Source organism: Schistocerca serialis, chromosome 3, assembly GCF_023864345.2.
Source record: "Schistocerca serialis cubense isolate TAMUIC-IGC-003099 chromosome 3, iqSchSeri2.2, whole genome shotgun sequence".
NCBI classification, from domain to species: domain Eukaryota; kingdom Metazoa; phylum Arthropoda; class Insecta; order Orthoptera; family Acrididae; genus Schistocerca; species Schistocerca serialis.
The window spans coordinates 438,664,769-439,241,484 of record NC_064640.1 but is presented as its reverse complement, the minus strand read 5'-3'; the positions used below and the strand labels follow the sequence as shown (position 1 = coordinate 439,241,484).

The following is a 576,716-nucleotide window of genomic DNA, read 5'->3' as shown; positions in this document are numbered from 1 at the left end:
CTCTCTCACTACACTTGATCTCATAGTGTGGTTCGTAGTAGGTTGGGTGAAGTTGGGCGATATGTGTGAACAGTCCACAGTCAGACTGGTGGCTGCAGTCCATTGTGATGTGACTTGGGCAGTCAAAGTACACCATCGAGATGCCGACAAATGTGGTGGCGATGGTCTTGGCAGTGATTACCGCTATGGGTCTCACCTCTGGTCAGCGAGTGAAGCAGTTCAGCATTGTCAGCAAGTGCCACAGGATGCAGGGACAGCATGTTGCATTAGGAAAGATGCCAGTAGGTGCATGGGTGTGACTCCTGATTTTGACATGCTGGCATGCAGTGCAGGTGTGTACCCATTGATGGCAGTCTTTCCAGAGTTCTGGGCAGATGAAATGCATTTCCATGAGCGGCACAGTGGAGTTTATGCATGGATGTGACAGCCCATGGATGTGGTCAAAAACACTGCATCAAAATTTCTCTGGGAGAAATGAGCAGTGTTTGTCTGTCAAAATGTTGCACAAAATCTTGCAGGCATAGCCTGGAATGGGAACTAGCGTGAGTTGTAGGCTGCTGGAGGTGGAGTGGCTGAGGCTGTCCAGCTGTGTGTCATCCTCCTGTTCTTTGACGACATCCCCAAAGTTCACAGGAGAAGAGATAAAGGCACAAGTGCAGGGCAAGCAGTCAGTGACAATATTGTCAGTTCCAGAAATATGCCGGATGTACAGGAAAATCTGGACATATACTCCAGCTGCTGGAATTAGTGCAGCATACACTTGCATTATTTTTCTGAAATGCTTGAGTTAGGGGCTTGTGCATTGTGGAAACAATGAAGGAAAGGGCTTCTACAGGTGGGCAGAAGTATTTTACTGCCTCAGACACCACAAGCAATTCACGGTTGTAAGCACTCCAGGCATGTTGCGACTCTGATAGCTTTTGTGAGAAGAAACCAAGTGGCTGCCAGCTACTACTGATATGTTGAAGCACTGCACCTATGGCAGTCCACAACAATGGCCAGTTAAGCATTGTGCAGTAGGTGAATGACCAGCATTGCTTCTGCGAGTATCTACTGGAACACAATAAAGCTTTTCTCTGTTGCGTCTGTCCACATAATAGAAGTCCTTATCTTCGACGTGGGGCCACATGGCACCACAATCAGAGGTTCCAGCACTGCAGCAGCATTAGGCAGTTGGTGCCGATAAAAAAAATTTCTGATACCAAGGTAGCAGCGTAAGTCTCTGTGTGTTTGTGGGTGCAGCATGTTCAATATTGCCTGTACCTTGTGTGGTAGTGCCATGGATCTGCTAGGGGTGATTAATGCTCTAGAAACTCGATTTCTGTGATCCCAAATATACTCTACTCTTAAAGGGGTCAATGATGATGCTGGCATAGCTCAGGTGCCGAAATGTGGGTGGTGGTGGTGGTGGTGGTGGTGGTGGTGGTGGTGGTGGTGGAGGTGGTGGAGGTGGAGTTGTAGTATGGGGGAGTTTGAAAAGACCGGGATGTCACTGAGATGTGCAAATCAACATGGTAAACCTCATAAGATACCATTCAGGAAACACTACCAGCTCTGGGCAGCATTACGAAGGCCAAAAATCATGTACAAGCTCTAAAAAAGGGCATGATAATTGCCATTTTTGGAATGTCTTAAGGTGCCCCAGGAGCCTTCTTGAAAGCCTTCGCATAATTAATTTTGCTAAACATAACTGAGCCTGCAAACATGTGACTAAAATCCTGCAGGTGCGATTCCAGATATCAGTTCAACACTATTTGTGAATTTAAGCCACGATAGTCCCTGGATGGTCGCCATGAATTGTTTTTCAGGATGCCTTTTTGCAGCATAGCATTGAACTCGGCCTTTTCTACTGTGAGTCTATTTGCCATGAGTTTATGCAGACAGCATGAGGTGGGTGGGCTGGGCATTTAACAGTTTGGTGGACCGTCAAATGTTTGATGTGCATCAGGAGAGAGAGAGAGAGAGAGAGAGAGAGAGAGAGAGAGAGAAGCTTGCAGTCACATCCACACACTATGTTCAGGATATAGGCTATGGCGGTGGTGTGGTACTGCGAATTGAGGAGGTACGTGTTTGCCATAAATATTTATTTTACACGAAAGCGTGTATGAACAATTGACAGTGAAATGTTTGCAATATCTATTAGCTGGTGATTGTGGTAAACAGTGTTTGTCCAATAGTTCCACTTGAACACTGTCTTGGAAGATACACATTCTTCAGTGACGAGCACATCAACTGATCGGATGACTTCAGGAGAACAACAGAAATGTGCTCAGAACAAAGTGAACTTTCCATGTGATCACGGAGCACTGGTATTTTATGGATATGATGAAATGGAAGTGAAAATGAATGGAGAGTGCAAAACAAACTTCTGTACGCATCAGTGGGGAACTCGCTCTCAGCTGATCCTATGTGGTGCATGGGTTGGAGAAATGGAATCTAGAAAACACTTCTGTACTGTATGGTGGCTCAGCTCACACTGCTGTTGCTTTTTGCTGACCCACACTTGTGTGCACCACACACGTTTCCTGAATTTTGCTGATTGGTAAGTGTGTGTGCAGGTGGAACCTGACTCAGTTAGCTTGTGCGAGCCATGAGAAGCTATGGTCCATTCAGACATTTCTGCAGCGCAGCTGCGACACACGCTGTCTCAGCTTGAATGAACTCGAAAATTGTATTGATTAGGAAACCTACATTACTCATAAATGTGTGTGTAAATAGATCATTTTGAGATCATAACCTACTTAAAGTGTCATACGTAATGAGACTTGAAAAAGAGCCTGTTTGTGATCTTAAAAAGTATTGGTAATATTCTGTAGCATTTTTTTTTCTCCGTGATACACTTTTTATAAGGACTTAGCTCTTAAATTGACATTGATGTGCTGTTAGTTATTGGACTGGTTTTACAATGGCTATTATGCTATCATTGTTAAATGAATGTGGCAATTAATGTTTTATTGGCACTTATATATTCAGACATCACATTTGTATAGGTGGAAGTAACTGAATAGAGTGTCCAAGTAATCATCAGCTTGACTACTTAAGAAGCCCTGTTCATTTAAAATGCATTGCACTATAATTCTGGAGTGCACTTTATCATAGTGCAGTTACATAATGACAAATAAATGGAAAAAGAACATTATTTTTATGGATCATATTGCAGGATCCAATGTCAAAGATATTCTTGTAAGCAAAAAAAAAAAAAATTAAATAAATAAATAAAATAAATAAATAAATCATGGAATAGTTTTATTTCTGTTTCAGTTCCTTAAATTCCAGAGACAATTCAAATAATAGAAAGACATTCACTGAAAAACAGGCTAACCCTCAGATGTAAAAGCCATCTGTTGCTGGATATGGGAACTATTAAAATTGACATTGGTCTTACCCCTGTGTGATATTTAGGGGTGAGAACAATATCAATTTTGATAGTTCCCATACCCAGCAACGGATGACAAGCTTATCTCTAAGTTTCACGTTTGAGGGTTAGCCCATTTTTTTCTGTGCATGTCTTCATATATTCTGTAGCATTTAGGTGCCCTAATTCATATATCACAATGTGAAAGGAATATCGTTTTGGTATATTTTATGTATTATAGGAATTTAGGAAAACAGTACCACTGATTCAGCAGCCTAGCTTTTTAAGAGACCGAGTATCACTCAGTGATATGTTCTACATGACACTATGTATCTTTATATAGCTTCTTGGAATAAATGAAACTACACAAAATTTTTATTTGTGATTCCCATATTTTTTGGAATGTGTGTTTGATTCCCATATTTTTTGGAATGTGTGTTTGATTCCCATATTTTTTGGAATGTGTGTTTTAGCAGTATCATTTTCCCTTTCCAGTAAAAGCACAGACATCATTTACTTGGGGTCTTTATTTAGTTCTTGCTTGATGAAGAAATGAGAGTAGCAAGGAGAAAAACTTTATTTGGAGGGAGATCTCCTCCTAGTGTTGCTAAAACATTATAAGTCTTAAGTGACACTGACTTCAGTGATATTATCAATGAAAAAGACAAGCCAATTTTATTGGAGGACCAAAATTAATTACTTTTGAAAAAGTGGCTACAAAAATATCTATTAACACCACTATTCTTTCATTAACCCTTTCATTGCTACATGTGTGTTCTCTGCATTTCATGTTGAACGTGACTTTGTGATAATTGTTCTGCTTGCCTAATGCTGCTACCTGTGCTAGGAGATGGCGTTCCAGCCACTATAAAATACTTACCATTTGATTAAAGACATGTTTGGTGAAAGGATTTGATATCTGGACATATTCCCTTGATAAAGGACTGAATTTCTTTTCATTATTTGCCATAGTTCCTGTACTGCATCAAATTAAGTAAAACATTGCATGGAATTTTAAAGAGTTTGCAGAAGTAAAAATACATTGCGTAAACTTTGTATATGCTTAATTTTCACTCATACAACACTATGTATGAAATGTACTTAAGATGTTGAAACATTATTTAAAATTGACAGCAAAAAAATATCTAATTCATTCTTGAGTTATTGGTTTTTATATCCAGCGGAAGGTCATGCAAGGTGTGCCCTATTCAATCCTAGCACATTAGGATTCATGTGGTCATAACAATCATCATATTTCCTATACAGTTCAAGATACTGAAATAGTATTTTCTGCAAATGATAGTGCCAAAGAGGCATGTGTGTTGTGTGATAAATACTCAAAACTTTTTAATTTAACAAGGTAAGGAAGTAACATATACCCGGCAATGAGAGGGTCTGTGGAATGGGATGTGTAAATTCATCAATAATGCTTAAGAAAAACCCAGAGACCCCATTTAAACACTTCCTCAGCACCAGGGGAATGGCAGAGCATCACAGTTTAACTCATTCACAGCAGGCAAAGAGTTGAAGGAAATTGTAAGATCTTTCTATTAGAGAAGAGATGGCTTTTGTGGTTTTAAAGTACATGAGATTTTTTTGCCTTTGTTTAACATCAAACTAATTTCTTAGCATAAATGTCTTCTAGGTATTTTGTAATGTCATGTTGTAAAATAACTAATTTAAATTAAATAAATTAAAAATTTGAAATATGATGTGGCAGTATACCCTGGAAACCTTTGTTAAATGATTCTGGCTGTAGAGGCTAACACATTTGTGATTTCATAGCAGTTTTTTGTCTTGAAACATTGCCCCAACTCTGCAGTATTCAGTTTCAGATGAAATGAATATGAATGCCACTTCTCAAAATCAGACCTATATGTATGCATTTATTATTAAATTTAAAAATGTATAAAAATTCCATAATTTATATTTGGTATTTTTCTTTTGCAGTTCTGATGTTATTTAGACATCTTTGACACTGTTATTATCAATCTTAAGAATATTGATAAACAAATTACAGGTTCTTCAAGATGAGATGAAAGCACGTAGACCAAAGTCAGAGCAGTTGTGTGAAGCAGGTCGACGCCTGATTGAAACAAAGCACCCTTCATCAAGCGAAATTCAAGTCCGAATTGATAGCCTTCAAGAACACTGGAAGATGTTACAGGAACTGGCAGCTTTACGAAAGAAGCAGCTAGAAGATGCTGCAGAAGCCTATCAGGTACATCTATTGATATATGTCAGGTTACAAAGTGTGAAACATTTCAATAATTATCAACAGTAATTTTGTCTGGTGTGTCATCTTTTAGCTAATATTAATTACTGAAGCATTTCTGTGATGATAATTTTTAAACAGGTTATGAGATTATGAGCATTTGAATAATTGCAGACATATTACTAAACACAACAATCATTCCAGTTGATTATATGTGTGCAACAGAAATTTGGAAAACTTACTAAAAGAGGACTCATTGGTTTATAGATAAAATTACTATCGAGACCCATGCTATAGCCAACCTCCCTCTTCCCACCTATCCAGCCTTCCAGCAGAACCACACCTGCATCCTCTTCCACATTTCACTCCTGTAAGTCTGCTAAAAATATCAACTATTTTGATGGATTTGAGAGGTATTTTGGTCTATTTGAACTACTTTATTTTTGATTACCATTAGCACTATTTGTAAGTCTCCTCAGTAGATTAGTGGGATTTTCTAGCAGTTCACCCTACATTACATGATTTAATGTGGATGCCCTGGGTAGAAATACCTACATGATAGCCTCCAAAGACACACCTAATCACACCTAATATACAATGAGGTGACAAAAGTCATGGGAATTCTTCTAATATCGTGTTGGATCTCCTTTTGCCTGCACAGTGCAGCAACTCGACATGGCATGGACTCAAGAAGTCATTGGAAGTCCCCTACAGAAATACTAAGCTGTGCTGCCTCTACAGCTGCCCATAATTGCGAAAGTGTTGCCAGTGCAGGATTTTGTGCATGAACTGACCCCTCAATTGTGTCCCACAAATGTTCGATGGGATTCACGTTGGGAGATTTGGGTGGTCAAATCGTTCACTCGAATTGTCCATAATGTTCTTCAAACCAGATGTGAACAGTTGTGGCCTGGTGGCATGGCGCATTGTCATCCGTAAATTGTTTTGGAACATGAAGTCCATGAATGGCTGCACATGATCTCCAAGTAGCCAAACATAAGCACCTCCAGCCAATGATTGGTTCAGTTGGACCAGGGGATTGAAGTCTTTTCCATGTAAACACAGCCCACACCATTATGAAGCCACCACCAGCTTACACAGTGCCTTGTTGACAAGTTGGGTCTACGGCTTTGTGGGGTCTGCGCTGCACTAGAACCCTACCTTCAGCTCTTAGCAACTGAAATTGGGACTCATCTGACCAAGGTACAGTTTTCAAATTGTCTAGGGTCCAACAGATATGGTCATGAGCACAGGAGAGGTGCTGGAGGCGATGTCATGTTGTTAGCAAATGCACTCACATCAGCCGTCTGCTGCCATACCTCATTAACGCGAAACTTTGCCGACTGTCCTAATGGATACATTTGTCACATGTCGCACATTGATTTTTGCAGTTATTTCATGCAGTGTTGTTTGTCTCTTACCACAGACAACTTTATGCATATGCCACTACTCTCAATTGTTACGTGAAGGACATTGGCTACTGTGTTGTCCATCGTGAGAGGTAAAGCCTGAAATATGGTATTCTCATCACTCTCTTGACATTGTGTTTCTTGGAATATTGAATCCCCAAACAATTTCTGAAGTGGAATGCCCCATATGTCTAGCTCCAACTACCATTCCATGCTCAAAGTCTGTTAGTTCCCTTTGTATGGCCATAATAAAGTCAGAAACCTTTCCACATGAACCATGTGAGTACAAATGACAGCTCTCCCGATGCACTGCCCTTTTATACCTAGTGTACATGATACTACTGTCATCTGTATATGTGCATATAGCTATCCCTTGACATTTGTCACTTCGGTGTACACTCTTAAATGCACAAAAAATTGCCATCGGCAGTTACAGCCAGATTCAGTCAAGGTGCCATACATGTTCACGGATAAATGCTATGTCTTGGTCATATGATACACTTATGGATGTGCGATACATAGATTCCCACGCAATATGCTTGACAAAGAATTCATGCGGGTTGAAACTGATTACAATAGGAGAAAAGCAATAAATACAGCTGCTCTCGCATAAAACAATAAAACAGGGTATAAACATTATTTATTCCATAGTGATAATTTTGGCAACTGATGTCACCACCTCTTCCATTGCTGTGGAGGCAACAAAATCGAGGGAGAAAGAATTACTGATGGCTTGCGAACTGTTTAGATAGTTCCGTGCAGTTGTTTAATAATAATAATAATAATAATAATGACAAGAAAGATAATTTATTGTTAAAGAAATACCTTAGAAAATTATGGACATTAAAATAACCATCTGTTACCAGAATGCGAACATTGTACATTGCAATCATGTATGTTCAGTTTCCTCTTGTCGGTCTACATGAATACACTAGGAGAGACTAAGCTTCCTTGTAGGATTACTTGAAATAAAGTAAAACATCATTCAGGAGTAATCTTCTTGTAAAATAATGTCTCTCACATTAGACATTATCCAACATGTGGTGGCAGTATTCTGCTGCATAACCTAATGCAATTAGTTATATTTACGTGTTCATCATTCACTGTGTAATAGCCAATGAGAGTACACAATTTGAAGTAAGACAGCTGCATCACCACACTTTGAATTCAGCCACTGTATTCATGAGCCCTGTATCACTGTCAGCAGGTTATTCTTGACCCGTGTGGAGGAAACGAGTTTGGTGTTGTAGGCGGGGACATGATGTAGTGATTCTGAGCACATTGTGCAATGATGGATAAGGTGATATCAAGGTATTGAAGAATCCATTGGTACTATGAGTGCTGGATGTTTGGCATGTAAGACCACCACATCATGACAATGAACTTGTGAATACATTACAATAAAATCCATTTTTGAAGGAGGTGCAGCTGAAACATACCACTGTGTTTCCTGATCAGTGGGTATGGCTCAGCAATAACTTTAGGACTATGGACTGCAAAATACATGTGATGCCATTGAAGGAGAATCTCCATGATGAAAATTGACCCTGCTGATTAGCATTTGCCAAGGACAGTATCAACCATGACTGCCAGAATGTAACATTTTTTTGACAAATCAGTATTTGTGATTGTTGATTTTCCCAAAATATACTATTGATCCAATTTGATCCATTATAAATGGTCTGTGATAGCCTGCAACTGTGAAAACAATGGGTTTGTTTATAAATAACTTTTCTGCTACCAGTCATGATTTTCTTTTATTTATATTTTACACAATGACTTTCAGGAAATGATTTCTGTTTTCAAGTACGTTTTTCTCTGTGAAATGTGTCATTTTTATATAATGTTTTTATGTGTTAGATTCTGCTTAATTCTGTTGCCTTTACTGCATTATGTAAAAGTCACATAATTTTTACTTGGTTATTGGTCTTTATATGTAGTTAGTGGTGAAATTTGGAAACTGTATGGTTCATTTGTGCAGAGTCTAACATGTGTGAGACTTAAGTTATATTCAACATTATGATCCTGAAGGATTAATTAGTTTCCCACGGGATGAGTCAGTAATTATGCAGAAGTGTTTTGCAGAACTGAATGAGAGGTTTGTTCTTAACTAAAACATACAAGCAGAGCCAAAATTCCTTGCACAAGAAAACTGGTTCATTCTGTTAAATTCATATTTTCTGTGGGTTAAATTTAATTAAGAATGACCGAAGCAGTACAAAAAATTACTTTAATTGGGATCCAAACTGAATCATCCTGCCATGTGGTTGCTTTCCAGCATGTTTACCATGCCACCATGTTATCAAGACTTCATAGTGATTACTGTGAAATTGCAGTAATTCTTACAGGTGTTCTGCCCTTGACTCCATCTCATGATATCAACTGCATTTCCTATGTCTGTAGTCCTCTGAATGACATGGTGCAGTTTTCTTCATTTTAAAGATTATGTCTTTATGATGAGTATCAAGAAGCTGTTAAACCTTCAGTTACTTCAATAACACCCACAAGTAAAAGTTCCAATACTTTAATGAACAGTACTGTACGCCCTCTAACATGATTCTCCTGCATAATGTCACGTGTAGTTAAGATGTTAGCTATACGGAAAGACTGAACTTTTTCCCAAAACACACACACACACACACACACACACACACACACACACACACACACACACACACACACACACACACGAGAAAGTAATCTGTAAGAAACTAAATGTACCTTTTAAATAATGGTCAGAGACACTCTCTTTTTGAAAGATTTCTAGTCCTATTTAACAGATCTTTACCATTTAAATTATGGTCAGAGACACTGTCAAAAAGATTTATAGTTCTTTTTAACAGGTCTGTTTGAATGTCCTCATCTGAAGCTTAGAGTTTCTTTTGAATCAGAGCAAGCTGAAATAAGCACATTCAACTTTTTTGAAATCCACACCTTTATTGTAAGTCAACTAATAATGACCAAGAACAGTTTGACATGAAACTTTAAGGTACATGACACACAGTTTTTCCCCCTATATATAGCATCATAGGTTTACATTTTGAAATACTGAAAAGCCTTCTTAATATTGTATTTGCTAGTTCTACACTGACGCAAATGAAGCTGAATCTTGGTTAAATGAGAAGATGGCTCTTGTTGCATCCACTGACTTTGGTGAAGATGAACCCAGTGCTCAGGCTCTGCTGCAGAGGCATCGTGATTTGCAAGGAGAGCTATATGCATACAAAGGTGACATCCAGAGTCTCAACACACAGGCAGAGAAGCTTGTGAAAGCAGGAATATCTACACTCGAGGTAAGAAGAAAGCAGTGTTCTTAATACCTAAATTAAATGTTGATTAAATTTGATACTTTGACTACCTAAAATTCTGTTAAGTGATTCTATTTTCTTTTTCTTCAACATAGTTTTTACCATTTTGATTTAATTTCTCTGTTAGTTGCCATCTCTTCTTAAGATCTAAAATAGCCTCCCATTTCATTTCTACTCCTAACACTACTTTGCTTCTGGATATTGATTCTGTTTTAGCTTGCAATAAATGAATGATGTACGTTGAGTACGCTCATTTTTTTCTCTGTGTTATACGAGGTCTGTTCAAAAGATTCCAGAACATTTGTAATTTTGCACCAGTGGTGTGTTGGAGCAAAATGCGGTTGGCATCCCTGCACACACCTGTGTTTATTGTGCAATTGCTGGAAGTATCATTGTTGTTTATCTGTTGGTTATTGTTCAGTGCTATATTGAGTAGAATGTTGTGTCTCACAGTTTGTGAATTTCAAGATGGCAGAGTTAGAGGAGCAATGCGTCTGCATTAAAGTTTGTGTGAAACTCAAGGAAATGTTTACAGAGACATATGACATGATGCAGGAAGCCTACAGTGATGTGTGCTTAACCCATACTTGGTGTTAGGAATGGTTCACATGGTTTAAAAATGATCAGACAGAAGTTAAAAATGACTGTCATTCTGGACACCTTTCGACATCTACCGACGATGCTCATGTCAGGAATGTCAATGAAACTGTGCATTCCAGTTGAAGACTGACTGGCTGACTGAGAGAGTGCAGAAGAATGTAACATTTCAGTTGGATCATGTCATGAAATCCTGACGCAGTATCTTGGAATGCATTGCGTTGCTGCCAAATTCGTCTAACAGCTCATAAGTTGAGACCAGAAAGACCTATTCCTTGCAATCTGTGAAGAACTTTTGGACTGCACAAATGAGAAAGAAATATTCCTTAAGAGAATCCTAACTGGTGATGAGATGTGGGTCTAAATGAATGATATACGTGGAGTATGCTCATTTTTTTCTCTGTGTTATACGAGGTCTGTATGATGTTGAGACCAAAGTTCAGTCTTCACAGTGGATTGAGAAAGGTTCTCAAAGACCAAAAAAAGCTCGTCACATCAGGTCAAATGTCAAAGCCATGCTGATAGTTTTCTCTGACTTTGAAGGATTAGTCCATGCCACATGCCACAGGCACAAGCTGTTAATTGATGGCACTGTCAGGACACATTGTGGTGCCTACAAGAAAACGTCAGAAGGAAATAGCCTGAAGTGTGGTGAGACAATTCATGTCTCTTGCATCACCATAACGCACCCACACATTTATCGCAGTTACTGTGTGACTACTGCACAAAAATCGAAGTCACTGTGCTGCCTCATCCTCCGTACTCTCCATACCTGGTCCCTCCAGACATTTTTTTTTATTTCCAAAGTTGAAAACCCCATTGAAAGGATGAAGGTTTGCAATGATAGATGATATAAAAGAAAGTTTGCAGACAACACTTCTTGTGATCCATGTACCAAGATTGCTTGTGGAAGTGAAAACGGTGTTGGGAGCAGTGTATCAATTGTGGACGAGAGTATTTCGAAGGAGACCATAGACAATAAGTAAAAGCTAAGAGTAGAAAAATTTTGTGGTCAAAACTCTGGAATTTTTTGAACACATCTACCCAAAATAAGTTAATTTTGTGATTTTTCATGCTGCGTAAATTGCCTAAATGTTGATGCCATGATAGGGCTAGCAAGTAGTAATTAATAATATTCTATTGTGTTCTCAAAAGATCCCTCTATTACACTATCTGATTCTTGTTCATGTTATCAGTGTCTTTTGTCACGGGGGAAAAGGGAAGGTGTAAATCTTGAATGTAGCATCTGAGTGATCTCTATTAAGTCCAGTTGGGCAACAGTATAGCAAAACAGTCAATTTATTTCTATTGCACAGATTTCAGGTGTATAGGGAATTTTTGTTTACCTAGCAGTATAGTTGCTTATTTAAAATTTTCTGAGAATTGCAGTTTCATTTTTTAAAGAAAAATTGATATTCGAAGGTGTTTTTTTAAATTATTTGTGAAGCACACAAAATGGGACATAGTGATCACAACTGCTCAACACCTTAGTGCAGTGCAGATTATGAAAGAATTTGTTTGTCAACAAATATTACACACAAAACAACAGTCATTGCTTTCTTTCTCTTATTTGCACAACTAAAAAATATTAGCTACATAATTCATGAATGTTAATCACCAGTTTAACAATGAAATTTTTATTTAAAATTTCAGTAAACAATAAATGAAACAACTGATACATTTTAATTTTTAGTTTGTAGTATTCAGAGTAGTTCTCTTTTCAAAAGTGTTGTAAATTGTAGGACATAGGTCACAGTTTGTAGCCACATGACACCACAGTAAACTGAATATTTTTTCTTGCTTTACAGCTGTCAAGTGAACCAGAAATTGCACCTGAACTGGAACAAGAGGAGTGGGTGGATGAAATGCGCCTCATACCACAGGAGTACTGGGATGAAGAACCTGTTGAGCGTGTTGAGGAGAGAGTAGTAGTAGAGGAAAGAGCAATTCCACAAGTCATGGGTATATATGACTTCAGTGGCCAAGGCATGCATATGAAGAAGAAAGAGGTAAAAGTCCTTTTACCTAGTAATGTATAGCTCCTGTAAAATAATTTAGACTTATAACTGACAGTCATACTGTTGTAGAGATCCATGAAGGCATTAGAAGAATCTTCCACTCATCATGCCTTTGGAAATGTTTGATATTTCAGCCTTATTTGATCTTTATTTTTCTCTCTTTCCTCATTTTTGGATGCTATATGTTCTGCCTCACACCATGTTGCTGAAGGACGGTGAAGAAATCACAACAAAATATGAGTATGGCACAGATATTTGAGATGTGAGAGGATTGGAGAAAACTTAGAAGTGGAGTGGTAACACAGAACTTAACAAACACACAAGACAAGGCTGAAAGGATAACAGATGCCTTTTTGGGCTGTTGAATGTTGATGGAAGCCATTGAAAATTTCTGCTGCACATTTTAGCAGATTACATTATGGAAGTCAAAAATGAAATGCTTTATAAAGTGGTGTCTAGCAGGATTCTTTAGCACGGTGAATGTAATTTCCTAAACAATTTCCCGTGTGGTATGTTAAAATGAGGAGCAATGATGAGTAGGTAAAAATATAGCAGAATTTATGGAGCAAATATTTTACTGGCAAAGGCAAATAATAATACAAAGAAATTATCAGTATGGGATCAATAAATTCACATTGCACTATAAACGACTTAAGTTGCGTAGCAACACAGCCATGTAATAATAATAATAATAATAATAATAATAATAATAATAATAATAAATAGGAACAAAATTATAAATGAAGAACAAAAAGGCTGTTGCAAAGGAGCACGAGGATGTAAAGAGCAACTGATAATAGATGCAGAGGTGACATATCGAGCTAAAACTAAACAAAGGTCACTACACTATGCATACATTGATTACCAAAAAGCTTTTGATAGTGTACCCCACTCATGGTTACTACAAATATTGGAAATATACAAAGTAGATCCTAAATTGATACAGTTCCTAAACATAGTAATGAAAAATTGGAAAACCACACTTAATATCCAAACAAATTCAAATAATATCACATCACAGCCAATACAGATTAAGCGTGGAATATACCAAGAAGACTCATTAAGTCCTTTCTGGTTCTGCCTTGCTCTGAACCCACTATCCAACATGCTAAACAATACAAATTATGGATACAATATTACTGGAACATACCCACACAAAATCACACATTTGCTATACATGGATGATCTAAAACTACTGGCAGCAACAAATCAACAACTCAACCAATTACTAAAGATAACAGAAGTATTCAGCAATGATATAAATATGGCTTTTGGAACAGACAAATGTAAGAAAAATAGCATAGTCAAGGGAAAACACACTAAACAAGAAGATTACATATTGGATAACCACAGTGACTGCATAGAAGCGATGGAAAAAACAGATGCCTATAAATATCTAGGATACAGACAAAAAATAGGAATAGATAATACAAATATTAAAGAAGAACTAAAAGAAAAATATAGACAAAGACTAACAAAAATACTGAAAACAGAATTGACAGCAAGAAACAAGACAAAAGCTATAAATACTTATGCTATACCAATATTGACCTACTCATTTGGAGTAGTGAAATGGAGTAACACAGACCTAGAAGCACTCAATACACTTACATGATCACAATGCCACAAATATAGAATACATCACATACATTCAGCAACTGAAAGATTCACATTAAGCAGAAAGGGAGGAGGAAGGGGATTTATCGACATAAAAAACCTACATTATGGACAGGTAGACAATTTAAGAAAATTCTTTATAGAACGAGCAGAAACTAGCAAAATACACAAAGCAATCACTCATATAAATACATCGGCTACACCACTGCAATTTCATAACCACTTCTACAACCCTTTAGATCACATAACATCAACAGATACGAAGAAAGTAAATTGGAAAAAGAAAACACTACATGGCAAGCACCCGTATCATCTAACACAGCCACACATCGATCAAGACGCATCCAACACATGGCTAAGAAAAGGCAATATATACAGTGAGATGGAAGGATTCATGATTGCAATACAGGATCAAACAATAAACACCAGATATTACAGCAAGCATATTATTAAAGATCCCAATACCACAACAGATAAATGCAGACTTTGCAAACAACAAATAAAAACAGTAGATCACATCACAAGCGGATGTACAATACTAGCAAATACAGAATACCCCAGAAGACAGGACACTGTAGCAAAAATAATACATCAACAGCTTGCCTTACAACATAAACTTATAAAACAACATGTTCCCACATACAAGTATGCACCACAAAATGTACTGGAGAACGATGAATACAAATTATACTGGAACACAACCATTATAACAGATAAAACACCACCACATAACAAACCTGACATCATACTCACCAATAAAAAGAAGAAATTAACACAACTAATTGAAATATCCATACCCAATACAACAAATATACAGAAGAAAAGAGGAGAAAAAATTGAAAAATACATCCAACTGGCTGAGGAAGTCAAGGACATGTGGCATCAGGATAAAGTTGACATTATACCAATTATACTATCAACTACAGGAGTCATACCACACGATATCCACCAGTACATCAATGCAATACAGCTACATCCAAACTTATATATACAACTATAGAAATCTGTAATTATTGACACTTGTTCAATTACCCGAAAGTTCCTAAATGCAATGTAACATATACCGTACAGTTAAAAGGAAGTCACGCTTGATCAAGGTCCGCGTCACCTGCCATTTTTAACCAGACATAACGTCTGAGACAAGAAATAAATAAATAGGAAATAATAATAAAAGGAAATGCAATGTAACATATACCGTACAGTTCGAAGGAAGTCAGGCTTGATCAGGGTCCACGTCACTTTCCATTTTTAACCAGACATAACGTCTGAGAAAGGAAAGAAATAATAATAATATACATCTAAAAGAAACAATATTTTATGCGTTTCAAGTGAGAGATGTTGTAAACCACTTTTATCCAAATCCACTGGGAGAGAATCGTGGATCAACAGACTAGTAACCACACTTTGTACCTGGCTAGTCATCAACATTATAGATGAAAGGGCAAGGCAAAAAAACATACATCTTTTCTAAAAAAAAGATTGGTGGTAACAAGGAAAGGAAATAATCATGGGACCTCTGTAGATTCCCTGAGGTAATTACTGTTAATGGGTATAAATTAAAGCTCACAAAGATGAGACCCAGTGTTATTCCATACTGTGGTGCCCTCTCATTTTCCATTACGATGCACCAACATACTTGATAGGTTGTAGGGGCCAGGTTGGAATGGCCACATAAACAAAAAGAGTTGCTTACAGATTACCATGTTTCCTTGGATGTTCCATTTTAAACAGAACCTTGGGTAAAAATGTCAAGGAACCTGCAAACGATTATCTCCAGTAGCTGAAGTATGACCCTTTCAAGTATAAGTGTTATCACCATTGTGTAAAATTGCTCATCATGGATCAGTGTAAAATTAAATTAATAATGCTTCACTTTCAGCTGCTGCAGATTTAGGAAAAATAAAAGGTACTGCCATTACACAACTTGCATTACGATACATATTGTATTTTGATGGGAGTTTTTGTGATTTGAGTAGATAAATACTGTGCACTGTGCTAGAAGTAGTTGAAGCTAGTGCTGAATTTAAGGATCTGTTTAGTAAATACATAATTATACAAAAACATATGAAGTGAGTAGTAACACCAAAACAGTATTTAGAAACAAAGTTAAAGAGGAAAAATGTAAGATTCTTTTGTTTTAGAGAATGTGTACCATACTTTGTTTTTGATAAAATCTTCTCGGGTTGACAGCCGAGTCAATGTCTTGTTCTCAAGCAACATTTCAGCAAGTATCTTACTTGCCATCTTCAGGCAAAGTGTCGGGTTCACGTCTCATCTGGATCTTTATAGCTGGTGTACCACGGGATTCTCTGCATCCTCAGCGCTGGTCAGGCCAATCAGGCACAAGCGGAATTGGTGCGGCAGCGTGTGGGGGAAGGGGGGGTGGAGGGGGGGGGGGGGGGAGCTGTGGGTGCCGGGCCCTGGCGTCTCATCTCAGTGCGGCCTGTTTATTCCATCTGCCACCACAAACCTGTCTCCATCAGTTCACTCTCGTCTCATTCTTTATAATGTTGTGTTCCACGAAGAATGAGACGAGAGCACTCTGATGGAGGCAGGTCAGTGGTGGCAGATGGAATAAATAGGCCACACCGAGACAAGACGCCAAGACCTGGCACGTGCAGCTCCCCCCCCCCCCCCCCCCCCCCCCCCCCCCCGCCTCCCCCTCCCTCGTGCCGCCGCGCAAATTCTGCTCACGCCTGATTGGCCCGACCGGCACTGAGTATGCAGAGAAGCCCGTATTCCAGTGGCTATAAAGATCTGGATGAGACATGAACCCGACACTTCCCCTGAAGATGGAAAGTAAGAAACTTGCTGAAGCGTTGCTGGATAACAACATATTGACTCGGCTGTCAACCCGAGAAGATTTTATCATCGAGATTTGCCGAGAAGACCTGCATTCTCATATACTTTGTTTTAGTGTCATTCTGTAGAACTTGTAATTATTACAGTGGCATTGCCTTCTGTAAGAGCATTTACTTACCTAGCAAACATTTAGTTTGTTGTATTACTCAAGGGGAAATCTGGTTGATTATTGTGATTCTGTAGTTGTTTCTTCTAAATTTCTCACCATGCCACATTACTTTGGAAAGGAAATTAATTTTCTTTTCATGACACGTGTTTTCCATTTTAGGTTCTTCTTTTGTTAAATAAGACCAATTCAGATTGGTGGAATGTCCGAAGGGAAGATGGCACAGATGGTTTTGTACCTGCCAATTATGTTCGTGAAATTGAGCCAAAAGTGGTCAAAGTGCAAGTACGCAGGCCTGAAAAAGTACGTGAAATGCGCCGTGTCAAGAAAACTCGAATGGTCAAACAAGTTGTGCCTGTGCGGAAAACACAACAGAAGTCTCCATGTAAGCAATTTTTTTGTCTATAGGGACAGCTTAGAGTACACAAAACATATGAACTGCCATTTCCATGGAAGTTCCATTACTCTCACGTTACAATAAATACTCATATTCCTTTAATGGTAAAATTATATAGAAATGTGCATTCTTTATTTGAAAGTTTTATTATTCTAGCAGCTGTGCATGTAAAGAGAGAAACTGTCTGAAGATCCTTCACAACTTGTTGGCGAGAGAATGTTGTGATGAGAACTGCATACAATTTACATTTGAAGTTGGTCACCTTACAAGACGCCATTGCTCACACAGGCAAATTGTTAATGGGTCATTAAAGGATTATTTTCCTTTTGCTAGACAGAAAAGTCGATGTTCTCTTCAGTTAAAGTCCATTGGGCTGACTGCTTTTCTGATTGTGGTATCCATCAACTACAAGCCTTCCCAATATGTATACTGTCATGTCGAAAACTTCAAGATTTCCACTGGCGCAATTCCAAGAGTACTCATGGTGTACTGATAAGAAAATCACTGAATTGGTGCAGTGGTTAAGATATTGGGTTCACATTCAAGAGGATGGTAGTTAAAATCCCCATTTGACCATCCATATTTAGGTTTTCCACGGCTTCCATAAATTGCTTAAGGTAAATGGTGGGGTGATTCATCTGGAAAGGACAAGGCTGGTTTCTTTCTCAGTCCTTCCCCAATATCAAGTTTGGTTCAGGTTCTAATGACATCATTGTTAATGGGTCATTAAAGGATTATTTTCCTTTTGCTAGACAGAAAAGTCGATGTTCTCTTCAGTTATTCTTTAGACAAGAGACTATTTTCTCCCAGTAGCAGTTGTTTCTGTGCGTGCAGACTGACGTTATCCTTAAAGGTAATTCATTTGTGTCAGAATTCACTGACAAAATATGACCATAAAGATGAAAGAAGAGCCCATACCACGTTCAGTCACTCTAGGCACTAACTGACATTCAAATCCACTTTGAAGTCATGGAATTGTGCATAAAATTTCAAGTTTCATTTCCGTGGCTGACAGTAATTGAATACCATATGGAATACAACAGTGGAGATCTTTTTTTATTGCTTCTAACAGTTGTGTGTTGTTGAATATTGCAGCTGAGGCTTAGTTAGCATGTTGCTTATTGTATGAATTTATTAGTAGTAGAAGAACGGCCAAGAACCCAGAAATTGACATTCTCAACATTGCCTCTATGAACCTTGCACATATCCTGTGATTCTTTTACACACTCATAATGCGAGTAGGATGCATCTCATGATATATATGTAATCAGTTTCTTATATTACCTGTGCCTTTGCCTGTTTTTGACTGACTTAAGAGGAAGGATGGTTCTCTATTTCTTATTGTGGTTGAAGGAAGCAAACTGACAAACAGAACAAATGTGCTAGTAGCAGTGACTGGTAATATTAACTTTTGTTTACCTTATTAAATTCAGATGTTTCATTTCCAGCAAAACCCCTGAAGCGTAAGTTGACAGATGGAAATGATAATGTGGAGAAGAGACAAAAAAAGATCAATGCTACTTACAACCAGCTGTTAGATTTAGCTCAGGTAAAGAGGAAGTTAATTAATGTTTGTGTGTTGTTACTTGACTTTAGTTGCATATAAAGTAGATATCTGTTGCAAAAATACTGTTTTCTTTGTTTTCTTAAAACACTTGTTGTTACTCTTATTATTTTTAATGTTACAGAAAAGGCATGCCCTCCTTGAGGATGCCATCAGACTGTTTGGATTCTATCGTGAGTGTGATGACTTTGAAAAATGGATCAAAGACAAGGAACGCATGTTGAGAGCTGATGACTCAAATGAAAATGTTGAGTCAGCTAAACGTAAATATGAGGTAAATTTTGTGTTTTTGCTGTAGCTTTTCTCCATATTTGAAAAAAAATTATTAAAATAAATAGATTATGTGCATACTCTTTTAAAATATACAGAGCAGACATTATCATTGTCGGCCAACATAAAGGTTTAATTAATTTGATTTTCATAATTTTTTAACAATTTAACCTAACTGTGCATTGATTTAATCCAGTATTAATGCATTCAGCAGGTAAAAAACCTGAACTTAGTGTAAGTAATGGGAGTTTTAATCGTTAAGTAACAACATCCTTTTTTCTTTTCCCCACCTTTTTTCCACTTCATACTGGGTATGTAGAAAATCCTTTGAGTCCTGTATCCAATATGCCCACTCTAACAACCGGGAAAATATGTGTCAAGTCATTCCCCTACACAAGTACCATAATGGGGTAGCGCCCCAGGCTGTTGAATATACGAAAGAAATGACACATCTTTGTTGAGAACCATTCATTCATTCTAACATGTTCATGCGTCTTTACATGGTGTATTGTGAGGTACTTTGTTAATTATTGTAGCATCAGAACTAAATAACACATGCAAATTTTTTTTTCCTTATATAATTCACAAAATCACCTTTCTTAGTTTACTTGAATGTATGCTCCTGTTGTGGCATGCACAACTCTAGCCTGATTCCAGCTACATGCACAAGCAGTAAAACATGCTTGTATCAACTGTGAAGGTTGTATGATTGATCTAGCAATTCAAGTAATCATGGCTTATGGAAAACTTGATGTAGTCAAACCACCATAGAGAAAATGGAAGTACATAATATCTGGTGAGTTACGTTTTCATGTTAATGCTGAAAAATATACCCAGCAAAGTGATTTTGTTGTGGCTTGTCAGTCCAATTTTCTGAAAATGCCTGGGAGACCATCTTGCACAATCCTGGCCCAATCTTGTGGTGCACCATCTTGGTGGGAGCTAACTGTTGGTTGATTGTTGTAAAGCACATTGTGTAATTACTGTGAATCACAGAGCTACACAATTTGAAGATAACGGATAGAATAAAGTTGTTCAAAGAAAAAAGCGTGGTCTAATAAACCAGTCATTCATCTGATGACACCAAACATTGTCTTTCGGCATATCACATACCACATCCCTTACAGTTCAGTGATTGCATGTGTCGCAAAAGCATGAATTATGTTACATTATTGTAACATGTATGGCATGTTAAAAGTGGATTAGTGAGAAAATGCAACATTGCTAAGGAAATCCCTGTTTTCATTTAAATGTTAAAGAATGTCTACAGTAAAGTGATTTTATTGTTTCTTGGCAGTAGTTTTCTACAGTTGTGATAGTTACGGAGGCAAATGAAAAAATTCCGTACATGCTTCCTGGGATAGAGGATAAGTGAAACAGTCAGCTGGTGAACAATGCACAATAAAGTTTTTGAACTTATAAATATTTTCTGTGGGAGATGATCAGAAAAAGGGAGAGAGCGAAAGAACTCCTACATTAACAAAGAAAAATCTGTGAATTATTGTGGTTTCATATCCCTGAAATCACTGCTTGGATAAGTGTTTGTGGAAATACTATAATATCTACTTTGTATGTCATGTTTCAGAAATTCCTAACTGATCTCTCTGCCAGTAGCAAGCGAGTGGAGGCTCTTGATGCTGCAGTAGATGAATTTGTACGTCAAGGTCACAGTCAACTGGACAAAGTTAGAGCACGTCAGAGGCACATTCATCAATTGTGGGATAATCTAAATCGGCTGAAGGCCCAAAAAGAGCGCAGTTTGGAAGGTGCCTCCAGGTAGTTTGTGCAAGATTTTCCTTTTTGTAATCACTGTAAAAAATAATAATTATTTAAATGGATGAGTCTGCTTATAGATGATGTGATTGTGATCTTGAAAGTATTATTTCAGCGTGGAACTTTTCAATCGAACATGTGAAGAAGCTCGTGACTGGATGTTGGAGAAAATGATGCAGTTGGATACTGCAGAGCTGGGGCCTGATCTAAAAACTGTGCAGGCATTACAGAGGCGACACCAACAGCTTGAACGAGAACTTGCCCCTGTTGAGGAGAAAGTGAAACGTGTAAATCTGCTGGCGGCTTCGTAAGTACTAGATCCACTTCTTTTAAAGCCTGTTGACCATACTACCTTATCTCTTTCTCTTACCTTCAAGTGATTATTACTTGTTAACATAGTTGAATTTAGCTATAAAATGAGAAGTAAATGTGCATCAAAATGTATGTTGAAGGAAGAAGGCTGTTAACTAATTGTATTCCAACTATAAAGAATAATGTTTGTATGAAGGAAGGGTAACTGTTTACCTTCTGATAACTGCTTGTGATTAATGTCTAATGAAACTCTGCTGCCCTTGTGTTTACTCTTGAGAAGATAGTTTGTTATATCTGTCACAAGATTGTTTTATAAGTTTTTAAAGTTGAGGTTTATTAATAGCAGAGTCATATAGCTATCTGTTTTCCTCATTGTTAAGAGCCCCATAAAGTCAGTTAAACTATATTAATACAACCCTCAGCCCCCTTCCCAATCACTTTCCTCCAGTGCCAAACTGACAGTCCTATATACCTCAGGATGTGTTCTATCAACAAATCCCTTCTTTTTGTCAAGTTTTCATAATTTTATTTTCTCTGCAGTTCACTCCAGTACCTCTTCATTAATTATCTGATCTACCTAGCTGGACTTCTGTGGCACAGATGTATCCAATTCATTTCACTCCTTCCATTTCCATTCATAGGTGGCACATTGGAAGAAAGGTTATTGATGCTACTCTTTATATGCCTAAATATCAGTCATTTTACTTTTGTGGTCATTATGTGGGGATATAAGTTGATGAAAGTAATGTTCCTTGACACACATCAGTTCACAGGATCTTGGAATTTTGGCACTAAGGCTTGGTGCAATGTACAGCATCTTTCTGAAGCATCTCCAATTGGAAATTGTTGAGCATTTCCGTGGTGATGCAAAAAGCTCTCCTGTGAACCTTCTCTTACTTGCTAGTTGGTCTGCAACCCTTACAGATACTCGTATGTTGGTTGAATGAGAGTTTTGTAAATTTATGGGTGAGTACACTCTCTTAGCACTTCTCCAGTAAATCTGTCTGACATCTGTTTTTCCCTGACTATCATGGCACAGACCCCCCGCCCCTGAACTATCTGTGCTCTTTCTGCAAGATACTCATGTTATTAATTTCCAGTTTTCCATACCTCAATTTGGAGCTTATAACCATTGCCCTCCAACTACTGGGGCAACTTCCTATTCCCATCTTTGAATACTGCTATCCATTTAGACCAATGCAGGCCTAGAAAACCCTGCCAGTCTCTTACAGCACTGTGGCCTTGCTTTTCTGACTGACTGCACCACCACACTAGAGAATCTTTTGCAACCTTTCATAGAAATCAGAACTAAATCGAACATGTAACTTCATTTCAACCTATTCTCAAAGAACCGTAATCTGGCAGATGTTGTCCAATCTAAATGCTTCAGTTTTGGTCCCACACAAAAATATTACCATCCAACTTGGTGACCAGAAGAACCTGGCATCTCCCATTTCATGTGTTTGTTCAGCTGTTACTTTCTGGTTCCCAATTGTGTTACAATGTAATGATTGTGACATTTGAATTTCAGGGTTCAGGCATCATATCCTAATGAAAGGTCAAATGTGAATGAACGTCAAAGAGAGATTCAGGATTTATGGCAGAAAGTGAAGGTACATAAACAAATTTGTGTCATTCCTGTATGTATGGGAATTATGATTTGCATTAAATTTTGATGTTATGTGCAGTAATATTGCTTTATTTCCTTAGGCAAAAGCAGCAGAACGCCGCTCCAGGCTTGAGGATGCTGTAGGTTTACAAATCTTTATGAACAGTTCAAAAAATTTGGTATGTATACTTACAATTAAAGCAACTTTTAGTTACTTTTTTTCTGAGTTTGTGGATATAATATTTAGTATTGATTTTACAGCTGGGGTGGGTTGCTTCAGTCAAACAAGCTCTAAATGCATTTGAGAGTGCACGTGATGTTGCAACTGCTCAAAACTTAATAAAGAACCATCAGGAACTGGGAGATGACATTAGAGCACATGAAGATGAGTAAGTTGATACATTTGGAAGCCACTGTTTTTAACTGTACCTGAGTGAGTGATTGAAGGTTGCATTTTTTTTTTTTTTAATTTTGTAGCTGATGTTTTTAGTTCTATATATATTTTGAAAAAATCAGTAAATTTCACTAAATCATTTTAAGTCTGTATTTGTGTCCTATTCCACTACACTATATTGTTTCTGAATGTGTATTCTCTTTAATTAAAAGGTTATCTTTGCATAATATGTTAGCTCTCACCTGAACCATTAATTTTTGGGAAGTTATCTATCTATTTACCTTTTTTTCTTTGTAGACATTAATATTTCTGATTCACTGCACTTCAGAAATTTGTAGAGGTTGTAATTGAGTTGTATAATATATTAAAGTCTAAGTAATAAGGCATAATATTGTTTTAAAGAAAATAGTAATTACTTTGTAGTATTGATGACAGAGATAGGGATAGCAATGATATTAGGAGCAAATTTGTGACATGATTTATCCTTGGCACAGGTTTCATGAATTGGCTTTGCTGGGTCAGCAGCTGTTGCAACGGAACCCTAATCAGCCAGATGTGGAAGAGCTGTTGGCTCGTCTGGAACAGGAACATGAAGCAGTTATTCGTGGATGGGATGAAAAGGGAGACTGGCTCAGGCAGTGTCTTGATCTGCAGTTACTGAATCGGGAAGCAGACCAAATTGATGCTACTACTTCCAGTCATGAAGTATTCCTGGCAAACACTGAACTTGGAGTGAGTTTTGTATATAGATGTAGATAAGAATTTTTGTCCATAATAATTTTGATACATTTCTGCTTTACACTGTAAATACATGCCTCTTTCTTGACTGGTCCATTGTCCATGTTTTGCCTATCAGCATTGATTGTGTAAGCCACTTCAGGGAACTTTTGGGCTAATTTTCTTGCAATAATTATGGGTTATTCCTTTATGGATAAATCTCAAAAAGTTTCTGCTCTAATGACCTGTCATCTAATTTAATGTTAGATTATCTGCCAGCCATCTATACCATTGATAAACTAGTTAGCATATGGATGCCTGTTATTCATACGTAAGTATACAGTTTTAGATGCACCTGCTAGAGAGGGAGCAGTCATTTTAACTGATATAAATTTTGAGGAATAGTGTGTTTCAAAATTTTGTCTTTCTGTAAAGAAAACATTCCCTTTCTGTAATGTGCTGGTTAGATTTTTTGAAGTGAGTATTATATTTTTAAGTAACATTTTATTGCATTAAATATCATTTTATTATTGATATCACTTTTCATGCAGGGTTCACTGGATGATGTTGAAGCCCTAATCAAAAGACATGATGACTTTGAAAATACTTTGTTTGCACAAGATGAACGTCTCAAAGCATTTAGTGAAATGGCAGATAAGCTAATTCATGCTGGCCACTATGACAGCAAGCAGTAAGGATCATGATAATTCATTTTAGTTGTTAAGCACACTGAAGTCAATAGAATTTTGAGTTTTAGAATTAGTGATATTATGATCTCATATAATTATGAGTTTGTGTTTCTTATAAAGAATGGTGCATGTCCTCTCTCAGTATAGATGAGCGTCGGAACCAAGTAATTGCTCGACGACAGGCTGTAAAAGAGGCAGCTCAAGTACGAAGAGCAGCCCTCGTAGCATCTCGTGATTTTCAAGATTTTTCTGCTGATGTTCATGACCTACAAGGATGGCTCAGTGACAAGATGCGAACAGCTTCAGATGAATCATATCGTGATCTTTCAAATCTTGAAAGAAAACTGCAGAAACATGAAGCATTTGAAAGAGAATTAAGGGCAAATGAAGGCCAATTACGTGCAGTCAACAAGGTAGGCAACCTTTTGATATGTTTAATATTTTTTAGCAATATTTAGCCATAAGGGCAAGTATTTATGACAGTATAAATAAAATAAATTTTTATCTTTTAAATGATTTTTTTATGTATATGATTTGTAAGATTTTAATTTTTTATCCCAGCGTTCCTTGTTCTGACATTCAATTTGTCATGGGTAACTACTGACACTCATATGTATTATGCTATTTTGCTGTTTCATTAAAAAAATTTATGCTGAGGAAGGTGATGAGTAATGTGGAAGTGCTACTGTGCTGCAAAAAGAGTAGTGTTGAGAAAACATTTTTTAGAATAGTGGCTCTTACAAGCAGGTTTCTGTCAAGTTATGTCTGCTGTGGTGTAGTAAAGTACAGTTAGTTGTGAGTTGCAGTTGCCTGGTTCACATAGTCAATCTTCCTTACATACATGTATTGTAGTGTTGTGGTTGATACCATTGTCAATTGACTAAATGTAATTTTTATTTTGTGGAACAAGTTAAATGATTGTGACACTTGAGTGCATCTGAAATTAAAATGGTAAAGCAATCTTACCAAGTACACATTGGGCATTTCAAGAAGAAATTGGGGGCACTGATGAAATTAAGTGATCAGTAAAATGAATTGAAAGCAGTCGTACTGCAAAGATAAGTATGATACAGTTTTAAAGAATAGTTTGTGTGATTTAGCCAATGGCCTTGTCGCAGTGGCATCACCAGTTCTGTCAGATCACTGAAGTTAAACATTGTCAGGCTTGGCTAGCACTTCGATGTGTGACTGTTCAGGTCTGCCAAGTGCTGTTAGCAAGCGGGGTGCACTCAGCCCCTGTGAGACCAATTGAGAAGCTACTTGACCAAGAAGTGGGGGCTCCGGTCATGAAAGCTGACAGTGGCCAGGAGAGAGCTGTGCTGACCCCGTGTCCCTCCATATCCACATACAGTAATGCCTATCGGCTGAGAATGACACAACGGTCAGTTGGAACCTGTGGGCCTTCTGAGGCCTGTTCGGATGGAGTCATGTGATGTACTTGCTGGAAACACTTTCACTTTAGTGTTGATGTATACCACAAACAAGTAAAAGAAAGGGGAAAACATTATACTTCAGCCAAGTTTTATAACACTATGCCAACTTGTTTGAATTCTAACAGCACTTTGTTAGGGAAGCAGTGTTGTTTGTTTCAAATACAGATTCCATTGACATTTTGCAACCTGGTTATTGAAATTTAGAATCTGACCAACATTATTCGGTACATACTTCTGTTGTTCAATAATCCCAAGATAGACATCTCATTTTGAGTTTTGTCATTAATAGTGTTGCAACTTCAGTGAACTAGTGTATGTGATGTCCAGGGCACCAATACCTCTACCACTTATCTAGAAGAAACTGTTTATGGAATAATACTGTCAATAATATTTTGAACAGGTAAGTTAGGGAAACTAGGTAACATATAATCATCATCATATTGCAACAGACTAGATAAATAACACCAGGAAGAGGAAATAATTATGTAGAAGACTTGATGCTTATGGCACACAATCACACAACAAAAATCAAATACAGTAAAATTAAATTGAAAAATTACACTTAAGTTATCCTAACATGTCAGAGAAAACCTTTTTGCTAAACATTGTAGGTTTTTCTGTCTGTAAATATTAATTATAATTATCTGAAACATACGAATGACAGTTTAATTTTTCATTTTTAAGTTAAGCTTCATAATTTATCCAAAAATCAGAATATTTGCTTGCTTAGTGATAATTTATATTCTGGTGTCAGATTCATATTCAATTTCCTTGAAAATATATTAACTGGATTTCATTTTTGAGTCAGTATAAAAAATTTCAGTACTCATCACGCACATTGTCCGGTTCATCCTTGACACTGTCATGATCCGTATCTACTGCAACAATATGCAATATGTCTCATATTGAGTATTTCTGTAGTACACACTGACAAACATGTACTTTGTATTGAGTTTGTGATTATAAACAGGTTTACCACCTGTCATTCATGTAATAAACATTCTAATGGCATTTGAATGGTTTGTTATATATTTCTGATGAAACTGACATAGCCTTGAGACACTTAGCACCCACAAGTGCTCCCCCCCCCCCCCCCCCCCCCCCCACCCACACTCCACATTCTTCATGCAATCCTATATTATCTTTGCCAACACTTGCTTAGCAGGTAGTTGCAATAAATAATCAAACGTCCAATTTACCTTTAGAAGTAAAGCAATCACTCAACTTAGCAATAGTTGGTACACTTCAGAATTAATTGAGACGCAGTATATCCAGGGAGTCTTTAATATTTATTCTTTTGTATTCCTTTTCTGGAATTTAGTTTAAACAGGACAGTAAAAATATATGCTCATTGTTTATTTTTAATTTGGCTAGAGTTAACTAATAACTACATCTCTGTTCCCCTCTGAGGCACTACAGGACAAATTTCTGTGCTCATTTCCAGTCACACCCCTCATTCAAGTCATGCTATAAACCTACTTTATCACTGTCAAAGTTCTGTTATGATAGAATCTGTTTTTGGTTGTGAGGAATATCAAGTAAAACACATTCTGGATAAAGTTGTTACTTGCCCACTCTTTGCCACCTGGTGCAGGACTGAATCTCGTTTGTGAAGTTTTAAAAGTTACACACTATTGTTGGAGATTCCTTGTAAATTTATTTTCTATTTTTTTTCCAGAGAGGTATGGGCCTGATCTCAGAAAGAAATTACAGAGCTCCGGAAGTACAGGCAATGCTTGAAGACCTTAATACAACTTGGGAGCGTCTTGTAGATCTTTCTTTGGATAAAGGTCGGCGGTTGCGTCAGGCTGCAGCCCAACACACATATAATCGCACTGTTGATGATGCAAGACTGAAGCTTGACGAGATTGATGCTAGTTTGCAGAGCAAAGAGCTAGGATCAGATCTGCGGCATTGTAAAGAGATGCTTAACAAGCATCAGGTATGTTAAAGTTTTTGAGTTGTTTGCTGAGTTGTGTGATAAAGTATATGATATTTGTGTCTCTAAAGGCATTTTCTTTGTAATAGGCTTTGGAGGCTGACATGAAGCAGTGGAATCAAAGAATTAATGATCTGGTAATGATGGGAGAAGAAATGGCTCATGAAGGACACTTTGATGCTGATAATATTTTGAAGGCCAGCAGGAATTGCCAAGAAAAGTATGTTGTTTGTGACATTTTCTGTTGTGATGTAGGCATTATATGCCATTCATGGTATTGTGTGTGATGTAGCTCCTGTGTAGCTGTATTATAAATGTGTATGATTTGTTTTTTAATTTTATGTGAAGCTAATTTATTGTAAGAAATAATGAGGCTGGTTATGTCTTTGTATTCTCAGTCATACCTGCACTTTTCAGATTTATTAGGCTACATGCAAATTTTGGTGAATGATGTTTACTGAGTGCCAGAAAGGCATAGAAAGAAATGAGACCATCACAAATGCTTTCATAGATTGTCCACTTGTGGGTACCCATAAACATAGGCAAGAATTTGAACATTCAGTTACCTGTCTTAGCAGGGTCAGTCGACAGGAACAAACTTTTATGTGTTAAACACAAGAAGGTGAGCATTTCAGGGGTAACAAGTTAAGGCTTTCTGAGTTGGGTTGTAATAAAGATGAACTGTAAAGGGGAGAAACACATTGTATAGTATTATCATAAGTTGAACTTTGTGGGAAAAGGAGGTGGGGATGGGAGGAAGGACTTGCTTCAGTAGTGAGCAGTATTTTACCGACATACATTTTAGAACACTATATATAATCGCATGCATCTTCATGTTTTCACAGTGTAAAGACAGTTCCATAAAACTTCGGGCATGCAGCTGCGTAAATTCAGTTTTTTCTGCTAATATTTCGGCTGAATAGCGCCCAGCAATCTTCAGAGTCAGCTCCAACACTTGCTCCGTTTGGTTAAACCAAACACAAGTATATTTTTGAGTGCAGAATGGGGTTGTTTTACATATTTTATGTCAAGGTCTCCATTTTATGGATAAATCTAACACACAGATACTCTTGTTGGCGCTCTACATCCATTCAATATAGGTGTACCTGTTGTTTTTCTAAGCTGATAAAAGCAAGAAATAATGAAAGGAGAAGAAGTTACAAATCACCATGTAGTTGGGGTGTTTAAAAGTTGATAGTCACATAAACCCAGCTGAAAAATGTTAAGCTTTCACACGACATACTTCTTCAGAGCTCAAAAATACAGAACCGCTCCCCCTCCCACACACACATTCGTACAATTTCTCTTATTTTTCTCTATTGGTAAATACAGAAAGACATTGCTTGGAAGCTTAACAACTTTTTCAGATTTGTGTGTGTGTGTGTGTGTGTGTGTGTGTGTGTGTGTGTGTGTGTGTGTGTGTGTTGACCACTTAATTCCTAACCTGTATGGTGAATTGTTACTGTTACTCATTCCATGATATGTATTCTACATAGGACTTTCCATCATCACTAGAGCAACAGATAAATAACCTGATTGATGAGTACCAGACAGACTTGTGGGGGAGTCAATCATATGAAGAACAGATACTGAATCAGGAGGCAGTATTAAAGACCTGCTGCTGCAAAATATGACTTTCACGTTTTAGGTTTTTGAGAGTGACTTGGGATAAAGAGATTGTGTCTGATTCATTAGAAGATCTGGGAAATAATTTGCTAACTGTTGCAAATTTAACAAAAAAAAAAAAAAATTCTTTATGAAATCTCTATTGCTTTTGAGACTCATGCAGGTGTTCTACGGGAAAATAGGCTTTCATGTCTTCTGTTTAACTTAAAACTAAACGAAGTTATCAGAAAATCAGAAGAAGGCATCAAAGATATAATCAGTCTTGGATTAAAAATTACTGTTAAATGCTTTAATTTTTTCAGGCTGGTGAAGTAGTATGTCTGCATTTATGTAAATTTGAATACCTGTATTATCTCATCTCTAACAACTACAACAGTAAAGGGAACTGATTAGGAAAATAGTTTTTCCAATACAGACTATATTAAACACTTAGTGCTCTGTTCATTATTAAGACTTAAGAATGAAGTAATTACACTAGAGAAAATGTATAGAAGATAATGTCAAAGGTTTGTCTTTAAATATTGATGAAGAAGGTGTGTTAGATGGACAATCTACATCAGTAGAACTGGATAGTTTCATTGGAACTAGAGTATAAAATGATTTTACAGGTATCCTCCTTCAAATACCTTGGAGAGTTTATACTGCCATCAGGATTATACTGTGGTGTCAGCTTAGAAAGACTAATGTAACTCCAAAAGACTTTCAAACTAAGGGAAATAACATCAATGAAAAAGCAGTGTGGTGAAATGAAGAATTAGATAATTTCAAGACAATTTTGTTAAAATCTCCATTAGAAATGATGCATGCTGGGAGTCACCAAGTTCCAGAAAATGAAGAACCGAGGCAGAAGGATGATGATGATGATGATGATAACAGTTGGAAGTTGATAGGATATTTACAGAGTTTGCAACAGAAGACTATCCAAATAATTATTTAAGATCATCATTTACAAATAATCAAACATTAACCGGCTATAAGATATAAAAAGAAGATTTTTCAAGATTTTCTTCTAATGGCATTGTAAGAAATGGTTTAGCCTTTGGAACAGAAGTAACAAAGTACAGATTCACTCAAAAACTTAACCTGAAAAGTTGCAGTAAATGGTCAGAAGAGTAGAAAAGACACGGCATAGTGATTTCATGAAGAGAGTTTGGGAGAATAAGCAGTGTGAAAAATGTCATATTTGTTTCATCGTTGATATTCTTTTAAAGTGTGTCCCCCCTCCCCCCCCCCCCCCCCCCCCCTTTTCCTGCAGTGCTGTTCTCCTTGGCTGGGGATGGCTGAGGTAGGTGACCATTTACAGGAGTTGGGGGAAACAGCAGGATATACTTAGTAAAATATTGTGATGTTGAAGTGTCATTCAACACTGATGACACTTGTGTTGTTGGTAGTATTGCAGACTTACGTGAGTGGAGTACATAGGATAATATAATACCATCAATTTCAGTATTTTTATAAGGGTAGCAGATTTGACAATTGTGCTTGTATGAGGAACTGAATAATTTCTGTACTGAAAACAAGAAAAACGTTACAAAAGCTCTAAGACAAAAAGGAATGAAATGGGCACACCCAGGAGATATGATGATGAATTTTAGCAGATTAAAAATTAAGACAAAACACTTTAATTCTGACTTCTAGAACAAAAGTTTTTCTTCTACAGAAAAACAAAACAAGAAAATTATATGTTTGAGGGGAGGGGGTGGGAAGATTGGCAAAATGATGTAACTCAAATCTTTAGAGAAACTTGTTAAAAGAAGGAAGAGAAATTAATGTATTGCTCTGTGTTTAATCTTTTTAGTACTTTTGGTGAATTTAACCATCTTGTCTGTCAGTACTCATTTTGATGACTTGAAGAACTGAATAAATAGGTCTATAATAAACATTCTACTCCAGCTTGATGAAAGATGGTGGTGGTTGTCATTGCTCTATGCACAGCTTTATTTCTGATTTATTTTTTCATTTCATTTTGTCATTTGACACTTATATACAACTCACATTATGTGAAGACTCTAAAATTTAAGCCTCTGATTACCAGTCTAAGAAATAATTTTGGCTGCATAGGTTTTCTGCACTCCGTGAGCCTGCTAGACTCCGCCGAGAAGCCCTAGAGGAATCTCTACGTTTCCATAAATTTGGTTTTGAGTTGGATGCAGAGATGCAGTGGATTAGGGAGCATCTGCCACTGGCAGCTTCTGAAGCTTTAGGACAGAATTTGCACCAAGCTCAGTCCCTGCACAAGAAACACAGAAAACTGGAAGAGGAGATAGCTGGGCACCAGCCAATGATTGATCGTACCATGGCCTCCGGCCAAGCTCTTATTGAACAAAAGCATCCTGAAACTAAACAGGTAATTATTTTTAAATTGTACAAATTAAGCATCAAAGTGAAATTTCAGTCTGTACTTATGAAATGAGCATTGAGGAGATCATTGTGGGAAATACCACATTGTCATTGTGGCGAGGTCCTAGTGAAAGTGGTTTGCCATTGCATTCTTCTGACATTATATGTGAAGCCAAATTACTGAGCATAATGTCTCCATCTAGTGAATGGATCACCATGAAGAGAACATATAATTACACTCAATGAAAAACTGTGGGGATCCATAGGATATTACCCGGGGCATTGGTGCAAGGTTTGGTGATCAAGAACTGTACTCCCTTGCTGACACATACTGGTGATGAAAATTTCTTCCCATACATGAACGCATGTCACAAGCAATGGAAAAAAAACTCTCTCTCTCTCTCTCTCTCCTCTCTCTCCTCTCTCTCTCTCTCTCTCTCTCTCTCTCCTCTCTCTCTCTCTCTCTCTCTCTCTCTCTCTCTCTCTCTCTCTCTCTCTCTCTCTCTAAGAAAGTGAAGGTGTGCAGAGAATGTTGTGTTTTACAAAAGGGCTGCAGTCGTCTGTAGTATATCTTCAGCAGTATAACCTAATTATGAAGATGCTCAGAGTAACTAATGAATCTGAATCCAGTAGGCCAAAACTAAGACACACTGTCATTACTTATGAGTCTTGACGACTATGACTCGTATTGTGATGCTTGAGGTATTCAGTAATCAAGCTTCACTAATAAAATGAAATTATACTTCCCCTCCTCCTCTTCTCTAGTACAATTAAATATGTGTGTAAAGCAAAGGAAAAGTTATGCCAGGAATGATGGCTTAAATGCATTGAAGGTAAGAGGGAAGCTGATGATAATATTCTTTTCAGATACATTTGGTGCCCTGATTGCTGCATGCAGTGCATTTAGTTAATCATTGCATGAAGTAGTCTTATTTTTAACACAAAATCAAGCACTGGCCTGTGATAATGTGAAATGCAAAATATTAGAGAGAGAGAGAGAGAGAGAGAGAGAGAGAGAGAGAGAGAGAGAGGAAAATAATTAACCTTTGCAACTTAACACTGTAGAAAGGTGATGTGTTATTTTGTGAATTACTGACAGCATAGCTACCAATAAAAGAAAGATTACTGGTAAAAACCAAAGGGCACCTTAAAGTGAGGAATATGTGAAAATATTGCTTGAAGACATCATTCTATATTTTTTCATTTTCTTTAAATAGATTTGAAATGTTACTCTACTTCACTCACTATGAAAATTTGAATTTCCTGATCAAGAATGCATGGAGGAATTAACTAAAGTTCTTTAATGTAGTTGAAGTAATTGTGATTGGGCTGCTAATATTTGTTTGTGATAGACATTTTGTATCAGGAAATTTATTATCTTTGTGTTCAATATGTCTGTTAAAGCATACCTCGTGTTGATATCGTTGACCTACAATGATTTTTAGAAAAAAAATGTTTATTGCAGGTGTATTTTATCTATTTTAGTTCTTGCTATCTAATTATTGCTTTTTCCCTAGATGGCTCTCATATTACACCTGGGAATAATCATGGCATAAGGTAAAAATGGTGAATTTGCACGTTCACAGAAGCATGATTTTATTTTTGTTAGCAGCATGAATTTTGTGTTTATTTTAAATGTTAATTTTTTAATTCAAAACAAAGCGAGCAGTTATTAGAGGAATAGCTCTTAATAGTAGCTAAATTTTTTGTCCTTAAGCACTACATCTGACGGCTGTCATTGTGGCATTAAGTATCTTTTCTGTATTGTTCCCAAACAGGTGTTTAACATTTGTTGATTTTACCATTTCCTTTTTCCTATTGTCACAGAATAGTGTGTATTTCATGGCTTTGGGTTAAATGTGCTTAGTTTCAGGACTTCTATATGAAACACTGATCTGGTTTGCAGCTTTTGTCCAGTTACCTGTCTTTCTTTGTATACTAATGAAAATGCTTACTCACGACATGTTTCTCTCTCTCTCTCTCTCTCTCTCTCTCTGTGTGTGTGTGTGTGTGTGTGTGTGTGTGTGTGTGTGTGTGTGTTTTTCATCCTTCTTCTCCTCCTCCTCCTCCTTTTTCTTCTTTGACCCTCTTGATCCCTTGATATGTGTACTTCATGTGCTACTTCGAGCATCTAATCTGTAATCTCTTTTTTACCCACTCATGATCCAACACACCTTCATTGTGGTCTACAGTTCACAGACATCTTTGAATTTGGTAAATGCATTATGAAACACACCCAAAGAGTAGTAGTCTTTGGGTCTCAGGGAAGCCAGGAAATAGGTCAACCTATACTGATCTAATATGTTGGAAAAGTGTTGTTCAAGATATGAGTGTTGATGATTAGCTAATATAGGGGCACATAAGGGTATACTATCCCAACAACTGTCTTCTGAAAAAAGTAAGGTCAGATAACATGATTTATCATGAGACAATGCCGCACAATAAAGTTTATGGTAACATCCATAACATGCCATGTAGAATGGAGGATTCTTGAGGACAAAAGGCATGTGGGTGCGCGCGCGCGCGCGCCCACACACACACACACACACACACACACACACACACACACACACACACACACACACACACACACACATGGAGTTGATTTGTCAGGAAATACCACCTTCATTGACAAATGTTCATTTCACTCCAAAAGTTGAACAATCTGCTTGATATATGGTGTACATTTCATTCTATCTTCTGGTATAAATGCCTGCAGCAGCTGTTGTAATCATGGGTACAGCTTCAAGTTGTTTTGGAGTGCTATATATGGTCATGTAAGGGACACAGTTCATATGCTTCAGTGATGAATGCTAGAATTCTGGTCAAGTACATTTGATATCTTCATCCTTTTCAAGGTACAACTCTAAGAAGCTTCATATCCAAACAACTTGGTATCAATAAAGCTATTGTACTGCTTTTTTATTGATGATTTTGGGAATAGTTCTTTGCCATGTTGTGTAATGAAATTCCTCTGTACTTTGTGTTTAATCTGGTTTCAATAAGCTGCTTAAAACAATGAGCTTTTTAAAAAGTCTCTTGAAGAGATATGAATTTTCACCTCCTGCTCTTTTCATCTGTTGTACTTTGGACAAAGTAATATGTCACACACACACACACACACACACACACACACACACACACACACACACACACACATGGAGTTGATTTGTCAGGAAATACCACCTTCATTGACAAATGTTCATTTCACTCCAAAAGTTGAACAATCTGCTTGATATATGGTGTACATTTCATTCTATCTTCTGGTATAAATGCCTGCAGCAGCTGTTGTAATCATGGGTACAGCTTCAAGTTGTTTTGGAGTGCTATATATGGTCATGTAAGGGACACAGTTCATATGCTTCAGTGATGAATGCTAGAATTCTGGTCAAGTACATTTGATATCTTCATCCTTTTCAAGGTACAACTCTAAGAAGCTTCATATCCAAACAACTTGGTATCAATAAAGCTATTGTACTGCTTTTTTATTGATGATTTTGGGAATAGTTCTTTGCCATGTTGTGTAATGAAATTCCTCTGTACTTTGTGTTTAATCTGGTTTCAATAAGCTGCTTAAAACAATGAGCTTTTTAAAAAGTCTCTTGAAGAGATATGAATTTTCACCTCCTGCTCTTTTCATCTGTTGTACTTTGGACAAAGTAATATGTTGTCTGACTCCTCTTGAAATCTACTCTATCAGAATTTTAACAGTTAATTTCTCCATGATGCACAACACCTTTCTTACAATATCTGACACAGGAGTTCAGTGAAGATCTCCATGATGAAACCCACTTTGAAAATGTGACCCTCTTCTGTAGATACATACCAATCTCTTTCAGTGCTACCTGGTAAGGGTCCCTGACTGATAACCACTGCTCAAGTAAGTGTTTACATAAGCTGTATCTTCTGGGCGAATTATGTTTCCTTAGGATTCTTCCAATGAATCTGTCTGGTATCTGCTTTTCCTACAACTAGTTTTATGTGGTTAGTCCAAGATATTTTGTGATGTTACTGTTTCCAGAAATTTATCACCAATTGTATAATAGAATAATAATAAATGTTTCCACTTGTTTACACACAATATGTTTTCATTTATGTAAAGGCTCAACAACCAGTCCTTGTTCAGTGTTGATCCTCTGCAGATCTTCTTACATTTCAGTCCAATATTGTGGCATTGCAACTTCCTATATACAATAGCGTCTTCCACAAACAGCCTTGAGGAGCTTCTAGCCAGATCATTTATGTGTACAGTCATGTAACACTTCCTTAGGGTATTTCTGAAATTACTTTACCAGACAGTTTTGGCCTGTTAATAACTACTTGTTGAGTTTTGTCTGGTTGGAAGCCCTGAATCCAGTCACAAAGTTGGTCCAGTAATCAGCAGACTTATATTTTGTTAACTAAGTGGCAAAGCAAAACTGTATAGAATGGTTTTTGGAATGCGAGGAACATGACATCAACCTGGACTTGCTGTCCAACTTCTGGATCTCATGAATGAACATAGTCAGTTGAATTTAATGACAACACTGCAGAATACATGGTTTTCATTATCCACAACAGATCAAGTGAATGTGGACAAGATTCCATAATTGTACAACAGGAAGACTTTAGTGATTTGAGCCTATAATTATGTCTATAAGTCTGATAAGCCTTCTATAAAATGGGAATGCCCTGCAACTTTTGTCAGTTACTTACAACACTTCATTGCTCCAGTAACTTACAATAAACTGCTGCTAGAAAGAAAGGAATGTATTCTGCTTAATCTCCATGGAATATTGCAGGTACCTGTACTTTGAAAATGGATAGGGACTGCAACTGCTGTGTTCGGATGCAGGCTGAGTTGGCATCCCTTCGCACCCAGCTTCAGGCAGTGTTGGCTTCAGTCACACAGATTGAGGCAGTTGCCAATGGGCATCACTGTGGGGGTCCGGATGGGGGTTTGTCGGGGACGGCCAGCTCGTCCCACGCATCCCCCGATCGGACTACGACTGTGGTTGCCCGGGATACTGCCCGCATTGAGGCTGATCCCTCACCTGTGGTAGAGTGGGAGGTCGTCTCAAGGTATGGCAGGGGGCGAAAGACATTCCGGAGGGCTGAATGGAAGGCCTCTCCAGTTTGTCTGACGAACCGGTTTCAGGCTCTGTCTCCCCTCAGTCTGCAAGATCCGGGCGGTCGCAGAGGGTGGGCTTACTGGTAGTTGGGAGGTCCAACATCTGGCGCGTAATGGGGCCCCTTAGGGATATGGCAGCAAGAGAGGGGAAGAAAACCAATGTGCACTCCGTATGCGTACCGGGGGGAGCCATTCCAGATGTGGAAAGGGTCCTTCCAGATGCCATGAAGGGTACAGGGTGCACCCATCTGCAGGTGGTCGCTCATATCGGCACCAATGATGTGTGTCGCTATGGATCGGAGGAAATCCTCTCTGGCTTCCAGCTGCTATCTGATTTGGTGAAGACTGCCAGTCTCACTAGCGGGATGAAAGCAGAGCTCACCATCTGCAGCATCGTCGACAGGACTGACTGTGGGCCTTTGGTACACAGCCGAGTGGAGGGTCTGAATCAGAGACTGAGACGGTTCTGTGACCGTGTGGGCTGCAGATTCCTCGACTTGCGCCATAGGGTGGTGGAATTTCGGGTTCCGCTGGATAGGTCAGGAGTCCACTACATGCAACAAGCGGCTACACGGGTAGCAGGGGTTGTGTGGCATGGGATGGGCAGTTTTTTAGGTTAGATGGCCTTGAGCAAGTACAGAAAGGGCAACAGCCTCAACGGGTGCGGGGCAAAGTCAGGACATGCGGGGACCAAGCAGCAATCGGTATTGTAATTGTAAACTGTCGAAGCTGCGTTGGTAAAGTACTGGAACTTCAAGCGCTGATAGAAAGCACCGAAGCCGAAATCGTTATAGGTACAGAAAGCTGGCTGAAGCCAGAGATAAATTCTGCCGAAATTTTTACAACTGTACAGACGGTGTTTAGAAAGGATAGATTGCATGCAACCAGTGGTGGAGTGTTTGTCGCTGTTAGTAGTAGTTTATCCTGTAGTGAAATAGAAGTGGATAGTTCCTGTGAATTATTATGGGTGGAGGTTACACTCAACAACCGAGCTAGGTTAATAATTGGCTCCTTTTACCGACCTCCCGACTCAGCAACATTAGTGGCAGAACAACTGAGAGAAAATTTGGAATACATTTCACATAAATTTTCTCAGCATGTTATAGTCTTAGGTGGAGATTTCAATTTACCAGATATAGACTGGGACACTCAGATGTTTAAGACGGGTGGTAGGGACAGAGCATCGAGTGACATTATACTGAGTGCACTATCCGGAAATTACCTCGAGCAATTAAACAGAGAACCGACTCGTGGAGATAACATCTAGGACCTACTGATAACAAACAGACCTGAACTTTTCGACTCTGTATGTGCAGAACAGGGAATCAGTGATCATAAGGCTGTTGCAGCATCCCTGAATATGGAAGTTAATAGGAATATAAAAAAAGGAGGAATGTTTATCTGTTTAGCAAGAGTAATAGAAGGCAGATTTCAGACTACCTAACAGATCAAAATGAAAATTTCTGTTCCGACACTGACAATGTTGAGTGTTTATGGAAAAAGTTCAAGGCAATCATAAAATGCGTTTTAGACAGGTACGTGCCGAGTAAAACTGTGAGGGACGGGAAAAACCCACCGTGGTACAACAACAAAGTTAGGAAACTACTGCGAAAGCAAAGAGAGCTTCACTCTAAGTTTAAACGCAGCTAAAACCTCTCAGACAAACAGAAGCTAAACGATGTCAGAGTTAGCGTATGGAGGGCTATGCGTGAAGCGTTCAGTGAATTCGAAAGTAAAATTCTATGTACCGACTTGACAGAAAATCCTCGGAAGTTCTGGTCTTACGTTAAATCAGTAAGTGACTCGAAACAGCATATCCAGACACTCCGGGATGATGATGACATTGAAACAGAGGATGACATTCGTAAAGCTGAAATACTAAACACCTTTTTCCAAAGCTGTTTCACAGAGGAAGACCGCACTGCAGTTCCTTCTCTAAATCCTCGCACAAACTAAAAAATGGCTGTCATCGAAATAAGTGTCCAAGGAATAGAAAAGCAACTGGAATCACTCAACAGAGGAAAGTCTACTGGACCTGACGGGATACCAATTCGATTCTACACAGAGTACGCGAAAGAACTTGCCCCCCTTCTAACAGAGGAATGGAAGGTTCCAAATGATTGGGAAAGAGCACAGGTAGTCCCAGTCTTCAAGAAGGGTCGTCGAGCAGATGCGCAAAACTATAGACCTATATCTCTGACGTCGATCTGTTGTAGAATATTAGAATATTTTTTTTGCTCGAGTATCATGTCGTTTTTGAAAACCCAGAATCTACTATGTAGGAATCAACACGGATTCCGGAAACAGCGATCGTGTGAGACCCAACTCGCTTTATTTGTTCATGAGACCCAGAAAATATTAGATACAGGCTCCCAGGTAGTTGCTATTTTTCTTGACTTCCGGAAGGCGTTCGATACAGTTCCGCACTGTCGCCTGATAAACAAAGTAAGAGCCTACAGAATATCAGACCAGCTGTGTGGCTGGATTGAAGAGTTTTTAGCAAACAGAACACAGCATGTTGTTATCAATGGAGAGACGTCTACAGATGTTAAAGTAACCTCTGGCATGCCACAGGGGAGTGTTATGGGACCATTGCTTTTCACAATATATATAAATGACCTAGTAGATAGTGTCGGAAGTTCCATGCGGCTTTTCGCGGATGATGATGTAGTATACAGAGAAGTTGCAGCATTAGAAAATTGTAGCGAAATGCAGGAAGATCTGCAGCGGATAGGCACTTGGTGCAGGGAGTGGCAGCTGACCCTTAACATAGACAAATGTAATGTATTGCGAATACATAGAAAGAAGGATCCTTTATTGTATGATCATATGATAGCGGAACAAACACTGGTAGCAGTTACTTCTGTAAAATATCTGGGAGTATGCGTGCGGAACGATTTGAAGTGGAATGATCATATAAAATTAATTGTTGGTAAGGCGGGTACCAGGTTGAGATTCATTGGGAGAGTGCTTAGAAAATGTAGTCCATCAACAAAGGAGGTGGCTTACAAAACACTCGTTTGACCTATACTTGAGTATTACTCATCAGTGTGGGATCCGTACCAGATTGGGTTGACGGAGGAGATAGAGAAGATCCAAAGAAGAGCGGCGCATTTTGTCACAGGGTTATTTGGTAACCGTGATAGCGTTACGGAGATGTTTAACAAACTCAAGTGGCAGACTCTGCAAGAGAGCCACTCTTCTATCGCGGTGTAGCTTGCTCGCCAGGTTTCGAGAGGGTGCGTTTCTGGATGAGGTATTGAATATATTGCTTCCCCCTACTTCTACCTCCCGAGGAGATCACGAATGTAAAATTAGAGAGATTAGAGCGCGCACGGAGGCTTTCAGACAGTCGTTCTTCCCGCGAACCATACGCAACTGGAACAGGAAAGGGAGGTAATGACAGTGGCACGTAAAGTGCCCTCCGCCACACACCGTTGGGTGGCTTGCGGAGTATAGATGTAGATGTAGATGTAGATGTACCTGTACCTAATCAGTTCCAGTTGCCTTCTGCTGTCAAATGATTTTGTTGACTTCCTATTTCACAATCACTTCTATCAATATCTGCCATTTTGGCATTCATGAGATGACTGAAAGGAAGGAAGCATATGTATATTATTCCACAGTGAAGCGTTTTTGGATGACTGTGTTCAATTTTTGGGCCTTCCCTCTTATTTATTGTTTTGGTTCAGAATGATCTGTGAGTGACTGTGTAAGTGATTTTGAACCAGTTATGGTCTTTGTGCAAAACTAAAACTTCTTAGAATTTTATGTAATAACATAATATCTTTTAAAAATCATTCTGCCACTACAGCTTATGAAGCATGTGAGCCTTAGAAATGACAGATGTATATGTTTCACCCACCTCTGATGCTTACCTTTCACATTCAGGATCTGCAGTAACATCACTAGATACTTTGACGTTCTTTCTGGCAGTAAATATACCACTGCCATTGGTGCCCATCCTGACCTTGTAAGATAGTTTCCCATCAAAATATAAGATTTTTCTGCTATTCACTTCTGGTTTCATCAAGCTTTGTTTCTTGTCCTATGTGGCCACATTAAATGTTCAGAAGTGTAAGTCATTCTGGGAATTTGTCATGGAAGCTCTTGCAGTAAACTGTTACAATATTATCGAATTTGTCTTTCTGATCTGCAAGGACTATGTTGTTCTAGCAGTTTTCACTGTGCTGAGGCCCCAGTTTGACTGGGCTGAGGGGTTGTGTCATTGGGAGTGGGCAAAGGAAGTTAGAAGGTGTGGAGATGAAGGGAGAGTTGTGGAGTGGCTGATGGCTGGGAAAATTAGAGACAGCAGGTGCATGGGATAGGTATGTGGCTCCAGTGTGCTTACTGTGGCCACAATGAATTGGGATGGGGAGATAGAATAGAGGAACAGGGAGATTATGGGGAAGAGGATGTTAGAGCAGGATAAGTGAAGTTGGGATCATGGGGCAGGGGTGGTTGTGGTGTGGAATAGGGGATAGCAGAGATTTAATCCAGAAGGATTATAGGATTTAATAATATGTTGCAAGAACAACTTCTTTGTATAAAATTCAGAGAAGCTGGTGAAGAATCCAGATGCCCCAGGTTGTGAAGCAGCTACTGAAATAGTGCCTGTTGTGCTCAGAAGTGTATTACAAAATCGTCAACAGTGCCCTTGACCACAATTTGGCAGTTGTTGTTCATTCAGGTGAACAGCTGACTGGTGGTGATGCCCTCATAAAATGCTGTGCAGGAGAGCTGGTATATGATGGGACTACTTTCACTGGTGGCTTGTCCTCTGATAGGATATATCTGAATTAGAATACACAGTGGGGATACCATGAACAGGTCTCGCAGTTGTGTTTTCCACAGGGACATGATCATGCACCAAAGGGTCAGTGGTAGGTGTGACATAATGATGGACTTGGATATTTTGTAGAGTATGTGGGTGGGATAGTAAATCAGAAAACTTGAATGTTGCTTCTAGAGTGCTCTTCTAGATGCTGGAGGGGAAATCTCTCAATTTGGGAGATAGTATTTGGTTCAAGTATGGCTGCACAGTAACAGAATCTTACGAAGGTAGCAAATGTGGTTCAGGGGATACCTGTGCCATGGGAAGACATTTCCCTAATATGATGCTGAGGGATAGGTATTGGTGTACTCTGAAGATCTGAAGGTAATTCTGAAAGTATGGGTGGCATCAAGAAAGGAGGATTTTTAAGGTTGGGTCTTTGGAGAGGGATGGAGGAGGGGAGGGGGGAGGGTGCTGATTCTATGGGGCAGGCAGCATTTAATGAGCAGGGTGTGGGACTGGCCTTTACCTAGAAATGGGATATATTACTGAACTTATGTATATAGATGAAGTAGGGGTCCATGATAATGGGGACAATGTGAGGGTGAATAGATTTGGAGGTAAAATAAGGTAATTTTCTATTTAAATAATAAATGAAAAATGCTAGTTTGCTTTTGTTCTGCAGTATTAGTTTTTATTCTGTCAACCAGTTTTTGGCTTAAAAGGCTATCATCAGACATTTATTGACTCAATAAATGTCTAATGATGGCCTTGTAAGCCAAAAACTGGTTAGCACAATAAATTACTACTATAGAACAAAAGCAGTCTAGCACTTTTCATTTATTATAATGTTATTCTACCAAGAACTGACAGAAGATTCATTTAATATTTTTGAATAATGTTTAACTGTAATATAGTAACCTGAAGGTAGAGTACACAGGTGAATTATGTCTGCTACATTTAAAGCAGCCGCGACTTGTGCTGTAGGTTGCTGCAAAAGTCCAGTATGGCTATCCTGGTTGAGGGTGGTAATGTGCAGAGAAGCTAGAAGGTAGACATATAGAAATAGATGAATTGAGTATAAGAATGAGAGAAAGCAGATATATATTGCAAGATAGTAACAAAGGCTGGATAGTATGAAGCATAGGACAGAAGAGAGCCATGTGTTGATAAAAATATAGTCATGAGAATTCATTGATGGAATATAAATTATGGGAGTATAGGTAAAAAGTCACTGTATAGTTCAGACATTTAGTTGTCAATAGGCACAAAAAAAAAGACTGAGAACTATGCTAAGCTTTCAGATGGATCCTTCACAGCCAATAAAATACAAATGGATATAAACATATGCACTTGGATGACTATGTTGTTCTGGCTGACTACATTGTGCTAGCTCAACTGAAATGAGTGATTTTGTCCAGTTGAGCAGGCAAGCGAAGGAAGGAGGTGGGGAATGGGAGGAAGGGTGTTCTATAGTGGGGACGGAGAGGCATCAGGTGCAGGAGTTACAGGACAGCTGGTATGTGATACAACTGCTTTCACAGGTGGCCATGACTAGGTTAGGATAGGACAGGATATGTTTGCTATAAGACTGGAGTGGGACATGTAAAAGCAAAACATGCAACATTTTCAACGAATGTGAATAGTTAGAGAAAATTGAGCACTGCTAATTATTTTGGAGCTAGGAAGAAACTGCCTTTGAGAACATAAATTTGTGTTTATGTCATTCCAGTATGTGGCATATTTGTTAGTATGTATGATATTGTTGACATTGTTATAATAGAGAGACTGACAGTATGATTCACATTTGTAGGATTTCCATTGCTTCTCTTACATATTATCTTTCATGTTTAATGCCCCACATCTCACTTTTTTTTTAGTCTAAACATTTTTTCTGTAGTACATTTTAAAATTTTTGTGTGTGCATGTTTTTAATTTTCTTCAGTAACAGATGTGTGAACACAAAATACATATCTTTTATTTGCCTAATTTTGAAGTGTCTGACAAGGTACTATTGTGATTATTGGAGATATGAAATGTTTGTAGAACTTCATGATCATTCTGTTCAGTACTTAATAATTATGGCCAAGTCTTGATCACATTTTCATGTACTTGACAAATGTTGTACTGTAATTATTAAAGAGCTGAACAGAATGATTGGTGTCTTATGTTTTTAGAATTTATTTACAGAAACACTTTTTCTCTTTCTTCAAAGGACTTCCTCCACTTGAAATCAATTTAAGTGGTTGAATATGCAGTGATATCCCTTTATTTTTCAGGCTTTTCACATTGTAATACTTTGGCTCTTACAAGATTGTGTTCATCTTTATAAATTTTAAGATAAAATCTACATAAATAGCATTAGAACTCTTCAGATGATCATCTTGTCTTCATTACTATAAGTTACTGACGTAAGCACTTCTGTTGCAAAATATCTTTCAGATGTAACTTGAATCTTATGTATAACAACTGAATACTCTCTACCTATTTCTCGTGTCATCATTATTGCTTGTAGAATCCAAAATAAAATGAAAATTCAATATAAGCATTGGTGTTAAACTGCTGTATTTATTAATTGATTTCTTTACCTATTTTTTGTGTAGTGATAAACAGCTTCAGCATTACAAATTGCACCAACAGCTGAGTAACTTTCTCAGTTCTCATTTTGTTGAAGCAATTACTGTGCAAACAAAATAATTACAATGCAAAACTTAATTTCTCAAATGTCATTACAGATCAGGAAACTGTGCGATACATTAAGTGAGGCATGGCAAGACTTGCAAGATAAAGCACAAGAACGCAGTAGGAAACTAGATTTGTCACTCAAAGCACAAGAATTCTTCTTTGAGGCAGGTGAAGTTGAAAGCTGGATGGGTGAAAAGAATGATGTTCTCAGCTCAACAGATTATGGACGTGATAGAGATGCTGCAACCAAGTTATTGACCAAACATAAGGTTAGTCCTTCATATGTATGTTTCTTGCTAACACACACAAAAAAAATTTAAATCATGACACACAGTATTAGACTGAAATATTACAGTCAAATGAAGTCTTTTTTATGGTTTTTATTTGTTACTAAACTTCCATTGCGTGGCTGTTAAAACCTTATTCTTCTTGGTTTGTTTTAGAGCCAGTCTATACAGCAAACATTAAAATAATGAAACAGAGATATAACAGTAAAAAGAAAAGTCTGTTTTTTTTTTGTTCACACTTAATGGCTTTCGTATTAAACATTTTCTAGTCTTTGAATAAAGTAAAATCAGTATTCTATATGGGTAATTTTATAATCAACAGAAAAAGAGAGATGGAATAATCTCATTAGAGAAACTGTAACAACAGAAAGACTGAAAACTGTTTTTCACTCTGCGCTGTTGTGCGAGATGTCAAAAAAATTTCCTGAGAGATTAAAACTGTGTGCCAGACCAGGACCTGAACATTGTCCTTGGCCTTTCATGGCTGGTGCTCGTACTGACTGGGTTACCCAAACCCAAGTCACAACCTGTCCTCGCAGGTTTAATTCTGCTGGTACCTCTTCTTACTTCCCAAGCTTAATTGCATTGTCTGAAAAAAAGCAAGAGCTCAGGCTGAATCCTGATCTGGTGCAGTTTTAATCCATAGCAAAGTTTCAAAAGCAAAGGCAGTAATATTATGGTCAGTGTCCGTAAGACAACAGAAAGAACTATTGAAATTTTTCACTGCAGTTGTAATGATAACATAATTATAACAACTCTGTAAATTATGTGGGAATATATTGGGAGTCCTATATCTTCTTGTATTTTTTTTTATTTATAAGCTATTCACACTTCCTTGTCTGCCTCTTATCACTCTAATTATTATGACAATAATACATGTCCACTGCATGAATGAATCATGGTTGTAATGAAAGGGACGGGAGGCATCAATGATTTATTGGCAGGCAGTTTGAGTATAATGAGAGTATCATACTGAAGAGAAGAACTGGAAAATGGTAGAATGATATGTGGAAACATTTATGAAATTGAGGGAGCACAGTCTGATGATTTAAAGTAACAGGCCAAAATTTCTACAGTTTTAATTATGTCACTTGAAATTAAAGACTCTGGGCAGAGTAGAGTTCATCAATTCAATAGTAATGAGTCTAATTTCTAGTGAGTATTACTTGAGTGTTTTGGCAACTGATGGAGCTATATCCAGGAGTTCCCTTGGTATCTATCTCAATTTTTTTTTTCAGAATTAACTTTATAAAAGAAAACAATGTAAGAAATGGAAATGTGTAGGATATAGCATGATATTGTATGTAACCATGTAGTTTTCACAGCAGGAATCAATATTTCATACCTTACAAATACAATTAGCATGGGAAAAGTAAACATGGCTTTTTGTATCTAAGATATCTTAAATTCAAATACAGGAATAATTTTTCATTAAAGAAGGTGTTAAATGGATGCTAAAACACTCCATGATGAATGTCGTAAACCTAAAAAACTGAAAGTAGTTAAAGGGAATCCAATCTCAGTAATATTAATTATAATATTGGTGGAACATACATATAGTGAGAATGTGGGAATTGTTGTCCACATTTTTTTAGTTTCCTTTAATTATGGGAGGCTTTGGGATGGTTCACAATTCTCCATACATCCCTGTCAGAATTGAGCTAATGTGTTGATATTGCCACAACATTAAATCTAAACTGAAAAAGAAAGATGAGATAATATTTATGGACTATTCCATTGGTTCTTGGAAGAACATAGAAACATTAAAAACTTGAATACACAGTATTAATGTTCCACAATAATAGTTATGTGACAGTTCATTATGAACCAGCTTTCAGCTTCTTAGGCCATTGTCAGATAACTTAATACTAACAAGGTAGTCAAAAAAACTTCAGCCAGAGTTCACAGCTGTACAAAGATTGTTTTTCAAAGATATGTGACATTTTATGACTATATCAATACAACTCAAGCATAATGTAATTCCTAAATAGGCTCCAAACAAATAAATCTTGTATTCCAGCATATTGAAAGATCAAAAGTATATGAATGTGTAAGACAGATATGTTGTACAAGTGAGTAGTGACACAGACTACCATTTTATGTGGGCAAATGGGTGAATGTGATGAATAGGACAAAAGAAAGAGAGGGGGAAGAGAGGAAAAAGAAGTCCATGAAGTGTGGGTGTAGGACAGTTATAACAAGCGTATTATCTAAGGGTGAGAGTAATATTAACTAGCTGCAGCTACTTTAGTAATGGTGAGTAATGGAACTATGTTTGGTCATTAAGGACCACTTCAAGATTCTTTGATTGGTGTTTATTAATGGCCAGAATTTCTAGTAATGTTAGTTTCCTGCCGTTGGTTTCTCTATGGAGAACATCACATTTACTGTCAAATAAATGACATACATTCAGAATATGTTTAGCAAAGATGGAATCTTTCTTCTGCAGTCTCCAATTCCTTCCACAGTCAGTCAGTCTAGTAGTTATATTAACCTACTGAACATCCTCTGAATAAGTATCATTTATATAATATTAAATGTGAAGTTCTCCATAGAGAAAACAAATGCAAAAAACTAACGTTACAACAATTCTGGCCATTAAGAAACATCAGTCAGTCAAAGAATCCTAATCTGGTCCTTAATGACCAAATAAAGTTCCATTAAAAACTGAAACTAAACTCCTCCCACACAGGCCCAAAGGTACCAACTGGTTGCCGTGTCATCCTCAGCCCACAGGCGTCACTGAATGCGGATATGGAGGGGCATGTGGTCAGCACACCGCTCTCCTGGCCGTATGTCAGTTTCCAATACCGAAGCTGCTAGCTGCTACTTCTCAATCAAGTAGCTCCTCAGTTTGCCTCACAAGGGCTGCGGGCACCCCACTTGCCAACAGCGCTTGGCAGACCAGATGGTCACCCATCCAAGTGCTAGCCCAGTCCGACAGCACTTAACTTCGGTGATCTGATGGGAACCGGTGTTACCACTGCGGCAAGGCCGTTGGCATACAGCTCCATTACTCACCCTTAATAAAGTAGCAGCTGCCAGTTAATATTTATCTCACCATTATGTAATATGAAACAATGGAAAATGTAACAATATTATGAGAAGGAAAGTTGCTACTCACTATATAACGGAGATGTGCTACTCACTATATAACGGAGATGCTGAGTCGCAGATAGGCACAACAAAAAGATTCTTACAATTATAGCTTTTGGCCGTTAAAGCCTTCGTCAACAACAGACAGACATAACGCACGCCCCCCCCCCCCCCCCCCCACACACACACACACACACACACACACACACACACACACACGGTCTCAGGCAACTGAAACCGCACCAGTGCATGATGGGAATGGTGTGACAGGGTGGGGGTAAGGAGGAGGCTGGAGCAGTGAGGGGGAGGGATAGTGCGGTGGGGGTGGTGGACATCAAAGTACTCCAGGTTAGACTGAGGGCAGGGGAGAGTTGGGGGGGGGGGAGGGGGAAGTAGCAGAAAAGGAGAGAAATAAAAAGACTGGGTGTGGTGGTGGAGTGAAGGCTGTGTAGTGCTGGAATGGGAACAGGGAAGGGGCTGGATGGATGAGGACAGTGACTAACGAAGGTTGAGGCCAGCAGGGTTACGGGAACGTAGGATGTACTGCAGGGAAAGTTCCCATCTGCACAATTCAGAGAAGCTGGTGTTGGCGGGAAAGATCCATATGACACAGGCTGTGAAGCAGTCATGGAAATGAAGGTTATCATGTTTGGCAGTGTGTTCAGCATCAGGGTGCTCCACTTGTTTCTTGGCCACAGTTTGTCATTGGCCATTCATGCAGACAGACAGCTTGTTGGTTGTCATGCCTACATAGAATGCAGCACAGTGGTTGCAGCTTACCCTGTAGACCACATGATTGGTTTCACAGATAGCCCTGCCTTTGATGGGTTAGGTGGTGTCAGTGACCTGGCTGGAGTAGGTGGTGGTGGGAGGATTTTTGGGACAGGTCTTGCTTCTAGGTCTATTACAGTGGTGTGAGGCATGAGGTAAGGGATTGGGAGCAGGGGTTGCATAAGGGTGGACGAGTATATTGTGTAGGTTCGGTGTATGGCAGAATACCACTGTTGGAGGGGTGGGAAGGATAGTGGGAAGGACATTTCTCATTTCAGGGCATGACAAGAGGTAATGAAAACCCTGGCAGAGAATGTAATTCAGTTGCTCCAGTCCTGAGTGGTACTGAGTTATGAGGGGAATGCTCTTATGTGGCTGGACAGTGGGACTTTGGGAGGTGGTGGGAGACTGGAAAGATAAGGCACGGGAGATTTATTTTTGTACAGGGTTGGGAGGATAATTACAGTCAGTGACAGCTTCAGTAAGACCCTTGATATATGTCGAGAGGGACTGTTCGTCACTGTAGATGCAGTGACCATGGGTGGCTACACTGTATGGAAGGAACTTCTTGGCATGGAACAGGTGGCAGCTTCAAAGTGGAGGTTTGCCAGTGGTTAGTAGGTTTGATATGGATGGAGGTACTGATGTAGCCATCTTTGAGGTGGAGGTCAACACCTAGGAAGGTGGCTTTTTGGATTGAGTAGGACCAGGTGAAGCAAATGGGGGAGAAGTTGTTGTTGATTCTGGAGGAATGTGTGCAGGGTGTCCCCACCTTTGATCCAGATAGCAAAGATGTCATCAATGAATCTGAGCCAGGTGAGGGGTTTAGGATTATGGGTTTTTAGGAATGATTTGTGTAGATGTCTCATGAATAGCTTGGCATAGGATGGTGCCATGCAGGTGCCCATAGCTGTACCCCGGGTTTGTTTGTAGGTAATGACTTCAAAGGAGAAGTAATTGTGGGTAAGGATATAGATAGTCATGGTGACTAGGAAGGAGGTTGTTGGTTTGGAATCTGTCAGGCGTTGGGAAAGGTAGTGCTCAATAGTGGTAATGCCATAGGCATTAGGGATGTTAGTCTACAGGGAGGTGGCATCAATAGTGATGAGTAGGCACTGTGTGGTAAAGGCAGAGGAACTGTGGAGAGTCTGTGGAGGAAATGGTTGGTATCTCTTACAACGGTGGTTTGAAAAGTTTTCAGAATCACCACAAGAGGTCAACACTAGCACGACGAGTTGTTCATGTGATATTCATTGGACTGTTGCCTGTAAACTCATGCCACGTCAGTGCTCTTGGAAGAGAGTTACGGCAGTGACGTGGCTCTGTTGTTTTTTTGTCGTGTTCATCATATTCACCAGTTTGTCCAGATAACGTGGTAGTATGTGCCACTAGTTGTAAAACACATTTGGCATATACATTCATAGACTTTTAATCTTTGAGTATGCTGGAATGTAAGATTTATTTGTATTTTTTTTTTATATTGATATAATAAAAAAAAACATACATCTTTGAAAAACAATCTTTGTATAGCTGTGAACTCTTGCTGAAGTTGTGTAGAGTATCTGCTTAATATTAAGCTATTTCTCAATGGCCTAGGAATCCAAAAGCTGGTTCGTAACGAACTAGTAAATAAATATTAGTATACAACGTGAATGTTGTATTAAAGTTTTTAGTTAAGAGAGAGTTATTCTTTATTGAAAGTGCCAATTATCATTGATAGAGTGTCCAACTCTACAGGTAAACCACTTTTAATTTCTGACATGCTTCATTATTCAATGTGTTGATAATAATAGAGCTTAGGCTTGACACAATTTGAAAATAGTATTTATTAACACAGTATTTGGATGAGGCATATCTAAATAACAGATATGACCAGAGAACCTGCATACAGTCATAGTGATGTTTGCTAATGTATTTGGTACACCACATGGAAATGTATCTAGTACTGTATAACAGTATTGTATTTGAAATTGGTTTCTGTTTCAGGCTCTGGAGCTAGAAATTGATACGTATGGAGGCATAGTGAATGAAATGGGTCGAACAGCAACAGCTATGGTTAATTCACAGCATCCTGACTCCAAGGCAATTGCTAGTAAGCAACAAGCCTTACAGCAACAAATGAGAACACTGCAGCGCCTGGCTGCTATGCGACAGCAGCGCTTGATGGAGTCAATGTATCGCCACGAGTACTTCTTGGAGAGTGCTGCACTTGAGCAATGGATTCATGAGCAGGAGCAGACAGCATCTTCAGAAGATTATGGCCAGGATTATGAGCATTTGCTGGTTTGTGCATATTGTGTACTGTTCCCAATAATTTATAATGATATTGCTGGACATTATTAGAAGTGACTTTGAAAGATTTTGGTGTGTGTCTTGAGGGACAAACTGAGGATGTCTGTAAATCTGTCCAACAACACTACAGAGCATTGAAGTTATGGGGGGCCTAAGGCTAGGACTCACTTCAGCAGCAAACAAGTGCTTTTACACTGACATGTCTGCTACCACTGTGTAAAACAATCTCTGCATTGATGTTGCAACAAGTGTGGATGCATTCAGTGGCCTGTAATGGCCTCGTACACTGTCAGTTCTGTTGTGTAAAGTTCCACTTGTGGTACTTCAGTACACACACTGCTGAAAGGGATGCCTAGCCGTAGATCTTGTTGGCCTGTATAACTTCAACAATTCATAGTGTTTCACTCTATGACATTTCCAGACATTGGTTCCTATCTTCAACTAGTTATGCAAAACACATTCTTCATCTGTATCTCCATGCAGTTGATAAGAAGAACGATTGTTTATAAGCCTCCGTGTGAGCTTCAGTATCTCCAGTTAACTTCATGGTTTTTTCACAAGATATCCATCAGAAGAACCAATATATTGGTTGACTCTTCTAGGAACGTACATTTTTGGACTTTTAATAGTAAACCACACTGTGGTGTAGAATGTCTGTCTTGCAGCATCTGACACTGAATTTGGCTGAACATCTCCATGATGCTTTTGCTTATTCTAAATGAACCTGTACCAAAGTACACTGATTTTCTTTACATCATCTTTATTTCCTCCATCAATCCTCTGTGATATCTGTCCCAGATTGATGAACAAGACTCAAGTATTGGTTGAATGAAGATTTTGTATGCTACCTGCTTTCTGGGTAGACTAAACTTTCTGAGGATTCTTCCAATGAATCTGTCTGGCACATGCAATTAGTTTCATGTGGTCACTCTACTTTGAATTGCTCTGTGTGCATACTCCTAGATATATTATGGATGTGACTGCTTCCAGTGATTGTTCTACAATCATGTAATCATAAAGTAATGGGTCTTTCTGCCTATTTACGTGCAGTGTGCTAAATTTCTAAATTTATTTATGTTGAGGGTCAACTGCCAATACCTGCCCCTAATGTTAGTGTTGTGCAGGTCTTCCTGAATTTCACTACAGTTTTTTAACATTGCAAATTGTCTGTATGGAACAGCCTCATCCACACAAAGCCTTGTGGAACTTCGATAATATGTACTAGGTCATTTAAATATATTTTGAAAGGTTATGGTCCTGTAACACTCCTTTTGTTCATGATTTTATATTATGGATGAATAGAGTGAACTGGATTTCACACAGGAGTTATTCTTGCAACCCATGTTGATTCCTACAGAGGAGATTTTTGGTCTCCAGAAATGTCATACTATGTGAGCATAAAACGTGTTCCAGAATTGTACAACAGACTGAAATCAAAGATATATGTCTATAGTTTTATGCTTCTGTTTGATGATCCACCTTGAAAATGGGGATGACGTGTGCTTTTTTTTTCCCAATCACTAGGAATGTTTGTTCCTCCAGCAACTTAAGGTACACTGCTGCTAGAAGAGGAGCTAGTTCTTTCACATACTCTTAATTAGAATTGCATTGGTATTGGGACAGGTTCAGTGACCTCCTTCTGTTGAACGATTTCAGTTGCTTCTCTATCCCATGGTCAGTTACTTTGATATCTGTCATTGTGACATTTATGTGATGCTTTAAACTAAGAAGTATGTTGTGATCCTCCTCAGTGAAACAGTTTTGGAAAAAGATATTTAGCATTTAGATCTTCTCTCGGTCATCCTCAGTTTCAGTGCCATTATGCTCAATGTTTCTGGACAGATGTCATTAATCCATTTTCTGATTTAACATAAGACCAGAACATTCTTAGAATGTTCTGTCAAGTTGGTTGATAGTATTTCTTTCAAATGCATTGAATGTATTGTGTATGGCTCTTGTAATGTTAATTTTGGCTTTGTTCAATTCTTGTTTGTCTGTGATGCTTTATCTTCGTTTACATTGCCGTGGGACACTCTTTGCTTTTGTAGTAGCATTCCAGCATGATTTTCAAACTATGGTGGATCTTTCCCATCCCTTTGCTTGGCACATACATATATAACACATGTTGTGCAATACTGTTAATGTTGTTCATTGATGCTCATCATTGTCAGTGCTGGAGGTGAAATTTTTATGTTGACTGCTCAGTTAATCTGAAATTTGTTTCTTGACACTCTTGCTAAGCACAAATATCTTCCTATATTTCTTTGTATTCTTGTGTACATCCTTATACAGTGATGCTATAATGGTTTAATGATCAGCGATTCCCTGTTCTATGCTGGGTCAAAAAATTCACACATGTTGGTGACCAGGAGAACTAATATGTTATTTTCATGAGTGGGTCCTCTTTTTAGCTGCTCAAGCTAATTTTCAGATCAGACATTCAGAACTATTTCATATGATTCTGTCCTTACTACGTACATTACTCACTTGAGTGTCTCAGTCTATAGCTGGTAAATTGAAATCTCCACATACCACATGGCCAAGAAATTTACATGAAATATTCTCCAAGTTTCCTCTCAAATGTTCCAGCATTACTGCTCCTGAAAATGTTCTTGAAAATATTTTAAAAAAATAATGTGTCGGGTTAAAAGCTGTTCAGTTTTTGTCTGTGTAATCCAAAGATAAAATATCTTGGAAATGGGCATGTTACCCAAAGACTGTCAAATCATCCTCAGTTCAAGAAATAATTTTGAGTTTCATACACTATTAACACTGAAGACTTCAAAATTTCCAGTTACAGTACTTAACATAGATATTTTCATAAACCGTTTAAAAGTTTATACCTGAAAAATGTTGGTGAAGGAATTAAAATGTAAAAGATAAATTAAAAGAAAGGAAAATACTGAATTCACAGAGTTAATCGCTGTACAAAATTTTTATTGAAGTAGTACTGACAACCTGTAGAATAAATAATAGGAGACAGCTTTACAGTTTGGATAATGTAACTGTTGTGTAATGATATGCGAAATAAACTATAAGTGGCTCTGCATTAATTTCATCAATGTATGTAAACTAATGCAAATATTATGTAAAATAGTTTTCAGTATACATTGACATACGTACTGTGCATCAAATCAAGAGATACAAAAACTGTATGAAATGAGATAGATCACATTTCACAAAATTCGCATTTACAGATACTTGAATTCTTCTGCTACTTTCTGTACTGGTAATTAATTTTCCTTCACTACTAATTGAAGAACATTATTTTGTAGCTACTACAAAACAAGTTTGATGACTTCAAACACCGGATTGAGGCTGGGTCAGAAAGATTTAACCAGTGTGAAGAACTAGCAAGAAAACTTATTGTGAATGAAAGTCCATATATTGGTGATATTGAGAAACAGCTGGAGCATCTAGGGTATGTTTTCAAGTTTAATTTATTTCCCCCACTCTTCCCTTCTTGCTACCCACTATTCTTTCTCAGTACTTGTATGAGCAACAGCTGTATTACTTTAACTCTTTACTTGTGATTTAGGTAGAAAGGTGACTATTTTTTAATATTTTGTAGTTTGTTGCACATAAAACTCTTAACTATCTTGTAACTGCTCAAGAACCTGTACAAAAAATGCAGTTCTTACTGATTCATTTTGTAATTGTATATGTGACTGTGCAGTATTCACCATTCAATTCATTAAAAGAAACATCTTTCTCCTTTTGCTATGTAGAAATGTTGTGGATGGGGATGGTGCAGCCAGATTCTTGAATATACTAGTTATTTCTGATTTTATCATACTGTATATTCACTGTACATAGCATGCCATGGTGTAGTAGGTATAGAATTGATGTCATACTTGTAAATAAGCACAAAAAGTGTTTCATTTTAACTTAGTGAATTAACTTTACAAGGTTTAGAATGTGTGCTCATCACTTGTATTGTATTCAGGAATGTCCCATTTTTAATTTTAAAAAGACTGACATAAACCAAAATATGCTGCACTGTTTCATATACCTAAATTGATTTCATGTGTATTTGTCACAATAGTGAAAATATCAATACTTCTAGAATTAGTCCTTCACTCTGTAGTGGACTGTGTGCTGATGGGGAAACTTTCTGGTAGACTGACATTGTGAATGATGAATGAATGTGCGAGATGTACTGAAAGAAGTAAAGTTGAGAGAGCAGGTTGTGCGTAGTGTCTGTATAACTCAGTTGGTAAGAGCATTGTCTGTGAAAGGCAAGGGTCTGGGTGTAAGTCCCAGTCAGGGACACAGTTTTACTTTGGCAGGAAGTTTCATATTTATGCTTTTAATAACATGTGGAGTACACATTTGGAGATTTTTCTGTTATGATCACAGTTGCTCATAAATGTAATTAGCTAATTACACAACTACCTTTGCATGTGCTTTAGGGAAAGATAGACAACAGTGTATGAACTGCAACATAGAGCTGTTTTATACTTGTATCTTCCTGCTTATACTGTAGCGAATTGAATTGAATTGAATTGAATTCAGTTAGTGAATTGATTTCAATTGGAAATGGCAAAAAGAACAGTTATCTGTTAGTTCTTCTATATAAAAGTAATAAAGTTTTTTCTCTCAAATAAATCAAACACAACTATTGAAAAGTATTAGCCATGAAAGTGCCCAGTCTGCTCCATCAGAGAATTAGAATCACGTTAAATGTGGCACCTGAATGACTTAATATACACTCATGTGTAGTTTACTGAATGATAATTGCTTTGTGGGGACAGTGTGCTCCTGCTGCTGTGATGACTGAAATAGTTTGTTATGAACAGGATGGTGTCGGATCTGCTATTGGCAGTCAGCATGACAGTCAAACACACAATGGGGCTAGAGGTGCAATATTAGTGTATCTAATCATGAGTTCCCATTGCATGAGGCATTCTATCTCAGTGGTTGTGCTACTCAGGTGTAAAATTCCACAAAGATAACAGAACTTGCAAAAGGAAAAATAAGCAGTATTAGTGTATGTATGATTGACTTCATTGTAACTGATAGTTTTTGATACTATAGTTACTTATAAAATTATCGAAGTGAAGAAATATTACTTTAATTTGGACAGTTACAGTCATTTATAGCATTTCTGTACTTAAGGACAAAAGAAGAAGAATTTTTTTGTTATTGGTGTTAGGTACAGTATCTCTCAGATGTGTTGGGAAGACAGGAACTCTTTTTCCAATTTTTGAGTAAATCTGTATTGTGATAACCTTTATTGTAAACATAATTGAAGGAAAGGATATTACATGAAAAGTTCCTCACTCATTTCTGAAAATGAAGTACAGCAGTTTAGTAGACTACACATATACAGAGTAATTTAATCAGTATGTCAATGAGTTGCATTAATTGTGATTCTTACCATGGTGATAAATATGTTGGTAAGAAATTAATTAAGTCTAGGCTTGTTACTGCCTTTGCCTTTCACCAATCAAGTAAATAATTATAAATATATATTTTTTTAATTTCTCTCCTTTCCACCCCCTTGGTAATTGTCTTACAATGATCTTCAGAAATGTGTGAGATTTGAAGGACATATTGTGTATTTACTAATTTTAGAGACTGAATGTGCTTGTGTATGTGCCTCTATCTCCTCATCTCATTACACCAGCGCATTCATTTGTTATGTGGTGTTATAAAGTATACTATTTCTTATTTTTCTATATATTTGTAGAAATGCACTCTAAATAGCATTATAATTGTGGAAAAAGCTTGTGTAGGTGGCTAAAGGCATTTATGTCATCCTGCATTTATCTTGCCTTTCAATAAGGCAAGTTCATGCAATATGCAAATGAAATGACTTTCTTGCATGATGTTTCAGATTTTGAATATTATAATCTCATAAGTTTTCATACTTACTAACATATGTGTGTTGGTATGTGGTTGTTAGGTGGTTGTGGGTTTGCACTAACTTTGCATTAATATTTGTATAACAGTCAGACTGATGGTGGTAAGGGCCAGGATGACCCGGTGATGGAAGTGACAAGAAGGCATGCACATATTTGGTAAGGGGTGAAAATGTATAATTTTTTTTTTATAAATGTTTAGTTGTAGTATTGTAATCAGTGTATGAGAAGAATTGAAGGAATGTGGCTCTCAGAAGGTCCATCAAAAACCAGTTGTCAGTCATTTACATGATAACACTGAAACTTAAGATGGTGAGTGAAATCAGTTGTGTCTTTTGTTGTAATTATTATGCCGCTTTTTGATTTCCTCAACAGCAGTTTGTTGTTTGGCGTACATTGTCTTTCAGTTGGAATGTCATTCAGTTTCTGTTGTTTTCTCTGGTACTAATTATTTTTATTTATCTGTTGCCTGTCCCTCATATCTTACTTTGAATTTGAAATTTCTTTTCCGTTGTGGTTTTTACTGCACTGCAAGTAAGTTATTGTTGCTGCATATATCAGTCTGATTACTTAATCTGATTTCTGTGTGTCTGTTAGACCATAATATAATCACTGTGATAGTGTCCTGTATCCCCTGGCAATGTATAAAGTCCTCTTGGGTAATTCTGAAATAATGTGTTTTTGAATACCAGATCTTTTTCTTTGCAGAAGTCAGTGTGTCTTCATCTTTAATTTCTAGTTCCTTATTCGTACCTTTCTGTCACTCCATCTTCTTGTATATCTGCTATCACATCATTCCAGTCATCCATAATATTAAGATCCTGTCAGTATTTCACATATTGCAGAATGACCTCAAGTTGGTAATAGACTACTTCCGTTTCATCATCACTAAGTCCAGATGTTGGCCCACATCCTTGGATGACAACTAAATTTACTAGTTATGCTTTCAGTTTAATTAGCATTATCCCATCACTGTACAGAAAGTAGGTTTTGACTCCCTCCCGCTCCCCAATTCCTTGGACAATACGACACCTACTCTAGTTATTTTGATTTCATTGTCTGACTACATTACATGGAAACTGCCACTCTAGAAATCATCTTCCTGCTTAAATTTGCTCATTCCTAATATAACAACTTGTAGCCTACCTATTTAATGTCTTCTAGTTTGCCACAAACTCCCAGTGATTTAACATTTCACATTGCCACTTTCTTCTGGAGTTTATTCACTTTAATTTTATTCTTTTATCGGTTACTATTATTAATCCCTTCCGAGACTGTCCCTGCACAGAGATCAGAGTGAGAACTGTTTTACTCCAGAAAATTTAGTTCCAGAAGGATACATCACAGATGCAAATGATTTGCTGCAGTGAGATGGTTTATGTGGTTGCTTCCCCTTGCTTTCCACATTGCAGTGGGACAACCAAGTTGATGGTTTCCATCTGTGATTGGCTGTTTTTGCTCTGTAGCTGTTCAGACTTTGTCTTCACTTATAGTTAATACTACAAGTGTTACTCCCTATTTGTAGGCTTGTTTATTTAAGGTTCTCCCTGAGTATTTCATTTCCTTATTACCACCTGTATTAGGGAGGTATTCTCATATCCACCACCAGGGAAGGTGCCTGATAGATGAGAAAACTAGGAAAACCCTACACAGGTAATTTTCTTTTTTTAAATTTTCTAACGTATTGTAACATCTCACAGTTAGATCCATTAACATGAAGAGAGCTCTTCATCTTTGCACTTGTCTTCATTATTGTATTTATGGCTGCTGCACATCCCCCAGTAATTCATTGTATGTTTTGATTAACTCCATTACTATGAAATTCCAAAAGCAACCATAAAATTCTTTGGAGAAGCCATCCAAACAAGCTGATTTTTCTCTTAGCTGGTTTTTTAATTGTAGTATACACTGAGGTGACAAACGTCATGCAGTAGTGATATGCACATATGCAGATGGCAGTGCATTGGTGGAGCTATCATTTGCACTCATTTGATTAATGTGAAAATATTTCTGATGTAATAATGGTCGCCCAACTGGAATTAACAGACTGTGAACTTGGGGTGATAGTTTCAGCTAGATGCATAGGACATTCCATTTTGGAAATTGTTAAGGAATTGCATGCTCAAAGATCCACGGTGTCAAGAGCATGCCAAGAATACCAAATTTCAGTCATTCTCTCTCACCACAGACAATGCAGTGGCTGCAGCCTTCACTTAGTAGCTGAGAGGAGTGGCATTTGTATAGAGTTGTCAGTGCTAAAAAGCAACACTGTATGAAATAACTGCAGAAATCAATCTGGGACATAGCACGAATGTATCCATTAGGACAGTATGACAATATTTGGCCTTAATGGGCTATGGCAACAGATGATCAAGGCGAATGTGTTGCTAACAGCATGATATTGCCTGCAGAGCCTGTTCTGGGCTCGTGACCATATCAGTTGGACCTTAGATGACTGAAAAACTGTGACCTGGTCAGATGAGTCCCGATTTCAGTTGGTGAGAGCTGATGGTAGGGTTAGAGTGAGGTCCATACCACACAAAGCCATGGACCCAAGTTGTCAACAAGGCACTGTGCAAACTGGTGGTGGCTTTTTAGTGATGTGGACTGTGTTTACATGGTCCATCTGAACTGAATATTGGCTGGAAATAGTTATGTTCACCTACTTGGAAACCCTTATCACTGACTCATGGACTTCATGTTCCTAAACAATGATGCAATTTTTTGAATGACAATGCACCATGTCACTAGGCCACAATTGTTTGCAATTGCTTTGAAGAACATTCTGGACAATTCGGGTGAATTATTTGATCACTCGTCAAACATTTGTGGGACATAATCGAGAAGTCGGTTCATGCACAAAATCCTGCACCAGCAACACTTTCACGGATATGGACAGCTGTAGAGGCAACATGACTCAATATTTGTGCATGGAACTTACAGCACCTTATTGAGTCCAGGCCAAATCAAGCTGCTGCACTATGCTGGGCAAAAGGAGGAAGGTCCAACATGATATAGGAGGTGTTCCATGACTTTTGTCACCTCAGTGTACATTTCTTCATCAGTAATGTTGGCTACGAGGTCAGTGTTGTCATTCAGACTGACCATGAGTTGAATAGAAGGTAAAAGGACTCCACTTGTTGTCAAAACAGTTGCTGGCTCAGCATAAAAAGCTGTATAATACTGCACCATATACTTTTTGTGGCAGCTTGTTCATTGTATTCTTGGTCCCATTTGTCTTTGAGAGTAAGTAGTAACTTTCGTTTGCCTCTCTTGTCTTCTGATTATGTGGTATACAGATGTATTTTCTGCACAAGTTCAGTCAGAGAATGCACTTGAACTTTTGTTCCTTCTAGAGATTCTCACTGGGGCTGTGATTTTTCCTTCAGTATGTTTTATTCTAGAGCTGTATGCTATTGATCCCATGGAGTCATTTTGTAGTTTGCAGAGGCATAAAAAGTGATAGTGTAAGGTATGTTTTCTCCAAGATGCATTCATACAGTCGTGTTGCATGATGCATATTTTTATCTGTGGTTTTGCAAACTGGTAGACATTACAATTCTTTATCCTTCAAAAGTGATGTTTAGTTGCCAAAGACCCCTTCCCATGAAGGTTTTAGCTTAGTAAGCTGGTATGGTTATATGGAATTCAAAGTTATCCAAGAAGTAAGAAAGCCAAATTTCAAAATCAGTTACATTGTGTATAGCCTTTTGTTAAATATACCTTGTCTAATCTGCTTGTTGAAATACTGAATACATATGTGTATCCTTGAGCATGTGGATGGAGGTGGCACCAGGTATCTGTTAAAGTTAAAAATTAGAACTCTGATATTCTTGAGGTAATATGCAGTTAAGATCACCACCTAAAATTATGTTCAAATGAGCATCCAGTATTAACTTGACAGTTTCATCATGGAACAGGTTGCTTTTCTCATATTTCTTGATTGTTCTGGTGGAAGCATATACATTCACAAGAAGCAGATCATATATTTTTGCAGTTATTTCTCTTCTGGATTCAAAGATAATTTGTGCTGTACATGGCATGCCTTATTTGAACAATATTCCCATTCCATTCTTCACTAGATTGCATCATATCTGACTATATCCACTATTTTTGCCATACCTTTTTCTTGTATCATTGCTATGTCAATGTTGGCAGCAGGTAAATAGTCCTTTAAACATTGTAACTTTTTGTGGGGAAACAATCCTGTTTACATTTAGCATCACAGTTTTATGCACTTGTATTCTTCTACTCACACTTACCATCTTCAGACCATGCAGTCACCTTATCAAAAACATGGGATCCCCTGTTTCCATTGGTTCTTGGACTGGGGAGGTTAGTTTCTTATCTATGTTCATGTGTACACCCTTATGCAGCTTTTGAATGTCCCTCTTTCTAACTTCAGTCCCTGCAAACTTTCTGCTTCAGTCTTTTTTGTTCTTGATGTGTTAAAGTTTTTGCTGTAGCTCCTGAATCTCTTCAGGGTTCTGTTTAAGTGTTTGCCATTTAGATTTCTCTGGCAGCTGCCTGAGTCTGTCTTTCTTGGTCACTCTGCAGTTGTCATAATAGTGTGGTTTTCTGACTCAGTTTTTCAGTCTTCATCTATATCCACATGGCTACTGTGCAAATCACGCTTAAGTGCCCTGGCAGATGGTTCATCGAACCATTCTGTTGTTCCACTCACAAGCAACATACCGAAAAAACAAACACCTATATCTTACTGTGAAAGCTCTGATTACCGTTATTTTATTATTATGATTGTTTCTACCTATTTTAAGTCAGTGTCAACAAAATATTTTCACATTCAGAGGATAAAGTTGGTGATTGAAAATTTGTGAGAAAATCTCACTGCAACGAGAAATGCCTGTGTTTTAATGATTCCTACCCCAAATGATGTATCATATCCTTGACGTTCTCTCCCCTATTTCTTGATAATACAATATGTGCTGCCCTTTGAACTTTCTCAATGTACTCCATTAATCCTATGTGGTGAGGATTCCACACCACACAGCAGTATTCCAAAAGAGGACAGACAAGCATAGTGTAGGCAGTATCTTTACTAGGTCTATTGCATTTTCCAAGTGTTTTGCCAGTAAAGTGCAGTCTATGGTTTACCTTCCCTACAACATTTTCGATATATCCTTTCCAATTTAAATTGTTTGTAGTTGTAATTCCTAGGTACTTAGCTGAATTTACAGCTTCAAATCTTAATGATTTATCATGTAACTGAAGTTTAACGGAATACTTTTAGCACTCACATGGATGACCTTGCACTTTTCATTATTTATGGTCAATTACCAATTTTTCCACCATACAGATATATTATCTAAATAATTTTGCAGTTGGTTTTGATCTTCTGATGACTGTACTAGAAGATAAACGACAGCACCATCTGCAAACAACCACAGATGGCTGCTCATATTGTTTCCTAAATCATTTTCATAGATAAGGGACAGCAGAGGGCCTGTAACACTACCTTGGGGAATGCAAAAAATCACTTCTGTTTTACTCTGTGACTTTCCGTAAATTAATACCAACTGTGATCTCTCTTGACAGGAAATCATCCGTCCAGTCGCATAACTGAGACGATATTCCATAAGCACGCAATCTGTTTACGAGCTGCTAGTTGGGTACAGTGTCAAAAGCCTTCTGGAAATCTGCAAATGTGGAATCAATTTGAATTTCCTTGTCGATACATTCGGCACTTCATGTGAGTTAAGAAGTAGTTATGTTTGACAAGAACAGTGTCTTCTAAATTTGTCTCGACAATGTGTCAATAGACCGTTCTCTTTGAGGTAATTTATGAGGTTATTCATAATGGTCGAACACAATGTGTGTTCCAAAATCTCTTGCTGTTATTAGAGGTTGTTTTCATGTGAGGAATTAGTTTGCTTTCAGTTTTATTGTTCTGGACTGGTTCTTGTGTAGTATCAGACTCACCTGCAGAAGAATTGGTTAGATTCTCATTATCTTTTGGAATCTGATGAGCTGAAACCATTGTGGTTGTCACAATTTCATTAGGTTCAGATGGCCTTAATTCTTTTGCATCGGTGATGACTGTATGGACTTCTTCATGGTTTGTAGGATTGTCCATATTTGTGTTGGCGCTGTGGGATCAGAACTTGTTAACTGCAGGCAGCCGCAGTGTAACTCACTGGTAGTGCATTCAGAGATCTTACTAGTCAGCAGCTGCGCCATGTGCCTCTGTAAACGTTCTATGTTGATATGGTTGGGAGATTCACATGCTACTAGGTCTGTGGCTGTCTGTTGTAATGATGTGTTGATAACTTCAGGTACTGATGTACAATGGCATATGCTTGTGCAAATTCACCTTTAATCATCTCATTGCATTTAGCACATGGGTTTACGTGCATTAAATCACCATTCAGTAATGTTACAGATAATTTTTCTGAGCAGGCTATCACTGCATGTCTCTCTTCCACTGTTACTTCGAATGGCAGTTTGAATGTCTTGATACTCTGTATTCCAAACCGTGCATGGGCAGTGGTAACTTTACCCAAGTTTCTACCACAGTGTTTAAACCTCATAACTTCCCCATAAGACTCAAATATTTTTTCATGTAAGTCAGAATTCTTCAATTTGACAAAACAACGCTATTCAGTACTGAAAAGTGTCTTCCAGTAACGTTCTTGAACTCATGTTCTGCTACTTCCTCTAATCAACCTTCAATTACAGGTGCCTTGGGTTGGGCATAATTTTCATCAAATGAGAACTTAAGAATATCTATCCTGCTCAAGTGAGCTGCGGACCATCACTATATCATATTTCAAAATTCAGTTAACATAGAAGTTGCTGCAACACTGCAATAAGCTCTGCAAATTACCATGCTGAAACACAGTGGACTGCTGTGCACAGAAACCACCACACCTCTCCACAGCACTAGTGATGGTAGACTGCCCACTGAACCACCAAGCTGCCTAGTCATTACAGCCAAATAAAGAAAAGTGACATCATTGAATAATTTTGTTCAGGCTTTGGATCCCAGTTCGAAGAAATTATCACATATTATTTTCTAACTTTTATTGCATTTGCATGGAATTTGTAAGGGCCTTCGTATGTACTTTCACCAATTTTTTTTTCTTTTCTTTTTGTACTGTGTCTGAGCTTGCACTTTCAGAAATGTATAGAGTTACCGTCTTTCCCAAAATTTCCTGTGCTGTCCTTATTTCTTGACAAATTGTCCTGATATCCCCAAACATTCGCTGAGGATGGCGAAATGTCCCTCATTTCCATCTTATGTTATATGCTATTCATTTTCTTTTATTTTATTTTTTTAGTTTATTTTTAACCTATCATGTGGCAGTATTATTAAAAGGATAGATTACTTTTTACCATATAGAGGAGACATTGAGTCACAGACAGGCACAATGAAAAGGCTGCTATACATTCAAGCTTACAGCCAAAAGCCACACACACACACACACACACACACACACACACACACACACACACACACACACACACACACGAGATAATGACCATGACTACTGTCTCTGGCTGCTGACACTGGACTGTGGACTGCAAGTGCGTCTGATGAGAGAATCAGTCAGTTGCAGTCCACAGTCCAGCATAAGTGGCCAGAGACAGTAGTTGTGGTCATGGTCTTGTGTGTATGTTTTGGCTGAAAGCTTAAATGCATAGCAGTCTTTTCATTGTGCCTTTCTTTAACTTAACATCTCCACTATACATTGAGTAGCAGCATATCCTTTTCATAATATTGTTGTTTCCCCATTTTTGACTTTCCATTGTTTGATTTTAACTAATCATGTGACAGTACAGAAATGGATGCATGCAGTTTATGTATTAAACTGTAGCAATACGCACCACTATGTATTGTTACAGTTTAGTGCATTTTTAGTTCCAGTATTTGCAGCTTCAGTTTTGATGAATTGCATTTTAGTTTCTCCCATTAGGCTATGGGAAAATGAAAGGGCAAAGTAGGCAATCATTGTGGTCCAAAATTTGCCATTTGACACTGAAGACACAGCTTTCTTAACTCATACAATGTTAAACAAATGTGAACTTGTTCAAAATAAATCATTGAAGACTTAAAATTGGTAACTACTTGTTGGTTAAAACAATTGCAGACATGCAAAAACAATTTTCAGGGCAGGTTTGCGTATTGCATTGTAATGCACAACTGGTGTTTCATGTTGGTGGATTGCACCACTTATACAATTAAAACACTATTAAGCCACAAATATCCATGCACTCAAACTAAATAAAATCAGTTATCATGTATGTAATTGTGCCACTGCCTATAAAAGAATTATTAATCCATGGACTAAAAGAAGCAAACTTTATTTCCCATTTATCTGGCCACACAGACTTCAGGCCAGTTCTTTATGGTATTGTAGTTCCTGCCATAAACATTTATCATCCACTTCTCTTCAAAACTTCTAATAATTGTGTTGATGTATAGGTTGCTGCCCCAGTAATGTTGTTAGTCTCCTCTTTTGTCCAAATAATTTAGCAGTGTCAGTTTATTTAAAAATTCATTCATATCCTAATTTCTCCCCATTTGTCTTTGATTTCTATGCAGTATCTGATAAGTCTTGATGTGCAGAAAGGGTGTGGGAGGGGTTGAAGTGTAACACTAATTTTGTTATGCACTTTTTTAAATGTTGAACCAAAGAGAGAAACTGGACATTAAGTATTTGTACAAAACCACATGGTGCTTTTTTTTTACATGGTAACATAGATTCTATTATATTTGTAACATGCACTGACTGTGTCTATAATTAATTGTTGGTAAACAAACCTTGAACACGTGAAACAAATGTAATTAGTAAAACAGTAATACCTGTGTAAATTATTCTGCGGCTATTGATTCAAAACACATTGCACCAAGTGATTGTATTCAAGCAGTGCATGAGTTGCACTTTGTTGCTATCTACAGCTCCACATAAATGTGTTGGCAGGGAATGCTGGCAGCACTTAATGGCACTTATTGAAAACCGTGAGCAGAGATTGCAGGCCGCAGGTGAGATCCATCGCTTCCATCGGGATGTGGCAGAGGCATTGTCAAGAATACAGGAGAAGAATGCTGCCTTGCCTGATGATCTTGGTAGAGATCTCAATTCTGTATTAGCACTTATTCGCAGGCATGAGAGTTTTGAGAATGATCTAGTAGCACTGGAAGCACAGTTGCAGGTTTGTTGCCTTAATATTTTTATAATGCTATGGTTGTAATGAGGTACTTTAGTTCTTTTGCTGATCTTTTTATGGATTATATATATATTCTTACTTCTAAATATCACTAATTGTTATGCCTAGGTGTCAGTAATTAATAAGAGAGATAAATGAAAACTGAAATCCATGGAACTAACATGTATAATAATTACATTTTTTTAAAAATAATCATGTGATGGTGGTTATGTATTGTACCTCATATTATTGAACAGACTAAGAATGTTTGTGTATGAAAAAGTGCAAAATACAGTATAAGGGAAAAAATGCGCCATGAAGGAATTACCTGAGTGGGATGAAAGTCAGTAGATGTGATGTAGATGTAGATGTACAGAAAAACAAATGTTTACAACGTCAGAAGCATTGATTGATGGATTTGTTGGTCATCTTCCTGAGGGATATTGTGCCAGATTCTCTCCAATTAGCAAGTTAGATTGTCAAAATCCTGATGTGGTCGAAGGGCCCTGTCCATAAAGCTGTAAAATTTCTCAAATGAGGAGACATCTGGTGACGTTGCTGGTCAAGGTAGGGTCTTGCAATCACAAAGAAAAGCAGTGCAAACTCTTGCATGTGTGGGTGAGCATTATCTTGGTGTAATGTAAGTCAATGATGGCATGCCATGAAGGGCAACAGAATGAGGTGTTGAATGTCATGAACTCTGTAATGGAGCCATGAATGACAACCAAAGGGGTCCTCCTACGATATGAAATGGCACCCAGATTATCACTTCTGGTTGTTGGGCCACATGGCTGGTGACAGTTGGGGTTGGTATCCCACCGCTGTCCTGGATGTCTCCATATATGTCTTTGCTGCTCACTGGGCTTCACTTTGAAGCAAGGCTCATCACTGAGGACAATTCTACTCCAGTCAATGAAATACCAAGACCCGATCACCAGCTAAGACATGTCTAGAGATATACCCTAGACTATGCTGGGACACCAACTTGTTACCTGAAATACAGCCCTACAACCAGGAGTGATGGATGGTATGAAGTGCCATTTCATTTCATATCAGAACCCCTTTGGTTGTTATCCATGACACCCTTATAGCACAGCAGTATTTCAATGAAGTTCTACATGCCATTTTGTTGTCCTTTATGGCAAGTTGTCATGGGCTTACATTTCAACAAGACAATGACCTTCCACACATGGTAAGAGTTTCTACTGCTTGTCTTCATGCTTTCCAAACCCTATCTTGGCCAGCAAGGTTCCTGGCTTTCTCCCTAATAGGGAATGTTTGGAGCATAATGGGCAGGGTCCTCCAACCAGCTCGGGATTTTGACAATCTAACACACTGATTGGACAGAATTTGGCTCTGTATCCCTCAGGAGGACATCCAACAACTCTATCAATCAATGCCAAGCCAAATAACTGGTTGCACAAGGGCCAGAGGTGGACCAATACATTACTGACTTTCTCAATTTACAAAGCTCTTTCTGTTGACTAAATCATCCAATTTTTTTTGAAATTGTAAACATTTGTTTGTCTGCATGCAGACATCACATCTTCAGATTTCTGTCCCATTAGGATATTCCTTTGTGGTGCATTTTTTTCCCTTAGGGGATATGTGTTAACACCTGGTATGTGAGTAATGCATTATAAAGTATTTGAAAGAAACAGCAGACATAATGGGAAGGCCTAGCATAGAAGCCGGCCGGTGTGGCCATGCGGTTATAGGCACTTCAGTCTAGAACTGCGTGACCGATACAGTCGCAGGTTCGAATCCTGCCTTGGGCATGGATGTGTGTACTGTCCTTAGGTTAGTTAGGTTTAAGTAGTTTTAAGTTCTAGGGGACTCATGACCACAGATGTTAAGTCCCATAGTACTCAGCCATTTGAACCATTTTGAACCTAGCATAGAATCAAGAATTTCTGATTCATGTAAACAAATAGGAAATTCTACACTGTTGGTGTAAACCTTATGTACACTTACTAGGTTCATATCGTGGAAATATGAGCTTTAATAATTTAAAGAAAAATGGATACCAAAGTAAAATTAAATTGATAAATACTGGTGAAAGCGTAACGAGAATAATTACCATGTCTCAATCCTACCATCAGGGAAGATGGATGGTTGGATAGGCTGGAATTGAACTGTACCTTATAGAGAGTGCTTGCTTACACTATTTATTATAATAATGGTGACGATTGCTTGGAAAATCTGCCAATTGTTAGATCACCTATAACGAGAAAAATACAACCATGACAGTTGGTGTGTACTGCTAACTGGACACAGATATGTTGTCACCCTATGAAACTGAGATGATACATCAGATTGTGTTGGAATTTTTATGGCTATTACCAGGTGCATATGTTTATCACAGTAATGAAAAGCTATGAGTGAATGGGATTAACACAGTGCCCAACTGATTTTAGGTTATTGTGTAGCTGTTGTCATTGAATGGACAACATAAGAAATGTGACTTCTGAAATTTTCCCGGCGTATTTCTTCTTCTAATAATTTCCGGGTATGCAGCCGGATCCCGTCGACATTCTGCCACGATATTTCGGCCCAGAGACGTCCGGCCATCATCAGGTGAGTACACAACTACTGAAGAGCCCAGCAAAGAACCGGGCCCTGGTTGGATCCGTTAAAGACGATTTACAACTGAAGAAGGCAGGCGTCTACAAAATTCCCTGTGAATGTGGCGCTGCATATATTGGCCAGACGACAAGAACTGTCCATGAACGATGTATAGAACATGAAAGATACACCCGTCTGCGGCAACCGTCAAAATCGGCAGTAGCAGAGCACTGTATTTCTTTGGGACATTCAATGGAATACAATGTAACAAAAATTTTATCCCCGGTTTCCGGTTTTTGGGATTCCGTAATCAAGGAATCAGTGGAAATACGTCTTGCCAATAATCTTATAAATCGAGACAACGGCTTTCAGCTGGATAAAAATTGGAATCCTGTTATTAAAATTATACAATCACAGCGGAATCGACAGTGTCATTCGATACTCAATGACTAGATGAACCTTTATTTCCACCACCGAGGGCAGCACGTACAACTCGGCTATGCTGCGCATGTCAACACCTGACGCATGCGCTGTAGGATGCCAGTACATTTCACATGCGCGAGATTCGGCATAAATACCGCGACTGCACCTGGGCTCTTCAGTAGTTGTGTACTCACCTGATGATGGCCGGACGTCTCTGGGCCGAAATATCGTGGCAGAATGTCGACGGGATCCGGCTGCATACCCGGAAATTATTAGAAGAACATAAGAAATGTTTCAAACAAGCTACCGTCCAAGTACTAGCAGTGAAAATGTTTTCACCACCAGAATTAAAACTGCCCACTTCAGAGTTGAGTACTGCCACATAAGCATGTGTTACTTACCTCTGCTGTGGTGCCAGGTCTCTTAAAATTCACTCTTGGTCATTTGTTTGTCTCTTAGACACTTCTGATTCATTACATTTAATGTTTATTTCGCCCTGTTTACAATTTTCCTTGGCCATTTCTTTTTCTTCTGCTTGCTGTCCCATAATCTGCTGCAGGAGAAGTGTATCATGGATGGTACACTCATTAATAATATAGTCCATGTATTACCAATAACTTGAAATGAAACTTCAAATGAAGCTCTCTTCTAGCTGCCTGTAACAACCCTCTGTTTTGCTGTTACCATCATCACCAGTAATCTGAACTATCTAGGTCCATTAGATAAGTTTGTTTTGACAAATACCCCTCTCTTTTCTTAATTTATAGTATAGGGAGCTTTATTGGAAGGGACAGTTCATTCTGAACAGAGACAAGAATGTAATGTTTCATATGAAATAGGCTTGTCTTTTATGCTGCAACTCTGATGAAAACAAATTGTCATATGATTTTAGGTGCTGGTTGAGGATGCAGTTAGATTACAAGCAGCTTATCCAGGACAAAATGCTGCACATATAGCACAGCAACAGGCTGTGGTAATAAGCTGTTGGACAGCATTGCAAGAGCGTGCAACCAGCCGCACCCAGGAGCTACATGCCAGCTGTGACCTACACAAGTTCCTTGCACAGGTATTTATGTAGAAGAAACCTCTAAGTGATTTTCCTACAATTTTTTACAAAATTTGTATATTCTGCTCTTATTAGAATGCTAGAATGCCACACTGCTCTGAGTTCATGTTGATGAAATAAACTAAGTTTGTTATTCCAGTGCTAAGTGAAAGAGTTAAATTTTGGCTTACGAGCTTGTGGGAAACATTCAACAGTTCAGTTCTGGATGAAATTAGTAAAATTTGCATTATCTGCAAGAAAATACACAAATTATAATATTAACTGAAGAAGAAGAAGAAGAAGAAGAAGAAGAAGACAAAACACTTGTGCTGCGATATCACAACCTGGAGGCACACTGTTTCTGTAGATCTTTTCAGGTATCAGCAAGAGCTGAGAAATATGCTCAGTGTGCAGTTTACTGTTGCTAAAGACATCCAATTTATTGATGATTTAACATACAATTAAAAATTCATCATAATATAATTTCTACTGACTTTTTCCATCAGGCTGTTTGTTAAATCAATACTTCATTAAGCACTAATAGTGAGTTTTGAGTGTGTGTGGATTCTAAAGTGCACATGCTTGGAAATAGCTAGTACTGCTTAATAAAAAGTATTCATTCAATTAACAGCCTAGTGGAAATAACAATGACCCCCAAATAATGCATTTGGAGTTTTGCATTTGTGTGTAAATTGTCCGGTATCATGATACAGTCAATTGGTGTGTTTTCAACAGCCGTGTGCATTCAGAGAACAGGTGTTGGCTGTAAATCTGTGTTACTTTGGACGTTAGATGTAATAGTCTTGAAATGAGTTGTGGAGGAATAAAAGGAAACAACTGATTGACTCTTGCAGTCCCCAACCTCTTTCCATAAGTTACAGAGTTCTCATAGATCAATCACATTTGGAATATTGCTCAGTATTGCCCTCTCTCCATAACTATTTCGTCTCTGGCATATAGTCTCTTATATTTATCTTTCCTAACCTTGTTGGAGTAGAGTCTAAGGATATCACAATTTAACTATCACGAAGGTTCTACAAATGTTTTAAACAAACAGTGTTCCACATGGTTCATAATATGTCAGTATTTTGTTTCTGGCTTTTACACCAGCTAAGAACTAGGAAACACACTACCGAGGAATGGTTAGAACATGGGTTTGCATTCTATGTGGTTATGGTCAACAACGAAGTATCCACCTCCCTGAATGTACACTGTCAAACTGTGACCAGAAGTCGACTGTACAGCACAATTGTAGAAAATGTAGTGCAACACAATATCTTTAATTTCTACCGCTACTTTACAGCTCATGCTGTTTTCATTGTACAAACTAACTCTCCACTCCTCACCCTGTTTCCAACACATTCATCCATTGTGGCTCGCACACCAGCCTCTTACTTGCTCCACATAATGCTTTTCTGTCTCAACATAGCTCTCTTGCTGGAAAATTTCCTCATATATTTCTCCTCTTTTCTCACAGTTTCTCTAAATATTTCTCCTAGTTATTCTCAACCTAACACAGCACAGACTTATCTGTGTCAGTACAATGTTTTTGCTACCCAATCCCCACCCACCCAGACCTATCTCTCTCTCTCTCTCTCTCTCTCTCTCTCTCTCTCTCTCTCTCTCTCTCTCTCTCTCTCTCTCATTAAACATAACATTGGACAATTAGTGTAAACAGACCATGTGAATTTTTTTCCAGCTAGTGTTTTAGACTAATTCTAGTTTCATATCAGCTTTGTTCTACCTGCATTTCCTTGACATATCTTAGTTATCTATTTGCATTGTCATTTATTTCTAATCTAGATGTTCTACATAGTGTAGCTAAATGAGATAAATGCTAAATAAATCAACCATATTTTGATGTTAATTTGTAGTTTACTAATAACCATTAACAACTTCTTTCTGTGATACTAGGTGCGTGACCTAATAAACTGGGCATCAGGTCTTAGAGCCACAATGATGACAGAAGAGAAAGTACGTGATGCTGCAAGTGCTCAGACTTTGAAGGCCGAACATGAAGCACTTAAAGCAGAAATAGAGGCCCGTGAGGAAAATTTCCAGGCTGTGGTGGAGCTAGGAGAAAGCATGGTGCAGGATGGACACTATGCTGCACAGGTGTGTTACTTCATTACATAACCTGTTCAAGTGTGGTATAGGGACCACACATTTTTGGTGTAAGTCAAGGTACAAGAATTTTCCAGTATTTCTTATGTTCTTCAATCAATTTAATGTGTATTGTTCCCTGTGGTTCATTTCATATCTGGTTTCAAATAAGAGGAGCGATTACAAATTAGCCAATCACTGGCTGCAATTTTAAATAAATATACCTAGGAGCACTGTTTTTTTTTCTTTTTTAAAAAAAGATCTCCTTTAAATATCTCTTCCGATACTTCTTTCAAAGTTTTTTTCTTTTCTCAGAGTGTTTGTGAAAAATGTATTTTTGAAGTTGTCTCAAGCTGTTGCTTCACATTTCCTTTAATTTACAAAAGTTCTTGAACCATTTCCGATTGAGCATATGATCTGTGTTGTCTACTTGGCAAATGTAGTTTCTTCAAGCTGAGTGTCAAGTATGAGGGACATGTACTATGTAAAGATGGACTGACACCCCTGCAGGATCAAGTGGACTCAATCACTAACTTAATGGCTCCTAAGAATCTCAAAGAATTACAGCCATTCCTCAGAAAAGTACACTATTATGCGAAGTTTATTCCAAATTCAAGCCAGATTTCCCACCCTCTTAATAATTTGCAAAAAAGTTGTTAAATTTGTGTGGTTGGAGGCATGCTAGAAAGCTTCCTTGGAACTTAAGAAGCACCTTAGGTTGGCTTCTTGTTTATCAAAGTTCCATCAAAATAAAAGCTTGATGCTTACCACTGATTCATTGGATTGTTGCATCAGTGCACTCCTGTTATATAAACAGTGCCATCTGTACCAACCAGCACAATGTGTTTGTATCTAAAACATTAATTACACAGTCCAGTCACATTAATGTGACCACCTGCCAAAAGCTTTGAATAATTACCTATTGCAGTGTGGGCTTTTAAGAAGAGAGTCTGTGAGATTCTGGAAGGTACTGAGAGAGGTGTGGAGCCATGCCGACTCCAGCGCCATGGCCAGGTGTGCTAGATTTCTAGGTTGAGGATCCATGGCACGAACAGTCTGAGCGAGGTGGTCCCATAAATTTTTGATTGGGTTCAAATCTGGGGAGTTTGGTAAACTCACCCTGGTACTCTACAAACCATGCATGTACAATGGAAGCTATGTGGCATGTTGCATTGTCTTGCTGGTAGATGATGCCATCATGCCAAGGAAAAGCAGACTGCATATAGGGGTGAACATGGTTCTCAGGGATAGATGCATGCTTGTATTGGTCCATTGTACCTTCCAGAATGACAAGACCACTCAGGGAATGCCACAAGAACATTCCCCAGACCGTAATACTCCCTCTTTCAGCCGGGACCCTTCTGACGATTGTTGCAGGGCAATACACAACAATGGCCATCTGTTCAGTGGGGCATAAAATTTGATTCATTTGAAAAGTCCATCTGTCACCACACAGTGGATCGCTAGTTGTCGTACTGGTGTGCAAATTTCGGCCTTTGTTGCTGAGGAACAACGTCAGCATGGGTGCATGAACCAGGCGCCTGCTGTGGAGGCCCAATACAAAGCAACATTCACTGAATGGTCATTGAGAAGACACTGGTGGTAGCCTGTTGGTTCATCTGGGCAATCAGTTACTCAACAATTGCAAGTCTCTTCTCCTGTACACATTTCCGCAACCATCATTCACCTCTGTCATCTATGGCCTGTGGTGTGCCACTGTTGTCTCAGTGCCAGTTTTGGATTGTATCATTTTGCCATGCCTGGTATACTTTAATCACGGGGGGCACGCAAACTGTTTAGAAACTTAGCCATTTCAGAAATACTTCCACCCTTGGCCCGGAAGCCAGTGCTCATGCCTTGTTGGACATAAGATAAATTACTCCATTTCTTCATTACAGGAACAACTTCACTGTTTCCCACATCCCGTTTGACGTGATTTATTTACCCTCCACTGCTAGTCTTGCCACCTGTCACCTGTGAGTGGTAATTGCACACTGAGTTCAAATATAGGTGGTGGTCACAGTAATACAACAGGACCACATGTTTGCAGATTTAGAAAGAAGCATATTCAGTCTCAAGAAATTCCACATCAATCTCAATAGTACCAATTTTCACCTGATCACTGGTCACAGACCTCTCATTTTATTTTAAAGACCCCCCCTTTCAAAACTTACTCATAAGACAGCACAGGGGTTGTAACAGCCGATGTTATTTGTTAGTAACTGTACCTACAAGTTCCATTATCAATCTACCATGCAGCAATCCAATGCAGGTGCACTTTTCCACTTGCTTTGCAGCCCAGATGCTGATTTCAACAGGCATGAAGCACTGTGTCATGTTTTTATCCATTTCTCCACTAAAGCACCAGAGAAACTGGTGTAGGCGTGTGTATTAAAATACAGAGATACGTACACAGGCAGAATACGGCACTGCAGTTGGCAACAAATGTCTGGCACAGTTCTTAGATTAGTTACTACTGCTACAATGGGAGGTTATCATGAATGAGTGAGTTTGAATGTGGTGTTATGGTCAGCATGCGAGTGATGGGGCACAGCATTTCCGAAGTAATGAAGAAGTGGGGATTTTCCCATATGACATTGTCAAGAGTCTACTATGTATATCAGGAATCTGGTAAAGCATCAAATCTCTTACAGGGCTGCAGCTGGTAAAAGACCCTGCAAGAATGAGACCAATGACAACTGAAGAGAATCGTTTAACATGACAGAAGTGCAACCCCTCTGCAGATTTCAATGCTGGGCCATCAACAAGTGTCAACGTGTGAACTATTAAATGAAACATCATCGATATGGGCTTTCACACCCACTTGTGTACCCTTGATGACTGCATGACACAAAGCGTTACGCCTCACCTCGGCCCGTCAACACCGACACTGGATTGTGTTGATGGACTGGGAACATGTTGCCTGGTCAGACGAATCTCATTTCAAATTGTATCGAGCTGATGGATGCATCCGAGTATGCAGACAACCTCATGAATCCATGGACCCTGCATGTCAGCAGAGGACTGTTCAAGTTGGTGGAGGCTCTGTAATGGTGTGGGGCGTATGCAGTTGGAGTGATATGGGACTTCTGATACGTGTAGATATAGCTCTGTGTGGTGATACATACTTAAGCATCCTGTGTGACTGACTGATCACCTGCATCCATTCGTATCCATTGTGCATTCTGACTGACATGGGCAATTCCAGCATGACAATGTGACACCCCACACATCCAGAATTGCAACAGAGGCGTTCCAGGAACACTCTTCTGAGTTTAAACACTTCCTCTGGCCACCAAACACCACAATATGAACATTATTGATTATATCTGGGATCCTTGCAATGCGCTGTTCATAAGAGATCTCCACCCCCTCATACTCTTGCAGCCCTGCAGTATTCATGGCATCAGTTCCCTCCAACACTACTTCAGACATTAGTCGAGTCCATGCCATGTCGTGTTGCGGCACTTCTGTGTATTGTGGGGGCCCTACATGATATTAGGCAGGTGTACCAGTTTCTTTGCCTCTTGTGTGTGTGTGTGTGTGTGTGTGTGTGTGTGTGTGTGTGTGTGTGTGTGTGTGTGGTCTATTTTTGACAAAGAGGTTGTTAGCCGAGAGCTTATTTTGTAATAGTTTTTTTGTTGTGCCTATCTGCAACTCAGTATCTCTGCTACGTGGTGAGTAGCAGGTACCCTTTTCATAATACTGTTACATTCCTCCTGGAGTTTCCATTGTTAGTGTTTAAATGAATTCTTCATAAAGGGAGCAGAGGTGGATATCAAGTAGCCAGAGTATCATAGTGAAGTAAATATCTTTGGATTTCGCCAGGGAGCTAGATATCTCAAAGCTTTAAAAAAGTTTTGATAAAAGATGTAGAAAATGTTGTACTATTATTAAAAAACGAAAACTCGACTGGGTGGGATAGGATCCCCACTAAAGTGATTAATGTTGTGTATCACATAATAGAACTCCACTAATTAAAATAGTCAACTAATGTATTGAATATGGATGCATTCCTGATGTTTTGAAGTGTGTAGCAGTCAGATGTCTGTTCAAGAGAGGGTCAATGGAACACATGGGAAAGATCTCCCTATTTATATTTTGTCATTCCTGTCAGAAATGTCTGAGAAAGTAGCGGCAATCCAGATTCAAAATTTTATTGTAAAACATATTGTCCTAAGTAGTCAATAGAGATTCCAACAGGGAAAAGAAAGTCAACTTTGTTGAAAAGGTATGCAAAGCATGAGATCAGAGTAGTAAAGTTTTAAGTGTCTTCTGCAGTCTTCAAAAAGCCTTTAACTCAGTGAACCATGTCTTGTTTATCTAGTAATTATTAGGGTCAGTTAAAAAGTTCCTGTTGGAAAGCCATACAGTCCTGAATCGGTATGGCAACAAGGCAAAATCACTGTGAGTGTTGTGGCAATCATCTTACCAATGCACCAGGTTGAAGATACCTGTTTGGTAAAACATCATGTCCTTCTGCATGAAGAAGTCGTTAACTGCCTGCTGTACATTCTTATCCAACAGGAATTTTCGACCTTTCATGGCATTTTTTGAGGGACTGAATGTGTGGTAATTACATGGCAGGACTATTGGGTGGGTGCTAGAGTGTCTCCCACTTGAGTTGATGTAACTTCTGTGCTACAACTTTTGTGATATGGGGACATAAGTTATCATGAAGCAGTAGCACTCAGCATGGAATGTAGTGCACCACTCCACAATGGTGGTTTACGACAGACATGCTACCTCAAACACAGTCTTCATTCTCTGCTGGATATCTATCAGTGTTTATCCTTCAGCATCCAGGAAAAGAATAACAGCACATTGATCCTATTTGGATGCATATGGTAATAACATCACCACAATTCACGTTTCTGCATTTACTACATACTTGTCAGAAAGATGTGAATGATGCACTAATCCCATGCCTACATGTTGGTGCTTATATACCCACATCATAGTTGTGCTGCATTCCATGTGCACTGGAGCATTGGCCTCAAATTTAAATTTTTAATTGCCCCTTATAGATAAATAAGGGATAAAGGTCAGTGCTCTGCAGTAGCTTACGTGATACTTGCAGAACAAAAAACAGAGACTCTGGTGTATTCTAAAGGGTAAGTTGTTATTCTATGTGGAGTACACTGTCACAGTATGTACCACAAGACTCCATTTTAGGGCCAATCCTGGTCTCGATAAATGACTTGCCCATAAATGTAAATTCCAGATCAGTTCTATTTGCATATGATGCTTGTGTTTCAATTAAAGCTGATGATGCAGGAAAAATTTGGAGTTTTATTGTGAGTACCCTGGATACCCTCAAAAACTGGTTCCATTTAAATAGGTTGAAACTGAACATTGCAAAAACCCATATGGTACATTTCAAAACCAGACATTAAAAGTGTGTGGAGCCTAAAACACAGCATAACAATAATGTTATTGAAGAAGTCGACACAATGAAATTCCTTTTACTAAATGTGGACAAAAACTTAAAGTCTAATACTCTATCAAATAAACTGAGCAGTTTTGCATTTGCAGTGCAAATACTGGTAAATGCTTCTCACATGGTTAGACAAAAAATATCATATCATAGTTAGGTATGGTGTAGTTTTCTGGTGAAGGTCACATAGTGTATCACAAATACTGATGTTGCAAATGGGAATTTTGAGGTACATGCGTACTGCACACAAAAAAAGAATCTCGCCACACCTTATTACAGAAACTACGAAACCTAACTGTTTCTTTCACTGTAAATTTGCAAAATTATAATCTTCTTACAGAACAGGCAAACATTACTCAAGGAGAATGTTTTTAGCCTCACTTTTAACATTTGACAAGCAAAGAGAATATTATTATGCTTCCTATACACCAATTGAAATTACATGCACAGACTCCACACTATGTAGGGATGAAAATGCAGTATATAATAAGTTAATAGTCAAAACCATACATACCCCTTTGGCTGCTGCAGGTGTGTATGCCACATGCCAAGCTGAGTGCTGTGTCATTATCATCTAATGCTTCTATTTGTGATAGAAGCATTGCTACTACCTGGCTGCGATTTGTGAAGCAGCCAGTCTTGTCTTGTGCTGAATATTTTTAGAGTGCTTCCTATGATGTCTCCTTTTGTCTCTCTGATTTAGATTCTCACTTTGAAGCTTCTCTCCAAATTTATGATTGTTACAAACCTGCAGAGATGTAAAAATGGCTTTTCATTCAATAGATTTGGATCCAATTTTTGTAACCCATTCTGAAAGTCACTGTCACTTTCAGAGTCTTCGAATTTGTAAGCACTATGAATTACATATGTTTTTGCAACAGCTGACTCTAGTCTTATGCCTTCTGTTGTAAGTGGCTGTTGCTTTCAAAATCTGTGCAGGGATTATCACTTACATATACATCAAATAATTCATCATCAAGGTTGCTTTTCCTATCTCCATGGTATCTTCCTCAGTGCATACATTAAACCTTGTCCTTTCCTTTGTAGAATAGATTGTGAGAAGTCACTGTCATTCCAATCCTGATGAACAGTATGATGTAAAGTGAAGCTGAAAACGATACCACAAAAGTTATAGTACCTGAATACAACTTAGCAGAAAGAATTGTGAATAGCTACTGAGGTATGGTACATAAATTCTGCTATACACTTCAGCTCATAAACAGAACTCAGGTACTTGAGTGTTGGCACATTTTTACACATTATTACTGCTCAGGGGTCAGCAAAGTGGCCTGAGATAATTTGTCTGTAGTGCTGAAGGAAGATCCAGAGACTGCACTAGTCAACAGCACCTAGGAGATGGTGGAGCAGGATGAGTTAATTGATCAACAGCAGTGAAAGGTTTTATATGATGCTAAATATCTTAAATCAAACAATGGAAAATCCATGATGGAACGCAACAATATTATGAGAAGGACAGTTGCCACTCACCATATAGCAGAGATTTCTTAGTTGCAGATAGGCACAACAAAAAGACTCTCACAATTGTGAGAGTCTTTTTGTTGGGCCCATCTGTGACTCAGCATCTCTGGTAGATATCTTAAATGTATGTCTGCGGCAGATTCTGTGGGAGAAATGTTATTGTTCAGTAGAAGAATTGATGAAGGATGAAATGATAACTTGAGCAATTAATATGTTGATACATGTCTTCTGTACCTTAAACAAATGATTTAGATTACGTATATTATGAGACTAATAAAGCATAATTCACTAGGTGCATTGAATTGGGTTGTGTTAAATAGTGCATCACAAAGCTACGATAGCTGACAATAATAAATTTGAGATGTCTATTTGTGTTCTACTACATTGTTATTTGTACAAGCTACACAAACATTTTTAAGTTACTCATTGTCACTTAAAGGAAAACACCAGTTATTTATACATTTAAATACAAAAGAAATTAATTCAGTATAATAGTATAAAATGAATTTGTAACTGATGTACAGTTGAAATGTTTCAACTGCTAGAATAATTCTTTGTTGTTTTATTAAGTTCTAAAAATTACTATCAGTAGGTTACAGACTTTTTTCTCTGGTATAATCAAAAGTGAGCAAGTTCTTGTTGCTGATTGTAAATTTATAGCTGTTGTATAAAGACTTACATTAAAGTAGATGCTTGTTTTACTTCAGGAAATACAAGAACGGTATGAACAGTTGTTAGAAGAGAGACAGAGGCTTCACACGGCTTGGCAGCATAAGAAGGTTCATCTTGACCAGCTGATTGACCTGCACTTCTTTCTCAGAGATGCAAAGCAAATTGATACAATTAGTAGTACACAAGAGGTAAGCTATTTTACTGGGGGTCAAAGCTTATTTATATTCTAAGAGTAATAAAAGCCTTAAATCACTCTGCTGCTGTTACATCCAAATGCAACAGAAGTAGTTCTTGATATTTAAAAAGTGTACAATAGAAGCTGTTGGTACTATCTGCTGAGAATTTTTGAATTGACTCACACACTCACTCAGTATTCTACTAATGTACTGTGGCTTTTTCCAGTCTATTTCCTGTGACAAATAGTGTATGCATATGCATGTTCGTGTCTGTTTGTGCTCACATGCGCGTGCATTTGCTAAGATTTTCAATTATAATTTTATTGGGTCTTATAGTTTTGTATAACACTACTTTTCAAATAAAGTGTTGTTTTACAAAGGATAATGCTGGTAGAGTTTCTCTTCTGTTTTTAATTTTCAATCATATTCTTCGTGTATATATAAAATATGGAGCTGTTACCAGTGCTTGTAACTGCTGAGATAGGTATATCTAGATGAGATTTGTACAAGTGAATTCCAGATTCCTGTGTTGCGTTACTCTATCCAAGTTTGTCGATGGTTTTAGGTCAGTTTGAAACAATTCTAAATTTTATGCTCCACTCCCAGATATACTTCTTTCTAGCACTTGTGATTCTGAAATATAGACTATTCTTTATGGTTTTAACTTTAATCAATGTAATAGCAATCTTATTCTAGAGATACTGAATCTCTGGTTGGTTGGCCTATTTTCAGTCATTCTGTATATGTGTCAGAAATTTGTCAGTCTCCTCCTCCTCCTTCTTCTCCTTCTTCTTCTTCTTCTTCTTCTTCTTCTCCTCCTCCTCACCTTTGAAATTCTCTTCAGTACTTGCTGAATGTTCTGTTGCTTACAAATTTACAACCACCTTCATTCTACATAAACATGTGGTTTTGTTCCATTAAGTTTTTCGTTTCCAAGATTGGAATGCCCTATCTGTGTGTTAAGATATTTTGGCATGAGTTTGTTATTCGTCATAAATTTTAATCTTTCTTGCTGAGATTCTGAGCACTGTTTGTCTCTTTCAAGCAGTTCAGTTCAAGGATTATTTCTTATGCCATTGTGAGTCCCAAGGCTGAGGCATCATTTAGCAAGATATCGGTCAAGTTGAGGGGGAGTGGTAACACACTAGCTTTTCCTGGCTCAATTAGCCCATAGATGGTAGCACCATGTGGGAAGTCCTGCTTAGGATTACGTGTGAAACTTGCTCAAAGGTCTTGACAGCAGAAAAGGTATCCTAATTCCCAATAGCAGGGAAAGCAGAATAATCTTGTTAGGTAAAACAACAACAACAATAATAATAATAGTAACATGACAATTTTAGGCAGTGGTGTTATTTTATTTGTAGAAATTAAAATACCAATGGAATCATCTTATCAAGGGTGAGCTGTGCCTTAAAATGGAATAAAATCCTATTGTGTCATAGAGTATATTTTTTTCCGACCGTGGTGGCACTAGATCTTAGCGTAACACTTATTGTTAGTTATGCTCAATAATTTCTCATCACAGATGCAAAGTTCCATTGCTTTGACTATTAATTTGTAAATTTCAGGCAGCTTTGGCTAGTACAGACTTTGGAAGCACAGTAGAAGAGGTGGATGCCCAGTTGAAAAAACATGATGCTTTTGAGAAGCTTCTTATTGCTCAGGAAGAGAAGGTTTTGGCATTGCAAGAACATGGTGACAAGCTGCTGGCACAAAATCACTTTGAAAGTGGTACCATTGCCAAACGACTTCGTGATGTGGTAGCGAGGCGAGCTCGTGTAAGAGATCTTTGTGCTGCTCGACGACATAGGCTAGAAGAAGCCCTGCTCCATGCTCAGTTTATTCGTGATGTCGCTGAGGTTAGTACATATACTACTTTCACTATAGCTTTTGTTCAGTGTTAGAGAGGTTATGATGATGTAAAAACATGAAAAACAATTAAGTTTTAAGGCTTGAGCATTTCAAATCAAAGATTTCTTTCTAAAAAAAAACTCGAAGAAGAGAAGGAACACCAAAAATGGGAGTGAAAGTAAAGGGAAGTGACTCAGATGAAGCCAAGTTACAAAGTGAAACAAGAAGTGTCTAAATTCTTTTATTTTATGTCTTGCACAGTGAGATTTTATTTTGACCACCACAATATGCCCTTCACATTCTTCCCATTTCCCACCCAACTCCACATAGACTCCTTTCAAACATTTGTTCAGCAATATTTTCTAAATCAATCATTTTGAAATGTTAGAGGTTTTGCATTTTTTGTCCAGTTATATTGGCACTGTACAAGTTGTTGCAGCAAAATAGGTAATATTTTTAGATGTGCTAATATGATATAAATTTCTCGTGAATGTGTGTTCACTTTCGGTGGTTATGGAAGTTTAGCTGTTAGGAGATGAATGCTGTAGTATGATTTGCATGTAAGTATAAAACAAATGACATATTTTTTCAAGTATGTTGTTTTAATGCAGTTTTAATCTGCAGTTGGTTCTGGTATGATAAAAGTGCAGCATATCATTAAAGATGCAAAATATACCAATCATGTATTCATTTATGGGTTTATTGTTCACATTCTCACATAGTAACCCTTTCAGTCTTACTGTGGGTAGTGCTTCATTTTTTATGTGAACAGATGTAGTTATTTGCCAGTTAATAGAAAGGTCTGTGCATTCCAAATCTTTGTGATAAAGATGAAATTCACATTCATTTTCCAGTTTGTTTTGGGAGTATGAATTTTCAATTTTTCTTATATTATTTTTGTTAAAAGGCTGAATCATGGATTGGTGAGAAACAGAAGAAACTTGAAGCTGAAGTAAGCAAGGGTGAAGTTAACAGCATTGAAGACAAAATTAAGAAATTGCAAAAACATCAAGCTTTCCAAGCTGAATTGGTTGCACATGAGACAATGATCCAGCAAATAAGAGAGAAGGGTAAGATGACAGTCATTTCCACTCCTTTGGTATGGTTGTTGCACATCATTAATTTTTATTAATTTGATTCAGTTTTTATCTTGATGATATTATGAAGTATTTGGTATTCTGTGGTATAAGAATATCTGTTCTGTAGTTGGACATTCATTGTAAATTATTTCAGTTCTATTTTAGTTGATTTTCTGCCTTACATTCCATTTGGCCTGTTAAGTCCCTTAATTCGTTATTAAAGTGTGTCTGACTAGAGGAAAACAGTAAAATAAAGGGGCTTCAGATGTAGCCTATTAACAGATATTCTTTTTGGTTGCCCCAGTTTAAGGACCTGAACACTTCTTTTAGAAGTGCTTAAAATAGTTTTGGTGTTATGGTATCCCCTTTCCTGGCACTCCTTTCAGTTCACTGTAAAGATGACACATTGAGTTGGAGACAGGCACAACAGACAAACTCTTACACATTAGCTTTTGGCCGGTAGTCATGTGTGCATGAGATGTGCTTGCTCGTGTGAACAAATGTGTTTGCTTCCATTTCTGAAGAAGGCTTTGGATGAAAGCTAATGTGTAAGAGTCTTTTTATTGTGCCTGTCTACAACCCAATGTGTCCTCTTAATGATGTGTTGCAGTCTATCCTGTCCGTGTATTTGTGATATTCCAACCTGGAGTTCCCTCTTTCAGTTCTTAATTTCTCATTATTGTTACAGAATTTGATGGAAGCTGTAGCATTAAATTACATGTTCTTCAGTATCCTAACACAGGCCGAGTCACTGCATTGTTTGTCAAAGGCTATTAGTATGGAAATTGATTCAAGAGCTTTCTCAGAATTCATGCATTCCAGACAAAGTTGTACTTAATAATTATTGCTCCATTCTATGCTCTAATTTGATTAGCCAATGGTTGGTAGTGATATGTCTGCTTCTAAAGCCAGTTTATTTCTTTTTGTGATTAAAATTTAATGTTTTTGAGTGCAGTTGGCAATAATTTTGGTGAATTTCCTGTCATGAATATGAGGCTGTATTTTTATAGTTCCTTGTATCTTGTTTGTCTCCTTTCTTGTGAAGAAGAAAAATATCAGAATTATTCCACGTTTGGGAAACTGTCCTACTCCACAGACATGCTGATTATTTTGCTTCCAACTTTAACTATTTCTATTAAAACTGTTGTCTCAAGGTTCCTTTCCTTTCATCATATGGCAAATCACTTTGCACTCCTTATCTAGTATTATCTCTGAAATGTTGCTGTTTTCATTATTAACTATTTTTTCATGCTTGAACAATACAAACATCTAAAGGAACACTTCGAATTCATGTGCTATTTGTTTTTGTTGATTGTAACTATTATCTGCCATCTTAACTTATGAAATGTGATGTCCATCCAATGAAAGTTTCTATTTTGTTTTGTTCATAAGCCCATTGTTGACACTTGTTCCTATAATCAACTTTTCATTCTATCTTGTTTCATTTATGGTTTGCTCATAACTATTGCCTTGCCTTTGAGAGTTGTCTTGTTCAGATTCTGATTTTCTTTGCTTTTGTTTCTTTTATATTTGCTCTTTGTGGAAGAACATTTGTTGAACAATTGTTCCTTTTATCTCTCTCTGTATAATTTTTGTTTTTTATGGTGCTGACTTTGTTGCATGATCTGATCTGTTATACCACCTTAATTTTTAATAAATTCTTAGAATATACATTTATTACTTCTACCTGATGAATCTTTCTTTCCAACTTTGTACTTACTTACTTTTAATTTGCTCATTGTTAGCCTAAAATTACTTTAGAATGTAAAGTGGGATTTTCCCAGCAGATTCTACTTGTGCATAAGCTATGTCCATAATATTCCAATAAAGAGAACTATTCTTGTAAGATTTTCTGTCATTTATGAACTTACATGAATCTTTGTGGAAATCATACACATCATCTCAGAATGGGAGCAGATTGATGCATTTCCATGGAAAATTTTGTTTATCTTTAATTTAAATGTTACTATTCTGTCAGAGATTCCTTAAATAAGTGTAATAGTGTTAATTAATTTTGTGTTCCTAAATTCCCTCCTTCTCTCTTCTTTAATAGGAAATGTGTACAGATTTTCATTCTGTATGGTCTTCATTTATTCTCTGCAGTTAATTGTTCTCATATGAGTGCGGTAGAACCAGTTGTGTTTCTAAGATCTGTGTAGCCAAACTTAGTGATAAAGGTGAACAGACATAAGTAGCTTGGTGACCCACGTAGCCTGTCTGCCGCTTTAAGTTTTCGTGCATTTGGGTGATAATACTGTCTGTCATAACAGGAACCTGCACATGGTATTACAATCAGCACTAGCCCTTCTAATAGTACAATTGCCTTCCAGGACCCAAAGAGTTTGGCTGCACAGAGGGCTCACAACTCTTTTGTGAGTATGTGTGTGGTGAACATGGGCCCCAAGCCATTTCAGTACTTCTGCTTTTCTTGTGCTACAGTTTTGCTCTATGACTATATCTTTTCTCTAATCTATTCTTTAAGACAGATTCCCCAATGATAAACAGCATCATTAATGGGCTGTCAATTCTGGCCTCTCCTACTTCATTCCCTTTATTTTGCACCACATATTTTGCTCAACTTACATTTGACCCCTTCATCTGGGTTTGTCCTTCACCTTTCACAATTTTTTTACAGATTATGCATGCCATGTGGGGAAGGTCTTCCACTACCCAGCATGACAGTCAGTGGAGGGTCATCAGGTACCCATATGATGCTAGCACCCAGACCATGCAGGGTCACACTGTGGAGTATCAGAATGTCACCTCTCCATGCATGCTGAGGGGGCACCAGGGCTCCAGGCACTGGTGCCCTTTTTCTCTGACTGAGTGTAGCCCATTGGGAGAGCCCTCCTTTGGTAGGCAGCATCATGGCAGTTATTTGGCATCATTAAGTGACTGAAATTATCTATCTATGGTTGCAAGGCCTGGCATTCTCTTCAGACTGACCGTAATTTAGTGCTGATCATTAAGACCATGGAAGCTTTCCCTCCTAGCCACACCATGGGAGCAAAATAAAGTGGAGCAATTTGTGGATAGTTATTTCCACAGGTCTTTGTTTACCATCTAGACAGATGGAGTTCTTTGCCTCTACTAAACTATTGTTTCTTGTGGAGAATATTGCGAACACATTTGGTGAACACTCTTCCCTTAACAAATTGCAATGTGATTCCATCTTAAGACAAGGAATGCTACTCAGTCCTGAGCATTATTCATTTGCAAACAACTTGGTGATGTGTCTGTTACTATTACATCCCTGTAAAAATCTCAACATGGTTCAGGGATTAATTTTTCACTGGGACCTAATGCTGCAGACGAAGAACCATGCAAACACCTAGGATGACAAAGGTTCCACGTCATACATCATGTACACCAAGGCCCACCAGGCAACAAGGTAGACACCAGTGCATTCACCCTTGCTTTTGAGGTGCATTCACTTGCAGGAAACGTCAAAATCATGTGCGACTGTTTTGATGGGTAACTCCATGTTTCTCATCCCTGATGTGGTGTTTCAAATGCCAGCATTTTGGGATATGGCTTCCCAGTGTACATACATTTGTGGAGACAGTGGCGACCACTTCACAAAATCTTACCATGTACACTACCAATTGCCTATGTCATTTGTGGCAATGACCACCCTCCTCAAATTCTGAAGTGTGCTAACCTACTCAAGGAATGCAAAACTCAGGAACTGAAGGTCACAGATTGTGTGTCATTTTTGGAAACTCAGAAAAAATGTCTGTCTGTATCCAGTGTAAATAAAAGTGACCTTTGCCTCTACTGTGGCCAAATCATCAGCAGTACTAGGTGTATTTAGTCCCAGGACATTGACACCCAGCAGTTGCACAAGTAAGCTTGACGATGGGAGTGATAGGCTCTCCATTCTCATGTTTCTTGCACCACGATCTTCAGGAACCACTCCTCACATCCAGCTGGAGCAGCAGCTTTCTCATCCAGTCTATATTGGTAACAGGGTTCTCTCTCAGGAACCCTCTCAAGGGAAATCCACAGATTGAGCCCCAACACCAGCCAGTGGCTGAAGAAGCCACAGACTGTGTGTCCCAGGGCTGCCCATTCTTTTTCTGTTCCTACACTCACAGCAGATAAGACCTTGCAATAAGAATAAGAAGAAGTAGGAGAAGCAGAAGAAGGCTACTGCAGTGATCCAGGAGGCACTAGATGCCCTCCTACACGGTTGGACTCTGAACTGATGTATGTTGGAATTGTCCCACTTCCACATGTGACACAGTGATACTGTGTTGTGATCTGTCCTCCTGGCTCCCTCATTCTAACCAGGACATCCTCAACACGATGATCCAATGGATCCCCAATGGATACTGCTGTCCACATGCCAGAACAACAAAAACAACAACGACAACAACAACAACGGCAGCAGCAAAATTCTGTAAGTCTGTCTTTGTACAAGATGGCTGAGAAACCACAGCAGACCACCATCTGGTTGGGTTGGGAACAACAATCTGACAGGCTCTCTCTAAACTCCAATACCAAATTGTGGTCTTTTTTGATCTCTATTGGTATACGACACTGCTTGATGCCATCACATTTTACTTACCCTCCATGACTGGGGCATTCGAGGTTCCTACACATTTCAGTTCATTGGTTTGTATTCCTCAGATAGTTTTGAATTAGAGTTGGTACATCGCTGAGCTCCAAAAGAACATCCCACAAGACTCCATGCAATGTGTTCCACTCTTCCTCATTGTCATCAATGGGCTGGTGACATATGTTGGACCACTACCCCTACATTGTATGTTGACAACATTTGCATTTAGTGTAGCTCCCAGTATAAAGCCTTGGCTGAACACCAGCTCCAAGGTACCACTTGAATTGCTTCCGCTTCCAATTGTCTGCTGCATAAACTCAAATCGTGTATTTCTATCATCACACCATGGCCCATTATGATGCAAAACTCTATTTGGGTCCCCGTTACTTGGATTTTGTTTCCTTCAAGACTAGTGCCACAGACCAGACTATTCCTTGCTGAGGTCGGGGTCTTCCCTTGTGTGGGATTACCATTGGAATGTACCAAGAGTCCCTCTACCAGGATCTGACCTAACATCCTTTGAATGTATTCCCTGTGATTTCCTGCACATGCTTCCTTGTTTAGTACCCAGACCATGAATTAGGATGATCTATTAGAAGGACTTAAAGTTTCATTCATTCCCATGGACTTCCAGTGTCTGTTCCTCTCAGATCTTCAGGTTTATCAGGGAACTACCATCATTTACAGTGATGGCTTTAAAACCAAGGATGGGAAAAGATATGCTTTTAACTGTCCCACCAATCAGGAATAACAGTTGTTACTAGGAATGTGTAACGTTTTTTGTGGCAGAGTTGATAGCCATTAATAGAGCCCTATATATTTACTAAACAGTTCTTCCTCAGTCATGTTTTAATGTGTAGTGACACGACAAGCAGTCTCCAGGTTATTGACTGATGTTATCTTGTCACCTCATGATATCTGTCATTCATGACTTTATCTTTGACCTGAGTCACACTGCCTGCTTAGTTGTCTTTACATGGATCTCTTAAGTCATGTGGATATCCCAGGGAATGAATTGCCAGACAGTTTGGCTAGAGAAGCAATTACATGCCCAATATTCATTCTGATGATCCCAGGTATGCCTTTGCAGGTGAAAATAAGACCTCTCCTCACTCAAAGGTGGAACATCATCTGGAGGGCTACTGCTTCCTTTGATAACCTCTGCACTATGAGGGAGACCACTGCTAAATGGAAATCCTCCGGGAATGAATCCACTGTCCTATATGCCCTCCTCATTGATCATAACAGATTAACCCATAGTTGCGTTTTATGTAATAAACCACCACCCTGTTCTGGTTGCAAAGGCTTACAGTCATTAGATCCTGATTTAATGCCCCTCATCCTGGCTTTCGATGCAAAGCACGGTGTTCACTTTCTTTGCCTCTGATACTGACAAACAGCTTGTGGACAGTGAAACTGGTTCTCTCTTTTCTCTGTGAAAGTGGTATTTATTCTCAGATATAACATTTTAAACTACATAAGGGGTGGGGGCAGGGTGGTTGGGGTTGGGGTATCTCCCATTATGTGCTGGATCTGGGGGACCCACTATCCTACCTCATTTACCAGCCAGCTGATCACAGTGATGAATAAGGGATGCTGTTTCCCTCCCTGCCGTCGTTGGATAAGCAGCTGCAGCAGCAAGTCATATACTCCTAGCTCACTCATTTGTTACATAGTTTAATTCTTAATTTCTTTGCGTGTTTTTGGTACTTGCATTGTCTAATTCATAAATTTCTGGCATATTATAGTATTTGAGAGTTGTAGCATCGCGTTTTAGTACCTGAATAGTGTTAAATCACGTAGTCTCCTTCCGCCGCCGAGCAGTGTGTCAGCAGTGCGCAAGTAGCAGCATTACTGCATTTACTAGGCAGTCTTGTATTTTAATAACTTTTTAAATTTTGTGTCGATTTGTTTGCGCTCTCTGTAGATTAGTTCAGACGTTCTTTGCACAACAGTTTTTAGCATGGATAGGGACTGCAACTGCTGTGTTCGGATGCAGGCTGAGTTGGCATCCCTTCGCTCTCAGCTTCAGGCAGTGTTGGCTTCGGTCACACAGCTTGAGGCTGTTGCCAATGGGCATCACTGTGGGGTTCCGGATGGGGGTTTGTCGGGGACCGCCAGCTCGTTCCACGCATCCCCCGATCGGACTACGACTGTGGTTGCCCGGGATACTGCCCGCATTGAGGCTGATCCCTCACCTGTGGTAGAGTGGGAGGTCGTCTCAAGGTGTGGCAGGGGGCGAAAGACATTCCGGAGGGCTGAACGGAAGGCCTCTCCAGTTTGTCTGACGAACCAGTTTCAGGCTCTGTCTCAGGCTGATACTGATCTTCGGCCTGACATGGCTGCTTGTCATGTTCCAGAGGTTGCCCCTCAGTCGGCAAGATCCGGGCGGTCGCAGAGGGTGGGCTTACTGGTAGTTGGGAGGTCCAACGTCAGGCGCGTAATGGGGCCCCTTAGGGATATGACAGCAAGAGAGGGGAAGAAAACCAATGTGCACTCCGTGTGCATACCGGGGGGAGTCATTCCAGATGTGGAAAGGGTCCTTCCGGAAGCCATGAAGGGTACAGGGTGCACCCATCTGCAGGTGGTCGCTCATATCGGCACAAATGATGTGTGTCGCTATGGATCGGAGGAAATCCTCTCTGGCTTCCGGCGGCTATCTGATTTGGTGAAGACTGCCAGTCTCACTAGCGGGATGAAAGCAGAGCTCACCATCTGCAGCATCGTCGACAGGACTGACTGCAGACCTTTGGTACAGAGCCGAGTAGAGGGTCTGAATCAGAGGCTGAGACGGTTCTGCAACCGTGTGGGCTGCAGATTCCTCGACTTGCGCCATAGGGTGGTGGAGTTTCGGGTTCCGCTGGATAGGTCAGGAGTCCACTACACGCAACAAACGGCTACACGGGTAGCAGGGGTTGTGTGGCGTGGGCTGGGCGGTTTTTTAGGTTAGATGGCCTTGGGCGAGTACAGAAAGGGCAACAGCCTCAATGGGTGCAGGGCAAAGTCAGGACATGCGGGGACCAAGCAGCAATCGGTATTGTAATTGTAAACTGTCGAAGCTGCGTTGGTAAAGTACCGGAACTTCAAGCGCTGATAGAAAGCACCAAAGCCGAAATCGTTATAGGTACAGAAAGCTGGTTGAAGCCAGAGATAAATTCTGTCGAAATTTTTACAAAGGTACAGACGGTGTTTAGAAAGGATAGATTGCATGCAACCGGTGGTGGAGTGTTCATCGCTGTTAGTAGTAGTTTATCCTGTAGTGAAATAGAAGTGGATAGTTCCTGTGAATTATTATGGGTGGAGGTTACACTCAACAACTGAGCTAGGTTAATAATTGGCTCCTTTTACCGACCTCCCGACTCAGCAGCATTAGTGGCAGAACAACTGAGAGAAAATTTGGAATACATTTCACATAAATTTTCTCAGCATGTTATAGTCTTAGGTGGAGATTTCAATTTACCAAATATAGACTGGGACACTCAGATGTTTAGGACGGGTGGTAGGGACAGAGCATCGAGTGACATTATACTGAGTGCACTATCCGAAAATTACCTCGAGCAATTAAACAGAGAACCAACTCGTGGAGATAACATCTTGGACCTACTGATAACAAACAGACCCGAACTTTTCGACTCTGTATGTACGGAACAGGGAATCAGTGATCATAAGACCATTGCAGCATCCCTGAATATGGAAGTTAGTAGGAATATAAAAAAAGGGAGGAATGTTTATCTGTTTAGCAAGAGTAATAGAAGGCAGATTTCAGACTACCTAACAGATCAAAACGAAAATTTCTGTTCCGACACTGACAATGTTGAGTGTTTATGAAAAAAGTTCAAGGAAATCGTAAAATGCATTTTAGACAGGTACGTGCCGAGTAAAACTGTGAGGGACGGGAAAAACCCACCTTGGTACAACAACAAAGTTAGGAAACTACTGCGAAAGCAAAGAGAGCTTCACTCCAAGTTTAAACGCAGCCAGAACCTCTCAGACAAACAGAAGCTAAATGATGTCAAAGTTAGCGTAAGGAGGGCTATGCGTGAAGCGTTCAGTGAATTCGAAAGTAAAATTCTATGTACCGACTTGACAGAAAATCCTAGGAAGTTCTGGTCTTACGTTAAATCAGTAAGTGGCTCGAAACAGCATATCCAGACACTCCGGGATGATGATGGCATTGAAACAGAGGATGACACGCGTAAAGCTGAAATACTAAACACCTTTTTCCAAAGCTGTTTCACAGAGGAAGACCACACTGCAGTTCCTTCTCTTAAATCCTCGCACAAACGAAAAAATGGCTGACATCGAAATAAGTGTCCAAGGAATAGAAAAGCAACTGGAATCACTCAACAGAGGAAAGTCCACTGGACCTGATGGGATACCAAGTCGATTCTACACAGAGTACGCGAAAGAACTTGCCCCCCTTCTAACAGCCGTGTACCGCAAGTCTCTAGAGGAACGGAAGGTTCCAAATAAGTGGAAAAGAGCACAGGTAGTCCCAGTCTTCAAGAAGGGTCGTCGAGCAGATGCGCAAAACTATAGACCTATATCTCTGATGTCGATCTATTGTAGAATTTTAGAACATGTTTTTTGCTCGAGTATCGTGTCGTTTTTGGAACCCAGAATCTACTATGTAGGAATCAACATGGATTCCGGAAACAGCGATCGTGTGAGACCCAACTCGCTTTATTTGTTCATGAGACCCAGAAAATATTAGATACAGGCTCCCAGGTAGATGCTATTTTTCTTGACTTCCGGAAGGCATTCGATACAGTTCCGCACTGTCGCCTGATAAACAAAGTAAGAGTCTACGGAATATCAGACCAGCTGTGTGGCTGGATTGAAGAGTTTTTAGCAAACAGAACACAGCATGTTGTTATCAATGGAGAGATGTCTACAGACATTAAAGTAACCTCTGGCGTGCCACAGGGGTGTGTTATGGGACCATTGCTTTTCACAATATATATAAATGACCTAGTAGATAGTGTCGGAATTCCCATGTGGCTTTTCGCGGATGATGCTGTAGTATACAGAGAAGTTGCAGCATTAGAAAATTGTAGCGAAATGCAGGAAGATCTGCAGCGGATAGGCACTTGGTGCAGGGAGTGGCACCTGACCCTTAACATAGACAAATGTAATGTATTGCGAATACATAGAAAGAAGGATCCTTTATTGTATGATTATATAATAGCGGAACAAACACTGGTAGCAGTTACTTCTGTAAAATATCTGGGAGTATGCGTGCGGAACGATTTGAAGTGGAATGATCATATAAAATTAATTGTTGGTAAGGTGGGTACCAGGTTGAGATTCATTGGGAGAGTCCTTAGAAAATGTAGTCCACCAACAAAGGAGGTGGCTTACAAAACACTCGTTCGACCTATACTTGAGTATTGCTCATCAGTGTGGGATCCGTACCAGATCGGGTTGACGGAGGAGATAGAGAAGATCCAAAGAAGAGCAGCGCGTTTTGTCACAGGATTATTTGGTAACCGTGATAGCGTTACGGAGATGTTTAACAAACTCAAGTGGCAGACGCTGCAAGAGAGCCGCTCTGCTATCGCGGTGTAGCTTGCTCGCCAGGTTTCGAGAGGGTGCGTTTCTGGATGAGGTATCGAATATATTGCTTCCCCCTACTTATACCTCCCGAGGAGATGACGAATCTAAAATTAGAGAGATTAGAGCGCGCACGGAGGCTTTCAGACAGTCGTTCTTCCCGCGAACCATACGCGACTGGAACAGGAAAGGGAGGTAATGACAGTGGCACATAAAGTTCCCTCCGCCACACACCGTTGGGTGGCTTGCAGAGTATAAATGTAGATGTAGATGTAGACTGTAATGGACTGGGGTAGGGATAGCTGTGGGAGAGATTGCCTCTGTCACATGCACAGTCCCAGGTGACACACACATGGCCCCACACATATATACTGACCTGATTATTTCCCTCACCTTGTTTTATTATTGTTGGTCTGGCTGATGCCCATTACTTTTTTATCCTTCTCGATTTTTTAATATGCATCTCTTGGCTAGAAGGCATTCTTTACACTCTAATTGTCTTTGCCTTTAATTGGGTTGGTGGGGAGGTGCTACTCAAAACTCTCTCCTGACATAGACGAGCCTCATCTGCTCTGACCTATGTACTGGTCTGACCAAACTACTTTCACTTATCTTTAAATTATATCTCAGCTATGGCATCAATATTGCTTTCAAGGCCTCATTTTTATGACTCCTGCATACTCTAATTTGATCAAATTTGTGGCGGATGTCGCTAACTCCAGATAAATTACCTCTTGATCTAGGGTCTTGTGACCTCACTGTCTAGTCCTTTAACTCCAACAAAAAAAAAAAAAAAAAAAAAAAAAAAAACCAAACAACCACCAAACAGTTTAGTTACAAGTGTGGAAAGTGATAAATCTCTTGCGAGAGATGCTTGCTGCAGTATTGGCTAAAGCCTAGGTGCTTCTGAATCTCATAGACAGGAATAAATGTGCTGTTTCCCATGATGCTAACATGCTACCAAGAAACTCAAGTCAATATTGATGTTTAGCACTTTTCGTATGTTCCTCTGAACCACAACCCATTTAATCAAAACAGTAACAAGCTTTGACTTTGCATGCTGTCTGCAGTATGGGTTGGTGAGCAACCCTTTTTTATTTATGATCACACACATAGTGACCTCAGAAAGTAAATTACACATTTGATCTCATAACAAAACCATTGTGCAACAAGAGTGGCACATCAGAGTACATGTTCTGGATATCCTGCAGACATAAATTCTGGAAACAGTATGGATAGCAGGTGCATCACAGTGTGAGACTGAAGTGGTGAAGCAGCTGGAAGTGTACTCAAAAATTGAAGTATCTGGTACAGAACAAGTCTTATGGGAAAACTGTCTAAATTTCACGAAGATTCACTACGAAATTCTGGTGGTGTAGGGACCAAATGCAATGTTGCATCCAGTCATAGTTAAATGATGCAACATTGTCATGAAGGCTGCACATATGTGGGTGATGATGATCCTGAAGGAAGATCTTGCATCAAGTGGTTTCCATCTTTTTACCAAGGTGTTCTTGCGCAGGGGGGGATAGATTATTGAGTGATGAGGACATTCACATAGTGGTCATTGCATGGCTCCATAACCAAGGAGCGGATGTATTTTGTTGAGGAACTGAATGATTGAAAGAATGTTCAGACAGTTGTTTATAGAGACTTGGGGTCTGTATTGAAAAATATTGTAATGTATCTGAGAAGTGTACTGCAGCATTAAATAAAAATTACTTGGTGTGCCATAATAATGTGTAACTTTTATTTTGAAATCCCCTCATAGTGCTAACAGCTGAATGACATGGATGTCTGTCTAAATGGCTGTTTCCCTTAACTCTCACCAAGATGTAATTAATGACTCTTTCTTGCTCTTAAATTACCTATTGCAGACAAAAGAGAGTTTTTACATGAAATATGTGTTGTCTTTCAGGAAATAATATGTAAGACGTTGTGGAATCACAGTTGTTATCTACCCTTAGCAGTTTCAAAGATGTTTTTATATTTAAAGAATATCTCTTCAGGAAGTGAAAGTTCAAAGTTGTTACTAGTGACACAGTGCTACTGTCTGGTAGGGAAACTTGTTCATAATCTATGTTTATTGCATAATTGCTGTAGGTAATAGATGTAAGCTGTCTCTATTTACCCAATTGGAAAGAACTCAAATTAACATAACACAGCTAGATATTGTGCTTGAGCTACTACCAGAAGTAAATTGTTTGCTTTGGCAGCAAAAAATAAATAAATAAAATAAATATTTGCCCATCAGCATAATTGTGTTTTGCGGTTATGATGCAACAGAGTGGGTTTGAAAGCCTCTTTGTAATAGATGACTCAGAATTTTGCCATTTGCTGTTCAAGAAAAAAGTTCCATATGTTCGTAGTTAATTACAATGAATAACAACTATGATGTGAGTTAGAAATACATAACAGGTTTTCTTACAATCAGGTGAAATGCTGCTTGCGAAGAAACACAAAGCATCACGTGAAATTCGTTCCCAGCTTGAACATCTGCTCGCAGCATGGCGTCAGCTTTTGAAAGACTCAAATAATCATGGTCAAGGGTTGGAAGAAGCCCAAGATATTTTGGAGTTCAACAACCAAGTGGAAAAGATTGAGTCGTGGATAAGAGACAAGGTAATATATTTAATGAAGTATCTGAAGTACAGGAATAAATTTTGTTTCTGGGTTCGAATTTGGTGTATAACAGTTGAACAGTATAACAGCATTTATTCATTTATTGAATTACTGCATTGATGTACAGTATATTTTCAGTGATAAGGAGTGTTATATGTTAGAACATACAACTTGTAATAGATAATTAGACTACTTTACAGAAATGTTTTGCCTTCTGAAAGAGAGAAATTATTGTAAAAACTCAATCTTTCTTTTAGACAGATGTTTATCATTCTCAGCTTCTGCTGGAAATCAGTTTAAATGGAAGTTGGCCTGAAATGCGCATGCATGCAGAGTATAGGGACTATGAGAACTATTTTCATTCACTTGGGTTAAATAGTGTGAGCAGTCAGAAGTAATTGAGAAATGGATGAGAATGATTTTCTCACCTATGTTGATGGTATCTCTCTCAAATTGGTTGGCTTTTGAAGAAGCACCAAATCAAATATATCCTCTATCTTGACCAAGAGCAGGATTCATCAGATCAGCAGAGGTCACGCTGGTTGGAAGTTATTCTGAATGAGGAATGGTGGAACAGTCTGTACATTAGCCTGGCATAACTCCCGATGTTGACTAACTTCTCAGAGGCTGTGCGCCAGCCTAGGTACTGCCAATGCAGAGCGTGGGCTATTTCCAGGAACATGACTTGTAGAGGGAAATAGCACCTCCTCTTGATGTTTGGAACACTGTTAGGTGACAAGAATAGTGCCTACAATGTTAGCGTCCAGAGTTCCTGGCGATAGCAAGTTGTGTTGTAATTGTTGCTGTTGTGCTGGCTTGTTACCCGTAACTGTTATTACTGAACTAGTGTGCAGGTCTTGGTAGAATATGGATGTTGCCTGAGGCTAGACCACCCATGAGATGTGACTGTGCAATGGTTGCTGTCTGGTCGTATTATAGGTGTGGACACTGCATCTCATATTCCTTGTGAGAAAGGTGGTAGAGCCACCTTGCAAGCAGCTGGAAGATCCAAATGGTGAGATTATTGGTTCCAGAGGATTGGGGAAGGATGGGGAAGGAAATTGGTTATGCCCTGTGAATGGAACCATCGCAGCATTTGCCTGAAGCGATTAAGGAAAATCGTGGAAATCCTAAATCAGGATGGCCGGACACGGGTTTGAACTGTCATCCTCCTGAATGCAGGTCCAGTGTGCTACCCACAGCACCACCTCACTCAGTCCATTCCCATTTGGAGAAAGATATGTCAAAGCCATCGAGTTTTTGCCGCAGAGCCTGTACTCAATCACTCCCACACGGAGAGAGACAGTGGAGCCCACCAGATTCTGAAAGGAGCGGCATTGATAGGTGACCCCAAAGGGAGCAGTGCCTTCCCTGGGTCATGTAGGTGACTACTTGTGGCTGGAGAGGAATTAACCACTGCAGTCCAGACCCCAGAACTGTCATCCAAGGATGAGAGATGTTTCCATGCAGATGTCGCACTAGCAATGGCGAACAGTGTGGGTGGTGCAAGAATAGCGTGACTGAAACAATAAACAGATTAAAGATAGGTCATTGCATCAGGACTGTTGGTGTAGAGTGGCAAGGAAAGAACATGGAAATGGAAAAGGACAGAGCAGTGGAAGAATCCATTGAGAACAAAACTGCCAGAGAATCCAGTGTATAGAGCAGCACTGCAGGAAGAGGCAGAGCACTTGAAAGATTGGTATGTTGAGTGCTTGCCACTGGATTATGCATAAGATCATGGAAAGGAAATGTAGGCCTTAGGTAAAGAATGGTGAATGGAGGGTTGCATTGAGCCAAGGAGGCTGGCAGGAGGAGGAGAAGGAGTGGCGCACCGAAGGTGGTTGCTCCTTGGAGCCCAGAAGACCCTGGAGACACAGATAGGTTGGTTGCATGGGGCCAGTGGTGGTGCTGCCAGACAGTTATCAGTGCCCTCAAGAAGGACATCACCCATCACTGCCTCACCCCATCAAATGGACAGAGTGACTGGTGCAGCATCGTCAGGTGTGGATGGAGGAGGGCGGAGACCAGGCAACAGATGAGGTTCACTGCAGTGGAATGGAACTCGAGTCCCATGGGGAACAGACATCTCAAGCAAGGCCATCCTCAGAAGAAGGCCTGCTGTGGCTGCAACATGCAGATGCAGCAGGAAGCAGCATCAGATGGTGGAGGAGTGTGGTGGTTGGGCGGCAGATGGGGCTCAATGCTGCTGGTACATACTATAGTCCTCTCACCCAGAAATTGGAAAAAGGCCCGAGTATCAGGCAAGAAGACCATACAGAAAAGGCATGATATAATAGAGGTCACATTAAGTCCAGGGCAGAAAATGAGAGATGGAACCAAAGGCAAAATGAAAAGCCTCATGCTAATGACAGGATAAGAACCAAAAAGGTTGGGCACTAGAGCTATATTGGCAAAGTTGGCAGACCTAATCAGCAAGTAGAAACAACTTTGAGCTTGACGGAGGGCAAAAATGTAGCATGTTGTCACTAAACCTGGTATGTCATGAGATTGAGATAATTGTTGCTTATCTGTTAAAGAGATGAGTAACAATGCAAAGAAATTGGTAACTTTAGGTGGTAACAATGGCAATGGACATAACAATATCGAGAACTGTGTCACCAATGACAGAAAGGGATGTTGCAAAATGTGAAATAGTGTTGCTAATGACAGAAATGGACATTGACAGGAAGAGTTGTACCCTCATCACCAGTCCGTTGCCCAAAGCATTGTTGTCCTTGGGAAATGCCTGTCATGCTGCACTGTGGGGAAGCAACAGGAATTAGCATTGGCAGAACTGGAGGGGGCAGCAAATGAGAAGAAATTGCTGTATGGTCGAAACTATCCTTGTCTCCAATCTGTTATGTTGGAATTTGGTACATACAGATAAAACAACAGTCAAGTAGACTAGAAGTAACAACACATTTGCTGAGTGTACTGTTACAGGAAGAAATAACACTATCAGGCAACTGTGCAGATTGTGAGGGTTACAGGAAGACATACCACTTAGAATGTAACTACCTAGGGAGTTACTAGAGGAGATATCACCAAGCTGATAACTCCATTGAACTTGTGCGATGGAGCCAACTCCATTGAACTTGTGCGATGGAGCCCTAACAGTGAGGTGGAGTTAAAGGCCTATATCAGTGAATCAGTCTCCACTGAGAGGAGGATTTGTCAGATCAGCAGAGATCAGTGTTGGCCGAGAGTTACTCTAATTGAGTAACTGTGGAGCATTTGATGCAACTGCGTGATGCAGTTCCTGTTGATGAATGGCTTCTTGGAGGCCACATGCTGGGCTAAATACTACCAAGACGGAGGTATACATCACGAATTATTTCCGAGTATGTTACGTGTGAAGAGAGAGAGTCCTACAATGGCTGTGCCTTCTATCATGACTTGGAATGCTGGCACGTGGCAAGAATAGTGCCTGCAGTAGTAGCATCCTGATTTCCTGGTAATAACAAGCTGCTTTATACCACTACCCAGAACTGTTACTGTTGTGCTGGCTTGTAGACATCTGTGCAGGAAACGGATCATGCCTGAGGCTGGGCCACTTGTGAGACATGGGTATGTTGCAGTTGCCATTCAGTAGGAGTGCAGGTGCAGACACCACACTATTAATTAAACTGGACACAATTTGGAGGAGAGAGATTGGTCAAAAGTTGTTAGTTTTGTGCTTGTCTTCTTTCTTGTGAAAAGCAATTGTTATCGAGGTTTTCAGTGATTGTGGGGAAACTCCATTAGTGGTCATATTCACAACACTCTTACAATTTTATTAACAAATTTTGCTCTGACTGGTACTAAATTGGAAGGAATTTCTTGCACTTATAATAATTATGAAAATTTTCTTCAAAGTTACTGACACTAAAAAGAGCGGGTGGGGCGCACACACACACACACACACACACACACACACACACACACACACACACACACACACGCGCACAATATGTGTATATTGGTGTATGCATATGTGGATGCGATATTTTCTTATTACCTGTGTGAAGTTGCCAGATGTAAGTATTCAGTAGAACATGTGACCAAGAAAAGAGAGATGGAAAAGAGAACATTGAGAACTAAGTGTCTCAAAACAGGATGATGATTGTGCAATGGAGATGAAACCCAAAGAAATGAAAACCAAAATACTTGGTGTCTAATGCTAAACCTTTGTATATTTTCTGTCTGTATTTTCTCTTTGTTGTTTACAATGCATTTTGTCTTTTGGTTCATTTATGTTTTTTCCCCTTCTTTTGTTACATCTGTAGGAAATGATGGTTCAAGCTGGTGACACTGGCCGTGACTATGAGCACTGCTTGGAGCTTCAACGTAAACTTGATGATGTTGATTCAGATATGCGAGTTGATGACTCTCGTATGAAGTCGATCAATGTTCTGGCAGAAAAGTTGATTAGGCAAGGTCGTAGTGATACCCGTAGCGTACACCAGCGCCGAGATGACTTGAACAGCAAGTAAGATTTTCAGCTAAAATTTGGGATTTTTAGGTCATCACACTATTTACAAACATTTTATAACATATCATTTATCTATTTTATAACATAGCAATTATCTAGCTTGATACAGATGTTGTATAAAATATTACTGCCATTTTGGCTTATAGGAATAAAAGAAATATAATATTCTCACTGGAATTAATTTATTGGATTTGAAGTAGAAAGTAAAAGTATGATCATAATGGGGAACTTCTTCCTTGTCTCAGATGGCGTGCTCTACAGGGTTCTTTGAGTAAATATAGGGAAAAATTAGCTGGAGCTCTGGAAGTACATGCATTCAATCGTGATGTGGATGATACAAGTCAGAGAGTTGCAGAAAAGGCAGTTGCAATGAGCTCAGAGGATGTAGGACGTGATCTATCAGCTGTAGAGCAGTTGCAGAGGAAGCACGAAGAACTTGAAAGGGATATGATTGCTATTGAAGACAAGCTGAAGGTACGTGCTAAATTTTGTACCCGATGTGTTACTCAAAGGCCGTTAACATTGTGTAAAATAATATACTTCCATAAGTGATGGTGAACTATTATTTATACACTATGTGATCAAAAGTATCCAGACACCCCCAAACACATATGTTTTTCCTATTTGGTGCAATGTGCTGGCACCTAATGCCAGGTACTCCATATCAGCAACCTTAGTAGTCATTAGACATCATGAAAGAGAGACATCATGAAAGAGCAGAATGGGGCACTCCATGGAACTTATGGACACTGAACATGGTCAGGTGATTGGGTGTCACTTGTGTCATATGTCTGTATGCAAGATTTCCACACTCCTAAACATCCCTTCCTCCACTGTTTCCAATGTGATAGTAAAGTGGAAATGTGATGGGACATGTACAGCACAAAAGCGTATGAGCGCACCTTGTCTGTTGGTTGACAGAGACCGCCGACAGTTGAAGAGGGTCATAATGTGTAATAGGCTGACATTTATCCAGACCATCACCCAGGAATTCCAAACTGCATCTGTACCCACTGCAAGTACTATGACAGTTAGGCAGTAGATGAGAAAACTTGGATTTCATGGTTGAGCAGCTGCTGATAAGCCACACATCACACCGGTTAATGCCAAATGACACGTCGCTTGGTGTAAGGAGCGTAAACATTGGATGATTGAACAGTGGAAAAACGTTGTGTGGAGTGACAAATCACAGTACACAATTTGGCTATCCAATGGCAGGGTGTGCGTATGGTGAATGCCCGGTGAATGTTATCTGCCAGCGTATGTAGTGCCAGTGCCAACAATAAAATTCGGAGGCGGGAGTGTTATGGTGTGGCCATGTTTTTTCATGGCGGGGGCTTGCACCGCTTGTTGTTTTGTGTGGCACTACCACAGCACAGGCCTACATTGATGTTTTAAGCACCTTCTTGCTTCCCACTGTTTAAGAGCAATTCGGGGATGGCGATTGCATCTTTCAACATGATTGAGCACCTGTTCATAATGCAAGGCCTGTGGCGGAGTGGTTACACAACAGTAACATCCCTGTAATGGACTGGCCTGCACACAGTCCTGACCTGAATCCTACAGACAACCTTGGGGATGTTTAGGAACGCCGACTTCGTGCCAGGCCTCACCGACCGACAACGATACCTCTCCTCAGTGCAGCACTCCATGAAGAATGGTCTGTCATTTCCCAAGAAACCTTCCAGCACCTGATTGAACTTATGTCTGCGAGAGTCATCAAGGCAAAGTGTGGACCAACACCATATTTAATTCCAGCATTAGCGATAGAGGGCGCCAAGAACTTGTAAGTCATTTTCAGCCAGGTGTGGGGATACTTTTGATCACATAGTGTATGTAAGATACAGTTTCCGGCAATTGTTGCAGAAATTCAAGTAACAGTTGTGAATAATTTTTGCTTCAGTTGCTTTTAAGCATTCAGTTCTCAATTTTAGTGGAGTATTTTTTTCTGGATGCTCCATTAGAATAATATGTAGCTCCTTGTGATTAGTAGCTTTTATGCACAATTTCACAATGATTCCCATTGGTAGCAAAATTTTATGAGCAAAAGGATTATTTTAGCACAAAATTAAACACTATGTTGCAACACTGATATCTCTACCACTAGATGCTGATCATGCTTGGTACAATCATGTATTCATTATATACTATTAATTAATATCCACATTGTTTTGTGTAACTGTTCTGCATAGTGTTTGCTATTGGACTGGAGAGTTGGTATCAGTGTCCTGGCTAGGAATGGAGAAGATGATTGATATGATGCCTTAGATACATTATCTTAGCACACTGTATTCTGAATATTGATGATTCATTTGGGTATAAATTAAGTGTTCCTGCAATGTCTTAATTAACACTTTTGTTCTGTTCATGACTGGTAGCTGTGCCTATAATATTTTCCTCACTTTTTAATATGCTATGTTGATTTTTAAGAGAACAAGGACAGCACAATTTCCTTTCCCCTATTAGTTCTTCATAACCATTCTGAAGAGATAATACCAGTTTAACATCCTGTTCTTCATGAAGGGAATCCCTCCAACTGTGATTACCAATAATTTTCAATCACTGTGACAATCTCTGTAACTGCACTTTTCATGACCAGCTGACTGAATGAGTGTTAGTTAACATATCTAACGAAAATAGGTAGTAAGAGAGAGCAAGCAGCAGAAACATAATTTCTTTTGCTTTGTTGCCACACACTTTTATATCATCTGTGCACACAGGTACTGTTTGTCCTTCCCTGTCCCACCTGAATAATGGAGGCAGTGATGGTTACTACTTACCATATAAATGAAGCACTTAACTGGCAACAGGTACATAAACAAAACTGAATAATTAGGGGGAGAGAGAGAGAGAGAGAGAGAGAGAGAGGGGGGGGGGGAGGGGGGGGGAGGGGGGGGAGAGAGAGAGTGTGTGTTCGATTGAGGTAGTCCCCCAGATTCTTGATTGGGTTTAAATTTAGGGAGTATGATAAACCCATCCTGGTGCTCTTTGAACTATGCATTTACACTGCAAGCTGTGTCACATGTTGCATTTTCCTTCTGGTAGATGCCATTGTGCTGAGGAAAAACAAATTTACATAAGGGTGGACATTGTCTCCTAGTATAAATGCAGACTTTTGTTGATCCATTGTGCCTTCCAGAATGATGAGATCTTCCAGAGAATGCTACAAAAACACTCCTTCAGCCTGGATCCTTCTGACAATTGTTGCAGGGTGTTTGCTTTCAGACGCTTCACACCATGCACCCCACTGTTCATCTGTCTGATGGAGCATTAGACATGAGTCATATGTAAAGATGAAGTGTCATTGGAAGTCCATTTGCAGTTCTGGTGTGCAAATTCTAGCCGTCATTGCTGATGAACAGCAGTCAGCTTGGATGCATGGACCAGGTGCCTGCTGTGAAGGCCCATATGCAGCAGTGTTCACTGAATGGTCATTTATGAGACACTGTTGGTAACCCCTTGGTTCATCTGGGTGGTCAGTTGCTCGTCTATACACCCACACACATCTCTTCAGCCATCATTCACCTCTGTCATCTATGGTGTGTGGTGCACAACAGTTGCGTCAGCACTGGTTTTGGGTAGCGCCATTTTGCCATGCGCAGTAGACTTTAAACTCAGTAGCAAAAGAACAGTTTACAAACTTAGCTTTTCAGAAATGCTTCCACTCTGGGCCTGAAAGCCAATGATCATGTCCTTTTGGACATCAGATAAGTTGCTCCATTTCTGCATTACAAAAGTGACTGCACAGTTTTCCACATCCCCTACCCCCCAACATGCTTTGTTTACCCTCCAGTGCTAGTGCTGCCACCCACCACCTGCTGTCTGTGTGGTGTTATTGCATTTTGAACATAGGTGATGTTCACATTAATGTGACAGTACCATGCGTCTCTGACAGTTGTAGCTTCAGATTTTAAAAATTACCAGTTTTTAGTATGTCATATTTGGCTTGCTAGTTATGTGCTACAATGTTGCTTTTGGCACATTCTCCTGGGTGACTTTCTTACCTAATCCTTGAATAATCATTATTCTTAAAGCCCGGTCTTCTTTTATGCTTATTGAAGGAACCTCTAGATCTGAAACTTTTTGTTTGACTTTGTCACTCATGTATATCTGCTACCATGTAGTATGCAGAAGTTTTTTTTTATCCTTATTTGATTGTTGTAACAGCCACAGGCCAGTGGGTTTGTGACTATATCATTCCAAATGCAGAAGACCATACAACTCTCTTTTCAAGATAATAGTTTTGAAATTCTCCAAAATTTGGAGGGTTGTTAAGTCACTTGTCTTTTATTGCTATTTAGCCACCACAAGCCACAACCTGTGCGTATGTTGCAGTAAAACTGGAAAAATCTGTGATTCACATGGAGCTGAATCTTAGCTGAAAAATAAAATATAAATTAAGTGTGAATGTCAAGTAAATTATGCAGTGTTGTAAATTCTTGTTTGTGTTATAGGATCATGAGCATGAAGCACGCCGCTTGATGCAAAAACATCCAGACATTCGTGGCAAATTGGCCGAGTTGGCAGAAAGCTGGCGTGCTCTTCAGCAGCTTGCTCATCAGAGACGGAAAGCATTATCTGCTGCTCACACATTACACAAATTTCATGCAGATTTGCATGAACTTGAACTGTGGGTTGCTGATACGATTAAACGTATAGATTCGTCAGAGCTGCCAGCCACAATTGCTGAAGCAGAGGCTATGCTTGAATTACACCATGAAAGAAAGGTAAGCAAAATAAATTTTATTAATATGTGGCATTAGGTAAAATTTTGGTAATGTTGATGATATTTTGTGGCTAATAAAGAAAAAAATGAATTTTCTGTTGACCCATTTGCAACTAGATTTACTTTGCTTGACTGCTTATAAGGAGCCCAACATACCATTCTTTTTATAAAAAAAATTTTCTGTTTGGTAACATAAGTAGTGTGATGTTGCAAGACCATAGGAATGTGTAGAGAGTAAATGAATATATTTAAATTAATGACTGCAAAGTAGCTCCACCCACCAATAAGAACTTTATGAAGTCAGTAAATGGTTTTGGCATTTAAATCTGTCCATTTTGTGGGATTTTGTACTGTAGAGAAACACAAATGCTTTTGTACAGCAGTTAAAATGGCCTGATATAAAGGCTGAAACTGATCATTGACTTAATAAAGTTCTTAGTAGCAACTGGAGCAGATTTTCATTAATAGAACATACAGCTGCAAAATCAGCACTCTCTGAACATGGGGAAACTAATTGATTTAAATTGTGCAGCAGGAATTTTAAAACACTTGAAAGTGTTAAAAATATTTTCCAGTTTGTCCTGCTATGCAATGTGCAAGTGTCATGGTGTATTATGTGAAAGCTATCATCTGAGAGCATCTCACAAGGACCCTGAGATCCAGCCCTAGAAAATGTTCTTGCCTCCCAAGGTATCAGCAACATGGGTTATACTGTGGGAACAGGTATTGTTTATTCTTCTGAAATGAAGTTGGGCCTCTTGTGCCATGGGAAAGTTGAACATACCCCTTCAGTAGTTCAGAAAAATTCTGTTATCCTGTGACTTCTTGTCCTGTAAAATTGTACAGTGGTGACTTTGATTGTGATATCTTTCCACGCTATTACAAGACATTGCCTTAGCTGCTTACTAAAAATTGTAGTAACATGTTCCACAGTTTATGAAGATGCCGATGGAACAACTTTTCTCTGAAATTCTTAACAGGATTTACAGTGATGTTAACAGAAACCGGGAAGTCAGTTATGTTACACACTAGAATGTTTCCAAAAAAGTGTGATATGTCGAACGCTAATCAGATTGCTAGATGCCAAAACTATGAATATGATTAGGCTGACAGAACTACCGGTATGAAAAAAATTGATGTGTAGTATTAGTCTCTGAGAGATAAAGCTACCTACTTGGTTAGCTACGGAGAGAAGGGCAAGTGGGAGAAACAACGATCCATTAAGCATAAGAAATTTTGTATGTTATAAAATGGGACAGAATGTGGATGGTCGGTCAGGATCAGTTTGCTAGGAAGTTTCTAAAGTATTGTTGGAGAAAGGCAGTTGATCTGTTCACAGTGATATTTCTAAGAAATGACGTACTGAATAATAGAAAATGAAACAGAAAGACTGACAAATTCCCAGTGAAAATATCCCACCCAGAGTGAGAATGAGGACAGGAGAAAATTGTCTGTCATCTCTAATACCTTTCTAATACTGATGGAAGTCTGATGGAGCTGTATCAGGTGAATAATGCAGGCGTGGCAACAATTCATACCTTAGTTCCTGTAATTTTGCCATGATGATGGAATGTGTGCGGATGCGCATTGTCTTGATGGCGGCACCCATCTTGCAGATAATTTTTTTCATTTGTAGTTCTTCAGTTAAAATGTGATATACCCTTTCAGATGACATCTGGCAACCATGAGCAATTTCACACATTTTCAATCAGTGATCCTCCATGACCATTTTGTGCACTTTTGCAATGATTTCTGGAATAGTAACACATCTTGGCCGACCACTGCACGGGTCATCATCTAAGCACTCCTGACCAAATTTAAATTCATTTGTCTACTTGGCAACAGTTGAATATGAAGAAGCAGAGTCCCCCAGTGTATTCTGGAAATCGGCATGAATGTCCTTTGCTTTCATACCTTTCTTTAAGAAGTACATAATCACTGCTCAAATCTCAGTTTTTTCCATCATCGCAAATCACTACCCGGGAACAACAACATCACCACTACAGCTCTCTTCCAAGAACACTGACGTGGCACGTGTTTACAGGCAACAGTCCAATGAATATCAAATCAGTTTGTTATCTTCTACTGTGACCCCATGAGGATTGAAACCACATCAGGCTCTATAATGTGCTACTTTAAGTAGATTATCTCAAAATCCAAAGCTAGGAAATCTAAACAAAGAATAGTATCGTAATTGCTGCCTACTCGAGGAGGTACTTTCATCCAGAACTGGGAGTTGTGATGGCCTGACCCCACTGAGCTTACAACATATCCTCCTACTGTGCTTATGGCAACATTTCCTCCTACTCTGCTTAAAGTACAGAAAGGCAGACCCATACTACCAGACCTAAAGAACCAGTGACTAACAACTGACACTTGTGCACCCTGTTTCGAATAAACATTTCCCTTTCTACTCCACTATTATATTGGTTACACAAAAGTTTGTAAGTGACATTGCACACTGCTGACCAGTGGCTGTGTTTACCAGAAGCACTGCCCAGTGGTTCCAGCACTTAAGCATTTGTTTCATACATGCATGTTGCTGTGTGGTCTAGCACATGTCAGCCTTTGCTGTTCTCTACATTCTCTCTCTTGGTAGCGATTTGGCCATAATTCTCACACAGTGGCACATTGCAATCCTGACCTGTAAGACCTGGCCAGCAACAGTGGTAGCATGTCTTGGATTTGAACACATTTCTTGACTCTCGTGACTGCATGTCCTACCTCACCCACTTCTGTGCTCTGTGCTCTCTGATAAGCTGTGTCCACACTGGCTGTGCCACACACAAACATGTGGTGCAGAGGAGTGTGGACCAGCACAGAGCAGCACAGAATGAAGCAGGGTCTTTTTAGATGTGCCGCAATGTTCCAGTGTGTATGCATGCACGTCTGCGCATCAATAACAATGGAAAATGAGAAACACTATCCAGCTGCAGCTGCACATCAATGAACCATTCCCTTTGATGCACCAAAACTGCATAGAACTTGTTTGTTTTTGTGCAGAGAGGCACAGTTTGATGTCCACGTCAGACATGCCACACTGCACGAAACCTCTTTTTGATTGTTTTGTGCAGCACAGTGTGGTGCGGCTGGTGTGGCTGCAGCTATATGGTGTACATTTTCTTATTGTCTTTGTGAACATAGTCCATAAATTCCTTGTGCCCTTTCCCGTGCCCTATAGAGATGTTAGTTAAGTAGTTCCCTCTGGAGCTTATTAGTACTTTTGATTGACAGCATTCATGCAGTCTAGCTTCTGTATCACCAGAAGTTTACATGTGACAGATTCTCATAACGCATTGTAATCTTGCACATTGTCTGTCAGTTTTAACCCTATTGGACTCAGGAATTGGTTCACTGACCACTTACCCAAGGTCACTCTAGTGCTCAAATTCTCAAGAAAAACTCAATTTTCACCCTTGGGCCCCCTTCCACCCCCCCCCCCCCCCCTCTCACAAGTCAGTCTGATCAAAGCAGACACAGCAAAGGACAATAGTAGGGCAGATAGATGAAGTGGTGATGGGGATTCCACTCTTCTGGATGTCCTCAACTTGTTCTGTTCGTGAGTCAAAATAGTCATCTTCGCACAACTGTGCAACCTGATTCAGAATATGATGAAGCATCTCTTATGTGGTAAATTTCTCACCCAACTACATCTAGTAACTACCGGTTATTAAGGATACAGAGAGGGAAAGCACTGGTTGCAAGTACTGGCAACACTCACCCACCAATAGACTATGATCCACACTGCTGGCATTGATTGGACAGCAATATTGCACGAGCTGGAGTCACGTTTCTTCACACCAGTCAAACCAGTGAGGTAGCGGTAAAGTGGAGAAAACTGCCCAGAGCAGTCCACTCAAAGCCAATCATCACCAGCTGTACTGCTGTGTTGTCAGGATGTCATAATATCAGGTGGGTGGTACAGGGTCTTACATCAGGGGTTCCTTGGCAGAGGCAACCACTGCAAATTGTAAATTCATGGCGGCAGCATTGGCAGTGATGATGTTTGTAGCTGTGGTTTAGCTAATTAGTGTTAGGTTTGATGACTGACTCCCGTGAATAGTCAGTGTGGGAGAAACGTGTCAGGACTGTTGGTCGGTGTTTCTTTGGGGCAATTGCAGCGGGGATGTGAGTAAAGTAACAGTTGAGGCTCTCCCATGGAGTTGTAGATTATGAAGTCTTCAGTGAATATCTGTGGGGGAATGGCAGCCTGTTCTTCCTCAAGGGATGAAAACAGAGAAGGTATTGATGTAGGAGTCTTAAATGAAGTTGATGTTCAAACGTATTCCAAACGTGTTCCATTAGATTCAGATAGGGACTCTGGGCAAGCCAGTCCATTGCAGGAATGTTATTTTCCACTAGTACTGCCTCACAGATAGTGCATTATGGCAGTGCCTGATCATTCTGATATGAACAATTGTCATCTCTGAACTGTTTCCAGTCATCCACTGTCCAGTAGTCTCTCTCTTTACACCATTTCTAATGTCACTTACCATTGACTACAGAAATGTGTGGCTTATGAGGAGGTGCTTACTATTTTACCTCAGTCTCTTAACTCCCTATACACATTCATTGTGGTATATGATCTGCTAGTAGCTCTGTGGAGGTCATGAGTGATAACATCTGCTGATTTAACGCAATTTTTTTTACAACCACCCTCCACAGTGCTCAACGGTCCCTGTCCACCAATACATGAGGTCTTCCTGGTCTTGGTTTAGTTGTGGTCGTTGTTCTGCATTTACACTTCAGTCACATCACCAACAGTCAACATGGACAGTTTTAGATGGGCTGAAATAACCATGATAGATTTGTGATTCAGGTAACATCCAACGAGTAGTCCACATTTTAAGTAGCTGAGCTCTTGTGGCCAATTCATTCTGCTGTAACTGCTTCTCTGCTAGCAACACAATGTTCCCTACTTCATTTTATACTGGTGGGTCCACATCTTGTGCAGCTAGTGGTCAATTCCACATTACACAGAGGTGTCCAGATACTTTTCATTGGGTAGTGTATGTGGAAAGAGATGCTACTGTAAAATTAAATGTATTCAATAAGACCAAAACAAGTCAATTTCTGAAATTATTTGCATTCTACAAAAATTACTGTTATATTTTAAGAAATGGCAGTTAAGTCCAGAAATGAGTGTATCATGCAGAAATTAATAAAGCAGATAATAAGATTAAGAGCATGGGTTACAGTGAAACAAGTGACAGGACAACTAGTGAGTGTGGAAGATACAGTAACAGGTAAACTAAATGACAATGTTGTGACTGATATTTTGCAAGTTGTGAATATTTTTTTGCAGTGACTTTCTAAATGTAGCATCAAAAATAGGATTAAATGGTTCATTTTTACACAAAACTTTTAGCAGTTAGGAGTAGCACCAGTGTCCTTCACTGAAATTAATCAAATTAGAAAAGTTCTAAGAATCAGTAGCTCCTGTGGTGGTGATGAAATTTGAAACAGAATCCTGAAGAGTTTTTCTAACTTGTAAGTACTCGTAATATCCGTAAGTGACGTGTGTAATGCAACACTCAGAAATGGAATTTTTATGAGTAGCCATACCATTGTTAAATCTCTTAATAAGAAAGATGACAAGAAAACTTTAATTATTATTGTTGTCCAGTTCCCTTATTGATGTCCGTTTTTTCAAGATATTCAAAAAATTAATGTACTTAATAGTAGTCTCACATTTGAGTAGAAACAATTTAGTAAGCATGTCACAGTTTAAATTCCAGAAGGGTTGCTCAACTGAGATTGTTATTTATTTATTCATTCACTCACCAAGTGCTACAAGCCTTAAATAATAAAATATCACCAGTCGTTATTTTTGTGAACTTTACAAGTTGTCTGGTTGTGTAGATCATGTTACTCTCATAGAAAAACTTGGCTTTACAAACAACTGATTTGAATCATAATGAATGAACACAACACAAAAAGCTTTGCTGTATAATCCAAACAATGTTGGAAGGAGGAAAAGTTTAGTTACTGCAGGAAAATCAAAAACCTTCCTATTGCTGATATATGTGAATGACCTTCCATTTAGCATTAATCATACAGAATTTGTTCTTTCTTCAGACAATACTAGTGTTGTAATAAATCTCATTAAAAAGACCTACACACAAGAAATTTTTAATGATATTTTCAAAGGGTGATTAAATGGTTTTCTGAAAATGGACTCACCCTAAAATTTGAGAAAATACACACCATATTTAGTTCTATATGACAAATAGTCACATTGACAATTAATACTGCACATGAACATTAGTTAGGAAATGTGGTAGCATAGTCCATATTTTTGGTGTGCTTATTGATGAAAACTGAAATAAGCCTATTACTGAACTGTTCAAACATTTCAGTTCACATACTTTTGTTTTTTGTATAACTGTTGATGTTGGAATCAGACAAATGAGCCTGCTAGTGTATTTTGCATATTTCCATTCAATAATGTTTTATGGAATAATTTTCTGGGGTATTTCCTCATTTAGAAAGAAAATATTGATTGCACAAAAGCTGGCTGTAAGAATATTATTTGGTATTCATCCAGTCACCTTTTAGTTACCTCATCAAGGTATTTGCTGATGGAATTTGTCATAAGTAATCCATCACAGTTTGAGAAGAATGGTGGTTTCCATACCTACAACACTAGAAACTAAGAGTGACTTTTATTACACCTTCATTAAAGTTATAACTGAGTCAAAAAGGATTCCATTATGTAGCAACAAAATGTTTGGATCATTTGCTGAAGAACATAAAATTTCTGACACCTAGCAAAGCAAAATTTAAATCTAAACTAAAATCTTTTCTTCTTTACAACTTCTTCAGGTCTGAAGACAGATTTTATCTAAAAGGTGGTAGTGTGTTAAAAAGCTTTATAATGTAGTTGCATGAGTAGGACTGTAAAAAAAAAAAAAAAAAAAAAAAATAATAAATAAATAAATATTTGTTAATGTTAAAGATAATCGTGTTTACATATATTATAAACTAACACACTTCAATTAAGTAGCTAACTACTTACTAACAATGAGAACTTTAATGCATTTATTATGGGATTACTTCCAATACAGTTCACATCAAAGACAAGTTTAACAGTGGTCAAAGCCTAGAAACCAAGGTGTCCATAGTGTGCAGTACTTCAAACCAACCAAATGCTCACTCCAAAGTGAACATATTAAACCATCCACTGAGTAATTCTATGTCTTGGCAGTAGCTCTTACTCATCTAAACTTTGGCTAAGCCCAGCTCTGCTGCACAGACCACAATCAATTTTTGTAAACCCACGATGCTAGCATCAAATCAAATTGCCAAATCCACAAAATGTATTTTTAAGTTCAACTGCATGTGAAATTACAACAGCTGCTGGATGCACTAAAATGGACACAACTCACACTTGATAGCTGAGCAGCTGAAATGCCATGGAGAATGATGTAGACATTGCATTGAATGGACCACAGCATTAGATACTGGTCCACACATCCAACTCCTATAATCTTTTTGTGACCTGTTATTCATTTATATTGACAGAATTGCTTTGGAGTGTTGATTAAGAAGGTCTTAATACAAATTTGTTTAGCTAATATTAAGGAAAAACTAATAAAGCAGTGGAAAATTCAGGATGGAATGTAATAATACTAGTTGTTACTCACCATATAGTGCAGATGCTGAGTTGCAGATTTGTACCTATCTGTGACTCAGCATCTCTGCTATATAGTGAGTAGCAATTGTCCTTTTATATTGGAAAAACTAATAAGCTACATTGCTATTTTTATAACTAAGTAGATTTTACCTAAAATATGGAATTCATCTTCAAGGGGAACAGTTTCCTATTTTCACTGGTGTAGTTTTTTTATTTAATACTAATCAAATTCAAATGACAGCCAATTAACTGATACATTGATTAATTACTGGTAAAAATATAAATAAATAAATTAAAATCACTATCCTAAATACACTGAGGTATAGCGTGTTTCTAAATGTTCACAAGCACTAGCTTCGTAACTGTTAAGTGTGACTGTATTGTATTCAACAATAATTCATTTTTAATTAATGTATATAAAATGCATCATGTAAATGCCTAGATGTGCCTTGCCGAACTCTTTAATTTGGTGTGTCCATCATTTTTGTAGCTTAAACTTATGAGCTCTGATGAATTTTATTCTAAACAACCATTACATAAAGCATTTCTGAACTATGGTGTTAAACTTAGACATACAGATTTGTTGAGAGTCTCATCACATTCAATGCACAGGACTCTTTCTGCTAGTGCATCTCATTTCCCTGAACTTCACTTGGAAGCCATGGTACAAAAACACATGGAGCCAGCTGTGTGCTGTGAGTTAAATCCACAACATGAAATTACTTCTGTTAGTAGCTATTTTCAACAAGCCATACAGTGCCTATCTGCCATGTGTGAACCTCTGCTCAGCTTGGCACTGACAGTAAGTAGCAGCCATGCATCTAATACTTCATCTTGCAATCCCTCCAGTCAGTTCTCCATACAAGTGGTAACCATGGAAAAGTAATTAGCACCATAAATTTATACATCATACCAGAATTGCAACTGGTAGAAAACTGTTTTCCACAGTAAACAAATGTAACATTTTGGGAATGGACTAGGTCAGTATGTGCAACATTATTATTGAGAAACAAATATTACTTATTTAATATGACACTAAGAAAACATCTTTGTTTATGTCAGCGTGACTATTCAATTTACAGTTTTTTCCACATCTTGTGGGGGGATGTTTGTCCTTCTATATTTCATCTTAATCATTTAAAAAAAAAAATTCAATCAGTGATTAAACAAACAATTAGTTAAATCTGAAAGCAATATGACTTAGTCTCACTAAGGTTGAAACTTTTAGACCTCACATTTCAATACATTGACATTCATGGTTGTAGTGCAACAGAGATATCACTATTTGTTGCTTTGATATTTATGGATAATAAACACTCAAAGAATTTTACACTTACTGTTGCCACAGCAGCTCACATCCTCCTTCCTGGATCTTCACCATACAACCAGCAATGCTGTATGGTGCCATCGCCCTTGCCAGCCTAACAAAGGCCTCTAACAAAGAAACAGTGGTTCAACCATTAATGACAGTAATAGGATATCTGGTGAATCTGCTAGCCGCTCTGCATGTAGTTGAGTTGACACTAAGGAATTTGTCCACGAGATAAAACACACACATGTAACTGTTACTCTACTCAAATGTATACTGTGAGAGTCGTTGCTTTTGTTTTCTTGAGTTGATAGTCATCCATTTAAATGACACTGATCACATTTTATTAACTTTGCAGGCAGAAATAGATGGCCGCCAAGAAACATTCCGTGCTTTGAAAGAGAGTGGCATAGCATTGGGAGCAGATGTTGAGAATAGTTTAGCACACCTGGAAGAATTACGTCGGACTCTTGGAGCTGCTTGGGATGACAGACGTCAGAAACTGAACCAGGCACTTGAACTGCAGCAGTTCCGTGCTCAGGCTGATCAAGTGGACAGCTGGTTGGCCACAAAAGAGGCATTCCTAAACAATGACGACTTGGGGGTAAGAAAGTAGTATGTAATGAATTGAACATTTGAGAATTGTTATAAATTATGTAAAGATGTGGACTATGATAGGAATAAAGATGTGTCATTCATGAGTTCAAGGCATGAATAAACATGACACTAGATGGAGGTTGCAGGCTACAAAATAATTTGTTATAATTTTTGTGAAGATAATAGGTGGCAATACTACATGGACCGGCTGTGGTTTGTTTTGAAGCTCTGAGTATGTTCTTCCTCCGTGTCTCTCTTTGTAGGGCCATGTTACTTGACAGTCTTCTGTAAATTTTCTGCTTGACCCCATTCATTCCCTTTTGTTTGTATATATAATAAATTTTGAGTCATTACTTATACTGTTGCCTTGCTGATACAAAAATACAGGTATGCGGTTTGTCACATTACAGTTACGCTCTACAAACATAAATTACTTTTAAATTAATCATAAGGTATTTGTGATATAAACTGATTAAATATAAAATGAGTATTAGTAGTAGACATCAGTCTTGTGTAATATTTGAAAATCGTAGCAACAAAGAATTGAAAGTATCTTAGAAAATGTAAAGCAAACTGGAAGTTGGCTTTTAGACAGGAAAAAAAATTATAGATGTCATCACAGCAATATAGCTAAGACAAACATCTGGTAGTATTTCCAATAAAGAAAATAAAGTGTGATGTTTAATGAGTTGTGAATAATATATGTCAGTGGGAAGTGGGCAACCATCTAAACATTCTGTCCTTATCTTTACCAGCAAGTTGAAACTAATTCAAAGTACTCTGGAGTCCAATGAATTATGCAGCTGAGCACTCATACACTTTGTATTATATCTAGCCATAACATTAGGTTACACTCATGTTCGTAAGTCACACTTGATACAGCCTATTGGTTGTTACATTTGTTAGTGTTACATGTAACTTACATTATAGATTGAACTATGAACATATAAGGGAAAAAGTGAAATGCATTTTTACAGTAGACTGTATTAGTTCTAACAAGACAGAATTATTATTCGATTATTGGTCCATCCAGTGGCTCAGGAAATGTGAAAAATTCTTTAACGCCTAGAAACTTTTTATTTTCTGTATTTATTTATTTTTATTCTATATAACAAGGGGAATCCCAGTTTCCTTTTTGTGTGTATATAAACAATGTTTTCTTCCAGGATTCTCTGACCAGTGTAGAAGCTCTGTTGCGAAAACACGAAGCATTTGAAAAGACGCTAGCAGCACAAGCAGGCCGTGTTGAAGAACTAGAGCGGTTTGCACATGAACTAGTTGCTGAACACCACTATGATAGTGCAGGTGTTTCGCAACGTCTTGGCGCTGTGTGTACACGCTGGAATCGACTCAGGGAAAGCGCTGCAAACAGGCGATGCAGACTCCAGGAATCTCGACAACTGCAACAGTTTCTTCGCAATATGTATGAGGTAATATTAATAAATTCAGCATCTGAGTTGTTTCTGTTTAAATTTTCTTTCTATTCCTTTCGTATTTACTTCTTGATATTCATACAACATTGGAAAATTCTATGTGGAATAAAAACAATGGGTAACAGAAGGTAATCACTCAGGAGCAGAGGATGGATACATAAATAGTGACTGATACATATGAAGGAAATGGTGGAAATCAGAGGGACAAAATCAGGGGAATGAGGTGATGGATCCAAAAATCCATAATTTCAATCACTATGGCTATCCTGTTATTGAAGCACCTCTCATTGTTTTGATAAAATGTGTATCCTTTTGTAGTCTTAGGCCCACTCCTCTGTATTTTATATTTCAATTAGTACAGAAGACTTTTGAAGTTTTCACCAGTTGTTTTGGTCTTCAAAATGTTGTCAGTAAGGTACTATTTGCGATCCAAAAATCGTTGACCATAATCATTCCATCTGGTGAAGTGGACTTCATCTTTGTTGGTTCAGGGCCACTGCCATGATAGCAGTATCATTTATATTGTGAAGTGATGAACACATCTCTATAACAGTAACAAACTGGCAAAAAGTGTCATTTACATTCTTTGTAAAATGCTTCAAATATTGCTCAGAACTCCCATTTTAATTTTTTCTATTGGGTAACATCAACAGTTGTGATGAACATGTTGCCCCAACATTTCTCGCAATTAATTGTCAATGCAAGATGTACCGTACTATTTCTTACAATACTCCTTTTAGTGTTATCTGTTTTATTCACCATTACTCACTTATCACCCAACCGGGCAGTTTCTCAATGTTTTCATACGTGATTATTGTTTTGTGATATCCTTCAGCTGGATTACATTCAAGAGAAGTTTGGATTCATTTGTCCATATTTAAAACATTGAAAATGAAGGAAATTTTAAATGAATTTGTGATAGCAAGTAAACCACTCAAAACATAAAATTTTATGATGGCGTGAAATTGAAGCCAATTCATTTGAACTTAATGCTGGCAATATGACCACTTAAAAGAGCAATATATATAAAACTTGAAATGCACTAATTGTTGTAGTCAGAGCAATTGCAGTATTCATGTTTTAAATCTTCCGTTTGACAAAGGGTCACTATATCTCTGTAAAATAATGACTTTAACATTTTGTTATGTCTGGTGCATAGTCTATGCATTCTTTGAATAGTTTGTTAGGACACTAACTACCAAATGATCAGGACTACATGGTAATTATTGCTTTAACCTTTTATTGCATTATAACACAGACAACAATCGAGCAAATTTTCTTAACACTTTATTTATCTGATCTTATACCATAACTGAGACAGATACTGACAGTGCTTTTAATGTGTTGGATCCAGACAAATTTTCCATAATATTTTTTTCACCTTCTTTCTCAGGTGGAAGGGTGGATCCATCAGAAAATGCAAACAGCTAGTGATGAAAACTACCGTGATCAGTCAAATCTTCAGAGCAAGATACAGAAACATGCAGCCTTTGAGTCTGAGCTCTCTGCAAATCGTGGTCGTGTAGCTGCTGTGTCTGACGAAGGAGAGACACTAATTGGTGCAGGGCACTTTGCAAGCATGGAGATTAGAACCAGACTTGATGAGTTAGATACTGCATGGAGGCAGCTGCAAGAAAAGTCACACCTCAAGAGGGAGAGACTGAATGATGCCTACCAGGTAATCTTAAAAAATTTCAAGTCTGATTACAAACTGCGTGACAGTTGGATCTTAGTCATGTATTGTTATTGTAATAAGTTGAAAAAATATCAAAAGGTAATTCCTTTTACCTTCATTTGCACTTTCCTCATATTTATACTAGTGCATTTTTAGAATACTTCTTTCTCTTTTACAGGCTTTATTGTTTGGCCGCACTTTAGATGAATTAGACACTTGGATGGATGAAGTTGAATTGCAGCTACAATCAGAGGACCATGGAAGAGACTTGGCAAGTGTCACTCATCTATTAAAGAGACATTCACTGTTGGAGAATGATGTGCATAGCCATGCTGAGACAGTGGAACAAGTGAAGGATCAGGCTGCTGCTTTTAAACGCTCCAACCATTTCATGTGTGATGAAATCCAAGAACATGCAACTGCTGTTATTAAGAGGTAAATTTTGCAAATTATTTGTTATAATATATTGGGGGCTATTATTCAGGTTTTGCTTTTGTTCTTATTTATGACAATGAAAATTAACAAGGAAATATCATGATGTCTAGGTATCATTCCCTTCAAGAGCCAATGCAAATAAGGAGAGAGAATTTGGAAGATGCGTTACTCCTGCAGCAATTCCTAAGAGATACAGAAGATGAACTGCAATGGATAGCAGAAAAAGAGCCATTGGCTGCATCTACGGATTTGGGAAACAGTCTGATAGCAGTTCAAAGCCTTCAGAAAAAGCATCAGGTGAGACATTTGCAGTACTTAGGACTGATATGAAAGTTTTTTATTTTCTGCAAGTGCACTTACATAAAAGTGACCTTTATATTCATTTTAATCTATGTTTCTGATGGCCTTTGCAATCTATTGAGACTCATATCAAACACCAGTTACGGATATTTGGCACAATTAAAGATAGCAACAGGGAAGATGTGGCTCTACCTGAACAAGTTTTTGATTAGGCTAGTCCTCTGTTGGTTCTTCATTATCTTTAAAATGGTTATGGTTATATGAATTTGGTATAAAACGCCTGTTGTGCTTTTTTACTGTTGTAATGCAAAGTAATTTTGAAATGCAGTCCTAGAATTTGAAAATAAAGTAAAATCCTTCTTTTCTTTAATTACAATGGCTTGGAACATTCTCTCAGTGTGTTCTTAGATTCTGGAGCACTACCAAATGCAGAATACAAAGTATTTGCACCCAGATGACAAAATTCATGGGATACCTCCTATATTGTGTTGGACCACCTTTTTCCCAGTGTAGTGCAGCAGCTCGATGTGGCATGGACTCAAAAACTCATTGCAAGTCGCCTGTAGAAATATTGAGCCATGCTACCTCTACAGCTGTCCATTACTGCGAAAGTGTTGCTTGTGCAGGATGTTTTGCACAAGCTGATCTCTTGATTATGTCCATAAATGTTCAGTGGGGTTCATTTTGGGCAATTTGGGTAGCCAAATCATTCACTTGAATTGTTAAACACAGCCCACACCTTTATGGAGCCACCTTCAGCTTGCTCAGTGCCTTGTTGAGAACATGCATCCATGGCATCATGGGCTTTGCACCACATGTGAGCCCTACCATCAGCTCTTACCAACTGAAATCAGGCCTCATGTGACCAGGCCACAGTTTTCCAGTCATATAGGATTCATCTGATATATTTACGAGCCTAGGAGAGGCACTGCAGGCAGTGTCATGTTGTTAGCAAAGCCACACGTCGGTTGTCTGCTGCTTATTTCACACTGTGTCACCTGTTTGTTGACACTGATGGCTTTACGCAAACACCACTGCTCTCCGTCGTTAAGTGAAGGTCTCAACCACTGTGTTGTCCATGGCTAGAGGTAATGCCTGAAATTTGATGTTCTTTGCACACTCTTGACAGTGTGAAGCAGCCGGCTACGGTGGCAGAGCGTTTCTAGGTGCTTCAGCCTGGAACCACGCGACTGCTATGCTCGCAGGTTTGAATCCTGCCTCAGGCATGGATGTGTGTGCTGTCCTTAGATTAGTTAGGTTTAAGTAGTTCTAAGTTCTAGGGGACTGATGACCTCAGATATTAAGTCCCATAGTGCTCAGAGCCATTTGAACCAACAGTGTGGAGCTCAGAATATTGAATTTCCTAACAATGTCCAAAACTAAGTGACCCATGCATCTAGCTTCAACTACCATTCCGCATTCAGAACGTGTTACTTCCCATTGTGCTGCCATAATCACATCAGAAACATTTTCACATGATTCACCCAAGTACAAATGACAACTTCAACAATGGACTGCCCTTTTATACAACACTGACAGAGAAAGTTGTACGAATCCCTTATTTTCCGAAAACTAATGTAATTTATTCTGAAAAACTGTATGCAAAGTTGTATACATCAAGTAATCTCTAAAACCACATAGCATAAACTCTGTGACATGCCTCCTTGAGGAGGTTATTGAGGAGCCATTCATAGGCAGACATGACTACTTTCAGGATCACAATAAAATGACCACAGATGAATTTTAACTGTTTAGAAGAGAGGAAACTCATACAGGACCATATCTGAGATATTAAGACAATTTTGTAGTTTCTAGATTTTGAACCCTCCAGGAAATGTTTGTTATTTGCCTGGCCTGTGACCAGACATATCATATGACTTGAACATGAGTCGATACAGGTAATAGACTGAGTTCTACCTTAAAGAGAGTTACCATTAAGTCTTAACTAATTAGGCCAACACAATATCCTTGGTATGGAGGAGAAGTATTGGCACGTGTTAATTACATTGGCTTGAAATACTTATTCACTCACAAACACAGATAAACATATTTAAAATCACATGTGAATATTCATATTTAAACTCCATGGATGGCAGCATCATAGTTACACTTTTAATTATATTGGCAGCATTATGTAGTGTTAACCCAATTGGAGTATGGAGAATCAGGTGTGGACTTGTCAGGGTGGCTATTTCAACCTTCTCATCCTGAATGTGCCCTTTCACTAGTTGGGACTCTTGTACAGAGTACAGCCATACTCCAGACCCATGTCCAGCAGGCAGGGGGTGGGGGCTGAAGTTTGCTCCAGTGAACTCTCGTTCCTTGGCTGTATGCTATCTGCTGTCAGGATCCTGATCCGATCTTTAGGCAGCATAGTGTGGCAAAGAGCGGAGCATTCTTTCTTGGCAGGCAGTGTAATCCAATACATGAACTGGAATCCAGCTGGCGGTGTCTGGTGACAGAAGTCGCTAAATGGTCGATGGCCAATAGCATTCTTTTTTAACACTCAGCTCTATTTGTGTTAGGTGCAGAAATGTATGGCAAGTTATTCAATTGGACGATGCTGACTGATGTTGATGGCTGCACCAGCTTATGGGTATTAAGGGACAATGCTGCTCTAAACCACATGACAGTGGCCTGCTTCACAATGGTCACAGATTCATTGCCCTTCACTGGCAGGGTGCACATGTGTATGCACCCTGACGTAGTGTTCATGTATCCACACTGCCTGCCACAGGTGTTACAGACACACTCTCATAATGCTGAAATGGCATACCGGATTTTGATAACACACTTGGTTGCTGAATTGTGGCTGTAACAATGCATGGGGGCCAGAGAGGGTGGTTTAATGGTGAAACAGATGCTTGCAACAATCTATGGCTGTTGTGTTATCATCAGATGATGACCTGCAAGAGGTGGCTTATGATGATACATAGCATAAACTTCCAACTCTAACTGATATGTTATGAATGCAAGAGGTGGCTTATGATGATACATAGCATAAACTTCCAACTCTAACTGATATGTTATGAATGGACCCAAAAATTCATGTAAATGTTGAACCCACATAAATTGCCAATCACAAATGCAAGAGGTATACATTTGATTACTGCTGCCAAATGAAGGAAAGTATTTTTACTGTTGTGTGACTGTTAGATGATAGTTTCAATTAAATCTGATCTTGGATAAATAGTTTAGAGTATTTTCATTTGTTTTTGTTTTTATAGGCACTGGAGGCTGAACTTGCAACAAGAGAGCCTGTTGTTGCTAGTCTTTCCAGTAGAGCACAACAAATGATTCGCAGTGGCCACTTTGCCTCAGCAAGAATAGAGAACTGCAGCTCAGAACTTGTTGAACGGTTTGCTCATTTGAGAGATTTGGCAAGTGTGAGAAGACTGAGACTATTGGATGCAGTTGAATCGCAAATGGTATATACTATTGCAGCAATCTGAATAACACTGTAAACCTAGAGAAGGAAAAGTACATTACCTGACATATTGTAACTTTGTTTTCAGTTTTATGCAGAGGCTAATGAGGCAGAAACATGGCTTAGAGAAAAGAAACCCTTTGCAACATCTACAGATTCTGGAAAAGACGAGGATTCAGTGCAGTCGCTGATGAAGAAGCTGGAAGGTCTTGAACGTGATCTTAAGTCATTTGAAAACAATATTATACGTCTTTCTAAATTAGCAAAAGGATTAGTAGAAAGGGGACACTTTGATAGTCAGAATATCAAGGAAAAACAAGTAAGTACTAGTGCCTTAAACCCCTCTTCTCTGGGGAGGGGTAGTTACATGTACGTGTGTGAATATTGCTGAACCTAGACATTTTATTTCAGTAGCCCTAATTGTGTATATTGCATTTAATGCTGATTTTTTTCCCCATCTTCAGCAAGTACTTCTTTGCATCCTGTTGTACATTTACGTAACTGCATATGAACTGAAGTATTACTGTTGCCATTACATTAAATTTCTGGTTTGTAGGACAATTTCTTATATAGTAATGGGTTTTGTTAAATCCCCATCTGAGTTTCACTATTGATTCTTAAACATGTATAACAGTATTTTTTAGGGTTGTGTCGATCAGTAAAAATGGAACCCATGTAGGATCACTTTGTTCTCTCTCTCTCTCTCTCTTTCTCTCTCTCTCTCCCCCTCCCCCCACTTTCAATTGTCTGGTTTTTGAAAATAATGTCCAGAAAGGTACTACATGATACTGGAATACACATAGCTTGATGTCATAGATTATGTACATGATGATACACGAATTATGAGAATTACAAAACCGTAAATGATTTTTTACTTCACTGAATCTGAGAGGTTTTCACACCACACTGAATTCTGGGCCTCTAAATGTCATGTTTTGAAATCGAAGGTTCTGGATATGTTCCTGGGGAATCCTGTCACCCTCCTCACCACCCCAACTCTCCACAAAATATGTGTGCAAATCTAAGAAGCACTTAAGTTGGTGGTAACCATAGTGACAAAGTTATCAATCAACCAAATCCTCCAGATATGTTCATAGGAAAATATGGCAGGTGAATTTTCAGGCAGGAAAACAATAGCAATAGTCATACTTTAACAAAAGCTCATGCATTCCTTGTCATGTGTGGCCAGGTATTGTCCCACAGAAATATGACATGTTGAGTTACCTGAAGATAGGCAGTGCCTTGGGCACTGCCCTGAGTATTTAAGACTCGTGATCGTATGTTCTACTTAATGGCAACCCAAATCTTCACATTTGGCTTTGTCAACTTTGCTGCTCAACAATGCAAAATGGCTGAATGAGATCACCACAATAGCTTCCAGTACACCTGCAGACACCACTGTAAGATAACTGAAGCAAGATTCATTTGAAAGCTTTATATTTTGTCACTCAGTGTGTCAGTTTTCTTTTTCTGTCCATTGCAGTCGGAGATGTGTGTAGGTTTCTGGACAATGGAAACTGATGCAATGGCATGCATTCAGTCCATCTCAGAGCAGTGTCAAACCATTGTCATAGACAATCCACAGTCATGCAGTGCTTCACTGTGAAGTTAATACTGTAGGTGGAATATTACAGTTCTTACAGGTACATAGGCAAGGTGCCTGACATCCTGTGCAGTAGTCACACTCCATGGCCTGTGTGTAACTCTCTAGCACTGACTCAAAAGTGCATAATTGTACTAGCAGTATGTGTGAACTGAAAAGTAACAGTATGCCCTGGACATCAGTAATTCTCTACAACTGGAATTCCCTCACATTAAGATATTGCATCCTTCGATACTTGCAAAGCATTCTGGCACTTACCTCTGTGTATACGTTTGGACAACTCTTCAGTAACCCAACTTGATGTAATGCTAACCTTTCTGGTCAGACAAAACAGGATGCTGCTGGTTTGGATTCATTTGGGCCATTTTGTTGTGGATTTCACATTTTCCACAATGTTTACTGTGTGAATACCCACTACAGAGACTAAAAGCACCCATCAGGAAGGTAAAGATCCAATAAATGTAGATACAGAACAATAGAAATTGTATTATGATGCCCTATGTGCACATTTACTTACATATGTTATAAAAATAAAAATTAGACACAAATGAAACTCCTGCTTGTGTAATGTTTTGGAGTATAACTGAATATATGTGTGTGATCTGCAAAGCCGAACCAAAGTGCCCTAATAATTTTCTTCTTCTTCTTCTTCCTCTTGTTTATACAGGCCGAGATTGAAGCACAGTTCAAAGAGCTCCAACAATTATGTGAGCAGCGTATGATGCGATTACAAGAGTCGCAGAAGTTTTTCAGATTTCTTCGTGAAGCTGATGAGGTTTCAGAATGGATTGGTGACCAGACAGTTCTGGCTGCATCTGAGGATTATGGTCGTGATGTGGAACACGTTGAACTACTTATTCAGACTTTTGAATCCTTCCTTTCTGGATTAGCTGCCAGTGAAAATCGTGTTATTTCCTGCTTAGATACTGGCAGAGCTCTTATCGCTGAGGAAAATGCAGAGGCAGAACGTATCCGTGTTAAACTTGATGACACCCAGCAGCAGTGGGAAGACTTAAAGGAGCTGGCCCATGCACGTCAGGAGGTAATTGCTATTATTTAATTATCTTTAAATTAATAAGACAACTACAGTAAATGTGGTCACTTTAAAAATTGCATGACAAGTTAACAACAGTATCTCATGTTCATTATTAGTACTGATGTTTATGTTAAAATAATGGAAAATTAATTTTATTTTCTTAGGCCTTAGCTGGAGCAAAGCAAGTACATGTTTTTGATCGTACTGCTGATGAAACTATTGCATGGATCCAAGAAAAGGAAGCAAATTTATCAACAGAAAGCTATGGGCAAGATCTTGAAACCATCCAGGTTCTGGTTCGCAAGCATCAGGGATTTGAGACGGATTTGGCAGCTGTGAAAGAGCAGGTCTCTCTCTCTCTCTCTCTCTCTCTCTCTCTCTCTCTCTCTCTCTCTCTCTCTCTCTCTCTCTCTCTCTTTTCTTTACTCCCCTTCCTTACTCCTCTCTCAGCCTTTCTCTGTTCTCTCTCTCACATCTTCAATCTAGCCATTAATTCTTTAATCTTTTTGCCCCCCCCCCTTCTTCCTCTTTTGTCCCTTCCTCATTACTCTCTCCTTCTTTCTGTCCATCAATATGCCTATCATTAGTACCTGCTGCTGCTGATTATTATTATTTCTATCTGAGGTATGCCATATTTGTGCTAATATTTCTAGGTTGAAATGGTGGGCGAGGAAGCTAGCAGACTTGCAGATTTGTTCCCTGATGCCAGGGATCACATTGAAGTGAAACATGAAGATACCTTAGAGGCATGGAATGACTTGCTGGAAAAGGCTGCTCAGAGGAAGGACAAATTGCACCAGGCAGCAGAACTTCAGGCTTACTTTGATGAATATCGAGATCTAATGTAAATATATTTGAGATTTTCTATAATATTTAGATTTACATAGTACTGAGTATAGGGGAAGCTTTACTATATTCAGGGCAGTTTTAGGCAACATTCAGTTGGATATACAGAAGCGTTCATTCAATTTTTGATTGTATAATATTATAAATTTTAAGATTAGTTTAGTGTAATACTTCATGATATCCTAGGTAACAAACTTAATAATTTTATTAAAAATTATAAAAGAGTATAACACACTGTTAATGCATTTAATTTTGTTTTTAGGGCATGGATTAATGAGATGATTGCTAAGCTTACAGCTCCAGAACTGGCTCAAGATGTGGCAGGTGCTGAAGCCCTCATTAACAGGCATGAGGAGTACAATCAAGAAATACTTGCACGAACTGATTCTTTCACAAATTTCTACAATAAAGGGGATGATCTGATAAGGAAGGTAAAGCAGCTGTCTCTCTCCCCCCACTCTCCATCCCCCTACCCTCCTCCGTCTTTCCCCTCTCCCCCCTGTCGTGTGTGTGTGTGTGTGTGTGTGTGTGTGTGTGTGTGTGTGTGTGTGTGTGTGTGTGTGTATGTGTGTGTGTGTGTGTGTGTGTGTGTCATGCGGTCAGCACACGGAGTACCCAGATGGAGTGCTTAGAATGTAGAGGAAGTTTATGGACATTATATTTCAAAACAGTGTATTCCCTTCAAAGGGAAAGACCTAAGAACCTCAAGACTCTCAAGGGCACAACTACTGTGTGTTTGTATCTGTTGGATTTGTCTAGTGATATTCAACATACTGATCTTGTTATTGGAATTATCAATTTTGCTAATATAGTGCAGACATCAATTATAATAAGACCGAATAATTCGAAAAACATGATTTGTATAGCCAGCCTGGGAAACATAATTGTTCGTTCCCAATGATTTTAGAAGCAGCAAAAATTTAATACATTGTCAATGGTTTTTTTTCAATGTTTACTGCTTTTAGGTGGTGAGATAAATCAATGGCAACAAGTCAAAATTTGTGCCAGACCAGGACTCGAACCACCTGCTACCATTGATTTATTTCAGTGCCCAAATGTGGCTAACATCATTAAAATTGTTGGCAATGTATTTGCATGGCCACTGGATCAAGTAAGGTGTCTGTTGAAACTTCCTGGCAGATTAAAACTGTGTGCCAGATTGAGACTCGAACTCGGGACCTTCGCCTTTCACGGGCAAGTGCTCTACCAATTGAGCTACCCAAGCACGACTCACGCCCCATCCTCACAGCTTTACTTTCACCAGTACCTTGTCCCCTACATTCCAAACTTTACAGAAGCTCTCCTGCAAACCTTGTAGAACTAGCACTCCTGAAAGAAAGGATATTGTGAAGACGTCACTGTTGTAAAACTTTTAATTGGCCCTCCAATATGGTTGGCTAGTCAGACATCGATAGTCTGTGATAAATAGAAGCACCTATCCCCATGCTAAACCAGTCGTGCCCTGAGGAAGGCCATTGCAATTCGGCCAAAACATCTCGGTTGTAGTTTATTATTATTGTTGTTAGTTTTTAGCAATGACGTGGCATAATACCCAGAAGAATTTTAATCACTATGACACCAGCCGCGGAAGCCTACGTTCTTATATCAGTGACCTGTACGGGTAGGAAATCTACCAACACATATGAAAACTGGAGCTGCTGTGGAAGAAGAAGGTGAAACTACTGAATGATTTGGCGTTCCTTAAAAGGGCCAAGATCTTCATGTCATTCCGAAATTCATCAGGGTACGACCACAAATCGATACGAGAAGAGCAAGAACCATTTACTATCGGGCCAGCCATGCATTATTAAGGGAGAGGATACAACACCTCTGGAGCTTCATAGACTACAACAACAGGTAACTGTACAGCATGTATTTATGGCTGTCAACTACGTTATCAACGAAGGACTGGCATAACATCAACCGAATAACCCACACAGGCCTGCATGGAGGAGGACCTGGTTAGCTGTCGACAGAAAAAGAAATTTGAGGAGCTAACGGGAAACAAGTCTGGATACAGCTCGTACTGTGGTTAACATATCGACACAGACCATCAGTGAGGCAGCGACGTCAGTTCTGTCCAAAGGATTAAACTTCGCAGTTACGCCCACAAAGATTCCCACAGAAGAGATCATTCAATCTGTGGAGGCGTCACTCCACCAAGTACCACATGTCGAAGCAGAAAAGATAAGGCAGGAAACTGTAAGATTTTACAAACAGCAAAACCACCCAGAGCCAATATCACATGTGAAGAAAGACTGGCCATGAAGGAGCTCAGGAATAACAAGGATATTGTAGTCCTACATGCGGACAAAGGAAACACTACGGTCCTGATGGACACTTCTGAATATGAGAAGAAGATGGACGAACTGCTAAGCGATCCCATTTACAGAGTACGGCGAGGATAGGCAGAAATACGAAGGCCCTCGTAAAGACTCGAGAATTGATCCTGACACAGCCAAGAGACTAATCACCAAGGTGCCTGTTCCTCCTGGAATCTACGGAGTACCTAAGCTCCATGAGGAGGGTTATCCGCTGAGGCCCATAGTGAACAGAATAGATTCACCTACGTATTACATTGCGAAACATCTGGCACCTAAGTTACACTGTCTTGTGGGACAAACAGACTCCTACGTGAAAGACTCTTCACACTTCATACACTGAGCGAGGTGGCGCAGTGGTTAGACACTGGACTCGCATTCGGGAGGACGACGGTTCAATCCCGCGTCCGGCCATCCTGATTTAGGTTTTCCGTGATTTCCCTAAATCATTCCAGGCAAATGCCGGGATGGTTCCTCTGAAAGGGCACGGCCGACTTCCTTCCCTAATCCGATGAGACCGATGACCACGCTGTCTGGTCTCCTTCCCCAACCAACCCCCAACACTTCATACAACTGATTAGGGAATAGCGAATAATGCCCTCAGACGTTACAGTCAGTTTTGACATAAAGTCTCTCTTCACTAATGTACCTATTGAAGAGACTATGCGCATTTTACAGGATCGTATCCCACCAGATATCTGCAATCTGGTGCGCTTATGCCTGTCATCTATGTATTTCACCTGATGGGGAAAATATTATGAACAGTTAGATGGAGTGTCAATGGGTACCCCGCTCTCCCCTGTAGCTGTGGACATCTTCATGGAAGCCTTTGAGCAAACGGCCCTAGCTTCTGCTCCATTACGTTCCAGTTGTTGGCTACAATATGTGGACGACACATTCGTTATCTGGCCCCACGGTGAAGCGGAATTTGGAAACTTCTTCCAGCACTTAAATAGCCTGCACAAAAATATAATGTTCACACATGAGACTGAAAACAATGATACCTTGCCATTTCTGGATGTGGAAGTAAACAGAGCTGCTGTAGGTAAACTGGGACACAAAGTGTACTGAAAACCAATGCACACAAATTGGTACCTGCACGCGGAGAGCCACCACCACCCAGCTCAAAAGTATTCTGTCCTGCATACGTTGACTGCCTGAGCCTACCGGATAAGTGATGAAAATAACATCAAAGAAGAATTAAAGGAGTTACAACACATGTGTCGTCCACTTATTGTGGGCAACGGCTATGATGACAACATCATAAGAAAGGTCGCTAAAACCAAAGGGAGCAGAACACGTGAAGAAGGCAAAGAAGAGAAGCTTCCACTGGTACACTTACCATATGAAAAAGGCGTCAGTGAACGGTTAGGCAACTTCCTCTGCCAATGAGGTTTCAAACTGATTTTTCGAAGCAGTCACAGGATTCATGAAATGATAGGTTCCACCTAGGATGTAGTCAACAATCTTAACACTGCAGCTGTTTATGAACTACGGTGTGAGTACGGAGCTGCCTACATAGGAGAAACAGGGAGACCTGTCAGCTTATAAGTAGCAGAACACGAACGCTATGTACGATTACAACAGCATAACAAATCGGCGACAGCGGAACACCACCATGACTGTGGACAACCTATCAGGTTCCAGGAAGCCTGAGTACTGGTGAAAGAATCGTGGATGCGAGAATGCAAAATACGGGATGCGATCAAAATTATTAAGCAGCCTGACAACATCAACAGAGAAGATGGCCACAAACTCCCGGCATCCTGGCTGCCGGTCATCCCAGCCCAACGGGCTGCGATCGGTCGCGGGGCAGAAGCTACACGGGACATGGATGTATCTGCACAAACAGCTGTAGAGCAATTGTCAGTCCACTTCCGCGCACACCAGGAGGAAAACTTGCCGACCAGAAGCCGAATGCTGATTGGCGGACATCCACAAATAGCCTCTTTCCTTCCATCTTCCCTTACGTCATGTCTAGCCAATCATATTAGAGGGTGTGACATATAATTTTATATATATAAATTTTCAGTGCCTACAGTGTCACGTCTTTCAGTGTCACACACATTTTTATTTTTAAAGAGGATCACTTAAGACTATTTCCATGGGTTCGCCCCTCAAATTTCTCCCTCATATCACAAAATTGTCATCTGATGTAGTAAAAACTGACAAAATAAATTCCTTTTAAAGCACAGTTTCGTATATAATTTAAATTCAAAACCTTACACCTGTGTCACAGAACAAATCCTACATCAAGAATACATTACACAAGTTTAAGGGAAGAAATGCTTCCGATAATTATTACAGTATTTAAAGAACATCAAAATATGAACAGGCTGAAATGAACAAACAGTACACGAGACTATGTTAATCAATTCAACTGGAAAAAGCTAAGGCGCATATTATTAGCAAAACGAGAAATATGCAAAAGTGAAATGCCAAAATGAGAACTTCTCAATTGGGAGTAAATGAAAACAATCAGAATGGCTGAAAGAGAGCACAATAACATGAGCCATAAACGAATAAGAGCTAAGCAAATAAGAGAGTAGGCAAAAATGAGATGCCAACAAAATGAGAGCTGGCTGAACTCCGTCAGCACTTATATACTGTTGCGCTCGTGGTGGCACCTCGCAGCTCGTACACAACACGCGCGCCTGCGATCGCAATGCACTCTTAGCGCTCGCGGCGGCGTCTAGCAGCCCATATGGAAGTTGTGCAATTGCTGTCGCAGGTCGACCCTTAATCTATGATTTTACAAGGGCCAATTAAAAGTTTTACAACAGTGACGCAGACATCAATAGTCTGTAATAAAAAGAAGCACCTATCCCCATGCAAAACCAGTTGTGCCCTGAAGAAGGCCGTTGCAATTCGGCTGAAACGTCGGTTTTAGTTTATTATTGTTGTTAGCTTCTAGCAATGACACGGCATAATACACAGAAGAATTTTATCACTATGAACACAGTATGTCCCAGCCAATCCTCTAATCTCTTTAACATCAATTGCATCATCTGCTGCAATTGTCCACATACAAATAGTAATCTGTTGGCCTCCTTATCATGGATGTTATGCTGTTGATGATGACACTTCAGCATGAGGCCTCGCACATTTATGCAAAATGGTCTAATAATACTAACCCAATTTGGTGCTCAAAAAATGCTGAAACGAGGGTACTATAAAGATACAAAACATCAACAGAAGCTCCATTGTTGGAGTTGTCCAAGGTTATTGTGCCTGCTGTTGGTATAGTAACCTTTCTTAAGTTTGGCTAAGACTCCTGATGTGTGTTGCATGCGTAGAAAAGGGAGATGAGATGAATGTACCTGTTTGATATAATTTTAAGAATAAGGTAATTGCTTAGCCATGTAGGCACCACCTATCTACATCATTCTCCTACTTTTTGTATCTGGCATCACAGATGTTCAAGTTTATTATGCCATTTCTGTAGCCTCTGAATTTTTACCAAGTTTCCTTCATTTGTGTGCCACTCCAATCATCTCTGCAGCATCTGCTGTTGTCCTGATCCATTCTTCTTACTACGCTTGATAGCCTTGCACTTTTCCTATGTTTAGACACAAACTGACTACACTGTTATATGTGGAGGTGCGAAGAAACTACCTCTTTTGGCTTTAAGTAATCACTGATTCTTTTGTACTTCGTTAAACTGTTGGAAACTTTTTCAGGGACATTTCTTGGCCAATGAAATTGAAGAAAAAATAAATGTCCTGAAACAGCGAGAAAGGTTATTGCATGAAACCTGGAGGGAACGACACAATCTTTACAAACTTAATCTTGATACGCAGGTAAGTACTTCAGACTATAAGTTTACACTTTCAAAATCTGTCATGTCATAAATATTTGTGAAAGTATCCCAGTTGCTTCATAAAAACTATTAATTCTAATAATGCAAGTATTTAATCAGTTACTTTTTCACCATTCAATTAGCAATTCAAAAGAGAAGCTGATCAACTGGAATCATGGATAGTATCCCGTGAACCAATTTTGCTTGATGGGAAGCTTGGTGATACTATTGCTCAAGTAGAAGATCTAATTCGAAAACACGATGATTTTGAGAAGACAATTGAAGCTCAAGAAGACAAATTCAATGCACTGCATCGCAGAACACTGGTGAGTGATCTGGTCAAGCTCCAAGTTGAGAAAACTGCATTTATGTCACATCAGACATTAGTTTCAATTTTGACGTGGCTGATGCATGAAAGTTTGCCTTTTTTAGTCTTAGCTGAGGGCAGGAACTGGTAACTGGTAACTGCTGTAATTATCACCAGTGGATTGTTGTGAGACATGTGGCAAAAAAGTAAGTTTTGTCACTTTCAAAACTTGCTATCTTCTCATCTCACTTTTGTTAAGGAAACAGCAATATCTAGAGCTATATTTCAGGTATCCCAAGGGTTATATCCACCACCATCATTTTCAAGTTTGTTTTTGCCACAACATTGACATCCTGTAAATTTTATGTGCTTGATCTTGTCACTTGTTAGTACAAAGTTAGTACAAGTCTGTAAGTCTTGCCACTTGACCAACTCAAGCCCCTACACTCAAAATCAAAAAAATCTGCTGAGTCATAAAGTACCATCAGTTTCCATCTGTGTTACTTACAACATGATTGGTAGACCTGAAACACATCTCTGTGTGTCTCCATAATTATGTGCCAAACGTGCCTCAGTTACTCACCCTGGATATTTCATAATGAAGTACTGTCACAGTTCTTTGTTACCAAGTGGGTACAATGTTGATACACATTTGCACAGTGTATCAGTTGATTTGTTGATGACTTGAGTGCAGAAGACAAATTGTAGAAAAAGTTTGTTATCTAATAAGCATTTTTGCAAGAAATCATGTTAAAGTTTCCTATTACATATGGTAAATTGATTGATTCTTTAATTGTCCCATAGACCAGTTAAGTACGTAATTGTACAGTCATAGGATAGTGGGCTGTTTCACTGAGTGAGCAATGGCTGTAAGTTTGTCAGATCAGTTGTTTCAAATTATCAACAGTGTATCTTGAAAACTAAATCACAACTCACAAAAAAAGACTAAACTACATATCTTTCAGCCATTCTCCCATCGAAAGTGACACTATAAAAAGTGGTGTGTGGCTTACTGGCACTCGGACATGTATTTTGTGCTTGTCTTGAGCTATTTTCTTAACTATTAGGCTGTCTCAGCATGCATGGTAGGGTGTCCTATTAAACATTACTAAATGCCTTCTCTGAAAACTATCTAGAACAGATAGTTAAGAACCCCACTCATAATGGAAATGTATTGGATCTAATGGCAACAAATAGACTGGAATCAGCACAGGGCAGGTGCATGTAGAGGAACTGTGGCTTAAGTTGAAAACAAAGTTAACAATGCACTGGTTTGGTATGTACCCTGTAGGGCTGTTCATAATGGGAGGGAACCTCCATTGTATACAGTCACTGTGAAAAAACTTCTAAGGAAACAGAGATTACTGCACAACAGGTGTAAAACAAAGTGTAGGGCTATAGATAGAGAGATGCTGAATGAAACGTATTTGGCTGTCAAGAGAGGAGTGCATGATGCCTTCAGTGACTACCATAACAGAATATTGTCAAATGATATTTCACAAAAGCCAAAGAAATTTTGGTCATGTGTAAAGGCAGTTAGTAGCACCAACTTTAGTGTCAGGTCCCTAGCAAATGAGACAGGAACTGAAGTTGATGGTAGCAAAGCAAAATCTGAAATGCTTAACTCCATCTTCAAATGTTCCTTTGCAAAGGAAACCCCAGGAGAAATGACCCAGTTTAACCCTCATACCACTGAAAAGGTGAATGAGGTAAGTATTTGTGTCAATGGTACTAAGTAACAGCTGAAGTAATTGAAATTGAACAAAGCTCCAGGGGCCGATGGAATCCCTGTCAATTCTATACTGAATTTGCCGCTGAGTTAGTGCCACTTCTAACCATAGTCGATCATAGATCACTTGAACAAAAAAGTTCTTGGAAAAAAGCGTAGGTCACATCAGTCTACAAGAAGGGTAGTAGAAGTGATCCACAAAATTACTGTCCACTATCCTTTATATCGATTTGTTATAGAATCTAAGAACATATACTGAGCTCAAATACAGTGAAGTATCTTGAACAGAATGACCTTTTCAATGCCAACTAGCATGGATTCTGAAAGCATTGATCATGTGAAACTGAACTCGCACTTTTCTCATATGACGTACTGAAGGCTTTGGGTCAAGTAAGTCAGGTAGATGCACTATTTCTTGATTTCCAAAAAGCATTTGACTCAGTACCACACCTACACCTATTGTCAAAAGTTTAGTTATGTGGGCTATCAAGCGTAACTTGTGACTGGGTTGAGGACCTTCTGGTAGGGAGGACACAGTATGTTGTCTTGGAAGGGGAGTCATTGTCAGATGTAAAACTAACTTCAGGTATGCCCTAGTGAAGTGTGTTGTATATTAATGACCTTGCGGACAATATTAATAGTAATAATAGTAACATCAGGCCTTTGCAAATAATGCAGTTACCTATAATGAAGTACTATCTGAAACCAGCTGCATAAATATTCAGTGAGATCTTGATAAGATTTCAAAGTGGTGCAAAGATTGGGAATCTGCAGAAATGTAAAATTGTGCATTCCAGAAAACCAAGAAATGTAGTTTCCTATGACTATAATGTCAATGAGTGGCTGTTGGAATTGGCCAACTCATACAAATACCTGGGTGTAACACTTTGTAGGGATATGAAATGGAATTATCACATGGACTCACTTGTGATTAAAGCAGGTGGTAGACTGGTTTATTGGTAGACTACTGGGGAGGTGCAATCAGTCTGCAAAAGGGATTGCTTACTAACCACTTGTGCAACTGGTTCTAGAATATTGTCAAGTGTATCGGACCCATACCAAATAGAACTAACAAGATGTTGAACGTATACAGAGAAGGGCATCACAAATGGTTACAGGTTTGTTTGCTCCATGGGAGTGTGTCAGAGAGATACTGAAGAAACTGAACTGGTAGACTCTTGAAGATAGATGTAAACTATCATGAGAAAGTATATTAACAAAGATTGAAGAACTGGCTTTAAATGATCATTCTAGGGATATACTACAATTTCCTACATATTGCTCACATAGGTATCATGAGGATGAGATTAGGATAATTACTGCACACACAGAGGCATTCAGTCAATCATTCTTCACATGCTACATATGTGAATGAAATGGGAAGAAACCCTAATAACTGGTACAGTGGGACATACCATCTGCCATGGACCTCATTGTGGTTTGCAGAGTGTAGATGTAGATCTCTCTAATTCTAACTCAGACCTTCCTTATCACAGATATCTCCCCATTACATACTCATTTCTTCTCTTCCATTCCAGGGGTACTATTTCCACATTCCCTATGGGAGAATCTCTTCCAGTGGCGAGCACACAAATTTCACAGTCAGTCTATTGAAAGAAAACTGCCTGAAAAAACATGAATCCAGGTTCAAATCATTGTTCATTAACCATTATTTACCTGTTATGGATGATCATGTAGTGCATACTCCCAAAGGAGAGATAAATTTCGGTCCAACACAAGATCTGTGTTTTATATCTTCTGGTAGTGAAACTGTATATTCTGATGCATATGCAAATAAAGATATCTATGTTATCAGCTCCTAACAGTATTACTGTGTTCCATATCACCTCATATTTCCCCATAGAGCAAATAACTTTTTATATTTACCCCTCCTGCCAGCACGTCTGAGATCAGTTAACCCCACGGAGGAGGTAAATTTTCTTAGCTGCTTTCATGTAGCTATCACAGCCAGAACATACATGTGCACTCTGTCCACCCAACAGGTGTTGTCTCATATACTAAGAAGCTCAGCTATATACATGCAGCTTGCAGAGTCTGTTTGATGTTAAATATTGTTTCACAAAATTCTAGAGACTCATATTTTTGGTTGTTAACAAAAAAAAAGAGTTATCCAAAAGAGTGTTATATTGTGTTCCAATTGTTGAAATGTAAATGTCTCTAACGTGTGTGATATGCCCTATGGTTCATAGTACACTGAAACATTCAGCATTAGTGACAATGTAACAAGTAAAAAATTTATTTATTTATTTGCCAGTATATTTCTTTATCATTTCATGCTGCTGATAATTCTGTCCATGTGATTCAACTAATAATTTCCTTTACAGCTGGAAGAAGAATTCCAAAAGCAACAAGAGAAAGAACAAGCTGCTCGCATGGCTGAGAGGGAACGCATTGAAAGAGAACGGCTGGAGGCTCGTAAGAGGAGAGAGGTTCAACGTATCACTGATGTAAGTTTCACAAGCTAGAAAAGAATGTGCTGCCTTACTTTGGCACTTGTGAATCTTTGCCCGTGAGACATCTGACAGTTTCAGGTGACATACATTGTAAGGGATCAACATACTCCTTTGATGGAAGACACTATGCTTCTGATTACCTGTTAACAAATGCGCTGTCATGTAATGAAAGATACCAACACATGTTATTGCAAAATCATTAAGTAAACAGCCACAGCCGGTTATTAATCTGTGTCCGATCGTGTAGTCTGACTTCTCAATTAGATTTTGTTGTTTTCTAAAGTCATAGGGTAATGATAAATCTTTCTTACAGTAAAACATCTCTAAAAGACACACACAGACATTAACTATTAAGTGGACTATTTTGCAAGGTCTAACATTTTAATATGTTTCTATGGCAATTAGGTTCTTTTAAAATGAAATGCGAATCTGAAACAGTTTTTCTTGCCCTGGAACAGTGATCAGTACCTGTCTCAACACTTTCTGCAAGTTAATATGCTGTAATAGCCCCCTTTCCACATTGTATCACCTGTCTGTGAGAATGGTTTGCAAAAAGGCAAAAGTAATGTTCTAGATATTCACACTGACTGATAAAGTTAAGGCAGCAATATATGGTGTAATCTAGTTTCTATAGAAGCCACAACTGTATCAACTTTGGCTTTGTTCCAAGTTTCTTTAGTGGACTTCCTCCTTCCATCACATATTGCTATCCTTCTGGATCCCATTTCTTTTGTTCAACTGACTGGAAAAGTTAGTGGGTCTCATTGTGAGTTATTTGTTTAGTGTGAAGTTCTGTCAGGTATTTGGCTTTCTACCTGAGACTTAATCTTTCGACAAAAATGTTTAATACAGTTTATATTAAATGTTTTATTTTGACTCTGATTGTAGTATTAGATAGTACAGGTTTCTTGTAAAGCCATTTTTTTGCTGCAATCCTGTATGCTTTATAAAGTGCAATTTCCAGGAAAGTCATGTTCGTATATTTTAATATTTTTAGGAAAGGCGAAAGGAAGATGAGAGGAGACGTACTCAGGAGTTAAGACCTTTGAGGGATGAAATGAGTGGAATATCCAACCAGATGGATCACACATCAAGGTAAATTCTTTTAAAGACCTATAGAAATAATACAGTTTTCAGTTTATAGATAGCTCTCTTTCTGTATAATATGGGGGCTTGCTGGAAAGTAATCTCTCTGAACTTTTTATGTGAAGACTCTTACAGCTTTTTAAATGTAACAAATGTTATTAACATTGTAAATCTTCATTCTTCGTGTCTACATATTAGCAGCCTTCTGCCCCTAAAGGACTCCAAATTGTAGCATGTAACATGGTGGTGTGTAACATAACTATGTCAATGTGTGAAAGGCAGCATGCTGTAACAGTGTTTCAAATTTCAATAGTGTGTCCACACATGGGGGCACCCTCTCTGCCAGCATGACAATGCCAGACCACACAAGAGCACCGTGACATCTGCAACAATCGGACGCCTTGGGTTCACTGTTGTCGATCATCCTCCAAACAGTCCCGACTAGGTCCTATCTGATTTTCATCTGTTTCCAAAACTTGATAGTGATGAAGCAATGCAAACTGAGGCGAGGTTGTCTCTTTATCAACACAGTCGAACATTCTACAGTGATGGCATCAAGAAACTGGTCTCTGGTTGGGAGAAATGTGTGTGTTTGTCACCAGGATGACTACGTTGAGAAATAAATATGTACACATGAAGAATGAAGATGTAGAATGTTAGTAACATTTGTTCTATTTAAAACGCTTCAAGAGTTTTCACACAAAAAATAGAGGCATTACTTTTCAGCATGTCCTCGTAAATGATATCTGGATGTAATTGAACTACCTTTTCAATTCTCTTACTTCACCCTGGTTGCAGTCGTTTCTCAAACTTCCTGATAATGCCATCAAAATTGTAAAATACACTATTATAGCACCTAACAATTAATATTTACTTGACACACAGTGAGTGTATTTGTTATGCGCTGGAATGGTTTTATTGTGTTTGCTATTTTACATTCCATTTTTGCTTTGGCTTCCATTCCTCCATAATAGGTCGCTTCTCCATAACAGTTATAATATGCTAACAACGGATCCAGAATCCAGAACTTCCTACACTCACTGATAATTTTCCACCTGTGTGGTATTTGCTTATGCACACCCTAATATTTTAAAATTGCAATATGAAGGGTATATGTATGATGAAGTGAAATTAGTTCCACAAATTAGCTGCATGACCGTAGACTATAGACTACACATGATATGTGACTTTGAGAATTTGGTATGGTGTGAAACCCAGACATGTTGCAGTCAAAACCTTTAAATGTCCTCACATCCTGCCAAGGGAAGAAAGAGGGACTGGATACATTCTCAAAGAATCTATTTCCAAGCAGTTTGTAGGCAGCTCTGCAAAGCATCAACAGTTGTTGCTGGAGGCCCATGGCAAACAAGTTGCTGCCCAACTATATCCATGCACACCTGATGGGAGGCGTATCAGGTGAAAATGAATTCCAGGAAAGAGACGGTACTTTGAAGTCAATTTGCTCAAATTCTTCCTACTTGTGACTAGTCACTGTCCTGCTGAAATATGGCATGGCTAGTTGCCTGGAAAGCTATTGTTGTTTAGTGTGTCCTCTATCAGTACAAATCATGACTGCTTGTTGTATCCAGTGGCACCCTGTACTGTCACACCTGTCCTTTTTCTATTATATTATTTAGGTACACAGACTGCCAGAATACTGTAACCTGAGCAAAATGCAACACTCATCTGATATTCATGTGGAAGAGATTGTAGTGGGACTCATCCGAAAACAATAAATTTTGCCATTGTCTGGCAGTGTCAGTGTTTATATACCCACTGTAGACTGAGATGTTGGTTGTTTCTCAGCAGTGGAAACCTGCAAGAGAATATGGGTGCTGCCAGACCAGTCCACAGCTGGCAGTGTCAAACTGTTAACACAGACAAGTCCACACCTCTGAAAAAATAGAGATTTTTGTTAACATCAGATATGAAGTTTTTTTCTGAGGGTTTTTGTCTGGAGTGTAGCCTTGTATGGAAGTGAAACGTGGACTATAAGCATTCCAGCCATGAAGAGAATAGAAACTTTTGAAATGTGGTGCTGTGGAAGAATGTAATTATGCAAAGATGAGGAGACATTGACAGGGTAGACTAGCATGGGGAGCTGCATAAATCGGTCTTCAGACCGAAGATAATGACAATGACAACAACAGTATTTACTTTCTATATCTGCTTTACAAAACTCATTAGTAAAGTCATTGTCAATGAAATTGGTGAATATTTATTGATAACTACAGTGTGCAGGCTGCCACTTTTCCTTACTGTGTAGTTTTCTGCTGCACATATTATCAATAGTATTACTCCAAAAGAAATTTAAGCCACAGTTTTCTATGTTCCACAAAACACTTTTATTATACACTATTTTCATTGAATAATAATAATGCTGTTACCTAAAACTGCTTGTTCTCTTAAATATTTAGCTGCACTATAAAAACTAAGCTTCTAAAGTTCCATTTCTCATAATTTTGCTTGTATTGGGTTTTTGATTTGTTACTTCTTGCTTTAATTGTACATATAAATCACAAGCACCACACCATCAAAATTAAAGGAACAAATCGAAATTAATGTGTTCATAAGAAAAAAAAAATAGTTTCGTAATTAAATTTCTGCCACAGTTCAGCGTAGTTTATATTGGTGATGAGTTTCCAACATAGCCTTTCATTTTCAAACCAGACCTGTCTTAAAAATGCTTATCAAAACAAAATTCCCCTGAGAAACTGGGGTAACATCCATGCAACACATAATCATACAACAGATATGGAGTGATCTTATCATGTGCATGATATATGCAACAGATGAAACTGTTGCTGGACCTTCCCCAACAAAATGTTGAAACTACATAAAAAAAATAATGTTCCAGATCATTTGCTGTAGTTGTGTGAATATAAGGATACAGTGAAGCCTCCAGAGATGGTTGTGTCAACATTCTCAGTTAGTATCTACAACATTTGTGGAAGAGGATATATGGCAAGGGGACAAAGAAGATGGGGAGTGGGAAACAGGTTTTGGGGCAGAGTGGTGGGGTCTCAGGACTGAGTGGTAGCCAGGAGGTGCACAGGATAGGAATGTGTGTGGGAGACGCAGCAGGTGTATGGGATAGGAATATGGGAGGGGGAAGTAGCAGATCCACAGGATACAAATACGACATGAGAACCTCCACCCTGCCACAGGACCCTGATTTCACTCATCCAGCAACCATACCGTCTTCCCCGCAGTCTCCCTCCCCCTCCTCTGTCCTGTCATCCCCTCCCAGTCAACTCCTCCACGTTATTATGCACTTCATGAGCTCACTGGTGTCTGTGTCACATTCCTCTTCTGTGTAGGGGCTGCTTCTTCCTCTTGCATTCCTAACAGGTGAATCTGCTGCCTTCCTCCTACTTATCAGCCATTCTTCCCCAGCCCTCCCACTCTGTTCCTCATTTCTCCTGTCATTCGCTCCAGCTGACAAAATACCTCACACTAAAGAGGATACTTCTGAAAGCTAGAAAAGTCTTGTCTTTTTTATGTGCCTGTTGATGACTCAGTGCCACTAATATTTGATAAGATTTTACCTTCACTCCTAAATTATTTACATTCTACAAGGACTTTCTTTTATGTTGTTTAAGTTATGTAAGATCAGTGTTTATTTGGTTTCGGTTTGACTTGAAATGCCTTAACAATCACAGAAACTATATCAGTCATCAGTGACCAAAGTTTAAAGACCATGTCATAATGTCTGATTACCATTATTTGGTCTCTAGTCTCCAAAGTACATACCAGTGCAATTGATCAGACCAATAATCACAAAAAGCCATCTTTACACATCTGCCATTGATCCATCAATCCATTCATTCATTCACATTGTTTTCCATAGTCCCATCATGGAGAAGAGCTTCCAGGTATATGGAACTAGTCTGTGCTAAATATACAGTGAGACAACATAGTTGCAATTGCCTAACGCCATTCATTCATTATTTTATATTGGAATGTGCATAAATGACATTTTGTCAAATCTCCTTCATTTGAACTACCTTTTTGTTCCTTAATTTATGATATACAGTGTGTTATCTGTACCTCATTACTCTGCTTTGTGCATGCTTCCTATCTCTGAAGACATTTTATATATTTCTGTTAAATTAGCTTATTCTGCATAACTATGCTGCATTTTTTGTTGAATTTTTTTCACCCTGCTCTGTAACAAAATCTACCTCTAAAACATTAGTTTTAACTTGCTGGGTAAAGTGTGATTAACAATGCATGTTGTTGCTTGAATCCTGTAGTGGCTTCCCATTATATGGTTCCTCATCCAGGTATAGGATGGGTGTGGGATCTTACCAGCCTGGAAAGTCTGCTGATCGAAACAGGTAAATAACAAGAATATACGGAAAACTATTTGATGTGATGTAAAGAAATAATTACTTATCGTGTTAACAATTTATGCAAACTATGTTAACATGTAACTAATAATGATATTTGTTTGGAATGCAACTGAAAGGTATAATAAGTGAACCGTTGTTTGTAATGTTAACACTCCATAGTTGTAAATAAAATGTCTAATTTGTGGTGGGGAGGTGGGAGATGGTAACAGATAAAAGCTGTTTCAGATGATAATTATTATTGAAGGATCCTGATAGTTTATCATTACATATACTGTATTTTTGCTTTAGTTTGTTATCACGGTAGTATTTTAAGTTTTGAGTAAAATCTCTTTTTTTCACAGCCCACACATGATCACTCTACAGCCACCAGAAACAACTGGTTTACCAAAGACGGGCACTCCTCAAATCCTTGTAGATCAGCAGAGACGAGGTATATAGTACATGTAAACAATATTTTTGCTGCAACATGTTCTATAGTCATGATAAACTTCTTGAAAGAAATTCATTTCCCACAGTGGCTGTTCTTTATATCCATTTTATTTTTATTTTGTGTACTATAGCATTTCAGCAGTGTAGCTGTTTTCAAGAAAATGCAGTGTCAAACCCATTAAACACACACATTTAGGATTACAGTCACATAATTTGCCACAAAGTGTCTCTACACATAGTTCTTTGTCCCCACACACTAATAAATGGCTTGGCTGTGTGCTGCTATTTGTACAGAACTAGATATCGTGGCTGTAGCTCTCAAGCCCAGCCAACCATGCACTGACCATGAAATTATATGTCTGACAAAACCTGTGTGTTTTTACTAGCACTGTAGTTGCTAGAAAATGGCTACACAGCCAAAATGTCAGAGAATACAAAATAAAAATAAAATAGATATAAATAAACAGCAAAAAACTTTCATATATATTGTTTTAATTCTTAGTGCATGGTTTGCAAACCTAAAACCATCTGTCTGGAGCTGAGGGGGCACTTTCATGTGGGAGCAAAATCACATATTGCTGCTGTTCAAATAGTTGCTATAGGAAGATGGGGGTGCACTTCGCATGGCCTACACCTGAATAGGAGGGGTAAAGACAAGTTAGCATATATACTAGCAAAAGATATAAGGGTAAAGGGGGGGGGGGGGGGGGAGGGCAGCACACACAGAGAAATTGTTGTGGTCACTGGGCTCAGGAGTGGCACTGACTTTAGGTCAACTTCAGAATTCAGATAGACAGTATTAATTGAAGCAAATTAAACTGACAGAGATTTGCTGCTCATCTTATTATAATAGAGAGAAAAGTGAAATCAACTTGTTTTATCAGAATAGTGACAGATGGGGGTGGTAGGGGTAAAAAAATAAAGCACAAGAGTTGTCAGTGAGAACACCATATAACCACTGGGATAGAAAATCTTACTTTAAGTATTTATAAGTTAGCTGCATATTAATACTGATCCAGTATGGATAAAGGAAGAGTTTTCACATAAAAAATATATAAATACAAAAATGTAGAAATAAGTAAATTATGTACAGGTAACGATGTGAAAGTACAGGCCTGCGAGTTAATATTGGGAAAAGCTAATTCTTCTGATTTTTACAGTATACTGGTCTCCAGTGGGTAAATAGGAAATTCTCATGAAAAATTTTGATGGTTTATTGTGCTCTTAGTTACACAAAGGAATGACTATTAATTTGTCATGATTTTAATGTAAATTTCTTGAAGGAATCTCACAGGAAAAGTGATCTAGAAGCACTTTTAGCCACTTATAATCTGGTGTCAGTAATACGTTTCCCTACACAGGTTTATCAAGGTAGTAGTACCATTACATATAATGTGTTCATTCAACAGTCATAAGTTACAGAGACACATGCATATCCAGTGGTAAATAGATTGTCAGATCATGATGCACAGTTAGTCGCATTATATAATTTAGTTCCACGTGCAATTCAAAAACACTCTTAGAGAACAGAGAAGTTTACAAAAATTTGGCTGGTGTGAAGTTTACAAGGAACATATTTCTTAATGAGTTTGTATCCATTTTTAAAAGCAGTTTTCCTAAGCATATAATTAAATTTAATAACTGGAATTTATTAAAGAAACCTTGGATCAATACAGGTATTAGTCTCTTCACAACAGTACTGCAACATAAGTTGCAAAAAATCCAGGAGTTTGCAAATCTTGTCTGAAACTGACAGATCAGACAAAGTCAAATCAGTATGGAACAGGGAAAGAAGCCATAAAAGATGACATTATTTCAGTTATAGAGAATACGAGAACTGTAAAAAACTGTTAATGTGTAGAAGATATTTTTAATAATTATATGTGAAATACTGGTGTAAAAATTGCAAATAGTTCAAATGAGAAAGCAAAACAGTACACCAAAGAAACAATACAGAGGGTATTTAGTGAAGTAAAAATTAGCCTCACATTCCAAACAGAAATAAGTAAGATCATTTCCCCCCTCCCCCCCCCCCCCCCCCCCCTAAAAAATAAAAGTTCATGTAGGGTGGATAATTTGTCCAATGAAACATTAAAAAGTTGTGGTCTTGTGATACGTAATGTTTGTAGTTGCTTACACAATGGATCATTAATTCAAGCTGTTTTTCCTAACAGACAAAAATTACCCTTGTTAGACTGCTCTGTAAGAAGGATGACTCCAGAGGCATCAATTACTACTTCCCAATGTAACTCCTTACGCTATTTTCTAAAGTTTTTGAGAAGGTAATTTACTCCAGGATAATCATCCACCTATGCAGTAATGGGGTACTCAGCCAATTGCAGTTTGTATTTCAAAAGGTCCACTCTAGTGAGTCAGTTATTTAGCACATAATGAAATTCTTAAATGAAAACTTAATATCTTATTGACCTACTGAAGACATTTGATTCTGTCAGTCATAATATTCTGTTGGAGAAGTTAAGTATTTAAAGAATTTGAAATTCAGCACATGCCTGGTTTCATTCTTATTTGAGAAGCAGAATGCAGAATGTTACCCTAGGATGTTCAAATAATACAAAGAGAGATGCCACACTATCTGAATGGAGGAAATGACAGTGGAAGTCACATGAAGTTTGATTATTGTCCCACAACTGTTCTTGCTGTATGTTAATGATCTACTGTTTTATTTTAGGAGGAGGAGAAGGAGATTAGTGTTTAACGCCGTGTCAACTATGAGGTCATTAGAGACAGATCATAAGCTTGGATAAGTAAGGGTGGAGAAGGAAAGCGACCATGCCGTTTCAAAGCAACCATCCCAGCACTTGGCTTAAGCAGTTTAGGAAAATTGCGGAAAACCTGTATCAGGATGGCTGGATGATGGTTTGAACCAGTGTCCTCCTAAATGCGAGTCCAGTGTGCTAACCACTGTGGTACCACACTTGCACATTTTATTTGAAACAAGAGACAGAATTACTACTATTTGCAGATGATATAAGCATTGTTGTGAAGCTGAGCAAAGAAATCTCAACACAGGAAATAGTAAATGATGTTTGTATGGAAATTATTCACTGGTTTTGGACAAGTGGGTTAGCTTTACACTTTGAAAAACACAGCTGATCCAGTTTTGTCCAATCAAAAATGCACCACCTCCCAATAATCTAGTATACCAACAAGAAATAATAAACAGTGTAAAAAAATTCTAAATGCTTATGTGTGCATATTGAAGAAAACTTAAAGTGGAACAACCATATAGTATACTTGCTAAAACATTTAGGATCAGCTATTTATGGCATAAGAATAATTGCTAATTTTGGGGACAAAAAAGTTACTTAGTTAACATATTTTGTTTATTTTCTTTCGTTGACGTCTTGTGGGATAATATTCTGGAGTAACTCCTGACTTGGACAAAAAGTATTCATGAAAGAAAGTAATTACAATTATGTATGGGATTCACTCGCTTACCTCTTGCATGTGTATCTTTGAGCAATGGGGAATGTTAACCACAGTAACACCGTACATTTATTCAGTTATGAAATTTGTTATCAACAATCCATCTGAGATTGTGAGTAACAGAGCTATTCACGAGTACAACACTAGAAGTAAATATGATCTGCATTACACTTTAATGACTATCTTTTGCACAGCAAGGGGTGAAATATGCAGCTATAAAACTTTTGGACGATCTGCCCTTTGAATGAAATGCGTGACAGATAGCAAAACGATTTTCAAATGTATATTAAAGATGTTTCCCCTTAACAACTCCTTTACCACAGAGAAAGTCTTGAATAGAAATAATACATCATTCTGACATAAGAAAACCTGCAAGTGTGTTATAAATCTAACCACACAAATAATTTTTCATTTTTTGAATATACATTGTGGTCGGAAATCTGAAAAGATTGTCAGTGTCTTGCAGGGTAGGTTGTGCTGAGAAATAATTGTTAAAAAACCATTTGATATACTGTGGCTTTTCTGAGTTAATTAGCATTTAAATTAGTGAATCAGGTGTTGCACATGCAAATTTAAGTGGCCTGCCAGCTACAGTTAGTGTCAGTTGTTCTCATAATGCAGATGATAGTGCATGAGATGTTTGACTACACCATCTGTGGCAGGCTGCTTGAATTTGCATGTGCAATGGCCTGACTGCTAACTTCAATGCTAATTAACTCTTTTTTTTCCTTAAAAATTCTCTCTCAGCACAACCTACCCTGCAACAGCCTTACAAGCTTTCTCAGACTGTTTATAACCACCTTATATATCTGCGTTCTATGTAAGTTCCATTGAAACATTCCACATCATAACATTTATCATGAATATAACCTGTCTAACAAGTAACTAAAAAATCTCAGTGAAACATTTTTTTTATCCCTTTTACAAATTTTTTTTGCATTTTAAATATGTGATTGGATTTGTTTAGATATAAAACGGGCTGAGAGTATGAAAATAGAAACAAAGAAACCAAAGCGCACTCCGAGCTTTACAACACGAAGACGTACTCAAAGCTTCCGCAAACTACAAAGAATGGAACAGCCTGAACATCTTCCACCAGTAGAAATTAAAGGAATGCTTGATCGTAAACATGAGCTGCAGAGTGGAGGGAAAAAGGCTCCAGTTAGGTCATGGAAAGCATTTTATACAGGTACTTAAAATTTTTTTGTATTGTTACTTATTCTTATTTTACTGTTCAAGTCTGATGGGTATTAAAGAAGGAGTTTTATGTTGCAGTTCTTTGTGGTCAACTTCTCTGTTTCTTCAAAGATAGTGAAGATTTTCTTGCAAGCAAGGCAGCTACCTCACCCGTTAATATATTAAATGCACGCTGTGAAAAAGCTGGAGATTATACAAAAAGAAAACACGTTTTCAGGTAAATTTTGTTTTTCAAATTTACATTTATGTGTTGGATTAATGATTCTGAAGCTGAAATTTTAAAATTTTAAGACATAAATCACATATAGATGATGATTCAGACATTTCCTCAATTCTAATGTCAGTGATACATGTGAAAAGAATCCGCCTTTACAAACTTCCAGAATGCCGGAGTAATGTGGATCAGCAACTTCTGTTAATCAATAGAACAAAAAACCAGTCCAAGTTGAAAATACTTTATTTTTCATTCAGTTACTAGTTTTGGACTGAGACCCATTTTCCAAAAATGTTCAAATGTGTGTGAAATCTTATAGGACTTAACTGCTAAGGTCATCAGTCCCTAAGCTTACACACTACAGAACTTAAATTATCCTAAGGACAAACACACACACCCATGCCCAAGGGAGGACTCGAACCTCCGATGGGACCAGCCGCACAGCCCATGACTGCAGTGCCTTAGACCGCTTGGCTAATCCCACGCGGCAGACCCATTTTCAAATCAGCATAACAAAGCCAAAAATGGCATTTCCAAAGATTTCAACAAAATGTGTAATGTAAATTCACAGTGTTTTACAGATAATTAAACAGTTTTGTTGAGATCTTCAGAAATGTTATTTGTGACTTTGTATGTTGATATAAAAATGGGTCTTAGTCCGAAACTAGTCATTGAATGGAAAACAAAATATTTGCAACTTGGAATGGTTTTTTGTTTTAGACCTTTGTTATAGATATGGCTACTGTTCTTGCTAATTTAATTGGATGAACATCTTCTATTGCTAATTGAATTGGATGAACATCTTCTGATATATTTACAGGCTGAATGGAATATTTTCAGAATGTAAAGGTATGCTGTCTCCCTGTTCACAGGGTGATAATAGGTGTTATTATTAAGGAGAGATGTTTTTATGTAATTTGCCAAGTTCTGCACATGATTTATTGAGATGGAAGTAGGAGCACAATAATGGAGGGATTTTATAGTAGAGAAATGCAAGTATCCCTGTCATAGAAAATACTTGATAATAATTTCCTGTCAATATGCCAATTACACCGAAACATTCTTAGCACTTGTAAAAATGTGAGAAATTTTATGGAGTAGATTTTCTCAGGTATTTGTGTGAATTGTCATTACAACAATGAAACAGCAGGGTGACTGGGTTAGTTACTGAATTATTGACCCTGCAGTAGTCACAGTATGTTTAGTACCATTAGTAGTCACTGCGGACAGTCAGTCCGCATGGCAATAAATACAGATTGATAAGTAAAAATCAAGAAAGTGATTGAGAATATACAGTTTACTATGTTTGATTTTAATGTGATAAGTACTACCTATTATAAAGTTACAAATTCTGTCCAGTTCCACTGAAACTGTAAGTTTCCAGATATGTTACAATATTTATTTATGGATATGAAAAATATGTATAATAATATCATAAACTTATGAAAGGCACACATTGGTTACAATAGTTCCTCACTTCACGTAGTTCAGTCACAGTCTTCCATTTTTAAACTTTCTCAACAAATAACTCTTGCATGTTCCAAACGCAGACATTTACTACATTTGCAGCAGCTGTACTGGGTAGGTCCATTCTTTCTCCTCTCACAGTATGCACAATGTGGTTACAATAGTTCCTCACTTCACGTAGTTCAGTCACAGTCTTCCATTTTTAAACTTTCTCAACAAATAACTCTTGCATGTTCCAAACGCAGACATTTACTACATTTGCAGCAGCTGTACTGGGTAGGTCCATTCTTTCTCCTCTCACAGTATGCACAATGTCCTCTCTGTTTGTTAGGATAGTCAGTGGGCCTTGCTTTTGTTTCAGTTTGGAAAATCTCACAAATCCTTGAAGGAATAGTAGACAGTATGTTACTCGTGGCAGTTTGAACTTGCACATGTTCTGTAACAAGCTCATAAGACAACTGGTGCAGAAAATCTCTTCATGGAGTCCAGTTGGGTGGGTTTTTAGCAGCATGAATCACTAAAGAATTTGAGATGTTTATATTTTTCCACCTCCGCGTTGCAAATGTTTTGAGTGAAATGCCCAGTTGACGCGCTGTTGTTTTCACGTCAATTCTACCAACATTGAGAGTTGTTTAGTTCTCGGGGTTTTATAAAATTCCTGGATTCATGTCTCGTCGCTGTGCAGCCTATGAAAAGGATGGCGGAAGACTCCCAAATAAATTCCAAAGTACAGTCCAGTTTTAATACCAATATATTTCCAGGACTGTGGTGTCCGAGCCTGGTGAACTGTACCGGTTACATCACATGTACCCAAAGTTGACATCAAACGACACAGTGTTCACAACAATCAACAAACGAGTGAGCCTACAATACATTTGCTCGCAACCCTAGCCAAAAAACGAGTGCCCCAAGGCACCTGCGTGACCTCTATTTATACTTTTGTTAACAATTACCTACAATGAAAATTACAATTTTATATAAAATCACAATTAAAAGTTAAACCGAATATGAGATACACATTGCTAAAAATTTACAATCTCAGTGCTGAACAAGGTGCACCTATTTTCAACTTAGTTAAGAGTTAATATAGCATTTTCTGACCAATTATGTTACAGGTAACAATTACATTTCTAAATTTGTTTATAACTAATCAACTAGTGCCTGTATTTTAGTGCTAACATATATATTGGAGATTCAATTAATGTGCTTTATTTATATGTTCTATTTAACTTGCTGTAGTAATTTTATAATGATAAGTTTACTGGTACATCCTGACCATGTGCTACATTTCTTTCGATTAGTTACAGTATTAATTTCACATTTATATTATGTTTCTCACATAAGAACAATGTTCTACATCTACATCTACATTTATACTCCGCAAGCCACCCAACGGAGTGTCGCGGAGGGCACTTTACATGCCACTGTCATAACCTCCCTTTCCTGTTCCAGTCGCATATGGTTCGCGGGAAGAACGACTGTCTGAAAGCCTCCGTGCGTGCTCTAATCTCTCTAATTTTACATTCGTGATCTCCTCGGGAGGTATAAGAAGGGGGAAGCAATATATGCGATACCTCATCCAGAAATGCACCCTCTCGAAACCTGGCGAGCAAGCTACACCGCGATGCAGAGCGCCTCTCTTGCAGAGTCTGCCACTTGAGTTTATTAAACATCTCCGTAACGCTATCACGGTTACCAAATAACCCTGTGACGAAACACGCCGCTCTTCTTTGGATCTTCTATATCTCCTCTGTCAGACTGATCTGGTACGGATCCCACACTGATGAGCAATACTCAAGTATAGGTCGAACGAGTGTTTTGTAAGCCACCTCCTTTGTTGATGGACTACATTTTCTAAGGACTCTCCCAATGAATCTCAACCTGGTACCCGCCTTACCAACAATTAATTTTATATGATCATTCCACTTCAAATCGTTCCGCACGCATACTCCCAGATATTTTACAGAAGTAACTGCTGCCAGTGTTTGTTCCGCTATCATATAATCATACAATAAAGGATCCTTCTTTCTATGTATTCGCAATACATGTTAATCAGCAAAGCATCATTTTTGAATTATATGTATACTGAAATAGTGGTTATTTTTGTATGTAATTTGGAAACAGGTCACTTTACAATAGGACAATTAGGACTGGCGTTTATCTTTAATGCTCTCCGAGGGGTTCTGATAGGTAGCAATGAGATAGAGTAATATTTCAAATTGATCCCTCCAACATTGAGTAACAAACAAAATATGACGAGGCTATTGGCAAATGTGTTTTGCGCAACTGCAGGGAGCATGCAACTTGTTACACATGTGTATGCCTCCTTTCATCTATCGTGTTATACATGACTATCATTTGCTTTACCTGTCATCAGCACTGTCATCATGGTCAAGACTGGATACCAATACAACATTTTTGTCTTTCTTAGGAATATATTATACAAGAGTGCAAGATTTTCTGAAGGCAAGCATTTTTGAACCCACTTGATGCTTACTTGACTTCTTGAATTTAAGTGGCAATTCCTTTTGGTTTTTTCACATAGTTCATAATAAAGTTAGCTGAAAATCATTTTTAAGTGTTTCAACCAACTGAAGACTGGTAAACCAGTTATCCACTCAGATATTCCTGCCAGTTCCTTTGATGGGGATACAGCGTCTCTGAACTACAGCAGCTGGAATATTACTTACATAATATGGCCCCTCTGGTTACGTTCCAGCACACACTTCCATATCAGTAGTATAATACATCCTGACATCACAAAGAGCAAATATTTTTACTCAATATTTGTTCAGCTTGCTAGGTATATACTGTCTAAACTGACAATTCCTCAAAGTGCGTCTGACTCTTCATCGATTGTGAGGTATTTGAAGGGAGTGTACGCTGTTTTGCAATTCTGGACAAAAATGTCAAAAATGTTTCTTATTGGAGCTAAATTGTCATTTTTCACTCTTTCTTCTCTTGTGAACTTGTTGCCAAATTGGAAATGTCTTAGAGGAAGCAAAATCTAGACAGTGACGTGGAGAGCCTGAAAATTTCTACCCCTGTGCCACCAGTCTTCCATAGATTGTCTGCATTTAGATGGTTGGCCTTCATGATTCCAGCCAAATACAGTACACCTATTAGAGCTTAAATTTCACTTGCATTTATAGTGTTGCAGTCCATTTCGCTGGAAAATTTACCTCTCTGAGAATTGATAAACAGATTTGTTTTTTCCGCTATTGTGCTGATATCATCAGTAAAAATGTACATCCAAATTTCAGTTGGCACTTTCAGATGTTTTAGACTAGGCTTTACACAAGGAAGATGGGTTATTAAATTTTCAGGCCTGGTTCTAACATTTTTTAGAGGTATGTGTTTATTCCATTTCATAACCTGATCTTTTCCGACATTCACTGGGTCGTTTGCAATATTGTCAATAGTGTTTTCACCATCTGTGCTGTATCAGAATTTTCAAGTGAACTTAACGAAGCACTGTAACTAATAGAAGGTAACACTGCAGTAATAAGAAATCACTTGAGAATTAACAGTAGTATGGCAATAAAGGTTTATCTTTTACTATTACTCCTAAAACCAACACAAAATTACATGGAACGCCATTGCTCATGCGAGTCTGAGAGTCTGCAATTGTTGACCATTCCACCACCAATGCTCCAGTCCAAACAAAATAATTGAGTAATTTAGTATTGCTGATTGTAAGAAGGTAAACGGTCATGTGATTCCTAGGTTCAGCAAGATTAAAAGGAAGGAAAAAAATTCATCCATGTGGACTGTCAGTCAATGTGTGACTATTGCGGGGTTAACAAGAGAAAATTCATATGGATCTCGTAGGAGCTATACAATCTGCAATGCACAGTGATAAGAGAATGACATTAAAAGGGAATAGTATCTGTATTAAAAGATTTCTCTAAAGTGTCTAGAAATATATAACACATTAACATAACATCTCACTTTCATATTATTTGCTATTGTTTAGTTTCTCCAACAATTTGTTAATGAATCATGCAATTAACTCTTTCCAGTAAGAAACAATGAAAGGTGGTGTTACAAGAACTCAACACTGGCATTTGTCTGTCAATATTATCTCGTGTAGCTTGGGACAAGGAAAAATCTTTCAGTTTTTGCCAAACAAAATCAGTGTTATTTTTTGATAATATTGGGGGTCTTTTTTGATGGCTTGTTTTTCAATTATGTTCTGCATTTTTGCCTTATTTCATTGTTTTTCAGTGTTAACAATGAAAATATACCTATCATTTTTATTGATACCACCCATAAATTACTTCCATCATTTGAAAAAAAGAACCTTTGCATTAAACATTAAAAAACTAATCAATTTAAGAACAAATAACTGTACATCCAAACAATGTTGACTGCTTTTCAAAAGAGAGCATTGTATAACTTCCTGGTTCTCTTCCAAGACATTGTGCCATGCAACACTTTGAATGTCTACACTACTGAGACCTGTCATTCCAGGTATAAATAACAGGCTCCCTCCCATTTCGTTAATATAGTTCATAATCATTGCCCCAGGGTTCAAAACGAGAACATAGGGATGTGAACACGGACAGTCATAAGAGTTGGCGGCTTAGTTTGAAGGTGCAACCAGTGCATTTCATTGTTTCCTGCACCTTTACTTTAAGTATCAGTATTAATGTTTTTCAACATTTTGCTAGTTTCATAATTAAAAATTCCTTCTCCCATGACAGATTCTTTATGTTAAAACCATTTTAACTTGGAATAGAGGTAACAATTTTTATCTGCTGATGTCACATTTCTGTGCATTTTGGCTCATAAAATCATCAAAAAACCAATGCATTTTAGAGAGATTCTTAATGTGGCACATCAATTAGACTGCATCTTTTCGTATTATACAACTATACATAGGAAAACCATGCAATGCAGCACTTTAGCTTCAGAAATACATAAATAAAAATGGCTTCTTGGTTTGAGTCTATCAACAAACCACAACACAGGACATATGACATCATGCAAACATGTTTTTGGTAGTATAACAGTACACCGAGGATGTGCTTTTTCCCCTTCAGTATTTACTGAATACTATTTTAAAAAATAGTCTGTGGGGTCCAACTGATCAGTAGCATAACCCGTATTTTGATTGCCTGATAGTTGCAAATCAAAATGGCATCATGTTAATTAACGTGTTTGCAAAGCTAAAGTGCTGTGTTTGGTTTTTTTCATATTTATACCTGCATACCATAAAAATTTACAGTTTAATTGATGCACCAAATTAAAGATCATTCCAAAACATGTTGTTTTTGGTATGATTTGCTTTACAAAAGGGTTGGGGAATTTGTCTTCACATCTAGTTTATAAGATCTAATTTCAACATTAAATAACTATCAATTACCAATATTAATAAAGTGCTGCCTCCAGATTTACAACTTTTTTTTTTACTGAGGAATAGGGAAAATGCCAAATTTTGAAATGTCATGTAAAAATGTTTTATTGGCTCTTGCCAAGGCTTTCACAAACCATAAATATCTTTCCAAATCTTCTCAAAGAAACAGAATGTAGTGTCCAAGAGATCTTTCACTCCGTAAGCACCAGATAGTGAGAAACAAGAGTGCATCCTCTATCGGTCAGTGTCACCCAGAACTGGTGTAACTAAATCATTTTCTCCATTAGGGCTTCAGCTATCTCTTGCCATGACCTGAAATATGGAATATTAGCCCAAAGTCCTTCCCACCTATCCTAAAGTGGGAGTCCACTGCCCACCTAAACTATGCAATATCGTGGTCCATCTCTGTTTCATTGTTCCAAATTCCTTGATACCATGGATAATCTCTCTCCGGAAAAGCGAAGTGCAAAACTATCCACTTGCATTAATGGTGACAACTAAACTGCGGTCAAAGGACATCTAGACAACCCTGTTGCTGAGCACGATACACAGCACACTGTGGTTGACTTCAACAGTTGCTTTGTGATCTATGCTATTTGGTTCCTCCCCACTACAGTCTCATTGCAGCAAATTGTTTCCTAACATCACACCTCACCCATTCCTCCTCCTCCTCCTCCTCACTCCATGTGTTCCCACCACTCTGAAAGAAAGCACAACAGCAGATATGCATAATATGGCAGTTGGAGAGAATCTCTTGTTCATTTTTTACTGCAAATATAGTAACTTACATCACAATTGTAACCAATTAATATTACCAAAATGGAAATTACTGTTATACAATATTTTTATGAAGTGTAGGACACATTTTGCAATAGAGATTGGTGGTTTCCTTGCACAAATTTGAAAGATTGTTTGAACTGACTGCATAATATTATCAAAAACTCTGTGTGCTTTCTGTACTGATGTTACTGATAAACTTCTTAATGACCTAGACTCATCGAATGTCCTGACAAGTAAAATTATTAAATGTCTTAAAGCTTTTAATTTAAACTGCAAATGTCTCTTTCTTAATCCAGGCTCTGTCTTACTGATGGCTCTGAGTACCTGTTCTTGGCCAGTACAGAGGAAGAAATGGAAGACTGGGTGAACAAAATATCTTTCCATGCAAACCTGCAGCCTCAGTTTCAGCTTCTGAGCTATGATTCTCAAAAGGTAGAGGACATTTTCTATTCTCTCAATAAATATGCAAAAGTTTGTCTGCTGGAGCTTGGAACGAAGGCTTACATCTTGTTCTGTGCACATAATTATGGCCATAGTAAAAAATGTTAAAATACATATTTTTCAGACAGTTTCTTTTGAAAGCATGCACATGTGTTAAATTGTTAAATAATTTAAACACATCTTTAATAAAACATACACAACATTTTTTATAATGCAGAAAGGTAAACTAGCTTTCATATGATTATACAGAAGGCTTCAATAAGAGTAGTTTCCTGTCAGCATAATATTTCACTAAAATAAGCTTATACTACAATAGTATGCCACCTCAAGAACATGCATGAATATTGTCCAATCCAAAAACAAAGAAGTTGTTTTAATAGTGACCTATTTTCAGAGCCCAGCAAGCCAAGAGAGGCTGTCAGCATTTGGTGCAGATGATGCAGATGGGGATGGAAGCTCTGTCTCTAGTCATGCATCTACTCCAGAATTTCCACGGCGGTCAGAACCAGTGCCCACACAAACACAGATCCTGCAGCAAATGCAGCAGTCGAGGCCACCTGTCCCACCTCGTGGTGCCCCACCCCCTGTGCCTGCCCGTTCACCTAGCACTGAGGCCGTTACCCTGAGGCCAAAACCTATGCCTGGTCAGTAACATTTCTTTTTTTTCAATTTTTCTTTCATATAGTATTGATGTTTACTCTTTCTTTTTGACTTTTTGTTCCATTTTGCAAACCTAGGAATTCTTAAGTGTTTGTTTTTGCTTTATTAGTTACATATATTACTTCCTAACCACAGTTCACTCTGCCTTTTTCCTTGTTCCTTCCTCATTCCATCCTCCTTCCCTTTCTCTCACCCCTCACATTGTCTCTCCCCATTCTACCCACTCTTATTTGTGCTTTACTCTACACTTCTGCTTCTATTTTCTCCACCTCCAGTAAAGTAAAACTTTTGCTCCTGTTAAACTGGCTTACATACATATTTGGTTGGCCAGGTGTAATGGACACAGGCCGACCACATTCGTATCAACCAACATCACGTGAAGAGCAGCTTCATCAGAATGGTGTTCCTCCAGCAGATTCGTGGCGTCGCAGTCATCCTGACAGCCAGTTAGGTATGTATTGCATATCAGCTGTGTGATTTTTCTTTTGTGAGATATTATGATTTGAGATACAGCTGGCTTGTTGAAGTTGTTTAAAATTGCTTGATAATTTGGTAGGTAAGTAAAACTGTCAGATTACTTGTGACAGAGATACCTTTTTAGATATTGATTCATTAGCCTGGTTGATTTTTTTCATTGAGCTGAAGGAATCTGTCATAAACAAATAACTACTGTCCACCATTCTGTGGAAGGACATTTAAAAGGCTGTAACCTTTAACAAAAAGCAATTCAGCCAACATGTGACTACAGGATGAGAAAATTCATCCAGAAATTTCCTCATACGCTGTGGTCTAGCCATTATTTGCTACATATATTTTCTCAGGACTGCAAGTGTTGCTTGATTAAGAGGAAAGTGTTTGAAAAGTTCAGAAGAAGAGGGTTGTGCTTGTGTGCCTGGTGTGGGGTTGGGTGTTGGTGGATTTAACTTGGGAAGCAAATCTCTACGAGGCCTTCTTATGCACCCAAAATGGTTCCTCGTAGAGGAGAAGGGTTGAAAGAAAAGCCATGTCAAAGCAGGAAACCATAAAATATTAAGAGGCTGAACAGAATAAATTTCAGTTCAGGTAAAGCTGCTAAACCTTACTGTCTGCCGCTTGAGTGAAATAATAGCAGTTATGTTACAATGGTATTTGTATGAGGATGTGTTGAAAAGTAATGCCCCTGAATGTAACATTCAACATATTCATTCCTCATGTCTACTTGTTTGCAGAGCTCTGCTGCTGTAGGGCTCCAAATAGTAATTGGTAACATAACTATGTCAGTGTGTGAGAAACAGTGTGCTGTAGTTGATTTTCAAATTCAAAGAGTTCGTCAACCATGGAACACACACTCCTTCAACATGAAAATGCCAGACACACCTGATCACAGTGACATCTGCAACATTCCGACGCCTTGGGTTCACTGTCATCGATCATCCTCCATCCAGTTCCGCCTTGACCCCATCCAATTTTCATGTTTTCAAAACTTAAAGAACACCTTTAAAGACTTCACTTTGATAGTGATGAAGCAGTGCAAGCATAGATGAGGTTATGGCTCTGTCAACGAAGTCAAACATGCAAAGGGACGGTATCAACAAACTGCTCTCTGGTTGGGAGAAATGTGTTTGTCATCCAGGTGACTATGTTGAGAAATAAATATGTAGACATGAAGAATAAATATGGAGAATATTAATAATATTTGTTTCATTTAAAAAGTGTTCACATGAAAAATTTGGAGGCATTACCTTTCAATATGCCATGGTACCTAATATCATTATATTTTGAAGTTAGGTATAGAGAGCTTGCATGCTACTGAAATTGATTTGATATGTGTCAAAGCACTCCTGCAAGGTCCCAGGGACTTATTATCTGATAGCGTTCAGTGAGCTCAACTGATAGTGAAAATTAAAGCATTTTCTTAACAGCAACAGAGGTGGTGGGTTCACTTATATATCTTACAGTGAAGAGTGTTCCATGCCATGCATTTATTAGCAGTTTCTCTATTTTCAACCCTTCAACCTTGCAGTTAAAACTTGACTCATAAGATATTGGAGTTATGGATGGATGGAAAATACTAATTTTAAGTCATTTCCTGAGAATATGTCAGTATGTCAAGTATGGTGTATTGAACTTTGATTGAGACGCAACAATCGGTAAGGCACTCTGTAGAGTAGCCATACATGTTGCTTGCTGTTATAGAGATTTCTTTGTTAGAATGAGAGCTCTATTATGATGTTATTGGTTACAGACACTCAGTGTGGAGTTTTGAAGTAAAAAAAAATTGTAAAAGTTCAAGTGCCAAATACAAATGTCTTGACTAACAATAATTGTTTTCTGAGTGGTTACATTCTTCACAACAAACCTAAGCTTTATACATATAGTGGCAGAACAGAAACGAATTATGACTGCAAGAAGGAACTTTCTCTGTCTAGTACAGATGTAACATTGATACCAATGAAATTTGGCTTTTGTTACATTGGTGCATGATGCAGAATAACATAAACCAAGTTTCATTTGAGCCATTAATTAGTTTTGATATTGTGGCTGTTCAAAGTAGTAACACTGTGTGTGTTTGGTTCATGTGTCACCAAGAAATTATTGTTTTGGATGATTTATCACCCACAAAAATTCATGTAAAGATTTGTTAGGAATCTGCTGCTAAATTTTCAGCTGTTAAGAAAGAGGCAGCTAAATTCAGATGCAGCTATAGCTCTTTCGAATGTATCCTATGTGCAGAACTTCCCAGAACTGCAACATAGATGAAAACACCAAGAAAAGAAACTGCAAAATATGATACTGGATGACTGGCAGTTAAATCTGTGAGAGTTACCTGATACTGTAGGTATAACAGAAAAATTAAATGGTACATTTCACATGAAAGATTACTTAGAGATAGGTTTGTGCAACATGCATGCCACATTTGTTACATGCTGGCCAATAGTAATTGTAAAAATGAATAGCAATATTTTTGTATGTTGTAATGGATTTGCGGAATATTTCACGGGGGTGTGAAAGGGATTCCTCTTGTTGATTACCTTGTTAAGCATCCAATTTTAATTGATGACAATTGTGCAAATTTTCTCTACCAACTTGATGAAAAAAAAAAAAAAAAAAAAAGATCTGGAGTCTTCTGGAATGCAAACAGAAAAAAAATCCTCTGTAAGGATAATGAACCTTCCCTCGAAGGTGCTTTAACAGTGAGAACAATGAGGAATCTGAAGTGTGTGTTGTTGGAGCATCCCCATTTTTTGCCAGAAAATATTTATGATTTTAGTAAAGGGATTATGGCACCTGTAGATGGGTATTTTGAGCAGCCCTTTTAAAATTTTGCTTGGGGTGGGGAGTGGGGGACGACGACATTACATACAGTGCATTGACCTAAAAATTTAAAAGAAATTATGTATTCTGGCCATAGCTTCACAATTTTTGGCTACCATGAAGGAATATTTTCTTCTTGCTTTCATGTTACTACAAGTGATTGCTGTGTGTAGTTGCTTGCTTAAACACACAACTTCTGTTTGGAGATGGACTGTGGCAACAAGCTGTTGACAGAAATCAGTGTGTCCTGAAAGTCCTAAATATTTACAGAAACGCAAATCTAAATTTAAAACATTTTTGGTAGCTTTCAACATATACTCCTTAACAACACCCTTCATGAAAAATAATTTTTGTGTGATAGCTTTTCTAGAATTTCACTTTAACAAAAGTAGAACCTCTAAATTAGATGGATATCCAATATTCAAGAGCAAAGTACTGAAGAGGATCGTGAGGAAACACTACAGATTTGGCCATAAGATTTGTAGCAACAGGAGTGTTATCTTTCGCTCAAACTTTGAACTTGTAAGCTTCGTTTGCTGTTGCTACAATGTCCGTATGAAATTGATGTGTTAATAAATGCTAATTTCCCAGACTATTCATCTAACCATAAATTTTATCGAATTGTTATGGTTACCTACAGTCTTGAAATGTTGAGTCTTCCCATTATGGAGTGATGATGGGGTGTAAATCCTAACAATATAATGATCACTTTTGTTCCAGGAAACATCAAAGTAGATTAGGACATTAATATTAAACTAAAATATATCTTTGATAATCTGCATACAAAACCTAAAATAATTTGCTTTAATCTATTAATAAATGATTGGTTCCATAATAGCACTGACATGTCAGCTTTTTGCTTTTTCTTTTGTGTGTCTTGTTGTTATCTGTTTATCCGTAGGTGCAAATAATTTCATGCTTTTGTGTTGTTGCATGTTGTGTGATGTGTTGTATTTGTCTTGTAGAGCTACCTCCCCCTCTGCCCTCCTCTGCACCCCCACATAGGACATTTTTGTCAACTTCAGCTGGACGTGGAGAGATTCCCCAGGATCATTGGCAACAGGAGCACACAGGTTTCCACCACCAGGGTTAGTACACTTATTGGACCATATCCTGACCCCTGTATAAATTGTCCATGTGGTTCTTAGTGTTTACTGTCAATGTATAGTGTATTTTGAAAGCTTAAAGGTGTAATGAATGTACTAATTTTAAATCAGTATGTACTAATGTAATCAGTACTGAAGCAGTAACAAGATTAAGTATTACATGACATCTCCCAGTTGTCTTAATAAACCTGGTGGCATTGTCTTGATTGTATCTGGTAATGAGGCAGAGCTGGTCATTCATGTCGATGGTATTTGTTTATGTATTTGTTATGTGTTAAGCATTGGTGAATACACAGCATGTTTCAGGACCTCACTGGTAAAATTTGAGAAAAAATTAGGTCACATATGGGAGATTATTTTATGTTAAGAAACGTAATCTTTTTTCAACCCATCGCTCAGGAGCTGTGCATGTGATGCATGAGTGGGAGTCTGAGAAAGAGTTATAACAATTGTACACAAACTACTTTATATTCAGGACAAGTTTGAATGAATTTGTAACTAGTAGTCTAAAGGTCTGTCCTGGACAGAATGAGGTGGTATGATGGTTAAGACACAGGACGTACATTTTGAAGGAGTGGGATTCAAACCCATATCTGGCCTTCAGATTTAGATTGTCATAAAATCTCTAAATTGTTTGATACATATGCCAGGATGATTCCTTTTAAAAAGAGATTGCCCACTTTCTTTCCCCATCCGTGTCCAATGTTTATCCAAAGTGTAATCATCTTGTTGCTGATGAAATGCGAAGTCGTAACTGTCCTGCATTAGTATACTCTGTGCCTCATTTCATGCTCGATACGTTTGCAGTAATTATTACCAAAAAGTGTTGAGCTGGACAGGATTCTGTTTTACATCATGAAATACATCACTAACTTCAGAAATCGGCTCAGCTGTAATGGCAGTAGCTGCTACATAAACCACCCATTTGACACGCCTCATATATAAAATCGAAAGGGTGTTAAAATTGGTGAGAACTGACTGCACAACACTCCCTGCTTGGCATATACAAAGTTTCCCAAAGTTAAAAGTTATCTGTGCATGTATAACAACTCTGAAATGCTCTCTATCATGTCGGAATCAGAGGTTGTTGGACACAGTATCCAGAAAATCCATAAATGTTGTGCGTAGAATCTTGTGGAAAGCTCCTAGCAGAAATACAGGTATCCGGCATACAGCCTCCATTTAAACAATGTTTAACAGAAAGTAATCAGAAACTGCCAGTTCATCTTCACCAAAGCAGTTATAATCCCATTAGTATGCAGTATCAGTTATCTTTATTACACCAGAACATTCCGGGACTCAGGAATAAAGTTGATGAACTACTCATTTGTATTGATGAAATGAATTCATGTAACCAAATTGACATAATCTGCCCCTCTGAACATCAAGTGATGACTGGTATAGATATGTTAGACATTTCAGGATTTAATGCAATCTTCCAGTAAACATTTACTGCAGTTAGTAATGTTGTCTTTCAATCTAACTCACACTGTGAACTTTCCAACTAGATCACTAAATCCTCAAGGACAGCCATTGATAACATTTTTTATAGACAAATGAAATGAACAAAATAATATCATAAAACCTGTAATAAATGGACTTGTTTTAGTTGTAAATTCGAAGCAGATTATCAAGACTGCTAGATCGGAGTGCAGGAGAGTAGTCACTCAACCAAAAATTGAGTGTTTTAGAAAACTGCTCAAAGATATGAACTGGAAAGATGTTTATAGTGCTCATGACATGAATGAACAATGTCAGTACCATGTTTGAAAACTGTTTTCCTCTAAAAGTTACTCAAATTAAACAGAAGTCTATAATAAAACCATGGAATACACAAGGAATAAAGATTTCCTGTAAGACAAAAAGGAAAATGTATCTGTCGACCAAGACTAGCTCCAATGCTGATGATTTAGCTAAATACAAGGAATACTGTAAAATATTAACAAAAGTAATTCAGACATCTAAACAAATGCACTACGAGAAGAAGATAGCAATGTCAGGGAATAAAATAAAAACAATATGGGATATAGTGAAAGAGGAGACTGGTAGAATCAGAAAGGAACAGGAGCAAATAGCATTAAGGGTAGATGACATATTAGTAACTGATGGGCATAGTGTGGCAAATCTATTTAACAAGTACTTTATATCTGTTACTGATAGAATGGGATTGTCAGGATCAGTAAATAATGCCTTTGAATATCTGAAACTAGCCTTTACAAATAGCTTCAGGTACATGAGTATGTCACTCACTTCACCAAAAGAAATAACTTCCATAATAAAATCTTTAAAAACAAAGCATTGTAGTGGTTATGATGAAATATCAACAAAGTTAATTAAGGCATGTTCTTGTGAATTTAGTACAATTCTAAGTTACTTGTGTAACCAGTCAATTATAACTGGGACAGTTCCTGACTGGCTAAAATATGCAGATGTTAAGCCTCTATTCAAGAAAGGGGATAAAGAGATACCACTGAACTACAGACCAATTTCACTTTTGCCAGCATTCTAAAAAATTTTAGAAAAAGTAATGTACAGGCAGCTTCTCAACCATCTGACCACAAATAACATATTATCAAGAACACAGTTTGGATTTCTGAAGGGTTCTGATATCAAGAAGGCTATTTACACCTGCAGTGAAAATGTACTTAATTAATTAAATAACAAATTACAATCAGCAGGTATTTTCTGTGATTTGTCAAAGGCATTTGATTGTGTGAACCACAACATCCTTTGAAATAAATTAGAATTCTATAGTATCACAGGCAGTGCTGCAAAATGGTTCAAGTCATACCTCACGAACAGGAAACAAAGGGTGTCAGTGCAAGGGACTAGTGAATTAAGTCATCAGTCATCATCAGAATGGGAAGAAATTACATATGGAGTCCCACAAGGATCCATCTTAGGGCCATTGCTTTTTCTCGTGTACATTAATGATCTCTCATCAGTTACACTGCCAGAAGCAGAGTTCGTTTTGTTTGCAGATGACACAAGTATTGCAATAAATAGCATGTTGAGTGTAGTTCTAGAAAGATCTGCTAATGATATTTTCATGAATATTAATAAATAGTTTAAAGCCAACTCACTGACACTAAACTTCGAAAAGACTCACTATATACAATTCAGAACCTGTAAGAGGTTTCCATCCAGCATATGCATAAAGTATGAAGTAGAGCAGATAGAAAAGGTTGATAGTTTTAAATTCCTGGGATTGCAACTTGATAATAAATTCAGTTGGGAGGAGCACACCACAGAACTTCAGAAACGCCTTAACAAATCTGTATTTGCAATTCAAGTGTTAGCAGATATAGATGACTTAAAAATGAAAAAGCTTGCATACTTTGCCTACTTTCATTCCATAATGTCATATGGTATGATATTTTGAGGTAACTCTTCAAGTCAAACAAAAGTTTTCAGAGTCCAAAAGCATGTAATACGTATTATTTGTGGAGTAAATTCACGGATGTCCTGCGGAAATCTCTTCAAAGAACTGGGTATACTAACTACTGCCTCTCAGTATATTTATTCCTTAATGACATTTGTCCTAAATAATATATCTCTTTTTCCAACACACAGCTCAGTTCATACATACAACACCAGGAACAAAAATTATGTGCACAAGGACTTAAAAGCACTTACTTTAGTTCAAAAAGGGGTCCACTACTCAGGAACACTTATCTTCAGTAATTTGCCAGCAAACATATAAAAATGTAGTTGCAAATAAAGATCAGTTTAAAAGGAGCCTGAAAGACTTACTAGTGGCCAACTCCTTCTACTCTATTGATGAATTTTTTAATAGAAACTAATGATGTATTGTATATATTCGTACTATTAGTATTGTTATTTCAGCTTAAAAAATGACATGTTCCACATCCACGAGGATCTCCTCAGCACGGATCTATGGAACGAAAAACTAATCTAATCCAGAAATTCCATAAATATTGTCATAGATTCTATGGAAAGTTGCTAGGAGAAGTACAAGACCTGGAAGACTTTTAACCACTATTCCTGCATACACATTCATGGGAAAACTTTTTCGTGAAATCTAACAGCGATGTGTGTTAATTCTCATAGTTCCATAAGTGACTTCAATTGTTACTATAATTTGCTTGTGTGAGGTAGGCCTTATATGTGTGTAAGGCAGTGTCAGTAGTGTTTCCATGAAGAAAGCACTGCACAAATTCAATATGAGGTGCCAAGTTAAGGGATGTCGTATTGAATGCAGCTTTTGAAGGTAGCACAGTTATTGTAGGTTATAGTATTGCAAAACCCTTCAAACAGCTAATGATGTGTGATGGTACCATGGTCAACAACACACACATTGCTAAACCTCCCTGTAATATAATCCTAAAAACCTTGTGTTTGTACTTCACACATTGCATCACTCGGCCACTATAATGATCAGTCCCAAGAACCCTGGTATGTCAGTGGCATCTAAAATCTTTCAGTATTACTGTGATTTGAAAGTCTCTGCATAGGTAATTGATGCTGTTGTCAATTTTTTTACTATAACACAGATATATGCCACAGAGCATAAAGAATTCCTAGCCTACAATAGATCCACAAACTCATGTGTAAACAACTATTATTAGTAACGTAACCTGAAGGCTTACAAGGAGGCCAACTAACTAACTAAATAACTTATTTACATACTTACTGATTAACTATGTAATCACAAGGTGGTTACAGTCCACTGCATACTATGGCCAATATGCTTCATTCATGTGCATAACTGACAATCATTGGCTTTGAAAGGATGTGTTCCCTAATAAAAAGTGCCCCCATGTGTGACCTATTGTCCCTTACAGTTTGCCATTGAGATCCTGAAACCCTGTACAAATTCTATAAACATATTTTAATAAATGTGGAGGATTCGCATATTAGAGATTGATCATTTTTGCATGAGGTATTCAGTATTACTACTCAGCAACAAATTCCCCTGATATAAGAATGAATGAAAATATGACTACAGATATTTCTATTATAATACCAGTAAATTATTTTGCCCTGTAAGCTGATGAGTCTATTATTTATTTTCCTTGTCCTTGGTCATAACGTCTGCCGTGGTCATCCACATGTGCGCAAATATATCACTAAAGATGTTTAATGATAACTTGAAATGAAGTAATAATTCATCTGAAGTTTTGAGTATTTGTGAACTTTGTTATAGAAAATTACATAATAAACAAAGACCGTGGCAGCTCGTCAGTATACATTCTGAGTGTTCACAGATTTTTAGATACAGACAAATTTGAGAGTGTGAAATTAATAGCATCAGCTGTAGAACAGTTATGCTTATCAACAAGTTTATCCAGCTACACCCACTATCAATAATTATAATAATAACAACAACAACAACAACAACAGTAGTAGTAGCAGTAGTAGTAGTTGTTGTAGTAATAATAATAATAATAATAATAATAATAATAATAATAATATGCATAACTTATCTGACAAAAGAAAGAATTGTTTTCATGAATTTTGTTGTTTTGTACATAATTAAGTACAGTTTAGGCCAATAAAGAAATAATTTGTAAGCTTTCACAACTCTCCATTTTGCATTTTTGTGTAAGAGGGAGTTTTCATGATTTTCCATTCTTTTCAGACAAATGTACAAGATCCCTAACAGATGTATTAGTTCATGAATTTACTTCTTGGCTGAAAATCAGATATTCTCATGCTGCACCCACACAATTTGTGCTAACTGTACACTTCCGTGTTAAATGTTCGCCAATAGTCTCACTTATTTGATTTCATAACTCTCTCAATCAAAGGATTTGTTCTTGGAGGCCCTAGTTCTTCTGCAGCTAACTTTTCCTGGTAATCTACTTTTCTGTTCCCAGAGTGAGATTTTCGCTCTGCAGCAGTGTGTGCACTGATATGAAATTTCCTGGCAGATTAAAGCTGTGTGCTGGACCGAGATTTGAACTTGGGACCTTTGCCTTTCATGGGAAAGTGCTCTACCGACTGAGCTACCCAAGCACAACTCACGACCATTCTAAAAGCTATATTTTTGCGTTAGCATTTAAAATAGATTCAATGTAGTTCAGGTTTACGCTGCACATGAAAGCCGATTTTTGCACAATAAACAACCAACTCCAAACACAAAGTGCCATTTGTGGAAATGATTAAATTCGAGTAGTAATGTCTACCAACATGATCACTTGACTAGAATACAAATCAGGTGCTGAGATCCATAAGGGCCTAAAGCACACTGCTGTTGATCCCACATTTAAGTGAATATCAGAGAAACCAGTAAGACAGCTTGTCATGACTTTTCGTATATACAATGTGGGCCTACTGCACATATAAATCTGACTCACCATAATTTCAACTGATTTCAGAAGCATGAATAAATGCTACAGTCTAACAGTCGACAGTGATATACTTTAGGCCCTTATGATTCTCAGCGCCTCAAATGGATTACCATGTGATAAAATTCATAACTTAGTATACTGTAACTCATTCAGAAACCCACAAAATAGGTTTACTGTCAGTACAACTTTAACATATGCTGATGTCCAATCTACTACAGTATATAGTGAGTGAATTAGCATATCTTGCGAGTGTGCTGTCATCTAGCCGAATGTATGCCAAGCAAACAGGGATAGAACTGTGCCGGTGTGCTACCACCTGCTGGCACTGACGTAAACTTCTAGTTGAGTAGTGACAAGGGCTAGTTGTGCATGCCATGAACTGTGCACATTATGTTATCAAATCCATATGTATTTGGCCCGTAAGGCAATTACATCATGTGAGATTGCACATATCCGAAAGCTCCTTAAAACATGCACAAATGAAGGTGTGCTTGCGACCCTGATGCCAAGTTTCACGGAGTCTAGAGGAGCAGTAGTGCGGAAGATTTACGTGCTGTATCTTTCAGGTGCAGCATCTGTGTTATGTTTAACAGCATTCAAAGAAAAATAAACAATAAATCCACAAGGTATTGAAAGTAAGGGTGTTCACATGCTCTTGTGCTCTTACACAGCAGCCACCATTGAATAAAGGTTAAACTGAATGATGTAGCGAAGCTTTCTGTTTTTACTTCTGTTGAAACATACTGGCAGATTAAAACTGTGTGCCAGACTGGGCCTCAAACCTGGGATTTTTGCCTGTATACCTCAATTGTTGGATGTTTGTGTTAACAATGTGTATCATTTGTTGTTGTTGTTGTTGTTGTTGTTGCATTTTCACATAGCTGTCAAAGTACGTGTTGTAATTTACTTTTAGTATGGTTGTATGTTGGCTCCTATTTTGTGTTTTTTCTCCCCATTATGATGTACTAAATTTATGCTCATTGATACTGCCAGAGAGAGAGAGAGAGAGAGAGAGAGAGAGAGAGAGAGAGAGAGAGAGAGAGAGAGATTGAGTTGTTGCCTTTACTCCTTAAATCATTTGTATTCCACGAAGAATACTTTATCATATATATACTGTCTAAATATTTTGCTCACTAAATCCTTCATGCAAATATACCACAATAGCTCTTCTGATGGGCCTTCAGCATCATTAGCTATTTCATATATATCTTCAATTCTCAATCAATCAACAACTGTTTGTGTCCTTTTATCTTTGATTACAGTTTTCGGATACATTGTATGTGCACTAGCTTCAAGAGATATGTGAGTGCAGACTTTCTCAGCATATTCCAATGATAAAATCTTCTTGAGTGATCAGCTCAGTGGTGGCGATGTCTTGTTGCAATGTTTCAATGAGTTTTATACTTGTCACCTACAGGTGAAGAAGAGTCAGGGTGCTGTGTGCCACTTATGTATATAGTCGCTGGACTGCTGACTTCTTCTGTGGCTGGGCCAAACATATGCTTCTGGAAGAGGGCAGTGCACAGGTGGTTTGGGCACCAAGGCCCAGTGTCTGTCCGTTCTGTCTGCGAACACTGCTGCCTTCATAATAGACCATTCTTGTTTTAGTGTTGCAATTGCAGAATCCCACACTGTGCTGAATTGAAACTCAATATCCCAGATTATTAGGTTGTTGTTGGGACATATTTCTGTCACCTCTTTGACAATCGAGTGTCAGAATGTGTTTGGCACTGCAGTTATTCAAAATCGAAGTTGTGTTCCTGACATGGAGAGAGCTGGATGTGCCAACAATTCCCATGCTGTCGAAAGGCCTAAATGTTGCTCCAGTTTGAATAACAATACTGAAACATGACATCATCAGCAGTGTCAAGCAAGTCGTTTGTGGACACCCATTGGAGGCCACTGGAGAAGTGAGAAGGGAGACGTGCACTGCCCCTGACAAAGTAAGAATACTGAAGAACATCATTTCAGCAGTGGAACACAGGGCACTATGGGCGCTACTGTCCCTACATGATGACAAGTATATAGTGGTTTTCGCAGTATACAAAGGCAATGTAACTATATTACTGAAGTCAGAAGATTACTGGCAGAAGATTGACACTTTATTGCAAGATCTGGCATTCAACAACTGGGGAAGGATGCAACAACATATATGGCATGGAAGACAATCGATCTGCTCAGGAATTCAGGACTGAACAGGATCACCATCAGATGACTTTAAGCCAGGGTTCCAGCGCCACCACAACTGTATGCCCTCCCAAAAATACTCAAGAAGGGAGTTCCACTGCGGCCTGTAATAAACGCCATAAACTTGCTGACATATGGGACAGCCAAACATGTAGCACAGCTGCTAACATCTCTCATGGGTCACTGTCCACACCATGTTGAGAACTCAACAGAATTTGTGAAAGTGCTCCAAGGATTACTTGTGGATGAGGAGGAGTCACTAGTCAGCATTGATATTGCATCACGTTTCACCAGTGTACCACTGGAAGATTCCTTAGTTTTACTTGAGGACCAGTTTGATGAGGACAGTCAAAATCTTTTGATATGTACTAGCCATCGCCTTTTTCAGATGTGGTGGAAAATCCTATGAGCAAATAGATAGGGTTGCTATGGGTACCCCATTAGCTCCAGGTATGGCTAATCTATACATGAGACACTTAAAGGATGTAGTACTCAATACTGCCTGCCTAGAACCAAAGGAATTCTACAGATATGTAAATGACATCTTTGTGGTGTGGCCAAAGGCAGAGTGAACTTGTAAGAGTTCCTGTGTCATCACAGTGATATACACGACAGCATCAAATTCACTATGGAGACAGAGGAGAATCTAAGCCTACTCTTCTTAGATATTTTGTCAAGAGAAGACTGGACGCCACATTGAGACACTTGGTCTGCAGGAAAAAGACTCACACAGACCTTTTCCTTAATGCTCTGAGTTGCTACAATCCAACACAATGCAACTCAAAAGTAACCATGTCAGTACATAGAGCCAGGCCCATCTGCAACAGGAAGAGGTTGCCTGCAGGAAACTTGACACCAATAAGATGTGCCTTACAGACTGAGAAGAGGGGGGAGGACAAACTACCAGATGAAGAACCAAAACATGTGGCATTCTGGCCATATGCAGGCACAGACAGCCAAGATCATGAGAATAATGGGGAAGCATCAAATGAAGACCATTGTTCATGCAACGTGGAAAATTAAGAACACGCTTTGCTTGACCAAAGACTGGTTAGGGCTGGGTATTTACAGTATTGAGTCAAATGTAGGATGCAGTACATCAGATGGACATGATGATGTACCTCATAGCACTGTACGGAGCACATTAGAAGCGTTCAATGAGGGCAGACAGACAGGTCCACAGTGGCAGAGTATAGAATCAGTGGGGAACACACCTTTGATTTTGAATGACTGAAGAAGCTATGAAACACTAACAGATTCTGGGATGCAGTTGTCAAAGAGGTGACAGAAATAGGTCTGCCCAACAACCTAATAAACCAGGATAATGGGTTTCAACTCAGCACAATGTGAAATTCTGCAGTTGTGAAAATATGACAGAAAAACTCTGTTCTGAAGGTGTCATTATCTGTGGACAGAATGTACAGACATAGGGACTCGACGCCCACACCACAACTGCACATTGTTCCCCCACCACGAGCTGCACTGCATTCCCCAACCACAGGTGAGGCACACTCTTCAGGAAGCACGTGATTGGCCTGGCTGCAGAAGAGGTCAGCAGTCCAATGGCTATATAAGGAACTCGGAACACACCATTCCATCACTTCATCTCAAGATAATGGGTATGAAACTCCCTGGAACAATGCGACAAGACGAGGCCACCACTTGGCTGATCATGTGAGAGAAGATATTATTAGCTTCAAGAGAATTATAGTAAGTTTCAAATTGACCACATATTCCTTAACAGTTCAGAATTCCCCCTTGAACAATTTTCTGATGGCAGTAATTCATGTGGAACAAAGAATTTTATGATTGAATGGTATTCCAGTTTGTCCATTTGAACGACATGTACTGCATGACAGCTATAAAATGCAGATCAAATTGGCACTTCAAACAGCACAACATGCTAAAAAAAAAAAGTTTTGTATATCAGTGTCATTTCTCTGCAAGGCTGTTTTATTTTTGCCTTCTACTCATACAGTTAATATTTCAATCTCTGCTTGTCACCTCATACTATACTAGTTTGTAGCTGACCTCTGACTCTCTCTGTCAGTGAAAACTATATTTTGTTACTAGTGGCATTTCTGAATATAAGACTCAATGCCTTCCCTCTCCTAAGACCACCCAACTTCATTACTGAAAGATGCTAATGTTAAACGCAATTGTTTCAGATATACATGATCATATCAGACTTTTATTTCATATGTCTTTGCTGTTTCTTGTAATTCAGTAAAACATTACATTGTTGATACATACTCATTTTGACAATTCAGGTACATTAAAAACTTGATTTTTAGAGATAGATGATTGAGTAGTCTTATGAGAGTAAATAGTATATAATATCAAGTTGACATCCCTTTATCAAACTCTGTCTAAGATGACAAGATTAATGGCTTAACTATGTTTCAATATAATAATTTATTACCTGACAGTCACTTAAATTGGCAATATGTCCATTTTTAATGAAATGCGTTCAGTTGTGGCTCTGCTCAGGAGGATGTCATCAGGAGAAATGAAATTGGCATTCTACGGATTGGAGTGTGGAATTTCAGATCCCTTAATTGGGGCGTTAGGTTAGAAAATTGTAAAAGTGAAATGGATAGGTTGAAGTTAGATAGAGTGTAAATCAGTGAAGTTTGGTGGCAGGAGGAACGGGAGTTCTGGTCAGGTGGTACAGGATTATAAATACAAAGTCAAACAGGGTAATGCAGACATGGGTTTAGTAATGAATAGAAAATAGTAATGTGGGTAAGAAACTATGAACAGCATAGTGAATGCATTATCATAGCAAAGGTATACACAAAGCCCACACCTACCACAGTAGTAAAAGTTTACATGCCAACTTGCTCCACAGATGAAGAGGAGGCTGAAGATATGTATGATGAGGTAGAAGAAATTATTCGGGTAGTTGAAGGAGATGAAAATTCAATTGTTATGGGGGACTGAAATTCAATAATAGGAAAAGAAAGAGAAGGAAAAATAGTAGGTGAATGTGTACTTGGGGAAAGGAATGAAAGAGGAAGCTGCCTGGTAGAGTTTTGCACAGGGCATAATTTTATCATTGCTAACAGTTGGTTTAAGAACCATAAAGGAGGTTGTATACATGAAAGAGATCTGGAGACACTGGAAGGTTTCAGATTAATTATATAATGTGTAAATAGAGATTTAGGAACCAGATTCAGATGTGGACTCTGGCCACAATTTATTGATTATGAACTGTAGATTAAAATTGAAGACATTGGAAAAAGGTAGGAAATTAAGGAGATGAGACCTGGAAAAGTTGAAAGAACCAGAGGTTGTTGAGAGCTTCAGGATGGAGCATCAGGCAACGGTTGGCTAGAACAACAGAAAGGAATACAATAGAAGGTGAATTGGTAGCTTTAACAGATGAAATAGTGAAGGAAGCAGAAGATCAAATAGGTAAAAAGACAAGGCCTAGTATGAATCCGTGGATAACATAAGAGATACTGACTTTAATTGATGAAAGGAGAAAATTTAAATATGCAGCAAATAAAGCAGGTGAAAGGGAATACAAGCATCTAAAAAATGAGATCGACAGGAAGTGCAAAATTGCTAAGCAGGAATGACTAGAGGACAAGTGTAAGGATTTAGAAGCATATTTCCCTAGAGGAAAGATATATACCACCTACAAGATGCCTTTGGGCAAAAGAGAAGCACCTGTATGAATATCAAGAGCTCAGATGGTAAACCAGTCCCAAGCAAATAAGGGCGAGCTGAAAGGTGGAAGGAGTATACAGAGGATCTATACAAGGGAGAAGAACTTGAAAGCAATATTATAGAAATGGAAGAGGGCGCAGAAGAGAATGAGATGGGAGATAGGAGACTGCGAGAAGAATTCGACAAGGCTCTGAAAGATCTAAATTGAAACACGGCCCTGGTAGTAGACAACATACTGTCAGAGCTACTGATAGCCTTAAGAAAGCCAGCTATGACAAAACTCCCCCATCTGGTGTGCAAGATGTTTGAGACAGTCAAAATACCCTCAGGCTTCAAGAAGAATGTAGTAATTCCAATTCCAAAGAAAGCAGTTGCTGACAGGTGTGAAAACTACTGATCTATCAGTTTAATAAGTCATGGTTGCAAGATACTAACAAGAGTTCTGTACAGATGAATGGAAAAACTGGTAGAAGCAGACCTCAGGGAAGATCAATGTAGATTTCGGAGAAATATAGGAATACGTGAGTCAGTACTGACTCTACAACTTACCTTAGAAGACAGGTTAAGGAAAGGCAAACCTACATTTATAGCATTTGTAGACTTGTAGAAAGCTTTTGACAGTGTTGAATGGAATACTCTCTTTGAAATCCTGAAGGTAGCAGCGGTAAAATACAGGGAATGAAAGGATGTTTACAACTTGTACAGTAACCAAAGGGCAGTAATAAGAGTCAAAGGGCATGAAAGGGAAGCAGTGGGTAAGAAGGGAGTGAGACAGGGCTGTAGCCTATCCCCAATGCTATTCAATGTGTACATTGAACAAGGAGTAAAGGAAACCAAAGAAAAATTTGGAGTAGGGCTTAAAGTTCAGGGAGAAGAAATACAAGTGTTGAGGTTTGCCAATGACATTGCAATTCTGTCAGAGACAGCAAAGGACTTGGAAGAGCAATTGAACAGAATGGACACTGTTTTGAAAGGAGGGTATAAGATGATCATCAACAAAAGCAAAATCAGGTGATGCCAAGGGAATCATATTAGGAAACAAGTCGCCTAAAGTAGTAGAGGAGTTTTGTTATTGCACAAAAAAATAAATGATGATGACTAAAGTACAGAGGATATAAAATGTAGACTGGCAATGGCAAGAAAAGCATTTCTGAAGAAGAGAAAGCTGTTAACATCAAATATAGATTTAAGTGTTAGGAAATCTTTTTTGAAGGTATTTGTCTGTAGTGTAGCCATGTAAGGAGGTGAAACGTGGATGATCAACAGTTTAGATAAAAAGAGAATAGAAGCTGTCGAAATGTGGTGCTACAGAAGAATGCTGAAGATTAGATGGGTCAATCGTGTAACTAATGAGGACGTACTGAGTAGAACTGGGGAAATTTGTGGCACAATTTGACCAAAGGAAGGGATCTGTTGGTAGGGCACATTCTTAGGCATCAAGGGATCACCAATTTAGTATTGGAGGGGAGTGTGAGGGGTAAAAATTGTAGAGGGAGACCAAGAGATGAATACAGTAAGCAGCAGAAAGATGTAGGTTGCAGCAGTTATTCGGAGATGAAGAGGCTCTCACAGGATAGAGTAGCATGGAATGGAGAGCTGCATCAAAAAAGTCTTCAGACTGAAGACCACAAAAAAAAGTCGCTCTCCTGAAGAAATATATGCCCAGTAATATCAGTAGCATCTAACTTGAATATGATGATGTGCTACATTTACATCAGTACTCCACAAACCATCTGACAGTGTGTGCTAGAGGATACTGCTGGTACCACTAACTGATCTCCCCCCCCCCCCCCCTTCCCTGTTCCAGTCATGAATGATGTATGGGAAGAATGATTGTTGGTAAGTCTCTGTATTAACAGTAATTTCTCAACTTTTCTCATCATGATCTTTTCCCGAGATGTATTTGGGCGGGAGTAATATGGTATCTGACTCTCTCTCAAAATTTCAATGATAAACCACTCCATGATTCCCAACATCTCTTTTGTAGCATATGCCACTGGTGTTTGCTGAGCATCTCTGTAACACTCTCACACTGAGTAAACAATCTTGAACAAAATGAACTGCTTGTTGTTATATCCTCTCTCTCTCTCTCTCTCTCTCTCTCTCTCTCTCCCTCTCCTTTGATGCTTAACTTCACCTAGATTAATCTGCATTCATAATCCATTGTAACCTCACTACATAGTATTGAATTCTTTACTGCAATAAATATTCTGCCATCATTGGTGACTAACCTATCCTTGCCATAAATATTACAATCTGGCCTTACAATTACATTGCCATTCACTTCCGGTTTCAACCAACTTTCTGTTCCTAATACTATGTGGGCATTATAACCTTCAATAAACAATATTAATTCTGGGACCTTTCCTTGGATGCTCCTGCGTTTTACTAATACCGTATCAACCTTTTCTATATCTAGTACGTGAGGACAAGCATTTCCTGAGAGCATTCTGGCCGATGTCTCTTTGAGTTTGGCTGGCTATTCGTCACACATACTCCACTACCCAAATATCCATTTCCTGCATGTAGTGCATGCCTGACCTGTTAAGGAAATTCCTGCTGTTCTCCACTCGATAGAGGAGATTGAGAAATTAGCACCTGATACTGCTGCAGAGTCATCTGAGCCTCTGGTTTAGACCTTTCGTCCTACTCCAAACCAGAGGACCACGATCAGACTTGGGTGCGATACTACAAATAGTGAGCCTAGCCTGCACCCCGCATGATGCTAGTTACCTTCACCAAATCAGCCTTCTGCTAACATGTGCCATTATTTGCAGCTGGTTGCACCCAGTGTGCTCGATAGCCACTGTCAGAGCTTCTTCCACATCTCAGACAAGGCCCCCACGGCAAACATTGTGAGTTTGCAATGTCATTCTTTCCCACCCTGCCTGCTATTTCCCCAAGAGGCTTAGTTAGCCACCTAATGTTGGAGCTCTCAGTGTTTAACATGTTTGCCCTTTGCCCTTCTCCAGATTAGGCAGGAAAATTAGAGAGAGAGAGAGAGGGGGGGGGGGGGGGAGCATATTAAAGACAAAATGTTGTAAGAAACAGAATTTGTGGCTAATCTTTTAAGCTTTTTGTTCACTTTTTAAGGGAAATTAGTGAATCTCTTTGCCCTATCATTGAATAGTCCACCTCCTTCATGTAGAGTAAGTTGGTGTATACAGTCTTCTGTTATTTTTTGGGACAGTTTAAGGCAATAACTAAACAAAATATTACATTAATGCATAATGTGTGTAGCCTTTTACCAGTTTTCAAAACTACAGCTAATGTAAGTATTATTTAATAGGCTGATTTTTTTTTTTTTTTTTTTTTTTTTTTTTACTGCCTCAGATTTGATATGTAGCTGGGGACTCATTAATTGTGCAGGAATTAAGTAATTTAAAATTTGACACATTATTTATTTGTTGTATTGTCATTGCCTACTTCATCAGGTTACCTGTCTCAAATTTAGATATTTGGTGCATAGCTTTAAAAAAAATGAAAAATTTTCCAGCATAAAATATTGAATGGAAAAAGATCTTTTTCCGCAAAGTAGAAATAGCCTTGTAACAGATGTTGAGCATAAGGTTAATGGGGCAGTTTAGTACATGAAACAGAGAAACAAACTGAATTAGCAATCTTAATGGTGCCACCCACACAACTGTATTACTGTGAAATGGAAATCCGAAATACAAAGAAAACAAAACTTAAAAATACAGTTGATAAACTGGAACTCCTAAAAAGGGCATGCAGGCTAAGTGTAATATATGAAGTAAGAATAATTCAGATTAATTTCAAAATAGTTAATTATTTTGTTTTTATAGAATGTTATTTTTCATAATATAATGGAGGACCACTTGACTGATGTTTCTATGTTACGTCATTTGTGTTCTTATTCTTACAATATTTTTCTGTTTGTTTCAGTTTATGGGAACATCACACCACAAGCTAGACAGGTAATATGACTGCTCAAGATAATATACACTGCCTGACAAAGAAAGTGAAGCTCCCTGAAGGGGAGGGATAAATGAAATGTTGAAGGTTGATAGAGCAGGCATTGTTATTTCAGGGATTACAAAATTGAGTCAAATTTATAAAGAACTTGGCAGTATGAGCTCATTTGTTAGTACGACATGGCGCCACCTCTGGGCTGGATGCATGCACTAATTTTGCTGGGAAGGGTGTCGTAAAGCCATTGTACCCACTCCTGAGACAAGCTGCTCCACCACTCTAGTAACAGGTCCTTGATATCCCGGATGCTAGCACTGGGACGGAGTTGATGTCTGTGCTTGTCCCACATAGGTTCTATTGGGGACAGAATGGGGATCTTGCTGACCATGGGAGTATCTCAACATCACGCAGACAGTTCATAGCCATGTGTGAATGAGCATTGTCCTGTTGAAGAATGACCATGATACTGTCACATGAGAGGTAACACATGAGGGCACAGGATGTCCATGATGTACTGTGTTGCCAGGATTCCCTCACTCACTACCCACCCTGATCTCTGATAGATCCCCACATCATGACATGAGGAGTAACACTGTTGTGCCTCTTGAAAACAGTGAGAGAATGGGACCCTTCATCAAGCTGTCTCAGTACTCACTGATGATGTTCATCCAGTGTAGAGCAGAACCGCAATTGATGGCTGAACACGCCGCAATATCACCAGCAGTCCATGCTTTCTGATCACAGCACCAGTCCAAATACAGCCATTTGTATTGTGTTGTTAACGACCACCTACCCACGGTTCCATAATGCTCTAGTCTGACTGCTGGTAGTATCTGGAAAATGGTGCAGGATGACACAGACTGTTGCAATGTTGTCCTCAGATGTCAGGTGCAGATGCCAAGGTGCTATGATGTGTTTGGTGCACAGTGCAGTGCTTCTCTCTTGTGATGGTCAGGTGTGGCCGATCAGTATCTGTAAGATGAGTGTGCCTGCTCTCACATCCCCATGCAGTGTAACATCGCACCACTGTCACATCCAGATACTCCACAAAGCTGAATATTGTGCAATTTGATCAGCTGGCCAGATTGAGACCCAGAGTGAGACCCTCTTCAACTCTCTCAGGTGTTGATAATTCTGTCTTGTATGAGTAAGTGGGATCTCCATCTTTTACAGTAATCACTCAGTATCTGATGTTGTTCACAACCCTTCTATATCCTACCAGGCACAGTAGCAACAATAATGTACTCTGGTGGCCATTCTACCTGTCACAGAGGATTGCAACTGTAATTATTTACATACCCACTGACTGACTGTACGTGTACAATATGTGACCATGTCTTCTGGGTGCGTCACTTTTTTTGCAGGCAGTGCAGGTGTACCATTAAAAATGAATAAATCACTTAAAATACTTTGCTCTATTTCGTGTGTGTTACTTCTGCAGTGACTTTTTGCAGTGAACGTCATAAATTTAGTGGTACATGTTAAGAAACAAATATAAGAATTGCAGACAAACCTTGATACAAAATATTTTATTTGTTTTGCTCTAATACACTGACAGAAAAAAAATTATCGCATTGCCAAGGAGGAGTTGTGCGACACGGTTGAAAGTTTGTAGGTATGTTCCTACATCCAAAAGATGATGTCATTTCAAATTTTGCACCAGTCACACAAGAGTGATGCTAGTAGTGCTACTATGAGGATGTAAATCAAGTTTGCTGTAAACACATGCTGTAATGGTCATCAGTGTTAGTTACCATTGAGATTGGCCATGAGATGATGATAGTCAACAATGCCTTTAAGGCAGCAAAGACACAATCATCAACACCTCAACGGGTTTGAACGAGATCAAATAATAGGGTGACAAGAAGCTGGATCCCTCTGCAATATTGCAGAAAGACATGACAGGAATGTAGCCACTGTACATGACTGCTGGCAGTCATGATCAAAATAATGTACGGTCACAAGAAGAGTCTGCTCTGAATGGCCACATTGTTGTACCGAGAGGGAAGACCATCGTGTTCAGCGTATGGCTGTGACATATAATTCTGCATCTGCAGTAGCAATTTCGGTAGCAGCAGTCACCACAGTGACACAACAAACTGTTACAAATCGGTTTCTTAAAGGACAGGTCTGAGCTCAGATGCTCTGTAGTGTGCATTCTACGGACCCCAAACCACCACCATTTGCGATGTAAGTGATGTCAAGGGAGAGCTTGTTAGAGGGCAGGGTGGAGGTCAGTTGGGTTTTCTGATAAAAGCAGGTTTTGCCTCGGTGCCAGTGATGGCTGTGTGTTGGCTAGGAGGAGGCCAGTTGAGACCTGCAACCGACCTGTCATTGTGCTAGACACACTGGACCTGCACCTGTAGGTATGGTCTGGGGTGTGATTTCGCATGATAGCAGGAGCACTCTAGTGGTTATCCCATGCACCCTGACTGAAAATTTGTACATCAGTCTAGTGATTCAACCTGTTGTACTGCCATTCATGAACAGCATTCCGGGGGATATTTTCAAACAGGATAACGCTTGCTCACATACCACTGTTCTAATCCAACATGCTCTACAGTGTGTCAACATGTTGCCTTGGCCTGCTCAATCACCAGATCTGTCTCCAAGGGAGCACATATGGGACATCATTGGACAACGACTCCAGCATCATCAGCAAACAGCATTAACCATCCCTGTATTGCCCCACCAAGAGCAAGAGGCATGGAAGTCCATCCCACAAACTGACATCCACACCTGTACAACATCTGTGCAATACAATGCACACATGTTTGCATTCTTGCATTCAACATCCTGGTGGTTATACTGGTTATTAATGTACCAACATTACACATTTGTGATGGCTTATCTCGAACTTGCATTACCTGTGATCTTGCTGTGTTAATCACTTAAATATGTTACCCAGACAAACGTATTCCCAAAATTTCATTATTCTACATTAATTATTTTTTGGTATCATGATCTTTTTTTCTGTCAGTGTATATTCAGTATGTGTCTGACCACAAACCCAAGCGTTAGCATTTTTTAGTCATTTATCACATCTTTCACTTCTGGCAGTGATTTGTTAATGTGAAAAATTATAAGTTGCACCATCATTTGGAATTCACAATCCACTTTAAAATATATGTCCTCTATAATTGTTTGAGCCAAGTAGATCAAAGTCAGAAGTCAAAGTCACACTATCTCCCATGGGACAGTAAAGCACTGTTGCTTTCAACATGTGTCTGTGGCACATCGTACTGCAACTTCAGCAGTAATCTGAGCAGCAGTTGGCATCACAGTGTTGAGGACAGATTCACTCATTTACATTTAACAGAATATTAACATCATTGCTATATTTTTAATTATGGTAGTACTTTGAAAAAATTAGTTTTGGTAAAAAAAATGCTTTTTTGTTTATTTTTGTTAAAGAAATTTCGACAATTGACTCTAGATTTGTATTTATTATGATATACATTCAAATAGCATAAATTTCTTTCAAAAAGTTTTGCGTGACTGTGGTCCCTCATGAGGGAAAAATATGAAAATCAAATGGTGTTTTCACATCAAGGCAAATCCTCAAATCCTACATTTTTTCTTGCAGGCTTGAATTGAGCAAAAAGTGTGTAATAATTCTTAGGTTGGAAGCTTTATAATTCAGACTGCCAGTGATAAAGGGAAAAAAATTATCATATCTGCGTAGATTTTATCAGAAAGTAATTGATTTTTGGCAAAAAAAAAGTACTGGAATAGTTTTGTGTAATAACTGGAAAAATTCACTTTTCATCTTGAGGGTTAGAGAAAAAAGAAAGCTTATCCTGTTAAGAGACATTTGAAAAATGCAGGAATGTTGTTCTGAAATTGGTCTTAATAGCTTAAGAAACAAGCATGCATTCAAAAGGAGAACTGGCTTACTCATTGTAGCTTTTGATATGGTTCCAGTATCACTGCAAAATGTGCTAGACTGTTGGTTGAGGCAGACTGGCTGTTTAGGCATTTAGGAAGGTTACCATACCAAAGCACACTCAACACCATTACTTGAAGTGGCACTATATCAGAATAGCATTTTGTGGGGAATAGGATGTTGTAGAGTTAAGTGAAAAATCTAATTGTTGGTTCATTGGCACAAGAAAAAGGCTGTTGGAAGATCTTAATTAATATGATCTGATGCAGACTATGTTTTTTTGCAACCAGGGTGCAGGAGAACAGTAGCGCAACTATAGACAATATTTTTATTCATTCTTCATTACTAGATGGGCATTCTGTTAGTAAAAGGGTGACTGGCCTTTCAGACAGTGATGCACAAATTTTAACACTAAAAGGTGTTTGAACTTGAACAAATGTTATATATAATTATGGACTATGTAGAAAAGCTAATCCAACAGCAGTAGAGGGTTTTTTAAAACCTCGTTAATGAACGATAGTGGCAGGATGTTTATAGTGCCAATAATATAGATGACAAATATGCCTTCCTTAACACATTTCTCATGCTCTTTAAAAGTTGCTTTCCATTAGAACATTCTAAACAGGGTACTAGCAGTAAGCGGCAGCCTGGGTGTCTGACTAGTGGGACAAGGATATTGTGTAGAACAAAGTGGAAATTATATCAAAATGTTAGAAGTAGTCACACTTGAGCTAGAGTAACCCATTACAAACAGTATTGTAAAGTGCTTAAAATGTTGTTATGAAGGCAAAGAGCATGTGGTACGCAAATAGAATAGCTAATTCACAGGATAAAATTAAAACCATATGGTCAGTCTTGAAGGAAGTGTCTGGTCAGCAGCACAAGGTCAACGATGTAAAGTCGGTTCTTAGTAAGTTGTACAAACTAAGTTTTTATTTAATTCACCAGCAATGCTCAGCAAGTGATCGTTAAATACTGTACATATATATGACTGATCAGTAACTTTAATAACAGACAGCAGAAGGTCATTCTGCACAGTGTTGACAATGGCTATGATGTGGGGTCTGAGTTGGACCAGTTAAATGGGGGCGGGGGGGGGGGGGGGGGGGGGTTGCCCCAGGGTCAGTGCTGGAGCTGCTCCTGTTCCTTACTTATATAAATTTGAGGGATAAAGGGACCAAACTACAGGGTCATCAGTCCCACAAAATAGCAAAAATAATATTGAGGAAATACTGAAATAAACATTCTCAGTGTTCTGTTGTACCACTAGAAATACATTTGCATGGTCATATTCAGGTGTCCTGTGCAGTGATTTGCTGATAAAAGTAAACACAGCAGGCCCCATGTTGATTTACTTGTATGTGAAGATAAAGTGCCACATTTGGTGGATTTCATATTTGTGTTTGTGTAATATTAGAGAGACTTACAGAGAAAAGAGAAGGTGTTGTATGAGTATCAAGAGTTCAGTGGCAAGCCACTACTAAGCAAAGAAGGGAAAGCTGAAAAGTGGAAAGAATATGTAAAACATCTATATACATGAAACAAATTTGAGAACAATATAATAGAAAGAGAAGAGGAGATGTGTGAAAACGAAGTGGGATGTGTGGTACTCTGAGAGAGACATAAGTATGAGTAGATAACATTCCTCCAGAATTATTGAGATCCTTGTGAGAACCAGCCATGACAATGTTATTCAATCTGGTGTGTGAGATCTTAGACAGACTTCAGGAAGAATGTAATAATTCCAATTCCAAAGGAGGCAGGTGCTGACAGGTGTGATAATATCAAGTCATCAGTGTAATAAGCCATGGATGCAAAATATTGACATGAATTACTTACAGGAGAATGGAAAAACTGGTAGAAGCCTACCTCACGAAAGACTCCTAAGATTTGTCCTCGAAGATACATTGAAGAAAGGCAAACATACATATAGAGAAAGGTTTGGGCAATGTTTACTGGACTACACTCTTTGAAATTTTGAAGGTAACAGAGATAACAAACAGGAAGTGAAGGACTGTTTTTAACTTGTACAGAAACGAGACTTTAGTTTAAAGAATTGAAGTACCTGAAAGGAACGCCATAGTTCAGGAGGGAGTGTGGCATGGTTGTACTCTATCCTTGATGTTATTCAGTCTGTACAGTGAGCAAGCTGTGATGAAAACTGAGGAGAAATTTGAAAAGGGAATTACAATTAAGGGAGAATGAAATAAAAATTTCGAGGTTTGCCAGTGATATTGTAATTCTGGCAGAGATGGCAAAGGACTAGGAAGAGCAGTTGAATGGAGTGACTAGAATCTTGAGAACAGATTATATTATGAGCATCAGTAACGCTAAAAGAAGGGTAATGGAATGTAATTAGATTAAATAAGGCAATGTTGAGGGCATTAGATGAAGAAATGAGACACTAAAAGTATAGTACATGAGTTTTTCTGTTTGGGTGGCAAACTAACTGATGGTGCCTCAAGTGCAAAGGATATAAAAAGAAGACGGGCAACAGTGAGAAAAGCATTTTTAAACGAGAGGAAATTGTAATCTAATATTTTTAGTGTCACAAAGTATTCTCTTGAGTTATTTGTCTGAAGAATAGCCTTTAACGGAAGTGAAACATTGCTGATAAGCAGTACAAAGAAGGAGAGAATAGACACTTTTGAAATATGATGCAGAATCCTGACAGTTAGATGGGTAGATTGAATAACAAATCAGGTGGTGCAGATCAAATTAGGGAAAAAAGAAATTTATGCCACAATTTAACTAAAAGAAGGATCAGTTGATAGGACACATCCTGAGCCATAAATTAATTTTTAAATTTGATAATAGAAGGAAATATATGCATTGAGGATGATGGGTGAGGAGGGGTGGAGGGGGGGGGGGGTGGTATATCTCATATAATTTTAACCTTATATGTGAAAGATTAGTTTCAGAGCTTATTTCATGTGTTCTATTATATACCCTTTGTTTTATTCCTGCTTTTACTACGTATTCCTCATGTGCTTCATTGGTATGTTTTTTTTTTTTTAATTCTGTGAAAATACTAAGTTCATTTTGTTACATGGTTAATTGTAGGCTCACTGACACTACCTGGAGGATGTAGTTAGTAAGTAAGAGGAAGTAAAGAACTTGACACCTGCATTTGGACAATTAGTCCTCTGCTGAATTGTTGAAACCAAAATGTTTGTTTATTACTTTTCTGTACTATCATTATATGCTACAGGTGGACATGACTAATGTGTATCTTTTCTGCAGGCATCACTGCCACCAGACTACAGTTCTCGACTATCATCTTTATCAGCATACAGCGCCAGTTCTGGGCCTGGAGGAGCTGGTGGATTGGAGGGTCAACGTCCTAGTGAGAGCTCGTCTGAGAGTGAACAGCATGCACCCAGTACACGCAAGGATAAAGACAAACGAACCAGTAATGTCCTCAGCAAACTGTTCCGTCAGAAACGTGCTACACATCTTTGAGTGTTATTTGTGGTGAAGTGCACTGCCAGTTTCCATGTGGACGGCTTAAGCCGAGGCAAACTTAATAGTAGTGTTATGGAGAAAAGTGCAGCTATGGTCTCATTAGTACGGCTAATGTGACTTAATATTTTAACAGTGACCTTTATTTTGATATTTATCATGTTACCTTCACAGGTGTTAGGTCAACAAATGTCTCTCCTAAATTGTAAATAGAAGTGAGTGCAGCTACTGGTAAAAAATGGAAAGAGGCAATCATACACCCCCCTCAACATATTGCAAACAGTGGGCAAACATGGTGCTTTATTATTTTAATATGTTGAGGAAAGATTTATATACATAAGAAAATTTCAGTTGGCTAGAAGTAGTGTCATACTTTCTTCTGTCATTCTATTTCTGTAATAAAAATAAATTATGAATGTGTTCATAACTTAAATCCCTCTTTCACTACGTGATGTGAAAGTATTTTTGTAAGCACCTCTTTTGTTTCTGGAAAAGTCAACATCACAGAGCCCTACAAGATAATCTTCATTGGGACCTGTATAATTACAGTTGTAAACTGGACTTACTAAAATATTTATTATCAAATGATCTGTAATTTCTTTTTATCTAAATTTTATGGCATGTGATTTTCTGATACCACTTTTCAAGCAGAACTGAGTACTTCTGTGATAATGTTACATATTTTTCTTTCCCTCTTTCTTTCCTTAAACTCTCTGAGGTAACAGACAGTTTACGAAAAGTTATAGGTGATGTAATTAAATATTTGTAAGAAAAATGTAATCACTGCAAATACATTTTTTATTTCTTAGGATTGTCTTGACAGTATTGACACATTATTGACATTTGTAATGCCGTAGTAAGGACTTGAAAAGAACCCCCATGAAATAACAAAATATGTTTACCAAAAACTCTATGTAAATAAGAAATGGTAACCTTAATATATGCCATTTGCTACATTATCTCTGTTACGCGTAACCATGCCCCACCCATCTTTCCCCCCAATCCCCTTAGAGTACTTATAGATACAGCATTTTGGCAGCTCGCACAATGATTGAATGCTAATTTTGTAAAATATGTTCTTAAGTGCTCCTCATTGATACCAAGTGACATTTTTTCCAATAACTCTGTTATATGCTGCCTCCTGAAACGATGAGACTGGAAAAAATGAAACTGAGTTTGCAATAATTATCTTGTCCTTTCTCACCAACTGCATACCTGGCTAAAAAAAGGAGGCTAACCTGGCATTTGAATAATTCTCGTCAGACACCGCTGTCATAGATGCATTTTAATTAATATGCTGAGACTCGGATACTGTACTAATAAAAATATTTTTCAATAAGACCAAGTTTCAACTAAAATAGAGTGAAAAACAGAAATCGTAACAATTTTGTCATTAGTTTATTTACAAAACATATAATGGGACTGTATGTGTAGTGCAATATCATTTGAAAGATCAGTATTGGTATGGAAAACTGAATATGAGAAATCCAGTTTATGCTGATTGTCTAAATCAACTACTGTGAGCAGTGGTCACAGCCAAATTTCACAGATTATAACAGTGTATAAACAGCAAACAACACAGCAGATCCTACACCAGTTCAGTGCTGCACAACAACAACTTGTTTGCAGCCATGTAACTCAGAGGTCCTACACCTCACTACAAGGTACAGGTGCTTCTGCCGCACATGTATTCCCTTGCTCACTGCATGCGACAGGTCACGGAACTATAGACTGTTTGCATAGTACTGAAAAAGGGCACCTGGACTGACAAGTCTTGGCACACGTTGGTAAATGATGATGGCAGGGAATAAGTATGCCGAAAAGGCAGTAGTAGTTGATCAGAGGAGGCAAATGAGATCGAGCTGCCTCACTTTTCTGTGGTAGAAGCGACAGTAGTAGTAGCAATAATTGTTTTTACAATAAACCTTTATGCACTTTTGTCAGTGAGAGCAAAAGAAGTTAATTTGTGTTGTTTTTTCTGAACTCCATAATTAGAGAGCAAATCAAAGTGTGAAAGCTTAACTCTAACCTGAGACAGCCAGAGGTGAGAAGCATATGGCAAGGAGGCCAGTCATGTGCTAGGCCACCTGTAAATGCTTGGTTGCCGTGGTAACCTAACATTATTACTACTAGGGACAGAAGAAGGGGGGAAAGGGAGAGGGGGGGGGGGGGGGGCGTTACAGACTGCCTTAGCCATGTTGCTGTGCACGTCAGTGGTACAGGAGGCCAGCAGCTGTAGAGCTCTCTCTCTAGGTTTCTCTTACATTAGTTGTCTTGTGTGCAGTGAATTTGGATGATGCCCTACCTTGTCCAAGGACTGATGTAATGCTTTCAAGTGAGGACATCATTTTTTCCTTGTAGGGGCTTTCATTTTCAAGGAGATGTGAAACTGAACGACATCAAATTTTGAAGAAAGAATGTCTAACATCAGCACTACACTTTCTTCTGAAAAATAAGTTCAAAACATGTATATTCAAAAATTAACAGTCTGGGCAGTACAAGTTATGTGCTGACCCTATGAAAGGAAAACTATTCTGCTGGCCAGGTTTGCTCTTAAGTATAAGAAAAAGCTACATAGTTTGCTGAGGGTTTCGATGATGTGAAGAATCTGTCCAGAGGTTTAGCATTGCATGCTTATTCCAGAGATAGACTAAGTAGTTTTATTTCATTTTAAGAACTATGCAAACAAGCATTTATTATTTCAGAGCTACTTAATGAATACTACAAACAACAAAGTGAATGCTAACAGAGAGATTGTGAAAATTCTAATTGATGTTGCAAGTCTTGTGTAAACAGGAGCTAGTTTTCAGAAGTCATGGAGAGACAGAAGACTTACTGAATCCTGGAAATTTCAGAGCCATCTTTAAACTTTTTCTAAACAGAAATGAAGATTTGAAAGCAAACTGGAAGAAAATGGGCTATTTATGGGGATTTTCAAAAACTTTGCAGAATGAACTGAGTGAATGTATAAATGAGATGATTTGTGAATGTATGCATTAGAGTTTGGATAGAACCTCATTTTGTGCCTCCAGTTTGAACAAAGGAATAGATGTTTCAAAGTCACAGTGCTCTAGGGTTTTGAGACTAGTGGAATCATATGGTGACATTCAAGAACATTTCTTTGTTTTTCATGATGTTAGCCTAGCTAGAACTTCTGCTGCTTCATTCGCTGTACTCAATGGTATGTTTTGGAATTATGATATGAAGAACAAAGTGGTGGGCCAAACCTATGATGGTGCTTCTGTTCTGGCAGGAGAATTAAATGGCCAGCAAACTAAGGTCTGTGAAATAGCCCCTGAAGCTCTCTTTACTTACTGTTTTGCTCAATGTTCAGGATTTTTTTCATCCATGCTTCATGATGTTCGTGCTTTCTGTCACCAGTCTTCCAAATGTGCAGCAGTTCTCAACAGTCTTGTTGGTAAATGCATTCCTTTAAACAGCAAAACAAGTGGGAACTGTAACGCCAAAATAAAATCTGCCATGCACAAAATCATCTGGTGCTAACTGAGGTTTTAAATGAAGTAACTGAAGTCCAGATGCTAGTACAACGACTATGAAAGAAGCCTGTGGATTTCAAAAATAGCCTCATAGACATTAACTTTCTTTCTTTTCTATCTGTTTCTCAAAGTATTTTTAAAAACTGAACTGCTTTATTATTCAGAAAAAAAAAAACCAGTGATGCACAATTTTGTAACAATGCTGTCTCAGAATGCATAGCTTACTTGAAAAACTTAAGAAATGAAGATAAATTGATCGACTTTTTAAATTCCACAAAATGCTCTATTAATTCGCAACCTGAAGCTTCCATGAATACAGCTGAAATGTTGGATCAATGCATCGGTAATCGATTGATGTCAGAATATAAACATGCGTACTTCAAGGTAATGGATAATATTATAACATATCTGAAAACAAGATTTGCACATCATGATAAACAGCTGTTTTATAAGTGAGGCGATGGTACTCAGCTTGGCAGTTATGCTCAGTGTTTCCCTGTACACAGTTTGGATTCGTTATCGTGCATCCTTCAGTTGCTTTTTTTTACATTTGGAACTGGAGACTGTCTTTTCTTCCCAGCATTAGGAAACATTTCACTCTCCCTGTTTGGGATACATTATCAAAAGAATGATTGAGAATGGAATGGACCAAATTCTTCCAGAAGCCTTCAGACTATTTTGTCTAGCTACCACAATTCCTGCAACAAATGTTTCAGTTGAAGAGAGTTTTCAGAATGAAATTTTCACTCTGCAACAGAGTGTGCGCTGATATGAAACTTCCTGGCAGATTAAAACTGTGTGGCAGACTGAGACTTGAACTCAGGACCTTTACCTTTCGTGGGCAAGTGCTCTACCATCTGAGCTACCCAAGTACGACTCACGACCCATCCTCACAGCTTTAATTCCGCCAGTACCTCATCTCCTACCTTCCAAACTTCACCAAAGCTCTCCTGCATTTCTTAACAATGTAGAAAAAGATGGATTGCTATCTGCCTTAAAGACGATATGTTAAATTGCAGACAGGCACAATTAAAAGACACTTACACATAAGCTTTTGGCCACAGCCTTCATCAGAAAGAGAGAGAGAAATGCACACCATTAATTTACGCAAGCAAGCACACCTCATGCACACACGACAGCCAGTTCTGGCAGCTCAGACCAGAATGCCAGCGAATAGTATTCTGGTTCTGGTCCAAGCTGCAGGAGTTGGCAGTCATGAGTGTATGAGGTGTGCTTGCTTGCATGAATGAACGGTGTGTGTGTGTGTGTGTGTGTGTGTGTGTGTGTGTGTGGCATAAAAACATATCCGAAGATGACTTATCAGCTCTTGCTTATACCTTAGTTGAAATACCAGTACTACGAATACTCGAAAGCTGATACACACGGTATGCCAGAGTCATTGAAAAAGTCAGGAAAGAGGAGTATCATCAAGTTACAAGTAACAACACTCAAATACCCCAACTACCAGTTCATTTGTAAATAAAAGCAATTGTCGTAGTAGTAGTAGTAGTAGTAGTAGTAGTAGCTGTTGTTGTTGTTGTTAACAGTAGTAGTGGTATTTGTCGTAGTAGTAGTAGTAGTAGTAGTAGTAGTAGTACTACTACTACTACTGCTACTGCTACTGCTACTCAGCAACACTAGGTATGTGTACATTACGAGTGAAGGATAAGGGATTTTCGAATACATTTCTTGGCCTCAGAATGTAGCCCCTTGATCCATCACTGCAACAAGACATCATTTAAGCAAGTGATGTATATATTCATCTGTGGAGGACATTTATATAGGATGAAATGTGGTACCTGGTAAGTCAGCCATTGTCTCTCACCAGTAAACTTTACAAGCATGTACTGTCCAGTCATGTGCATCCATTTATATTGCTTCAGCACCTCATAGGTGATTTGTATCTTAGGTAAAACAATTTCCCACACCATCACACTCACATTCTGCCTTAATAAGTTGAGGAACACTAAAGGGACATAAAGATGCTTTTTTCTAGATCACCAGCTTTTCCATGCACCAGAGTACTGCAATCCTGCATATATCATGAAATACATTCCTACACCCACACTGCACCTGCCAACTTTGTTCATTTTACATCACATTCCTTTACACTGATGTACCATATATGATCACATTTTCTCATCCCAGAATGTAAAGAAGTACTTTGCATATACCTGTCTTTACATGACAAAGTAACATTTGTTGTACTAATATAAAGCTCTCGTGTTACCCCAAGTGAGTTTGTAGAAATGGTATGACTTCACCAGAACGATGATGGGTGTGACACTCTTTGAAATGTGTGCCATTTTGATGAAACTATTTGACTGGAGACACAAGAGTTTTATATTAGTCAAACTCACCTAGAAAGGCCACAAGATCATATTATTTATTGCTCACCATTCTTATTCCTTTTTATTACCCACGATTCCTATTTTGTCTAACATTGTAATTTTTGTTGTCTATGTTATTGAAATTTTCTATTGATTTAATAGTCTTGCACTACTTAGCCAGATCATTGTCTTTGTTTTCAAATGTCATCTTGCCACAATTACCCATAAAGTAATTCTCTTCTGATGCATCCTGCTTCCTCCCTTCCCGGCTGGCCATGTACTGAACAAAATAATGAGAAAAGGAAATGAAACATTCAGTCTCTCTCTCTCTCTCTCTCTCTCTCTCTCTCTCTCTCTCTCTCTCTATCTCTCTATCTGTGTGTTGTGTGTGTGTTTTCTTTCATTTTTCCCCTCCCTCCATAAACTAAAAAGGATAAATCAACAGATTGTAAACAGATGAGTATCAGTATTTTGTAACTAGGGTCATCTAAAATCATGTTTGTATGTCTATCTCCTGCTAAACACTTGGAAAATAGTGATTTTTTTTAACAGCGCTTTGTTAGGACATTTAGGAAATATGTTGAATTTATGTACACAATTCCACATAAACTCTTCTTCATAGATTAACATAGGATGATAAAAAGAGAGACAGTCAAGGCAGTATTGTGCAGTGATGCAGTGAGAAGAGTAGTAATTACAACAGGCAACAATTCATGATCTACATGTTTTTGACACAGTTGTCTGTGAGGCTGGTTGGCAAGTATGCTGGTATGTTTGATTATTGCCTCCTGAAGAATGGACATCTCTCTTTGAAATATTGGTGCGTGCTCTATGGCATTCAGATCTAGTAAATATCCAAGCTTCTCCAGTTGTCTATTGTCATCACTTTTCAGTGTTTTGCTAGGGTAGAATGTTTCGTGTGAAATTTTCTGCTCACTACACCACAGAACACTGTAACCTTTCTCACCAGTATCTAAGTAAAATACTGTCTCCCAGTGATTGACATAACTGCAAATATACGGAGGAGTATTTGTGGGTCTGAGGTACTCAAAATTGTGGTTGTTTGCTCTCATATTTCTTACTGGACATGAGAGTCTACACCACATAAAAGGCTTAAACTTGATGCACCTTTTAATTCTAGCAAGATTACATGTCTGCAGAGTTACTACATTCTTCTTCATTACTAGAAAAAAATTGAACACACAGATTTTTTCCTAAAGACTTTAAGATAAAAATGTTATAAAAACCATAGTAGTTAATACACACTTACATAGTGCAGTACATTGTGAAACCTTAATTTGATTATTATTTTAACACAAGATTTCTCAGCTTGTGTACAAATAAGGCAACATTTTGCTTGTCATCACTGATTGGAGTAAGGTAACAAGTTCTTTTTTACTCCAGTATTTTTGCCACTTCTTGCAGGGACTTTTTGCCCATCCAAGGTTTTACAGTTCACTTTTATGTTAGTTGTATGCTCGTATGCTTCCTGTGAACACAATCATCAGTTACCATAAGATAAAAAAGTTATGTGGACCCTGTCTGTGAATTGTGTGCACTTTGTTCTGTTTGTATGTTTTCAAAATTCTTTTTCGGTTACATATCTGAAGAGGAGATTGGGAATCAGTCGGGCATTTTCTTCCCCAGATTTGGAAAACTGTGTACAGACTATGCTCAAGCTGGCCATCATACTACATCAACAGCCATTATTCTCATCTGCATGTCATGTCTCTCTTTGTCTGATAAGTCAGTGTGCTGCATGGTTTCACTGATGAAGAATTACTGAGGGTGATGGAAGAATCAGATTTTGAGGCCTGTGATCCTCCAGTGTTGAAGTTTTCGTATGAAGAAGGTGCAGGTGTGGATGCAACTGGCAGTGACAGCAGTGGCAATGACAATGACAATGATAATGATAGTGTTGATAATGGTGATGGCAATGGATTACAAGAAATCTACAACTAGTAGAACTGTAAGAAGCCACAACTACGGGCAAAGCTAAACTGAAGCTTGCCAACCCAAGATTGCATTTACAGGGCACATTCGTCCAAAGCAGTTTCATCAACAATCTGCTTGTAACTGTATTTGTGTTACAAACACACCACCCAAAGATATAATGTACTTAACAGAGTGGAGCTTGTGGCTGCCAGAGGGCATGTGGTGTCAGATGAGAGGCTCTGCTGAAACCACTTGAGAATATTCAGTTCATGTTCTCAGAAGAAAAAGTCTCCAAAAACCAAATGGAAGATAATATGCTATACACCCACCTGGAAGTGTATTCAGGATTGGAAAGTGGTATAGGCTTGTAATTAATATACATACTCTGGTTCAGAAAAGGAAAAAAAAGTATCACTTTATTTCGTCATTAGAATTACATAGTGAAAAATGCAAATGGCATGAGAGAAGATAACTCCAATAGCCCCAGACCCATCATGGAGGAGAAGGGAAATGCAAAGGTAAAGAAGACTAAGCCATTTAATGTCTGCTCTGGAACAGAAGAGAGATTTTTCAGCCATGGCTCTGAGAGCCCTCAGTCCCACAAGTTCTGTGAGCCTGCAGTGTGTTTTGATTGGCAAGACAGCTTTGCTGATAATAATCCAACCTATTCCAGTATGAACCAGTCAATTGTTGACACATCAATGGAAATTTGATGAACAAAAAGGGTGATCTCTTTGCAAAATTGAAATAACAAAAATATCTCACATTTGGTCCCTTGGACACCTTTTACATTTCCTCCCCTCTCCATGAAGGAAGTCATCACAGTAGAAGTCATCTACCTCAATGGGACCTTAAATCTAGTGATAACTAAATATATTTTCATTTAACAATTTATAAATGTGAGTCCAATCGTTAAGTCTCTGTGGAGTGCCTACAGTTGGCATTACATTTTGTGATCCATTTTTACTATTGACCATCTTTAGAAAGCAGCTGTTGCTTTATGATGCATAATAGCCATCTGTGTTTTGATCACTATCAAGTTGCTTGCAAGTCTTTCGAATGTCTCGCTCATCTTAAGTGTGATAGAGGTAAAAAATCTTGATACTTCCATCATGTTATTCCTGTCTACAGCTGCATGATAAGACATCACATTCTTTCCTATGAGGTTAGCTAAAATCTTTCTTTATATCTTCCTTGAGGCTAACTGAAGATCATATTACATTGAATGTCTTCTTGTGTTCAACACTAGTGTCACTAGGTGAACACACAGTTTTAACTGCTTGCATAAGGACCAGAGGTGGACCAATCTGTTATTGACTTCCTCAATTTGTGAAGCTCTTTCTCTTGAATATATCATCCAATCTTTCTGAAATTGTGATCATTTGTTTGTCTGTACAGTACATCATATCTACCAATTCCCATGCCATTTGGATAATTTATTTGTGGTGTTTTTTTATTTTTTAAATATAGTGTATTTATTCAAATTATACTGTGGTCAGTTTTGGAATCATAAAGTTTCCATCTCCTGAAATCCATAAAGGCTGCTCTTATTTATTGAAACTGTACAAATTAGTTGCTAGAAGAATATTTTATAGTTAAAGATCTACACACCACTCTGAATTGTAGTAAAGGGGTAGTCAACAGCAGGAACAACAACAGGAACTGGACAATGAAAGTGTGACTGAGATTAGAAATGTAATGAAAATAATAAATGGAAGACAGCATTCTTTATTCTGAATTAAATTTACTGAAATTGCCCGAGTATGTTGTAGCAGGTTTCATTCTTATGAAGATCAGGCCTGATATACCTAACTGTTTGTGATACTTCAAATGACATTTTGAGTGAACTACAGTTGGATACTGCAAAGAGCAGGCAATATGAGGTATTGTTTGGGCATTCATGATGGAAATACTCCACCCATATACAGGGTGATTCAAAAAGAATACCACAACTTTAAAAATGTGTATTTAATGAAAGAGACATAATACAACCTTCTGTTATACATCATTACAAAGAGTATTTAAAAAGGTTTTTTTTTCACTCAAAAACAAGTTCAGAGATGTTCAATATGGCCCCCTCCAGACACACGAGCAATATCAACCCGATACTCCAACTCGTTCCACACTCTCTGTAGCATATCAGGCGTAACAGTTTGGATAGCTGCTGTTATTTCTCGTTTCAAATCATCAATGGTGGCTGGGAGAGGTGGCTGAAACACCATATCCTTAACATACCCCCATAATAAAAAATCGCAGGGGGTAAGATCAGGGCTTCTTGGAGGCCAGTGATGAAGTGCTCTGTCATGGGCTGCCTGGCGGCCGATCCATCGCCTCGGGTAGTTGACGTTCAGGTAGTTACGGACAGATAAGTGCCAATGTGGTGGCGCTCCATCCTGCTGAAATATGAATTGTTGTGCTTCTTGTTCGAGCTGAGGGAACAGCCAATTCTCTAACATCTCCAGATACTGTAGTCCAGTTACAGTAGCACCTTCGAAGAAAAAGGGACCAAAAACTTTATTGGCTGAAATGGCGAACAAATGTACAACTAAATGAAACTTTATAGCTCCCTTAATTCGCCAACAGATAGTGCTTAGCTCTGCCTTTTGTCGTTGCAGAGTTTTAAATTCCTAAAGTTGTGGTATTCTTTTTGAATCACCCTGTATATGAACTGCTCCCAAAAACATCAGGTCTGGAACATATCCAGTCTTTATAGAGGAGAAAACAAGAAATTTGTCACCCAACATATCGCATACTCGAAGGCAAAAAATACATTTAAAGCTATTCAGCTGCCTGCCTTTATGAAGCCATTTGCTTAGGCAATGAAGCGGCCTCTACTTGTGACCAGTGTTGGTTCCCAGACAGTGGCAGCCAATGAAAGCCCAACAACCTGCACCTGTCAATGTAGCTGCAAACCTATGTTGATGACTAAGGCAACAAGTATGTGCAGATGAACATATTTTTGAGAAAACCAATGCACTGTCATGCCAGGGAGAAAAGTAGTACCGAATAATAGTTCCAGTGAAACAGTTGCACCAATATCTCCAAAATTCAAGCAAGGGGCTGAGAACAACAGGTCCGATATGAAATCATTAGACCACGCAACCTGTGCCTTGTCTGATGTATTAGTTGCGGACTATTTGTAAAACAATATTAAATGGATGTCGTTGTGTGCCTGAAGAGACCAGCAAGCTCCTAAACAAGGTGAAACTTACCCATTTTGGAGGAGGGACAGAGGGAAAGAAAGATGGTTCCCATGCCACATTGGTACAAGAATAGGATCAGGACTTGGAGAGGAACCACAGCTTCTACCATATGCAGGATGTGTCACAATTCCTATTACAGGCAGCTATCGGCTGTAAAGTGGACTTAGTAGATCAAGTTTTGACAAGGAACCCATGCGCAGAAATGTATTGCTTGACTATTCAACCACTTTCAAATATCCTTCTCTACAGTGTGGTACATATTGGTAAATGTGCACAATCCATTTACTGAGAATGTTTTCTGGGTCACCTCAGTCCATGAGACACCGTTTTTGTCTGAATGCAACAATGGCTTTGCAATTACAAGGGTTAACTGTGGTGCTCCACAGATGTGCACCAGGGTTTGTGGACCGTGTGTCTGACATCATGCACTGCAGATACATAATGTGCAACAAATAGCAAGGTTGTCATGTGTAACAGCTCCTGTAGAGCACACAAGTCATTGTTTTTGTTCCTGGTGTACCATGAAGCAGTAGATTTGAAACTGAGCCAATCTTAAAACTTATTTTACATCGAAAGAGTACCTTTACAGGCATGGGCCCTTTATCAAAACTTTATCTACTAAGTCACCTTTACACACACTGAAAGACTGTAATAAGAATTGTGAAGCACCCTGAATGTATGTGATGTTTCAGATAAGGTGTTTTTCTCTGTAACTTACAACAGAATAAGTAAAAGGAATGCGTATTTAGACAGGTAAATGTAAGAAACATTCCTCTTACCACAGAGTTATGAACATAGTTTATTTAGCTATTTTTCAGATAATTACAGCAACACACTTCTGTATAATATTTCAAATAGACCATTATTGTTTTCTATAATGTAGCTGCTGCATTTAAACAATCTGAGTACAAATTAATTGAAATCAAATTTCTATCAATGTTAGATAGGAAGCTAAAAATGTTGAAAGTTGTAGGGATAGCCACAACATGTACATAATTGGTTGTGTGCAGATGAATGTTCCTGAAAGTGAGGTGTTGAAATGGGTGCCAGTTTTCCTGGATGCACAACTCATTGCACCATAGGACGATATGTAAAGTTACTGGTGTCACACAGCAACAAGCTACCTTGATGAAGTAATTTGGAGTTGTGGGTTTGGTGACACAAAAACAGGTCTTTAGATATCACCACCTCATCTCTATCATAGAATTCAGACAGCTCCCTAGTCGCTGTGTGATTTCCACCTTAGACAGCATGGCCCTTCTGGAAGAAGCTATGGAATAGGTTTTCCTGTGCAGGAAATTTTTTCTGACTTTTAAATCTGAAAGAGGTTATCAGATACTACTTGGAGGGATAATATTCTCAGACAGCTCCATGAAAAGGGCTTGTAAGTTTGTCTTCCTCTCCCCATGTTATTTTAAATATTGAGTTGGTGACATCGTTTTTGACTGTTTTGAACAAGAGAAAAGTGTTCTTCAAGGTATTATTATTTGTGTGTGTGTGTGTGTGTGTGTGTGTGTGTGTGTGTGTGTGTGTGTGTGTGTGTGTGTGTGTGTGTGTGTGTGTGTGTCAGCTATTAACAGTACATATGTGACAATAAGAAGTCCTGTCCAGAATTCGTTGAGGTTAAGTCCTCCAGCTTTACAACAATAATCTGTCAATTGTGGCTGAAAATGAGAAGGTTAGAGGAATGGCTGGAAGAAGAAAGGTTTTAGTGTTACACATATCCTTTTTAACTACCAGGGCCCACATTCTGTTTTTAAGTTTTCTGATTTTTAGGATGTGAGACACTATTCTTCATTTTAAAGAAATGGTGTGGCCTATGTTTGCCACATACTGGGAACCTGTAGAAGACATAATCCCTAAAAGCTTTAAATATTCGAAACTGTGTACTCATAGTTCATGGGGAGCAGACTGAAACTTTATGTTTCAGTTTTACAGAGCCAGTGTGCAATCTTGGGCTTAATCATGGATTCTTGGTGCATCAGTCTACAGCGTTCTTCTATATAAAAATGTTGGATGTGGCGCAGTTTGAGGGAACCAGGCTGGCTACTTGGGGGGAGGGCAGCTTAGAACCAGTCCTGTCAAGCTTCTATACTGAGACTGATGAGCAGTCACTTGACATCAACTGGTAATGCTTCATGGCACAGCAAGCTTATAAAACAATGTCATTGTTACAGATGCTTGCATGACATACTGGTTCTCTTCCATAAATGCAACAACTTTTCAATAATGAACAGCAAGAAGTGAAGCCTTTTGGAATCCACTGAAGTAACTGCCTTTCAGCAACGAGTGTAACTCATTGCAGTGTTTTGTGTCTAGGATGGAGCAGATTCCCACATTTTCTTCTTGAAACTCCAAGAGGTATTTTAAATTTAACAACTTTTAAGAAGGAAGCACTCCCAATTCAACTAGTCACTCTTTTATAGCATTTTAGATAGGCATAACAATTGTAATGTAGTATTCAGTGCTGTGACACCACCTAAAGGTTTTCTACTCTTATAAACAACATCCCATATGAGCAAACCAGTTGTGACTTTACCTGATGTTGCTTGAACCATAGATAGTTGGATAATGCATGGCTCTGTTTAAAAGAAATAAAAGAAAAAGCTCAGTGTAATCACAGGGTAAAGCCGTGCATGTCTGCTTTCGTACCCAGCAGCTAACTTGCTGCAAATAATAATCTGTAGCTGTGGTCCTGCAATCAAATAGTCTATGCATTGTCTAGAATTGCAAATTAACAAAATATCCAGAAATATAAAATAAAAGATAAACAAATAATTTAATAAATAAAGGTTCTGTTCTAAAATCTGTAATTGACATAGAAGACAGAGAATTATGTTGAATAATGTTTATTTAAGACAGGATATCTCAAATAAATGGGAAGTGGTCCTATGATATCAATTAAAATACAGACAGAAAATATCCTTACCAAATGCAATAACATTACACACAGAGCATTACAGGAGTGGTAGCAAAATCCCCAAACTAAATAGTCATCAAAGATACATAAAAACTAAGTCAATTTCTTGATCACAATGCACACAATATTCACCAGGTCGAAATAGTTCAGAGTTCAACATGATATTTTACAAATTAACACAAACAAGATCACAAATAGGAAGTCATACTCTGTCTATGCTCAGTTCCATAATGCAAGTGGAAAAAATTGGGAGTCCTACACTGGAGCACATTCAGACATCTCAAAATATAAGGTCCCTTCAGAAGTAGAAGTACAGTAGTGGCCATTCACCTCCCAGGATCAATCACCTACACAATCAAAAAACATCTGTTACCACAGGCAGGCCTGTCTTCTTCCAAAACTCATATAAAAAGGTCCAAAATTGCTCCCTTGAGTGCTTCACTTGTAAAGTGTCTGTCTCCACTTGACTCCCACAGTGTTCCATTGGCTGAAGGCCATCCCTCCCCCCCCCCCCCTCGCCGCCCCCCCCCCCCCCCCTGCACCCCAAAAAAAAAAAAAAAAAAAAAAAAAAAAAAATCGTTCTTACATTCTACAGACATCATTTGGCTCTCTTGACCACTTTCCAGAATAAACTAATATATTACACCAATATTTAAATAAAGAATTGTTACAAACCACGTACAATAAATGTAAGTAAAGGTTTGTTGATAAATAAATGAGCCAGCATTCTTGTGTGAGTGAGCTTATGTTAACTGACAACAGGTAGTTGCTAAATATTGTTTAAACAATTATTTATGCCTCTGTGGCAAAAGCGTTTTTGGCACTCTTTTTTAATAGTGGTGTCAGCTAACACAAGGGATTGACTTCTTCTCAAATTACCATAATTTTATATTATCAGTTTTAATTCCAAGTGGCTGATTAGCTCGCCTATGTATGCATAATGTTACAGCACTGACCTGCATCTCCTGAAAGCCCTGGTAAAGGTTTCTCATCTGTCATGATCCCCTTTGTGTCCTTCGTATGTTATAGTAAATGAACCCAGCAGAAAATGTATCATTCCCTCGAATGCTGTCATCTCAATGTTGAGTCGGAGAGCTGTGCAGTTGTAGAAGGCAGGAGTATCTGCAAGTGAGGGAGAACAAGCTGTGGTTGGTCAACCCAAACTTTTGGCTGTGGTGTACCTCATGCTGGTCATTCCAATGGGGAGAAGCTCTTTTGACACACCTCTGAATAGAACACAGTCCATTAACTTGCCTTTATGCTGCAATTCCACAGGGGGGCCCCTCAGTCTGTGACCACATTTGACCTGGTCGCATTCTATGTTTTGATGAAAGGGCAGAAGCAAATCTAAGTAGGGGACTTCCCCCTCTTTCAGGTGCTGACGAGATGAATGTTGTAATACTATTAAATTTTATTTTCATGTCTAGACTTCAGCCTAAGCTCTTAGACTGGAGAGTTTGGATATTGCATAATACATGGCCCAGCCTTTTCTTTTTCAGTGATCAGCCACTCACACTGATTTGTCATAGTATTATACATCATTCATTCAAAATTCTCTTTTTTTATCATAAGTATAAGAAGTGACTATATATATATAGTTTTAGTATTTCTGTGTGTGCATGTGGTTGTGCATATACCAGATATGTAGTTTTAGTGTATTGCTGTATTTTTGTTTTTGTTGATTTTTACTCTTTTAACACATTTAACCTCACTAGCCTATAAAATATAATAGCACAGGTGATGAAGACTTGGCTTTATTCACATCATCATATCCAATGAGTTTCTGCCACTGTTCTGGGACCTTGTGATATCATTCATCTCCACATGTGACATTACAGGCTCTAAGCCATGCCTTAAGTGAATGCTGAAATGCAGTTAGTGGTTGGGACAGGTGGTTTTTCTGAGGGGGTATGAAAAAATGGTTCAAATGGCTCTGAGCACTATGGGACTTAACATCTATGGTCATCAGTCCCCTAGAACTTAGAACTACTTAAACCTAACTAACCTAAGGACATCACACAACACCCAGCCATCACGAGGCAGAGAAAATCCCTGACCCCGCCGGGAATCGAACCCGGGAACCCGGGCGTGGGAAGCGAGAACGCTACCGCACGACTACGAGATGCGGGCTGAGGGGGTATGAAAGGAATTGCTCAGGTTCATGAAGGTAGGGCATGGGTACTGTGTGACTGGCAGTGGCTGAGGTAGTTGCATGTCTTGCATGACTGGCAAGTAGGCCATACTTAATCAAAATGTATTTAACGTGATTCATTGTTAGTAGAAGGTGTAGTTTAAGCTGTTATATGCAGACTTCTGCATTGTCATTGTGTAGTGGCTGCATGAGTCTGAGCCAATAGATTAAAACTGACTTTGGAGGGTGTAATAAAGGCTTGTTTTTAACCTAAAAACTTATGTTTGCCTTTGTCATTTTGTAACTGTGCCTGTCTGTAACTGTTTCACTTATATTGTCTGTCAACCAGTGAAAGGAAGCTGATGAAATGATTGGATTTTGTGCTGTTCTGTTTTCACCAATTCAGAAGCTGCTCACAGAGAATTTAGAAAGAATCAATATTTCCTGCCACCTGAGCAAGCAAATCAAATGAATCATTCATTACAATGAAGAGGACTATACTCAGTCTGAATCATGTTAAAAAAACAGCTAGGAATTTAAATGTGTGTTGTGGTGCACAGTATAACACTCCTAGTTAGCTCTTGCAGGTCATCACCAGGTGACTGTATAACCACTGCAGACAGCTGCAAGCATCTACTTCAGCGTTATGCCACTCATCAAGCCCCAGCACTTCAGTGCAACCACTGTTGGGCAGCCAGTGGTATTACCAAAATTTCAGATGCAACCTCAGCATTAAGATAGAGTGACTGTGTAATGTCTGGGGCATCTACATGGTGACACACATGGTCAGGGCATGTATAAATAGCGCTCTCCTAGCCAGCAAAGGATGTTGAGTCAGTGACCATTGATGAGTTGGTTACTGCTATGGGGTCTGAAGAGGGAACATCGTTCAATCACTACCTGCTGGTGCAGCCATCAGTGCTAGTCAGCATCATTCAACAGGACCCCTTATCATACAGTCATGCATGTAGCAGCAATGGATCCTGAGGGTCACATGGGGTCCCTACAAACCACCATCAGTTTAACAACCTGCCAGCAAAGTGTCAGGGGCCAGAGTTGACTTCCTGAATGACACTGTCTTCACAGTAAACCACAGCTAGCGACACCACCCACCTATGAGCGGTCTTCAGGTACAGCTGCTTTGCCAGCACAGGCTTAGTGGTCAGGAGCTGTTGGGCTACTTTTTCAGCAAGAATACCATGCTCCAAGTCATGCTATGCTGTTTACAGGGCTGTGGATTTGATACTCACCCTGCCTGCTGGACATGGACCTGGAGCATTGCTGAACTATATTCAAGACAAACAAATGAGCTTGGTTGCAACATAAGCATTGCTGAATTTGCTCCTGCTTGTCACTAAAGAATCCACAAGCTCATGGAAGGAGCTCAGAACAGTCACCCAGAGAAGCCTACATCTGCTCCCCATTACCCAACACAGTTGACACTACCTAATGCTGCTGACTCCATTGTAGTTTGGTGTTGGAAGAGTTAGTGGGGTCCATGCTGACATTAGGGGCACCAGTGGAACTTCAATTCTGGCACATTATATTACACTGTGGGACATCACATCCTGGTGAGCAGCAAACAACTTACATTAGTCCCACTTGAAACTGATCTGTGTATTTTTCATGGTAATTGTCAGAAAACTAATGGGGGACTGCGAGTGGTGAGGTGTTTGCAATGTAATTTAATTACGCACAATCCTCTCTGTGTGCTCAGTCATTACATGTAATAGGCCACAAGTTTAATTTATCAGGCCACAACACTAGGGACTGCAGAATGTGTGCACAGCTAGAAATAAGAGAAAGGCGTAAATGAATGTCATGTGATGTGAATAGAGACACAATTGCTCTTTGGGTATTCCTTTTTATTCTGATTTCTTGTTGTCTTAGTACATAGATTTGCAATGTGTGGTACAGATGGTGAGAGTGCATAGATAAAATGGCTCAAATGTGTATGGGTAATATTAAGTGGAGCAAGCAATTATGTTTGTTAAGGGAGGGGAGATCAGAGCAGTCCTCACCTAGTGTTTCGATACTAGATGCCAGTACTGCCATGCTCCTTTTTACAGTTAAGTCATGATACGATTTTCTGGCACTTGTAGACACCCTTTACTGTAGGGTAGAGGGTGGGGGGTTCGTTGGATGAGAAATTGCTCCAGACAGATGATCTGTTTAAGTTACACAGGTGTTGCTAAAGTGTATGTCATGGGTCACAAGAAGCTGAGGGTTGCCAAAAATGCCTGAGGATGTGGGGTGGTTCATTTGAATGTTACAGGAGAAAGAATACAATGCTACAGTTGGAATACAATACATGAGAAGTAAGGGGAAACAATAGGCAGTTCCCAAGAGAGAATTAGGAAGTTCAGTGCTAATACCTACAAGATAATGGATAATGGCAGTGCTAATAAGGTCCTCTTACATGAGGCAGAGCAGAGTGCATTAGATGCCTTCCTAAGGAGACTGCCGCCTGAAGTGTCGAGGAAAGTGAGAACCAAGTTTGCAAAGACTCTTGTGAAGCTGTAACAACCACAAGGGCATCAGCTGAAATTGATGCAGTAACCTGACAAAAGAACATGGGGGAAGTTTTGATTGCAAAACCACATGTTAATGGTGTGGTTGACCAACCTCATATGGCAGGAATCCAGGGCACGACAGGTCAAGAAGTGTGGGCACATAGGCAATGGCAATGGGGGTTTCTCCAAGGATCTATGAGAGCATGAAGCTGGTAGAGACACTCCTCTCTTAAACTTAAATGGGGACTCTGTGGGCACCGCACAACACTTCATGTAATTGTGAGGAGAAGTAAACCGTGTGCAACAGTGGCAGTAGTTTGCTTTACCAGCTTAGTGGGGAAAAGGAAGCAAGCATTTTTATTGGATATAAGAACACATGTGTCCATGGAGAGTGCGGACATTAATGAGGTTACATAATAGATACTGTCACATCACAGATCAAGTGGGGTAGGCAGGATGGTGCATTCACCGGGATCAGCAGTTCTGAGATATATAACAGTTTCTAGTTGGTCTGAGTGTTTATTGACCTTGCAGCAGTTCTTGTTGACATTGCAAGTTGGTTGACAGGCCAGGAGGTACATTAAACCAGGTGACTGGCCACAATAGATTTACAGAATCAGTGAGAGAATGATAACCAGTTTATTTATTTATAATCAGTACAGCAGTTAATGATGTCATCTTGCTACTGTCAGTGCCCAGTGGCATGGCTGACCATGGACAGTGGTGCTTGCTAGATCAGCATCGCAGCAAGTGGGAGTCAGTGCACAGAGTTGCCAGGCTAAACAGTCATACCGCAGAAGAAATGAAGTCAGCACCCCAGCGAGTCCAGAGCTGCATCAGGACTTGGCATGAAACAGGCACATTGTTGTAGTTAACTTTGATGTAAGTTGGTCACACCATTTGATGCAAATGTGTGATCAGCTAACAGCCTGTGGTGGGCCCACTGCAGGAGGCACCAGAGTGCAGCGGCAAACCAAGGCCCCTGACATAGCATTCAGCATCAGTGGCCCAGAGACACAAGCTTACAGCAGACAGCAGCAGAGTGTGTACATCTAGAGTGGTAAGCCAGGTGTGGGTGGCACCTGAGTATGGGTTGCGAACCATGGACCCCTGAGTAGGTGCACTGAAGTGGGTGTAAGTCAGTCAGGAGTTGACTCTCAGTTGGGAGGCACCAGTTCAGCTCCCAGCAGCATCGGGATGAGGCGTAGCCCTTAGATCCATAGCTAGATGTGGCAGCATCTAGCAGTACTTGAGGGTGGATGATGCTCATGAGGTCAGCTGGTGTGGAGCACTTCTCAGAGCTGGCTTTGGATGATGACAGACACTGCATTGCTGGAGGGGAAGGTATGTACGGCCACTTGAGCTGCCCTGTTGTGATGGGACATAATTTTTGATCACAGAGACCATGGAAGTGGTACTTCGCCAGGGTCAGACATCGTGTAATTCAGGTTACCACTGTGATGGTCTGACCACCATAGTATGATGCATCAACAATGTTACAGCCTTGGCAGCAGGTAGTAGGACTAGTCATGTGACAACCAGACTCACTTTAGTGCTGGGGAGAGACTTCTGTCATAGAGTTAGATAGGAATTAGGTCCGTTGTGACAGATAATTTTGGAGCCATAGACATGGCTATTTTAGAAGTTTTATGGGAAGAAGATTTGGAAAGGGGAGTTTGAGTCCTAAACTGAAGCAATCTACCAGTTTCACCATATTACAAGGAAAAGTAGCTCATTTAGAGGGAGTTGATAGAAAAGAGACAAAGGATTTCCTGATAGAATACAAAGAATTGTTTCATGTGCCTGAGGCCTTGCCAGCACAACTCAAATAACGTAGCACAGAATCTGAAGTGGGCATGAATTGCCTGAATATTATAAATTTTATCAGGTACTCAGTCACTTTCAACATGTGATGGAGCAGTTCTTCAACCAATAATTACAAGATGGGATCATTGAAGAAAAGACTGGTAGTAGTTGTATCAAAATAGAGCACTACCTGAATGATTGGCCTATAGTGACAAGAAGGTGTGGCCCAAAGTAACACCACATTGCAACTAATACTGCATTGGTCAATGTTTAATATTAACTTGGTCTTATTACCCAAAGGGTAAGACAAAGAAAAATTTTACACTCAGCACATGCGCCTCTTTGGGTCACTCAGATGAGCCAACTCATTAATGTTAAATTGCAACTCCTCACTTCCACCACAGTGGAGCACGTAGGGCATGTGCGAGACTTTAGAGGCACTACCACTGTTATTGATGGCTGTCCTCAAGGGGGGAGGAGGGGATAAACAAAAAGGTGGCAGAACAGTAGTGCCCCCCTACAAGCATCAATACTTAGTAATAGGCCAGAATAGTAGGGAGAAGAGGGTAATTTCACTTTCCTCCTTCTCCAGGTCATAAAGGGATGACAGAGAATGGCACCACCTGGTATGGAATATGTAGAACTACAAGGTGCTAGACTGCTACTAAAAGGCACTTTTTTCAACCTTTTGGCCTGTCATTCCAGCTACCTGCACCGATAACAGGGACTACAATCATTTGCTGTACGTACTGAATCTAACATTTGTGTTCTATGTGCCAAAAACCTGACCTCTCTAACTACCACCCTAAGGCCACCCTGCTCATCTTGCTCAAAATGGCCACATCAGTATCAGGTGATTTATTCAGCACATACACCAGCATCGGGACGACTAATGACTCTGTGTCGTGATTATGGGTACCTCTACCTTGGTCAACTTATTGGTTCTTATTGGTATGTTTGTACAATCCTCCTATGTGAATGATTTCTTAAACTTGAAATTTAAAACTTTATATTTCCTTTTGCTGTCTTTTGTTGCCATATGAGACTGATCAGCGAGTGAATGGATAGAAGCCTTGGACTGGCTTAGTGATTTTATGTATGACCAAAATTTTCTCAAGTTCTCAGCAAGATCTTTTGCTAAGGTATATGTATGACAGTGGAAGTTATTGTATCCTTCAAACATTGATCCTCTTCCAGGCAGAAGAATTTCTACAACTTTTGTCTGTCAACATTTGTGTGCTCGTTTTTGAACCAAATGTGCAACGACCTCTTTTTTCCTCAGCATTTTCCGAGTTTGAATATTAAACCACGGAGGGACCTTCTCTAACTGTCATTGTTACAATGACATCATGATCACTGTACTTGTCTTTAAACTGACACTGTTGATAAGGTCAGGCCTCTTTGCAGCTATGAGGTCTAAAATGCCTTCATTGCATGTGTCTGTGTAACTAGTTGTTGAAGGCAGTTTTCGGAAAACATGCTAAAAAGTACTTCACAAGACTGTGTGTCCATACCACCTGCAGTGAATCCATAGATGTCCCTATCTATATTCGGTAGATTAAAGTCACCTCAAATGAATACTGCATGATCCTAGTATTTTCCTGCTACTGAGTGTAGACCTTCCTTGACTAATATTACAACTATATAATGTACTATAGAAACGTTCAGCAATGACTCATTTTGGGAATGGACCCGATTAGTCACCTGCACTATCAAATTCAACCACCGATGGCTGAAGGAATATATTGAGATTAACATAAAAAAGATGGCTTTCATGATGTGTGCTTTGAAAAGAGTTTTTAGACTTGTGAACAATGCACCTTATGGCAAAATAATTGAGAGTGTTAGAAAGGACCACAAAATTCATTTAACAACGAAATGGGACATGTTCTGGCGTAACCACAAGTGCTGGAATGAAGATGAAGAATGCAAGAGAAGAGAAGGCTGTGAGATGACGTCAGCCAATAGTACGCTGACCAGGACATCACCACGATAGGGTGAAACATCTAGCTGAAGTGATTATAAGCGCCACTCCTGCCAGCCTTGGCCCAGGCGATCATCATAGGCCGCACCACCCGCTCCTTCCACCTCCATGATTTTTACCTTATCATTTATGGCCGTCCTATCCACCTCACTCCTACCCTCAAATACCTTGGCCTCACACTCGACCACCACCTCACCTGGACTTCCCATCTCCTTACCATCCAAAACAAAGCTCACAATCACCTTCGCCACCTGAAACTCCTGTCTGGCCGGACGTGGGGTCTGCATCCTTCCACCATCCTTCACACCTACAAATCCTTGATCTGCCCCATCCTCTGTTATGCCAGCATAGCTTGGATTTCCGCCCCTCCCCGGTGCTATAAAGCCCTCCAAAATCTCGAACGCCATGTGCTCCACCTTGCCTTCCGCATCCACCTTCCGTCCCCCATGTGCATCCTCTACGACCTTCCCCCACCTTCTCCTTCTCCTTTTCCTTGAACACATCCGCACACTACATATTGTCCGCCGCCTTGATCCCCCTCAGCCCCTGGTGTCTCCATTCCTCTCCACCCCCAACCAGTTGCCGCGCCTTTACTGTTGTGTCCCACCCTCTCTCCATCTCCACACCCTCCATCTCCTTTCCCAACGCAACTTCCACCATCTACCCCTCCCGTACATCTACCCTTCCTGCATCCTCCTCAGGGCTCCCTCTCCTCCCCCTCCCTCCTTCTGAGCGGCTTTCCCCTCCTACTCCCCCTCCATCTCTTGTGCCTCCTTTCAGTGTCTCTGCACTCCCTCCTGCCCTGTCTTCCCTCTTCATCTCCCGCCCCCACGTGCCTCCTGCCTCTTCGTGTATCCACTGATGCCCCTCCTCTCTTCATCCCGCCGCTTCCCCTGCTGCCCCTTGCTCTCCCCTCCTTTTCCATCCTCTCTGCCCTTTCCCTCGGCAGGTCCCGCCTGGCAGTTTTATTGTTCGTCGTGTATGCTCCAAGTGGGTTTTAAGTGTGCTGTTCTGGAGTGCTTTTACTACTGTGGCCGACTTTTAACCTGTGCATGTCCATTCAGTGTCTTCTATGAGCTTTGAAGAATCGCCAACTGTGTTTTTTTTAACTTTCTGGTGACTTTTTTTTTTAACTTTCTGGTGACTTTTTTTTTTAACTGTTCTCCATGAACGTCTCTGTGTTAGTCTATTTTTTACCTCCATTTTCTCCCATTATTCTGTTTTAAGTTCCCCTTTATCGCCTTATGTATGTAAAATTTTATTCTTATTTTGAGTTGCCATGTCACTCAGCTGAAGAGCGGCAGATTGTGCCGCTGACTGCCCTCCCCTGCCCTTATGGGATAGGGGAATGAAATCACAACAAAGAAAAAAAAAAAAAACAACAGCCTTGGCCGGACGTTAGTGGACAGCATTTGCAGAGGACTAGGCTTGACCTAGCAGAGAATGCTACAATGACATTTATTAGCGATCCACAAACTGTGTGTCGAACTTGCATGAACATTGTATATAGCAAAGGACTCGGATTTATGATGCATGTCGCCCATCACTTGCGACACTTTTGTATATTCCAAGTTAAGTATTGTCAGTCTTCTTATTTGTAATAAAAACTATTAATGTTATTTGGTTGAACTGTTGTACAGCATTCCGAGAACGCAGTATCCTTTAAGCACACTATATGCGACGAGTGCGCAAGACCCCACTTTTGGTGATGGGTATCCACCTAACCCAGTGCCTGGCGGCCCCGGTGTGTTCATTTATATTGTGCTGGTGCCTTAATACTCTCTTTGTCCTTAATTTGTTGGGGCGCTTATTGCTTTAACAGTTTCTTGTCGATTTTGCTAATCAATGTTTTCAGGTTGGCGTTGCAGAAATTTTCTTTGCTTGTGTCCTAATTTTATTAGCTTGCCTTGTCTGTTTGCTGCATTTGTGTCTTCCAAAAGACCCCCCCCCCCCCCCCCTTCCCCGCTCCCTGCTCAGGCACTGCAGCCGCAAGCGTGAAACGCCACACAGCTAATGCAGATGTTTCAGTTCCAGATACAGCAGATTTCTGCACTATTCAACACGGTGCAGCAGTTACTGGCCAACGATGTGCGCAACGCAACAAGTACCACCTACTACACCTACTGCTATACCACCTTTTCGACAATTTCATGAACAAGAAGAGGAATGGCTCGAGTGGTTGTCCCAGTCTGAAGCCCACGTCATCGCACACAATGTACCAAGTACTGTGAAACTTCCCTATCTATGATCAAAGATATGAAGTGCAGTGTTCCGCCTCATTCAAAAACATTTTCCTACCGCCACTCCGAGTGAACTTGCTTATGACGCAGTGGTAGACTCACTAACAAACTATTACGACCAACAAGTGAATGTGGTAGCAGCTCGATATCAATTCTTTAATTGCAAAAAAACGCTCAGAACAATCTTCTTGCGACTGGGTAACAGATTTGCAGGGTATGACAAGGAAATGCTAATTCAAATGTGCCTGTGGTGCTTTATATTCAGATGTTATGTTGCGTGATGCGATCGTGTACAATATGCCTGCTATCAAACTCAGAGAACAGATTTTGAAACAGTCAGATCCATCATTTCTGCAGGTAGTGCAAATACAAGATCAATACGATTCTGGTGCCTTTTCAGCTCATACATTTGAGCAGCCGGGTTGAGTCCCTTGCTTGCGATTGCACCATTCCGCATCAGCGGCGTACGCTAGCCACGGCGAGTAAACACCCTTTCACGCCACGTAAACAGTTCGCTAATCAGGTGGCTACACAGGCAAACAGAATTAAGTCTTGCCCTAGGTATTATTTACAGCTCAAACGCCAAGACTACCCTTCGCAACAAGCTCAGTATTATGCTTGTGCTAGGAAAGGACATGTACAATCTGCATGTTTGCAGCGGAACAAACATAAGAATTCAGCCTAATCGCAAAACTCTTGTCCCAGGCCCATGTCATTAATGCAGTATATTCAAAGTCTGCAACAGGCATTAGCAAATCTAGCAAGTGTGCAGTTTCTTCAGTAATACGCCAGTCAAATAAACTTTTTGTTCAATTACTTCTTTGTGGGAAACTTTTGAGATTCCAGTTGGACACGCGTGCCTGTATTACATTACTCAATCGTCACATATATGAAATGTTAGGCTCTCCACGCCTGCCTAAAACTAGCACGCAACTGACAGCTTATAATGGACAAGACATTCCTGTTTTCGGAACATGTACTTTGCCTGGTATCTATTGCTCGCATACGCGAAGTGACATTTACAGTGCTACAATCTCGCGAGTGTGAGAACATATTTGGCCTTGATTGTTTTGATTTGTTTGGCTTTAACGTTCAGGACAATGTGTTGTCAGTATCTACATTCAATGCAAAAGATAGTGTAGCTAGCTTTCTAAAAGTATTCCTGGAACTTTTTTCTGAAGGTTTAGGCAAAGCTAACAATTTTGTTGCACATATTACGCTGAAAGACAATGCTCAGCCGAAGTTTTGCCAGGCCAGAACTGTTCCCATTGCATTGTGGGATAAAGCCGCTGCTGAACTAAAAGAACTGCAAGATGTGGAGCTATTACGCCAATGTCAGCTAGTCAGTGGGGAAGTCCATTGGTTTTGCTCCCCAAACCTTCAAGTCGCATTCGTCTCTGTGTTGACTTTAAGCCTACAGTCAATTCACAAACTGTGATTGATACATATCCATTGCCACACCCAGAGGATCTCGTGGAAAAATTAGGCGCTGGACGCTATTTTTCAAAAATTGATTTTCGCGATGAGTATCTTCAAATACGACTCGACGAGGAATCTCAGAAGGTATGTGCAGTAAATACTCATTTGGGCGTGTTTAAATATTTGCTTTTGCCTTTTGGCAGTGCTTCTGCAACCGCCATTTTCCAACGGTATTTGGAACAGCTGATTGCACAAGTGCCAAACTGTTCAGATTATTTGGATGACATTGTCGTAGCAGGTCGTACACCTGAAGAACATATTACAAATTTACGTGCTTTGTTTCGTGTGTTATCTGATGCGGGACTAAAGTGTAGACTGGGCAAGCGTGATTTTTTTAAAACCTGAGTTGCAGTATCTTGGTCATGTCATAAAGTCAAGGTGTACATCGCCTTCAGTCGCATTTGTTAGCCATACTAGACCTGCCAGTTCCTCGCAATATCACAGAATTGCAGTCAGTCTTAGGGAACATGAACTATTATATTCGGTTCATACCGAATGCTGCACAAATTACGGCTACATTGCATCGCTTGTGTCGCAAGGATGTCCCCTTTGTTTGGACATAGGAGTGCCAAGTAGCTTTTCAAAAACTAAAAGATGCATTGCTCAGTGGTCGATGCTTAGTTCACTTTGGTCCCGACACACCAGTTGTATTGCAAGTTGACGCTGCCTCTTACGGAACCGGTGCAGTGCATTCGCACAGAATTGGTGATAAAGACAGACCTATTGCTTTCGCATCAAATGTGTTGTCCAAAGCTGTGTAACCATTCACAAATTGAGAAGGAGGCATTGGCTATTGTGTATGGGGTCACCAAATTTCACCACTATTTGTATGGCAGAAAATTCTACTTAGTAAAGGATTAAAAGCCTTTGCAGTCCTTGTTTCATCCGACGAAATCGGTTCCTGTACGAACTGCTCAAAAATTGCAAAGATGGGCTTTGTTGTTGTCTCAATACCAGTACGAGGTTGTGTATCGTCAAACGGGTCAACATGGTAATGCGGATTCACTTTCATGTCTTCCGATTGGCCCTGGTACAGACTTCGACGCTTCTGCTGAATCTTCTTGTCACATCGATACTCAGGTTTCTCAATTGCTTCAGTCTTTTCCGCTAAATTATCGGGAAATTGCACAGGCCACGGAAGCTGATCCAGATTTGAACATTTTGCTGACATACATCCGCAGATATTGGCCTCGCTCATTGAATAGTACAAAGCAGTCTGTAGTGCGCCGATACTTTGGCCTTCGGCATAGCCTCGCTGTACAGAAGGGTGTAATTCTTGTTCAAAATGATAATGGGCAGTCACGTGTGTTGATCCCTAAAACTTTGCAAAAAGAAGTGTACACTTCGTACGAAACAGTTAGCGCGTCGACACTATACTTGACAGGGTATGGGCACCCAAATAGAACAGATGATGTCACAGTGTCACGCATGTGTGGAAAATGAGTCCGCCCTGTCACAAAAATTCTCTGCTTGGCGTTAAGTCGCAGACGCCATGGCAATGTGTGCACATAGACTTTGCGGGACCTTCTAGGAACATTCGTTTGTTGATTGTGGGTGATTCGTATAGCAAGTTTCCTTTTGCTGTGCCGTTGAACTCGACAATGCCACATAGCACAAATCAGGTGTTGTCATCGATTTTTTACCTGGAAGGTTTACTTGAAGTAATAGTGTCAGAAAACGGCCCTCAGTTCACATCAACTGAATTTGAAACATTCTGTGAATGCATTGGCATGCGGCATCTAACTAGTGCACCGTTCCATCCACAGTCAAACTGCGAAGTGGAATTTTTTTGTCAGAACTTTCAAGCAGCAGATGACCAAATTTCGCTCCGCGTACACCAGGGATCAAGCATTGCAACTGTTTCTCGCCTCCTATCGTTCGCATCCACGAGATGGACACTTGCCGGTGGAATTGCTTCACGGCCGCCGCCATCGCACACCGCTCCACCTGCTCTACCCTCCTCAGCATCCGACGCCGAAGGAAAACCGCAAGTATCGCTTCGCGCAGCATGATATTTTTTCACAGGGTTTTTAGCGTCAGCAGACGGTGGGCGCGAGCGAGATCGTCCGTAGACTTGGCGCTTGCGTGTATCTTCTTTCAGGTTCATCTAAATCAACTTCGCCTCTGTCATGTACACGATGATCTTTCAGTCTCTCTTCCCTCAAATTCGCAGACCCAGAAGACACGGCGGCCACAGCAGCTGCCAGAGGGTGACATCACGACACCGCGGGACGACCCCGTGGAGACGGAGCCTTCGTCTGCTCCACCTCCTTCGCCTCCTTTCGTCCTACCGATGCAGCTGGACCCGCCCACGCCTTCTTCATCTGGTTCATGGCAGCAGGAGGTGGACACGTACCCTTTTGGTCGTTTTCCGGGGGATGTTTCCGCCCGAGAGCAGGCCGGATGGCGGGGTGTGGCCGGAAGCGTGTCATTCCCAGCAACTACAGCTTCTGGCCCAGCGATGAGCCCACACTCCTGCCTCTCCCGCCGTGTTCACACTCACTACACAACGACGGTCCGTCACTTTGCGGGAGAAGAATGTTGTGGCGTAACCACAAGCGCCGGAACAAAGATGAAGAATGCAAGAGAAGACAAGGCTGTGAGACGACATCGGCCAATAGCGTGCTGACGTGGATGTCACCATGACAGGAGCTGCATCTAGCTGAAGTGAATATAAGCGCCGCTCCTGCCAGCCCACGCCGGACATTAGTCGACAGTATTCGCACAGGACTAGACGCACTCTAGCAGAGAACGCTACAATAGCAGTTATTAGTGATCCACAACTGTGTGTCAAACTTGCATGAACATTGTTTATAGCAAAGGACACGGATTTATGATGCATGTCGCCCATCGTTTGCGACACCATTGTATATTCTAAGTTAAGTATTGTCAATCTTCTTATTTGTAATAAAAACTATTAATGTTATTTGCTTGAATTGTTGTATAGCATTCCGAGAATGCAGCATCCTTTAGGCACCCTATACGCGACAAGTGGGCAGGACCCCACAGGACAATTGTTATGGCACAAGAAGTTATACCCACAGGAAAAATTTTAAATGGGCCACAATCTTGAGTCAAGAAATCGTCGCTCTGAAGATGACAAAGCTTTCGGTAGAGGTCACAAAATCTGTTTATTTTGGAATATGTATATTGGACATATTCAAACTTCAGCCTGATGCATTCTACATATCTGGAAATGCAGCCAATAATCCTTGTGGTGTAACTCCTGGAAACAACACTATTATTGGCCTAATGACAGATTAGGTGAATGACTCACAGTTTGAGGAGGCTGTAGGTCTTAGATTAAAATTGTACCCATTCTATACAGAGACAGGTGCCACCCAAATGCAGACTAAGTGTGCATCTTGCAGGCTCAATGGCTCATGGTTGAAGACTAGCTGAGGTTGTGGCTCTGACAATGCTCCACCTCCCCCTACATATATGGCATAGCAAGCTACTTTTCAATCATGAGACCACATGGTGCATAAGATATTGAAAATGGAAATTGGCCTGTTGCCTCATGGCGATAAGCGAATCAAGTACTGACGAGATTGAAACCCTACTGTATGCAAACTGTTCATTTGGATGATAGGAGAGTGTGGATGTATTTAAATTGCAAACAACACGTGTGTGCATGTAAATATACAGAATATAGTATGATCTGTTTATTTTGTGTGTATTTTAGATGCAAAAATCCATGGCATTCATTTTTGGGTCATAAATCATAGATGGGTTGTGGTGGGAAGTGACATAAAGCAATTGGATAGTAAATTATAGAGGAGGCATGACGAAAGTGATGTACACTATTTTGGGACAAATCTGGTAACCATGCAACTGTGCTAACTTTCCAGACCAATAGAAACAATCAGTTTTGAATTTTCCACCATTTATGCATCACGCAGTTGGCTTAAAACGGAGGGGAATGGAGCGGAGTGGAGGGGGAGGGAAGAGATCTGGCAACAATGTAGAGTGTGCTGAAATTGGCTATGTTCCATTACTGATGATGCAATCTGGCACTATTTGTTCTCTTCTGAGCCTCCCCACATAGATACGTGCATCATGATGCTGTGCACAGAACTAATACTCGTTTAAAATGACGATGTGATGATGCTTCTGTGTACAGTGTTGTTGTTGGATGCATCACTGTCGTTGCGCCTCCCTCTTCTGCCACGCCAACGTAGGCCACGACAATGGTCACCGTGCTGACAGTCTGTGGTACTGTCGCGTTTTCGCACTGTTTGTGTGGATACTTGTCTTGCTGCAAAGAAGCCTATTTCTTCACTCAAGGTATGTGACTTGGCTGTGTGGGACTAAAGGACCAGTGAAAAATATGTCTGTTCTCTCGAGCGCTTGTCACTTGGGGCCTTGGGATCATAAACGGTGTTGAGTATGGCCTTCCTGAACCCATCAATTCCATGTTCCCACGACAGTTGTGGGATCCAGTGCAGACAGCTGTACCACTGAAAGATGAACTGTTGCCTCAAAAGGCCATGATCATTGTGCTGTCAGAGTCCAACACACGCTTGTAGATGTTTCTCTTCTCACGAACAACGAAATTTCAAATATGAGTACTGAATGAGAAATCTAGTGCATAAGCTTTTCTTACATGCGGAATGTAGATGACGTTACTCCTATCCGTTTTGCGCGGTTGCTCTCAAATTTACGTCATTTGCAACACTAGCGTGTAATACACAGTTTACGCCAATTTGATGTTTGTCGCTGCCATCTTAATGGTGTTGCAGTTTTGATTGTTAGAAGTGTATAAAAAGAATTCAAACTCATTTCAAACAGCACCATTGCTGATCTCAAATAAATATATCCACATAAAATAGCATTGAAAAATAAAACTCGTTGAGGTGTTGCTGCTTAACTAAAACAATTGGCGGGGGAGAGCATGGTTAAAGTTTAAAATTACAATAGGGCCTAAGTATGGAGAAAAATATTTTATTTTTTGCGAAGTATAATACACGAAAACTGACAATTTTTGTTCTTTTAAATGAAAAAAGAGCACCAGGTTGCTTTTCCTTCTATTGAAACAATGAAATCGCTGAATTCATCCGTGTCATCTTTGAAGTTTTCACTATATGTGATGAAAAGTTATCGGGTTGACACAGAGATGGCGTTAATAGGAATGAAATTCTGCTTTTGTTATACTGGTACACGTCATGCAAAAATGTAATTCACGTGATAATTTAATCTGCTCAGTATTCTCATGTACGGTAGCCTTTTGTGTAAGTTTCGTACAGATGTATAAATAAGAATACTGCCTCTTCGTAAAAATTCTTTGTTTTGAGCGGTTAATGAGCATCAGAAATTCGTCCAAAAACTGATAAAAGTTTATGAGGAAATGGCTCTTTCATTTTAATCTGTGAAGATGTAGTAGGTAGCTAATTTCAGATATGGCTGTACAGTTTTTGAAGCGTGTGTGAAGGACATCCCGAAGTTATTACAGCAGCTAAAAACGAGAAAATGCTTACTGTGGTACTGAATGATCGGCATTTAAGAGTATGGAATGATGACACCAGGGGTACATCAAAAGAAAGAGTGTGGCGCCTTTTACATGAAGAGTAAGCTTTGTGCAAGCCGGTGGCCATGCACGAAAAAGGCGAAGACGATTTAATCTGTAGGAAAGTTCAGGCCAGTGCTTTCAGGAAAACATGCGGGATTCTTCTTATTGATTACCTTGCAATAGGGACAGCAATAGCTGGCGAACACCACGGAAAGCGTCGGGGCCCCTTGGATGACGGAAAGCGAGAACAGACAACGAATGCAAGCAAGCTAAAAGGGCATTCAGAGCTGCTTTGGCACTGGGAAAATTTAGGGATGGAATCTATTCACTGGCAAATTTTGGCTAAAGTGCACCAATGTAGAAGAGACTAATTAGAAAATTTAACTGCATTTTTGATAAATTTGATTCATTTCATCTCTAGTTGTTAGCCAAGTTATAGCATCGTCTTGACACAACATTACGATGAGTTTCTTGTTCGTTATCTTCAGATTAAGAACAGTTTTACCAGTGAGATTGAGGCGTGCCAGTATGCAATGATATCGTTCTTTTTCAGTTGTGCCAAAACTACCGGTAGGTAAATAAAATTGATCTATTCGTGCTCGTGCAACCACAAAGTTGAGCGTCACACACACACACACACACACACACACACACACACACACACACACACACAATTTCTTTAGGCTTCCGTAAGATGCAAAACTGAATAGGAATTTGTTCTAAATAGATTCCTCGCTATTCTTCATGCTCTTGAAAGTGTATAGTTAAACATGCACTTTTGTGCATACTGACTTGTAAATAAGCATGGTTCTAGTAAATATAGCCTTAAGGAGAAAACAGTCTCTTTTGCTACATGCGGTACAGACATCTCGCCTCCTGGTATAGGTACTGCATGCAGGAAGTTTAATATGTAATCTACCACACTAAGTAACTTTTAATGATAACTCCCTCAATGTTACAGCCTATGTGAATACATTAAAAGTTATAGGCGATGTTGAAACAATCAACGCCATGAACGCAGTATTACTGAATTATCTGTAGCAGTGTCAAGAGTTTCCGCTATTTACAGCGTGGAATGTTTGAGTCAACCCTTTTGTTTTTTGGGAGTGTGATACGTCATACAGTCCTTGATTAGATAGTACAGGGGGTTTTGCGCGACGTTCCTTTCCTTTCCTCTTTCCCTTCCCTGTTGCATGTGTATCCTCCGATTGGAGAAACGAGATGGGTAACGAAAGCAAATATTTATTTAAAAAAAATCATCTCTTGTCAAAGTTGTTAGTTCAACAAGTGTCATAAGTTTATTCGTCATGCCGACCGTCCTTAACTAAAGCTATTGGTGCTCGTCATCTACAGGTCTATCACTAACTACTATCAAACAGGTAAACCAGGAAATGTTGGCACAGAAAGCACTTGCAGTCGTTACACCGAAGACGTGGTTAGCTGACTGTAGCCTCTAGGCTCGTAAACCATTCTCTCTTCTATGAGAATCCTGTTTGTTCTCTTAGAACATTATGAGGTTCTCAGTGGAGCTATGATGGCACTGATCGAAAGAGGCTGTTACAGAGGACGCCACGAGATGGAATCTTCAGTTTGTGTTGGTAAGGTGGGGAACGAGGAACTGCATTTAGGGGCAAGAGATTAATGAGGCTTCGGGCAACTAACGCCGAAGTTTCTTTCGACGACTCATCATGGATGAAGTCACATTTCTACAGCGTATGGCTCAACGACAAACAACTGGGCCTGCTGACATGCAATCCTTTGTTAGTCAGAGTGCGTCTGTTTCGTACAAGGTGGCAGATGCTCGATACAAAAGCTTTTCATCGATGTCTGTGTCTCCGCCCTGCGGGATTTGCTCCCCCATTGACACAAGAAGTGATACAAGCAGCTATATATTCAGTCTTCTTCTGTCGGCGCTCACGTCTTGTACCCCTGGCTACAGCCTGTTCTGAATTTGTGAGTATATATTTTTTTCTCACTTTGTTTTGATTCAAAATTTTATCTGTTGGTAACGTGGTCTCATGTGTGATTCTCAGAAGACTGGAAGTGTATCTGGAGTGCGATGTTTCCTGTTGGTTACCATAACATCGTAGCTAAACGGGACCGTGAGACTTAAGTTTTGCAAAGGACAGGTGGAAATAATGGGAAAGTGTTATTGATCAGAACACACCCCAGGGTTAATCTACAATTGATTGATCGAAACGACGAAACACGTAATTCAGGACGACCTGATGAGCATGTACATTTTCGTTGAATTCATTTATCCTTGACCACCCTTTGTTATAAGGAATAGAAGAAAATTAGTGAAAAGTGACATCGAGTTTCAGAGGGGGACTGATGAAAACTTCGGTTTGCTTCACATTTTACTCTTGTATAATGTGTGATTTCGTAAGCGTCGAGTACATCAAACGTCAATGAGAACACAGAGTTGGAACTTTCTTCTTGCGACAGTATTTTTTTTCCGTACTATATAAGTTGTCCTAGGAGAAATGGTCAGTATTCAGAGATACGACAGGAACGATCATTCGAAGTAAAAAAGTCTAGTAAATGTCGGCTGTAAAGTGCAAACTTTAAGAGCTGTGAGAACTTTCGCATCATCACTACCGTGAAAAAAGAAATCTACTTTTAAGCTATGCATTTTAGAGCCTGTGTATACTACACAATCTTTTCTTGTTTTGGTCCACACTGAATCTCCCAAAATATGGAAAGCAAAGGGCTTGCAGTAGAAGTGATTTGTTTCATAGCTCGTACGGTACGCATTTTAGAGCCCATATTTACTAGATTCTTTCGCTTCGAAAGATCGTTTTTGTCATATCACTGAATACTGACCATACCGTCAGGGACATCCTGTACATTGATTGCATCGTTATGAACCAGTATGGACTGGACAATAAAACGCACGGATATATCTGTTTGTATTATATTTCTAACACGCACCAACATTTGAAAAAAATGGGAGTCCGGTTCAGTGCTATCTCCAGATGGTTGTAAATTCGTATCTTTCAAGTTATTTACTGTATTTCGTGGGATCTGCTTTGTGCAGACACGCCAGAATCTCATGTGTTTTCTTTCCAGCACCCATCGTGACCAAACTGCGAGTTTCATTTCTTTATTATTTCAGTGAGTTAGCATCTGCAAAGGGGTCATGTATTGCAGGCCGTAAATCCAGCACAATGTGTAAGGTAAAAGTAAAACAGTCCTCAACCTGGAGGCTGGTTGATCACCACAGTGCTTTATTAGGCATGGTTCTGTTGAAGGTGGTATGTCGTAAGCGACAGGGTCGACTGAGGGTTGAATTCCAGACTTCTGGATTTTTAGTCTGAGACTCTGTGAGCCATCGAAGCTGTTGGAACACTGGGATATGTATATGAACTTGGTATTCATCTAACAAGCCTTTTAAAAAGTACTGTAGCTTTATACCACTGATAAAAATGGCTGGGTTAGTGGTATCAATAAAGTGTTATTATGAATAAAGTCAGTAGGTTTTTCAAGAGTTAGTCTGTAACAGAAAAGTGGAACTCGCTGACTGTAGAAAAAAAAAGTAATTCCGGCTTGATATAGTGTAGGTTGCCAACTAGTAGCGTTAACGTTTTGCAACCGTGACTATGATGCAACCTCGAATCTTCTATAGATAGTGACTTCTACTAGCATGCGTAGAATCCTTTCTCGATCACAGAGGATAGTTTCAACCCGTCACCCAGATATATGCCCCATGATAACTGGATCACTAGTTCCTTGCATTCTTCAGGACAAAATTCCGAACTCAGCGAGGCGACTAAGCGGCAAGATTTTCGACCTTCGGTCTTAGAGCACATGGTACCAAACCTTATTCGATCAGTCTGATTTCTCTAAGAGATTCGAGATCAAGACTTAAGTATTTCTTCATTCAAGGCCTAGAGCGATGACTAAAATTCTTATCCTCTGCAGACATGTCCCATCCAATGCCTATACTGTCAATAAGACATCAACGAAAAAAAAAACTACTCCTTTAAGAACCTAATCTGGCCAGGGTAAATGAGCGATACATGAATGAAAATTAAGTAAATATTATCCTTGGAACTCATCAGTAGCCTTTTAAAGAAATGGAGCGAGCCTCGAGAAATAATTTAACAGCAGCACCAGAATGAACATTTCTTGAACTCTGAATACAAATGCTCATCAGCTGCGTTCCTGGTATACTAAAGTCGTTCTATAGCGTAGACATACATATTTTTACATAACAAAGTTAACGTATAAGAATATACACTGGTATGCAAAACTTAAGGACGAAAGTAACTTTCGCATGACGCATCACTGCAAAGTACCATAACTCGATGAAACTTGAACTGTACGTAGAAAGAACTGCTACAGTATAGTGGAGACAGTAACTGAGGTAACTGAAAGGTATAAGCAATGAGACGAACGGAAGTGACACTTTTATTCAAAGACAATAATTACTCTGAAGTCACCACGATTTATGACGGTCCATGGACATTATAAAAGGCGGGACATGGTTCTTAATAAGGTGTGAGGTCGCCACGGGCGGCAGTGAATCCTCTCCAACGTACTTCCATACTGGCCACGAGTTTGGTAAGGAGTGCTTATGATAAGGTGTTTCAGTCCTCCACCGGCACGGCTGAATCGTCCTTGGTGCACGGGAACGTCCTGCAGTACGTTTCCCCAACGCTTCCCACTCGAGGTCGATGGGGTTTAAGGGACGCCAGAAGAGCACGTGACTCCATTTCTCGTTGGTCCAGTCCCAACCCTCTTGGCAACATCTAAACGGTGCCGCCGATGTGCGGTGGTCAACGGAACGCAACGTACTGGTTTTCGGGTGAAGACAACACCCCCAAACCGTCGCCGTGTCACTTTGGAGCGTGAGACTGCCCGCCTTGTAGTCCTGTTAAATATTGTTGCGATTGCACCCACTGTTTGACGTGGTTAACTTCTTACCTGTTGCACAATGCGACGGTCTTCTGCTGCTGTAGTTGATCTTGGTCGGCTACCTCCTCTCCTTTGGGCAGAAATGTCTGTAGTTCGGAACGCTCCCCATGCACGTGAAACAATGCTGTGAGCAATACTTAACTCCTGGGGTACAGCCGGCCGCTGTGGCCGAGCGGTTCTAGGCGCTTCAGCCCGGAAACGCGCTGCTTCTACGGTCGCAGGTTCGAATCCTGCCTCGGGCATGGATGTGTGTGATGTCCTTAGGTTTAAGTAGTTCTAAGTCTAGGGGACTGATGACCTCAGATGTTATGTCCCATAGTGCTCAGAGCCATTTTTGAACCTGGGGTACACTCGTCATACATCGCCCTTCTTGCAGTTTCACGATGATTCTTCCCAGTGTGAAGTAATCTAAACGTTGTCTCCGGTCCATGTTGTAATGACGAACACCACAAAAGTGTACTGGAACTGCTAGCTGATTGACACAGACACTCCTTTCCCGCTTCTCCAACTGCCTCGTGTTGTGGGACCAGTCACGTTTGATGCTATAGACCTGTTGACATCACGCCATGTAATGTCTAGCCTTCTGTGCGCGACTGGAAGAACTTTGGGAACATGCTCTCGCACTTTCATTAATTTCTTAATATGTTACTTTATCTACCTCGCCCATTTTTCTGAGCAGTATATAAATGTTTAGATTTAATAACTATCTTATTTAAAATAATTGTACTGTAATTAAAGCTTAGAAAGACTAAGCTAAACAAGTTAAGCTGAAAAAAAAGAAATAGAAAATGGAGACAAGGAGTTAAAACGTGTCTAAGATGTTGGGTAACAACACTGAGACTTCATATGTTGTATTTGTATGAACAAAGCGAGATGTAAAGGGGAGCTACTATTATTTTAAAACCGGAAAAATTTGTAGCTTCTATATTGTTACGAACAGGGTTTTTCATAGTCGAATTCTTGCAAAACTGGTAGTGTTTATCAGGCTATCTCACACGACTTAGGCTTCATAATGTGAGTCGCATGATAACTTGTTCAAGTCCTGATGGGAGCTTGGAGTTTTACTGACCGTTAACGTGAAATCCAACATCCTCCAGCTCTTGTTTTGGATTCCATTGATAATTTTCAACCCCGCGTTTTTCCATTATATCGTTAAAGAGCTTCTAAAGTGGAGGAAGACAATAGCTCACCACCTACTTTATGACTGGCTAGCCGGCCGAAGGGGCCGTGCGGTTAAAGGCGCTGCAGTCTGGAACCGCAAGACCGCTACGGTCGCAGGTTCGAATCCTGCCTTGGGCATGGATGTTTGTGATGTCCTTAGGTTAGATAGGTTTAACTAGTTCTAAGTTCTAGGGGACTAATGACCTCAGCAGTTGCGTCCCATAGTGCTCAGAGCCATTTGAACCATTTGACTGGCTAATAAAGCACTTTGATGGTCAAATTACCATTCAGACTGAACACCATTTTTCTTTAGCTGTGATTGCTGTGTCGTCCGAAGAAGACACGGCCAGGGCAAAAGCGCCACAGGCCCAAAGATGCAAGCTGGTGCCAGTGCCATAGAGACTCGCCACTTGCGCGAGTTCTACCAGATGATGATGATGATGATGTTAGGTTTGTGGGGCGCTCAACTGCGTGGTTATCAGCGCCCGTACAATTATCCAATCTTTGCTCAGTCCAATTTCGCCACTGTCCTGGATGATGATGAAATGATGAGGACAACACAAACACCCAGTCATCTCGAGGCAGGTGAAAATCCCTGACCCCGCCGGGAGCGAGTTCTACCAGCGCCACGAGCGAAGCTGAGGATGAAGATATCGACTTCACCTCGGCCAATTGCCGCCCGAATACAATCCTCCAATGACCGGACGACAACGGACAGAAGCCTACTCGGAAGACAAAAGAGCAGCTCTCGCCCACTTGGTTATAGATCATCGTCCAGGGCTGCCTTAGCCAGGGAACGTCATTTAGTGATCTCTTAGAAATGAACAGACAGTTGTTGTAAATTGAATTTGCTATGTACTGTGAAGTTGACCAACGATTATTTGCACTTGGCCATTGAGGGCCTTTTTTGTGTCATATTACATGCAGTGTAGCAAACTTCATTATCCGACATGTCACAAAGATAAGTAAACATTTTTAACTCTTTTGGGTGACTTTGTTACTAATTTGTTGGTGCGTTGTACAACCTTCGTGCCGGCCGGGGTGGTCAAGCGGTTAAAGGCGCTACAGTCTGGAACCGCGCGACCGCTACGGTCGCAGGTTCGAATCCTGCCTCGGGCACGGATGTGTGTGATGTCCTTAGGTTAGTTAGGTTTAAGTAGTTCTAAGTCCTAGGGGACTGATGACCGTAGAAGTTAAGTCCCATAGTGCTCAGAGCCATTTGAGCCAGAACCTTCGTTTTCCTATCCTGTTACCTGACCCTAGGGCACAGCTGTATAATAGTGGCAGGGAGAAATTGTCTTAGCGATGTACTGCACCAGAGGCCGTTTCACGAACTCACAAACTTAGCGTGCCGTAACAACAATGGCAACTCGGGTTCCACAGCAGGAACGACGAGGCTTACGCAATACTGGCGACGAGGGCTTACAAAAATGATGATTCCAGTTTGGTGTTTCTACTTTCACTTTGTTCCTAGCTACTGGTGTTGATATCTGACACACTGCAATTTCCCATATGGTGATCACTGAGTGGTGCCCTGGCATGGATGCAACCCACTTAGCTATCGACTGTATAACATTGCAGACATTTCATACTCTTGGCTTGTGTACTAGAAGAAACAAGGAGGAATCCCAGTAATATCTTTTTAAGGTCTTTGCTGGAATGACTTGAATATTTTTGTCCCTTCCCTCTCCTCACTCATCATCATTCAATGAATTACTAGTGTTTCGAATGCTACAGGAGCTTTGTAATCGATTCGTTGGAAATCTATAACTAAGTGTAGAAATTCTAGTGATATCATCTTATGGTTGATTATTAGTAACGGAATTATGAACAGTCAGTCACTCTACAAGAGATATGCACTTCAAAAAACATCGTAAAAAGGGATTAACAGCTCCGTACTGCATATTTCCTTAATGAATATTTTTCTTAGATAACATTTCTCCGCACATATGTGAAAGTAAGCAGTTACAATAAACGTTCAGACATGCTCTGTCTGTCATTACAAGTCAAGTATTTATCTACGATTCGAATGAATGACAGTGGTGGACCTCAAAATGTGACCAGTTTGATTCTGATTCTAAGGTTTTCTATTTGATCTCTTCATTTTGTTTTTCAGTATCCGCTGTCTGTCGCCAAAGTCTATCTGCAGTCCATTACAATTATTATTATTATTATTATTGTTGTTGTTGTTGGTCTGTTATTCTGGGTTTACCCGTTTAAGTCTTTCTAACGTTTTTGTATGGTGAAGATGATGATGAAGAAGTTGTCGCACTAACAATGACATACTGGTATTTGTATGGAGGTCATAAATGGAAGGAAAATGAGCAAGTGTCCTGTCGCTCACTCAGCACAATAACTGGCCATGTGGCAGCCATTTGTTGAAGTCAGGTGTGTAGATATTTTTGTTTGCATCTAGACGAAAAGAATATTTTTTCGGCACACTTCAGTAAAATCACAGAGATAGCTTGCACAATCATGCACAAGTTAACTTGAGATGGTACTGTGACTTATAAATCAGCATTGACAGTAGTGAGGTTACGCTATAGTGACACATTTATTGTCATTGGAGAATTCGCAGCAACCACGTGGGCCCCTCAGATGTGCTACGACCACGCGGAGGCACACCTCAGACGCAATGGAACCAAATGACGAATAAATTTCAAGTAAAGTCCTTCAGAAGCCGTAAATGGCGAAAGGACTGGGACAATAAGGGTACAGACCGTATTATTTACAAATTGCCCCCGAATATTCGTGGGAGAAAGAAACTGCAACGTATTGAGCCAAGTAGTCATGGACCACTTCTGAAGAGGATGTGGACCGTTACGTCTGTGAAAAAATCTGCAAAAGACAGTCAGATAGATGCAGATGACTGGAGATCGGTACACCATAACACGTTTAAATACAATGTCTAAATAATAGTATTAGAGGCAACAACGTTCCAGATGCGGTCTTTCGCTTTGCATTAGCAAAGTGTGGTATCTGGACTGCAATAAATGACCAAATGTACCACAGGGAGCTGCTAAAGTTCAGGGTCATGAAGTGTTAAGCACTTACCAGGTTACCGAGCGAGGTGGCGCAGTGGTAAGACACTGGACTCGCATTCGGGTGGACGACGGTTCAATCCCGCGTCCGGCCATCCTGATTTAGGTTTTCCGTGATTTCCCTAAATCGCTCCAGACAAATGCCGGGATGGTTCCTTTCAAAGGGCACGGCCGACTTCCTTCCCCGTCCTTCCCTAATCCGATGAGACCGATGACCTCGCTGTCTGGTCTCCTTCCCCAAAAACAACCCAACCCAACTTCCCAGGTTAGCTCGGTCGTATACATTTCCTGACAAAAAAAGTGAAGCATCCAGAAGACATGTTCGGATGTCAACGTAATCACATAGACACATCACTGGCGGGTATGTTAATGATTAGAAAAGCACTTCTCTGTGACAAGCAGAACGGCCACCTAGTTCATTAGCGTTGTTCGAGTTTAGTGTTGATACCAAGCCTGCTGGGGCATATAGGGCGGATATTAATAAAACCGACAAACTGCAATGACGGATTACTGACTGTAAGCGGAGGAAAAAAGGTCCTATGAACATGTGTCCGGAAATCGACGGTGTGCGCGCAGTGTCGATAAAGCGTCCCAGAACACAGTACAGAGCTGCATCGCATCTATGTCATAACAGGTGTTCAACGTGGCCTCCATGGAATGGCAGCTGATAGAAATAGTAGGAGTTGTCTTGCAGGATACACATAATCGTACTTTGGCTCACACCATGTTGGTGGACCACTTGCCTGGAACTTATACTAGCTTTCGTCTCAGTAAGCTGTAGAACCCGGCCCTCCAAATCTGGTGTACACGCAGTCCGCCGCCTCCATTCACGTTCGTCTGTCTGAGAGAATCCAAAAAGGGCTTGAAATGTTGTGTGATGTGGTTGGTGTCTGTGTGGGTACTTCTTTTGGTATAGCCAAGTTGCCTCTCGACCGTTTCCACCTTCTTGGCCGTACACCAACAACACCTCAGCTTGTTCCCGATATGAATACCGGACCATTTCTGCTGCTTACCGTACGCTGGGTCAATCACACAGCCTGCAACACAAGGAGCACACGGCACGTGGTCAGAGGACCTGTCATTCGTCTGCGCCATCTACCGTGACAACGATGCATTTCTGGATACATGTTCATAGAACCTTTATTCCTCCATTTCCCGTCAAGAATCCGTCCCTGCAGTTTGTCGGTTTTATTAAGGCTCAACCTGTATAATTTGCGTGAACAGCGTCAGATTTCGAGTAATTACTGAGAAGGTCACGGGGACACCACGTACTCGTGTGAGTCAGCATTACCAGCTTCTGACAGAATTCGGAAGGGGTCTCATTGTGGGTCGCCATTTGGACTCCTACTCGAATAGTGCGATAATCGGATTTGTGGGAAATGCTATTGTGACAATGGCCCTATGTTGAACTGTATAGGAACGTGAGGGGCAAGCATACTCGTCGTCAAGTCTCTGGTCGAATATATCTGACCTCCACAAGGGAGGATCACGATATTGTGAACCAAACACATCGTCACCTCCTCACATCTGCCCCAGCTATCCAAGAACAAGTAATGGGCTTCCAACAACATGCACTATCATCCCACACCATTGGTTGGAGACAAGCAGTAGCCAGATTAAGAAATTACCGTGCTTTACTTAGGCTGCCATTAACACCACAACACAAACGGGGTGGCGTGACCAGGAAGCATCGACTGCATGGCGTCGCATTGTGTTCAGCGATGAATCATGGGTCTGCACTATTCCGGATGTCCATCGTCGGCGCGTATGGAGGCAGCTTGGACGCAGGTTCCATTCTTCCAATGTTTTGGAGAGGAACAGCAATGTTACTCCTGGCATTAAAGCGTGAGGAGCCATTCGTTAAGACATCAGATCATGGCTGGTAGTGATTGAGGAAACTCTGACGGCACAACGGTACATCAAGGTTATCTGTTTATGCATCTGCATCATACTCCACAAGCCACGTAATGGTGTGTGACGGAGGGTACTTAGAGTACCATTAACTGATTCCACCTACGCTGCTCCACTCGTGAACGGCGCGTGGGAAGAATAACTATCGGTAAACCTTTGTATTAGTTCTTATTTCTCTAACTTTCTCGTTGTCGTCATTACGGGAGATGTATGTGGGAGGAGGCAATATGTTGTCCTGGCCTTCTAGGAAAATGTCCTCTCAAAGTGTGGGCAGTAAACCTCTCTGTGTTGCACAACGCCTCTCTTGTAACGTCTGCCCATGGAGTTCGTTGTACATCTCGGTAACGCTCTCGCACCGAATAAACGAAACGCGCTGTTCTTTGTTGGATCTTGTCTATCTCTTCCATCAGTCCTACTTGTTAAGGATGACACACTGATGAAAATTACTCAAGAATCGGTCGAACAAGGGCCTTATAAGCCACTTCCTTCTTGGATGAGTTAAATTTTCTTTATATTCTGCTTATAAATATCAGCCTGGCATATCCTTTCCCTGCTGTTTGTTTTATGTAGTCATTCCACTCAAGGTCGCTCTGGATAGTTACTCCCAGATATTTTAATGTAGATAATGTTCCTAGTAGTTTCTCATCAATAGTGTAGTTGTCCAGTAGTGGCTTTCTTTCCCTTTGTATGCGCAGTATGTTACATTTATTTACGTTCAGGGTCAATTGTCAGAGCCTGCACCATTCAGCAATCCCCTGCAGATCATTCTGTATTCTGGCGTTGCTACTTTGTTATAGACAACCACATCATCTGCGAGCAGTCTTAAAGAGCCTCCAACGCTTTCTGTTGGATCATTTATATGCATTGTAAACAATAACGGTCCTTTCACATTTCCTTGGAGTACTCCATAAATTACCTCTACATCTGTCGATTTTGTTCCGATGTGTTGAGTTCTGTCTGCAAAGAAGTCCTGAATGCAGTCGCAAATCTGGTCCGACACTCGATAAGCTCGTCTTCTGTTACGAAACGGCAGTGCGGAATGGTGTCAAATTTCTTCCTGAAGTCAAGGAAGACGGCATCAAACTGAGCGCCGTTGTACACAGTTCCGAGATCTCTCTAATAAACTTCGCTTTGGATGTTGTATTCATTAATGTTTCCTGGATTAACTTCCTGGTTTTGTTGTCCATTTTCATTTCTTCCAGTGTGTTAAAGAGTGTTTCCCTTGTCTATGGAGCCGTAGGCCTTCTTGAAATCGACGAATGTTGTTGTGGTGTTCGTGGACTTTCTTGTTGTCAGTATTGTTCTGGGGCGCCAGGTCTGTTCACTGCATGATATTCCCTTCCTGAACCCTCCTTGGTATTCTCCTACCTGCGGGTCTATTTGAGGCTCTAGCCGATTTAACAGGGCTTTTGATAAAAAAAATTATGTCACAAGCGGTAGTGAAATTCCTCTGTAATTACTAGGGTCTGTTGTGTTTCCTTTCTTATAGAGGGGGTGTATTATTGCTGACTTTCTTCCGGTACCTTTTCTGTTTCCCAGATATTTTTGATGATTCTGTGTATTTTGGGTGTTATGTATTCGTGGTCTAATTTCCAGGTTCCCGCAATCAGCCCGTCTTCCCCAGGTGTCCTGTCATTTTTCAGTGATTTCATTATTTTCACGATCTCCTCGTGTGTCGGAGGTTTGGAAACGAGGTTGGGTTCTGGTTTATCACAATTTAGTAGTGTGTAAAAGTATTGCACTAGTACTTCACAGTTTTTTTTTGGGGTTGTCTCCAGTTTTCCGTCTTGTCTTTTGAAGAATATGCTAGGTGGTTGGTATCCTGTCATATTTTCTCTGAATGTTCTATAAAACTTTCGTGTGTTGCTTTTGTTGAAGACCTCTTCTATTTCTTTCAATCAGTTGTTTCCATAACTTCTTTTTTTCTCTGCGGATTATTTTCGAAGTGGTCTTCTGTATCCTGTTGAATTCTTCCCATTTCTCTGAAGTTCTATGACACTTAAATTTTCTCCATACTTTTATTCTGTCTTCTATGGCTCTGTCGCATGTCATGTTCCACCATCTGTGTTTCCTTTTTCTCGGTGGTTGTCCCAGTTTTATCAGCTCTTTAACCTTTTCTGACAATTCTGTCCAGTCGTTACTGTCGATTTTCTTAATTTTTTTTCTATTATTTCTTTCTTGTTCAATTGTAGGTACGCTGGGTCTGTGCGGAAATTTCTGTTGGTTCTCTTGATTTGTCTAATGGGTATAAATTTCACTTTAATTTGGATTAGGTGCTGATGGGATTTGAAAAACCTTTCCTTGTTCTTACAGTTGCAATTTATCTGGTGTTTTTCGTGGATATCGCAATGTGGTCTATCTGTAATCTCCTAGGACGTTGCTGGGGATTTCCAAGTTTGCGGTTTCTTGTGTGGTTTCTGGAATTGCGTAGATACGATTTTGAGGTCGAAATTCCTGCAAAAGTTTATCAGGCTCTCTCCATTCTTGTTTGCCCGCTTGTGTACCGTGTATTTTCCTGTTGTGTCTTCGAATTTTCTTCCCCTGCCTAATTGGGCATTAAAATCCCATAGACAAACTTTCATGTGCTTCGTGGGGATTTTGTTGGCGGTTTCTTCTAGATGTTCCCAGAAATCTTCTATCATTTGTGGGTTTTTCTTGTTGTAATTGTTTGTGCATTGATTAGTGTATAGGCCTTGTTTCCAGATCGTATCGTGAGTGTTGATGTTTATTCCGATTTTGAAGTGAAATCTATTACAGGGTCCAGTATCGATTTGTGTAATACAAATCGCATTCCGAAGAGTTTGAGATTTCTTCCTGGAATAGTTATGGCTGATTTCCCCTTGTATAATCCGTAGTTCTAGCGCTTCAGTCTGGAACCACCCGACCGCTCCGGTCGCAGGTTCGAATTCTGCCCCGGGCATGGATGTGTGTGATGTCGTTAGGTTAGTTAGATTTAAGTAGTTCCAAGTTCTAGGGGACTGATGACCTCAGATGTTAAGTCCCATAGTGCTCAGAGCCATTTGAACCATTTTTTCGAGAATCTTGTTTCCCGTATTGCCAGAATTTTGATATTGAATTTATCCATGGTGTTTGTGATTTGTTTCAGTTTACCTGGTTTCATTAGTGTGTTCGTGTTGGGTGTTCCCATGTAAAATATTTTCCTAGTTTTGAGGGTTTTTGAGAATCTCCGATTCTTCTATTCATGACATACCCTAGTATCTGATGATCAGGTCCATTACCCAGCCTTATTGACTGGGGCCCAGGGTAGTGAATTCTTTCCCATTGTTCTGTCATGACTATTGGTTTGTGTTGAGATATTGGTGGTGAAATCCCAAAGGATCTCACGTAATTTCGACTGGAGTTTTGAGGTCCAGATGATTCAATCACAGCCGAGATCAGAGAGCGAACAGACGCTGACGAGAGTACCAGTGGCTACCACACAGACGTGTTTGGATTTTGGGGTTTCACCTGTACCCCTAGGCAGGGGCCCTCACAGGGTGCTACCATCCGGAGCCTGATGGACCCAGTTGTTTTTTTTTTTTTTTTAACGTGGTTGTTACTTCTCCTCCTACTCCTTCCTCATCACCTGCAAGATGAGGCCCTGGGTTTGGGACCGGCAATGGCGGTTTTTTATACTATTTTTATCACTATTGTTGTTGTTGTATTAAGCTTAAAGAGATCATAAAATTTGTCGATGTATTTAAGGTGTAATACTATGGAAACAGAAAGATGTATATCAACGACCTGTTGTGGGCAACAAGCAAACAATTCACGTAATTTGACAGAATAAATGTAAAAAAAAGCTACGTTATGATTACATTTAAAGTTGTTTGCCTTTGGTTCTGAAACGGCGCTCTTTTACTCGACGTAGCTATCTCTACGTTTACACACTGTCAGTCTCAGGGCAGAGCAAAGGTTATTTCTTGTTCCATTCAATGATGAGGCATGGAAAGAATGATGGCCTTTATGCCTCTATGTGTGCCTTTTTCAGTTTGCTTTTACCTTCACGATCAATGGAGCAGTTCACAGGCTGCTAATGAATATTCGCAGTTTCCGCTTTGAAATACTTTTTAGAGTTAGTGAAAAGAATTACTCGGAAATTACATTTATCAGACAGCGGGGGCCATAATATAACGTTGGTTTTTTGTGCCTAGGTGGGGTCGCTTCAGAGATATGAAGGCCAACTTTGTTTTTTTAAATGGGTTCAAAATGGTTCAAATGGCTCTGAGCACTATGCGACTCAACTTCTGAGATCATCAGTCCCCTAGAACTTAGAACTACTTAAACCTACCTAACCTAAGGACATCACACACATCCATGCCCGAGGCAGGATTCGAACCTGCGACCGTAGCAGTCTTGCGGTTCCAGACTGTAACGCCTAGAACCGCACGGCCACTCATGCCGGCTTTTAAATGGGATGCTATAGTTTGGTACTTATTTTCTGATAGCGGCTATCGAGACCAATCCAATGATGTGTAACAGTAAGGTCTTTGAAGGTCAACGAAGGTCACAAAGGTGGCATGAATGTCTATTTACAGTAGGTGTTCGAAGTGATGGCCATTGGTATCAATGCAGTGCTGCAATCTTCTTATCACGGACTGAGTGGTTCAAATGGTTCAAATGGCTCTGAGCACTATGGGACTTAACATCTATGGTCATCAGTCCCCTAGAACGTAGAACTGCTTAAACCTAACTAACCTAAGGACAGCACACAACACCCAGCCATCACGAGGCAGAGAAAATCCCTAACCCCGCCGGGAATCGAACCCGGGAACCCGGGCGTGGGAAGCGAGAACACTACCGCACGACCACGAGATGCGGGCAGGACTGAGTGGTATTCCTTATTACATCAGCACTCACCGAAGCACATGCTCTGACAATTCTCTCTCGTATATCTTCAGGTGTCGTTGGCACGTCAATTTAAACAATGTCTTTTACGAAACACCACAAATAAAAATCCAGAGGCGTCAAGTATGGCAAACGATCCGGCCACGACACATCTCCTCCGCGTCCAATCCAACGATTTGGGAGTTGTCTCTGCAACTCATTTCTAGCCATCAGCGTAAAATGTGCTGGACACGCATCGTGTTGATACCACATTCTGTTCCTTGTTCCTAAAGGTATTTCTTCCAATAAGAGACCTAATGTTTCTTGCAGGAATATGGTGTACTTCCTACCATTAAGATTTCCTTCGATGAAATAGGGGCCTATAATTCTGTCCTCCGGAATCCCACATCATACAGTCACCGACCACGGTTTTTGGTGTGCAACTTGCCGCAGCCAACATGGATTTTCAGTTGCCCAATAATGCATGTTATACAAATTAACATTTCCATGGTTCGTGGATGTAGTCTTGTTAGTAAATAAAATCAAATTAGTAAATGTGTCATCCCTCTGAATCTGAAGTTGAGCTCATCGGCAGAATTCAATGCGACGCATACAATCCGTACCAGTTAAATCTTGGTGGAGACTGATATGGTAAGGAAGATATTTATGGCAATGCAGAACACGAACAATACTACTCTGGCTCATGCCAGATTCCCTTGCGATTTGACGCGAACTAACACAAGAATCTCGAACCACAGTGGCAAGATTACCAATTTGCATTTCCTCGTTAGTAACTTTCCTATGTCGGATATGTTTCCGATGTGTTAAAGATCTAGTTGTCCTCAATTTATCATACACATATTTAAATGCACGACGTGTATGGTGAGTACGTTGAGAATATTTTTCAGCGTATGTCTCTAGCTCTCACTGAATTTCGTTGGCATTCTCCGTAAATGTTAAGCATATCGACTTGTTCTTCGAAGGAATACATCATTCACATTCGCTTGATTCGACGATACTAGTCTTATCGTTCCTATTAGTGTAGTACTGCGAAACCGTCGAATGGTGTTTGCATGTCAATGGCACGTTAGAAGGATACGCCATATACGGCGAATATTTACTATTTGCACGATATACGAGAGAGAATTGTCAGAGCATGTGCTTCTATAAGTGCCGATGTGATAAGAAATACCACACAATCCGTGATAAGAAGATTGCAGCACAGCATTGATACCAATGGTCATCACTCCGAACACCTTCTGTAAATGAACGTTCATGCCACCTTTGTGGTCGTCGTTGACCTTCAAAGACGTTACTGTTACACATCATTGGATTGGTCTCGATAGCCGCTATCAGAAAATAAGTATCAAACTATAGCATCACATTTATAACAAAACAAAGTTGACCTTCATATCTCTGACGCGACCCCACCTAGCAACAAAAAACCAACGTCATATTATGGCCCCCGCTGTCCCCTGCAACATTTGTCACACAAACGTTTCAGCTTGTATCATACTTTCGGAGTTATTCTAGGTGGCAGTAGTTAGTGAGTCATCCTGTATATCACGAACTATAAGAAACCTATCACATCCCATGGGGTACGCCTAAACTTATCTCAGCCACCATGGAAGACTCTACACTTGCGACAATGTGAGCGTTTTGTCCACCAATAAGTTTCCATCCAGTCCAGTAGCAAGCACGAACGTATTTCATTTAGAAGGCATCGGTCTGTTGCTATTTTCTTTTGAGGTCGCAGAGACAGAAAAGTAATGAAAAGAGAAATACAGTATTAACATAGTCAATATGCCAGTCTGGCTTCCACGGCTGTGACTCACGGGAACCATCTTTACTGGTGTCGGGCTGATACAGTTTGGTACCGTAATACGCTTCGTAATATGTTTCGCATCGACACAACTATATACACTGAAGAGCCAAAGAAACTGGTACACCCGCGTAATATCGTGTAGGGGCCCGAGAGCACGCAGAAGTGCCGCAACACGACGTGTCACGGATTTGACTAATGTCTGAAGTAGTGCTGGAGGGAACTGACACCATGAATCCTGAAGGGCTGTCGATAAATCAGTAAGTGTGGAGATCTCTTCTGAACAGCACGTTGCAAGGCATCCCAGATGTGCTCAATAATGTTCATGTCTGGGGAGTTTGATGGCCAGCGGAAGCGTTTAAACTGAGAAGAGTATCCCTGGACCCATTCTGTAGCAATTCTGGACGTCTGCTGTAATTGCCCAAGTCCGTCGGAATGCACAATTCACATAAATGATGCAGGTGATTAGACAGGATGCTTACGTATGTGTCATCTGTCACAGTCGTATCTATACGAATCAGGGGTCCGAGATCACTCGAACTGCACACGCCCCACACCATTACAGAGCCTACACCAGTCCGAAGAGCCCCCTGCTGACAAGCAGGGTCCATGGATTCACGAGGTTGTCTCCATACCCATACACGTGCATACTCCCGATACAATTTGAAACGAGACTCGTCCGACCATGCAACATGTTTCTAGTTATCAACTGTCCAATGGCGGCGTTCACTGGTAGTCGTCAAGGGTATACGAGTGGGCCTTCGACTCCGAAAGCCCATATCGATGGTGTTACGTTGAATGGCTGCCACTTGTTGCTGGCCCAGCATTGAAATCTGCAGCAAATTGAGGTGACGTGTCGACAGAAGTGCCGACACAGTGTGATTTGAGGGGACCGCAATGCACGCTATAAACACACGAAGGATGGCGTGAGGTCTGAAACAGGATACGTAATGAATGCTATAAAGAAAAGTACGTAGCTTTTGGAATACTTAACTTTAATCCATCCTTGTTGTATACATCGTTCTTGATGAGACATGCTTTATACGATAAGTATCAATTGCTATGTAAGGCTAATGGCGCCTTGCTAGGTCGTAGCCATGGACTTAGCTGAAGGCTATTCTAACTATCTGCTCGGCAAAGTAGCGAGGCTTCGTCAGTGTAGTCGCTAGCAAAGTCGTCCGTACAACTGGGGCGAGTGCTAGTCCGTCTCTCGAGACCTGCCGTGTGGTGGCGCTCGGTCTGCGATCACTAACAGTGGCGACACGCGGGTCCGACATGTACTAATGGACCGCGGCCGATTTAAAACTACCACCTAGCAATTGTGGTGTCTGGCGGTGACACCACATTCCTCTCCCGCAAATCGGCGAACGGTCGTGTTACAAGGCTTCCGCCCGCCGTGGGGAGGACCCCATGTTGACGTATGCGATGAGGTGGGGAGCCTAACGACAGGCGAGGCTGTGCCACCCGCACCCGGCCATTCGGTCCGTGGGGAGCTAGGAAACGCCTGAAAACCTAGTCCAGGGTGCACGTCAACATGCGGTGCATGCGCCCGTAAAGAGACAGGAGGGGCGAAGGGTCGACCTCCATTGCGTCGGGGTACCCGACGCGCGAAGACGCCATGTGGTCCGGAGCGGGCAAGAGTTCCATGGCGGAGGACATCTGGTCACGGGAAGCGATAGGCGGCGCGTGACCCAGGGAGGCGCCAGGCGGTTGCAGCGAAGCGTCCACTGCGGGCGGCGCCGGCGGGAGACCAAGCGGAGCCGGCGGCGGCGACGACGCGTCGCCATGGGGAAAAATGGAAGGCAGCGTCGGTAACACCTGGGGACGAGGCGAGCCAGTAGATGGGTCCCCAGGGCGCTGACCGGACGGCACCGTCGCTGAAAGCAGACGGGGAGCGGCAGAACCCGTGCGACGACAGAGGCGCAGCTGAGTGAGATGCCGACGCACCTCACCAGAGGCCCCCAAAACCAAATACATCGCGCGGCCGAGGCAGCGAAGAATGCGCCCTGCGAGCCAACGCCGTGAACCTCGATAGTTGCGATAGAATTCAACGTCGCCTGGAGCAAAAGCAGGAGTCTGCCGCTGCACAGGAACCTGATGCGGCGGATGCAGCAAAGACATCAAGGTTCGATGAGGACGACCGTGGAGCAACTCAGCCGGCGAGCGACCATCTCGGGGCTGAGAGCGATACCAAGACAAAAAGAGCAACAATGCGTCCTCCCGAGAATGCGACTCTTTCAACTTCAACATCTGTGACTTGAAAGTCCGGACCAGTCGTTCAGCGGCACCGTTTGACTGAGGCGAAAACGGCGCGGACGTCAGATGTTGAATACCATTGGCCTCGCAGAATGACTGAAATTCTGCGGACATGAATTCTGGGCCATCGTCGGAAACAATAGTCTGCGGAAGACCTTCAATGCAAAAGATAGCAGACAACGCTTGGATGGTGGCAGATGACGTCGTAGAAGACATCCGGACAACAAAAGGAAAATTACTGAAGGCATCCACCACAACCAACCATCTAGCATTCCAGAATGGACCAGCAAAATCGATGTGCAAGCGTTGCCAAGGGGAAGTGGCTTTGGGCCATGCAAAGAATTTCCGCGGTGGTGCGGATTGTTGTTCGGCACACGCCATGCAAGAAGAGCACATATTCGTAATCGCAGCATCGATTCCGAACCAAGTACAGTGCTGATGAGCAAGTTGTTTCGTTCGCACTATACCCCAATGTCCTTGGTGAAGAAGCCGTAAGACAGAAGACTGTAACGAACGTGGGACCACGACTCTGGACTGATCACTATCAGAACGCAACAACAAAACACCACGTCGTACAAAAAGTCTCTCCTTGTGAGCAAAAAATCGGCGAACCAGCGGATCCTCAATTCGAGACTTTGACAAAGGCCATTGAGTAGCAACAAAACGCAAAACGGTAGCAAGGACAGGGTCAGCAGCTGTGGCTGTAGCTACATGACGAAAATCAATCGGAAACGATTCGACCACGTCATCGGTTTCCGCATCAATGAACATGCAAGCAAGTTCGGAAGAATCGAATGCTCTATCCTCAGCAACAGGCAAACGGGACAACGCATCGGCGTTTCCGTGCTTAGCAGTGGACCGATACAAGATATCGTAGCGGTACTGCGAGAGGAAAATAGACCAGCGAATGAATTTCTGCGCTGTATGTGGAGGTACAGGCTTGTTCGGATGAAAAAGCGATGTCAAGGTTTGTGGTCTGTGATGATGGTAAAGTGACGACCATACAAGAAATCATGAAACTTAGTAACACCAAATACGAGAGCCAAAGCTTCTTTCTCGATTTGTGAATAATTTCTTTGCGCAGACGAGAGCAATTTGGACGCAAAGGCAATAGGGCGATCATGCGATCCATCTTTGTGCACAAGCACAGCACCGATCCCGAAATCCGATGCATCTACCACCAACAAAAGGGGTTTCTGGGGATCGAATGGCGTAAGGCAAGTATCTGAAAGTAACGCCGATTTCAACTGGCGAAAAGCGCGTTCGCATTCCGTCGTCCAGAGGAACGGAACACCTTTACGGCGTAAGCGATGAAGCAGAGCTGAAATGGAAGAGGCATGCGGGAGAAAGTTATGATAATAGTTAATTTTTCCCAACACACTCTGTAGCTGCTTCAAATTCTGCGGCGAAGGCAAGTCTTGTATGGCACGAAGGTGCTCTGGACTGGGATGCATGCCTTGGGCATTGATTACATGTCCCAGATATGGTACGTCACGAGCAAAAAACACACATTTGTCCTTCCGCAAGCGAAGACCATGGTGTCGCAATACCTGAAATAATGTTTGAAGATTTGCTAAATGTTCATCTGCTGTCTTTCCGGAGATCACAATATCGTCCAGATAGTTTGCTGCAGTAGGAACCGATGCACAAACAGTTTGTAAATATTGCTGAAACAATGCAGGGGCGGATGCACACCCGAATGGCAGTCTTTTGAATCGGTACAAACCAAGATGCGTGTTAACCACCAAGACGCACTGGGATTCTTCGACCATCGGTATTTGCAAGTACGCATCTGCTAGGTCCAACTTCGAAAAGTATTTACCCGGGCACAGTTTATCAAAAAGATCTTCCGGGCAGGGTAAAGGAAAAGTTGCAATCACTAGTTGTGGATTCACTGTTGCCTTGAAGTCCACACAAAGTCTCAATTTTCCGGAAGGTTTTGGCAAAATTACTAATGGTGAGGCCCAGAGAGAAGCCTGCACGCGTTCAATTACACCTTGTGATTCTAAATCGTGTAATGTTCTTGCGACCTCATCACGCAATGCGTGGGGAACATTGCGCGCTCTGAAAAATTTCAGTTGTGTGTTTACTTTCAGTTCCAAATGTGCTTCATAGTTCTTAGCGCAACCAAGGCCCGGTGCAAAAATGTCTGCAAATTCTTCACATAGACGAGAAACACTGGCGGAAGGCACAGTCTGGTTCACTGATAGGACCTGATTTACTATAGACATATTAAACAACTGAAATAAATCTAAACCAAACAAGTTCACTGCAGTGGAAGAACGAAGAACGTAAAATGACACAAGTTTTGTTTGTCCCTTGTATGTTGCAAGAAGAGTGCACTGTCGTAACACAGGGATATGCTGTCCTGAATAACTAGTGAGCTGAACATTTGCGGCACGCAACGGAGGTTTGCCCAGTTGTTTGTACGTGTTGTGATTGATCAATGAAACTACAGCTCCGGTATCGAGCTGGAATGGTATGACCTTGCCATTAAAGTCCAAATCTACAAAAAGTTTGTTGTCCTGCTGACGACAAGAGCGACTGTCTCGTGCAATGTGAACAGACACTGGTACAGAATCACTTGCTAATCAACGTGATTTCCGGCGACATCGACGCACACTTTTTGTGGGACGAACACAGTCACTGTTAGAAAGAGTGGCACTGGGCGGAGTGGAATTAACTACATGAATGTCCACGGACGAAGGTCCACGAGCGTGAGTGTCTTTGGGTCGATTCCGGCGCGAAGCAAAGGGCCTGGAATGATTGAGAGTGTCTGATCTGAGCTTTTTCTGGCAAACACTTTGAACATGTCCTTTCTTATTACAGTAAAAACAAATAGCTGGGCGTGACGGGCAATTGTCACGCGAATGTCTAGTTGCACACCGCGGGCATGATTTCACTGCATTTGTATGCTTGCACGGCACACGTGGAGAGCTAGGCGGCAGCTGCGCGGACGAGCGCGAGGGCTGTTTATCGTTCCGTGCAGCGCGCCCTGCGGGCCGGTTAATGTGACACACGGCTGGCGAAGTTTCAAATGAGATGCCTGTGCAAAGTCAAGTGTGTCTTGTCTATCTAATATGTCTATCACTTGTTGAAGGGAGGGATTAACAAGTTTCAAAATTTGCTCCCGTATACGAACATCAGAAACGTTCTGTGCAATTGCATCACGCACCATAGTATCTGAATAAGGAAGTCCACAGTCACACTCAAAAGCACAATCCCTTGTATGGCCTTGCAATGTTGCAACCCACTCCCGATTAGTTTAACCGGCCGTACGTTTTGTACGAAAGAACGCATACCTTTTTGCAACTACATTAACTGTTTCCTTGAAATAGGCATCTAAAGCAGACAAAATTTCGTCGTAGGACAGAGTTGCTACGTCGCGTTGGGGAAATAATTTCACTATCACACGGTACGTGTGCACGCCGACACAAGACAATAAGTGAGGCTGCCGCTCGTTACCTTGAATTCTGTAGGCGGTGAGATGAAATCCAAATTGGCGTGACCACTCCGTCCATGTTTCCTTAGCTGGGTCAAATGGCCGGAACGGGGGTGCAACAGCATGTTGTGGCTGCGGTAGTGGTGAAGCGGCGGCTGCCGCATCGGTTTGCATTGCACGTTGACCCCGGACGAGCTGTCCAAGGGCATCCAATAACGCCTGCGTCTGCTGATTCTGCAAGCGATAAAATTCAGACAGTACATCTGGAGAAGCCATGACACAAGTAAATGTAAGCAAGTAGAAAGAACAAGACCCTTTTTTGACTCATCGCCATATGATGTGTCGACAGAAGTGCCGACACAGTGTGATTTGAGGGGACCGCAATGCACGCTATAAACACACGAAGGATGGCGTGAGGTCTGAAACAGGATACGTAATGAATGCTGTAAAGAAAAGTACGTAGCTTTTGGAATACTTAACTTTAATCTATCCTTGTTGTATACATCGTTCTTGATGAGACATGCTTTATACGATAAGTATCAATTGCTATGTAAGGCTAATGGCGCCTTGCTAGGTCGTAGCCATGGACTTAGCTGAAGGCTATTCTAACTATCTGCTCGGCAAAGTAGCGAGGCTTCGTCAGTGTAGTCGCTAGCAAAGTCGTCCGTACAACTGGGGCGAGTGCTAGTCCGTCTCTCGAGACCTGCCGTGTGGTGGCGCTCGGTCTGCGATCACTAACAGTGGCGACACGCGGGTCCGACATGTACTAATGGACCGCGGCCGATTTAAAACTACCACCTAGCAAGTGTGGTGTCTGGCGGTGACACCACATGAGGAAGGTTCAAAAAATGGTTCAAATGGCTCTGAGCACTATGGGACTCAACTGCTGAGGTCATTAGTCCCCTAGAACTTAGAACTAGTTAAACCTAACTAACCTAAGGACATCACAAACATCCATGCCCGAGGCAGGATTCTAACCTGCGACCGTAGCGGTCTTGCGGTTCCAGACTGCAGCGCCTTTAACCGCACGGCCACTTCGGCCAGCAAATTGAGGAAGGATTGCACATCCGTCAGGTTGAACGTTTCTCTTTAGTCGTCGTTGCTCCCGTTCTTTCAGGCTCTCTTTCCGGCCGCAGCGATGTCGGAGATTTGATGTTTTACCGGATTCCTGGTATTCACGGTACACTCGTGAAATGGTCGTACGGGAAAATCCCCATTTCATCGCTACCTCGGATTGGCTGTGTCCCATCGCTCGTGCGCCGACTATTACACCACGTCCAGACTCACTCGAATCTTGATAACCTGCCATTGTAGCGGCAGTAATCGATCTAACAACTGCGCCAGACACTTGTTGCCTTATATACGCTTTGGCGACCGCAGCACCGTATTCTGCGTGTTTACATATCTCTGTATTTGAATATGCATGCCTATACCAGTTTTTTTGGCGTTTCAGTGTACAATACAACCCACCTTGCACGTTCTGTTGACTTACGAATCTTCGCTAGTTCTATTGAAAACAACGCGCAAATGTGGTCAGTGATAACATTCCAGCAAGATGCTATAGTCCGGAACATAAACGTTTCATTATCATTATGATAACTTTGTGTACCTTTTGAAGCTATATGCCTGCCGGTGTGGCCGTGCGGTTCTAGGCGCTTAAGTCTGGAACCGAGTGACCGCTACGGTCGCAGGTTCGAATCCTGCCTCTGGCATGAATGTGTATGTTGTCCTTAGGTTAGTTAGGTTTAAGTAGTTCTAAGTTCTAGGGGACTGATGACCTTATGTGTTAAGTCCCATAGTGCTCAGAGCCATTTGAACCATTTTTTGAAGCTATATGAACAGCACAAGGCAAAAATGATGATAGTCACTTTTTTTTAACTTTTCAGGACGACTAATTTTCTACTCTAGTCCCTCATATATCATAAACGTTCACTGTATAATTATCACAACAACATTTTTATTGTTCTATATCTATTTGTTTAGGTAACAAATGTAATACAATAAACACATTTTCAATTTTAATGTACTTTTTTAATTAAGAACTTAAATAGGTATACAAAAAACATGGTAAAATTGATGGTATTCATAAAAAACAATGAAAGTCCACTATCTTTCTGTGCTTTTTCAGTGGATCTTGTAACCTGTAAACAGATTCTGTTTACTGTTTATTTTATAAGACATATAATATTCTAGATTTAACACATTAGGCCCATATAGATTTTATTTTAATACTGTTACTTACAACTTGTGTTTTGTCAATGAGGAAGTTCTTCAAATTACCTTTGAGCAGATGGACTGCAAAACTGCTTCAGGTGCTGCAGGTCTTGGTACTTGTTATGCAGTCTAATTTTTTTAGGATTTGTACCACATAGTGACAGAAGCGAAACATGGTGTAGTTCTTGTTCTGTCCGCTACAAGAATCACAAAATATGTACAAGTTTTTGACATTGGACTGTAACATGGTGAAGGTATTATAGTGCAACATCGACACTACTTCGTCTGCACCTTTACCTCCTTCTCTTTCTGGGTAAGCAAAAAAAGTTGCATTTCCCGTAGATAGGCTGTGGACATTGAACAAATACAATGACAATTGACGGCGGTAGTAAACGTCATTTGTGATCAAATTAGGTAAGCTTAAATTTTTTGAAAATCAATTGTAAGTGCCTCAGTATCCTCCCTATTCCTCGAAATTTTCCTACATTTTCTCTTTCTGTCTTAAAACATGTTAGCTTTCCTCAAATGTAGTTCATTCTCACAGTGTTTTGGCTTAATGCTGCTTAAAATATTTGCTTTTTCCTTGTCATCGTTAGTCTGTTCCAGCTGGAGGTTTAGAGCTTTCATTTCTACTTGGTACCTGTCACATGCACTGCAGGTGTCGCTTCTGGGATATCCGAAAGCTATGTTAAACTTAGATACGAATATCTGTCTATAATATTCATAGGACACAATCTTACCACTACACCTACCTGTCTTGTACAATGTTTACACTTTTTTCAAATTTAAAGTGGCTGGCAAATATGTTTCTTTAGTTTTATCAAAACTATAATGGCTTGTACGGCCCTTAAACGATGCAATGTGATCAATGACACTTTGCTTAACTTCTTCTGAGGTCGTACAATGTTTGTGGTCATACTTTCCTCTCTTGTCTGTTGGGAGTTCACCTGTTTCTTTCAGACTCGTATGAATAGTTTGAACCCTTCTCCCAGTTACACCAAAAATAGACAAAAATGCTTTATAACACACAGGGGTGTCAATAAAATTATCACCATCCTTTATTCTTACTTTGTAGGTGTAGCTCTTATCATTAAAATGTGATTAATTTTCAGGCTTTCTTGGTCTGTGATTTTTGACGTCATAAACATTGATAAGCCCGGCCAAGTATGTGGACTAAGCATCATTAGATTCCAAACTATTAAAATGAGAAATTAATCTTTTTCTTTCACCTTCACAAACTCTATCAAAATACTGTAGTCTTTTACGTTTGCAATCGGGCCCAGTTTCATGAGTACACACTTTAAGTTTTTTCATCACATCTCTTACCCTTCCATGGGATTTTCTCTTAGTTGTGCTAAGTTTACTGACGTTTTCACACTCTTCATCCACACCTGACTCACTTAATTCACTCATTTTCACAGAAACTACTACCAAGAACACAAGCTATAAACTTTGGCAACTTTCTAACCACAAACACAAAGTAAACAAAAGAATGAAGACAGCACGTTGAACTCCTGATCAAGCAGGTTTTGCCAACCTTATGAAATGACTCTCATCATATGTGCCGTGAACACAGATGACATTCATCGGTTTTACCGTGGACAACAAAAATAAAACGGCAGATAACTTAGTAACTGCCATCATTCTTGCCGTGTACACTGACTATCATCATTTTTGTCTTGTGCTCTTCATATATCTTGCAGGCCTTCCAGGCAGATATGCCGCAGAGCTGTGTTGAAGAGTGGGCATAATATGTTGATGAGCTAAGTGTGTCCAATGTTTCCGATAGTTTTTTTGTGGCTGGGAGACTGGCAACGGAGGAAAGAAAGTCCGCCATTGTAAAAAAACAGCTCTGTGTGGATGCTTCGATTGTGTACTAGTGTGGATTCTACAATGTATAGATCCGTCTGTCTAACTAGCACACTGGTTAAAGTGCAGTAACGTATCTTGTGCGATAGTTTGCAGTAGCACGTGGAGTTTTACTGTTCTAGGCCGTGACAAGTTTGCTTTAGACATGACAAAGATATTACAGATTATACTAATCAGACGCCGCAGATAGTAAACAACACTCTCGACAAATGTGAGAATGCTGTAAGGCTAGGCGCAAATTGAGAAGCGTATAGCACCTGTGACGTGACACCACACTACAGCGCGACACGCACGTGCCGCACAGGTCGCGCGGGTGCAGCGCATATTGCGACGCGTACACCAACTTCGCACGCGCCGAGTGGCGAAGCTCTGCGCTGACTGAACCAAAGCGCCCGCAACCTCTTATCTTTCTCAAACGATTTTACAGAAACTATTCTCTGAAAATATATGATTTTTGCCTTACTTGTAGCGTTATATTTCAGCTTCGCGACGAAGTGCCCATCACCTCGCTAATGACCATTCTTATTGTGATGTACACATTTTAGTAAGACACTACGTAAAACTCAAAAAGTTTGCAACGAAAATTAGGGGTCGCTATGATTTTGCGTTTGGTGCGTATTATCATATGTTGCTGCGTATGAAATTTAGCTCGAGAAAATGGATTCTATGTAGGGCGCTCACTTCCGATCTTATGCTCGCGAGAATGAAACACTCTCAACAGCTCTCGTGTCTCCTAAACCGCTCGAGACATCTAAACGAAAGTTTGGCGAATGATAGCACACAAGGAGGAGAGTGTTTTGCCAATTATTAAACACACGGAACTTTCTTATCTATGGCGATATATCAATATCAGTACTTCCCTTTTTATTTATTTCACTCCAGTGACTGTAATTTTTTAAGATTTATCGACAGCTAGCGAAACAAGAGCTTCCTAGTATGAAAATAAACATGAAATTTCTTCTTTTATGTTACTGCAAACCGATACTGTAAGGTTTTTCGTAAGCTATTGAGCTCTGTGATTGCCAATTACTTGTTTAATGAGGCCCTCCGTTTCGGGATTCTGTCTCAATAGCTGCTGTGAGATGAGTTTGGCAAATTACATTGTGACAAAGGAAGTACAATTAAACCAGTCACCAAGAGAAAAGTGGCCTTTACTTATAAATGGTGATGCTTCTTCGAATGAGAAAAGGTTAACAACTCACACAAAAACAGATTGGCAATTCTGTTGGAATTTTGGTGGAATCCCCGTAACCCATCGTATTTTTAACACTGAGCGACTGGAATGGAAACTTACCAAAGGATTTTATTCCTTCTCTTGATCTGAGCAGTATTAAAATAATGACGAGCGTTCCTTCAGGCGGAATGATAGGCACATGCCAGATACTGTTTACTCACCTAGGGCTTGCCAAACTGACAATGCGTGACCGCGAATAAAATAGTTGTTATTGAGAAAAATAAACAATTGATCTGTCGCACAACACAATGGTCAGTGTATCGTCAGCAGCGAAGGATACTGCGCGCGACAGGAATGCCTTGTGAGATGGAGTTCGAAAAACATTGTCATGAAAGTAGATCTGCCTTTGTCAGCAGCACATTTCAACAAATTAAATATATCTAATCATAACACTCTCTTCGGATATTCCTAGTTTCGTAATAATACCGACCATTTTCTTCATTTGTGCAGCCTGTTGTTGTATAATTAGTTTATTAATGCTGATAATGTCCATGCAACAATTGAAATGCTTTTTCTCATCACAGCGAACCTATTAAAACATTGTTATTTGTGACTGCTTTTCGACTGTTTCTAGCTAGCAGTAGAAATATGTTGTTCACATGCATGTTGTTCAAAAAAATGGCTCTGAGCACTATGAGACTCAACTGCTGAGGTCATTAGTCCCCTAGAATTTAGAACTAGTTAAATCTAACTAACCTAAGGACATCACAAACATCCATGCCCGAGGCAGGATTCGAACCTGCGACCGTAGCGGTCTTGCGGTTCCAGACTGCAGCGCCTTTAACCGCACGGCCACTTCGGCCGGCCCATGCATACAGTGTGTTGTATTACATTATTACATCCATATCAGAGTAATCACAGTGAAACTTCTATACTTCAGATCTTGGACGCTTTTTACCACAAGCACAAAGGGATCACACCTGTAGAGATTATCCCTTTCTAAATTTTTGTAACAGATCGTACAGATACGCTAGCTTACTAGGCAGCGAGAATATAACCTTGCTTTACTTTCCTGCCTTGATTCTTAATCACATGATTTTATAATATTCCTTGCTTCCTTATTCACTACCCTCTGTCCCTTCTTGCGAGCCGGTCGCGGTGGTCTAGCGGTTCTAGGCGCTCAGTCCGGAACCGCGCGACTGCTACGGTCGCAGGTTCGAATCCTGCCTCGGGCATGGATGTGTGTGATGTCCTTAGGTTACTTAGGTTTAAGTAGTTCTAAGTTCCAGGGGACTGATGACCACAGATGTTGAGTCCCATAGTGCTCAGAGCCATTTGAGCCTTCTTGCGATCTGAAAACATCGCGGAGGCATATGGTGCAATTCCAGCGGCCAATGGCTCATCAGTTACTGAAGTATACATTTTTCTTGACAGAAGAAAAACAAAACAAAACTATGCAGATATAAATAACAGAAAAGTATATCGTGCTAACGAAGAAAGCTGGAGCGTTTAAATGGCGAAAAACGAAACACTACCCAAAGGCAATAAAATTCAGTACACAGTAAGGCAAAATTTATCGTATTGGCAATACTACCAATGCTGATATCCGCCGTTCCGATGTGAGCATATGGCCGGGCTACTTTTGCGCTCCCGGTGCTAGCGAGGCAAGCGCGACGCGCGGCGCGAGAAACTGTGCCTCAACCACAACGCCGCGCGACCTGGCGGAGGCGCGTGTCGCGTCCCAGTCGCGTCGCGTCGCAATTTGCGCGGTCCCATTTGAACCTGTGAAGTTACAAAAACGTGAGCTGCGCTGCGTCGCCGCCACGCGCCCTATACGCGTCTCAATTGCGCTTAGCCTAAAGGTAGTCATCAATAAACGCTTTCGAAGACTTAGAGTGGCCCATGACGATCGTGTGAATATGGGAATCCTGGTACCCGATCTTCCGGGATCTAGAGTGGAACTTAATTGGTCCAGACAAGCACGTCACTGGCACTGCAGCATATGCGAATTACTTGTGGTCATCTTTGTCAGTATAAGAATCATGTTCAAAATAAGAACCTTTAGCAGTTGCAACAATGGTGATTGGCAAATAAACTCACTGCTACTGCAAACGAAACAATTAAAATAATGTTAAAATGACAGGCGAAACCACGCGGAGCATATGCACCTGACTGCAGACAAATCAACTTTTAAGTAACATAGAAGTTGGGCCTTTAAAGCCCCAGTGAATTCAGACCATAGCTTTGCGCAGTGAGAGCGCAACGCATTGTTATCTTCCAATCTATAACGAACTTTACAGCCAGCATGAGAACACATCATTTCTCTTGTGCTGAAAATAGTAGCTGTGAAGCAGAGACGGGTAGGCAAGCGAAGGAGAGTATGTGGTCCGGGCACCAGTGGAATGACTGTCATTGGTGCTTGTAACATAACCGATAGATCCGACTATCAAGTATATGGCTGCAACGTATAGGCTGAAGACGAGCGACCTCGACAAAGTCTAATCATAAATCAATAAGAAGCTCCAACTTAAAAACTGGCAGTTGAGTACATAACAAATTGAGTAACGAAATCGAAGAGTGCATTCAGAGTAACGGCTAAACCTGCAGGACCAGATGAGAGCAACTGAGTTAGGCAGAGGACCGCAAGATGGCAAGACCCATTTTTTTTTACTCTTAGTATCCCTCTAGTCAATAAGTACTCATCATTTGGACTTGCTGCTCTTGCATTTGTCGTGTTTGCAGTTAAAATTATGCAAAACACAGTTTTTTTTTTCATATGACCCACACATGTTTCAGTACGTCTGTGCCATAACGAGGGGTTCTTTTTTAATTTAAAAAAAAATGTTCAAATGTGTGTGAAATCTTATGGGACTTAACTGCTAAGGTCATCGGTCCGTAAGCTTATATACTACTCAACCTAAATTATCCTAAGGACAAACACACACACCCATGCCCGAGGGAGGACTCGAACCTCCGCCGGGACCAGCCGCACAGTCCATGACTGCAGCGCCTGAGACCGCTCGGCTAATCCCGCGCGGCTTTTAATTCAAATCTTAATTTTACATTATACGGTTATGCAGTACCATTTGTACATTATGATTTGCTGCGAGCTCACCTCGTTTTGCTTTGTCAGATCATTCTTCTTTTGCGTAACCACACACAGATACTACATATACTTCGCAGAATTTTGTTTATCCTGGGATGGGACACACAATAATAACATTTACATTGTGTTTTGGCGAAGCAAAAATTGTTCCTTACAAACAAAATTCTGCAACATATGTGTAGGATTTGTGTGTGGTTCCCAATAACTTACGAGAACGCAAAAGAAAGAGGATCTGCCAAAGCAAAACATGGCAACCTAAGAGTACATGATAATGTACAAATGGTCCTGCATAACCATATAATACAAAATTAAGATTTGCACAATGACATCAATTTAGATCAAACCCACTATTGCACCCAGAGACCCATGAGGGACAATTAGAACAATGATGTCGCTCGCCAGGTTTCAGTTTCACACCTCATTACCATGCAGGCCGCCTCCGGTGGCATAGCTAAAGAAGCAACCTGAATGGTCGATGGTGCAAAGTTGTGTCTGGTGATTGAGCAGATTATGACTTGCCGTCGGAGTTGGTGGTTAACAAGTGCGCTATTGGCCAGGAGAGGGGCAACTATCGGGATGTATCAAGCAGTGGCCTATAAGACTTCCTTCCAGCGCTATAATGTAGGCAGCTATACACCTTCAGTGACCAGTGTAACACGCCTTTCCAATAATAAGTAACTGTCATGACGTCTTTACTTCATGGATTTTCGTCATTTGTAAGTGTAATCGAAAGGCGAGTCCACGATTTTCAATTAAAGGTTTGTTACTTAGCTGATTCTATTGCTGGCCGCCTTGTCTTCTTTTCAGGGGTATGACTATGGTCTCCGGATTACACTGTACAAAGAACTATACTATTCTATGTTTCTAGGGTTGTTAGTTTGCTCGCTACCAAATAAAATAGTTTCTTCATTGAATCATCTGCATCAAAATTTCGCAGATGATTGGTTCACAAAATATGTCTCACGAAAGGTTACACATGACTCTTCTTTCAGCAACTAAATGTGGCTACTCTTTACAACTATCTTTTTCAACACCCGATAATACAACTACTCTTCTTTACAAGTGCGAACAAGAAGGACAAATTCGAGTATTATATATGAAACCCAAAGAATTTTAAGACTATCACAGATGTTTACTAGCCGGTCATTGTGGCCGAGCGGTTCTAGGCGCTTCAGTCCGGAACCGCGTGACTGCTACGGTCGCAGCTTCGAATCCTGCGTCGGGCATGGATGTGTGTGATGTCCTTAGGTTAGCTGGGTTTAATTAGTTCTCCAAGTTCTAGGGGACTGATGACCTCAGATGTTAAGTCCCATAGTGCTCAGAGCCATTTGATTAAATATTCAATATAAACGTTTAAATTTGTTCTTACATAAATTGACATTTAAATGTAATAATGATTGCGTAAATATTTACTCAAATGGATTCACTAAATTATCATACTTATGTCTTAGATCATTTTAATGGCACGAATCTTAAATATGTATCCAGTGAAATGATAGTTCACAAACTATGAAGATCAATTATTTTATAGTAAATTTCTGTTTAAATTTATGTAAAGAGATCGATACCTGCTGGCATCGTAGGTTCTATAATATGTATTAGGCTCGATGACATCATACCATCCATCTCTACAATTTGTTGAGGGAACCCTTAACAGTAAGTAATACATCCAGAATATCATCCAGCCCACTCTGTTGGCCTTTCTACGGCGTACAGGGGGTAAGCTTATGCTGCAGGGTAATGCCATCCAGACACTTATCGCACACGTCCCTGCACTCCCTCTCCTTTCCAAAGTGTTCGTCGACGCCCTTGATCAACACGATCACCGTACCATTGAGCTTGCGGATTGACAAGACGAAATAGCATCCTACACTATGTGATCAAAAGTATTCGTACCCCCCAAAAACATTCGTTTTTCATGTTAGGTGCATTGTGCTGCCACCTACGGCCAGGTACTCCATAGCAGCGACCTCAGTAGTCATTAGACATCGTGAAAGAGCAGAATGGGGCGCTCCGTGGAACTCACGGACTTCGAACGTGGTCAGGTTGTTGGGTGTCATTTGTGACATACGTCTGCAAGCGAGATTTTCACACTTTTAAACATCTCTAGATGCACTGTTTCCGATGTTATAATGAAATGGAAACGTGAAGGGATACGTAGAGCACGAAAGCGTACAGGGCGACCTCGTCTGTTGAGTGACAGAGACCGCCGAAGGTTGAAGAAAGTCGTAATGTGTAATTCATCTACATCTACATTTATACTCCGCAAGCCACCCAACGGTGTGTGGCGGAGGGCACTTTACGTGCCACTGTCATTACCTCCCTTTTCTGTTCCAGTCGCGTATGGTTCGCCGGAAGAACGACTGTCTGAAAGCCTCCGTGCGCACTCGAATCTCTCTAATTTTACATTCGTGATCTCCTCGGGAGGTATAAGTAGGGGGAAGCAATAAATTCGATACCTCATCCAGAAACGCACCCTCTCGAAACCTGGCGAGCAAGGTACACCGCGATGCAGAGCGCCTCTCTTGCAGAGTCTGCCACTTGAGTTTGCTAAACATCTCCGTAACGCTATCACGGTTACCAAATAACCCTGTGGCGAAACGCGCCGCTATTCTTTGGATCTTCTATATCTCCTCCGTCAACCCGATCTGGTACAGATCCCACACTGATGAGCAATACTCAAGTATAGGTCGAACGAGTGTTTTGTAGATCACCTCCTTTGTTGATGGACTACATTTTCTAAGGACTCTCCCAATGAATCTCAACCTGGTACCCGCCTTACCAACAATTAATTTTATATGATCATTCCACTTCAAATCGTTCCGCACGCATACTCCCAGATATTTTACAGAAGTAACTGCTACCAGTGTTTGTTCCGCTATCATATAATCATACAATAAAGGATCCTTCTTTCTATGTATTCGCAATACATTACATTTGTCTATGTTAAGGGTCAGTTGCCACTCCCTGCACCAAGTGCCTATCCGCTGCAGATCTTCCTGCATTTCGCTACAATTTACTAATGTTGCAACTTCTCTGTATACTACAGCGTCATCCGCGAAAAGCCGAATGGAACTTCCGACACTATCTACTAGGTCATTTATATATATTGTGAAAAGCAATGGTCCCATAACACTCCCCTGTGGCACGCCAGAGGTTACTTTAACGTCTGTAGACGTCTCTCCATTGATAACAACATGCTGTGTTCTGTTTGCTAAAAACTCTTCAATCCAGCCACACAGCTGGTCTGATATTCCGTAGGCTTATCAGGCGACAGTGCGGAACTGTATCGAACGCCTTCCGGAAGTCAAGGAAAGAAGCATCTACCTGGGAGCCTGTATCTAATATTTTCTGAGTCTCATGAACAAATAAAGCGAGTTGGGTCTCACACGATCGCTGTTTCCGGAATCCATGTTGATTCCTACAGAGTAGATTCTGGGCTTCCAAAAACGACATGATACTCGAGCAAAAAACATGTTCTAAAATTCTACAACAGATCGACGTCAGAGATATAGGTCTATAGTTTTGCGCATCTGCTCGACTACCCTTCTTGAAGACTGGGACTACCTGTGCTCTTTTCCAATCATTTGGAACCTTCTGTTCCTCTAGAAACTTGCGGTACACGGCTGTTAGAAGGGGGGCACGTTCTTTCGCGTACTCTGTGTAGAATCGAATTGGTATCCAGTCAGGTCCAGTGGACTTTCCTCTGTTGAGTGATTCCAGTTGCTTTCCTATTCCTTGGACACTTATTTCGATGTCAGCCATTTTTTGTTCGTGCGAGGATTTAGAGAAGGAACTGCAGTGCGGTCTTCCTCTGTGAAACAACTTTGGAAAAAGGTGTTTAGTATTTCAGCTTTACGCGTGTCATCCTCTGTTTCAATGCCATCATCATCCCGGAGTGTCTGGATATGCTGTTTCGAGCCACTTACTGATTTAACGTAAGACCAGAACTTCCTAGGATTTTCTGTCAAGTCGGTACATAGAATTTTACTTTCTAATTCACTGAACGCTTCACGCATAGCCCTCCTTACGCTAACTTTGACATCGTTTAGCTTCTGTTTGTCTGAGAGGTTTTGGCTGCGTTTAAACTTGGAGTGGAGCTCTCTTTGGTTTCGCAGTAGTTTCCTAACTTTGTTGTTGTACCACGGTGGGTTTTTCCCGTCCCTCACAGTTTTACTCAGCACGTACCTGTCTAAAACGCATTTTACGATTGCCTTTAACTTTTTCCATAAAAACTCAACATTGTCAGTGTCGGAACAGAAATTTTCGTTTTGATCTTTTAGGTAGTCTGAAATCTGCCTTCTATTACTCTTGCTAAACAGATAAACCTTCCTCCCTTTTTTATATTCCTATTAACTCCCATATTCAGGGATGCTGCAACGGCCTTATGATCACTGATTCCCTGTTCTGCACTTACAGAGTCGAAAAGTTCGGGTCTGTTTGTTATCAGTAGGTCCAAGATGTTATCTCCACGAGTCGGTTCTCTGTTTAATTGGCTCAAATGGCTCTGAGCACTATGGGACTTAACAGCTATGGTCATCAGTCCCCTAGAACTTAGAACTACTTAAACCTAACTAACCTAAGGACATCACACAACACCCAGTCATCACGAGGCAGAGAAAATCCCTGACCCCGCCGGGAATCGAACTCGGGAACCCGGGCGCGGGAAGCGAGAACGCTACCGCAAGACCACGAGCTGCGGACTCTCTGCTTAATTGCTCGATGTAATTTTCGTATAGTGCACTCAGTATAATGTCACTCAATGCTCTGTCCCAACCACCCGTCCTAAACATCTGAGTGTCCCAGTCTATATCTGGTAAATTGAAATCTCCACCTAAGACTATAACATGCTGAGAAAATTTATGTGAAATGTATTCCAAATGCCACTAATGCCGCTGAATCGGGAGGTCGGTAAAAGGAGCCAATTATTAACCTAGCTCGGTTGTTGAGTGTAACCTCCACCCATAATAATTCACAGGAATTTTCCACTTCTACTTCACTACAGGATAAACTACTGCTAACAGCGGTCTGGAACCGCAAGACCGCTACGGTCGCACCTCGAATCCTGCCTCGGGCATGGATGTTTGTGATGTCCTTAGGTTAGTTAGGTTTAACTAGTTCTAAGTTCTAGGGGACTAATGACCTCAGAAGTTGAGTCCCATAGTGCTCAGAGCCATTTTTTTGCTAACAGCGACAAACACGCCACCACCGGTTGCATGCAATCTATCCTTTCTAAACACCGTCTGTGCCTTTGTAAAAATTTCGGCAGAATTTATCTCTGGCTTCAGTCAACTTTCTGCACCTATAACTATTTCAGCTTCGGTGCTTTCTATCAGCGCTTTAAGTTCCGGTACTTTACCAATGCAGCTTCGACAGTTTACAATTACAATACCGATTGCTGCTTGGTCCCCGCATGTCCTGACTTTGCCCCGCACCCTTTGAGGCTGCTGCCCTTTCTGTACTTGCCTGAGGCCATCTAACCTAAAAAACCGCCCAGTCCACGCCACACAACGCCTGCTACCCGTGTAGCCGCTTGCTGCGTGTAGTGGACTCCTGACCTATCCAGCGGAACCCGAAATCCCACCACCCTATGGTGCAAGTCGAGGAATCTGCAGCCCACACGGTCGCACAACCGTCTCAGCCTCTGATTCAGACCCTCCACTCGGCTCTGTACCAAAGGTCCGCGGTCAGTCCTGTCGACGATGCTGCAGATGGTGAGCTCTGCTTTCATCCCGCTAGCGAGACTGGCAGTCTTCACCAAATCAGATAGCCGCCGGAAGCCAGAGAGGATTTCCTCCGATCCATAGCGACACACATCATTGGTGCCGACATGAGCGACCACCTGCAGATGGGCGCACCCTGTACCCTTCATGGCATCCGGAAGGACCCTTTCCACATCTGGAATGACTCCCCGCGGTATGCACACGGAGTGCACATTGGTTTTCTTCCCCTCTCTTGCTGCCATATCCCTAAGGGGCCCCATTACGCGCCTGACGTTGGAGCTCCCAACTACCAGTAAGCCCACCCTCTGCGACCGCCCGGATCTTGCAGACTGAGGGGCAACGTCTGGAACAGGACAAGCAGCCATGTCCGGCCGAAGATCAGTATCAGCCTGAGACAGAGCCTGAAACCGGTTCGTCAGACAAACTGGAGAGGCCTTCCGTTCAGCCCTCTGGAATGTCTTTCGCCCTCTGCCACACCTCGAGACGACCTCCCACTCTAGCACAGGTGAGGGATCAGCCTCAATGTGGGCAGTATCCCGAGTAGCCACAGTCGTAGTCCGATCGGGGGATGCGTCGGACGAGATGGCCGTCCCCCACAGTGATGCCCATCGGCAACAGCCTCAAGCTGTGTGACCGAAGCCAACACTGCCTGAAGCTGACATTTATCCAGACATTTATCCAGACCTTCACACATGAATTCCAAACTGCATCAGGATCCGCTGCAAGTACGATGAAGTACTATAACAGTTAGGCAGGAGGTGAGAAAACTTGGATTTCATGGTCGAGCGGCTGCTCATAAGCCACACATCACGCCGGTAAATGCCAAACGACGGCTCGCGGAGTGTAAACATTGGACGATTGAACAGTGGAAAAACGTTGTGTGGAGTGACGATTCGCCGTACACAATGTGGTGATGCGATGGCAGTGTGTGGGTATGGCGAATGCCCGATGAACTTCGTCTGCCAGCGTGTGTAGCGCCAACAGTAAAATTCGGAGGCGGTGGTGTTGTGGTGTGGTCACGTTTTTCATGGAGGGGGCTTGCACCCCTTGTTGTTTTGCGTGGCACTATCACAGCACAGGCCTACTTTGAACCGAGCGAGGTGGCGCAGTGGTTAGCACACTGGACTCGCATTCGGGAGGATGACGGTTCAATCCCGTCTCCAGCCATCCTGATTTAGGTTTTCCGTGATTTCCCTAAATCGCTTCAGGCAAATGCCGGGATGGTTCCTTTGAAAGGGCACGGCCGATTTCCTTCCCAATCCTTCCCTAACCCGAGCATGAGCTCCGTCTCTAATGACCTCGTTGTCGACGGGACGTTAAACTCTAACCACCACCACCACCACCACCACCACCACCACCACCACCGCCTACTTTGATGTTTTATGCACCTTCTTGCTTCCCACTGTTGAAGAGCAATTCGGGGATGGCGATTGCATCTTTCAACACGATTGAGCACCTGTTCATAAGGCACGGCCTGTGGCGGAGTGGTTACACGACAATAACATCCCTGTAATGGACTGGTCTGCACAGAATCCTGACCTGAATCCTATAGAACACCTTTAGGATGTTTTGGAACGCAGACTTCGTGCCAAGCCTCACCGACCGACATCGATACCTCTCCTCAGTGCAGCACTCCGTGAAGAATAGGCTGTCATTCCCCAAGAAACCTTCCAGCACCGGATTGAACGTATGCCTGCGAGAGTGGAAGCTTTCATCAAGGCTAAGGGTGGGCCAACACCATACTGAATTCTAGCATTAGCGATGGAGGGCGCCACAAAGTTGTAAGTCATTTTCAGCGAGGTATCCGGATACTTTTGATCACATAATGTATGTAACTTGGTCAGCATTACCGGCACTATTTGCAACAACGGGTGGAAATTGCATCGATTTCTGCCTCCCAAGACGACATTCACCACGTCTGTAATAGTCTCTATGGACGATTGTACACCGCATTGTAGTTACAGGAGCAAATTAAAAACTCTGAAATTGTCGTTGAAGGCGATATATCCGTACGAAATAAGCCTGTGCTTACCATCATATACACCATACAGCTTGGACTGCATGTGAATAAAGCTTAATTCTTTTAGAACTACTGTACTTCGAGTAGCGCAGCATCCGATGGATACAGTGGTCGTTATCACTCACAATGTATACCTATTATTTGCATTAATAATGTAAATAACATGATACGAAAATTTCAGCAGTTTGTGACAAATGTGTATGTTTAATCATCTAAGTAGGCACATCAAAATATCTCGAGAAGAATGCACCCCTCGAAAAAATAGTACGAACCCAATTCACATGGATGCCAAAGTCCAATCTATGAGATGGCGGTGATGGCAGAAACAACTGCATTTTTCAAACTAAGTATCTTTATTTTTAACTGTATATCACTAATCCGTGAAGAACAGAATAACTTCGCACTGAACCGTTTTTTTAACGAGGCATGAAAGCGAATACTGGCTTATTGTGTGTTGATCCTACTGAGTTTATTGTCATTCAGTCTTGTGGAACAATATCATACTGTAGGTAAACTTTTATTACGGGCCTTCCTCTTGTACATACCTGTAAATAAAGAGCGTTGTTCAGTGTTTATATTTAGTCTGTGTAATACAGCAACACCATACAGCAGACTTTCATTAGACCTTTCTGCTGTTTTTCATATGTGAATTGTTCTTGACAGGCTCAAATGGCTCTGAGCACTATGGGACTTAACATCTGAGGTCATCAGTCCCCTAGAACTTAGAACTCCTTAAACTTAACTAACCTAAGGACAGCACACACATCCATGCCCGAGGCAGGATTCGAACCTGCGACCGTAGCGGTCGCGCGGTTCCAGACTGAAGCGCCTAGAACCGCTCTGTCACTCCGGCCGGCGTTCTTGACAGGAATCGGTAGTATAAGGAGTGAGTGAAATGAAGTATTCTGTTGAATTATTTTCTGTGGCTGTTGAATTATTTTCTGTGACCAGAATGCTTGTATGTTTCCCTGCAATAAATTACGAACTGAAACATTTAGAGTCCCCACAAAAAAGAGAAAAAAAGAAATCACTTAAGCAAGAGAACTAGTCCACAAATGCTACAGACATACCGTATCACGAAAATTGCAGATTTACTAGTGAACACGGCATTCAGTTTCCTCAACTGCACTTCAAGATACATTTTTACTCCGATTTCACTACATCCGCTCTTTGTTTCCAGTTGCCATAACTATATGAGTAAGTGTAGAATGTAAACCTAACGTTTGATAAGTAATAGAACATTTTTTTTTCTCGGCCAGTTTCGATTGAAAAAATTGCCGGGTTTGTTGTGGGATATAGTGGAATGTTTTCGGTCCAGCCCCGATAGTTTTAGTAAAGTTCCGACAGGTGGCGACGCTATACGTGGCCTTTAAAATGGCGTCTGTAGAGCCCCCCCCCCCTCCCCCCCCGTTCGACACTCGAACATTTTGGCCAACTAATATCTGACTCTGAACCCAACATGTTGTCATGTTGTGTGTGGTCCACACACTGCCGAGCTTCAGACCGAGCATGTTGATACAGCGTCATTTGTGCAATGGGTTCAAATCGGCTGCAGTTGTGTGTGGTGTTGTTTCTTGCCTAAGTAAAAGGAAGAAAAGAAAACCACCTCGCTTGTGGGCTACAGTAGAGTCTGCTCTGCATAAAGACTGGCAGATGTGTCTCGTGTCTCTCAAGAAGTCGTCAATAATGTCAATACGTCGGTACACTGCAGGTGAAAAAAAAAACGTATGAATCACTTTATTAAAATGTCATCCATTCTATGCCAGTTAGAAAATTAAAAAAGATATGTATTCCGTGAATACTACCGCTATTATAATATGTATGGGATAAGGGAATTCAAAGCTTAACTTTAATTTGAAAAAGATATGTATTTCGTAAATACTACCACTATTATAATATGTATGGGATGAGGGAATTCAAAGCTTAACTTTGCATAATGTGCACTAAATCGTATGAATCCCTGATTTATTCCAGCGGTACATATTTACTTAATATTCATGAAGTAGATTTAGCTCAATGTATATTTACAGTATTTTTTGAACTAGCTATTCATGCCCACATGTGCTGTGCCTCAGTCTTGTTAAATGGAAAAGAAAGAAAACAGTAAGCACACGTTTCTAAAATGTATAGGAATTGGATATATGTCAGAATCTCCTTCTCTGTCTCTGTCCATCTCCTCCGCCTTCCCCCTCTCTCTGACCATCACCTCCTCCCCCATTTTTCTGTCTATCTCCTCATCCCTCCGCTCTATCCATCTTCTCCTGCCCCCTCTCTCTGTACATCTTCTCCTCCCTCCTCTCTTCTCATTTCCTTCTGCCCCATTCTTTCAGTCCATCACCTCCACCTCCTCACTTTCCATTTCCTCTTGCCCCCGTCTTTGTCCATCTCCTCTACTTACTATCTCCATCTCCTCTTCTCCCCTCTCTCTAGCATTGAGCTTTATTTGTTGTTAGTGCATATTCAGTTTCTGTATTCTGTAGTAGTATTCTAATCATAAGCCGATAAAGTTACACAACTTTCCATTGATCGTAACCGGGCCAAATATCTCAAAAATAAGCACCAAACGAAAAAACTACAAAGAACGAAACTCGTCTAGCTTGAAGGGGGAAACCAGATGGCGCTATGGTTGGCTCGCTAGATGGTGCTGCCATAGGTCAAACGGATATCAACTGCGTTTTTTTTAAAATAGGAACCCACATTTTTTGTTACATATTCGTGTAGTACGTAAAGAAATATGAATGTTTTGGGTGGACCACTTTTTTCGCTTTGTGATAGATGGTGCTGTAATAGTCACAAACATATGACTCACAATTGTAGACGAACAGTTGGTAACAGGTAGATTTTTTGATTTAAAATACAGAACGTAGGTACGTTTGGACATTTTATTTCGGTTGCTCCAATGTGATACATGTACCTTTGTGAACTTATCATTTCTGAGAACACATGCTATTACAGCGTGATTACCTGTAAATACCACATTAATGCAATAAATGCTCAAAATGATGTCCGTCAACCTCAATGCATTTGGCAATACGTGTAACGACATTCCTCTCAACAGCGAGTAGTTCGCCTTCCGTAATGTTCGCACATGCATTGACAATGCGCTGACGCATGTTGTCAGGCGTCGTCGGTGGATAACAATGGCAAATATTCTTCAACTTTCCCCACAGAAAGAAATCCGGGGACGTCAGATCCGGTGAACGTGCGGGCCATGGTGCTTCGACGACCAATTAATCTGTCATGAAATATGCTATTCAATACCGCTTCAACCGCACGCGAGCTATGTGCCGGACATCCATCATGTTGGAAGTACATCGCCATTCTGTCATGCAGTGAAACATTTTGTAGTAACATCGGTAGAACATTACGTAGGAAATCAGCATGCCGGCCGCTGTGGTCTCGCGGTTCTAAGCGCTCAGTCCGGAACCGCGCGACTGCTACGGTCGCAGGTTCGAATCCTGCCTCGGCATGGCTGTGTGTGATGCCCTTAGGTTAGTTAGGTTTAAGTAGTTCTAAGTTCTAGGGGACTGATGACCACAGATGTTAAGTCCCATAGAGCTCAGAGCCATTTTTTTGAAATCAGCATACATTGCACCATTTACATTGCCATCGATAAAATTGGGGCCAATTATCCTTCCTCCCATAATGCCGCACCATACATTAACCCGCCAAGGTCGCTGATGTTCCACTTGTCGGAGCCATCGTGGATTTTCCGTTGCCCAATAGTGCATATTATGCCGATTTACGTTACCGCTGTTGGTGAATGACGCTTCGTCGCTAAATAGAACGCGTGCAAAAAATCTGTCATCGTCCCGTAATTTCTCTTGTGCCCAGTGGCAGAACTGTAAACGACGTTCAAAGTCGTCGCCATGCATTTCCTGGTGCATAGAAATATGGTACGGGTGCAATCGATGTTGATGTAGCGTTCTCAACACCGACGTTTTTGAGAATCCCGATTCTCGGGTAATTTGTCTGCTACTGATGTGCGGATTAGCCGTGACAGCAGCTAAAACACCTACTTGGGCATCATCATTTGTTGCTGGTCGTGGTTGACGTTTCATATGTGGCTGAACACTTCCTGTTTCCTTAAATAACGTAACTAGCCGGCGAACGGTCCGGACACTTGGATGATGATGTCCAGGATACCGAGTAGCATACATAGCACACGCCCGTTGGGCATTTTGATCACAATAGCCATACATCAACACGATATCGACCTTTTGCGCAATTGGTAAACGGTCCATTTTAACACAGGTAATGTATCACGAAGCAAATTCCGTTCGCACTGGCGGAATGTTACGTGATACAACGTACTTATACGTTTGTGACTATTACAGCGCCATCTATCACAAAGCGAAAAAAGTGGTCCAACTAAAACATTCATATTTCTTTACGTACTACACGAATATGTAATAAAAATGGGGTTCCTGTTTTAAAAAACGCAGTTGCTATCCGTTTGACCTATGGCAGGGCCATCTAGCGGGCCAACCATGGCGCTATCTCGTTTCGCCCTTCAAACTGGACAAGTTTAGTTCTTTGTAGTTTTTTCGTTTGACGCTTATTTCGTGAGATATTTGGGCCGGTCACTATCAATGGACCACTATATATAGCCTCTGTCCATCTGAATGCTTATTAGAGTAGTTTGCAACAATTTAAAGAAAATTGATCAAGAACGTGTGTGTGTATTATATATTATATACATATTATACACATTTAAAAAAATGTGTATATTCGACGGTAACCTTGCGTCAAAATTTCAAAGCTATTGGTCAAGAGCTTGCAGAGATTTAGATTTAAGATTTTGAACACACAAATATTTACATTTTTATTATACGGACGTAAATGTTCGTTTGTACAAAATTGTAAATCTCCGAAAGTTCTTCGCAAATTGCTTTGAAATTTTGTGACAACATTGCACTCAAGTACATGGTTTTTTTATTTACCTACTCGATATATATGAGAGTGACAAGTCTGGTAAAAAAAAGCAAGAAAACATATTTGATTCATAAACAACTCACCTAACTTCTCTACATAGTCTCCTTTGAGAGACATAGAGTTCCTCCAGCGATTATGCAGCTTTTATATATACAGGATCTACATGAAGTCCGGGAACACTTTCAATTATTTATTTTATTTATTGCTCAAGAACCAAACACTGAACAGATATCACCGACATGTAATTTTGAAGAGAAACCCTGAAAGTTTTTTTTTTTTTTCATGTATACCTCCACAGCGTCGTTTGGTAATTTGCCGACAGTCAGCGCTAGTCGCAAACATGGTGAGCCCAGGTGCGGAGCGAGCTTTCTGTGTGTTGGAGTTCGAAATGGCTTCCCCGATCACCAGATCTCACTCCATGTGACTTTTTTCTGTGGGGACACATTAAAGATCTGGCCTAATTACCGCCTCAACCACGAGATGAAGCAGAGCTCCGGGAGAGAATACGGGAAGCGAGTGCCACAGTCGACGATGCCATTCTGGGACTGGTATGGCAAGAATTCTATTACCGTATTGACGTCTGCCGGGTCACTCATGGTTCACATATCGAATGTTTATACATAAACTTTCAGAGTTTCTCTTCAAAATACAATATGTATGACATCTGTAAAATGTTTAGTTCTTGTGCAGTAAAGAATTGAAAGTGTTCCCGTAATTTATGTGCAACCGTATGTATACAGGGTGAGTCACCTAACGTTACCGCTGGATATATTTCGTAAACCACATCAAATACTGACGTACCGATTCCACAGACCGAACGTGAGGAGAGGGGCTAGTGTAATTGGTTAATACAAACCATAAAAAAATGCACGGAAGTATGTTTTTTAACACAAACCTACGTTTTTTAAAATGGAACCACGTTAGTTTTGTTGGCATATCTGAACATATAAACAAATACGTATTCAGTGCCGTTTGTTGCATTGTAAAATGTTAATTACATCCGAAGATATTGTAACCTATAGTTGACGCTTGAGTACCACTCCTCCGCTGTTCGGTCGTGTGTATCGGAGAGCACCGAATTACGTAGGGATCCAAAGGTCACCGCTTTCATCCGTTTCATGTGTCGCTACATCAGCAATTACATGGTGATGACTTTAATCATCGAGTGCAATTCTGTCAATGGGCATTAACAGAGAATGCGTTGCAGTTCTACCTGTTTACCGATGAAGTGGGTTTCACAAACCACGGGGCAGTGAATCTACGGAACATGCATTACTGGTCCGTGGACAATCCTCACTGGCTCAGACAGGTAGAGCGACAGCGACCGTGGACTGTAAATGTATGGTGCGGAATCATTGGCGACCACCTCATTGGTCCTCACTTCATTGCAGGGGCCCAAACAGCTGCAACATACATCGCGTTTTTACAGAATGATCTGCCAACGTTGCTCGAAAATGTCCCACGGGAAACGCGTCGATGTATGTGGTGTCAGCATGATGGTGCACCTGCACATTCCGCAATTAACACTAGGCTGACCCTTGACAGGATGTTCGACGGGCGTTTCATAGGACGTGGAGGACGCATAAATTGGCCAGCCCGTTCTCCTGATCTTACACCTCTGGACTTCTTTCTGTGGGATACGTTAAAGGAGAATGTGTACCGTGATGTGCCTAGAACCCCAGAGGATATGAAACAACGTATTGTGGCAGCCTGCGGCGACATTACACCAGATGTACTGCGGCGTGTACGACATTCATTATGCCAGAGATTGCAATTGTTTGCAGCAAATGATGGCCACCACATTGAACATCTATTGGCCTGACATGTCGGGACACACTCTATTCCACTCCGTAATAGAAAACGGAAACCACGTGTGTACGTGTACCTCACCCCTCATGGTAATGTACATGTGCGTCAGTGAAAAAGACCAATAAAAAGGTGTTAGCATGTGGACGTAATGTGCTGTTCCAGTCTCTTCTGTACCTAAGGTCCATCACCGGTCCCTTTGGATCCCTACGTAATTCGGTGCTCTCCGATACACACGACCGAACAGCGGAGGAGTGGTACTCGAGCGTCAACTTTAGGTTACAATATCTCCGGATGTAATTAACATTTTACAATGCAACAAACGGCACTGATTACGTTTTTGTTTATTTGTTCAGATGTGCTAACAAAACTAACGGGGTTCCATTTTAAAAAAACGTAGGTTTGTATTAAAAAACATACTTCAGTGCTGTTTTTATGGTTTGTATTAACCAATTACACTAGCCCCTCTCCTCACGTTCGGTCTGTGGAATCGATTCGTCAGTATTTGATGTGGTTTACGAAATATATCCAGCGGTAATGTTAGGTGACTCACCCTGTATATACAGGGTGTTACAAAAAGGTACGGCCAAACTTTCAGGAAATATTCCTCACACACAAAGAAAGAAAATATGTTATGTGGACATGTGTCCGGAAACGCTTACTTTCCATGTTAGAGCTCATTTTATTACTTCTCTTCAAATCACATTAATCATGGAATGGAAACACACAGCAACAGAACGTACCAGCGTGACTTCAAACACTTTGTTATAGGAAATGTTCAAAATGTCCTCTGTTAGCGAGGATACATGGCATCCACCCTCCGACGCATGGAATTCCTGATGCGCTGATGCAGCCCTGGAGAATGGCGTATTGTATCACAGCCGTCCACAATACGAGTACGAAAGGTCTCTACATTTGGTACCGGGGTTGCGTAGACAAGAGCTTTCAAATGCCCTTATAAATGAAAGTCAAGAGAATTGAGGTCAGGAGAGCGTGGAGGCCATGGAATTGGTCCGCCTCTACCAATCCATCGGTCACCGAATCTGTTGTTGAGAAGCGTACGAACACTTGGACTGAAATGTGCAGGAGCTCCATCGTGCATGAACCACATGTTGTGTCGTACTTGTAAAGGCACATGTTCTAGCAGCACAGGTAGAGTATCCCGTATGAAATCATGATAACGTGCTCCATTGAGCGTAGGTGGAAGAACATGGGGCCCAATCAAGACATCACCAACAATGCCTGCCCAAACGTTCACAGAAAATCTGTGTTGATGACGTGATTGCACAATTGCGTGCGGATTCTCGTCAGCCCACACATGTTGATTGTGAAAATGTACAATTTGATCACATTGGAATGAAGCCTCATCCGTAAAGAGAACATTTGCACTGAAATGAGGATTGACACATTGTTGGATGAACCATTCGCAGAAGTCTACCCGTGGAGGCCAATCAGCTGCTGATAGTGCCTGCACACGCTGTACATGGTACGGAAACAACTGGTTCTCCCGTAGCACTCTCCATACAGTGACGTGGTCAACGTTACCTTGTACAGCAGCAACTTCTCTGACGCTGGCATTAGGGTTATCGTCAACTGCACGAAGAATTGCCTCGTCCATTGCAGGTGTCCTCGTCGTTCTAGGTCTTCCCCAGTCCCGAGTCATAGGCTAGAATGTTCCGTGCGCCTTAAGACGCCGATCAATTGCTTCGAACGTCTTCCTGTCGGGACACCTTCGTTCTGGAAATCTGTCTCGATACAAACGTACCGCGCCACGGCTATTGCCCCGTGCTAATCCATACATCAAATGGGCATCTGCCAACTCCGCATTTGTAAACATTGCACTGACTGCAAAACCACGTTCGTGATGAACACTAACCTGTTGATGCTACGTACTGATGTGCTTGATGCTAGTACTGTAGAGCAATGAGTCGCATGTCAACACAAGCACTAAAGTCAACATTACCTTCCTTCAATTGGGCCAACTGGCGGTGAATCGAGGAAGTACAGTACATACTGAAGAAACTAAAATGAGCTCTAACATGGAAATTAAGCGTTTCTGGACACATGTCCACATAGCATCTTTTCTTTATTTGTGTGTGAGGAATGTTTCAGGAAAGCTTGGCCGTACCTTTTTGTAACACCCTGTCTTTATTACTACAGCTTTTATGTTTACATCCCAAAATGCACATTACTCTCGATACAGTTCAATGAATTCACTTCAGAATGCCTGGTTGTCATTAAAGGACATTTTGATACGTTAAATGCGGAAAAAGGACAGAAACGTGCACTGCTGAAAACGAGACAGGCTGAGGCCGTGCCAGGCGAGCCGCTCGATGGTTAACAATCTACATCCCAACATACTGGGCGTTGGATTCGTGTTGGACATAGCTGTCAATCCGAGTGCCCAACCTGAAAAATCAGTTGAGTAAGTTGCAAGCGAGCCCATCCACAGTCAAACATGTTGGATGAGCCACTCAGAGCCAACATGTTGGCCAAAATATTCGGCAGTCGATGGGGGGGGCTTAACAGAGGTGCGTTCCAAGTAGAGAGATGTCATTGACTTTCTTTTGTCGGAAAATCAGTGCATCGCAGATATTCATAGGTGCTTGCAGAATGTCTATGGAGACCTGGCATTGAACAAAAACACAGTGAGTCATCATCGCAACAAGGTCACGCAAACCTATCTGATCTCTCGCTATCCGGCCAGCCGCACACAGCTATGACTCCTACATTGTCGGAATGTGCAGACACACTCATTCGAGGTGATCGGCGGATCACAATCAAACACCTTGCAGCACGACTGGACATCTCTTCTGGTAGTGCTGACACACTCGTCCATCGCCGGCCGGAGTGGCCGAGCGGTTCTAGACGCTTCAGTCTGGAACCGCGCTACCGCTACGGTCGCAGGCTCGCATCCTGCCTCGGGCATGGATTTGTGTGATGTCCTTAGGTTAGTTAGGTTGAAGTAGTTCTAAGTTCTAGGGGACTGATGACCTGAGAAGTTAAGTCCCATAGTGCTCAGAGCCATATGAACCATTTGAGCACTCGTCCATCTGTACCCAAAGGTGTTTGTTCACTGGGTTCCTCGCTGCCTAAAAGAAGACCGTAAAGAGCAACCAGTTTGGCCCAATGAAGGATACACTCCGTGGCAAGCAGTATGTGGATGATGGAGAGGTTATTGATGCTGCAGGACGTTGACTATGACGTCGACTGGTAGAGTGGTACCATGCCGGTATACAGGCCGTCCTAGTAAGGTGGTGTAAGGTCGTAGCATTGAACAGAGATCTTGTTGAAAAATAGGGTCTTGTAGCCAAAGGAGTGAGGAATAATATGGTGTGTTGGAATCCTGAATAAAACCAATCTGCTTTAGAAAAAGTGTTGCTTTACTTACTGAACACTCCTCGTACTTCCCTTTCATCAAAATAAATTGATTTTAATTTTTTGTTTGTGCTTGTTCGCCTGCTTAGCTGAGTAGTTACGTGTTGGTCTATCATGGAGCGCGCCCTGAATCGAATCCCGGCCGGGCTGGAGATTTTCTCCGCTCGTGGACTGGGTATTGTATTGTCCTCACCATCATCTCATCATCACCAACACGCAAGTCGCCCAGAGTGGCATCACCTGAAATAAGACTTGCAACGCGGCGGCCGAACTTCCCCTGACGGGGGCCTCCCGGCCGTCAATGCCACCGATCTTACTTTTTTTATTTGTGCGAAGTAATAAAATGAACGCTACGTTGCTTGCTACGTGATTTCTGTTCGTAACGTTTTGAGTATATTTACCTTTTCAGCTAATGGTGAATGTTAAATGAATATTTGAATTTTTTTATTCTCAGTGACTCTTGATATTTCACAAAGCCATCGTTTGGACAAAACAATGCAATATTAAACAGGAAATACTTCCCCGATTCTCTGTAGAATTTTGCAGAACATCGGGAAAATGTTTACTGTTTAATATAGTTTTCACATTACGTCGAGCCGCGCCGTGAAATTAGTTTTATTGTAACGATTGATGAGAAGCCATTAGGGATGCGTGTCTGTTATACTATCACCTCCATCAGAGACTATTGGTTGTAAGAGAACCGCGACACGCAACTAGAAACCTTGAGATATTCACAGGGACGCGACACGTCTTATTTTCAGTGTGGCGCTGTGCCCACCAGTGCTAAGTACTGGCTCTTGCTGACACGTGTGTCCAGCGATACGGAAAGTATCGTGCATGCGACGACGGTCGTGTCTAGGGCCTGGAAACTCCTGGGTCGCTCCATTGAAGTTCTCTGCACTCGTTGAAGAACGAATTTATGAACAAACGTCTCGCATGCGCTATTCAAACGAATTTTGCACGAACGGTAAATAAAATATCAGAAAGTGCTTTCTCGTTTCGTAAGTGCATACAACGTATTTACATAGGTGACATTCATTTTATATATTACTTGCCTCGAGCTCTTTTGACTGAATTCGCGTAGCAGAACCGTCGACTAAGATGCTGTTGAATTCAGCTTGCAATAAGATTAGACTCGCCTTCTTGAAATTATAATTTTCTGTGTCATTACCCCAACGCCACTATCGCCCCATTCCGCCAAACCTAGTATACTTGTTGCTAACTCTCCAAAAATAAGTCGAGTCTCATCTGTAAACGACGCGTCTGCTTATTATCGATTGTGGATCTATAAGAAGTAGATTTTAAAAATCACTATTGTTTTAAAAGTGTTTATTTTCTGCTCGTACTTCATTACATCCAATCAGATACCTTCATTGATTTACATAGGCATCTCTGTATGAATGTCACACTAGCCACTGCAAACAGAGGTAAGTGATCTTGTCAGCCACAGACATTTAAATGAGCTCTGTCGTTCTGTCTTGTAGCTTCGTGTAGAAATGCTGCAAGGCGGGACACAAATTTTACAATGTAGTATGCTGGCGGGGTAACAGGGAATTCGTCAGTTGTTATTTTACTCACATGGAGAACACGGCAAATGCGATAACCCGATTTCCTAGAAACTTCGCTCAGTGGCAGAGGATTCACGCGAATTCGTGTCTCGTGTTATCCACAGACACTCGGCCTTTTCTGAGAAAACGACAGTCAAAGTTTTCAAGAAAACTATATGCGCATTTGAGGTCGTTACTCATTCAGCTGAAGTGCTAGCACAGCGGCTGGCGCCACAGATTCACAATAAATGAATGAGAGAAATTTGAAATTGTTTTCAGTGACATTCCTATTGTGTGTCCTGTCAGGAATATTGGTTGTGGTGCGTACTTGTTCCCGTGAAGTGTGATTCGGTCGGCCAGCAGTTATACTCGTTTATTTCAGTGGCCTGCAAGGAGCGTTTTGTATTTAATCGACTCTGAGCTGCCCAGTTAGTTTGGTCCGCTTCACGGAATCAGTAAAGGAAACACATCAGTGCCAGATTAGATCTCAAAGTGAACAGACAGCAATGGGGTATAAACAAATATATTATATAATAAATTCACTTATTGTGAAACCCTGTTGTAATTTTACAATTAATATAACACCCTCTTATCATCTTACTTGATAAGAAAAATTTGTATAGTAAACTTCTACAGGCATTGGTAGAGAAATCAAAAATAAAAATTAATAAAAACAATAATCAGGTTTCGTACACGGGTCGCAAACTTTATGAAGCCGCAATGCTCTCAGCTGTGCCAACGCTTCAATTGAACTTGCCGCCCCACAAAAGGCATCTAAATTGCACTGAAAACTTTAACAATTGTTTTCCCAGAAACAGTCTAGTATCTGCAGATAATCCGTGATGTGTTCACTTATTTTGACCCCTTCCACTAAACGAAGTTTCTGGGAAATCGGTTATGGTATTTGCCGTGTTCTCCTTAACGGTGTTAATTCCGTCTAGTACGGGGTCCGGCGTATTCGAGTCTTAGCAAATACAATGGAGGGAAATCGCTTACGCCACCTGTCTGCGAATTGTGGAAACATCGTTCTGTGTGTGATAGTATTTTAGCTGTTTGCCTAATGTATTTTCTGAGACGGAAATTGGGAACCAGCCCAGCATTGGCCTAAACGAGGGTGGAAAACCATCTAAATCCCGCACTCAGGCTGTCCGGTGTTCCAGCCACGGTCGTTAATCCGCCACGCCGATTCGATCTTTGTCTGGTTCACCTTCCTCTCTCTCAAGCTAGTGCATTGCGCATTAAGTACGGGCAGGTCAGCACGCTTTAGTTAATAGCATGGCAAAACTTTGCTAGATACACTACAAAACCAAAGTGAATACAAGTAGCTAACAACTGTAACTAGCGCCTGGGGGAAACTTCGACATTGCTCCTCTCTACCCCTCTTCCGCTGGCGACATCCCACAAATTTTTGTTTAATCTTCATCGATACTTACACTGTTTATTTCCTTACTGAGATCAACGCGAATTTTCAATGAAGTAAATTTTACGCATTTCAATAATTAACTTTGCAGGATGTGTTTCAAGTCGAGGAACAACACAAAGTTGCAAAACACTTTGCTTGTAACAATAACGTGATTACTTTCTCATTGTTTCATTACTAACCAATGTCCTCCTATCCATTCTCTTCTTCGTCTTCTTCTTCTTCTTCTTCTTCTTCTCCTCCTCCTCCTCCTCCATCTCCTCCTATGCCTACTCCTACTCCACTCTTTCCCTGCTCTTTCTCCTTCTCATTTTTTCGTCAAAAAACAGCGCACCCGAGGGAAAGCGCCAAGGCCACGCGTCCCAGCTGCACCACAGTTGCTCCTCTACCATCAACAATCTGCCGAGGTGATTCTGCACTCCTGGCAGTGTGAGATAACGTTATCTAACATATGTGCCACAGTCGCCTTTTTTCCTTTTTTGTTGCTGAGAGGACCGACCTGTCGAATATTGCTTGAAAAACAATTGATACTATGATTCGGATGTTTCTGATGAAGAAAGCTCAAAATATGACACCATCACTGCAAGTTACAGCGAATACTTTGATGAATAGTCTCTTCGGCGAAATTAACAAGTGAAGATTTAAGAGAGCTGAAATTGGGAGATGTGAGACATGCTATTTGATATTACTCTTGAAATTACGAAAATTTTAAATTATATCTGTGAAATCTGTCTCAAAAGCTATGTGTAGCTTTGGTGATTTTCGTGAATTTTGGAGTTTTTCATATGACCGCAGGTGCTGGCCAGCCACACCGTATGCCATTGATCGAAAAAGATGATAGTCAGAAGGAACAATGTTTGTAAAATACGGCGGGTGGGTTAGGAGTTCTCATTTCAACGTTTCCAAGCATGCGACATAAAGTCGAGCATTACCATTTTTCAAATCACCTTTTCATGTCTGTCGCTGTATTGTGGCCGTTTGTCTTTCAGTGCTCTCTCAAACGCATCAGTTGCTGTCGATAATGATCGCTCGTGATTGTTTCCGTCAGTTTCAGTACATTCGAAAACATTCTCTCTTCCACCGCGATGCCGGTCTGATACGCCAAAATCACCATCTTCGAGCGCTGAAACCATCTCTGAACGTTCTATCACTAATAGTTAGTTGCCTTACCATAGATCTTACCCAGCGTTTTACAAGTCCCAGTTGCAGATTTCATCATGTTAAAGTAGAAAATTAAAACTTCCGGCAAATGACGAGAATTGGGCTAGTAATTTGACACATCAGGTCGAGAGTAACTTTATGATGCAATCTAAAGTCGACTAAAAATTTGATGGCGTTGTATTTACAAATGCCTAAGACTACTGTATGACCTACACCACCATTTGCCGCTACTGGCGTCTATTGCAAAACGGCGGAAGCAAAGTGTAGAGCAAATAACTGAATAAGCTGCTGTCGATGAATCTGCAAGTGACGACAGGAAATCAGCTGTAAGATTCGAGAGTATGAAATGGGCAGGGGGATGAAGACTGGATCATGAAAACGAGACGTGGAACTTGCGGAATGTTCAGTTTAACTGCAACCGTTTTCTCAAAAGTAAACATCACAGAGGAAGTGGCCACTTCTCTTTGTGATGCCAAATTGCGGTAAAGTGGACATGTCGGGAAAAGTGATCATTGCATATCTTTTGTCCTAAATAGTGCTGCTGCCTGCGGAGAAGCGATCAAAGTAGTTCTAATATACACCATCATTGTTATTAGAGAGTTTGACGGAGGAAGTTTTCTGATTTTCAGTCGCGTGATGTAAGTTAAGTCATTCAAATGATTCTGGGTACCTAATTTATACGTAGAGTAATACTTTTTGACAATATCAGTGTTTAAAAAAACGTTTTTTGGCCTACAAATGTAGTTACTTCTTTTCTCTTCGGATATGATAGTTTCGTCTGTGGATCACTAGTGCCGACTTGGCGTCCTATCGGGAGAAGTGACCACACTACTCGTCGGGAAAGTGGCCAACGCCTTTAGCCTAACAATAATTACTTCCCTGCATCACGCATAATAATACAGTTTATATTGGCTTCTAAACTCATTTATATACAAAGCTTTTCAACAGTCATTCTGTTCTTTTGTGACTATTTTTAAAAAATTAATTTATATTATTGAAAACCGTCTCTGTTATGTTACATCTGGGCTAAAACAAAAATGCGATTGAAATCAGAACCACAAACATGGGAACCTGTTGCGACGGCACTGGTCGTATTAATCCCTTAGGCAGCGAAAGGTGGCCACTATAAATGCCTTCAGAAAAATTGATATAGTTCCTATATATTATTTTTTAAAAATAAAAACAGTTGGGGGGATACAACAAGTAGGTTCAAAATGTAAAAGCGGCAAGCTTCTAACTTATCAATAACCATCGTTTTCACTTAGAGTGACAAGTTTACCCCCATATGCCCTACTGCGGCACCATCAGTATCTTGTGTTTCAGAAATGTTCTTTTTCTGAGTTTCGTAGTTATACCCTTATCTATCAAGAAATGCAGAATGTCGTCTGGATGATAGCAATACGTATAAACAGAATAAACAAGAGTCATCAGAGAGAACTGTAAGTGATGTATTCTTAAAAATACCTGAGTTGCTTTCTCCAAGTAAGCCTTCGCTAAACTTCGAAAATGAACACTCTTTTTTGCTTGGAGAAATTCAGCAGCCAGCCACTTCTTATAGCTTTATTTACGCCAAAACGACTATCGGGTGTAATACAGTTATATCTTCGTCACTTCAACGTTTTTATCGACTGCATTCTGAACGATGCAGACGCCCTGTGCAAAATAACAGTTTGTTCAACTATCACGTTTTCAGAATTGTATTCTTTCGTTTAACTAATAGTTAGATGTAGTTAAATTTGTTCTGTAGCTTCCAGCTCCTTTTTTCCACCTCCATACACAGAGCACAAACATTTTTATATTCACTGATACATAAAATTGCGAAAAAGGAGCTACAGGTTTCAGAACAAAATTAAGGACATATGACTACCAACTGGACGTAAATGTACAACTCTGGAAGCTTAGTATACGCTGAAGAAGAGTTTCAATTACATAAAACTCGCCAGCGGGAGAACAGAAAGTGTCATAGCGTGCTTTAACTAGGTGCATCACACGGAGTACGTAACAAAGGCGCAGCTGTCGCGTGACATTCTGCAGCAAGAAGCAGAGCATGTCATCAAGGATGATGCGCAGGCCTTGACACCCTAGCATCCTTTCTGCCACGTACGAGTTTTACACTGACTTTCTTAGCGTCCCATGCGTTAAACGGGCTTTTCATTGCTACCTAGTATCGTTTTTAGGGTTATGAGCCCCAATCGATAAAAACGGAACCCTTATAGGATCATTTCTTTTTCTACTGTTTTTCTACCCTTTTCTCAGAAACGGGTAGATGTGCAAAGTTGAAATTTATGTCAAATACTAACTTGGTGGTGTAAAAAAATTAAGCTTCTAAGTCAATGCAATCAAAAGATGTTGTGGTCTTCAGCCCAAAGACTGATTTGAAGCAGCTCTCCATGCTACTCTATCCTGTGCAAGCCCCTTCGTCTTCGACTAACTACTGCAACCTACATCCTTCTGAATCTGCTTAGTGTATTCACCTCTTCGTCTCCCTCTAGGATTTTTACCCCCCATACTTCCCTCCAATACTAAATTGATGATCCCTTGATGCCTCAGAACATGTCCTAACAACCGATCCTTTCTTCTAGTCAGGTTGTGCCACAAATTCCTCTTCTCCCCAATTCTATTCAGTACCTCCTCATTAGTTATGTGATCTACCCATCTAATCTTCAAAATTATTCTGTAGCACCACATTTCGAAAGCTTCTATTCTCTTCTTGTCTAAAGTATTTATCGTCCATGTTTCACTTCCATACATGGCTACACTCCATACAAATACTTTCAAAAAAGACTTCCTGACACTTAAATCTGTACTCAATGTTAACAAATTTCTCTTCTTCAGAAACGTTTTCCTTGCCATTGCCAGTCTACATTTTTTTATCCTCTCTACTTCGACCATCATCAGTTATTTTGTTCCCCAACTAGCAAAACTCATCTACTACTTTAAGTGTCTAAAAAAAAAAAATTGTAAAAATGTTGTAATGTGTGTGAAATCTTATGGAACTTAACAGCTAAGGTCATCAGTCCCTAAGCTTACACACTACTTAACCTAAATTATCCGAAGGACAAACACACACACCCATGCCCGAGGGAGGACTCGAACCTCTGCCGGGACCAGCCGACAGTCCATGACTACAGCGCCTTAGACCGCATTCTTTTTGCATTCCTGTTCGTTGTGTATCGTTGGGTTTGGTCGTTGCGGACGTCACATGACATCTGTTAAAGTTCGTTTGTTGATCCTTCCACTCAGTTTTTTATTATAGAGGCCAACCAGCTCTCTGACCGAACAGGCTGAGCTACCGTGCCGGCGTCGGCAAATCCCGCGCAGCTAAGTGTCTCATTTCCTAATCTAATTCCCTCAGCATCACCTGATTTAATTTGACTACATTCCATTATCCTCGTTTTGCTTTTGTTGATGTTCATCTTATATCCTCCTTTCAGGACACTGTCCATTCCGTTCAACTGCTCTTCCACGTCCTTTGCTGTCTCTGACAGAATTATAATGTCATCGGCAAACCTCAAAGTTTTTATTTCTTGTAATTGTATTTTAATTCCCTCTCAAAATTTTTCTTTTGTTTCCTTTACTGTTTGCTCAATATACAGATTGAATAACGTCGGGGAGATGCTACAATCCTGTCTGATTCCCTTCTCAACCACAGCTTCTCTTTCGTGCCCCTTGACTCTTATAACTGCCATCTGGTTTCTGTACAAATTGTAAATAGCCTTTCGCTCTCTGTATTTTAGCCCTGCTACCTTCAGAATTTGAAAGAGAGTATTGCGGTCAACATCGTCAAAAGCTTTCTCTAAGTCTACAAATGCTATAAATATAGGTTTTCCTTTTCTTAACCTGTCTAGGATCAGTATTGCCTCACGTGTCCAACATTTCTACGGAATCCAAACTGATCTTCCTCGAGGTCGGCTTCTACCAGTTTTTCCACTGGTCTGTAAAGAATTCGTGTTAGTATTTGGCAACCGTGACACATTAAACTGATAGTTCTGTAATTTTCACACCTGGCAGCAGCTGCTTTCTTTGGAATTGGAAATATTATATTCATCTCGAAGTCTGAGGGTATTTTGCCTGTCTCATCTTGCTGACCAGATGGAACATTTTTGTCATGGCTGGCTCTCACAAGACTAACAGTAGTTCTAACGGAATGTTGTCTACTCCTTGGTACTTCTTTCGAGTTAGGTTTTTCAGTGCTCTGTTAAATTTTTCACGCAGTATCATATCTCCCATCTCATGTTATTCTACGTCCTCTTCTATTTCCGTAATATGGCCCTAAGTACATCGCCCTTGTGTAGACCCTCTATCTACTCCTTCCACCTTTCTGCTTTCCCTTCTTTGTTAGGACTGGTTTTCCATCTGAGCTCTTGATATTCACACGGGTGGTTCTCTTTTCTCCAAACGTCTCTTATTTTCCTGTATGAGGCATCTGTCTTACCCTCAGTGATATATGCTTCTACGTCTTCACATTGGTCCTCTAGCCTTTCCTGCTTAGCCAATTTGCTCTTCCTGTCAATCTTTTTTGAGATGTTTGTATTCCTTTTCGTCTGCTTATTTACTGAATTTTAAATTTAATCGTTTCATCAATTAAATTCAATATCTCTTGTGTTACCCAAATATTTCTCCTAGCTCTCTTCTTTTTACCTACCTGATCCTCTGCTGCCTTCACTATATCATCTCTCGAAGCTACCCATTCTTCTTCTACTGTATTCCTTTCCACTGTTCTTCTCAATCGTTCCCTAATGCTCTGTATGAAACTATCTACACTCCTGGAAATTGAAATAAGAACACCGTGAATTCATTGTCCCAGGAAGGGGAAACTTTATTGACACATTCCTGGGGTCAGATACATCACATGATCACACTGACAGAACCACAGGCACATAGACACAGGCAACAGAGCATGCACAATGTCGGCACTAGTACAGTGTATATCCACCTTTCGCAGCAATGCAGGCTGCTATTCTCCCATGGAGACGATCGTAGAGATGCTGGATGTAGTCCTGTGGAACGGCTTGCCATGCCATTTCCACCTGGCGCCTCAGTTGGACCAGCGTTCGTGCTGGACGTGCAGACCGCGTGAGACGACGCTTCATCCAGTCCCAAACATGCTCAATGGGGGACAGATCCGGAGATCTTGCTGGCCAGGGTAGTTGACTTACACCTTCTAGAGCACGTTGGGTGGCACGGGATACATGCGGACGTGCATTGTCCTGTTGGAACAGCAAGTTCCCTTGCCGGTCTAGGAATGGTAGAACGATGGGTTCGATGACGGTTTGGATGTACCGTGCACTATTCAGTGTCCCCTCGACGATCACCAGTGGTGTACGGCCAGTGTAGGAGATCGCTCCCCACACCATGATGCCGGGTGTTGGCCCTGTGTGCCTCGGTCGTATGCAGTCCTGATTGTGGCGCTCACATGCACGGCGCCAAACACGCATACGACCATCATTGGCACCAAGGCAGAAGCGACTCTCATCGCTGAAGACGACACGTCTCCATTCGTCCCTCCATTCACGCCTGTCGCGACACCACTGGAGGCGGGCTGCACGATGTTGGGGCGTGAGCGGAAGATGGCCTAACGGTGTGCGGGACCGTAGCCCAGCTTCATGGAGACGGATGCGAATGGTCCTCGCCGATAGCCCAGGAGCAACAGTGTCCCTAATTTGCTGGGAAGTGGCAGTGCGGTCCCCTACGGCACTGCGTAGGATCCTACGGTCTTGGCGTGCATCCGTACGTCGCTGCGGTCCGGTCCCAGGTCGATGGGCACGTGCACCTTCCGCCGACCACTGGCGACAACATCGATGTACTGTGGAGACCTCACGCCCCACGTGTTGAGCAATTCGGCGGTACGTCCACCCGGCCTCCCGCATGCCCACTATACGCCCTCGCTCAAAGTCCGTCAACTGCACATACGGTTCACGTCCACGCTGTCGCGGCATGCTACCAGTGTTAAAGACTGCGATGGAGCTCCGTATGCCACGGCAAACTGGCTGACACTGACGGCAGCGGTGCACAAATGCTGCGCAGCTAGCGCCATTCGACGGCCAACACCGCGGTTCCTGGTGTGTCCGCTGTGCCGTGCGTGTGATCATTGCTTGTACAGCCCTCTCGCAGTGTCCGGAGCAAGTATGGTGGGTCTGACACACCGGTGTCAATGTGTTCTTTTTTCCATTTCCAGGAGTGTACAACCTCTGGTTCTTTCAGTTTATCCAGGTCCCATCTCCTTAAATTCCCACCTTTTTTTCGTTTTTTTTCAGTTTTAATCTACAGTTCATAACCAGTAGATTATGGTCAGGGTCCACACCTGCCGCCGGCCGGTGTGGCCGTGCGGTTCTAGGCGCTTCAGTCTGGAACCACGTGACCGCTACGGTCGCAGGTTCGAATCCTGCATCGGGCATGGATGTGTGTGATGTCCTTAGGTTAGTTAGGTTTAAGTAGTTCTAAGTTCTAGGGGACTGATGACCTCAGATGTCAAGTCCCAAAGTGCTCAGAGCCATTTGAACCATTTGAACCACATCTGCCCCTGGAAATGTCTTACAATTTAAAACCGGGTTCCTAATCTCTGTCTCACCATTATATAATCTATCTGAAACCTTTTGGTGTCTCCAGGGTTCTTCCACGCATACGACCTTCTTTCATGATGCTTAAACCAAATGTTAGCCATGATTAAGTTACGCTCTGTGCAGAGTTCTACCAGGCGACTTCCTCTTTGCTGCCTTACCCCCCAGTCCATAATCACCTACTACTTTTCCTTCTCTTCCTTTTCCTCCTGTCGAATTCCAGTCCCCCATGACTATTAAATTTTTTATCCGTCTTAACTATCTTAATAATTTCTTTTTTTGCCTCATACATTTCTTCAATCTCTTCATCATCTGTGGTGCTAGTTTGGCATATAAATCTGTACTACTGTGGTGCACTTGGGCTTCGTGTCTATCTTGGCTACAATAATTCGTTCACTATGCAGTTCGTAGTAGCTTATCTGCGTTCCTATTTTTTTATTCATTATTAAACCTACTCCTGCATTACCCCCAGACCAGAAGTCTTGTTCCTCTTGCCACCGAACTTCGCTGATTTGCACTATACATAACTTTATTCTATCCATTTACCTTTTAAATTTTCTAACCTACCTACCCGATTAAGGGATCTGACATTCCACACTCCGATCCATAGAACGCCAGTTTTGCTTTATCTGATAATTACATCCTCCTGAGTAGCCCCCGCCCGGAGATGTGAATAGGGGACTCTTTTACCTCGGGAATATTTTACCCAAGAGGATGCCATAATCATTCAATCATACAGTAGAGCTGCATGCCACCGGGAAAGATTGCGGCTGTAGTTTCCCCTTGCTTTCAGCCGTTCTCAGTACCAGCACAGCAATGCTGTTTTGGTTGCTGAATCAATCATCCAGACTGTTACCCCTGCAACTACTGAAAAGACTGCTGCCTCCCTCAGGAACCACACGTTTGTCTGGCCTCTCAATAGATACCCCTCCATCGTGGTTGCACCTACGGTACGGCCGTCTGTATCGCTGAGGAACGCAAGCCTCCTCACCAACGGCAAGATACATGTTCATGGGAGGGAGGGGGGGGGGGGGGAGATACAATCATTTATTAATCAATGAAAAGAAAGCTTCAGTTGCTCTCTAGAACTTTAATTAATTAACTACAGAGCAACTGGAGCGGCCATTTCATTAATTAATCAAACAGTTGTAGAGCGTATGGAGAAACTAATAACGGCCACTTATGTCATACATTTGTTGACATTTTTATATGTGTTACTTTAATGTGTATACACATCAGCGTGTTGGCTGCTTTATCTCTGCGTCGAACAGTCTTTCCTCAAACACGTCAGGAACTTAACGACCCTACGTTCATACTGCACCACCAAATGGTCTGTTCAGAATAGTTCAAATGGGTCTGAGCGCTATGGGACTTAACTTCTGAGGTCATCAGTCCCCTAGAACTTAGAACTACTTAAACCTAACTAACTTAAGTACATCACACACATCCATGCCCAAGGCAGGATTCGAACCTGCAAACGTAGCGGTCGCGCGGTTCCAGCCTGTAGCGCCTAGGACCGCTCGGCCACCCCGGCCGACAAATGGACTGTGCCTGTTCGGTATAGACTTACCGTTTTGCGTCCACCTGCCCCCACTTCAACAGCTGACCTGCTACCCAGGAGAAAATAAGCATTAATGGCTTGCTCTTTTCATCTGTACTTATAATTATTGGTTCTCAAATGGCGTAAATACTGATGTAATGTTGTTCGGTACAATGTAACCGATAGAAATATCTGCACTCAGCCAAAATATGATGACTACCTCCTTAATAGCTTGTTTGTCAGTCTTTGGAAAGATATACATCACTGATTCTACGTGTCAGAGATCAGACAGTTTATTGGCACGTATATTGCCTTTCTACTCCTGTGTCTACAGAAGTAGACACCATTAAATATATTGCCTTTCTACTTCTGTGTCTACTTCTGTTTGCAAATTTCCAAACAGAAGTAGACACCATTAAATATATTGCATATAACTGAATTAGTTGACAAAATCCTGCACAAGAAACAAATAAGGAAAATCTTGCCCTACATTTTTGCCCCCTGTGCAATAATAACCACACCAAAATCTAACTGGTGTAGCCAAAACACTGAAATCCCAAAAGTATAAAACATCATTTTATGTAAGAGGCATTACAGCTAATGTCCTATTCAACAGCAAGGACAAAACAGATAAACTAAACAACATTGGGGTCTACAAAATAACCTGCACTGACTGCAATAAGCTCTACATTGGTCAAACGGGCTGGGCCATATCAACAAGGCTGACTGAACATGAAAGCAGCTGGAGATTAAGTAAATCAGACTCCACCTTTGCTGAAAATGTGCTCAAAGAAGGATACAAATATCTAACACGCACAGAAGTGCTACAAATAGCCAACAAAGGCAGAAAACTCAGCCTACTAGAAGCACTTGAAACTAACAAACACTTAGCCCTAAATCCCCAGCTGGTTCTAAATGACCAATTGCAACTGAGCAACCACAAAGTGTCCCAATAGCAAACAAATTCACACCCCAATATAATGTAATATCCTTTATGTGTTTACATTCCTAACTGTAACTCAACTGTAACAATGTAGTATTTGGTATTTATTAATGCACAATTTTTCTAATAACAAAATGTAACCCCCCCAAAAAAAACATCGCTGTTGTACAACCAACAATTAGTGTCCAGTGCAACTGTCCACAACAAATACTAAAAATTTGTAATTTTGTAATAATGTGTATTCTAAATAATTCTAATTGTTGTCATACATGGTATTGACAAACCATAAAATGTGATTTATTATGTTAAAGAACAGTTTGACAGAACAAAAAGTCAAACGACCCGTTTGACAATTTCAAAGACAATACCACAACTAAGGATCGTATGTAAGTGCGTTGTATCTTAGTCCAGAATGTTTGGTTCGTAAGAACACAAGCTCCTTGTAAACTATAGCCAGTAGTTATCTGAAGATGGCCTAATGAGCCGAAAACTAGTTCATACAAATAAAAATCAGTAGAACAAAAAACCGCCTAAGTGTTATTCAACCCTCAATCTTTATTAATTTATTTCGCTCTACCTCCAGAGACTAAAAATATTCTCGTGCTGTCACTATTTTCGGGCATGGATGTGTGTGATGTCCTTAGGTTAGTTAGGTTTAAGTAGTTCTAAGTTCTAGGGGACTGATGACCTCAGATGTTAAGTCCCATAGTGCTCAGAGCCATTTGAACCATTTTTGTCACTATTTTCTTGTGTGGTAAGTTACTGCATTACGTCCATATTACGTAGCACAGTCTGTCAAATAATGACATGAATTTTGAGTTTACATTTGAGATCCCTAAACTATGGAAATGGTTTACACTCAGTTCAGAATCGTAGATATTTTTTCGTACATGGAATGCTGTTATCTGTTGAGAGACTTTTTTCATTATAATCAGTACATTGTGTAACTCTAGATTGATGGCAGCCAACCTTATACCGTGTTAGTCTGGAGTAACGCTATTGCAAATAACTTTCGATAGTACGCTTGTGACATAGCGACCCACGGCAAGTACATTGTGGACTTTAATGTGTGTATCGAGTTGGATGATTGGATGAGTCGTTCTCACAACAACTCGTAACTATTCGGACATGCATTTCTTTCGCGCTAGAGCTATCAACTGCAATAAACAGGCTGTAAACAGGAATTTATCCTCTCAACCTGCCTTCGAACGATCACCATCTATCAAGCGACTTGTCGCTGGCTTCACTGCAGATTTGATGACAAATAATGCAGCACCTTCTCATCTGAACATACAATGAGGTGACAAAAGTCATGTGAAATCTCCTATTGCCTTGCGAAATACAGCAGCTCGACATGGCGTTGACTCAACAAGTCGTTGGAAGTCCCCTGCAGAAACATTGAGCCATGCTGCCGCTACAGCCGTCCATAATTGCGAAAGTGTTACAGATGCAGGATTTTGTGCACGAACTGACGTATCGATTAAGTCCCATAAATATTCGATGGGAGTCATATTGCTATAATTGTCCAGAATGTTCTTGAAACGAGTCGCGAGTAATTGTGGCTCGGTGACGTGGGGCACTGTCATCGATAAAAATTCCATCGAAGCAAATGAGTGGCTGCAAATGGTATCCAAGTAGCCGAAAATAACCATTTACAGTCAATGATTTGTTCAATTGGACCAGAGCGCCCAGTTCATTCCATGTAAACACAGCCCACACCATTATCGAGCCACCACTAGCTTACACAGTACCTTGTTGACAACTTGAGTTCATGGCTTCGTCGGGTCTACGCCACATTCGAACCCTACCATCAGCCTTCTACACCTTGTGTACACGATACTAGTGCCATCTATATAAGTGCATATAACTGTTCCGTGACTTTTGCCACCTGAGTGTAAGTGTATGTACTTATGTCCGGCCGGCCGGTGTGGCCTTGCGGTTCTAGCGCTTCAGTTTGGAACCGCGTGACCGCTGCGGTCGCAGGTTCGAATCCTGCCTCGGGCATGGATGTGTGTGATGTCCTTAGGTTAGTTAGGTTTAATTAGTTCTAAGTTCTAGGCGACTGATGACCTCAGCAGTTAAGTCGCATAGTGCTCAGAGCCATTTGAACCAGCCAACTTATGTCCGTCATTATAGCACTGTTAAATGTTAGTGAAAGGCTGAAACGTCGATGATATTTCATGTTTTTGCTTCTCTGTGTTTATGATGTAGTTGCCTTCAAAGATGTCCGAATGTGTGGTTTCATATTAGTATTAAATTAATCTAAAATGTTTTATTCTGCTATTATCCAAAGTTTTCTGGTTCATTAAAATGTATTTTGTTACGATATTGGCGTAGAACAGTATCAAAAAGTCAGACGGAGGAAAAAAGGCACTCCTGGTCATAATTTTCAATGGGTAAGAGGGTGCCAAGGAAGGGGGGTGGGGGGAGGGAAGCGCAGTTTGTTGATATGTTTCAAGTACATGATTCTGGTCCCGCAGGATTATGGCAAAAGCTTTATTATTCAGTTTTACTGTCACAAACTAAGTCGAATATCTGACAGTTTAAATAATAATACAAGATAAAATATTTATTTTTATAATGAAGACAAAAATAAAAAATGGAAGTCGCAAGGAAATGTAACAGAGGACCTCATTTGATGCGAGTGCTGTGGAAGAACCATTACGCAAACAAGAAGACGTGCACAAAACTTCCACCTGGCACAGTCACAACCGTTTTTCAACGACTTGTGCCATGAAGACGTCGTAAAATGTTATGTTAACTTGTCTTATCGGCGGAAAAGGAGAAAATCTGAATTCTTGCATGTTTCTGGTGTGACAAGATGTCCTGCCCGTGTTGCATGACTTAACAACAGTTTGGTTTATCTGCTCTGAGTTGAAGCGAGGTACTCGTAGTTTTACTAGTTTTGTCACAATTATTATAACGGCCAGAAACTGCCTGCCTTAATTATTCCAAAGATCGTTAACACGGAAGTCTCACCATAGAACAAGCCATTTCTCATTCATTTTGTCAGTTTATTCACATTGGTTCACATGCTAGCTAATTTTGCCCCTGTAAAAAAATGGACTCACTGATATAAATAATTCATAAAAATATTTGTCTTAAGACTGAGTATTTGACAAAACAGTTTTGGAACACAAGCACGTCTCCAGCGCTTCGTCTTTAACACCACAACGAAGGAGATGGCGCTGTGGATAAAGCACTCGGCTGAGAAATTCACATACACTATCTGATAAAAATTATCCGACACCTATTAATGAACATTAATATGGGGTGTGCCCAGACTCCGCATTTATGACAACTTGAACTCTGTTGGGATCACTTTAAATGATCTATCTGAATGTGTACGGAGGACCTTAAACCCATTCTTCATCAAGAGCAGAAACCAGAGACGGTGATGATGTTGGACGTTAGGGTCTGGAGCGAAGGCGAAGTTATAACTCATCCCAAAGGTGTTTCATTGCCTTCAGGCCGGGACTCCAGGCAGGCCAGTCCATTTCAGGAGTGTTATTGTCCACTAATCATTGCCTCACAGATACTTCTTAATGGTAGGGTGCATTGTTATGCTGATACAAGCCATCGTCGTCTTCAGACTGTTCCTCTACTGTTCGCACTACACAGTGCTATAACATGTGCCAGTTGGCGTTTTCTTAAACGCAATAAGGAGACCACATTCTAACCACGAAAAGACCCCATACCGGAACATTCCCCCCCCCCCCCCCCCACAATCGCCCGTACTTCACTACACGTGACGCACGTAACGTTGTCCAGGCATGTACCAAACGCAAACCCTTCCATCGTATTGCCACAGAGTATAGCGGAATTAATCACTAAAAATTATACGTTTCCATGCATACGACGTCCAGTGGCGTCGCTTTTTACACCTCCTCAAGTGTTACTTGGCACTTACTGCAATATATATTGTATATGAAGAGCTGCGCGACCATTGTAACCCATCATTTTTAACTTCCTATGCACAGTAACTGTGTTCACTTTGGAACTTCCGAGTGATACCTTCTGCTGATTTAATATGATTTTTTACAATCCCATCCGTCAGTGCGTAATGTCTGTTTGGTTCTGGGTTAGCTGTGGTTCCCCCTTCGCATTTCCAGTTCATCACTGTATCACCAACGGACGAATTATGCGTGTTTAGAAGGGCTGAAATGTCCCTCATCTGATCTGTTACTAGGCGCTACAGTCTGGAACCGTGCGACCGCTACGGTCGCAGGTTCGAATCCTGCCTCGGGCATGGATGTTTGTGATGTCCTTAGGTTAGTTAGGTTTAAGTAGTTCTAAGTTCTAGGGGACTGATGACCTCAGAAGGTAAGTCCCATAGTGCTCAGAGTCATTTGAACCATTTTTTGATCTGTTAGTCAGTTAATAGCCAACGACTGGTCAACATTACAAGTCACTGAGCTCTCCTGGTCGACCCATTCTGATGATACTCCTCCCTACGGACAACACAGTATTCCCTATCTCCTTTTATACTGTTGCATACGCCTCTCGTGGCATATGGTGGTCAATTCCGCATTATATAGGGGGTGTCTGGATACTTTTGATCAGATAGCACTCATCTCCGGTCATCCAGATTTATGTCTTCCATGCAAATAAACAAACACCGTCCGAACAGGCCTTGAAGACCCAACGGTACCGACCGGCTGCCGTGTCATCCTCAGCCCTTAGGCGTCACCGGATGCGGATACGGAGGGGCACGTGGTCAGCACACCGCTCTTCTCACCGTTGGCAGTTTTCGTGGCCACTACCGCTACTTCTCAGTCAAGTAGCTCCTCAATTGGCCTCACAAGGGCTGAGTGCATCCCGCCTGGCAACAGCATTCGACAGACCCGGACGGTGACCCATTCAAGTGCTAGCCAAGCCCGACAGTGCTTAACTTCGGTGGCCTCACGGGAACCGTTGTTACCACTGGGGCAAGGCTGTTGGCCTTAGGTGTTCCATGGTTTCACTAAATCGACTGATATGAATCCCGGAATCGTTTTTTTTTAAAGGAATCGTCTGGTTTTCTTCCTCATTCTGGTTCACACCGAGCTTCCGCTCCGTGTCTAATGTTCTCATTGACAGGGCGTTAATCACTGACTTATTCAGGTCCTAGCGACACTCTTTTGTTTTACAAATAACTTACCTGGGGAGCTACGTCCTCTGCCAGTGACTAAGAGTGCAGACAGTTAATTGTTATAGATCATTTTGGATACATCTTGAAGCACACAACATATCAAATATCCCACAGGTACATCTACTTTAGCCTGCAGCCGTCTTATCTGGGACATAAAATCTGTTCAGGCAGAGATTTTTGTTGTGGTTTTCAGTCCGAAGGCTGGCCTGATGAAGCTCCCCATGACAGTCTACCTTGTGCAAGCCTTTTCATCTCTTAATATTTACTGGAACCTATATCAATCTCAACACGTTAACTATATCCGTGCCTTGCTCTCCATCTGCAGTTTTTACCACTCCCATTTCCCTCCATTCTCCACTTCGATTCAGTGCCTCCTCATTAGTTATTCGATCTACTCATCTGATCTTCAGCATTCTTCCGTAGCACCCCATATCAGGAGCTTCTGTTCTCTTCTTATCTGAACTGCTTATTGTTCACGTTTCACGTACGTACAAGGCTACGCTCCAGACAAATGCCTTCAGAAAATACACTCCTGGAAATGGAAAAAAGAACACATTGACACCGGTGTGTCAGACCCACCATACTTGCTCCGGACACTGCGAGAGGGCTGTACAAGCAATGATCACACGCACGGCACAGCGGACACACCAGGAACTGCGGTGTTGGCCGTCGAATGGCGCTAGCTGCGCAGCATTTGTGCACCGCCGCCGTCAGTGTCAGCCAGTTTGCCTTGGCATACGGAGCTCCATCGCAGTCTTTAACACTGGTAGCATGCCGCGACAGCGTGGACGTGAACCGTATGTGCAGTTGGCGGACTTTGAGCGAGGGAGTATAGTGGGCATGCGGGAGGCCGGGTGGACGTACCGCCGAATTGCTCAACACGTGGGGCGTGAGGTCTCCACAGTACATCGATGTTGTCGCCAGTGGTCGGCGGAAGGTGCACGTGCCCGTCGACCTGGGACCGGACCGCAGCGACGCACGGATGTACGCCAAAACCGTAGGATCCTACGCAGTGCCATAGGGGACCGCACCGCCACTTCCCAGCAAATTAGGGACACTGTTGCTCTTGGGGTATCGGCGAGGACCATTCGCAACCGTCTCCATGAAGCTGGGCTACGGTCCCGCACACCGTTAGGCCGTCTTCCGCTCACGCCCCAACATCGTGCAGCCCGCCTCCAGTGGTGTCGCGACAGGCGTGAATGGAGGGACGAATGGAGACGTGTAGTCTTCAGCGATGAGAGTTGCTTCTGCCTTGGTGCCAATGATGGTCGTATGCGTGTTTGGCGCCGTGCAGGTGAGCGCCACAATCAGGACTGCATACGACCGAGGCACACAGGGCCAACACCCGGCATCATGGTGTGGGGAGCGATCTCCTACACTGGCCGTACACCACTGGTGATCGTCGAGGGGACACTGAATAGTGCACGGTACATCCAAACCGTCATCGAACCCATCGTTCTACCATTCCTAGACCGGCAAGGGAACTTGCTGTTCCAACAGGACAATGCACGTCCGCATGTATCCCGTGCCACCCAACGTGCTCTAGAAAGTGTAAGTCAACTACCATGGCCAGCAAGATCTCCGGATCTGTCCCCCATTGAGCATGTTTGGGACTGGATGAAGCGTCGTCTCACGCGGTCTGCACGTCCAGCACGAACGCTGGTCCAACTGAGGCGCCAGGTGGAAATGGCATGGCAAGCCGTTCCACAGGACTACATCCAGCATCTCTACGATCGTCTCCATGGGAGAATAGCAGCCTGTATTGCTGCGAAAGGTGGATATACACTGTACTAGTGCCGACATTGTGCATGCTCTGTTGCCTGTGTCTATGTGCCTGTGGTTCTGTCAGTGTGATCATGTGATGTATCTGACCCCAGGAATGTGTCAATAAAGTTTCCCCTTCCTGGGACAATGAATTCACGGTGTTCTTATTTCAATTTCCAGGAGTGTACTTCGTAACCCTTACATTTTTATTAGATGTTAACAAATTACTATTTTTCAGAAAGTCTTTTCTTGTTCTTGCCAGTCTGAATTTTGTTTTCTTTCTACTTCGGCCATGCCTAGTTTCTTTCCTTTTACCTTTGGACATTATGCTTTCAGCCAGCCTCCAATACATGATTCGTTACAAGTTAGAGGTAGGTACCTGTTGTCCACTAGGTACTAAGCACTGCAGCAGCTCGGTTGTCACGTGGTACCGCAGTGGGCTACCGAGAATAATGTGGTCGATATCTTCCTCCGTGCCACAATCACATAGGGGTGAGTCAATCAGATGTAGGCGATAGACGTTCCGTCGGAACCTTCCGTGGTTAAAGCGGAGGCGTAGCATGATGATTAAAAACTTTCTATGGTACATACCAAGAGAGAACCACGTGCAGGCATATGTGGCAGTATAGTTCTATAATGCCTTTCTCTTTGTTTGTACGATAGGCGCCACTTATTGGTCCACAAGGTTCTGATCACACTGACAGAACCACAGGCACATAGACACAGGCAACAGAGCATGCACAATGTCGGCACTAGTACAGTGTATATCCACCTTTCGCAGCAATACAGGCTGCTATTCTCCCATGGAGACGATCGTAGAGATGCTGGATGTAGTCCTGTGGAACGGCTTGCCATGCCATTTCCACCTGGCGCCTCAGTTGGACCAGCGTTCGTGCTGGACGTGCAGACCGCGTGAGACGACGCTTCATCCAGTCCCAAACATGCTCAATGGGGGACAGATCCGGAGATCTTGCTGGCCATGGTAGTTGACTTACACTTTCTAGAGCACGTTGGGTGGCACGGGATACATGCGGACGTGCATTGTCCTGTTGGAACAGCAAGTTCCCTTGCCGGTCTAGGAATGGTAGAACGATGGGTTCGATGACGGTTTGGATGTACCGTGCACTATTCAGTGTCCCCTCGACGATCACCAGTGGTGTACGGCCAGTGTAGGAGATCGCTCCCCACACCATGATGCCGGGTGTTGGCCCTGTGTGCCTCGGTCGTATGCAGTCCTGATTGTGGCGCTCACCTGCACGGCGCCAAACACGCATACGACCATCATTGGCACCAAGGCAGAAGCGACTCTCATCGCTGAAGACGACACGTCTCCATTCGTCCCTCCATTCACGCCTGTCGCGACACCACTGGAGGCGGGCTGCACGATGTTGGGGCGTGAGCGGAAGACGGCCTAACGGTGTGCAGGACCGTAGCCCAGCTTCATGGAGACGGTTGCGAATGGTCCTCGCCGATACCCCAGGAGCAACAGTGTCCCTAATTTGCTGGGAAGTGGCGGTGCGGTCCCCTACGGCACTGCGTAGGATCCTACGGTCTTGGCGTGCATCCGTGCGTCGCTGCGGTCCGGTCCCAGGTCGACGGGCACGTGCACCTTCCGCCGACCACTGGCGACAACATCGATGTACTGTGGAGACCTCACGCCCCACGTGTTGAGCAATTCGGCGGTACGTCCACCCGGCCTCCCGCATGCCCACTACACGCCCTTGCTCAAAGTCCGTCAACTGCACATACGGTTCACGTCCACGCTGTCGCGGCATGCTACCAGTGTTAAAGACTGCGATGGAGCTCCGTATGCCACGGCAAACTGGCTGACACTGACGGCGGCGGTGCACAAATGCTGCGCAGCTAGCGCCATTCGACGGCCAACACCGCGGTTCCTGGTGTGTCCTCTGTGCCGTGCGTGTGATCATTGCTTGTACAGCCCTCTCGCAGTGTCCGGAGCAAGTATGGTGGGTCTGACACACCGGTGTCAATGTGTTCTTTTTTCCATTTCCAGGAGTGTATAACTAACACCAGCGAATAGAATGGTAGCAGTCGACAGTTACTCCTGTATTTGCAGGAACTCAAAATCTTATTAAATGTTATCGAGGCAACATTAGATGAGGGCATTCTTGTTTATCTTTTTTATGGGAGAAGAAATTTAAGATCTTTTGGGCATGCAATGTAACAAAACCGACTGACACTAGTGGCACGTTCTGAAATTTTAAATTTCATCTTTAAGAAACCATTCACGCAGAAGGATCGTACAAATACATCATCGTTCGACCATCGCACAGACACTCGTATGGAAGACATAGGAATATGCATCCACGGTGTAGAGAAGCAGCCGAAAGAGTTGACAACAAATAAGTCGCCAGGTGTGGATGGAATCCCAACTCGGTTTTACAGAGAGCATACTTCGGCGTTGGCGCCTTACTTAGCTTGCATTTATCGCGAATCTCTAGCTCAGATCAAAGTCCCAAACAGCTGGTAAAAGCGCACGTGACTCCTCTATATAAGAAGGGTAAAAGAACAGAACCGCAAAATTATAGATCAATAACGTCATCATCCGTTTGCTACAGAATTCTTGAACATATTCTCAGTTCGATATAACAAATTTCCTTAAGACAGAAAAGCTTCTGTCCACAAATGAGCATGGCTTCTCTCGCGGAAACTCAACTTTCCTCTTTCGCACCTGATATCCTGCGAACCCAAGATGAAAGGCAACAGCCTTAGATTTCCGAAAAGTGTTGCACACGGTGCCCCACCGCCGACTGTTAACGAAGGTCCGAATATACGGATTAGGTTCCGAAACGTATGAGCTGCTCGAAGACATCCAAGAAAAAGAACTCAGGACGTTGTCCTCGACGACGAGTGTATTAGAGACGAAGGTATCATCAGGAATGCCCCAGGGTAGTGCGACATGATCACTCTTACTCTTTACAAGTATGAGCATATAAGGTGCAGTCAGATGAAAACGCGAAAGATGCTCTAGGGGACTAACATGAAGCGCGGTGACACAATTGTAATCAGCGTCTTTGAATAAAAGTGTCGTTTTATTAGTCTCAATGAGTATTTGTTTCAGTTACCTTCTTTACAATACTGTAGAAGTTCTTTGTACGTATAGCTCAAGTTTCATCGAGCTATCTTACTTGGCAGTGACACATAATCGAAAGTTACTAAAAGTCTTATGATTTGCACACCAGTATATAACACGGAAGTAAGTTGCAACGCAAAGTGGTGAGACAAAATGGATACGAAGAGTCCAGAAATCTGTTCGTCTGTAAGGATTAGATTTTTCACAATTTCCTTCGACCATTTTATTTGAATACCAGGAACATTGTTACAAGGAAGGCACTCTCCATTTACAGTTCACTTCCCGCTATAATGACCTCGATGTTTAACACTGCCCGTTCTTCTCAGAGTACCTATAACTGGATTCATACTACCTCTGACTGTCATAAAAGAAGACTATAAAAATATGTTGCACGAAGTGACCTACACGAACCAGTACAAGAATTCGAGATTACCAAACGATATAAAATAACTTGTATAACTTTGCAACAAATCCGGAGGAACAGTAGATCTCACGGCTAGTAAAATTTTTACCATTAAAACGGTGTCCTCCACGGCGTCATTCTTGAGTTATGAACGTCTGAAACGTACAATGCAGGCAGGGTAGGTGTATTTGTTTGTGTGGTAAAGTCAAAACAGTTCACATTCGTTTACGTTTACCGCACCGAGTCAAGAGACGACGCCTTTCCTTCTACACTATCCTACACCACTTTACGTTGCTGGCTGCGTAAGCTGTTGCCAGCAACCATCTTCGTGTGTGGGTGTACACGGTTTGTATACGCTATCTAACATAATAATGAATTATTGAGAAGTTATAATGAAAGGATATGTAGATATTTATGTTTACTGTAACAATTTTCTGCCATCATCACACGACGTCACACCTTTGCCGAGGATCAAGTTGACGTCATACTCAGCAGGGACAGTGTTGTACCTTGGAACACTTTTCAGACTTTTGTCTCTGGCCAGCCTTGTAATAGAAGTTTAATATACTTTCTTTTTCCTTTCTGAAAGTATAGTATTATTTTTATGTGTGCTGCAGTCTTTTTCTTAAATTACAAAAATTGCTCCGGAAAAGTAAGTTTTCTCCAAAAGAGAAGAACTGTTCCAAGTTACAGCATGGTCATGTACCTATGAACAAATATTGTACTCAAAGTGTTGTAATCGAACAAATCTTGTCAGTAATGTATTTAATAGTCTATGTGTTACATTATTACTCTATCTCTCTCCAATAATCAGTAATAGCATACAAATTACGAAGAAGTATTATCAAAAACCAGCGACAAGGTAAAAACATTTTGAAATATAAGTTACCAGCAAATAACATAACTTTCAATTTCAGAGACAAAAGTCATCGAAGAAACTCAGTTAATTTACAAATATCACCTGTTCCATAGTGGGAGACATCCCGTTTCAAGGTACGAGATGATGCGCTCCTGACGAAGTGGCTTACCCGCCCAAAAGCTATGAAATTATTATTAAAACTTTATTGGGTTGGTGCATAAGTTCGTAGCGTTTTTTCATAATTTTAATAAACACAACAGATACATATAACAGAGACTTCAGTCATCAATAATATATTCTCATTCAGTATTTACAACAGGCTGCCAACGCTGGGGTAACTTTTCGATTCCGCGACTGTAGAAATCACGTAGTTTTGAGACGAAGAACATTTTGAGTCATGTTCGGAGCTCAGTTTCATTTGGAAACAAAGTTCCTTGAAGGTTGTTCGATATAGAACGGGAAAGATGAAGACCTAAGAGCGCAAGATCAGGTGAATAAGGTGGGTGTAGAATCAATTCCCAACCCAATTGATGTATAGTGTTTTCTTGTCAATTGAACAGAAAAGGAGGGGGCGTTGCGTGGAGTAGCATCACTTCATGCAGTCTTCCCATTCATGGACTGCGTCTGCAAGACGTCTCAGTTGTTGACAATAAATGTCAGCATTGACGGTTACACCTCGGGTAAGCAATTCATTGTACACCATACCGTCACTGTCAATTCGTAGTACATCACACCGTCACTGTTCCACCAGATGCGTGACATTATCTTTTATGGAGGCGCGTAGGTCTTTGTACGAGATGTTGCTGTTTTGTTTAAGCTCTACCATTCCTTTCTTTTCCTTGCATTATCATAAAGGTACCATTGCTCGTCACCAGTAAGGACACAGGAGAGAAATGGTCAGTGTTGTTCACCAGCCAATCTATGACGAGCAAGCAGATATGGCCGGCCGTTGTGGCTGAACGGTTCTAGGCGCTTCAGTCTGGAACCGCGCGACCGCTACGGTCGCAGGCTCGAATCCTGCCTCGGGCATGGATGTGTGTGATGTCCTTAGGTTAGTTAGGTTTAAATAGTTCTAGGTTCTAGGGGACTGATGACCTCAGACGTTAAGTTCCATAGTGCTCAGAGCCATTTGAATCATATGAGCCAAGCAGATATGCACATGGCTTGCATATGGCTTCCCGCTGATTTTTGTGATTTTGACTTAAAGCATCCGGTACCCTACACCCGATTTTTGAACCTTCCCCATTGCATGCAAATGTCGCACGGTGGTGGAATGACCACAGTTCATCTCATTTGCCAGTGTCGAGTACGTTTACGTGGCTCATTGTGGATTAATGCGTCTAGACGATCTTCATAAAAACCCCGAAGGTCTTCCTGAACGTGGAGAGTCACTTATGTCAAAACGATCTTCCTTAAAACGAGAAAACCACTTTCTTGCTGTGTTCTGTACAATGCCATTGTCCCCATACACGGCGCAAATGTTAGACTTCCTCCGCCGCTGTCGCCCCTCTATTGAACTCAGATAGAAGAATATCTCGAGCCGACCGAGGTGGCCGAGCGGTTCTAGGTGCTACAGTCTGGAACCGCGCGACCGCTACGGTCGCAGGCTCGAATCCTGCCTCGGGCATGGATGTGTGTGATGTTCTTAGGTTAGTTAGGTTTAAGTAATTCTAAGTTCTATGGGACTGATGACCTCAGAAGTTAAGTCCCATAGTGCTCAGAGCCATTTGAACCAAGAATATCTCGAAAATGTTCCGATTTCTTCACTTGGTAGTTCATTTTCTAGCGTTCACAATTCCATTCACTATCTCCAAATGACAAAATAAAAAAATGTGGACTCAAATAGCAACAGTGAACTACAACTAAAAAATGACAATCGATAAATAAACCCACAGCAACCGGTATACTAACATGCAAAACAAAAACGCCACGAACTTATGCACAAACCACATACGTCAGATTAACTGAGCATGGAAGGCCCCATCCGGGGAAGTTCGGTCGCCAAGGGCAAGTCTTATTTCAGTCGACGCCGCATTGGCGACTTGTGAGGATGAAATGATGATGAGAACAACACAAAACACAGTCCCTGAGCGGACAAAATTTCCCATCCAACCGGGAATCGAACCCGGGCCTGCTTGCATGGGAGGCGAGAACGTTACCACACGGCTAAGGAGGTGGACTTTATTGACCGTCAAATTGTGTAGCTGATGAACAAACAATATCCTCCAAACAGCTTTAATATGTTACACAGCACTTATATATGTAGAACTCGTAATATTTACAAACGCTGAACAAAACACAGCCTTACATCTCACAACAACAAAAACGATAAAAAATGCCAGAAACTGCTTGTGGCAGTCTCTAGTGAGCATTCATTCATGTGATTCTAAAATAGGTTACTAGAGTAAAACACTGATCAAGATATATCACGCGTTCCTAGGTACTCCATCATCCTGGTACAACGCTCTCCCCTACACTCATGGATGACAGAGCAACGTGACGACGTCCAAGCTGATTAAGAGGGACTTGAGAGATTCGAAACGAGCCATAAACCATCAACTTCTCCGATACCCCTCTTGAATTGTTCTTCTGTTCAGAACACACTTCTGTTACTTATGACGAACGGACGAAGGATATACAATATAATAGAAATAGCAGGTACAAATATCCACTTTTGGAATTTCTCTGTACGCTGCGTATAATGTACCGGCTTCTATTTCTTTCCTTTGTCTTATTGTTTTCCCTGGCCTTATCACAAGTTCTGCATGTTAATCTCCATTTGGCAGTGCTTGTGGTGAGGGTGGCCAGATGTTTCTTCCTGTCACCGCCCCGACCCCGGGATGGAATTTGCGTATCCCCTCTCTTTGTATCTAGTACTATCCCATGTGCAAGTGTCTGAACGTTTTCGATACCTAGTCAAATGTGGGAAGCCGCCCAAAAACCAGCCGGCACACCACATCGGAGCCGGCCGGTGTGGCCGTGCGGTTAAAGGCGCTTCAGTTTGGAACCGCGTGACCGCTGCGGTCGCAGGTTCGAATCCTGCCTCGGGCATGGATGTGTGTGATGTCCTTAGGTTAGTTAGGTTTAATTAGTTCTAAGTTCTAGGCGACTGATGACCTCAGAAGTTAAGTCGCATAGTGCTCAGAGCCATTTGAACCATTTGAACCACATCGGAGTCGGCCCATCACCCCGAATCACAGCGTTGTAACACGCGAAGCTATCCGGGCGGCTCTCCTTCTTCCCTTTGTGAATGAACGAATTAGATCCCTACTGTACATCTTTTGATACCTATTGCACCTCTTGCTGCGAATGCAGAATTTTTGTTTGCTGCCACCAGATACTTAGTATCTTTCACAGAATGTTCAGTTTTTTTTTTATTTTCTCCTAGTTCTGAAAGTTTTCTGAAAACTGTGATTAATACTGGCTTTTAGTATTGTTTTCTTTATAAGGTAAAGGGAGGTATGTTCGTGACAGCTTTACATTCACCACATTTTTTCAATCTCTAACATGAAATCATTTCATCCTGTCACATTTATCATATTAACAGGATCACCTACAAACAAAAATGTAACAATTTCACCGTTACAAGTGTAAGTGGAATTTTAAATGATGATCAAGTGACACGGACATTGGTAGGCAATTTCGTAATATGTGTAGGTAATTTCGTGATAGGTGTAAGGTAATTTCGTGACCGGTACAAAATGTTTAGTAGAGTGCAGCTAGCTCAACATCTGCCAACAACGATGTACTAAGAGAATACAAGCTGAAGTGGCGCGTTGTCCCTCCAACATGTGTGGTCGCAGTGAGTTAACAAAAAATATAACGAAATTACCTGTATCACGAAAATATCTACATTTACCCTACTCCTTCGTCAGTGGCAAAAATTTATGCAGGCACGCTAGTCGACACTTCTCTGATATTTTCGATATTTTGTCTTTTTTGGCATAATCTGATCAGAAATACAAAGAAATCAATCAATTATGCTTAATACATTATATTCATAAAGTACAAAGAAACCGAGCTATAGCGAAAAACAGTGGACGGGCGTAAACCTCACCTTTAAGAACGCTAAGAAGCCAACAATTTTCTTCCAAAACTTAAGCTGCAGCTTTTGTCACGTAAATTACAAAACTAAGGCGATACGTAAAGAATTAACATTTTTGGCTAAGAAATATGTAGTTTTTGCCTTTACTTTGATTGATTATCTCAAATTTTCAGAAATCGTGCACATACTGCTGCAAAGTTTGAATCTTACGGTGATCAACTACACAATTACTAATGTTTTTCTTTCTCGACTGAGCGCTTGCTGCAAGGTAACAATATCTTGTGCTGCTCACAGTGATGTCCCAAGGAACGGCAAGCCGAACTCACGTGTTGCCCTCCAACAGGTGAAGTCGCAGTAAGTTAGCAAAAACATCACGAAATTAGCTGTATCACGAAAATGCCTCCCTATATCTTATTTAAAACGAATCGTTTATTTGTGTGAGCAAAATACTGTAACTATACAAATGCGTTTGTTACAGCTACATGTACATCAATATTCTGCAAGGCACCAGTGTGTGGTGTATATTTCCTCACCTTTCCTGTTCCACCCGTGAATGGCGCGAATGAAGAAAGATTGTCGGTCAATCTCTGTTTTCTCGTTGTGACGTATGTGAGGTTCAAATGGCTCTGAGCACTATGAGACTTAACATCTGAGGTCATCAATCCCCTAGAACTTAGAACTACTTACACCTAACTAACCTAGGGACATCACACACATCCAAGCCCGAGACAGGATTCGAACCTGCGACCGTAGCAGTCCGCGGTTACGGACTGAAATTTTCAAATGTATGTGAAATCTTATGGGACTTAACTGCTAAGGTCATCAGTCCCTAAGGTTACACACTACAGAACCTAAATTATCCTAAGGACAAACACACACACCCATGCCCGAGGAAGGACTCGAACCTCCGCCGGGACCAGCTGCACACTTTATCTCACACACTGACATAGTTACGTTACACAACGCCATTTTACACCCTAAAATTTTAAGTCTTCTAGCGACAGAGTGTTGTAAATATGTAGACATGAAGAATAAATATGTAGAATGTTAATAACGTTTGTTTTATATAAAGAGCTTGAAGAGTTTTCACATAGAGAATTCGGAGGCGTTACTTTTCAGTACGCTATCATAATATGTTGTCCATCTCTTCCCGGAACCCACCCTCAGAATTTCAGTAGTAAACCTCTCCGTGATGCACAACGCTTCTGTTGAAGCGCCTGTTACTGGTGTTCGTTGAGTGTCTCCGTAACACTCTCCAGCCGACTAAACGATCCCGTGACGAAACGCGCGGCTATTCGTCGGATCTTCTCTATCTCTTCTATTAATCTACCCTGGTAAGAGTCGCAGACTAATGAACAGTACTCAAGAATCGGTCGAACAAGTGTTCTGTAAGTTACCGGGTAATCAAGAGTCAGTATAAATTTGCAAACTTAATAAACCACGGAATAATGTAGATAGAGAGGTAAAAATCGACACACATGCTTGGAATGACATGGGGTTTTATTAGAACAAAAAAAAAAAGTATTGCTAGACGCGTGAAAGATCTCTTGCGCGCGTCGTTTGGTGATGATCGTGTGCTCAGCCGCTACTTTCGTCATGCTTGGCCTCCCAGGTCCCCAGACCTCAGTCCGTGCGATTATTGGCTTTGGGATTACCTGAAGTCGCAAGTGTATCGTGATCGACCGACATCTCTATGGATGCTGAAAGACAACATCCGACGCCAATGCCTTACCATAACTCCGGACATGCTTTACGGTGCTGTTCACAACTTTATTCCTCGACTACAGCTATTGTTGAGGAATGACGCTGGACATATTGAGCATTTCCTGTAAAGAACATCATCTTTGCTTTGTCTTACTGTGTTATGCTAATTATTGCTATTCTGATCAGATGAAGCGCCATCTGTCCGGCATTTTTTGAACGTTTGTATTTTTTTGGTTCTAATAAAACCCCATGTTATTCTAAGCATGTGGGTCAATTTGTACCTCTCTATCCACATTATTCCGTGATTTATTCAGTTTTCAAATTTATACTGACTTTTTGATCGCCCTGTACTTCAAATGGCTCTGAGCACTATGGGACTTCTGACGTCATCGGTCCCCTAGAACTTAGAACTACTTAAACCTAACTAACCTGAGGGCATCACACACATCCATACCCGAGGCAGGATTCGAACCTGCGACCGCAGCGGTCGCGCAGTTCCAGACTGTAGCGCCTAGAGCCGGCCGCGGTGGTCTAGCGGTTCCAGGCGCTCAGTCCGGAACCGCGCGACTGCTACGGTCGCAGGTTCGAATCCTGCCTCGGGTATGGATGTGTGTGATGTCCTTAGGTTAGTTAGGTTTAAGTAGTTCTAAGTTCTAGGGGACTGATGACCACAGATGTTAAGTCCCATAGTGCTCAGAGCCATTTGAACCATTTTTTGTAGCGCCTAGAACCGCTCGGCCACCCCGGCCGGCTCACCTGGTACTTCTTTCGTAGATAAATTACCTTTTCTTGATTATTTCGATGAATCTCAGCCTGCTAACTGCTTTTCTTTCTATTTATTTTATCTGGTCATTCCATTTAAGATCGCTCTGAATGGTTAGTTTTAGGTACTTTACGATAGTTACTCTTTCCAATGATTGTTCGCCAAAAGTGTAGACGAACAGTAGTGGATTTCTTCGACAGTATATGTGCATTACATTACATTGATTCATGTGCAGGGTCAGCTGCCAGCCCCTGCGCTGAATTTCAGTTTCATTATTTTGCTACTTGGGAGAGATTAATTTAAAAAAGTGTCCAAATAGTGATCCAACCAAATATTCTGGCGAGAGTGCCGAAGATAATCTCTAGAAACGAGACAGCGGTGAAGCGTTGCTCGCGTGGGAGAATAACCCGTACAGTGCCCCCACGGGATCTTCTTATCGAGCGCTGGCCGAACCGCGCCAGGAAGAAGAGTAGAATCCAACGCTTCGCCGCCACTTCATGAGACGCGCTACGTACCACTTTTGTGTCAACCCGACCTCTTCATCTCCCACGCTTCCTGTGGTTCTCTTGAAACTTGATTATCGAATGAACTGAAAGGTACGGGTCAGATTATTAGTCTGTCGCAGAGGAAGCCGCTGCAGCCTGTTCTGTCGTAAGAACAGGCGCGTAATCAGGGACTGGAGGTGGTCATGGGAGACATGATCTACCATCCCTACAAAGAACATTTTATTGCAAGCATTTATGCAGGGTATTCAGAAAGTTGCTCTGCAGTTACAACATATGTTGGAAATGACGTCCACAAGCATCTATACAACTCTGGACCCGCTTAATTTTATTGGAAAACACTTCCTGCAGATCTGATTATGATGTACTTCTCAAATACGCAGTTATTTCAGCTTTTATGTTACAAAGAGTGCGTGGCTGAGTGCGATTCGCTAGGGATGTTGATGCTTTCCAAAGAAAAAGTCTGGTGGAGCTAGACCCGGCGATCGAGGGCGTCATAAGATTTTTTAGATGACGCGGTCGCCACAAAACCTTTTCAGACGCATGGTTTTGACGGTTTTGTTTCAGTTACGCCGTGTTTTTGAAACCACGAGCAACTAATTTCGTCTTCCTTTAGCTGGCCAATGAAATAGTTGATTATTAAACGATAATGCTCATTGTTCACGGTTTCTTTAAAAAAGTAAAGGTCCAGTAACGTACCGTTTGGATACTGCTACCCACATTCCAATTTTCTTATCATGCAATGGCGTTTCAAACACCGCACAAGGTGTGTTGACATGACCACAGAGTTGGAACCGACCCTGTCTATATAGAACGTGGCATCAAGAATATCAGTTCCTCTGAATAAAAGACTTAAACCATTTGCACTAGCTAAGCCACATCTTTCAATTCTTGCACTGCTGCCAATTTATATGGGGACAATTTAAATGTTTGCTTATCCGCTTTATGCGTGGTTGCAAGCCCCATATCTTTTTCTTGTGCCATATTGCGCAATGATTTTGTTGGGCTCTGCTTCATAGGGTCATAAATATACAACAACTTCCATTCGTTTAGTCTAGGTGGTCTTTCAGTTCCCTCGATATCCAACACTGAGCCTGTCTCTCGAAATTTCTCAATAAATCGACGAATCACATTACGATGATGTACAGCTGTTTCTGGGAATTTTTCAGCAGATGCTTCCTGCAATAAATCTGTGTATTTATGGCTTTGTCGAAACACACGTTCAACAAGAAAAATACGTTCCTCAGTTGAAAGCACCTTAATTTAAAAGCAAATTGGACATCTAAATACTATACATCGCATTTAATAGCTTTATGAAATGGCCCTGAGCACTATGGTCATCAGTCCCCTAGAACTTAGAACTACTGAAATCTAGCTAACCTAACGACATCACACAACACCCAGTAATCACGAAGCAGAGAAAATCCCTGACCCCGCCGGGAATCGAACCCGGGAAACCGGGCGCGGGAAGCGAGAACGCTACCACACGACCACGAGCTACGGACAATAGCTTTATCAACTGACTCAAACAGTTAAATGTTACGCAGTAGTAGAAGAAATTACAGAACCATCGCATAGCTACGAAAAACAATTTTTCCAACTTGTATTCTATGAACTTTCCTTCAAACTTTCAACGTAAACTACAGCCGTTGTCCGTAGACCAGTGCACGGTGACTTTACGAACGCACTGTATTTTTACGAAGAAAAAGTAAGTAAACTGATTATTATTTCAAAAGTAATCGACGTAGCAGTTAATACATTTATCCCACTGTCAGAGAAGGCGATCAATACCTTCATAGAAAAATATTTGCTGCTGCCTACGGAGCCATGACAGTACACATGCCTGCACTACTTCCTCCAAAGCAAATTGACGAACGCGAATGTCTTTCTTCAGGGCTCCAAAAATATGGAAATCGCATGCGGGGCAATCAGGACTGTGTGAAGGATGTGTAAGGGCTTCCCAGCAAAAATTCTGGAGCGTAGTCGAAACAACCTGCCAACAAAATTCCTGCCCACGTGTTGCTATAGTTGTTTCGACCACGCTGCAGAAGTTTCGCTGGGTGGCTCTTACACATCCTCCAGCCAATCAAGATCTCTCTCCATGCGATTTCCATATTTTTGGAGCCCTGAAGAAAGCCATTTGCGGCCATCGAATGATTCGGACGAAGAGATAAACGCCTGGGTACAATCTTGGTTCCGTAGGCAACGGCTAACATTTTTCCATGAACGCCCTGACCATCTTGCCTCACAATAGGATAAATGTATTTACAGTTATGGCCATTATTTTAGAAATAATTATCAGTTTACTTACCTTTTTTTTCATCGGTCTCGTTTCCATTTGACTGCCTCTTTTATATTAATTTCCAAATTTTGCAACTAACGTTCGGAGAATAAAGTACTATGAAAGCTAAGCGTTCTTGAAATGGTAATAAATTCCAGAAATTCACGAACTTAGTTCACCACACGATATTTTTCACTTGCTTTCCTGAGAGCTATCCCACAATGAATGGCGCTTGGCTTGACCAGCTGGGGCCAGGGAGAGAGGGAGAGACACATATTCTCAGACTGATCATACCTATATCCAACAACATATTCTCCACAGGTCGTGATGAGTCCAAAGTTAGAACCGACAAGCTGCAGTAAGTTTACAATGGCAAGACGGAAGGTGAATAATTTCCCGAACGTCTGCAGAAACGACTGCAAGAGACAGCATTTACACTCTTGCATAACCATAATCTGTAGACGTGTGTTCACAATCTTAGTGCTAAGTGCAATAATGATATTGTGGAGGTAACCGTCAATTTTCACCATATAAATTATGAAATTGTCAAAGTTGTGAAAGTCTGTTGCTATTATAGCTCTTAAATAACGTGCGTGACGTGCTTCTCAAGGTTTAGGACAAATGAAAAAAAAAAAAAGTTAAGGACCTACACCGAAGAGCCAAAGAATGTGGTATAGACATGCGTATTCAAATACAGAAAGAATACGGAGCTGCGATCGAAAACGCCTATATAAGACAACACGTGCCTGGCGCAGTTGTTAGATCGGTCACTGCTGCTACAATGGCAAGTTATGAAGATTTAAATGAGTCTGAACATGGTGCAACAGTCGGCGCACGAGCGATGGGACACAGTATCTCCGAGGTGGCGATGAAGTGGGGAAAATTCCCGGACGACCATTTCACGAGTGTACTATGAATATCAGGAATCCGGTAAAACATTAAATCTCCGACATCGCTGCGGCCGGAAAGAGATCCTGCAAGAAGGGGACTAACGACGACTGAAGAGACCTGGAAAAGATAGCCACTCAGACTGGCAACACGAATGTGCATTTCGTGGAACTGTTTCAGCGTCACGATCGGCCTCATCTTAATACAGCCGTCAGGCGTAATAACATGAGACTTGGGGGTGCGCTGATGACAGAAAGCATGGGTCACATTTCAGTGGTGTCGGTGGAGTCTATCAGCAGGACGGGTTTCACTAGACATGGCCTGCACCTCAACAGGTATGGGAAGGGGAGGTTGGCAAAGCTTATAGGTGACAGCATATGTGGGGTTGGTGGGATTACTCATGGGAAAATTCCTGCAGTAGTGGGTGTTAGAGCTGCACCTTTTTTAGATTGAAGTCAGCTGATAGGCATTCCTGCGTAAGGGAAGACTCTCTAACAAGGGAATCACTTTTGATAAAGCTTAGGTATCCGAGTAATGAGGGAGTTAGTATATTTCATCAAAATATACAAGGTATTAGAAATAAAGTTAGTGAACTGCTTATAGATGTTGACTCTGAAATTATTGGTATATATGAACACTTCTTAAATAAGGAGATAATTCAGAGGCTTCCTTTACCAGGATACAGGTTGGCTGGCAGCTTTTCGAGGAGCTCTTTGCGGTGTGGGGGAGTAGCCATGTATGTGAAAAACGGCATCCCATTTGAGTCAATTGATGTTTCAAAGTACTGCACTGAAAAGGTGTTTGAATGTTGTGCAGGTGTGGTTAAACTTAACGGAGCTAAACTTCTAACTGTTGTTATTTATAGATCCCAGACTCCGATTTCACAACATTTTTGCTAAAGCTAGAGGAGGTTCTTGGATCACTTTATAGGAAATACAAAAAGTTAGTTATATGTGGTGACTTCAATATTAATTGTATAAGTGATTGTGCAAGGAAGAGGATGCTGGTAGACCTCTTTAATTCATATAATCTTATGCAAACCGTATTCTTTCCAACGAGAGTGCAAGGGAACAGTAGAACAACCATAGACAACATTTTTGTTCATTCCTCATTATTAGAAGGGCATTCTGTTAGCAAAAAGGTGAATGGCCTTTCAGATCATGATGCACAAATTTTAACTTTAAAAGATTTTTGTGCTGCAACACGTGTTAAATATAGTCATCAGCTGTTCAGGAAAGCTGATCTAGTTGCTGTAGAGACCTTTGTAAACCTTATAAAGGAACAAGAGTGGCAAGATGTTTATAGCGCTGATACAGTAGACGATAAATATAATGCTTTTCTCAAGACTTTTCTCATGCTCTTTGAAAGTTGTTTTCCATTAGAACATTTAAAACAGGGTACTAGCACAAACAGGCAGCCTGTGTGGCTGACTAGAGGGATAAGAATATCTTGTAGAACAAAGTGGTAATTACACTCCTGGAAATTGAAATAAGAACACCGTGAATTCATTGTCCCAGGAAGGGGTAACTTTATTGACACATTCCTGGGGTCAGATACATCACATGATCACACTGACAGAACCACAGGCAACAGAGCATGCACAATGTCGGCACTAGTACAGTGTATATCCACCTTTCGCAGCAATGGAGGCTGCTATTCTCCCATGGAGACGATCGTAGAGATGCTGGATGTAGTCCTGTGGAACGGCTTGCCATGCCATTTCCACCTGGCGCCTCAGTTGGACCAGCGTTCGTGCTGGACGTGCAGACCGTGTGAGACGACGCTTCATCCAGTCCCAAACATGCTCAATGGGGGACAGATCCGGAGATCTTGCTGGCCAGGGTAGTTGACTTACACCTTCTAGAGCACGTTGGGTGGCACGGGATACATGCGGACGTGCATTGTCCTGTTGGAACAGCAAGTTCCCTTGCCGGTCTAGGAATGGTAGAACGATGGGTTCGATGACGGTTTGGATGTACCGTGCACTATTCAGTGTCCCCTCGACGATCACCAGTGGTGTACGGCCAGTGTAGGAGATCGCTCCCCACACCATGAAGCCGGGTGTTGGCCCTGTGTGCCTCGGTCGTATGCAGACCTGATTGTGGCGCTCACCTGCACGGCGCCAAACACGCATACGACCATCATTGGCACCAAGGCAGAAGCGACTCTCATCGCTGAAGACGACACGTCTCCATTCGTCCCTCCATTCACGCCTGTCGCGACACCACTGGAGGCGGGCTGCACGATGTTGGGGCGTGAGCGGAAGACGGCCTAACGGTGTGCGGGACCGTAGCCCAGCTTCATGGAGACGGTTGCGAATGGTCCTCGCCGATACCCCAGGAGCAACAGTGTCCCTAATTTGCTGGGAAGTGGCGGTGCGGTCCCCTACGGCACTGCATAGGATCCTACGGTCTTGGCGTGCATCCGTGCGTCGCTGCGGTCCGGTCCCAGGTCGACGGGCACGTGCACCTTCCGCCGACCACTGGCGACAACATCGATGTACTGTGGAGACCTCACGCCCCACGTGTTGAGCAATTCGGCGGTACGTCCACCCGGCCTCCCGCATGCCCACTATACGCCCTCGCTCAAAGTCCGTCAACTGCACATACGGTTCACGTCCACGCTGTCGCGGCATGCTACCAGTGTTAAAGACTGCGATGGAGCTCCGTATGCCACGGCAAACTGGCTGACACTGACGGCGGCGGTGCACAAATGCTGCGCAGCTAGCGCCATTCGACGGCCAACACCGCGGTTCCTGGTGTGTCCGCTGTGCCGTGCGTGTGATCATTGCTTGTACAGCCCTCTCACAGTGTCCGGAGCAAGTATGGTGGGTCTGACACAGCGGTGTCAATGTGTTCTTTTTTCCATTTCCAGGAGTGTATATCAAAACGTTAGAAACAGTCAAAATCTAAATGCAGCAGCCCATTACAAGCAGTATTGTAAGGTGCTTAAAAATGTTATTAGGAAGGCAAAAAGTATGTGGTATGCAGATAGAATAGCTAAGTCTCAGGATAAAATTAAAACCATATGGTCAGTCGTAAAGGAAGTTGCTGGTCCGCAGAGACAGGTCGAGGATATAGAATCAGTGCGTAGTGGGAATGTCCGTGTTACTGATAAGTCGCATATATGTACAGTATTTAATAATCACTTTCTGAATATAGCAGGTGAACTAAATAGAAACCTAGTCCCAACAGGGAATCATATAGCGCTCTTAGAAAAAAGTGTTCCGAGACTGTTACCTGAAATGCTCCTCCATGATACTGACAAGAGGGAGATTGAGTTAATAATTAAATCACTAAAGACCAAGAACTCTCATGGATATGACGGGGTATCTAGCAGAATACTGAAGTATTGTTCTATGTATTTTAGCCCAGTTCTCAGCCATATCTGTAACTTTTCCTTTAGGAGTGGTCGGTTTCCTGACCGATTAAAGTACTCGGTAGCGAAGCCACTTTATAAAAAGGGAGACATTGATAATGTTGACAATTTTAGACCTATTTCTATGCCATCGGTGTTTGCTAAAGTTATCGAGAAGGTTGTATATACAAGGTTACTGGAGCATTTAAATTCACATAATTTGCTGTCAAATGTTCAGTTTGGTTTTAGAAATGGTTTAACAACTGAAAATGCTATATTCTCTTTTCTCTGCGAGGTTTTGGATCGATTAAATAAAAGTTTGCGAACGCTAAGTGTTTTCTTTGATTTAACGAAGGCTTTTGACTGTGTTGACCACAAAATATTACTGTAGAAGTTGGACCATTATGGAGTAAGGGGAGTAGCTTACAATTGGTTCGCCTCTTACTTTAAGAACAGAAAGCAGAGGGTAATTCTCCGCAATATTGAGAGTGGTAGTGATGTTCAGTCCCAATAGGGCACTGTTAAGTGGGGCGTTCCCCAAGGGTCAGTGCTGGGGCCACTGCTGTTTCTTATTTATATAAATGATATGCCTTCTAGTATTACAGGTGATTCAAAAATATTTCTGTTTGCTGATGACACCAGCTTGATAGTGAAGGATCTTGTGTGTAATATTGAAACATTAACAAATAATGTAGTTCATGAAATAAGTTCGTGGCTTGTGGAAAATAATTTGATGCTAAATCACAGTAAGACTCAGTTTTCACAATTTCTAACTCACAATTCAACAAGAACCGATATTTTGATCAGACAGAATAGGCATATTATAAGTGAGACGGAACAGTTCAAGTTCCTTGGCGTTCGGATAGATAGTAAGCTGTTGTGGAAAGCCCATGTCCAGGATCTTGTTCAGAAGCTAAATGCTGCTTTATTTACCATTAGAACAGTATCTGAAATAAGTGACACTTCAACACGAAAAGTAGTCTACTTCGCATAGTTTCATACGCTTATGTCGTATGGTATTATTTTTTGGGGTGATTCTTCTGATTCAAAAAGGGTATTTTTGGCTCAAAAACGGGCTGTTCGAGCTATATGTGGTGTAGGTTCGAGAACCTCTTGTCGACCCCTATTCAAAAATCTGGGAATTCTGACATTGCCCTCACAGTATATATTTTCTTTAATGTCGTTTGTTGTTAGCAGTGTTAGCCTATTTCCAAGAGTTAGCAGCTTTCACTCAGTTAATACTAGGCAGAAATCAAATCTGCATGTAGAATGCACTTCCTTGACTCTTGTGCAGAAAGGAGTGCAGTATTCTGCTGCATCCATTTTCAATAAGCTACCACAAGAACTCAAAATTCTTAGCAGTAACCTAAACTCTTTTAAGTCGAAACTGAAGAGTTTCCTCATGGCTCACTCCTATTCTGTCGAGGAGCTCCTGGAAGAGCTAAAAAATTAAGCAATTTCCAGTGCTAAATTGTCGATTTTCTTCATTTAAACTTACGACTTGTCACCTGAATATGTTTTTTTATATTTCATTTTATCTGTTTCTAATATCTTGTTATAATTTCATGCATTGACTCGTTCCATGACCATGGAGACTTCTCCTTAATTTGGTCCCACGGAACAATAAATAAATAAATAAATAGAGAATCGTTCAACGTGACAGAAGTGCGACCCTTCCGCAAATTGCTGCAGATTTAAATGCTGGGTCATCAAGAAGTCTCAGTGTGCGAACCATTCAACGAAACATCATCGATATGGGCTTTCGGAGCCGAAGGTCCACTCATGTACCCTTGATGACTGCACGACACAAAGCTTTACTCTTCGCCTGGGCCTGTCAACACCGACATTGAATTGTTGATTGCTGGAAACATGTTGCCTGGTCGGACGAGTCTCATTTCAAATTGTATAGAGCGGGTGGACGTGTACGAGTATGAAGACAAGCTCATGAATCCATGGACCCTGCATGTCAGCAGGCGACTGTTCAAGCTGGTGGAGGCTCCGTAATGTTGTGGGCGTGTGCATTTGGAGTGATATGGGACTCCTGATACGTCTAGATACGACTCTGACAGGTGACACGTACGTAAACATCCTGTCTGATCACTTGCATCCATTCATGCCCATTGTGCATTTGGACGGACTTGCGACTCCTCACACGTCCAGAATTGCTACAGAGTGGCTCCAGAAAGTCTTCTGAATATAAACACTTCCGCAGGCCACCAAACTCCCCAGACATGAACATTATTCTGCGTATCTGTGATGCCTTGCAACGTGCTGTTCAGAAGAGATCTCCACCCCCTAGTACCCTTACAGGTTTATGGACAGGCCTGCAGGATTCATGGTGTCAACTCCCTCCAGCACTACTTCAGACATTAGTCGAGCCAATGTCATATCGTGCTGCGGCACTTCTGCGTGGTCGCGGCGACCCTAGACGATATTAGGCAGGTGTACCAGTTTCTTTAGCTCTTCAGTGTAGAAGGGGAGGAGGAAATAATGTGAAACTTCATGGGTTGAGAAGCGTTGTGATGTTACTTCAGTGATTACAGAATCGAGTCAAATTTACAAAGGACGTAGCAGTGTAAGCCCATTTGTCGGTATGACGTTGCACCGCCTCTTGTCTGCATGCATTCACTGGTTTGACTGGAAAGGGTGTCATAAGCCGTCGTACCCTTTCCTGAGGCAAGCTGGCCCATCACTTGTGTAAATGGTCCTTGATATCCTGGATGCTGGCACTGGGACGGAGTTGATGTCCGAGCTGGTCCAACACATGATCTGTCGGAAAGATCTGGGGCGTCCTGCTGGCCATACGAGTACCTCAGCACCGCGCAGATAGTTCACAGACACACGTGCCATGTGTGGTCGAGCATTGTACCATTAAAAACGGCACCACGATACTGTCACGTGACAAGTAACAAAAGAGCACACGCAATCTCCGTGACGTACCGTTGTGTCGTTGTAACCTCAGTAGCTACTAGCATTGACCTAAAGTCACACCTTACGACTCCCTGCAGTATGATGTCAGGAGCAACACCGCTTGACCTCTCCAAAACATTGTAAGAATGAGTCCTCTCCCCAGGTAGTCGCCATACTTGTCGACGACGATCGTTCAGTGTAGTGGGAAACTGCGATTCATCGCTGAGCACAATGCAACGCCATCAATCAGCAGTCCATGTTCCCCGGTGATACTACCACCCCAAACACAGCAATTTGTGTTGCAATATGGAAATGAAATGTTAGTATTGCATTATTGGCCGAGAGACCACGTCTGGGGTTATTCGGCCATCTACTGCAAGTCTTTCTATTTGTCGCCACTCAAAGATCATTTGCTTCAATTATTTCTTTGCCGCGCGGGATTAGCCGAGCGGTCTAAGGCGCTGCAGTCATGGAATGTGCAGCTGGTCCCGGAGGAGGTTCAAGTCTTCCCCCGGGCATGGATGTGTGTGTTTGTCCGGATAATTTAGGTTAAGTAGTGTGTCAGCTTAGGGACTGATGACCCTGGCAGTTAAGTCCCATAGGATTTGACACACATTTGAACAATTATTTCTTTATTATTAACAAATACTGTTTCTGACACCATATGAATTACTGGTATTTGCCTCTCTTTACATTTCTTAATTCGTACTGAGGTTTCTAAGCGAATCTCATATTTTATTTTATCAAGATTTTTGTTAGGGTTTTAAGGTTCTGCCGGCCGGAATGGCCGTGCGGTTCTAGGCGCTACAGTCTGGAGCCGGGCGACCGCTACGGTCGCAGGTTCGAATCCTGCCTCGAGCATGGATGTGTGTGATGTCCTTAGGCTAGTTAGGTTTAATTAGTTCTAAGTTCTAGGCGACTGATGACCTCAGAAGTTAAGTCGCATAGTGCTCAGAGCCAATTTTAAGGTTCTGTAGCCTGATTATCAATTTTTTTTATTTTATTTTTCACTGGAAAATTGAAGTTCTTCTTCAGTAGAAGTTTTATTTTATTTAAATTGAAGCGAGTAATCTTAAATTAAAACTCTATATGCTTGGTGGAGCATGTGTGCTCAACCTGCTTCTGCTGCAATCAGTGAAAGAAGAATGTCTTAACGTTAAATGTGGCCGCTGTACACAATCGACGACGCTGACACAGCTAAGCACAACTTAATAATATAAGAGGTTATGTTTATCCTACTTCACCAGGAAACTCTATAAGACAAGTTAAGGGTCTTGCAATAAAATCAAATTTGCTTTTAACAATTTTTTTATTTCTTATAGAGTTGAGTTAAGAAGTTATTTATGTTTAACAGCATTTTTAGTTTTACTTTTTATGAGATAATTACAATAAGTCTGCTCTTAGCAGAATCTGGCACCCTCGGCGCCGCTCGCCAGCACACAAAAGGCGGTAGTGTGGGGCGTTCAGACAGACATCAAAGTTGGATGGCACCCAAGGGGGTATGGTTGAAGCAGTAAGATTATCGATCTGTCGCTACAATAGAATCATTAGCCTACCCTGTGACCGCCAGCCATCTGTCAAAGTTTTCTTTTCCAACACACAATCCACAGACTAACAACTAAGAATGGAAAAAATGAGTCGATATTGCATAGCAATATGTGACAGTCATGTCACATCACACCATGGCTCTTCCGTCCTCCCGCCCCTCCCTCTCCCAAAAACAAACTTTCAAGCCTTAGTCCCATTTAGTAAAATGTGCATGGAATCCCAGGAAAGTTACCAACCCACGCAGTCTTTCAATCTACAAAACACAAAGTCTTCATTTATGATAAGGGTTGTTGCCCGATTGGTACTTAATTATTAGACAAAATGTGAAGATGTAATAAAAATAGCTTGTTTGTTAGTTGTGGTGTGCGTACTGTAAGACCTTCGGTACACACACCCTCAGATTATTTGACTTGTCGCTCTAACGAAGTAGGCGAGTATCAGCAATATGTCTCGTGGTCTTATCGTGGCATGTTTATCTTCTGCCGTTAGGTCAGGGGATAGAAATGCCACTTGCACGCTTAGAGTAGCAGAGTGACGGTGACCAACTTTAAACAGAACTTGATTAATTTTCAGACACATTTATTAAAATAATAACAAGCATAAAAATTACTTAACTTGGTTCTGGATGCTATTTACAATTGACAATCAGAAGTTCCTTTGGTATTGGTACGTTAATCTTATTCTCACATATATCTCTGATACTTGACAAAAGTGTCTATACATTTATCTTCATGGTTATGTACAGGAATATGATAATCTTATTAGGCGCCGACTGAAACTTGATTATAGACTAATGGAGACTAACTAATCGGAGGTCTGTACACTCGTTATAATACCTCGCGCGTTCAGGTATCACTGCGCGAGCGTGATCTGCGAGGAGAAAAGGTTCAACGTTAGCAGCAATCTCATTGGCTGCGTTACATATTAATACGCGGATCGGCGGAAGCAGAATTTGGTCCGTCTCTAAGACAGCGCCATCTCTTAGTGCGGAGACGGACGGGCGCTGCGCCTCCGCTGTTGTGCTTACAAGGGAACCTCCCCATCGCACCCCCCTCAGAATTAGTTATAAGTTGGTACAGTGGATAGGCCTTGAAAAACTGAACACAGATCAATCGAGAAAACAGGAAGAAGTTGTGTGGAACTATGAAAAAATAAGCAAAATATACAAACTGAGTAGTCCATGTGTAAGATATGCAACATACAGGTGACTGTAAACTCATGAGCGCCGTGGTCCCGTGGTTAGCGTGTGCAGCTGCAAAACGATAGGTCCTTCGTTCAAGTCTTCCCTCGGGAGAAAATTTTAATTTTTTATTTTCAGACAATTATCAAAGTTCAGGCACTCACATATAATCAACTTCGCTCTCCAAAATTCCAGGACATGTTCAGATTTGCTTGGACATATGCAGGATTTGACGGTCTACACACGGAAAAATTTGAAAATTTTAAAAACATGTTTTGACAGAGCAGAGACAAAACTGTGCGACTGTGAAACTGTTGCATTCATTTGTTGCAGTTTATGTGACAAACTCTTCTGTTTTCACACTTATTTGGGAGTGATTATCACATCCTCAAGAAAACCTAAATTGGGCAAGGTAGAAGAATCTTTTTACCCGTTCACCAAGTGTACAAGTTAGGTGGGTCGACAACATATTCCTGTCATGTGACGCACATGCCGTCACCAGTGTCGTATAGAATATATCAGACGTGTTTTCCTGTGGAGGAATCGGTTGACCTATGACCTTACGATCAAATGTTTTCGGTTTCCATTGGACAGGCACGTCCTTTCGGCTGCTAATCGCACGGTTTTGCGGTCCAGCCGCAAAACACAGACACTAAACTTATTACACTGAACAGAGACGTCAATGAACGAACGGACAGATCATAACTTTTCAAAAATAAAGAAAGTAAATTTTTCACTGTAGGGAAGATTTGAACCAAGAACCTCTCGCTCCGCAGTTGCTCACGTTAACCACGGGACCACGGCGCTCCTGAACTCGATCTCTCCTAGATGATGCCTATCTTGCACATGGACTACTCAGTTTGTATATTTTGCTTAGTTTTTTCATAGTTCCACACAACTTCTTCCTGTTTTCTCGATTGATCTGTGTTCAGTTTTCCAAGGCCTATCCACTGTGCCAACTTATAATTAAATCTGAGGGGGCGCGATGGGGAGGTTCCCTTGTTAGCGGGGCGCGCTCTTGTGGGAAAGATGTGTACGCGATGACTACGCGGAACTATTTACACTACATTAGTAAAAGTTGCCCATTCATGATACGAATTTGTGTTCCTGAAAGTAGTATTGCGGCTGATAAATGTTACTGTAGCTTCAGTACAAGGCAGGATTCATCTGGTACACTTAATAAAATAATATTACGTGTTTCCTAAAGGGACATGTGTTTGAGACGAAAGAATTTATGAGAAATTGATATGTCAACACCTTTTGTTTATCTTAAAGACAGATTTAATGGCAAACATCTGTTCTGAGAACTATAATTACAAGAGACGGACATCGCAACTAAAAAGGGCTTGACAACGGGGAGTTAGGTTTCTCTCGGAGGAATGGCTCGGTTACAAAAAGTTGTCGGCACAACGTAGTTCCTTCGCCGTGGAGGCTTCCCGAGTGACCATAGCTTCGCCAAACTTCTAGCCTGCGGGGCGCCTGTGCGCCTCTGAGCAACTCCCTGTGTACCGTACACACCACCGACCCCGTTTGAAGCAACCTGTCCACATACACATGCCGTGTCACTCCGGGTGGGCAGAGGCCATTCCAGTCATTCCCTTCGACCCATATTCCTGTAAAAAGCGAAATGTTCAATGAATTTTGCGTCCGTGTAACATGTTTAACACAGCGCAGACTAACCCTGTCTTGGCAAAAGATATTAACTGTGAGACCATGGTATCTTTACATTAAGATAATTTTGAATGCACGCAAAACAAACACCGTCTCCACAGAAAAAGTTTGTTTCAGGTTCTGACAGGAATCAAATCAGTTCTCATCGTCGCCATTCTAAGCATTATGTTCCTGCAAATGGTCTTAACCCAACAAAAAATCAACATCATACGGTTAGTTAGGATAGTGGACAAACACTTAAAGAAATGAGACTGAGGAGGACATCATCTAACACGCACACAGTCAGGATCGCTCAGCGCACACTCAGCGAAACTGGCGTCCAGAAATCCCAATCACCGAGGCAATACCGCAAGGCAGTTTAACCAACTTCGATAGGCCGAAAAGCTAAGTAACATCTAAAGTGCGTAGTATCCACGCAGAACCACAGAAAATCTGTATTTCCTCATGTCACACTCAAAATTCGCCAAAACTTTATGATATACCGCTAAACTCAAAGACGAGGACAGAAACACAAAGGTTTTTTTATTTAAATGGAAAAAATTATGACCTCACCACTTAAGTTAAAATTACTAGGACATGTACCAGGTGTCAAAAACAGCGATACGAGATATTACACAAAAGGAACAATCTCGGAAGAACGATACAATACTTTGTTACCTTGCCGGCCGCTGTGGCCGAGCGACTCTAGCCGCTTCAGTCTGGAACCGCGCGACCACTACGATCGCAGGTTCGAATCCTGCCTCGGGCATGGATGTGTGTGATGTCCTTATGTCAGTTAGGTTTAAGTAGTTCTATGTCTAGCGGACTGATGACCTCAGATGTTAAGTCCCATAGTGCTTTGAGCCATTTGAACCATTTTGTTACCTTCCATAAGAGCTTCTAAACCAATTTACAAAGTCCTTAACTTCATGTAGAAATACATTCATAATAGAGGCAAGTCACCGTTCAGATTTGGCACAGCTTTGAAATATAGAGAAGTCTTGATCGTACAATTCTTTATGAATCGTTACGCATTTCGAAATTTCATAGTCAGATTGTAGCTGTGGAATGAAGTGTACAAGAAATTAACTGGAAATTTGTGGTAAGTTCCTATGGGAGCAAATTGCTGAAGTCACCGGTCCCTAGGCTTACACACTACTTAATCTAACGTAAACTAACTTACACTAAAGACAACACACACACACACCCATCCCCGAGGGAGGACTCGAACCTCCGACGGGGAGAGCCGCGCGAACAATGGCAAGGGGCCTAGACCGCGTGGCTACCGCGCGCGGCCAAGAAACTGATGACAGAAAATATACACAAGTGTGCATTTAAGTATTTCAATATGCGGAAACTTCAAATAGTGTCTTACTTACATAAAAGTCAAATTTTGGTATATAGCTCAGGAAAGTGAGCACATAAACTGAATATAATACAAATCTCATCTCACGTAGGCATATTTGACAGTGCTGTCGTCTATCGAATAGAACCACTGCCAGACAGAGTGTGGCGACTGAACTATCAAAGAGGTAAACGATGGCCAGTAGGTGGTGCTAGCGCTGACCATAGAAAGCAAGTCAAAGAGTAACCTTACAAACTTCCTACGCTGCGATTAAGTACATGTTAGCACCTCGTGAAAAAAAATAGACGAAAACATTTTTCCTATTTATATAGAAAAGGAACTCATATGAACAGCATGAAAAATGCGTCGTTCAGTTGATCGTAAAAATACGTTACAGAGGTAGTCTTTAGTTTATAATCAAAACAGAAAACAGTTGTAACCAATAACTGGTGTGGTACAATATAAACATAAAACCAATATTAGTAACAAGTAAAATGTAAGTGTGAAGAAATAAGTTCACAACCATCACAAAATAAATGTACATAAGTATCACAAATGTAGTCAATTTATTATATGTTCATCTATTGTAATTTGACTTCATTTGTGGTACTTATTCCTTCACACTTACATTTTACTTATTACTCATACTTATTCCTTCACACTTACATTTTACTTATTACTCATACTGGTTGTATGTTTATATTGTACCACACCAGTTATTGGTTACAATTGTCTTCTGTTTTGATTATTGACTAAAGCCTACCTCTGTAACCTTTTTTTTTTTTACGATGTTACCTAACGGCGCACTGTCCATGCTCTTAGTATGACTTCCTTTTCTATAAAACTAGCAAAAATGTTTTCGTCTAATTTTTTCATGAGGTGCTAACATGTACTTAATCGCAGTGTACAGAAGTTAATAAGGTTACTCTTTGACTTGCTTCTGGCAGTGGTTCTATTCGATAGACGACAGCACTGTCAAATATGCCTACGTGAGGTGAGATTTGTATTGTATTCAGTTTACGTGCTCACTTTCGTGAGCTATACACTAAAATTTGACTTTTATGTAAGTACGACACTATTTGAAGTTTCCGCATATTGAAATGCTCAGATGCACACTTCTGTATATTTTCTGTCATTAATTTCTTGTACACTTTATTTCATAGCTCCAGCCGGACGAAGATGATGATGACGATGGTTTGTGGGGCGCTCAACATCGTGTCATCAGCGCCAGTACAAGCTCCAATCTTTCGTTTCCAGTCTCGCCACTACCTGAATGATGATGAGATAATGAGGGCAACACAAACACCTAGTCCCCTCCAGTCTGACGATGAAGTTTTGAAGCGCTTAACGCTTAATTAAGAATTCTGCAATCAAGACTTTTCTATATTTCAGAGGTGTACAAAATGTACAAAGTATTTCCCGTCAGGATCCACCGGTACTTCTCACTGACGAAGACAGCATCACATCCCTAGAACATTGGTCAGGTAGGTGTTATGGTCACACAGTGTAATACTGACGCGCCAAGTGGTTCTGACTTACAAAAACACAACAACTGCACCTGGCTCGCCACAAATAATGCTACAAAGATCTGCATACAGAGATGGTAACCCAAGAAGATAGGTCAACACACCAGAAAGAGAAACAACGTAAGCTTAACGCTAACCACAAGCAAGGACTTACAGATAAGGTGCGTATAATTAATTTGTTTACGTAGCAGGCACGTGTTGCTCGCTATGAACTAAAGTTGAGACGAACTTACTGTAATCGATATACTTAGTTATAAAACTTCTTCGCTGAGTGCGGTTTCTAGGTCCTGTACAAACGTACATGAAGATTTGTTTCAGGCACAATGTTTGTGTTTAATTGGTGAGAGTCGAGCACCAGTCTGATAGAACCATCTTTTTTTCGGACAATATGGAGAGAACTCTTGCAACTACTGCTTGCCCTTTCAGTAACTCCCTCCTCCAGCATCTCCTTAATTTGCTGTTCCACCTGCTCTCCATAGGTCAGAGGGATGCTGTATGGCCTAGTGAAGAATTTATCATGGAACTTAATCCTAAACTTAACGTTATTGAAGGTACCTGTTTTAATATTAAACACTTCCGCATGATCTACCAAAATGTTCATGAGCTCGTGATTGTCTTGTCTGGAATATCCCGTATTTTGGAGATCTTGTGCTTAATTACACGAATAGTTTCCTCCTGCTCTGCTACATTTAGTTCGCGCCCTCCTACAGTCTCTTGTGGCGGAAGTGTTGCTGCATGGCTGGCCATTTTTCAAGCCAACGCCGTAATTGTTAAACAGTGTGTGAAAACATCACTGCTAGGCATTGTCCTGTTGAAGTAGAGCACAGAGTTTTCCTGTCCTGCAGGAAGGGAAATCTCTCCTTTTCCTACATCAATTATTGCGGCATGTTATCGCATAAATCTCACCCCTAAATTTACTTCAGCCGTCAACTGTGGAGTAATCACCACCTTAACGACGAATGGTGATACCTGGCACTTGAAAGAAAACAGTACTTGCTTTTTGACTTCTACTGACGTGCCTTTGATCGCTCCCCTTATATGTGTGCTTTGCAGAGGGGATGCCGCCATAATTTTTCTGCGTGCTCACATGCCAAGAATGTTGGCTTTGAGATGCCATTCACAAGGCTGCCCGTATCGAGTGTCGCGGAAGATCCTCTGTTGACAATTTAATAGTTATGACGGGATGTTATGCCTCCTTTGCACTAGTGTCGATCTCGGCCAAGAGGTCATCTCTAGTTTCCTCGTGCTTTATTATACTGAGAGGGAAAACATGGCCCTTGTTTGTGCTATCTATCTTCTTGTTACCTTGTTAATCACGCTGACTACGATCGGGGGCCAGTTTTCTTGCTTAAATAATTTCTACTCCCATGTTTTTCCACTCTGTAGTAAGTCTTTGTACATCATTTCCCAGATGGGGCCTATCCTCGTAGTGACCTAGGCTCTAATTGTTCCAGTTACTATTCTGTTCTTCTGGCCAGCTGCCGTTACTGTCCTTCCAAATGTACCCATTCCTATTCTTCCGTGAGTTTCCTTACTGATTCCTATTGGAAGCAGGGCTCGCCCTTCTATGCTCGCATATGTATTCATCGAGATTGCTTAACACCAGCTTAAACACCTCCAGTTCACTCTTATCACTGCAAAGCAATGATCAGTTGTCAGTTGACTGATGTAAACTTGGATAAATTCTTCCGGACCGTATGGGTGGTCGAGATGCTGATTGCTTTTCAAGATCTCGTCAAAATACTGAGAACAGGACTGGAAGTATGTTGCCGCAGAGGTGGGGCTTTTATTATACTTATTCGCATCCTGTTTTGTCCTGCAGCCGACCAATATATTTTCATGGTTTCTTCCTCGAATTCCGCATAAATAGGACATTTTATGGCGATAGATAACGCTTTCACTATGAATTCCCCACTCATATGACTATTACGAATCCAATTTTCTTTGGATTGGCCAAATGTTCAGCACACTGTCTTCAATGTTGCTGACTAGGTTCTGATGTGTAAGTATCCGCCTGTGGAATAGGTGAGGAAAATCCTCAGTGATAAAAACGCTTATCATCAAAGATCTGTTCCATGTCATAAATGGATCTCGCTGACTGACACGACTTTCTCGTGATCGCTGTGGTCCGTGTCGCTGACTTGATTCTGAATTCACACAATTGTGCCGCTCATTGTCCGTGCTTAACTTATACCCTGCCAGAGGCATTAATGGTTCCATGGCTCGCGACCACACTAGTTCTTTTCTGATACTGTTGAAACTGTGTTAAAGTGACACAAAATCTACAATTTAGGAGAATCGTACTGACTCCGTATTCTCAGACTCATGTCGTTCCTCCGCAGACTGCATCCTCCCAGAAAGTGAGGTGTTTCCCCTCTTATACTTTTTAAAAATTTTCTCAGCCTGGACCAGCCTGATCACGTTGCTTTCGATTATCTTTGACATCTCATTCACCTTTTCGTCAACAGATTTAGTTCTGTCAACTTCTCAGCGCAGCACCACCATCTATTCTCCCACTTTCCCTGTCTGCTTCTTCGCCGGCCGCGGTGGCCGAGCGGTTCTAGGCGCTTCAGTCCGGAACCACGCGGCTGTTACGGATGGATGTGTGTGATGTCCTTAGGTTAGTTAGGTGTACGTAGTTCTAGGGGACTGATGACCTCAGATGTTAAGTCCCAAAGTGCTTAGAGCCATGTTGTCTGCTTCTTCCTTTTTCGTCTCTGTTTCCAGCCTTTTGTCTCTTTTTTTCTGCACATCATTTGCTTTGCCCATAGGGCAACACTTCCCACGTTTCCAAAATTCGTTCTGCCCTGTGGCACTGACGATTCTGTCTCGTAAACTTCGCTACCTCCGCTAAATTCGACTGTCGCTTCGGTATCCTGGGTTTCAGGCGAAGCAGATGTTGCGGACACCTCTCCTACAGAAAATTCCGATGTGGACTGTTCCGATTCCATACAATGTCGTTGCTCTGAAACATTTCTTTTCCGTCTCGAGCGCACCCGACTGGTTCTCTCCATTTACATAAGATTTGAAATAAAAACTACCGTATAAAATTCAACGGAAACAAATGAACGTATACACAAAAGAAATGTCTCAACATGCAAGGCAATGAATCATCACATGAACCCACAGATAAAATCTTCACTTCGTAATTATCTATACAAACCTCAAAAATACGTATACACACACAAATAATTTACACAAAATACACATGCGCTGGGTTTTTTTTTGATTTGTGGCTGCAGGCTGGTGGTCATGCACAAGATGCGATACACTGCTCTCTGTTTTATACTCCAAGAGGCTCTTCGCTTTGGTGTGCTCCAAAACACTTGTGTCTGCGCCAGCAAGGTACTCTGTCGTCAGATCTGCCACAGGTCGCCGCCTATCCTGCTTTAGAGAGGTATGGACGTCCAGCTTCTTGTCGCCTACTCGTGGATTCAGCATTCTTCAACCACTTTCCACAGATGCTCACGACAGTAGCACACGAACAGCCGACCAGCTTCACCGTTTCGGAGATGCTCGCTCCCAGGCCATGGGCCACAACAACCTGACTTTTGTCAAGTCGCATTTGCGCCACTTATCGTCTCTAGAATGATTTCCCACTCGTCTCTCCTCCTCTCATATGCTTCTCTTACCGCATCACGTGCCCTCAGCGCTACCAGGCAGCACACAACCTCGCGGTGGGCAGTGGTCATAATGTTTTGGCTCATCACTGTATGTATCGTCGTAGTCGATAGCTTGTTGTCTTCTTCTTTCTGTATTCCTTCTGGATAGGCGGAGCAAGGGTCTGCTCCTGTAAACTGAAATGTAGGCCGAATGTAGGAAGCGAGTAGGAGCAGGTGAGGTAAAAATCTCGGTACTGCTTTTAACGTAAATGATATTTGCTATAGGTAAGACAATGAATACAGGGCTAACATAACTTTGGCTATGATGAGCACGTAGGTGCGAAGCCGAATGTATCAAAGCTAACACAGGCAAAATCTGTAGTAGCTCGCCTACTATGAAAATGAAACAATGTTGGTTGGTCGTCTGCTCGGAATCAAATGGGCAGAATCTCGAGCGGCGCTCGTAGAGCTGCACAGCGCTGGCTAGAGGGCGCTGTCGTCTGTGTCGGTGTCGTAGTGCCAACCTAAGAACTTGTACCTACACTGTGGCATCGTAGCTATCGATACTACACTTCTCGTGTCGTCAGTCTTTTACGTGGCACCCCACTTCAGCATTTATAGCGTGCTACACAAATTACGTACATTTACGATGATACTGTCACCAACTGTTACTGAATTTTGCATAATTTTAAACCATAAAAATTGTCAAATCACTTTCATAGTTCCTCCTCTGCATGTTCACTACTAAACAAAGTTATATGTTTCATATATTACATTGTACTCTTTACAGCTATTCTTAATTATCATGGTAGGCCCGATGAGACACACTGTTCCATGGTTTACTGCCATAAATTCACTGTTTCAACTTCTTTATTGTTCACACTCAATAAAATCTTTCACTGTCACAGTCACTCAGAATCATCCCTGAAAGGGATCCCAAGTACTGCAAATCCACTCCGAATGAGACATGTTACAGTAGCTGGTTGTAACAGACAGACCGTACATGTGAGGGTTGTCATTGGAGATGCATAACATGAGGCACATCTTGCAAATGTTCTAATTCTCTTACCTCCAGTCCTCTAAAGATGTCTCTCTCACTGCAGAAAATAACGTGGCTTCGTGTATAATGTGGTGCTTCAAAGACGAGAATCTTCCGAAATTCTGTGCATAAAATTTGTTCCAAAGGATACCTTCTTCAATTCTCACAGTATTCTTTCACATAGCACTGTTAACTTTACACACGAGGTAATAAACAACATGTAGCACTTCACAATCGTGAATAATAACAAGATAATACCACTTTACTCTCACTAATCATGCGCAACCACACTCGGTTCCGGACTGCACCTGATTTTTTCCGATAAAAATTGAGCAGAATTTTAAAAGTTAACTATCCAGCGACTTAACATTTGCAACGCCCTTGGCTGGGGCCTGCGCCCAACTCTTCCTGCGGGCTCAAGAGAGATTCTGTCTCGAGCATTTCAACCAATCAGAACCCGAAAATTTCGTGCTGACTTAACGGTGTCGAACATTGCTCAGAGAACAGCGAACGAGGACACAATTTCCAGGTGGGTTGCGACGCCATAACACGTTACCTAGACGCCACCCTTGTCCTCCACCCACACTGTAGGTCTTGTACCGTAACACAGTTTACTCGATACGGATTTAATATAAGTGTGCACCTTAAAGTTTAAAAAACACCAAGAAGCTAGCAAAACATTAAACAATACACATCTTTCTCTCTCTCTCTCTCTCTCTCTCTCTCTAGAGGGTGAGTCAGGAGGAAAGGTACATGGTTTGTGGGGTAATAGTGATTCTGAACAAAAAACTTCATATGGACGTATGCCATATTCCGAATGGTTTCCGAGATAGAACACATGTCATGTCACTTTTGTACGTTTCTCTTGAGTAACTCGAAACCGTACCCTCCAGCGAAAACGTGTCGCAGTACAACATTAAACTATATTAAATTTCCTACTTTCTCTAGAACTAATGGTTTGTGGGAAGAGAGCGCGAGAATATTGGAAAACTCGCTCGACGCGCATGCGCTGTAGCTTACGTAATTTTTGTAGGCCAGTTTGAGGTAGTTTCCCGACTTGACAGATCACATGTCCCGTGTCAAACTGTTCGTCCCAGCTTGCTACCTCAATATGCTACGCGCGCTCATACACACACACACACACACACACACACACACACACACACACACACACACAAGCGCGCGCGCGCGCGCACAACAAATTGACGAACTAGTAATCGGCAGACGTAGCTTGTAAAAATGAACATAAAATACTGTGAAAAACACTCGTAAGGTCCTATCAAAACTATAGATTATACAGGTGGCCAACTTATAGCTGAAGAGAGCGCAGAGGTATCTTGGCTCTTGTCTGCTATCACAATACTTCAACATTAAAATGACTTACTGCTGATAATACCTCTCCAAATCATTTGAATAATTATGCGACTCAAAAGGCTGAATTTGTTTGAACTATTACGAAATGCTGGACGCATCTGTACCACGCTCTGTACAAGTTATGTCGTAAGCACATGTACACCCACATTGTAGAAAAATATAACACAGCAACTCTGCATGTAGGAACCAGCATCAAAACTTACCTTTATACCTGAAACTTATATTTTCGGAGAGCGGGATATGTATCACTATTAATGTGGGAAAACTGTAAACGAACGGAGTGTTTCATTATCTGCAATGCTTGTAAACAGTGAGTTGATAAGAAGGGCACGCGTGCTACAGCTGCGCTGAAGGTGGCGTCAGACAAGGAATGCATCATAATTTCACGTAAATATTCAAATGATTTAGGAAAGCGGAAATGAGTAAAAGCAAGTTGAAATAAGTTACCAATATTGCCTTCAAAACTAGCAATTGACAAGCCACGTGGAACTTACAATACACGTGAGACTTGAGTCGAAATGCTAGCAATTACAATATTCAAGTTTTGTATACTCAATTTCCACCAATGCATACAACAGTCTGAAGTGTGGGAGGGAGTGATGAAGTTGAGTGCATAACACTTTGGACTGAAACACTACAATACGATTCTATAATCAGCTTCCCACTTACTCGACTGCGACAACTTTTCGCTCCACGCCAAGGAACCATGTATTTCGAACTTCCTCGCAAGCATGACCCAAAACTAGCCACGACATCTGTTGATTTCCTGGAAGTGTCGGGAACTCATTAAAGGTTAATACGCTGTTCTGCAGTGTCTCAGAGTCACAACTCAAACCGTCCACACTGTATATTGATACTGGCTTCGAAAAGTCTTTGCGAAAATCTGCAAACTCTAGACAAAACTGTAGACAAAAGAAAAAAACTGAAAGTGACTTTTAACGTGCAACTTTGAACCTCCTTGACAGCAGACAGAATCTAAAAAGATTTATACCGCTCGCCTCATCTTTAAGGTTTAATAACAAGTACAATGTTTCTGTTCAGTAGCCGCGCGGGGTAGCTACGCGGTCTGGGGCTTCTTGTCACGGTCCGCGTGGCTTACCCCGTTGGAGGTTGGAGTCCTCCCTCGGGTATGGGTGTGTGTATCGTCCTTAGCATAAGTTAGTTTAAGTTAGATTAAGTAGTGTGTAAGCTTAGGGACCGATGACCTCCGCGGTTTGGTCCCATAAGACCTTACCACATATTTCCAAATTTCTGTTCAGTAGAACAAAAACAGTGTACTTATTACTCAGCTTTAAATATGAAATTGTTCTATCAAGGAGTAACGGAAGAGAGGGCAAGCCGCCTGACCTCTGCTCTCTGATTCGAACGTAAATGAACTCTATTAAAAAGTGGCGCGTGTGAGTCGTACGCCACAGGAATCACAGACGGGGGTGATCTTTCCGCTGAGTAGAAAGCCATGCATTAATTTACGAGTTCGAGGCGGAAAATGGAAACAGCATAATCGGTCTCATAAACGACCTAAATATCATACCCAGGGTGGCAGAGGATCTCATTACCGATATTTAGCACGGCTAGCTGATTCATAAAAGGGCTGTAGTAGTTTCCCGCTCTAGGAATCAATTGTTTACAGCAGTCGCTCAGATCAATAGTAGAACATATCTGTTGGTGGCAAATGATAATTCATGACGCGATGTCACTGTAAATTGCATTTCATCTCACAGTTTATACAGACGGTATATCGAGGAAAATGGACGGCTGGTCCCGGCGCAGGTTCGAGTCCTCCCTCGGGCATGGGTGGGTGTGTTTGTCCTTAGAATAATTTAGGTTAAGTAGTGTGTAAGCTTAGGGACTGATGACCTTAGCAGTTAAGTTCCATGAGATTTCACACACATTTGAACATTTTTTGAGGAAAATGGAAATTTGTCGTAAGTTCCTAAGGGACCAAACTGCTGAGATCATTGGTCCCTAGGCTTACACGCTACTTAATCTAACTTAAGCTAAGGATAACACACACACACACACACACACACACACACACACACACACACCCATGACCGAGGGAGGACTCGAGCCTCCGACGGGGGGAGCCGCTCGAACCGTGGCAAGGCGCCTAAAGTATTCGAGGTATATCGAGGTATTGGGCACCTACACACCTTTGTACTTTCAGCAGTTGTTATAGTATCGTCTGTTATCATTTTAGCCGGCCGCTGTGGTCGAGCGATTCTAGGCGCTTCAGTCCGGAACCGTGCTGCTGCTACGGTGGCAGGTTCCAATCCTGCCTCGGGCATGGATGTGTGTGATGTCCTTAGGTTAGTTAGATTTAAGTAGTTCTGAGTCTTGGGATCTGATGACCTCAGATGTTAAGTCCCATAGTGCTTAGAGCCAGTTGAACAATTTTGTTATCATGTTGGTGACGTTGAGACGTTCGGTGTCTCGAGATGCACATTGGGCGGCGTCTGGAATTACTGATCAAAAATATCCGGACACTACTATATGACGCGGAATTGACCACTAAGTGTCACGAGAGGCGGATCCGCAGTGTGTAAGGAGGTGGATGATACTGTGTCGTCAGTAGGGAAGCAGCAACAACAACAGAATAGGTCGGTCAGGAGAGCTTAGTTACTTTGAACGTGGACTATTCACTGGATGTCACCTGATTAAAAAATCCATCAGGGACATTGAAAAACGTTTTGTTGCTGCTCAGGTCGTCTGTTGGCGGCTTGATTGTGAAGTGGAAACGCGAAAGAACAGACCAAGATAAGGTAGACGTCATGTAGTGAGGGACAGGGACAGTCGAGCATTGCGGAGGGTGGTCGTAAAAAAATAGCATGAAACCAGCCGAAGGAATCACTCGTGAGTTAAAAGTGCTACCAGCAGTTCAGCTAGCACAGTGACTGTGCTCAGGGAGTTAAAAAGAATGGGGTACAATAGTCGAGCAGCTCCTCGTACGCCATACATTTACGTAGTCAATGATAAGCGACACTTGAGATGGTGTGAAGAGTGGCGCTACTGGACAGTGGATCGCTCGTTTGGAGTGATGAATCACAGTACACCCTGTGGCAATCCGATGGAGAGGTTTGGGTTTGGAGCATGTCTAGAGAACGTCACTTGCCGTATGTGCAGCGCCGACATTGAAGTAAGTAGGAGGCCCACGCTACCCGTGTAGCCGTTTCCTGTTTGTAGTGGCCTCTTGACCTATTAAGCGGAACCCGGAAACCCACCACCTGATGGCGCAAGTCAAGGAATCTGCAGCCTACACGGTCATAGAACTGCCTGAGCCTCCGATTCAGACCCTCCACTCCGGCTCTGCACCAAAGGACCACAGTCGGTTCTATTGACGGTGCTGCAGATGGTGAGCTCCGCCTTAATCTCGCAAGCAAGACTGGCAGTCTTTACCATTTCATCATGAGAACGCACTCTGTCATAAAGCATCATCTGCGAGGCAATGGTTTGTGGACAAAAACATTCTTGAACTGCCCACAGTCCTGTATTGAAGACAATGGGACACATTTGGGGTAAGTTAGAACGTCGATTTCTCTCTAGACCCTAGCGTCCTACATCATTTTCTTCTCTGGTTTCGGCTGTTGAGGGAGAATGGGCTGCCGTTCATCAATAGACATTTAGACACCCAGTTGAAAGTGTCCCCAGCAGAGCTCAAGCCGCCATAAGGGAGAAGGGAGGATATAACTCATGTCTATGTCCACTAATAGGAGTCCGGATTCTTTTGATTAGACAGTACAGCTGTCTTGCACTCTAAACATAAGATCATTATCATTACCCAAATGTACTGTGCGTTTGCGTGTTAGCTGCTGACCTGTAAGGGAATAAATTCCAGAGCGTGAAATCTTCATACGTGGTAGTTTTATAAATTTTTTCTGTTGTCTCTGTCAAAGTAGCTCAGCAACCTTTTTCCTCTACTATGGCTGCACCTAAAGCCTTTAATCATTGTCTCCTAAATCTTCTGTAAGCTGAAGTGTCGAGACGTGGTCGAACAGTAAGCTACTTGGTTTCGCGGTGGCTGGAGAATGTGAGGTCAGCTGATGCTACCACGAAAAGTAAAGGGCTCCTGACGTGACACAAAAACTAACACGTGAGGAGCGCGAAGTTCAGTACGTGCTGCTGAGCCTTTGGCGTCCTGATTATCCCTGCTGGCAACGACATGTTCCATACAATACTGCGTCGCTACCAGAACTTTAATTTTGCACCCTCTACTATGCTCTATATTTAATTTTTTGTAGTTGAAGTTCCACGCAAGGACTAGAAACGGTGTGACACTTATCAGAACGAGGACTTTTGGTTTCAAAACTACGCAGTACGATTGTGTTTACCAGAATTTAAAGGTGGAAAGGAAACGCTGTCTTTGTCAAAATGTATTGTAAAACCAGATTCTTGTTAATGCGGACTGTTCAGTAATTACAAGTTTTGCGTGTGAGTTTAGTCTGTAGCTTTCAGCAGCTCGGGAAATTAAACATATCTCTCGATCAGAATGCACAGTTTCGCGAATACCGAAAACGAACAGACCAGAATGGTTGGGTTTGTTCTGTGTTGTTTCCTACAGTCATTTACGTAAATATTGAACAACCATCAACAACCGCCTCCGTCAATCCGTTCACCGACGTTACACCTGTGTTCGCACCTGGTTACCGATTATTGTACGTGGAATGCCGTATCTGTTAGTGAAACTAAAATGAACCTTAACTCGGCGATATTAAACACAATATGAAAGTGCCATAAATTTAAGACACAGTAGATATTCGCCACTATTCGTGACTGAAAAACAAACAAAGGTCTTAAGTGCGCAATCAGGTCTGAAGACCAAGAGATATCGACCGGCCGTCGTTTCATCCTCTCCCATGTGGCGGCATGCATAGGTGGAAATGGAAGGAGAAAGGAAAACTGGAGTTCAAAAGTCTCGTCGACAGCGCGGTCATTCGGGACGGAGCACAAGCTTGGATTACGAAAGGATGGGGAAGGAAACCGGCTGTGCCCTATCACGTTTACGTCTATACTCCACAAGCCACGTCGCGGCGTGTGGCGGAGAGTACTTTGTGCACCACTGTCACTTCACCCCTACCCCATTTTTCCTGTTCCAGTCGCGAACAGTTCACGGGAAGAACGATTGCTGGTAAGCCTCCGTGTGGGCTCGAATCTCTTAAATTTTATCTTCATGATCTTTTCGAGAGATATACGCAGGAGGAAGCAATATATTTGTTGACAATTCTAGGAACGTGCGCTCTCGGAACTTTAACAGTAGACCACACCGCGCTGCAGAACGCGTCTCTTGCAGCGCCTGCTACTAAAGTTGGTTGATCATCTCTGTCACGCTTTTGTGATTACTAAATGAACCTGTAACGAAGCGTGCTGCTCTTCTTTGGATCTTTTCTGTTTCCTCTATCACTTCTATCTGGTGCGGTGCTCATAATGACGAGCAATATTCAAGTACTGGACGAACGAGTGTTTCGTTGATGGACTACATTCCTAAGGATTCTTCCAATGTATATCAGTCGTGCATATGCCTTAGTCTAGATTAATTTCATGTGGTCGTTCCATTTCAAATCGATCCACATGCATACTCATAGATATTTTATAGAACTACTTCGAGCGATTGTTCTGCAATTGTGTAATTATACAACAAAGGGTCTTTCTATCTATGTATTCGCAATATGTTACATTTCTTCATGTTGAAGGTCAATTGCCACTCACTGCATCAAGCGTCGATCCTGTGGAGGTCTTCCTGCATTTCGCTACAATTTTCTAGCGTCGCGATTTCTTAGCGTACAACAGCATCTTCTATGAAAAGCCTCATGTAACTTCAGAAGTTATCTAGTAGTTCATTTATATAATGAAAAGTAATGGTCCTAGAACACACCTCTGGGGCATACCAGAAGTTACTTTTACATCTGAAAACTTCTCTCGGTTCAGAATGGCATACTATATTCTGTTTGATAGAAATTCTTCAAGCCAATCACACAACTGGTCTGATATTCCGTATGCTCGTATTTTCTTCATTAGGCAGCAGTGAGGAACTATATCGAATGCCTTCCGGAAGTGAAGGGACACGGCATCTACTTGACTGCCTGTATGAACTGCTTTTAGGTCTCATGCACGAACAGAGCGAGCTGAGTTTCACACAATCGTTGCTTTCGAAACCCATAATGGTTCCTACAGAGGAGATTTTTGGCCTCCAGAAATATCATAATGCGTGAGCATAAAACATGTTCAAAATTATATATAGGTCTATAGTTTTGTGCATTCGTTTTGACGGTCCTTCTTAAAAACGGGAACGACCTGCGCTTTTTTCCGGTCATCAGAAACGCTTTTCTCCTCCAAAGACCTACGGTACACTGCTGTCAGAAGAGAGACAAGTTCTTTCGCATGCTCAATGTACAGTCGTACTGGTATTCCATCAGGTCCAGTGACCTTTCCCCTGTTAAGCGATTTCAGTTGCTTTTCTATTGCATGGTCACTTATTTCGGTATCTGTCATTTTGTCGTTCGTGGGACAAATTGAAGGAGGCACTACATTGCGATCTTCCCCTGTGAAACTTTTTCAGTGTCGTCCTCCGTTTTACTGTCATTGTGGTCACAGACTGTCTGGACAGATGGCTTCGATCCGTATACCGATGTAACATAAGACCAAAACTTAGGATTTTGTGACATGTCGGTATATAGAAATTTACTTTCGAATTCGTTGAAAGCTTCGCGCCTGTCTCTCTATACATTAATTTCAGCCTCATTTAATTTTTGTTTGTGTGTGACGCTTTGGCTACGTTTAAATTTGCAGTGAATCTCTCTTTGCTTTCGTGGCAGTTTTCTAACTTGGCTTGCTAACGAAGGCGGGTCTTTTCCAGCGCTCACAACTGTATTCGGCACGTAACTATCTAAAGCGCAGTGTTCAATGCTCTTGAACTTTATCCATTGATAGTTCACGTTATAAGTGCTGGAGATGAAATTTTCGAGCTGTCTGCTTAGATGATCTGAAATCTGTTTATCGTCGCTCTTGCTAAGCAAAAATAGCTTTCTGCCTTTTTTTATCCCTGTTTACAGCCGTATTCAGTGAAGCTGTAACGCTCTGATGATCACTGATTGCCTGTTTCACGCTCATTCAGTCGAAATGTCTGGTCTGTTTGTACTAGTTGGTGTAAAATGTTACCATCACGAATCGGTTGTGCGATTAAGAACTCAAGATAAGTTTCGGATAAAACACTTTGAACAACTTCACACGATTCGCTGCCTCTACTGCCCTCCGAATTACTCGAATCTCCTAATCTATAGCTGGTAATTTAAATCTGCGCTTAAAACTATATCACGACCAGGGAACTTAAGCGAAATATTCTCTAAGTTTCTCCTCAACTGTTCCGCTACTACTGTTGCTGAGGCAGGAGGTCTATAAAAGCATCCGATGACCATATTTGATTGTCTTTTAATATTTGTCTTCACCCAAATTATTTCGCATTCGGAATCTGTGCTAATCTCACTAGATGTTATGGTATTTTTATGGCTATAACACGTCTCCGTACCCAGAATTCATCCTATATTTGCGATATAAATTCCAGTAGGAATATAGAATTTCATTGCTATTGAGATTTGGTTTCAACCAGCTCTCTCTCCTTAGTACTACGTGGACACTGGACCGTTTATAAGCGAGATGACCATTTGGGACCTTTCCATAGACGCTCCTGCGGTTAATTGATACTGTATTATCACTTTCGTTGTCCGATCTGCTATGACGAATGCTACTCTGTCTGGACTCAGAAAGCACCTCATCAGATCTACGGAGGGATTTCTCTGTCCTAAAAAACCACCATGTGCACACCATACTCCACTACACCAGTAACCATTTCCTGCATGAAGTACTCGCCTGCCCTATCAAGGAGAACCCTGCGGTTCTCTACCGATAGCGGAGGTCGCGAATTCTCATTCTATTGCATCGCAGACTCTTGTGAGGCTATTTTAGACCTTCCACTCTGCTCCAGACTAGACACCCACGATCGGTTCTGGGAACGATGCTGCAAAACGACAGGTCTGCTCCCACCTTGCGGGTGACGCTAGCTATCTTGACCAAATCAGCCAGATGCCTGCAGGAACCTATGATGAACCCAGGAGGTAGGCACCAATCGCGCCTATATGAGCCACGAATTGCAGCTGGGTGCACCTAGTGCGCTCAATCACTGCTGGCAGAGCCTCCTCCACATCTCGAACGAGACCTCCGGAACGCAAACAGAGAGGACGCTAGCTTTCTTTCCCGACCTGTCCGCTATCTTCGTAAGGGGCTTCTTCACCCGCCTAACATTGAAGCTCCTAATGACAAGCAATCACACGCTCTGCGCGTGTTCGGACCTCTCAGCAAGATCGGTCACAGCCCCAAGAGGCGAGGCGTCCCATGCTAGCTCAGACGTACTCTCAGCAGCAGGCAATATCTGTCTGAGGTTGAAATTTTTGTCACGTACTAAGGTCTTCGGTCCTTCGGTGGTGTACAAAATATAAGCTTCTAAGTCAATACATTCAAAAGATACGGCCTGTTTTTAGTACTTAAGGGGGCAGCCGTGCAGCCGGTACCCACTTTCGCCATCAGCCGAGAGATTCTCGACGCCGCCACTGGTCGCCAATCACAGTCAAGTAAATGTCGACCGGACGGGACCTGTGAATCTGAAGGAGCAGCGTTATTAGGGATCTCACGCCAAGCTGTAAGCTCAAGAGGTGCCAAAGCATTCTTCTCAGATGCCCCGACGCCACAGCAGCCCAGGTCAGCAACTTGAAGCCTATCGACCATGGCCAACACAGTTTCCAGTTCTTCACCGACAGTGGTCAATTTCCCCTGCATCCATACACAATACGCGCAGTCCTTATCCATCTTTAATCAGTTATTATCTGAACTACAGGTAATGCAACACTGACAATCAAAACTGAGCTTACTTAACACAAGCAATAGAAAAATACGTAATCTCTTCAGACAGAAGTAAATAGCACTACTAAAAACAGCTAAATATTCAGCTACTGTTCACTTCCACTCAGAAATAAGTTAGAATATCACCAAATTAAATCATGTATACAATATGTGTACAAACGATAAGCTGCTGCTGCCGTTGACTCCACTCTGCTAGGAGGCAGGAGCTAGATCCATGCTGGCATTTGCTGGGTGTTATTTAGGGAAATCACTGAAGGCCTAAACCTAGATGACCAGACGGTGTTCTGAACTGTCGTCCTCCCGAAAGCGAGTCCAGTGTGCTAACTACTGCACTACCTCACTCGGTGTGGTAATGAAGGGGTGTGGGGGTGATCACACTTCTCCTCCGGCCGTTGTAGAGTTTTCAGATCTTGGAGTCGTTACTTATCTTTCAAGTAGGTTCCCAGTTGAAACTACCTGCCGGATTACAACTGTGTCTCGGGCCAGGACTCGAATAGGGGACCTCGCCTTGCGCAGGCGCACGACTCACAACCTGCCCTCACAGCTTTACTTTCGTCAGTACCTCATCTCCTACATTCCAAACTTCACAGAAGTTTTATTCATTCTGGAAACATTGTCTCAGGCTATGGCTTAGCTATGTCTCCGTAATATCCTTTCTTCCAGGGATGATAGTCCCCATAGGTATGAAGGAGAGCTTCTGTGAAGTTTGGAAGAAAGGCGAGGCACTGGCGGTAGTTTATGCTTTGAAAGTCGTTTATGAGTCGTGCTTGGATAGCTCAATCGATAGCCGGCACGGTAGCTCAGCGTGCTCGGTCAGAGGGTTAGCTACCCTCTGTAATAAAAAACTGAGTGAACGGATCAACACAGGACCTGAACGGGTGTCATCGGACTTCCGACCTGAACAAATTCAACGAACAATATAGAACAAAATGAGATCTAAAAAAAAAAAAAAAATCAGCAGAGCGCTTACCTGAGAAAGGCAACGGTCCCAGGTTCAAGTCCCAGTCTGGTACACAGTTTTAATCTTCCATGAAATTTCAAATCAATACGCACTCCCCTGTGGAGTGAAAATTAATTCTCGAAAACTCCTCATTTTCCTCAATTGGCATCACGAGGCTGAATACATCCCATTCCAGTCCTCCTACCAAGGAAAATACCTGGAAGTACCGGGAATTGATCTTGGGTTCTCTGCATGAGAACTAGACGTACTGATCATTCGGCTATGGAGACGGACAAGAAATTATCAAATTCTTCAAAATGTTTTTTGCTTTTGTGAATGCCACATTAAGGAATTATTTTAAAGCTCATAAACAGGGATATACGTTAGGTAAAGCACTCGTTATTAAGAATCGGGAAGTGTCGTATAAGCTATCCACTTTTTTCTGCTAGTGTTGGCTCAGAGGGCTTCACATTTTCACATTCCAGCAAGGCATTAAAACGTCTTTTCTGCTGATCAATGTAGACCTCTAAACTCATAATTACTTACGTATTTAAGTGAAGTAACTGTTAGCATCCACTGCTACATTAATCAACACGATTGAATAAGTGAGTAATTCTAACACTTCGCCAAAAAATCATCAACTTCATCATCATTATCTTCGGATGAAGACTCTGATGTGAACTGTGTATTGGGGTCTCTTTAGCAGCTGGGAGACTAGCAGTGATTATCACATGGTATTGATTTCTTGTCAATAGTACAGGTGCACTTTCAGATGAATGGCATGTGCTGTTCGGTTGCTGCGGTGTGTCTACCTATCACATTCCTGGTTTTATCGAATGACTATTCGCTGATAAACAGCATATATTTTCAAAAGTGATATGATTCTTGTTATACATTTTCTTTAATTACGATCTTTTTTATTGAATTGTGCAGATACTTGAGGATAATTTATGCAAACGGAACTTGTAGTAACCATAAAGAATTTTCGCACAAAGCTTTGTCAATGTTACATTATAATTACTGAAAAATTCTGAAATCTGAAAACTGTCTTCTCCTCAAAATAAAACATGATATAGTCTACTCAAGAGCTAATGAACTAGAGGCACCCAGAAAGATGCATGTAGCACTCTGTTTCGTTCATACTACGGCGGCTGCATGTCTTGCCACGAAATCCACGAGACACAGAAACCTCTGTGGCGCCATTCTGATTCACTTAACATTAAACTACCTTCAAAACTAACGGTTTGTGATCGGAACTGAATCCAGTACATGTACATCTGATCCAATGTTTTACCCAATTTGCTCGCTAAGATTGGAAAAACAAATCAACTGACTCACCCCAGCGTCTCAAAATCTCATGATTTCTACCTGGGATTCCGTAACCATTGGCACGTAACCAACTTCCAGAACCTTTTAGGACAGGGGTGGCCAAGAATTCGGCTCGTGAACCGTGCCCTGCCCCGAGTGTCACAGTGTTCGGCCAGGCTGCACAACTCCCCCACTGCCACAGCACGCTGTCTGAGAAGGTGGAGGGGGAAGAGGGGGAAACTGGGAACACATGGCAAATGCGGTCGCACTACGTAAGACTTATTTATTTTCATTTGAAGTTCCGTAGGACCAATCTGAGGAGCAACTCTCCAAGGTCTCGGAACGTGTCAGCACATGAAATTACTACATAAAAGTAATAACAGATAAAAATAAAATGTTTATGAACACGGAAAAAGTCAAGCCTTAAGTTCAAGTAAATGCAAGCAACAATACAATAAGAATCAGCTTAATTTGTCAAGGAACTCCTCGACGGAATAGATGGAGTGACCCATGAGGAAACTCCTCAGTTTTGATTTCAAAGCGCGTGGATTACTGTTAAGTTTTTCGAATTCTAGTTGTAGCTTATTGAAAATGAATGCAGCAGTATACTGCACACCTTTCTGCACAAGAGTTAAGGAAGTCCGATCCAAATGCAGGTTTGATTTCTGCCGAGAATTAACTGAGTGAAAACTGATTATTCTTGGGAATAAGCTAATATTGTTAACAAGAAATGACAGTAAGGAACATATTGAGAGACCAATGTCAAAATACCCAGACTCGTGAACAGGGGTCGACAAGAGGTTCGTGAACTTACAGCACTTACTGCCCGAACCTACAGTTTCGGAGCCAAAAATATCCTTTTAGAACGGGAAGAGTTACCTCAAAATACACACACCAAAAACAGTTTTGCATCACCTCGGTTCCAGAACCTGTACTGAAAATTGGAGTTGAGATAAACGTAAACATAATTTCCGCCCTTTTTATTGTTCATGAAAACCACACATTTCATGTTGTACCACCATACAGCGAGACCTTCAGAGGTGGTGGTCGAGATTGCTGTACACGCCGGTACCTCTAATACCCATTATGCCGTCGCAGTGAACAGAGATTAAGTAGAAAAAAAAAAGGGTTTTGTAGCCAAAAGAGTGGGGAATAATATGTTGTACTGGAATCCTACCTACTTTCAGAAAAGATGTGTTGCATTACTTATTGAATGCCCTTCGAATATAAAGTCTCCATACTCTTTGTTCAGTTCCTTCGAAAACTGTTACAACTGACAGTGGGATAATGCGTGCGACTTCAGAAGTTTTACTGTTCGTACCACCAATTTCTTCATGGGTTCCATGCCTGCAAATTTAGCCCTAAGTACTTCTTGATGTACAGAATAATGGATGTCGCCTGCCAATCGTAATTTTTTGCTCTTTAGTTGCCAACTAAATCTTTAAATTGTTCCTGCATGGTACTTCAACGTCCTTTCATAGCAAATCTATAGTACTCGTCGATATGCGATTCCAAGTAGATACTGAGGATTCTCATACCTCTCTTCTGTCATTCCCATTCAGTTTCAAAGCCTTATGGTGATAGATCGCTAAACTTCCCTTATTTGTGCAAACAGCCACAGGACCTGTGAATGCCCTTCATATTACGAACAAATAGCGAAAGGCAAACAGCGCGACATCGCGATTCTTCTGGACAGAGAAGAGTTGTGCTGACCGAAAAATGCCACGCCCTAATACTGAATGAAATGTCACGCTGTACAGATTTCTTCGAGGATTGAGCAAAGCCGAGACAGGTCGAGCCTCGGGTTGCACGCGGCTCTTCTTGCTTGTCTGCGGTTTGACACGCTGGGGCCGGCCCTGTTCTGGGACATCAGTGATTTTACAGTCACTGGAAATGAGCTGCTTATATCGATATTTAGTAAGCTTATCGATAACGGCACCATTACAAAATGAACTATTCCATTTGCCTTCCTCTCTCTTTCTCTCTCTCTCTGTATGTATGTATGTGTGTGTGTGTGTGTGTGTGTGTGTGTGTGTGTGTGTTTGTTTGTGTTTTTCTTCTATATACACTTAAAAACTACAGGATGTGGCAAATAAAAATGTCCCGCAGAACAGAGTTCCAGGGTAAAAGAAACGTAGCAGATGTAAGGAAATACAGTACTAACCTGACTATAGCAGATGTTGAAAAAGACTATCATTCCTCTCTTGACGTTTTTGGGCCCTCGTCAACAAGCTGCTGAAGGCAGATCGAAGCTGGACTGCTGGAACTCTGCAATCTCATCCGAAATGTTGTTCTGCACTTCTTGAAGACTATGAGGATTGTCGCGAGATGCCTTAGACCTGAGATCTCCCCACACAAGGTAATCGCACACTGACAGAACAGGTGACCTGGATTACCAGCTAGGGCAGCGACCAGAATGACCTCTGTTAAGAACTCGATTAGGCGTGAAGACTGTGCAAATGTATTCCTAGATTCGGCTGGTTGTATGGACAGTTTCTCCATCCTGTTGGAAGTAACTGTAGGTCTTTTCCTTCTCCGTCAATGCTGCCATAAATTTACGTCCAATCGTATCCACTCATCTGGGCCACTTTTATTTGCCCCACACTATATATGAGTTCTCTATTATTGACATTTAAGTACTTGGCAGAGGGTTCAAAGACACAACTTTCAAACTACATCTCTACCGTTTCACTTTCGAATAGTGTTTGGGAAGAAATGAAAACCTAAATAATTCTGTATGAGCTGAAATACCTTTCACTTTATCACGATGGTAATCCGTTCACATCTAAGTGGGAGTAGGAAAACAGTTTGACAATCGGAGGAGAAAGTTTTGATTGGAAGACCACAGTGAAAAACTCCTTCCTTTTAATGACTGCCATCCCAACTCGCTTATCACATCCGTGATACTGTCACCCCTATTTCGCATTAACAAAAAACGAGTCGCTCTTCTTCGAACGCTTCCGATGTCATCTGCCAATTCTATCTACACCTGCCTAGTATCGTATAGGGCTCCAGCGACCATGCACAAGTGTCGCAACACGACGCGGCATGGACTCGACTAATGTCTGAAGTAGTGGTGGAGGTAATTGGCACCTTGAATCCTGCAGGGCTGCCCATAAATCCATAAGAATACGAGGGGGTGGAGATCTCTTCTTAACAGCACGTTGCAAGGCATCCAAGATATATTCAGTAATGTCCATGTCTGGGGAGTATTTAAACACAGAATATTGTTCCTGGAGCCACTCTGAAGCATTCAAAAAATGGCTCTGAGCACTATGGGACTTTACATCTGAGGTCATCAGACCCCTAGAACTTAGAACTACTTAAACGTATCTAACATAAGGACATCACACACATCCATACCCGAGACAGGATTGAAACCTGCGACCGTAGCGGTCGCGCGGTTCCAGACAGAAGCGCCTAGAACCGCTCGGCCACACCGGCCGGCAATATACATTCGTTCACAAGTAATTTTCATATTTTTCTTCCAACTGCACGGCCAGTTCCCATACAACTGATTCCTTACGTATGTATAGGAGTGTATATCCGTCGTACCGAGTTATATTTACACCGTCCATCTTCGTCTGGAAATAGCCAGTTAAATTCCTCCTGAAATTGACATTTCATGTACCACTAGATCATACCTCATTTGCACGTACATGTAGACCTAGACGTACAGCGAAATTTATGTATACATAAGTTTATCTGAAATGCCTGTCGCGATACTTATAAACATTTATATACTTAAGATTGTCACTATGCTTGGCACAAGCCCGAATCACTCCAATTTAACCGACTTCGCTATTAGGGGAGATGTATATGACAAGAAACAGCGTGTATCTTGACTCGTTTGGGAAAGTAGGTTCTCGGAATGTGTGCCGGAAGTCTTTAAGTGAAGGGCAAAAAATGGCTCTGAGCATTATGGGACTTAACTGCTGAGGTCATCAGTCCCCTAGAACTTAGAACTACTTAAACCTAACTAACCTAAGGACATCACACACATCCATGCCCGAAGCAGGATTAGAACCTGCGACCGTAGCGGTCGCGCGGTTCCAGACTGTAGCGCCTAGAACCGCTCGGCCACTCCGGCCGGCTAAGTGAAGGGTAACGTCAGTACTCTAAAGCCTGTCACTGACAGATGTAAAGCTCTCAGTGCGACAAAACGGACGAAGGGTGAGTCACTAACTATTTCCACCAAGACTGACTCCGAAAGTATGATAGAAGCTGAAAAGTTTGTGGGAAAAAAGTAGCAGGGGACAACGGGGGCCATAATATGACGCTGTTTTTTTGTTGCTAGATGGGTTCGCTTTAGAGATATGAACGTCAACTTGGTTTTTTAAAAATGGAATGCTATAGTTTGTTACTTATTTTCTGATAGCGGCTATCGAGACGAATCCAGTGATGATTAACAGTAAGGTCTTTGAAGGTCAAAGAAGGTCACAAAGGTGGCGTGAACGTCCATTTACAGGTGTTTGAAGTGATGAGCATTGGTATCAAATATTGGCTGAAGCAAGGCAATTATTAAAAAGGTGCATTGCCTGATCATTTCCTGGAGTATTCCGAGATACACTAAAGAAGAAAAAAAATAAAGAAACCGACACGCCAAGAAGGAATGATGGAATGTAAAACGGTAAAAATATGATTGATGTACATGTATAGAAAAACAAATGATTAGAATTTCGAAAGAATTGGATGATTTATTCAAGAGTAAGTGATTTACAACTTGAGCAAGTCAATAACACATTAGTCCACCCCTGCCCCTTATGCAAAGGGATGACACGTTAGATCGTCACGTCAAAATCTCGAGCTGATTAGAGGGCACTGACCATAATACACAAAACGCTCTCAATCGGGAAGAGGCCGGCAACCTTGCTGGCCAAGGTGGGGTTTGGCAAGCACGGAGGCAAGCAGGAGAAACACTCACCGTGTGCGGGCGGGCCTTGTCTGGCTGAAGGGATGGCCTGCCACAGAGGGCAGCAAAACGGGGCGTAGAATATCGTCGACGGTCCGCTCTGCTGTAAGAGAGCCGCGGATGACAACCAAAAGGGTCCTGGTATGGAATGAAGTGTCACCTCAGACCATCACTCCTGGTTAGTTACTGCGTACAACAAGAGCAGTGAGAGTGAATATAAAATTTAAATATCATTTCGGAACGCCATAACAAAGTGTGGGAGCAATCGGTACAACACTTATTCGGAACAGCAGCGTGAGTGAGCTGCTCTCAGCTTCGCTGTGATGGTGTCTGTCGTGGAATTACTCGACATGCTGCCTATGTGGCGTTTGACGATCGAGTCAAGGCAGACTCCTGAAGCAGCTCGTACGCACTCACCACTGTGCGCTCGCGTTGTCTTCGCTTCTGGACGTCGTAATTCTGAATTGGGAGAAGTAGGAAGACATCGGGGAGGCATCGTTTAGTGTCCATAGAATGCACAAGCATTGTAGTCAATTAAGTAAAGTTTCTGAACTTTGAAACAACTGTATTCACTAACATCTGCACACACTGCCTACTAACAATAGATCCTCTGCCTTCACCTGTATTGCAAAAACACACTATTTCCATTTACAATGGCTCTTCCGCTGTCCGTTTCACACCACGTTCCCGTCAAGACTGTCGATAATAGTCGATGGCACATCTTCGAAATAATTAATAAAATGAATTTACAGAAATTAAATAAAATGGTTCAACATTAATTCAGGTATGTATAATATGAAACAACAAATTATTTATGATTATGTGTGTATGTGAAGTTATTTATATCCAGCTGTAGATATCGATACCCAGCGGTATCATACTTTTTTATTGTTGTATTGGCTTTCTTACATTGCAATACTTAATTGTAGCAGTAGGTTTCATTATGGAAAATGTCAACATTAATGCTATTTCAGATTCAGTTTTGCTTTCACAAAACATTTACTTGTTCGTTGGTTTCTCCGTGCTGCTCCTGTAGCCGAGAAAAGCTATGTGCAAGTCTAGGTTTGCTTCTTTTGCTGTCTGCAACTCCTGTGAACAGGTGAAACTGTATTCCTAATAACTGCAGCCATTTTGCCTCAGTCGCTACTTTCGTTAAGCTTTATCATACAGATAATTAAGAGTTTCGTCTTTTCCAACTGATTGCTTTATTCGTGCCTACCACAGTTTCGTCTATTTATGTGAGGTATCATCAGTGGTCTATAATCTAAAGAAAATTATTTAATTATACACATTTTGGTAGAAAATCTGTAGTGATTCTTGACAGCTCGTTTAAATTTTCTAACTAGTTACAAACATACGGTTGTATTTTTTTTAGTTACATCCGTTTTTATATCCTTTTCATGTACTACGTGTTTCTCAGTACTAGATGCATATGTTTTAGGTTTGCAGCTGATAGGTCGCATTTTATCATTTCACTGCACATAATCTATGCTGTAACACACTGCACATGGTCTTGCTCACATGCTATAGGGCTGACTGAGGGAACATGGCAGCTGAAGAGGATGAGTGGGGTGTTGGTGTGAGGATGCAGGGAGGGTGGGTGGCGGGCCATTGTGTGTGTGTATGTGTGTGTGTGTGTGTGTGTGTGTGTGTGTGTGTCTGTCTGTCTTTGGGTAATGATAATCTTTTCTGGACAATTCAAGCAAATGATTTGGCCACCCAGATCGCCCGACATGAATCCCATAGAACATTTATGGGACATAATCGAGAGGTCAGTTGGTGCACAAAATCCTGCACCAGCAACGCTTTCGCAATTATGGACGGATGTAGAGGTAGTATGGATCAATACTTCTGCAGGGAACTTCCGACGACTTGTTGAGTCCAGCTGGCCGCTGTGGCCGAGCGGTTCTAGGCACTTCAGTACGGAACCGAGCTGCTGCTACGGTCGCAGGTTCGAATCCTGCCTCGGGCATGGATGTGTGTGATGTCCTTAGGTTAGTTGGGTTGAAGTAGTTCTTAAGTCTAGGGGACTGATGACCTCAGGTGTTAAGTCCCATAGTGTTTAGAGCCATTTGAACCATTTTTTGTCGACTCCCTGCCACATCGTGTTGCTGCACTACGGCGGACAGTAGGAGGCCCGGCACGATACTAAGTGGTGTCCAGTGGCTTTTGTCATCTCAGTGGATGTCACCATCTCTTTCCTCATTGTAATCTACATCTGTAGTGATCAACCTGGTTCCTACCGACCACTAGTGGGCGTTCCAGCTTTCATGGTAGGCGGTAGGGATTTTAAAAACATTTTCATTAGGTGTTCATAAAATACCCCATGATAATTTATATTTCAGAAAATATACCATTTGTATCGCCTGCACGTTAGTTTAGTTCATGTTACGGAAGGGAAACTAAATTGCGCTATAGTGCGACCGCAAAGAAAAGAACATCGCCCCAGAACAGCTCGCGCAATCTAATTCACGATGCGCTTGAGGCATGTGGAGGCATGCGCATACGACTACATATGCCACAGGCTCTTTTGTTTGCAAATGCGCTGTGAGATTAGTGAGAGTGAACGAGTGCCTATACTTGTAGCTTCAAACAAAATATAGTGAGCCCACGTCCAAAAAAAGAAGACTAGTTCATTGCTATTGTGGATCTGTTGCTTATCTGTGGGAAGAAGTGTCAGATGTTTTATGTATTTACCGTGTGGCGCACACACAACGTCTAGTAGGAAAACATCGAAGTGCAAGTCTCCATTCATCATTAAATATAATAACTGGAACACTGAACAAGATCAAATCGAGTTAAAAAAATAGTAGAATGTCTCGATAGCTTTGCCGGGTCAGCAATAAAGATTTTACAATATTATTTTACGCACAGGAATTCGTTGGCCGTCAAAGGGTACATCTTTAACTCTTTTTGCAGCATTGTATGATAGTGTCATACAATTTTTTTTATTGTAATAATGAGACAAATCTGTGTCAACAGCCAAAAGCAGTAAAGAATGGTGCATTTTACTTGGCAGATATTTTCAAGAGATTTAATGATGTCAGCTTCAGTGGCCCAATAAAACTGTTATAGCTTGCCATAGCAACGTATTTAGTGACAAACTTCATTATAATCTATTGAAGAGAGAATATTATCAATTTCCTTAATTATCATCTAGAGAAGACGATGTAACTCATGACCACAGTCCGCAGCTCGTGGTCGTGCGGTAGCGTTCTCGCTTCCCACGCCCGGGTTCCCGGGTTCGATTCCCGGCGGGGTCAGGGATTTTCTCTGCCTCGTGCTGACTGGGTGTTGTGTGATGTCCTTAGGTTAGTTAGGTTTAAGTAGTTCTAAGTTCTAGGGAACTGATGACCACAGCTGTTAAGTCCCATAGTGCTCAGAGCCATTTGAATCATGACCACAAATACTGAAGAGGCTGATACAACTTGCCAAGAAGAACTGTTAGAAATTAAGTATAATGAAGAAAGTAAAAAATAAATTCTGTATTGGTGGATATGAAACCCTGTGGCAAAGTAAAGAAATGCCTACCTTATTTTCAAATATATGGAAAACGATATTCAGGTTATTGATACTTTTCCCTGCGTCATATCTTGTGCAATCAGGCTTTAGTGCTGTTAAACATATAACGACCAAAGAAAAAAAACTGTCAGATTATTTCTGAAAAGACCTTCGTTTGTTCCTTGCAAAAATTGAGCCAAATACCCAGTATTCAGTTTCGTAGCATCAGCTTCGTGGGTCTCACTAATAATGTAATAACCTAAATGTAATTTCATCATACTTCATGCTTCCGTGTATGCAGAGTACAATAAGGTGAAAAAGTCATGGCATAACTCCTAACATCGTGTCGGACCCTCTTTTTGTTGAGCGTACTGCATCAACTCAACGTGGCATAGACTAAAAAAGTCGTTGCAAGTCGCCTGCAGAAATACTGAACCATGCTGCCTCTATAGTGCAGGCGTTGTTTTGCTATTAGCAAAGGCATTCGCGTCGCTCGTATACTGCTTCAGTCCACTATTGTCAAATTTAGCTGCACTATCCTAAAGGATACGTTTGTCGTATGTCAAACATTGATTTCTTCGGTTACTTCACATAGTGTTGGTTGTCTGTTAACACTGACAATTGTACGCAAACGCCGCCACACTTGATCTGTAAGTGAAGGCCGTCGGCCATTGAATTGCCTTTAGTGGGAGGTAATACGTGAAATTTGGTATTCTTGGCACACGCTTGACGGTGCGTATCTTAGACTATTGAATTCCCTAATGATTTCCGAAATGGGATATCCCACGCAGCTAGCTCCAATTACCATTCTGCATTTAGAGTCTCTTAATTCTCATCGTGAGGCAATAATGACGTCGGAAACCTTTTCACATGTATCACCCGAGTACAAATGAGAGCTCCGCCAATGCACTGCCATTTTCCACCTCGTGTATGCGATACTACACCCTCTGTATATGTGCATATCGCTATCCCATGACTTTTGTCACTTCAGTGTAGTGTTCCAGGGCTCTTTACTGAGTGAAGATGTCTTACATTAAATCACAAATTTCTCTGTGTACGCCGGCCGGGGTGGCCGAGTGGTTCTAAGCGCTACAGCCTGGAATCGCGCCACCGCTACGGTCGCAGGTTCGAATTCCGCCTCGGTCATGGATGTGTGTGATGTCCTTAGGTTTAAGTAGTTCTAAGTCTAGGGGACTGATGACCTCAGAAGTTAAGTACCATAGTGCTCAGAGCCATTTTTTTTCTCTGTGTGTGACGCTACTGTCGGCACTCAGTTCGCAAGCGCTCATTAGTCATCCATACAATACGATTACACTTCGCTCGCAGATCAGAGGGATGCAGGGGGTAAACCAGCTCTTTAAAGACCTCTTCTCACAGAGCGTGCAGGATTCTCAGGTTGTCCCTAATCCTTGCTGATGCGTGCGTGATGTTTAACTGACTAACTTCAGAATTCGTACTGTATTAAGTTCCTGCATGTAACTCTGTGGCCGGAGGCACTCCTAGTGTAACAGTGCTTTCCTTACCACAGGTTAATCTGAAAAGAGAAAGGGGGAAACAGAAGAGTGGGAGATTTGAGTGCCACCTAATTTGAAGATATCTTGTATCTCACTTTAAGTCTGACCTATCCTTTTTACTGTTTGTGTATCCATTATATGTCTGAGTTGAAGATGGGGATCTGTCCCTGCCTCTTACTTTATTCATATGGTATAAACCACCTGAAATCTACATTTAGACAGACCGTTGTGTCAGCAAAGATGATGATGTTTGGTCTGTGCGGCGTTCAACTGCGCGGTTATCAGCGCACGTACGATTTCCCAACCTTTGCTCAGTCCAGTCTCGCCACTTTCATGAATGATCATGAAATGATGAGGAGAACACAAACACCCAGTCATCTCGAGGCAGGTGAAAATCCCTGACCCCGCCGAAAATCAAACTCGGGACCTCGTGCTCGAGAAGCGAGAACGCGACCGCGAGACCACGAGCTGCGGACGTCAGCAAAGACATTACCATTGATGTAATGACATATATACAATTAACACTTGAGGGAGGACGAGTCACTCTCTCACTATTTTCCATTTTCGAGGCTCCCTTTAACGTTGATTTTACACCCAAGATTTTTGTGAGACGACAGAAAGTTATCAGTATGAGCAGGCGTTGATGGGAACACGTACGATGTTAACACATGAGTGATCTTTCTCTCCTTCTCTGCTTTCTCTCCTTCAAATGGTATGTTTCTGGAGTTGAGAAATAGTAGGCAGTTTGGTCATTTAACAGAGAATCTTGCAGTGGATGTTTGGGGCTTGGATGCCACGTGTAACTATTAGGGAAAGGAAAATCTTGAAGCACTTACCGGGGACAGAAAGCTGGTCCCAACAATTTCTCGCACCAGTGTGCAGACAATGTTTTCGGCCGAAGAGGCGGAAAACTACCTACTTGGACTTACCTGTTGGTGCCTCAAGTCCTGGCAGGGGTAGGTGTGCGAAAGAAATCTAATTCGCCTGGCCAGGGCATTGTGATAGTGTCGCAAATGCCCTTTGTGAACAGGGAAGGCAGCCATAAAAATTCGCGAGTGGACTTCGAAACAATTTTAGAATGAACGAAACATTTATGACGGCTCTGAAATGGTTATGTTTGGACACAAAAGCACTTCTCTCAGTTTAAACAAGGCCCCTGGTCAGACACACTATATCGTTCGGGTCGTCCAGATAATGATCTCCATGATAAATGTGTTGTTCACTTTAGACGTTAACGTAAACTCAAAACCAAGCAGGGAGCACAATGTCTTCTCCTCTCTGCGTGGGAATTTGCGAGTCATGGATTGCCTGCATCTCCAGAAAAGACAAGAATATTGTTAACTTTGATTAGGATTGGCCAAAGGGTAGAGCAGGTGAGTTGGAGGGGAGACATGGAACTCGTGGAGTGTTGTGATTGACACAAAACCCTTGTGATGGCAGTAACGTTAGTGCTTTTATGGAGGTTACTGAGATTAGATGGAAAGCGACTGGAGGAGAAACTTGGGCTTCTGATTCAGACTCTGGTCTGGACAGGATTCTGTTCTTGACTCTTGTTATGAGGGGGTTGCACACGGGACACTTGTCTTGAGCGTGACTTTGCACTAGCACTGTGCTTGACAGGGGAGTCTGTGGTGAGGACCTTGCTGTACCGACGGTTTACACCTGTCATCACTGACAACTCGCTGCGCCGCCAAGTCTTATTAGTGACAGGTCTGCCGCTTTGACATTCGATCTCCTTGAGTACACTGAGTCGATCTGATCCGTGGTATAACCAGCGAACAGGAGTGTCGCATGCTGGAATATGCCGAGATTTTAGGGCTCCGTTAGAGAGTAATTGCGATCTGTCTAATAGATGGCCAGCCGCGACTTTGCATGTTTCGTGCCCGTGATAACGAAGTACAGGCGCCGCACATCGCTGCTCTGCAGATGCCTGAACCACGACCGACACCCGAGACAGTGCTGCACATCGAGAAAGGGGTACGATATTGCTGCTCCGGCTTGTTAGGGCAAATAGAATCACAGTCTCGCCACTTGTTTTCAGCTGTACAACGTAGTATAACTTCTGCGTAGAATAAATCCATCGAAGTATATTCTGTCTTTCAGACTGTATTATCCATGTTCTGAGGCCGCGCGGAGTGGCTGCGTGGTTTGAGGTGCCATATCACGGATTGCGCGGCCCCTCCCGCCGGACATTCGAGTCCTCCCTCGGGAATGGGTGTGTATGTTCTTCTTAGCATAAGTTCGTTTAGGTTAGTTTAAGTAGAGTGTGAGTCTAGGGACCGATGATCTCAACAGTTTGGCCCCTTTTCCAACCAGTCGCCACTCAGTGGACTGTGAACTGTTTGCTGTGTCAGTTTCTGTTGCCAGCAGTTCATGTTTTATTTGTCATCACGCTTAACATCTACTGTTTGTGATATTCTTTAATCAATAAACATGTGCCATATCTTTCGTAAAAGATCAAATCTGTGTTGATATGTTAATCACCCGTCAACAATTGACTAAAATAATGACATAGCTATGATTTCATTAACATCATTTCAGCACCCAAACTCATTTAGATTTTGATAAATCTAATGCAAGGTAACAACATCAAACACAGTCAAAGGGCAAAATCAATTTTGCAGACGCATGGGCCAGGTAGTCAAATGGAAGGCTTACCAGTTAAAGTGATTGCTGTCAGGGTGTGAACTCATCGTCGCCTGTAGGCTTTCAAATCAAAGCACAGGTTCAGTGTAGTCTTGCACACTGTCTGGCAAAAAAGCTTTGGTAGAAAATCCTGTATCTCGTCAGGATAACAACATCAATTCCTTCACAGAAGCTACCGTACTACCGTATTGCATCAAAGGGGTTGTGGGGCATAGTAACTCAGGATAGGCGGTAGTCCCGGTGAGTCACCTGGTACTGTCACCAAGAGGACAGAATGCCTTTATAAGCAGCTGCAGGAGCTCCACTGACAACAGTATCCGATTGAACACAGCTATCTTCCTCATGACGCGCTACTGGAACCCGGCTGCCCTCTACTGGACTGGACTGCGGATTGCTATACAGACTATCAATTGCTACGCTGTTAACAACTTTGCCAGGGCTTACGGTACTTTTTGGTAGTATTCTTCCATCATCAAGTTACTCGCTCAGACCGACCCAGCTCGTTCAGACTTTGTGGACTTTAACTTTGTTCTGTGGTTGTTTAATTGTGAATTAATAAGATATGTGCACGTTGATACACAGGGACCAAACAAGTGTCTACAAAAGAAAAGGTGCTAAATTTAAACGTCTACATGATGTAGAGGCACTTAAAGCAGTAGAGGAGTTTTGCTGTTTGGGGAGCACAATAACTGATGATGGTCGAAGTAGAGAGGATATAAAATGTAGGCTGGCAATGGCAAGGAAAGCGTTTCTGAAGAAGAGAAATTTGTTAACATCCAGTATAGATTTAAGTGTCAGGAAGTCATTTCTGAAAGTATTCGTATGGAGTGTAGCCATGTATGGAAGTGAAACATGGACGATAAATAGTTTGGACAAGAAGAGAATAGAAGCTTTCGAAATGTGGTGCTACAGAAGAATGCTGAAGATTAGATGGGTAGATCACATAACTAATGAGGAAGTATTGAATAGGATTGGGGAGAAGAGAAGTTTGTGGCACAACTTGACCAGAAGAAGGGATCGGTTGGTAGGACATGTTCTGAGGCATCAAGGGATCACCAATTTAGTATTGGAGGGCAGCGTGGAGGGTAAAAATCGTAGAGGGAGACCAAGAGAATACACTAAGCAGATTCAGAAGGATGTAGGTTGCAGTAGGTACTGGAAGATGAAAAAGCTTGCACAGGATAGAGTAGCATGGAGAGCTGCATCAAACCAGTCTCAGGACTGAAGACCACAACAACAACAACATGATGTAGAGTGAAAGCCTTCCCTACTAGCCCTTTTTAGGTCCAAGAAATGACTATGACTCTGGTATTAATATCCTTGAAATATTTTTCTTTTTATAAGATTTGACCTGTGAATGAGTGAAAACGCAATCTGACTACTGTTAATGAAATTGTGATGAAATAAGACAAAACTGTATCTACGTTCTTCAAGTTTCTTATATAAAAGACACGTGCAGTTCACGTGCCCAGTGCCTAATAGCAAAAGACTGAATTGCGAGACTTACCCTCATTGGGCTGAAAATTGGCTGGATAAGTATTAAATATTACATGTGGTGAAGGCAGCTTATAGTGGCTTGCATTTTGCTGAAAGAAGATCGTTTATAGCGAATTTCACTCGTACCTGTTACTATTCAGAGCACATGTGCCACTGACTCTAATATTTCGTAAACTTAAGGATGATTTCAGAAGAAAATAATTCATTAGAGATTTGAAAGTTAATTTCAATTATTATTCAAAATAAACACGGAAATTCCTGAACCAAAGATGCATATGTCGACAATCGGCCCACGTGATTGTACAAATACCACACATTCACAAAAGCAGATAAGAACCCAATATAATTTCAGATCCCAGTAATCTAATTAAATGAGTGGTGAAGTAACGCGAAATTTGACCTACATCCACTGATGACTCAATGAAAGACCTATATTGAGCCTTTCATATTTGGACAAAGCGCTAATAGAAATAAAGAAACCTAACATTGTGCACATAGGTACACAACTACACCTGAAAAACCATATAAAATGTAATCACGCCAAGGCAGAGCAAGTATACAACATTCTCGCTAAAATTACTGGCATCTCCAGCTCTGAGTGTAGCGAAGAACGAACAAAGAGTAAGTGAGATTTGTCTGCGTACACGAGGGCCAAGCAAACTCACATATAACAGCCTAGCAACTTGATTGGTTTACAAGATTATGCTTTCTCAAGGTACTGCTTGCATATGTGCTGCCTAAACAAAGATAAGACAGTGCTAGCAGACGAAAGCATGGAGGATGTAGTTTTTCCATCATGCGAGTGACTCGCAACTTGCGGAGTGATACATAATGTGAAAGACGTTTCTAACCGACAACTTTCAAGAGGCCATTTGGTACAGAGCACTAGATTTGCTGGAGAAAAATGGGTAAGGAAATAAGTCGTGGATTTTTTGAAAAAGCACGTTCCGTCGTCCTTTATATCGATATAGATAATAAAAGGAAAACTTAAATCTATATGGATGGTAGGGGATGTGAACTCTACTCCAGAATGCAAGTCTAATGTCTGTACCACTACATTATCTCACTTGGTAGGAAGCTTTGGCAGCATAGCTGACGCTCATTATGGTATATCAGTACCTTTTATTGAATCTTTCATGGTAATCACATGTTTTGCATTTAGTAATGTTTGTTCTTCCTGTGACATCGGTTTAGACATCGTGCAGATAAACTACACATGTGGTTTGGTAACAATGTAGCAAATATTGATTAATATGTCAGATCAAGTCTGCCAAAGGCTTATTTTGATGGAGTTAAGAAGAGACTATGTGTTCTCTATGAAAGAATTTAGAATTATAAAAAGCTTTCCAAAAGCAGTGAGAAAGAATTCAAAAGTTGTACGGCCAAAGTCGCCTAAAAAAATACGATTAACATGTACTGTAACGATGAAAATACTATGTGAAATTAACGAATGACAGTTGGGAGAAGCACCAAAGATATCGGAGCTGACAGTTCGTGGCGAGTGAGATGAGCGCATGAGGAAGTTGCCAGAATCTGGAGCAAGCAATCGCACATGACCTTGGGTGATGTGATTCTACGCATGTGTACTGACATTAAGCTCGCTACTTGGTGTGCACGCTCCGTAGCTGTTCAGAGAACTGTTCGAGGGAAATAGCTATACTACTCTCCCTCGTTCAACTGTGATCCAATTATATTTATATGTGAGCGGGTTGTGTGGTGGAGCAAGTGGACTACAATATCAGCGATAACTCAAGATATGCTATAGGTCATCACCAGCTTCAAGGAATGTTCCTATTTTTGATTGAACTGACTGTGGTTGCGGTACGTGTTGTATTGCACGTAATGCCATTACAGAACACAAGGATCGAAAAATGTGAATTTAAGCGTAATGTCTGTAATACCTTGTATGTTTTTAGAATGCTTGAAATACAAATCGTTACCAGCTCGCTAAAGCACACGCATAGTGCCATTTGCAGCTTTCAGTGGCACTATATTAGGACATGGGCCAGTGAAATTGTGGTGTCACCGCCAGACACCACACTTGCTAGGTGGTAGCTTAAATCGGCCGCGGTCCATTTAGTACATGTCGGACCCGCGTGTCGCCACTGTGTGATCGCAGACCGAGCGCCACCACAAGGCAGGTCTCGAGATACGGACGAGCACTCGCCCCAGTTGTACGACGACTTTGCTAGCGACTACACTGACGAAGCCTTTCTCTCATTTGCCGAGAGACCGTTAGAATAGCCTTCAGCTAAGTCCATGGCTACGACCTAGCAAGGCGCCATTAGCCTTACATAGTTTGATAGTTATCGTAGGAAATGTCTCATCAAGAATGCTGTATTCACATGAAGGAATAAAAGTTAAGTATTCGAGGAGCTGCATACTTTTCTTATTAGCATTCACTACTTATCCTGTTCCAGAATTCACGCCCGTCTGCGTTAGATAGCGTGCATTTCGGCCTCCTCTGTCTACAAGGTGTTGGCACATTTGCCAACACATCAGAAATTATTAATTATGTCAATACGACTATTAAATTTAAATACAAGCAACTTTATTTCGTCTAAAGAATGGAATTTAAAATGAAATGCTTCATAAAGGAACAAAGTTTCATATTAAAAACAATTAATTTACAAAACTATAGTTTATAGTTCTCAATAATTCTCAATATTGCGGTTACTGAAAATTAAACTAAAAATTCAAAGCCGTTCTAAGGTTTTATTTAATCTCAGTATGCAAACATTCGCTCTGAATATGAAGTTTTACATTAATTGTTTGAATGTATAAAATTGGATTCTTTATTCCTGTCCCGCGCCCGGGTTGCCGGCTTCGATTCCCGGCGGGGTCAGGGATTTTCTCTGCCTCGTGATGACTGGGTGTTGTGTGATGTCCTTAGGTTAGTTAGGTTTAAGTAGTTCTAAGTTCTAGGGGACTGATGACCGTAGATGTTAAGTCCCATAGTGCTCAGAGCCATTTGAACCATTTTTTATTCCTGTGCATTGTTTATAGAAACAGGGTTGCAATGAGAGAAGTTAGTATTTAAACGTTATAGGAAATGTTTATGGAAAGATGTGTTCGGTTCTAAGTACACAGAAGTGATGTGTTTGTTGAAGTACACGTTAATATGAGGTAACGTGGTTCAAGTCACATACCTAAAATGATCTGATGATTAATTTCTCTTTTCTTACTACGCAATGTTTAATTCAATTCGAGATTCATAGTTTCAGTTCATGTTGTGGCAGTGCACGATCACTGAGAAATTAAAAAAGTTTTCGCATAGGAGTTCGTTGTTTTAATCACAATCTTCCCGATGGAGAAGACTAAAATTTACACTTGTAATCAACTGGTTTGAAATACATGTGCTTTAGCTGACTGGTAACTATTTGTATTTCAAGCACTCTAAAAACATACAAGGCATTACAGATATTACGCCTAAATTCGCATCTTTTCCATCTTTGTTTTACGTAATGGCATTATGTCCAATAAGTCACGTAACACATCCACAATCAAGTCCATCGAAAATAGGTACGTGGCAGTTGTTGACGTGTTACAGCATTACGTCACATTTACCGCTCTCTGACAACAGAAGTTACACTTGACAACGCGTAACAAGAATTGTTTAACATATGCCAACGTTCTTCTTTGTTTATTGTTATTTTATTCCCCAAATGGATGTGACTGGCTGCTGCTAAGTGTCTGCTGTGCAGCCATGCAAGTGCTAGTCACATGAAGTTACATATAAAAATACAAAAGGTGGTAAAAAGTTGCGAATTTCATGAGATATGCTGAGAATTATTTATATGGCGATGGATGTATGCGGTAGTAATGGAGTTGAAGCTGTAATGTTATTGACGATGTTGGACCTGTTGCTGTTCGACTGAAGACCGTCTTCAGTGGCTTCATTACCAGCTCTGGATGAAAAAAAAATCTATGATGGAATGAAATTGAGCGTTGGAAAAAAAGAGGAAGAATGTGGATGGGAGCTGGCGTGAGAGGATGGATTGGGGAAGTGAATTTTTTAATAATGTGTTGCGAAGATTGGGGTAATGGAATAGGATCTCTCCGTGCTAATGACAGGTAGTGAATTTAGGAGGACAGAGATACTGCGCAGAGCAGGATGTGATTTGGATTAGATAAGAGTGTTTAGACAGCTGAACGTGAAATGCGATTGATTCTAAGTGTGTGTGACTGGGGCATTAAGTGAAGTATAGAACGGGCTTACAGTGTAAAACGTTGGAGGTTATGATGTCACTCAAACAGATCCATGTTTTGGAGAATAGTCGTTATGAAACGGTTTGTATTCTCGGTGGTGAGCGAGTGACTTAATGAACTGTTTGCATGTAGTGGTGCATCGATAGTGAGGATGACGAGTCTTTATTCATATTCGATGAAAAGATACTAAGATTTGCATTTATAGGAGTAGGTTAGATGGGATAATTTGTGTTACACAGAGGTGGGGATCGTATATTCGAACATTGTTTCTGGAGATAACTGACTTTTTAGTGAGATAAAGCGGTTGGAGATCCGCGTGAAGAGTGACAACTGGGGGCTGTACACTAGCTGATGCTACTGATGATGAGGCTGATGGCAGTGTTGCTATGTAAGGTGGTGGAGTAGCGGCTGAAAAACAGTAGGCTGGCTTGCTTATTGGTTGTGGAGTTATCTACATCTACATTTATACTCCGCAAGCCACCTAACGGTGTGTGGCGGAGGGCACTTTACGTGCCACTGTTATTACCTCCCTTTCCAGTTCCAGTCGCGTATGGTTCGCGGGAAGAACGACTGTCTGAAAGCCTCCGTGCGCGCTCTAATATCTCTAATTTTACATTCGTGATCTCCTCGGGAGGTATAAGTAGGGGGAAGCAATATATTCGATACCTCATCCAGAAACGCACCCTCTCGAAACCTGGACAGCAAGCTACACCGCGATGCAGAGCGCCTCTCTTGCAGAGTCTGTCACTTGAGAATGTTAAACATCTCCGTATAATCCTATGACGAAACGCGCAGCTCTTCTTTGGATCTTCTCTATCTCCTCCGTCAACCCGATCTGGTACGGATCCCACACTGATGAGCAATACTCAAGTATAGGTCGAACGAGTGTTTTGTAAGCCACCTCCTTTGTTGATGGACTACATTTTCTAAGGACTCTCCCAATGAATCTCAACCTGGTACCCGCCAATTAATTTAACAAACAATTAATTTTATATGATCATTCCACTTCAAATCGTTCCGCACGCATACTCCCAGATATTTTACAGAAGTAACTGCTACCAGTGTTTGTTCCGCTATCATATAATCATACAATAAAGGATCCTTCTTTCTATGTATTCGCAATACATTACATTTGTCTATGTTAGGGGTCAGTCGCCACTCCCTGCACCAAGTGCCTATCCGCTGCAGATCTTCCTGCATTTCGCTACAATTTTCTAATGCTGCAACTTCTCTGTATACTACAGCATCATCCCCGAAAAGCCGCATGGAACTTCCGACACTATCTACTAGATCATTTATATATATTGTGAAAAGCAATGGTCCCATAACACTCCCCTGTGTCACGCCAGAGGTTACTTTAACGTCTGTAGACGTCTCTCCATTGGTAACAACATGCTGTGTTATGTCGGGGGGGGGGGGGGGGGGGGGGGGAGGGGGGGGGGACGAGAGGTAAAAGGTGGGAAGAACCGGCAGGCACAATGAGTATTGGGTAACGGTATATGTGTTGTTGAAGTGAGACGATCGAGGCACGAAGACAGAGATATGAAAATTGTGACAGCGGTAACAGGCAATGGCGCCAGAAGGCGAAGATAATGAATGTGGCTACGACAAAGGGGGCTGGCGGCAAGGATGATGATGGCGAGGAGAGTTTTTTCCACGTCATGGATGCAACGCTGAGAGTAGTCAAGCGCTTGCTTTTCGGACAGAAGAGGAGGATTTCATCCCTCCGCTGGCAGCTAATGAGTTAGCATTACAGTTGCTCTATCCAGTCCAGTCAACAACCGCAACTTTACAAGTAGGCATCGAGATACACTCGTAGCTGCTTGAGGTTGAGGCATACAGTTGTGATGCTTACAAGTGTGTACGGTTGTTCACCCAGTTGATGGAGATTAAGTCCTATCCCTCTCTCTCACTCTCTCCCCCCACACCCCTCCCCCATCCCCCCCCTCCCCCCCCCCCCCCCCCCCCCCCCCACACACAGACACTACTACTGCACATTGCGGCGAAAAATGTGCAAGCCTTCTTCGCAGAACGACAGGCGTCACTATTTTCCTTGTCTGCACATTCACCTAATACGTCGGCCACTGAGCATCTGGACTGTAGTTAGTCGGCAATTTCTTCGTCACACGGTCTCCAGGAACTACTGTAGATCATTTGCGGTCTCTCGTAGAAACAACGAGAAGGAAGAATTCTCAAGAATATACTCAGGCATGCTTTCAGTCGCAGTAACGACGTCTAGAGGCTTTGACTTCAACTTGGGGATCTTCATACTGTGTGAGTTTTTTTCACTACATAATATGTGATATAAAGTCTTTTTTAGCCACATTTATCGCTTTCGGTGATGTATCTTCCACAAGGATCGATAAAAATAACTACTACATTAGGAAACACACTTGTGCTTATGTTTCCCATTTTATTACGTTACACTACCTCTGTTTCGGGTTACAAGTCCATTTTTTTTAGAAAGAGTATGACGTGGATTCTATCTAGCTTGTGACGTGCGAAATTTCTTCAAAACTAAAATATTCAATATCGCGCAAATATAAAATTCATTATAGGAACTGCATTCCATCTGTTTATACAAACAGCAAAATCTTTTTATGTCACCTTATGCACACACATTTTTCCACACTCTTATGCCACCAGTGAGGTCATCTTTTATTGAGTTTTTAATCGCCAGATGTTAGGCTTTGGAGGATCTTCAGTATCTAGTCAGACATTTTGTGACAGTATGTGTCGTTTTCATGCCTCTCTCTTAGACGCAGGAAAAAATCAGTTCCCGTAATTTGTTCTGCAGTCATGGCTGCGACTAGAGCATCAAAAACCAAAGGATGAAACTAATTTTGGGGTGTGTACCGTTCACAGAAATTCGTCTAAAGGTGGTGACGGTTTATGAGAAAACCTGTCCGATTGTTTAAGCAATTTACTAAATGGGAGGTTGAATTGAACTGAAGGCATACTGGCCTTAAAGATAATACTCACGAAGGGCATTCGAATACTGCAACCACAGACGTAAACATTGAGAGAGAGAGAGCGGAATAGCTTATTGGACGATCGGAGAGTTGAGATGTGTGGAACAGCTCTCTTCAGGCACAAATTAAAGAAAGTGTATGGTGTAATATAAATGAAGAACTGACTATGAGAAGTCTATGTGTAAGATGGTTGCGCACTGGTTGAGCGTTGATCAAAACGAAATGCGGCAACGAACTGCTTAGCAGTGGCTGGACCATTTTAAAAAGAATCCAATCGATTGGGTGCGCTCAGTTGTTGCAGTGGGCGATACCTGGGTCCACCACGGCATTGCCGTCGATGCAGTCAATGAAAGCTGGTGATCCTACACCAAAAAAGTGTACTGAATTTCACCTACTGGAAATGTTATGGATAGTATTTTCTAAAATAAAAAAGCGATTCTCGACGTGTACTCTGCGCCAACTGACAAAAATTACGTAAGGCATGGATCACAAATGGAGAAAAAAAAATCATGTTGCTTCATGGTAACTCATCAGCTCTCAGAGGTGCTTTGGAATGGAAAATTCAGAGGTTTGTAGTACGATTGTTCAAACAACCATCCTATTCACCAAACATGACACTCTGATTGGCATTTATTACATTTATAAGATGTTTACAGTCGCTTATGACGGCTGTAGAAGCGAATTTGGCAGATTTGAATCGCAGTTTAGAAACAAGATTTATTGACTGAAGAAAACAATTTGAATAAAATTGCGATTTTTCAAAACAAAACTGCATTTCTGGTCTAGAAAGCACAGTCTCTACTAAAATGACCACAAGGTTTCACTTTTCTCCCACCGAGCGAGGTGGCGCAGTGGTTAGCACACTGGACTCACATTCGTGAGGACGACGGTTCAAAACCCGCGTCCCGCCATCCTGATTTAGGTTTTCCGTGATTACCCTAAATCGCTTCAGACAAATGCGCAGTATGGATCCTTTGAATGGCACGGCCGACTTCCTTCCCGATCCTTCTCTAATCCGATGGGATCGATGACCTTGCTGTTTGGTCCCCTCCCCCATATCTACCAACCAACCAACTTTTCTCCTGTAAATGGAGCCATTTCGATTATTTGGCTTCTACAGAACGAAAAAAAAACTGGGTTAATCATTTTTCCGACGAAGTTAACTGCGGATTACTCTTCCGGCCATTAAAATTACTGTTATATGTGTGGTGTCTGTCCTTTCGAAGTATCCGAAAGAGTAGACAACACACAATCATGATTCCGCGGCTGTGTATACACGGTGAACATGAATAAAACCGACAAACTGCAGGGACGGATTCCTGACTGGAAATGGAGGAAAAATGGTTCTATGAACATGTGTCTGGAACGACAACAAATCAACCCGGAACACAGTACAGAACCGCATCGCACCCATGTCACAACAGATGGTCAAAGTGGCCTCCATGGGATGCAAATGCATGCGTTCACACGTCTCATAATGGACTGCCGCACTCTTTCGCACGTTCCGGCCTATGTCCGTATAGCGTCACAGGCGTCGTGAAGACGCTGTTGGAAATGCCGTGTGGTTAGGGCCTCCCGTCGGGTAGACCGTTCGCCTGGTGCAAGTCTTTCGAGTGGACGCCACTTCGGCGACTTGCATGTCGATGGGGATGAAATGGTGATGATAAGGACAACACAACACCCAGTCCCTGCGGGGAGAAAATCTCCGATCCAGCCGGGAATCGAATTCGGGCCGTTAGGTACGACATTCCGTCGCGCTGACCACTCAGCTACCGGGGGCGGACAAGACGCTGTTGAAGGGGCTGCACATCAGGAACTGATTCAGCATACACAACGCTTTTCAGATGCCTCCAGAGGTAAAAATCCAAACTGTTTAAGTCCTGTGATGTAGCAGATGCTACAGGTCGTCCGGTGAAGATGTTGAGATGTCGGCGAGCTGTAATGCTGAAGTGGGGTGGTGCTCTGTTATGCAGAAGCCACATAGCCTGTTGTATTGCCAAAGGCACATTCAAAAGCAGTGCAGGCAGAGTATTCCGTAGGAAGTACAGTACGTGCCTCCGTCGAGGCGTTGTTGAATAATAATCGTCAAAAAATTTGGTTGCCGCCTATCCCTGTTCATACACTGATGCTGAACCGATGCCTCACCCATTGCCCGAGGATTGTCTATAGTCCACAGATGACGATTATGCAGATTTATGATGCCAGTTCTGGTAAAGGTTGCTTCGTCGGAAAAAGGGGACTGATGACAGAAATCCCATAATTGTGATGTTCTGGTGCAATAACCACTGACAAAATCCTTTCCCATAGAGGGAAATCCGCTGCTGATAATCCTTGCACTTGTTGCAGGGGATAGTAATAGTAGAGATCGCCAATGCACGGTACGCATTATCGGACTTAGGCTTACACCACGTTGGCGGGCCACTTGTCTGGAGCTTGTATTAGGGTTCGTCTTAATATCCCGTAGACCCAGTCCTCCAAATCTGGTGTAGGGTCAGTCCACAGCCTCCCTTCACGTTCATCCGTCTCAAAGGACCCATGATCACACACACGCCCAAAAAGGTCTTGAAATATTGTGTGATGTGGATGGCGTCTGTGAGCGTACTTATTTGGTACAGCCATGCTGCATCTCGACCATTTCCGTATACTTAGCCATACGCAAACACCATCTTGGCTTGTTTCTGACATGAATGCCGGACCATTCTGCCGCTTGCAGAACTCTACGTCAGTCACACGGCCTACAACAAACAAGGTACACATGGCACGTCGTCAGAGGAACTGTCATTCGTCAGCGCTATCTACCGTGGGAACGACGTGTTTCTGGACACATTTTCATAAGACCTTCTTTCCTCCATTTCCAGTAAGGAATTCGTCCCTGCAGTTTGTCGATTTTATTAATGTTCGCCCTGTATACACGATGAAAGAGAATTACCGATACCAGCCGCACGAAAGCATTGAAATAATTAAACGGCGACAAGTAAAAATTTGCGTCGGACCGGTACTCGAAACCGGATTTCCTGCTTTATGCGAACGGTCTTCTCAATGCTTTAGCTATCCGAGCACGCCTCACGTCCAACGCAAATTCCCAACCTGTCGCACACCTCTTATGTAGCACTCCCTATTCACTATCCTCATTGCTCGCAGAATTAGTAGGATTCCTGCAAGAAGTCGGACCTAGGGTGCGTCCACACTGAGGATATATTATGAAATGTAGTCAAGGCGTATGAGCTGTAATCATTGCGGATGCACCCTAGGTCCGACCTCTTGCAGGAATCGTGCTAAATGCTGCGAGCATAGAGGAAGGTTGACAGCCGGCGCTACTTAAGTAGTGTGCGACAGGTTGGGAATTTGCGTTGGACGTGAGGAGTGCACAGACAGCCGAAGCGTTTAAGCCGACAGCTTTAGGCGGGCCGTGACCCTGCTTGATAGGCAGTAGGCCTATATGAATTTATTACTATTAATATATCTCTAACAAACCCGTGAAGAAAGCCAATATCCCTAGAAGTCCGTACTACTTACGATCATAGATCCGGTACGGCAGGCAATACCTTCGGGTAATATACAGCACTGAAACGACCAACAGGAGCAACCTATTCAGAAGAAGCTTTCGAGCTGTCATTTGTACTCAGGTGATTCATGTGCAAAGGTTTCCGAATTGATTATGGCCGCAAGACGGGAATTAACAACGTTGAACGTGGAATGGTAGCTACCGGCCGCAGTGGCCGAGCGGTTCTAGGCGCTTCAGTCTGGAACCGCGCGACCGCTACGGTCGCAGGTTCGAATCCTTCCTCGGGCATGGATGTCTGTGATGTCCTTAGGTTAGTTAGGTTTAAGTAGTTCTAAGTTCAAGGGGACTGATGACCTCAGATGTTAAGTCCCATAGTACTCAGAGCTATTTGAACCATTTGAATGGTAGCTGGAACTAGAAGCATGGAACATTCCATTTGGGAAATCGTTAGGGAATTAAGCATTCCGAAATCGACAGTGTAAAGAGTGTGCCGAGAATATAAATTTTCGGACATTACCTCCCACCACGGACAAGGCAGTGGCGCCGGCCTTCACTTAACGACCGAGAGCAGTGGCGTTTGCGTACAGTTGTCAGTGCTAACAGATAAGCAACACTGCGTGAAATAATTGCGGAAATCGATGTGCGATGTACGACGAACGTATCCGTTAGGACAGTGCGGCGAAACTTGGCGCTGATGGGCTATGGCAGCAGACGAAGGATGCTAGTGCCTTCACTAATAGCACAACATCGCCTACAGCGCCTCTCCTGAGCTCGTGATCACATCTTTTGGACCCTACACCACTGGAAAACCGTGATCTAGTCGGATGAGTCCCGATTTCAGTTGGTAAGAGCTGGTGGTAGGGTTTAAGTATGCGTAGACCCTACGAAGCCATGGACCCAAGTTGTCAACAACACACTGTGCAAGCTGGTGGTGGCTCCATACTGATGTGGGCTGCGTTTACATGTAATGGACTGCGTCCTCTGGTTCAGCTGAACCGACTGGACTGGAAATGGTTATGTTCAGCGGTTTGGAGACAATTTGTAGCCATTCGTGGATTACATATTCCCACACATCGATAAAATTTTTATGAATTACAATGCACCATGTCACCGAGCCACAATTGTTCGCAATTGGTTTGGAGAACATTGTGGACAATTTGGATGAATGATTTTGCTACCCAGATCGCCCGACATGAATCCAACCCGCCAGGTTAGCAGAGAGCGATAATGCGCTGCTTCCTGGACTCGGGTAGGCGCGCCGGCCCCGGATCGAATCCACGCGGCGGATTAACCACATGGTCGGGTGTGTCGGCCAGCCTGGATGTGGTTTTTAGGCGATTTCCACATCCCGATAGGTGAATACCGGGCTGGTTCCCACATCCCGACTCAGTTACACGACACGCAGACATTTGTAACACTCCCGCACTATTTCATGGTTTACACTCGACGCAGACAGCTGGGGTACACTGATTTCGTTCTGGGGGGTATGGGGTGGCGGCAGGAAGGGCATCCGGCCGCCCCTATAAATTAACTTTGCCATATCCGTTGTGACCACGCCGACCTTGCGGCCATTGCGGGACCAAGGCGCAAGTGAAAGAAAGAAAGATCGCCCGACATGAATCCCATCGAACATTTGTGGGACATAATGGAGAGATCAGTTCGTACACAAAATCCTGCACCGACAAGACTTTCGCAGTTATGGACAACTACAGAGGCTGCACGGCTCAATATTTCTGCAGGGGATTTCCAACGACTTGTTGAGTCCTTGCCACGTCGAGTTGCTGCACTCCGCCGGGCAAAAGGGGGTCCGACATGATACTAGGAGGCATTCCATAACTATTGTGACCTTAGCGTGTACACACAATGAGTAAAATTTCGTTATTTGCTATATTTCCTAGTCTTGTAGTTGTAATGGGCAGCAGTGCAGAAGCGAGGCCGCGTGAAGGTACCGTCGGAGTTGCGCGTAAACACAGCGGTAAGCGAGCATTTGCGGGTCGCGACTAATTGTGCGGCAGCACTAGCGCGAGCCGTAATCAGCCGCGGCCGGCACGTGACTGCGACAGATAAGCGACGCGGCGGTGTGTAGCGGCGCGCCCGGCGTCAGTCAGCACGCCGGCCTATCATGGATTACTTGCTGAGCCGGGTGAGTCGCGGACCCCCGCCGCGCGCTTTTGCCAGCGCTCCCTCTGTCAAGCCGCAGGCCGGAAGCAGCTTCCGCCTCTCTTTCCTGCCTTCTCTTTCCCTTCGACAAGAATCTGAGGTCAACGTGCCAGCTTTCTTCCTATCTGTCGGCACACGACGGCTGTGTTCGGTGTCGACGAATCGGGCGCTCAGCGTCCTGTCGCGTACCGTGAATATGCATTCGTTCGGTTCCGTCAGAGTGGTCGGATGTGTAGAAGAGGCGTCGCGTTAGCGACCTATTTTTTCTGACGACGGTAAGATTATTGTACAAATGCTGAACAATGTGACGTACGAAAGCACTGGAGGAAAGGCAAGAAGTGCGTTACGATAATTCACTGCGAAAACTTGAAGAGTCGACTTCTAATGTCGCTTCCGAGAATATTCCTCATATTTCAGCTACTGGTTGCAGTAATTCCCCCGTCAATACAAAATAAGTTCTCCGACCTCTGTGTCAGTTGAAAGTGCCTTTTTTGTGGTGATGTTACGGTGTCCACTCCAATGGCTGATATCATGCAGCTCTTCACGGAAGTCTGTTCGGTGCAAGTCTTTTCATTTGTGAGTAACTACTGCATCTTACATCCATTTGCACCTACTTACTATAGTCATACCTTGTTCTCCCTCTCCATTTTTAACCCGCTACACTTCCGTCCATCACTAATTTGACGATGCCTTGATGGTGCCTCAGCGTATTCCATCAACCGATCTTCACTTTTAATCCTAGAGCACTAGAGGAGGGAAAATGTTACATTGCTACTAAACCATCGGAAATTTTACTTCTCCAAATTTTATTCAAAGGAAGTTGTAATTTATAGGTTATGCACTAGTTAATTGCAATTATTAGATATCAAATGGTACCGTAAACCTGGTATGCTTTGAGCTCAGTAGCTACTTTGACCACTCATACACTAAAAGTTTTACAGGACTCTGCTGGCTTTCAAAAAAAAAAAAAAATGGCTCTGAGCACTATGGGACTTAACTTCTGAGGTCATCAGTCCCTAGAACTTAGAACTACTTAAACCTAACTAACCTAAGGACATCACACACACCCATGCCCGAGGCAGGATTCGAACCTGCGACCATAGCGGTCGCGCGGTTCCAGACTGTAGCGCCTAGAACCGCTCGGCCACCCTGGCCGGCTCTGCTGGCTTTCAGTTGGATGTTTAGTATATACTGTTTGGTGGTAAAGTTCCATTAATATACGCTCGATGGCATCTTGTAGTGTTGTTTTTCTTGCGCAAAAGCTGTCGAAACTGTTGCAACTTATAATTGTATACGAAAAAGTGTATTAAAATGTGATTGTGCAAAATCCACCGATATCATCTAATTACAAAGCCGTCAATGTTTTCAACTATATTATGTACGTTACTCGATAAATTCTCAAAAAAGACCACTGATTAGCTTTTTGTTCACATGTATGTCAGCCAGCATATTACGATATCTGAGGTCATGTGAATGATTTCTCTGTTTTGGGGTTACTATGACCACTGGTCATTGTTACCCAGGATTACAGATACAGAATTTATTAAACAGTGTTGACGCCAATGACCTTGCGGAACTAAGGTATACGAACATTAACCATCGATGTAGAGATGAAGGCTAATTTTTGTTGTTAATGTGCCTACAACTAAGGAAAACAAATGTCTGTCACAGATTGCTCAAATTGCAAGCTGTTGTGGTTCAGGCAGTGTTTCAGGTATAACATATAATATCAAATATCTCTGGAAATAAGGAATGAAGTTTGCCTGGCTACAAGTGCCAGATATTGACTCAGTAAATGAAGAATGGATAACCTTAGTTCTAACTGCACCAGATGTTCTGAAACGAGGATTTAGGTTAAAGATGAATGAAATGTAAGGTATTACGTTCAGCTAAATTTGGAGCTTTGTGTGAAGTACTCAGTCTCAGTACCTGTCACTAAATTTATAATTTTTATGATGGATCATACTGTTTGATTTATGTACTGTACTACGTTATTTTCTGTTATGAGGAAGTTTAAGTGTTTCCGGAATACCGACCACAAATGGAATGGTAGTTGACGGTTTTGGTGAAGTGCAGGCCGATCAGTGCATCCCCAGATCCATGCTAACGTTGACCACCTACAATTTTTTCCATTACTTCCTCTGCATTTTAGAAAATCTATTGTACTAATTAGTATATAATTCTTTGACACAAGCCCCTATGTTCGCTAGCATAAATATCATAGAAGTTAAAAAATAGTCGTGAGAATCACATTTGACTCTGAAAATCGGTCAAAATAGTCCCTGTTTACTGTATGTTACAAAAAAAAAAATACAAAATGCCCTTTTTCATACCCTATAATGACAATTTTACAGCTCAAAATGTTATTGGAAAAGGAGCCATTATTTATTTTATGCACTAGTTACACATTATTACAATTATTACAACTCTAAGAGTATTTTACACATAGATTGTGTAGAAAGCCTTCTGCTTTAGACACTATTATTACAATCCAAGCAAGACTAGATTGGTATTTCTTCCGCGGTCACCCAAGAACTCATCCTCCTACTGCTCATTTTCTGCTTCAAAGTCTGGGTCTACAGCACTGTCATCTGTACACATAACATTATGTTCGCCAAGAAAATATTCCTCTTCATTCAAGTCTGCACTGTCTGTGTCTTTAGCAGCTTCTTCAAGCGATTTATCGCATATGTTAGTGTCGAAGTCAAATTCAGCTCCGCCTATGTTGTGCTAATTTCAGTAGCAAAAGACGAGATTAGCACTGAAGACGACCAGTGTGATATAAACTAACACTCTTCTGACTGTGAATCTTTTACAGTTCACCTAATATGCATTAAGATGTATTCTAAGCCACAAAACAAAGATGCCGACTATTAGAAAACAGGCATATCATTTTTAAACACTTGTAATATTTACGACAAGAGCATCAGTGTCAGCAAACCGTTGGAGTCAGGCAATAAATGTGTCAGGCATTGTTAACAACAATGTTTGCCATAGGTGTACTCAAGAGCAAGTGTTGCTCAACTCTCAAGTGTCCAGATTGGCTGGAACCGTGAAGAAATACCAACTGCAATCGTAAATTTTACGAGAGGTTAGTAATCTAGTGTTCATTAAGTTGTGCCACAAATTTCTTTTCTCTCTTATTCGAATCAGTACCGTCACATTTAGTTATGAGACCTAGCCCTCCAAACGTCAGCATTATTCTGAATAACGACATTGGCTCTGAGCACTGTGGGACTTAACATCTGAGGTCATAAGTCCCCTAGAACTTAGAACTACTTAAACCTAACTAACCTAAGGACATCACACACATCCATGCCCGAGGCAGGATTCGAACCAGCGACCGTAGCGGTCGCGCGGTTCCGAACTGAAGCGCCTAGAACCGCTCGGCCACAATGGCCGGCTGAATAACGACATTTCAAACGCTTCTATTGCTCTATTTCCTAAACTGTTTTCCCCCACGTTTCACTTCTGTGCGAGGCTACATACAGCAAATAAATTTAGAAAGAACTTTCGTCTTTTTATTTCTTAACTTCAGTACGGCGTAAATCCCTCTCAGCAGGGAGGATGTTGGGGGTCATGGGAAGACTCAGTTCCAGTGAAGAGAGCAGAAGGAATACATCGCGATGGTCTTGAACACTATCGCAGTGTTCGCTTTAAGAGATATAGCGGAACCGCCGAAAACTTTGTCAGTACTGATGGACTGTGGTATGAAGTACACGAAATATATTCGCATTTGCAAAAATATGAACAACCATCAGCTGTGTAATGGAAAGACGACATTGAAAATTTGTGTCAGATCGGTACTCGAACACATATTTCCTGCTTATCGCGAGCGATCGTCTTACCATTAGACTATCCGAGCACGACTCACGGTCAGAACCAAGTTTCCATATGTCGTCAGCCATGTGTCTATACAACCTCCACTCGTACATTCGTTATGCATATTCCCGTACTTGCCCGGTGTCGGCGGATAAATACTATATTGCAGTGCATGTGTTGTTCAGAAGTACGATGCAAAGTTCCTTGAGACAGGCACGCATGTCCATAGGAACAGGCATTGCGGCGACCACATGCATGTCTGAAGGAACTTCGTATCGTACGTCTGAACAACAAAGGCACTGCGGTCAGAGTGGCCGTGCGGTTCTAGGCGCTACAGTCTGGAACCGAGCGACCGCTACGGTCGCAGGTTCGAATCCTGCCTCGGGCATGGATGTGTGTGATGTCCTTAGGTTAGTTAGGTTTAATTAGTTCTAAGTTCTAAGCGACTGATGACCTCAGAAGTTAAGTCGCATAGTGCTCAGAGCCATTTGAACAAAGGCACTGCATTATCGTTGACACCGGACAAGCGACTATCAGTTAAAATGTTTCCCCTGTATGGGAATAAGTATACAGAATGTACGAGCGCAGGTTATAGCCACATGGTTGACGACATATGGAAGTTAGTGTCTGGCCATGAGTCGTGCTTGTATAGCCGAATCGATAGGCTACCACTCGTCTAAGCGGGAAATTCGCTACCGAGCGAGGTGACGCAGTGGTTAGCACAATGGACTCGCATTCGGGAGGACGACGGTTCAAACCCGTCTCCGGCCATCCTGATTTAGATTTTCCGTGATTTCTCTAAATCGTTTCAGGCAAATGCTGGGATGGTTCCTTTGAAAGGGCACCGTCGATTTCCTTTCCAATCCTTCCCTAATCCGAACTTGTGCTCCGTCACTAATGGCCTCGTTGTCGACGGGACGTTAAACACTAATCTCCTCCTCCGGGAAATTCGGATTCTAGTCCCGGTCTGGTAAAAATTGTAATTGTGGTCATTCCATTATTCAGCTGATGGTTGTTCATACATTTCATGTATTTCATAATGGCTGTAGTCGCCGCAGTGCCTGTTTCTTCGGACATGCATGCACAGGCACTGCAATATCATATGTGATGTGAAGTGTCCTTTTCAAGACTGTAAGTCTATTTTTTCTCCAGTGTGTCACAGCTGGGGCATGCGCAAGAGCGGTTACAAATTTCACGGTTACTTAGTCTTCTCCCCAATACATTGTGGCCAGTGGATAGTGAACTGGTGAACTTGGTCAGCCGGCCGAAGTGGCCGTGCGGTTAAAGGCGCTGCAGTTTGGAACCGCAAGACCACTACGGTCGCAGGTTCGAATCCTGCCTCGGGCATGGATGTTTGTGATGTCCTTAGGTTAGTTAGGTTTAACTAGTTCTAAGTTCTAGGGGACTAATGACCTCAGCAGTTGAGTCCCATAGTGCTCAGAGCCATTTGAACCATTTGAACTTGGTCAAGTCATGTTGACCCTACACTTCAAGAAGCAAGATATCAAACATTTTTCGAATGTTGAGACGAAATTATTACCAAACATACTCACGCATCTGCCATTCATTACTTTTCATCGTGACATTTTGCACCACACTCTCGAAATAAGACGTGGAAAGACAGTCAATAATTGTGCAGCTGCAAATGCTAGAAAAGCCTGCAACATCTAAACACAGTAAGCCGAAATTTTGATCAGATCTTCATTTTCGAGAAGTGAGCTCCAACACCTTGGGTGAAAAAGCCGAGCCTTTGTCTCTCAACAGTATAAAGGATATTCATGAATACGTTTAGGATGGTTCTCTGCCCAGGAACGGTACTCAAACAACTGGTTCTTCATATCGCGAAAGGTAACAAAGTGGTTGAAACATCTATCTCACAGTCGGGAGGTGCAGTGTTCAAATTCTCTTCTGGTCCTTATGCGGCCATCCAGATGCAGGCTTCCTTGGTTTCCTTAAATAAGTTAATGAGTATATTGGGATTTTTTCTTCAAAAGCGGTACGCCCGATATTCTTTCCCATTATTTTCCATTCTAAATCTTGCTGCGTCTTGAATTGTCTGGTCACTGACTGGACGTTAGATCATAGCGCTCCTTCGTCCCACTCTTGTCCAGTCCGAGCTTGTACTCCATCTCTGATCACATCGTCGTAGACGGGGCACTAAACCCTCATCTCCCTTTCCACTAATATATCGTAGGATACGTCCAAATCAGTTGTACATTTAATGAATACCACTTATCCTGAATCAAATCGCAGCAATAGTAGAAATACAGAGGTTGCTATTTGTCGAAAGGTTAGATATGGTTTACGGCGGAATGTGTTTATGGGACCTTCCAAACGGGGTGGAGCAATGGTTAGCAAACCGTACAAGTGTCCATGAAAATATGAGTTCAGTTCCCATCTGGCTATCCAGATTTAAGATTTCCATGGTTTTCTGACATTCTCTAAGACAGATGATGGAATGTTTCCTTCGAAAAGGAAGGTTCCAAATCCTCTTCCCATCCTTCCTCAGTCCGAGCTTGTCCTCCGTCTGTAATGATCTCGTCGTCGGCGAGACGCTACACGCTATCCTCCTTTCACTGATGGTACCTAACACTGCGGCGTTGTCTCACTTGTGGACATTTTTGCCACCGGGTCAACAGAGCAGTTGTGTAAAGCGAAACTTTTAACTGAGAAGGGGACCACGTCTACTCGTCATCACCGATTTCGTCCAAATTTTACGGTATTTGCAGGGCTTGGTCGGGAATGAAAGTGACACAAAAGAGAGTTTCAGATGGCCAAGCGTTTAGAAAAAAATAGCATTTTTGGCACAGATCGGGCGAGCCACGAGCCATTTATGTTAGCCTAGCTTCCAGGCAGCGGCTGGCGTAGCGGGAACAGTGCGGAACAGTAATTCGAGGGTCGTGGGATCGAGTCCCTGTGCGAATACTTTTTTATTTTCAGTTTTTGCGTTAGTTACACTGCAAATAAACCGAACTACTACTCAGTATATTGAATTTATTATTGTTTTCATAAAAGGAATGAAAAGGAAAGGCAATGGAAAAAATGGGGTAGCAAATAAATTTCCAAGAGAGGACTGTACTTATGACGTCCACGAGAACTTTGCAAATAACTTTCCAAGAAAATATCGTAATTAAAGCATACAGAAGTTCGTATTCCATCAGTTTCAGCTTGACCTTCGAGCAGCATTAATCGTGGTTAGCTGCAGTGTCCGATGAGAGAAAACCTTTTACGTATGTAAACCAAGTTTGTTTTTCTGTAGATACATCAAAGCATCAATGTAATTCTAAGAATATGGCGTTTATAACGTGTGCAATACGCAAAGAAAATTACTGCTCCCCATGTTTTACCAAGATCGACGAGTGTAACGCCAGAACGTTTTAATCATCAAATGTAAAATACACTCCTGGAAATGGAAAAAAGAACACATTGACACCGGTGTGTCAGACCCACCATACTTGCTCCGGACACGGCGAGAGGGCTGTACAAGCAATGATCACACGCACGGCACAGCGGACACACCAGGAACCGCGGTGTTGGCCGTCGAATGGCGCTAGCTGCTCAGCATTTGTGCACCGCCGCCGTCAGTGTCAGCCAGTTTGCCGTGGCATACGGAGCTCCATCGCAGTCTTTAACACTGGTAGCATGCCGCGACAGCGTGGACTTGAACCGTATGTGCAGTTGACGGACTTTGAGCGAGGGCGTATAGTGGGCGTGCGGGAGGCCGGGTGGACATACCGCCGAATTGCTCAACACGTGGGGCGTGAGGTCTCCACAGTACATCGATGTTGTCGCCAGTGGTCGGTGGAAGGTGCACGTGCCCGTCGACCTGGGACCGGACCGCAGCGACGCACGGATGCACGCCAAGACCGTAGGATCCTACGCAGTGCCGTAGGGTACCGCACCGCCACTTCCCAGCAAATTAGGGACACTGTTGCTCCTGGGGTATCGGCGACGACCACTCGCAACCGTCTCCATGAAGCTGGGCTACGGTCCCGCACACCGTTAGGCCGTCTTCCGCTCACGCCCCAACATCGTGCAGCCCGCCTCCAGTGGTGTCGCGACAGGCGTGAATGGAGGGACGAATGGAGACGTGTCGTCTTCAGCGATGAGAGTCGCTTCTGCCTTGGTGCCAATGATGGTCGTATGCGTGTTTGGCGCCGTGCAGGTGAGCGCCACAATCAGGACTGCATACGACCGAGGCACACAGGGCCAACACCCGGCATTATGGTGTGGGGAGCGATCTCCTACACTGGCCGTACACCACTGGTGATCGTCGAGGGGACACTGAATAGTGCACGGTACATCCAAACCGTCATCGAACCCATCTTTCTATCATTCCTAGACCGGCAAGGGAACTTGCTGTTCCAACAGGACAATGCACGTCCGCATGTATCCCGTGCCACCCAACGTGCTCTAGAAGGTGTAAGTCAACTACCCTGGCCAGCAAGATCTCCGGATCTGTCCCCCATTGAGCATGTTTGGGACTGGATGAAGCGTCGTCTCATGCGGTCTACACGTCCAGCACGAACGCTGGTCCAACTGAGGCGCCAGGTGGAAATGGCATGGCAAGCCGTTCCACAGGACTACATCCAGCATCTCTACGATCGTCTCCATGGGAGAATAGCAGCCTGCATTGCTGCGAAAGGTGGATATACACTGTACTAGTGCCGACATTGTGCATGCTCTGTTGCCTGTGTCTATGTGCCTGTGGTTCTGTCAGTGTGATCATGTGATGTATCTGACCCCAGGAATGTGTCAATAAAGTTTCCTCTTCCTGGGACAATGAATTCACGGTGTTCTTATTTCAATTTCCAGGAGTGTAATAAAAACAGCTACTTTTATATACGTAGCTGTCGTGCACGCCTTTCAATTCTTTCCTGGAAATCTATTTGCAGAGTCTTTGTGGATGCTGTAACTCTTGGAAATTTATTTGCTATCCCAAATTTTCGTCTACCTTTCCTTTCCATGCCTTTTAAGAAAATATTATTAAATAAAATATTTTTTTCGGTTAATTTTCAGCCTAAGTAACGGAAAAACTGAAAATAAAAAAGTGTCCGCAAATGCACTCGACCCCACGACCCTCGGATTAGCGTTCTGTACTCTTTCCGCTGCGCGAACCATTGCCTAGGAATCACGCTAACATAAATGGCTGATAGCTCGCCCGATCCACGCCAGAAGTACTACTTGTTTGTCTTTTCCCTAAACGCTTAGCCACCTGGAGTTCCCTCTTCTGTCACTTTCATTTCTGGCCAAGCCGTGAACGTACCATAAATTTGCACTAAATCGGTGATGGCGAGTAGGCGCAGTTCCCTTGTGAGTATGATGTAATCAGATGAGTACAGGGTGTTTGAAAAAGATGCATGCGAGTTAACACGACTGTATCTTCTACGCCAATGAAGATAGAAAGCCGGCCGAGGTGGTCAAGCTGTTCTAGGCGCTACAGTCTGGAACCGCACTACCGCTACGGTCGCAGGTTCGAATCCTGCCTCGGGCATGGATGTGTGTGATGTCCTTAGGTTAGTTAGGTTTAAGTAGTTCTAAGTTCTAGGGGACTGATGACCTTAGAAGTTAAGTCCCATAGTGCTCAGAGCTATTCGAACCATTTTTTGAAGATAGAAATTAGGGGTGAATTTCAAATTATGCAACCCTTGAACCTGTTATAAGTTGCAGGTTGATGTGACTGCCAGCAGGGATCATCCGGGTGCAACTTGTTCGCTCACTCGTTTATTAACCAACGTGTGTCGTGTCGAGACGACGTTAACGCAGCAACAAAAGGTGTTTTACGGTCTCTGTTTCAACAGGTGCAATTCAGCTACAACCGTGCGGTGTAATTTTCGTAGAGAGTATAGCACTGCATCTCGTACAGCCTAAAAGATGTACGGATCTCGCATTGCACAATTAGCCTCCACAATCGCATGGCAACACAGTATGTGGCTTCATTTTTTTTTTTTTTTGCTTTGGGAATTTGGACATACTCCGTATATGTGTCTTCCTACAGTTTAGAGTGTTGCATAGCACCAGTTGTGAATGCAGTATTTCCAGACAAGCTCACAAAAATATGGGAATCGTTTAACCATCTTCCGATGTTTATCATGTATCCGGTAACGAGCTCGTTTAATATTTGTGGAAGATAAATTAAAACTTTGATTCTAAACGTAACTGTGCAAGATACTCCAAGGTTGCACGTGCACGTATGTAAAGTATGCAACCTGTAAAATCGTACGGTTCTTTGGAAAGTGCAAACTTAGTAGTCCTATGCATAAATTGAAATTCACCCTAAATTTTTATCTTCTTTCGTGCAGAATGTATAGTCTTGTAAAATCGGACTAATCTTTTTGAAACACCCTGTATACGGCACTGAGGTATGAATGTGTTCTGAAGTTCAAATTTATATATCTCAAGACTAGAGAGAAAAATTTATTCACCATTGAAATAACTCGTGATGAGCCAAATCAACTGTAGTTATTCTCACTTTAATGCAGAGTATCACAGCAAAAGGCCAACATTGATTTCGATTTGCGTAGAATAGATCCAATGAAATTATTAATACGTTCCCGAAGGGCAATTTTCCACTCGTTGAGAAGAGCGAACTCGAAATGTGGAACAATTTAGGAAGGTATCTTTCTTAGCTGCAATAAGAGGCCCAGACAAGTTCGGGTTCGGGGAGCACACTGACAATAGTATTAGAGTTCATCCTCCCCTTTTATCATGGTGTCTACCAAACGAGTCCCGTGGGATTATGGTACGTCGCTTATGAAAACGAAAAAGCGATAGTGGCATCAGCAAACGGCAAAACGAAAGGCCGGAAGATCTAGACCACTGAACTGTCAGAAAGCCGTCTCGGATGATAAGGAGATCGGTAGTTAAATGATGCCAAATTTTGTCCGCAACATCTATTCGTTTTCACGATATTTCGATGTTCACAGCCTCTCCAAGAACAGGGTTCCCCATAAGTACCTCCAGGCTTTCAGACGTCAACAGCACAAGAACAACAAGACATACAGAAAAATTACATACGTCAGTGAATAACACAGCTCTCCAAGTTTCCATCCGTAATACGCGCCATGGTGCGTTTACCCTAAGAGGCAGGCGTGTCAGACCATGTAGGGCCGTAGACAAATCATCCGCTCCTTACTGTCGGATCGTCTCAGTTTGCGCCGGCAGATAGGTAACCTAATTAACAGATTTCCAAAGAACTCTGCTGCCACGCCCTTCTGTTAACGTTTGCCGCATCACGAACGGCGCCCATATTGATCATCTATAATGTGAGTTACCAACATCGAGAGATGCTGTGTCCTCTGATTTCAGTTTTCAGTATGTCTTGCAGATTTCACGCAGTGATCTTCTGAAACCTATGAGGTACTTATCAGTAACGCTGTATAAGAGCATAGGCTGTTAGTGTTAACAGCAAGTAGTGACAAGTATGTGGACAAAACATGACTGCGTTTGGTGTGCAGTTACCTAAAACGTTATTACGTCGAATATTTTCCGAAATGATTTTGTCGCGTCATTAACGGGCTCATAACAGATGACTTCGTGCTTTGCGGCCCTTTGACGATGACCCGATGTATTTGCTTTGCAGCTGCCGTCCGCTTCAACAGACTATGAGAAAGGTGTAACAGTGATCTTCGACTGTAGTCTTCTTGGATGACTTTATACTTATTTTCCTCTAATACCCCCCAGTTGTCTGAAAAAGAGTGGACAGCCGTGAAATTACGCTTTGCAACTCAACAACTGTGTTTACTACTTTCTAGAGTGATTACTCAACCCCTATTCTACCACTTGGTCGCTATACTTCTTATAGCGAGAAACTACACTATTAGTATTGAGTAAATATTAGCGGCTCGCACCGATTATTCATAGAGGTCCAGGACTCGCCAGTCACGTGTCCAGGTCACCAGAATGACTTATCTACGACTGCAGTAATAATGAGCAATAAAATGTGTAAATTTGTGGTAAGTTACTATGGGACCAAACTGCTGAGGTCATCGGCCCCTAGGCCTACACACTACTTAATCTAATTTAAACTAACTTACGCTAAGAACAACACACATATATCAATGCCCGAGGGAGGACTCGAACATCCCACGAGGGGAGCCGCGCGAACCGTGGCAAGGCGCCCTAGACTGCGCGGCTACCCTCGCAGTTAATAATGAGCAGATATACTTCAAGCTGCCCGAATAACAGGTAGTACCAGAATTTATTCAACAGTCTCCTAACTGTTTTGACCAGTGATCTTATCCAGAACTGTGGTACAACGTGATTCATTCTGCCTTTTTCGGGTTTGACGATTAAACAATCTTTACAGTCACAGACGTGTATGACAGTTACTTTTATCGAGCAGTTACACACAGCTACAGAAATGTTTTTCACAATTTTTCTAAATTTGCAGAATTTACACCGCACAACAGAATTAAAGGATCACTTCTTCGAAACCCCGTAATTGCCTTCCATTGCGACGCAGAGCTTTGAAGTTTGTCTCAAAGGTGTCTACAACCTTCCTCCGTAATGTTGCAAAAGCATGGAGCCCTGCTACTTCACTCTCGGGCTCGACGCTTCAAACAGCAATGTGTCGACATATGAGAAAAAAGACCTCAGTTCAGAAATTAATGTGACGTTTAATGTGGGTTAATGATGTCACATTGGCACCAAATTTCATCACAATTCTGCCCATCACCACTGTGGACGTGTCACACAATGGGAAGGTCGTCGAATCCCTTCTTATCCACATTTCACCTCTTCTTTTGACGCCTCTGCGATGGAGGTTAGAAAGGCAACGCCAGCACTGAAATCACGCGATGCTGTTATGTATGGCCGAAGAAAAGATTTCAGAAACGCCATCGCTCACATAAAGGTCGTCAATGAAACCACTTGTCACCTCTTCGATGCCATTTGTCTGCCTGCAGGCGTCTAGGACTACTTCGCAGGTCTTCTCTGTAAAGGCACATTTTTAAAATTTTCAGTAGATGTGACCGTTTGCCACCGAGGGATTGCCAAACTGGGGGTTCTCAGAGGGGCCGTTTGCCGCTGTATTCAAGCATGTGGCAATGTTGCACCCCTCCGTGATAACGCTACAGGAGGGAGTGCGATAGGAGGGCTAAAACAGCGTAACGCCCTTTGCTGCTTCAGATCACGTTCAAATTTCTCGAATGGTTTTGAACGGTCCCTTGTTGGATACATCCTGTATACGAGAGCCAAAATTGTTGTCGCGCTGCGCTCCAAAAGAACACGATCACATTCAATGGGGATACAGCTCCGCAATGTCCTTAGAGAGGGTATGAAAGTCCAGGGATGTCAGCAGCTTCAAATGTTGTAAAAAGGACGTCGTTATGTTACCCGTCGCAGAGAACTGTCGTTTTCGATCGCGAATTGTGCAGCAGTTCAAATGGTTCAAATGGCTCTTAGCGCTATGGGACAACGTCTGAGGTCATCAATCCCCTAGAACTTAGAACTACTTAAACCTAACTAACCTAAGAACATCACACACATCCAGGCCCGAGGCAGGATTCGAACCGGCGACCGCAGCGGTCGCCCGGTTCCAGACTGAAGCGCCTAGAACCGCTCAGCCACACCGGCCATCCGTGCAGCAGCCAACATCCCAGGGGAAGGGGTGATTTCATTGACGAGCTTTATGCGGTATGTCTTAAATATTTTCCTTGACCACACATAAGAAAACCGTGTGATTTCGAGGCTGGTGTCAACGTTATGACCTCCGTCGCAGAAGCGTTCAAAGGAAGGAGTGAAATGTGGGTAAGAGGGGATGCGATGACCTTCCCATCGTGTGAAATGTCCACGGTGCCGTTGTGTGCAGTTGTGGTGCAATTTGGTGACAAAAATATCCCGCCTTGCACTTCAGATGAAATTCTGAGTTGTGACACATTTTTCGCATGTGATCACATCGCTTTCTGAAGTGTTGTCGAGCCCGTGGGTGACGTCGCAAGGCAACTATACAGAGGAAGGTTGTAGGCACGTTTGAGCCGAATTTAAAACTTATGCTTCGTAATGGGAAACAACTACCGGGTTTAGAAAAAAAACTATTATTTAATTCTGATGCACAGTGTAAAGTGGAGACATTGGTGATTTTTGTTTGTAGTAGAGTACACCTAGCAGAAAGAAACGAAAAGGAGAGACCATGTTTTAACGCCTCGTCTACGACGAGGACATTAGAGACGGAGCATAAGTTTGGCTCTCACAGTAAAGGGAAGAAAATCTGCCGTGCAATTTCAAAGCAACTATCCCGCCATTCTCCTTAAAAGATACCGAAACCACGGAAAGCTTAAATCTGGGTGACATGACGTGGATCCGGACCCCGTTCCTCCCGCATACGAGACCAGTACCCTAACTTCTGCGACAACGACCTCGGCAGCGGAAAGGAAATTTCATTAAGCTTTCCCAAAACTTTTATATTAATTTATTTAGCATAAATACTGATAAAGTATTTCATACACGCATCACAACCATGAAATTTATATTAAACTTACTTTGTATCATTCGAAGAAGCTGCAGCGCAAAACATTACTCTATAGTTTTTGAAAGTAAAAGTTTATCTACTTTCTGCTGTTGTTACGTCACACAGTGCACAAAACAAATTTTGCGCTATACTCAGTCACAATTTATCGCATCAATTTCATGCGGCTCGTTGCAAACACGTAATATCTCATCTCTGTACGCAGAAATCAGTTTATTGTTCTGGTTTAGTGATTATTTGAGCGATGTTATTGACAATATTTGATGATAAGCATTAAGAAAAGGGGAATGTAAACGAATGAAATACTCGTACTAAAGGGGAAACACAATACGTCGCATGAAGTTTAGATAGACAGCTATTCGGCATCGGTTGGATAGGAAGCACATACATTAACGTTACTGAGAATCTTCACTTCACAGCGTTTCTGAACAGAGCTTGTGTTACCATTGAGATGACGGAATCCTAGTCTAAGTGTAATGTCAAAAATAAGTTACATTAGTCAGACTGTATTGATCTTTCTGATTAGCAAAGCCACGAGGTAGCAGATTGCTTAAATCCCAGTTAAAAATAAATGTACACTGTAATGTAAAAGCACACAGACTTTATTGTCCTTATAACAGAGACCTGTCTTGTCTATAAAACATGCATAAGATGCAATAGTTTTAATAAATTTCCCTCGTGAGAGCGATTCTATTTTATGTTCAGCATTGCTTTCAAGTAAGTATTTCCTCTGACATTTAGTTTGTCTCTTATCCTCTAGAGAGAAAACAAGCGTTCATTCTAATTTAGAATTTAACTGATATATTAAGTTGTCAATGGTCATTTTCTGATTTGTCTTCGCTAATTTCAGGTGTCTATCACCAAGACACGATGGAAACATCGCACAAGTAACCACTAAACCAGAACACGCAAGAAAATGTAGCTAAACATGAAGTTTCAGATCTCGAAATGTGCTACATAGAGTAACTGCAAAGAAGTATGACGTGTTTGTACGTAGCATGTTGTTATACAAAACGGCCCACAATTAGCTAAATTGTTGAACTGTAAAATAATTCATAAGTAAAAAGTAAAAAAGTACGTGCCTCTATTATAGTAAACATATAACCCTTTTCCTCGGTTGCACTTACGACACTTTATCATTGTTAAAATTCCAATCCATACTATGATTTTGGTTTTTCGTAGTAGTCCTAAATCTACTCAAGCCAACGCATGGACAACTACAGATATAGGTGGGGCGATCCCTCTCCCCATATTTCTGCCGGATTATTCGACCAGTCTTTTGCAGACTGCATCAAACTTCATATTCCACGTACGCCTGAGAAGTCTCTTCACTGGAAGTAAGAAACATGCTACCTATGGGATACGAAAAGTGCCCTTGTATTTATAAGTTAATTCACAATTACCCGTTGAAGATGACTTACACAAGAAATTCAGGTATCCAAACACACACCCGTGACAACAGGAAATCCTTAAATCCAAGATTAAGTCCTCAAGAAAGGAAAGAACGCCCCTCAAGTTTTCGCAAGTAACTTTTCCAAAACACTACAAAAGATGATATCCTCTTAGTGCGACATGCAGGCTTTGCCTGAGAGCTAGTATGTACAAATGAGTTGACGGCAGAGTCACTGACTGAGTAGTTATTTAGTACCGTATCCCGAATAGAATGACCACGTTCGTGTCAACCGTGATGGCTTTTGTAAACTTCAGTCATTTGAAACTCAATTCGTACTTTTTTTATGTGACACTCTGAAAGTGATGGCTCAAAATAACGAGGAGATTGCCGTGTTGTTTACCTGCGACAAGCATTTGTCTCAGTACCGCACCAACGCTTATCAGAGGAAGTACCGTCATGTGTTGTATGAAATAAAATATGTGATTTATTGGTAGGGAGGACTCTACATGTTATCCTGGATGGATAGACATCGACAGCTGTAGTTGTAATTTCAAGCGTTCCCCCGGCAAGTGCGTTCGGAGCTTTGCTATTCATATTTTATATTAATGACCTGGCAGATAACGTTAACAATAAACTCAGATTTTTCGCAGATGATGCAGTTATCTATAATGAAGTGCAATATGAAAAAAGGGATAAATATTCAGTCAGATTTTGATAAGATTTCACTGTGGAGCAAACACTGACAGCTTGCTTCAAACGTTCGGAACTGTTAAATTGAGGCATTTTACAAAATATAGTATCCTTTGACTATAGTATCAATGAAACACATTTGGAATCACTCATCTCATACAAATATGTTACTGTAACAATTTGTGAGAATATGCAATAGAATGATCGCATAGACACAATCGTAGGTGAAGAGGGTAGTAGACTTCGGTTCGTTGGTATCGTACACGGAAAATGCATTCAGGTTAAAAATAAAATTTCTTACAGAAAAACCGTACGTCTCATCTTAGAGCACTGCTTAAGCGTGTGGGACACAAGCCAAACTGTACTAGCAGGAGGTACTGAACGTATTTAAAGAGGGACAGCATGAATGGACGCAGGTTTGCTTGACTCGCGGAAGAGCCGACAAGAAAATGCTTAAATCTTGAAGTAACTGACTCTTGAACATAGATTTCAACTACCTCCAAAAATCTACTTACGAAGTTTCAATAATAGCTCAGTCAACGGAGACCAAAAAAGATCGATTAGGGGAAAAAGTCGGGTAGCGGCAAATTTTTGCACATTGCTTGAGGGAGTGACTTGAACAACATACCAAAAATCCTGAGCGCTGGGGTGTGAGCGTTGGAGTACGAGTGGGTTTAAAGGTCTATTTTTGCTGTTATCGAATAACTCAAAAATCGCGGCTTCTGGCGAAAATGTGTTCCAGTACAAAATTAAACTAAAGTTCCTACAAAAAAGGCCCCTATTCAGTTTTTCTCTTGGGCTAATTTTTCCCGCATTAAGAGTATGGAAAAATTGCAGTTATTAAAAATATTGTTCTAGCGATATAAAATTAACGTTTATCTTTAAATGAATCGGATTAAAAACAAATATTAAACGTATGTACCACGTATAAGTGCAGTAGAGCGGGATTAAGGGAGAAATTATGTTCCGGAGGTGTAACAGAGTGGACGGGAGAGATGTGTGGCGTAGAGGTACGAGGGAATGTAGGTCACCAGATTGTGTTCATGTATTTCCGTCCTTCATAGGTCTGCAAACTGAAGGCTGACTAGGTGATTCCCCATCCTATCTATCCCACTACGTCACAAGAAGAAACAACAGGATGTTTCAGAAAGTTATATGGGTCCACCACAGGGTGCCTTATGAATCACTGGCGATGCAGTGCACAGACACACCCGTGGAGTTTATTTTGCATAAATGCGTTAATACTACATGGAAAACTGATGTGAGTTACTAATGACATTAACGCAGTCATGGATATGGACAGAAGCTACGTAAATCTTTGCACACTGTTCAACACTGCTAGAGGACAAATTCATTCTTAGTTCAAAAAATGGCTCTGAGCACTATGGGACTCAACTGCTGTGGTCATCAGTCCCCTAGAACTTAGAACTACTTAAACCTAACTAACCTAAGGACATCACATACACCCATGCCCGAGGCAGGATTCGAACCTGCGACCGTAGCAACAGCACGGCTCCGGACTGGAGCGCCTAGAACCGCACGGCCACCGCGGCCGGCTGATTCTTAGTCATCTGTACGGCAGTTGTAGTGTTCTTCCCAGGAAGGCACCAGATGCGTTGCTCACTTTTAGTTTAGGGACTACACCTGCCCAGGACTTCCTGTCCTTTTCCCCTATGCGAGTAGAGAAAATAACTTTACTGAGATCGTATTCATATAGTGGAATTATTTTCAGTTTATTGAGTGCTTATTAACAGTTATTAAGTGAAATATTGTATAAAATAAGGCCCTATATATTTAATTTGTTTGTGACATTTTCTGTATTAGTGTTGATGGGAAAAGGATTGGATTAGTAAATGTGGAACCTCGCTGCTGTCTATAGTTGACAGCGTATAGTGAAGCTGTGTAATTATATTTTAGTCACTTGTTGATAAATTAATGAATTATGATACTACAGACTGCATAAATCTTTTCCATTCATGAACTGCTGGCACTTGAGTGTGCTGCACTTAGTGGAGGCACTTACCAAAGATTCACAGTGTGTCTTCCAAGCTGGATGTGAATATATCTGATGGAATGCGACTGTTCATGTTTAAGTCTACTACAGTAATCTGCCGTAATGTATTGCTTAACCTATGCTAAATTATCTGAATTTCTATAACACCCATGTGGCCTACTTCTGTTACAGAGGGAGACAATTAAAGCTTCAGGGCATCCTCAGACTTTGAGAGAGTTGAGGCTGTGGTGATGCATTTGATACTTCTCATGCTGCGAGAAGTATTCCAGAAAGTGACAGTGAAGACTGCAAAAGAAGTAGGCCACCTAGGTCTATAGAAATTCGGATAGTTCAGCATAGGTTAAGCTGTAGGTTATTACTGTTGTACACATTGGCAGCATGTTACACTTGAAAAAGGTTTTTCGGCGAGGTAGACAGTTGACAGCTCCAGCTACTGAGCTTTTTTACTTAATGGCTCACTGAACAACTGCAAATGGGGACTCAATAAACTGAAAATAACTCCACTATACAAACAAGAGATCACTGAAGAAATTTTGTCTACTCACATGAGAGAACTGGGCAGGAAATGTTGGTGGGGTATACCCTGTCCATAAAGCGCTCATGATGGAAGAAATTGTCTTCCCTGGAAGAGCACTACAGCTGCCGTACGGCATAACTAAGAATCAATTTTTCAAATATGGTTCAAAAGGCTCTAAGCACTATGGGACTTAACATCTGAGGTCATCAATCCCCAAACTTAGAACTACTTAAACCTAACTAACCTAAAGACATCACACACATCCATGCCCGAGGCAGGATTCGAACCTGCAACCGTAGCAGCAGCACAGTTCCGGACTGAAGCGCCTAGAACCGCTCGGCCACAACGGCCGGCTCATCAATTTCTCCCCTAGCAGTGTAGAATAGTGTGCCAGACATTCACGTAGATTATGTCCATCCACATTACCTGCGTTAATCTTATGAGTAAATGATATCTGCATATAAAATGCAGACTGGGAATGACAAGGAAAGAGTTTCTGACGAAGAGAAATTTGTTGAGACGAGTACACATGTAAGTGACAGGAAGTCCTTTCTCAAAGTATTTGTATGAAGTGTAGCCATGTATGGAAGTGAAACATGGACGATAAATAGTTTAGACAAGAAGAAAATAGAACCTTTTGAAATGTGGTGCTACAGAAGAATTCTGAAGATTAGATGGGTAGATCACATAACTAATGAGGAGGTAAAGAATAGAATTGGGGACCAAAAGAGGGGATCGGTTGGTAGAACACATTCTGAGACATCAAGGGATCATCAGTTTAGTACTGGAGGGAAGCATGTGGGGTAAATATCGTAGAGGGAGACCAAGAGATGAATACAGTAAACAGATTCAGAGGGATGTGGGTTGTAGTAGTTACTCGGAGATGAAGAGGCTTGCACAGGACATAGTATCATAGAGAGCTGCATCAAACCAGCCTTCGGACTGAAGACCACAACAACAACAACAACATCTGAATTCCATGTAGTGTTACCGCATTTGTGCAAAATAAACACTCCCCGGATATGGCTACGCACTGCATCGCCAGTGATTCATAAGGCACGTTGTGGTGGACACATATAACTTTGTCAAACACCCTGTTGTTTCTTCTTCTGACGTAGTGGGATAGACAAAGTGGGGAATCATCTGGTCGACCTTCAGTTTGCAGACCTATGAAGGAAGGAAGTGCATGAAGACAATCCGGTTACCTATCTCCCCTCGAAATACAATTTATCCCGTCACACGGCTCTACTGCACTTGGATGTGGTACATACGAGGGTTGAATGAAAAGTAATGCTTCCACCTCCGTTAATTCGGTTTGGATGGGAATATTTTAAGAAATCAAACGCAGAAATAATCCTTAGAATGTGATCTTTAATTACCAATATTCACTTTTCCACATAATCACCAGCCAATTGGATACATTTCTGCCAATGATGAACAAGTTTTCTTAAGCCGTCACAGAAGAAGTCGACACTCTGCTTCCGCAACCACAGTCTCACAGCTCTCTCAACGTCCTCATCAGAAGCATAATAATGTCCCCGTTTCGTCTCTTGTCACAATTGAATGGAGAAAGGCGTCACCTTCATTCTCGTAACGCGAGAGGAGTTCCTGGCAAATTTTGAGTCTGTGCGCTTTAATTTCTGGAGTCAGCATCCGGGGTACCCATCGTGCACATGTCTTCTGATAGCCAAGCAAAGCAATAATGTGACCCACACGTTCTTATAAGATGCCGATTGTGCTTGCAGTTTCTCACTGAGTGATACGACGATCGTCCTGAATCAATATGTCAACATTTTGCCTGTGAAACTCGGTGGTTGCTGTCATAGGACGTCCAACTTTTTGTTTGTTACGCAGGTCAGATGTTCCCGCCTCAACATCTTCAAACTTACTCGCCCAACGACGCACAGTACTCACATCAACACAATTACCATAAACTGCTTTCATTCTCTGGTGAATCTCCTTTGGGATGACACCTTCTGCTGCCAAGAATGCAATGACCGCATGTTGCTTAAATCGCATTGCCCGACCGTCTGTGCAGGGTTCCATACTTTATAGTGTAACAACACAACCGTTCAGTGCTAAGGCTTCCCGCCAACTGGAGCTGTAGAGGAAAGGCTATGGAACAAGCCAGTATTTGCCGCATACCAATGCTGCCAACTGTTGAAGAGTTACAAAGGTGGAGGCGTTACTTTTCAGTCAACTCTCGTACATTTAATATCTGTTTTTAACCCATTTCATTTAAAAATAAACATTAATTTTATGTTGTTAGAATAATTTTTTTAATACTCTGCGACTGTCCCATCCTCTGAACACGAAAGCTATTAGTCCTAGAGAAATACTAAATGCGACCTTTTCTTGTAGGGTATTTACTGTAGTTTAATTTTGTACTGCGAAACATTTTCGGTAGAGCCTGTGGTTGAGAGTTATTCGAAAAAAACATAAAAAGCGACCTTTAAACCCATCCCCACACGAATGTTCATACCCCACCGGTCAGGACTTTTAGTATGTTGTTCAGGACACACCCTCCTTGTACTGCACAAAAATTTGCGACTGCTCGATTTTTCCCCTAATTCTCCTTCGTTAACTGGACTATAACTGAGCAATCTAAGAATGTACTACATAGCCATAGTTGTCGTTCCCGTAGAGACCACGAAGGGATTAGAGTAATTGCAGCGCGCATTGAGGCATTAAAGCAGTAATCCTTCCCGCACGCCTTATACGAATGAAACGATTGGTAACTTTAATACGTGGTCTTACGGGAAGTACTCTGTCATGCACTTTATACAGGCATGTCAAGTTTACTGACGAACTTCTCGTTTTAATCTATTTCGCTCGACATACTATACGACTTCACATGAACGGGCACCTACTATGCAGTATTTACACAAACATAACTGTCTTAATTGCTCCTCACGCTGTACGCAGCTTTTTCGCACTTTATGCGGATTTTTCATATGTGTTGTCTTCCTGTGTTGAGTTTCTATAAGGAAGGCAAATATGAACTCGCATGGTCGGAGATGATACATTTTCATGTTATACAATTTGCTTATCAACAGCTAGTGATTGAGTTGGCTCGCTGATTGCTACAAAACGCAAATATCTACTAAGTTCGCAATGTCACAAGGAAGAAAGGTAATAGTCAATCTGTCTAAGGAAAATGTTAACGTCTACTTACGAAAATTTTTCAAGACGTTTGAAAGCACAGAACGAAACTGAAGTGAAAAGCAAACCTTCAGCCTGATCGTCACTGTTTAGAGCCACCCACGAGCTTGGAGAAGCGTCGTTTAACCGTGAGATGCGCCTCTCCTTGGTCTACGGAGACGAACTCAGGATGAACGCAGGCGAGCGCTCTCTAAGAATATCCTTCATGCTTGGCAGTTGGCACTGATTCCGCCGAGCAGTTCGAACGGCCATTGTCAGTGGGTGTGTCACAGCAGCAGCATGACCGACAAGTTGTCTCCGCCGCAGGTAAACCGTGCCCTAACACTCTCATCTTAATGCTGCTACGACTACGTCTGTAGTTGATTACGTAATGTCCTCTAAGTTTAGAGGTCACCTACTGAAGAAACGCTCCCCTTAACTCGTGTTAAGCACTACGCTTGCATGGCTATCTCTCTCTCTCTCTCTCTCTCTCTCTCTCTCTGTGTGTGTGTGTGTGTGTGTGTGTGTGTGTGTGTGTGTGTGTGTGTGTTAGCATCTCCTATTTCCTTGTAATTTTTGCTTTGATTTTCCCTGGTAACTTGCTTTATCTTTAGAATATACTTTTCTAAGAACTCTTTCCTCGACGCTTACGTACAGTATTGTTAATTAATAACATATGGTACGGACTAGTTTTCATTCAGTAGACATGGTATTCATATGTGAATCACGGACCCATGACCTATTTCTCCTCTGATTTTAACGCAGCGGCATTGCCTAATAACTATGTTATTACGGAAAACGGGTCCTTTCGTCTTACATGTAACGGATGTAGTTTGTTGCATTTATCTGTGTCATTACTGTGGTAGAATTTTTACAGTAGTATTACTGTTTACGTATATTCGTTCGTAAAGCATCTCTGTAAGTAGATACGTGTTTAGTGGACCTGCAATACGCTTAGTTGTTATGCAGATGCGTAGCGCTAACCTCGAGCTGTTTTTGTTTCGCAACAGCTGGGAGCTAGCCAGTTATGTTGTTGTTCCATTCTCAAATGAGTGAATGTTTTAGTATTGTATAAGAGTGATATTTTGGCGTGACTGATGCGAGGAAAACTAGCAAGAAAAATACTTTAAATTTTAGTATGATACGTTGTTAATACATTCGGAATGACTTAACTCATTGCTCTTCTGTCATATGGGGCTTCTCGGCCCTTTCCCCTCCCCGCTTATATATATATATATATATATGTGTGTGTGTGTGTGTGTGTGTGTGTGTGTGTGTGTGTGTGTGGTCTACGAGGAGAAGACGATCCACAGAGGGCGAGTAATGGGAAGGAAATTGGTTGTGGCTTATTCAGAGGAACTCCATCACCAAGGCTTAAAATGATTTAAGGAAACGATGGAAAGCCTTAATCTGAATGTCCCTGGAATATGAACGGCATTCCTCCCGAATACGAGATTGGTATATCAATCTATGCACCACCTCACTCCTTAACAGCTTAGAATTATTGCCATTTTATGCGGACCCTTGATAAAATGGCTCTTGTGACGACCAGTGCACGTGTGTTCATTCACTCGCTTGGTGAATATGAGGTACTTGCAATGAGGTATGTCGCTTGTGAATCCTAGAATCACGCATAATCCCATCGTACAAATGTTCTCTTTTTTTTCTCTCTCTCTCTCTCCCTCTCCCCTCTCTCCCCCTCTCGCTCTATCCCCCCAATCTGGCCCCCCTCCTCTCCAGCCCCCCCCCCCCCTACACACACAAATGTACTGTTCTGACCGGTCACCCTGAGCACTAGTTACGAATGAGGAGGAAATAGGCCATGGATTTGTTTACGAAAATATCCAGACTTCACATTCTTTTGAACAACGTTCCTACAGAATACTGAGGAAGGAGGATTCGAGGTTAACACCCCCTTTACGGCAAGGTCATCACAGAAGGAGCAAAAGTGCTGATTGGGGAAGGAAACTGGCGTTGGCATTTTCAAACATCTACATCTACATCTACATCCATACTCCGCAAGCCACCTGACGGTGTGTGGCGGAGGGTACCTTGAGTACCTCTATCGGTTCTCCCTTCTATTCCATTCTCGTATTGTTCGTGGAAAGAAGGATTGTCGGTATGCCTCTGTGTGGGCTCTAATCTCTCTGATTTTATCCTCATGGTCTCTTCGCGAGATATACTTAGGAGGGAGCAATATACTGCTTGACTCTTCGGTGAAGATATGTTCTCGAAACTTTGACAAAAGCCCGTACCGAGCTACTGAGCGTCTCTCCTGCAGAGTCTTCCACTGGAGTTTGTCTATCATCTCCGTAACGCTTTCGCGATTACTAAATGATCCTGTAACGAAGCGCGCTGCTCTCCATTGGATCTTCTCTATATCTTCTATCAACCCTATCTGGTACGGATCCCACACTGCTGAGCAGTATTCAAGCAGTGGGCGAACAATCGTACTGTAACCTACTTCCTTTGTTTTCGGATTGCATTTCCTTAGGATTCTTCCAATGAATCTCATCTGGCATCTGGTTTACCGACCATCAACATTATATGATCATTCCATTTTAAATCACTCCTAATGCGTACTCCCAGATAATTTATGGTATTAACTGCTTCCAGTTGCTGACCTGCTATTTTGTAGCTAAATGATAAAGGATCTATCTTTCTGTGTATTCGCAGCACATTACACTTGTCTACATTGAGATTCAATTGCCATTCCCTGCACCATGCGTCAATTCGCTGCAGATCCTCCTGCATTTCAGTACAATTTTCCATTGTTACAACCTCTCGATACCACAGCATCATCCGCAAAAAGCCTCAGTGAACTTCCGATGTTATCCACAAGGTCATTTATGTATATTGTGAATGAAACGAAACGAATGACCCGACATTTGTCTTGACCTAATATGAGGTGTCGTAACCATTGCACCACCTCGTTTGGTGACAACTTGTAGCACTTCGTATATGATGTATTCATCTCTTCGTAGTGCTTCATAAATTTGATTTGAGAACTGCAGTCCTGTTTCTCTCTACGTTCTCCTCAGTGCGGTGTGCGCTGACTTCCTTCCCTTACGTATGCACGGCCGGCCGGGGTGGCCGAGCGGTTCTAGGCGCTACAGTCTGGAACCGCGCGACCGCTACGGTCGCAGGTTCGACTCCTGCCTCGGGCATGATGTGTGTTATGTCCTTAGGTTAGTTAGGTTTAAACAGTTCTAAGTTCTAGCGGACTGATGACCTCACATGTTAAGTCTCATAGTGCTCAGGGCCATTTGAACAATTTTGAAGACAACCTTTTCCATGCGTAACCAAAAACACTTGCCTTTATATACACTATTTTAATTTTTAATTGTTTTTTTTTTCTTAAAGTCTATGAGACAGAGTTTATCAGCGGAATATTTGTGAATGTCTGCCTGAAGAAGAGCAAAGGAGGTATCCAGTAGTGTTGAGAATATAACTGAAGCTATCTTAAAGCATACATTTTGCTTTAACAAAATCTGGTTTGAGCCATTTCATGGATGTTTGTTATGTCCTTAGGTTAGTTAGGTTTAAGTAGTTCTAAGTTCTAGGGGACTGATGACCACAGAAGTTAAGTCCCATAGTGCTCAGAGTCATTTACGTATGCACGAAATACTAGACTGTTCTTTTTCTGTTAAATAAGTTAATAAATAAAGTATGCTATTTGATCTATATATTGTGTGTATAGACGTCCATATCTTGACAGTATCGTATTAATTACGGTAAAATACATTTTACGTGCGAAATTTACTTATTTCTTAATAATACTCATGATTTTCCTATGACTTTTTTCTAAAACCAATCTTTTTATCACTATAACTGAAGCAAATACAATGTATCAGACCTGCTCTCTGGCAGCACAATAATTTAGCTTTGAAACTGCTTGGCCGGCCGAAGTGGCCGTGCGGTTAAAGGCGCTGCAGTCTGGAACCGCAAGACCGCTACGGTCGCAAGTTCGAATCCTGCCTCGGGCATGGATGTTTGTGATGTCCTTAGGTTAGTTAGGTTTAACTAGTTCTAAGTTCTAGGGGACTAATGACCTCAGCAGTTGAGTCCCATAGATCTCAGAGCCATTTGAAACTGCTTCTTCTGAGTATTTCGTTATAAATTCTCTCTAACGAAGAAAAAGTGCTCACACTGACAGAAAATGGTCTCCAACAGCACGTAAGCATCTCTCATTCCACAACTGCTTCGACGTTGTCGCTACTAAAAAACTGCTTTCGCTATCCATTTTTCATCTGCCTTAATGAACCGAAGTCTGAAAGAGTCAAATCAGACTGTGAGGTGGGCACGGTACAAAGCACAGAGCTTCACACGCAGTTCGTCAGTTGTAATTTATCGGCTGCATGGATGTGCAGGGGGACAGTCTTCGTTCCGTGAAATACGTGACATGCATGACCGCCCTGAATGTCAGATGTGTTGTGTGTCTTTTTGGAAGCGCATCAGACAACTTCTTACTGCGCTGATACCTACAATGTAGGCTGCATAAACTCTCAATAGGCCTGAATTAATATCAGTGGATTCGTGGAGAAATATAATTAAACGTGGTTACTTTACAGGCGTTTAAATATCATACATCACTTTTTGAGACGCTGTCTTTACTGTCGTCTTTCAAACGATAACAAAACGCACGGGGGAGGTGTCAGTTTCTTCACTTGGCGCCCGAGTAAAGTCTTAGTAACCAATTTTGTATGAATTACGTTTGGAGAAACTATTTTGCATCTACTCTGTGAAGCGCGTAGGAAAGAGTACTTCACACTTCCTCTGTACTACCAAATTCTCAAAGGTGCACGAACAACTAAATACACGCATTCGTAAGTATTGACCTTTGGTCACCAATATAGCCTCTTTTGACGCCACTGTTCCTTTCGTATTTTCTGTCACAACTGATATTTGAAAACGATAAATTTACCATAAGTGCAATTGTATCGCTGATGGGGTGCACAAGTGTTTGTAACATAGTATGACTGTAGTAGATTCATAGCTTCTGTATCTATACAGTTCACTGTCATAAGACTATTGGTGGTGCCAACCATGTAATCCACGTAGTTAATAGCAAATAAACCTTTTTCTACTGCCGGCCGGAGTGGCCGTGCGGTTCTAGGCGCTACAGTCTGCAACCGCGTGACCACTACGGTCGCAGGTTCGAATCCTGCCTCGGGCATGGATGTGTGTGATGTCCTTAGGTTAGTTAGGTTTAAGTAGTTCTAAGTTCTAGGGGACTGATGACCACAGCAGTTAAGTCCCATAGTGCTCAGAGCCATTTTTTGAACCTTTTTCTACTATAAGGTGTTTCACAATGTTTTGATGACTTCCGATTTGAATAACACACAAACTAACCACGAAACAGAGCTGAACATTTTACACAAAATACATTTATTCAAACCCACTAATGAAATACTACATCGGACAAACGGCGACCATTTGCGGCTACACAATATTCGAGGCGTTTCTGAACACATCTATCGTAACTACTGGAGGAACTCTGGAAATTTCATCGTGAATTCGATCTTTTAACTGTTGCAAGTTTCTCGGCCGGTCGGAGTACACTCTCGCCTTCAAATAACCCCATAGGTAAAAGTCTGGAGCGGTTATATCAGGCAAGCGAGGCGGCCATTGGACAGAAGCGGATTTGGAAATCATGCGGTTATCAAACGCTTCACGGAGAACTTGAAAGGTCTTGTTGGATATGTGACGTGTCGCGCCATCTCGTTGGAACCAAGTTTTCGTAACGAACGACGAGTGCTTGCCGATAAACTGCCACGCAAACGTTCAATGTTCTCAGGAGTACGGACGGTTTTCCGAGGGCCGTTTGACTTTCGATTTGATGCACTGGTAGTTTCTCGAAGTTTCTTACTGAATTCAATATTGTCCGCGAGCAGAAATTGGATATCGTGGCTGAATCTTGAAGTGCTTACGAGCGACCCGTTGCACGCTCACGACAGATTTGTTGTAGCGAAAATAGCACTCCACCGCGAACGCATGATGGTGCTTCGACCAATATGACATGATTACTAACTTGTATCTTGGATAAAACTTGACACTCCGTACTAGTAATAGATGGCGACGCGGTCGCAGTATCTTGCTTTTAGCGCACGTTGTTCACATTTGAAATCGTCAGAACATTGTGAAACACCCTGTTCATTGATGGACCTGGAAAATATTGCACCACGAAGCGCCAATTAACAGACTTCGTGCATATGTTCATCACATTGCGGGTGTTGAATGATTAAATCTTCATTCCAGTCGGAATGTCCATCAACATCAGTATAAGATATGACTCACACGAGCACGAATACACTTGTATTTTCATTGGGGCATGTAAGAACACAGACTCCTCCCTTCATCTTCAGCTATTTCTTGCCATGCCCGAAACACATACTAGTTGAATTCGTATAATGTATCGGCTAGAGGCTGGTATAAAAGTGTATTTCCAGATCGCATTCCATACATATCTGTGGGTGACAGATTTGGTTACTGTGCAGGCAGTCAAGGGGGCGTGTATTTCTCAAGGCGTTTGTGGTGTGAACAGCAGTGTGGGGCAATGCATTTTACTGCTGGAATATGCGACTTTGTACCACACTCATGAAGGGTATGGAAATGGAAATGTGCGTTTGGCGTCATTGGCCGGGAGGCCCGTTGCGGGGCAGGTCCAGCCGCCTTGGTGCAGATCTTATTACATTCGACGCCACATTGGGTGACCTACGCGCCGAATGGGGATGAAATGATGATGAAGACAACACAACACCTAGTCCCTGAGCGGAGAAAATCTCGGACCCAGCCGGGAGTCGAACTCGGGGCCGTAGGACGGCAATGCGTTACGCTGACCACTCAGCTGTCGGGGCTATGAAGACAGGTTTACCATGATTCAAGGAATTGGACAGATATGAGTCCCGAGAATCAATACTTCCTGCAAAGGACCCTACTCACACACAGACACACACACACACACACACACACACACACACACACAAAACCGACCTGCCGACCGAACGACAAACTGAACGTGTGTAAGCACTTTGGCCAACCGACCGACCAACTTTCTTGTCGGGCGATTGCCTGGGTATGACCACCACCTTACCTGTCCCCCACCACCACTTTTTCCGGCCCACACCACCTCTTCACTTAAGAAATTGTGCCACGTATACCGTTGTCGTGCCAACCACCCCGCGAAAGTTCGTCTTTTGTCAAAATGGTTCAAATGGCTCTGAGCACTATGCGACTTAACTTCTGAGATCAAAAAAATGGTTCAAATGGCTCTGAGCACTATGCGACTTAACTTCTGAGGTCATCAGTCGCCTAGAACTTAGAACTAATTAAACCTAACTAACCTAAGGACAACACACACATCCATGCCCGAGGCAGGATTCGAACCTGCGATCGTAGCGGTCGCCCGACTCCAGACTGTAACGCCTAGAACCGCACGGCCACTCCGGCCGGCGTCTTTTGTCACTATGGCGCATTAATCGATAAGTAAAGTAGTTCGGAATGTGTGTAGGCTGCGCACGCGTGTATTAGGGCCCTTAACCTTTTAACAGGTCGTCTACAGAAATGTTGCGTCGATCTGGCCACCACAAATAAAAGCAAGACTAATTGCTAAAGGCCACAGTCACTCATTGTTTCAGCTGACTCTTGCTCTACACTATGCAAGTCTCTGTCGTCTGTGGTACGACGTCAAAGATAAACGACACAATTCGTGATCTGAACCCAGCATTTAGTGATGTGTTCTCAACGCTCCGTGGTGACACTGTCTATAACCTCCGCCCAGATTCGAGCTAAAGCCATTATCAGTCTTTTCGCGTGTCGGTATGATGCTCACATGTTCCTCACGCCAATTATTCGACCTTTCCAAAGTCCGAAAGCTGGTGCTAACCTGTACGTGTACCTCCTCTAAGCATTGTGTGTTGCTATCTCCGCCTGAAAGGTTCCAGGAACGTTAGACGCATTCAATAGCCATCAAGTATTCACACCATTCCTTATCAGTAGGAAAGGTTATTTTATGAATTGAAAATAAAAGAAATAAGCTCGCACAAGGATGAAATTTTGATGACCACATCACAGAGGCAAAACTGGAAGATCAATTCGGTAACATTCGGTGAAGATCTCTATGGTGCAACACTTTCCGTTACCGACAGTCTGTTGCCGTGTCACATACTTGGAGTTTACATTACTCGCAATTTCGATGCACCGCATGCAGGCTTTACCTCGCTCGTTCTTGAAACATGGTGAATAGCTGTTGCTGATGTGCAATACAGCCACAGCTCCAGGGTCTCCACAAAAGATGTTCATTTGGCTGCAGACCGGGGCTTTCAGTTGATAACTCCACCTTATTTTATTTGTATCAAGATGTAGCTTTTGTTTTGTTTTGAGAACGGGACACTTATTCTGTTGACATAGAATAGTTTTGGATGCAAACTGTTGTACTAGTGTGGAAAGCAGGATACTGCCTAAACAGTTTTCATAAGCACTTATGTTGTCGACCAAAATTAATATTCTGAGTTTTAACCATATGAAACCCGGTCTCACACTATCTCCACCGCAGTTCACTGTAGTTTCAACACACTCATCTATATGTCGGTCGTATTTGTATCGATCAAGTCTATCCACAGAGGATGAGGGCGTTGATTGCACCACCAAGAGCGACGTAGCACACCCATTCTTGTGGTCAATGGTTTCTGAGTAGCAACACAGCCACTGGAACTGTTATGACAGGCACACATATGGTGAAGTACATTCAAGTAAACATAGATTGCCTAAGCTCTGCAGGCCCGGCAATTTTCTTCTAGGTGGCTGCACGCTGACTGGTCCACCTGATAGAGTGTCGTGTTGCCTGCCGCAAGCGTCGCCGGTAGCAGCGCGCGACTCATGCTGTCTTAGTCGACCTGAGTCCATGTCTGACTACCATGAGGATTTCCTCTAGCTGGTGTCACTTCCGAATTTCATACCTGTACCCGCAGTGTAACGTAAAACAACGACAACAACAACCAAGTTGTATCAAGCTTAGATGGATGCTTCTGTCAGAGACGCCTGCTCTTCAAAATGGCTCTGAGCACTATGGCACTTAACTTTTAAGGTCATCAGTCCCCTAGAACTTAGAACTACTTAAACCTAACTAACCTAAGGACATCACACACATCCATGCCCGAGGCAGGATTCGAACCTGCGACCGCAGCAGCCGCGCGCTTCCAGACTGTAGCGCCTAGAACCGCTCGGCCACCTCGGGCGGCCGCCTGCTCTTCATCTGCAGTGACAATATCTGACAAAGATGTCTCTTGATTGGTTGGTGTGTGTGCACCGAGTTAGGTGGCACAGTGGCACAGTAGTTTGGGGGGGGGGGGGGGGATGCTCTCTCTGAACGCGTGAAAAATAGCTGACTTTATGGGTTTTTTAAGTTAAATAAAAATTAATGCTATATCCGATGACAGTTTTATTACTTACACTTTTGCCTTTAAGAAATCATTATTGTTTCCTCTTCGGACGCTCCCTGTAACCGCTGCACCAGGTGGAAGGACCCCTTGCCACCGGAACAGTGGTCGTCGGCGGGTATTCCCGAAGCCCTCCTACTGAACCTGTAATAAAATAATTTTGTATAAGTCATTTTCAATACATTTTCTATCAGTACACATAGGATAGCTGAAAAATATTAAGTTCTAACAAAAATGGTGATGTGTTGAACAAAATATAATTTTCTTCGCCCAAAAAATCGAAACAAAAGCGTGCATTGAAAACAGACTTTTAAAGATATCGCAAAACGGCTACGTGTGTTTGTAGAGAATTCAGCTTAATATATCGGTATCAAATTCGAATCAAAATCGTTTTCAAGTTATGTTTCTCGCTAATTTGAAAAATACCGTTCTGAGAATAACTCGTTTAAAATTTTGGTTCACATTTTTTTGTCATCATCATCATAATCATTTAAGACTGATTATGCCTTTCAGCGTTCAGTCTGGACCATAACCCCCTTATAAAATTCCTCCACGATCCCCTATTCAGTGCTAACATTGGTGCCTCTTCTGATGTTAAACCTATTACTTCAAAATCATTCTTAACCGAATCCAGGTACCTTCTCCTTGGTCTGCCCCGACTCCTCCTACCCTCCACTGCTGAACCCATGAGTCTCTTGGGTAACCTTGCTTCTCCCATGCGTGTAACATGACCCCACCATCTAAGCCTGTTCGCCCTGACTGCTACATCTATAGAGTTCATTCCCAGTTTTTCTTTGATTTCCTCATTGTGGACACTCTCCTGCCATTGTTCCCATCTACTAGTACCTGCAATCATCCTAGCTACTTTCATATCCGTAACCTCAACCTTGTTGATAAGGTAACCTGAATCCACCCAGCTTTCGCTCCCATACAACAAAGTTGGTCGAAAGATTGAACGGTGCACAGATAACTTAGTCTTGGTACTGACTTCCTTCTTGCAGAAGAGAGTAGATCGTAGCTGAGCGCTCACTACATTAGCTTTACTACACCTCGCTTCCAGTTCTTTCACTGTGTTGCCATCCTGTGAGAATATGCATCCTAAGTACTTGAAACCGTCCACCTGTTCTAACTTTGTTCCTCCTATTTGTCACTCAATCCGTTTATATTTCTTTCCCACTGACATTACTTTCGTTTTGGAGATGCTAATCTTCATACCATAGTCTTTACATTTCTGATCTAGCTCTAAAATATTAATTTGCAAACTTTCAATCGAATCTGCCATCACAACTAAGTCATCCGCATATGCAAGACTGCTTATTTTGTGTTCACATATCTTAATCTCACCCAGCCAGTCTATTGATTTCAACATATGATCCATAAATAATATGAACAACAGTGGAGACAAGTTGCAGCCTTGTCTTACCCCTGAAACTACTCTGAACCATGAACTCAATTTACCGTCAACTCTAACTGCTGCCTGACCATGTAAAGACCTTTAACTGCTTGGAAAAGTTTGCTTCCTATTCCATAATCTCGTAGAACAGACAATAACTTCCTCCTAGGAACCCGGTCATATGCCTTTTCTAGATCTATAAAGCATAGATACAATTCCCTGTTCCACTCATAACACTTCTCCATTATTTGCCGTAAGCTAAAGATCTAGTCCTGACAACCTCTACGAGGCCTAAACCCACACTGATTTTCATCCAATTGGTCCTCAACTGATACTCGCACTTTCCTTTCAACAATACCTGAGAAGATTTTACCCACAACGCTGATTAAAGAGATACCTCTGTAGTTGTTACAATCTTTTCTGTTTCCATGTTTAAAGATTGGTGTGATTACTGCTTTTGTCCAGTCTGATGGAACCTGTCCCGACTCCCAGGCCATTTCAAATATCCTGTGTAGCCATTTAAGACCTGACATTCCACTGTATTTGATGAGTTCCGACTTAATTTCATCCACCCCAGCTGCTTTATTGCACTGCAGTCTATTGACCATTTTCTCCACTTCCTGAAATGTGATGCTATTTCCATCATCATTCCTATTCCATTCTACCTCGAAATCTGAAACATTACTGATCGTATTTTCACCTACATTGAGCAACTCTTCAAAATATTCCCTCCATCTGCCCAAGGCATCCACAGGATTCACCAGCAGTTTTCCTGACCTGTCCAAAATACTTGTCATTTCCTTCTTACCTCCCTTTCGAAGACTGCTAATTACACTCCAGAATGGTTTTCCAGCAGCTTGACCCATAGTCTCCAACCTGTTTCCAAAGTCTTCCCAAGATTTCTTCTTGGATGCTGCAATTATCTGTTTGGCTTTGTTTCTTTCTTCAACATAACTTTCTCTGTCTACCTGAGTTCTAGTATGTAGCCATTTTTGATACGCCTTCTTTTTCCTTTTACAGGCTGCCTTGACTGTGTCATTCCACCAAGCTGCCTGCTTCATCCTACTTTTACACACTACTGTTCCAAGACAGTCTTTAGCCACTTCTAGCATTGTGTTCCTGTACCTTGTCCATTCCTTTTCCAATGACTGTAGTTGACTACATTCAACTAACTGGTACCTTCCTGAGATCGCTGTTATGTACTTGTGCCTGATTTCCTTATCCTGAAGTTTCTCCACTCTTATCCTCCTACATATGGACCTGACCTCCTGCACTTTCGGCCTCACAATCCCAATTTCACTGCAGATTAAATAATGATCAGTGTCATCAACGAATCCCCTGAATACACGTGTGTCCCTCACAGCCTTCCTCAATTCCTGATCTGTTATTATATAGTCAGTGACAGATCTGGTTTCCCTGCCTTCCCAAGTATACAGGTGAATGTTCTTATGTTAAAAAAAGGAGTTTGTGATTACTAAGCCCCATAATGGCACAGAAATCCAAGAGTTGTTTCCCGTTCCTGTTGGACTCCATATCCTCTCCAAATTTACCCATAACCTTTTCATACCCTTCTGTTCGATTTCCAATCCTGGCATTAAAATCACCCCTGAGCAGAACACTGTCCTTGTCCTTTAATCTAACAACTACATCACTGAGTGCCTCATAAAAACTATCCATCTTATCTTGATCTGTCCCTTCACAATGCGAATATACTGACACAATCCTAATTTTCTTGCAAGACACTGTCAAGTCTATCCACATCAGTCGTTCATTTACATACCTTATTGCAACTACGCTGGGTTCCATTTCTTTCTTGATGTAAAGCCCTACACCCCACTGTGCTATTCCTGCTTTGACTCCTGACAGGTAGACCTTGTATTCTCCCACTTCCTCTTCTTTCTCACCCCTTACTAACTGCTAAAACGTCCAGCCCCATCTTACTTGCAGCCTCTGCCAGCTCTACCTTCTTCCCAGAGTAGCCCCCATTGATATTAATAACTTCCCATCTCATTACCATTTGTTTGCCAAGTCGTATCTTAGGAGTCCCTGGTTTGTCAGTTAGAGGTGGGACTCGGTCACCTTCAAAGGTCCGAGGCATTTTGCTCTGATTGTTGCCAGCATCATATTTAAAGTACCAGGGAAGCAGGTTGCTAGCCTTACTTGCCCCGAGTCCCATTGGGTATTACCCCTAACGGTTGAGGGACTAACCGGTGGATTTGGTAGTCTTTGCCGTATGAGCACAAAGGTGACCAAGACTCAGAATATGTCCGAGATGCCCTGCCTTATTCCAAAGTAACTGGTATCCCGACTGTCGGGACCACTTACTTGGCCACTCATACGTTGCCCGTGGTTCATGAACTAGGACATGACTACAGGAAGTCCGCAGCTCGTGGTCGTGCGGTAGCTTTCTCGCTTCCCACGCCCGGGTTCCCGGGTTCGATTCCCGGCGGGGTCAGGGATTTTCTCTGCCTCGTGATGACTGGGTGTTGTGTGATGTCCTTAGGTTAGTTAGGTTTAAGTAGTTCTAAGTTCTAGGGGACTGATGACCGTAGATGTTAGGTCCGATAGTGCTCAGAGCCATTTGAACCATTTTGACTACAGGAACCCACACCATGATATTTTTTTGTGGGTAAATTAAAAATACCTCCAGTCACCGATCCCTGGACCATACAGCAATCCTTACAGACTCAAAAGGAGGTCCTTTTCCGTTTTCTTCGTGGCTATAATGGTCTGCGGGCCTCTTTGGCAGCTTCTGTCATCCGCTGCTCTGCTCGATCGATAAGCTTTTCGTCCGTTTTTGTGTAGAAGTTCTAACAGGCTGGATGGCCAAACGGAGGATTTGAACTTTCATAATTTCCATAATACCTGTTAGGCCATATTAGCCGCGATGTCACCTTTTTTTCCCCCTCTGTGAATAATTTTCGGAGATATCTTGTGACACACCGCCTTGTAGCTCGATAACAGTGTTCTTGGAGAACTTGGAATGAACACTACAATAAAGTAGACATCTCAGAGCACATCTTAACCAAAAAAATGATATTTTGAAATTTTCAAAGAGGAGTACTTCCTTAAGGCAGTGGAATCACATTGGGGAGGAATGCGGTTAAAGTCCCTCCTTGGCCATCCAGGTTCAGTTTTTCCGTGTTTTCCTTAAAACGCTTCAGGAGCATGACAAGAAAGTTCTTTAAAAAGTCCAAAACCATTTATTTTCCCGTTCTCATCCACTCCTCGTTGGTAATCGGTGTCTAGTGACTGTGTGGTAGACGGTATGTTAAACGTCGATGTTACATCTCTGTTCCTTCGTACAGTACACTTCAGATTTCGGCGGTCCCCATCAGTTTCTTATACTTACCAGAAAGATGATTTGGTTAAGCTCTTCCGTGATGTTTCCTCTTACCAATATGTAACGCCTGCGAATTTGTGCACCCCTACAAAAGCTGCTTGTTTCCATCTCTCACAATCTCTACTGTTGGTTCAGTCTAACAGTAAACAGGTCCATGGTAATTCATGGACTACGCCTGCGTTTATATTCAATCGGACGCAATGTCTAACTACACAGTGATCGCATTCAACAGGAAGTTTGGCGTTTAACGTCTCTTCAGCTAAAGGTTGAACAGATATAGCTCTGCTTTAATTGAAAGTGGATGCTGCATAGAAATTGGCGGTACTTGTTTAACCAATCAACCCGCATTCGCCTGCTATGATTTAGTAAAATTACGAAAATTTTTTATTGGAATAACGGGACGTGGATATGAACAATGGCCCTCCAAAAATGAGTTAAACGTCTGAACCACGGCGTCATCTCGCTCTGTAGGCAAATTCAGTAGGTGAGTGCAAAGGCTTTCAACTACTACCGAGACAACCCAATGTTGCGGCAAGCTTTACACAGCTGAACATACACGGCCATTCCATTTAACGTGCCGGTCGAGCTGACGCAGTGGTTCAAACGCTTATTTCCGGTAGAAGCAGAGTTCAAGTCAACGTGCAGTCGTCTATCTGTGGGTTTTCCGTGGTTTCCCTAAATCACTCAGGACTCGGTCACTGCTGCTTTTCTGCTCAATCCTCGTCCAATCAAAAGTCATTTTTCGGTTCTAATGACCCCATTTATCGAAGGGATGTTAAACACTAATCTTCCCTTCTTCATTTGGATTAATGATTTAAAAATATCTTCTGGCACTCAAAAATCCAGTATTGTCACCAAGAGACTCACTCTGTACCAGACGACTTATTTTCTTGAAGACGCCACACTTACATTGTTATTGCAGTTCTCATGTAATTCACAGCACAATCGTATCCTGTGCGTGGCGTGATGGGGGTCGATTCTCTACTCTTTGGTCTAAACATCTATTACACATTTTGTTCAATTTTGATCTTTCTTTTAGGGCTCCATTTAGGGCTGCTGGTTGTTAACATTGTAACGCCTGCCTGGTTCAAATGGCTCTGAGCACTATGCGACTTAACAATTGAGGCCATCAGTCCCCTAGACTTAGAACTGCTTAAACCTAACTAACCTAAGGACATCACACACCTCCATGCCCGAGGCAGGATTCGAACCTGCGACCGCAGCAGCAGCGCGGCTCCGGACTGAAGCGCCTAGAACCGCTCGGTCACAACGGCCGACTTAACATTGTAACTCCAAGAGGATTTAAGCTGATGAGGCCCATCTATGCTCAAGGTGGGCGGGTGGTCTATCGAGACACGGTTGGGGTGTCTCCAGCACCTAGCTGTCAGGAGATCGCCGCGCGGGATTAGCCGAGCGGTCTGAGCCGCTGCAGTCATGGACTGTGTGGCTGCTCCCGCCGGAGGTTCGAGTCCTCCCTCGGTCATGGGTGTGTGTGTTTGTTCTTAGGATAATTTAGGTTAAGTAGTGTGTAAGCTTAGGGACTGATGACCTTAGCAGTTAAGTCCCATAAGATTTCACATACATTTTTTGGTCAGGAGATCTTATGGTGTTCTATTCATCTCCTCATTCTGTTTGATTATTCTGACGCATCTCATGCAACTTCGTTTTAAAACATGAGAGTGACTTGCTAATGTATACTTTCGGCACGTTTATCCTTTTATGACAGCACAAGGGAGAACTCTTTACCAAACGAGCATGCTTGTGAATACAAACAGTGGCGCTCTTCCCACGCCCAGTTCTGCCCTCCTGTTTACTTTGGCCAATTTACACCATAGACTTTACAAACAGGACACAGAACACCGAAATTGCGTAACAAGGAATTATAAGCTTACTTTTAGTGCTGCATTTTATTACATTTAGTCTGTTGCAACAAATTTGAGCTAATTTTATGTGTATTAGGTGATTTTGACAGAAGACATTTTATAAAATGTGTGAGATTATATTTGTGATGAAAACGTATGTTTCTGTCATTTTACAGCAGCAAAGTTAGATGAAATCATTTGAGTAAATACTGGGTTTTTCAGAGAAAATGAAGGGGCAAATTAGGCGGGGGGGAGGGGTGGTGGTGGATAGATTGGGTTTGCTGTAGGATGGGGCAGAGGGGGTAGTGAGTATAGGGGGGGAGAGGGGGGAGAGGCGGAGAGTGGGGAGTGATGGGAAGGTGTGATGAGAGAGGGAGAGGGCAGGGGAGAGAGTGAAGGGGTCCGTACATAATCATACCCGGCCCAGCAGTTTCCGATTTGTAGTGAAATATAAACCTAGTCGATTTAACGAAAGAGAGGTGTATGTGGGAGAAAGTGGTATGCACAGAGCGTGGACAAGAATATGGAAAAACACAATAATATATATATAAGGGGTGGTCAAAAATATGAAAAGACGTAAAATACGGTGTAGGGAAACATTTGGTATTCAAAAAAACTTCCACTCGTCTCGGAATGGATAAATACAGGTCCTGTATCGTTTTCTAAGGAATCTCATACCATTTTTCCTGCAAAATAGTGATAAATTCAGGTACCGATGATGGAAGTGGATAATGATCATGCACCCGTCTCCTCGAAGTAAACCACAAAGGCTCAATAATATTACGATGTGGGACTGGTGACAAGGTACGATGCAACACTTCATCATTGTGCTCACAAAATCAGCCGTGGACGATGTGAGCTTGTGTGACCAGGGGCCATATCGTCTTGGAACACAGCATGACAATGGGGAACAAACATTCTACCGAGGGATGGACCTCATAAGCCAAAATGGTCACAAAATCCTTGGCAGTAATGCGACGTGGCACAGTAATCATGGGACCATGGAATACCACGATATGGCCGCCAAAATCATCATCGGAATACCGCCTGTCAGGATCTCTCAACACAGTCTGTAGTCCGCGTAGTGTCTTGGCTGATGTTTTTCCGCTTTCCATGCATACAGAGTAAATTTTCGATACGGTGCCTCTTGAAACACCAAACATTTCGGCTACCTTGGTTACGGAAACGAGCACCAACATTTGCCCATATTCGAATTCACTTAGCTCCAATATAATGCACTCACTGCTACACAAAACACTGTTATGGTCACAACTGACACTTTGCCTCGTATTGAGGACGTTGCACAGAAGCTGTTCATTATCAAATTCAACAGCGCAACCTGCAGGCTTGTCTAACATCTGCATTTATGTTCAAGCATGCATTTCTCGCGGTGTTTCCATATTTTTGTCTACCCCTGTACATTGAGTCTTCCCGGAATGAACACTCTCTGAATGGAAGCTGACAGGAAATGTTACCTGGTTGTGAATGAATGGTCGACAGCGTACAGCAGATACGTTCCGGTACACATGAGGACGCTCGATACTATAAGCACGAATACAAGTACACTATAAACAGCTTAGTTCCAGACACTAGATCATTACTGAGTCACTTCCAACCAATCTAATCTCTGCCTTTAGTTGGTTGTTATGACGACGTCACTCCAAGTATATATACAAGAATTAAATCAGCTGTGGAACTATACCACTAGTTTTAATTGCACTTACCGAGCGAGTTGGTCAACTTCCTTTCTTAATTCCACATGGAAAGAAAGTGGGCCCACTGAGTTTCTCATCTGCATCTAATTACAAAAATTATGGGAGTTAATGACCTCATCTCTCTATGTTCAGTAATGTTTGTTAATCCTCTCCTTGCCATGATAATTTCATTAACGTGTTCGGCGAAGTGTAACGTCTGTATCAGATGCTTGTAGTTGAATATGAGGGGTAGCTATAAATAAACTTCTGCATACATAATGGTCAGAAACAGTCTGAAAAGCTAGTAAGGGTGTTGCAGAATAGGCTGTGCTGAGAAATAATTGTTAAGAAAAAAATTCAGTACGTTGAGCTGTTCCCGAGTTAGTCAGCATTAAAGTTAGCCAATCAGGCCCTTGCGCGCACAATTACAAGCGGCCTACCGGAAACGTCTTCGTCGAAGGCATTCTTCATTTGGTTTCCTAAAACCAAAAAAGAGAGCGGTACAAAAATTGGTCATGGAATGGTGGTAAGTATCAAACACAAACCAAAGGCTGAGCAGTCTTGTGCGCCATCATCTAGGCAATGGGAACAAGTGATACTAATTGTATCTGGCAGGCCGCTGGAATTTACGTACGTAACGCCCTGATTGGCTAAGTTCAGTGTTAATTAATTCGGAAACGTCGGAAACGGTGCAACGTACAGATTTTTTTCTGTTCCAATTATTTCTCAGCACAACCTACCCTGCAACACCCTTACACGATTTTCAGAATGTTTGAAATTAATTATTTTGATCGCTGACTTACTCCAGTAACGTTTCCAAAAATAATTTTCAGACTGTTTCTGGTCACCTTGTATAAGAGTCTCCGTATGAAAAATCAAACTATCGTCTGTGTAGCAAACGTGATGAGAACATTTTGAAGTACGTGGGGAATATAAGCAATGAATGAAAAAGAAGAAAGGAAGGTTAGTGTGTAACGACCATTCGACAACGGAACTGACCTGAAACGATTAACGGAAACCATGAAAAATCCAAATCTTAGATGGCCAAATGTGGAGCTGAACCACTGTTCTTACGAATGCGAGCCCAATGTCTTAACATTGCGTCACCTAGCTAGGTAAATAACGAACAAGCAGTTACAATGAAAAACTTGCAATTTGTTGCTGTACAACATATAAAAACGACGTACGTGGGAGTAGAGCTGGCGGCCTGAGGATTCTGTACAGACTGATGATCATGATGATACTTTCGTATTACTTAATGGCTTGTCCTAACCTATCACAGTTTTCCAACCAGGTAAAGGGGACCTAGAGTTTAACGTGGAATCCGAACCATGTGTTGTTTCTGGCGACTCGACGCATCGTTGGGAGATGAAGGCTAGGTTAAAACGAAAACTGGAAACTCCGTGGCCCGACCGAAATTCAGTCCAGCTACCTCCCGATTTCCAGGCACGTGCTTTACCACTAGACCACCAGGTCCGGCATGTACAGAAGTAGAACATCTATGGGTTTTGATGAGTGAGTGTGCGAGTATCAAAAAATCTGACATATATGGTCATTTCTTTTTACTGCATTGACTTGACAGATAGACAGACAGACAGACAAAGTGACCCTATAAGGGTTCCAATTTTACCGATTGAGATATGGATCGTTAAAAAGAATATTTTGGGGTCATAGCATCCCGTTTTACTAGGAAGTTTGCGTGAAATGGCTCAAACCAGATTTTCGTAAAGCAAAATGTATGCTTTAAGATAGCTTCAGTTATATTCTCAACACTACTGGATACCTCCTTTGCTCTTCTTCAGGCAGACATTCACAAACATTCCGCTGATAAACTCTGTCTCATAGACTTTAAGAAAAAAAAACAATTAAAAATTAAAAGAGTGTATATGAAGGCAAGTGTTTTCGGTTACGCATTGAAAAGGTTGTCTTCAAAATTGTTCAAATGGCTCTGAGCACTATGGGACTTAACATGTGAGGTCATCAGTCCCCTAGAACTTAGAACTACTTAAACCTAACTAACCTAAGGACATCACACACATCCAAGCCCGAGGCAGGATTCGAACCTGCGACCGTAGCGGTCGCGCGGTTCCAGACTAAAGCGCCTAGAACCGCCCGGCCACTCCGGCCATCTTCAAATTTGTTACTGAAACGTTGTACAAAACAGCGGGACTTACTGTTGAGTCCCATATTGCATGGAAAGAAATATGTCCTACGCATACCCCTCCTACATGACAGCCTATCACACGTTAGCGAAGCAGATTGCGCGGACATTGGCCAGTCACGCCGCACTCCTTCCGGCCTTGAGCGACAATATCTTCAACGAACATTTGGCACGGGTGAAATAGGTCGTGACGGAACGCCACACAGTGGCAACGAAGACAAATATGAAGGAAGATTTCGCAGTTCGTAGTTTATCATCACTACACCCGTGATAGAACAATATGACTAGTCACTTAGTAGGAGTGTCCCAGGATAGCTGCCGTGAGCCTCAGTCTGCGAGACAGGTGAAGTCAGTACGCAGCTGTATGCCCTGTTCTGTGAGCTACCTCCGAATAGCGTTGGCCATGACGGTTCGTGCACTGCTTGTCAATCAGTGCCTACACTCAGCGTTCGCTATTTGACCTACCACCTACACTATCTCATCAAAAGTATCCAACACCCCTAAGGAATGTGAAGCTCAGAAATAGATGTGACGAGAGCCGGACTCGCACCTAAAAAGAGGCAGGGACTATTACACTGAAGCGCCAAAGAAATTGGTATAGGCATGCGTATTCAAATACAGAGATAAGTAAACAGGCAGACTACGGCGCGACGGTCGGCAACGCCTACATAAGACAACAAGTGTCTGGAGTAGTTGTTAGATCGGTTACTGCTCCTACAATGACACGTTATCAAGATTTAAGTGAGTTTGAACGTGGTGTTATAGTCGGCGCACGAGCGATGGGACACAGCATATCCGAGGTAGCGATGAAGTGCGGATTTTCCCATACGACCATTTCACGTGTGTACAGTGAATATCAGAAATTCGGAAAAGCATCAAATCTCTGACATCGCTGCGACCGGAAAAGATCCTGCAAGAACGCTACCAACGACAACGGAAGAGAACCGTTCAACGTGACAGAAGTTCTACCGTTCAGCGAAACATCATCGTTGTGGGCTTTCGGAGCCGAAGTCCCACTAGTGTATCCGTGATGATTGCACGATACAAAGCTTTACGCCTCGCCTACGCCCGTCAACACCGACATTGAACTGTTGATGACCGGAAACATGTTGCCTGGTCGGACGAATCTCGTTTCAAATTCTATTGAGTGGATGGACATGTACAGGTATGGAGACAACCTCATGAATCCATGAACCCTGCATGTCAGCAGGGGACTGTTGAAGCTGGTGGAGGCTCTGTAATGGTGTGGGGCGTGTACAGTTGGATTGATATGGGACCCCTGAAACGCCTAGATACGACTCTGACAGGTGACACGTACGTAAGCATTCTGTCGGATCACCTGCATCCATTCATGTCCATTGTGCATTCCACCCCACTGGTCCAGAATTGCTATGAGTGTCTCCAGGAACACTCTTCTGAGTTTAAACACTTCCACTGGCCACCAGACTCCCAAGACATGAACATTATTGAGCATATCTGGGATGCCTTGCAACGTGCTGTTCAGGTGAGCTCTCCACCCCCTCGTACTGTTACGGATTTATGGACAGCCCTGCAGGATTCATGATTTCAGTTCCTTCCAGCACTACTTCAGACATTAGTCGAGTCCATGCCACGTCGTGTTGCGACATTTCAGAGTGCTCGCCTTTGGGATGTCACGCACGAGGCACGGGTTCGATTCCCGTGTGGGGTGGGAAATTTTCTCCCCTCAGGGACTGGGTGTTGTGTTGTCGTCATCATCATTTCATCCCTATTGTCGACGCGCAAGTCGCCCAATGTGGCGTCGCACTCAATAAGAGTTGCACTTGGCGGCCGAACTTCTCGCCTGGGAACTCCCAGCCACTGACGCCTTACGATTATTTCCATTTCCAGGGTGCTCGCAGGGGCAGATGTACCGGTTTCTCTGGCTCTTCAGCGTATGTTGGCAGTAGAGCAGAGGCAGCAACAAATTGGTTCTGTCAAGAGAACTCAGAGACTTTGAACGTGGACTACTCGTTGGAGGTTAACCGACCGTAAGAAATCCACTTGGGACGTGCAGCCCTTCTAAGGCTACGCAACTCGACTGTTGGTGATTTGACTGTGAAATGGAAACGCGAAGGAATAACCACAGCTATTGCAAGACCAGGCATACCTCTTGTACTGACGGATAGGCTAGATAGGCGTTGCCGACCGCAGCGTCGTATTCTGCCTGTTTATACACTCCTGGAAATTGAAATAAGAACACCGTGAATTCATTGTCCCAGGAAGGGGAAACTTTATTGACACATTCCTGGGGTCAGATACATCACATGATCACACTGACAGAACCACAGGCACATAGACACAGGCAACAGAGCATGCACAATGTCGGCACTAGTACAGTGTATATCCACCTTTCGCAGCAATGCAGGCTGCTATTCTCCCATGGAGACGATCGTAGAGATGCTGGATGTAGTCCTGTGGAACGGCTTGCCATGCCATTTCCACCTGGCGCCTCAGTTGGACCAGCGTTCGTGCTGGACGTGTAGACCGCGTGAGACGACGCTTCATCCAGTCCCAAACATGCTCAATGGGGGACAGATCCGGAGATCTTGCTGGCCAGGGTAGTTGACTTACACCTTCTACAGCACGTTGGGTGGCACGGGATACATGCGGACGTGCATTGTCCTGTTGGAACAGCAAGTTCCCTTGCCGGTCTAGGAATGGTAGAACGATGGGTTCGATGACGGTTTGGATGTACCGTGCACTATTCAGTGTCCCCTCGACGATCACCAGTGGTGTACGGCCAGTGTAGGAAATCGCTCCCCACACCATGATGCCGGGTGTTGGCCCTGTGTGCCTCGGTCGTATGCAGTCCTGATTGTGGCGCTCACCTGCACGGCGCCAAACACGCATACGACCATCATTGGCACCTAGGCAGAAGCGACTCTCATCGCTGAAGACGACACGTCTCCATTCGTCCCTCCATTCACGCCTGTCGCGACACCACTAGAGGCGGGCTGCACGATGTTGGGGCGTGAGCGGAAGACGGCCTAACGGTGTGCGGGACCGTAGCCCAGCTTCATGGAGACGGTTGCGAATGGTCCTCGCCGATACCCCAGGAGCAACAGTGTCCCTAATTTGCTGGGAAGTGGCGGTGCGGTCCCCTACGGCACTGCGTAGGATCCTACGGTCTTGGCGTGCATCCGTGCGTCGCTGCGGTCCGGTCCCAGGTCGACGGGCACGTGCACCTTCCGCCGACCACTGGCGACAACATCGATGTACTGTGGAGACCTCACGCCCCACGTGTTGAGCAATTCGGCGGTACGTCCACCCGGCCTCCCGCATGCCCACTATACGCCCTCGCTCAAAGTCCGTCAACTGCATATACGGTTCACGTCCACGCTGTCACGGCATGCTACCAGTGTTAAAGACTGCGATGGAGCTCCGTATGCCACGGCAAACTGGCTGACACTGACGGCGGCGGTGCACAAATGCTGCGCAGCTAGCGCCATTCGACGGCCAACACCGCGGTTCCTGGTGTGTCCGCTGTGCCGTGCGTGTGATCATTGCTTGTACAGCCCTCTCGCAGTGTCCGGAGCAAGTATGGTGGGTCTGACACACCGGTGTCAATGTGTTCTTTTTTCCATTTCCAGGAGTGTATATCTCTGTATTTGAATATGCATGTCTATACCAGTTTCTTTGGCGCTTCAGTGTATTTTCCGTCGTTAGGGCGGGGGCTGCTTATAACACTTAAGAGAACACTAAATATGGAAGGATATGAATATATTTTACAGCATTTTGTTCTGCATACAGTAGAGGAACAATTTGGAGACGGTGACTGTTTACCAGCATGACAACGCACCCTGCTATAAAGCAGCATTTGTTAGGCAATGCTTTGTGGACAACATTGATGAAATGGACTGGCCTGCCCAGAGTCTCCACCTGAATGCAATGGAACTTCTTTGGGATGTGTCAGAATGTGGAATCTGCTCCAGACCCCAGCTTTCAACATTACTTCCTCCTCTGGTTTCAGCTCTTGATAATGAATGGGCTCTCATTCCTCCACGGACATTCAGACACGTCATTGGAAGTGTCTCTTGTAGATTCCACACCGTCATAAAGGCGACGGGTGAAAACACTCCTTATTAATGTCCACTAATAGGTGCCCGGATAGTTTCGTGCAGAGCGTGTGTTTCAATTAGATCGTCTACTGATATTGTGGAACTGCAGCTACAGTGTTAGTGGTATTTTGATAATAGTTTCGCCAATGACTCGATGTCCTTATCGAGTCCTATGCCGACTCTTCGGCGACTGCACAGTACTGGTACGCGAAGCTATCCATGTTTGTGAACTGTATTGCATTCTGGAGGTTCTAATGAAAGCGATGATCATTAAAAGCTGGGACCCATAATACGTATACTCTTCATATAGAGTGTGTTGCTTTCCTATCTAGGGTGAGTGAAGAAAGAAGAGTTTAATTTTGACCATCTAAAATTTGTCACGAATGAGGACGCGCAAATGTTAAACCACTGGACTCGCATTTGAGAGGAGCGGAATTCAAATCCATTTCTACACGACCTGATTTAGGTTTTTTGGCGTTTCCATAAACTGATTAAGATCAATACAGTGATGTTTACGTGGCAAATGACACGGCCAATATCCTTCCCCATCCCTCTGCAACTGAGCAAATACTCAACCTCTGGTGACCACAAGATCAACGGGACATATAACCCAAACCCTGTTTCCTTTCGCGATACGTAAATCAGTTTTTAACCTTTTTGTCATTGCAGGAGAAATTGTGGAAGGAAAAAAATAAAAGGTGTGTTAAGAAAATAACGAGATTTTTTAGAGAATTTTATTTATTTGTCTACATCAATGTTATCCCATTCAAAATAGTCTCAATTAGATACTGTACACTTAAGCTAGTCGTTTTCCAATCCCCGAAACGGTTCTGGAACTCAATCGTTGGGATTGCTTTTAGCTCTCTCAACAGTGCTTTTTAAATCTCACTCATGCTTGTAAAACGACGGGCCTTTAAGGTTTTTCTTTATTTTTGGAATTAGAAAAAAGTTAAATTTGGCTGTGTCTGGCGAATGTGGAGACTGGGGTATCACAGTATTGCTTTTGGCCAAAAATTTGGGAGCAAGCATCGAAGTGTGAGCAGGTGCATTATCGTGGTGCAAAATTCATGAATGGCTTCACCACATATATGAAAGTTTTTTTCTATTTATTGCCTCTTTCATATTACGTTGAACTTTTAAATAGGTAGTACCTCTTATTCATCATTCTTCCTTATTGGCGATCCAGAATGCATGACTGGTCTGCAATTCACAATTACTGTAAGAGCCTGGACGAGGCTTCACCTTACCACATGGAGACCCTTTCTCTACCGTTCTACTTTGGAACAGCACTCGAGAAAAACTAATACGTAGATCTTTCCGTACGAGCTCTGATTTCTCTTATTTTAGTACCATGATCATTCTTCCCTATGTAGGTAGGCGTCAACATAGAATCTTTGCATTTGGAACAGAACCTCGGAGACTGAAATTTTATCAAAAGAGCTCGCCGCAACGAAAAGTCTTTGTTTTATTGACAGCCACCCAAATCACGTACACTCCTGGAAATGGAAAAAAGAACACATTGACACCGGTGTGTCAGACCCACCATACTTGCTCCGGACACTGCGAGAGGGCTGTACAAGCAATGATCACACGCACGGCACAGCGGACACACCAGGAACCGCGGTGTTGGCCGTCGAATGGCGCTAGCTGCGCAGCATTTGTGCACCGCCGCCGTCAGTGTCAGCCAGTTTGCCGTGGCATACGGAGCTCCATCGCAGTCTTTAACACTGGTAGCATGCCGCGACAGCGTGGACGTGAACCGTATGTGCAGTTGACAGACTTTGAGCGAGGGCGTATAGTGGGCATGCGGGAGGCCGGGTGGACGTACCGCCGAATTGCTCACCACGTGGGGCGTGAGGTCTCCACAGTACATCGATGTTGTCGCCAGTGGTCGGCGGAAGGTGCACGTGCCCGTCGACCTGGGACCGGACCGCAGCGACGCACGGATGCACGCCAAGACCGTAGGATCCTACGCAGTGTCGTAGGGGACCGCACCGCCACTTCCCAGCAAATTAGGGACACTGTTGCTCCTGGGGTATCGGCGAGGACCATTCGCAACCGTCTCCAAGAAGCTGGGCTACGGTCCCGCACACCGTTAGGCCGTCTTCCGCTCACGCCCCAACATCGTGCAGCCCGCCTCCAGTGGTGTCGCGACAGGCGTGAATGGAGGGACGAATGGAGACGTGTCGTCTTCAGCGATGAGAATCGCTTCTGCCTTGGTGCCAATGATGGTCGTATGCGTGTTTGGCGCCGTGCAGGTGAGCGCCACAATCAGGACTGCATACGACCGAGGCACACAGGGCCAACACCCGGCATCATGGTATGGGGAGCGATCTCCTACACTGGCCGTACACCACTAGTGATCGTCGAGGGGACACTGAATAGTGCACGGTACATCCAAACCGTCATCGAAGCCATCGTTCTACCATTCCTAGACCGGCAAGGGAACTTGCTGTTCCAACAGGACAATGCACGTCCGCATGTATCCCGTGCCACCCAACGTGCTCTAGAAGGTGTAAGTCAACTACCCTGGCCAGCAAGATCTCCGGATCTGTCCCCCATTGAGCATGTTTGGGACTGGATGAAGCGTCGTCTCACGCGGTCTGCACGTCCAGCACGAACGCTGGTCCAACTGAGGCGCCAGGTGGAAATGGCATGGCAAGCCGTTCCACAGGACTACATCCAGCATCTCTACGATCGTCTCCATGGGAGAATAGCAGCCTGCATTGCTGCGAAAGGTGGATATACACTGTACTAGTGCCGACATTGTGCATGCTCTGTTGCCTGTGTCTATGTGCCTGTGGTTCTGTCAGTGTGATCATGTGATGTATCTGACCCCAGGAATGTGTCAATAAAGTTTCCCCTTCCTGGGACAATGAATTCACGGTGTTCTTATTTCAATTTCAAGGAGTGTATAATATCCGTTAAACCCTCTCACCTGTTTCGGGATAATACAAAACGAGCTGCCCTTCTTTGAATTTTTTCCATGTCGTTCGTCAGTCCTATCTGGTGACGATCCCATACCTCTCGGCAGTATTCCAGAAGAAGATGGACAACCGTAGTGTAGGCAGTCTCTTTAGCAGACGTGTTGCATCTTGTAAGCATTGTCGTAATAAAACACAGTCTCTGTTTCGCTTTCTCTGCATGAGGTCGTTTCAATTTAAGTTATTCGCAATTGTAATCCCTAAGTATTTAGTTGAACTAACAGCCTTCAGATTTGGAATGATTTATTATGTAACTGAAATTTGACGGAGTACTTTTAGTAGTCATGTAAATGGTCTCACACATTTCATTATTTAGAGTTAACTGCCACTTTTCGCACCATACAGATATATTGTCTAATTGGTTTTGATCTTCTGATGACTTCACTAGACAGTAAATGACAGCATTGTCTACAACAGGGCCGGCCAGAAATTCTGCACGCGTGCGGTGTTCCTGCACATGTGCAACTTCCGGGTCACAGCGTGCACGCCGCAGCCGTCAGCGTTCACGTAGTGCATGTTTCTACCCACAGACGTCGCTTTATCCACTTGCTGGGATACTCTGTACCGGCGCATTCTAGTGCTCTTTCCACAGCTTGCAAGCCAACCATGGGAAGGTATTTCGCGTATTAAACATTTAAAATACTGTCACAGTCTACTCATTGAGACGTCTACTTTTATGTTGACAGTTTAACCCAGTAAGACAAGTAATACAGTTAACAACCACGGGTTTTTATTAAGGCAGCTTGACTGACGTCACGTAAACACGCGTAATGCTTTTGATCTATTATTTAAGAAAGAGAGCACTTAGCGACTTCCAGCGAACCTTATTCAAGATTTCAAATAACATTAACCTAACGCAAGGTTTCCTATAACTAATTCTCGGTGCCCTCAGTTACACCAACATAATTTCTGCCTCACTGACCTCTGAACAGAATGATAACCGCAGACCTCTCGATGATCACCTGTTATTTCAATACCATTACTGCTATATCTTTCATCAGTTCCGTCTGAAATCTACATAATAACCGACAATTAGATGAATGTTACATTTTATCCACTTCAGCTGAGCGTAGTCCTTCACACATTTTTTTAAAAAAAAGAAAGAAAAAAGAAAAAACCTAAATCAATCAGACACCCTTTCACAAACTCCCCTTCGGAAAAGGGTTTCCCCAGATTGTGCAATTCTTAGTGCGATTTTAAAACTTGCTCGCAATGAAGATTTAGCGCGGTTGTCATTCTGGAAAACTGAAAACAGTACATTGTACAGCGTACAGTAAAATAGACATAAATGTAACACAAGGAACTAAGAGTTCAAGAAGCATCTGTTACTTTGACGTACAGTAAAATCGAGTTGATGTGTCTCATTCATTTTCTTAAGGACACTTAATTTTGCTTGCCGTTCTTCACTGTTGAGTACACTACACTCGTTTTTGTGATATGTATTGTAGTGTATTTCAATTGAAAACTTACGCTGGCCGCCTATTATTCGGCGGCACAGCAAACACTGAGTTTTCACCAACGGCTACAAAAAAAATTTGCAGTTCCCAGTCATTTTTAAACGACTGAGGACATAGATCTCCCGTCCTTTGCTTTTTCACAGTACCTGCCATTTCTCAGTACTTCTCTGTTAAGGTTACGGTCACCAGAGGTAAACGAGACTGGTATGTTGCGCTCTTGCTTGTACCACATAAACATGGAAGTGGAGCCGCCGCCATTCATTTAGGACACATGTCTAATAACAGATGTCGTTGTTGCTTGCTGTCGCACACGTGCGCACATGTGCAGCACTTCCGCACATCTGCACACTGTGCAGCGTTTGGCCGGCCCTGGTCTACAACCTTTCTGGGAGGGCTGCTCAGATTGCCTCCTAAGTCTTTCATATAGATTAGGAACAGCAAAGGGCCTATAAAACTTCCTTGAAGAAAAACAGATATCACTTCTGTTTTATTCGATGACTTTCCGTCAATTACTACGAACTGTGACCTTCCTGACATGAAATCACGAATCCATTCACACACCAGAGACGATACTCCATAGGCACGCTATTTGATTAGAAATTACTTGCATTGAACGGTGTCGAAAGCCTTCAGGAAATCTCGAATAATGTATCATTTTATACTGAAATCTGCCACTGTTTCCAAATCTTGAGTCAAATGTTAGGGTTCCCATTTTAGAAAAAAATTTCTTTACCTTCCAAATCACCTTGAAAATCACGTTCAAGGTCATATCCATTAGCGGCAATGCGTGATCCTCTTTGTCTCGTAAAACTCTTATCTAAAATATTTTGCTGTATCTTATTTCCATCCCGAGTTATTCCCCGTTATGGATTAAAATGGTCCACTTTGTATATTCTACTTTTTCGTGTGCCTGTGTCCTGCATCGGCAGATGGTCGACATGGTGGTGAACGAATTGGGAATGGACAATTTAGGGGGTGGCCGGATGACCTTCCAGTTGCCACCCCGTTATCCCCCGGAGCGGAATATGTGTACCCCAACGGACTGTGTAGTAGTTTTCATGTGAGAGTAAGCGAACGTTTTCTAAATGTTTGCGAACTGTGTAACTGAGTAGAACTTGTGTAGCAGCACGGTATTCACCTAGTCCGATGTGGAAAACCGCTCAAAAACCATATCCATTCTTGCCAGCACACCGATCCTCATCCTAATTCGCCAGGGCCGGCGCATCTCCCCGTCCTATAAGCAGCACTTAAACACGCACGGCTGTATTGCACGCAAAAATCCACTTTATGTTGCAAATTTAATTCTCAATTACCTACCTATTATAAAAGATTGCTAATAAAATTTTTTAAATTAAAAAACATCAAAAATTAAATTTTTAAAATCTTTATCCGTTTTGCGCTTCACAGACATACTCGTAGAATACACACCTTTGTTTAAAAATTTGCTACGATCAGGTATTGAAACCAAGCCCCCAAAGTAGCAAGCGAGCATTCTAGCACAGAGAAACATGTCCCATCCTGTAAACAATCTTGCTTCTGGGCAATAAAACTGCTCGTATAACTTCAATGCCGAATTTCTCAAGAATTTTTGAGAATTGCGTTGAACTGCTTTGGACAACTGATATTTGAGTTCTGAACTCCACGTGCCATAAATATAAAAAAATAAAAAATCCGATTGACGTGTGGTCTCCTTGTTGCCACAGCTATTGTGAACACAAGTCATCTATGGCTGTGTGAGCGCGTAAGTGAAGGTGAATGCTGTTTATTTCAGTCGTTTCTACCTGCATTTGAGAAAATCAGTCTCATTTCCTTCTTAATGGAGAGTTTACCCCTTTTTGTTATGACGCATTTCCCTTGTTATTGTTCACTTACTGTATATTGACAGGTGTTAATATTCCTACTTAACGTTGTAAGTAACTACATGACCACAACGTATAGAATTGTATATAAGAGAATAAGCATCATATTTGAAGAAAAGTTCTACTTGTCTTGCAATAGCCTGCCCGGCTAGCCGCGCGGTCTAATGCGCTGCTTCCCGAGCGGGTAGGTTCAAATGGCTCAGAGCACTATGGGACTTAACATCTGAGGTCATCAGTCCCCTAGAACTTAGAACTACTTAAACCTAGCTAACCTAAGGACATCACACACATCCATGCCCGAGGCAGGATTCGAACCTGCGACCGTAGCGGTCGCGCGGTTCCGGACTGAAGCGCCTCGAACCGCTTGGCCACCGCGACCGGCCGAGCCCGAAGGTCCCCGGCACGAATCTGACTGGCAGATTAGTGTGGAAGTCCGGTGTGCCGGCCAGCCTGTGGATGGTTTTTAAGGCGGTTTTCCATTTACCTCGGCGAATGCGGGTTGGTTCCCCTTATTCCGTCTCAGTTACACTATGTCGGCGATTGCTGCGCAAACACTGTCTCCACGTAGACGTACACCATAATTACTCTGCCACGCAAACATTTGGGTCTACATTCATCTGGTACGAGAAGTTCCTGGGCAGGGGTGGGGTGGGGGAGAGCGGAGGGTGGGGGGAGAGGGGGAGGGGGGAGGGCGGAGGGGGAGGGGGGAGGAGGGGTGTCCACTGGGGGCCGAACCGCACAATAACTCTGGGTTCGGTGTGGAGCGGCGGTGGGGTGAGTGGACTGCTGTGGCCTGTCGAACCAAAGAGGGCTATGGCTGGACGAAGCCTCTTCGTCGTTTCCAGGTCCCCGGTTTAATACACAATACACAGTATTTTGCAATGGTGGTCTCAGTGTCAGGGCTTCTTTCTTCCTAGAAAAAGATTTGCTTCTGGGTTCACCTCTGACAGAAGCTCAAACATTGTGTTGTTGTACATGTTCAAAAAATGGTTCAAATGGCTCTAAGCACTATGGGACTTAACATCTGAGGCCATCAGTTCCCTAGACTTAGAACTACTTAAACCTAACTAACCTAACGACATAACACACATCCATGCCAGAGGCAGGATTCGAACCTGCGACCGTAGCGGCAGCGCGGTTCCGGACTAAAGCGCCTGGAACCGCGCGGCCACAGCGGCCAGCTTTGTACGTCTTCTTCTAATTTTATTTGCTTAAAACACAACTTTTAATCACATAAAAAAACACTTCATCAAAATAACGTTAAGGAACTGGCTTCCACCATGCAAAGAACATGAGTCGTCCGAGAAAGCTCCGCCATGCTCAACAATATGATGCCATATTACGACTACTTGAAGTTGTCTAAGCATATCTAAGGCTATCTCAACTTTTCTGAAGCTGTCCAATGCCCTTGGCACCAAAATACAGTACATATAAAATGAATAAGTATTCTAGAACAATCTAGAACGAGTAGTACACCACATTAAAGATTAACTTTGTTACCTAAATTATTTATAGGTTTTGAGTTCTGTGATGGCTCAAAAATGGTTCAAATGGCTCTGAGCACTATGGGACTTAAATGGTTCAAATGGCTCTGAGCACTATGGGACTTAACATCTGAGGCCATCAGTTCCCTAGACTTAGAACTACTTAAACCTAACTAACCTAAGGACATCACACACATTCATGCCAGAGGCAGGATTCGAACCTGCGACCATAGCGGCAGCGCAGTTCCAGACTGTAGTGCCTAGAAAAGCTCGGCCACCCCGGCCAGCACTTCTATGATGTTTTCGGATAATAATTTTCAGTAAAGATTTATAGGCCTAATGTTTACTGACGGAAATAACAAATTTTGAAAATATAAAAAGTAGTGATTTCCTGTTTGTTTATAACATCGATTACATTATTGATAATAACATTAGAAAAATTATAAATGAAAACAGAAAATTCGCTTGCATAAAAAATGAAGACTGAAAACAATGTCTCTAATGTAAACTTGTTTTCGGATCATTTGACTTAATAATTGTGACTAATAATTCTCATAGTACAAAGTCGACACTATGAAATATTTCGGTATGAATAATAAACATATTTTGGCAGAAAAATAGTGTTTTGACAATTAGAAACATGCAGAGATATCTACCAACTATATATATATATATATATATATATATATATATATATATATATATATATATATATATATATATATATATATATATATAATTTAAGTAAGAAACTTACGCCAAGTCTGGCCAAAATTTACGTATATATTATATCGAACGTTTCCATTACATGGGCGTTTTGCTGGCTGGAATGTTCTCTGCAATGCTTAAGGTGCAAGCTCATCCACGTGAGGAGGCGCTCATGCACACAACTGAGACGTAGCCTGTGTTGTCGTAGTGAGGCTGAATACTGTAACTGTCAAATCCTTCAAAAATAAACGAAAAATTTACCTATGCAAAAAAGCAGATAAAAATTCACTCGACGCCTTCGTGAGAGACAAACTCCACTCCTTCCAAATCAACAATACAACTGTTAGTGTAGATGTTAGTGTAGACCAGATGTGGCCCTAATTCAGAAAAACAGTATCGACAGCAATTGAGAGATTTATACTAAATAAATTAACAAACAACGGAACTGATGCCCCTTGGTACATAAATTAAGTCCGAGCACTGTTACAGAAACAACGAAAAAAGGATGACATTTAAACGAACGCAAAATCTCCAAGATTGACAATCCTCTACAGAAGCTCGAAATTTAGCGCGGACTTCAATGCGATATGCTTATAATAGTTTCCACAACAAAACCTTGTCTCGAAATATGCCAGACAATCGACAGAGGTTCTGGTCGTATGTAAAGTATGCTAGCGACAAGATACAATCAATGCCTTCTCTGCGGAATAGCGATGGAAATACTATCGATGACAGTTCTGCTAAAGCAGAGTTACTAAACATAGCCTTCCAATATTCGTTCACAAAAAAAGATGAAGGAAATATTCCAGAATTCGAGTCAAGATGATCTGTCAACATAACTTGGAAGTAGATATCCTCGGAGTACTGAGGCAACTTAAATCACTTAACAGCAGCGAGTCTTCCAGACTGTATACCAGTTAGGATTACTAGTTACGATCCTTCCAGAGTATGCTGGTGCGATAGCTCTATACTTAACGATCATATACAGCCCCTCGCTCGACGAAAGACCCGTACCTAAAGACTGGAAAGTTGCACAGGTCGCACCAATATTCAAGAAAGGCAGTAGGAGTAATCCACTAAATTACAGACCCATATCATTAACGTGATATTTAGCAGGACTTTGGAACATACATTGTATTCCAACATAATGAATTACCTAGAAGAGAACGGACTATTGACACACAGTCGCCGGCCATTGCGACCGAGCAGTTCTAGGCGCTTCAGTCCGGAGCCGCGCGCCTGCTACGGTCGCAGGTTCGAATCCTGCCTCGGGCATGGATGTGTGTGATGTCCTTAGATTAGTTAGGTTTAAGTAGTTCTAAGTGTAGGGGACTGATGACCTCAGATGTTAAGTCCCATAGTGCTTAGAACCATTTGAACCATTTGAACACACAGTCAACAAGGATTTAGAAAACATCGTTCTTGTAAAGCACAACAAGCTCTTTACTCACACGAAGTGTTGAGTGCTATTGACAAAGGATTTCAAACTGATTCCGTATTTCTAGATTTCCAGAAGGTTTTTGTCACTGTACCTCACAAGCGGCCTCTAGTCAAATTGTGTGCTTATGGAATATCGTCTCAGTTCTGTCACTGGATTCGTGATTTCCTGTCAGGGAGGTCACAGTTCGTAGTAACTGACTGAAAGTCATCGAGTAAAACAGAAGTGATTTCTGGTGTTCCCCAAGGTAGTGTTATAGGTCCTTTGTTGTTCCTTGTCTATATAAACGATTTAGTAGACAATTTGAGCAGCCGTCTTAGGTTGTTGTAGATGATGTTGTCGTTTATCGTCTACTAAAGTCATCAGAAGTTCAAATGAAATTTGCAAAACGATTTAGAAAGGATATCTGTATGGTGTGGAAATTAGCAATGGACTCTAAATAATGAAACGTGTGAGGTCATGCACGTGAGTGTTTAAAGGAATCCGTCAAACTTCGGTTACACGATAAATCAGTCAAATATACAGGCCATAAATTCAACTAAATACCTAAGAGTTACAATTACGAACAACTTAAATTGGAAGAAACCCATAGGGAATGTTGTGGGGAAGGCGGACCAAAGGATGCGTTTTATCGTCAGAACACTTAGAAGATGCAACAGATCTATCAAAGAGACTGCCTACACTAGATTTGTCCGTCCTCTTTTGGAGTACTGCTGCGCGGTGTGGGATTCTTACCAGTTAGGATTAATCGAGTACACCGAGAAAGTTCAAAGAAGAGCAGAACGTTATGTATTATCTAGAAATAGAGGAGAGACTGTCACTTACATGATACAGGATTTGGGGTGGACACCATTGAAACGAAGGCGTTTTCTGATGTGGCGGAATGTTCTCACGAAATTCCAATCATCAGCTTTCTCCACCGAAAGCGAAAATATTTTGTTGAGCAGACCTACATAGGGAGAAACTATCATTATAATAAAATAAGGGAAATCAGGAAGATATCGGGAAGATATGTGTGTTCGTTTTTTCCGTGCGCTGTTCGAGAGTGGAATAGTAGAGAACTATTGTGAAGGTGGCTCGATGAACCCTCTGCCAGACACTTAAGTGTGATTTGCAGAGTATCCATGGATATGCAGGTGTTGCAAATAGCCTGTAATTTTCTTGGATCCTTTCCACTTTCGGGACTTGTGATTTCCATGCTACTTAATCTTTCGGAAGTTAGTTGAATGGTTCAAATGGCTCTGAGCACTATACGACTCAACTTCTGAGGTCATCAGTCGTCTAGAGCTTGGAAACAATTAAACCTAACTAACCTAAGGACATCACACACATCCATGCCCGAGGCAGGATTCGAACCTGCGACCGTAGCGGTCGCTCGGCTCCAGACTGTAGCGCCACTCCGGCCGGCGAAGTTAGTTGAGGAATTTGGAAATTGATATTCGCAAATATATAAATGCTTTCACTAATATGCTTTGGATTTGGGAGATTATGACTCCAGTCCCCAAGTATCCGATCCCCTCTCGTCTCACGCCCTTGAATCCGCACCTGGAATTAAGACGACCAGGTTTTGAAAATCGGCGCCTCGTCGTGACTAAGTCGCTATCAAGTCAGATTAGATGACCTGAACGTGCCAACTGCACGTCTTATCGTAAAGCATGAAGAGTTGGGCGATAGAATTTGTGTGATATCACGTACGAAGCGATGATATCCTCGGGACGCGCCACGAAAATCGAAAAACTGTCCAGCGCACGGAGGCTGACTGGAGAGTGAGTATCTGTCTGCCGTTGTAGTTAATTCCACGCTTCTTACATGTCCGGAGGAACATTGCATCCTTTTTCTTAACAACACTGACACTGCAGTATCATATTTTTGCGCCGATAAGAGACACATACTTTCCACTAAAATGTCCTCCGCTGTACGAAAATTACATAATGTGTGTACGAATACAAGTTGAGACGCAGAAACGACGACATACGGGAGTTTCGGTGTGGCTTTGAGTCGTGCACCGATAACCCAAGCGGTTAAGACGACCTCTCGCGTAAAGCGAGAAGTCCAGGTTCGAGTCCTGGTGCGGCACAAATTTTCAATGTCGCCATTCTGGCCATTAAAATTGCTACACCAAGAAGAAATGCAGGTGTGAAACGGGTATTCATTGGACAAATATATTATACTAGAACTGACATGTGATTACATTTTCACGCAATTTGGGTGCGTAGATCCTGAGAAATCAGTATCCAGAGCAACCAGCTCTGGCCGTAATAACGGCCTTGATACGCCGGGGTATTGAGTCGAACAGAGCTTGGATGGCGTGTGCAGGTACAGCTGCCCATGCAGCTTCAACACGATACCACAGTTCATCAAGAGTAGTGACTGGCTTATTGTGACGAGCCAGTTGCTCGGCCACCATTGACGAGACGTTTTCAATTGGTGAGAGATCTGGAGAATGTGCTGGCCAGGGCAGCAGTCGAACATTTTCTGTATCCAGAAAGGCCCGTACAGGATGTGCAACATGCGGTCGTGCATTATCCTGCTGAAATGTGGGGTTCCGCATGGATCGAATTAAGGGTAGAGCCACGGGTCGTAACACATCTGAAATGTAACGCCCACTGTTCAAAGTACCGTCAATGCGAACAAGATGTGACCGAGACGTGGAACTAATCGCACCCCGATACCATCACGCCAGGTGATATGCCAGTATGGCGATGACAAATACACGCTTAAAATATGCGTTCACCGCGATGTCGCCATACACAGATGCGACCATCATGATGCTTTAAACAGAACCTGGATTCATCCGAAAAAATGACGTTTTGCCATTCGTGCACCCAGGTTCGTCGTTGAGTACACCATCGCAGGCGCTCCTGTCTGTCATGCAGCGTCAAGGGTAACCGCAGCCATGGTCTCTGAGCTGATAGTCCATGCTGCTGCAAACGTCGTCGAACTGTTCGTGCACATGGTTGTTGTCTTGCAAACGTCCCCATCTGTTGACTCGGGGATCGAGACGTGGCTGCACGATCCGTTACAGCCATGCGGATAAGATGCCTGTCATCTCGACTGCTTGTGATACGAGGCCGTTGGGACCCAGCACGGCGTTCCGTATTACCCTCCTGAACCCACCGATTCCATATTTTGCTAACAGTCATTGGATCTCGACTAACGCGAGCAACAATGTCACTATATGATAAAACGCAATCGCGATAGGCTAGAATCCAACCTTTATCAAAGTCGGAAACGTGATGGTACGCATTTCTCCTCCTTACACGAGGCAACGCAACAACGTTTCACCAGGCAACTCCGGTCAGCTGCTGTTTGTGTATGAGAAATCGGTTGGAAACTTTCCTCATGTCAGCACGTTGTAGGTGTCGCCACCGGTGCCAACCTTGTGTGAATGCTCTGAAAAGCTAATCATTTGCATATCACAGCATCTTCTTCCTGTCGGTTAAATTTCGCGTTTGTAGCACGTCATCTTCGTGGTGTAGCAATTTTAATGGCCAGTAGTGTAGTTGGTGGTTGTTCGTATTCATAGCTGCGAATACAGTTCATGCAATCCACGCTTGTTCTTCAACGAACATTGCTTAAGCGGTACGAATAGAGAGGGCTCGTTGCTCTATATACTCGCGACATGGTTTAAGTATCCGCAGTCATGGCTGCGAGCCGCTCTCCGTGCGTCGCGGCAGAGACGCGCCGACCTTGGCGGGCAATGCGGCGCCGTCCTTGGCCGACAGGCTGTGACCGCGAGCTTCCCAGCTCGGCTGCCTTCTTGCAAGTCAGCGGGTCTGCGCACACCGCATGTGCCAAAGCTGCAGAGGCTAACCGAAGAAGGTGTTGCACCAGCCGACAGAAAATGGCTTGAAACGCCTCTTGCAGATTGCAGACAGACGCTATTCAGAGACCTGATAGAAAACTGGCAACGAGAACGGGAACAGGCAAAATAGAGTGGAAAAATGTTTACCACGAAACGATCCCGATGAAATAGTACGTGATTCCATACTTTATAGGGTTCCGTACCTCAACCAGTAAAAACGGAACACTTATAGGATCACGTGCTTGTTCATCTGGCCGTCTGTCCATCTGTTAAGATCCCTTTTTCCCAGGAAAGGACATAGGTATCAAGTTGAAATTTGTCAGATACTAAGGTTGGCTTCTAAGCCGACTCATCAAAAGATACGGCTCTTTATGTCATATATTTTAGTATTTGAAAACACACTCATCAAAACCTACAGATTAACTATCAACATACGTAATTACATTTGTACGGAATCCTCAGAGCCGAAGTGCTACTCGCTCTTGTTCGGTTTCCTGTGGCTCTTTTTCGTTAGACTGAACAAAGTTAACAATTTCTGCCACTCATGCTATGTTACCCTTGTCTTTGCGTACTGTCATTTCCAAAACACTGCAGTCAGTTTTCAGATTACAAAATGGGAGATGGCTGTGTCATAGTCGGTGAACTGTCATCGAAAAAGTGAGTTTTGTCTCAAAATCTGTTCGTGTTTACTGTTCTTGAACACAGGCAATGTAATTTTTTTTTTACATGCAGTGACAAAGAAATTTTAACGAAAGTAATTATTTCGCTTAAAAGTGGAGCTGCACGAGGTAGTTGACGCAACAACGAAGACAGTAAACGGAAATTTACTATGGATTTTGCATTACTAAACCAATACAGTCGACGATAATTAAGAATATAGATAAAATTACGGTAATTTTTGAGTGTAGTGTTTTCGCGCTAGGGAGGAAGCGTATGAATACGTTGCATCGTTCAACACCAAATTCTTTTAACACGGAATATCATTCTTGTTCTCTCAGTTTCACCACTGTAATTAAGATGCAACATAAACAACAATTTACCTGATGGTTCCACAGTCGAAGGTATTCTATGCATCTCGCTTCTTCAGTAGCGAGACTCAAATGTAGCCACGATCGATTTTGAAAACATTTGCACTGGCTGCACAGAGTAAAAACCTCTTTCTGCTGTTGTGAAGAATAGAGCGCAAAAGATCTTTTCTCTAGATTGCCTCCGACGACTGTAAGATTGGCAATTCTTTTGCACGAAATAGCGAAACTTCACCATCTGCTGCTAGGTTGTGTGATGACTGTGTCAGGAACGAAGGTCCATCGACTTTACTACACGTTGTTTACCCCACTGACTCTTCCTAGCGATATGGTGAAGTCGTAAGACTAGAATCGCCTTTGGGAGGAGCGGTGTTCAAATTCCCGTCCTGCCACCTAGTGGTTTCCATGAAGTTTAAAGGAAAGTGGCCCTTCTATAGCCGCAACGTTGACTACTGGTTGCTACGGTCGCAGTTCGAATCCTGCCTCGGGCATGGATGTGTATGATGTCCTTAGGTTAGTTAGGTTTAAGTAGTTCTATGTTATAGGGGTCTGATGATCTCAGATGTTAAGTCCCATACTGCTCAGAGCCATTTCTTTGACTACTGGTGACTTGATTGTGAAGTGGAAACACGAAGTAACAACCACAGCTAAACTACACAGAAAAACCAAAGAAACTGGTACACCTGTCTAATATTGTGTAGGGGCCCCGCGAGCATGCCGAAGTGCCGCAACACGACGTGGAATGAGTTCAACTAGTGTCTGAAGAAGTGCTGGAGGGAATTGACACCATGAATCCTGTAGGCCTGTCCGTAAATCCGCAAGAGTACGAGGAGTGGAGATCTCTTCTGAACAGCACGTTGCAAGGCATCCCATATATGCTCAACAATATTCATGTCTGGGGAGTTTGGTGGTCAGCGGAAACATTTAAACTCAGAAGAGTGTTCTTAGAGCAATTCTGAACGTGTGGGGTGTCGCATTGTCCTGCTGGAATTGCCCAAGTCTGTTGGGATGCACAATGGACATGAATGGATTCAGGTGATCAGACAGGATACTTACGTACGTGTCACCCGTCAGAGTCGGAACTAGACGTATCACGGGTGCCATGTCATTCCAACTGCACACGCTCCACACTATTACAGAGCCTCTACCAGCTTGGACAGTCCCCTGCTGACATGCAGGGTCCATGGATTCATGAGATTGTCCCCATACCCGTACACGTCCATCCGCTCGATACAATTCAAAACGAGACTCGTCCGATCAGCCAACATGTTTCTAATCACCAACAGTCCAATGTGGGTGTTGACCGGCTCACACGAGGAGGAGGAGGAGGAGGAGGAGGAGGAGGAGATTAGTGTTTAACGTCCCGTCGACAACGAGGTCATTAGAGACGGAGCGCAAGCTCGGGTGAGGGAAGGATGGGGAAGGAAATCGGCCGTGCCCTTTCAAAGGAACCATCCCGGCATTTGCCTGTAGCGATTTAGGGAAATCACGGAAAACCTAAATCAGGATGGCCGGAGACGGGATTGAACCGTCGTCCTCCCGAATGCAAGTCCAGTGTGCTAACCACTGCGCCACCTCGCTCGGTCACACGAGGCGTAAAGCTTTGTGTCGTGCAGGCATCAGGGGTACATGAGTGGGCATTCAGCTCCGAAAGCCCGTATCGATGATGTTTCGTTGAATGGTTCGTAGTCTGCACTCGTTGATGGCCCAGCATTGAAATCTGCAGCAATTTGCGGAAGGGGTGCACTTCTGTCACGCTGAACGATTCTCTTCAGTCGTCGTTGGTCCCGTTCGTGCAGAATCTTTTTCCGGCCAAAGCGATATCATGGATTTGATGTTTTACTGGATTCCTGATATTCACGATACACTGGTGAAATGGTCGTACAGGAAAATCCCCACTTCATCGATACCGCGGGATGCTGTGTTCCATCCCAAGTCCGACGACTATAACACGACGTTCAAACTCACTTAAATCTTGATAACCTGCCATTGTAGCAGCAGTAACCGATCTAAAAACTGCGCCAGACACTAGTTGTCTTATATAGGCGTTCTGTCTGTTTACATATCTCTGTATTTGAATGTGCATGCCTGTATCAGTTTCTTTGGAGCTGCAGAGTAAAACAAGGCACACAGGCGCCGTCCAGCATTACAGAGGTTGGTTATAAAAAATCGCACGAAATTAGCGGAAGGTATCACTCGTGAGTTACAAAGTACTAACAGAAATCTAACTGGCAAAATGCCTGTCCGTAGGGAGTAAGAAGAATAGAGTACAGTGGGTGAGCCGATCGGGGTGGCCGAGCGGTTCTAGGTGCTACAGTATGGAACCGCGCGACCGCTACGGTCCCAGGTTCGAATCCTGCCTTGGGCCTCGATGTGTGTGATGTCCTTAGGTTAGTTAGGTTTAAGTAGTTCTAAGTTCTAGGGGACTGATGGCCTCAGCAGTTAAGTCCTATAGAGCTCAGAGCCATTTGAACTATTTTGAACAGTGGGTGAATAGCACCTCGTAAACCACAAATTTCTGCAGTGAGTGCTATGCGACATTTGAGACTGATTAAACAGCGACGCCACTGGACTGTGGATGACTGTGAACGAGTGATGAATCGAGCTATAACCTGTGGCAATCCGCTGGAAAGATTTCGGTTTGGTGAATCCCTGGGCAACATTACCTGTCAACATGCGTAGTGCCACCAGTGAACTACGGGGAGGTGGTGTTCGGTGTAGGGGTGGGTTTCGTGGTTAGGATGTGGTGCCCTTATTGAGCATAAACAAACACTAAATACGGCAGAGTATGAACACATTTTACAGCATTTTGTCCTGCGCACAGTTGAGGAACAGTTTGGAGACATTGTTTGCATCAGCATGACAGTGCACGTATCATGGTTCAAATGGCTCTGAGCACTATGGGACTCAACTGCTGAGGTCATTAGTCCCCTAGAACTTAGAACTAGTTAAACCTAACTAACCTAAGGACATCACAAACATCCATGCCCGAGGCAGGATTCGAACCTGCGACCGTAGCGGTCTTGCGGTTCCAGACTGCAGCGCCTTTAACCGCACGGCCACTTCGGCCGGCGCACGTATCATAAAGCACCATCTGTGAAGCAATGGTTTGTGGACTGTAACATTCCTAAAATGGATTGGCCTGCTCACAGTCCCGACCTGAATCCGACGGAATTCCATTGACTTTGCTCCAGACCCCAACCTTCTGTTTCAGCTCATGAACGTGAATGGACTGTTATTCCGCCACAGGCATTCATACACCTCACTGATAGTGTCTCCAGCAGAGTTCAAGCCACCATAAAGGCAAAGGGTGGACGCAGCCCATATTCAAATCCACTAGTAGACATCCGGATTCTTTTGATCAGATAGTGTAATCTGTAACAGTAATGATGTTCCATAATAAGTGTATCAAATTGATATAGTTTCAGTCACAATGGGCTGGACATAAGGAGTAAGCTAAAGCTCATGAAGTAACCATAAAATTAAACTGCTTCATCGCCTATGAACAATACATCAAATTTGTGACTGTTAGATCTAGTGAGTTTCGCGTTTAAGGATCTGTATTCACGCAGGTCAATATTAGAATGTCATGAGTAAAAATTTACTAATTTTGCTGATATAGTAGTCTTGAGTTGCGTTATTCGGGATCTTGTGGGACAAAGCTATCGAACTAGCCTTTTTAACACGAAGGTTTGTTGTACCGGAGTCTTTATTCAGATACAGGAGAAGCATCGTTATACACTATTGACTCACAGTGTAATGACGATCTCGTCAATATGAGTACTGTTGAACGTTTCCCATTACGTCGTGGTGCATAAGGGGAAGACTGACTATCAAGGGGGAAGATAAGGACTTTCTAGAGTTGCAAAAAGACATGATCGGGGTCTTTAGAACCAATCTGTGTATCTCTGTCGTAAAAAAGTAGTCGAGCCAAATTTAATGCAATATTCAAGCCACATCAACGAAAAAAAATGGTTTGCTGCTGTTATCATAAATATAAATATGAATGAACCGATAGTTGACGCCGGCCGGTTGTAGCCGAGCGGTTCTAGGCGCTACAGTCTGGAACCGTGCGACTTGTACGGTCGCAGGTTCGAACCCTGCCTCGGGCATGGATGTGTGTGATGTCCTTAGGTTAGTTAGGTTTAAGTAGTTCTAAGGGACTGATGACCTCAGCAGTTAAGTCCCATAGTGTTCAGAGCCATTTGAACCATTTTTGATAGTTGACGTCTTGCCGCAAAAGGCAAGCCCACTACATTCTGATGACTTCGTGATCGTTTATATGCCGTTTTGAAGGTCAAATTTGAGTTATGTAGTGAAAGTCTTCATGATAAGCGACAATATTCGCAGTTTTACGATGTGGGGTTGCACGAGAATGTAATGTAGCGGTTGCAGCAAGAAATAAGGGAGGAATGAGTCTTGAAAAATCGATGCCAAAAGGTGGTAATATCATGTGATTCGATCATTTAAATGTTGCAGTCGTGATTGAGGGTGCCACACTGTACCTATTGTTGCATTTAACTTTTGCGTCACAGTCTGTGGAGACACCTGTATTGCAGCGCACCTCATCACCCTGTCGAGAATTTGATCTACGGGAGGACATGTATGTCTGCTACTGGCAAAACGGCCCAATAGGGAGAACGTGAGGGCACTGTCACTCCTTTTTAAGGAAGAAACAACGCGGTGATTACCTTGTGCAAACATGTTATGTGCAACAGAATTCGAGCAGTAAAATTCTGGAATGATACGTGGAATGCGCTTCAGCAACCGATTCATGCCAACTCGGCAGAAAAGGCATTGGCAGTCTGCCCTCGGGTGTCAATTCGCGATGGACTGTGCTCTGCATGTCAATGGACACTATGATAATCTACTTCTCTCTGGCATTTTAGCTCGAGACGAATTTCAACTTACCCACCTCCAAGAGCGAAAGGGTCATATTACTAAAAACATCTTTCGTTGTCTGTACGGGTTTGGCAAGCCTATAACCATTCTGCGGAGCCATTGAACGTAAGGTAACGTCCATACGTCATAAGCTTTATAAAATGAATGCCTTTATTACAGATTCAAGGTAGCAGGTCTATAATGTAGGACAATAGATTGAATAGCCTGTTGAACGTGTGCCCATATGTACAGGGTGCACCGAAACAACCTGAAAAGCTTGTAAGTTTGTCGCAGCGTAGGTTGTGCTGAGAAATAATTGTTAAGAGAAAACTCGATACGTTGCGCCGTTTTGAGTTTAATTAGCTTTAAAGTTAGCCAATCAGGTCGTCGCGCACTCAAATTCAAGCAGCCTGCCAGAGACAGTATTGCCAAAAATGTTGTTTGGTTCCCTCAAACCAAACAAGAGAACCTTGCTACCGTCCAGTATCCAGTTTTTTTCTATCGCCCTCTTGTTCGGGTAGAGGAAACCAAACGAAGGACATTTCTGACAGCATCACTCTGCATGGTGCTTGAATTTGCGCGCGCAACGACCTTATTGCCTAACTTCAATGCTAATTAAATCGGAAACAGTGTAACGTATAGAATTTTTTTTCTTAACAATTATTTCTCAGCACAACGCACCCTGCAACATACTTAGAAGCTTTTCAGACTGTTTCTGGCCAACCTGTATATACCGTTTGGAAATGGTACATTCCCACGAGGGAAGTGAGACATATCTTCCATTGTCACCATATCCCTCCATTTAGTATAGGGACTTCAATTTTCCGCTGCCTTTTTCCTTTCCCTATATACCAAGGTTGAATAGCAGCAAATAGTTTTTTTTTGCACTTTATACAAAATAGATAAGTGGGATATGGAAGTACTAAGGAATGACGAGATACGTTTGAAGTTCTCTAACGCTATAGATACAGCAATAAGGAATAGCGCAGTAGGCAGTACAGTTGAAGAGGAATACTTCAGTTGATTGATGAAAGGAGGAAGTACAAACATGCTCCGGGAAAATCAGGAATACAGAAATACAAGTCGCTGAGGAATGAAATAAATAGGAAGTGCAGGGAAGCTAAGACGAAATGGCTGCAGGAAAAATGTGAAGACATCGAAAAAGATATGATTGTCGGAAGGACAGACTCAGCATACACGAAAGTCAAAACAACCTTTGGTGACATTAAAAGCAACGGTGGTAACATTAAGACTGCAACGGGAATTCCACTGTTAAATGCAGAGGAAAAAGCAGATAGCTGGAAATAATACATTGAAAGCCTCTATGAGGGTGAAGATTTGTCTCATGTGATAGAAGAAGAAACAGGAGTCGATTTAGAAGAGATAGGGGATCTAGTATTAGAATCGGAATTTAAAAGAGCTTTGGAGGACTTACGGTCAAATAAGGCAGAAGGGATAGATAACATTCCATCAGAATTTCTAAAATCATTGGGGGAAGTGGCAACAAAACGACTATTCACGTTGGTGTGTAGAATATATGAGTCTGGCGATATACTATCTGACTTTCGGAAAAGCATCATCCACACAATTCTGAAGACGGCAAGAGCTGACAAGTGCGAGAATTATCGCACAATCAGCTTAACAGCTCATGCATCGAAGCTGCTTACAAGAATAATATACTGAAGAATGGAAAAGAAAATTGAGAATTCGCTAGGTGACGATCAGTTTGGCTTTAGGAAAAGTGAAGGGACGAGAGAGGCAATTCTGACGTTACGGCTAATAATGGAAGCAAGGCTAAAGAAAAATCAAGACACTTTCATAGGATTTGTCGACCTGTAAAAAGCGTTCGACAATATAAAATGGTGCAAGCTGTTCGAGATTCTGAAAAAAGTAGGGGTAAGCTATAGGGAGAGACGGGTCATATACAATATGTACAACAACCAAGAGGGAATAATAAGAGTGGACAATCAAGAACGAAGTGCTCGTATTAAGAAGGGTGTAAGACAAGGCTGTAGCCTTTCGCCCCTGCTCTTCAATCTGTACATCGAGGAAGCAATGATGGAAATAAAAGAAAGGTTCAGGAGTGGAATTAAAATACAAGGTGAAAGGATATCAATGATACGATTCGCTGATGACATTGCTATCCTGAGTGAAAGTGAAGAAGAATTAAATGATCTGCTGAACGGAATGAACAGTCTATTGAGTACTCAGTATGGTTTGAGAGTAAATCGGAGAAAGACGAAGGTAATGAGAAGTAGTAGAAATGAGCACAGCGAGAAACTTAACATCAGGATTGATGGTCACGAAGTGAATGAAGTTAAGGAATTCTGCTACCTAGGCAGTAAAATAACCAATGACGGACGGAGCAAGGAGGACATCAAAAGCAGACTCGCTATGGCAAAAAAGGCATTTCTGACCAAGAGAAGTCTACTAATATCAAATACCGGCCTTAATTTGAGGAAGAAATTTCTGAGGATGTACGTCTGGAGTACAGCATTGTATGGTAGTGAAACATGGACTGTGGGAAAACCGGAACAGAAGAGAATCGAAGCATTTGAGATGTGGTGCTATAGACGAATGTTGAAAATTAGGTGGACTGATAAGGTAAGGAATGAGGAGGTTCTACGCAGAATCGGAGAGGAAAGGAATATGTGGAAAACACTGATAAGGAGAAGGGACAGGATGATAGGACATCTGCTAAGACATGAGGGAACGACTTTCATGGTACTAGAGGGAGCTGTAGAGGGCAAAAACTGTAGAGGAAGACAGAGATTGGAATACGTCAAGCAAATAATTGAGGACGTAGGTTGCAAGTGCTACTCTGAGATGAAGGGGTTGGCACAGGAAAGGAATTCGTGGCGGGCCGCATCAAACCAGTCAGTAGACTGATGGAAAAAAAGAAAGATAAATATTTAAAACTTTTACTATTCTCCAGTCACCAACGTTGTGTGTAAACCGTTGCCAGTGATATGGAAGTCGTAGGTTACCCTTAGCAGCGCCAGTTGTGTTAATAGACTGAGAGGAGCGGTCTATGGCCCAAAAAATTTCTGTAACAGTTCTGAAGCGAATGCCACGAAGAAGTGCTTTCGCCATCTTAGGAATCGAGTTGAAGTCACAAAGGCTTAAGTCCGGGGAGTGGGGGTGGGTGGTACAGCATTTCCCAGCTTCATCGATCGAACAAATCAGCTACAACTTGCGCCATATGCGCCCAAGTATTGTCTTGAAAAATGATGAGTGGGCCTGCAGAAAATGCCGCTGGTTCTTTCTCTAAGCTGGTTGCGAGCTGCTTCCCGAAAACGAACAGCTTAGCGAAAGAAGCAGCGACAATTTCTGCAGGACCGGCCCATAATTTTGTAGGACAATGCTCGGGTGCATATAGCGCAAGTTGTGACTGATTCGTTCGATCGATGGGGCTGGGAAGTGCTGTACCACCTACCACCACTCCCCGGACTTATGCCCTTGTAACCTCGTCGTGATTCCTAAATTGAAAGAAGCACTTCATGGTATTCGCTTCAGAACTGTTACAGAGATTCGTCGGGCAATGGACAGATCAGTTCGAACTGTCAACACAAGGTTATCCAACTTCAGCATCGCTGGCGACTGGTTATGCACAGCGCTGGTGGCCACTTTGAAAGACAGCAAAAGATTGAAACATGTATCCATTTGTGTTAGGTGTAAATAAATAGTTGCCACTATTTAAGTTCCAGCCTTCGGAACTGGCCATTCTTCGTGACATAAAGTGACGAGTAATTGCATTAGAGACAGCTGTGATGGAGATAGAGAACGCGCTCCTGTCGCCGAGGGTTCTGGAACAGTTAAAAGTGTTTCGCGATTGGGGTGTCGTCAGACGCATGGAACCCTATTCATGCTAGATCGTGTACACACAGGTCTTTTCACATGCCGCCATATCAAGGGTGTACAGATTGCGCCTCCATTCGGGGAAAACTGATGCCGCGAGAGTCAAATGCCGCAGGAAATGTCAAATTGATGATAGGGCTGACCATCGAGTATCGCGGATTGAACCACCACTGGAAGATCGAAGTATTAAAAGAAAGCCACATCTACTAATGGGCAGTGGTTCACATTGGTACATGCTTTTCTAGCAACATACGAGTACGTAAAAACACACTGGAGACAATGCATCCTACTTGTCAACTGGGTAACTTTCAGGCGTATGGTGGAGATATTTTACTGTAGAGAATTTGAACAGGAGAGTTAATGGGACCGTAGGACTTCTGCCATTTTCTATCACCGGCGAGTGGTACAGGAACTTATTCCCCGATGATGTACATCCTTTCGTTCACCTGTAGCACCCCGCGGAAGACCTGCGCATTGAGCAGTATAATGCACCATCCTATTGTCTCCGAAGTCCGTATGAGTGCTTTTGGGAACTTTCATCGGACAAGAGCAGGCTTTTGTAGCCTGCATATACCCTGATCCCCAACCATATTGAACGTATTTGGGCTCAACAGAGCAAGAAATTGATGGCTTTGACCCAGTTTGAAAGAGCTGCGTTCACGGATCTATATGTCGTCTTAACCCATTCGATGCTCACGGAATTCATGCTTAGTCGCGCTGCCGTCGTCATTATGGTGAAAGGAAGCTCTGCATGCTGCTAGTTATGTTGGTCTACTTAAGAGTTCTGATCAGCGGGTTTCTGTGCTGTCGGAGGCGATGGCCGTAATCGTTGCTACCTCTTGCGAGTGTTAGAAGTATTGGCTGGCACACACTTCCCTGATGAACGTTTATTGCGACCTCCAACGCGTTAGTCTGAGTGTGCAACTCTGCTTATGATCCAGTCTTTGTTGCTACCACAATACGTGTGAACCTGCGACATCATTTCATCTTGACAGCTTGAGAGCCTTTTCACTGGAGTTGTAAAGCTAGAGAATCTGGCATTACATTGGACAAATAGTTCTTTACTAGATATGATTGCATTAAACGTAATACGCTCTTGCTTTCCCGCGACCTGAGAATCACCCATTCATCTGACAGAATATTTTACGGATTACTGAATTCGAACAGCGGTATGTCTTGCTTCACGGTCAGAAGCAGTTATCAGAAATGCATATCACGATAAATACTAGAAACGTTAGGATTTTTAGTCACGCATTTTTGCCATTTAAGTCCAGTAAGTCACTAAGCCTTACTTTACTGTAGAATTTTTGCAAGGAAAATGCTCTTTGACCATCAGTTTCATTGATACTGTAATTATACCTGCAATGTAATAAATCAACCAGTAGAACTCATTAAATGGATATACTGTTCATTTAGACTGCGGAATATTAAAATTTTATAAAGAAATAAACATAAAGAACTTACAGTTCCGTAGTTGCTGGTACTCTTAATGTTTCCTTTTTTAAGAAAAAGCTGAGCCACGGCAATTTTTCGAAAGATGACCTGAACCACATGTGAAGTACCTTGACTGAATGTGTCGTCAACGTGAAGTATTTGGAGAAACAGTCGGGAGACAGGAGCAAGTGACGAAGAGTCTTGGACATTAGCTGGGACGCTATAAGAAAGCACAGCAAACTAAATCCAGACGGCCTCGCCAGAATCCTGGTGCAGCTCCTCCTGATTTCAAGTTCATTGTTCTGCAGCAGCGCCGCGTCGGCACGCTCAGAAAGCTGCATAGTTCTCGTCAGTCTGGCTGATCAATGCTGTCGCAGCTAATGTTATTGTGGGTTTCGAAACTGAGAGCAGGGAAGGCTCTGCTAACGTGTGTTAACGAGAGATCTCACAGAGAAAATAACTGATTAAATGTAGTGATGTTTCGAGAAACAAATCGACATTGCTGGCCATTAAAATTAGAACGCCAGGGATGACAGTAGATAATGAAATTTTACTAAATGTGTGTATAGAGTACAGTAAGAAGAATGCACGATAATATTTGTAGGTAATTATTAACCATACAGATAGAAAAAAAAATAGTGCACAAAATTGCCACATCTAGCAGCAACCGTGGTTCTAATGTGGATGGACATAGAGGCGAAATGAGCTGAAATGACACATACATGTGATTCATAGCTGCTTTGTTCTCCGGTGTGTTTAAAAAAGTGCCGAATACTTTGAGAGGTGGCATTACTCATAGAAACAAGAAAAAAATCCCAATAAACATGGGTCCGGAAGCGTATACTTTCCGAGGTAAACATGACTTTATAGGAAGTACCTCATCTCCTACCTTCCATACTTCACATTATGTCGGATAAGACAAAAGTTACCAGAACTAGAAGTCAGAAATGCACTTTTGTGGAGTTAGCAGCCAGTAAACGGCAGCCTGATTGGCAAAGAGCATGCGGAAGTCGAGAACCCTGAAGAACTGGTCACAACAATTTTTGAGGCCCCGACAATCATTCGCATCACGCTAGAAATGTTCGAGAGGATAAGCCTAAAACTTCTTCGAGGATGCCAGCTTTGTAGTTAGGTAGTAGGAGGAAATTTCGAGCATTCTTGTAAAAAATATTTGAGCACACGTGAGTGTTTAAAATTAAATTTAGATTTTATTATTCATCTGTACTTTAATTACCAATTACTGAAACCCTACTAGAAAAGAAATTGATTTGCGCTTCCGAAAAGTGTAACACACGACCTGAATTTCATTTTTAACACTACACCTTACAGTACATCTACATCTAAATGGATACTCCGCAAGCCATCTGACGGTGTGGCAGAGCGTATTTCTGGTACCACTAACCAATCCAAAAAAAAAAAAAGTTCAAATGGGTCCAAGCACTATGGGACTTAACATCTGAGGTCATCATTCCCCTATACTTAGAACTACTTAAACCTAACTAACCTAAGGACATCACACACATCCATGCCCGAAGCAGGATTCGAACCTGCGACCGTACCACAGCGCGGTTCCGCACTGAAGCGCCTAACCGATCCATGCTTCCCTGTTCCAGTCGCGAATGGCGCGCGTGTGAAGAGCTATTGCCGGTAAGCCTCTGTATTAGCTCTAATTTCTAGAATTTTCTCATCCCGAGATCTATGTAGGAGGAAATAATATGTTGTCCGTCTCTTTCCGGAAAGTACTCTTTCGAAACCTCTCCGTGATGCAGGATACTTCTCCTGTAGAGTCTGCCACTGGAGTTTGTTGAGCATCTCTGGAGCGCTCTCAGGCCGAGCAAACGATCCCGTAGCGAAACGCCCTGCTCTTCATTGGATATTCTCTCTCTCTCTCTCTCTCTCTCTCTCTCCCACCCCCCCCCCCCCCCCCGCCCCACCCCCCTTCCCAGTCCTACATGGTAAGGATCCCTGACTGAGGAATAATACTCAAGAATTGGTTGTACAAGCTCCTTATAAGATACTTGCTTCGTGGATGGGTTATATTTCCTGAACCTTCTTCCTATGAATCTCCGTCTGGCATCTACTTTTCCTACTATTTGCTTTACAAGGTCATTCCACTTAATGTCGCCCTAAATGCTTAGCCGTAGATACTGTTTCCAGAATGTTGTGGTCAATAGAGTAACTCTAACTAGTGGATTTCTTTTCCTGTGTATCAGCAGTACTTACATTTATTAACGTTCAAGGTCAACTGCCAAAACCTGCACCATTCTTCAATTTTTTGTAGTTCATTCCGCAAAATCGACAGTACTTTCTTATAGACAACCCCATCATCCGCGAACAGTCTTAAGGAGCTTCCGACGCTTTCTACTTTCATTTATATAAATTGTAAAGAGTAACTGTCCTACAACACTTCCTGGGGGAACTCCGAAAATTGCCTTTCCATCTGTCGATTTTGTTCCGTTTAAATCGACGTGTTGACTTCTGTCTGCAAAGAAGCCTTGAACCCAGTCGCAAATCTTGTCCGGTACTCGGTAAGTTCGTACCTTTTTCCACTAAACGACAGTGAGGGATGGTGTCAAATGCCATCCTGAAGTCAAGGAACACGGCATCAACCTCAGCGCCGTTGTCTGCACTCTTCAGCGCACTGGATCTCATAGACGAACAGGTCTCTGTTACGGAATCCATATTGACTTTTACAGAGGAGATTTTCGTTCTCCAAAAACGTCGTAATTCTTCTGTATAAAACATGTTCCGTAATTCTACAACAGATTGACTTCAGTAATATAAGCTTATAGTATTGTGCATCTCTCCTTACGACCCTTCTTGGAAAGTGGAATGACCTGCGCTTTTTTCCAGTCACTAGTTTCAAATGGTTCTGAGCACTATGGGACTTAACATCTGAGGTCATCAGTCCCCTAGAACTTAGAACTATTTAAACCTAACTAACCTAAGGACATCATACACATCCATGCCCGAGGCAGGATTCGAACCTGCGACCGTAGCGGTCGCGCGGTTCCAGACTGAAGCGCCTAGAACCGCTCGGCCACACCGGCCGGCCAGTCACTAGTTTCCTTTCATTGCTCCACCGAGGAGCGATAATCTGCTGCTACAAGGGGAGCAAGTTCCTTCGCTTAATCTTTGTAGATCGTCATGGATATCTCGTCTGGTCCTGACGCATTTCCACTACTAAGCAATTTTAGTTGCTTTTCCATTTCGTATCAGCTATCTCAATATCTGCCATTTCAACGTTCGTACGATGATTTGGAAGGAGGGACTGTACTACGATCTTCCGCCGTGAAACAGTCGGTGTTTCCTTTTTCTCTCTGTTATCTTCCGTTTAGTTGCCAGTTTGGTCCCTGCGCGACTGAATAGATGATTTCGATCTTCTTACTGGTTTTGCGTAAGACCAAAACCCCTTAGTGTTTTTGCTCACATCGACTCAAAGTCATTGAATTCTTGTCTCGTTGTTCTCCTTCGTTCAGCTTTTGTTTGTCTCCTAGGCCTACTCCTCTTGAATCTGTGATACTCTAGTTATTTATGTTGCAGTTTTCTAACATAGCTGTTAAACCACGGTGGGTCTATCCCTTAAGACCTTGCTTGGAATATACTTATCTAAGGCATTCTGAACGATGCTTTTGAATTTTTTCCATTCGTGCTCCACACCTTCGATCTCAGCACTGAATATTTTATGTTGACTAATCATATTCTGCAATTTGTACCTTGTCAATATCACAAGTCGATTACATTACTGCAGCGCTGTTTCTGTAGTGGGGCTTATTATATTAAAAATTTAATAGCATAATCGTTCTTCTGTCGTTGTTGTTGTTTTCTTTAGGCAAAAGACTAGGTTGATGCAGCTCTCCACGCTAGTCAATCTCGCCTACACCTACACCTACGTGATTACTCTGCCATTTACAATAAAGTGCCTGGCAGAGGGTTCAATGAACCACCTTCAAGCTGTCTCTCTACCATTCCACTCTCGAACAGTGCCCGGGAAAAACGAGCACTTACATTTTTCTGTGCGAGTCCTGAATTCTCTTATTTTATCGTGATGATCATTTGTCCCTATATAGGTGGGTGCCAACAGAATGTTTTCACAATCGGAGGAGAAAACTGGTGATCGAAATTTCATGAGAAGATTCCGTCGCAACGAAAAACGCCTTTGTTTTAATGATTGCTATTCCAGTTCACGAATCATGTTTGTGGCACTATCTCCCCTATTTCGCGATAATACAAAACGAGCTGCCCTTCTTTGTACTTTTTCGATGTCATCCGTCAGTCCCACCTGATGAGGATCCCACACCGCACAGCAATAGTCCAGAATAGGGCGGACAAGTGTGGTATAAGCAGTCTCTTTAATAGACCTGTTGCCCCTTTTAAGTGTACTGCCAATGAATCGCAGTCTTTGTTTTGCTCTACCCACAGCATTATCAATATGATCGTTCCAATTTAGGTTATTTGTGAGTGTAATCCCTAAGTATTTAGTTGAATTTACAGCCTTCAGAGTTGTGTGACTTATCACGTAATCGAAATTTAGCGAATTTATTTTAGTACTCATGTGAATAACTTCACAATTTTCTTTATTCAGGGTCAATTTCCACTTTCCCACCATACAGATATATTATCTAAATCATTTTGCAATTAGTTTTGGTCAGCTGCAAACAATCTAAGACGGTTACTCAGATTGTCTCCTATGTCGTTAATATAGATCAGGAATAATAGAGGGCCTACAACACTACCTTGGGGAACGCCGGATATTACTTCTGTTTTACTCGATGACTTTCCGTCTATTACTACGAGCTGTGACCTTTCTGACAGAGAATCACGAACCTCATCGCACAACTGAGGCGATATTCCACAGGCACGTAGTTTCGCTAGAAGACGCTTGTGAGGAACGGTGTCGAAAGCCTTCTGGAAATCTAAAAATATGGAATCAATTTGACATCCTCTATCGATAGCACTCATTACTTCATGAGTATAAAGAGCTAATTGTGTGCCACAGGAGCGATATTTTCTGAACCCAGTGCTATGTGTCAATAAATCGTTTTCTTCGACGTACTTCATAATGTTCGAATACAGTATATGTTCCAAAACCCTACTGCAAATCGACGTTAGTGAAATGGGCCTATAATTCAGCGGATTACTCCTACTTCCCTTTTTGGGTATTGGTGTGTCTTGAGCAATTTTCCAGTCTTTAGGTACGTATCTTACTGTGAGCGAGCGGTTGTATATAATTGCTAAATATGGAGCTATTGTATCAGCATACTCTGAAAGGAACCTGACTGGTACACTATATGGACCGGAGGCCTTGTCTTTATTAAGTGATTTAAGATGCTTTGCTACGCCGAGGATATCTACTTCTGTGTTTCTCATCTTGGCAGTTGTTCTTGACTGGAATTCGGGAATATTTACTTCGTCTTCTTTGGTGAAGGAGTTTCGGGAGGCAGTGTTTAATAACTCTGCTTTAGTGGCACTGTCATCAGTGACTTCACCGTTGTTATCGCGCAGAGAAGGTATTGATTGCCGTCCGAAGTGGACGAGCGGTTCTAGGCGCTTCAGTCCGGAACCGCGCTGTTGCTACGATAGCAGGTTCTGTTGTGGACTGACAAGACAGCCAGTCCACAGTGACGGGTAACCGAAAGGCACGCGCTTAAACTCACGCAGGATGGCGTGAGGTATCGTTCTTGATGAGACATGCTTCATACGATAACTATCAATTGCTATGGCGCCTTGCTAGGTCGTAGCCATTGACTTAGCTGAAGGCTATTCTAACTATCTTCTCTGCAAATAAACGAGGCTTCGTCAGTGTTGCATCGCTAGCTAAGTCGTCTGTACAACTGGGGCGAGTGCTAATAAGTCTCTCGAGACCTGCCGTGTGGTGGCGCTCGGTCTGCGATCACTGACAGTGGCGACCCGCGGGTCCGACATGTACTAATGGACCGCGGCCGATTTAAAGCTACCACCTAGCAAGTGTGGTGTCTGGCGGTGACACCACAGGTTCGAACCCTGCCTCGGGCATGAATCTGTGTGATGTCATTAGGTTAGTTAGGTTTAAGTAGTTCTAAGGTCTGGGAGACTGATGACCTCAGATGTTAAGTCCCATAGTGCTCAGAGCCATTTGAACCATTTGTCTCGCGAGGCTCATCGCTAAGAGACTTAAAAGCCATCGTTAGAATCCAGATTCTTTCTAACTTGTCTTCAGAATCTGACTGACTATTGTCCTTTCCTTCGAGGCGTATTAGTGCGGCTATTTAATTCTCCAGTTTATTGCTTTCATGATGGTAATCAGAAAGGTCGAGTACATTCACATCTGATTACGAGAATTATTTTATAAAAGACTCTATTGCTCTCTTCACTGTCAAAGCCTTGAATATAAAAATATTAAATCACATTTTGGAACGGTTTCTGCATTAGCCTGTAGCTAAGCACTTCCCTCTCTAGAACTATTAAACATCTCTAATAGTGACTGCAGCGACTGAAGAAAACATTATATCGTACAATTTTCAGTACTGCTGTTGCTGTATTTCGGGTCTATGACCTTTCGAAAGAAATCTCCTCAGTAGTTACCTTAAGAGATTTAGAGAAACTACACAACATTTTTACCTGGACGCAGGACTAGATGTGAACCCGTCTCCTGTCGAAATCAAATTCAGTGTGCTAAAAACTATGCCATCTTACTCTGTTATTTGGACGAGTTTCGACAGCGAGATCGTTTGAAGAAGAGCGTTTCCTCATATACGACAAACGTCAAGAAGGACCTGACTTTATTATTAAATGCGGAGCGATGTAAGCAGTTAGTTAGAATTACTTGGAGAAGCCACTGGACGTGTGAAATTAAATGACTGAAACGGAAATTTAACCAACGCTTTTTATTTATGGATTCTTCTGTCACTTCTAGATAGAACAATTCCATATTGAGGGTTGAATAACACTTAGCGGGTTTTTTGTAGAACAAAACCCTCAACGCTCTTTAGGCTGGGAGCGCAACGTGTTGTAGCCAAACTGACCAGCTCATCGACACTTCACAAGAATGTACGAAAGTTCGTATGGCCAATGTAGTTTCTGAGGTTTGCTCTTTCATTGGCTTGGCTCTGAGCACTATGGGACTTAACTACTGTGGTCATCAGTCCCCCAGAACTTAGAACTACTTAAACCTAACTAACTTAAGGACATCACACACATCCATGCCCGAGGCAGGATTCGAACCTGCGACCGTAGCAGTCGCGCGGTTCCGGACTGCGCGCCTAGAACCGCTAGACCACCGCGGCCGGCTTGCTCTTTCATTGTACTTAAGGCGAAGTGCTGACGTACCCATTTGTATTAATACTGTCATAAGAAAATTCCAAGAGACAACCGTAAATGTAAATGTTGTTTGGCATTTTAGCCTGTGATATTCCACGGGGTGGATTCAGGACAGTGTGTTCTTCCTTCCAGGCCCATTTCACTACAGATATGTGGGAGTAGTTTCATATGTGTACGTGTAGAGTGTGAGTGTGTGTAATGGATACGTGTATCGTGTCATGTTACGTTTGTGCTGTATGATGATGACGAGAAGAGAAGGAAGAGGTTGAAACTCGGTGCCGACACATAGCCTACTCGTCTCGAACAGCCTCAAGGTGGTCGCTGAGTTTAATGTCCCCATCCGACTGACGGATCACTATCAAGTGTCACATGTCCATACTTCATAAGACACTACGGAGACGTTTGGAATTTAGTCCACGACATTTGCGCAAATGCAGGTGGTTAGGAACTTTACGACACCACCTCTTCTACTCTTGCCGGCCAAGAACTGGCAGCGAAAATTTCGTCCACCATCAAGATTCGAACTGGTTTACCTCAAAGTCGATCGCCGCCGCACAGGCGTGCGTTAGCGACCTCAGCTACGGAGCAGAGGAATAAACGTCCATGAAACGAAAAGAAAATGTAAGTTGAGTAAATACGAGTGCATGAAAATAAAAGTAAAGAAGCTGGAGGGGAATAAGAAAAAGTCTGAGAAAATCAAAATAGGTGCGTAGCGCTACGCACTGATTGTTAATCCTTTCAGGCCTGAACTTCTTTTTATGGACTAAAATAACTAATGTTGAAATATTCACAGTTGTAATAAATACACTGGTCATTCAATAATTGGCATGCAAAATAACGGTAATAATATTCACTTACACAATGGAATATAGCTAACCAACCACTTCCGTTTACTCTGGCGGTCACAAGCTGCTGCGCACTGCAACATTGACTTATTGATATTTTTACAGTGAAGCCCAACAGTTGGCGGTACTTGTACATGATAAAAAGACTGAACATTCACAAATGTTTACATGAGGTTTCCACTATTGAATAATACTTCTGTCGTAACTAAGAGACAGTAAAATTTAATGTACTCAATTGTAGCCAGTGGGTCCTAAAGGTTAAATAAAAGTAAGGACAATTTTAAACTCCAAAACAGAGCTTGTTTGTTGGGCTGTTCGAACTGTGAAACTTACGTGAGCGACGTAAGTACCCCTATCTCTTTTAGTGTACACCCTATTCTTACTTCCTGACGTGCTTTCACTCGCGACAGACTTAACGAGCTCAGGAAGTGTCCTTCACAGTGACAAGTGGCGCGATGAAGACTAGGATGAAACGTCACCATCGCCATAATGCCGCTAATTGGTTTCGGGTACTTGGCGACATTGAGAACAGCAATGCACAATTACTTACCTCACCTGCTTCTGCAATCAGCGTCGTGCGAGGCCAGTGACAAGAAAACCAGCTCATGGTAATGCATGTAGACCGCACAAAATCGTTCATCTTAAAATCCGTCGGTACATGTTGTGAATTTCGAGACTTGAACCATGAAGGCCTCTGTTTCGCATGGGAAATGAGGAGAGAGGGAAAGTAAGGAACCGAAACTTTGTACACGCATGCTCGTGTAGTGTGAGGTGATCAAGTACACAGCTTTTGTTTTGCATCTAGTTGAGAGACACACAGCATTCTATTACAGCTACACTCTGGGATTTACTTTATTCAGCTGTGTGTTTCGGTAGCTCCCTTCAAGTCGTGCCGCGGCAGTTTACGGTTTTTTCAGATAGCGACGCCGCGTGCGATTTTCACCTTCCACCACAAAATAGTCCACGGGTGTTCATTACCTGTGACAATGCTCTCTTGCCAGATGATACAGCCATTTGAAGGTCAGCGATGAAATTCGGCTTTAGTTTACTTGTAAATAGCTCTGTTAATGCTTAGTGGCAATGATATACTTTGCTTGTGGCGTACTTTTATGCAACGATTTCAGCATCATATACGCGTCTACAGTTTACCGTAATTGTTTTGCTTCTTAAAAGAAGCCCATCACACAGATGAATTACTACACTCAGAGAATTTCTCTCGAGATGTCTACGAGTAGATATGGGATTTACCACATTTCAGTCTCGACTGTGTACAGGAGTGGTTTACAAGTGTACCCAGCATTTGGTCTTGACGTGTGAATGTCACCATATTACACGTTCTGAAGTTTATTCTTTTTAACTTCTTTAAATCCAAGAAAGACTGAGTGAGAAATATATTTTAATATATATTTTTTTAAATTAAGCCGTGGCTTTGTGGGGCGGCGAATAATTTGTAAAAATAATGAATTGCTGTATAAATGCTTGCACGTTGAATCAGTTTCTGGCTTTTAGAATGTTGTTAATGCTGTCTTTCGCCGTTCTCAACACTGGCTCTCTATTTACTTTTTAGCACCCAGAAAGTGATTTAACAAAACGTGAAGCCAGTACTTAGAGATCCTAGTGCCCACTTCATCTGAGAATACCATTATAGCTGCAGCTTAATAGCTCTGAGGAATTAGGAGATTGTCCGGGATTTCTAATCAAAAACGGTTTTCCAAAATACACTCCTGGAAATTGAAATAAGAACACCGTGAATTCATTGTCCCAGGAAGGGGAAACTTTATTGACACATTCCTGGGGTCAGATACATCACATGATCACAATGACAGAACCACAGGCACATAGACACAGGCAACAGAGCATGCACAATGTAGGCACTAGTACAGTGTATATCCACCTTTCGCAGCAATGCAGGCTGCTATTCTCCCATGGAGACGATCGTAGAGATGCTGGATGTAGTCCTGTGGAACGGCTTGCCATGCCATTTCCACCTGGCCCCTCAGTTGGACCAGCGTTCGTGCTGGACGTGCAGACCGTGTGAGACGACGCTTCATCCAGTCCCAAACATGCTCAATGGGGGACAGATCTGGAGATCTTGCTGGCCAGGGTAGTTGACTTACACCTTCTAGAGCACGTTGGGTGGCACGGGATACATGCGGACGTGCATTGTCCTGTTGGAACAGCAAGTTCCCTTGCCGGTCTAGGAATGGTAGAACGATGGGTTCGATGACGGTTTGGATGTACCGTGCACTATTCAGTGTCCCCTCGACGATCACCAGTGGTGTACGGCCAGTGTAGGAGATCGCTCCCCACACCATGATGCCGGGTGTTGGCCCTGTGTGCCTCGGTCGTATGCAGTCCTGATTGTGGCGCTCACCTGCACGGCGCCAAACACGCATATGACCATCATTGGCACCAAGGCAGAAGCGACTCTCATCGCTGAAGACGACACGTCTCCATTCGTCCCTCCATTCACGCCTGTCGCGACACCACTGGAGGCGGGCTGCACGATGTTGGGGCGTGAGCGGAAGACGGCCTAACGGTGTGCGGGACCGTAGCCCAGCTTCATGGAGACGGTTGCGAATGGTCCTCGCCGATACCCCAGGAGCAACAGTGTCCCTAATTTGCTGGGAAGTGGCGGTGCGGTCCCCTACGGTACTGCGTAGGATCCTACGGTCTTGGCGTGCATCCGTGCGTCGCTGCGGTCCGGTCCCAGGTCGACGGGCACGTGCACCTTCCGCCGACCACTGGCGACAACATCGATGTACTGTGGAGACCTCACGCCCCACGTGTTGAGCAATTCGGCGGTACGTCCACCCGGCCTCCCGCATGCCCACTATACGCCCTCGCTCAAAGTCCGTCAACTGCACATACGGTTCACGTCCACGCTGTCGCGGGATGCTACCAGTGTTAAAGACTGCGATGGAGCTCCGTATGCCACGGCAAACTGGCTGACACTGACGGCGGCGGTGCACAAATGCTGCGCAGCTAGCGCCATTCGACGGCCAACACCGCGGTTCCTGGTGTGTCCGCTGTGCCGTGCGTGTGATCATTGCTTGTACAGCCCTCTCGCAGTGTCCGGAGCAAGTATGGTGGGTCTGACACACCGGTGTCAATGTGTTCTTTTTTCCATTTCCAGGAGTGTAGTTGAGTATATTCTGAAATTCACTGATAAAAAACACAAGTATCCCTACAACCTAACTAACAGAGCAGTTCAGAGTCTAATGCGCTGATGCAACTATAAATGTCCGAATTAAATGTTAAAAAGAATGCTCGCCATAATTTGATGAGAGTATTTCATCAAACGCCACGCTAAATATTTGGTAGAATGTCTGTCCCGCGACGGCACGTGAAAATACGACAATACGCAAACTGAAGCTAGATAATAAAAATCATCCCAGAATTAACACTTCACTTGAAATGTTTTCATGGTTCCGCGTATCTCTAGTAACTTAATACGGCACCCGAGGCTGTTTGTAGCAGTGATACCGATGCGACGCGACTCCTGACACAGATGGCGTGTCACTCAGCGTCTGGAGAGAACTGGGGCCTTGCTTCCTCGCGCAGCGTTCTTATATATAAAGCCGCGGTGCGGACGGCTAAGGGAACGCCTGATCAAATCGGCTCTCCCGACTAGCCGCTGGGCTAGTAACGCACCACTTCAAGTTACATAATAATTTATAGCTTCTTTTGCTGATGGCCGATGAAGCTCTTAATTTTAACGTGCATTCAGCACGCAGGTAAGTATTGATAATAAAATTTTGACGTGGCTAAGTTAAATATTTTGGGCGAGAGAATTAATTAAATTACACTGCACACAGTAGATGAGCTCTGAACTGGCCCTTTTGAGATCCGCTATCGCTATAATTTTATAGGTATTCATAAGAAACTTTTCACATCTTCATAGTCATAGCGGACCTCCAACCTATTTAAATCTAAACATCCTACCCTTATTTATTAGCCTACTTAATCTATCTTGCTTCCTTCAGTTTTGATACAAAAACCAGAAAATCATGAATTTCCACTAAAATCTTAATTTGTGAAATCCAAAGTACTGTTTTTATTAAATCATTATGAAAGATGAATCTAAATATAAATTTTGAAGTCTCTAGCTCTTTTCTGTTGCGCCAATGATTTTTTCAGAAAAACGTCCAAATTTCGAAAATGGCTGAAGTTATCGAACTGATATTTAACACACATTAATTTAGTATTATTCCTGACATGCTAGAAAAGTTTTAGGTCATTTGCTTGATTTTTAAGGTATTGCGCAACGTTTATGACGTCAGAGCTAGTTACAGCAGACTGGCTGGCACACAATGGAAACTGATGTGAATTTACTACAGCGTGAGTAGGCTGCTTCCATACAGCTTTCCTTAGCAGCCTGATGTGCTACTTTGTGGTACCTTGTATCCAGACTTTTAAAAAAACGTCTGGGAGTCTCCTATAAACCTGTCAACTAATGAAAACTGCCGCCTCTTCCTAGGGTTTAAAATTATATGGACAATTTGATGAACGTATAACACGAAGAGCATATTTCTTCTCTATTGCACTAGACAACCGACACTTCTTAGCCAAGTAAAATAAATATGTAAAGAAAACCCACAATAAAAATAAATTATCACTGAATGTTCATAGCAAACATGAAAATTGTTTTAGTTACAGGTTGCACGAGTGGTGATGATAGATACATAGATTTTCTGAACGACAGTCTTTTCGTATAAAATTCACGCGTATACTTTCCTGCTCAAACCTTACGCAGCTTCTGCTTGGGCCAACTCGCCATACAGCAGACACTCTTGCCGCTACCGATATATTCGCAATTAAGTCTCTAAATAGAATAATCCACACTGATCAGGTCTCTGCACCCTGCTTGTCTGTTCATGATGTAATATTCATGACTTGCTCCTTTCAATGCCTGAAGAACAAACCACAACAGGCAATTCTTAGATATTTTCAGTACATGGATGTGTCTGAGCTTACAGCTGACGCCTATGACATTTCTTGACAGGTGATGACACGAAATAATTTCGACATAAACAATGAAGTATCTTATTTCACAAATAGACTTAATACTTTCTATGATAAACACGATCCTGTAAAAAGTGCCACAGTCAGGAGAAAACTTGCACCATGTCCTAAATGTCACCTCAGACACACTGAGTATCAGAGACGCAGCACACAGGAAATATAAATGGCACCCGAACTTTCATAACTATCTCGCCTACAAGCAACAACGCAACAGAGTTAGTCCGTGAGAAATGCAAAACTCAGGTACGCTCACTCACTACCTGAAGATTTTCGCAGGTTCTCCGTCTTGTGGAAAAATCTACGAGTTCTAGGAACAGGCAAATCCAAATGTACATCTAAACCTCTATTTCCTATTGAGGATGTAAATGAGTATTTCGCCACCTCGACATCTTTGCTATCCCATGGCACAAGAGCGAAAACAATCGACTGGTACAAACGTTTTTTTTTTTTCTGTGTCCAGTAAGTATTAATACGGTCAAGAAGTCAACTGCACGAATTCGTTCGGCAGCTGCAAGTAACGATAATATTTCAGTGCAAATGATCAACTACTCCCCAGAATAACGGAAATTTTAACCATTCTCTAACCTCCAGCATCTTCCCAATAGCCTAGAAGCAGGAAGTCATAAAACCATTATCCAAAAAGGAATCTACCAAAGAATTCTCTCACTACTGTCCCATTTGCATTAATCTAAAGCTTTAAAATACGTAGTTCACTTTCAGCTTACAAATTACTTAACATCAAATAACCTATTAGATGAATACCAGTCTGGTTTCCGCAAAAAATCGCAGCTCGACGGCCCTGCAACAAGCTACGGACAAACAAGAAGCGACTATGATGTGTTATTTGGATTTCAGGAAAGCTTTCGACGCGTCGATTGTGATATTCTGCTTACTAAACTCACAAGTCAAAATTTTCTGGAAGTGCTGTACAATGGTTCCACTCATTCCTTACTTCTCGCCAACAGTGTGTAATGATTGGAACAAAAGGTCGCAATGGAGGAATGTAGTATTAGGGGTGTCACAAGGATCAGTATTGAGCCCATTATTTTTTTCATTTTGTTTTAATGATGCTTCAAATGTTTCCTCCCATTGAAAATACCATTTACACGCTGACGACCTTCAGTTATACCTAAATGCAAGACCAACAAATCTGGGCACAGCCGTCCAGCACGTAAATGCTGACTTATCTGCTTTACCAGAGTGGCCGCAGAACCTAGGTTTGGAACGCATCTAAAACGCATGGCGTCTTAGTGGCTCACAAACGACTTATTACCCCTCAGTTCAGAGAATCTCTTCTACCCTTGATCACACACGACACAGAAATAACCTTTTCTTCTTCTGCAAAAAACGCTAATACAATTGTGGATCATCTCTTAGACTGGGCAGAACACACAACTGCAGTATATAAGTAGGTGTCAGTGTTACTTCATTCACTACAGGGATATAAAAAAGTATTCCCTCTCGAACTTAAAAAGAAATTTATAGAGTCAATAATATTCAGAATTCTTGGTTATGGTGATCCTATCCCCACAGGACTTTCGTATGAACACTTACGCCGTCTGGAACTGGCGATGAATGCTTTTGTGCGATAGATTTGTGACGTACACTGTTTCGACCATCTCACTCCTGCCCACGAGCAATAATCATGGCTACGTGCCGATAAGCGTTGAGATGATCATACCCTATGTTTGCTCTATCGCCCTCTCAATCATTGCACTCCCTCTTACTTATCTTCAATCCTTACAGCAACATCTGAACAGCATAGGAGAAATACTCGTTATCAGTAAAGTAAGAACCTCTCTGTGCCACTACATAACACTTTCATGTTCTCTGAATTACTTTTTGTATCAGGAACTCGACCTTGGAACAATATTGCTCAAAATACCAGATAAATTAAAATCATTTCAAACTTCAAAATAAAATTAATGGTCCACCTTCTATCACAATAAATATCTCTTCCATCTACTTGTCTGCAGCTCTCTCTCGTCAACCCTCCGTCTCCTACTACTGCTCCCTCCTCTTTGTTTACAGAGTCCTCTATAGAAATTCTATTCATTCGTTAAAGCGATTACAGCTTTCATTTCAGTTTCTCTTCTTTCATCATCCCTTCCACTTCTGATACTATTAAGCAGGGCTACTAATGGGCCGGCCGGAGTGGCCGCGCGGTTAAAGGCGCTTCAGTCTGGAACCGCACGACCGCTACGGTCACAGGTTCGAATCCTGCCTCGGGCATGGATGTATGTGATGTCCTTAGGTTAGTTAGGTTTAAGTAGTTCTAAGTTCTAGGGGACTTATGACCACAGCAGTTGAGTCCCATAGTGCTCACAGCCATTTGAACCATTTTTTTGCTACTAATGAATATTATTCTTAATGCTTCCGTTATTATTATTATTGGCAATTTTTATTTTTATTAATATGCAAATTATTATTATTAGTGTTAAGTAATATTTTTTCACGATTCTTCCGTCGACTCCTGGTAGAACAATATTATAATAAATGAAAAGCAATACAGTGCTTTTCATTTACTAATATTTTTTGGTGTTGTTGTTCCTGGTAAGTTGTAAGAGAGGGTCTTAAGGCCCTGATCTGATTGGGCTAACTCTGTACATAGGAGCTAGACAGCTATCTGTGGACGTAAATAGCATGAGAAACATACAATCCATCTAATCACGTAATTTTGATTCCGAATTTATTTGCGAAAAGGTGGAAATTTTCTAGGTCGATAACCACTTCTAGGGGACGAGCAGTAAGGAAAAGAAATAAATAAATAAAGGCACTGTTTAGATGTCGTCGACGTTGTGGTCATCAGTGACTACAAACTGCCTCCGTTAGAGAAATGTGAGTGAAGACAACGGCTTCGCCGGCTTAATGAACTTGGATTTATTGGGTTTAGGAAAGATTAAATCAAGTCGAACTGACAAGTATTTTAACCGTGATCATGCCGAACAGCAGCCCAGTGTCTTAACGACTGAGCCACCTGCCTTGGTCTCTGCCACTGAATTCGAAATATTAAGGAAGGAAGAAAATTTAGGTTTTGGCGTCCCAACAACAACGAGGTCATTAGCGATGGAGCACAAACTCGGATTAGTGAAAGATGGGTAAAGAAATCGGCCGTGCAATTCCAAAGGAACCATCCCGGGATTTTTCTTAAGCGATTTAGCGAAATCACGTAAAACGTAAATCACGATGGCCGGGAGCGGATATGAATCGTCGTCTTCCCGAATGTGAGTCCCGTATGCTAACCACTAAGATACGTCGCTTGGTTCGAAAAGTTGGAATGGTAGGAGATAATTGGTAGTGGAATATGTGTTATAGTACACCGCATTCTAAAGCATGGAACCCGAAAAAAAAGGTTACACAGGAGCCTTCGGAAAGTTAAAGGTTATTGTCTAGTTGACAAGAGGAGGATGATTTAGGACAAGAGCTGAATATAAACTTCCACATGTTGAACAACAAAATTTAGACCCAGTTGACATAGAGCGCGGATCATACTGCATCACTGACTCAAATAAATGTTAAGGAAAGTTGGGATATTGCTAAGTGCGACAAGGAACAGGTTTTAAATTAACTAAGCTGTCTAAATTAAGCATTAAAATCTGAAACTGAAAATGCTGAGTTTACATGGAAAAATTGCAACACTATAGTACAATCGTTTTCGATAGGTAGGCGTCGAGTAAAGTTGTAAGGTATGAGAAAGACCCGGGGTTCAACAGCATGTTAAAAAGTTTCTCCACAAGCAAAGAAAACTTCAACAGGAATTAAATGTTGATGGATCCTTGTAGACAAACAAAAAAGGGCCGAAGGCAATATAAACATAAAGAAAGCCATACATAAAGTATTCAATGAGTTCGAAAGTAAAATTCTATCTAGCTATTTGACATAAAATCTTTAGAAGTTTTGTTTATACCTTAAGTCAGTAAACGAATCAAAACCATGTATCCAGTCGCTCAGTGACCACAATGAAACGGAAAAGGTGGATCATAGTGTAGGCCAAAATACGGAATTCTGTTTTCCGAATTGTCTCGCTGAGGATAAGTGTAATACTGATCCTTTCTGGCAATCGTCGCACGAACATCGAAATTACATATATTCAGATAAGAGAGCACGCGATAGTCAACAATGGAAAGAGGAGAGGCGAAAAGATGTGATGGGATACCTGCACGACTCTGCATAGAGTATGCGAATGACCATGCTCCTCTTCTAGCGGCATTTTATCGTAGGTCGCTGAAGGAAGTAAGCATTAAAAAGTCATTGGGCAAATGCACTGGTCATTCTCTTTTTCAAGAAGGGTCGTCGAACAGATGCACACAGGTACTGGCATACATCTGTGACGTCAGTTTGTTATAGAATTTTCGAACACACTTTACTCTCGCATATTATTAACTTTATGAGGACCAAAAATCTCCTGTACAGAAATCGACATGGTTTCTGTAGACGCCGATATTGTAAAACCCAGCTCGGTCTGTTCATCCACGAGCAGGGTCGCATGGGGGGTAAGCGGGTAAAAATTACTCAGGTAAAATTAAAATTATTCGGGTAAAAATCAGTCACAAGTTTTAAATTCTTGCACCTACTATTTCGTTATATTACGTTTTGTGTTTTCGCTTTTCGTTGCTCATAAGTAGTGCTCAGAAGTCGGAAGTCGGTCGAACTAAATAGCCTGCTGTATGCTCTCCTTTATTTTGTGGTTGTATAGGAAGTTACGGTTTTGTAACGTTGCACCACATAGTTTTAAGCGCTCTGTTTAGTGGAAACGAATGATCCGAATTGAAAAAGTGTTACTGTTCTTCATCAGGTTATCAAAAACGAAGACGCAAAGTTGAAAAAGACATTGTGGCGAAAAAGAAACAGACATAGTTACCCTACGTGCCACTCGCTAAACCAGCAGTGTCGGGGGATTCAGAAGGACGTGGAGGTGACGTTGAGGCTTCTTTAATTGATAGTGGCCAGTTTCAGGAGCCTCCGAGACAAGATACGTCGTTGGTTTGACAGTTCCGTTTATAACTGGTTAAGGTGTTATGATGTAGATACTTACGAACGATCCTCTCGTGCAAAAGTTATTGCCATTTTTGAAAATTTTTCAGATGTTGACAAGCGAGGGAGATGTTTAGAAGCATCTGTTGCATCGGCGATGCCTAGATCGGACCACTTTGATTTAGATAATGTGATAAATGATAGTTCAGCCGTCGAAGTTTGATCCAATTATGAAAGAGCATTTAAGAAAAGTTGAAGCATCACAATAAGGAAGAAACGCATGGTTCATTATCTTGCGATGATCTGAAACGTTATGGCTTACAGTTTTCAGACTCTCGTGGGCAGAGGTACGACAACGGGACCTACGTGACTGGCGTCTATCAGAGTTCAAGTGCATATAGTAAAAAAAAATCCGTTGGTAATTTTTTTTCTCCATGCTTTGCTCGTACACTAAATCTTTGTGGGGTACATGCTGGGGAGAGTTGAGTTGAGTAGTCACTTTTTTCGGGGTTGTTTCGAAAAAAATGATTTTTTTTCATTCTAGTACCCAAAGATGGAAAGTTTGAAAAGAAAATATTGGATCGTCAATTCACCGGCTATGGAACACGAAATCGTCTCCGCGGGTAGATACCGTGCATTCATTTGTCGGAATTACAAGGGACCATTGAACATACTTTTAAATTTAACTTGGCTGAGGAGGCGCGTTCTTAACTAAAGGGCATTCACAAGTATTTGAAATCATTTCAATGAGTCTTGCTGTCTTCAGTGTGGTACAAAGTATTAACTGCAATGAACAACGTAACGCTGTGGTTAAAGGGAGATAAGCCACAATAAACGTTGAAAGAGGCATTATTAAGAGTCTCTTGGAAGAATTAAATAGACTGAGAAATAACTGGCAAGGTAGCAGAAAGTACTGGAATATCACCTGACTCGAACGTAACGAATCGCTGTGCAGAGAAGGAAAGGCAAAAGAAAACGCTTTGTAGATGAAACACCAGAAGATGATTTAAATCCGATCCCAGAGGACATTTTTCAACTAATGTTTTCAATGTTATCCTAAATAATGTTGAAGAAAATTTAACTATAAGTTACTTTGCCAAAGATAACATGGACACATTTGGTTTCTTATGGAACTACATAATCCTAAACGATTCTATACCACCAGAGCACCTATAAAACATGACTTTTTGTGCAACGTAGACATTAATAGGTAGGATCTGAAACGAGAAATTTTGCGGTTAAAAAAGATCCATGCAGCCACTTCCCGCTGTCTACTTTCCTAGTGCTATTCGTAAGTGCAATTTTAATAACGTATTTCCAAATATTGTAGTAACCTTACCGATTTTCCGCACCTTGCATGTTCCTACTGTCCAAGGAGAGCGGTCATACAGCAAGAGTTACGAATTGTTTGAGAACTACAATGGTTCAAGGGCGGCTTATTGGATTAGCTATGATCTCAATACAGTCAGTTTGCCTGCTCATTAGATAATACCAGGATTACGAAAGTGTCCGTATCTATGTTGTTGTTGTGGTCTTCAGCTCTCCATGCTACTCTATCCTGTGCAAGCTTCTTCATCTCCCAGTACCTACTGCAACCTACATCCTTCTGAATCTGCTTAGTGTATTCATCTCTTGGTCTCCCTCTACGATTTTTACCCTCCACGCTGCCCTCCAATACTAAATTGGTGATCCCTTGATGCCTCAGAACATGTCCTACCAACCGATTCCTTCTTCTGGTCAAATTGTGCCACAAACTTCTATTCTCCCCAATTCTATTCAATACTTCCTCATTAGTTACGTCAATACTTCCTCATTAGTTATGTGATCTATAAAAAGCTAGAAAGGTAGTAAAATTCTATAATATGTGGATTTATGTAAACTGCAAGCATTAAAAAAGACGTAGCTTGATATTTTTTGCATTAAAATTTTCTGACTTTACCCAAAAATAGTTTGAAATAACAAATTTGGGGATACGCCTAGGAACGCTTACACGGACCGCAAAAATCCTAGCGCTGGCCCTGTCCACGAGAACCAGAAAGCAGTAAATAATGGGACCCAGGTTGATATTGTATACTCGACTTGCAGAAGGCGTTAGATACAGCTCAGTTGGCTCTGAGCACTATGGGACGTAACTTCTGCGGGCACGTGGTTCCAAACTGTAGCGCCTAGAACCACTCGGCCACCCAGGCCGGCACAGCTCAGTTATGCACTGTCGTCTAATCAACTAAATGCGAACTTACAGAATATCAGACTATCTGTGACATTTGATTGAAGAGTTTCTAGCAAACAGAAGACAGCCTGTCATTCTCAGAGGAGTGAAATCTTCAGATGTAAAAGACACTTTCGGTGTACCTCAAGAGAGTGATTTAGAACTATTACTGTTCACCATATATAAAGGACGTAGTGGATAACAGCGGAAGCTCCACGAGGTTGTTAGTGGTTTGTTAGTGGTTGATACTGGTGTATACAGTGATGTCGCAATGCTGCAAAAATGCAGCGATGTGCTCAAATACACAACTGCATCGTGTTGCTTATATATAGGGGAAAAGAACTATTATTGTGTGATTACATGGTTCCCGAACAACCACTGGGAAAGTCACTTACAGAGGACGTGCAGTCCACATAGGAAGGTTGCACCGAACAAAAATTCGTTGACCGATTGCTCTTCAGTCTCGGGTTCTTACCAGATAATATTGATAGGATAAATAGAGAATATTCGAAGAAGAGCAGCGTGGTCCTTCGTATGTTCATTTAGCAAGTGCGGAAGCGTTACGCAAATTATGATCCCTCTCCCTGGCAGACGCTACTAGAGTTGCGCTGTGCATCTCGATGTTGTTTCCTGATAAAATTCCGACAGCGCATATTACTTGAAGATTTAATCATTACATTGCTTTCTCCAACGTGTATATCGCGGAAAGCCCATGAAGGAAAACCGAACATACTGAGGCTAACCAACAATCTTTCTTCCCGCGCACCATTCACGACAGGAACAGGGAGGTGGGGCAGTGACAGCTATGTACGAAGTACCCTCCGCCAAACACCGTAAGGTGACTTTTAGAGTGTGGCTATAGCTGTGGAACAGACGTAAATCAACAAAATGAGTGAAACTCTGTCATGGAATGGACAGGAAGGATGTATGGTACCTACGTAAACGATAGATGGAGATCTGAAGTCAAGGATTAGATTATTTCCAGCTCTGATATAAGGGAGAAAAAGAAGGAGAAGGAAAAGGAGGAGGTGTTATGGCAACAGGTCGCAGCTTCTATCCATGAGGCGACCACGGTGGTCTGAATTAGAACAACTCTTGCCAGAAAAGGCAGTATTGCTGGTTCTGATTTCGATTCTCTGCACCGTTTTAATTACTCGTTCGGTTCACTCTAGAAGTCACTCCGCTGCAAGAAAAAACATTTCATTCAGAAATTGATGCAATATTGCATCAGCTCCACGCATATTGCAGATGGATATGCATATATGGATGGATTTCTGCATATTGCAGAAATTGATGCAGAAATTCAATGCATTGATGCAATGTTCCTGTCGTGAATGGTGCGCGGGAAGAAAGATTGTTGGTTAGCCTCAGTATGTTCGGTTTTCCTTCATGGGCTTTCCGCGATATACACGTTGGAGAAAGCAATGTAATGATTAAATCTTCAAGTAATATGTGCTGTCGGAATTTTATCAGGAATTCACTCTAGAAGTCACTCCGCTGCAAGAAAAAACATTTCATTCAGAAATTGATGCAAGTGTGTTGAGCAAAGTACATGGTGGTGCTCTGATAAGTATAGCTTGAGAAATACGAGAGGCGAAAGCACAAACATTTGATGCAGAGTATTGTGATAAGTGCGCTGTTTTACACTTTCTTGTTACTTGGAGAAAAATAGACGTTAAGCAGTAGTAACTGACATGAAGTAGAGAGATGTAGTAGTGCCGTATAAGTTTTGCGGTTTTCGTGTTCCCGGATATTCTTGATGATTAATAGGGCATTTACGGACAATAAAAGACGGGGCAGCAGGTTAATAAATCGAAAACAGCTGAAAGCCACCAGTGACATATGAGGACTGATGCTATATTGCTACGTTATTAGGTCTGCATTTCTCCAAGGAGCGAATGACTTGTAACTGTAGAATTTTCTGAGATAACACTACAACATCAGTGTCCCCGGACTAAAACTGGATGAGCCTAGAAACCGCTTACGGTTGTATCTCAGTTCCGCCAGTTTCGGTGATGTTACGAATCATAATAAATCTTTGGTTTGGCCACAACCCAGATGGTCACTATGCCCATTTTTGGCGGATATGTATGACCGAAAATTCGTATATTATCGCAGTTCTGTAGACAGTCATGCCAACCCTTTACAACAGAAATTCCAACGAGCTTATCGCTTTGGGACCGATACTTGCAGTCGTTCACAGGAACACCGTGACGACAGATCCATGCCTTCAAGACTCATGATATCGTATCCATCTACATATCGATAACGTGGATTAATTGTAGAATAGTAGGCTGTGGTGCCTGATATTGGCTGTCGTACTTTAAAATTTGTGACTCCAAAGCTTCCCTGAAGTTTGTGCGCCTTCATGCTGGAACTACTAGGAGCGTCGTCGTTCACGGCATTTTTACAGCGTATGGGGCAATCACTTCTCGGGAGAGGCCGGCCTGCTCCCTTGAGTCCTGAAAAGAAACCTGTTATTTCTTTAGAAGTTCGCGTCTTGACGGCGTACTCACCTTCGCTGTGGATGGTAGTAGTGATAAGAAAGCCTTATCGATTGTTCCCCAGTAGTTCGCCACCCATATATAAGGAGCACTGGCGACCCTGGTGCCTCAGTTACTAGATCACCAGCCACCGACACTGTCCGCCAGTTTTCGCTACATCGCTCAAGGCGTACGACTTGTGTAAGTTTTTGTTTTATTTTATTTCAATTTCCTTACTAGTTAAAGTGTACGGGTATGACTGCTGTGGTACTTGCTGTACGTTTCACTACATAACTTTCCGCCAGACAGACAAGCATGGTATATTCTTCCAAATCTTTTCTTTCGCTATCAGATCATATTTTATTTTCCATAGTTAGACTATGAGATCAGAAGCTTTTGAAATGTGCTACAGAAGAGTACCCAATAGTAGATCCATTAACAAATGCAGCGGTTCTCAGTCGAACTGCGGAGAAATGGGCGTTGTGGAATAACTGGACGAAAAGAAGGGATAGGTGGATAACACACATCCTGAGGCGTCAAGGAGTCGTCAGTTTGCTAATAGAGAGCAGTGTAGGGCTAAAAATTGTAAAATAAGCCCAAAGATGTAAGCATGTTAGGGTGAATGTGGGCTGCAATAGTTACGTGGAAATAAAGAAGTTTGTACAGGATAGACTAACATGGAGAAGTGTATCAAACCAGTTTTCTGACTGAAAATCAATCGAACAACCATAACGTAATATTATTTTATTTAATAATGCTATTGTTGTGTAATATACTGTGTGCTGTTTCTTGTTCCTTCTCCGATTCGAGTGTATCGAAATGACTATTTTGGTACTCCACGTAATTTTCAATACATAATTGATCATCAGAAAGGCAATCATGGTATGGGAGAGCGGGGTAATACTGTGTACTTAAGCTGTTTGTTAAACATTTCCTATTTTCTGATATCATATAAAATGGTGAATCATCTTATTTTGTCAAGCAATCAACAAGTTCCTGGTTTGATATTTGGAATACTATATCTATTTACATTTCTACAGTTACTTTACAAAAATGCACGATATTTACCCAAGGGCCAGGGTAATACCGTGTACTATGGTGGGTGATACAATATAATATACAGGGTGGACAGAAACAGCCAGGAAACCTCGTAGCATTGTTATAGGACAGGTTGTGCTAAGGATTAATTGTTGAGAAAAGAATTCGAGATGTTGTGCTGTTTCCGAAGTTCCCCTAACTGGCCGCTGCACTCGCAAATTCAAGCGGCCCACCAGAGACAGCCAGATGTGTTCTTCGTTTGGTTTCCTAAAACCGAACAAAATAGCAATACATAAATTTGACATGGGACCATAGTAAGGATAATACTCGAGCCAAAGACTGATCTCGTGCGCTATCTTCTACGCTATGAGAACAACTGACACTAATTGTACCTGGCGGAGTACTTGAATCTGTGCACGCAACGGCCTGCTCGGCTGACTTCAGTGCTAATTAACTCGGAAACGGCACAACGTATCGGTTTTTCCATAACAATGAATTCTCAGCACAGCCTATCCTGCAACGCCCTTACAAGTTTTTCAGACTGCTTCTGACCACACTGTATAAAACGGCAAACACTGGGTAAAAATAAAACAATTGAACGAATTAGTATTTCAGAAATTATTTATTAAGCAAGGGTGCCAAATATAACTGCTTATTGAACACCAGATAGAGACTAAAAAATTTAAAATTCTTTTGCTAGGCAAACAACAAAATAAACAAAGTGAACTCAAGTTTTCTCGGTTGACATTTGGGACCTAACGTAGACGGCAATAGTCACAAACATATTTCTCAGGAGCATCACATCCACAACACTCGGAATGCACTCATCCACTGCAAAATAACATCTAAACCACAGTTCTCTGTTTATCCCAAACTCTCCACAGAGTAGACAAACAGAATCATTATCAGCAAATGTTTCCTTGACAGCGATTTCTCTGATTTTTTTTTTGGGTCAGCGTCATCCATCTCATCGTCACTGCAGAGTTTGGATGATGAAGACTGAAAAGATGTAATCCGTCCACTTTTCTTAATGTCACATTGCTGAGACCTTATCTTAGATGCAAAGCTTCATAACTTGCTCTTTCTTTTGGCTTTTAACTTTGATTTTCCTAAAGATAATTATTTTTCTTCTTTCTTCCTTAATTTTGCTTCTTTAATCTCTGCACATTTTTTTAAAATTTCTCTGTTATAAGTCAAACTGAAAATTGAGGAATGCTATTGCGTGGTGGTTTTCTTAGGTTTGAGAGAGCTGGTAATGGACTTTGGCTTGTAATCCAACTCTAGGTTGAATTTTTAACTGTTCGTCTACGTCGTCCAGGAAATCAGTCGCTGTATTTGAAGTACAAAGTTCAAATTTGTTATTATTTTCATCATCTTTAGGATCGTCATCCTCAACAACTGTTAGGAATTAAGATGTCTCTTCTTCTGTATCTAAAAGCACGAAGTTAGTGAATTTTTTAGGATATGGAAGGAAAATTCCTGTTTTACTGAAACCAGAAACAACCTTGTCTATATTTGCAATTTACGTGAAGGCTCTGCTAAAGATAAGGCAAATGACATATAGGGTGCTATTTTTTGATAGGGGCTAGGCTTCATAAAATTGTCATATTCGTGATTAAAGAACCCCTTAAGCTACTGAGAAGTCACATCTAAAGGCTGTAGCCTGTGAGAGCAATAGGGTGGTAGGGTAAAGACTATACAGAGTGCGGCGCTTAAATACGGACAAATTTCAATTTGAATTTCCCGCCATATCGTAGTTCCGCCGGAGGTCCCAACTGGCGTTCTTGAAAGCCATAGGCGTCTGCTAAACGGTGAGAACCTCAAAAATGGCCGATATGTTACGGACAAGTGCGGATTACAACCGACGAGCCGCGATTATCGAAAGTCTTCGCGCTGGGCGTTCGCCCCCTGAAATAGTTCTATTATTTGCGTACCCGAGATCAACTGTTTACGATATTGTGGCAAAGTATAATGCTTCGGAGAAGTCTGGGAAGGTTCCACCAATCCGGCGAGGAAACCTCATTCGAGGAAACGCGTGTCACGAACTGTGGCAGTCGCCGGAAAGTTTCAGGCGACGATTTCGGAGGACCCGGGGCAATCGCTGAGGAAATTCGTTCAGTATTGAAATCAGCGAGCGAATAATGCGTCGGATAGCAGAGGAGGACCACATATGAGCCATTTAGTCCAAAACTGACTCTAGGAGAACGTTGACATGTTCTCGTCAAAGGAGTTCCGCCCCGGATTTGAATCACCTTGACTACTATGTTTGGATCGTAGTCGAAAGAGTTTCCAATAAGACGAGGCACCCTAATGTCGCATCTCCATGCACCGCTATCGAAGCAGCATTCGGGAATATGGACAGTGCTGTTTTAGAGAGTGCGTGCGATCACTTTAGGACAACTTTGGAGGAGGTCATTGCGGCTGAAGAGGGTTACTCTTAAAAGATACCACTACTTACATGTAGGCCGGCCGGAGTGGCCGTGCGGTTCTAGGCGCTACAGTCCGGAACCGCGAGACCGCTACGGTCGCAGGTTCGAATCCTGCCTCGGGCATGGATGTGTGTGATGTCCTTAAGTTAGTTAGGTTTAAGTAGTTCTAAGTTCCAGGGGACTGATGACCTCAGAAGCTGAGTCCCATAGTGCTCAGAGCCATTTGAACCATTTTGAACTTACATGTAAAAGGATTTTCATTTTCGTTTCCATTTGGTTTTAATAAATTTGCTTTAAAAAAACTTTCATTTGTCTGGATTTAAACGCCGCACCGTGTATTCTGTCGTTTTCTGGTATAAATAGTAAATATCCAATCAGTTGCAAAATGGAAGGTTTATTAAAACTCCTTTACGATGGCTTCAACGCTTAGAAAAACGCCTTCTTCAGAAGTAAATATTGACAATCTAAACAAGTTAACAGTGAAGGCTTCTAGGCACACATGGTCAGTGTGATAGTCTATAGTAAAATGAACGGTATAGCTCCTGGATGCCTTGGTAAAATCAGCAAAGCGCTTGAGCCACCTTGGAAAGGGATCCACAGTCATCCAACCATTCCTGCTACAGTCAGATATTGAATTTGCTGCCCCCTGTCTGTAGAGCAGGCGTCATCCTAAGCTGCGGGTAAATACTAGAAATAAGAATAATATTCACAAGCATTTAAAGTCACTTAGTCTTGTACAAAAAAGTGTGCATTATTCAGGAACACACATTTTCAATAACTTGCCAGCAGCCATAAAAAGCTTAACAACCAATGAAATTCAGTTTAAGAGAAGCCTAAAGGATTTATTGGTGGCCAACTCCTTCTACTCCATTGATGAATTTCTCAGTAATTCTACCTTTCAGTTATGGTTTCAGTACAGTTTAGTCGACGACCAAAGACCCATGTGTCTTTCTCTCTTCATCTGATAGCCGCTGCTGTTGTGGGTCGTAATGAATACTACGCCACAAAACTAATGAGGCCTGAAAAACAACTAAAGCACTCTAAATGAGTAGAAAGCCGAGAGGAAATGTTGTGTGTGCTCTTGCTGCCAAGCGAAATGGACCTAGCCACAGAAGAGAACAGCCACACAGTGTGACACTCAAGATAATTAGTAAATCGTTCTGCCGATTTGACGCGAGTGCTGGGACGACGTGACACGCGTAGTAATGGGATGTGCCTGTGAGCAGCGACGTTAGCACTTGCTTGTAGCCAGCGAACTGAATAATGCAGGATGTGTTTCGAATGCAAATGAAATGACTGACAGCGTGAGATCCCATTTATGCAATAGATGTTAAGCTTTTGAAGGAGGGAGAATGGAGTGAAATTATAATCGGCTTTTCGCTAATAGAGCAGCAAAATTAAATTAAGACGAGAAATTCCTGTGCAAAAGGCAGAGTAATGCTTGTGGTCTTATTTCCACAGTTCTAAATGTGGGCAAAAGGAGGCATAAACAAACCGCGATTTTAAACTTGGTTCTGTCACGACGAAGTGCATAACTGCGGCGTATCTAATACTCCATCACCAATTCCAGTAATAGAAACAAGGATTTCGTTAAGTGATAATACGTCATGATACGAGTAGTCAGCTGTATGATTTATTTTCGTAACCTTATTTGGAGTGAGATATCGATACAATCACTGAAGTGGTATATTTTTGTAACTACTTTCGCAAACTCTTGGAAAGGTGAATACTGCGATACAACGCTTGTTAATGTACTAGAAAGTTTCACAAAATTCGCGAGAGAAATACAGCATATGAAGGACAAAGCTGGCCGTACAACATACTTTACTCCTTACTGCTGTTACAACATCGCGTGAAGGGTGAGGACGAATCTGTTGGGTTGGATTGGGTTGAGTTGGGGGAGGAGACCAAACTGCGAGGTCATCGGTCTCATCGGATTAGGGAAGGATGGGGAAGGAAGTGGGCCGTGCCCTTTGAATGGAACCACCCCGGCATTTGCGTGAGGCGATTTAGGGAAATCACGGAAATCCTAAATCAGGATGGCCGGACGCGGGATTGATCCGTCGTCTTCCCGAATGCGAGTCCAGTGTGCTGACCATGGTGTTGACCACAACGTGTATAGCATTTCCCGTCTTTTCTACTAGACGCTTCAGTCAAAAAATTAAAAGGTACAGGTTGGCTACAATTAAACTTTTACTGTTTGAGAGGGCCCCGATGAAAAAACGAGTGACAGTAGGACAGTGAAACTGTGGAAACATTTGCAAGACCACGCGGAAGAGAAATAACGAATAAAGAATTGAAAGAATTTTTATTTCGACATGAGAGGGTAACATTTGTTAATTGCGTACCATGTGTACGTCCCAGGTTACAAACGTTGCTCTATGTGACGACCATCAGCATCCACGACTGCCTGGAGCCGCACTAGAGATATTGTTTCACAACTGTTCGTAGCACTTTCAAACGGTGGACCATGAAATGTTCAGCTGTCTTGACACAATTCGTGCACAGCTTGAAGATCTCACATTGCGTCCAGCATTCTCAGCGATGGCTACAGTAAATTCTTCAACAATTTGTGATGCAATTGACCGTCGGTTTCTCCTGAGAGCAATTCGTAAATCGCCAGTTAATTCGAACTTCCGAATCACGGTCTTCAACCCCAGCGCGGAAAGAGGACCTCTCCCTATTCATTTAATGCGTCGATGCTTGCGAAGAGCAGCAGCACTTTTGCTGTAGTTTTGATTAAAAAACTTTACAAGTAAAGCCCTGCTCACATTTTCCAATGCCATGTTGACTTAATGCTTGTGTTTCAACCATACGTCTCCGTACCAGTACCAGCGCGTAACGGCAAGTCATAACACTAACACTATTAACAACGCAAATTCTGCAGCGCACAGTCTGAGTATCACTCCTATAAAGATGGATACCCATACGATAAATAGTTTTTCGTCAACATTGTCTCGAGTAGCAGAAAGTTTAATTATAACCACCATGTATTATATTACATTATTCCTCATCTGAATATTTATCTAACGTCGTCAAAAGTAAACAGTCCCTACCCATTTCCTCTTTTAGCTCTATATTCAGTTTTTCAGCAAATCAACATAAACATTTTTGTAGCACTGAAGTGCTGCTGACAATTGACAGTTGCAAAGTGGGCTGGAGAACGCATGATGAAGGCATCGTCCCCCAGATTTGGAGATTCTGGTTCAGGTTTGCCTCTTATGTGAAATCGCACATCATCCAACTATTTAATGAAGTACTTGGAAAGGTAGACCGTTTGAATCCATGAGCTGTTTCACACTCAGCTGTCCACAATAATTTCTAACAAAGATACTGTTGTAGGCTTCGTTTGCGTCATAGTTGATAGCCAAAAGGTGGGTTTCTAGCAACGTTAACCAGGTCTGTCTTTCACGTTTAGAACTGCGGAAGAACTTCCATTGTGGGTTAATGTCATTCACTTCTACGATTGATTCAGTAAAGCTTTGTGTTTGTGCTTTTTTCCCCTATGATCAGTTCCACTTTTACACTTGTTAAAACGAAACGTATCGGTTACTGTCAGGTTTACGACACATAATAATATCACTTGGATTTATCATGTTATGCCAACTCAGACCTATTGTAATTTATGATTACAAATGAAATAAATATTTATTATACTCTTAAGAGCTGCGGCCATTTTTCTTCAATTGTTTCTTCAATCCTATTTATGTAGTAGTTACGAATAACTATACTCAGCTGAATTTTAGTTTCATTTTTAACGAAACAGCATTCTCCTGATAGTTTTAAGCATCGTTAGTGGCCTACAAGGGAAGTGATTATTATGATGGTTACTTGCTAAATGTAAATATTATCTTACGAGTTGCTTGGATTTAGATGTACAGTGTTTCACATCAGCCCACAGTTTAATATAACCTTCGTATTACTCTTCAGTGAACATTAAGTTAACCTACAAATGCTGCTATGAAACACTACATATACAATGTTATTGATAAGTACCTCCACGGTTTCAGAATACGACTGTACCAAAACTATAACACTTTCGAGAAACAAATACATCTCCCCAAGCTTTTAACTCGTATCACATGTCCTCAATATGGGCAGCAAACCTAAGTACGTCAAGTCACTGACACGAACTTCCGCGGAAGGCGCGTCAGAAAACCGCTTTCGAAATCTATTCGTTCGGTTGCCTATTTGCAGGCGCGAACTAATTCAATGCGGCAATATGGAGCAGATGATTTGTATACGTTAGTGGGTGCGACAGATTGACCCGCCAGGTTAGCCGAGAGCGCTAATGCGCTGCTTCGTGGATTCGGGTAGGCGCCCTGGCCCCAGATCGAAGCCACCCGCTGGGTTAACAGCGTGAGCCAGTGTGCTGGTCCGCCTGGATGTTGTTTTTAGGCGGTTTTCCACATCCTACTAGGTGAACACCGGGCTGGTCCCCACATTCCGCCTCAGTTACACGACTCGCAGACATTTGAAACACGTTCACACTATTTCATGGCTTACACCAGACGCAGACAGCTGGGGTACACTGATTCCATCCCAGGGGGTATGGGGTGGCGGCAGGAAGGGCATCCAGCCACCCCTTTGAATTAACCAAGCCAAATCCTATTGTAACAATGCCAACCCTGTGAAATCTGAGTGACTAAGGCACAAGTGAAAGAAGTGTGTGTGAAAGACGTGCTCGAAAGGAAAACATTCAGATGACTTCCTGTTCTCCAAGTTTATATTGGAACTCGGAACCCTCTAATGTTCTGGATACTGTAGGATAAAACTTCTAATGAGAGCTCATCCATAATTAGTCGACAGTTTCCTCTGACATTGCAGTACTGAAAGTCTGTCAAGACAGTAGAAATCAATTGCTATAAGTTGTTTTTCGTTTTGATGCAATGTTTAGAATTACAAACAAAATGCTATTAACACAATTTGATAAATTTTACTTATCTTGAAGAATTTCTGTAGCTTAATGGTCCAATCGACTGACAGGTTGACAAAGGAGTGTTCTGATAAATTGTCCTACGCCTATCCTGATTAGTTTTTGGCCTTTTTGTGGAAGCTAGGACCTTTACAGATGGTCTCTCCAGTTGTTCTATTTTGTATGAAGAACGATTCTCTCTCTCCCTCCCTTCCTCTCTCTCTCTCTCTCTCTCTCTCTCTCTCTCTCTCTCACTCACTCTCTCTCTCTCTCTCTCTCTCTCTCTCTCTCTCTCTCTCTCTCTCTCTCTCTTTCTCTGTCGTTCTCTCGATTTTCCTTTCCTTTAATTATTTCTTCCAATTAGCTCATTTCCAAGCGTTTCTTGGACTTACAAACTTTCTCCTACTCATTATGTTCTATTACAGCACAACCTATCAATGCCGTTTGGTTTTTCATGTGTATATTCTAAGCAGCTCGAGTTTCTCTTCCTCATTTCTAGATTTATGGTCCATAAATTCTTCACTTCTGTGATCGTGATATCCGAAGGTACTGCATAAATATTAATTACTGTAAGGTCTATGCAGCTTCTAAATTGCATTATTTATTTATTGCTCTTGAGGGTTTCATTTTATTCGAAATAAACGTTGTCAGATGTTGGTTGTTTCTCGTCTACACCAGAATACACTGTCTGCGTGAATATTTCACAAATATTTTCATGTCTAACGCGGTTTTTCGTGTTTTTTTTCATATTTCACCGATTCACTTTATGATTCAGGAATACTGGATTGGTTCTTTCGTTAATGTCACGGCCGATTTACTTTACTGACTTTGTTAAATCAAGCTGAAACTTCTCCTCTATAGCTTTCCTTTCATTTTATATAAGACACTCTCCTACAATTACTTTTTGCTCAAGAGAATACGGCGAGCCGTAATATAAACATGCCATGTTACACACACACACACACACACACACACACACACACACACACACACACAAAGAGTGAGAGGTTGGGGGGGGGGAGCTGCACGAGTGTTGAAATTAGTTTTGGCAAAAGACGGAAATAAATATGCAGATATATGGTGGGTGTCTGAGAAACTTACTGAAACTTCTTTCTAACTAAAGTCGAATTTCCATATTTAAAGGGTGAAGTGCACTATTGGAGTTCGTGTGCGCCAGCGATACCCATCGTTATCAATAAGTAATCAACCTCGAGCAGCTTTCATGTAGCAAATTCGTACTGTTTGCAAGAACAAATGGTCTTACAATTTCAGAAATTGACTGTCCGCCTTGCAGTGACGGTTGTTTGTGCTGCTCAACATTGGTGCTATGTAGTGATTACAGCCGGGACACGTTTCCTTAGATTTGCAACGTGACCGTGGTGCTTCCAATAAAAGTGTGGTCGTTTTAACTTTAATTTCAATTCGTATGTTACTAAAACGCTCTTAGCTCCGGTCACCGCGTGTTCGACTACGGTGGAATTCGTCGTTTGCTATCGACTTCAGTGCTTTTGTACTCCACAATCTGGTTTCGGACTGTCTGGTCTTTCTGGTGTATGCCTTCCATAGAGTTTCTGCGTGCCACATATTCCTGTCGCCTCGAATGGATCTTGTGTGTGTTTAGTAACTTTCAGTTCAAATTAATTTTCTTACTTGTTTACGTAAATGCGATTCTGTAAGTTCTTTAAAGAATGTGGAAGAACGTCTGCGTTCGACCTAATCTTTTTATGTGGTCTCTTACATTACTGCATTTTTAATCTTCGTCTAACAAGAATCGTTTGCTTCTGAAATGTAAATGAACACTTAAAGTGCGCGCTGAAATTGATGAATCTCACCCGTTCACTTAGCGCGAACTCAGAGTACCAGTTATACATCTGAACTGGTTTAGTTGTCGATTTGAGATTTCAAGGCAGATGTTGGCTCACGTACACCAATTTCTATGTAACAAATACATCCTCACTCTCCGTGACAATGCTTTCGAGGAAGACTTCCTTTACCATTATCGTAAATTACACGTTGTGCACTACTGAGGAACTAATCGAGTTACTGCTTATTGGTTCTCCCAGTACTGAAGATATCTCCAGCGTTGTGTTGATCTGTACTGTACGCGGTTCAGTGCATTTTGGTGATTAAAGTGATAATCGTCACTCACGTTAGTTTAGGATTTATGAAATACGCGTTGTGCTCGCCTATAGTAACTTCCTTGAAGACAGTACAAATCCACTGTATACTTCATTAGCTCAACCTATTTATTTAAAAGATACAAAATCATGTAGACCCAGAGCTCAGGTTTTTACCGTATTTATTGAAATTTTCACTTAAGAAACGACTCAGGTCATAGCTGAACAAAAAATTGTCGAGCAGCTAACAAGATCGAAGTGAAAATCGCGGCTCGTTGAACTGTTTTATAAGCGTACTAATGAAGTTACGTAGTTCATTTCCAGCCACAGGAAACTGAGTTCCGCTAAAATTAAATTACATTTTTATTCTTTTTATTGCTGTCTGTGTTGCTTCCTCTTGCATCTTGTATCCCATCATTCAACCGCCCCTTGAAGTTACGTGGTAGAATTATTCTCAGCAATTTGAGAGTCCATAGATATTTGCATAATTATCTTCCTTCGTATGGTGCTTCTTATAAAATGCTTCCAGTTTGTTACTGCTTTCACACTGTTTCACTGTTTTGGAAGGCTTGCAAGTAGGCTATAAGTGGCGGTACGTGACGCAAGCCATGTTCTTGCTTGTTTTATCGCCTTTTGTTTTGCGGTTCGTTTTAAGGGGTGTCCATAAATCACCTTGTTATTGTTATTCTATTTTTAAAAATTGAGGAATCGTCTGTAAACAACGGTAGTGAGGCTTTTCGGGCACAGCCCACCCTTCCTCTTCCCCTCCCCCCCCCCCCCCCCAAACCCAACACACATACACACACAGAAGTACGCACCCATATTTATTCTGCAGCGCATAACACAGTCTCCTTGGGAAATTCCGCTTTCTTCCTTGCTTGTGCTAGAGATTCTTGTCTGAAGCTACTCAGTGTGTGTTACCTTAGGCCAAGAATTTTTGCTCCTTCATCGTATACAATCCGTGAGGCCAATGCTGAACGGTGAAGTTGGTTGAGAAAGAGCTGCACCGAACGGAATGGATGAGAAGTATTAAAGAGCGGAAAAGTAAAATACTTATTTGGAGATGTAGTGCATGAGACAGCACTGGGACTTCGTGATGAGTGGAGATGGGTTAATTGGAAGTGCTTGTAGTTGGGAAAATGTGTAATACGGGAGCACATGTAACTGCATCAAGCCCCAACAACTATTGTTTTGCAGAAGAAAGAAAAGGAAACCGAGGAGGTGCTACACTGAAGCACCAAAGGAACTACGTATTCAAACACAGAGATACGTAATCAGGCAGAATACGGTGCTGCAGTCGGCATCGGCTATAAGACAACATGTGTCTGGCGCAGTTGTTAGATCGGTTACTGCTGCTACAATGTCAGATTATCAAGATTTAAGTGAGTTTGACGTGGTGTTCCAGTTGGAGCACGAGCCATGGGAAACAGCATCTCCGAGGTAGCGATGAAGTGGGAAATTCTCCGTACGACTATTTCACAAGTGTACTGTGAATATCAGGAATCCGGAAAAACGTCAAATCTCCGACATCGCTGCGGCTGGAAGTAGATCCTGCAAGAACGGGACCAACGACGACTGAAGAAAATCGTACAACGTGACAGAAATGCAACCCTTCCACAAATTGCTACAGATTTCAATGCTGGGCCATCAAAAAGTGTCAGCGTGCGAACCATCAAGGAAACATCATCGATATGGGCTTTCGGAGCTGAAGACATACTCGTGTACCCTTGATGACTGCAGGACACAAAGCTTTACGCCTCGCCTGGGCCCATCAACACCGACATTGGACTGTTGATGACTGGAAACATGTTGCCAGGTCGGACGAGTCTCGTATCACATTGTATCGAACGGATGGAAGTGTACGGGTATGGAAATAACCTTATGAATCCATGGACCCTGAATGTCAGCAGGGGACTATTCAAGCTGGTGGAGGCTGTGTAATGGTGTGGGGCATATGCAGTTGGAGTGATAGGGACATCTGATACGTCTAGATACGACTCTGACAGGTGACACGTACTTAAGCATCCTGTCTGATCACCTGCATTCATTCATGTCCATTGTGCAATTGGGCATTGGGCAATTCCAACAGGACAATGCGACACCCTGCACGTCCACAACTGCTACAGAGTGGCTCCAGGAATACTCTTCTGAGTTTAAACACTTTCACAGGCCATCAAACTCACCAGACATGAACATTATTGAAAATACCTGAGATGCCTTGCAACGTCCTGTTCAGAAGAGATCTCCATCCCCTTGTACTCTTACGGATTTATGAGCAGCCCTGCAGGGTCCATGGTCTCAATTCCCTCCAGTACTACTTCAGACATTAGTCGAGTCCATGCTACGTCGTGTTGCGGCATTTCTGCGTGCTCGCGGGGGACCCACACGATATTAGGCAGGTGCGCCAGTTTCTTTGGCTCTTCAGTGTATATTGCTCGTGGATGTATAGCAGTAGGGTAATAGCGGGAAGGAGGAATACCCATAAATATCAGGAAGAAATGATTGCTCCGAAGTTTGTGCTGGGAGAGGATTTGGGACGTCTGTAAGTGTACAGTCAATATAAGTGCAATTGTGAATCAGGATTAAAAATTCTAAGAAGACGATGGAGTAGCTGGTGTCGAGTTAAAAGATATCTGCAAGTTTTCAATTTGGATGAGGGGGGAAGGGGAATTCGATAACTGGTAAAGGATTCAAGTAGGTGGTGGTGTGCAAGTCCTTGTTGGAGTCCCAGTATTCGGAGATTTGGAGGGAAAGTCTGAATTTTTGTGGGAGTTGATATCCAGAAGGAATTTTTGAAGGTGAGAATTTATTGGTTCAAGATTTTATAAGCATGAACGATCGAGGATGGACGTAGGTCCCTGATCAGCTAACCGCCGTATTACTCAATTGTAAGCTGTCTGCCGGATGGGTAGCGGATGAGAATTCAGCGTCAATAGTCGATCCTCATTGATTACTTTTCGCTATTCATCGAAATCGTTTCAGGTATATACTATTCTTTCGAAAAAGCCGTGACCGATATCCTGCCCCACCCTTGTCCAAAATACAGGTTTTGTCTTCTCGAAAGACATAGGTGTTCAATCTATTCTTGCCTCTTCCTTGTTTTTGGTTTCGTATTAGCTTAGATTCTAATGTTAGTACAGTGGGTTTTAGTATGTTAATTAGTTTGATATGGCTGCTATAAACGGCTACTTAAAATGACAAGAGCAGGAGCAGCTAGTGACTTGTGTTTTATAAGGGTTTGATTTAACGAGCCATCAGTTGAACCATTAGGTAGGCTGAATAATATCTAACTTACAGTATTGAAAATATTTCTGTAGGGTAGGGTGATTAAACACCGTAGAACAGGCCATGAAGGCCCAATGGTACCGACCGACAGCAGTATCATCCTCAGCCCACAGGCGTGACTACAAAAGCAACGCAGTCATTACATTCGTGCAGGTGAACGGCAGGTAGCGGTTCTAGCATGTCAGCAGTGCACAGAATGTGTGGATGAGTAAAGGGAGGACACAGCCTTGAGGTACCCTTTCAATGGAGGGTGACATACTTACAGTACTGTTCGTAATGATGGTCTTTGGTTTAGCAGTTCATACATCCATTTGTAGAAATGTGGGTGCCATTCTTATAATTGTGGAAGTGTCTGAATCGATGTTAACAAAGTTTCTACTACAGCAAAGCGTGAAAATATCGTAGCACCAGTTCTACACGGAAATAGCTATGATCACTATCGTGTCACCGATAAGTAACATTGCGCACGGCGACCTTGGTACCAAAACTGTGGCGTGTCAGAGTATGCGGCGCAGATACGCAGAGCCGTCGAACCAGTCCATTTTCATTTTTTTTGTTTGTGAAGTTCCAACTGTTTTGGTGCCAAGGACAACAACATTGCGCGTAGAGGAACTCGACTTTGTCTTTCGAAGTTACAACCTGTTCTCTCCGACTTTCTTCGAATTACGCTTTTTGTCGTACGGCAGTAGTCTGTTACGATCTCGCTTTTTCCTGCTACCCAAGGGATCTTATCGAGAGAGCCTGCTTTCTATTATATGTGGTCTGCCGGTGACTAGTCTGTGCACCTAACCATCTTGATTTCTCCCCTGCATGCGGTGTTTCTCGTCTTTTAATCATTAATTTTGCTAGCTTTGGCTTTTTGACAGCGTTAGGTCTTTTCAGACTGAGAAGTGACTCAAGTAGGCGTTATTTCCTGCAATGATTGGCGAAAAACGGCTACATCGTAAACCTAGATGAGTAAGAATCTGAATATTCTGTCTGTAGGGTAAACATCTGGTGCGTTTTCCGAGCTTTGCATTCTGTTATGCCACTGTTCATTTTTTCAGCCGCTTTCTTCGTGCCCAAAGTCTGACTCACATGCATTAGGACTGTCATCATAGCTAAGCAGTTACTTTTCCTGACTGTGCTGTTCTCGTGCACAAGCTTCTGAAGAGCCTACGCACAGTAAATCATTCTATGTAATTCACATATGGTTTGCAACGATGAATATAAAATGATATGTCACAGTGAGGTTGCAAGCCGTCGCTCGCTTTAATCATAAATATATGTCTTTACATCAAGAAAAGTATTATTTTCTCAATAATCTTAAAATCTTGAGCTACACCCTCTATTTTGATATAGGAAAATAGTGAATTTACTCGTGGCACTTTAATTGCCTATGTCTGTGGTCACTTTCAGAACTTAAATTAGTAATCAAATTAACTAATTTAATAAGACTGAACCTTGAATTGTTGGTGTATCCATTTATCACCACAATAAAATAAAATACAGTGACTAGTTGAAGGAGTATGAATGAGAACAATGGCGTATTTAAGTTTATAAAAGTAATCACAAGTTTTTATTAATCCTTTGGTAACTTCAACGACAAAAATTGACAAACACATGTCAGAAAAGGGATAGTGCTTGATTGGCAAAGCATTCATTGGGGTGGAAGCTATACAAATTTTCCCCTGAATTAATCTCCTTTATAATGCAATCTGACTTTGCTTACGTGAATCCACTGCGAGGCACAATTCTGTTCAAATTAAATCAACTACGACCAAATACACCACAAACCGTGGTTCACGTGAGAACAGGGAGCTGTGAATACCATTTAACAACCCTACGCTGGTGCAGCAGTACTTTACCCTTCCACCTTGATTCAGGCGGCGGCAGATGACGGCGCGCTGTGGGCGAGGAGCGGCGCGCTGCGGCAGCTGTAAGGTTCTGACGCAGCCACGGAAATTTGCAAACTACGCGGACTGGCGTTCTGACTATTAGAACGCAGGAGACTTCCCTATCAGAGCCCTGAAATCCCAGCAGATTTCAGTGTGAGGAGCACCAATTCGCTGGTCTGGCCAAAACAATTTGACTCACAGGCACGACGGTGCATGCTTGAATTGTCAAACGTCAGATGGCCGACTCAGGGCCGAAGAAGTTCACCATCGTGACACACGATATGTCCGAGATGATATGCAGCTCAACTGCCGGTACAGTAGAAATTGTCACTGGCACTTAGTCCATCGCAAGTTACAGATCACAAGGCTCACTTACTGGGGAAAGAACGGAAGTTCTGCACCAGGGGAGGACCAGAAGACGAAGAAGGCAAAGAATCACAACCACTCTCCACAAAGCCTCGGTAACTCGGTACGGGAGCCGAATTAGCAAAAACGAATCTGCCTCCACACTACACAAACCAATCGGACTATCCTCTACACATAGAATCTCCCCTCTTGACTGTTCTGTTGGCCTGGTAGCCAATCGAGACACAGCACAGAGGTTCCCACACTGGGGAAGCAAGCCTCTGCTTTGCATATCCTGAGAGGAGCCAACCAGTGACTCAAAATCTCTCTTGTCTGAAAAAAGGAGGTTTTAGATGAGGGAGGCGCCGTTCTCACAGTAAGCATGGCCATGTTTCGGAAAAAACGTCTACGTGGGGGGACCCACGGTCTCTCATTTATGGGAGATCTAATTTTTCCGAGCCGACCATATCCAATTTCTGAAAGAAAGCTGTTAACATACCCAGACATTCGTGTCCATGAAATATATGTTTAAAAGAATTTGGCGACTTCCTGGCGTCAGGGGAGTTACAGTCTTACCTCTAATAAACACGTGCACCAGCCGCTCTGTCCGTATCGTCCCAGCTTCTAACATGAGAATGTTCGGAGTTTTATGATCTCCCCACCATTTGCACAAAAGCTCAGATTACAGCAGCCTCTCTTAAATGGCTTCCAACACCCACTTTCCGCCTGTATATAAGAAGGGTAGAATTACAGGCCAATATCCTTAACATCGGTTTGTTGCAGGATTCTCGAGCATATTCTCAGTTCGAATATAATCAATTTCCTTGGGACAGAGAAGTTGCTGTCCATGCATCAGCACGGCTTTAGAAAGCATCGCTCCTGCAAAACGCAACTCGCCCTTTTTTCACATATCTTGCGAACCATGGATGAAGGGTATCAGACGGATGCCATATTCCTTGACTTCCGGAAAGCGTTTGATTCGGTGCCCCACTGCAGTCTCCTAACTAAGGTACGAGCATGTGGAATTGGTTCCCAAATATGTGGGTGGCTCGAAGACTTCTTAAGTAACAGAACCCAGTACGTTGTCCTCGATGGTGAGTGTTCATCGGAGGTGAGGGTATCATCTGGAGTGCCCCAGGGAAGTGTGGTAGGTCCGCTGTTGTTTTCTATCTACATAAATGATCTTTTGGATAGGGTGGATAGCAATGTGCGGCAGTTTGCTGATGATGCTGTGGTGTACGGGAAGGTGTCGTCGTTGAGTGACTGTAGGAGGATACAAGATGACTTGGACAGGATTTGCGATTGGTGTAAAGAATAACAGCTAACTCTAAATATAGATAAATGTAAATTAATGGAGATGAATAGGATAAAGAATCCTGTAATGTTTGAATACTCCATTAGTAGTGTAGCGCTTGACACAGTCACGTCGATTAAATATTTGGGCGTAACATTGCAGAGCGATATGAAGTGGGACAAGCATGTAATGGCAGTTGTGGGGAAGGCGGATAGTCGACTTCGGTTCATTGGTAGAATTTTGGGAAGATGTGGTTCATCTGTAAAGGAGACCGCTTATAAAACACTAATACGACCTATTCTTGAGTACTGCTCGAGCGTTTGGGATCCCTATCAAGTCGGATTGAGAGAGGACATAGAAGCATTTCAGAGGCGGGCTGCTAGTTTCTTACTGGTAGGTTTGATCATCACGCGAGTGTTACGGAAATGCTTCAGGAGCTCGGGTGGGAGTCTCTAGAGGAAAGGAGGCGTTCTTTTCGTGAATAGCTACTGAGGAAATTTAGAGAACCAGCATTTGAGGCTGACTGCAGTACAATTTTACTGCCGCCAACTTACATTTCGCGGCAAGACCACAAAGATAAGATAAGAGAGATTAGGCCTCGTACAGAGGCATATAGGCAGTCATTTTTCCCTCGTTCTGTTTGGGATGGAACAGGGAGAGAAGATGCTAGTTGTGGTTCGAGGTACCCTCCGCCACGCACCGTATGGTGGACTGCGGAGTATGTATGTAGATGTAGAACTGTCCACCTTCAAGACCGACAGTCATCTGGTCCAGGTAAAATGTTTTCTGAATCTTCGCCCTTCTTCTCCGACCATTTGTGGAAAGAGGGGAGTGCCACGGTCCGAAGTCCCTCTGCAGGTATAATCCCGGAATCACTCGCACAGCTAGTTCACTGGACTCAATCCATCTCTATCCCTGCTCTCCGTCGGCTCCACCACGGCCCCTCGAATACAAGATCTCTACAGGCTATACATGCAGTTATACGAACATTCTGCCAACAATTTCCTCGTGTACAAAAGTCATAAACCACACATACCAAATGCAGTACTGGGGAACACCGAGATCATGACCTAAAATACGAATATTAATCTAACTGACAGAGTTGTTAAAGTGAGAGAGTGGCGTACAAGCCCACAAGGTAACATATGAAAATGAGGATTAATGACTGGCCATAATATTTGTTTTTGTGTGTAAAAGGTCTTCTGAAAGAACATCAGATTTCAAAGCAACTGAAAAAGGGGAGACATTTGGATCCAGAAGTTAAGCGTAATTAAAACGTGAGAGTTTGTATCCTATACAGGATGGTGTAGAGTTTCAGACAAGATGAAACTCCAGAAAGAATCTCTGACTCTGCAATTGAGTGTGTGCTGATTTGAAACTTTATAGTAGATTAACACTGTGTGGCGGACTGGTACAAGAAAGCGGGGCCTTTGCGTTTCGCATGCAAGGGCTCTACCGGCCTGTGAAGCTGTGAGGACGAATGGTGAGTCGTACTTGGATAGTTCAGTTGCTAGAACACTTGCCCGCGAAAGGCAAGGGTCATGGGTTCGAGACCCCTTGCGAAATACAGTTTTAATGCCCGGGAAGTTTCTACTTCCGTTAAGTTAGGAAGGTAGGAGATGAGTTACAGGCGGAAGTAAAAGCTGTGAGGACGGGTCATGAGTCGTGCTTGGGTAGCTCAGTCGGTAAAGCACCTGCTCACGAATGGTGTAGGTCACAGTTTCGAGTCCTGGCACATACTTTAAATCTGGCAGGAAGTTTAAAGATGACACTCATTCAAAACACGATTAACATGCAACGCTGTGCTAAGCAACTAATGAAATGTTCTGGAACCGAAGATACGGATATTTAACAAAGTAACAAAACCCGAAAACCTCTTCAATGCAGATAAAAAAGGTAACAGGAAATGTGGTTACTCCTGTTGATTCATTTGCTCTAATAGTAGTTGATCCCATTAGCTGTGCGGATGTCTGACAGACTCCTTGTCGGCGGCTGGAGGGCTGCAGTTCGTCGCCTCACTGCTTCCCACACAAGTTCCTCAGGAATCAGAGCCACAGGCCTTACATACCACTCTGTAAATAACTTCACGGCTTCACCTGCGAGACAGCCATCCACCAGAGCAGATCGATGAAGACGGGAAATGTCATTCATGATGAAGAAGGCTCCATCAATTAGACCTAAAAAGTGGCCCATATTTGAGCATTAGTAAGTTTGTGGGTGTTACCAATATTCCACCGACCACCAACGAAAATGTGTACCTGTGTATGCCAGTGATGGGCACACGTACTCGGACCCTCAAAACTAACAACTGGTCTCTTTCCACAATTTTTCTGTGATTCTACTGGCTACCACCTTTCCTTCAGATGACTGTGTCGCGACAATGATTCCGTCAACTGAAGCGCGATACATCTGTGAAGAACACTCTCCTCAATTCCTTTTTGGTGCAGTTATGGTGTCGCTGAGTTCACCATAAACTCATTTGTTCCTGCGCTGCTTTGATCGGAACACACACTGACGAACGTCTGGTATACAGAATAACTACGCCGATCCTCTGACAACCAGTTTATGCGGGAGCACGAACTCCTGACGCTGTTTTAAGCTTTCAGGCAATTGTTCTAAAGGAGTCGTTGGACTTCATCGTTCAGTCCAAGCCACGTACCGATCCTCTTACGTTCGCCTCCGTAGCTGATTCGCCAGCGTAGCCTTGAGGAGTTCCCGGTTTCGATTCCCGGTACTGCCAAGGATTTTTCCTCGGTGGGAGGACTGGTACGGGACGCACTCAGCCTCATGATGACCATTGCGAAGCTATTTGACCGAACAGCAGCGGCTCTACGGTCTGGAAAGTCTGCAAAATGGCCGGGAGAGCGGTCTGCTGACCAGATGCCCCTCCATACCGTATCCGCATGGCAGAGGATAACACAGGACCCGGTGGACATCACTTGGGCCTTCATGGCCTGGAGCTCATCAATCCTTTTATGGAATGATTACTGGTTGATTTACCGTGTTCTGATCTACGACATACATTTACTGTATCACGTAAAGGACATTCAACAATTTTACTGTAGTAAAATCTTCGAAGTATTCGTTTTCAGAAACAGTAAACGAAGTAGAATTGATAAACTTCATAGCCTATGACGATGTTTGCTGCAGTATTATGACCACAATCTTGGCCCAAACCCCAAAACAGAGTTAAAGTAATAGTAGTAGTAACAGTAACATGATTTTGAGTAATCGTATGTGAAAAATGTTGTGGTAACTTTCATTAATTGAGACTAGTTTTGTGCCACACTTCGCAACACTTAGTTGTCGTCCGTAATTTCTGTCTTTGTTTTACTCAGACGTTTCAAAACATTTCGCAATATCCCTGGTGCGTATCGGCTGGAGATACGGTGCGCTCCTGCGCAGTAAGCTTTTCCAGGAACAGCGAGCAGCGGCCGCTGGAGTGTTGCCGAGTCACGGCGGCTCTGCAGTTCCACAGGCGTCATGTAGCAGCCTCCACTAGCCGCACCTTTAAATTGTCCTCTTTTAACTTCCGCATACATCTTGCTCTGCCGGAGGTATCCGCTATATCAGAAGTGATGATAATTATGTTAAAGGAAAGAAGAGTAGAATTTAACGTCCTGTCGACAGCACGGTCATTAGATACAGAGCACAAGCTTCGAATGTTTCAAGACTGGGGAAGGAAAGCAGCTCGTCATTTCAAAGCAACAATACCGCCAGTTGCCTGGAGCGATCTAGAGAATTGCCGGAAAACCTAAATCTGGATGGCCGGATGGGAATTTGAACTGTTATCCTTCCAAATGGGAGTCCAGTGTGCTAACCACTACGCCATCTCTCTCGGTGATATCAAATATCATATAGCAACTACGATGGGCGGTCAATACGTAATGCAACACTCGGCCAATTTCGGTTGAAAAAATGCGAAATTTATTGTGGGTCGTCATGAAATATTCCTACTTCAGCCCCTATAGTTTCATGAAGTTGCAATAGGTGTCTATGAGTAGCTTCAAAATGGCGTCTGTAACGGAGGTGCTTCCCAAGCAGAGAGCTGTCATTGAGTTTGTTATAGCGGAAAACCAGAACATCCCAGATATTCATAGGCGCTTGCAGAATGTCTACGGAGACCTGGCAGCGAACGAAAGCACGGTGCGTCGTTAGCGAGGCGTCTGTCATCATCACTACAATGTAGCGCAAACCTGTTCGATCTGCCACGTGCCGACTCCTGCAATGTTGCAACGTGCAGACCCTCTCATTCGAGGTAACCGACAGATCACAAACACCTCGCTGCTCATCTGAACGTCTCTGTTGGTAGTGCTGATATACTCGTCCACCAATTGGGGTACTCAGAGGGGTGTGCCCGCTGCGTTCATCGCCCCTAACACCTGACCATAAAGAGTAACGAAGAACCGTCTGTGCAGAATTGATTGCGCGTTACGAGGCTGATCGTGACAAGTTTTTATCGAACATCGTCGCAGGCGATGAAACGTTGCTTCACCACTTCGAACTGAAAACAAAACGGCAATCCATGGATTGTCGCCACGCCACCTCCCCTCCGAAGAAAAAGTACTCAGCCGGTAAAGTCATACCGACATTCTTCTGCCTCTGAGTGGGTTTCTCTGTTTGACGTCAGCCTTCATTTTGCAACCATCAACTGTGAAGAGTATTGTGCTACCCTCAGAAAATTAAACAAATAACTTCAGCGTGTTCGTCACCACAAAAATGCAAACGAACTTCTCCCTCTCCGTGATAACACGAGGCCTCACCCAAGTCTGCACACCCGAGAGGAGCTCACAAAATGTTATCGGACTGTTCTTTCTCATCCACCCTACAGCCCGGATCTCTTACCGTCCGACTTCCGTCTGTTTGGCCCGATAAAGTACACTACTGGCCATTAAAATTGCTATGCCACGAAGATGACGTGCTACAGACGTGAAATTTAACCGACAGGAAGAAGATGCTGTGATTTGCAAATGATTAGCTTTTCAGAGCATTCACACAAGGTTGGTGCCGGTGGCGACACCTACAACGTACTGACATGAGGAAAGTTTCCAACCGATTTCTCATACACAAACAGTAGTTGACCGGCGTTGCCTGATGAAGCGTTGTTGTGATACCTCGTGTAAGGAGGAGAAATGCGTACCATCACGTTTCCGACTTTGATAAAGGTCGGATTGTAACCTATGGAGATTGCGGTTTATCGTATCGCGACATTGCTGCTCGCATTGGTCGAGATCCAATGACTGTTAGCAGAATATGGAATCGGTGGGTCCAGGAGGATAATACGGAATGCCGTGATGGATCCCAACGGCCTCGTATCACAAGCAGTCGAGATGACAGGCATCTTATCCGCATGGCTGTAACGGATCGTGCAGCCACGTCTCGATCCCTGAGTCAACACATGGGGACGTTTACAAGACAACAACCATGTGCACGAACAGTTCGACGACGTTTGCAGCAGCATGGACTATCAGCTCGGAGACCATGGCTGCGGTTACCCTTGACGCTGCATCACAGACAGGAGCGCCTACGATGGTGTACTCAACGACGAACCTGGGTGCAGGAATGGCAAAACGTCATTTTTTCGGATGAATCCAAGATCTGTTTACAGCATCATGATGGTCGCATCTGTGTATGGCGACATCGCGGTGAACGCATATTTTAAGCGTGTATTCGTTATCGCCATACTGGCGTATCACCCGGCGTGATGGTATGGGGGTGCCATTAGTTCCACGTCTCGGTCACATCTTGTTCGCATTGACGGAACTTTGAACAGTGGGCGTTACATTTCAGATGTGTTACGACCCGTGGCTCTACCCTTAATTCGATCCATGCGGAACCCCACATTTCAGCAGGATAATGCACGACCGCATGTTGCACGTCCTGTACGGGTCTTTCTGGATACAGAAAATGTTCGACTGCTGCCCTGGCCAGTACATTCTCCAGATCTCTCACCAATTGAAAACGTCTCGTCAATGGTGGCCGAGCAACTGGCTCGTCACAATACGCCAGTTTCTACTCTTGATGAACTGTGATAACGTGTTGAAGCTGCATGGGCAGCTGTACCTGTACACTCCATCCAAGCTCTGTTTGACTCAATGCCGAGGCGTATCGAGGCCGTTATTATGGCCAGAGGTGGTTGTTCTGGGTACTGATTTCTCTGGATTTATGCACCCACACTGCGTGAAAGTGTAGTCACATGTCAGATCTAGTATAATATATTTGCCCAATAAATACCCGTTTATCATCTGCATTTCTTCTTGGTGTAGCAATTTTAACGGCCAGTAGTATATGTACTGCGCGGAAAGCAGTACATGGACAATCGGGGAGGGGTGGGGGGTGGAAGGGGGGGGGGGGAGGGGGCGGCGGGGGTTACTGACGCAGCAAGAAGTTGACTCCGACGTCGACCAGTAGAGCAATACCATGCGGGCATACAGGTTCTGCCAGTAAGGTGGCGTAAGGTCACATTGAACAGAGATTGTATTGAAAAATTCGATTTTGAACCAAAAGAGTGGGGAATAATATAGTGCATTGGAATCCTGAATAAAACCAAGATGCTTTCAGAAAAAAAAATGTATATCATAACTTAGTGAACGCAGCTCGTATTACGGAAATCAGTAAAAAAACGATTTTGGTCCTTCTTCTGTAACACTCAATTACCTCTGCTGTTGTCCTGAAATTCAAACGAGCGTGTCTGCTGGGAGTAACTATATTTTGAAACAGGAGGTTTGTGCTGGTGCGAATATCCACGGATATCTGCGGTAATAAAGGGTGTCCCACTCGAAATAGGCCCCGCAAACATATGTAGTAATTCCGATGAAATTGCACAATATAATTTGTGACGTTTGATGTGGCAACACTGCACTCTGTAACATCGTTTGACGCAACAGTGTGTTTCTGCACTTTGCTGTGGGTGGAGCTCAGGGTTCAATGTTACTTTGCCGATTAAATACTACGCCGATACGGGTATCCACAAGTATATCTGCGGATATCCACAATAATAGTTACATTGTGTAAGGTGATGACTTCTCTGTCTTGTGTTCCGCCTCGAGCGTTGCAACAACTACTCTTCAGTTGCAACTGACTATTTGACAGTTGGAGAAACGGCCGGAGAAGAGGGATTTAAAATTCTCAACCGAAAAAGTCTGAGCATTCTTTCTAACCATTCATGGTCTGTCTTAAAGTTTCCTGAGTTGACTATGACGGACACTGACATTAATTTTTAAGACACGGTGATCTTTGCGGGATTCGCATTTGACTCTAAACTTACTTACCTGTCACGCCTTAGGAACCTGAAAAGACTGCCCCTCCAAGTACTAAATATTTTAAAAGTTCTTAGTGATAATTAATGGGCAGCAGTCCAAACGTATCTGCTCCAGTGTTACAGAGCCATGAGCTCTCGGTTCGATTGTGGGTGCATGGTGTATGGATCTGCAACACCCTCTTATTTAACACATTCGTGTCGGCGTGTACCAAGGCGGAGACTCGCGCTAGATGCTCTCACTGAGTGGCGTGTACTACTGGTGGCTTACTCTAGACTCTACCAATTATGCTACCAGCAACACAATAACGTATGATGTATTACCTGTCAGCCAGGTACAACGTACAGGTGTGAATGCAATTTTGTGTCACTCTTCAACGAGAGAGCTTTCTGAAAAAAATATCTCATAGTTTGTGATTAATGCAATGCAAAATTATTTTATGTGATCTGTCGTTGTTTCAATAATAAAAATTCAATATATTACAACAGTAGCCCATGGCATTTGCACACGACCTCTACCCGATGGCGAGAAACAGTGGGAGCGTAAATATGCACGTCGCCCCAAAGCGAGAAACACAATTCTCAACGCCAGCATGAACGTGTTAAATATGCTGGGCATCGTGCACCTTGAAGGACTTTCGCTGGGCAGTAGGGCCTTTAGCGCCAGCCTCATACCCAGCCTCTGTGCTGAATGAGGCTGATGAGCCATCGCTTCACATCAGGCAACTACTCCTCATGATGTGACAGGCATATAAATCAATATCCACACCAAACACACCTGCATCCCTACCGTTGCTCGGGCTTTTTCATAATCGACAACGAGGAGCGAGGCCCTATGGGAGTCTTCTGAAAGATTGCCTTTTAGAGTTGGATGTGGCTGCTTTTAAAGCGTAATACCAAGGATGGGGCAGATCTTCGTCTTCGCTCCTCCATAGGCTCATCATTATTTTAGACATGAAGAATTAAACTGAAGAGCCAAAGAAACTGGTACACCTGCCTAATGTCGTGTAGGGTACCCACGAGCACGCAGAAGTGCTGCAACACGACGTGGCATGAACTCCACCAATGTCTGAAATAGTGCTCGAGGGAACTGACACCATGAGTCTTGCAGCGCTGTCCACAAATCTGTAAGAGTACGAGAAGGTGGAGATCTCTTCAGAACAGCACGTTGCAAGGTATCCCACATATGATCAATAATGTTCATGCCTGGAAAGATTGACGGCCAGCGGAAGTGTTTAAACTCAGAAGAGTGTTCCTGTAGCCACTCTGTAACAGTTCTGGACGTGTGTGGTGACGCATTGTCTTGCTGGAATTGCCACAGTCCATCGGAATGCACAATGGTCATGAATGGATGCAGGTGATGAGACAGGATGCTTACGTACGTGTCACCTGTCAGAATCGTATCTAGACGTACCAGGGGTCCCACATCACTCCCACTGTGCACGACCCACAGCATTACAGACCCTCCACCAGCTTGAACAGTCCACTGCTGACGTGCAGGTTCCATGGATTCATGAGGTTGTTTCGATATCCGTACACGTCCACCAACTCGATACAATTTGAAACGAGACTCGTCCGACCAGGCAACATATTTCCAGTCATCTGCAACCCAATGTCGGTGTTGATGGTCCCAGGCGAGGAGTAAAGCTTTGTGTCCTGCAATCAAATAGGTACACGAGTGGACCTTCGGCTCAGAAAGCCCGTATCGATGATGTTTGGTCGAATGGTTCGCACGCTGACACTTGTTGATGTCCCAGCATTGAAATCTGCAGCAATTTGCGGATGGGTTGCACTTCTGACGCCGGCCGCTGTGGCCGAGCGGTTCTAGGCGCTTCAGCCCGGAACCGCGCTGCTGCTACGGTCGCAGGTTCGAATCCTGCCTCGGGCATGGATGTGTGTGATGTCTTTAGGTTAGTTAGGTTTAAGTAGTTCTAAGTCTAAGGGACTGATGACCTCAGGTGTTACGTCCCATAGTGCTCAGAGCCATTTGAACCATTTTTTGTACTTCTGTCATATTGAACGATTCTCTTCAGTCGTCTTTGCTCCCGTTCTTGCAGGATCTTTTTCCGACTGCAGCTGAGATTCGATGTTTTACCGGATTCCTGATATTCACGGTACTCTCGTGGAATTGTCATACGGGAAAATCCCCACTTCATCGCTACCTTGGAGATGTTGTGGCCCATCGCTCGTGCGCCGGCTACAACACCACGTTCAGACTCACTTAAATCTTGTTGACCTGCCATTGTAGCAGCAGTAACCGATCTAACAATAAACAATCTAACAACTGCGCCAGACACATTTTGTCTTATATAGGCGTTGCCGACCGTAGCGCCCTATTCTGCCTGTTCACATATGTCTGTATTTGAATACGCATGCCTGTACCAGTTTCTTTAGTACTTCGGTGTATAAGAAGGATTGCACTCCAGATTTTACGCTTGTCTCTATTTTTTTTTTTTTTTTTTTTTTTTTTTTTTTAGATAGGCATGACAGTTCTAAAGTTGTGTTCACTGATGAGTCCAATCAAGGTGATTCCACTGGCTGTCCAGTAGTATTTCACCACCGAATCTTCAGGATTCACCTTACTCGTGGATATGCTGCATGATTCCTGAGCTCCGTGGGATCCTGAGCGCACCGGAGGGGATGAGACGTCTCCATGACTAACAGTTTGTCACCTGCTCCGATTCCATTAGTTCCCTACAAATTTTGTAGCACTGTATCCTGCTGAGAAAATGACCCAGCTCAGATGTGACCAACTGTACTTCTTTCAACAGCGATGGAAGGAGATTTCATTCTGCTGGGTATCAGGGCGTGTGGAAAATATGGGAAATGTACAAGCAGAGCGAGCTGCCAGGGTGGACTGCTGGGAATATACCGTGAGACAGTGTGCCATTCTCCTTCAGGCTGTCGTTTCACTGTTGCCTCAGAGATCCGTGCCAATGTGGAAGCAAAAGTGGATGGCAGTGAGGGGCAATAAGCTGCATTTGGTAAATCCAATTATCTGGTGTAGCGTTCCTCATGTTGGTCACTCAGACGAGATGCCTCCTAATTGGACACTGTCCGCTTACGCGTGGATTCTTAGTCCGGAGAGAGGATCCTCACCCTGTGACGCCTGTGGCGTGGAAATCACTGTTCACTACATTTTAAATGAGTGTACTTTATATTTTGTTGAGAGGACGGAAACGAATTTCGGTGTGGATCTGCCCTCTATTTAAGCTACTGAGGAGACGCGTGTGGTGAAAAAGTTTTTAAGGTTTTAAAATGTGTCTGGACTCTGGCCCACGCTTTTAGGCTGGAAATTTTAGTCTCATGCACAAGGATGTGCTCATCCTTTTTATTCCAGTGTTCAACGAATCACAGCTCTCTTCTGTATTATTTTAATCCTTACCCCCCGTTCTTTTATTTTTCCTATCAGTTCTCAGTCTGGTAGAGCACGTGGTTTTCGCAGTTTTGCGCGTGTGCGCATGACAGGGCGCATTGTCTTGTTGAAAAATGTCACTGCCGTCGGGAAACATAACCGTCATGAAGGGGTGTACGTGGTCTGCAACCAGTGTACGGTACTCCTTGGTCGTCACAGTGCCTTGCACGAGCTACACTGGACCCATGGATCCTCAAGTGAATGTTCCCCAGAGCATAATTGAGCCGCCGCAACGTTGTCTCCTCCCTGCAGTACAGGTATCAAGGAGCTGTTCCCCTGGAAGATGACAGATTCGCTCCCTGCTATCGGCATGATGAAGAAGATCTCGGGATTCATCAGACCATGCAACGCTCTGCCACTGCGCCAACGTCCAGTGTCGATGGTCACGTGGCCATTTCAGTTGTAATTGTCGGGCTGTCTGCTGCGGAGGCCCATAGTTAGGAGTGTTTGGTGCATTACGTGTTCAGACACACTTTTACTCTGCGCAGCATTAAAGTCTGATGTTAGTTCCATCACAGTTTGCCGCCTGTCCTGCTTTACCAGTCTGCACAGCTTACGATGTCAGACATCTGTACTGAGGGTTGGGCGCCCAACCCCACGACACCTGGACGAGGTTTCACCTTCGTTTCGTTGCGTTTTGAAGACACTTCCAACAGCACTACTCGAACACCCGACAAGTCACACATTTTCCGAAATGCTCGTACCGAGAATCAGGGCAATCATAATCTGCCCTCTGTCAGACTGAGAGAGGTCGAGCGCCTTCCCCATTCTACACGCGGTCAGCACGCTCAGTCTTACTACATGCACCGTGCGTGTGTATGACTAGTAGTCATTCCTCACCAGATGACGGTGCCATTGCCTGGATGAGTTTATATCGATAGTTGGTCGGTAGTCAAAATGTTCTGGCTGCTCACTGTATGTTCGCTCTATGATGCACAGATAAAAAAAGTTGGACTCTTGGATGTAGTTCCGTCAGAAACGTATCCAGGACTCTTTCATTCCATATAAATATCTAATGACTTTGTTTTCGAGGACGCGAAGGACTTCGTATCATATTGAATTATGGGTGCCAGAGATCGTCTACGGTTGTGTTATATATTTTTTGTGTATTCTCACGTACATTGTTTGGGTTATGACGTTTATTTCAATCACAAGTGGTTCAAATGGCTCTAAGTACTATGGGACTTAACATCAGAGGTCATCAGTCCCCTAGACGTAGAACTACTTGAACCTAACTAACCTAAGGACATCACACACATCCATACCCGAGGCAGGATTCGAACCTGCGACCGCAGCAGCGGCGCGTTCCAGACTGAGGCGTCTAGAACCGCTCGGCTACAACGGCCGGCTATTTCAATCACATGTCGTCCCCAGTGTGTTATTTTACAAATAAGTTAGTGTGCTTTGCAGTTTGTAACATCTTCTAAAAAACTTTGTTGCTGCAGACGTTCGTGTCAAGCCACACACTGAGAGAGAGAGATGCTGAAAGCTTACAAATTTGATTAAAAATACTCTTGATCGCTACGCCTCCTGTTTTCTTGTGTGCTTGGAGGGGGGTGTACTAAAATTTCCATCTCCCAGACGGGGCAAGACGGAGTGTCTGCTACAGAATTAGACGGAACAGGGTTCGTCGATAACCTCTTTATCGCTGAAAGTGGGAACACCGAAATAACCCGGTACAACTAATTCATGTTCCGCCAGTGGACAGCGAACAGCGGGCTGGGCCTTCAGTTCGCCTACAGTGGAAATCTTCTGACTCTTTTAGTCTACAGCAGTGTTTCTCAGTAACAGGCACTATACGCAACATTACGCCGGTGCGTATGTCGTTGTTTCCTCTTAGCGGTGTATACACGTTATTGAGTTTCCTCGTACGCGTCACTTTCGTGGAATCTGCACTCCACGCCGCCACACAAAGGCTTATCGCACTCTGTCGACAGTCAAAATTGCATGTACGCCGTAACGACTTGTAAGTCCCCTGCAAGCTATATATTTACGTTGGTCGGCAGCTCCGAGTATTTCTTGTCCCGTGCGTAATGGTGTGAGTAGACAATTGATGTGTGAATAAAATTTCTCATTTTCCCCAGTTCGTGTGCAGTATACGGTACTCTTTGAGTTTTCAAGAGAAGTCACGAAGAGATCTTGAGATCTTCGAACAGGAATATTACTTCATATACCGTAGCATAGTATTAGAAGATAAAAAGCGTACATTCTCAGTATCCAACATGCGCTTGTTTTCAAAAATTTTAATATGTACTGTATGCCATCGTCAAAATCGATTCAGTTTTGTGGTACAGTAGGTATGTGTACTCAAGCGACAAATTTCAAGATGTTGTTCAGACAGTTGTGAGCAGTTTAATTTAGGAAACCTGTTGTCTTCAACGGCTCATGTTTTCAGACAAAACCTATTCACGGGTCTTTGGTATTCACTGCCGTCGACAAATTTTGGTGTCCCTATTTGCCTACAGGCTTTAACTGTTTGCATTTTAATGAAATATGAGTTTGTCCTAGTCATGGTGATGAACTCAGCGGCAAAATGTGATTCAAGAATCAACATTTCCTTCTGTAGCGCTGTTTTGAAACTTCCTGACAGACAGAAACTGTTTGCCGGACCGGGGCTGAACACAGAATATTATCTTTGCAGGAAATGCACTTACCGACTTTGGTAAGATCAATGTCCACGGAATACAAGATTTCGGATTGCGCCACAGTCCGCCGCACAGTTTGAATATGCCACGAAGTTTCGTGACACAGACTGTGTAGACTGTAGCAGCGGGAGCATTTTGTAAACCAGTGCACACGCGTCCGACGCGAGAGAGGAGTAAACATAACTAAGTGGTACGCTTAAAAAGGATATGGTCTGTTTCCCAAACAATTCTTGTCATATTCGAATATGTGATTTGTATCTAAATACCATGTCTTCGACAGGATATTAAGCGTCAATAGTTTCTTCATATGGTCCCAGAAGCAGTAGCATATCTGTATAAAAATAAACGAGTTTTATGATAGAGTTAGATTAGTACTAGGCGCTGCAGTCTGGAGCCGAGCGACCGCTACGGTCGCAGGTTCGAATCCTGCCTCGGGCATGGATGTGTGTGATGTCCTTAGGTTAGTTAGGTTTAATTAGTTCTAAGTTATAGGCGACTGATGACCTCAGAAGTTAAGTCGCATAGTGCTCAGAGCCATTTGAACCATTTTGTTAGACTAGTACCATGTAACAAACCTACTTACGAGACTATAGTTGGAGTTCACAGGGACTTTATGCAAAAAGAAAGGAAGGATAGTGGTTATAGTGCCATAGTGCCGTCGAAGACGGAGTTATTAGAGAAGTTGTTTTGTGCAAGGACTGTTGCAGCGGCGAACTCCCGAGAAGGTAGCGCGCGTACGATAGTTCTTAACGCGTCGCTGTACATTCCGTTGACAGCAAGCTGACAAGACGTTTTTAAAAGCTACATTAAAGGTGCGGTTCTGAAGAGCAACAGAACAGTTCTGTGTCAAATGCTCTGCCTGAGAATTGTTGCGTAATTCGCGTAAATGGTTTAGTAAATTTTAGTAATCAGTTCAACACAGTGTGAAAATTAATGAAACCGACAAACTGCAGGGACAAATCCCTGACTGGAAATGGAGGGAAAAAGGTCCTATGAACATGTGTCTGGAAATGGACAGTGCAGAGCTGCATCGCAACCACGTCACAACTGATGTTCAAATTTGCCTCCGTGAGATTAGAGGTGATAGGGATAGTAGCAATTGTCATGCAGTGTACAGGTAATCGTACTTTGGATTACACCAAGTTGGCGAGCCACTTGCCTGGAGCTTGAACTAGTGTTTGTCTCAATATCCTGTTGAACCTGGTCCTTCAAATCTGGTGTGCGCACAGTCCACCACCTCCCTGCACTTTCGTCTGTCGGAAAGGACCCATGATTGCATAAACGCCCAAAAAGGGCTTGAAATGTTGTGTGATGTTGTTGGTGTCTGTGAGGATACTTGTTTTGATATAGCCGTGCTGCCTCTCGACCGTTTCCATCTACTTGGCTGGACACAAACACCATCTCGGCTTGTTCCCGACATGAATACCGGACCGTTCTGTTGTTACAGTACGTTGCGTCAATCACACAACCTGCAACACACAAGGAGCATACGGCAAGTGGTCAGAGGAACTATCATTCGTCAGCGCCATCTACCATGGCAACAATGCATTTCCGGACACATGTTCATAGGACCATTTTTCCTCCATTTCCAGTCGCTAATCCATCCCTGCAGTTTGTCGATTTTATTAATGTCACCCTGTATATTACATTATCGTTATCAGTAAGTAACGAGTGACTGGTTTATTTTTGGTGCAGAAAAGTATTTGTCACGATTCCACTTTTGGTGACAAATCACTGGAAACTGTAAAAACGGTAAAACACCCAAAAGTAACCATCTGGGCAGACCTAAAGTGGACTGGCCACATAACACAAATTGTAGGGCAACAGATGCCCGATTGGCATTCGCTGCAAGGATCTTAAAGAAATACGATTCATTCACGAAATATGCGGCCCATAAAACTTCTGTTCGACCGATTGCTGTTAACAGAAGACATAGATTACGACGAATAGTGGTGCGTTTCGTCACGAGATCGTTCAGTAGGCGCGAGACCTTTACGGAGGTGCTAAAAAAACTTAAGTGACAGTTGCTACAAGAGTTGCTTACTGTTGAAATTCCGAGAACGCTTTACATGCATGCGAAATCACTACCACCATAAATCAGAAAGTTAGGGTGTATACCGAGATTTACCGACAATCATTCTTCCCACGGACCATTTCCGATTATCGGAGAACGTTTTCATACTCGCACCTCGCAGACCTCTTACCTGTGACCATAACCAGCGGGCAACAACTTCAATTACGCCATCTTCATGGAAGCGTAAGTGTCGTCATAGTGGCACACGTGTTCTCTCAAAAATACTACCTCAGTATTTTCCACCAAACTTCTGTGACATTTGACGGGCACACATTTCACACTTCATCGTGAAAATTCGTATATCTTGGACTGAACATTTACGCCCGCCTATGAACCACTGATGCCTCCTTCACGTAAAACTCATATCTGACAGCAAATTTCTTCTGTTCAGATGGCTCTTAGCACTATGGGACTTAACATCTGAGGTCATCAGTCCCCTAGAACTTAGAACTACTTAAACCTAACTAACCTAAGGACTTCACACACATCCATGTGACATTTTTGTGTCACGTAACGGATCAGTGTTCTCTGAGATTTAATGCGTAAGGCTCGTCATATTAAAAGTACTTGGTAAATTTTTGACATTCTATATTAACAAATCTTTGCTGAAACAGTATGCTGTTTATTCTGCCAATTGGCGATTCCATTATTTTGTGAAAGTGACTCATAAAAGTGTATTAATTTTTCTCATTTTGATATTTCCATTTCCTATACTTTCACATTCTGTACATTTTGAGAAACTTACTTCTATAATCGTTAATTTTTAACGAAAGGTAAAAAAAGAATAAAAACGCTCATTTTAAATTTACTTTTTTCTGAACTAACAAAGCTGATATAACAGCGTTATTCTGAATTCCAAATTTTCTAAGTTTGCGTCCGAGTAAATGTTGTCATTTTTCTTTCACTATATTTCTACAACTTCCCTAGTTGTCTTCGTCACTTGGTGAATTATCGTCGTCCAAATGCCAACATTAAATCACCCGCAAACCCAAGAACTTCGAAATCGGCAAACTCTTCGAGAAAGCCTGAATTGTTCGTTACTCTGCTAGACGTATTTCTATTAATAGTGTATCGCCGGCCGGTGTGGCCGTTCGGTTCTAGGCGCTTCAGTCTGGAACCGCGTGACCGCTGCGGTCGCAGGTTCGAATCCTGCCTCGGGCATGGATGTGTGTGATGTCATTAGGTTAGTTAGTTTTAAGTAGTTCTAAGTTCTAGGGGACTGATGACCACAGATGTTAAGTCCCATAGTGCTCAGAGCCATTTGAACCATTTTTGAATAGTGTATCCGCTAGAGTGTAAAATGTGAGCTGCGAACGTCGGATTTTCCTTTACATTTAAACTCAAAACCTTATTTTGCTACTTCCTTTTTTACATGGGGATTAATCATATCTTCTGTGTTAATTTTTCTACCATGTGTTCAATGGTCTGACAGTCTACTGTGTTTTCTGTCCTAAGTCCTCTTTTAAATAAATGACTGCATGTAATCTGGAAGAAAGAGAATCTAGATGCTAACGTGTCATTTACATATAGATGAAAAGGGCCGAAGCACTAGTTGCTAAACGAACATGAAGTATTTTAAAGAAATCAAGGAAAACCTGTATCCTTTTGAATGGAATTATTCTAAAGCCCTCTTCTCCCGATGAAGTCCAGTCATCTCCATAACCACTGTGCAAGTTTCCATGGTCAAAATGCACACTGGCATTCAGGGTAGCACATCCTAAAAATCTAGAATGTAGTATGAAAGATATCAAGCGCTATGTTATTCTGTGCTGTTCTGAAATTCAAGTATGTATGAGTAATTTATTGTGTAACCTCTACGAACGTAATGTAATGCTTTGACTCATTTCACGTGCATCAACGTTCGACTCGAAAAATCCTACATAGCAAGAGGTGTAAATAAATAATCTAGAAAAAATAAACACCATTTCAATATTTTCGCTTTCTTGCTTACGAGGACATACAAGAAAGTAAGAGTTGTTTGTGCTGTGAGATGACTGCTTAGGAAATATTCCACAGCAATGTGTTACGAAGGTGACTAGGGAACAACACAGCGCATCACTGGGCTGTTCCTCTGAATTATAATTCATCGCTGTTGAAAACAATGTCGTGACGGTGCACTTCTCAGCGACAGGAACAGGAAGCATGGATGGTGGATGGTAGTCAATGGCTGTCAACCAGTACAATGGGTTATACGTTCCGTACACAACTGTAAATAAAGCGTTGAATTATGATGTTTGTTTTTCTCAACGACAGGAGTACACGTCTGCATGTAGCACCTCGAAACACTGAGTCTGTAACCCCCCTGTTTGATAACCGAAAATCTTTATGTTTGGGTGTTGCAGAGAATGATACTGGAAGCCAGACATTTATGAAGCCATACCTACCACAACTGCGTAAAACAAACAAAAAAAAAAAAAACAAAAAAAATGATTCAAATGACTCTGAGCACTATGGGACTTAACTACTGAGGTCATCAGTCCCCTAGAACTTAGAACTACTTAAACCTAACTAACCTAAGGACATCACACACATCCATGCCCGAGGCAGGATTCGAACCTGCGACCGTAGCGGTCACGCGGTTCCAAACTGACGCGCTTAGAACCGCACGGCCACACCGGTCGGCGTAAAACAACAAACAGTATGTTGTAACAGTTCACACCAGAATTCAGTAATTTCTTACAGAGCGCTCGGAGGCTAGATGTCTCATCTTCAGGCACATGTGTTACTTCTGAGACATCTCAGATTTGTCACTGTGATGTTTTGACAAGACGATGACTTCCATTTCCGTAGATGATGACAGCCACACGGTGGTGGGACTAAGTGTGCTGTGATTTTATTGTGTGTTTATTTTCGCCTCGCAGTGCTAAAGTGTTTATTACTAGGATACAGCAACATTGCTCAGCTTAACACCAAACGACAAGATGAAGAAAAGGTTCTGCGTGAATGTGAAATGTCAAGACAGAAACATGTTGTATGAATTTATTGTAGTAAACTGTGATTTCTTACTTTGTATTATTTATCACTTTTATACCATTTAATCTATGTAGTTTTTGTACTTACTCGGAAACGGCAAGTTGTTGGGAAAAAAAGTCTCAGCTGTTAAAGTGGGAAGCCGCTGTACGTCGTAAGTTCTCTTTGTATTAATCGGTAGTTACTACATTTATGAAAAGAAAAAAAATGTGACTCGCCTGAACTGATGTACTTCAAAATTCTCTGACGCTAAGTTCTGTGAGACTAGAGACATTATGTAGCGTTCTCTTACAGACATATCTCTTCAAGGCATTTCAGTTGAGGATCGGCTAGCCTCGTACCAGCACTTTATCAAAAGCTTACAAGATCATTACTTTTGTAAACCATATGACAGCTTCTCCATGGCTGCATTATCATAGATCATAGTCCGTGTAGAATTCCATTGTAAATCAACTGTAGCTTCAATATTTGATTCCATATTTTTTTCGTAATGGTGTGTAATCGGTATGATTTTGTAATTATCAGCATGTGAGGTAGCGCGGCGGTTAGCGCAACTGACTATTAGTCGCGAGTAGTGGGATTAAAACCTACGTCCAGCTATTTTGATTAACGTTTTGCGTAGTTTCCCTAAATCGATCAAGTGAATGCCGCGTTGGTTCCTTTGTAAACCAGACGGCAGATTATCTTCCTAGTGTTTTGTCCCGTCCGAGCTTGTGTTCCCCCTCTAACCACCGTGTCGTCGACGGGATTTTAAGCCCTAATCTTCATTCTTTCTTTCCTTCCTTTCTTATCTGTTGTCGACAGATCTAGGCTTCTGCATTTTCATAATGGCCTCGTTTGCTGTCACTCGATATAACATTATTTTTACACGAAGCATACAAGTAAGAAGATACATTGACGGAAATGGGAGGTATTATTCCGCCAAGCACCAAAGCAATATTTATCGAACTTTGTGGAGACATTGATCATACAACGGGTATTAAATAAATAATTAAGATTTCATACAGTTCGGAACTGATGTCCAATATTATCAACATCAAAATGAAGCGTTATCCCAGGGGTTCGAATACACTCTTATATTCGTTGTGGCATGGAAGCAGACTGACTTCTAGTGCCATTTTTTTTAGAAATTTCTCTCCCTTCCTGAAACACACGCTGTCAGTTCATGAAGACTGCGAGCTGGAGTCCGGTATCAAGGCATATGTTTTCTCATCCCAGATATTCTCTATGGGTGACAAATCAGAGGCCCGGGCAGGCCAGTCAAGGATCCATATAGTTCTCAAGGTGTCTGTGGGTGTGCTGCGTCGTGTGGTATGCATGGTCCTGCTAGAACATGCTATCTTGTACGCTGGTCATGAACGATATACCAACATGGTTACCATGATTCCAGGAGTTGGACGGATAAATTACAGACCAATATCCTTAACATCGGTTAGCTGCAGAATTCTAGGACGTAATCTGAGTTCGAATAAAATAAATTTCCCAGAGACCGAAAATCTTATGTCGATGAACAGTACAGTTTTAGAAAGCATCGCTCGTGCGAAACTCATCTTGCCCATTTCTCAGATGATTACTGCGAACTATAGATGAAGGACAGCAGGCACATTTCCGTAGAGCATTTGACACGATATCCCACAGCAGACTGTTAACGAATGTAAGAGCACACGGGTTAGGTTCCCAGATATGTGAGTGGCTCGAAGACTTGTTAAGTAGGTAACAGAACACAGTATGTTGTCCTCGACGACGAATGTTCAACAGAGACAAGGGTATCGTAAGGAATGCCCCATGTAAGTGTGACAGGATCGCTACTACTTTGTATATACATAAATGATCTGGCGAACAGGATGGGCACCAATCTGTGGTTTTTTGAGATGGTGCTGTGGTGTACGGGAAGGTGTCGGAGATGGGTGACTGTACGATAATACAAGATGACTTACACAAAATTTTTAGTTGGTGTGATGAATGGCACCTGGCATAAATGTAGAAAACTGTAAGTTTATGCGGGTGAGTAGTAAAAACATAACTGTATTGTTCGGATACATCATTAGTAGTGTCCTGCTAGACACTGTCACGCCGTTTAAATATCTGGGCGTAACGCTGAAAAGCGATATGAAATGGAACGTGCATGTGAAGCCTGCTGTGGTAGGTAAGGCGAATGGTAGACTTCGGTCTATTGGGAGAATTTTAGGAAAGAGTGGTTCACCTGTAAATGAGACCGCATATAAGACGCTGGTGCGACCTGTTCTTTAGTACTGCTCGAGTGTTTGGGATCCCTATCAGGTCGGACTGAAGAAAGACATTGAAGCAGTTCAGAGACGGGCTGCTAGATTTATTACCGGTAGGTTCGAACAACACGTAAGTGTTTCGGAGATGCTTCGGGAACACTAATGGGAACCACTAGAGGGAAGGTGACGTTCTTTTTGAGGAACACTACTGAGAAAATTTAGAGAACCGGCATTTGAAGTTGACCACAGGATTATCCTACTGCCGTCGACATACATTTCGCGTAAGGACCACGATGATAAGATACGAAAAATCAGGGGTCATACAGAGGCATATAGACAGTCGTTTTCCCTCGCTCTATCTGCGAGTGGAACAGGAAAGGAAACGAGTCGTAAAGGTGTTGGGTACCTTCCACCACGCAGCGTACGGTGGCTTGTGGAGGATGTAGATGTAGATATGGGTATCGAGAATCACTGCTTCTTGTCAGCTTTCACCAGATCCTGTATGGACACGGCGTCGATGTGATCACCACGAACAGAAGCGCGACTCATCGCTGAACATCACAGACTGCCACTCAGTATCCCAGTTGATTCTGGTTCTATATGATGTCAATCTCTGTTGTTTGTGGTGTGGCGTCAGCGGTAAATGACGCATGGCAAACTGAGATCTCAACCCAGTTTCCAGTGGCGGTGCATGGTGACAATCTTCCTGTAACCTCTCCTCAGATTACAGCTGTTGTCATCAGTCTCTTCATCGGCGTCAGTCGAATGATTTGAAAACCTTTTTGTGGTACAGTCCTACTGTTGTTGCCACACTACTGTCCTGCACGTATCTCGTCATCGCCCTACAGTCAACTGTTTGTACGAGCTGTCGGTATGATGCTCGTGCGGGGTGTCCAGCGAAGGAGTCCCTGATTTCAAAATTAAATATCTCGAAAACTAAGATCGATAGACTAGTGCAACAAAGGATATGTTCATTGTGAAATCTGTAAGAATTTTACACAGACGTTCCAAAATAGTTCGAAAAACTGCTTCTATATGGCGTTGTATGCTGTGCAGCTCATACAATGTCAGCGTGCATAATTAAACTCGTCTCCTGCCAGCAGTTTTTATGATCACATCACAAACGAACTGTAAAGATTTCCATCACATTCTATATTTTTTTCAACGGAAATGGATTCACATGCCACACGGATTGCCAATTGAAGCTCGTCTGGCGTGGTGATATGGTTCCGGTAAACGGTTTCTTTCAGTGTGCCCCAAAAAAGTGGTCACAAGGAATCAGATGGGGTGAATATGGAGGTCAGTTCATCCCTGCGGCAGTAAATTTGGAATAATCCATCACAGTTATTCTATACCAGAAGTATTCATGAAGAAAGACAACCACCTGTTTGCTGCAATGTAGACTAGCCCCATCTTGCATGGACCACTCAGCGCCTGGTCGATCCTACAACAAATTGTTCCAAAATTGCAACGTAACATTCACTACTGATCATTTCCCCCATTAAGAAAGGGTCAGTAATGCGTCTGTTGCATACCATAGCTGAAACAATAAATTTGGGAGAATTTTAGGAGCCCCAAAATCGCCAATTTTGTATATTCATTACTCCATTCAGATGGAGGAGTGCTACATCTGTGAACCAGATGCAGCTAACATCAAATCTTTCATTATCAATCATTGTCAAAATTTGGTTCGCAAAGTCATCTCTCTGTCACATTACTCGTACGGGTATGGCCTGTTGGTTTTGGATTTAGAATCGAAACATTTGTAGGCTCTGTCTCGGTATTTTATGCGTGCTGGAACGCTTCAAACCAGTCTCTGCAGCAGTTCTTCGGTCATATTTCCTTGGATACTGCTGAATAGTTCCAGAAACCGTGGTGATATTTTCAGGAGTAATTGCAGTTTGCCTGGGGCCAATATTCCCCTCTAGATCATCAGCTACGCTGCAATGTCTCTGAGCACTATGGGACTTAACAGCTGTGGTCATCAGTCCCCTAGAACTTAGAACTACTTAAACCTAACTAACCTAAGGACATCACACACATCCATGCCCGAGGCAGGATTCGAACCTGCGACCGTAGCAGTCCCGCGGTTCCGGACTGAGCGTCTAGAACCGCTAGACCACCGCGGCCGGCAGCTACGCTGCATTTCCGTTGAAATTTGGCGAAGAGTTTGGGAACGGTCTTCGCATCGGATCCTTTTGGAACATTAAATCGTGTCTGAAAACTGCGCCTGGTTGCCGTAAGACTGTGTTCTAACCTGTGATTTTCCAGTACAAGAAAAATACTTTGTTCAGTGGAATATATGACTTCAGTCTCTTCCTTCTGTATGCCGACCTCTGTTCATGTTTCAACGGCGGAATTGATCACTCTGATCTGCTACGCACTATTTATAGGCACTATGTATTGCGATTACAGCGCCATCTGTTAACAGCTTTCTCAAACTATTTCTAAACTTCCATGTAAGTTCTGTATATAATTCTTACAGCTTTCTCGATAAATATACCGTTTGTTACATTCGATTATCGATCATAGTTTTCGAGATATGAACTTTTGAAATTAGACACTGGACATCCTGTATGTTCTTGATTCGATCTTTCTCAGAATTCGAAAGATGAAGATAAGCTGCATGCTCTTGGCATGCTCTGTTGCATTCTCCAACTTAAAAGCTCCAGTGATTTCAGACCCCCCCCCCCCATTCTATAAGTCCCTCCAGATCCTTGAGCGTCATGCACTCCGCCTCACCTTCCGTATACACCTCCCGTCCCCCCTGTGGATCCTCTATGATCTCATTCCTCTCCCTCATCTGCTCCTATTCCTTGAACATATCCGCATACTCTACACCTGCCGCCGACTTGATCCCCCTCACCTCCTGGTTGCTCCTCTCCTCTCCTCACCTCACCTCACCTCACCTCACCTCACCTCACCTCACCTCACCTCACCTCATCCATCCCCGCTCCCTGCCACGTCTTCACTGTTGTATCCCCCCTACCCTAATGCCCTCTCTTCCTCCATTTATCCCTCCTATCAACTCTGATCCTCACCCCCCCTCCTTTCCTCCGTCCTTTTCCTGGGCTCCCTCTCCCCCCCCTTCCATTCTCTTTTTTCCCCACCTACCCTCTCTCTGCCTCCTTCTCTCCCCCGAGTCCTTTTGCATTTCCCTCCTCTGCATTTTCCCATTCCCTCTCGCATCTGCCCTGCCCCTCCCCCCCCCTTATGAGTCCCCTCCCTCCTTTGGTTCCCACCCTTTCGTTTTTCCTCTCCTCCCTACTCGTCCCCCCCCCCCCCATCTGTCCAGGTCCACCCCCCATCTTCCCTCAGCTATGGTGTGTTATCTTTGTGCCGACATTTTAGTGCAGTGTTTACAGCGAGTGTTCAGTATTGTGTGTCTTCTCCGAAGTGTTGCAAACGGACATCATACTGTCGCTGGGTGTGATTTTTATATCTCTTGCGAACAGAAACCAGACTATCGCCATGTTTTTTAATTGTCTGTCTACTATGTTACCTGTCTGCTTCCTGTGTATTTTATTAGCTTTGCCAACCCTTTACTTTATGTTTTAACTTTCCACAACTTTCCGCCGTTTTACAATTTCAGTCACCGTTTTATCGCCTGCTTTTATTGTTTCTTATCTTCTTATTACGTTTTAAAAAGTCTGTAGGCTGCAGAGCAGCGTAATAAGCTGCTGCCAGCCCGCCCCCTTCGGGGGGAATCGAAATATAATAAAGGAAAAAAAATCTGTCAAACCCTGTAACCATCATTTAAAGGAAAAAAAATCTGTCAAACCCTGTAACCATCATTTACTCACATCATTCTTCGTCTGTAAGAATGCTTCTTTCTGTATTGAAAATAAGCTCTCATAAGGATGAAAGTTTAATCAACATAATCCACAGTAATGAAAATGTTAGAGTATCAGTTTGGTAGTGTTCGGTCAAAGTGTAACACCTTCCATTTCCGTTGGTATGTGCCTCCTCGTGGTGGTTTCATTGCTCGTTGTTAAGACCTGTCTACGACGGCAGCTTGCAGAACTTGTGAACTTGGCGACGTCCTCGCTGCGAAAATACTGCCTCCGAGAATCCAAACATTAAACGTAACGAGCTCAGTTGCGCAGCGTCCTTCAGGATCTGCTAGGCGTCAGCCTGCCCCGTCGTTACGTAACACCAGATGCGAAGCGACTGCTGCAAGTCAGGCCGCACTCTCGGGCTTTACGACACCGAGTCTTGGGATAAATCTCGAAAGGCGGAGAGCACCAAGATAATCCGATGCATTTAAAGTACTTCCTCTTATTATCCATATAAACTAAGTAAACGATATGTGATGACAGAGTTTTCCTATCAAGGACCTCAAAAAGTGTTGTTCATCCCTCGAAAATTGCACTAAACTCTCTCCTCAGGTCGAAACGTCGCAACTATTAAGTTCACGGTGCAGTCACATTCATGTTACCACCGCCTATGTTCGACGTCAATGTGTAGTAACTACTCACAACGGCAGGTGGCAGTACTAGCATTGGAGGGTATATAAAGCGTGTCGGGCGACGCAGGAAACAGTGCAGTCGTTATCGTAATGCGGAAACGGAGCTATTTATCTGACGTCCAAAAGTGCACCACCATGGGCTTTTGGGCCAAGGCTGGAAGCATTACCGAAACAGCTACGTTAGTAATCATTCTGCGTGCCGACGTGATTGTGACAAAATAATGCTATCCAAAACCGGCGGTGAGGCAACTGTGGTGCAGGGGTGGACAACGGCTGCGGAGATGTGTACGGACGAACAGACCTGCAGTAGTTGAGCAAATGACATCCTAGATGAACCAAGGGGCTACCAACAGTCTCCTCAACGACCGTACAGCACACGTTGCTGCGTATGGGCCTCCGCGGCAGGCGCTTGGTTCGTGCACCTATACTGACTCCTATTTATCGGCTACGAAGGATGGAATTTGCACGCCAGTACCGCAAGTGGATTACCACTGAATGGTGACGGGTGACGTTTTCAGATGAATCACGTTTCATGCTCCATCGGACAGACTGCCGTTGGCGTGCACGACGTGAAACGTCTGAAAGCAAATACCTGCAACAATCGTCGGAAGGATAAAGGCCGCCGGTGGGAGCGTTAATATCTGGGAAATGTATTCGTGGCATTCCCTGGGTGATCTCGTCATTCTAGTGGCCACGGTGAATCAAAACAAGTATACATCTATCCTTGGGGATCATGTCCACAACCACAGGCAATTTGTTTTTTCTTGACACGATGGCATCCACCAGCAGGACAATCCAAGGTACTACACAGGTCGCAATGTACGTGCATGGTTCGAAGGGCATCAAGGTGTGTTTACCGTGCTCCCCTGGATTTAAACCCCGGACTTAAACCCAAGCGAGAATCTATGGGACCACCTCGATCGCGCTCTTCACGCCATGGATTCTCAACTGAGAAACCTAGTGCAGCTGGCCACTGCACTGGAGTCCACATGACTGTCGGTACCCTCCAGCAGCACACTGACTCCTGCACGTCACTCAGCGGCCCGGGCTGCAAAAGGTGATTATTGAGGCTTCTGACCGGTAATCACATTAACATGCCTGGACAGTGCATATGCGAGTAAGAAATATATTGCCCAACTATTCTAGGGGTGAGCTTGTATAATTTTCCGTAACACTCTCGCGTATACTATACGATCCTGTGACAAAACGTGCATCCTTTCTTTGGATCTAGTCTATCTCTTCTATTAATCCAACCGGGTAAGCATCCCCGACTAATAAGCGGCACTCAAGAATTGGTCAAATAAGTGCTTTATAAGGAGCTTATTTCATAAATGAATAATGTTTGCTTTAGATTCTCCGCATGAATCTCAGTTTGGTATCTGCCATACCGAGCTGTGAATGTGAGTCCAGTGTTTTAGTATTTTGTCACATCATTCTGTACCAGCGAACTGAAAAACGCTTTTAAAGTCATTGTACTTAACATAGAGGTACTACTTTATTTGGATCTACATCTATACCTATACTCTGTAGGTCACTTTGCACTGTGTGAGGGAGAATTCTTCATGCACCACAATTATTTACCTCTGTCGCTGTTCCATTCACCAGTGGTCTATGAGAAGAATGACTATCAGCAACCCTTCATATGGATTCGAATTTATCTGATTTTCCCGTCGTTCTCTGCGTGACAAAAAAAGTGAACCACCCAGAAGACATGGTCGGATGTCAATGTAACTTTGCACAAGTACTAACCATAGGCGGGTACGTAAATGATTAGAGTTACAATTCCCTGTGGCAAATAGAATGGCCACCAACATGAATTAGTGCTGTTCGTGTGTAGTGTTGTTACCAGAACTGATAGGGCATGCTGTGTCCGAGCAGGAATGGTCAGTATTTAGGAATATGACAAGATCGAAAATTAGAATCAAAAATGTCTGGTAAACATTGGCTCTAAAATGCGTACCTTAAGAGCTGTGAGCACTCGTTTAGTAGAAGAGATGTGTTTCACAGTAGCGAAGATGAAGAAATGCTCACATCTCTTAAGGTATGCACTTTAGAGCCCATGTTTACTGGACATTTTCTTCTTGTTCTGGTCCATACCATCACCTCTCAAAATATGGAAAGCAAAGAATTCGCTGTAGAAGAAATTTGTTTCACGGTATCGAAGAAGAAGAAGAAATGTTCATAGCTCTTAAGGTAAGCATTTTAGAGCCCACATTTACTAGACTTTTTTGCTTCGAATGATCATTCCTGTGATGTCCCTAAATATTCTCTAGTCCTCTTGGGACACCATGTATAAGTGGCATCAGCAGCGTCAGATGTTGCGTGATTATTACAAAGGACACCGTTATCAACACCTCACAGAGTTTGAAAGGGGCCTCACTGTGCATCTCCATTTGGCCCGCTGGTCGAATTGTGCAATATCCAGACCTGTGGAGCATTAAGATGTAACAGTGGCCTAAAGTTGCAATACATGGAAGTAGTAGGGCAATGGCAGTGTCAGCACAGTTTGTTAGTGTGGGTTGCATACGTTCAGGGAGAAACTTGATTGGTTTATGACCCCCTCCCACTCCCCTTAATCTATTCTGTTAACTGATTCACGACCCCCTGGAGGTTGATTTATGAACCCTTGGATATAATCTGTCTTTCTGAGAAAGCCGCCATCCCTTTCCCCTCCTCCCTACCCCTCTGGAAACCATCAACCCTCCCCCTTCCCCATCGCCAGCATAAGCACATCTCTCATATCAAATTAATTGAGTAATTAATTAAATTGATAACTTACTTACCTATCCCCTCATGGGTTTATCCCCCAGCCCTTCCCTCCCCTCCACGAGGGGAAAGGACTCAATCTGTGCTGGAGAGGTAGGATCTCATGACAGGAAATTCAAAGCAATGTCAATTGCATGGCAAAGAATGTACTGTTTATTCATAAAAATTCAGTTCACAGAGGTTGGAACTCTCTTTTATTTGGTGGGAAAGTCTCATCGTTCTTTGTGGTTTGGGAAAATACAGATCTCGTAAAATACACCAAAAATAAGCCATCAAAAATCGACATCAAAATAACTCACCTCACATAATTACACTTAAAAATCTTTCTATCCTGTCTTTGCACCGACTGCAGGGTAGACATGCCAAGAGCCGCACTGTTGAGGACATTGAGCGCCCACATGCGAGCCATCTCATGTATTACCACATGCCACTGTCAGGGAGGCCACACTGTGATCACTCAGGGCCACATGACCACTGTCAGCGTCTGCACCACAAGCCGTCTCGCGACATTAACACGTCGCAAGTGGCTACTTCCTGCCATGTGCCACTGCTTGGAAGAATTCTGACCAATCTGTCCATACCAGCAGAAAGTAATGCCTCAGAATGCAGCACTCATTTATCCGCCAACAGGAAGCAAGGGGCAAAAATCTGGACATGTTTGTAAACTGGGCGGTTGTGGGATTGAATCCCACCAAATATATCAGTTCTAGTAACCACTAATGGGATGCAAGGAAAAACCAACTGCACACACAGGACATCGATTTCATTAATCACTCAATCAACCAGATAGAATGAGGGACCAGAAGTAACCACTTGAGAGAACAATGGACAACACCACAAAGAAAGGGGACCGTAGTTCTGGGGGTGACCTGGCTACTGGATGGCCAAAGAAAAATGAGCACAGTATTCAGAGACACTGTGGTCTGCTGGGTTGGACAGGTTGGCTGGAATTCTCCCAAGCAGTGGCACGTGACAGGAAGTATCGACTTGGTGTGTGTTAATACTGCAAGAACCCTTGCAGTGCGGCAGCTGACAGTGGCCTCTCAGACACTGGTGGGTGGAAATACATGAGGCACTGCCACTTTAGCGCTCAGTGTCCTAGCCAGTGTGGCTCCCGGCACGTCTGCCCAGCAGTCAGTGTGAAGACTGAATCGAAAGATTTTTAACAATGTAATTACGTGCAGTGAGTTATGTTGACATCGATTTAGTGATGGTATTCCTTGCGCTATCAGAACAAAATGTGATCTATTTAATCACTCCCAAGATCTGCATCTTCTCAGACAGCAGGCAATGGTGTTCTTTTCCCACCAAATAAGAGAGAGAACCAACTCTTGTGAATTGGATTTTATAAATAAACATTATATCCTTTGCTATGTAATTGATGTTGTTTCGAATTTCCTGACATGAGATCCTTCCTCTCCAGCACAGAGTCCTTTTCCAACCAATTTCCAGATGGGGAGGGGAGGGAAAGGCTGGGGTTTGGTTCAAATGGCTCTGAGCACTATGCGACTTAACTTCTGAGGTCATCAGTCGCCTAGAACTTAGAACTAATTAAACCTAACTAACCTAAGGACATCACACACATCCATGCCTGATGCAGGATTCGAACCTGTGACTGTAGCAAAGGCTGGGGGATTTCCCAGAATGGGGATAGGTAATTCATTTGTTGATTTAATGAATTAGTCAATTAATTTGATATGAAAGGTATGCTTGCATCAGCAGGGGGGATGGGGGGGGGGTGGTTGGATGTTTCCAGAGGGGTGGGGAGGAGGAGTGGGGGCTTCCTCAGGACAGATTATCCCCAGGGGGTCATAAATCAACACCCAGGGGGTCATAATTCAGTTAACAGAATAAGTTAAGGAGAGGGTCAGTGAGTCATAAATCAAGCAAGTTTGCCCCTGGAAGTATGCAAGCTGCACTCCACATGTTATCATCTTAAGGCAGGATTGCTGTATTGTACTACACCAGTTTTTGACATCCTGCACCATTGGTCGGAGCCCAGCAGCAGACAAAGTAGGGAATTACCGTCCGCATAGGCTGACATTAACACTACAACACAAACGTGTACTTTTTGTGAGTGTACACTGGGAGGATGTTAACTAGAGATATCCAAAGTGTCCCTGTTGATCTGACGTGATTAAATCGTTGCCCCTCAAAAAAATGAACAAGGAATCCATTATCTACAAAATTCAATAAGAATCACAATTAATTCAGTTCATTACATTAAAGTGCATGGTAAATGATCTGACGAACATCGACAATGTTAAACTAATATCTTGGCAAGTATGATAAAGGAACTGGGGGTCGCACTCCAATAAATGAGTATCAGGATAACTCTATTAAATTCGTGAAGTCGTACTGTGATTGCTGAAAGGTTAGTATTAAAAGGCAGATAGCGCTGTGGAAGGGTATATGTTCATATTTATGGCCGCTGTTGGAACCATATTGATCGTAAAATTGCAAGCAAGTCTTCATAATGGAGCTTGAAATCGCTGAAACTCGTTATAAATGACTTGACTGTCCCTATAGTTCGTCTCGCTGTCTCGGCTAGATCTCACCATGCTAATCTGCAGGTGGAGGCTGTTGTGGCCGCAAAATCGGTCATTGGTTTTGTACCAACAACTTGCATCTGTGGCTAAGTTCAAAGCAGCGAGGAAAATTTCTAAGTCCCTAGCCCATCAAGTTTCCTTAAAGAGGTGCCTGGCTGTAGAGATAGTTGATTGATGAGTTGCGCTGAAGATGTACCATCTGCTTTTTAAAAGCGACACTCGCATCTTAGAACTTTTCGTTCGTCACTTCATTTTGATTGGCTGAACTACAGATATTCCGAGTGCTGACAAGTGAAAAGATGCCTTAAAAGAAGTTGGTCCCCATCCGTGACTCCTCTTTCAGGCGAGTAACCAGCAAGACGCTCCCTAACAGTGGATGCCAAAAGCTGTGTCCTCTTCTGCCTCGCTCTGTCTATGGCCAATGAGGTTTTACCTCTGTAGCACAGCCGTGCTTTACTCTCTCTAACTTATATTATCCTGTCATTGCTGCTCCCACATTGTGGTAAACATTTTTGTCTGGCACTGCTGAGCTTGGCGGCATCTCACACCCTCAAGGATGTCCTAACTTCCCTAGTCCTCACTCCACTTTCAGTTGTTACCTATCGCAGTCGGTGTGTTTCAAAGAAGTCCTCCGTTCTATGGCTCTGTTCACAAAAGCATTCGTCTGGCCCTTGCCCAAAGTTGTACATCTCCTCCTTCCACATGCAGATTGTTAAAAACAGAGTCCACTGGTGTCCCTACGCCACTGCATTGTGACTCCTGGCATGTAGCGTCCAAGGGTGGCTATCTCAAAGCACCGGCTGGTGTGACAGCGTGGCGTCGAGTCTTGCAGCAAGCTGTTGATGAGCCGCTTCCGTGAATTCTCCTGGAGAGCCCTCCCCTTGTACTGGGCTGTACGCGAAGGAGCGCAGGCCACATTAGCGGGCGAGGTAAGGGGGGATGGGGCCCGCTAATGTGGCCTGCCTGCCGTGCGCTTCTTCGCGTACAGCCCAGTACAATATGCTTTCATAGTGGTCTCTTCAACATGTTAATCAGTACAGAAATGTAATCTACGTTAGCTAAGTGCTGGCAATCACTGGTAACGGTAGACACCTCATTTATTGGTGGGGATAAATTATTCCGATTTGACTGGTCTTTTCATATCAGTTAAGGGAATGTTTTGGTGAAAATGGTTGTGTAACATTTGAGAGTGGTATCGTGACTGGAAATCGTGACATCGAATTGTGTTTAGCGATAAATCGCAGCTGACCGTCGTCGGCGAGTATGACGGTGACCTGGAAAAATGTCACAATCTTCCATTGTTTCGGAAAGACAAGATGGCGTTACTCTTTGCGTCGTGATGTGGGGAGAAATCGGGTATGGCTTCAGGTCACAGCTGGTAGTGACTGTGGGAACTACGGCGGCACAGTGGTGCGTCACAGATATCCCGTGTCTTACATCTCTTGCAACGGTACCGACGTGCCAATTCTCAACAGGACAATGCTCATTCACACGTGGTACGTATCTCTCTATTTGCACGATGTTGAAGTACTCCAGTGGCTAGCGAGATTTGGATATCCGCCCCTATTAGAAGATGCGTGGGACCAGCTCGGACATCAACTCCGTCCCAGTGCCAGTATCGGGGATATGAAGTACCTGTTGTGGGCCAGCTTGCTTCAGGAGAGGATGCAACTGCTTTCTAACTGAATCAGTGCATACATCCAGGCCAGAGGGATAGCAGGCTCATACTCAGAAGTGGGCTCATACTGCCAAGTTCTTTCTAAAATTGACTTGATTTTGTAATCACTGAAATAACATCACACAGTCTCTCACCCCGTGAAGTTTCATTTCGTTTGCTCCTCATCTTCTGAGTGGTTCAATTTTTTGTTAAAAAAAATGGTTCAAATGGCTCTGAGCACTATGGGACTTAACATCTATGGTCATCAGTCCCCTAGAGCTTAGAACTACTGAAACCCAACTAACCGAAGGACATCACACAACACCCTGTCATCACGCACTTTTTTGTCAGCCATTGTAAACATTTCACGTGATATATGTGGAAGACCTTAGTACATTGCCTGACTGTCGTTCGAATATTATGCGCTTTTAAAGCTTTAACAATAAATCTCGACACGAAACACAACCGCTATCTTGTAGCGTTTGTCACTGGAATAGGGTGAGCATCTCAGCAACACTTTCACCCTTACTAAGCGTTTTTTTTAATAGCATCGAACAGGCACCCCTGACTACTGATTAATACGAGTACTCGACCACTGGCCGAACTAGGGTTTTGCAACCTACCTCTTTCGGGGGTGAATTACATCTCCTTAGGAAGATTCCAATGTACCTCAGTCGAGCATCTTCCTTTTCTACAACTATTTTTTTGTGATCGTTCTACTTTAGGTGAGTCCGGACGCAGATATTTAGATATTTTACTCTTGTCACTATTTCCTGTGATTTATCACCAACCGCGTAATCGGACAGTAACGGATCTTTTCACCTATTTATGCTAAAAAAATGGTTAAAATGGCTCTGAGCACTATGGAACTTAACTTCTGAGGTCATCAGTCCCCTAGTACTTAGAACTACTTAAACCTAACTAATCTAAGGACATCAAACACATTCATGCCCGAGGCAGGATTCCAACCTGCGACCGTAGCGGTCGCGTGGTTCCAGACTGTAGCGCCTAGAACCGCTCGGCCATATGCTCAACAGCTACCCTTGTTTATGTCATGGATCTACAGCCGGTCCTTGGACAAAGCGTCAAACCTCTGCTGGTCTTCGCATCTTTCGCTACAATTGTCTGGCTCTGTAACTTTTCCCCTATAAAAGAGCGTCATTTGCAGACAGCCTCATTGAAGTTCCATCATTATCCACAATGTAGAGTAACTGTCCTCTACCGCTCCTTTGTGGTGCGCGTGAATTTATTTTCACATCGTATTATTTCTCTCTGTTAAAAACGATGTGGCAAGTTTTTTTTTATAGAACTCTTCTGTCCAATAACCAAGCAGCTGAGATATTACGTAAATTGTGTTTTCTCCACAACGGCGCGAAATTGTATCGAATGACTCACAAAAGTGAAGTAACATGGCAATACCCTGAGCGTGCTATTTATTGCTTTCTGGACTCCAAAGATGAACAAATCGAGCCATGTTTCTCGAAATCGCTACCTGCACACCAGTCCGACGACCCTTGTTGAAAGCGAGAATGGCCTGCGTCTTTTTCGAATACCTGGAACCGCTTCATTGCTCCATCGATGTATGATAAACTGCTACTGGAAGGAGAGCAATCTAGGATGTTAGAGATACTCCATTAAGCTCATTCACCTTTCGTCCGCTGAGCTGTTTTAGTTGATTATCTGTCCATGATCACTTTCCTCAACATATGATGTTTCGGTGTTCGTGTTATAATGGGGAGAAGGAACATTATCACCACCAGTGCAGCAATTTTGAATGACCGAATTCGGTATTTCGGCCTTTTCTAATTCATCCAGTATGAACGCCACACAAATAGATAGACGAGTTTAAGCAGTTTACGGACTTAACGTAAGGCCAAAACTTCTTAGAATATATCTTCATATCAATAGATAGAATAATACTTTCGAAATAGTTCTCATTACTCTTACCCTCAATCTGACTTCGATCAGCTTTTATTGGTCAATAAGATGTTGACTTTGTTATCTGCTGCTTTGAACATTCATATTAACTTTAAAATGATTCTCGAAGGAAAAGTTGTCAGTGAAATGTCTTTTGATTTCAACTAAGACTCAAGCTACGACAGGTTCATCACTAGATAGTCACTTAATAAAAGTTGAGAATATAAATTGAGTGCAGATCCTTGCGAAAGTTGCAGTGGTGGAGAAAACAAGTGCATTAAATGATACTTATCACCAAAATAAGGAGGATAAACACGGGCAGGGACCATTGTTAACATGTATGTAACGAAGAAATGAGAAGGGTATACGAAATATGTTTTGAAGACGTAATTTAGTTTACGATTTGTATCGAATCTTACGCGTTAGAAAAAATACATGGCTTCACCAGGGCGACTAAAAAGTGGTTTCTAAAGATATTTAGTTTACATATAGTTATGTTTTAGTAACCACTTATAATCTTTCACCGTTTGATAGTACTAATAGCCTGACACTATCGAGTTGTCCTGGACCTCTTTCATCGTAAGCAATTAGAATTACGTCCAGGGGCTGAGTAATTGAGATCCTTTTGAAGCACAGTTCATGTTAAAGTATTTGACTCGTAATGCTCTACAGTCTCGTTCTGTCATCGACCTTTCATGTTCTCGCCTTCTTTCTTAGGTGCTTTTCAATTTGTGGGAAATAAGAAGTCTGACTGAAGGATCTCACTATCTGGATCCATCTTTGAAGCAAAATCGCTTATAAAAGGGTGGTGTAAAAAGGACATTCAACACAACGATGTGGATGTGCATAGGTAACTGGCTGTTTCCGAACATCGAGACAGGTCCAAAATGGGTGTATCACTTAGGAAGCGTCGTATGGGTACTTGGACATGTCGGTGCGCCGGGAATGGGGCTGCTGATGCTACTGCCAAGACTGCAACTCTACAGCCCAGCCTTTTAGCTATTCCGACTGTCGGACGACCTTAGTTTGTTCCAACATATAGCAGCGCTATCATACAGACGAGGAAAATGGTCGCCTCTCCGCAAGAACAAGCTCAGGTAGATTTAAACTGTCCCTGCGTGTTGGCCATTTCCCATTCCTCCATCTCATCGCGAGGAAATAATTTTAATTAGGCTACATATTGGGCAGTGTCTTTTCTGCCATCGTCATCTGTAAAGCATCGACCCGCACCACTTTGTTCTCACTGTAGTAAATTTCTAATCCAATGTCAATTTCTTTTCCCTTTCAGCCTTAACGTGTGTTTGTCACCTGAGCTATAGGAGGTTTTAGCAGAGTTAGTTAGTTAGTTAGCGAGTTAGTAACATGTTCCATAAATCATTTGAACGATTCTTTTATCGAAATGGTGTAGAACGAGTCAGTTTGCGGAATATGTCTACATGACTAGTGTTAACATTAATGAACAAATTTTTTTAGACCTACTCATGAGGCTGCTGATCTACATCTACATGGACACTCAGCAAATCACATTTAAGTGCTTTCCTATTATTCTAATCTCATATAGCGCGCGGAAAGAACGAACACCTATATCTTTCCGTACGAGCTTTAATTTCCCTTATTTTATCGTAGTGATCGTTTCTCCCTATATAGGTCGGTGTCAAAAAAATATTTTCGCATTCGGAGGAGAAAGCTGGTGATTAGAATTTCGTGAGAATATTCCGTCGCAACGAAAAACGCCTTTCCTTTAATGATGTCCAGCCCAAATCCTGTATCATTTCAGTGACACTCTCTCCCATATTTCACGATAATACAAAACGTGCTACCCTTCTTTCAACTTTTTCGATGTACTCCGTCAGTCCTATCTGGTAAGGGTCCCACACCGCGCAGCAGTATTCTAAAAGAGGACGGACAAGCGTAATGTAGGCAGTCTCCTTAGTAGATCTGTTACATTTTCTAAGTGTCCTGCCAGTAAAACGCAGTCTTTGGTTAGCCTTCCCCACAACATTTTATGTGTGTTCCTTCCAATTTAAGTTGTTCTTAATTAAATTCCTAGGTATTTAGTTGAATTTACGGCCTTTATATTTGACTGATTTATCGTGTAACCGAAGTTTAACGGATTCCTTTTAGCACTCATGTGGATGACCTTTTTCGTTATTTAGGGTCAACTGCCAATTTTCGCACCATTCAGATATCTTTTCTAAATCGTTTTGCAATTTGTTTTGATCTTCTGATGACTTTATTAGTCGATAAACGACGGCGTCATCTGCAAACAACCTAAGACGGCTGCTCATATTGTCTCCCAAATCATTTATATACATAAGGAACAGCAAAGGCCCTATAACCCTACCTTGGGGAACGCCAGAAATCACGTCTGTTTTACTCGATGACTTTCCGTCGATTACTACGAACTGTGACCTATCTGACAGGAAGTCACAAATCCAGTCACATAACTGAGACGATATTCCATAAGCTCGCAATTTCACTATAAGCTGCTTGTGCGGTACAGTGTCTTACCGCTGCCCTACGGAGGCTGATACTACTGCCAAGATTGCAACTCTACAGCCCAGCCTTTTAGCTATTCAGACAGTTGGTCAGTGGAATAGAAGAAGTTGTCTAGGATAAATTATTTTAAGTTGGATTTAAAACTTGCTCTGCTATCTGTCAGAGATTATATGTTATTGGGCAAATGATAAAAAATGTTTGTTTCTGCATATTGAATTCCCTTCTGAGCCACTGATAGCTTTAATAATGGGCAATAAAGTTCATTTTTCCCAGTAGTGATATAGACATGGACATCACTGTTCTTCCCAAATTATAATTTCATTAGCGAATACAGGGTGAACATTAATAAAACCGACAAACTGCAGGGACTTATACCTCTCTGGAAATGGAGGAAAGGTCCTATGAACATGTGTCCGGAAATGGACAGTGTGCGTGCAACGACAACAAATCGTCCCGAAACACAGTACAGAGCTGCATCGCAGCCACGTCACAACAGAAGTTCAAAGTGAACTCCATGGGATTGTAGGTGATAGGGATAGCAGCGGTTGTCATGCGGGATACACATAATCGTACTTCGGCTTCCACCATATTGGCAGGCCACTTACCTGGAGCTTGTACTAGTGCTCGTCTTAATATCCTGTAGAAGCCGGTCCTCCAAATCTGGTGTACGCGCAGTCCGCACCCTCCCTGCACGTTCGGCTGTCTCAAAGGACCCATGATGACAGAAACGTCCAAAAAAGGTTTGAAATGTTGTGTGACGTAGTTGATGTCTGTGAGGGTACTTGTTTTGGTATAGCTGTGCCCCGACCGTTTTCATCTGCTTGGATGTACACAAACACCATCTCGGCTTGTTCTCGACATGAATGCCGGACCATTCTGCTGCTTATTGTTCGCTGCGTCACTCACACAGCCTGCAACACACAAGGTAGGCACGTGGTCACAGAAACTGTCATTCGTCAGCGCCGTCTACCGTAGCAACAATGCATTTCCGGACACATATTCATAGGATCTTTTTACTTCAATTTCCAGTCGGAATCTGTCCTTCCAGTCTGTCGGTTTTATTAAAGTTCACCCTGTATGTGTACTGTGCTGGTGCAGTTAAAATGCGTAGCTCCTTCTACACCTACATCTGCATCTACATTTACACTCCGCAAGCCACCCAACGGTGTGTGGCGGAGGGCACTTTACGTGCCACTGTCAGTACTGAAGAGAATGACGTCCGTGGGTGAACACCACATGTTATTCTTACAGCGCGCTATTGTGCAATCAATACTTTGTTTCTAACTGATGAGTTAATACAGAAAATTCTTCCATAAGACGTTATTGAGTGGAAATATGAGAAATATATCACGAGGCTGATTCGTTTGTTTCCAAAATTAGCAATTACACGAAGAGCAAAAGTAGCGAACTTAATTGTTTGAGAAGCTCACTAATATGCTTCTTCCAGTTCAAGTTTTCATCAATATGCACTCAATAAATTTGTAGCATTCTGCCCTATTTACTGACTCGTGCTCATGTGCTATATCAGTTGATATTACTCTATTTCTTATACAGAAATTAATGTAATGTTTTTTTTTCAAAATTTAGGGAGAGTCTATTTTCTGAGATCCACTTTATAATTATTTGGAAAATATCATTTAAAGTCTCTTCTGTTCCTTTCTCGCTAATGGGATTGATAACAACAATAGTATCGTCTGTAAAAAGTACCAACCCTGCTTATTGAATGTTAGAGGAAGACCATTTACGTATATAAGGAGGGAAAGTGAACCCTGTGGGACTTCTTTTGTGGTTTCTCTCAAGTCACCAAAATTTTCCAGCCGTCCGTTGTTTGAATTATTCAGCTCAACCTTTTGCATTCTGTTTGTTTAGTATGATTCAAACCAGTTATGCATAAAGCCATCAGTTGCATAAAACTTGTGGTTTATAAGAGTGTACCATGATATAAACAATCAAAAGGTCACAAAGGATCACAAAAATACAAAATAGCGATATTTTGTTACTTAAGACTTGTACTGTTTGATGAGTGAATGTATAAATAGCATTCTCAGTAGAGCAATCATTCTGGAATCCAAACTGTGAAATTCTAAGTAAATTGTTTCCCCTTACGTCTGAGTGTATCGTTGAGTATATTATTTTTTCGAATATTCTGGAAAAAGATGTCCATACGGAAACTGGACGATAATTATTTAAATCTATGTCTCACCTTTCTTATGAAGAGGTTTGACAATTGTGTATTTTAACCTGTCTGGAAAAATACCTCGTTCCAGTGATGTATTGCATATATCACGAAGGACATTACTTATTAAGTTCGAGCAACTTTTGAGAATTCTGTTTGAAATTCCATCAACACCACAACAGCTTTTGTCTTTTTAGAATTTTTAGAATTCTATTAATTTCATTAAAGGGTGTTGGTGTTACTTCTAGTTGCTTAAAGTTTTGTGGAATGACATTTTTAACAGATTGTCTTACGTTCTTCAGCTGAACTGTTTAGCCCTATTTCTTGTGCTACATCTAGGAAGTGATTGTTAAAAGTACTCGCAACATTACCATTCATTTAAATATTATGGTATATTGTACACACAGATACAGCACATGTAGTAAAACGCGTTCCGCTGTTTACCCGCCATAGCAACATGGCCAAGGAGACTTAATTTCGGCCGTGGGCATACGTAGGTATTATTAGAAGCTCTTACCGTACGTCCCGTTCGAGGAGGTTATTGTAATTATTCATTTCACCTCTACTTTGTTTTCCATTTTTTAACGAGCATCCCAGGATCACTCTGATTACTCGTTATAGTTTTACCCACCCAATACTGTCGTTTAGGCTCCTGTGTGTCGACTCACTTCAAGAACCAAGCAGAGCTTTCTCTAGAAAAAGGCACATTTCAAGTCGTGATTTCGACGCTGTTAAAAAATTAGAAATATGAAGCATAATTTGTCGTTCATAACGCACGAATCCCATAATTCATAACCTGATTCTGGTGCTACTTTAAACGAAGACCAGCTCTCGCCATTAACAGTAAGACAGTTCCGGTGCTTGTTAACTGCAGAGAAACCTGACGTCACGCACGAGCGCTCTTGCCACAGTAATTACTGTAGCGTCTCTGGCGGTAGCTCACTGGGGAAGATTTGGAGGTGTTTGATGAGCTGTCATATTACCTGTCTTCTAGACTGTGGAAAGATTCTTGGCAGCCGTATTGTAGGTATAATTCCATCCCGACAGCCTGACTTCCTGGTAATGGTCCTTACACGAGACTTTCATATGATGCGGAAGCATCAGGCAAGTCTCCTTCGACATGAATAAGCTCCACGACACTAACTGCGAACGCGTTATCTTCAAACAAACCTCTAAATTCATTATTAGGAGACCTCATATTATCTCTTAATTTCATATCTGAATGGTTCTCTCTATAATACACTGACGGAAAAAATCGCAACATCAAAAAATAATTAATGTAGTGTAATGAAACTATGAGAATACATTTGTCTAGGTAACATATTTAAGTGATTAACATCACAAGTTAATGTAAGCTCGAGCTAAGACATTGCAAATGTGAAATGCTGGTACATTAATAGCCGATGTAAACGCTAGAAAGTTGAATGCAAACATGAAAATGTTCTTGCATTGTGTTGCGTAACTGCCGGATGTCAGTTTGTGGGATGGAGTTCCATGCCTGTTGCACTTGGTCAGGGAGGTTAATGTTGTTTGTGGATAATGTCCCATTGTGCTCGACTGGAGACAAATCTGGTGATCGAGCAGGCCAAGGCAGCATCTCGACACTCTGTAGAGCATGTTGGGTTACAACAGCGGCATATGGGCGAGCGTTATCCTGTTGGCAAATACTCCCTGGAATGTAGTTCATGAATGGCAGCACAACAGGTCGAATCACCACATTGATGTACAAATGGGGTGCGTGGCATAACTACTAGAGTGCTCTTGTTGTCATACGAAATGGCACCCGAAGCCGTAACTCCAGGTGTTAGGTCCAGTGTGTCTGGCACCCAGACAGGTTGGTTACAGGCCCTCAACTGGTCTCCTCCTAACAAACACATGGCCATCACTGGCACCGAGGCAGAACCAGCTTTCACAATAAAACACAACAGACCTCCAACCTGCCCTCCAATGAACTCTCGATTGACACCACTGAAGCCGCAAATTGTGATAGTTTGGGGTCAGTTAAATGCTCGCTACAGAGCGTCTAGCTCGGAGCTGCCCTTCAAATAATCAATTGTTACAGTTCGCAGTGGCACTGTGACGCCAGCTGCTGTTCAAATTGCTGCTGCAGATGCAGTACGACGGGTCAGGACCATACGCCGAACACGATGGTCTTCTCTCTCGGTAGTGCCACGTGGCCGTCTGGATGCCGGACTTCTTGTGACCGTACATCCTCGTGACCACCGCTGCCAGGCAGAATGTAAAACGGCTACATTCCTGCCAAGTTTTTCTGCAGTATCGCAGAAGGAACATCCAGCTTCTCGTAGCCCTATTACACGACCTCGTTCAAACTCAGTGAAGTTCTGATAATGGCGACTTTGTGCCTTAAAGGCATTCTTGACTAACATCAACTCACCACGCCCAATCTCAAAGGCAACTAACGCTCACGAGCGTTACAGCGTTTATTTAACGGAAAGCCGATTTGCATCCTCATATTGACTACTGATGGCCTTGGGAGAGCCAGTCATGACAAAACTCTACCATCTGGTGAGCAAGATGTATGAGACAGGCGAAATACCCTCAGACTTCAAGAAGAATATAATAAGTCCAATCCCAAAGAAAGCAGATGTTGACAGATGTGAAAATTACCGAACTATCAGTTTAATAAGTCACAGCTGCAAAATACTAACGCGAATTCTTTACAGACGAATGGAAAAACTGGTAGAAGCGGACCTCGGGGAAGATCAGTTTGGATTCCGTAGAAATGTTGGAACACCTGAGGCAATACTAACCTTACGACTTATCTTAGAAGAAAGATTAAGAAAAGGCAAACCTACGTTTCTAGCATTTGTAGACTTAGAGAAAGCTTTTGACAACGTTAACTGGAATACTCTCTTTCAAATTCTGAAGGTGGCAGGGGTAAAATACAGGGAGCGAAAGGCTATTTACAATTTGTACAGAAACCAGATGGCAGTTATAAGAGTCGAGGGACATGAAAGGGAAGCAGTGGTTGGAGAGGGAGTGAGACAGGGTTGTAGCCTCTCCCCGATGCTATTCAATCTGTATATTGAGCAAGCAGTAAAGCAAACAACAGAAAAATTCGGAGTGGGTATTAAAATCCATGGAAAGGATATAAAAACTTTAAGGTTCGCCGATGACATTGTAATTCTGTCAGAGACAGCAAAGGACTTGGAAGAGCAGTTGAACGCAATGGACAGTGTCTTGAAACGAGGATATAAGATGAACATCAACAAAAACAAAACGAGGATAATGGAATGTAGTCAAATTAAATCGGGTGATGCTGAGGGGATTAGATTAGGAAATGAAACACTTAAAGTAGTAAAGGAGTTTTGCTATTTAGGGAGCAAAATAACTGATGATGGTCGAAGTAGAGAGGATATAAAATGTAGACTGGCAATGGCAAAGAAATCGTTTCTGAAGAAGAGAAATTTGTTAACATCGAGTATAGATTTAAGTGTCAGGAAGTCGTTTCTGAATGTATTTGTATGGAGTGTAGCCATGTATGGAAGTGAAACATGGACGATAACCAGTTTGGACAAGAAGAGAATAGAAGCTTTCGAAATGTGGTGCTACAGAAGAATGCTGAAGATAAGGTGGGTAGATCACGTAACTAATAGGATTGGGGAGAAGAGAAGTTTGTGGCACAACTTGACTAGAAGAAGGGATCGGTTGGTAGGACATGCTTTGAGGCATCAAGGGATCACAAATTTAGCATTGGAGGGCAGCGTGGAGGGTAAAAATCGTAGATTGAGACCAAGAGATCAATACACTAAGCAGATTCAGAAGGATATAGGTTGCAGTGGGTACTGGGAGATGAAGAAGCTTGCACAGGATAGAGTAGCATGGAGAGCTACATCAAACCAGTCTCAGGACTGAAGACCACAACAACAACAACATTGGCGCTACCAGCGCCACACTTATGTGAATAGCGCGAATACACTACTGGCCATTAAAATTGCTACACCACAAAGATGACGCGCTACAGAGGTGAAATTTAACCGACAGGAAGAAGATGCTGTGATATGCAAATGATAATCTATTCAGAGTATTCACACAAGGTTGGCGCCGGTGGCGACACCTACAACGTGCTGACATGAGGAAAGTTTCCAACCGATTTCTCATACACAAACAGCAGTTGACCAGTGTTGCCTGGTGAAACGTTGTTGTGATGCCTCGTGTAAGGAGGAGAAATGCGTACCATCACGTTTCCGACTTTGATAAAGGTCGGATTGTAGCCTATCGCGATTGCAGTTTATCGTAACGCGACATTGCTGCTCGCGTTGGTCGAGATCCAATGACCTTTGGCAGAATATGGAATCGGTGGGTTCAGGAGGGTAATACGGAACGCCGTACCGGATCCCAACGGCCTCGTATCACTAGCAGTGGAGATGACAGGCATCTTATCCGTATGGCTGTAACGGATCGTGCAGCCACGTCTCGATCCCTGAGTCAACAGATGGGGACGTTCGCAAGACAACAACAACCTGCACGAACAGTTCGACGACGTTTGCATCAGCATGGACTACCAGCTCAGAGACCATGGCTGCGGTTACCCTTGACGCTGCATCACAGACAGGAGCGCCTGAGATGGTGTACTCAACAACGAACCTGGGTGCACGAATGGCAAAACGTCATTTTTTCGTATGAATCCAGGTTCTGTTTACAGCATCATGATGGTCGCATCTGTGTATGGCGACATCGCGGTGACCGCACATTGGAAGCGTGTATTCGTCATCGCCATACTGGCTATGACCCGGCGTGATGGTATGGGGGTGCCATTAGTTCCACGTCTCGGTCACATCTTGTTCGCATTGACGGAACCTCGAACAGTGGACGTTACATTTCAGATGTGTTACGACCCGTGGCTCTACCCTTCATTCGATCCCTGCGGAACCCTACATTTCAGCAGGATAATGCACGACCGCATGTTGCAGGTCCTGTACGGCGGACCTTTCTGGATACAGAAAATGTTCGACTGCTGCCCTGGCCAGCACATTCTCCAGATCTCTCACCAACTGAAAACGTCTGGTCAATGGTGGCCGAGCAACTGGCTCGTCACAATACGCCAGTCTCTACTCTTGATGAACTGTGGTATTGTGTTGAAGCTGCATCGGCAACTGTACCTGTACACGCCATCCAAGCTCCGTTTGGCTCAATGCCCAGGCGTATCAAGGTCATTATTACGGCCAGGGGTGGTTGTTCTGGGTACTGATTTCTCAGGATCTATTCACCCAAATTGCGTGAAAATATAATCACATGTTAGTTCTAGTATAATATATTTGTCCAATGAATACCCGTTTATCATCTGCATTTCTTCTTGGTGTAGCAATTTTAATGGCCAGTAGTGTATGAACAGACATCTTTCAGATGTAGAATCACGCCTACCTTCTTTCGTTTATGTCACAGCCCTCTTAGGATTTTTTCCCTAAGTGTATTTACCATTTATCAGGTATCGATTTCAGAAAAATAGCGCTGTCTTTTATGTATTGCAGGCGTGTCTTAATTTCTCAGTAGCAAGTAATGGTCCGTCATTCATAGTGAAAGCTCATGGACGGTGTTATTTGTTCACTGAAGATTTTTCAGCGTTTAACTCTACGCCCGCTTTACCAAAACTGCTTCGTCAGTTGCAGGAGGCTGGACGTCTGCACAAAGAACATTGCATTAAAATCTTCGACTGAAGTAGTGTATGCTTCGACTTAAAGCGTTGAACCTGTCGCTCGCACGGATTGCTGGCAATTTATTAGCTTTAACGAGTCAACGAATTTCTTGCAGTTCATCGAATTAAAAATTATGAAATTTCCTAGTGAAAGTAGGAACCCGACGAGAACCGATGCATTCGATGTAGTATGGTCGCTTACAGTAAGTAGTAGTACAGATAGAGTTATTTCTTATCTGCTACACAGTGCCCTGGCCTGTCGGACGGTCTGCAATTTACAGTTCAGTAAGGTCCGAATAGATTCTAGTCAGAGGAACCAGATTTGAAACTCGCAGCGCCTATGTGGAGCGAGATTGATGAACCGCTGCGACAACTCCTCTTATATCGTCAGTCATCTGCGCTCATATCTGCTACACTGCTATTGCCATATGCTAACGGAACAAATTCTCGTTAATGTTACGCTCTTTATGACACGCGCGTAGCACTATCTATAATGAGATGTACAGGGGTTGAACAACAATATGGAAACGCCATAAATACACACATTATCCAGCCTAATACGATGCAAGAAACTCTTTGGCATTCAGAATAGCTTACACTCGTTTCGGAAAGGATAAATACAGGTCCTGTACGGTTTACGTGGGACTCTTTTACCATTCTTCCTGCAAAATCGTGGCGAGTTCAGGCAACGATGATGAAGGTGGTAATGATCACGCACCCTTCTCTCCAAAGTAGACCATAAAGAATCAGTAATATTGTAATCTGGTGACTGTGCTGGCCGGGTGAGATGCGGAAATTCATCTTCGTGTTCACACAACCAGACCTGGACGACGCGAGCTGTGTGAACAGGGGCCCCGTCAGCTGGTAACACAGCATCAACGTTGTACCATGGGATGCATCCGACAGCCAAAATGGTTATATAATCCTTGGCAGTGATTCGACCTTGCAGAATAACCATGGGGCCCAGGAACTACAACGATATGGCTCCCTAATTCATCACCAAACCTCCGATATGTTTTATTCTTGGGACGTAAACTAGGTCAGAAGTTGAAAACAGTGTACAAAAAGACTCATTCGACAAAATGACAGTCTTCTATTGCTCCATAGTCCAGGTTCGGCACGACGTTTTCCTGTTACGGGCATTTGCGTCATTGATGAGTGGTTTTGAAATTCCACTTTCCGTGTGTGCAGTTTAAGTCTTCGATACGGTGAAAAATCACCGTGGTTACCTTGGTTACGGAAGCGCCTACCACACGAGCACCAATAATGTGCCCATGTTCGAATTCACTTAGCTGCGACATAATGCATTCACAACTACACAGAACACTGTTCTGACCACGATTGACATTGGCAACGTATTGAGGGCATTGCACAGGTGCCGCTCGTGGTGAACAACCTGTAGGTTTGGCTAGTATCTGCGTTTACGTTCAGGCATGCATCTCTGGCTGTGTTTCCTTATTCCTGTCCAACCCCGGAGACATACCTTAAGGCCTAGACGGAAGTGGAATCACACACTGTCCTCTGCCCTGTATTCCTAAACGGTTAAAACTTATTTTTTGTTTAACGGTGTACAACAAAGATAGTACTCCCAACCATATTACTACAGGAATGTCTCGGTGTTCTAAATAAACATTATAATTGTATGGCTGTGTGGTTCATGTTGTGTGTGTTATCAGTTCCGGGCCAAACAGTAGGTTGGTTGGGTGATGCAGCTCATACGTTGGAGGAAAACAAAGGCGCAGCACTCGAATTAGAGTCTATGTCTGACAAAACATACTCGTCTTCATGTGTACTAGCGGATTAATAACACGCTTTCCTCTGCTGTTATGTAGGGTGTTTCAGAAGTAACAGCAAATATTTTAGGCGGTGGAAGTACAGACAAATTCGAATGAAACGTTCCATAAACATGTGTCCAGTTTTTATTGATTTCAGGGATTCATATGTTAGAGCTGTTAACCGAAAGAAATTCAGATGATGTTACTAAAGGCTAGTGATAAGTTCAAAGTTGATTTTCATAAATTCCAGCTCCAATTTCAGTGCAATTTCGAATTCTCTCGACAACGTCACGTATTCTGAGTCGTCTTGGCGTTCTTTTATGATGGCAACACTATTCACAATCCGAATCTGTTCACTTTCTTACTGTAGACTTCCCCTTTCAACCATTCCCACAGGCAAGAATATAAAGGTTTTAACATTCCTACCGATTCGTCCTCCGAGGAAGAGCAAATGAAATGTAACAGAAGCAAAAATTCGGCTGATTCGATTCCGACAGGCTATGCATATAAACGATTACGAAATTTTTAAAATGTGAATAATAGCCCGATAACTTATGCAAGCTTATTGGTCTCAACTTATTTCTGGATTGTTTTTCATATGCGTGGCACCATGTGCAGGACGGTTCTTAAATTTCTCTGATTTAATCAATGAATGAACAACAATAACGCAATTTGATTTAACAAAAACTTTTCAACAGATGTAAACACTGTTTAATTCGCCCCTGAAGCATATTACTACGCATCTATGGAGATAATATCAGTTAAGTGGCAAGTCGCACGGCAGGGGGAATTCCACTATAAAGCTTGGATTTCTTCATAGCTGGCAAGGTAAAATGGGTGACAAATCAGGAAGGAGTTTACCAAAGCTTTCTACAAACACAGCTGATCATTTGCCTTGAGAGAATTGGGTTCTCGTGTTTTCCTTGTCGTTTATTTTTTCCTTGCGTAGTCTAATTTTTCCACTTGTATCGAATTCACCAACTAACTGAACTAATTTCCGCCATTCAGTTCCCCTGTCCCTTTGTCATGAACTTTCCAAGCCTGCTGCAGCACGACCATATAAGCTCCGATAGGAAGCTTTTCTAGTGTGTCACGTAATCGTAGTTCGCACGTTTTCCGTGTTCTACACTCCTGGAAATGGAAAAAAGAAAACATTGACACCGGTGTGTCAGAGCCACCATACTTGTTCCGGACACTGCGAGAGGGCTGTACAAGCAATGATCACACGCACGGCACAGCGGACACACCAGGAACCGCGGTGTTGGCCGTCGAATGGCGCTAGCTGCGCAGCATTTGTGCACCGCCGCCGTCAGTGTCACCCAGTTTGCCGTGGCATACGGAGCTCCATTGCAGTCTTTAACACTGGTAGCATGCCGCGACAGCGTGGACGTGAACCGTATGTGCAGTTGACGGACTTTGAGCGAGGGCGTATAGTGGACATGCGGGAGGCCGGGTGGACGTACCGCCGAATTGCTCAACACGTGGGGCGTGAGGTCTCCACAGTACATCGATGTTGTCGCCAGTGGTCGGCGGAAGGTGCACGTGCCTGTCGACCTGGGACCGGACCACAGCGACGCACGGATGCACGCCAAGACCGTAGGATCCTACGCAGTGCCGTAGGGGACCGCACCGCCACTTCCCAGCAAATTAGGGACACTGTTGCTCCTGGGGTATCGGCGAGGACCATTCGCAACCGTCTCCATGAAGCTGGGCTACGGTCCCGCACACCGTTAGGCCGTCTTCCGCTCACGCCCCAACATCGTGCAGCCCGCCTCCAGTGGTGTCGCGACAGGCGTGAATGGAGGGACGAATGGAGACGTGTCGTCTTCAGCGATGAGAGTCGCTTCTGCCTTGGTGCCAATGATGGTCGTATGCGTGTTTGGCGCCGTGCAGGTGAGCGCCACAATCAGGACTGCATACGACCGAGGCACACAGGGCCAACACTCGGCATCATGGTGTGGGGAGCGATCTCCTACACTGGCCGTACACCACTGGTGATCGTCGAGGGGACACTGAATAGTGCACGGTACATCCAAACCGTCATCGAACCCATCGTTCTACCATTCCTAGACCGGCAAGGGAACTTGCTGTTCCAACAGGACAATGCACGTCCGCATGTATCCCGTGCCACCCAACGTGCTCTAGAAGGTGTAAGTCAACTACCCTGGCCAGCAAGATCTCCGGATCTGTCCCCCATTGAGCATGTTTGGGACTGGATGAGGCGTCGTCTCACGCGGTCTGCACGTCCAGCACGAACGCTGGTCCAACTGAGGCGCCAGGTGGAAATGGCATGGCAAGCCGTTCCACAGGACTACATCCAGCATCTCTACGATCGTCTCCATGGGAGAATAGCAGCCTGCATTGCTGCGAAAGGTGGATATACACTGTACTAGTGTCGACATTGTGCATGCTCTGTTGCCTGTGTCTATGTGCCTGTGGTTCTGTCAGTGTGATCATGTGATGTATCTGACCCCAGGAATGTGTCAATAAAGTTTCCCCTTCCTGGGACAATGAATTCACGGTGTTCTTATTTCAATTTCCAGGAGTGTATATGTTTATGTAACATGTGCTTGGCAGTCTCCGGAACCAGTCTAACATTCACTTAAATATGTGAGGACTATTAGCAAAATGCTAGAAGTAAGTCGACAGCAAACCGCACCATTGTATGTTAATTCAGACAGCAAACGGTACCGAATGCTTGCCTCTACAAGAGAGCGTAGTACCTGACGCAGTCGGCTATACTGGCGGTTTCTTAAACGATAGTCGCGGAGAAATTAAAATAAAATAGCTGGATAAAAGTTTGAACAACGGTCATATTACTTCATGTCTTTATACATTGTATGTCACCGGCATACTAAAACATCGACATCTACATGACTTCTCTGCAATTCGTGCTTTAAGCACAGAACCACCTCCAGACATTTTCTCTATCGTTCCACTCTCGAACAGCGTGCGGGAAAAATGAATTAAATGTTTCCGTGCGATCTCTGATTTTTCTTATTTTATTGCGATGATCATTCCTCCCTATGTAGACGGGCGCATTAACTTCCGCATTCGGAAGAGAAATTCGGAGACTAAAATTTCGTGAAAAGATCACGCCGCAGCGAAAAATGCCTTTGTTTTAATGATCGCCACACCAACTCGGTCATCATATCCGTTACTCTCTCTTCCCTATTTTGCGATAATACAAAACCAGCTGCCCTCTCTGAACTTTTTCGATAGCCTCCGTCAACCCTATCTTGTAAGGATCCCATACCGGGCAGCAGTACTCCAGAAGGGGATGGACAAACATAGTGTAGGCGGTCTCTTTAATAGACCTGTTGCATCTTCTATGCGTTGTGGTCATAAAACGCAGCCTTTTGTTCGCTTTCCGAACAACATTATCTTTGTGATAGTTCCAATTTAAGTTATTCCTAGTTGTAATCACTATATATTTAGTTGAACTCACAACCTTTAGACTTGTGTGATTTAACATGTAACCGAAATTCAACGGAATATTTTAGTACTCATATGGATGACCTCACAGTTTGTCCCTTGTACTATACAGATACCTTGTCTAAATCTTTTGCAAGTGGTTTTGATCTTCTTATGACTTTACTAGAAGGTAAATGGCAGCAGCATCTACAAACAATCTAAGAAGGCTGCACAGATTGTCTCATAAAATAAGAGAGTGAAAAATGGTTCAAATGGCTCTGAGCACTATGGGACTTAACTTCTGAGGTCATCAGTCCCCTAGAACTTAGAACTACTTAAACCTAATTAACCCAAGGAAATCACAGACATCCACGCCCGAGGCAGGATTCGAACCTGCGACCGTAGCGGTAGCGCGGTTCCAGACTGTAGCGCCTAGAACCGCTCGTCTACTACGGCCGGCCCTAAGAGAGTGAAAAAAATATGGTTTCATTTGATTCAGGAGACAGGTTGTACACTAAACGTAGTTGATATTCATTACACACGTTCTTATGCCTCGCGATGGGCTAACAATTATACACAAACTGTAACTTGTCTGTGGAAGAAAACAAACGTGTGTGGTTTTGAGTTAACGGTTTATTGTACTAGTAATTGTGAAAATTGCAATACGAAGAAGAATACATGAGTCTGAAATGAATAATGCAAGATTACGCTCATGACGAAACATAAATAAATAAGATTAGAGGACTGTGCGCAGTACCTGAGTTTGAGAATTCCAAAAAGTGAGAAACCCGACTCCCTATCTGAACCTACAAAGGTCATTGGACTGGAATTACAGGGTGTCTGCATATGTTTGTGGGGAATCTTTCTCTATGTGGCTTGTTTGCAAATCCACAGATCTTCGACGGTGGTTTCCGGCGGACTGCGGCGAACCAATGTCGTCCCTGATATGTTCGACGGCGACACGTCATGCGCACACGCAGGCCAGCGAAGCAGTGGTACCCGCCATTCTTCGAAGGCGGCTTGCAGAGCCCATATCACATGCGACCATGTCAGTCTCCTGTCGAAATACGCAAGGACAGTTGCCTGTAGAAGAGGCAGTACCCTGGGCTGTGAACCCTCTGTGATGTAGCACTCAGATTCTCAGCTGGCCCTACACGAGCGGATATCTGCTACGGGCCAGAAGCGCGGGTCAGTTCCGCGGATATCACTGCCGGATCTGGCCCGCTGATTGGAGGTCCGTCGTTTCTCACTAACGTGCAGTCCTCGCCCGTTGGATCTAACTCTCCGATCTGCCCACAGGTCGGCTCCCTTCGTGCGTGGAGGCAAATCGGCGGGTATTCGTGATTTATCCGCGTTCCCAGGACTGCCGTGCATGCACCACAGGTCAGATGCCACAAGCTACGTATTTCAAGAGTTATCAATGTGTCATAGTGTGTCTTCGAGAGAGAGTATGGACGATGCTAGGAAGAAAACTGTGGCAGTCGCTGCCTGCTTCTGTCTTTGTGAAGAATAGTAATTCGTAATACCTGTAAAATAAAGAACATAAAATACACTACTAGCCATTAAAATTGCTACACCACTGACGTGGTACAGGCGCGAAATTTAACCGACAGGAAGAAGATGCTGTGATATGCAAATGATTAGCTTTTCAGAGCATTCACACAAGGTTGACGCCGGTGGCGAGACCTAAATCGTGCTGACGTGAGGAAAGTTTCCAACCGATTTCTCATACACAAACAGCAGTTGACCGGCGTTGCCTGGTGAAACGTTGTTGTGATGCCTCGTGAGAGGAGGAGAAATGCGTACCATCACGTTTCTGACTTTGACAAAGGTCGGATTGTAGCCCTATCGCGATTGCGGTTTATCGAATCGCGACATTGCTGCTCGCGTTGGTCGAGATCCAATGACTGTTAGCAGAATATGGAATCGGTGGGTTCAGGAGGGTAATACGGAATGCCGTACTGGATCCCAACGGCCTCGTATCACTAGCAGTCGAGATGACAGGTATCTTATCCGCATGGCTGTAACGGATCGTGCAGCCACGTCTCGATCCCTGAGTCAACAGATGGGGACGTTTGCAAGACAACAACCATCTGCACGAACGTTTGCACCAGCATGGACTATCAGCTCGGAAACCATGGCTGCGGTTACCCTTGACGTTGCATCACAGACAGGAACGCCTGCGATGGTGTTCTCAACGACGAACCTGGGTGCACGAATGGCAAAACGTCATTTTTTCGTATGAATCCAGGTTCTGTTTACAGCATCATGGTGGTCGCATCCGTGTTTGGCGACATCGCGGTGAACGCACATTGGAAGCGTGTATTCGTCATCGTCATACTGGCGTATCACGCGGCGTGATGGTATGGGGTGCCATTGGTTAGACGACTCGGTCACCTCTTGTTCGCATTGACGGCGCTTTGAACAGTGGACGTTACATTTCAGATGTGTTACGACCCGTGGCTCTACCCTTAATTCGATCCATGCGAAACCCTACATTTCAGCAGGATAATGCATGACCGCATGTTGCAGGTCCTGTACGGGCCTTTCTGGATACAGAAAATGTTTGACTGCTGCCCTGGCCAGCACATTCGCCAGATCTCTCACCAATTGAAAACGTCTGGTCAATGGTGGCCGAGCAACTGGCTCGTCACAATATGCCAGTCACTACTCTTGATGAACTGTGGTATCGTTTGAAGCTGCATGGGCAGCTGTACCTGTACACGCCATCCAAGCTCTGTTTGACTCAAAGCCCTGGCGTATCAAGGCCGTTATTACGGCCAGAGGTGGTTGTTCCGGGTACTGATTTCTCAGGATCTATGCACCCAAATTGCGTGAAAATGCACTCACATGTCAGTTCTAGTATAATATATTTGTCCAATGAATACCTTTTATCATCTGCATTTCTTCTTGGTGTAGCAATTTTAATGGCCAGTAGTGTAGTTATGAGTAATATCCTATAATAACGAAGGTAGTATAGGCAACATTTTATTGGCGCTGACTATAGTATTTCTTTTTACAACTCATTCCCCCCTCCCCCATTTTGCGCATCTTTCATGAGACTTACACCTTTCTGAGATTATTTCAGAAATTACTGAAGGTATTTTAAATCTGTCTTTGCAACTACAAGAAAATGTGTATTTTTTCACGAAATGCGCTCCATTTTATTGAAATAAAGCCTCATCAGTGGTCTGTAATTGACCGTTTTTACAATCTGGCTCGCTTTCTACATCTAAAACAGTTCGTTGAAAAAGACGTTGATGGTACTTAAGGTGTATTATATCCGATTTTCGCTCACATCAATAAACAGTATTGCGTGCATGTTTTTGAGATATTCTCTTTTGGCAATTCTACGGTTTAAATACTGTGTAGAAATGTTTCGGCCATCTCTTTATACCCCATATTTTACATTAGCAACAAAAATTATTTACGAACCAACAGGAATTAAGGTATTCAGACGATTCTTCACATTCTTGTTTGTGTAATGTTTATGTATCAGTTTTCGCAAACAATGTATTTCACGGGAGCGGTGTATAAGTTTTCCGATGTGGTCATTTTTACTACACTTGTAGCAACTAAAACTTGCTGTAACCTGAAAATCACACATTCATCAATGGCGTATTTTGATATCACCTGCATTTCTCTTGTTGCCATGTTAAAATTCGTTTCTTTCGTCAGAACAAAGCGGAGTTGACACACTGTCACCTCGATAACATCCTAGTGAAGTTTCAAAAGCGACAGAATCCTGAAACAATGGTTTATTACACGAGGAACTGTGGACGAATCAGGTCAAAAGCTTATGAAAAACCACGTTCTCGGTATAAATATAAACGTGTAATTTGTTCGCTTACCTTGCTGCAAAGCCACCTTAATTCTCATTTCACCTGCTACCGATGACTCTTATAAAAACTAAATCATTGCATTGCAAATGTCTGCAGTTACCGTATATCGCGGTAGATAAGGAAGTTCCGCTTGTCTACCAAATGACATAATAATCATCCCTTTGTGTGCTATCATTTGTCAAAATCTCGTTTCGATATCTCCAACCGTTCCTGAAATACGAGGGGTGCTAAGAGTGTTTCATTTCAGCTTTATTGCTGGCGTGCGCGGTTCCAAATGAGTGTGATAATAACATTAATTTTCTCTAGATTGGTGATAGATGGACCTGTTCCCAAGTCTAAAGAAAAATTCAATATGTTAGCTAAATTTCACACTCAGCAACATTTGGTCGAATATGCTCCAAACACAAATCCATAGCGGCCTCTATTTTTCACTGCAAAATTATCAAATTTTACGCAGTGTGTTACTTATATGCGAAATACCACAATAACTATGACCATCAGAGAAACGATAGGCACTTAATTCCTCATGAAGATGGCATATAAAGATATAACTGACGTAAAAACCATTCTTACCGAATAGTTTCTTTAAAACAGTTTGAGAATGTTTGCGGGGTAGCCATCGTGAGTGCGCCGTTTCGTCGGAGTAGCGCGACAGCCACCAGCTTGCCGAAAACTCGCGGGACTGGCAGAACGATGCCCGTCGCACCTGCTACCTCGGTGCACTGTGAGGTCCAGTATACCCTGGGCTCACAAACGCACCACTCCCATAATAACACGCCTTGTACGTGCGGAAATGTCATGTTATGAAAACTCCATTTCTCAGAGACTTACCACTCTTTTCAAACTAATTCACATGCTGATTTTGCTCCATTTGAGGTCGACGAGGCTTAATGGCAATTTCTTTCACGTTTCCACCTTTTTTTCTTCGTCGACTGCTCTCAGCTTAACCCTGACCGTCTCCTTCACACGATAGAGGCCACTGAAGTGCCTACGTACACTGAAGCGCCAAAGAAACAGGTATAGGCATGCGTATTCAAGTACAGAGATATATAAACAGGCAGAATACGGCGCTGCGTTCGGCGACGCCTATATAGGAAAAGTTACTCGCGCAGTTGTTAGATGGCTTACTGCTGTTATAATGGCAGGCTATCAACATTTAACTGAGTCTGAACGTGGTGTTATAGTTGGCGCACAAGCGATGCGACACAGCATCTCCGAGGTAGCGATAAAGTGGGGATTTTCCCGTACGACATTTCACGAGTGTACCGTGAATATCAGGAGTCCGGTAAAATATCAAATCTCCGACGTTGCCGCGGCCGGAAAAAGATCCTACAAGAACGGGACCAATGACGACTGAAGAGAATCGTTCAATCTGACAGAAGTGCAACCCTCTCGCAAATTGCTTTAGATTTCAAGGCTGGGCCATTAACAAGTGTCAGCGTGGGAACCCTTTCAACGAAACTTCATCGATATGGGCTTTCAGAGCCGAACGCCCACTCGTGTACCCTCGATGACTGCACGACACAAAGCTTTACGCGTCGCCTTGGCCCGTCAACACCGACATTGGACTGTTGATGAGTGAAATAAACATTATTGAGTATATTTGGAATGCCTCGCAACGTGGTGTTCAGAAGAGATCTCCACCCCCTCGTACTCTTACGGATTTATGAACAGCCCTGCAGGGTTCATGGTATCTATTCCCCCAGCACTACTTCAGACATTAGTCGAGTTCATGCAACGTCGTGCTGCGCCACTTCTGCGTGCTCGCGGGGGCCCTACACGATATTAGGCAGGTGTACCAGTTTGTTTGGCTCTTCAGTGTACAAACAACTACTAGATATAGGCATCAACATAATTTCTTGCATTGATAAAGCTCACAAAATTCTTCTTTTACTATACAAAATTTATCAAAATCAGTTTCTCGAAAAGTCCTTTCGTTAATATCTGATTATGCAACAAAAAAATGAAATCTCTAGTTTTCCGTGTCCATTTGAATGATAAATTATTAATAATTTGTTGTAATGTACTTGCTTCAGAAAAAAATCCATGTTGGTCCTCCATTTTAGAATGTTCAGGTTAAATGTGTAATGCTCAGGAAGATTCTGCTTGGACTTAGCTGAGAACTACGAGATGTAGTTGTTTCATTTCGATAACAGTATTGAACTAGAACTTATTATTTGGAAATGATAAACATATATTGAGGATCTAGATGCTAATTCTTTCAGACTTTCACAAAGATTAGGAGGCAAATGTTGTGACACAGCATTAAAGGAACTTTCAAATATTTCTTGTGGGAATATTTTCTAACCTCGATCCACGGAAGTGTTATTTAAAATGATATAAAATTTCAAAATCTCGTAATACACTACTGGCCATTAAAATTGCTACACCACGAAGATGACGTGCTACAGACGCGAAATTTAACCGACACGAAGAAAATGCTGTGATATGCAAATGATTAGCTTTTCAGAGCATTCACACTAGGTTGGCGCCGGTGGCGAGACCTAAATCGTGCTGACGTGAGGAAAGTTTCCAACCGATTTCTCATACACAAACAGCAGTTGACCGGCGTTGCCTGGTGAAACGTTGTTGTGATGCCTCGTGAGAGGAGGAGAAATGCGTACCATCACGTTTCCGACTTTGATAAAGGTCGGATTGTAGCCTATCGCGATTGCAGTTCGCGTTGGTCGAGATCCAATGACCTTTGGCAGACTATGGAATCGGTGGGTTCAGGAGGGTAATACGGAACGCCGTACCGGATCCCAACGGCCTCGTATCACTAGCAGTGGAGATAACAGGCATCTTATCCGCATGGCTGTAACGGATCGTGCAGCCACGTCTCGATCCCTGAGTCAACAGATGGGGACGTTTGCAAGACAACAACCATCTGCACGAACAGTTCGACGACGTTTGCACCAGCATGGACTATCAGCTCGGAAACCATGGCTGCGGTTACCCTTGGCGTTGCATCACAGACAGGAACGCCTGCGATGGTGTACTCAACGATGAACCTGGGTGCACGAATGGCAAAACGTCATTATTTCGTATGAATCCAGGTTCTGTATACAGCATCATGGTGGTCGCATCTGTGTTTGGCGACATCGCGGTGAACGCACATTGGAAGCGTGTATTCGTCATCGTCATACTGGCGTATCACCCGGCGTGATGGTATGGGGTGCCATTGGTTAGACGACTCGGTCACCTCTTGTTCGCATTGACGGCGCTTTGAACAGTGGACGTTACATTTCAGATGTGTTACGACCCGTGGCTCTACCCTTAATTCGATCCATGCGAAACCCTACATTTCAGCAGGATAATGCACGACCGCATGTTACAGGTCCTGTACGGGCCTTTCTGGATACATAAAATGTTTGACTGCTGCCCTGGCCAGCACATTCGCCAGATCTCTCACCAATTGAAAACGTCTGGTCAATGGTGGCCGAGCATCTGGCTCGTCACAATACGCCAGTCACTACTCTTGATGAACTGTGGTTCAAATGGCTCTGAGCACTATGCGACTTAACTTCTGAGGTCATCAGTCGCCTAGAACTTAGAACTAATTAAACCTAACTAACCTAAGGACATCACACACATCCATGCCCGAGGCAGGATTCGAACCTGCGACCGTAGCGGTCACGCGGTTCCAGACTGAAGCGCCTTTAACCGCACGGCCACACCGGCCGGCGATGAACTGTGGTATCGTGTTGAAGCTGCATGGGCAGCAGTACCTGTACACGCCATCCAAGCTCTGTTTGACTCAATGCCCAGGCGTATCAAGGCCGTTATTACGGCCAGAGGTGGTTGTTCTGAGTACTGATTTCTCAGGATCTATGCACCCAAATTGCGTGAAAATATAATCACATGTCTGTTCTAGTATAATATATTTGTCCAATGAATGCCCGTTTATCATCTGCATTTCTTCTTGGTGTAGCAATTTTAATGGCCAGTCGTGTAGACATGTTCTGCAAGTAAAATATATTACTGTTGTACACACAAATATGAATAATAAATGAAGTATTATTTTTGGGGGAAGGAAGATTTGAGTTTAACGTCCAGTCGATGACAAGGTCATCAGAGACGGAGCACAAGGACGGATTGGGAAACGATAAGTAACAAAATCGCTAGTGTCCTTTTAAAATGCTCGAGCGTAGCATTCACCGTAACAATACAAGAAGGTAAAGAATTTGCTGTTCCCGACGAAAGTAAGTCTTGCTGTCAGTGTTCCTAGCACTTACAACGTTCCTTGAAAGTGCAGTAGCTTCATCAGCCCACACTACAGTGTCACTAGATTTTGCACTTAACCTACGCCAACTCTCCACATACTAGACGTTGCTGAGCACAGCCTCACAAACAATCATAAAATTCTGTTTGACAGGACGAAGATGTTGTTCCATGCATAGACTTACTAGGATTCTGTTATCAAGGAATCCGTTGAGATCAGGTTGTGTAACAGTAAGTTTAACCGGAACAGCCACTATACTCTCAGTGATGATGCATGGAAGTGGATGCCCTATACTTCCTGTCAATCGTAAAAATTCTTCCCCTCTCTCGTAATTTCTCTTTGGTGACGTGTTTCCAGATGCTTCTAAGTCTGCCATGCATTCTGCCACCTGCTGAAATCCAGCTCGGCAAATCTTTTTCAATAACGTCATTAATTTTCTTAGTGCATGCCACCTTCAGTTTCTGTTTTTCTCCTTCTCCTTCTTCTTCTACTTCTTCTTCTTCTTCTTCTTTTTCCCATAGACTGACGAGTCCCCTCATTAGTCTTCATAGATAAGTTACGATACTGTAATATGCGAATAAGAAGACGCATAACGAGAAACGTTCGTGCTACATACTTCCCATTACTCGCAACCTACAACCAACATATGTAACAAATTTGAGGCATCTCGTCCTGATGTTTGCACTTAAGATTCTTCAGGGAAGAAAAATGTTAGCCGAGTAGGAATGAGGGTGCATCTTGAGAAGCGTGTAACCAGAGGTCACGTGACCTCGTACGACGGCCTGCTGATGTTTAAATGACACACTTCTGCCGGCGGACGATGAAAAAGCAGTTCGGGTGCTCTTACACTTCCGGCACGCTGCGCTGCACACTGGATTAACTGTCAGAACACAGCTGAGGCAGCAGTCGGCGAAGACACGCACTTCTCAGTGTGTACATTATCGCCTTCTATAGCGGGACCTGTACCGGAGAGTCAAAGTCCATTCCGCAGTCTAGGAAAAAGTTGGGGAAAGAGCCTTCACACTCGACTGTTTGTTGCATGAATGTGGTTCACTTTCTGCTTGAGGCAAGTCTTAACTTATACACGTAACTAACTGTTTGCCACGCACGCATGTACGTCTGGCTCTAAAGCAGATAAGTTACATTACAGGGGAATGACTTTCCTCAGGTCCCTGTTGTTGGGGAAGTTCGCAATCTGCAAACTTTAAAAGAGGGGGTTATTTAACAGTACCAGAATGTGTATGATATTTCTTCTCTTATCTCGGTCCTGGACATTGTACGCTACATTTTATTGAACTTTTTGTCTTACACTGGAGCTGTTGCGCATCCCAAGGGCACTGTACTCTCACGTAGACCAACGGACTTTCCGCAGTCAAGTCACATCACTTAGCCGAACGCAGGCCAAAGTCTTTCAAAGCATCATGTAACAGCGAGTGTGTGAGTACCTAGAACTGAATAAGATATTAAATACCTCACAGTTTGTCGAACTCTGCAAAAATAGAAAAACAAAATGTAAGATTTTTAGGCATTATACTTGACAAACGACCACGGAACACCCATATTGAACACGAAAAGTTATGTTGTCAAAGAATGATGTATTTGCTGAAAAAACTTATGTACTGTATCACTTTTTAACATGTAAGCACAGAGTATTTTGCTTTTTTCAGTCTGTTTTAAGGCAGGGATTGAATCTGAGAAAAGACCAAGAAAATAAATGGAATTCTTGTGATTCAGAAGAGGGCATAATGGCAAAGGTAGACAACAGAAGACACTGTAAACCCTTGTTCATTAAGTATAAGATTTTAACAGCAGTTGGTTTACATATTCATGATAGTGTTAATCACACACTTGCCGAACCATCTAAATAAATTGCACCAAATCAAAGGTATGATTCTAATACAACAACTTGTATTTCTCTGCTCTTACTGCAAAACATATTAGAAAAGCTAACAACAGATATGCACACATAGCAGTGTAGATGTATAACAAATTATCTAAATACGCCCCAAGCATCAAATCAAATTATTTAAGAAAGCGACGCACAGTTTCTTGTTAGCTAAACCATTCTATTCATTAGAAGAATTTTTAGACATTCCCAGTAGGAGCATGACGATGTAAAAATGTATTTTTGTACAATTAATAAGTTAAGTGTACTGACGAGCTCTATTACATGCACTAATTCTGAATTAATAATAAAGAATTTGAATCTGAATCTAGAAAACGCACATAACACCCTTTTCTCAAAATCAAGCATGGTGACACGGATGTTGAGACACTGAAGAATCGCGGCTGCCATTCTCTCCATTTTATTGGAACCTAGCAAAAATTAAATACCCAAAATAATTCCAAAATGACAAATATCAAAACAATCATATCTTCAGCTTCAAAAAAATTAATTTGATCTGATGCTTAATTCAGACCTGACCATCTGACCACAGCTAAAGTTCTAGATAGTGCGTCCTACCCTCCCTACAGTCCACCGTATTTACTTTAATGAAATAAATTCTTTTTATACATTACTATAGCTACAAACTTGATTCATTAGAGTTCTGTCTATCCGCAACAATCAAGAAATAAACCAAGTAACAGGCATATTTTTAAATTTGCACGTATGTGACAGATAATCTTTTACTCTAGACATCCATCGGGACATTGGAGTGGTTTTGAGATTGGTCCGGCTATCGTGATTCCCTTTCGCCTATTCAGACAAATGCCGTAGTTGTTTTACAAGCAGGCCACGGCGGCTCTCTCGCCAACTGCATCTGCAACGACTTCGACATCGGAATCAATAATCATCTCTAAAGCTCTAGCTACATTTTTTTGCTTTCTTCCGTCGAAAAGTGCTGTGTATACGACGGGGTAGTCATCATAGCTGGGCACAAGACGGTTAATCCGTTAATCGTTAAGTTTCGAAGTTAAGTTTTCGAGCAACGGATTAACTTTTAAGTTAATTTTAAAAAAAAGTTAACGAAATCTCTAACTTCCGTTAACATTCTTTCAGTCCGTTAATCGTTAATTAGGTACTTACTATTTATGACAAAAATGACGCCGCACCGCCTGTGGAAATTATGTTCTGACAAGTACAGATGATGTAGGTGTGTGGCTACGCCGGGATGCGTGCGATTGATGTAAGCAATCGAATACGGGCGAGAATAGTTAGGCATTGTTTGTTTATTGTTGTTTGTTTACTGAGTTCTCGTTAAGAACGACTTTTTGTTAGTGAACTGACTGTGGAAACGATCATGGAATCGGATTCTAGCTCTGCGACTGATGAAAATCCGTGGCCGCATTTAGGTGGTTGGGTTAATTTTTTATTCAGATAGGGAGAACAAATACTTTCCGACTGTAAACTGTGCTTGCCTTAAAAAAATCAACAATTAGCGTTAACAATTTGAAAGAAGACATAAGGTGCGAACATGAATCGCGATATGCACTTTGAAGAAACAATGAAGACAGGGGCCGGTCGAGGAAGACCAAAAAGAAAAATCAGTCTTGGCCATTCGGATATCGGCAGCAGTAATCCGGTTAAAAGAATGCGACAGAGTAGTACTGGAAATCTTTTTGGCATTGCAGAAATTAGCAGCGGCGAGTATCAACCTAGTGTGTACCAACACATAGTAAACTTTTTTGTTGCGAACATGATACCTTTACAAGTCGTCAAGTAGAAGTCATTTGAGAAGGCGATAAAAACTTTGAACATAAACAAAAGTTCAATTTCGAGGAGAACATTGGGCAGACGCGTCATTGAGGAGCATATTCGATTAAAGCGACATCTTATTAGGTAAGCAGATACTTTTTTATTGAAATTCTAACAAACCTACCTACGAGTACTTGGCGAGTACGAATCATTACCTTTAAAAAATCATTTTGACAACAAAGATAAGATTAACTTTTATTTTTATGAAGCGTGGTGTAGTCTTTTTGTACAGGGCCTTTAGAACCTTATGTACAGGCAGACATCATTTTAACGGTATAGATTTTAGATTATTACGTGCTCTGTCGGATTAGCAGTTACGAGTTAACGATTAACTTCCGATAAGTCTCCTGTAAAGCAATACACAGTACCACAGCAAGCATCTAGCCAAGACCACTGATAAAGTGCAGTTTCTTCTGATAATTCGTTTACGGCGGCACAGGAAATATTCTAACTGTATTAGGTCAATCCAGATGACTTCTTTAGCTGCTTGGATTGGTCTAACACAGCTGCAACATTCCTGCTGCTGCCAAAAACGAATTACTACACGATAGTTCACTGTATCAATATCATAGGGATGTGTTATTTTTTCCTCTAGTGGCTGCTGCGGTACTGTGGCGTGGTGATTTCTGCTGACCAGGGCTGCAGAAATGTACCTCCAAACAAACAAAAAATAACTGGGTAACTTTATGTTTTCGGTGCGACACAGTAATTAAAACGTTGACTACCCACTCGTACTTCGGCGCGTGTATCTTTCGTGAAAGACTTCACTATACAGTTTTCCTGCTTTACTCTGACGTATTTTGTGGAAGCCAGGAATCGGTGAAAACAGCAATTTAGTTTCTGTCACTTGTTCCAATTAATGACAGCAGACATGCTCGTGAGTGGCTACCGAACTGCAAGCAGTTTGTCGACGAACTTGTGCGCTCGTCTGCAGTTGATCGTCATCTGTGACGTAACACAGGCGGCAGGTTGCGTGGAGGGGAGCGCTCATATACTCATCTGGTGCTTTCCGGCTCCAGTGCGTCTCCAGACGCAAGGCCGGTGGATTTAAAAAGCAGTTGCCCTGTGAAACGACCACACGTTACTTCCATTCGCTCAACGCAACGAGTTATAAACAAATTTAGACATTCGCAACAGTTGAAACACCTGTACCTGTAATTGCTTCACTTTTCATAAGTGAAACAAGCACCGCACCTGCAATTGTTTAATGACAGTGACATACGACACACCATGGTCTTACACCCAGAGGCAACAAATGGATGGAACTCAGTTAATACATTGCCATCAACAGTAACAGATAATGTCATACTCTGCAAGGTATTCACATTAAGTGTATAACACTTTTCATTAATTTTTTTCCCCCAGAACTTGAATGCTCTGTAGAGTAGTTCAACATTTATCCCACAACTCAAAAAATTGTTTGTCACAAAACAGAATTTTATGTAAGGACTGGCTTTAACTAAGCTTCTTGTAAATTGACTATGATAAATTAAAGAACTTAACACAGTTGTATCAGTAATTTGTGAGAAAAATGTGAATGATTATTTAGGAAAGTGCATATTATTAATGTCAGCTGTAATTTCTTAACGTGGATCTGCTGTTACAGGTGCGTGGTCACCAGAGAGCTCCCTCAGGCTCTCGTGAGTTCAAGGAAATGACGAAACGAGATGCTCTCACTCAACTTCAGAGTGAATTTGAGAAGCTCCTCGGCACTGCCCCTGAAACCAAGAGAGCAGGCATAAGCAAGCAGTTCAATGGGTTTGAGAAGCTTTTTGAAAGATTTCTCAGTGAAGAGGGCCCTTCAATCGACTGGAATAGAATTGAAAAGCTACCAGAAGATGCGGTAAATCAGTATTACAGTTATACTTTCTCTGTAGCTAATTTCCTGTAATATTGTTTTGGTAAAACTCTTGTGATATTCATTAAATATTAAAATGACATTATTTGCTGCAGGTTAGAGACTACAGCACACTATCTCAGCCATCAACCGATGTTGTCCATGATATGCTGGGTAAATTGGTTGTTGTCAAACTGAATGGTGGGCTTGGTACTTCAATGGGTTGCCATGGACCAAAATCTGTGATTCCAGTAAGAAGTGACCTGACATTTCTTGACCTGACTGTACAGCAGATAGAGGTAATGTTATTTTCATATTCCAGTTTTTTTATTTGTGTTTAATTTTCCTGCTAGACAATCTGTAACTGTTGTTCACTTATAAAAATCTCTCTCTCTCTTACTATTTTTATATTCAGAATTTGCCTCTTGCCTCTTGGGCATTTGCATTTCTCAAAAAAATGAAGTTTACCTCATGAGTGAGTGTACGACTTTGTAAATAAATGTGTTACAACATATGTTTTTTCTAACAGTTAGCTTGTTTAATATATGACACATATCAGATATTACACTATGGAGTCAAGCGATGTGATGAATTATCTGCCACTGGTATTGAGTGAGGTCCAGCTTTTTCTTCTCTTCTATGATTGTTTTTCATGGAATTTTCTGTGATCAATCACGACCACAGACTGTAATGTATTACAATAGTGAAGAAATGAAAAAAAAATAATCATATTTAATAACAGTGTTGTCTTGGAAAAACTGTTCTGAAAACTTTTCCTACCTTTGTTTTTCCATCATATTTGGCCACTACAATAACTAAGAGCCTGTAGAACTGTGTGAACTACTAACTACAAGAACGATCCAATGATGAAATGAAAGTATTGGTTCTTCGGAGTTAAATTTATAGCCCGATTATAGAGACTACTTTGACCTAAGATGAAGATAGATGGCAGAGGTTATGTTTCATAGAATATAAGTATGTTAGCATATTATATCGGTCTCTGAAAAGCATAAAGTTTTAATCTGCCAATTTTAGTGGTGGGGTATTGGAGGGGGAAGGAGTCTGTGATTCACATGCCTTAAATGCCAGTTCAGAGTTATTAATTACATTTTCCTCAATAACTGATAAGCTGATTTTCTGTAGGCTGCATGTTGTCATTAACAGTGATATTTGAAAGGCAACAGTCATCACAAATCACATAAACTCCAATAAAAATGAAAAGTAATGACTTTAATTACCAACAAGATTCTTGTTTTCTTTGATCAAACTTAACTAATATGCTATTATAGTATACACAGTGTGCCTGTATGTTGTGAAAATCGTATATCTTTCTTACAGGCTAAGTTATAGTAAATTATATTGAAGAAACATACAACAAAAATGTAGGAGGAACATATATAAACCAGTTAGGTAGGTAGGAAGCAGTGGTTCAGTGTATTGCACATGAGAGAAATACTGACAGAACTTTTGAAGAAAGCTTTAGGGCTTTATATGGTGATGTTAAACTCATCCCAATTTTTATAAGCACACAGAAAAAAGTGATTTTTATGTTTTCATATACAAAAATGTTATGGTTAATTAACTATACTTATTGAGAGTTATTTTAAGACACACTGCATGTGCAATTTAGGCCTAATAAAACATCTTTTTTCAGCATCTCAACAAAACATACAAGGCCAATGTTCCTCTAGTTCTCATGAATTCCTTCAACACTGATGAAGATACTCTGAAAATTATTAGAAAATACAAAGGTTTACAAATTGAAATCTATACATTCAATCAGAGTTGTTTCCCTCGGATTAACAGGGACTCTCTACTACCAGTTGCAAAAAACTGTGATGTAGAAATGGACATTGAAGCGTAAGTGTTATACAATATATTATTTCTGCAGATAGTGTCAGCATTTACATACAAGTTCATTATTTTTATTTTAGGTGGTATCCACCTGGACATGGAGACTTTTATGAAAGTTTTAAAAACTCAGGTCTCTTAAAGAAATTTATTGAACAGGTAATTTAGAAGCATACTTATATAGTACTGCAATAACAATATATGTGTCATTAAATTAAAGTACGTACATACTAACTATTAAATTCCTTTTGCAAGGGTCGGGAGTACTGTTTTGTTTCAAATATTGACAACCTTGGAGCAACAGTAGACCTCAATATACTGAATCTTCTCCTTCATCCAACTAAGAAGACTCCAGAGTTTGTTATGGAAGTAACAGACAAAACAAAAGCTGATGTTAAGGTATGTAAATATAATTGGTGTGAAATTGCAGACTCATCATTTGAACACTATGTAGTTTAAAGATCTGCCACTCTCTACCCTTGGGAAACTTTGAATTCTGTCAGCACATTATCTGTACAAGGAGAATTCAAAAATTAAGTTACACATTATGGCAGGCCAAGTAACTTTTATTGAATGCTACACTACACTTAAAAGTGACGCACATACATGGCTCTATTTTTCAACGTAGTCACCAAGTCTGTGTAAATAACAGTCAGAACATTCTACCAGTTGCTAATACACATCCACTCCTTGGTCATGGAGTCATTCAGGAACCACTGTGTGAATGTTCTCATTCTCAGAAAATCTGAGACTGCTGTCAGTCAGTTCATTGATGGCTTGGGCATTGTTTTCCATCATCAGTGTTGATTGTTTTCCTTCTCCAGACTTATGTCAGTGTAGACTTAGCCTAACTGTTGGCACTATTTCACTGTGGCTGGATTCGACATAGGATTTGCTCCATATGTACTCAGTTTTAATCTGCTTGCAATTTGTTTTCCCCACAACAATTGTACTGTCCTGCATATGTCAACTTTGAAGTAAGTTTCCTGTTGTCAGGCCATTTCACTTCCACATGGTGTAGCACCTGTTATCTGCATTGCAGAGGAACTGTGTCTGCAGGAAAACTTGAACATGTACTCTCTTCTGACAATTTGTCTTTCTTGTTGTGCAATGGTATATCTTACTTTTTGAAGCTCCTTGTATTATTCTAGGTTGCATAAAATATTTTAATATGGTCCTTTTCTTGGTGGCTCTGTTTTATTCCAATGTTGCATTTCTGCAGAAAAGATTTCTCAGGTGCTGAATTAAGAGAAAATTCTCATAATGTTCTCTCTTGACATCCTGAAGTACTGCACAGTTACAGTGTGTGCCAGAGACAAATAACTAATTTTCACTGTTGTAAAAGATACCACTACTGATGTCATTTGATACCACTTGTATATTAACTATAAGCAATTAAATCACTTTATTCATGTTTTAACCTATCACATGCACTACCTTACCACCCCCTTTAAATATAGACAGTGGCAAGATCACATGTTTTAGTCCTGTGTTTTTCCAGAATAAAATTAAGAGAGCAGCTTTAATTGCAAGCAAATATTTCTTTTTTTATTGTCTAATGCCTGTCTTTCAGTGTTTGTAAGGAAGATGTCATGAAACAGAACTAGCATGTTAGCATTAGCACAGAAAAATTACAAAGGATATTTTAGACTTCTGTATTATAATACACATTTTACATATATCCCAGTACCTGCAGGAATAACTGTCTTTGCAGCATCAATATTATTTACTTTACTGCAAGAATTTGTTGCTGCATTTAACTTGAAATGTAGTTTCCTGAGTGATCTAACAAACAGGATTGATTTCCTAGATAATGTATTACATGATCTTACTTTCATACTGCTACAAACCACTGTTATTAAATGTGGACTACAAGAAACGTAAGCTGAAGCTGTTTCCTTCTTTTAATTTACATACTAAATATAAAAATAAGTGGACTGTTTGTAATGTATGTTAGCAGCACAGATGTACTTCAAAACCAACAATTTTTGTTATTGACTGATTTATTGATTTGTAAATAAGCACTGCTAGAAACTTAATTAATATTAAACATGGCTGTTTACACTCCTGTCAAAAATTAATTGTACAAAATGAGATGAGATAAGTGAAATATTGATAACATATTTATTGAAAGTATTTTTTTGTTTTCTTGTAGGGTGGTACACTGATCCAATATGAAGACAAACTGCGTCTACTTGAAATTGCTCAGGTGCCAAAGGAGCATGTAGATGACTTTAAGTCTGTTAAGACTTTCAAGTTCTTTAACACAAACAATCTTTGGATCAAACTTGATGGTATGTAATTTGGACTCGTTTCATTCCGCTGCATTTTATGTGACATATAAGGACATTATCATATTATACTATGAGACCAAAGATGCTGCTGTATTTGATTACATTGTTTATTACTTTAAGCATATTTCAGTATGACTGCCATCTTCATGTTATATCAGCTGATCTTTATAGTTGTGTGACATCGATGTTTCAGTTACTGTCACTATTTTATAAGTTTGTTCCTTTGATGCTGTTGGAGCTATAGTAGATGTTAAATTTTTGTTGGAATAGTTACTTATGTTGTCATCAAATTATGAAAGTTTATTTTGCAATGACATTTCATGACAGCTGTATTGACAGTTGAGTCATTATTGTTTTTCTGCAAGCATGCAAACTGAGCTCAAAACTCCAGTATGATAGCGGTAGAATAGTTTATACAATGTAGCATTCAGATCTAGTTTTAAAAAGTGATACCTGTACATCATAATATCTTTGGTATATATCACTTCTAGTTGACTTTTTTAAAGTCAGTACTGCTATACTATTTTGTTGATTTATTTCTTTCAGCTATTGACCGAGTTGTGGAGGAAAAGACATTAAATATGGAAATTATAGTAAATCACAAAACTCTAGATAATGGTTTAAATGTGATACAGCTTGAAACAGCTGTGGGAGCAGCTATGAAGTGCTTCGATGGTGGTTTAGGTACTTTACTTTTAATCTTTTTTAAGTACAACACACTTCAACTACTCCGTCAGTGTTTTATCACAAATCTGCACTTTCTGCATGCCTACTATATGCTTTGACAAATATATTCATTTGACAGTGAACTGTATTAACGTCTTTCTAAGCCTGTTTAAAATAACTTTTATAACAGTTTGTAGCTAAAAGTGGACATTCAGCTCATATTACCAGAAGCTCCTATTTGCATCATTATTATTGGGTAGTCTTTCATTTGCTGATACCAGTGTGATTTGTATTGACTGCTCACTGAATGAGTTCATATGCTGGATTTGCTGTTACTTACAGTTTAACACAACAAGCACATTTATCTGCCCTACACCTAGCTAGATTTAAAACTTCACAGACAAGTATCAAATTAATGGAACTCTGTTTATTTAAGAGGTGGTAATACTGAGAATTGGGTTCTAGAATTCTCCTTTTGTTATCACAGTGAAGGAAGTTAATATACAGCATGTTAAGCAGCATGTTATTTATCCATTTATACAAATGACCAAATGTATGAAAGACGAAATGGGAGACATTCCCACTTTTTATGAGGACAAATTGTTAGACTTTTGTCAGTTTGACCAGTTTTATCAAAGACTACCTTTGTGTCCCCAAACAGAGACAACTGATTTCTTACACTATGAACTACAGCCTTTTGGTGATGGTGTATGTCCTGTGGCACTTATATTGGTCCCAAACATGGGCACTGTTCTTCTGGATGACACTGCCCCAATTCACCTTGCTATTTCTGCCCAGCCACCATTTGCTGAATACATAAGTGAATTTTAATACCCCACATTCCATGTCCATCACCCAACTTTAACTGCTTCAAGCATCTGTGGTGGGTTTTAGAGGACAGAATCTGTCACAAATTACCTCCATAACCATCACTCTACTAAATAGATAGATATACTTTTTGTTCCATAGACCTCTAATGAGGAAATCTGCAAGGATGTAGAACTTGTCATAAAAACAAAAATATGAAATTCATATTTCCAAGGAAAAAATATCCTAATGTTTCTTCCACAGATTTTAAGTTAAATGATCCTCCAAGAAGTGGACCAAGTAAAAAAATTGAAACCTGTTTTCATTTAAAAGTTAGTACCAAACGTATTACAAAGATGGAAATCCTTGAGTGATCATGAAAGGTTCACTAATGTGTGAGCAAGAATTGTGGGTGACAGACTCATAGGGCCATATATGTTACCAGACACATTAACTGATGCTTTTTATCATCAATTTCAATGCTACAAGCTACCTACACTTTTGGGAAACATTACCATTGCACAAAGACAATAGATGGTGTTCATGCACTATGGTACATCATCTCATTTTCTGTGTCTTGTATGACAGTACATAACAGTGACAATTAATGAGTGTTGTATTAATGAAGGGGGTCAAGTAACCTGCCTGTGAAGAAAACATCAGATTTGTTGCTTGTTATGAGTAATGTGTACAGCTTAAATCATGGATCACTTATAATGAGTCCACAACGGATGTTTCCAACTACTCCACTTGTGAAAGTTGGGGAAAATCATTCACATTACCTTAATCCTTTAGGTTTCTGGCTATGGGGAGTCATCAACAATATGCACACATTAGAGGAGCATGTGTCCCACACGTGTGTCAGAATTGAAGGGCAGTCATGCATGTTTGCAGGAGTTTGTGATTTTTTGGGAAGGAATGCCGAAGGATGTGTAAGAATGTGTGGTAGCCACATTGAGCACCCCCTGTAGGGTCAACAGATGGATAACTATCATAGAACAGACTGGCTCTTACCACAAAACGTATTTCATTTCTGTTCTAGTATCACTGTATTTTTTGTTTCCACACTTAAAACTGAAAACACTGTTTTCAAAACCTTATGGAGAAACAAATGAATATTATAAATACTAAAATTTATTAAATTTTAGTTAGCAGTGAAGATGTTGAACTGAAATAAACATATCTCTAGCCATGAATTGATGAACAGAGTGTAAGTATATTTGACAACTATTGATTGCTAACTCATTGTGCATAGTCAATCCATTGGTTCCAATATATGGTTGCTGCTGTTTTAAAACTTTGTATGTGAAGGCAACAAACTTCTTTTTTGCCAGCAGGTTTGAGTAAGGTCACTTTTATGATTTACATTAGTGAATCATTATTAAAAGGGTAGGGAACTCATGTAGTTATCAACAATACTATAGTTTATCTAAGCTCTTAATGTAAAGTCTTAGGCAAAACAACTAGCATAATGATAAAATTCGATAGTACAGTTTCTGGATCATCCCTGTCAAGTCATCCCCTGCAATACATGGGAGATTTGTTAGCACAACATCCTTAAGAAAAATTTTGCTATATTTTAATTCTGGTACTGCCTATTTAATTATTGATGGAAGCATAAACAAAAACATTCTACCACCTTTCATTTGCTTTTGGTAAATGCTTAATTGTCCACTCCCATTGATCAAATGCAAAGCCACTTTAACAGTTGGTGATTTAAATATGTCTCTTGGTTCACAGCATAGCAGTAGTTTACAAAGTCACAGTGGAAATATTTCAGCAACTTCTACCTTTCATTCACAGAACTTGTAGCTCATCTTGACATATTGTTAAAGAACATTGGATATGTATTGGTTTTAATGCAAATATTCATATCTAGTTGTCTATGCTTGCTTGTGTGTTACAGGGATAAATGTGCCCAGAAGTCGTTTCCTGCCTGTGAAGAAAACATCAGATTTGTTGCTTGTTATGAGTAACTTGTACAGCTTAAATCACGGATCACTTGTGATGAGTCCACAGCGGATGTTTCCAACAACTCCACTTGTGAAACTTGGGGAAAATCATTTTGCAAAGGTAAATAAATACATGAACATTGATTTTTTTGACCTAGCTCTTCCCCAAATCTCCCATTTCTTTCACACTTTGTCTTATAAACTCAATCAGAAGTCTGTTCCTTATAAGCTCAGTACTGTTTTCTAATAATATGAAATAATGAATCATGTAACTCAATGTACTGAAACAGTCTAAACTATTGTAAAATGAATGCACATAATCTGATCCAAGTATCAGAACACCTATTACTAGATATTAATACGAGGTGTTTCAACCCTTTCCCTTTATAATAGATTGAAGTTTGCTGCAGACACCTTCAACAATGTGTCTAAATGTCTGTGGAGGTATGGCAGCCCATTCTTCCTCAAGCGCCAAAGACAGAGAAGATAGTGATAGACACTGCAGTCTGGAGCAAACTTGGCATTCTAACACATCCCAAAGTTGTTCCATTGGGTTCACATCAGAACTCTGGGCATGCTAGTCCATTTCAGGAATGTTATTGTATACAGATCATTGCCTCACACATACTGCTCTGTGACAGGATGCAATGTCATGCTGATACAGACACTCGTCATCTCTGAACTCTTCCCCTACTGTACACAGTACACACCCTAGCCATGAAAAACACCCCCGTACCAAAATACTACCTCCTCCACATTTCGCTGTAGACGCTACAAATGATGGCAGGTAATGTTCTACAGCAATCACCAAATCCAAATACACTACTGGCCATTAAAATTGCTACACCACGAAGATGGCGTGCTATAGACATGAAATTTAATTGACAGGAAGAAGATGCTGTGATATGCAAATGATTAGCTTTTCAGAGCATTCACACAAGGTCGGCGCCGGTGGCGACACCTACAACGTGCTGACATGAGGAAAGTTTCCAACCCATTTCTCATACACAAACAGCAGTTGACCAGTGTTGCCTGGTGAAATGTTGTTGTGATGCGTCGTGTAAGGAGAAATGCGTACCATCACGGTTCCGACTTTGGTAAAGGTTGAGTTGTAGCCTATCGCGATTGCGGTTTAACATATTGCGACATTGCTGCTCACGCTGGTCGAGATCCAATGACTGTTAGCTGAATATGGAATTGGTGGGTCCAGGAGGATAATACGGAATGCCGTGATGGATCCCAACGGCCTCGTATCGCAAGCAGTCGAGATGACAGGCACCTCATCCGCATGGCTGCAATGGATCGTGCAGCCACATCTCGATCCCCGAGTCAACAGATGGGGACGTTTGCAAGACAACAACCATCTGCACGAACAGTTCGACGATGTTTGCAGCAGCATGGACTATCAGCTCGGAGACCATGGTTGCGGTTACCCTTGATGCTGCATCACAGACAGGAGTGCCTCTGATGGTGTACTCAATGACAAACCTGGGTGCACAAAAGGCAAAACGTCATTTTTTTTGGATGAATCCAGGTTCTGTTTACAGCATCATGATGGTCGCATCTGTGTTTTGCGACATCGCGGTGAACGCACATTGGAAGCGTGTATTCGTCATCGCCATACTGGCGTATCACCCGGCGAAATGGTATGGGGTGCCATTGGTTACACGTCTCGGTCACCTCTTGTTCGCATTGACGGCACTTTGAACAGTGGACGTTACAGTTCAGATGTCTTACAACCCATGGCTCTACCCTTCATTCGATCCCTGCGAAACCCTACATTTCAGCAGGATAATGCACGACCACACGTTGCAGGTCCCGTACGGGCCTTTCTGGATACAGAAAATGTTTGACTGCTGCCCTGGCCAGTACATTCTCCAGATCTCTCACCAACTGAAGACGTCCCGTCAATGGTGGCCGAGCAACTAGCTCACCACGATACGCCAGTCACTACTCTTGATGAGCTGTGGTATCGTGTTGAAGCTGCATGGGCAGCTGTACCTGTACAGGCCATCCAAGCTCTGTTTGACTAAATGTCCAGGTGTATCATTATGGCCAGAGGTAGTTGTTCTCGGTACTGATTTCTCAGGATCTATGCACCCAAATTGCATGAAAATGTAATCACATGTCAGTTCTAGTACAATATATTTGTCGAATGAATACCCCTTTATCATCTGCATTTCTTCTTGGTGTATTTAATGGCCAGTAGTGTACTTCCATTGGAATACCACAGGGTGAAGTGTGGTTTATCACTCCAGATCACTGTCCAGTGGTGTCACTCTTTAGACCACCTCAAGCATCACTTACCACTGGCTGCAGAAATGTGTTGCTTATGAGTAGTTGCTCAGCCTTTGTACCTCTTTCTTTTTAACTCCCTACACACAGTCACTGTGGTAGCTGGACTGCTGGTAGTGCTTTGGAACTCACGAGTGATTCCTTCTTCTAATATCATGAAATTTTATACAACCACTATCCACAGTCTGTTTTTACACAGTAGAAACTTTTAGACATCTCTTGTAAACAGTGAAAGTTGATACAGACTGTTACAAATTCTACATCTCTGAATTCACTGAATTGTATCTAACTTTTTTTTAATTATTAGCAGCATTCTGTCATGTGCAACATTGTTATATCAACTGAAAGAGGTGATAGAGTGGCTAAGGAAACTGATGTGTATTCAGGAAGAGCAGGGTTAAAATCTGTGCAGCCCTCGAGATTTAAATTTTGATTCCTCAGCATCATTTCAGGTGAATGCTAGGATCATGCCTTTGAAAAGACCATGGTAAAAGTTCTTCTGTATCCTTGTCCAGTACAAACTTGTATTGGTCTTTAGTGTCCTTGATACTGATGAACATTTAACTCCCTGTACTTATGAGAAATAAACAATGGAAAGCATTGACTTTTTTGATGCAAACTTTCAGCTCCGTCATAAGTTATCAGACTTGGAATTTAGGTGTTATACCCAATTCTGCTGTAAAGTTAAATAAACTTAAGTGATAATCTGAGGCAAGGTATTCAACTGGAAATCTGCGAATTGCTTGATGTTTCTGAGGAAGAAGGTGATGTATGAAGCTGTCCTGATATTAACTCTGGAGGGTTATAAAACTTTATGGAGTTCTTACAAAATTAGGATAACTAAATAAATGAAGGAGGTGTTTGGATGGTTTGACCATCCAGTGAAAAATGTTCCAAAGCTACAAGACAGATACTCTGCGTCCTGGCTCCTTTCGGAAGATACGGAAGCCTAACCATCCCTATAGACCTATAATTGCTGGTTTTGTAATATGTATGATCAGTATCAATAATAACAATATTCAATTTTAGACTTATGACCATTAAAATTGAAGAACTGCAAAGGTGGCATGCTCTAAATGTCAAATTGGTATGAGGTAAACTTCTTGTATTGATAGGCAAATGATTAACATTTTAGTGAAACTGTACAAAGTATATGGGGCAGTCAAATGAAAATGAGACAGATGGAAAAAAGTCAGTAAACTGTTTCCCACTGTGAAACAAGATGGTCATTGTCTGTGTGGAAAAATGGTTGTGGTTGCATACAGAACCATGATTGTACTGAGACGTGCAGCTCTTCATCTGAAGCAAATCAATGGCCATGCATGTTTTTCTTTCTTTTCTTCTTGATTTAGATTCCATAAATCCAATACAGCAAGACATTCACATGGATGTAGGATGTGTAGGATTATTACAAATTATACAAAAGGAACAAGAGGAGATATACAAGGATTGGAACTTAAATAGTGGCAACTATTTATTCACATCTGATACAAAAGAGTTACATGTTTGCACCTGTTACTGTCCTTAAAAGAAGTCACTGGCATTGTGTAGAACCCATTGCCAGCAATGTAGAAGTCATAGTATACCGTTAGCAGAGCCTGTTCTGTTGATGATGTGAATGGAGTGGTCTAAAGTTATGGTGATTCTCATGTACGACTGTGATGGTGTTATCCTAATGCATTACGTTCCTCCACGTATTACTGTTCATTTTTGGAGCATCACCTGTGAGGAGTGAGGTACTCATCCATCCTTGATCACTTATCCTGTGATGTGAAAAATTTAAAACATTGTAAGAAGAATTTGAGAAAGAGAGAGAGAGTTTATGTGTGTGCTGATCACTCAACTCCTCAAATATGTGGTGTATGCTTACCTCTACTGCTTCTACAATTTGTAATGCATACAGGATTTTCCACTATTGTAGTAAAAGTAGTGAATTGCTACATGATGCAGCAACTGTGAGTGTCTTAGTGCTCCTTTGCATTATGGAAGTAAGACAATGTGGAGGAGGTGGAATAATTGCTGACTGCTACTGTGATGTCAGAGCACCAGCTGACTGTGCTAAGTAGTCAGAGAACATCTATGTACTACTGCCATTTCAGGAGAAAATGCTAAAGTGTACATGTTGACAAATGTTTTTCCTCCTATTTATGTTTATGTTCTCCAATGATATCTCTTTAAAACCACATAAAACTGCAGGAAATTTGCTTTTGGGTAGGCTCCTCCTGGAATGCACACAATTTTTTCTTCTTTTTACCTAGACATGTTTCACTAAAGTTACAGCATCATCAGTGAGTTTCTACTTTGTTTCTATTAAATAAATTTTTTTCTTCACTATTTGTACATGCAGTAGTATTTCAGTTTTTAAGAAAAGTATTCACAAATTTTAAAACAGACAAAAAACTTTTTTATATACACGGTATCTGAGGAGGAATGAACAGTATTCAGGGATATGACAGGTACAATCATTTGAAGCAGAAAAACTTCAGATGGACACATGTCCTATTTTGGATGTTTCCTGAGATAGAACAGATTTAATGTACATTTTTATTTATTTTTGAATATGTTGTCAGGTTTACACATGTAAACACATAAAACAGTTGGTAAACATTACAGCATGTGTTTCACAAAGTATTTAGTTAATTGAAAAATATGTATTTTTAACATTACTAAGCATTATCATATAGGTTACAGTAGAGCTGTTGTACAGTTCACAATAAATGTTTGACTATCCCATCATCAACTTCAACGCATTTTTAAACTATTGGGAGACTGTATGGTGTTGCTTGTCAGAGTGCCTCTGCACATTCCCTAATGAACGCAGCAGTATCCATAATGTGACCAAGCAGTTCATCTCATGTATTCACCTTTTGTTTGTACACCTCAGACTTCATTCAACACCATAAACAAATATGGTGTAAGGTATGGGTGATCTTGGTGGTCAGTGATTTGCACTACAACGATCAATTCAGCAGTTATCGTAATTGTGGTTGGGATGTTCCCACGCATGTCTGGTAAAATGTGGAGGAGTTTCGTCATGCTGTAAGTACAGTGTAGTCCGCCTGGCCAAAGGGACATTCTCAAGGTGTTCAGCAAATGAATTTTCCAAAAACTCCTAGTAATTCTGCCCCATCATGTGCTTTTCTAAATTGACTGAACCTATCAACATGTTACCATCATATCACACCAAACTTTGATAAAAAAAACTAACTTTTAAATTGGTTTCCGCTGTAGTGTGTGGGTTTCCCTATGACCATTAATGATTAACATGTGTTGTTGATTCCATTCTGTATAAACATGGATTTCCCAGTGAATACTGTCAATGGAACCAAATAATGATTTTCATTTAACCAGTGACATAATTCAAGTCTTGCGGCATTCTTGTCAATGTGAAGATTGTGGACACGTTGTATTTGAAATGGGTACAAGTTTTCCGCATGTAATATTCACCATACAGAAGTTTGTGGGATACTGATACAGCACAGAAAGTCACCATGTGCTGGTAGTAGGACTACACAGCTATTCTTGCACACGCTGTTGAACTAAATGTCCAGAAGAAAAATGGGAACATGAAATAATGGCTGTTTCACACAACGTGCTGAAAATTCAACTGAACACTCTATGATCAGGAATTTAATGTATCGGAATGCACCAACAGCATTCTTTGACAGCAGCAGGAGCACTACCATAGCAGGCACTGTAAACATTTTAGCCTGCACCATTATGTGTACAAAGACAGTTAACCAATGATTCTTTCTGCTTCACTCTCAGTCCCTCAAACTACTTCACTCGTGACACATTCAACAGGCTAGTTCAATGGCAGAAAGACATCCTGAGCAGTGAGGTTGAAAGCAATGAGGTGGATTGTTCTACAATAAAACGCCAAAGAGCTTGTGTGGGTAAGAAACATACTTGTATGTGCATGCCACTCGCCCAAAAACAAATGGAGTCTGTCTTGTAAAACTATTCAGAATAGGGCATATGTCCATATGAAGTTTTTTGCTTCAGATAAGTGTTCCTGTCATACTCCTGAATATTGAACATTTCTCCTGGGACATCCTGTATATCTTGTTAGCACATGACATGGTTTTTGTTACATAGTTTGCATTTTAGCTGTTCTTCTTTCACAGTATGTCATCTGCAACCTTAGAGGGCTTAATGCATAAGGTTATTTACAGTAAGGAATATTAGACCATTGTGATTAACCTTATTTCATCCTATGTGAAAAATAGTTTTGTACATTAAGTTCTGTATGGTTGTAGATAACAATCTGTGAAAGAAAACAGCTATAACGTAAAATACACAAAGCCACAAAAACCACAGCATATGTTAAAAAGGTAAATATAAAAAAATCATCTGTTTTAAAATTTGTGAATACTTTTCTTAAAAACTGGAATTCTATATGTGCAGATGCTAAAGTGCAACTTTCCTGTTATCTAATTGCAAGAAAATGTAAAACCCACAGATGATGCTGTAACTTCAGCAAAACTGTCTGGGTAAAAAGAAAAAAAATTGTGTTTGTCTAAGGTTGAACGTATCCAAAAACACATTTATTTGTAAGCAAACCTGGACACAAGAGTGAGCTTCAACCTCAGTATGGAGGAAAGGTTGATGGAAGACTCAGGTACAGTATAAGAATCCCGAGGATATATAATTCAGCCTTGAAAAAACCCTTGTTCAGATAATTCTTGAGTACCGACAGCCAATCTGGGAACCTTTCCAGATAGGATTAATAGAGAACAAAAAGAAGTTTCTGAAAAGAGCTGTACATTTCATACCAGGGTTGGTTAGTCAAAATGATACTGTCATAAATAGGTACATTCAACTCTACTGCATTTTCATATATTGTGTATTTTTACAGTTTCACTTTCCTGTTGGCCCAAGAATTAATCACTTGATTAAAAAAAAGATAAAATTTGTGCTCCTAGTCAATCTGTGGATAGAATTCATGCTTAGATGAATATTTTACAACTTATAAGATTTATTTGGAGCTATATATGTATACAGTTACTCTTGCTACAAATTTTGTGTCGAGGTGGACATAGTACATTATACTGTATCTCATATTCATTAACAGGTTAAAGAATTTCTTTCAAGATTTGCCAACATTCCAGACTTAATTGAACTGGACCATTTGACAGTCTCTGGAGATGTTACTTTTGGAAGAGGAGTTTCTCTGAAGGTGAGATGCATGTTAAACTCTTATATGTAATTTCATAAAACATTTGTGGCTCCTTGAATAAGTGTGTAAGTGTTAAATCACAAATCCATAGCATTTGGTTTCAAGACTTAATTAATTGTTAGAGGGTTTTTTGTGTCACTTACTACTCTTTTCACTTCTAGCAATGATTTGTAAATGTGAAAAATTCAAAATCGCATGGTGCTTTGGAGTCCATGTTAAACTATAGGCCCCCTTTATCTGGCTGGGTAAATCAGTTCAAAGGGTAGAGTATGACAAGGACGTACCACTTCCAACAGTATAGTAACTAGCAAAGGATGTCATGATGAAATCAGCCTTTGGAATTAGGTTGGGTTAACCCCCACCACATTCTATTTATACAACAACAAGCTTATTTAAAACTGTTAAATGCATAACAAAATTTGTTGGAAAAGGGAGCCTTTTGTAAGAGCTACAGTTTTCTGTACCCACCTTATCACAGGATATCAGACCTAAATATGGAAATTTGCAATCTTAATCTAACAATATAAAAAATTAAATGATGAGGAAATTTCTGGTAGACTGTAACTAGGGTGTGGGTGCAGCAGTTAGCAGCAATTGAAATCAGGATGATTCCAGGAGTGAAGGATATGTTTCAAGGATAACTCCCGTCTTCATAGTTCAGAAAAACTGGTGTTGGCAGAAGGATCCAGGTGGTACTGGTTGTAAAGTAGCTATTGAACTTGGGCACATTTTGCTCAGCAGTGTGTTCCACTAATGGGTGGCTAACTCTGCTCTTGGCCACATTTAGGCAGTGAAATACCTTCTGATGGATAGTTGGCTGGTGGTCATGCCCACTGAAAATACTATGCAGAAAATGCAACAGAACTGGTATGTGACATCACTCCTTTCAGAGATTGCACTAATGGGATGAGATAAGACAGTGACAAGAGTAGATTGTGGATGTGCTGGGTAGGTGAATCAGACAGGTCTTGCTCCTGATTTTCTGAAAGGCTGTGGCCCCTGTGGCAAGCGGTTGAGAGTGGAAGTGATATAGGATATAGGAATTGGCCAGGATGTTGTGTAGGTTGGGTAGACGGCAGAATATTGCTTTAGAAGGGATGGGAATGGTTGTGGGTAGAATGTCCTTCATCTCTGGCCACGATGATAGATAGTCAAAACCCAGGCAAAGGAGGTTCAGTTGCTCCAATGTGGGATGATACTGGGTGATACGGGGAGTGCTCCTTTGGAGCTGGTTCTTGGGGTGGTCAGAGGATTAGTGGTTGTGAAGATATGTCACTGGAAACCTATTTGTGGGCTCAGTTTTAGGGATAGTATCTGTAAATGAAGGTCTTTGTGAGACCTTCAGCAAATTGGGAACGGGAATTATCATCACTACAGATACACTGTCAATGGGTAAACAGACTATATGAAGGCAATTTTTTGGTGCAGAAGGGATAACAGCTGTCAAAATGGAGATACTGTTGATGGTTAGTGGGCTTCATATGAACGGATGTATGGTTGGAGCTATCAGAGAGGTGGAGGTCAACCTCCAGGAAGGAGGACAAGGTGAAGTGAATGAGAGAGAAGGTGTTAAGGCTATGGAGGAATGATAATAGGGTACCTTGCTCCTGGGTCCAGATCATGAATATACCATCGAGCTTACTTTCAATGGTTTTTAAAAATTTTAATAGTTAATGACTTCATCAAGTTCTAGGTCTTCTACATACATTCACTTCTGTTAGTTTTATGATCTTTATGCCTTTCGCCATTTAAGCATCCATTGTTCTAGGCCTAATTTTTAATATTTTCATACAAAAAATTATACAATTTTATTTTTTGTGTGTTCAAAGCAAGGCCGTATGGCTTTATGCTTTCAAAATTTCACACTTTTTCATCTTAAAATGCTAATTCAGTTTCCACTGCTTTATTTCCACTCTTATAATCTACTATTTTATTCCCTTTTACAGTTTTACACGTCCAGTCAGGTATTTTAAGAGGAAGTTTTTTTACATAATCGATGTTTGGCAATTTTAGTATAAGACCCTTTATTGTTAAACACATAGCATCCCTGCCACTAGTTCTCCTTCCTCTCCCTTGCGTTCTTTCCCCGCTCTCATACTAACTCGCTCCATTTTATTATTTTACTATTTTATTCCGTTTACATTTTACATAAACATTTATCTACACTATTAGTATTTTAATGAGAAACTTTACATGGCTATATGTTCTATAATTTTAGTGAGATCCCTCCTGCTAAATTCGTATTTAATTTTACTTTGTTTTAGATCTGAAGATGATGCTAATAGATCAAAAAATGTAGCCTAATTAAATATGTATAACTGATATTGAACAATAAATTGAAATTATTTTAAATCTCAATACATTTGTTGAGTCTCATATAATCAATGTATTGGCTATAGTGAACCTGAGCTAGGGTTTGGTGTTTTGGGACACTAGGGAGGTTTCTTCCAGATGGCCCATAAGCAGCGTGGCATAGGAGGGAGCCAAGTGGGTGCCCATGGCTGTGCTATGGATTTATTTATAATTATATCTTCCCCTTAAAGGAGAAGTAATTGTGCATAAGGATGTGAGGAGAAGCTTAAGTATCCAAAATGAGACAAATTTTCCCATATTTTACTATCCATCATATGCCTCACCACAGCTTATCTTTAAATGAGCTGTGAGTTTATGTTTGTCTTGCTAAGCATAGACAAATGGAGCTGACACATCTATTAGCTTTTATTAGCAAAAGTATTTCCTATAGCACCTAATCTGTTAATGCATGTAAAAAAAAATTCTAAGAGGAAAATGTGAAAACGTGAATGAGAATTTTCACAAAACAGGTTCTCAGTGTGTGAGATAACATTAACAATTTCTGTAAAATGAAAGTTATAGTGGAATATACACTGAGGTGACAAAAGTCATGGGATAGTGATATGCACATACATAGATGACAGTAGTATCATTTACACAAGGTATAAAAAGGCAGTGCACTGTCATTTGTACTCAGGTGATTCTCGTGAAAGGTTTCTGACATAATTTTGGCCGCATGACGGGAACACGAAACAGCCATAGGAGCTAGATGCATGGGACATTCTGTTTCAGAAATCACTGGGGAATTCAATATTCTGAGATCCCCAGCATCAAGAGTGTGGCGAGAATACCACATTTCAGCCATTACCTCCCATCTTGGACAACGCAGTAGCCGACAGCCTCCACCTAGAGAACAAGGGCCGTGGCGACTGCACAAAGTTGTCAGTGCTAGCAGACAAGCAACACTGCATGCAATAACTACAGAAATCAATGTGGGATGTGCAATGAAGATATATTTCAGGATATTGCTCTGAAATTTGGTGTTAATGGGCTATGGCAGCAGACGACCAAAGTGAGTGCCTTTGCTAACAGCAGTACATTGCCTGCAGTGCCTTTCCTGGGCTCATGACCATATGAAATTGACCCTTGGTCACTGGAAAACCATAGCCTGGTGAGATGAGTCTTAATTTCAGTTGGTAAGAGCTGATGGTAGGGTTCAAGTGTGGTGCAGACACTACAATGTCATGGACCCAAGTTGTCACCAAGACACTGTGCAATCTGGTGGTGGCTCCATAATGGTGTGGGCTGTGTTTACATGGAATGGACAGGGTTCTCCAGTCCATCTGAACCAATCGTTGACTGGAAATGTTTATGTTTGGCTAATTGGAGGCCTTTCATGGACCTCATGTTTTCATACAATGATGGAATTTTTATGGATGATAACGCACTATGTCGCAGGGCCACAATTGCTTTCAATTGGTTTGAAGATCACTCTGGACAATTTGAGCAAACGATTTAGACACCCACCGAACATTTATAGAACATAATCAAGAGATCAGTTCATGCACAGAATCGTGCATCGATAACAGTTTTGCAATTATGGACAGTTATAGAGACAGCATGGCTCAATATTTTCGCAGGGGACGTCCAATGAGTTGTTGAGTACATACCATATCAAACTGCTGTAATGTACTGGGAAAAAGGAGGTCTGGCCTGATATTAGGAGGTATCCTATGACTTTTGTCACCTCAGTGTATACTATTTATGTGGCTGTTGTTTAAAGTGGGCTCTCTAATAGACTTCACGTATGACAAATTTAAATAAAAACCATGAACAACATATAATGAGACAGGACCAAAAATGTGATGATTCAAACAATTTCTCATCGCAAATGGGAAGGTAACTCTAATATGGCTGATTGTATTAAAATCTTTTGACAGATTCAGAATCATAGCATATGTTGAGTTTCTTGTGCATGAACAACAATTTCTGTTGGACTAGTTAATAGCAGTGTCAGTAAATTTCTTTTTTCAGAAAATAGTTTGTGCCATAATCAAAAAATTGTGTTTCGCTAGTAAGATCGAAGAAACTGGTGTGTAGTTCTTTGGGTCATGCTAGTCATCTCTGTTGACACTACTTCACTTGTCATTATGAAAACATGCTGGTTTTTTGCCTACCATTCAGAATTAGCAATGCAATTGAAAATCCTGCAAAATGTGAAATCAGTTTTAATATTATTTTTAGAGGCAAGAAATATCAGTGCTGTCAACACTTACCACAGAACTTATGGTGTTTACAGACTGAGTGTAATGATTGAAGATCTTGTGCGTAATTGGTGTGTCTGTTTAAAAGTGGTAGTGTGAATATACATGATGATGATAGCAGAAGCCACATGAACATGCAAGAATTGTTGTATTACTTGAAACAGGACATTTTTGAATATACCCTCTACAACCCTGACTTGGATTCAAGTGTTTCTCACCTCTTCATGCACCTAAAAAGCTGACCTGGCTCCCAGTGCTTTGACTCTAATGAAGAACTGAGTGCAGTCTCAGGCAGCAAACTTCCATGGACTCTTTAAATGTTTCCTAATGTCAGGGATGCCTATTTCTATGTGTGTCACATAGGAATCTGTGTGACTGTCAAACAATAGTTTTCCTGAATGATTCTTCTGCATGAGTGATTTTTTAAACAAAATTTAGTACATTAGCTTTTCTTTTGCTGTCTTCCATTGCTGCACCAGACTGGGCAATGAGTGACTAATAGAATCCTTTGACCCACTTAGTGATTTTATGCAGGACTATAAGTTGTTGTATGCTTTGATGATTCACCATAGATGTATGAAATTCTACTAACTTTGGCCTGTTGACATTCATCTGGTCTTTTTTGAGCTGATAGTGCCACAGTGTTTGTTTCCTCAGCTTTTTCCAAATTTTGTTATTAAGCCACAGTGGGCCTTCCAGCCTTAATCCACATACTTGGAACATACTTCTCCAGAATATGATTTATATTTGGTTCAAACTTCACCTGTAATTCCTCTATGTCCATTATAGCGGAACTGAATATTGTCAATTCATTGTTTAAGTATGATGCTAACAACTGCACATCTGCTTTTTCTGGCATAAATACTCTTCTTGCATTCTTGATGGATTTATTAACTTCAGTAACCTTTGTCACTATGTGATGAAATGTTGATAATTAATCCCTGTACTGACACTGTAGATAAGATCAAGACTGACTGTTGCTACAAGGCCTGAAAAATTGCCTTTGTGTGTGTGTGTGTGTGTGTTGTTGTTGTTGTTGTTGTTGTTGAACTAGTTGCTCAATGCAGTTTTCAGAAAACTTATTCAGAACTACTCCATAATGTTCTCTGTCCGTATCACCTACAATTTATCTACAGACATCCCAGTCTCTGGTCAGTAATTTAAAGTTGCCTTCAGCTAATATTGCATGATTAGAATACTTTTGCCCTACTGAGGATAGACTTATTTTGAATGAAATGATTCTACAGCTTTTACAGTGAAGTCAGAAGGCTTTTAAAAAGATCTGATGATTAATTTTAATTTGCTAGGCCAGTTGCTCATGTACTAGTTTGCAGTCAGGCTAAGTTTCAACCTAGATAGACACCATATTTTTGTCAATTGCAATGAATGCTCCCCATTCTTTGGTGTCTAATCTGTCTTTCCAATATACATTCCATACCTTGTTAACTATTTTGGAGCTTTCTACTTTGGGTTTCATTCGGCTCTCAGTTCCAAGTGTAATTTGGGTGCAATAGCTCTCTTGGAGGGTAGTACATTCAGGGACTTTGTTATGAATGCTTTAGTAACATGTCATTTATTTATTTATTTACATGTCTAGTTCTGTAGGACCAAATTGAGGAGCAAATCTCCTAGATCATGAAACATGTCAGTACATGAAATTATAACATAAAAGTAATAACAGATGAAATAAAATGTTTATGAACCCAAAAAAGTCAAGCCATAAGTTTAAGTAACCACAATCAACAATATAACATAGAAATCAGCTTAATTTTTCAAGCAACTCCTCAACAGAATGGAAGGAGTGATGCATGAGGAAACTCTTAGGCTTCAATTTGAAAGCATGTGGACTACTGCTAAGATTTTTGAATTCTTGTGGTAACTTATTGAAAATGGATGCAGCAGTATACTGCACATCTTTCTGCACAAGAGTTAAAGAAGTGGGATTTCTGCCTAGTGTTAACTGAGTTAAAGCTGCTAACTCTTGGAAATAAACTGATATTGTTAACAAGAAACAATAGTAAAGAATATATACAGGGTGTTACAAAAAGGTACGGCCAAACTTTCAGGAAACATTCCTTACACACAAAGAAAGAAAATATGTTATGTGGACATGTGTCCGGAAACGCTTACTTTCCATGTTAGAGCTCATTTTAGTACTTCTCTACAAATCACATTAATCATGGAATGGAAACACACAGCAACAGAATGTTCCAGCGTGACTTCAAACACTTTGTTACAGGAAATGTTCAAAATGTCCTCCGTTAGCGAGGATACATGCATCCACCCTCCGTCGCATGAAATCCCTGATGCGCTGATGCAGCCCTGGAGAATGGTGTGTTGTATCACAGCCGTCCACAATACAAGCACGAAGAGTCTCTACATTTGGTACCGGGGTTGCGTAGACAAGAGCTTTCAAATGCCCCATAAATGAAAGTCAAGAGGGTTGGGGTCAGGAGAGTGTGGAGGCCATGGAATTGGTCCGCCTCTACCAATCCATCGGTCACCGAATCTGTTGTTGAGAAGCGTACGAACACTTCGACTGAAATGTGCAGGAGCTCCATCGTGCATGAACCACATGTTGTGTTGTACTTGTAAAGGCACATGTTCTAGCAGCACAGGTAGAGTATCCCGTATGAAACCATGATAACGTGCTCCATTTAGCATAGGTGGAAGAACATGGGGCCCAATCAAGACATCACCAACAATGCCTGCCCAAATGTTCACAGAAAATCTGTGTTGATGACGTGATTGCACAATTGCGTGTGGATTCTCGTCAGCCCACACATGTTGATTGTGAAAATGTACAATTTGATCACGTTGGAATGAAGCCTCATCTGTAAAGAGAACACTTCCACCGAAATGAGGATTGACACATTGTTGGATGAACCATTCACAGAAGTGCACCCGTGGAGGCCAATCAGCTGCTCATAGTGCCTGCACACGCTGTATATGGTATGGAAACAACTGGTTCTCCCGTAGCACTCTCCATACAGTGACGTGGTCAACGTTACCTTGTACAGCAGCAACTTCTATGACGCTGACATTAGGGTTATCGTCAACTGCACGAAGAATTGCCTCATCCATTGAAGGTGTCCTCATCGTTCTAGGTCTTCCCCAGTCACGAGTCATAGGCTGGAATGTTCCATGCTCCCTAAGACGCCAATCAATTACTTCGAACGTCTTCCTGTCGGGACACCTTCGTTCTGGAAATCTGTCTCGATACAAACGTACCACGCCATGGCTATTGCCCCGTGCTAATCCATACATCAAATGGGCATCTGCCAACTCTGCATTTCTAAACACTGCACTGGCTGCAAAACCACGTTCGTTATGATGCTACGTACTGATATGCTTGATGCTAGTACTGTAGAGCAATGAGTCGCATGTCAACACAGGCACTGAAGTCAACATTACCTTCCTTCAGTTGGGCTAACTGGCGCTGAATTGAGGAAGTACAGTACATACTGACGAAACTAAAATGAGCTCTAATATGGAAATTAAGCGTTTCCGGGCACATGTCCACATAATATCTTTTCTTTATTTGTGTGTGAGGAATGTTTCCTGAAAGTTTGACCATACCTTTTTGTAACACCCTGTATTTTGAGAGGCCAACCCATTACTGAGCCAAAAGTATCCTTTGAGAATGGGAAGAGTTACCCCAAAATATAATACCATTTGACATACGTGAATGAAAATAAGCAAAGTAGGCTAATTTTCATGTCGAATAATCACTTACCTAAGATACTGTTTGAATACTAAAAATAGCAGCATTACGTCTTTGAACAAGACAGTTTACTATCTGTCTGAGCACCTAGCTTTAGCCTAAAGTGCTTGCATCTGTTGGATAGGTTAGTCCTCTTTTGTATGAATGTTGTTTGCCTTTCTTGCAGTTTTTCTACTGAGTGTATAAAAAAATTTCTGTACGTCAGTTCTGCTCAATTTCTGCCCACACCTATTTTAGTTATGTGATGTTAGTCACACATGAAGTAAATAAACAACCCATAGCTGTTAAACAGTTGCATACTTAAGTCTGTACCAGACTTCTGATTATCTCAGCAAGGAGAAATGACTGTAAATGTTTCACACAACAAAACAACCAGAAAATAGCTTATTTCTTGAAAAATCCTACCCATTTTTCGATTACTCACATCCTAATAAGGTCAAGGCCACAGGAGTGTGTTTTTGGGAGTGTGGCAGGTGCACATACTAAAAGCGACAGTTCACACGGAGCTAAGATATTCACTGCAGCACTTTGCAGCATGCCAGCTACAGCATCCATAGCATAATTCACATGACATCTACTGCAGTTCAACAGGCCATGAGCAAATATTGTCTGTTTCTTGCAGTAGTTTAGTATGGCACCATTAGGCAACAAGCAGTACTAGTCTCTCTGTTCTTTGGAATTCTTCAGTTCAGATATCTTTTGAGACATTGAAGATATTTATAATTTATTTTAACTTAATTATGAGTCATAAGGGATTCATAAAATATTGGCCTGTGTGTTTCCGTAGTATTGTTAACCATTGAGAGACAGACATTGAATTTTTTGAATATGAAATTGTGACATTTTTGGTTCTGGAATAGTACAGCTCTCCCCGGGTGTTTGTGAGGTATGTGTTCCAACAATTTCTGACATATACAGAATTCATTGATATCAGAATCCTAGTAATATATCTGTCAAGAATTTCAGTTCTGGTAGAGAAAAAGAAATGTTTCATAAAATCTAGTTTACAGAAGTTGTAGAAGATTACTGAAAATATTATTGTATATCCTCTCTCAGAACTATTATACTCTTTGCAGTGGATTCAGTAAGGAAAAATGCAACCAACATATGCAGCATTTGTGCTGTAATAAATTATGCATTTTTACTAAACTGAAGACATGAAATAGCTTTTAACTTCAAACCATTTTTGGATGGTATTCTAATAGATGGAATGATTAATGTAATTCACATACAGAAGTGCAGTGTTCTCAACACACTTGTGCAAGTTAGAGGAACAGTAGAGCAGCACTGAAACAGTGTAAACACACCAACAATATATTATCCACCTGAGTGATCTGTGTGGCTGGGATGATGAAGCAACAGGATTGATGTGTCACACAAGCCATGCTACTATTAAAGTAAAGTCAGTTGCATGCAAAAGGTGCAGTGGTGAATCATGAAACAATGCTTATTCATATTCCATGACTACAATGTGGGTTTTGTATACTGGCCAGTGAAATTAATTTAGTGAATGATTGAATCCACAAATAATGAAGCCACAAATATACGAGGAGTGATCTAATTCCCCATGAGACAGGTTTGATCAGATAATATTTTGTAGCTTTGACAACGAATTACAGAATAGAAATGCATTTAAATTGAGATTTTCTGTTGTTTTGTGGACTGAATGATGCATTTCCTAGAAGTTCATGCTTGGCTCAACAGCGGAATACTTTGCCCAGATTGGTGTTGGATCAACTGTGTATTACCCTTAAGTGTATTTCAATTAACCACACTGTTATCAGTGTCTGCATGGAGCAGATTTATTTTAGTCTTATGGCTGTGTTAGAAATTTGGCTGTGTCATGGAAAAATGGCACCTTGACATGACCCCATCTCTATGCAACCCCCTCCCATTTATTGTCACCACTCTGTCTATTAAGGATATGTTTCATAATAAAACATCTGCAGATGTTAGGAAAATGTGGGTTTTACATATGCATGTGTTTAGGGGTCTTGCTAATGGCCATACCAATGCATGAAACACAGTGGGATGACCATGAATATGAGACCTTTGGACAAACACAAATAAAAAAATGCTTATTTTGAGTACCTGAATATGAGTGGTTACCAACTCCATACCATTTATGTTTTGTAACTAAACAAAAAATTGAAAGTGAATGATTTCAGTGATTGTATTAGTAGCTAAAATTGTATACCAGTCATGGAATTCCATCTATGTTTGTAATGGATAACAGTTAACTAAACAATGGAAAATCCAGGATGGAATTTAACAATATTATGAAAAGGAAAGTTGTCACTCACCATATAGCGGATTTGCTGAATCACAGATAGGCACAACAAAATGACTATCAAAATATAAGCTTTCAGCCAACAAGGCCTTTGTCTAAAATAGACGAACGTGCGCATGCACATGCACACACACACATACACCCCACTGCGCGCGCGCCTACCCACCCTATTCTAACAGTGAAAAATCTTGAATGGAATAATAATAATATGAATTAAGATACATTGCAACTCACCACACAGAGGAGATGTTGAATGACAGACAGCCACATTTAAAAATAGACTATTGGATATCATTCAGCTATTCGACAAAGCCTTTCATCAGATGTAAAAACTCTCACACACATAGCCACTGTTGGCCATATGATGTGAGTTCTGTGTATATGGTTAAGAACTTTATTTGTCACTCAATAATATCCAATACTGTACACTCTATCTGTCTGCCACTCAGTGCCTGCTGTACGTGATGATTAGCATTCTATCTTAATTCATATGATTGTTAATTTTCTGTTCTAGCTATTTGTGATTCTAAAAGCTTCAAAAGTACATCCCAATTTGCTGTTCCATTTCTAAAATGTCTGTGCTTTAGTACCTGCTTTTTACTATCAGGACCTCTAATTGTGTATGTTTTTGCTGCATTTTCTGTTTTACATTGGCATAGTTTCTAATGCCAACACCCGTTCCCATATGATATTAATACCCCAGTTAATATCCTTGCCAAAATAATTTTGTTTGTATTTAGTTATGAAAAAAAGAAGGAATCCTAATGTATTCATCTATCAGTCAAAATTTCTTAACATTTGATGTTGTGGAACATCAATAATTCGCATAGTGTTGAACCTTTAGGAACCTACACAATGTTATTTGCACAAAAAAATTACTGTGATCTCTGAAGATAGTTGTTTTTTCTTACCTGTCAGTCTTGTGTCTTACATTTTCCATAACTGGACGGCAAGTAAAATTGTTAAGCAGTTTATGTGAAATTTATACATTTTATTGAAAATCTTCAGCCAACTGTGTTCAAAAATTAATTATTCGTGCTATGAATGTTTTTATGTTAATAGTGTTATCTTTTGAAATTACTACAATATAAGCTCTTTATTGTAATCCATTTACTTATAACTGCCTTAACAAATTTTCCTGTCTGATTTCAGGGCACTGTCATCATCATTGCAAACCATGGTGATAGGATTGATATCCCATCAGGAGCTTTACTTGAAAATAAAATTGTATCAGGAAATATGAGAATTTTAGATCACTAGATGGAGATATGTGCCTAGAAACATGTATTAGACTCATCTAATAATCGTTAAAATGCGAGAGAATTTAAAGTGGCTGAAGTATGCATGATGCATGTAAATTAAAGTGTGTGTGATTGTGTGTGTGTATGTGTGTGTGTGTGTGTGTATGTGTGTGTGTGACTCAAATTGTTGCCTTAGTATGCTTTCCAAGCACATACAAATCTGCTGTTAGTTCAGTAACTGTAAAATAATTGCTATGTTGTGTTACAGTATTTCATTATATATAAATAATTTTGAATATTTGTTGTTTTGTTGTTTATAAATGAAGACCAAAATAAAAATAAGGGCATTATTTTATTAAAATTGTTTGCAACTATTTTACTTTAAGGCAAATACTTGTATTTTCTCTTTTACAGAAAAGAGGGAAAGACAATATCTTGAAAAACAACTAGGAGTTTCCTAGAATTTTGTTGTAGAGAGAACTTAAAGTGAAGCCTATTTATCTATTGCTGTTGTGATCCATAATGGAGTCAACTAAATATTTATGACTTTTACTTTACCATTTAAGTAACTGCTACAACAGATAAAATTTATGATTTTCACTTCTATCTATAATGGAGCAACAAAGGAAGATTTTATGAAATATGGCAGATTTGAAACCAAAAATAAAAGAAAAATGTTTCATGCTGATAGTGTGAAGCACAATAATCATGTGCAAGAATGTTTTTCCCAATTAATTTATACCTTCAATTAGAAACCTTCTGGTAGGGACCCTTTTACAGAAGGGCAGTATGGTATCCAATGACTGCTCAGTTCCTTAGGACATCCACATTTAAAATTCTTCCTGAAGTCCACAAATCTAACTGTACTCTCAATATTCCATTGTAACTGGTTACTGTGAGGCCACTGAAAGTAGTCCCAGCCTAGTTAACCAACTCCTACTACCCACTGCTCAAAGCCTAACTTCTGCTTCAAACACATCAACCAGTTCTTCAATAGCCTACCTCATTACCAAACAGTTTGAGACATAGCTAGCTGGAATTACTCCATTTGTTATGATTTCAGCTCCTGATAATATCTAAAATATTTTCCCTGACCTTTATATTACATGGATACAGTTGCTTACATAATTCATATGACACTAATTTTTTCTGTGCTCATTCTTCTAATGTATGTAATTTTAAAGGGAAGTGTTGCTAATCGAAAGATATGGCTAACTGAACTTTTGATTGCAATAAGATTTAGCAAATATTGTTTGAGCTAATACATATTTATAAATTTAGTGACACCACATATTATAGAGAATTGCGTTCTGACTTTTCAGTAATATAGTTAAAATTCTGCAAAATTAAGTAACTTACAAGACAATTAACATTGATGTTCAGAAGTAGTTACATTTTCCATTGCTGGTGTGGCCTCTGTTCTTGTTAGATTCCAATCTTTGCCATATACTTTTGTTAACCCAATTTTTATGCACAAGGTGGCCTATTTCATTAATTAAAAAACTAAAATCCTCCCGAACAGGCCATGAAGGCCCAACGGTACCGAGCAGCCACCGTGTCACCCTCAGCCCGTAGGCCTCACCGGATGCGGATATGGAGGGGCATGTGGTCAGAACACCGCTCTCCTGGCCGTATGTCAGTTTCCAAGACTGGAGCCACTAATTCTCAATGAAGTAGCTCCTCAGTTTGTCTCAAAAGGGCTGAATGCACCACGCTTGCCAACAGCACTCAGCAGACAGGATGGTCACCCATCCAAGTGCTAGCCCAGCCCGACAGCGCTTAACTTCAGTGATTTAACGGGAACCAGTGTTACCACTGCAGCAAGGCTGTTGGCATTTCATTCATTAATGAAGTCATTAATTAGATTTTTGCATAATTTTCAATGTGACAGCTATACCTGTTAATAGGGTATTACCAATGTGGATGCATAAAATGATTTCATATAAAACTTCCTGGCAGATTAAAACTGTGTGCCGGACAGAGACTCGAATTTGGGACCTTTGCCTTTCGTGGGCAAGTGCTCTACCATCTGAGCTATCCAAGCATGACTCACACCCCGTCCTCACAGCTTTACTTCCGCCAGTACCTCGTCTCCTACCTTCCAAACTTCACAGAAGCTCTCCTGCGAAAATTGCAGAACTACCACTCCTGGAAGAAAGGATAATGCGAAGACATGGCTTAGCCACAGCCTGGGGGATGTTTCCAAAATGAAATTTTCAGTTTACAGCGGAGTGTGCACTGATATGAAACTTCCTGGCGGATTAAAACTGCAGCACCATTCCGACTGCGATTACCATCCCCTGAAAGGTATTTAAATTACACTGAAAACTGTGATCATCATTTCCTCAGGAATGGTTGATCATTTACTGATAAGTCGAGACATGTATCAGCTTATTTCGACTCCTCTTAGATGCAGTGAAGTTTGTGGGAAATTGGGGTTAGAGTACTTGTCGTGTTCTCATAAGCGAAATATTGCTCTGTAATTTTTTTATGGATATTTGAAAGACAGTGTGTTTGTGGAGGCGTATAAAGTAAATATAAACTGCATTATGTGCCACACTTAATAATTTTGTTTTGGTGATTTGTTAGAGCTACTACTTATCCTTCAACAGTGCTTCTAAAAACTGTGCTTCAATAACGTTACAATTTATCTGATGAATTCTGCACTGACTGTATATACATCTACACATATATCTGCATCATTCCTCCCAAGCCAGCTAATGGTGGGTGGCGGGGGATACGTCTTTTACTCCTAACTGATCCCCCCCCACCGCTTCACTGTTCCATTCGTGCAGCATCCGGAGTACACTCCTCCTTTAGTTCAATAACGAAACATAAAGTCCCAACAACGGGTCCGATAACGGAATATGGGCAGCCGAATACGGCAGAAAATACGCGTTTGATGCCCTCGGTGCCGGCTTCGGATCTCAATAACTAAATAAATATTGGCCGTCGCAATATCTACTTGCATCATGCACACTAAATTCTTTATTTAGTTTAATATCAAAACGGGAAGCCAGATTAACTGTCCGATTACGAGTGTAACGGCAAATGAATATCGCCAAAAATAGGTAATAGGTGCATTCGGTCGCTAACTTCGGAGGTCAGTAACTAAATAAATATCCGGCGCCGGAATACGTCAGTTGCTGCATACACAGTACACTCCTTATTTAGAGAAGATGGGTAAGTTCTTCGTAATGCTCGACAAGTATTTGTATTGGCGTGTCCTCTTAGCAGCTTACTTCCGTGCGGCCTATTGGTGGCTGTTATTTAACCTACCTGTGGCGGAGGACAATGATCCACATTTCTGGGTATCGGCGTAGCTCAGAGACCATTATACTGCGCGTCTCACAGACTCTGAAGAAGAGATTATAGAGGTTTGGAAATCTCGAAGGAATACTGGAAGTAAAGAGGCAATTATGGACACGTTAATTCTCTTTCTGAAACAGCCATAGCAACGGAATGTAGACTGAGAGGTATTATTTGTAGCGTCTACGCTGCTAGCAGAGAAAAAAAGACTTAATAATTACAATGTTAGCACACTAAGCTATGATTCAATTTGAAATTACTACTACGACAATGTCTGTAACTTTTCAATTTGAAGTTAAGAAGAAGTTTCAGCAAAGTATTCATTTACAACAAATAGTAATAAACAAAAATAAAAATAGTTGGACGTGTTGGTAGAAAAAAAAAATTAAGAAATGACAATAGTTAAGTTTAATATAAAAACAGTAGAAGGTACAAATACAAAAATAATTACAAAATTATTACAGATCCAAAATACTAACCCAGGAATTAAAAGACATTACAGTAGTTCACTAGCAAAACAAAGACAGACGCTGTTAGTTTACAGTTTCGCTCGTGCTGCTTTATTTAAAATTAGTAAGTTTTTTTTCTCACTGCGGTCTCAGTAATTATTTTTCCATTCTTGGTCTACTCATTCTGAAAGCCGTTATTGAAATTCTTCAGCCGTTCGAATGTCAGATCCTATCTTATTGTTACACCAGTTCTCGCTAATTTGTTTCTTCTGGCTAAAGATCTCCGCCATTATTCGGTATCAGACAAACTTTTTAATTAATGACCAAGGTTTTGTACCGTCTTATACTCTTCGTCGCACCCTATGGCTCCTATCAATATAGTTTTCATGTGCAACCTGTTTGAGCAGGTTGACTTTGTGTTTTACATCATTTTCAGGTACAGCAAACAGAAGCAGGTTATTTCGACTTTGACAAAGTTCTAGTTCCACTGTGTAAAGGAGATAGTTCTTTCCTTAAACTTGGATCTTCTTTTCATACCCAAGACACGTACCTTTTAAGTCACTAACTTCTGCATATTTTTGGAACAGTTTCTTGAACTGGCAGAGCACCCAATCAGATTGAGGATGTCTTTCCACTGGAGCGTACCAATCCCCAGAGCTGGACTCGCTATACATGGAACCGAACAGAAGGCTCACCGTCCACTGAGGGCATTTGCTTGTGCCCCGACGCTGCGTGTGCTGTTTGCATGTTTCCTGTGTGACATTTCCAATGTAGAATGTCAAATCAAACACCTTTCAGGCGTCTAAATTTCCAAGATGTTATTTTATTGAGCTGCCAGTTTCGACAATATATTACACCATGTTCAGGCCTCCTGACCGACGTATAGGAAGATTCCAACCTCGGTTCCGGTCAAAATAGGGGCCAGCATTCTAAGACTGGTCTCTGTAGATTTCTGCTTGAGACAGCGATCACTTCAAACATCATCTGCTGACTGAGGTGATGTCTGAAGCTACCGCTGTCTCAAGCAGAAATCTACAGATACCAGTCCTTGAATGCTGGCTTCCATTTTGACTGGAACCAAGGCTGGAATCTTCCTACACGTCGGTCAGGGGTCCTGAAGATGGCGTAATATATCGCCGTAACTGGCAGACCAACAAAATAACAATTTGGAAATTTAGACGGCTCGAAATGCCGTGTGGCTAGGGCCTCCCGTAGGGTAGACCGTTCGCCTGGTGCAAGTCTTTTGAGTTGACGCTTCTTCGGTGACTTGCATGTCGATGGGGATGAAATTAAGGTGATAAGGACAACACAACACCCAGTCCCTGAGAGGAGAAAACCTCCGACCCAGCCGGGAATCGAACTCGGGCCGTTAGGTATGACATTCCGTAGCGCTGATCACTCTGCTACCAGGGGCGGACATTTAGATGGCTGAAAGGTGTTTAATTTGGCATTCTGTACTGAACAGCCGAGGTCCCGAACCTTCTCTCAAAAATGGATGCGCGGAGACTATTACCAGTGTAGGTTGGTGATGTTAAAATGAGATACTACAACGTAATGCCTTTCAAAGGATTTTCGGACGTTGGCTATGCCGCATTTCATATCGCGCAGGATTAAAAGACAGGACGTGAGCTATGAAGACGTTGACTTCAATGATTCTGGAGCCCTCTCTGGCTTCGAGGAAGTCACCAGTATTGCGAGGCATCCTGCTAGAAAGGTAATTGTGCGACGACTTCATAAATGGTGGGAGAAAAATATGGATGGAATACAACAAAAGGCGAAAGGCCACCAAAAAGAAGTGAATGCAATGTCTAATCGGAATAATCAAAATGGTTCAAATGGCTCTGAGCACTATGGGACTCAACTGCTGAGGTCATTAGTCCCCTAGAACTTAGAACTAGTTAAACCTAACTAACCTAAGGACATCACAAACATCCATGCCCGAGGCAGGATTCGAACCTGCGACCGTAGCGGTCTTGTCGGAATAATCAATCAGCGTCATTTAATAATGAAGTAGTCATAGTTGATTTAGTATTTATTACCTGTGGTCTTCAAAGTACGCAAAACATTGATAAAGAGAGGTTCTTGACGGCCCTTAGACCAAAGCTTACTGAGATGAAGTTACCTTGTGTCACGTGTTTTAAAGGACTACACGAACGGAAGGCACAATACCAACCGTATTACAATTATGTTTGCTATACAAATTACAAATATAGCAACTCAACGACTTTAAAGTTCGGCTGCGTTCTTAACAACGAAATCCTCGTTTATGTGGGCTACAACCGATGTAATCGGAAATGACACAAATCAGGTAAACAGTTCTATGCTCTCAAAGGTGTCGAGAGTGAAAGTATGAAAAGTTTTTATGTGACTACGACACATAAAATTGGAAACCACACACATCAGGTAAAACAATTCTATGCTCTAAGACGTATCCAGAAAGACATGATGGAAAATCTTGCTCTGAGCAGTAATATGCAAGATGCATGGAAATTATGTGTTTTGCACGAAGCCAGATCGGAAGCTTTTTGTAATCGTGTTTTGGATAAGAACGATTATGTGGATGTGGTATTACGGCACCTCAGTCTAAATGCAGAGGACAAGTACATTCAGCGTGTATCGTTGCCGCTTCAGGTCTTCACGTTTTGCTCTGAACAGGTTATTCTGTTAAGAGCAACACGGAATGCAACTTTGTACTTCGACGCAAAATGGTGCGTAGATCGCGGCCAGCCAGGAGAGGAGGGAAACATAATTTATTACTACACTGAAGTAACAAATATTTACAGAAGAATTCTACCTGTGCTCGAAATGGTAAGTGCTACCCATGACACTAATTTAACTGCATCTTTTTTTGGATGTTCTAAATAATATTGTGCTAAAGGAGGCGTCAATTGGTCAGCCATGTCTAGGATCGTAGTGGGTTGGAACTGGTCTCATATATATGCTATATTAGAGAAATTTCGTGGTGTGAACTTGGAGGTATACTTGGACATCCTGTACAGTGACATCGTATCTGGTACTGCAGCATCAGTGTTCAGCTACATTCCATGTTTGCTGTGCTCATTTCATGAGGATTAGATCTGTGCATCTCAAGAAACGAGGGCTTCCAAAGTGCAACAAAAAGTTTATTATGGTGGGTTTCTCCAAAGAAGTGTCAAGAACTGCCCTGAATTTTTCAGTATTCCGTCATCGTGTTGATGAACTGTGCAATGACGTCACGTGTACAGGAACCGTTTGGTGTGCTGAAGCAGTTTCACACTAATGGCCATTCGCTGTTAACTCCACAGGTACCTCCGGAAGCGAGTCTGAAGATCATATGCCAGTATCAACCGTTATAAGAATGCAGTAGATTTTATTGGCTTTTCAAAACGAATGTAGTAGAAATAAGAAAACAAATATTAGGCCTACTTGAAACTAATACTACCCAGAAGCCGTTCCACGATGAAGATTCTGTTACGCCTATTTTAAGGAGAAATGTACCACTTGTGCCTCTGTGGTATGGAATTGCCGTAGATCTCCTGCTAGGCGGAGAAGACAGAGGAGGAGAACTGGTTCGGGCAGATCAATGCGGACCACTCCGTAACTTCAGTAAAGTCGGACGGATTTTAGAGATCACGGAGACCAAAGTACGGTCTGCTTTCAGAGAGTTTAAAATCAATGTGTTCCATTCAGTGGACGAAGTTGCAGGAGAGTCAAAAGAGAAGAGAAGACAGAAGCAATTTGAAAATAATGATGGGCTAACTGCAGAGAAAATCCGGCAAAGAAAAAAAAGAAGACAAAATTTTCTTATTTCAGGCAAAATTTTGATGTCACACAAATCAGGTGCAGGAAGTAATAACGTTCGTGAATGTGTAACAGTATATTTAAAGAACGGCTTGCTCAAGTATCCAGTCCACTACGAAAACAGATGCGATGTGTATTTTACCAGTTACTTTTTACCGTAACGTGGTTGAGCCACAAAAAGAAGAGATCTTGTGAAGAGACTATTATAAATCTCTCTTCGATAACAACTGGCAGACAAATGTTGTTATAGACTGTTGTGCAGGAATTATTTTTCGGGACGATGAGAAAGGTTTCTACATTGGCTTTCAGATAGCTGACAGTATTTGGGAAGGAAGTAATTGTAGAAATAATCCTGTATGTCAGAAGAATCTCAATGGTGCTTGTTTGCAGTCAACGTGAAGCTAAAAGAGACAAAGTATTTGGATTCCTTGCTACAGCAAAATGGGGAAGGTGAAAATTACCTGTCATTATTCAAAAACTTTTTGTAGGTCGTGGTATTACTTGTTTGTGTTCGATGAACTGACCTTCAGGGACTTCAGGTTGGCTGAAATGGAACATTCAAGGCAGAAAGATGTTTAGAGCTGCGAATTATTTGTCATTACCTATTTGAACAAGCCGGCTGTATGAATGTCACTCACCAAAGGCGTAAATACATCTGGTGCAAGAAAGTTTTGGCAACTGAAGCTGTTAGAGATGGCTCTAAATGTGCAAAATTGATGTCTTTATTGTGGTTTGGAAGCAGATGATCACCAAAGCGTGGTGCCAAAATGCTATGCCAAATGCCTTGAAGTGTTTCGCATTTCCAACAACGCAGAAAACTTTTTACCTCACTTGTAAGGTGTGCAACGCCGCAACTCTTTCTGAGTGAAAAATGTTCCTCTGTCTGTAAGTGGAGTGGTTATACTGTATGGCTAACGGCTCTTAAACATCGCAATAGTTGCCCAGTGTTTACCATGTGCACACGTACTTATCACTTCGAGAGCAACAGTGCAAGTAATCGCTGACTGTTGCAGTCACAGAAGAAAAAATTGAAGTGATCCTGATTTATGAAGAATGTAAGACAAATGGTTAGGCTGCTGTTGTCTTGTATGGCGAGTATTTTCCAGAGAAAGCTTGTTCTCTTTCGTTATTTCACAAGGTTGTGAACGCCTTTGTGTCTGATGGCAGCGCACAGCCCTAAAAAAGAAACGAAGGAAATGTGTTACAGGAGAAGCTAATAAAATAGCTGTATTAGCGTCAGTGCACCACTCCCCAGAGATAAGCGCCTGGCAATTACACAGTGATTCCGGTATACCATAGGTTACTCCCTGGGTCAAACTGAATCACTGTGTAATTGCCATGTGCTTATCCGTCACAATACTGCATTTTCATAAGTATCATCCATACCATGATAGATGCCCAGCGTATTACGCAATTGAATCGTGGTAGCTGTTACACTATGCTTACACTCGTTGGTGGATCGGCAGAGGTGGCCCTATCAATTGGCCCATTACGTCACCATATTTATTTTTTTGGGGATTTTTAAAAGATAACATGTGCCAGCAAGTGCCAACAGGCCATGAAGACATGATCGACCACATCAGAAACGCCTGTGCTGACATTTCCGCAGATAATTTGAAAAGCAGGTAACTAAGTGTATTGAAGTTGGTAGTACTACGCTTGACCACTTATTCTAATTGGAAAAGTAGAGTAGTGTTTGCCTCGAGCCACAGCCCCAGTGGTGTGTCGAGTAGTCCCCTGTTTGATATTCGGAGGTATACAATGTTGTTAATGGCGTTTCCAATTAGAAATTATGAAATACTGGCCTACATTACGCTCACAGCATGGAGGTGGGGTCGCTCGTGCCACTGGATATTCAAGGGTCATCGAGTAGCAAACCGTAGATTATGATTGTGTACCTGTTTCTGTTCCTTCAGTTACAGCGCCATCTGTGGCAAAACGAAGAAAATCCTTAAAACAGAATTATGTAGATTTTGCCATAGAATCATAATCTACAATAAAACACGTGGGTTCCCATTGAAGATTTCAAAGTTGCCCCTCCGCCATCCATGCACAGGGTGGGGTGGGTGTGGAGTGTGGTATCATTGGATGTCCCTCTCCAAGGCAAACAAAGTGGAATTATAAATTCTTTTGATGCACTGTGTAGTTTTCTTACGAATTTATGGACAGCCCTGCAGGATTCATGCTGTCAATTCCCTCCAGCACTACTTCAAACATTAGTCGAGTCCGTGCCATGTCCTGTTGCAGCACTTCTGCATGCTCATGTGGGCAAATACACACACACACACACACACACACACACACACACTGTAGAGCCAAAGAAACTGATACACCTGGCTAATATAGTGCAGTGTGCGTGTGCGTGTGTGTTTGTGTGTGTGTGTGTGTGTGTGTGTGTGTGTGTGTGTGTGTGTGTGTGAATGAGTGAGTGAGTGCTATGGTTGTTGCCTCACACATAAAAATGTCCCTCGCCCTGTCACTGTCCCAATGTGATATGCACATTTGTCGAATAGGTCTTGCTGTTTGTCTCCACCCCACATCAGAGGCATTCACATGTAAGCTTCACTTCAGAACACACACATGTCACCTGTGATTTAGTCATACAGTAAGCATGGCAGCACAGATCTGTTTGAAGAACAATGAGATATGCTTTCTGTTTTATGGACTAGCTGATGATAATGCGCATGAAGCTCGATGGTTGTATGAGGAATGGTACTCAGCAAAACGCCACCCACACCCACAAATGTTTACAGCCGCATGGGGTAGGCATGCAGTCTGAGGTGCCTTGCCATGGTTCATGCAGCTTCCCCTCGTCAAAGGTTCAAGTCCTCCCTCGGGCATGGAAGTGTATGTTGTCCTTTGTATTGTATTGTATTGTATTGTATGTTAACCGGGGGCCTAGAAATGATGGAGAGGCTCCGTCCCCACCGCAGCCGTAGTGGTCCACAACCCCACAACGACTAAGGCAGTCCACTTCACCCCTTTGCTGCCCCACACCGAACCCAATGGTATTGTGCGGTTCGACCCCCAGTGGACCCCCCCCGGGGAACGTCTCACACCAGACGAGTGTAACCCCTATGTTTGTGTGGTATAGTAATGGTAGGGTACGCATATGTGGAGAACTTGTTTGCGCAGCAATCGCCGACATAGTGTAACTGAGGTGGAATAAGGTGAACCAGCTCACATTTGCTGAGGCAGATGGAAAACCGCCTAAAAACCATTCACAGACTGGCCGGTTCACTGGACCTTGACACAAATCCGCCTGGTGGATTCGTGCTGGGGACCAGGCGCTCCTTCCCGCCCGGAAAGCCATGCGTTAGACCGCATGGCCAACCGGGCGGGCATGGATTGTCCTTAGCATAAGTTGGTTTATGTTAGATTAAGTAGTGTGTAAGACTAGGGACTGATAACCTGAGCAGTTGGTCCCATAGAACTTACCACAAATTTCCAAAATGTTCCAAACATTTACAGCAATTCACCAGCGACTTTGCAAAAGCAGGCATTTTAGCAGAATCTTATGGTGATACTGGAAGACCTCAAACACTTTGGCATGCTGCATTTGAAGAGACTGTTCTTGAGCGCTTCGAGTGGGCACCTACAACAAGTACTTGAGAGGTTCGACATGACATGGTGGTCTCTCATTGGTTAGTGTGTGATGTTTTGAGGGATGATGGCCAGCATCCATTTAGTTTCCACCCAGTCCAAGACCTAAATCCTGTGGTGGACTATGAACACAGGTTAGGGTTTTGCTGGTGGTTTCTGCTTCATGTTGCATGAGATCCCAACTTCCCCGCCATTATGTTGTTTACCCATGAGTGCACTTTCCATCGGGACGGTCTTTATAACACTCAAAATGTTCATTACTTGGCAACGGGAAATCCTCACCAGTCGTATGTCTACAGACACCAGGAATGATTTTCACTCAACAGTTGGGCAGGAATTGTGGGTGACCATCTTATTGGACTGGTCTGTGTACCTCCTCGACTTACCAGGGCAAATTACCTTCACTTTTTGCAAGAAACTCTACTTGCCATGCTAGAAAATGTTCTCCTGGACATAGGGTTATCTATGTGGTTGCAGCATGGTGGGGCACCTGCACATAACAGTCATGCTGTGTGTGGGTATTTAAATAAACTCTTTGATAGCTGGGTAATTGGCAGAGGTGCTCATAGGACATGGCCGCCATGATCACCAGACACACGGCACCAGACTTTTTCCTGTGGGGATTCTTCAAGGTTCTACTTCCCCCACCTGGAAGTGAACCATCTAGAAATGCGGAGGAATTAATAGGTTGGATTCAACATGCTGCCAATCACATCACGGAAAGCCAGGAATCTTTGAAAGAATTTGTTAAAACACCGTTTGACATTACCAAGCTTGTGTGGCATCAGAGGGTCGCCAGTTAAAGCATCTGCTTTAAGTAAACAATTTCCAAGATACAAAAAAGGCCCTTTTCAGGTCCAACACAATTTGTGAAAGAGTCTCTGTACATGAACTAACATCTTTTGACGGATTTGTTGCTGGTACGTCTTATCATGATACTACAGTGGACGTGTCATGACCCAGGCAGATTCACCCCCAGAGTGGAAGGCTGGCGTGCTACCACCGAGCATGTCACCTTGGATACATCATGATCTCCAGCAGGCAAAGCATTCCGGTGATGCGTTGTCCAGAGCGTTCAGCAATAGGGCAATCCTGCAGCCAATCTGAGTGCATGGCACCAAGTTTCCATAGTTTAAAAATTGTGTGTTGTCGACCTACAAAACATTAGTAATTTTGCTTCCTATTGGCATCTGCTATCCAGGGTTAAAATTTCATGACCAAATTTTTCTCCACCATATATATATATATATACACACACACTGATGAGCCAAAGAAACTGATACTCCTGCCTAATATTGTGTAGGGCCTGCCGAGCATGTCGAATCGCTATAAGATGATGTGCTGATGTGCTGACTGATCTGGCATATCATCTCCAAGATATGAGAAAAATCTAAACATCCCACTCAATTAAAAATATATTTTGTGTGCATTGAATTCAAGAAGAATATGGTTCTAAACATTGACCCGTGAGCTGTGTATTACCATCCTAGCATTCACATTCAAATTTACAGTTATGAGGACTTCAGAAGGTATGCACACAACAGGAGTTCGGAATGTTAACCGCTTTCAACAGAATGATAAAATATTTCTGAAATGGATCACAGGTGTTGTAGTGTTCTGGAGTACTAGTTAGATTTGTCACATGTACACTAGTTGTTAGCCTCTTTGCACCAAATAGACTGTGTTTCCTCTAACTAGCCAAACATCCATTCACCACTGAGAAACTGCCTTTAATCTTAGGTCTCATACAGGTTGCTATTTGTGTATTTCACATTTAAATTGGTAGTATCTAGGTACTGGAGAATACTTAAGATTTTAAGTGATAGTAAATGACAGAGTATACTTATTTTCTTTCTCTCTAATGTAAAACTACTTTTAACGTGATGTTATAATACTATATTCATATGCATTTTTCTGAATAAAGAAGGGAATGACAATAAAGTTCTTGCCTAAGATATCGTGATCCATAACAGTTTTTTACACATTTAAATTTGTGGTGGTAACACCTGTAATGTACAGTCAGATCATTGCAGTTGGAGTAATACATCCTTTGAATTAGCACATAGTAATCAGCAGACTGTTTCATAGCAGCAGTACAATTTACTTTCAAATATTAAAATTAACTGAACTACTAATCCATGCCTTGGTCCCCTCTAATACAAAAGCAATGTCATTTGAATGGAAACTTATATTTCTGTATAGACATGCAATACACATGTTAATGATATCAAAAATGATTTCAGACTTACCTAGAGTCTGTGAAAGGTCTCACCTTTAATGATAGCATGAACATCAGTTCATTTCAGAAAAAGAGGGATTTTCTTTGGATATTATCAGGTTTCAGTGAATATGTCACTTCTTTGCAACAGCACAGTTTATTAGCTAGTGGATTTGGTTTTTGAATTTGTCTTCTTCCAAGCTGTTATGAGTTTTGTTTCTAAAAGAGGGCTAAATTGGTTAATAGTTAGCTAATTTTATATTTTAATTTCAGAGACTATGAAAGGAATGAGTGGTGGATCTGTAAAACCCTACAGCCTCTCTGAGGCCAATAACAATCCTATAAATGAAACTATTATTTTTTAAATGATGGGGAAGCAGATTGAAAAACACATGTGGTCATCCAGGTCACCTGTACACCTCAAATCTGTTATGAGTTCCAAACTAATGGTTGGGGGTAGACCTAGGAAAAGGAAAACAGAGGAGTCTAATAAAGACACTTTGTTCAGCAGGAATGTGTTTTATGCATAAAAAGAAAAGCAAGCTAAAGAGAAGCATAAATGGTGGAGGAAAGACATGAGTGGGAAATAGAAAGCCATGAGTAGGGGTGACAACAACATGAACGGAAAATGGAACTAATTAACAAGAAAATAAATTTGAAAAAAAGACAAAGATTTGCAAATGAATATCTTTTATATTGTTATAGCATATTACTGCATTTAATTTTTTGAATAAACTGTATAATTACAGATGTCAAAAATTGTTTTTCTATTGCAACAAGATACAATTTCACAGTTGTGCAAAATAGATTCAATCAATGCAGTTCTCACCATAGCCTGCTGAATGTTCTCTGCAGAGGCTGAAATATGAATTTTATAAGTTTCTAAGGTGGTATTTGACGCCAGAGGAGGCTCATTTTCTCCTTGTTTCTGAGCTATATTGAGTAATACAGCACATGCAACAATAATAATCACAGTTGTTTGTAATTTAACTCTCAAGTCTAGTGATAACACTGGAATTCTTCACTTGCAAATACCAAAACACCTTTCTAATACATTTCTACTATGAGTGTGAGTGTGCCGTACATGGCTCGTGTTGCCAGCACCATGTATTTTACATCCTGTTTTTAACATACTTCCACCTCACAACATTAATTTAAATTACTACTGTCAGTGAGTTGCTGCTTTGCCTGACCATGAGTGGCGTTAGCAGTTCTTGTAGTATCTTAGCTCGACTGCAATTGCTTCCCATGTGGTTGTCTGTTGTAAAGAGTTCAGGTCCTGAGTTTGGATTGCCAATCTGTTGGAACATGTCTGGAGTGCAGTCCAGACCTGCCACTCGGGGATTTGCAATGTGGCAGTAGTGCAGAGTGTGTGTGTGTGTGTGTATTTCCACTGATGATTATTTTAGGTGTTGTTGGCATTCTGCGGCCAGTCGGTCAGTTGCTATGGACCAGGGAAGTTATCTCCATGCGATGCAGTCAGCTGGGTTTGCTGGCAGTCCCTGCACAGTGTCGGAGCATGTGTGGAGCTGTCTGATTGCTACGAGCTTCGTGGTTCACCAACCCAGGACGTCAAAGTTGAGTAGTGGTTTCAACTACCCAAGCCATGTCCATTCATGTTCTGGTGGTTCGGTTCGGTGGTTCGCTCCTGGGGAGGTTTCCCTGTGAGCAACACTGAGTGTTTCTATTGCTGCAATTTAGCTGCCATGTGGTGCAATTAACTATAATGATTGACTACAATTCGAATGCACCAGAGGAATTTTCTGCCTTGGAGCTGTTAGTGTTCCGGTTACCTGCCCTGGCCACTAACGTAATTTCAGGCAGCGTCCTTTCTTCACCCGTTGTTGCTGCCCAACACTGTGGGTAGTTTTGACAGCTTAATACATAGACATATTTGATTGTGGATAACCATGGCTGTAACATTTTGTGTTTGAATTCTCATGTACCAATTGATGGCAAGCAAGTCTTTGTGTCGATTGGTCCATGGCTGTCCCTTGGTTGGGTTCTAACGGATCAAGTGTAGTGGGGCTCACCACCTGTCTGACCTAAGTGAATGAGGGCAGACCGACCTCCCTGGAGGCTTCTGAATGCTGTTGTCTTTATTGTCTTTCCCAGTGGTGTTTAATTATCTGTTTTCAGCTATTTAAAATTTAAGGCTTATGGTTATATTTTTTTAAAAAAATTGGAAAATTAATTGTGGGCTTTGAGCCTTGCAACTTATTCTTAAAATTATCTTTCAAGCTTAAACATTGTGGCCTTCTTCCTTTAAAAGATTATGGTAATATATTTTAAAATTTTGGAAATTTAATTGTGGCCTTCAGCCATTGTATTGCACCTTGGATATGTTTGTTCTATCTACTTTGCCTTGAGGCTTTCCATCTAGCTGTGATATATGTTTTTTTTAAAATTATTTTATTTGCTATTTTAACTGCATTTTTATCTTGTTGGTTTTTAAGATTTCTTGTTTGGAGACCCTCAGCCATGAAAGAGTTGCATTTGGTAAATGTTTGGCTATGTGTCACTTTGGCTGTAAATGTGTCATTAAATTGCAATAAATTACAATTTGGCCCTTTCCACAATCCTAATTACCTGTTCTGCCCATGGGGTTTAGAGGGCGTATCAGTGAGATTCATTATAGAGCCTCTCTGCTTTGTTTCTGGGTACATCAAGTGGTGTTGCCTAATATCCATGAGCCCTTAAAGTCTCCTCTTTCTAAGTGTGCCCTTAACCTATTATTCTTCAAAATGTGTTGAACCAAGTCATCTTGCAACAATGTCAGTGATAAGTAGCTCTGCATTGACCAGTGCTAATATATTTATAGAAAAATAATCTGTTCTCTTCCTAAACATGGTTGACTCCGGGTGATTAAATTCTTACGTGGATGCAATCTAATGCACCAAAAACTTTAGGCAATATTGCAGTACGAAAGAAGTTTAATTTAGTACTGTCAATTTCATCTTTTGCTAATCTTGCAATAGTACTGCTTATTCTTTTTACTATTTGAGAAGCAGTTACTGTGCTAATTCCTGTGTAACTACCAAGTGCAATTAGCATGCTTCCTAAAGCATAAAATCTTAGGGTTGGATGTAGTTGGCTAATCAGTGATACAGCATTATTTCTGAAATGAAAATGTAACTTGCAGTCTTAGGTTTGTCAAAGATTCTTAGATTTGTAAAGTTTTAAGAAACCTTATAGATGAGCCAAAAAGAATAATTAAAATCATAATAACACAGAACCAGAATGTACCTTTTTGTTTTGTACTGAGTTTGATCACATGTAATACCAAGCAAACTGGTGGTTTTGTTAGGCAATGTGTCGTTAAGCAATTATAATCTCTTTCATCCAAGGCAGTACTCTAAAACTAAGTATCTAGTAATGGTGACCAGTTTCAATGTTAATTTTCTAAATCAGCATAATAGTAAAATGTAGTAGAGTATTTAGCTTACTCTCTTAAAGTGGAATAAGTGGTAGACCTATCAGTTAGGTTAACTACTAACTGGAAAAATCTTTGTAAATAAGTGAAGAATCAGTAATCACAAGGTAATACAAGTTGTTCATGCATTGTCTACCCATGATGGTCAATTTTGTACTCTCTATGACATCTGTCTGTGCAACAGATATTTTCTGGAAATCCTTCAGGCCAATAAATGAATAACTTCTAAATATTAATTCCAACCTTTAGAAAAGGCCAGAGCACTTTACAGTCAAGATATGAAAAACTTATACCCCATTCATATGCACTCAGATAATCATGAAACAATCAATTTATGGGACTGACTGATTGGGTTTAAATTCTTAAAATCCAAAAGGCATGAATCACTTTTTATTTAATTTGTTGTTTCATTATTGAGCCTGCTTCAGTTGCATAAATGGCTATCACAATCATTAACTAATCGAACAAACATACTGATACAACTGAAATTACAAAAATCTCCAACACATTTAATGTAGATACACTGTTTTGTACACTTATATACCTTCTGATAAGGAGCTTACAAAGGGTAGGTGCTTATCATACAAGAGGCAGCCCAAAATAGAAAAGCAGTACCAGAATTTAGAATAAATAAATAAATAAATGTGAAAATATTTTACCACTTAATTTGTTTGTAAACTGTTACAGAAAATTTTTCGCCAAGTGCAATACAGTCCTGAACTGCCAATCTTACTCATATTAGATGGATGCCAGGGATTTTGCTCATGTTTTAGGTGTCATAAAAGACACTCTGTAAATGCCACTTTAGACCTACATATGAATCCATGAGAGCGCAGACTGTTCTGTATGTGACATGGAGAAAGTCCTGGAAAGGTAAAGGAAGAAGAACAACAGGCAGAGATTATTAGGACATTAATGTCAAAAAATGATCAAGAAACATGCTAGAGAATTTTAGAAGTGACTTCCCATTACACGAAAGAGGTCCTGTACATTCCTGACTTTAATATGTACCAGGTCACTGGTGCAGTATGAGCTTCTTGCTACTGCCAATACAAGTTAATGTTTTTTTTTTTTAAAAAAAAAGCCTCTTTTTTGGGTCAGTTTAAATTACAACAACCCTGAAGGTAACACACATTACAAATGCATCACAGTTCTAGAGCATGTAAATCAACCAACATCAGAAACAGCACAACTGAGTGATGTGGCCACAGCAGGTGGACTGCAGCGAATCACCCATGCCCACTCACAGCTGAACTGCAGTGCTGGAGAGGGGCAACAGCAGCAAATCTTGATGCTGAAGACTCAAAGGACCTGACCGTGAAGTGGACATCAGTCACTGCTTAATCACTCATCTTGGTGTGTTGACAATAGTCTAGTGACACTGTTTTTGCTTTCTGTGGTGTCAGGTTTCACGATAAACGAACTTCTCATCTCCTGTTTTCTTTTGGTGGCCACAAATCTTTTCTGAGGCTCATGTTTAGAAACTTCACTCAACAAAAGTTCAGGTAAAGCTGATGGAGACTGCATAGCTTGAAATATGGGAATCAAAGAGGACAAACATTTCCTGATGACTTCACATGCCTCTTCAGATTTGTTTTCATCCAGACAGAGATTAAACTGTTACAAAAGCTGTTCTCACCCATGTTCCATGGTTTCACACTGTCTTGATATGCCAGGCTTTTGCAGGTCCTTTATTATGATGTGTTGATTACTACAGCTACCTGGCTCACAGATAATCAAGTCAATGTCTGAGGACACGGATTCACTATCATATTTTTAAGCTGTAAATACACAAATTAAATGAATGTGTTTACACATACTGAATTTTATAGCTGAATCAATACAGCTGCAGATGTATTCACTAATGCAGGCTTTGCAGTGAGAATAATGTAGCTTGTATTTACATGAATTATCTTCCAACTTTTTACTACACTTGTCTCCTTACTGGTTGGTGTTGCTGCTTTCCACTCTCTGTCTCACAAA

The 576,716-nt window shown here is 41.6% G+C and overlaps 2 protein-coding genes, 1 long non-coding RNA gene and 1 pseudogene across 5 annotated transcripts in view; 2 read left to right on the top strand and 2 right to left on the bottom strand.

The window, feature by feature from the left end:
* Nucleotides 1–184,167, top strand: part of LOC126470328 (spectrin beta chain, non-erythrocytic 2) — a 304,767-nt gene extending 120,600 nt beyond the window's left edge. Inside the window, exons 14-68 of the mRNA XM_050098113.1 lie at nucleotides 5,376–5,576; nucleotides 10,060–10,272; nucleotides 12,693–12,893; nucleotides 17,650–17,872; nucleotides 19,333–19,433; nucleotides 19,573–19,722; nucleotides 21,304–21,494; nucleotides 21,607–21,798; nucleotides 23,335–23,416; nucleotides 23,514–23,591; nucleotides 23,674–23,801; nucleotides 24,301–24,538; nucleotides 25,075–25,214; nucleotides 25,355–25,625; nucleotides 28,324–28,587; nucleotides 28,674–28,804; nucleotides 32,272–32,557; nucleotides 45,170–45,388; nucleotides 51,260–51,556; nucleotides 54,841–54,986; nucleotides 57,520–57,588; nucleotides 66,372–66,603; nucleotides 70,478–70,651; nucleotides 72,545–72,745; nucleotides 80,357–80,509; nucleotides 82,066–82,356; nucleotides 83,256–83,418; nucleotides 95,976–96,163; nucleotides 100,432–100,634; nucleotides 100,883–101,111; nucleotides 105,092–105,364; nucleotides 114,667–114,912; nucleotides 116,072–116,335; nucleotides 117,732–118,016; nucleotides 118,192–118,448; nucleotides 118,559–118,745; nucleotides 121,976–122,176; nucleotides 122,264–122,494; nucleotides 124,446–124,820; nucleotides 124,979–125,161; nucleotides 125,468–125,658; nucleotides 125,923–126,091; nucleotides 131,662–131,781; nucleotides 131,924–132,106; nucleotides 136,162–136,284; nucleotides 137,288–137,385; nucleotides 142,073–142,161; nucleotides 146,575–146,796; nucleotides 146,883–147,021; nucleotides 154,921–155,056; nucleotides 155,460–155,709; nucleotides 156,057–156,176; nucleotides 159,985–160,107; nucleotides 176,208–176,239; nucleotides 183,364–184,167. Coding sequence (XP_049954070.1) covers nucleotides 5,376–5,576; nucleotides 10,060–10,272; nucleotides 12,693–12,893; nucleotides 17,650–17,872; nucleotides 19,333–19,433; nucleotides 19,573–19,722; nucleotides 21,304–21,494; nucleotides 21,607–21,798; nucleotides 23,335–23,416; nucleotides 23,514–23,591; nucleotides 23,674–23,801; nucleotides 24,301–24,538; nucleotides 25,075–25,214; nucleotides 25,355–25,625; nucleotides 28,324–28,587; nucleotides 28,674–28,804; nucleotides 32,272–32,557; nucleotides 45,170–45,388; nucleotides 51,260–51,556; nucleotides 54,841–54,986; nucleotides 57,520–57,588; nucleotides 66,372–66,603; nucleotides 70,478–70,651; nucleotides 72,545–72,745; nucleotides 80,357–80,509; nucleotides 82,066–82,356; nucleotides 83,256–83,418; nucleotides 95,976–96,163; nucleotides 100,432–100,634; nucleotides 100,883–101,111; nucleotides 105,092–105,364; nucleotides 114,667–114,912; nucleotides 116,072–116,335; nucleotides 117,732–118,016; nucleotides 118,192–118,448; nucleotides 118,559–118,745; nucleotides 121,976–122,176; nucleotides 122,264–122,494; nucleotides 124,446–124,820; nucleotides 124,979–125,161; nucleotides 125,468–125,658; nucleotides 125,923–126,091; nucleotides 131,662–131,781; nucleotides 131,924–132,106; nucleotides 136,162–136,284; nucleotides 137,288–137,385; nucleotides 142,073–142,161; nucleotides 146,575–146,796; nucleotides 146,883–147,021; nucleotides 154,921–155,056; nucleotides 155,460–155,709; nucleotides 156,057–156,176; nucleotides 159,985–160,107; nucleotides 176,208–176,239; nucleotides 183,364–183,582 — 10,371 coding nt within the window. The 3' untranslated portion in view covers nucleotides 183,583–184,167. The remainder of the gene's footprint in view (nucleotides 1–5,375; nucleotides 5,577–10,059; nucleotides 10,273–12,692; nucleotides 12,894–17,649; nucleotides 17,873–19,332; nucleotides 19,434–19,572; nucleotides 19,723–21,303; nucleotides 21,495–21,606; nucleotides 21,799–23,334; nucleotides 23,417–23,513; nucleotides 23,592–23,673; nucleotides 23,802–24,300; nucleotides 24,539–25,074; nucleotides 25,215–25,354; nucleotides 25,626–28,323; nucleotides 28,588–28,673; nucleotides 28,805–32,271; nucleotides 32,558–45,169; nucleotides 45,389–51,259; nucleotides 51,557–54,840; nucleotides 54,987–57,519; nucleotides 57,589–66,371; nucleotides 66,604–70,477; nucleotides 70,652–72,544; nucleotides 72,746–80,356; nucleotides 80,510–82,065; nucleotides 82,357–83,255; nucleotides 83,419–95,975; nucleotides 96,164–100,431; nucleotides 100,635–100,882; nucleotides 101,112–105,091; nucleotides 105,365–114,666; nucleotides 114,913–116,071; nucleotides 116,336–117,731; nucleotides 118,017–118,191; nucleotides 118,449–118,558; nucleotides 118,746–121,975; nucleotides 122,177–122,263; nucleotides 122,495–124,445; nucleotides 124,821–124,978; nucleotides 125,162–125,467; nucleotides 125,659–125,922; nucleotides 126,092–131,661; nucleotides 131,782–131,923; nucleotides 132,107–136,161; nucleotides 136,285–137,287; nucleotides 137,386–142,072; nucleotides 142,162–146,574; nucleotides 146,797–146,882; nucleotides 147,022–154,920; nucleotides 155,057–155,459; nucleotides 155,710–156,056; nucleotides 156,177–159,984; nucleotides 160,108–176,207; nucleotides 176,240–183,363) is intronic.
* Nucleotides 48,291–48,408, bottom strand: LOC126472307 (5S ribosomal RNA; annotated as a pseudogene).
* Nucleotides 184,168–197,523: 13,356 nt separating the features above from the next.
* On the bottom strand, nucleotides 197,524–379,156 carry LOC126470327 (uncharacterized). Its single transcript, XR_007586166.1, has 3 exons — nucleotides 379,022–379,156; nucleotides 198,424–198,589; nucleotides 197,524–197,814 (listed from the first exon to the last, which is right to left on the bottom strand). It is a non-coding gene; the product is annotated as an uncharacterized LOC126470327 (long non-coding RNA).
* LOC126470326 (UTP--glucose-1-phosphate uridylyltransferase-like) lies at nucleotides 356,882–558,302 on the top strand. 3 transcript variants are annotated; one of them, XM_050098112.1, is made up of 11 exons: nucleotides 356,882–356,925; nucleotides 530,856–531,092; nucleotides 531,203–531,385; nucleotides 532,741–532,946; nucleotides 533,021–533,096; nucleotides 533,193–533,336; nucleotides 535,093–535,231; nucleotides 535,778–535,915; nucleotides 538,611–538,777; nucleotides 546,026–546,130; nucleotides 557,853–558,302. In XM_050098112.1, exons 1-11 carry the CDS (start codon nucleotides 356,905–356,907, stop codon nucleotides 557,958–557,960), a joined length of 1,524 nt encoding a protein of 507 aa, XP_049954069.1. In that variant the 5' UTR covers nucleotides 356,882–356,904; the 3' UTR covers nucleotides 557,961–558,302. The 3 variants fall into 3 exon arrangements, with proteins under 3 accessions (XP_049954069.1, XP_049954068.1, XP_049954066.1); XM_050098111.1 differs by lacking the exon at nucleotides 356,882–356,925 and adding an exon at nucleotides 379,184–379,314; XM_050098109.1 differs by lacking the exon at nucleotides 356,882–356,925 and adding an exon at nucleotides 530,256–530,566.
* The last annotated feature ends 18,414 nt before the right edge of the window (nucleotides 558,303–576,716 follow it).

Excerpts from the sequence above, each read along its gene's own strand:
- LOC126470326 (XM_050098109.1), top strand. The coding sequence starts at position 530,480 with ATGGTCTTACACCCAGAGGCAACAAATGGATGGAACTCAGTTAATACA. Across the intron at positions 533,337-535,092 it reads AAACAAAAGCTGATGTTAAG|GGTGGTACACTGATCCAATA; the intron begins GTATGTAAATAT and ends GTTTTCTTGTAG. Across the intron at positions 538,778-546,025 it reads GGGAAAATCATTTTGCAAAG|GTTAAAGAATTTCTTTCAAG; the intron begins GTAAATAAATAC and ends ATTCATTAACAG.